The sequence below is a fragment of the Felis catus genome, chromosome C1 (genome assembly GCF_018350175.1).
Source record: "Felis catus isolate Fca126 chromosome C1, F.catus_Fca126_mat1.0, whole genome shotgun sequence".
NCBI lineage: Eukaryota > Metazoa > Chordata > Mammalia > Carnivora > Felidae > Felis > Felis catus.
In genome coordinates this window covers 211,190,861-211,678,447 of record NC_058375.1, presented here as the reverse complement: position 1 = coordinate 211,678,447, position 487,587 = coordinate 211,190,861, and the positions used below count along the sequence as shown (strand labels likewise).

At 41.7% G+C, this 487,587-nt stretch overlaps 1 protein-coding gene, 1 long non-coding RNA gene and 1 pseudogene across 3 annotated transcripts; 2 read left to right on the top strand and 1 right to left on the bottom strand.

The window, feature by feature from the left end:
• The first annotated feature begins 246 nt into the window (after positions 1-246).
• On the top strand, positions 247-230,900 carry PID1 (phosphotyrosine interaction domain containing 1). Of its 2 annotated transcripts, XM_023259770.2 has the most exons (3): positions 247-413; positions 107,027-107,173; positions 228,718-230,900. In XM_023259770.2, the coding sequence occupies exons 1-3, from the start codon at positions 384-386 to the stop codon at positions 229,192-229,194; spliced, it is 654 nt and encodes a 217-aa protein (XP_023115538.1). In that variant the 5' UTR covers positions 247-383; the 3' UTR covers positions 229,195-230,900. The 2 variants fall into 2 exon arrangements, with proteins under 2 accessions (XP_023115538.1, XP_023115539.1); XM_023259771.2 differs by lacking the exon at positions 107,027-107,173 and having other exon boundaries at positions 294-413.
• LOC123379722 lies at positions 120,623-120,762 on the bottom strand (annotated as a pseudogene).
• A 163,131-nt stretch (positions 230,901-394,031) lies between the features above and the next one.
• On the top strand, positions 394,032-410,485 carry LOC123379420. The gene is made up of 3 exons (XR_006583801.1): positions 394,032-394,397; positions 397,770-397,917; positions 409,030-410,485. It is a non-coding gene; the product is annotated as an uncharacterized LOC123379420 (long non-coding RNA).
• The last annotated feature ends 77,102 nt before the right edge of the window (positions 410,486-487,587 follow it).

Sequence of the window (487,587 nt, the reverse complement as noted above, 5' to 3'; positions counted from 1 at the left end):
GCGGCGACGGCGGCGGCGGCGGCGGCGGCGGGGGAGGAGGAGGGAGCGGTCGCCGCCGCCGCCGCCGCCGCCGCCGCCGCCGTGCGCTCGCGGGCCCGGGCGGAGCTGCGCAGTCCTCTCGCAGCTGCGCCAGGACAGCCGGCGCGCCGCCGTGCCCACAAGTTGCCGGCAGCGGAGCGCGGCGCCGCCTCCTCTGCTCGCGGCCCCCCTGCGCCCACCCCGCGGCGGCGGCCGGCTCCGGGACGAACGCCCCCGCGGACGCCGACCCCAGATGTAAAGCGGGGCCGCAGCCCCTCGCCCCTCGCCCCCCGCCCCCCACCCCCTGCCCCCGGCGCGATCGAGAGTCTCGCCGGCGTCTCCTCGGCCAAACCCCGGGCTGGAAGATGTGGCAGCCGGCCACCGAGCGCCTGCAGGTAAGGGGCGCCCGCACGGCCGGCCGGCCGGCCGGGGGCCAGCCTGGAGGAGGAGGTGCCCCGGGCCCGAGGAGCCCGAGGGGGGGCGCCTGCGCCCCCTTGGCGGGGATTTGCCCGGAGCGGTCGGTCGTGGAAGAGCAGGATGCTGTCAGCTTAGCCCGGCGCCGCCGGGCACCCGGCGGGGGCCAGACGGGGGGACGTTGACCAACGCAACGCTTCGGGCGTTACAACTTTTGGCTTCGGGTGTTTGTGTGCGTGTTGATATGTGGAAGCTTGCACTTTCTGACCAGCAATTTTAGATTGCATTCCGCGGGCACGATTTACTGATCTGGGGTTAGGGTTTCGGCATCCAGATTTTTTTTTTCCCCTTCTTTTTTTCTCTCCGGGAAAGACAGAACAAATGATTTGTGGAAACATCCATTTGCCAGTGTAATTTGGAAATATCAAACTTGCTTTGACTTGGCCATGGTATGCTATTTATTTTATTTTATTTTATTTTATTTTATTTTATATTATATTTCACTTTATTTTATATTTTATTTTATTTTCCTGTTTGTTGGTGCCCTCCTTTCATCTCCCCGGAACTTCGGCTCCCCCAGATATTTGAAAATCGAAAGTTAAGTTCAGCTAGGAATAGTTATGCCCTGGGTCATCCCATCAAAAGTTTTTCAGTGCTGTCCACTGACATGGCAGACTGCCTTTAATTTGGATTCCGAAGCCAGGGTGACAGGAAGGGGGTCAAAATGAGAAGGAGGGATGTTTACAGAAAGGCGCTCATCCGGTGACACTTGGGACCCTGGAATTGCCCAGACTGCAAGGTTTGATGACTGCCTTTTGCTTGCAAATATTGCCAAGAGAGAGGGTGGTTACTCTGCTAGATAAAATCCACCGAAACCTGCACTTAAACTTTTGGCAGGCTGAGAGCCACATTGTTTCATAGTAAACTTTGAAGGAGTGTTTAAGTGGTAAAATACGGCGCCCTTGGAGGCTGAGCTAGTCGGAACACTTAGTATAGTTGAGGCCAGGAACCCTGGCTGGCTTGGGAGGTTTCTCAATGAAAATGTAAAGCTCCAAATGCAAAATGCAGACTGTCCCTTAGATGCTGGGAGAGGCTAACCTTTGCCATGAGTTTTCATACTGAGGATTAACCTGCAGAGGGCATTGCATTTAGCAGAAGCAGATGCCCCAGAGCCTGTTTCCAAGCCTCCCCGGGTCTTTGGATTTGTGGGGAGTGGGTTCACGTGAACAGAACCTGAGACACCAGGCCAGTTCCCCAGGGTCTCAAACAGACGAAACAAGAGAAGAGACCTTTAGTCTTGGACACAAGGTCGTAGGTGACTGGCCTCTAACCTCCTTGTCTTATTAAGAGAATATCAACATGGAGTCTGAGTGATTGACCAAAGGTAACGTAAATGTATTTCGGCTGTGACACCAGCTACTAGTTGTGTCATTTGAAGTCCCTGTCAGTTCAGGGCATGGCTTCTCTTCTGAAGGAAGGGGTGACCGAGGAGGATGGCGGGCTCCCCATCCAGGTGATGAGGGGGGCTCTTTAGAAGTCCTTAGAGAGATAAGGCCAGACTTCCTTGAGGCAGCTTTTCTGGCCTGGTGTTCTGTACCTCTGCGAAGTTTGTGGATTTCGGCTCTTGGAGTTCTTTCTGCCGCCCTGTTTCCTTTAAGGTCTCCCTTGTGCTCCGGAGCACGTGACCCTGGGCAGGCGAGAGCTCTGGCTTGCATTCCGCATGGCCATCGTTCTTTACTAGAAACGCCCTCCCCGGCTCTTGTGTGAAATTTACACCTGTGTGTTTGGCACGAGCCTGGATTGTTACAGTTGGCTCTTGGAGTGCATTTATTTCATTTTAAAGTGTGCTGTCGAAAGAGCCGGAGGTTTGGGCTTTTGAAAGCCCAGGTAAACATGGCTTAGGCCTGACTAAGATCAAATCACTGTTGGAAGGTACTTCCTGACGTGAGTGAGGCTCAGCTTCATGCTCCCCAAGTTTAAATTAGTAAACAAGCCTGGTTCGCTTGTGAAGGTGCAGCTCAAGCCTTGTGATTACAGTAGCGAGCCAACTGGAGAAAAATCTTCCTATTTGTGGCTTCTTTCCAAATAGCAGCTCAGCTCTTTTTAAAAACACACAATTTGTATGTTTTTACTTTTTGCTTCTGGGGGAGGGAGTTGGTGAGGGTGAGGTGGTGAGTGAGCTGTGCGTAATAATATTTTATTTACATTCCCGGTGGTTATGTTGGTCACGGTCTCTGTTTGCTGTCTGGGGTTTTTTCTTCCCCTTGCTGCCCTCGAGGCACCACCGTATAGGAAGGTTGGTTGCTGATTCCTCAGCGAACGGGATGCTTTATCTCGCCCTGATTCTATGGCCGTGGAGACGGTGATGGATGTTGTGCTGGATGGGGCTCCCACTCCTGAGTGAAGGCCAAGCGCCACCCTTCTCACACAAACCCTAACCTTCTCGTACAACCTCATTAATTTTTTTTTCCTCATTAATTTTTAATGCAAGAATGCAATCTGGATGAGCTGGGGTGAAGAAAATCCTTAAAGGAAGCATTCCCAGAGCTCCCGAATAGGACTAAGGACCAGGGAGCCAATTTATTGTACAAGCACCTAGAAACAAAAGAGGCGAGGGGAGGGAAGAATGGCATTTGTTTCTAAATTGATTTTATGCATTCCTACTAGGTGATGCCCATTCCAAGAGTCTGTGGCCCTGGCGGTGTGGCAGAACCTTGCTTAGGCCTGACCGTGACCTTCTAGCTAACGTGGGTCTGGCAGCCAGCCTTCTTGGTCAGAGCTGACATCCCTGACCAGGCTTGCTTATCACTATCGGTACTCGCTTCTTTGCCAAACAAAACGATGCCGATATTTTCTGCTTTGGGGTGTAGCTGACTGACCCAAATCCAGTAACGGGGCGCAGGGACCTGTTGCCCCGAGCAGGGCTGAGCTGAGCTGGATAATTTCTCATTCAGTCACACACACCGCGGCAAGTTCATTTGCTCCCCTGAATGTTAAAACTTCTGTTGCATCCCACTGGAGCCCTGGCTGGGAGTTTCTGCCATTAAAAATAGAATAGGATCAAAAGGAATGTGAAGATTTCAATTGCCACCCCAACTTTTAAAGATGAATAAATATTAATTCTTCCCTTTTCACCTTCTCCGCTGCACAGCGGACTCTTTTTCTTGGAGGGACTCGGGAGAGTTCTACGTTTTTAAAGGAGCGGATCTGAGACAGGCTCCTCTCAGAAAAGCAAAGGGGACTTTTAGGGCTAGGGTATTGGTTTTTTAAAAGAGATGAGATTACTTCCGGCCTTGATATTTTACAACTTGCATGGGCTTCTGAGTTGCCTCAACTGTTGGGTGGGCCAGATCCCTTAGAAATGACAGACTCACGCAGGCAGGAGTGCAGACACGTTTAGCCACAGGCAGGTGTGTTTTCCCAGAGCATATGTCTCCAGTGAGCTACCAGATACATTTCTCCGCAGGCCAGGAGAGGAGGAGAGCAGGAGAAAGACGAATGGAGACGGAGCTCGAAACAAAGGAGGCCAACGGATCCTTGCCTGTGGTGGAGTTATTACAAGGACAGAGTGGAATGTGATAGTAGGAATGTTTGAGAAGCAAGTTCCGGCAAATTCTAAGTGTGGAGTCTGTGCGACTGTCTTCTCGTGAGGCGATCCATTAGGGTTCCAGTTTCCTCATTTGCCTGTCTTCCCTGAGACTGAAATTTCTCCATGGCAGACCCAGGAAATACGGAACTCCTATCCATAAAGCTCACTCTTGGCTTCTCAGCCTGGATGGTTTTCTTCCTCTCACTGCTTTCCTTTTTACTCTCATTGTGTCCAACGGCTGAGCATCAGCGCCTTTAAAGCAGGGTGAAATGAGGAAGGATCGGAAGAAACCCAGATCCTGCCCTCTTTCGTTGCCGGTTAAACTTTGGGCTGGCAGAGAGGTTCATGTAAATAGAGCTTAAGTTTTATTGGAGGTAAAACTTGGCAGATTTTAGGAGGTAAGATTATGTTGCCCTTTCTCTGCCTTGCCTTATCTGATAGATCTCACCTTCACTTGGACTGTAGATTGTTCTAGACTTATTTCTCTACTTCTCTCTTTTCATCACTTCTCAGCGATGGAAGAACTGTCTAGAACGTCAGCTGGAGAGCGTTAGGCCAGGCCCGCCAGGCGGAGAGCAAACTTTGGCAAATATGACACTTTTCCGGGCAGACCACATTGACGAAAGATACACAGAGCAAGGAAGGAACTGGCAATGGCTCGTTTTTATGGAGCACGTGTCGTGCGTGTGGCACGGGGCCGGGGGTTTTATTTGAATCATCTACTTCATTTACCTTCCATAGCCACTTTTATCCCCATTTTATAGTTAAAAAACCGAAATCCAAAGAGGTTAAACGACTTGGTCAGGGAAGGGTGGCTAGAAAGGAGCCAAGCTAGAATTCCAACCAGGTGGTTTGGCTTCAGACCTTGCTTCTTAACCACTTTTCTGTAGTACGAATGGATGAGACAAAGTAGGATGCTTTATTTTATTTTTGTGAATGCTTATTTATTTTTGAGAGAGAGAGAAAGAGCGCGAGCTGGGGAGGGCCAGAGAGGGAGACACAGAATCCCGAAGCAGGCTCCAGGCTCTGAGCTGTCAGCGCAGAGCCCAAAGCGGGGCTCGAACCCACGAACCGCGAGATCATGACCCGAGCCGAAGTCGGACGCTTAACCGACTGCGCCACCCAGCAGTTTGCTTTAGATGTGCTGGTGCTGTTGTCTATTAATAAATGGAATTGCAACAGTGGCGGGGTGAGTGGCTCAGAGAGGCTGCTTTCGTATCTCTTGCGGTTGCCTGGGCTGACCAGGGCTTCCCTCATTTGGTGGCCTTCATCTTGGGGGAAGTAAGCTGTTATGTCGTACTTGAGCCGAGATTCCCACGTGCCATTTAGAAGTCTCTTCAACTGGAACGCATGGCATTTATCCACACTAGAGACCTTGAGAGCTGGTCACCCAGCCTGATCTTGTCTGAAGTCCTTCCACGTTTAGACCAAAAATGGGGGGAAGGGAGGAAGGAGGTTGGGGAGTTCGGGGGCATTTTCTTGGAAATAAGGGATAGCTGCTCTTAGCGAGGCACGGGTTTCTCACCAAATTGGTTCTAGATTTTGCAATTCTTTTCACCCCTCTTAGATGAGTTGAGTACAAAGCGTTGGGCTTCATTGTTTTTAAGGAAACATTGGAGTTGTTAATCTGAGGTCTTTCAGGAGCAGAATGTTAGCTTTACGTCATTGGGTCTTTCTCTGGGTTTGTCAACAAACTGTCCCCCAAGTGACTTGCAAAATGTCAGCCTTGGAAAAAACTCTCTGCCCCCTGGTTACCCATTGCCTAATTGGGCTGTTTCTTGTTGACTGTACTGGGTTATCTGGGGCTGTTAGGCAACTTGCGCGTTTTGTTTGATGTTCCAGATTGGCTCTCTCCTCCCCACTCCCTTTACACTGACTCCATCCTACTATGTGAATTAGGCCTGTAGACTGGATCCTGGAAGAGTCCATCCCGGACGGCCCCAAGGCGACTGGGGATCAGGCTGCCTTCCACGGGGCTTTCCAAAATAGCAAATAGCGGCAATTCAGGGAGTCGTTAGTGGTCAGCAAATAAAACTAGTCCAGCATCACTCAGTAACACCACAGTGTGCTTCACTCGGCCCCCTTGGGCACAGATCTGAACGCAGGCTTTGTTGAAGTAGAGCAAGAAGAAATAGATGAGGTCTTTGTCCAAAGACCTCCTTGGAGTCCAGTGGAATTAGTTGCTATCATTTTATGTTAAAAAAGAGTTTTGATCCCAGTTTAGCTGCCAACCAGTGACACAGCATCAGAGTATTCACTAAGTCCGAACCCTCAGGCCAAGAACTGGAAAGGGACGGTCTCAGGAATAAGGCACAGACTTGTTTCGCGACGTTGGGCCTATTTCGGTGCTTCCAGAGTCTCATGAAGCTGGCTCACCTAGTGCTCGTGTCACTTGGGTCCCTCACCTTGTTGAGGTCATCTTCCCCATGTCTGATGGCCCAGACCTCCTTCCTCTCCCCTCAGCTGTTGCCGCTGAAGTCTTACTTTGATAAGGGAGATTCCAATAGCGAGAAAAACACCACCTCCCTCTGCTTGTTGAAGCTTATACACCAGTTGAGTCTTTTTATCAAGGTGAGCCCTATATCCAGTGACTGGTGTCCTTACAAGGAGAGATTTGAAGGCACAGAGGAGGCATAGGAGAGAAAGCTGTGTGAAGACGGGCAGAGAATGGAGTTCTGCTGTCACAAGCCAAGGATTGCTAAGGATTCTGGCAGCCATCAAAAGCTAGAAGAATCAAGACTGTGTTCTTAGAACCTTTGCAGGAACCGTGACCCTGCCGCCATCTTGATTTGGGACTTCCAGCCTCCAGAAGCGTGAGAGAATACATTTCTATTGTCTTAAACCCCCCAATCTATAGTAATTTGTTATAGGAGCCATCATAAACCAATACAGTGATAACACCATGTTGCTCTTGACCATGTTCTCTGTATTTCTAAAAGTCTAGGGATGCCCGACTCTCATAAACTGGGACGAAATGAATGTGTCCATAGCATGCTCTTTTTATACCGAGTGTGTGACTTTATTTGCGGTGGATTCAAAGAAAATGAAAACAGACGTTATAAAACAACGAAATTACTGCTTCTTCCTCCCTCGTCTGCTTCTGGTCAACAACCTAGGAAAGGTGGCAAACGGGGGCTGTGTTGCCAAGGGGAGCACGTCTGGAAAATACAGTAAATGTGCTTCAAGAGGTAGTTAACGTTGGTCATTACAATTATGGGATGTGAAAAGTAGTTGCTTTTAGGCGGATCTCAGTGGTACTTTTCCAGGCAGGCGGAGACCAAGGGAAGGCTAGGGTTTTATGCTCAAAACAATCCAGATCGTCAGAGTGTCTGCAGGGTCTCCAACAGGGACAAGTGTGGGTTGACTTTAGAGTCCCTCCGTCCGTGGCAGCCTCAGATTATTGTCTGGTTGATTGTTTGCATCCGGTTAGACATTGTGGTTTGTTTTCGCTTTTCACTTGGTAATTGTAAACATTATTAAAAACAAAACAAAACAAAACAAACCTATTTCGATTGCGGAGCTCACTTTTAAGACAAAAAGTTGAGCGTCATGAGGAGTCATCATGCTTGCTTTCCTGGGCTGGCTCCTCTTTATTTTATTAAAGAAAAAGTTTTTTTTTTTCTTAAGTTTATTTATATTGAGAGAGGGGGAGAGAGAGAGAGAGAGAGCAAGGGAGGGACAGAGAGAGAGAGAGGCAGGGAGAGAACCCCAAACAGGCTCTATGCCACCGGCACAGAGCCCGATGCAGGGCTCGAACTCACAAACTGTGAGATCATGACCTGAGACGGAACTAAAAATAAGACACTTGACCGACTGAGCCGCCCAGGCGCTCCTGGCTCTTCGTTTCGATGCAGCAGCTATGGCAGCAGAGACACTTGCAAGCCCGCCGAGGGCAAGGAGCCTGGGTTAGAGCCTCTCCAGTTTTAAAATGCTGTTTTCCCTTACATTCTGTTCCTCAGGAAGGAGTGAATACTGCACGTGGGGAAGGGAGGGGATAGGAGAGCTGCCGCTGAGGAAGAGCCTCCTTCGTTGTCATCCTGAGAACAGTCCCACCGGTCTTGATCCCTTGTCCTGGTCCCTTGGAGACCCCGTCCCTGCCTCACAGCTTCTTTGTTAATTGGGGGTCTGAGGATAAACACACAGCTCCCGCGGGCTCAGGTGCCTTTCCATCAGGAACCGGCTGGCACTTCCCAGGTGGGTGTGACACCCCCGTGTACAAGCCACCCATGATGTGGGATAGCGGAGACAGCCGTCCACACTCTGAGTCTCCTGTAGATATTCCCTGGGACCCGAGCTGCGGGCCGGGGGGCCACGGTGCCGACAGGTGGCTCTTCTGCGTTGGGCCTGAAATTCTTGGTAGCCTAGTGCCTTAGTTTCCTAGCGCTGCCACAAGCTGGGCGTCCTAAGCAGCAGGAATTTGTTGTTGTCTCACCCATCTGGACGCTGGGGCTCTAAAATCAAGGGGTCCGCAGGTTTGGCTTCTTCCGAGGCGGAGAATCTGTTCCGTGCCTCCCTCCTAGCTTCTGGTGGTTTTCTGGAAATCTTAGATGTCCCTTGGCTTGCTGGCAGGATCCCCAGGTTGCACCTGGCGTTCTCCCTGTGTGTGTCCCTGTACCTACATTTCTGCTTTGCAGAAGGGCGCCAGCCATGTTAGACCAGGGGCCCGCCCTCCTCTGGTCCAGCTCATCTTAACCAATTACATCTGCAATGCTTGTTTCTAAGGTCACATTCTGAGGCGTGGGGGCTTAGGATCGCAGCATATGAATCTTTGGAGAGGCACGATTCAGCCCATAACACCTACTTGCGAATTTTCTTTTGAGTATCCTCCGTGCACCAATATATTTCTCCCTGCTTGAACCAACCACGGGGGTGGGCGGGGGGTTGGGGAAGCAATGAGAATTTTTTTCCAGATGGTGGTGCAGATGTGAAATGGAGTAGCATACCTGCTATACGTCATGGCTACTGTTTTATATTAGGTTTGACTAAAAAATTACAAAACAATATCTGCTTAGGGTAACAGGGTAACAAATCAGACAGCTTAGAAGTGTGTTAAGTTAATAAGCTTGTCCGTTTCTCTGTTCCCAAGTCTATCCGTGAAGGAAACTCATATAACCTGTCTGGTAATGATTTTTCCACAACTTTGTCCAGGTTTTTGCAAAAATATACAAATGAATAGGTGCATATTTAGGTCTTTCTCACGTATTTCAGTTATATATATATATATATATATATATATTTATTTATGTATATATTTGTGGTTTTATATATGTATATTATTGAAATATATTTGTGGTTTTATATATATATTATTGAAATACATGCATATTTAGGTCTTTTCATGTATTTCAATAATATATATATTTGTTTATATAATAATAATAATGATATATATTTGTGTGTGTATATATATACATATATATAAATATATATTTATATACATTATATAAATATAAATATATACATTTATAATATATATAAATATATACTTATATATAAATATTATATATTTATAATATATATATACACTTATATATATAAATATTTTATATTTATATATATATGTAAATATAAAACCATGATATATATTTGTGTGTGTGTGTGTATATATATACACGTACATATATGTGTATATATATATACATATATATATATATATACATATATATATAAAACCATGAATGTTGTTTGCTTTACGAACCATCCATGGTTCGGCTTTCCATGGTTTCAATTACTTGCAGGCTGGCAACTACAGTCCAGAAACACACGATCCTTCTTCTGACAGATCATTAGAAGGTCAGTAGTTGCCCAAGGTTACATGACAATGCTGACATCATTTGCCTTATTACAAGAAGAAGGATGAGTACAGGATAATAAGGTATTTTTAGAGACAGAGAGAGACCACATTCCCTAACTTCAGTGACAGTATATTGCGATAATTGTTCTATTTTACTATCGGTGATTGTTGTTCATCTCTTACTGTGCCTAACTTACAAGTTAAAATTTGTCCTAGGTATGTATGCGTGGGAAAAAACATAGCATATAGGGGGTTTCGTACTCTCTGCGGTTTCCGACATCCACTGGGGGTCTTGGAACATATTCCCTATGGATGTTGGGGGGGGTTACTGCACATGTAGGTCCAACTCATTCTTTTTAAGTATCTGCCTAGAATTTGTGGTACAGTTGGGACCACAGGTGGTTCCGTCCTCTCTCTGTCAGGGCTTGTCCGGGGGCGTGTCCATCTTCTTTCCTTGTTCTCGTGTAGGCAGTACTGTTTTAACTCTCTGGGCACATCCTTACATACGTGTGCATCTATTTCTTTAGACCGGACCGGCGGCATTGGATGTGTGCAACTTTTATGTTTTAGCGGCTGTTAACGAAGGCCTTTTTTGAGAATTCTGCTTTTGGATCAGAAGTGTGTGCTATCCTGGTAAAGGTGCAAAGTTTGCCGGAGAAAGGATAGTCTTTTTAACAAATGATGCTAGGCCAATTGGATATCTGCGTACAGCCCCCCAACTTTGATCCTGACATCATACATCTGGTGTGTAGAAACTCACAATTCATCACAGGCCTAAATGCAAAGCCTTAAAACTGGGAAGCTTGCAGACAAATGCAGTGGATCTTTATAACTTTTTATGCATCAGCATAAACATTCCTAAAATCAAGGTAATGAATGGTTTATCACAGCCCGAAGTTTCTTTGGACTGGGCAAAGATTTCTTAGAACAATAGCAAAAAAGTGATCCATAAAAGGAAAATTTGATTACATTGGACTTCATCAAAATAAAACCTTTTGCTCTTTAAGCAATAAAGACAAGAGAATGACTAGATGAGACACAGAGTGGGAGAAAATACTTGTGAATCTGTGGGAAAGGACTTGTGTCCGGGATATCAAGATAGTGGATAAGATGATAAACACCCCAATTAAAAAAAAAAAAAAAGCAAACGATGTGAACAAAGAAGTTATATGGACAGGAAATAAACACAGGAAGCTGTTGAACATCATTAATCATCAAGAAAATGCAAATTAAAACCACTGTGAGATATCACTACCTATCTATAGCATAGCTAAAAGTAAAGAGGGGTGCCTGGGTGGCTCAGTAGGTTAAGTGTCCGACTTCAGCTCAGGTCACGATCTCACGGTCCGGGAGTTCGAGCCCCGCGTCGGGCTCTGGGCTGATGGCTCGGAGCCTGGAGCCTGCTTCTGATTCTGTGTCTCCCTCTCTCTCTGCTCCTCCCCCGTTCATGCTCTGTCTCTCTCTGTCTCAATAAATAAACGTTAAAAAGAATTAAAAAAACAAATAAAAGTAAAGAGACTTCAAGCATACCTTGTGTTGGTGAGGATGTGGATGAACTGGAGTGCTTAGTCCTGGTGGGGATGGAAAGTGATGGAAAGCACATTAGCGGATCTGAGAATCGGATGGGGGGACAGATTTTGAAAAGGCTTGAACAAGGGGTTGGGAGTGATGGATGTGTTCAACATCTTGATTATGGTGATGGTTTCATGGGATTCTACATAGGTCAGGACTTTGGAAATTATGCAGTGTATTACATGTTGACTATCCCTATAGGAAGGTGTCTGGGGCACCTGGGTGGCTCAGTTGGTTAAGCTTCCGACTTCGGCTCAGGTCATGATCTCACAGTTTGTGAGTTCGAGCCCCGGGTTGGGCTGTGTGCTGACAGCTTGGAGCCTGGAGCCTGGAGCCTGCTTCAGACTTTCTCTCCCCCTCTCTCTGCCCCTTCCCCACTCACCCTCTGTCTCTCTCTCAGAAATACATAAACATTAAAAAAATTTAAAAAAAAGAAAGGTGTTCAAACAAGGGTATACGAAGTAGTCATTGTATGGCAGGCATGTGCTAGGTGTTGGGGAAACTAACAATACACGGTTTCTGCCCTCACTTCTGTCAGTTCTCTGTAGCCTTCACATCCTTTTAACTGGCATGTAAATAACAAACTATTTTTCTTACAGTTCCATTCGCTCCTTTAAATACGTTCCTTTATTTAGTCCTCGAGATGGCATGTTTCATCCATCTCTGTTTGCCTAACGATCCTAAGTTGTAGCTAATAGTTGAACAAGAGAAGAAATCCCACCCAAAGAGTAGATTTTTCAGGTTGGTGCCTTGATGTTCCATCCATCATTCAAGATGGCTCTTTCTTGTTGTTGCTCTTGGTGGTGTTTCTTGCTTCTTTCCAGCCTGCCCAGAGGGGCTCAGTCCTCAGAGGCCTTTTTTGTCCTATGTGCCAACATCTGGCTCCGACCCTCGTGGCCAGTAGACTCGGGATTGTGTTGTTGAATGGGTACATTTTGTGGGTTGTGGCTCCATGACTGGATGGGCCACCTTCTTGATATTCCTCCTCTTGCGATAGAAAACAGAATACATCACGCAAAACCATGGGTGGGTCTTGTTTCCAGTTTACAGATGTGATGTGCCTAGCAGATGTAGGGTCGATGTATTTCTTATGGAATAATTCTTTTTCTCGTGAGTATGGCAACTCAGAAATTTACACAGCACATAGCAACTTCACCCATGGCCACTGAACTTTAGAATGCTATTGAGAAGCATTCACAAAAATAACCTTAATCTAGTTTACAAACATTTTTTTTTCTTTTCAAGGAGGAAAACTTAAGGCACTTGCCTCGATACCTTTTATTTACTTATTTTTTCATTTTATTTGTTTGAGAGAAAGAGAGATAGTGCTCGTGTGAGAGCGAGGGAGGGGCAGAGAGAGAAGGAGAGAGAGAATCCCGAGCATGCTCCACACTGTCAACGCAGAGCCTGACACGGGGCTCGATCCCACAAACCACGAGATCGTGACCTGGGCTAAAATCAAGAGTCAGACGCTTGACTGACTGAGCCACTCAGGCGCCCCAAGACCGTGGGGTTTTTAATCAGGCACGCGTGGAAATAAATCGTGGCTGCCTCACTTATTAGAGGTTACTTCCAGGGCCTCTGATCTGTATCCTCAACTTCAAAATGGGGGTGATGACATTTAGCTCTTGACTCTTCGTTGAGGTATGGAATACGCAAGCTTAGCATGGTAACTGGCACGTTAATGGGGGTCAGTAAATACGAATTTCTTCCCCTCCTTTAGTTTCCATAGCCGCAGAGCATTTTAGGGCTAGATGGATAATAGAGTTTTGGTGTTTCTCAAAGTGTGTTCCATGGAGCATGAGTTTATTTAGTGAGTCTTGCCACGAAGGGTTCAGTTGGGGGAAGCAGTGGGTGACAGAAAGTGAGTCTGGTTTGCTGCAGGATGACTTTTAACCTTTCAGGTGCCAGTGCCCCGTGAATTTCCACGTGAGGGGGGAAGGGAAGCCAGCCCTTCGTGAAGGAACATCCCGCAGCCCAGAGCACTTCTGTAAAGAACTTGATCTCCTTTAAGTTGACAAACCGGGGGCCTGAGGCTTGGCTGTCGCTTCCCAAAATGTTTCCTTTGGCACCTTCCGTGTATATAAACACTTTACAAATTAGTTTCCAGGATTGAAAAATTAGAGGAATTTATAAGGAAATCTGGACTTTCTGATGCTCTTGGAAAGTGGGAGGTTCAGACCACAGTGGGTTCTGATATGGTGACCAGCGGCCAGCGCTGCTCCACGTGGACGGGAGGTGGCTTCTCGCTTGTCCCAGGCCTTAAAGAGCAGGCATCACTAAGTCACGTAAGCCGATGGGCCTGTGGGCACTTGGGCTGGGGACCCTGCTCCTTCGTTTGGCTGGTGGGAAATCTAAATCCAAAGTTCATAGAGTCCTTGGAACCAGGAAAAGATTCTCGGTCTTCTGACTTTTAAAGGCCAATGTGCTAGAAAATTCTGTGACCGCAGTTATTTGCTTAGCATCCTCCATTGTTCTGCCAGCACAACTCAGGGAGCCCACCTTCAGGTGCCAGTTCTTCTCCCCTCTTTCCCCGGAGCGGTGTGCCGGCGTCTTCGCGATGGGAGGAGGGACGCACCGTTGCCCCTTCTCTCCAGGGTACAGAGAAGCATGGGAGCCGGAAGTGTCCTTGCCCATGGCATCTGCTGATCTTGAACATGGGGGGGAGGGCGTCCAGGCAGAAGTGGGAGGCGTCTCTGCCTCTTCACCAAACCCAGGTCACCGTTTCCTGCGTTTCCCATGTCAGGCAAGTGGAAACTTCTCATTGGTACGGTATTGGCTCATTTTGAGCATTTTTACTGCCAAACATTGGAACAGATTGCTTCCAAAAAGGGGGGAATTTAGAGGAAGGAGAATGGTTTTTAACTTAATGGCTTTTAACATTTTCCTCACAGGTTATTGGCCTCTGAAGAACCGTTCAGATGCTATTTCAGGAAACCCAACATGAAAGACATCTTTAATGGTGATAGCACCTTGATATTTAAGAATTCCTGTTACCACCAAAAGAAGGAAAAAACACACAAAAAAACCCCAAACCCAAAACAAAAAACCCCAACACCCCCAAACCACTCAAAATCTCACGGTAGATGTTTTCTGATTTTCCTTACCTTCCCAGATACTCTGCTGTTCCCCTTAGCTTTGCCCATTCCTGCAGAATTATGAGATTCTGATGATGTTTAGCATCAAAAGTACATGGAATTAACCAGAAAGTGGCTTTACCTATAAACTGATGGATTAGACCTCTCACGCTCAACCAATCTCCTTGGTTCGTGATGGCATAAAAGCTGTGTATGTCCCAGTTTCTCTGTCTAGTTACTCATTCCTCTGTCTGGTTAGGTTTGAGACAGTTCCCTGTTGTTCCTTGATAACTATTCTGAAAATTATCCTACATTATAATCAGACTCAAGAGAAGGGTTATTATTTATCTATCCAGCCTTCTAGCTGATCAAATTTAATATTTTTTGCCACAGCCACTTTTAAAACCAGAAATTCATCTGAAATAGTTTCTGCTGCCTGAAGTTAACTCTGCACTAGCAAGAAAGGAAAGAGATGTTGCTGGCTGCAGAACAGAAAACCCCTGGCCAATCTAAAAGCTCAGCAAATACAATTATGTATTAGATTCTTATGCAGTTCCGAAAGGATTAGTTTTTGGTTCGTAAAGAAAGAAATCTAAATGCTTTTGAAGTAGTTTTCAGTAAAAGCTCGAAATACCGCTTATGCATTCAAACAAGGTTGAACTAAAACCCCACAAATAACAATCAAATAATGAAGGGTTTAGTTGTACCTGAAAACCTAGGATAGCTACTGTAACTGAGCCTGAAACTTTCAGCTCTGAGCTTCCTGGCAGCCTAAGTAAGAAGAGAAACATGATGAATTACTCAGCCCTCATTATCTAATAGAAGAATGTCCATCAGCTCATCTGGAGCCCCAAGTGTTTTCCTAAATTGAAGACCCTAGAGATTACCATGGGGTTCTTTTTAAAAAAAAATTTACTTATTTTAGAGAGAAAGAGACAGAGAAAGAGAGCAAGCTAGAGAGAAGGGCAGAGGGAGAGAGAGAGAGAAAGGCATGGCTCAGTCCTACAACTCTAGGATCATGACCTGAGCCCAAAATCAAGAATTGGGTGCTCAACTGACTGAGCCACCCAGGTGCCCCACTGTGGGGTTCTCTGTATGGAACATTTGCAACAGACTCTTGGGTGATCATATTAATTGTAGGTTTTGACAAAGTTGCCTCTAAAAGTCGAAAAAATAAACAGTTTAGTAGGGATGCTAAGACGGTTTATGTAGCGGTTGAAGTGGACGTCTGTGAGTTTTTTCTGCCCAGCTTCGTTTCCCAGCTTCTGATAACAGCATCCTGATCACGTTTTTGGGAATTCTTCTCCCTGTCCTGTGGGCGGGGGACTGTCAGGGTGTCACCTTCTAGCTGTGGCTTCCACGTGTCCCCCTAGTATCTAAGTTAATAAGACACTTTCTCCCTAAAGTTGGGATCCTGAGCAGGGTGGCAAAAGGCTGAAAGTCACCAGAACTGATTATTTTGAGCACTGAGACCTGCAGTCCTGCTGCATAGACCCCAGGAGCTTCTTCTTCTTCTTTTTTTTAAATTTTTTTTTTAACATTTATTTATTTGTGAGACAGAGAGAGAGAGCATGAACAGGGGAGGGGCAGAGGGAGAGGGAGGCACAGAATCTGAAACAGGCTCCAGGCTCTGAGCTGTCAGCACAGAGCCCGACGCGGGGCTCGAACCCACGGACCGCGAGATCATACCTGAGGCGAAGTCGGACGCTTAACCGACTGAGCCACCCAGGCGCCCCAGCCCCAGGAGCTTCTCGATCCCCATCCTTTCTGAGCTTGGTCCTTCCTTCCTCCTTTCAATTTGATGTCACTCCGGTAGTTTGTTTTTTTCCTCTCACGGGAGCTGGAGTTGTTGTCTCCTTGCAACCACAAACTCTGATTGCTACACAGGAAGAATTTTCCTTGAACCCTCTGATGCTCAGCCTTCAAATTTTGTGTGACAACACGCGTTGTGTGGAACAGAGCTCGTGGGCAGAGAAAAACGAGGCAGCCAGGCTGGAAGGGTCTCCGGGATACAGACCTGAGGGTCATGGCCGCGCACATGTCCTTCCTTATGGGAACACTTCCCTCGTCCACTGTGCGCTTGCTCCACTGGGAGACGAAGAAAGGGTGCGAACATCTTCCCCCCTGGAATTTTTTGTGCATGCAGCCTTACGTTCCTGAACAAAGAGAATCCTCATTATCCCACAGCCCTGGCCTGCAGCTCTCATGCTCTGGCCCCATCGCCGGAGAATGATTTTTGTCCTCGTTGTTTATCACGGCGTAGTCCTGCTGTTGGCATCTGCTATAAATCTTCAGGTTTTGGTAACTTGGATGCCGCTCTCACCTTTCTGCCAAATCTCTGTACTGAAAAAGTGGCCTATCATTTTAAGTAATGATGCTTTTACTACATCCAACACAAATAAAGTAATTTTGGTACACGTTATAAAATGAATCCCCTCTTGTCTCCGGGTCTGGGGTAGAAACGGTATCAGGGATACGTACAGCCGTTTGGGCCAAAATAGCCAAAAAGACACAGTCCCAGGCTGTCTGAGGCTTAGTTCTCGAGAAATATCTGTAGTTGTTGGTTAAAAATGTGAATGGCTCCGTAAGTTCACTCTAGGACAGTGTGGGCTCTCTAGCCCAGAAAGTTAAATACGTCCAGTGTTGGCAGCCTTGACCTTCTGGGTGGAGAATGTAGTTCACTAGTCTTCAAGACCTGCTTTGCCACTTTGATTTAATACGAGGCGGAAATCTTCAAAACAAAGCTCTCTGAATCCAGGAAGGTTCATCTGGCATCAGTCAGCTGGGGCATCCTCCCGCCCCCTTCTCCACCCCACCCCCTTGTCTTTTCTCTAGGAGCTTGATGCTTTGTAGAAAATGGCTTTGCAAAAGTGCAAATTTGGGAGAGTGTTGTGTAACGAAAGAAAATTCAAATCAGTATTCTCCCGTGGGAATCCTCTTGGGGAAATTGAAATTATACTTAAATATTCACATATAGAGTACAGCCAATATCTGTTTTAGGATGTTGACAGACTGAGCGATACAGCTCAGTGGTTTTTCTGGAAGTCAGGTGGTCTAGAGAATGAAGAGTGCAGAGTCTAAGAAACCGGCCAATTGGTGTTTCTTTCTCTCTGTTGTGTTAATGGTAAGTAGTACAAACGCGGTGCTGATCTCTTTACTCCTTGGCCCGGAGAACTGGCGTTTTTCTTCATAACATAATTTAATGCTCTTGTTGAACAGAGGCTGGCCCGTGAGATGTGTGTGTGTGCTCTGAACAGGAGGGGACTGTGCTGGCAGGGTACCTAGGAGCAGGGCGAGCATTCAGTGAAAACTTGGAGGCAGTCTTTTGGAAATAAAACTTAATTTGCAGGGCTCTCTACACGTAAGGTAGACCTGCTTTGCGATTTGGGGCCATATCTGTGTTTTCTCCACCGCCCCCCCCCCCCCCCCCCCGTTCTTTTTCTCCTCCTCCTTTCCTCAATGAATGGGAGTGAAGTTCATTCCACTCCTGAATTTCTCTAACTCTCTTTGCTAACTGCTAATACCTCTCAGACATTTTATTTACAGCTTTCCCAAGGGGCAACGGCCCCCTCTCCTTTCTCCCATTTTCCTTTTCAGCGGCTGGAGGCCGGAAGTCACAGCTACATTGGACCAAACCAAATTTGACAGTTGCTTCAAAGCCATTGGTTTTTGGGGCCTTTTAAAAAATTCTTTCTTTTCTTCTCACTTTTCTTTTTGTTTTGGCTTATGGTTAAGACGGCATAATCTTCGCCTTAGATGCTCACAAAACTCATTTCTTGGGTTGTAGATGAAGAGGACAAATGGATTCATTTTGATCCAGGGACTGGAAGAAATTGACAAACTGTTGATTGCTTGTAAAATGCACTTTAAAAAGTCTCTTGGAACTTAGCAGATGCCTGCTTTCCTTATGTTAAGAAGCTGATGCTGTTTATCTTTTTTATTTCAATCACTGGCCCCTCTAAATAGGAAATTTAACTTTGATTTGAAGCTATTAATGCCTGCTGGTAAATAAGAAAATGCGTGATAGAGCAAATTATTTTTCATCTCTTGCATTTCTATGGGCATCTTAGACTCAGGGGAATTTTTATGTAGCATAACAATTTCATAAGTGTTAACATGTTTTTTTAAACTTCACATTATAAATAGGAGCAGAAGCCTGCTTCAGAAATTTAAAACTGGATTAAAGTTGGCCAAAGCAGAAGGCAAAGTCATGGCTCTGTTACAGCTTACATCCTTGGGGTTCTGGGTAGTCTATTGACTATGCATTCGATTCAAATAAAATGCTCTTACTATGGATTAATAATACTTTTTGACGTATGGATCTTGGAACTCGAAAGGGTCATGGAATTTTTTTTAAAGGTATCTGTGAACCCTATGTGCATTTCCTATGGACCAAAAATGTATACCTTGCAAATACATCAAATAGTTTTCAAACCTTGTGTGCTTTATTGAAAGAAATATTTATTTAAAATAATTATTGATTCATTGTGACTTTTGGACTTTATGCCTATTTTTAAGTACTGAATATCAAAGTACAGTTTGTGGGTCAGCAGCATTTTGGGCTTGAAAGGAATTGTGGCACTTGAAAGAAGTGGGGGCCATAGATTTGATTAATGCTGATTACAAGGGTGAAGGTCAAAGTACACTGACTTTGGTAGATTTGCAGGCTGCTTCCTTCCCCCATGTCCCTTTCTTAAAAACTCTCCTTTCCTTTTTTTTTTTTTTTAATGTTCATTATTTTTGAGAAAGAGAGAGAGAGAGAGAGAGCGCAAGCAGGGGAGGGGCAGACAGGGAGACACAGAATCCAAAGCAGGCTCCAGGTTCACAGCCCGATGCGGGGCTTGAACCCACAGACCACGAGATCACGACCTGAGCCGGAGTCGGACGCCCAACCGACTGAGCCACCCAGGTGCCCCTTAAAAGCTTCACTTTCAACAAATATCATGGAGCTTTTGCTTTTGGGTGAGGAGCCAAACTAAATTATAAGGTGGGTCTAAAGAAGTGGTTCCCGTGCTCAAGAAGGCTTCAGTCAGTTAAATATGAAGTAGATTGTTGTTATCACAGAGGAAACTTCCATCCTAAGACCGTGGAGGGCAAAAGAGGAGAGCCTTTGTAATCTGTGCCCTTTTACTAGGAGCACGAAAGCTTCCCCTCACATCCTACCCGGGGAGATGCTCATGTTTCAGGGATGAGGACTATGCGTGGCCATGTATTGGTTGGGAGAACAGAGTATTTTATTTTATTTTATTTTATTTTATTTTATTTTATTTTATTTTTAAAAAAAAATTTTTTTTTCAACGTTTATTTATTTTTGGGACAGAGAGAGACAGAGCATGAACGGGGGAGGGGCAGAGAGAGAGGGAGACACAGAATCGGAAACAGGCTCCAGGCTCTGAGCCATCAGCCCAGAGCCCGACGCGGGGCTCGAACTCCCGGACCGCGAGATCGTGACCTGGATGAAGTCGGACGCTTAACCAACTGCGCCACCCAGGCGCCCCCAGAGTATTTTAATTGGGCGGGGCTTTGAGCCAAATTGAGTCAGAGTTCTGTTATCAAGGTCAAAGGGAAAAATGGCAGCACCACGCCTGCTCTACCACAGGTGCTGAATTGGCAATAATGGCAGATGCAGGCACTACCGGTCTCCCAGATTTTGTGTTTCTTTATTTGCCACAGAACACTTCGTGCTCCCCCCACTCCCCACTCCCCCCCCCTCTGCCCCCAAGACCCCCCCCCCCCGCCCCCGCCCTGGTCTGGCGCTGTCCTGTTGAAATTGACACAGTCCTCTGACGCGAACAATCCGTTGATGCTGGTCTGACGTGGTCTCAGATGGTTTTCCAGCCCATCTTTCAATACAAGCATGTTGTGCAATGGCATGTGTTGAAAATTGCCAGGATTACTGAGAAACAGAGACTTTGTGATTACAATGAAAATCTCATCTAAGTGTTTAGAAGTTTAGAATGTTTATGTTTGTTTGGACAGATGCTATTTGGCTAATTTCGTATTTGGGAAAACGTTATTTAGTTTACACTTCTTGTTCTTTCTTTCCCCCTTTCTGCAGTCTTTTGCACATTGGATGTGAGAAGCTTGTATGGAACGAGGCTAAATGAACTAAAATGTTGGTGATTAGGCAGATTTCCTTTCCTCCCTTCTGTGGCCAGTGTTTGTAAAGATGTGTCCTTATCAGATGCTAAGGAGTGACTTTGATGCTTGAGTTCAAAGTCATACACCGTCTTCATCTGTCTACATCTTTTAATGCATCCTGGGCCATTTCCCACATTCTGTGTGTTTTTATGTTCGATGCTTTTGCTAATGTTTCCTTGGTTTGACATATCCTTCATCACTCGTATGCTCTGCCGAGGGGATCATATTCCTCCCATAGCAGATGAAACTGCCCTTCTTCTGCCTTTCCTGATCTCCAAGTGCAGTGAATCATACCTCTCTTCTAAGTGTCCACAGTTTGTTCTTATGATGCAGTCCTACTGCTTAGCTCATTCTAGTTTTTCTTTTTAGTAGAATCACTCGTGGACTTCTGTCTTCTAGAAGCCTCTAAGCCCTAACGGCTGGGAACTGGGGCTTTATTCCTCCTTGTATGTCCATTGCACCTGCATAGTACTTGGGATATAAAGATAGGAACACAGGGTGCCTGGGTGACTCAGTCGTTAGCCATCTGACTTCGGCTCAGGTCACGATCAACAGGTTTGTGAGCTAAAGTCCCGCATCGGGTGAGCTCGAGCCCCGATTTGGGTGAGCCCTGCTTCTCTCTCTCTCTCTCTGTCTCTCTCTCTCCTCCCCACCTCCCGGGATTTTCTCACTCTCTCTGACCCTCACTCACTTGAGCCCTCTCTCTCTTTCAAAAAAAAAAAAAAAGATAGGAACACAATGCAAGCCCCGTGAATATCTTTATTTCTGTAGTGCTTCAGTGAACTAATGATATTTTATAATTTATTTGCTATCTCTTAATTTCTTTGGAAGGAAAAGTGAGAGGTAATATGGCGTACGTGGCACTGTAAATGAGTGAGGATGCTAAGAGTGGAGTTTGACTTTTATATTCAGAGGGAGTGAGGGAGAGAGAGAGAGAGTTGTATTTATCTTTAGAGGTAGCTATTAATGGGAAGCACACAATTCTATATGTCTATGTTAAGTTCTTTTGAATGTATCCTGGATCTCCTTGACATTTAAGTCAAAGTATATCGTGTGTTTATCTTGTTATTGCCTGTTTACTGTAGGGATATTACCTGTTATATTTACTTTCAGTAATGCAAGAGATGTCAACAGTCAGAGCTATTCATAAAAAAACAATAATTAAAATATAAAATGTAGAATCTGTTTTGTTTAGAGTCACATATGTTTCTTGGTAATGGTTGAGTTTTCGATGGGAGAAAATTTTAGGTTGCTTTTCCTTATGATAAAATGATCCCTGGTTGAGCATTTTCAAGAAGCCTGGAGGCCTCCAGGATTGCTAAACACATTATTTGTTGTGCTATAAAGCAAGGACATTCTTAAAAAAAAGGGATGATTTCAAAGGAAAACTGAAGCTAGCTTGGTTTCCATTGGTCAAATATGGTACACACTGACCCTCAAATAACAGCTGTTGGGGGTTATATCCCGTTGAGTAAAAAATAAGAGTCTACGAAGCTATCCTGATACAAACATATAGATTGGAGAGGGGGGAAAGCTCTGTGTTACTACACAACGTTAACTAATAAATAAGGCAAGAATGATGGAATTAGAAAATCACCATTTTGCAACCATCATCTTAATTGGGCCAGGCGAGAATCATCAGGGCACACTAAAACCAGTGGACGGATGTTCGATGTGGAACAGGATAGTCACATAATCTCGGAGTATGTCTCCACAAATTATCAGTTGAAAAAGGGAAGAGTGTAACTTTTCGGTGAAGAAATCCAGCGGGCATCACCTTCAACACAGAATCAGAGTTAGCATCACCCAGAATTAGGGTGAACCCTCATCAGGTGCCTCCTGATACGGTGCACCGGGAAGTACCACTTGCATGGCACTCCTGTTTTGGGAGCACGTATCGTACAAAAGAACCGGCTTGTGCTCTTAAAAAAATATCGATGCCAAGGAAGACAAAGAAAGGCCAAGACACTGTTCCTAGGCAGGACAGCCAGGTGCAGTGCATGATCTGGAATTGGATCTTGGACCAGGAAAATAATGGCTATAAAGGGCTTCACTGACATGGTTGGTGACATACTTTTACTACCATTATGCAAGAGAGAGTATTCTTGTTCTTGAGAGATATGTAACAGCATTTTAGGTGTGAAGGGGGAATGACATCTGGAGTCTGTATCTTAGTCTCAAACCTGTGTGAGGGAAGGAGGGAGGAGAAAGGGAAGGGAGAGATGGGGGGAGCGAGAGGGAGAAGAAGGGTGAAGTGAGGGTGAAGGAAGAGAGAGAAGGGGAGTGTGGGAGTGAGAAGAAGGTTGGCGGGAGGGAGGAGGGGGAAAAAGAGAGAGAGAGACAGGAGTGGAGAGGAAGAGGAAAGGAGAAGGGAAGGAGGGGGACAGTAAATGAACGACAGCAAGAATATATTGTAAAGAAAATGTGGTTAAGTTTGATGGTTGGTAGATCTGGTAAAGGGTATAACTATTCTTGCTATGTTTTGGCAAATCTGAAGTTATTTCAAAATAAAGCTCTAAAGAAAAACACATTACATATACATATTTGCAGATGTCATTTCTAAGTTAAAAAAAATTAATGTTTATTTTTGAGAGAGAAAGAGCACGAGCAGGGGAGGGGCAGAGAGAGAGAGGGAGACCCAGAATCCAAAGCAGACTCTAGGCTCTGAGCTGTCAGCACAGAGCCTGACACGGGGCTCAAACTCACAAACTGCGAGATCATGACCTGAGCCGAAGTCGGACACTTAACAGACTGAACCCCCCAGGCGCCCCTGCAGATGTCTTTTCTAACAGATTGGGGATGGTGGTCACTGAACTGTCTGAAGCGTGAGGGCAGGGGCATTGCTCACCACGTACTCAGGGCAAAAGTCGGCAGTTCGTAAATACTCGTTTGACAGACACAGGGATTGCGGGGCCTGAAGTCTCTTGAGCTGTGGAAGATGGATCTTCGCACAATTGCAAATGCCAAGTGTAAGTACGTATGTTATGGTTTTCAGGTTCCCTTGCAGCTACTTATGGCCATGTAACAAGTTAATGGTAGCCAGTGGGATGGAGCAGAAGTCTTAAAGGGAGGGTGCCTCTTCTCTGCCTCTCCTTACTGTGCTCTGGTGGGGATAGGAATGTAAAGGTGGAAGGTGGAGACCGTCTCGGGGGACCCCTGTGCTGAGGATGGGGCACAGAAGCTTGGGCGGCTGGGACCCCGATGTCTGGGAGCCATCTCCCCCCGCTGGCTACTTACCCCAGACATCATTTATGTGAGAGAGAAATAAATGTCTGGCTTCTCTAAATCACTTTGCTGTTGCCTTTTTTTCCCCTTCCATTTGCAACTACAGCTCATCCTACACGATACGCTGTACTTTCTAAAACATCATCACCCTTGCATTTTTGTTCCTCTGTGGAGCTTTGTATTCAGTTTGTCACATAGACACACGGATTGTAGCAATTCTCTGCCCTTTTCTTCCTCTTCCTCCTCTTCTTCTCCTTCTTCCTCCTCTTCTTCTTCTTCTTCTTCTTCTTCTTCTTCTTCTTCTTCTTCTTCTTCTTCTCCTCCTCCTCCACCTCCAACTCCTCCTCCTCCTCCTCCTCCTCCTCCTTCTTCTTCCTCTTCCTCTTCCTCTTCCTCTTCCTCTTCCTCTTCCTCTTCTTCCTCATCGTCTTCTTCTTTCTCTTTCTGTTTCCCCAGCGTGGAAGCTGTCCGATTGTGACGGGGGTTCGGCTTCTGTCCTTGAGTTGGTGGGTTAGTATCCGCGGTGTGGGGGATGTCGCATGCCGAGGGCACCTCCTCTTCCCTCTGTCCTGGCAAACCGTCTGCATCTTGCAAATTGCTAAATTGGCCTGAAAAGGTTGTGCGAAGCGGCTTTCCTGAGATTCCTTGTCCTGACAGACCCAGCTGGAGACCGGATGTGCAGAGGCAAAGCACTTGCCACAATCAGAAAAATAGGAAATTTTAACCATTTCCAGTTGCCAAAAACATTTTGCTTCAGCTGAAGGATTCGGAGCAGGTGTTAAAAGTGCCCCTTCTGCCTGGTGAGTTTTGTGTCGCAGAGCTCAGTGCCTTTTGGAATCCACTCATGTTTTTACTTGTTGAGCGGACGGTTCTTCCTTTGGAACTATTTATTGCCACTAAGGCTTGCGGTGCACTCGGTCCCACGGATAATAAATGGGTGTGTGTGCCCACAGCACAACATAAGTAGAGGAGCTGACTTCCAGCCTGTTTATTGTTAGACTGGTATGTAAGCAATAGAGCTTAACGCCTCAATTATGTGTGCGTGTGTTTCTGTGCATCGAAACTCAGGAACTTGAAAACGGACCCTGTAGGGATACTGTATGATGTTCAGTTATTTCCTTCAGAGTACTTCTGTTTCGAATGTCGCGTGAGTGAAGAGTGTATGGTGATGTCATTTCGTGACCTGGAGGCCCTGTAGTTTGAAGCGTGATTTACTTCTGGTGGGCTGCACTAACCGCTGGTGCTCTGGCTAATGTGAACCTGAGAGATAATTGATCATCACTTGAATGTAAAGGATTGTATTTGGAATTGCCATGGGTGAGGGCTTCCGGCTCTGTAAGCTCCAGCAAGCCTAGACAGGAATCAGTGATGGCCACTGGATGTAAAGTGTAATGGTATTCCTAGGGAAAAGAGAAGGAATGATTTATTTGCCCAGGGTCATCAGGTGAAGTCCCCGCCACAGTTTGGTCTACAAAAACAAACCAAAGGAAACATCAGAGGAAATCAACAACCAAGCAAACTGGAACCAAAATGTAGACGGATGGATGCGTGAGAAGAATAACTTAAATATTCCCTGCTCCCCGGGCACCTGGTGGCCCAGTCGGTTGGGTGTCTGGCTCTTGGTTTCAGCTGGGGTCGTGATCTCACAATTTGTGAGTTTGAGCCCCGGGCTGGCTCTGTGCTGACAGTGTGGAGCCTGCTTGGGATTCTGATTCTCTCTCTCTCTCTCTCTCTCTCTCTCTCTCTCTCTCTCTCCCTTTCTCTCTGCCCCTTCCACTCTTTCACTGTGCTCCTCCCCTCCCTCTCTGCCCCTCCTGCCCTCTTTTCTCTCTCAAAATAAATAAATGAACTTAAAAACAATTCCCTGGGCCCAAGTGAGCCTGGGGGTGAGACCGGGAATAAGGAAGTTTTCATGTGAATTTCCTGTAAGTTTCAGCTCGGGTAGGTTGTCTCACTATGACCTTAGGCAAGTCACACAAACTTCTGAACCTTATTGCCTTATTTATCAGTCAGCTAATTAAAGGAGTGGAATTGCGCCCCCCCTCCCGCCCCCCGACCTCCAATACTGATTTTCTTGGTAGGGAACACTGTAGTTTCTGCTCTAGGTACTTGTTAAGGATTTGTCCGAATATTTTTATGATCTGCAAAAATATACTCTGATTTAAATGAGTGGCATTTCCATACCTTCAGAATTACTACTGCTAGTGAAAAATTTTGAGAGGAAATTAAGGCAAAACAAAACAAGTTGCCTTTCTTCCTTGTCCATGAGCGTATATAGATACCTGTGGCATTTACCAGGAAGCTTGGGGTGTTAAGGAGAAGCATCATTTTCATCGTGGCCTTGCTTGGGTAGAGAGGCGTTTTTTCAAGGGAGGGGTTTTATGAAGTTGCGTGTTTCAGACTGAATCCAGAGGAAAAGCATCGCGAGAGACCTAGTCGGTGCAGAAGACTTTCAAGCCACAGGTAGGCTTTTCAGAGTGTTGTCAAGGAGGAGGCACAAATGCCAGAATTAGTTTGGACAGCTCTTTGAAGTATAAAGAAAAACATGCCTACTGGCAGAGATGGAGTTTGTTACATGGCAGATATGTGTGTGGGCTTTTGATCTTAGACCATTGAAAAACAAGTAACATTCGTTTGTATTACCTGAAGCTTTTGGTCACAAAGCTGTTTTTCTTTTTTTAATTTAAATTTTAGTTAACATATTTAGTTAGTTAACATGATCAATATTGGTTTCAGGAGTAGAATTCAGTGACTCACCACTTAGACACAGCACCCAGTGCTCATCACAAGTGCCCTTTTTAATACCCAACACCCATTTACATCCCCTACCCACTTCCTTCTATCACCCTCAGTTTGCTCTGTCGATAAGAGTCTCTCGTGGTTTGTTTCCCTCTCTTCTTTTCCTCCCCCCCTTCCCATATGTTTACCTGTTTTGGCTCTTAAATTCCACATATGTATGAAATCATACGGTGTTTGTCTTTCTTTGATTGACTTATTTCCCTTAGCATAATCCATTCTAGCTCCATCCATGGTCACAGAGTTTTGAAGTTCTCCAGGATGGTTTCCCTACTTCTGTAAGCACCAAAGTGACCAGACCAACCCTGGAATCAAGTCTGTCTGTAGGGTGTCCCCTCAGAGCTACCAAGCAGATGGGGCAGATGTCATACCTAACATTGCCAGAAACAAAACACAGATTGAGGAGGATTTTGTAGGAAACTTCTGATGGGAATTTAGAGAGCAAAGACTGGGAAATGAGGCTCTTAAGAGAAAGTTGAGAAGGAAAGAGGACGTAGTTTTAGTGTGAAAAGAGCAGAGAATTACTTTTTTCTGATTTCACAGTGTGTTGAGATTACAGGGATGGAAAGAGATATTTTGCATTTGTAGCAAATGCATTATTTGGGCAATTAAGTACAGATAAAATGGAAGAGATGATAATCGGTCTTCTTAGGAGAGGCTACATAATTTTGATTAAGTTAAAATGAGTAAAAATGCAAGGATTTTGAAAGATTGAGTCTTTTTTTTTTTTTTTCTTAAAGAGCTAGTCAGCAGAGTCAGAATTTTGGGAAAGAGCGTTACAAATGTTGGAGAAAACAGTCACGCTTAGCTTTGAGGGGATGCACGATAGACAGACTTGGTTCCAGTGCTGGAAGAATCAGGAAGAGCTGGTTCTGTATTGGGAAAAAAAAATGGTGCTTAAAAGTTTGATTGGAAAGAAAAAAGTGTGATTGGGAAAAGGCTACTGAGTATGAGGTTCTTTTGGATTGTGATGAATGCCTGACAAGGAACCCTGGTTTCTCTGCCTTCCATGAAAACACCAAGATTCACTGATCTGGTGACTACATGAAGTTGCACTAATTTTCTGTTGAGAACTAGAAAGCAACATATTTTGTTTACATGATGCTGGTTTTTGCTTTATTCTTATGTTTGTATTAGAAATGAGTAATTTAGTTCCAGAGAAAATACACGTGGGGCTTTCTGCCAAGACCCAATGCCAAATGTGAGCTTTGTGATTAAAGTATCCAATATTAATCTTTGCGTGACAAAACCAAATTAATATATATATTTTTACTTTATAGGATCTGAAAAGAAAGCATCGTAACTCCAATGCAGGATCTAGGAAAAGTTGAGAGTTAAACTGGGCTTTGACCAGCATAGATGTGACCTTGATCTTATAAAAAGAAAAGGTTTTCATTTTTCTTGGGATTGGAGGGGTGCAGATCAAGGTGACTGTAATTATGATGACTATCAAGTCTCCTTGTTTGGTTGTTGTCCTTGGGAAGGAGGATTTGCAATGAGGCCAGTGTTTTGTTTCATTCCTGTTTTTCATTTCTGGGCTTCAGTATCCAAATCCTGCATATCTGTAGAATGTAAGCCACAGAAATGTAAAGGTGATATTCATTTATCAATTCAATAAATGTTTATTGAGCACCTATTGTGGGCCAGATACTATGCTGGGCATTGTCTTTGTCTTCTGGGAGCTCATAGTCTTAAGAATGTAATAGACATAGAAACATAGTGTAGTGGACTGGTACTGTAATCTAGCGGGGGGGCAGTTGTGAACCCTGTACTGGGTGGGAGCCCTTCACAGAGTCGGGGACGTAGGCTATTTAAGGATGGATAGGCATTGGCATTGAGAACTAGGAAGGCGTAGGTAAGAACATGTGCAGAGTTGGGAACTCAGGCTTGTCCAGACAAGAGTGAGCACACCACATGAGATTGGAGTGTCGGGAATGGACTGGGGTGAAGGAATGTGAAAACTAAAATGTCACTGAGGCACGATCGGGAAGGAGGGGTCTCATATGGGGGCCATTTGTGAGCATGGACTCCATCGTTTAGACGCTGGGAAGCCCCGGACAGCTTATCGGAGGCAAATGACTCAGATGTATTGGTTTTTAGGAATACGAATCTGGCAGTGACATAAAAGAGGAATTAAAGGCAGGGAAAAGAGGAGGCTGTTGGAACGGGTACAGAGAAAAGGGGATGGAGATAGCATTTAAATCAGTGACTTGGGGGTAAGGCGGCCGCAGGGGTGTGAGTGGCAGCTAAGCACTAGTTGTTGTGTGGAGTACGTGAGTCACAGCAAGTGGTACGAGTTTTGATTTTAGCTGGCCTCTAATTAGGCAGAACAGGAAAACTATATTTTCGTTGGTGGATTAAAATTTTTTCCACCTCATGATCTAAAGGCAGGCCTCTCTGCTTTTTAAAATCACTATTTACCGAACAAGAACACTGTACCTGCTGTTGTGCTTAGGAGGTACCTGTTGCTACAGATATTTTACAGGCAAGGAAACAGATGCTGAGAGAGGTTAAGAGTTTGCCAAAAGTGGTAAGGATGGGATCAAATCGGGTCTGTATTGTATGCAAGCGTATTCTCACATTTGGCTCTTGAGAAATGATAACCGTTAGGGAAAAATTCCTGAAAAAATAGGAAAAGATTCTATTTTAACTGCAGCAGATACATTGTAAGGTATTTTGGTTTTTATTTAGACATGTTGGCCAGTTATTAAGACTTTCCTGCCCATATGGGCAGGCCGTGAATTTCGTACTACTTATAAGCTTAGGAACTCTTCAGGATACATACAGTTTGAGTATCTTTCAGAATTATAATGGAAGAACGGCACACCTTAAAAACCTGTGCTCACATAAAGAATGATTTGCCTTCTGTTTTATTTGTGCCAAACTCACATTTTCTGTGGCTAGCTAAACAATATTTTGTAGGCTTTATTTCTGGATGAGATAATTTTTTTCTTTGACTAAGGGGTAGACCCATCCTCCTGAAGAGTAACAACCAAGCGTCCACATGTTCAAGGTGATGAGCCAGTAACTTAAAAGCTTTTTATTTTTTTTATTTTTTTTATTTTTTTTTTTTTAAAATTTTTTTTTCAACGTTTATTTATTTTTGGGACAGAGAGAGACAGAGCATGAACGGGGGTGGGGCAGAGAGAGAGGAAGACACAGAATCAGAAACAGGCTCCAGGCTCCGAGCCATCAGCCCAGAGCCCGACGCGGGGCTCGAACTCACGGACCGCGAGATCGTGACCTGGCTGAAGTCGGACGCTTAACCGACTGCGCCACCCAGGCGCCCCTTAAAAGCTTTTTAAAGCAAAAAACCCCCCACATTCCTGTTACTATAGAATGACAGCAGAATCTAGAGTCCTAAAATGTGTCTAGCATGTCAGTGTAGAAGAGAAGAAGCTGGCAGGAAGATGAAATATGGAGCCAAGAGAAGAAGGAGTCCATAAAAACAGACCTCCTGAAGACACAGAAGTTGGAATAGTAAGAAAAGACCTTAAAGCAGCTACTCTACATGTGTTTAAAGAGTTAACGTTTTTGTTATAAGGAGTGAACAATAGAGAATCTCAGTAGAGAAATGAAAACCATACCCAAGAACCAAATGGAAACTCTTGAACTAAAAGGTGAAATAGCGAAAATGTCAAGTTTTGCTAAATGGACTTAACGACAGATTGAAGAAGGAAGAAGAAAGGGGCAGTGACCTGGAAAACAGATCAGTAAATATCAACCCATTTCAAGAACACAGAAGAAAACAAGGAAAGACTAAAAAAGCTTAGCTGAACCTCAGCAGTTTGTGGGACGCGGCAAGCAGTGCAGGGTGCACGTCCCAAGGAGGCAAGAAAGAGACGGGGGCAGACAAAAATTCAGTAAGTCCTGTTTAAAAATGTGCCCGATTAACTGAAAAATATCAATTTACAGTTCCGAGAAGCTTAGCAAATCCCAGGTAGGAGAAACCCGAAGAAAACTACACTCAAGCAAATGGTAGTCAAAATGCTGAAAATCAAAATAATGAGAATGATCACGAAAACGGCTAGAGAAAAAGAAACCATTTACATACAAAGAACCGTGAGGTGAAAGATCACTGACTTCTTATCAGAAATAATGGAGAGAAGGGGCGCCCAGGTGGCTCAGTCGGTTAAGCGTCTGACTTCGGCTCAGGTCATGATCTCACGGTTTGTGAGTCTGAGCCCCGCATGGGGCTCTCTGCTATCAGCACAGAGCCGGCTTCAGATCCTCTGTCCCCCCCACCTCTCTGCCCCTCCTTTGTTGGTTCTCTCTCTCTCTCTCAAAATGAATAAACTTAAAAACAAAAAAGAAAGAATGGAGAGAAGGAGATAATGGCAATGACTTCTTTCTTTCTTTCTTTCTCTTTTACATTTATTTATTTTTGAGAAACAGTGAGACAAAGTATGAGCGGGGGAGGGGCAGAGAGAGGAGGAGACACAGAATCTGAGGCAGGCTCTGGGCTCTGAGCAAGCGGTCAGCACAGAGCCCGACTTGGGGCTCGAACCCACGAACTGTGAGATCATGACCTGAGCCGAAGTCAGGCACTCAACTGACTGAGCCACCCAGGTGCCCTATTTTTTTTTTTTTAATTTTTTACATTTATTTATTTATTTATTTATTTATTTATTTATTTATTTATATTTACTTATTTATTTATTTATGTTTATTTACTTATTGTGGGGGAGGAACAGAGGGAGAGGGAGAGAGAGAATCCCAAGCAGGCTCTGCACAATCAGCACAGAGCCCCATGCAGGGCTCCATCCGAAGAACCATGAGATCATGACCTGAGCCGAAATCAAAAGTCAGTCAGTTGGCTGAGCCACTCATGCGCCCTTGCAATGACTTCTGTTAAGTGATGAAAGACAAGAGTAATCTGTCACCTGGAACTTTGTTTCTGGGGGCGATGTACCATGAACACAAAAATAGGATTTTCTGCTTACCAATAGTTTGTGAACCTCTGAATCAAACAAAGTGAGACAGGTCTGTACTTTACAACTTCTTAGTAAATTGAGAAGTTCTATGAAAAAGATATCACAGCCACCAAGTTTCCAAGCTTTTTTTTTTTTTTAATACCATAAACCATTTCTTCACAGGAGGTCTCGGGATTAGCTTTATTTGTAAAACACTTCTGGAAATACTAAACTTCAGGAACGGATTTTGATATTACTTACTGCTCATTTTTATGCTCGGGATGTCTCCAGGATGTAGTGTTTTGGGGAAATAATTGGCCCGTGTTATCTGTATCTGTAATAATGAAAACGTGATGTTTCACCTCCCTTGCATTTTCTTCCTTCTAATAACATATTTTTAGGTTGAGTGGCTTTGGGTCGTTGCTGGGTGAAATATCTTCCAGCAGGGCTGAATTGTTCAGTGTTGCCTCTTTTAGATCATTTAAGGCTGGTTGAAAATAGAACTCCAACCTGGAGTTCTCAGTGCGTATTTTAGGAGTATAACAGTGCCAGGAATATAGGTTGAGGTAGATTGCAATGCAGTTATTACCTTTTGTGTCTTTTGTCTTATGAGTGCCTACCTGTGCTCTCGTGTGTAGTTTAAATTAAAAAAAAAATTTAATTTATTTTTGAGAGCGCGAGCAGGGGAGGGGCAAAGAGAGAGATGGAGACACACAATCCGAAGCAGGCTCCAGCCTCTGAGCTGTCAGCACAGAGCCCAATGTGGGGCTCAAACTCACAGACCGTGAGATCATGTCCTGAGCCGAAGTTGGAGCCCAACCGACCGAGCCACCCAGTCACCCCTCTCACATGTGGTTTAAACGTGAGGTATTGTAAATTAATGCTACAAAAACCACAACTCGTTTACAGGTAGTCCAGAACTACGTTATAAATGACTTAAGCCATCTAGTTCAAAAGAAGTTAAAACTCGTTGAAATAATTCTTTGAAGGATGAAGCAACTTAAGTTGCATTGCAACTGAGCAACGTGACCTCCTCGAGTATATTTGCGAATGGAGGTTATGAGATCATCATTCACAAGGCTTGTTTTGAATTTGTTCCTTATCCTCCTCCTCTCCTATTTCTCAGTTGGGTTCTAGGAGTCCCGCACATCCCCTTTCTGTGGCTGACTTTGAACCCTCCATAGGGATTACACGGAAGCTCCCATCGTATTAGCATTGGTTGACAGATGGGGTTGTGCTTGTCTTCTTGCTCGTAGCTGTTAAGGATATGATGCAAATTTGTCTCCCTTTCTCTCTCTTGTTTCTCCAGGAATTTATGAGTCTCAGTCTCTTGTCCCTCTAAATCAAAGCTTCCTAACTAAAGAATAAACTTCTAGAGCAATGGTTCTCTAATTGGTGATCCCCAGCAATCAAGCACTTAGAAACTTGGTAGAAGTATAAGGTATTGGCCTTGCCCTCTGATGTACTGAATCTGGAACCCTGGATGTGGGGACCAGCAATCCATATTTTCACAAGCAATCCATGCTTTATCAAATCCCGTTCCTGAAGTTTAGTATTTCCAGAAGTGATTCTGAGTCTTCTTAAGTTTGAGAACCGCTGCTCCACGTTAAGGGAACACTTTTGAATAGTTTTCCTGCTGGTTATTCAACAGCAAAAACAAAGCAGTACCTAAGAGTTCTTGGTGGTGGTAGTGACGGGGTGTTGGATGAGTTCCTTTCAAACCAAATGAAATGTTTTAAATAATAACAAATAACAATAAATAGTAGTAATAATAAAGACAAAAAGAGAAGCTAATATTTACAGTACATTTTTTTTTTGTGTGTGGGCCAAGCCCTTTGCATCATGCCCTGTCTCCACTAATTATTATAATATGCCTGAAGTCAGTACTGAGGTGATTGATTGCTGTTTTACAGCAAAGAAGCAGGTTTAGGGACGAAGTCGGCCAAGGCCAAGATGTTCAGTAGGACAGCCAGGATTCTGACGCTGGTCGGACTAGCACCAGGTCATGACCCACTTGGTAATGCTATCTGAGACTTTGGGCAATGCCTCTCTCCTCCTGTCCCTGCCCATAAATCCCCTGCGAGGCTAGAGACCTATTCATACGCGCGAGAAGTGGAGCCGGACTTCGTTTCGTTACAGATAAGCTCATGTCTTAACTCATTTGTGATTTGCCCGCTCTCCCGAATTCATATCCCAGAGCTACTTTGATCAAGTGGAGAGAAGGTAGCAAACAGAATTTGATAGCCTGTTTTCTTTCCAAAGTTGATCTCATTCTGGAAGTAACCAATTCACTGACCTTTTATCTTTGGGCTCTAGTTTGTGGTTTTTGAAGCCTTCCAAGGTCAACGGAGCAATGATGTGGTTTGGCATTTTAAACAGTTAATATGGTATCACGCGGGATGATTTTGAAAGCAATTCATGCTTGAATGAAGTCCTTATCCCACTGAGTCATGTTTCCCCCTTTTAAAAAATCTTTATTGGATGATTAGAGGCAGCCTTTCAGATTCCATTCCTGGTAATTGAGGGATTTATTTTACCTCCAAGATAGATTTGTCTTCTTGACCAACAAGGAAATGGAGTCTTTTAAAGAAGTAAGACAAACCATATTAAACGGAGAGAAAGGGGCTCTCCAGATTGAAATTTAATACCGTCATTTTTTAACGTGAAAGCAAAAACTTAAATGAACCTTCCGACTTACTAATTAATTTGACTCTAGCTCCACCCCCCCCCCCCCACCATGTAGCTTCCATTTAGTAGAGGAGTCTAAAAGAAGGGCATTAATTAAAATTGGAATGATTAATTTTATTATGTGTAAGTCAGAATAAATTAATTCCAATGTCAGTATAAATTAACTCCAGTGTGAATAATTCCATAAACCTCCTTTCTATGGTTTGCTTCAGTAATTGAGAGTTTATCAGACATTCCGAAGGATTCAGAAAAGCTTTTGTGTGTGTTTCGGGGATGGGGTGGGGTGAAGGGCATAAAGTGTAGACACTTAAGAAATGTCACGTATACTCCAAATTCTTATTTATGTTAGGGTAGCCTGTAATTTGAAGCAAAATACCTGCTGAAAATGATAAACGTTTCTCCTTCTTTCTCTCCCCCTGCACTTAACGTCCATTTCTCTTTTTCACTTTGCTACCAGGTACAGGTAGAAACAAATGAACAGCTTTGCATTTGTCTGAGATTCAAAGATTGGTATTTTTTTTTTCTTTTGCACAAAGTGGGTCCTTGCAAATCATTTCTGCATCTCCACTCAAAACTGTGCCATCTAGAGAATAGTGTTTGTTAGGGCAGTTTGCTATGGCAGTATTTTTAGGGGACACTCTTAAATGAATGACATCGGCAAGTCCTATAACTCGTGTATGCCTTTTTTCCTTTTCCAGCGAGCAGTTCAGAACTGCCGCGCTCTTATTATCGGTTGACTACTCATTCCGCAGAGCCGACAAATGTTGGTGGCAGCCTATTTTCTCCTAAATCCTTTAATGTATTCACAGAATGAGTAAAACTTGGGAACTGGCTTCTAGTATTGTTCTCTGGATGTAAAGGGATTCCTTAGTTCCCACACCGGATGATTTTCTTATACATGACTTGCCACCAAGTTCTTCTGTTTGTTTTGAGATCTTACTATTGGGGTGAGCTTTTAAAGTATTTCAAAAACAGGTAGATGGTGATCTGTATCGGGGTCAGCAGTTTGTGCGTGTGTGTTTGCCAAGGGCAGGGCCGTATTTTAGGCTTTGTAGAACATACTCCGCTGTAACTCTATTCTGATGTAGTGTGAAAGGAGCCATAGACGATACATAAACAAATGGGCATGGTTGGGTTCCAGTAAAACTTTACGTATAACAACAAACGGGGAACTGATTTGTTTTGGGCTGCTGATTTATCTGTCTTCCGGGACGGTTCTTCCTGCATGTCAGCCTGCTGGCCTGTTCCTTCTACTGGAAGAGGGACGTGTGCTTTCCTTCTTCCCCATCTTTGCTCAAGATGCCCCTCCACCCCAAATCTTTTTAGGGAGAACGTTGCTTCTTGAATTTTCCTAGGATGTGGAAGTGACCTGACTATAGCCTCCAGTTCCTACCAGTAAGCAAGGTTTATACATTTGGTCTGGCCATCTGCATCGAGCTTCTCCCTCTTCCTTTACCTTTTAGGAGGGTCTTTCCTGAAGTTGCACTGCCAGTAGGAAAAGGTGACCTTCTCAGATAAAGGAGGCTCTTCCTTTATAAGGGGAGAAGCAGTGGTTATGCTCCCGGACACAGCAGGGCTTGGGAGAGAACCATCTCCTTGAAGCTCCAACTGACCACTCCATCTGGAAATGGCGTCTCCTTGCCCGTCTGAATCCCCTAGAAGTTTTTGGACCTACCTTCATGAGATGTCTCCTGCTTCTCCCTCTTCTTCCTTTTGTTACTTGCTTTTCTTTGGGGTGAATTTATGTTAGGGAGACCGGTGTTCTTAAAAGAGGGACTCATTCTTAGAAATGTATACCTGAACGGACCCCTTCGGTGACTATCTACATGTACATGGTTTTCTTAAAAGCTGACGTACGTTACGAATTTGTTCATAGACTAAATCATTTGTAGTTCTGTTCAGGTCATCTGTGGGGTGATGGGCTATCACCAGCTTTCATGGAGTCTTGTTCCAACGTGATATTCAGATCTTTTCCTCTAAACACAGGCTTTGGTTTTCTACCCCATTGAAGAACAGGCTTTGCCACAGACCACTTCTTCTTTGAAACCAACCATGAGACCCTTGTTCTCTTGCCCTCCAGATGCCTGGAAGCCATCACAGTGCCTCTCTTTTCACAGAGACCCTCCTGGTCTGGGCTTCCTCACTTCAAAATGCAATGGCTCTTAGCCACTTTCCTTGAATGATTTTAATCTCTCATCCCTTTGGCCCGTCCATTTGAAGGACCTCATGGGATGACCGCGTCACTGTCACGACCTTATCCACTTGCTTGAGAACGATGACAATACTGGTCAGCTGTTGTAACAGTGGAGGAAAATGACAATGCCAGCGTTCCCGTGTCTATTTCATGGATTCATGCCAACATTAAAAAAAAAAAAAAAAGTGTTGAAAAGTCAGGAAAAATCAGTACAAATACATCTTAGATTTCAAATGAAAAAAAAAATTATAAACATCTTAGAAAATATCCATCTGGCTGCTGTTGGCTCCCCCACCACTTTTCCTCCTAAGCTTCCGCCTTCTGAGGGCCCCGTCAGCGGATCCGCGGACTTTAGGGCTGCCTGGAGTTTTGCCGCCCTGAGTGTAACTTTCAGAACCACAACCTCTGGGAAGTTCCTCTGCTCTGCCTGCTGCTTCCAGTAAGGTAGCGGCGGTTTTGATTTATTTCTCCTCCTGAATTCAGTCCTTTTCTCCAGTGGAGACACTCACTGCTTCCAAAGGCTCCTCTGGCCATTGGCGTCAGCCTGTTGATGATGAAGCCTTGGGGGTGGAGGACGGACCTGTAGGAGCAGAGAATGCTTAGGGGGAGGGAGGAGGAAAGTGTGGGGTGGGGGGAGGAGAATCATAACTGGCATTTCAGTACCTAGAAGAAAGCATGGCGTGTGCGGAAAGCTAGACTTGCAATCTCTTCTGTAAAAATAACAGTTAATATTTATTAAAGGTTGTTAGGTGTCAGACACTGTGCTAGGCACTTGAAATACCCAATATGTTGTCATAATAATGGCTTTTCAAAGTAGGTCCTTGTTTGACAATAACGTGGCCATCAGAAATTTCCAGGCTTGCTTACCTGATCCTGGTTTGCGATTCAGTGAGAGGTGAGCACGCACCTAAAGTAGGCTGCATGTCCTGCGAAAGTGCCCACACCGTGATAACCCCAAACTTGAACGTGTTTGTTATATGTTAGTTTCCTCAGTGCTGTAATAAAATAGCTCACATTTAGTGGCTTGAAACAACACAGAGTTATTGTCTTCCTGTTCTGGAGATCAGAAGTCCAAAATGGGTCACACTCGGTTCAAATTAAAGTGTTTCTAGGGACGACCTCCTTCCCAGGCTCAAGGGAGCCTGTTTTCCTTGATTTTTCCAACTTCTAGAGATTTCCCACATTCTTTGGCTCATGGCTCCTTTCTGCCTTCAAAGCTGGCCAGGTCTTTCTTTTTTCTCACACACCGTCACTGATGCTGACTCTTCTTCCTCTTTCCTTCATATTTAAAAGACGCTTGCTGGAGCGCCTGGGTGGCTCAGTCGGTTGATCTTCTGACTTCGGCTTAGGTCATGATCTCAAGGCTTATGGGTTCGAGCCCTGCGTCGGGCTCTGTGCTGACAGCTCAGAGCCTGGAGCCTGCTTCAGTTCCAGTGTCTCCCTCTCTCTCTGCTTCTCCCCCACTTGCACTCTGTCTCTCTCTCAAAAATAAATAAACATTAACAAAATAAATAAAAGAATAAAAGACCCTTGGAATGACATTGAGCCCACCTGGATAATGTAGGATAATTCTCTACTTAGGTCAGCTGGGTAGCAACCTTAACTCCCGCTTACGTTGTGATATACTATAGCCACAGGTTCTGGGGGTGAGGATGCGGACATCTTTGTGGGGGGATATTCTGCCTATTGTACTACATTGCATTGCAAAAGGATTTTGCAGATATAATTAAGATTATGAACCTTAACATAGGAGGATTTTCCTGGACCATCTAGACAGGCCAACTGAACCAAAGGAGGTTCTTAAAAGCAGAGGACTTTCTCTGGCTGGAGTCAGAGAGATGTGGTAGAAGGGAAGGCATTAAAGGACAAATATGGTTTCTGATTCCCCTTGTGTTGTGCTGCAGGGGGAATCTTTCTGTTTTTAACCATCTCTGTTTTGCCCAAGGGCTATCGTGGGTCTCCTTTGTCCACTCTTACAAGTCCAAAGTCCAGCTTCCAAATTTAGCAGTGAGAGTTCATCTGTCCAACCTTGGATCCTGTATCTGATGGCTAGTCAGTCTCCCTGCTGTGTTTCTTTCTGGGTTCCCCCAGGTTTTACATTCTTGCTCTAGTCTCTGCTTTGATTACTTGTCTTTCCTCAATGTCTCAAATTCCTCCTCATCTTATAAAGGTAAATTCAAGTCACATCTTTTTCCGTGCGGCTCTGGAAACTCTGGCCGGTGTGCCTATTTCTCCCTAGAGCATTCATAATCTTTGACATATCGTGTTCAACTTATTTATCAGGCACCGTACATTATTTTCTGGGTGTGAATAAAGACGTTTTTCTGGATCTCCCAACACAAGGTGCCATAGTTAATACTCAATACATGTTTGCTGAATGACTAACTAAAAGTGATTCTATAAAAATAAATGAGGCATATGCTTGAGAAGAGGTTTCCTCATTATACAGTGGTCATCAAAAATCTAGCATATTGGGTACTTTTGATCACCAGGACTTTAAGACCTTCCATTTTTAAAAAGTTTGTTTATTTTGAGAGAGAGAGAGTGCACACTCATGTGCGAGTTGGAGAGGGCCAGAGAGAGAGGGGGAGAGACAGAACCCCAAGCAGGCTTTGAACTGTCTGCATGGATCCTGATGTGGGGCTCGAGCTCACGAACCATGAGATCGTTATCTGAGCCGAAATTAAGAGCTGAATGCTTACCCGACTGAGCCGCCCAGGCGCCCAGACCTTCCATTTCTGTTAATCCTTTTTCTCGTCTTGGTCCCCATCGCTGACACTTCTACACCTGCCTTCCTCATGTACATCTAGAATTAGTAAGTGGTTCAAAAACCCTTGTGACAGCCTGCCAGCCGGCCTGACACCCTCTGAACATTCCCGTTATTGCAGAAGCTGTTCTCACCCTCATGCTCTCCCTGCACTGCTAAAACCTGTCATTCCAGCTTTGAGCAAGCCATCTGATTAGAATAATTTTCATTATGTCATGAAAAACTGATAGGCAGTTTTGACCATTTGGGGTTTTTTTGCTTTGCAACAAAGATCTTAATTCATAGATTTAACTGAAGGACTGTGGTTTCTGAAGAAATCCAGTGTTTTCTCTTTTTGCCCTTCCTGTCCGTACGAGATTCTCGGCCCTTCCCGTCTGAAACACCTGTAGCTCTGCTCTATTGATAAACAGAGCACACCTTTGTTTAGGGGCCGTATGATGATATCGAAAGCCAGGTTTAAGACGCCTACCCTCGGTCTCAATTCAGAGTGCTTCTCTGCTGCTTTAGTTTGCATTTCACACTTCACCTACGTTTCCCAGCACGTTTTTTACGTACACGTGTGATTAGATACATACACACGCCTATGTATGAATTCCATGCGTGCACGTTTATATGTTTTGGTGGCGTGTGGATGGTGAGGTTGGAATGGGTGGGGGGGGATTAGGATTAGGAGACGCAACCCCTGACTTCCATTGCCGTGTCCCCAGCTGAGGATGTTAAAGAGGAGTCGTGGGCGGGGGTTTATGTAGAAAGGCGTCCCACGTCTGGAATGTTGAGACGCCTCCGTGGCGGCATACGTCTTACGACCACGCACGTGTATGAGGGAGACCTGACCAAGTTTGGAAGCCGATACAGCTTGCTTTGGAGCCGTGGACGTTTGGGTTTATTTCTGGCTCTGTTACTTGATCAACTGAGTGACCTTGGGCAAGTACTTGGCTTGAAGGGTTAGAGAGAATACAGGTTGAACACTTGGGACATGGTAGGTGTTAAGAAATCGGTAGGCATTGTTTTGTCCCAAAGGCCGATGTGGTATATTCATGTGATGTTATATCCCCAGGAGGAGGGGAGCATCCAAATGTGCGAATTACAGAGAAGGCCAAGTGTGGGGCTTAGAGGAGAATTTTCCATAGACCAAAAAGGTAGCTTGAGTCTGAATTTACTGGGTTAGGGGCTGTGTGCTTCACTTTGAACTACGTGGTCTGGTTTGGCCTCATTGGCTCTCAGTGGACCGAGAGTCTGCTGCAGTTTCCCTGGTCCTGTGGCCCACCGTCAGCAGGTGATGTGGATGTGGATGTTCTACATTGTTCCTGACACTTGGTAGTTGGCTTGCTTTCTTTCTTTCTTTCTTTCTTTCTTTCTTTCTTTCTTTCTTTCTTTCTTTCTTTCTTTCTCTTTCTTTCTTTCTTTCCTTCCTTCCTTCTTTCTTTCTTTCTTTCAATTTTTATTTACTTTTGAGAGAGAGAGAGAGAGCAGAGGAGGGGCAAAGAGAGAGGGACAGAGAGAATCCCAAGCAGGCTCCAGGCTCTGAGCTGTCAGCACAGAGCCCGACGTGGGGCTCAAACTCACGAACTGCGAGATCATGACCTGAGCTGAAGTCCGAAGCTTAACCGACAGAGCCCCCCGGGTGCCCCAGTCGTTGGGTTTGTGCTGGAACACTGTTTGGGGTGAAAACTCAGTGCCTCACATGGTTGTGGTCCCCTATTGCCCGGGGAGCCCATCTTAACAAGATAAGAGGAGTTTAGTGATTTGCATGATTATTTAATGGGAAGGTATGGAGGACACTTTTTAGAACTTTTTAAAACTGCCAAGTACTCATTGAAACACAGAGAAACAAATCAAGAGAAATGATAGTATATTATACATATGTATATATGCACAGGAAGGTATACATATATATTTATTTATGTTTCTAGAGTTTAGGTGTTTGTGTGTGCAAAATGTATCCCTTTGGAAATTATCATGTGCTAGATTTTGAAAAGTAGACTGCAATTTGACACAGAAAGTGAACAAATGAACTTTTTCATCCCCAGTAACTCACACCAGGCTTCACAAGCAGATATTGCAAAGCCCCAAGGGCAGCAATAAATTCCTCTTATTGATTTAAATCCAATTAGAGTCCAAGCTTGTGAAACACGTGTTGAAGTCCTATGGCTGACAAAGCAGATGACTAAGGGGGCTTTACACCAAAGGGGCTTAGAGAAATTACTCACACAGAAACTTCCAATTGTAAAAGAGACAAACAAGCTCTGCATCTGAGTGATGTTTAATCTGAGTGTGCAGTAAGGGCCGAGAACGGTTCATACTGCAAAATGCAGGGCTTACGAAAGAATTTCAGCACTTGAAAACCCCTGCGGTCTCTGCTTCACTGATCAAGGTTTATTATTTTAGTCTATCTCCCTTCCTTCCCCCCTTCCTTCCTTCCTTCCTTCCTTCCTTCCTTCCTTCCTTCCTTCCTCCCTTCCTTCCTTCCCTCCTTCCCTCTCTCCTTCCTTCCTTCCTTCCTTCCTTCCTTCCTTCCTTCCTTCCTTCCTTCCTTCCCACCCCCTTCTTTTCTCTTTCTGATACTGAAGTGCAATATGGTATCTACTTTTGGTATCAAATTACAATTCCGAACACCTTTCTTTTCTGCAGATAGATGTAAAACTCCTTGACCTGTATTAGGAATGATATTCTCTTTTAGATTGGCACCCCTTTCTAGGCCACGGTTGGACATGGCAATTACTCATAGAGGTGTATAAGCACTGAATTAAAATGTTAAAAACGTATCAAATGCTTCGATGTACTGAGGCGATTGTTTCCCTTCGTAAAGTCCTAGCAGAGCCTTCTCCCAGCATGCCTTGTGTCTTTATAAAAGCCTTAATATGTACCATGTGTATAAATAGAGGAGCTAAATAAAACTTTATAGATCACCTGGGTGAAATTATTGAATAAGACATCTGCCTGGAGCCAAGTTCAGATGCGCTTTTTGTAGGATCAGTGTGTCATATGTAGGCTACGTGAAGCAAAGAGGGTTCGTGTCTGAAATTTTGAAGGTGAACTAAAGCTCCACCCCAAAGAAGAGCGACATATGGAAGAAGTCAGGTAATAAAAAAGAGGTGCCCTCCTGCAAGTCAGTGGATTTGAGTTGACTGGTGGAATGTTTTCATACGAAGAAAAGTATGTAACTATTTATCACCATAAACTGATTGTAACATTGTTTTTAAACATTCCCTTTGAATGGGACGACGCAAGGACATCCAATCACCTTGCAAGTTGGGGTAAAGATAAATGTGATGTACAGCTATGCAGTGTGGAGTCTAGGAGGCCATATAGCCTCAAGGTTAGCTCGCAGGCAGCATTCCAAGGTGAGGTGGAACTGTTGGAGAGTTTGTGTTGGGGGGTGGTGGGGGGCAAAGGGTGGGCTTTATTGCTGACCATTCATTCGTTCATTCATTCACAAATCATTCTTCAGCTTCCCTTGTGAGTCACAACTTGTACTAAACACAGAGTATTAGCGATGGCCTTAGGCTATCCTAGATGACTTTGAGACTAGGCTAAAAAGAGAAGTCAGCCGACCATTTCTCCACTATTCCACTTTGATGCGCCTCCAGGCCATTAGCCTCCAGAGTGCTGGTGTTTCTCTGAGATAAGGTGTATTTCTCACACCAGATAATGTGAAGGACCAATAAGGGATATGTTCTCTCCTCAAGAATTCTATTTTTAACAGGCTTCAAAACTCCTGTTTTGCATAAGCCTAAGATATTTCTCATGGTAAAATTCCAGGCACCGACAGATCGTATTCCTGGGTATAAAGGGGTCTTAACCTTTAATCGTTAAGATCATTTTAGAAAAATGACTACCGACATGGTTTTGATAGATACCTTTTTGTTTAAATGTGAAAGAGTGTGAAAATCTCTATCCATATATGTTTCCTGGATGTTTATAAATTGCATATACACACACACACACACACACACACACACACACACACACAGGGAGTATGTGCTCGTTAAAGCAGAAAGCTTACCCAGATAGTAGCCGCACTCAAAGACATTTGTTGAGACTCCTCAGTGTTTTGCCATTAGATCTGTAATTGTATTTGCCATGTGTATGCACATCTTAAATAGTAAGTGTAAAATTTAATAAAATCTTTTTGTGATCATGTTATTTGCTTAAATATATATGAGCAATGGAATGTAGGTAAGCATAAATATAAATTGTTACTAACAGTTGGACTGTTCTGGACTTAACGATTCCAAGGATTTGGGTGATCTTAGATCTTGGAATACCTGATTCGCAGGGCCCTGCCTTATACATAACGAGGGCAAGAGGACTATGACTGCTTCCAATGGAAATGCTTCTAACAGTGGCTCAACAGGAGGGATACAGCTGTTCACGTGACAAGTGTAGCCACGAGTCGTTGCTGGTATTGGTTTGATTAGTTCCTTAACTACGTCATCAGAAATGCGAGTTCTTTCTTTCCGTCTGTCTGGCCTATTGGATTTGGTCTGCAGACTCTCATCCTCATATGTGTGCCTTTTGGTTGAGAGATGGGGGCTGTACCCCCAAGTCACCAACTTGTGGCCAAATATGGGGAAGGCACAAGGTGAGCTACCTTTGTGAGGAAAATGCAAGGTTTCCCCTGGAGTCCCCAGTGGAGTTCCACCCGCATCTCACTGCCTGGCATTGTGTCACAAGCCCGCTAAGGCCTTCTACCATTTCTGGCCTCTGGGGAGGAAGGCTCAGGTGAGAAGGAACGGAACAGGGTCCGCAGCGCCCGTATATTGTAATTGTGGCTCCTGAGCTGCCATCAGTGGAAACGTAGATGTGCACAGTTCATCGGATGAAGCGCTTTGACCCAATGCTGTCCCGGAGAACTTTCTGCGATGATGAAAGTGTTCACTCATCTGTGTTGTCCGGTACTGTGGTTGCTGGCCACATGTGGCCCTTGAGTCCTTGCAACGTGGCTTGCTGTGACTGAGGCACTGATTTTATCAAACGTGTTTGGTTTTAACGAATTCAAATGTAAATCGTCTTGTGTGTCTGGGCAATGCGTCAACCATGCTGGACAACACAGATTTGAGCGTGAAACCTATTGCAATAATTTTGAGGAGCAGTGTTGACATTTGAAAGATGAGGCCCTTTTGTTGGTTAAGTGTGATTTTATAAAAATGGTTATTTCCTCACGTGTAGGTCTTTATTTTGTAGTTATGTATTGAGTTGTGCTTCATAAAGTCAGCCCAAAGGTCAGTTTCTCCGACCAAGCACAGATTTCTTTGAAAGAAAATTTCTACTCTCGAGATTCTCTTATCGTTAAGAAAACATGATGCCACTGCAAATTAAAAAAAAAATAATAAAGCCGGAGACACTCTGGTTTTGTCTACATCAGCACTACTGCAGTTACTGTGGAACAAAATCATCCTTAAAGAGGGTCATTCCAACAGGGTAGCTCCTGTTATATGCTGTTGTATGAACTGTAAATGTTTCCTTCCCCTCCTAGCCCCAAATGGCCCCAACTTCTGAAATGTATGAATTTATTTTGGATTTAATTTTATTCCGGGCAAGTTTCATGAGAAAGAAATATCAGAGGAGACGAGGGAGTTTTTAGTGTTAGGAGTCCTCCCGGTTCTGATTTCCTCGTACATGTGGGTGTTGGTGAACGTTCTGGCAGTGCTCTCTGGCCGAAGCTGCGATGGGATGAACTTGTCCAAGCTGGAAGAGTACAGAGACCTCAAATGTGCCAATGGGAACCATCCCTGGCTCCCGGGGTCTACAGTCCTGGGTGGGGTCATTTGGAAGGGGGAAGTATCATCAGTGCTGAGTTTTGTCAGCAGATGTGACAGCAGCAAGTTCAGGGTCTCCTCCAAATCAGAATGTTCATGTTACTTTAAGGCTCAGCAACAATGTATCCTTTGCTTTCTGTGGTCTTGAGAACACAAGTGAGGAAATGTTCCCATGTGGAAATTCTTAAAAGCAACTGTTAAACTAATTCTAGAAGGTATGAGCAGTGCTTTCCTTTTGACGGGGCCACAGACCTAGGTGGGATGTGGACCCTGCCACCCAAGTGTCAGACTTCTAGTCCTTGAAGGGCTGTGAAGAGTTTGAAAACTCCGGGCTGAAAACAGATGGCATGCTCAGAGGATTAACTGAGGTGACTTTAAGAACAAAACTGTAGGGGCGCCTGGGTGGCTCGGTCGGTTAAGCGTCCGACTTTGGCTCAGGTCATGATCTTACAGTTTGTGGGTTTGAGCCCCACATCGGGCTTTGTGCTGACAGCTCAGAGCCTGGAGCCTGCTTTGAAATCTGTGTCTCTGCCCCCCTTCCCATCCCTCCCCATCTTGTGCATTCTCTCTCTCTCTCTCTCTCTTAAACGTAAATAAACATTAAAAAAATTTTTAAAGCACAAACTGTCTATTGAAGCGCGAATAGGACAGAGTTAAGGGGATGCATAGGAGATAAAGAAGCACCAGAAACTAGCGTCAGTGGGATGCCTTCAGTCCTGAAAAGGGCAGTGGAGCCCAGAGGCTGCCGGGAGAGCGGTGTCCAGAGGTGGTTGAGAAAATCCGCGGGGAACATCCTGGGCCTGGAAGAAGGTAAGAAAATAGATAATATTCCAGTGGCCTCTTGTTTCCTTCCTGCAATGCATGGAGGGTAGAGAATAGCTCTTGAGGGTCAGTAAGAATAACCAACACGTTATGGAAGTTTTCCAGTGCTGCTGGGTGTATACAGGCTGACAAGCACATGCACACACATGAGCCAACTCCATCCTCGTGACGATCTCCATTTCACTCAGAAGACTGAGCTCGGGCAGGTCATGCAAATTTCCCTGAATCTAACACTTGGTCAGTGACCAAGTCATGAGCATGAACTATTGTCAGACTCTGACCTCCCAGCTCTTAACTTCTGTGCTGTGAGAGGGGCTATGGAGATGTAACCGAAATCGAGAAAATATGGAAACCAAACCTTATGGTAACCATCGTAATCATAATAATGGGAAGAGTGTCCCTGCCTTACATTTCCAGACATTATTATAATTGACCCTGATAATAGTCTTGGGAGTTTAAAAGGTTAGGTATTATTATTCTCATTTTACTAATGAAAAATAGCAAAGGTTCAGGCCAAATGACATGCTACAAAACAGTAACTCAGAGCTGACATTTGAATATAGGGTTTTTAAATTTCTGAATCCATTAGTGAGGCCAATAGACTCTATTGTTAATTAGAAAATGCTGGCTACCTGACAGCTTAATTAAATTGAGTAAAAAAACCAAACCCAAACAAACATGTTATGTAGATATTCTGCTTGAATATCAGTCCCTATTTTGCCTCGTGGGTCACTATTTTATTTTGTCCATATTGAAAAGCCCACAGTGATGGTCTGTCATAAAACAAATGGATAAATAACATGTGACTCCGACACAAGAGGAAGGAAAATAATATTTAAATACATGTCTATCAGTTTCTAAAAGGAAGTTGGTTTAAAATTCATAGGATACATCAAAAACCAAAATTAATTCCAGCTAGGTCCAGGGTTTGATAGGAATGCATAATTTATGGAGAGAGAGCAGGAGATAGTGTGATCCACGCGGCTAATGTGGCTAATGTTACCGGGTGTGAGGCTTTCTGAATGGCAGACTCTGTGGAGGGGCTTTAAAAATGTTACTCCTTGTTTCACAGATGAGAGAATTGAGGCCCAGAAACCTGCCGTGTGTGCGTGGCCCGGCCTGTGGCATGTGTAGCTTAGGCCTCATTGTTCTGACTCCAGATTCAGTGTGGTTAACCATCGGGTGTCTCAGGATTGTCTTCATCCGGACCATTGGAACACCCCCACGTAAGACATTAGCACTGTCTTTTCTGGAAGACCCGCTAGAGTTCCCCAAAATGGACGACAGCGTAGCTAGAAGCAAACAGCAAAGCAAACCAGGACCATGTTTGCATGAAATATGACAGTCAAAGGGTTAAATTTTATGGCAAGTATCGTAACTGATGTCTAAGAAACACCACGTAGACCAACAGGCATGGAATATGCGTAAACATTAGAATATGCTTAGTAAACACATTTGAAAAATTAAGCTTATTAATAATAAAAGAAATGCAAATTAAAATAATAATGAGATGGTATTTTACATGTTCCCAATGCATAATGGTTTTCTTGTTTGTTTTTTAAGACCAAAGCTAGGGAAATTAGCAGTCCTTGGTGTGGCAGCTTTGGAATTTGTGCAGCCTCTTTGGAAAAGCAATTTGGCAACAATTATAACGAATCATAAAATTTCCACACCCTTGACCCAGCAATCCCCCTCCTGGGAATTTATCCTGAGGCAGTTATTCAAAAGACAACGAAAGCCATGTGTAAGAAAAAAAAAAAAGTCATTGCAGTAATGTTTATAATAGTAAAAAGTTGGAAGCGGCCTAAAGGTCCCACAACAGGGAAATGATTCAGTAAATTATGTGTTTGTATAACCATCAGATTGATTATGAAGCTATACAGTAATAATATAAGGATACTAATGATGTTCGTTGAAAAAGCAGTGAAAATTTATGTTTATGCCGTGCCTTTAACTGCAGAAAAGTCCACATACAGATTAGCACTTGCGAGTCAACACTGCAGAAAGATGAAAAGAACGGACATGACATGATGGGGAGACTAGCGGCTCATCTCAGCCTGTGTACCCGTGGGTGTTTGTGGCACTGGCTCATGGAGTTCTGAGTGTGTGAGTAGAACCGATCCAAGATCAGGCTGGGAATGGGTACATTGCAGCCAAGTTGGGAGAAGTTTCAGATACCATCTTAAAAGAGTTTGAACTCGGTCCTTTGAAACACTGGGAAGGCATTGCCGATGTCATGACCATATGTACGTTTGGGGAGCTCTGATAGCACAGAGAGCTTCAGAACAGGGGGGAGGCACTCAGGGCGATACTGGCCTTGGGGTAATGAGAGCCTCCATGGGGTCTGGCAGGGAGGGGATGGCGGTGGCGGAGGGAGCAGCCCCAGAGAAATGTGGGAGGCGGATCACCAGCATGTGCCAAGTGCTTGGGTGTAGGAATGTGGGAGAGAGATGGGAGGAAGGGATGCTGCTCTCTGAGCCTAGACAGGGCGCCATTAGACGGATGGGCAGAGAGGGCTCCGTTTTGAATATGTCGGGAATACGGTTGTTATGAGTCATCCCATAGTGCCTTCCACAGACAGTTGGAATTCTGTCTTATCCTTGGGAGGGAGGGAATGGTTGGTGGTGGAGGTTGGGTGTGTTGGCTTATGGACATAGCTGAAGTTGGAAGGGTGGCGGATGCCCAGGGAACATTGGTCTCAGGAGAAAATGGGTCAGCTGAGAGCAGAACCCTGGGAAAGTCCAAGGGTAGGGACGGTTGTGAAGAGAAATTGTTGGAGCAGTTGGAGGCAAGTGTGGAAAAGGAATGAGGAACGGGTCTTAAGAAGGAGGGAGTAGACAGGAAAGCTGAACAGGGCTGCGAGTTGAGAAGGTGGAAGTCCCGTAGGAGGCCTTTGGTTGGATCGTTGGATCTTGGACAGGTCAGGTTCCAGTGGAGTGAGGAGGGGTAATTCCAGATAACTGTGGGGGCGAGAAACTCAAGGGAGAGGATGACTCTAAATTGCTCAAGACTCTAAGAAGCTCAAAGATAGAACGTCCAACTCTCCCTGTTTACCCGGGACTTGGGGCATTCTCAAGATGCAGAGTGCTCAGTGCCTCGGTTAGGAAATCCTGGGCCAACCAGGACAAGTTGGTCACTCTACTAAAAAATGTGTAAGCGAAAATATCTGTTCTTTAAGCGAGGTTAAATCCGTGTGAAGCTACCAGCTGTATATACATAATGCTGTTGAGTAGCGACGCAAAGGAGCAAGTCTATGCTGAACTGCCAATGTGGTGGGATAGAGAGTTTGGGAATATTTTTGAAAATGTTTTTGGGTTCAAGCAATCTGGTGAAATTTGGGGGAAAATAAGTTGTTTTTCTTTTTAATTTTCAGTTAAAAACAAAAAAAAGAAAAAGTCAAGCCAAAGTGGCACCGTAAAACTGAAGGAAGTAAAGCCCTAGTGTAAACACTGACAGTTTTAGACTAAATGGCTTCCTTATTTGACTTTTCCGATTACTGTTTTATTTATTTAGCTTTAATTTTACACCAAGGCAACTAAAAAAACCTGTAACAACACCTCATTAATTTGCATTAATGGGGAAGTGGTGTCCTGTTGGATATGTGAAAGCTCTGAGTCTAAAGACACAGGGTGCTAACAGATCCTTGGTCTCAGGAAAGACTGAAGTCATCTACTGTACATATGGAACCCTAGTTTGCCAGCCTGGGTCTGACCGCTGCCACCTGCTGGGGGCTGGAGTCCCCCCATCCCCCTCCCCACCGTTGGGTTCCCCAGCCTCACTGCCTGTCAGTTCACTGGAGAGTGTGGGCCGTTGGGTGTCCAAATCCTGCGGGCTTGGGGCCAACTTCCGGCTCTCTCTGACTCGTTTTCCTCATTGGTTGTACAGTCCTTTTGTTAGAATCAAATACAACGTGTGTGATGCAAAGATGCCTCTCTGTCTGGGGCTCTGTCATTTGGCCACTGGCCACTTGTGAGTTCTGTACAGGTCGCCCGATATTTCTGGGCCTCCTTTTTCCTGTTAAAGAGGTTTTAAGACACTGTGGGGTTTAAAGTTGATCACATACATGGAGTGATTTGTGCAGTGTCTGACCCACATTTTTGTTCGGTATTAGCAGTTGTGGCCCACTGCTTATTAGCCACATGACCTTAGGCATGTCTCTCCCCTCCATTTCCTTGTCTACAAGAAAAACCCTGAATGAGATGATCTCTTTGGTCCCATCTGATGATTCTCTTTCTCTCTCTCTCTCTTTTTTTCATCCGATTCTTGAATAACACATTTTCTCTAATGCTCTTTGAAGCTTGGACTGAGATTAATAATTGCGTATGTGATCACATTTATGTGATGAGAGGAGACAACTGACTTTAAGAGATTTCAGTTTGACACATCCTGACATTTGAAATGAGAATTCAGGTGAGGGAGACTTTAGGAAGACTGCAAAGAACAGAGTGTGGACCAAGAGACGTTAATCCGACTCTATTGAAGATCCGTAGAGGGATTCTGTCGAGCAAATCCATCTATCGGGCACAATTTGGGCTTAGTGGTTTGCATCCCCGCGTCTTTCCGTTCCTGCAGCTCCTTCTTCTCCCCTTCTCAGTCTGGCTTGTGTCTTTGCACCACAGCCATCTGTCCACTCCCCGCCTGTCCCCTGAATCCCAGGGCTCCAAACCTGGCCTCTGTTTATGGAACCCGCTTCAATAGCGGGCCCATCTACTCTGTCCCAGACCCTGGACATCCAGGCTGTCTGCCCCTCCATGCTCGAGACTGTTCTGCACCAGCCTACCTTTGGTCAACACTGTAGCCCTCCACGTTGTTGCTAACCCCGATCTGGTCTCTTCCCTGCCTTGTTCGGTTACCGCCTCAGCTGCTTCTTGGTTCCATTATTGACTTCCAAAGCATGTGCAGCAAGAGGTACCCTGTGATTACAGCTTGTACAGCTTGACAGCGTATGGACACGAGATGAATGAGAATAAGAGGAAATGGGACAGGAGGATATTGTCATTGATTTTTCTTTTTTATGTATCTTTTGTTGTCGTGATTTTTTTTTAAACTTTTTTTTTTTTTTTTTTTTGCTCAGGAAGCAAATCTCCGAGGAAGTTCATTTCAGGTATAAGCATTTCATGAGACAATCCACGCCAGTCTATGTCATGGCTTTTGTGTTACTATTTGTTTTTCAAGCACCTGCTGTATTCCAGGGCCCTGTCTCTTGTCCCCTTTTGGCAACCGAAAAGGAATGAGCACTTCAGTGGAAGAGAGAATAATAATTAGGTACCGAAAATAAAAGGCTATTGTAGAGGTGTGTACAAATGCTTTGGGGTGCACAGGGGTGGAGACAGCCGATAATAGTCTTCAGTGGAGTTTGGAGAATATTCGCAGAGGGAGTGACATTTGGGTTCACTCTTAAGGGCCTTCTAGGTAGAGGAAACAGCAAAAAGGCTTGGAGGAGTGAAGGGCTTCTTAGTATTTTGGGGTGACTGGAGGGTCCATTAGTGGAATTGGAGAACGAAGCTGTAAAGACAGAGCCGGGACTGTGTTTAGAAGTACCTGGGGACACTAGGATAAGGAGACGGGTAGTGATAGGGAGTTATTGCAAAATCTGAACGAGTTATGTCTGAATTAATGCAATTTAGCAGCGAGGATCTTGGGAAATACGACTTGGTAGTGGATGCTGGGTGTCTCCGTGTCATTTGAAGCCAGCGATCCCGGCTCCTCTCCGCAGCTGTCAACCATATATGGCCCTTCTGTCCACTGTCTTGGCCCTTGGGCGGAGTTTCATCCTTTCTCAGAATCCTCTCTGTTTTCAGGTGCGGCTACTCATTGCCTCCTTCCCCCGTTCTCTGACTTGGAGTGAGATTAAGGAATCTTGTCCACTTCAGAGCCAGGGCCGAAGGAGAGGCTTTGAATAGTTCACTTCTGACTGTATTTCTTCTCAGTGCTATTTTCTCTCCAGAAAGGCACTATCATTAATTAAAGCAAAACAAACAAAAGCTAATCCCAAACAGCTGAGCTTCATATTTTCAGAGACCCGTAAACCTCATCAGCATAAAAGAAATTAAATTTGGAGCTTACCTCGTGCAGACGTTCATTTTGATGGAGGGTTCCATGCTTTGCTTTACTATCTGACATAGAGTTTTCTGGAGTTATCCCAGAGCTCTGATGGGTTTTCCTGTAGATCCTGGGTAGGAAGGGGCTCTGTCCCCAGGAGGCTGTGCCAGTAGAGAAGCTCACGAAAGCAAGGGACACTTGTGGCCGAGAGACTGGAATCTGGACTTCTGAACTCTGGTTGTCCACTGCTTTTATGTATTTAAAACTTGAATCTATTTGTACTTGAGCTCTGTACATTTCACACTGTGTAAATTGTAGCTCAGTAAAAAATCTACGTAAAAATAAAGTTGTTGATTTTAAAAAAATCTTTTTTTTTTTTTTTAATGACAACTTAGAGGTGCCTTTTCAGGAAAGGACTTTGAAAATCAAAGGGATGATGACAGTAATAACAGCATTTGTGGCTTTGGGTCAGTTACTTCTGTCTGTGTATAGGTTTCCTCATTTTGGAAAGTGGCCTGCTACGCTTTTGATTTTATTTCTGGACCTTGTTTCTGGTTTATTGTCCCTCCATAGTGGAATAGTATTTACTAAATAGTTTGCAAAAACTAAGGAGTCAATAGCAGCGAGTGTCAGTTACGTACTTTTTAAGCATTTGATCGCTTACTTGCATGTTTTTTGAAAGATCAAAACCTAAGGCTTTAATATACTGATTTATTCGACGCTTAGCGTCTTCCTCAGTTTACCCACCTTTTCTTCGGGTCCTGTGATTATTTAGATGCTGGCCATCTTGGTGTTGGAATATTCTTGGCGGGGGGTGGGGGAGGAGTGGGAGATAAGATGTACTGTGGGTTGCTCTTAGGGGAAAATGTTCAATATATCGTAAGAAAAAAAGGAAACTGTAAGATAGTAATTTGGTATGGTCACATTTGTGGAAAAAAAGGAAACAAAAATCTCTTCAGGCTTCTAACCACATTGAAAATTTCTAGAACGAGATGCAAAAGTGAAACCACAAATGCAAACCAAACAACAACAGAAACCCTGCTGATAGTGATTGACTCTGGGATTTGACATTGAAATTCAGAGAATGGGGAGGGTCTTCTATATTTCACCATATGCCCTTCTGTGTTAATTCAATTTCCTTTTTTACCTCAAGCATGTGGATCTTTAGTGATAGGAAAACTATTTAATAAAAAACCTCCATTCTTTCCCATTCTCTGATAATGTCTTCATCCTACTGGTATCTGATTCTAGAATTCTGCTTTTTAAAATCCTAAATGCTTGTAGATTTGTTTTTAATCAACCACAGCTTCAATTGCCTTCAAATATACTTCTTAGGAAGTAATTACATTTTGATCGACTTGCCCAGACAGCTCACTAGACTCTTGACAAGAGGAATGGTCAGCATTTGAGAACAACAAGGTTATTCCTGGTGGGGGAATCCATGCTCCAGGTTCTGAGTCAAGAGCAGTGGTCAAGAAAGCGGATTCCCAAGTCAGGTGGCTTGGATTTATTTATGTCTTGGCTCTGTTACTTGCTAGAGATATGCCTTTGGGCAGATTTTTTTAGCCTCCTTCAACTTCTGCATCTGTAAAGTGGGGTTATTAATAATACCAGCTGCACTGGGTTGTAGGAATGAAAAGTCGTACTACGTATAAAAACACTTAGAAGGGAGTCCGGAACTTAAGCGGAATCACATCAGATATCATTCTTTCATTTTACGTTTATAGGCACACCCACCTCACCTCAATGTTTCAGTTTTCTTTTAATTTAAGACAGTTGGTCAAGGTAAAATGGAACGCCTTTTCCAGTTCAAAATTTAATGATTTACTACCTGTATTTCTGGCATACTCTTTATTAAGTCGTACATGCCTTAAGAATGTGTAGAGTTGATAGTGTTTGATAGCCCATTAATTGTGGCCGGTTTTTTAATCAAGGGTCTTTGGCCAGCTTGATGACCGCAGTGTTTTACATGATTTATGTTTTTGGTTTTTTTCCCATTGACAAAAATCACACACATTCTGTACCTAGTAGTGTGAAGTATCTGAAAATAGGAGGAAGGTATAATGTCTATCCTGGGAATGCACACGGACATATTACTTGTAGAATTTTAGGAGAGGGGTTGCCCACAAAATGGACGATGTCAGTTGACAGGGTGTTGACCAACGAGGATGTTTGGAGGAAAATTGTCAGCAGTTTGGTACTCTTGCAAGTGGGCCCCGGGGCGTAAGGGGTGGAAATCGTTCCTCCCTGAATCCACACTTTCTCTACCTTTCTGGATTCTAAGTTTCGCCTTTGGGTTTGGCTCAGATCCTCTGAGTTTAATTTTTCTAGTTGAGAAAAGCCAGCTTTCAAGACCGCTGATGGTATGGACAGGGTGTCCCTTGAGAGACATGATGCTCAATGACCAGAGAGCCCGAGAGTTGAACCCGGGCTGTGATTGGGTCACAGGTTGGGGATGGGAGGAGGGCCTTCTTCTCTCAGACACCCTGGAAGTTGGGCGTTCCCACTATGAAGAGTGGAGGCTTAGAGCGGTTAATTTACTCGCCCAATTACAAAATTGGTAAGTCACAGAGGCTGGATTGGATGGAGCCCAGGTCTGACCTGCTTCTTAACTCATGTTTCTTTTTCTTTCTCCCTCTATTGCTGGTTAACTTTGTTTTATTTCATGAACCAGAGTATATGCTCATCCCTTCCCCTGCTGTCATTAATTTGCCTTGTTGGTTACAAAGGAGATTAGTTTTGAGAGTGAGTTTGGAAAAGGAGCTCAGGGTCATGGGTGAGGTAAGAGTGTGTACTCGAGGGCGGCTCAGCTGGGAAGAGGAATAGGGAATGACAGTAATCTGGGGCTCAGCCATCCTGCCTTCTGATTCTGTCTCTCCCACTTGCCTTGCTGTGCTTTGGGATAAATAGCTAAACCTCCGTTTTTTCATATGTAACCTGGGAATAATTTGACCTGTCTGGTAGGGTTGATGTGAAAAGTAGGTGGCAAAAGCCGATAAAATGCCGCTTGTAGTTTGTGCCTGAATACATGCACCCCCAACTGTGCTTTATAAACCTTCAAGGGCTCTTGGGTGGCTCAGTCGGTGACTTCGGCTCAGGTCATGATCTCATGGTTCCTGGGTTCGAGCCCTGCATTGGGCTCTGTGCTGACAGCTCTGTGTCTCCCTCTCTCTCTGCCCCTCCCCCGCTCACATTCTGTCTCTCTCTCTCTCCCAAAAAAGAACAAACTTTGAAAAAAAATTAAAAAATTGATAAACCTTCAGACAGCAGCAATGACCATGAGGTCCAGCCCTTGAAAAAGAAACCTTCCAGTCTGTCTTTGTGGCCGATTCCTGTTAACATTTGTACAAGGATCTCTTTGCCTGGAAATAGACTTAAAATAGCACATCAGAAAGACACTTTTCCAAGCTTAGCCCCCTCTCCGGCTCTAGGTAGAGCATCAAGAGCTCCTGAGAGCTGCTGAGGACTTGTCTCCAATTCTTAGTGACTTTCCAGAGGAGTTTCCTCTGCTATAACAGAACCTGGGCTTGTGTTTCTTTTGACAGAGGAGGGAAAAAGAAATCACATGACATGTGACAGCTATAGAACGTCTCCCTGTGCTGACTTTACTGCTTCATGTCTGCGTGAACTTCAAAAAGTTGTTCTTTGAAAGGGAATTCTAAATTTCTCTAGAAGAAACTTTTGGACACCTGATTCAAAGGCACTGAGGACAAATCTACTTGAACATGGCTTAGGAAGCACACTGTTTTAGGAAAAACAAACACACAAACAGGTAGAACTCTTAGCCAGGTATTTCTTCTTCATTTCTATTTGTTTTTCCACAGAAAATGCAAATTCTAAGAAAAAGAGGCCATAATAAGGGTCTGACTTAAAAACATTTTTTTTAATGTTTACTTATTTTTGAGAGAGAGAGAGAGACAGACAGACAGACAGCAAGTGGGGGAGGGGCAGAGAGAGAGGGAGACACAGAATCCGAAGCAGCCTCCAGGCTCTTCACTGTCGGCACACAGCCCAACGTGGGGCTCGAACCCACAAACGGTGAAATCATGACCTGAGCTGATGTCGGTCGCTCAAACGACTGAGTCACCCAGACACTCCAGGGGTCTGACTTTAAAACACAGATGTAGTGTGTGATTTGGGTTGTCTGGGGTTGTTACGCAGTAAGCCAGTCTGACGCTTTCTATATTTGAGAAACTGTAAAATTAAAATTGATTTTTGAAGAGTGGCCTTGAGACCCACTAAGTTTCTTATTCGTTAGAGAAATCTTGAGTTGTTTGCAGGATTGTATGCAACCTCAAATTGATGGAGATCTAATTTTCTTAAAATGCTGATTCATGGAAATTTGGTGATCGTGCCTAACATTTTACTGTGTGTTGCTATTGGATGCCATGAATATTGTTGCATTATGGAGCTTCCTTTCTTGAAAAGTTACTTCTCCGACAACCTCACCCATCCAGAACACAACCAGGGTCTGTCCAGAAGCAGGTAAGAAAAGTTACCACGATGCCTGGGATGCCTGGGCATCATGTTCTGCGGACGGACGGACGCAAAGAGCTTGCAAATGCATATCGGAGATACAGTGTGGCACTATTTGGCTTAGGGAAAGCCACATTTCCTTAGGGAATCCTACATTTCTCAGTGGCCCATGAAAGCGTTTCTGCATTTAAGCCCAGTGATACAATTTATGTTCCTATCGATAGAAAACGTGCTCAATAAAACAGCTACATTTTGCTCACACAACTAAGAAAATCCCAAAAACGCAAATATTTTTCCCTTGTCATCGTCAACTAAAGATTTAGCACCTGGAGGCATCAGCTTGGTATTTAGACCACTGTCCTCATAATAGTTTCTGCCTATAAATGTGTCAAGCAAATAAATGAGTGAAGGACCTGGGGATATGGACGCTAGGTGACTCAGAACACCCTACTCCTCGACACTTGCACAAGTGAAGAGTTACTATAATTTTCAATGTAACAAATGCTCCTTTGCTCAACCCCCTGATTTAGGGAGAATATTTTCTCCCAAGCCAGCTTCTCACATTTTGTTGTATAAAGTCTTTTATATAATCATTTCTCTGCACCCCCTCCCCCATCACTTCCCATTTTTTGAGGAAAGAATATGGTATCACCATAATAAATATTTCTTCATTGTAAGGCAGCTTTATTTGGAAAAGGGTTTTGGAAAATACTCGCTCATGAAATTTTTAGCGGAGGTTGTCTACGGCCACAAAAAAAGCATGATTAAATTTTAATTAAAGTATACTTAATTAAATCCTATTGGCTGAAAGTGAATGGAAAAATGTATTAACCCTTTTTAAACTGTTTTTGCCAAGGTGTTAGGTGCCCTGCCTGGATGACACTGTTGCACGCACAGGAGCCTGTCTGGATGGGCTGGATCTTATTTTCTGATCTGCCACGGTCACTGCTGGCTTCCAGTGCCATACTGGCACGTCGTGTTCAGCCGCTTCTCTGTTTTTCCTTTTCATTCTTTTTAATGTTTATTTATTTTTGAGAGAGAGAGAGAGAGAGAGAGAGAGAGAGAGAGAGAGAGAGAGAGAGTCTGAGAGCTCAAGAACAGGGAAGGGGCAGAGAGAGAGAGACACAGAATCCGAAGCAGGCTTCAGTCTCCGAGCTCTCAACACAGAGCCTGACGCGGGGCTCGAACTCACAAACTGTGAGATTACGACCTGAGCCGAAGTCAGATGCTTAACTGACTAAGCCACCAAGGCGCCCGTCAGCTCCTTTTCTTACTTTCCAACAAACTATCTGAAGATAAAGAACTAAAATTGTCAGACGACAATCTATGTTCTTTGAATTTTATCTTTACTTATGTAGCCAAAGGTGTTGGGAAAAGTGCCTTGAACTCTTCTGAGTTCTCCCACCCTTTGGGTTTTTGTGGCAAAATTCCCTTTTGTGGAAAGAATCGAATCTAGAATGCCAATCTTCTCATGTCTTTCCAGATGTTAACGTTTTTTTTAAGTTCATTGTTTTCCTTTGCTTATATGAAACTTTTTGAGAGCTCATCTTGGGTAGAAGAAAAAGGAATTAAGCAAACATTTAGGGAAAGGGCCTCTGTAAAAACTAATCACCTTATTTTTGGGAGATATTTTGTAGTTGTTTTTTTTTTTAATTGATTATGTGAGAAGAATTTTCAAAATGTTTTTACATTTTCCTTTGTAGTGACATTTCCTTAATAGAAGTGTTGTGATAATCCTGGTTCTGAATCTGATCTGAGGGCTCTGGACAATCTAATTTCTGCCTTTAAACAACTGATTAATAAAAACTAAACTTATCTGAATAGGAATGGAGGACCCAGTATAATCAGAGTGGAAGATAAACATGTCTGGGAGAGAAATATGAAAGCAATCCACTCACATTTGTAGTAAGGACATCTCAATGATGGTGAAGGGCTACTATTTTTCAGAGCCAAAGTTGAGAGATCCTGGAGACCATATTAAATGAACCAGCCTAGGGGTTGCCTGGGTGGCTCAGTTAAACATCTGACTCTGGATTTCAGCTCAGGTCATGATCTCCCAGTTCGGGAGTTCAATCCCTGCATCAGGCTCTGCGCCGATGGTGCAGAGTGTGCTTGGGATCCTTTCTCTCTCTGTCTCTCTCTGCCCCTCACCTGCTTGCGCACACACTTTCTCTCTCAAAATAAACAGAGAAAACACGAGTCCGGCTAGGTTGCAATAACTAATACCCTAAAGTATGAAAAGTGTGAAACACTATACGTGTGTTTTCCCAAGTCACCATCCAACGCTGTGTTTCTGAAGAGCTGGTAGCTTTCTTCCACGTGGTGATTCGGGGACCCAGGCTTCTTGGTGGCTCTGGTTCCACTGCTCCTGTGGGCTTATTGCTGTTCGTATTAAGTGGAGAGATAGCACGAGTAAGAACAGCGGCTTCTTTAAAGTCTTTTCTCCCTGGAAGCACATGTCCTTTTTGTTCACATTCTATTGGCTACAACTCAGTCCTCAGCTCATACCTAATTCCAGGGGAGGGGGAGAAATGCTGCCCAGCTGAGTGCCTGGGAAGGAGGGGAAACAGATTCAGGGGGCCAGCCAACATCCCTGCCACAGAGACTCTCCAGGTCAAGTTTGCAAGTGGTTGGTCAGCAAGACACGTTGGCCTTGCTGCCATATTTCCTTTGGCCAGCACAGTGCTTGTAGAATTTTTGAAATCACAGCACCAGAAGATCAGGAGGTTCCATGTAAATATCTGGCCTTCTGGCTTCCCTTGGAGAATTGGACTTTCTGGCAGTGTTTATTTTATGTTCTTGCTTGCCATTCTTGTGGAGAGTTGTGCTGAGGCTCTCCCTGGACAGAGGCCAGGGGATCTTTTGTTTGCCATGGTTCTGGCCACACTCGAGACGGCCAGGCCTCAGCTCCCACCTACAGTCTTCTACTAGGCCTGCTTCTCTAATTCCTGCATGGCTCTAGGATTGGTAACCAGTGCACTGATTCACTGATCGCTCTCTCTTCTCTCTTTCTCCCCCTTTCGTTATACCAGAGGAGACACGCATCTATAAGGGAGGTAGGTCTAAGAAGTCATATTCTGGTTGGTTAGGAAAGGCTTCAGTGAGCTTATAGAATTGCAAATGCCATTGGGAAGAGGGAAGGAAAAAAGAGAGAGAGAGAGAGAAGGGGAAGGAAGGAGGGGGAGAAACAAAGGAAAGTGTGAAAGGAATGCATTCTTTGCTTGCGAAACCAACCTCTGGATCTCTGCGTAACACCTGGCTGCGTTCTGCAGAAGCATGTTCTAGAAGCCCTTTTCTGTTCTAAGATTTGTAATTGGAAATGGGATCTTTATTCTCTGAAGCCAGAGTGTAGGGATATATGTTTCTTTTTGTGACAGTTGTTGCGAGGATTGATTATATAGACAGATGGGTAGCGGTAAGAGACAAGACAGCGGTGAGCGAAGAGAGACGCTTTCCTTTTGATCGATCAGCCTGTTTGTGGGGATTTGCGAGGCCTGCACTGGAGGTGCGCTGAGGGATTGGGTGGTGATGGGGCGCTTTTTCTTCTCCTCTGCAGAGAAGTGTTAGAGGAAGCCGGAGTCCGGGGGTCACCGGGCAGATCTTACAGGTAGGCTCACTGAAGCCGCCTCCATCACAGGCCCGCTGTGGTGGTGATTAAAAGAGAAAACATGAGGGCCTGAAGCCTACAGTTGCTGTAGATCCAGATGTGGCCAGAGTGATGAAGTGGACACATTAGGGGAAGCGGTGCCCACGGCTGAGGGAGTCACTGTGAGTTAATCCTCTGAGCCTGTATGTGAGGGCAGCAATGACCGGCTTGTATGCGGGGAGTTTGCTGCGTCCTAAGCCCTGTCGCAAAAGCCCCAGTGGCGGGTGGCAGGGCTTTGCTACCATACTCAAGATATCTGAGGCTCTAAAGGTGACGGCAGTGATTTCCGGTCCTCACTGTAGATCAGGGCCACTAGGGAAGTATTTAATTAATACAGATTCTAAGATTCCATCTCAGATCTGTTGTATGGAACTTTCTGCCAAGGCAAGTCCAGCGCCCCGTTTTGGCCCTATGATCTTGTTAGATAGAAGAGTAGAGTAAGACTCAAATCCAAGCCATTGGTAGGGGAACCCCCCCTCCCCCCATACCGATCCTGTGCAATCTCTAGACTTCTGCACTGTAAATCCTACTCGGCATTAAGAGTCATGTAAAACTACGGCTTCAAATTTCCTATCTGTTGATTTAAATTATCATATTAGTAATAGGGAAAGCGAAATGAAACAGAGTTTCCATTTCATGCCTAATGAGATGCAAGTTTTGATCTACCAAGCCATCATCAAAATGTGGTCATCACCCACCTCGCTTCTCAAAGGAGGTGCCAAGGAGTATCAGAGTCACCGGGAGCTTCTTAGAAATGCAGACTATTAGGTTCCACCACCTCCCTGTTGTCCCATCTCCAGGTGGTAACTATGCACACAGAGTTTGAGAAGCACTGCATTACCCGTATGTTGGAAGCCAGGCACCTTCTGGAGAAATAAACAGGCTCTTGGTCTTGTCCCGGCTGGTGCTAACGTGTAAAGTGATGGCTGGCAGAGCACGGGCTTGGGGTTTCGCCCAGCAGAGTGTCCGTAGGTGGAACTAGGGGTACCTAGAAAATACAGTGTTTGATTTGGTCGCTTTTGTAGAATTAGCATGTGTGTTTGCTTACCTTCTGATGTCAGGGTGAAAGGGCTAGAACTGGATCCATTTACCTTGGATCATAAAAACATACAGCAGAGCACTTCTCACGTTTGAGCGTGTGTCCAGTGCTTTCTGGTCACGAAGATGTTTATTGTTGAAGTTCTGCTGAGAGAATTTATAAACTGAATTTAAGAGTCAGGTCATGGAATCAACTAAACTTGAATACGTTTCTTGTGCTCTGAAAATAGTTTCTCTGTTACTCATACCCCTTTCCCGATAACTCTTAGGCAGAATGCAATGAACATAGAAAAAAAGCCACGTTAATCGGTAGTCATCGTGGTTGTTAGGATTTGGGGTGTTTTTTTGTAATTAGACAAGCAATAACTTACTAGCAATAATTGTTTCCTTAAGCAGTAATTTTTAATTTGCTTTTATGAGGCAGAGCCCCGGAGTGTGGCTTGCCGATGAATCGGAGTAACAGAAACCACCTTGGCAAATGGTTTTGTGTATACTGGTGTTGTTTTTTTTTTTTTTTTTTTTTTGGTCTGAGCAAGAAAAATCTAAATTTTGCCCAAAGCACACAGGATCTATTTCGGCATCAGCCTGATAATGAGACAGTAATTGGTGTGTAAGCCGTTCATTCTCCCAAGTTTTCTCACGGGGCATAATTTGTCTCTTATTTGTCGGGGATGGGTTCTGAGAAACAACACTCCCATTCACGATGGGCAGAGCAAATGTACTAAAACATTATCATAGCTGGGATTAATGGTCCACTATGGATTTATGTCAAGAATGTTAATGATTTGTTTATGAATAAGTGGGCTTGTCGCATGGTGAAACAGTAGCCTGCAGAACTGCTGAATGGACAGTTTGCTTGCAGAGGATTCTTGGAGGAAATAAACACTCTTGTCAGGCCTTTTGCACCTCTTAAATCGCTACTGTGAATTGACTTCGGAATTCGAAATGGTGGCGTTCACCTCACAAAATCCACTGCTCCCCGTCGCAGATCTTGTAGCTCTCAATTTTCTCGGTGTAATTTAGAGAAAAGTATCTTTTAGGATTGACTCTGATTTGGTTTTGTGAAGACTGTGCGAAAATAATGATTTAGTTAGGTCTCTCATTGAGAGAGCCCGCCCCCCGCCAGATTATGGTAACACATAATCAAACCTTCTTGAAGTGCATGTTAATCTATGGAGGACGTGGATGTATGGGAGACTTTAACTGATAGAGAAAAGTTAGTTATTGCTGTGTAGGGTCCAGGAAGTGAAAAATAAATCAAGATTATATAATGATTCATATACACACCCATAGATAGTTGAAAATATATGTATGTGTGTATATGTTTGCATATATAGTGTGTGTGTGTGTGTGTGTGTGTGTGCAGCTTTCCATGTAAATGTTTATGATGCAATTTAATGATGTGTATTCTAGCTACTGTTTAAACATTCCGTCTTTTATGGATGATGGTTTCAGCCTTCTCTTAAGAAGAAGTTTAAAGTTAAATGTTATTCTATTCATGTAAAAAAAAGATTCATTTCTTTCTTTCTTTCTTTCTTTCTTTCTTTCTTTCTTTCTTTCTTTCTTTCTTTTTCTTTTTGCTTTGGGGTAGTCAAATTTTTCTTGACTTGCATTCAAAGAGTCTTACTTAAACCTTAAATAGCAAAGTAACTCTGTATAAAGTTTTAATTATTTAAAAAATTTTTAAAATGTTTATTTATTTTGAGAGAGGCGGAGTGTGAGCAGGGGAGGGACAGAGAGAGAGGGAGACACAGAATCCGAAGGAGGCTCCAGGCTCTGAGCCGTCGGCACAGAACCCGACCTGGGGCTTGAACCCATGAGAGAGATCGTGACCTGAGCCAAAGTCAGATGCTCAACCGCCTGAGCCACCCAGGCACCCCTGTAAAGTTTTAATTATAATCTGACTAGTTTCATACCACAAATATGACCTAAAAGCTATTGATATCTAGACTCCTATATAATCAGAAAAAAGGTGTGTAATAGTTTCGTAATAAAAGTGACATCTGTATTCATCAGAGAGCATTCATAAGGATTAATTCCCTTGGTTCTTACAGTAGTCCTGGCAGTTTTGTGGCTATAAAACCATGGAGTCGAGCCTCAAATCAGAACCGTTTGTGTCCAGGTAATATGTTCTTTCCATTGTGCCGTATTATAGGATCAAAGCCCATGTGACCTCGCCTCTCATGTCCCTCTCCCCTTTCTCTGTTCCTGTCATGATGTTCTAGGTAGGTGGTCAAACTTGCCGAATGCTCTTGAAAAAACAAAAGATGGGCACAGATGGCCTTCCAGGAATCAGAGAACTCTTTGACACGATGTAAAAATCTTGTGTAGACCTCTTGCTCCTTGAGTTTTGTCTCCTTCTTCAAGGGGTTCATGATCTTCCAGAGGATCATTTGTCCGTACATCAAATGATTAACTCAGGGCAGGTCTAATCATACTGGCGTGGATGGATGTGTTATGTTTTTTATCACGTCAGGTTGTGTAGTAAAGATGATTCTGAAGTGAGGAAACTGATCTTCCTTGTTCTTCCAAGGTGCTCTCTTTCTCTTGAGTCATACCCTATGGAACCTGAACTCCATGCTGAAGTGGAAGCTTTGGCAATAAGCAACATTGATAGACTTGACTTCTGACCATTCTAAATTTCACCCTCTTAGAAGGGACTGAGGACAGGAAAGTTTGGCTCTTCCATTCTAGTACTGTAATGGACCTCAATAAGGTCTGTTGTCATTGAGCAGATGGTTGGATTTCAAATAGAACTGTTAGAAGACGCAGATTGAAATTGAATCCAAAGTGTACGGATTGAGCATCAACCATGAACCAGGCGCTATTCTCCATGCTCAGGGATGAGATGAATGAGGCCTGGCCAGGATGCTCAAGGAATGCTGTGTCCACCCATGTGTATATTGTGAACATGATTCACCTGTGTGCACAGCTCCTTCATATTCTGTTGCTTGCATTTATGTCCATTGAATGGTAGCACACTAAGCATTTCAAGGTAAGAATGCTGTACCATAAGTGCTAAAGTATAGTAGTATACTATGTATAAAGTACAGTGGGATATTTTATATACGCTATATATTATAGTAGCATATGATCTATGGTATAGAATGTATACATAGTTATATTATTTGTTTTTCTTTTATTCATATATCTTGGCTTCAGGATTTCCTTCTCCCATCTCCTCCATAGATGTGATTGTAATAAGATTGATTCTGCACGGAGCTAAAAACTCATCCCATTACCCTATAGCTCTACCTTTCACATCAGGAGTTTTTCACCTGGCTCCATTGACCTCAAAGACTGTCACCTTCCAGGACACTGGGTTTCAAATCCTAGTGTTCATTAGAATCACCAGGGGCTTTTATTAAAAAGGAAGATATCTTGGAGTGACTGGGTGGCTCCGGTGGTTAAGCGTCCGGTTCAGGTCATGATCTCACGGTTTATGAGTTCAAGCCCCGTGTCAGGCTCTGCATTGAGAGTGTAGAGACTACTTGGGATTCTCTCTCTCCCTCTCTCTTTCTGCCCTTCCTGTATGCATGTGCGCTCTCACTCTCTCTAAATAAATACATAAACTTAAAACAATGGAGATAGCTTTCCCCTACTCAGCAATCTCCTGTTGTAACCAGCCCAGCCCCCCAATGATTCTGATGCAGAATGGGTTCTGTACCTGGACTTTATAGAGGAATGACCACAAACCTCTGGAATTTTTTCTAAATTTGTATTCTGCTTATTTTTCTAGGGACAGGATCCACAGTTTTATTTAAGCTCTTAAAAGGGTCTGAAATCCAAAAAGAGTTTATGAGCCACTGTTCTTGTGCCTGGAGTGGCGGACATTAATTGTAACCATACATCTATCACTTTTTGAGCTCGGGAGGTAAATGGATTGAATCCACAGGCAGTGTGATGAAGTCCTATTGTAACTGGAATAAACCATTTTTACTTTCGGACTAAAAATGTACTACTTTTGGAATACGGTTCTATGTTCGATGTCATTTTTCAGTAGCACTTAAAGGTAATAATAGTTGAGGACCAGGTGACATTTACAGAAGGTTTAAATTTATGTTATAAACGCAGAAGTACGTCACTTATGCCTTACCTGAGCCAGATGTGGGGGGATTGCAGACATTTTATGTTCTTATTGTAGAACAGGCAACCTGAAACCGTTTCGGACAATTGGCTATCCCAACCCAGTATCCCTGGGAGTTTTGCATTTCTGCCAGACTCCTCACCTGCCATTCATTTTCATAGAAGTAGAGTGGTAAGGAGGCTTTAATAACTCAAAGCAGGCACAGTGCTAGTATAGATGAAATAATCACGTCCTCAAAGTAATTGACTCAGATTCCGAGAACAATGCTGCTTTGAGGTTCAAAGAGAGAAGTGAATAAAGCCGAATCGATGCCTGCCCTGGATTCATAGCCTTGTCGATTCTTAAAAACATCCTGGTAATGAGGACTTTTTGCAGAGTAGTGGTAAGAACCTCAAAATCTTCAGATATGTTTTCTGTGCTCCTAGACAGTCAAATTAATAGGTAGTTTTTCTTTGGGGATTAGGTGTGCTTTTCTCTTTAAGAAATATTTGACAGTTGTTCCCCGGAATTGTCAGGGTCCTCTCTGTGAGTGAAGAGACAAATAATTTAAGTGCCAGCCTCACTTCCGTGTCTCCTCACATAATGGCAGGTGGCAGGGAAGAAGCACAGGCCTAAAAATACCGTGGGAGCTGCAGTAATGTGGCTTCGGCTGGTTAAGACAGGAAAGATTTTTCATCTCCCGTGTCGGAAAAAAAAATGCCATTGAAGCAAAAAAATGTGATGTGTCATTAAGAAGATGCAGGTCAGGGGGCGCCTGGGTGGCTCAGTGGGTTGAGCATCCGACTTCGGCTCAGGTCACGATCTCGCGGTCCGTGAGTTCGAGCCCCGCGTCGGGCTCTGGGCTGATGGCTCGGAGCCTGGAGCCTACTTCCGATTCTGCGTCTCCCTCTCTCTCTGCCCCTCCCCTGTTCATGCTCTGTCTCTCTCTGTCTCAAAAATAAATGTTAAAAAAAAAATAAAAAAAGAAGATGCAGGTCAGAACTGCAAGGAGATACCTGGCACCGTGCACCCAGCGTGATGGCTCCTATCAAAAAGAAAACCCAGAAAATAACAAGTGTTGGCGAAGATGTGGAGGAAACGGAACGCTCACCTGTCCTGGTGGGAACGTGAAGTGATACGGTCTCTGCGGAGAACGGTACGGCAGCTCCTCAGAAAGTGAAAAATGGGACCGCTGTATTATCCAGCAATTCCATTTCTGGGTATATACCCAAAATAATTGAAAACAGGGGCTCGGAGCGATTCTTGTGTGCCCGTTTTGCCATAGCATCATTCACAGTAGCTGAAACGTGGAAGCTACTCCGGTCCATGGTTGGATGGGTGGCTAAACAAAATATGGCAGATACATATGGAACGTAAGTCGGCCTTTGGAAGGGAGGAAGTTCCAACACGTGCTGCAGTCAGCATTGACCTTGAGGACACACATTGTGCTAAGTGAAGTCAGTCAGTCAAGTCACAAAAAAGACAAATGCCGCATGATCCCACTCGTCTAAGGGAGCAGAAAAGCCAAAATCGCAGAGACAGAAAGTAGAATGGTGGTTGCCAGAGCCCGGAGGGAGGGAAAAATGGGACGCTATTGTTTAATGCGGACGGTTTCATTTTTGCAGGATACAAAGAGTTCTGGTGTGGGAGGGCAAAGGTACCTCATGCCGCTGACCTGTATCATTAAAAATGGTTGAGATGTTGGAGCGCTTGGGGGGCTCAGTCAGTTAAGCATCCAACTCTTGACTTTTTCTCAGGTCATGATCTCGCGGTTCGTGAGTTCAAGCCCCGTGTGGGGCTCCGGGCTGACAGTGCGGAGCCTGCTTGGGATTCTGTCTCCCTGTCCCTCCCCCACTTGCTCTCTGTCTCTCTCTGAAAACATAAAGAAATAAAAATAAACTTCAAAAAAAAAGACTTAAAAATGGTTAAGATGGTAAACTTTGTGCTGTGTGTATTTTATCACAATAAAAAAAGAAAGAAAAAGAAAATGATTTAAAGGTGTTTTCACACAGTTTTAGAAAAATGTCTTTCTTAACTTCCTTGTCTCTTGTGGGCCAGAGATCTTTTGGAAATGATAACGCAGAGTGCAGAGAGTTAGGTCAGGCCGCGGTCTGCCAACGAGGACGCCTCAGGGAGCTCTCGACATAGGGAAATGGTTACTGCCTTTAGTTACCAAATATTTGTTCAGTGTCCCTCTGTGCAGGGTGTTGGCTAACGTGTGGCATAGAACTCAAAACCAGATCTGTGCGTTCTTCTTGGTGAACCAGATAGTTCTACCCGTTCAAGATGTGTCTTTGTCCAAATAATGGAAATAGTCTGAGTCTTTTGCTTTGTTTTGTTTTGGAAACAGTGGCACTTTCATAGTAAGAGATTTCATGACGTCGAAAGGTAGGAGAAGAAAAGCCAAACTCATTAAGACTCCGCTTCGTGCTCTGGTGTGTATTCTGCCTTCCATTTTTTTCTCTGCCTGCATACATAGGCACACACATACAGGAAACTGGCGATACACTGTTTTGTGACCTGCTCATCTGGGTTGAGATACGTCATTTGACATAATTCCACGACAATATGAATGGTTCTCTGGGTTTCTGATGGCTGGGAAGAAGCTTAAGCGGTTGTTAGATGATTTGGTGAACGTCATGTCATTCTGATGGTAGAGGTAAAATTTAGTTATGAAACAAAAAAGCAACATGGTAGAAATACAAGAATATGGAGACAGACACATAGCAGAGTGGACGCTGGAGCTCAGGCTGCTGTCAGAGGCCACGGCAGTGGCAGCTGATAACCATGGGAGGTTTGGGGGCAAGAGACGTAGGGGGCAAGAAGTCTTGCATCCTTCTTGGATGCTGAGCCTTGTCAGAGGGTCTGTTTCTGAGTTATTTATATTCGCCCAGCAAGCATGCCGTGAGTGCCTACCATGTGCCTAGCACTGTGCTTAGTTACTGGTAAGACTGGGTTAAAACGCCCTTTTACTTTCCCCAGAGGAGCTGCTGGTATAGTGGGGGAGGCAGACACAGTCATTCGCAGAAATGCTCCAGTGTTCCAATGCATAGAGATTTGGGTCAGGTTCTCAGCAGTGAACTCAGAAGGCCTTGGAAGGAGAACGTTCCTTTACAGTGTCTCTGTGGTATGGGGTCCATAGTGCTGCTAATTCAGGCATCACTTACTCTCTCAGTGTCTTTTTGGTAAAAAGGAAACAAAAATAAAACCTTGGGATACACTTCTCCAAAATAGCTCTTGGTACAGATTCATATTTGATTATTTGAGTCTGTAAATGAGGGAGGTGCAGGCAGGTGCACTTACCTAGGAAGGAATTATAATCACTTCACAGGTGGCCGCGGCCTCCCTGCCTGCTGGTCCCAGGATGAGTTGGGGGAGTGAAGCAACAGAGTGGCCACTTAGCTAAATAGCTTCACGAATGAACCGAATCCCCTTCTCCAACTTCTCCCTAGTGGTGGACACTGTGCCTCCTGCCAGAATGAGGAGAAGCAAAACTGAGTTTCAAGTTGACCTCCTACAAGTGTCAGTAACAGTACAGTTACCTTAAAATTACGTGTGTGTGTGTGTGTGTGTGTGTGTGTGTGTGTGTGTGTGTAGGGGGTCATAATCTCACGGTTGGTGGGTTCGAGCCCTGCATCGGGTTCTGCACTGACAGTGTAGTGCCTGCTTGGGATTCTCTCTCTCCCTCTCTCTTTGCCCCTCCTCTGCTGTCTCTCTCTTTCTCTCTCAATAAACATTTAAAAAGATTACGTGTATTGTGTGTGTGTGGCATATTGGGAACATTTTATTTGATCTTGAAATTAAGTTTCTTTTTTTTAAAAAATTTTTTTAACATTTATTTATTTTTGAGACAGAGAGAGACAGAGCATGAACAGGGGAGGGACAGAGAGAGAGGGAGACACAGAATCTGAAACAGGCTCCAGGCTCTGAGCAGTCAGCACGGAGCCCGACGCAGGGCTCGAACTCACAGGCCACGAGATCGTGACCTGAGCCGAAGTCGGATACCCAACCGACTGAGCCACCCAGGCGCCCCTTAAGTTTCTTTTTTAAAAAAATGTTTATTTTTTGGGCACCTGGGTGGCTCAGTGGGTTAAGCATCTGACTTCAGCTCAGGTCGTGATTTCACTGTTTGTGAGTTTTCACCCTGGGTCGGGCTCTGTGCTGACAGCTCAGAGCCTGGAGCGTGCTTCCACTCATCTGTGTCTCCCTCTCTCTCTGCCCCTCCCCTGCTCATGCTCTGTCTATCTATCTGTCTGTCTCAAAAAAATAAACATTAAAAATTTTTTTAAAAAATGCTTATTTATTTTGAGAGGTGGGGAGAGGCAGAGAGAAAGAGAGAGAGAGAGAGAGAAAGAGAGAGGGAGAGAAAGAGAGAGGGAGAGAAAGAGAGAGAGAATCCCAAGCAGTCTCGGTGCTGTCGGTGCAGAGTGTAGTTCTGGTCTTGAACTCACAACCTGAGAGATCATGACCTGAACGGAAATCCAGAGTTGGACGCTCAACCAGCTGAGCCACCTGGGCGCCCAAGTTCCTTTGATATATAATATGTGTTTGATCACATAGGCGAGTTCTGACTTGTAGAATACTGAAATATTATTGTAATACTATTAGAATTGATTAGCTTTGATGGAGAAATATTTTCATATTTTTATATTAATTTTTAATTAGAAATTTCACGTTTATTTTAAAGAGATATATTCTTTGGAACATTAAGCAGCTTTTTAAAAATTCAGTTACAGAATTCATTTGCAGATTTCATAAGTCCCAAACCTGCCTGCTTAAGGAAGCATACTCTAATCAGTCTTAGTTTTTACTTTTTTTTCTGTGTCCTTCTTATCTGAAAAGTCTAATGTTGTTATTTTATTGTAGCCAACCACAAAAATGTATATTTATTAGAAACCTACTATGAGCCAGGTAGTGTTCTAGATACCAGAACAACAGCACCAATACAATCCTGATGGAGAACAAGAGAGTTCTTGCTCTTCAGTGTTGATGTTTCCCGTGTTGGAAGACATATAATAAATAAATGTACCATCAACAATTGAGAATGTTATAAGACATGAGATAATAATATAATGTAAGCTAACATCAGGTAGTGCTAGCACTGTGTAGAAGATACAGTGAGGTAATGTGATACTTACTTAGCTCAGGAGGAGAAGTAAGGCCTCTCTGAGAAGGTGCTCCTTGAACTTGAATAATAAAAAAGGCAGTTGTCTCATGAATATTTAGGGGAGGTACATTGTAGGCAGAAGGGACGGCACCTACCAGGGCTTTAGTTTGGGAACAAGCTTGGTCACAGTGTCTAGAACATTGACAGGGAATAGGGTCGAAGAGGAAGAAGAGGTTGGAAAAGTAGTCAGGGGTTAGACCTTGTCAGCAACGGTAGGGAGTTTGGGATTTTATGCCATGAGTGATGGGGAGCTGATGGAGGGTTTTAGTGGAGGGTTGGCCTATGATCTGTTATTTCAGAAAAAGGATTATCTGACTGGTATTTTAGAGGACGGGTTGTAGCAAACACAAGTAGAGGCAGGAAGGCCAGTTATGAGGCTGTTGCACCAACTCTAGCAGAGAGATGTTGTTCTATAACAGGGGAGGTGGTGAGCAGTGGGTGGATTTGGGACCTATTTTGAATAGAGATTCAGTAGACTTATCAATAGATCGGGAGTGGACTCTCATAGAGAAATCAAGAGTGTTTCCTAGGATTTTAGTTTAAACAAATACATGGATGGCGGTACCATTTGTTGAGATTGGAAGGACTCAAGAGAGAAGATGGCATATTTTTAGACAAAGATCTGTGTGTTCTGTTTGGCCATATTAATTTTGACATACTGGTTCAGATTCAAATTAAAGATACTGAGAAGCCAAGTGTGTGTGTGTGTGTGTGTGTGTGTGTGTGTGTGTGTGTGTGTGTGTATTAATTCAAATCACAGGTGAAAAGTCTTGTCTAGGCATATGTGTTTGAGAGTTACTGAAAAATAGCTGGGATTTAAAACCACAGAGCAGAATGACCTTACCCTGGAGAGAATGTGGGCAGAGAGGTGGTCTGTGAACAGAGCTCCTTTGCTGGCTACTCCTGTACTAGACCTTGAAATGATTTATTACCACATCAACTGCTGCTGAGGACAGCTGTTGAGAACATATTATTGTTTTACACTTTGTGAATGTTTGAAAGCTATTTATGCTGCATACAAAAGTCCCTAATAAATAATGAAAGCTTCATGTAAAAATCCCATGTGTTTTATTTTGTATCTTCCTAGTACAACGGGAAGGATAATAAATTTGTGGATGATTTTTTTTGTATTTTTTTCCAAGAAATACTTGTTTGAAAAGTTAACAACACTTTCTTAACAGGCGAGTTTTTATTCCTTCCTGTTACTTTAAACCTGAAAGCTATCAGGATTTTTGTTTGTAACTCATTGGATTTGCATCACGAATTCAGAAAAATTTCATTTCAGTTGTTGTGGTATCACTCCTTTATAACCTTGGATTTGGAACCAGAATACTGGATTTCGAATGGATTGAGTTTTTCAGGGTTGTCTTTTGGTTTTAGTAAAAGAATGAAATGCATATGAAATGCTTGTAACACATGAAAGGAAAAACAATGATTCAATAAATAGCAACCTTCCATGATCTGAAGAATTGCAAAGAAAACGTACAGTTTAGGTAAGGCATTGGTGCCCTCATCCCCCTAGTCTGTGAATATCAGAAATAAAAGCAAGGTGAATTGTGTTAGTTGTCCTCAGTTATGGTAAGAAATTTTAATCTTGCTATGGTGCTGGGTTGTAATTGTTTATCATCTAACGCAATATGTTTAACACTGTGCATTGTGTCTATAATTTTACTTACTTTGTATTTAACACCTATGGTGGTAATTTTTGTTTTATTGGTGCCATTAAAGAAATACATGATTTATAGTATACAATTACAGAAGGTCGTTAGAGCATAACCCCTAATTACTGTTCTTAAGTGGTTCCACATTCTTGCAATGTATCTCTTATTTTTGAGTTTATTGGAGCCAAATTAGTATAGTAATGCCTAATGACTTTTCACTGGATAGTGGGTGTAATTTCCAGAGTGCTTTATAACAAACACACACAAAAATAGTATCCCAAAAGCCTTTTCTTTTCTTTAGTAATTTTGTTATATATTTTTTATTTTTGCAGCTTTCCATGTACCAATGAGGGTTACCAATTTTCATTTATATCAATTAAATCAACATTATGATTTATATAATTCACATTCTATGCATGCCTTTCTTCAATTTCTAAAAGTGGTTTGTTAGTGTCTCATAGTATTTTCTGTCATTTTTCTTTTGAAATTTGAATATTTTGTGTTACATATTTTGATTTGTGTCTTATTTGGCACATAAAGACACATGATCATTGCAGTTTAAGTGAACAGTGTACTCTTTGTCAATATGCTATAATAAATGTCTGTATCCAAAGGTTGATATTGTCTTACTTTTTTGTCTATTTGCCATCCTTTTGTTTTTAACTCACTTGTATAATAGTATATCAATGTTACTTACTATAATGTTCTAATAGTAAAAATTTAGTGAGAGATCTATATCAGCTCTCAGCAAAGCACATAATGTACATTTTTTTTATAATCCTTACAAAAACATTGGAAGGTAGATATCTCACTGTATCGTTAAAGGAAGTGAAATGCAAAACATACACATAATTTGAATAGGATTAAATAATTAATAATGGGTGAGGCTGGGGTTTTAACCCAGGTCTATCTGACCTTGAAGTCTGTTCTGCATTGTCTCTGAAGACAGTTCTTTTGGTTTTGTTTTTTAAGTTTATTTATATATTTTGAGAGTATGTGCAAAAGGGCAGAGGGAGAGAAAGAATCCTCAGCAGGCTCCGCACTGTCATCACAGGGCCCAACGCAAGGCTGGAACCCATGAACCATGAGATAATGACTTGAGCTGAAGTCAAGAGTTGGATGCTTGACTAACTGAGCCACTCAGGTGCCCCGCTGAAGGCAGTTCTATAAGCAGTTTGATATTGAGTTGTATGTAACCCAGTCTGAGAAACTTTAACAAGATAATTTGACCCATTTATATTTACTGTTACACCTGCTGTGAGTAAACATTTTCATCATCTTCTTTTGAGCTTTGTTTTTTACATGCTTCCTTATACTGCACATTTTAATTATGTTTAATCTTGTTTTCTCCAATGATTTAGAAAGTATAGATAATTTTTTATCTTTGAAAGTATAGATTCTTAATTATCTTTGAAGATTGTTTTTGAAAAGCTTAACCTATATTTATTTTCTTAGTAAAGTTAACCATGAAATTGTTACTTTGATTTTTGCTCCCTTTAAGTATAAAATGGAATTCAGCAAACTTGCATTTTCTTCTTTGCTTTTCAGTCTTTGAAAATACAAACTAAAGGTTTTATACCCTGGTTATTATTGTTTTTTGCATTATACATCTTTACTTTCAAGAAATAGTTTTGAGTTTTATCTTCAGTAGATTTATCATATTTATATATTAATAATTCTTTAGATTCACCTTGATGTTTAAATGTTTTAGTGATCAGTCCTCCTATATTACACCTTTCCTATTATTGGATTCTTAATTTTGATACTTCTCTTCCTTTGCATTTTTCAGTACATTTATAAGGAAAGAAGGAAATATGGGTGAAATATATTCTAAATACTTGCATCCCATATAAATGGCTTCTTGGATGGATTATTTATTGTATTTTTTTAAATCAAAACTTGGTATACTCTGGCTGTAAATGTAAAAAGACATAATCCCAGGGCTATTCGTTGCAACACTGAATTAGCAAAAGCCTGAGAATATCTCAAAATCCATAAGGAAGGGACCAGTTTAATAAAGTATCAAATAGACTTGCTCTGAGGAATATGCAGCTGTGAAAATAAATTAAGAATAATCTCTAGGACATATTGCTAAGATAAAAAACAAGTAAAATGGGGAAGACTGTTTATCGTATCTTAATTTTTAAGGAAGGAATGGAGAAATATGAATATATATGTGTATACATATGTAGTATGTATATGCAGTAGTGTGTAACATGATAAAGTAAAGAACTAAAAATATAGGGTTATTATGGAAGAAGGAGGGACAGGGTAGAGGGGCTGGAGATAGAAGCCAAAATTTTATAAATATAGAAAAATTTTGCAAATATTTTACATAGTTAGAGATAAATGTAAAGCAAAATAAAATGTTTAATCTGTAAAGATTGAAAGAAATATTTGAGCAGTGGAGGAAACTCTGTATCAAGTTGGTGATTTAAACTTACAGAAAATAATTCATCTGACTGACATTTATTAGTGAGATTTAACCTAAAAACAAAGAAAAAAATCTGCAAAGAGATCTTAAAATGGCTTTAGTAGGAATTTGCTTTACTGATCTTTTTATAGTAATGAAATTGACATTTTTATTCTGAGCTGAGTGTGTATGTTTCTCCGTACTCCTGTATAATGTATACATGTATGTATGCAAAGCGTGTATGTATATGTATGTATTCATAATACATGTACACGTAATCATTGTTTTATTCTAATACTATACAGCATTTTTCCCATTACCCCTTTGCTTTATCCTGTATGTTTATAACTCACACTCACATATACCGACAGATATGTAGTAGGATATATATAATATTTTATTATATATATTCCATATACATTATAAAATAAAGCAAATTAGTAATTGTGCTAATGTGACTAAAGAGCCAAAATTTTAGTAAGTGTACATTCCAAGAATTAAATGTAAACCTGAATCCTAAATTTGAATAGGAAATACGCTTGTTTTCCAGATGTTCTTTCAATTCTCACGTTCTCCTTAGCTTTTAAATTCTGTTTCTTAGAGGTGATGTCATCTTACATGCTATCGAACTTGCAAAAATGGCTTTCTAAAAGTTTCTTCAAATTCCTATATAAACAATCTATGAAAACTTGCCTCTTTATTTAAGCTTTTAGAATTGTATTTTCTTTCTCTTGTTCTGGGGTATTTTTCAAAGGCTCTGTGTTGTTACTTCTTTTTATAGGAGAAATACCAAAATTCATAAAGATTGAGGTAGTAATAAATCTTAGGTCTTCTGTTGCTTTAAACCAATTAGTTAGTTTTTGTGTGTATGTGTCATTTTTTTCCTCTTCTGACCTTGAGATTAAATAGCCATTTTGAAATTATTTTTTGAAAACTCAGAAGGCTCAATATTCCCTTGGAATGGCTGTGGGTCTGCTCTAAGCCCAGAACAACAAATTAAATTTAATTCCCTCCTAGAATTTTCATTAGGTTTTCTGGACCATAGCTCAGTGGCAAGGGACTGGAGATTATTCTTGTTATGCATGGAGGTAATAAGTCCTCTTTGACAGTGTCTTTCCATCTTTCCATTCCACAATTTCAATACTCCCTCACAATATTGCTGGGCCCTCTTGGGAAGCCATTTTGAAGGTAGCATATGGCTTCTCTTTCATTTTGTGAAATCAGTGTTTAATTTGGCTGGGGGCAAATTGTACTTGACAGTAATTCTACTTGTTTTTATTTCTGGAACAGCAACTCTGAAAGGTCATTTTCCAATAAGGCTACAATATAATTTTATTAAGTGCATTCTATTTATGGCACGGTAATTAAATTCTTCACACACACACACACACACACACACACACACTCACTCACTCATTCACACACGACATCACAAATAACAAAAACCAGCCCTTTTCTGTAGTTCTCCAGAGACCTGACCCGCAAGAGTAGCGATAGTATCATTTGGGTTTATTTGTGGTCTGTGTGATAGGCTAACACTGGCGGCACATTTGTTGGTAGATGGAGTCTAATTCCACTCCCCTTGAATCTGGCTTGGCTTTATGACTTGACCAACAGGATATGGTGGAAGTAACTTTCTGAGATCCTGAGGCTGGGTCAGGAGAGGTGTTACCAGGAACAACAGCTTTTGCCCAGGCCTTTCTGAACATGCTCCCTGTGAGTGCTGAACCACCAAGTAAGAGAGTCTGACTACCCTGAGCCCATCCTGGGGAAACCATGTGCAAGGGTTCTAGCCAACCTGGACCCAGCTTTTCCACCCATCCCTGCGAGGGCACCTGGCATATGAATGAAGCCACTTGGACCAGCCTGTTCAGTTCACCAGCCGAATAGCACTGAGCCATCTCAGCCAGTATGAGTAGAACAAAAGGATCACCCAGCTCAATTTTGATCAAATTTCCAATCAACACAATTGTGAGGTTTAGTAAAAAAAAAAAAAAAAAAAAAAAAAAAAAGATGTTGTTTTAAGCCACTAAATTTTGGGATAATTTGTTATGCGGTAAGAGATAACCAGAATAGAATATGTACACTGATCTCTTCAATGCAGGTTGAGTATGACGAATCAATAGCATATCGAAGAGGCAGCACGGAATTAGGAGCTGGGAGATATGGGTCTAAGTTCCCGTATTATTTCCCAGTGATCTGTGGGGCTGTGAGCAAATTGCCTGATCCCTCTAAACTTTATTTTTTAAGATATAAAATGGAGAGATATAAAAAAGAGAATTGACCTAAATAATAGTAATAACAACAAGAATAATACATCTCAATATAACCCAATACAATAAAGTCAAACACTTATTGATGCAATTGTGACAGGCACTGAACAAAGTGTTTTAATGCATGATCTAATTTAATTCCTACACCAACCCTGTACATTATAGGTGTTATTATGATTAATACCAGTATACAGATGGAAAAACAGGCTTAGATAAATCAGTATTGCTCTATGCAATACTCCTTTTAGCCTCTAGTCTTACCTATGCTGTTTCTAAGATTCTTCAAATTGTTTCTTGTGAATCAGAGTTTCCTATTGATGATAGTTCAAGAATAATTTCTTTTTTGTTGTACCAAAATAAATTTCATAGTTTTAAAGTCATACAAAATCAGTCGTGTAAAGAGACTACATTGTGTTCAGTGCCCTTGATTCTGATGTTATTACTGTGTTGGGACAAAAGGAAGAGCTAGAAATGTCAAAAGGTCCTCCTTTTGTTCTCTGGGTGTGTTGTAAGGAAGTCATACTAGAAAGTGTCAGACACAACTTACAAACCAGAAACAGACTAAAGCAGCTGACCCACAGTCCATAGAAATGGCTGGCAGAGAGGGTAGAAAAGGTACTCCCTCCAAGACTAGCTAGTGAATGATCTTGTATATGGAAAGAACTATTTCTACATGTTAATTATTAGTAAAAAATAAATTCCCCCTACACTTTTGTATTTTTTAAATATCCCCTGTTGTCTTCTAATATTTTTTTCTTTGTCTTTATACTCTTATTTATATAGTGTGTGTTCATCCTCATGGAAGGAAGGAAGGGAGGGAGGGAGGAAAGGAGGAAACCAGGAAAACCACTAACAAAGGCTGGGTGACTCTAATTTGTCAGGCATTCTACTAGGTGCTAGCACCTATGCTATGAGCATAGCACGTATGTTATTTCTGGTTTAAATTTTAAAGCATTTAATATTAAAATTTTTGAGACTGATTTGGTTTTCCAAAGCTCTGTGGCTAGTAGAAGATAGAACTGGATTTTGAATCCATCTAAATTCCTGTTTCTGACGATACGCCTCACTATCTCTCATAAGCCCGCTTTTTGGTTGGCAAGATTTATTTTACTTACATTTGACTTACCAATTCTTCTAAAAATCCTAATCCAATTTAAGAACGCTGATTCACATATTGCATGCCATTCCCTGGTGCTCTGAACTTATTAATTTTGGGTGAAGTATTAAGAGTGTCTAAATATAAGCTCATGAATGAACTTGCTGAGCGGATTGAAAAATATCCCTAAGCCTGTTAGGTCTTAGTTGCAGGGTACAGATTGGCTGTTGAACGCACATTTACTCATGGCGAAGATCTCTTTGAGGCACTGATGGATGGATGTATCATTTTGTGCGCCTCAGTGGGACTTCCTTTATGTATGGAGCTGGTCACTGCACTGTGCCAAATGGGCCCTGGGAGAGGAATCCGGTTAGATAAGGATTTCCTTCCTTTCTTGTGACCGAGTATGTTTGCATCCTTGGAAGCACTCTCTTTGCAGACCACTGGGCCATGTGGCTAAGTGGCTGGCTACCTTCACTTGTCTAGCCCAGTTGTTGCTAAAGGGATGGTTTTGCCCTCCTCCCAGGAGGTTATTTGACAACGATGCAACTGGGGATAACTGAGATGCAGAGACTGAGATGCAGCTGGGGATAACTGACATGCTGCTCAACATCCAGCCACTCCCCACAACAAAGAAGTACGAGGCCAACTGTTTTTTCATTATTGCTTCACTAACAGCCATTGAAGACATTTTCCCCTAATAACACCTTCCTCAGTGAACTTTTGTATACTGTATGATTATTTATGTACGTAGTTGCCTCTGTCCTTTATACATAAAAAGAGCAAGGCTTTTTTTTTTTTCCAGCCACCAAAACCCATTTTTTGCCCCCATAGGGGCCATACAGCCCCCCCTTGGGTTTGCCCACTCCAGTGAACCACCTTGGGAAGTGAGAGGCTTGGAAAGAACCCAGTCCACAATTAATCCTTGAGTGAGATAGGACAAAAACCAAAACAACAACAGTAAAACAGGAAGAGCCAGAATGCCTAGGAAATTAAGGAGGATGTTGGGAAGCAAAGTGTCTGTTCGATGCAGTGCCATCATCAGTCAGCTCTGAGTTGCAGATGGCTGGAAGAAAGAGGTTCTCGCTCTCTCTTCCTCCAGATCGTCAGTAGGCAAACGAACCCCTGAGTTGTCCCTCACGATCTGCAGATAGGAACTCGAGGATCGTATCGTGTCTGTACCTGCCCATCTTCGCCATGGTTGGTCAATGAGTGAGCATCTCTGTTTCCTTAATTCGTCCTAACAGAACTCAGTGGTATCTGTTCAACGTCTGGCAGTGTGCCCAGTCCTGGGGTGGCCCGCAGGCAGGCAGACGTGGACATGCCCCCCCCCCCCCGCCGCAGGCTGTGGTGTAGCCCAGTGTGGCCAAGCTCTCGTTATCCGTCTAATACAACCAACAGCACTTTGATACCTTGTGCCGCCTACACCATTTTTTTTAATGTTTTTTAAAATTTATTTTGAGAGAGAGAGAGAGGGAGAGCACGCACAAGCGGGGAGGGGCAGAGAGAAGGAGAGAGAGAATCCCAAGAAGGTTCTGTGCCATCAGCGCACAGCCCGATGTGGGGCTTGAACTTAGGAACTGTGAGATCATGACCTGAGCAGAGATGCTCAACCTTTTGGGTCACCCAGGCGCCCCCACCTCCGCCATTTTTTCCTACCTGGATGCTAACTGAAGTATTTGCTTCCTAGTATCATGAAATCAATACATCTTGTTAGGTACATTTATTTAAAAAGGAATGTTTATGTCATTGCCTTACCTGGAAAACCCACATCACTGCCATAAATAGAAGGAAATGATCAAAACGAAGTGGGAAAAAATTATTCACGGGATATTATTATTTTCTGAAGGCTCTGAGCTTGGAGCCAGTACTCTTTGGGCTAAAACAGAAGATTGATAATATTTATTTTTTGGACAGAGAGAGAGAGAGGGAGGGAGAGTGTGCATGAGTCGGGGAGGGGCAGAGAGAGAGGGAGACACAGAATCCGAAGGAGCTGTCAGCACAGAGCCCGACGCGGGGCTGGAACTCACGAACCGTGAGATCATGACCTGAGCCGAAGTCAGACACTCAACCAACAGAGCCACCCAGGCGCCCCTAAAATACATTTTCTTATATGCAAGAAAGATGTATATGCAAGAAAGCTGTTTAGGAAATACTGCCACCAAACTGAGACTGTCTCCTTGATACGGTTTGAAAGTGAATCGAAGTGGGAGTGACTTTCTCATGGGGAGATGGAAACCACAAAGTGCCCTGAAAAATCATCTCATGTGCCCCAAGGGTCTCACTCCCACTTTGGGAAACACTTATTTTATTTTTTTTAATTTTTTTTTCAACATTTATTTATTTTTGGGACAGAGAGAGACAGAGCATGAATGGGGGAGGGGCAGAGAGAGAAGGAGACACAGAATCCGAAGCAGGCTCCAGGCTCTGAGCCATCAGCCCAGAGCCTGACGTGGGGCTCGAACTCACAGACCGCGAGATCGTGACCTGGCTGAAGTCGGACGCTTAACCGACTGCGCCACCCAGGCGCCCCTGGGAAACACTTATTAGCTCAGCCCCCCGGCTAACTTTGTGCCCCTCCCTTGGCCGCCCCCCCATCCCGTGCGGCCGCATCAACAGTCCCATCGTAAGTACTTGAGGCTTCTTGCTTTGTGTGGCTAGTCCCAAGCACCGTGCCTGGTCCTGAGCGGCAGCTCGGTGTTTACCTGCCACTTGCATGATGAATGACGGTGCGTCCTCACTCTGTGTGGCCCCGGCTGGTCCACAGGTGGCATTGCCGTGACTTAGGGCCGAGGGCCCCTCCGTGGGCACGCGCTTGGCGAGCAGAGCTTCGGTGGCCCCACCTGCCATTGGCTGAGGGTGTCCTTGTGCGAGGGCAGCCTACACAGGCACACCAGCCATGTGGTGTAAAGGGAAAGGAGGTGCAGGTTAATAGATAAGGAGGGACTTCCTGCTTTTCAGGTACACCTCGGATGTGTTCTCTTTGTTCTGAGGGGCACTTACCTGTAGTTGTCGTTGAGGGAAATCTCTTCTTGAAGAAGACAAAGGGACTTGACGTAAATATTCAAAAGCATGCTTACCAAAGACCAGGGAGATTTAAGGCACGATTGTTTCATACAATCATCTCTTGTTGCAGGGTGAGGATGTGAAAACCAACATTTCTTTGGCAAAACAGTGTCCTGAGTGGTGCTGCCTCCCTGCCCCTCCTTCCTTTCTTTATTTCCTCCTGTCCTCTCCCCTCTTTCCTTCCTGAATCCTTCCTCTTCTTTTCTCCCTTCCCCCTTCCTTGTCCTTCCCCTCCAATTCTCCAGTCTTGCAAATGTCTTCTTTCTCGGTGGGAGCGCTGGTTGACCTTAGCAAACACCAGGGAATGAATGGAAGCTGTTCACAGAAAGTTAAAGCAGGAAGGGTTCAGAGTCAACTCCTCACGTCTCTGTGTCTTTTTAAAAATTTATTTAATATTTATAGTTTATTTGTTATTTGAGAGAGAGAGAGAGAGAGAGAGAGAGAGAGAGAGAGCGAGCGAGCAGGGGAGGGGCAGAGAGAGAGAGGGGGAGAGAGAGAGAGAATCCCAAGCAGGCTTCGCACTGTCGGTGAAGCACCTGATGTGGGGCTCAAACTCACAAGTCATGAGATCGTGACCTGAGCCAAGATCAAGAGTCAGACACTGAAACCGACCGAACCACTGAGGCGCCCCTTCATGTCTCTGTTTCAAAGATGAAGAAGCCTGTAGGGAATGAATAACTATGCTCAGTCACATGCTCGTGTGGCCGTGATCGTGTGTATTTGGTGACTTGTAATTTGTGACGTGCGTTGGGATTGTGACGTGCGTTCAAACTGATGGTTTGAAAAGCCAGTAGGAACAAGGAGGAATAGGAACAGTACTAGTTTGTCATTCGGCAAATATTTTTAGAGCCACTTCAGTGGAGGGATGGGGCAGACGCTGGATGAGAACAAACGGAGCGGAATTGGGGTCAAGAAATTTAGGAAGCTTGGTTTAGCTGTGGAAGAGACGAGAGAAATGAGAAAATAACGGGGGTGGGCTCAGTCAAGAGAGGGTTTTTCATGTCTTCATGCTTATGGACGTGAGCCTTTGTTGGGGGGGGGGCATAAAAACCATGAGGGTGGAGAATTGCCAAACTGATGTCCCTGCGCAGACAGGAGGCGATGGGATAGGTGTGCAAGTGGATGGATCATCAATGCCTAGGCGCACAGGCTGGCGTCTGTAGAAACACTGATGCAAGACAGGGTCTCCCCGGACGGTCCTGGGGTGTGTGCACTTAGAGGACTTCTCCTTTGTGGGCATCCATTCCCTCAGAGGAACTGGAAGTCTGTCATTTCCTGGCGCTGCTGTAATGAGGTACCACAAACCAAGCGGTAAATATGTATTTATTTGTCATAAGGAATCGTTTCATGCAATTAAGGGAGGCCGAGAAGGCCCAAGAGATGCGGTTGGCAAGCTGGAGACCCAGAAAAGCTGATGGTGCAGTTCCAGTCTGGGTCTGAAGGTCTGAGAACCAGGAAAGCTGATGGTATAAGTTCTAGTCTGAAAGCGGGCAGGCTCAAGACCCAAGAAGAGCTGATATTTTGGTTAGGGTCCAAAGACAAGACAAGATCAGTGGTTTAGCTTGAGAGAGTCAGACAGGAGGAATTCTCTCTCACCTGAGAGGGGGTTTTTTGTTCTGTTAAAGTCTTCCCGGTACCTGAGTGGCTCGGATGGTTAATTAAGACTCTTGATTTTGGCTCAGTTCATGATCTCACAGTTCATGAGTTCGAGCCCCACATTAGGCTCTGCACTGATAGAGCGGAGCCTGCTTACAATTCTGTCCTTCCTCTGCTTGCTCTCCAGCTCTCTCAAAATAAATAAAAATAAACTTAAAAAAGAAAAAGTCTTCAACTGATTGGCCAAGGCTCACGCACATTGGAGAAAACAATCTGTTTTACTTGGTATACTGATTTAAATGTTAACCTCATCTAGAAACACCCTCACAGAAACACAGAGTAATGTTTGACCAAATATCTGGGCACCTCACAGCCCAGTCAAGTTGACACATAAGATTAACAACCACAAGTGGCTTAAAATAATAACTTGTTCCCACACAGTTTTGGAGGCCAGACGCCTGAAATCCAGGTTATCAGCAGGGTTGGATTTTCTTGGTGGTTCTGAGGGAGAATCTATTTCATGCCTCTTCCCATCTCTAGCTTCTGGTGATTGCTGGCAATGTCCATGACATTTCTTGACTTATAGAGGTATCACTCCAAACATCAGCCCTGTTGTCACAGGGCACACTCCCATGTGAGTCTAAATTTCCCTCTTCTTAGAAGGACACCAGTCATTGGGGTAAGGCCCACCCTAATGCAGCGTAACCTCACTTTCACTTAATTACATCTGCAAATGCCCTGTTTACAAATGAGGTTAAATCCACAGGTTCCAGACGTTCTTTTTGGGGGGAGAGCACAGTTCAGCCCATAACAGGAAGCAAGGCCCTCAGCTGAGGACGAGGGTGGAGAAGACAGAGGACGAGGGTGGGGAAAGTCAAGAAAGTCATGTAATAGAGTGTGAGAGTAAATAATTAATGAAGTGCAGAGAGAATGCTGAGCAACCTGAAGTGCCTGCTTGGGGTTTATGGTCATGAACTTCATGGGAAACCAGCCAGCTGGGTCTTGTGGGTTTTTCTAGCCATATGCACGCAGGCTGTGCGTGCAGCCCTGACTTGAGCGGAAAGTTGGTTTTCCGAGACGGTCTGATGAAGTGAGCATTGCAGGTGAATGATAGGAAATTGTTAATGAGGATTGACCTGGGATATTGAGCTGGGTGGGGAAGGCTGAGGTCATGAGAGGGGTGGGTGGGTCACGGGGAACAGGTGGTGGATGAATGGATTGAGGTCCCGGTCCGATTCGAAGATGGTGGGAGTCCCAGGTACTCGTAGGAGTGAGCTGGAAAAATCCGCAATCAGAGCCAGAGGGTTGGATGTTTAAGGTGGAGCTGTGGATAGTTGCCTCTGAGAACTGAAGATTTTCAATACATGTCCGAAGATCACTCCACTATTGTTCGCTATTAAGAGCCTTCTGCATTATTTTTAACTGTGGCATTCAATCCCCTTGCCCCAGGCAAATTCGGATGGTTATTAATTTTCATACCAAAAAAGTAATCTGTCCACACCAGTGATGCTTGCTGTCTTTTCTTGTCTTCATCATTTAAGTGAGCAATCTCTGGTGATGTTTACAGAGAGAAATAAAGCGGAATTTCATTTCTGAGCTGTTTGATTGCAGTGCAGTGGTTCATGACTTATAAATGTAAGTTGCTGAGGATCTTATAATTATGAATTGGAATCCTTTGATTATCAGTGGAGATGCTTTCCTTGTAAGAGTATTTGGGGATAAAGCATCAGTGCGAGTTCCTGCCTTCACTGTCGTCTTTTATTATTTATAATGTGGCAGCAAATCTGATGTCCAAAGACATTTGCTGATGGATAGCTTGATCTTGTCAGACCCTTCCCCCAAATTCTCACTGACTTCTAATGGCCTGCAGAATACAGTATTGTCTTCTCTGACCTGGCCCATATCTATTTTTTCCAGCATCGTCTTCTGTGTTCACCTTTTTGTACCATGTATTTCAGCCAGACTGGATTACCTGCTGGTTCCCAAATATAAGGTTTGCTTCTTTCGGCTGCATTTTACCTCTTCTTGTCCTTGGTCTTGTGTATGAGCATCCTGTTATCTTACCTGACCTTCAAGGCCCTGATCAGAGGACTTCTTGTACCTGAGGCTTCCCTTTGGTCTTGTGACTCTTAAACATTAGCGTGAGTCAGAATCACCTGGAGGGACTGCCAGAAGGCAGATGACCTGGTTGGTTTTATCGCAGAGTTTCCGATTCAACAGATCTGGGGATGGGGTAGTATGACCGCCTACAATTCCATTGAGTTCCCAGGTGACATGGATGCTGCAAGTTTGGAGGCTACACTTTGAAAACAGGTGCTGTTTAAATCTTTTTGCTTATATTGACATTTTGAAGACCATCCTCCCCCCCAGACTTAATTCTATCACACTGCAAACATAGTATTAGTGCTAGTTATTAAGCAATAATTATTTGTCTAATGCCTTTTCTATGCACACAGATTATGTACTTTGGATGGATTACTCATTGCCAATAAGCTACAATATTTACAACACTTGAAATTTTATTGAACGTAGTTTAATCTTGGATGAGTCAAGAGGCACTTCTGTTCTATGCGTTGCCTAAGGTGTGTTATCCTAAATGTCAATCACAATTTCATGGGATGCTAGATAAAATTAGGTCATTTGAACTTTTCACAAAAGGTGATAAAGCAGAGATTTAAAAAAGAAAGGAGACTTCAGATTTGGAACACAACTACAGAGTGCATATGGATGGAATTATTGGCATTTATTAGAACTCCAGATTTATCCAGTCCTTTGGACCTGGCTCTTGTGTTAGGTGCAGATTTGGGTTGTGCTGGGGGTGGGGGGTGGGGGCATGTCTTGTTGGGGCTTTGTCAAGAAAAAAAGAGACAAGGTGAGTCCAGACAGATGGGGCTGTTTCTGAGCAAAGGTCCGCGTGGCCAAGAAGAGTCCAGCCTCTTTTGTGGCTTTGTGCCGCTCTATCCAGGGCTAAGTCCAGGACAAACAAATGACCTACACACAGCTGCCTTTGCTTAAATCAGCTCAGCCGACTGTGTTCTCATGCAGCCAGATAAAATCTGGCATTTACTTTGTATCTAGTGACCTTTGCTTTTAGGAGGGTTAACAAAAAATCTGGGAATCTTGCATGATTGAGTTTTATAATAATGTTGCGTTAAAGGGAAAATACAATTTCTAATAAGCTAATAATGAGAATGGTTCCTTATTTTTAAAAGGGATGCCATCACCTGTGTATAAATGGTACAAAAACTTGAGGGTGTTTCTTTACTTAAAACTTCCTTTTGAGTCGTTTGTCTACCCCACCTTCTCTCTCTTTGGTGTTTCCTATTCATCACCCCATCTTAACAGTTTCACTTTGTAGCTTTGAATTAGAAGTATTTTCTTAGTGGGGCATAAGCTTGAGGAGCACAGACTTCTGCTAATGTCTTAGAAGAGATGGACGTGAATTTATTCCATTTCTGAAGGGCTGGTGGTAGCTGAGAGAAGCCAAGAGGGTCCCCAGTCCTTTCAAGGGTCCTTTTCAAAGGATCAGCCATTCTTTGGCCAGTTCCCATCCCTTTTGCCTCATTTTGTGGGAAACCCAGGATTTGTAAACCTTCCTTGAGTGAGTAGGGTAGGGAACCTGCCTTAGGCTAAGAAGAGGCAGAATAGGGCTCAGGGGTGGCAAGGTTGCTAACGGCCTCGGGACCAAGGAGGGTAGATTTTCATCCTCTCCTTCCAAACACATGAAAACCAGAAGAGTGTATAAATAGCCAGTGGTTGAAGGGATTACACACAATTTCTTTGGACAGAGTTTTCACATCTGACCTTTACATAAAGGGTATAGCTTTGTGTTGGGGCTTTAGTCTCTATAAAGTCAAGTCGAACCCGAGCTGGCTTCACTCTTTACATGGTCGATACACATGTCCTGCCATCCTGTCTGCTTTTGACTTTGGCCCGGTGCACATACATGGCTCCACCTCTCTTTCACATCTTTTTCCGACCATCCAGAGCACAAGATATGGTTCATCCTCTGAATTTTTAGACACCCTAGTCCCAAGCACATAGGTTGGCTCTGTATATTTGAAATGGAAATAGTAAAGATTAATTTTGGCTTGGGTAATTCAAAATGCTTTTGTTAATAATGAAAGATATTTAATTGAATATAATTAATAAATATACACAATAAATGACAGGATATTTTTATCTTGGCCAATTATAGAAAATCAACCGTTAGTTTAGGGCATGATTTCAAGGAGGGCTTGAGTAAATGAGAAAGATGGGTACTCAATAACAATTAAAGATGAGAGTATAGAACAATCAACAATGAAAAAATTATTACCTGTACTTTTTAGAATAATTTTAATGTTTATTTATTATTGAGAGAGACAGAGCACAGCAGGGGAGGGTCAGAGAGAGAGGGAGACACAGAATCCAAAAGCAGGCTCCAGGCTCTGATCTGTCAGCACAGAGCCTGACACAGGGCTCGAACCCACAAACTATGAGATCATGACCTGAGCCAAAGTCGGATGCTTAACCGACTGAGCCACCCCGGCGCCCCAGTATTTTTTTTTTTTATTTAAGAAAACTAATTGAAGAAAATGAGCTAAAGCTTTTTATAGCCACTGTTGAATCAAGATACCTTGAGTCTCTGTGTTCCCTAAGTCTACATTCATGATCCAGTATTTTTCTTTCCCTCTTCTTTTCAGTTTCATTATTTCCCCAAATTTTATCTTCTGTATCACTTATTCATTCCTTTGCTTCTTTCATCCTTGTGGTCATTACATTCATTTGGTTTTGCATCTTGGTTATAATATTTTTTGTGTTTTGGCCTGACTAGTTTTTATGTCTTTTATCTCTATGGTAAGGGACTCCTTGGTATCTTGTATGCATTTCTCAAGCCCAGCTGGTAGCTTTACTAGGATTGTTGTTTTTCAGTTATGGATCAAGCATATTATTTATATCTGTTTTGATTGGTTCCTGGCCATGACCTTTTCTTGTTTTTTCTTTTGGGATCACTCATCATCAAGGAAATATAAATCAAAAATACAATGTGATATCACCTCACACCTGTCAGAATGGTTAAAATTAACAACACCGGAAACAAAAGATGTTGGTGAGGATGTGGAGAAAGGGGAACCCTCTTACACTGTTGGTGGGAATGCAAAATGGTGCAGCCACTCTGGAAAACAATTTGGAGGTTCCTCAAAAAGTTAAAAATAGAACTACCCTACAATCCAGAAATTGCACTACTAGATATTTACACACAGGATACAAAAATACTGATTCGAAGGGACACATACACCTGACATTTATAGTAGCATTAGCAACAATAGCCAAATTATGGAAAGGGCCCAAATGTCCATAGGTTGATGAATGGATAGAGAAGTTGTGGTATCCATGTATGTATATCTTTATATACATAAATACACACACACACACACACACACACACACACACAATGGAATATTACTCAGCCATCAAAAAGAATGAAATTTTGCTATTTGCAATGACGTGGATGGAGCTAGAGTGTATTATGCTAAGCAAAATAAATCAGTCAGAGAAAGACAAATACCATAAGGTTTTGATCATATATGGAATTTAAGAAACAAAACAGATGATCAGGGCGGGGAAAAAGAGTGGCAAACCATAAAATAGACTCTTCACTATAGAGAACAAACTGAGGGTTGCTGGAGGAGAAGTGGATAGGAGGATGGGTTAAATGGGTGATGGATTAAGGAGGACCCTTGTGATGAGACTGGGTGTTATATGTAAGTGAGGAATCACTAAATTCTACCCCTGAAACTAATATTACACTACATGTTAACTAACCGAATTTAAATAAAAACTTGAAACAAACAAACAAGAAATACCTTGAGATAGTCGGCTCATGGGTTTGGGCTACCAAGAACTAATGACTGCCAGAGGAGTGTGACTCAAGAGATGGCCATTGTGCTCAGTCACGGAATGGCTTCCCCTCTTTGATGTTATGGTTCTGCTGTGGTATTATCCTGAGGATAGAAAACCCTGAGCAGGGGAATCACGATCACCTCAAGTAGAGGGAGTTCTATCAAAAAAATGTTTATTTATTTACTTTTGAGAGATAGAGAGAGGGAGAGAACAGGGGAGGGGCAGAGAAAGAGGGAGACAGAGATTCCCAAGCAGCCTCCACCACGGTGTCAGCACAGAGCCCAATTCTGGGCTTGAAGTCACAAGCCATGAGATCATGACCTGAACTGAAATCAAGAGTGACACGTTAACCTGCTGAGCCACCCAGGCACCCTGAGGAAATTCTACTTCTTTCCCTTAGCTTCTGATAATATAAAAGCATAGTAGCGAAAGATTTGATAAAAAGAATTGGCTGCACATTTTGATTCAGTGGATATACAGTTTAAGAAAGAGGGAAAGGTTAAAAAAAAAAAGAAAGGAAAAAGAAAGTGGGAAAAGTAGAAACACAGCCCTGGTCTCTGACTTTGACCTTTGCATTGATGCTGGGGCTGAGATGGGCACCCTCGAGAGAGGAGACCATTCCTGGGGAGAGACCCTAGAGAACACAAGTAGCCCAGTTTGGGGCATTTTGACTTGGCCATTTTGATATCTTTTCATGTGAATCCTTTTCTTATCAGAAGTCAAAAACAGCGTCTTCATAATTCATCCATCAATGAAGAGGTCACTAGTGGAGACAGGTCATTTGGTGTTTCAGAGAAATGAAAATAATAAATATTGACATCAGTGTGGTAAGAAAGGGAAGAAATTGAGAGATGAAGATGATGAAGAATTGAGAGAATGAGAAAAGCAAAAAAAACAAAACCAAAGGAAGAAAAAAAAATAACAATCCTACTAATGTGTGTCATTAATTGTGTAGTCATGTTTCTCATTACAACAGTGGGTAACGTCCACAACTCTTGCCCCTTGTCGGGACCTGTGCTGGCTGCCCTGCCTGTTTTACTCCGGTAATCCTTATGAAGCTCTACGAAGTGTAGGTTCTATAACTGTCTTGTCTGCAGATGAGCAAACTCCAGCTTGGGGAGGTTAAGTAAACTCCCAAATTCATGCATCTTCTCTTTTTCGTGATAGAGTTGAAAAAAACATTAATGGCAAGAGATGACATTGAAGATGAAGATGCCTGTCAAGCATTGTTGAAGTTAGGCGTGGCTCATCTGTATGTTATAGGGAAAGCTCTCATGTTATTAAGTCTCAGCACTATCCGTGTCCACTAGACTTCTTGAAACTTGATGGGATACAGGCTTTTGAATTTAGGGGCCTGGTTACCTAATAGAAACAACATATATTGCAAGCTGTGTTGGGAATGTGTGCTGAATCCAGGAACTAAAAATCATATGCCCCCGGGGCCAACTCTCCTGGCTATGTGACTGTGAGCTGAGGCAAGGCGGGGAAGCCCTGAGCCAAATGGAACCAATTAATGTACGCTTGGATGTAGACCTGAGTTTGTTTACCAAGCCTGTTTGCTGGTGGAAAGTCAAGTCTCTTTATCCTTCTTGTTTGTAATTTAATTTGCTGATTATCTTTGAGGGAAAAAAAAACACAAAGGTTGTAGGACCTTTGGCTGAAACTGCAAAAAATCAGATTTTATGAGCGTGTTGAATGCAACTAAGGAAATATAAAGTTGTTCTAAATTTACATGCTAAATATGCACCTGTTTTGAATTTGTAGATTTGACAGATGTCACTTTTTGGAATAAGCACAGGGATCCTGTGTTGCACTTGAGGTAGATAATAGAGGGTGGTAGGCAGGGGGATAGTGAAATCCATCTTAAGCAATTGCAGAAAGTCCCATTTGGCATCAGTAGAAGCTTTTACGGGAGAATCTGCACCCAGCTTTCCCAAACTTACCTTTGTGACTGCAAATATAGCAAAGTCCGTCTGGATCTGTTTCCTGAGAGAGGAAATGGATGAAATGTGTGTCTTATGTGTCATGCAATTGTAATATCACTATTATTCATGTTAGCACCATAAAAATATCTTTTCAAGTAACTCTGAATCATCATATTGAGTGTTCAGGTCAAATTGGACTGAAGGTTGTAAGTGGAAGCAGTGGTAAGAAATGGCCATATTTGCTTTCAATCAAAAGAAAATTTGTTTGAAACCAGTGGTCCTCAGAGAGGGATGGGTGTGGCTTGGGGGCGGGATTATATTAGAATCACTTACTTCACTCCTCTCCCTTGTTCTTCATTATGTTGTCCTGCAGGACAGGAGTGGGAACAGTGTGCCAGCCATACGCATTTGAAAATACTTTCCACTTGATTCTGTCCTAAATTACTCATTAAGGCTGGCTAGTTTTTTTTCTTTAATATTTGGAAGTGTTTATTGAGTGTCTTCTTGTTTCTTGGAAATACAGTAATGCTGTTCACAGAGAGTTCTGATAGTTTTTATTGACAAGCTAATTGACTGATAAACAAGAACAGCTTAAAGTAATAAAAAATATACTTGACAAGGAAAGTATGGCGTGTGATGCTATTAATGAGTCACTCACTCAAAACCTTTTTGTTCACGCAATGTTTGCTTGAGTTTCTTTGTATGCAACATAGTCAGCAGTGAGTAAAGCCTGGTTAAGACTGTGGTGTGGTTGAACTTGTAATGACTTTGCCATGAGATTTGGGAGCCTTAAATGATGTCTGTAAGCATGATGTTGTGGTTATTTATTGCTGTGTAAGAAATCACCTCAAACGTTAGCTGTAGAAAACAGTAACAGCCATCTATTTTGCTCACGAATCTGCAACTTGGTCAGGACTCTGTGGGGTCAGCTGAGGCAGCTCAACTGAGGCTAAAGAAGCCACTTCTAGATGGCTTATACATATGGCTGGCAAATTGGTGTTGGTTTTCAGCCAGGAGCTGAGGAGGGTGTCCTGTTCTCCACATGCACCTCTCCTTCGGGCTGTTGGAGCTTCCTCACAGCATAGCAGCTGGATTCCAAGGTTAAGTGTCGTCAGAACAACATCTAGAAGCTTCCAGTCTTTTAAAGGCTAATGGGAGGGGTGTCGACCTCTTCTTTTGAGGTGAGGGGTGTCAAAGAGTTTGCAGCCATCTTCAACTTACCACAGACCAAATTAGACCACTTACCTTTGCCTCTATAAGCCATTCACTTTCATAGCTTTTGACATCTCTCAAGGTATTTCTTTACCTGTCTTATCCACTCCCTCCCCCCACCACACACCTTTTCTCATACATTTTCAAAGGAGGCAAAAATTGGTTCTTGGAGGGAGAGGAATCATAGATATTACAATGGGAATACCTATACCACAGAACATCAACAGATACACCGTATATCTGTGGTATTAAAATTTCATGGGGGCGGGGAGGCAATTAGGAAAAAAAAAAGTCTAAGAAGCAGCCTTCTGGGGAGAGAGAATGTAAAAAACTTTGAGAAACGCTGTTTTACTTCCAGCCCAGATGTGTTATCTTCTCTTCCATAAAGTCAAGCCCGATCCAATCCCAGCAGAGTTAATCGTTCCCTTCTTATACACTTAGAGACATTTTATTTGTATGTCTGCAGTGTATTTAACTGCCTGTATGATGCCTCTTTTTCTCATACCTGATTGTGAGCTTCTTAGATACATACTATCCTGTACCTATAGTATGCCTGTAACTGATACTTAGTGAGTTGAATTGAAATGGCCTCAGGGGCATTAGGCTTTATCTTGGTTTGGGTTTTTCCACAGACAGACTCTGAAGTAAGGATTTAAGCTCCAAGTAGCCTTTTGGAAAGTGAAGGAAACGCTGGTGGGGAGCAGGGAAGGAGAGGACGCCAACGAAGGGAATATTATCATGTCAGCTCCCGTGGGTGACCGGTACTCAATATTGTGGGGAAATTCTCAGAAGTGTAAAAAGCCAGAACCAACATTAAACCCAAACAAAAAAGCATCCCAGCACAGAATTAAACCGCCTGGGGGGCTGGGGAGCTGGGGTATTTATACTCTTAACGCTCCATCATTTGTTAATTGGAGACTCCGGGGGGTCTTGAGCCACTGCAAAAAGCTTCTTCCGTGGCTTTGGAAAAAAAAAAAACCAAGCAGAGAGAAGTAGGTGGTAACTTCCACTGATGGAGGAAGTCAAAAGTGGGAGGACCCGAGGGCTAAGGGCAGAGCACCAATAACATAAGCTGTAAGCTTCCTTAGCACTTAATGACTAAGCTAGTCAGAGGAAAGGGGAGGATGGTTTTTGTTTGAAATGGGGAACTCTTACTTTCTCATTGTCAGTTTCCTTGGTTGAAGTTCAGCCCCATGAAGGCAGGAAGCATGCTTGTCTTAATCAATAAGGTGTACTCAGCAGAGTCCCTGACTCAGTAAATAAGAGAATTAATGAATCAATGGCTGAATAAACCAGCACCAGGATTTAAGAGATGTGTTCTTTATTATGTTCCAATTCAAAGGAGGTCAGAGCAGGTTAAGATGCAAGCTGGTAATGAAAGCTGACATGTGTCAGGTGAGATTTGACTTCAGGAACTCTTAGAAGACCAACAGACTGACTACAACGTAGATATGCTCCTGGTGTTGGCCTGCGGCTTATTGACCCATTGGCATTTTTGTGACCAAGCAGCTGTGAGTCAGATTCAGGTCCACTGAACTCAGGCCCAGCCCAGGCCTTGTCCACAAGACTCAGGTCTTGTCCTGAGAAATTTAACATTATCTTGGGTTCAGGTGCTGTGAAAACAAAGATGGACTGTCCTGAGAAGTGGCTGTACTCGGATAAGCTTGTGATCTTGGAGAATCCACATGGTGTGTACCTGTCCGTTTTGTCATGGGCTGAATTATGCACCCACTCCCCCACCCCCAAAAGATATGATGAAGTCCTACCCCTCAGTGCTTCGGGATGTGGCCTTATTTAGAGATAGTCTCTGCAGAGGTAGTCAAGTTAAAATGAGGTCATTAGCATGGGACCTAATCCAATATGGTGTCCTTAGAAATTTGAACTCAGAAACAGACACACACAGGGAGAAGATGATGTGAAGGTACAGAGAGAAGGCAGCCATGTCCCTGGGGTGGTACATCCATCTACAAGCCAAGAAATGCCACAGAGTGCTACAGATTCCCATCAGGACTAATAGGTAGAAAAGGCAAGGAAGGCCTTTACTCTAGAGCCATCAGAGAGGGTGGTCCTGCTGGCCCCTTGATTTTGGACTTCTAGATTCCAGATCCATTAGCCAACAGGTCTCCATTGTTTCAAGTCACCAGGTTTTCATACTTTGTTATGGCAACTCTAGGGAAGCAGTATCCTTTCTTGTCTTTTTCTTTTCTCTCTTTTTGGACAAAGGCTTTCCCAAATGGTTGTCCCCTGCCTCTCTTTCTTCTTTCTACTCTTTGCTTGCTTTTCTATGTATGCTGCACTGATGAATAGTTCACATTTGCCTATGGATTCCCCTGGTTTATGAAGGACATTCTTTCTTTTTTTTTTTTTTTTAATATTTTTTAAATGTTTATTTCTGAGACACAGAGAGACAGAGCATGAGTGGGGGAGGGGTAGAGAGAGAGGAAGACACAGAATCTGAAGCAGGCCCCAGGCTCTGAGCTGTCAGAGCAGAACCTGACCCGGGGCTCGAACTCACAAGCCATGAGATCATGCATGACCTGAGCCGAAGTTGGTCGCTCAACCGACCGAGCCACCCAGGCGCCGCACAAAGGACATTCTATTCTTAAGTCATTTGGGGGATGAGAGAGGCTCTTCTTCAGATGTTTGGCCCTTTTGGCTGTTACTCAAAAGGGGGTCATTAACCTCATTGAAATGGTTTGCCATCTGTGCCAGAATTGGGTCAGAATGAGGCCTTTTCTGCTGTTGTAGTGTGGTGAGATGGGCCTAGGAGATGGCCTACCTCTCTTACATGTTACTCCTTGTGGGGCTGCAGGCATAGATCCCTTCCTTTCCAAGGAAATTTAATGGATTTGCATGACTTTAGGGGACTCAAGCGAGGCCATTAGTCATGGTTCTTGTGGCTGAGACTTGTCAGCTTCCCCCTAGTGAGGTTGGATGTTTGTCTAGTTGTGGACCCGGATTAGAGCTCATTGCCAAGGCGGTTTTCAGAGAGGAGTCATGTGGCTGATGGTAGCAGGAAGAGGTATGGAATCAAGGAACGGAAGGCGACGAGCTGAGATGAGAACAGTGTGACTCAGGCGTGTGTGTAGTTTGAAGGAATGATGTTTTTCCTCACTTAATGATTTGTTTATGCATTAAGCATTTATTTAGTAGCTACTCTGTGTCAAGCACTTAGCTAGGGACAAGGGCTATAAAGAGACAAGTAAACAGTAATTCAAGTGCCCCAGGTGGCATGAAAATCCTGATTATTATACAAAGGTCAGTTCAGGCAGAAAGCGGGCAGGAAGGTTAGTTCTTAGCTGGGAGGTAGGGAGTTTCAGGAAAGCCTTTATAGGTGTGATCATAATTGGGGGGAACAGCAACAGAATATAAGAGTTGTTGTCTCCCTTGATATGGGCAACTTTTTAGTTCTTTTGTAAAACAACTCTTCTAAAGATATCATGTATAGCAAAGGAATTCCCTGCCCTCTGTGGATGACTACAGCGTAGTTGCTCTCCACTGAGCCCTGATCAAAGCAAACTCTGGCTTGCCCAGTCTCTGGCATGGCCCCATCCTGACCACTTGAAGCCTGGGGACAAAATTATTTTTAGTTTCCTTCCAACCTGCCAAGATAATGTTCAATCCTGCATCAGCCGAAATCTAGTCCTGCAGAGGAATTTTGTCTAGTGAAAATAAAAACAAATGAGCAGGCATGTCAATATATGTGTGTTCATAACACGTATCTGCTGGGTCCTGATGAGCAGGGTATTCACCGACACCATAAAGCAAGCATTTCAAACTGGAACCTAAAGGTGTCCCTGGGGCTGTACTCAAGGGACTGAATGAAGTCCCTTGGGGAAATAGGAGAAACAGTCTTTGGAATCTTAAACTCCTAACATTTGGTGTGGTTTCCAAATCTTGCATTGTTTCTTTTCGTTCTCTTAAAAATATGTTGATGCTGTTTTGTTTTCATTCTCTGCTGTATGCTCTCATTTATTGCTTTGGAGGAAGACAAGTACTCAGGGTGTTTCTAGCTGTGCGCTTGCTTTGGTCTGGTTTTTAGAGGCTGCTTTGTGCTGCACCCGTGCACGTGTGTGCCTCAAAGAAGGACGTGGCCGACGTCCACTTGATCTATGCCTCGTCTACGATTTGATTGCAAATAACTTATGTTAAACTTCCCAGAAAATTAATAGCAGTTGGCGTTTTGCGTGGCAGAAAATACAAATTGGCAAAAGGAAGGAGAGGAAAGGGAAGAAGAGAAAAAAAAAATTACATGCAATTCAAGAACCTGGAAGTGACTGCTGTGAATATTTTTGTATGTGTGCTTCCAGATATTTTAAAGTGGCTGTCTAAACATAAATGGCAGAAAATAGGGAAAAGAATAAAGATAATTTGTGTGTGTGTGTGTGTGTGTGCGTGTGTGCATGTACCAGTTACTCTACTCGGTATTTAATGTACATCGTTGGGGGAAATGTTGCAGGATATGTTAGAGAATCAGGGCCTTGACATCAGAGTGCTTTAGAGTGAATCTGCCCTGTTTTTATCAGAATGTTGTTGGAAGGTAAATGAGATAATTCTTGTCAAGTGCCTTTGGCACTTGATGCAAGGTTGGATCGAGCTCTCTCTCTTTCTCGCTCTCTCTTTCTCACACACACACATTTATATCCATTATTGGTCCTATTTTATGATGAGTCATCGATTTAGACTCATGATTGACCCTAAGATTTTCTGATTCTAAAACCTTTCATTTCATTCCATGCCTTATGCTATTGATTCCAAAATGAAGTCTATTATGCAGTTTTAAAAGATGATATAGCAGCGACCTTATTAACTCTAGACAGGTGTCGAAGCGATTAGGGACAGCACGCTGAGCGAGGACTGAACCGGTCGTTATGTGGCTGGGCTTCTGGGCCCGGCTGTCTTTGAAGTCTGTCGCTCAGGGGCACTTTGGGCAAGTTGCTTCACTTTCCTGGGCTTCCGTTTCTTCATCTGTGACATGAGGGCGTTGGTGTGGGTGGTCGTGAAGGTGGCTCCTATTAATATTCTGCATTTCTGGGTAGTAATTTCTCCTACAGAGAGTTCAGGGTTTGTGTTTCCACATTTATTTGTGAGGGAGCATGAGGCAAACATTTAAGAGGAGGGAGAGAAGGGAGTCTGAGAAGGGAGAGAAGCTGATAGCAGTCACAACCAGATAGCGGTCAGCATCCATGGAGACATAAATATCTGAGCTGGAAAGAAACAGGATTTGGGGGAAAGGACCTTTGGAAATTATGGATAAGGCTAACATGTACATCATAACCTTTTATGCGATCGTCCAAATACAGAGCATTCTTCAGTGCACTTAGCTTTGGTTGATTAAGGATATAAATTTGACTCTGGCTTCTGCCTACCATAAAGACAGCTGCAATAGCATCGCTTTCCATCCTATGAACAAGAAAAAGCCAGATTATTTACAAAATCAAACCTTCCCTTGAACCCATCAAAGAGCCCGGGGCATAGTACGCCCAGCTGGCCTGAAATGTATAGGAAACACGCCCTCCAGAAAAAGAGGCCACATGAGTTATGGCTTACTTTGAATGGAGAATGGATGATGGCTTGTAAGGCAAGAGGGTAAGAAAAATTCAGGTAACATCACTAGCAAATGTTTAAAGGTCAGTTGTGGGCTAGCATGAAAGTGAAGAGCCCATGGTTACTCTCTACCCAAGGAGAATTCGCATTAATTCATAGACCTTTCTAAATAGACTACCAGTGAGACTCAGGACAGTGACTGACAGCCAGGCTGGAGGCCAGAGCAAGCCTCTTTGATGGTTCAGGCCTAGGGGAGGGGTGTGGCTATCAGGCACAAGGCCAGGCACCTGGACTCTTCTAAGGAACACAAGACTTCACAGCTGGGGGAGGGTGAAACATCCCGTGCTCCAAGGGCATAGGTGAAGACCCCTTGTAACTTGTGGAGAGGAAAAGAAAAAGAATTTTCTGCATCTGGAGGAGAGGCAGGGAACCGCCCTGGATCCAGACAAGTACGGGTCTCTTAACAGCGGGGGGCAGAGACGAGATCACTGAGCAAGCCTGACTCCCCAGACCGTAGGATCCAGGACCTGCCTAAGACTGAGGTAGAACAAGGAGGAAGAACCCTTCCCTGACCTTCCGTCAATGCATTCCCAGGCTAGAAAGCACCTGGCATCAGGCGATTGCAGTTAGCCTCTGGGGCCAGGGAAAGAATGAGGACAGAGAGGCTCTATGAGTCCCAGGGGTACAGAGAAGCCTGCAGGCTGAGGGTGGAGCTGGAATGTTGACAGGCACCTCCCGGCAAAGCAGACCCCCAGCCTAAAGACAAGGTAATTCTAGAGGATTGAAATCTGTGGCGTAGCAATAAAACCAGAAGCCAGACCAATTCCAAGTGAGACTGACTTGGCACACCACACTAAGTGCCCGAGCAGAAGGGATATGGTCAGGTTCAGGTATAAAAGCTGTGGCCCTCCGACATTACCACGCATGGTGTCCAGAACTCAATAGGAAAGTAGGAGACACACAGAAAGTCAGGAGGAAAACAATCCACTGTGAGGAGACAAAGCCATGAACAGAACCAGGCTAAGGGATGACTCCGATACGGAATTTAAAATAACTGATGAATATTTAAAGGCTCCGGTGGGGGGGGAGTGGAGAACAAGCATGAACATATGGGGAGTTTCAGCAAAGAAAGAATCAAACGAAAGTGCTAAGGAAAACAGGAATAGGAAGGAAAACAACAACAGTAACAGAGCTGAAGACTACCTTTAATGAGCTCATCAGCAGACTCAGCAAAGACAAAGGAAGAATGAGTGAACTTGTGGACAGGCTTTTTCAGTTGTACTGATGATAGGTTTTCTGCATTGTATTTCATTGATTTCTCCTCTGATCTTTATTATTTGGTATCTTCTTTTTTATTTTTTATTTTTTTTAACGTGTATTTATTATTGAGAGACAGAGAGACACAGAGCACGAGCAGGGGAGGGGCCGAGAGAGAGGGAGACACAGAATCTGAAGCAGGCTCCAGGCTCTGAGCCGTCAGCACAGAGCCTGACGTGGGGCTCGAACTCACAGACCGCGCGATCATGACCTGAGCCAAAGTCCATTGCTTAACCAACTGGGCCACCCAGGTGCCCCTATTATTTGGTATCTTCTGCTTGGGGTTTCATTTACTCTATTTATTCTTTCATTTTTTTTTTTTTTAAGGCTGAAGCTGAGTTTATTGAATAGAGAATTTTCTTCTTTTCTAATAGTGGCATTTTGTGCTATAAAATTCCCCTTATGTATGTTTTAGTGGCATCTCAGAATTTTTGGTATGTTACGTTTTCATTTCCATTCAGCTCAAAGTACTTTCTGTATTGCCTTTTGATGTGTTCTTTGATCTATGGGTTATTTGGAACTGTGTTCGTTTCCACGTATTTGAAAATTTTACAGAGAATTTTCTGTTGATTTTTCTTTGTAGAATATGATTCCTAAATTTACTGAGGTGTTTTAAAAAAAAAAATTATGGCCCAGAATTTGGTCTGTTTTGGTAAGTGTTTCATGTATCCTTGAATCCTGTTGTTTTTGGGTGGAGTGGTCTAGAAATGTCAATCATGTCGCGTTGTTGGTGGCGTTATTCAAACTCTATAGATCCTTGCTGCTTTTCTGTGTAGTCTATCAATTTTGGAGAGAGTGGGATTGAAATCTCTGACTGTATTTGTGGTTTTTGTCTATGCCTTGTGGCCTACCAGTTGTATTTGCCTCTTCATATTTTGAGTGAATTTCTTGTAGGCCACATAGAATCAGGCCGTCTTCGTCAACGCTCACTATATATCTGCCTTCTTTTTACTAGTGGTATGAATTTTATAGATGTTAAATCTATCATTTTAGGATTTATTTTCTCCTTGTCTCAGCTGGGTTTTTTGTTATTAACTTTGTCCTCTCTTTCTGCCCCCTTTTTTACGATTCTGTTTGATCTCTCCTGTTAATGCATGTAACTCTTTGGTTTGTTATTTTAGTCATTGCTTTCGTATAGTATACCGTTAGCTTATCGCCTTCCGATGATATTAAACCATATCACATACACTGTTAGATGCTTACGGTAGCATACTTAGGCTTCATCTTTTCTGACCTTCGTTCTTGTGTGTTTGTGCTAAAATCTTCCTCCTCCCCAGTGAGCTCTGCGTAAGCCTTGGGGGCTTTCTGCGTGCTCTGTGGGCATAGAGTTATTTCAGTGCCTCTCCCACATAATCTCTTGAGAGAATCTGTGATGTTCAAAAGAAATGCTTCCATAATTAAAACTGCATGAATAAATATGGGTGTGCGAACATGAGTATTTTCAGTTCGTTTAATAATAGCTATCACTGTTAACAGATACAGACAACCTTTTAAATTTAGGAGTGTCTGGAGGTACGCCTTTGAAATTCAGTTGGAACTTTTTTCAATAAGGCAATTACTGGGGACACTTTGCAGCAAGAAGGGGAATGCCATAGTGCTATAGGTCTTTCTTTGCATTAAACAAAAATTAATCCTTGAATGACAGAAGGCGATTCTGTATATGCTTGCTAGATTTGGGGGAGATTATCCAACCCTGTTTTACTTTTAAAAAAGGACAGAAATGAAAATCAAAATCTTTTGCATTGAAATGTATTTAAATGAAAATTGAATTTAAGTAGAATTTTCTTTTTATTCGTTCACCTGTTTCCTCTTAATCATATAAAAACCATTTGCTGTTTGTTTAAGAGGAAAAGAGTTTTCTTGCTTTGTTTTGTTTTGTTTTGTTTTTTGAATGGCTATTTAAAAGCAGGCATGTAAGAGTTTACGTTGAAAATGATAAGTGAGATCTTACTTAAGGTCAGAATGGAGTATTGCAATGGCTCCTTTTCCAGTATTTGGGGCTTGAATGTACGTTTTTAAAAAGTAAGTGGTATAAAATGTAATACGTGTAAATACAACTAAGTTTAATTAATTCTTACATACCCCCCAGGAATAAAATGAAGTGTGGTTATGTGCAGCATGTAAAAGCGTCACTGATTTTTGCACACTGGCACAAATTAACATTTGTTTGGGGTACTGAAGTTTTCCATTTCTTTGATTGGCCCCCTTGTTCCTTGTGGTTCTCTTAAGGAGAACATTTGCAATATTTCTGAAGCTTGATGAGGGCATTACTGAATCAGTCATTTGCAAGTTAAAACTGACCATTTTTGCCAGCCTTCACAGTGCAAGGATGAACCAGGGATTAAAACCTTCATGCCTTTTCTTTCGTTTGAGCGAGGATAGTGTTCCGTTATCCCAGAAAAAGAGGAAGCAGGATTTGCCTTCAAAAGATGCTTTATATTTTGGATACGGAGCCAATACGAAGGTGAGATACACCCGATTTGAATTGGTAAAATATGTAAATACTTGCCAGCTAAACTGTCGGAGATTAATGTCTGAATAGGAGTAAGTAGCAAGCGCCAACTGTAAAATTATACAGGGCATGGCGATTACCCCCTCCGCATAATGGGGCTTGATTTAGAGGCTCTATTTTAGGATTGCGCATAAAGCACCAAGTGCAGAAAGCCGGGCTTTGTCTAATTTGTCCGGGGCAGTGCCCTAATTTTCTACAACCCTGCTCACTTCCCTTCTGTAAGAATGAATAACACATTTGCTTTATGGAACTCTGTGTATCTTTCATTTGGGAGCAGTGGCTTCTCCAAGCTCCTCTCTTCGATTCCTCTTCTGTTTTTCGAAGGCTCCTGGATCGTGTTAAGTTGCACTGTCTTTACGGCACTTGTCTATCCGTGCAGAGAACAAGCGATGCCGTTTTTGACATGGCATCACGTAGCCCTTTAGACGTGACGGATGAGAACACCGAGGCCCAGGAAGTACAAGGCCTTGCCCTTCTGATGGAGCTGTCTTTACCACCCAGCGAGAGAGCTGGCCACCTCAATCGGTGTCATTGCGGGGACACTCTCGGGCTCTCTCTTGAGACTTGGAATTCATCTCGTTTCGCCGGTAGCCCACAGAGCTTTATTGTAGACATGAATAAGCTGGGGACCATAATACCGCCTTTAAATTATTATCGATGCTTTATCATTAAGGCCCCACCTATTCAAGTAACAAAGTGCAAGATCCTCTATGTTTCCTTAAAAGCTAATGTTGCTGTTCTGTTCTGTAGTTTTAACATTTATGAAGTCCTTTTAACGTTTTTTCAGTGGCTCCGTTTTATTGTCTCAGGTGATTTTTTTTCATCAGAAAGTAATTTGTATCAGTGAGACTCTTTCCGAACAGACGCCTCACGCGAGCTCGCTTAAGCGTAAGAGAGAAGGTACTGGTTCTCATTCTCAGTAAGTCCATGGATGGAGCCGAGTCAGAGGCAGCTGGAGCCAGGGCTAGGCAAGGTCTCGTCTGTGACTCTCCATGGCTCGTCCCTCTTGGTCTCCGGGTGGTCTTATTCTCGGGCTGACCTTGGCGGGTGAGGAGGTCAGCGATAGCTTCCTACTCACATCACCTTGGCCTAGCAACCCTGTGAGTCAGTCAGTCTCCTGGAAGAGTCTGTCCCGCCAATCTTGAGTTTCCTCTGAACCAACGCCTTTGGCCAGGGACACGCGGTACTCAGGTGGTCAGCCTGTGTCGCATATTCTTTCCCAGGGTCGGGGGCAGGGACAGCCCCGCTCCACAAAGCAGCTATAGCAGTGGAGACGTTTCCTCAAAGGGGGGCAGAAGAGTGTTCTTAGCAGAAACAGCTCTACTGTCACACTTGTACCGTTCGTTCCTAGATTTTCAAGAGCAACTCACAGTTACATGAATCTTCTATAAAAAGATGTATTCTTGTAGACCCAATGACTCATCAGATAATTCACATCGTATTTCCCTCTTTAGCCTTATCCTTTCATTGTGGGCAAAAAGGACAAAACCGTTAAAGAAAACAAAATGCATTTTTTCCAGAAAAGGAATAATTGTCTCTATTTCACCTTCACATACTGCCTTAGCCTCTCTCTCTGCAGCTAGTCGATGAACTCACACAGGTTTGCAGTTGTCATTTGATTTAACAGTGTCCAGCTCTCTGTGAGAAACCCGTTCAAGCAGAGACTAACATTTCATTTCTGTTCCAGCTGTGCCTGCCTCAGTGTCTGCTTGAGGGGAGGTATTCAGGGACAGGGTGCACAGCGGATCGGCGAGCTGGAGACCCACCAAGGCTTTGAAGAGATAGGTGGTTCAGGTTACACAGTCCGTGTGGAAGTTGGCATTTGCACTCCGTTATCTTCCTGTCCCTAATTTGGGGTATTAAAAATGGTTTCTTTCTCTTCCTTGGCTCTTTGGCTGCCTGCATCCGGCCCGTAGCTTCCAGTCTCTCGCTGCGCTCAACGGCCAAACCAGTAGCCATGGCATTTGGTCCCACAGTGGGGACGGGCAGACAATCTCAGAGATTCTGGGCAGTGTGGTTGTCCGGACTTCGTGGGAGTGGAGTCACCTCTGGTGCCATCTTTAGGAACTTGTTGTGTGGCAAAAGTCAGGCTGAGGTGAGCTGTGGGTTCACGTACTGCTCATGGAGCCCCCAGCAAGATGGCGGGTGAGGACAGTGTCCTCACTCGCTCATTAGCTCCTCTTCTGAGCTACTCTTCTCTTTACCCTCTTCGTCGTATGGCCCCAGTCGCTGTCTCACAAAGGCGACCAGCTTTTCCTCTCCCTGTCACGTATCCGTGGTGCTCCTCCCAGACCTCTTTGTAACACCAGATGTTGGGCTGGAATCAATTAAGAATAAAGGCAGAAACTTCCAGATTAATTTGAAAACTTGCCCTTGTGTTTTTTTTTCTTTTTAAGTTCATTTATTTATTTATTTATTTATTTTGAGAGAGAGTGTGCATGCCAGCGGATAAGGAAGGAGCAGAGAGAGAGAGACAAGGGGAGAGAGAATCCCAAGCGGGCCCCATGCTGTCAGTGCAGAGGGTCGAACCCCTGAACCGCAAGATCATGACCTGAGCGGAAATCAAGAGTCGGATGCTTAACGGACTGAGCCACCCAGGCGCCCCTGCCCTTACGGTTTTAAAAAATACAAATCAGGGGCACCTGGGAGGCTCAGTCGGTGAAGTGGCCGACTTCAGCTCAGGTCGTGATCTCACAGTTTGTGGGTTCCAGCCCCGAGTCGGGCTCTGTGCTGACAGCTCAGAGCCTGGAGCCTGCTTTGGATTCTGTCTCTCTTTCTCTCTCTCTCTCTCTCAAAAATAAACATTAAAAAAATTAAAAAAATACAAATCACTATTCACTGAGAAATAGGACAGCAGATCTCCCTTCCATTTGAACAAATATCAGGCTGGCGACTTTGTGTCCTGAAAGGTGGCTGTGTTCGTCAGGGTTAAATCAGAGAGAGAACTAGTAAGAGAAATGCCTCAGGACTTATTCGAGGGACCGGCTTATGCAGTTGTGGAGGCTGGCGAGCAGGGCTGAGACCCTTGAGGTAGGCTGTCAGGAAGGGTAGGCTGGAACTCTTGGGCATGGACTGAAGCTGCCGTCCACAAGTAGAAATTGTTCCCCCTCAGGGAAGCCTCACCTCACCTGTTGTTTCAATTGATTGAAGTCCACCCAGATTATCCAGGATATGTCTGCAATTCAAATGATTATGGACTTTAATCATGCCTACAAAATATCTTCACCGTGTTTGGTTAAATAATAGCACAGTAGCCTAGGCAAGCTGACACATAAAAGTGACCATCAGCGTGGCCGTTGGGAGATCTAGTAGATTCGGTGTGGCCCCATGGAACTGCTTTAGGCTCTTGGGATACTTCATTGACTAAAGCAGTTTCTGCTCATATGGCATTTATGTTCTAATGGAAGAGGACAGAAAATAAGATAAACAAAATATGTAATTTTTTCGTGGTGACAAGTAGTGAGGAGAATAATAAAGCGGAGGAAGGGGATGGACGGCGATGAGTATGTACATGTGGAATTGGTTACATAATCTGTGAGGCCCAGGGCAAAATAAAAATGCAGCGTCCTATATTCAAAAAGTAGAGAAAAGTGCCGCTAAAGGCACTGAAACATAAAACTTTTTACTTTTCTTCGTGAATCGGTCTCTGGCACAGTCATGGTGTTTTCTTCTGTTTGGTGGGTTGCTTTTGTTGTTTAATGCTGTTCTAACTAAAAAAAGATTCAACGTTGAGATTATTAACACGAATCTACCATTCATCATTATATTGTGCAATGCCCACTTTATTTTTTTTTTAAATTTTTTTTAACGTTTATTTATTTTTGAGACAGAGAGAGACAGAGCATGAACAGGGGAGGGACAGAGAGAGAGAGGGAGACACAGAATCAGAAGCAGGCTCCAGGCTCTGAGCCATCAGCCCAGAGCCCGACGCGGGGCTCGAACTCACGGACCGTGAGATCGTGACCTGAGCCGAAGGCGGACGCATAACCGACTGAGCCACCTAGGCACCCCATGCAATGCCCACTTTAAATACAAGGATAGGAGCAGAAGCGTTGAAATGACACGAAGTTTGCACTTCCTGGTTCATATGTGCATCTGAATTTTCTTCTCACCGGAACAGTGGAAATATGCTACAAAACTAACTCACCTGTATTTATTTATTTATTTATTTATTTATTTATTTATTTATTGAGAGTGCCTACCCATGAGTGGGGGATGGGAAGAGGGGGAGAGAGAGAGACAGAGAGAGACAGAGAGAGACAGAGAGAGACAGAGAGAGAGAGAATCCCAAGCAGGCTCCATGCACATTGCAGAGCCCAGCATGGGGCTCAATCCCACGACCCTGGGATCGTGACCTGAGCTGAAATCAAGAGTCAGACCCTCAACTGACTGAGCCAACCAATGCCCCTATTTCATTTCTTTTTATTAATTAATTAACTAATTGAGAGAGAGAGAGAGAAAGTGCACACACACGAGCGAGGGAGGGGCAGAGAGAGAAAGAATCTCAAGCAGGTGCCGTGCTGTCAGTGCAGAGCCCGACGTGGAGCTCTCGCCCACAAACCGTGAGAGCACGACCTGAGCTGAAATCGAGAGTCGGTTGCTTACCTGACTGAGCCACCCAGGTGCCCCTGTTCCATTTCTAAAAATGCACATTCTCCTGACACTTTACCTTTAGCTTGCAGATTAGTGAGGAGGGACCAAAGGGAGGAGGAGCTGTGGCTGTCCTCCCTGTCCCTTTCCTTCTCTGTTGTCATTTTCAGTGTCATTTTCAGTTGTCTGTTACAGGAAAATCCTACAAATAGAAAGGATATGCTAGAGTTCCTTGATCATTCATGTTTGTTAAAATACAACTGACTTACTTCTGCATTTGAAGCAAGTTCTCCTTCCAAAGCATGGCCTCCTGGGGCTGCCAGTACACTGCTTACAGAGCCATGGACCTAATATGCTTGCCTGGTACTCACTTGGCATCTTCTTGAATTCCTAGGCATCAGGGGATGCACCTATTATGTGTATCTCCTCTACTCACGCATGTACTCTACTGTTTCATTGGACTCAGCTTACAAAACACAGGCTCAAAGATAAATTTATGAAGGATTTCAAGACCATGACATTCACCCAAGAGCATTAAACCAAGCATGGTGTTCTCCTAAGCATGGGGATCCTGTTGTGATGGTGGAGGTTGCAGGCCCACGAAGCCATCTGTGTGTGTGTGGGGGGCACACGCACCTGCTACTTTAGATAATATTGATAAAGAAGGCCTGTCTCATAAGGTGACATTTGATCAAGGTCCTCAAGAAGATACAGAAGCAAGGGATTCAGATCCTAGAGCAGGGGGAGCATGTTCAGACAACCCAAGGCACGTGTGTCTTCGCCTTATCCTCAGAAGAATAAAGACGCCACTGTGGTTGGATCCAAGTGAGAGGGAGGGTGAGGAGCGGGAGGTGAGGTTAGAGAGGCAGAGGTCCCTGAATTGTGCGTGGGTTTCAAGGCCAAGGCAAGGACTTGGAATATTTTTGTGAGAAGGGAAGGCTTGAGATAGTCCTACCAGAGGGGTGACAAGCTGTGATCTGAGCTGAGAAGGGCCCCCCCTGGCTGTGCTGTGGTAATACCCTGCACTGGGTCAAGGTTGGGAGTGGTAGGACCAGATGCTATGGTAGACCAAACAAAGATGGGGCCTGGACTTGGTGTATACATAGCAGTTATTAAATGTAGCTGGATTCTGGTTATATTTCAAAATGGGTGCCAACAGGAACGGCATACAGAATAGATATTTACTAGACTCAGGAAGATAAATGGTCTATTGAAAAGTGGTGGCTTTCCTGAAGTTCTACAGCCAGCGCATGGCAGAACGGGGGAAGGCAGAGAGCAGGATTCTTGTGTTCTTTTCATTGGTTCTTCTTCTTTTTCATTAGCTCTAGACTGTCCCCCAAAATAGCGCCAATCACCTTCTTTTCTGAACATCTTCACTTCTCTGGCTGAAATCAACATGCCTTAAATCTCTAGGAGTCTCTCTCTACATATCACCTTGGAAGAACTTCCCAGAGCAAGGTGTTGGTGATTCTACCGCTGCCCCGTGTTCCCGTGGTCTCTGTGTGGGGGGGTTGCCTGTCTCCCACGGTGTCAACTTAGGGGCATCCTGACAGTTTTCCCCCTTCATGTGACTGAGTGTTTCTTGACCTTCCCTAGTAAAACAGAGTTAATAAAAAAGATTTTGCTACTGGGTCTGATGTATCGGTGCACCACATACTGCTCCAAAAAATTCCACTAGAGTTGGCTTCTTTATTTATTTGTTTGCTTGTTCCTTTTGCTCGTCAGCACTTTCAGACCATGCTGAAGTCTAAATTGAATGTCCTGACACTGAAGAAGGACCCCCTCCCAGCAGTCATCTTCCACGAGCCTGAGGCCATTGAGCTGTGCACCACTACACCCCTGATGAAGACCAGGACTCACAGTGGCTGCAAGGTATGTGGCATGTGGCCCGCAGCCAGCGGGAGAGACAGAAGGATGTGTAGCCTTAAGACACTTGTTTACCAGTGGTAACTATTCATTTATTTACTTATGTGTATTTCTCATGAGACAGAGAGAGTGAGTGGGGGAAGGGCAGAGAGTGAAGGAGCGAAAGAGAATCCGAACACAGCTCAAACCCACAAACCATGAGCTCGTGACCTGAGCTGAAATCAAGCGTCGGAAGCTTAACCCACTGAGCCACCCAGGCGCCCCTCCCCCACGGTCACTTTTTAAAGGAATGAAAAGGTAGAACAGCTAATAAAAGCTCACTGAGTGATGGTTGTATGAATCTGTCTCTTGCTCTATTTTTAGCGATCTGGCTCTCTTCCTTGTTTTCAAGTACGCATGAAAGACATAAGTTTTAGTATGTATGAGTAGAATAGTATTCTGCCCACATTTGTTGTACCATCTGAACCCATGTACACAGGAAAAGTTCTGTCCTTCGTGATCCTTCCTTCCCTTGTATTTGCACTCTGAATAAACCACATCTTGAAGAATAAAAAACCGATTTCTCAACAGTATCGTTCTCCTTTGGGAGAAAAAATTTTGCATTTTTGCTTGGCTTGGGCACTCTGAATTTATACTAATATTCATGTCTCAGAATCCATTAAAAAACATTTTTCATTTATGTAAACGATACTGCTGACAGTATAAAAAAAAACCCTAGAAATGAAATGTATAATTTTGGTAAGTTTTTGGGTTCTTTCTCACTTGATATTCTTTTGTGCATGAATTGATGAATACAGCAATCAGTTCAGAGGTAACAAAGAAAATATGTTCGTGCACATTTCGTCATCAGCAATTTGTTTGGAGGAGTAAAAGTTAAATAAGGGGTAGAACTTTGTTTTGAGTAGTGAAAAGAAAATAAAACAAGAATGCGCGTTTGCATGTGGGTTTCTTTTGTAACCTTACAGACACACTCCTTTCCTTATTGCGTTTCCAGGTTAGGGAAGTCAAGATCCATCTAGCTTTCTTGCCAGAATATTCCATCCCCTCCCCAGGTCTTGCATAGCTGTGGCCAGATTGGAGGCTACAGAAATCTTGAGTGATGGCTGTGTACACAAAACCCCACACATGGTCATTTATTTCACAAATATCCATTGGGGGCTTACCCTCGGCCCGGCACTGGGGTCAGTGGAGCACTCCCGCCAGCATCTTTGTGGGGTTTAACTGCCAGTTGGGGGGGAGGGAAGAGAAAATACAGGTAGGTGAGCACTGGCGGTTGAGACAGCCAGTCTGAAAGAACTTGCGGAAGAATCTTTCAGGCCGAAGGGACGGGGAGCACGGATTCTCGTAGGTGGCCATGGTGTTGGCGTCCTTTGTAACGGAAAAGAATGAGCAGCGGGACCGGGGAGTTGTGACAGTTGTGTTGTGTGGTGTCATCAAGGCAAGGAGTTTAGACTCTGTTCTAATTATTATGCGGGTCCGTTAGAGAGATTTAGGCCAGCGGGTTATAGGACTCTGTTAAAAAAAAAAAGTGATTTTATTATTTATTTTTTTTATTTAAAAAATTTTTAAACGTGTTTATTTTCGAGAGAGAGAGAGAGAGAGAGAGAGAGAGAGAGAGAGAGAGATCTGAGAAAGAGTGTGTGAGTGAGTCGGGGAGGGGCAGAGAGAGGGAGACAGAGGATGCAAAGCAGGCTCTCGTGCTATGAGTGCAGAGCCCGATGCGGGGTTTGAACGCATGAACCGTGAGACCGTGCCCTGAGCCAAAATCAGGAGTCAGCCGCTTAATCGACTGCGCCACCCAGGTGCCCCCCAAAAGTGGTTGTAAATGGTAACTCTGCTAAGGTGAACTTTCAGCTTCCAAAGAGCAGTTGCCGGAGGCCGTGCTTCGACAGGAGTCCGTGGGTCTGCGGAACTGGTCTTGGGTCCCCGTGTATGCAGCGCTTTGGGTAAATGGAGGATACAAAGGCATTAGGAAAGTACTCGTTAAATTTGAAAGTGATATGAGATCAAATTGTGTTATACATCCTTTGGAGGGTTCCCAGAGTCATTTTGAATTCTGTTCCTGTTGGGGAAAAGGGTCCCTCAGAAGCAAGATGAAGTCAGTAAGGACAAGTAAAAGGAGGGGAGGTGCCTTTGGTAAAGTCTGCAGAGTATGTTTAAATGCGGGGGGAGGGGGGATGCAGTTATAGAGTGAAAGGCCTAGCAATCCAATCAAGATATGAAAGAGGTGTGTGTGTGTGTGTGTGTGTGTGTGTGTGTGTGTGAGAGAGAGAGAGAGAGAGAGAGAGAGAGAGAGAGAGAGAGAGATTTTCTAGACAGATATATATTTGCTAGGAGAATAAAAACTATCATTTTCCTGAAAGGGAGCATAGGGTTCGAGATGCATGGAGTAATTTTTTTTTTTCCGTGTATTGCCTTAGGTCTGTGTTCGCTTATTTTACTTCTAAAAGGATGTTGGAAAAAAATAGAAGGGATTCAGAAGAACACACCCGAGAGAGTGAGGTGGGCTTGGCATCAGTCAGTGGGGCTAGGTAGACAAAGGGAGATCATCCGTGATTTCACCTGGACACTGGGGAGACCTTGGCCTTCAAGGTGAAAAACACAGACCACCGGGCTGTAGAAAGTTTCTGAACTCTCCATCCCTAGAAATCTTGAAGATGAGATTCCAGGTGCAGATAATCATAATCTGGGCCAGCTCTAGCTTTAGGATTCTATTTGAAGGAAGACCCCTTCCCCCCATGTGTCATTGTTCAAATTGTGTTCTACAAGGCACTTTATACATTTACATCTTAACTTGGACACACTGGGGTTGACAGTTCTTTAATCGGCAATAATAATATCCTGTTTGTGTTCCGAGTCATATTCTTTTGTTCAAAGACAATGACAAAGTTACACTTTTGAGCTTTGAAATTTCTGTTTAGAATGCCCCGACCTCCCCCCCCCCCCCCGCCCCTGCCCCCGCCCCCAGGCATCCACAGGAACAAAATGCAGTGTTTCCTCTTGGATTCTGCCGAGTAACTTAGCTCACAAAATGCCAGCTGCAGAAGGAGCTCTCTCTCTCTCTCTCTCTCTCAGGCTCACGCCTGCCACGAATAATGAGCACAATGTCGTTCAGGCCCAGCTGCAGGGCCGGCGGACGGGACCCTCCATATTCACACAGTGCTAGTTCTTTGGGCTTAAACAGCTCTCAAGTTGTGCTTGCATAACGGTGGATTTGGGGAGGGAGAGAGCCAGGAGGAAGCAAAGGCCAAGGGGCTGAAAATGGATGATGCTTTCGCACCATCGAGGCACTGGCCCACTCAGACTCCCCCTTTCCCTCTGATCTGTATTCTCCGTGGGTCCTGATGGGATTGCCCTGCCAGGCTATTCATGTTGTGGGCAGCTGGGTCTTTGTGTGTTTTCCTCTACGGCTGCCTTTTTTTTTTTTTTTTTTTTTTGTTGGAGTGGAGTTATTTAACTGCACACCCCCCCTGCATACCATTAGGACTGGCCTGCCCTTACTCTTGCTGGGGCTTTTCAGAGTATCAGCTGCTGTGTCTGATTCCACAGCAGCAGCAGCAATGGTCTGTCGTACCTGGCTTCTCCGGCCTCGCGCAACAGAATCCTAGCTGGCTCTCTGACTCGTTAGCAAACGTTTATTTGATTAATCGTCCTTGAAAAACCTACTGTACTGTGGACGCGGAATTGTGGAGAAAGGCGTCCAAGTGGGCAAGGGTGGGTAATGTAGTTCGTAGCCAAGTAGAAGGAAGAGACGAGTGCCTGAAATCAGTGAATCCCAGTGCTGCTGAAACTCGTGTATCAGAAACCCCTAGACGGCAGGTGTCTGGACCTTCTTTCCAGAGATTTTGATGCAGGTGCTCAGCTAAGCGGGCAAAAAAGAAACCTGCACTTAAAAGTAGACTGTGACTGTGCAGGGGTGTCCGGGCGGCTCAGTGGGTTAAGCGTCTGAGTCTTGGTTTCAAGTCAGGTCACGATCTCAATGGGTCTGTGGGTTCGAGCCCCGAGTCGGGCTGCGTGCTGACGGCGTGGAGCCTGCTTGGGATTCGCCGTCTCCCTCTCTCTCCACCCTTCCCCCACTTGTGCTGTCTCTCTCAAGATAAATAGTAAACTTAAAAAAATTAAAAACAAAGAGACTGTGCAGGTTACAAGGCTGTGGTGCCCGGGAGAAGCGTGGGGCTTGAGGACCTGATGTGTGAGGGGAGCCACGCGAGTGACAGAAGTGGAGTCACACCCGGGGAGGGGGAGGTGAGGTGGGATATGGAGGACGGAGCTAGCTGGCCATTGTGTGGTCGGATGGGGTTGCCACAGCTGGCCAGGAGGCCGGCGTCCAAGAAAGAACTGGGCTGCAGATGTGTGCGTGAAGGGCAGCGCCTGTGTCTGCGGCCTCGTCCTACAGGGGGCGCTGTTCTGTTTCGGATTGACTCCCTTCTGGGCCTACTTGGCCGAGTTCTCAAAGCCTTCCGGAAATGAGATAATGACGGTGATGATCATAATTAGTAAGAAAATACTAATTATACAGAAATAATGCGAATAAAGAGCTGAAGTTTATTAACACATTAAGCACTCTCCTATGCACTTTTCATGATATAAACTACCCATTTGGTCTTCGTGATGACCCAGTGGTTTAAGTGCCATCTGTGGCCCCATTTCACAGGTGAGCTAGTTGAGGCATAGAGAAGTTCTTTCCTATACCAGAGCATCCAGGGAGTAACTGGCAAAGCCTGCATTTGAACTTCATCCGTCTGGCTCCACAGCCTGTGCACCTCCCCTCTAGATTCCACTCCCTCGAAATGACCGTTGAGTGGCTCCCGTGTCTGTCCTAAGGTAGCTCTTTTGGCCAGTTGTGTCATGTGATTTTAGAAGGTCATTTTGCTTCTGTAAGCCTCACTTACCGCATCTTTGATAGACCAGAACCAAGGTCAGTGTATTTCAGGCATTCTCTTATCTAAAGGTCCAAGACTCAAATTGATCGTGTGTGTAAGTGGAGTAGAATTTTGTCTTTGCTCACAAAACCCAGAAAGCGTGGGGAACGTGTACTGAAAGTACCATATAATTTATCCCTGCTTTCCTTTCAGGCCCTCAAATTTGGTTTTCCAAGAGAGACAGAGGGAGAGAGAGAGAGAGAGAGAGACTATGATGAAAGTCACATCCCTTGTAAAACACATATATGAAATAAAACACTAAATGCCCATCGAGTTCCTGGATGCCCATGTGAACACTGAACTACAAACCCTTTCCACAGAAATAGTCCCCAGCTTTACGGTGTTTATAGTTTGAAAGCAAAATAGTACCCATGCCGAAACAAATATGCTGAGCCATAATTGGGGCTCTCGCACATCTGATAACATTTATCTTTTATTTAAAACCTTCTATAAGGTTTGGGAAGGGTGGTTGATTTGAGTGTTGGGACTCCGGTGAGTTGAAGAAGGAACGTAGCGTGGGAAACATGTACCTGGGGAGGACAAGAGGGGAAAGAGGCAGGAAGGAAAGGCGGGAAAATCCGCAGTGCCAGCTCTCTTGTCTGGATCTGAGCCAGCCTGCCTTTGTTCTGGTTTGCCTCGCTGTCTTTGCTCTGCACCCGCTCGGTACAGCTGGGTGGAGCCAGGGTCCTGAGATAGAGCTCCAGGAGGGATGTTCCTCTGGGCCACCAGACAGGCTTGGGGAGGTGGTGGTGAATTGGGCTAATCGAGCTCAAGATATTTCTTCCCACTCCCCCCTCCCCCACCTCGTTCTTTCATTGCCCATGCCAAGAGTGCCCTTGTCTCCATTCTGCAGCTTGGTAGGCATACAGCTGCCTCTGTGCCCTCACGGTCACCAAAGCCTCCCCCCCCGCACCCCCCCCCCCCCGCGCCTCACCTGGGCCTGCTCTCCCACAGAACGCTCTAGCTCCCAAATCCATCTCCTCCAGAGTGAGGCACCTGGCTAAGCATCCTGTGAAGCCCCATCTAAGACCCTCACTGTCCTGTTCCCATGGGTGAGGGCGGAAGCCATCCAACAATGTCATTCCCCAGAAGGAGCTCGGGATTCACATACCATATTACTTTTTATGCGACCCTTTTTGAGGCTCGTGCATTTAAGAGTAACAGTAATAGTCACCTAGCCCTCAAGAAGGATGTGGTTGCTTTCCAGTTGCATGGGACGGTGAAGAGAAGTTTCTGAGCTGAAGGCTTTGCAGGCACTCCTCAAATCCTACCGCTTTGCATACGCGTGAGGTGGCCGGTCTCAGAAAAGACTGATTTCCAGCAATCCTACTTATGAGAAGAGCTCCTGATTTGAATGTAAATCTATTTAAAAATTAGCCTCACCTGTATCGTATGTATTTTTGTGCTTCTTTGATCAGTTTATGTATTTAATTAAAAAGAAGCATTTAAATAGGACTAGTCACATTTTCTCATTTTTTTTTTTTTCATGTTAGCCAAAGACCCATGATTTTATCCATCCATAGGAGGGAGAAACACTGATTATACCGTGTCATCAGCCTCACCGAATGCATTCTGCAGGCTTTTTTGGTGTAGGCGACTTGGGGCATGGCACGAGTCCCGTTCTGCAAACTGTGCAGATGTTCTTGCAAAATGCATTTCTGATTTCGCTATCAATACGGAATACAGGTAAAAGAAAGAATAGTAACATATGAAGTAAGACTCAGGCAGGTAGTCTTTATTGGTTATTTAAGTCTCTTGGCGTAAGCCAAGATGTGAACCTCTAGATTCAGAGTGAATGGTATCCAATTCCAATCTATTTTCTCTTTCCCAGACTTTCCTGTAGACAAATGAAAGCATATTTACTCTAGCTTGTCTCCCCAAATGTGGAAAGGTAAACGTTGATATGAGCTAACATCTGTTGTTTAAGAGACTAGCTTTTATTTTTCTGCAATTTTGACTGTGTTGACCTCTACATCTTCTGACCTTCTCTTTCTCTCCTTCCCTTGTTCCCTCCCTCCCTTCCTTCCAAATTTTCTTCATTCATTTCTTTCTCCACCTATAAGAATATATTGCGGCACTCTCAGAATGTTTCAGATGTCAATAGGGACACAAAGATAAACAGTGGTTTGGGGTACTTTGGGTTGAAATAACAGAAAACCTAACTGGAATTGACTTACATCATTGAAATTTATTTGCTTTGGAATCTGCAAATTCCAACAGGAGGGAAGAGGGAAGGAGATACTAGAGAGGCAACAGAAGTGTCCGCTGTGGGAAATCAAATAGCTATGTCCTGGTTAAGGAGATTATAGGGAACGCCTTACACGGCTTTCTGGCCAAGCAGAAAACAGCTGACCCAGTATCTGGTTAATGTGCATTTAGGGGTTGGGTCGACTGCAATTGGTGAGAGGCTGATCCCACAGTCCACGGTAAAAAAGGCTCTTTTTTAAAAAAAAAAAGGCTGCATGACCCGAGGGCAGACAAAATACATTCTGTAGGAAGAGCAATGGCTGTGAGAGAAAATGCGGAGTGTCCTCAGGTTACAGGGCAAGGAGTTCCTTTCCTTCCTTATTACAGCATCCCCTTGAATATATATGGGGACGTTCTTGCCCAGACAAGATGAGCCTCAGTTTGAGACTAGGCTACTCCCCAGGGCCCCTGTGCAGGCAGTCATGAATGACCATCAGCTAGCATGTGGTTTGGCCTTCTGCACTGAGGGGCTTTTTTGACTTACTGGTCGGGGTGGGGGGCGGTGTTCTTGTTCAGTGGAGAAATCTTGAGGCTGCCCCCCTCCTTCTGGCTTTCATTCTAGGTTTCTAATTTGGCAACCCATTATTCAAGGTAGAGAAAGAGTTTTCTCAAGTTTCAAGTTTTCAGAAGTCGTGAGTTCAAGCTTGTGAAATTCGAAATATCTGTGAGGCCACCCCTGGGCGACACCCAGAGGGCACCTCGTTACATGGAGTTGGAATTTCATTGATGTCTGGTCCCTCAAGGAAAATGGGGCCATGGGAAGAGAAAGGAGCGAGACAGGCACACCCACTCACACGCTTACACATGTAGCCATGTGTCCGCTCTAATATTTGAGGACCAGAGAGAGCAAGAAGAATCACCGGAAAAGGAACATTATGAAAACCAGAGGAAGTTCCTGCCCACCAGGCATGGAAACTGTCCTCAGTCTTACTCCTCCCATTTAATCCTACACACAAGTGCCTACTCTGTTGACCACCCTGTTCCGGTCTCAGAAGTGTTGAGGGGAGAAAATGGATATAACTCTGGGGACAGCTGAAGCTCCCGCATATTGTTTTAGAATTGGTCTCTGTGTTATATTTGAAATGCGCACTACTTACCCTATACCCGTGGTACCTGGAGGGGAAGGATGTTTTGTTTGTAGTTGTCAACTTTTTGGCTGTGAGTCTCAACTTACGACTTGGAATTCTGTACTTTGGTCTTCCCACTGACAGCTGTGGTGGCTTCAGCAAATTTCTTCACCCTTCATGAGCTCAGTTTTGTTTTCTGGTGATTACAATCTTTTCATATTGGGGATAGCATCACTTCCTCTGATAAAAGCATTTAGGGCGTAGATTATCATCCTGCGGGTTGAGTAGGATTGTAGACTTCTTTATGGGGCTACTCTTTCCTCCGGTGGGTACAGTACTGCTGTTCGCCCCTGGGCATCTTTGACACCTTGAAACTATTTCCTGGTGCCCCACACGGTGAGGACTGTGGCTGAAAAATGACCATTTTACTCCAGGGAACCCAGTTTGGCATTAAAGCTTTACCTTTGGGCCAGTGTCAAAGACTGTATCTTCCTGCATCTCCAAATGTCACTGCCTACTTTACTTCTTGCCTTTAAAAACTCTTGGGAGAGCAGCAAAGATTCATTAGTGAAAAATGGGAAAACAATTGAAGCGTCTGAAAGAGATATTTTAATATTTTTGCTTCACAACGCTATGGAGAACACGCAGTCATTAAAAATTCTGTTGTAGAAATTATACTGATGTGGAAAACGATCATAATGTGTTAAGTAAATTAAATAGCTGGCTGCAAAATGTTAATAGGATTTTATTTTTGTAAAATAAAATAAAAGTAAAATAATTATCTGCAAACATTCCTAATAGAGGGCTTCTACTTAAATATGAACAGAAGTGATCCCTGGATAGTAGGATTATGGGTAAAACTTGCGATTTTCTTTTTCTTTTTTTTTTTTTGCGTTTTGCAATTTTCTAACTTTCCAACAAATATTACGTTTGTGATTAGTTGTTAAAAATAACTTTTAAGGAGAAATGTTTCTTTGGGTGAAAGTTTGCAGGGAGAGCTACATGGAAGAAACTCCATTCTAAATGGAACATTTTGGAAAACAGCTTCTTCTAAGTCACCCCAACTTAGACGTTTGTTTCTTCTTTTTGACCAAATCGGAATTTCTGTAGCTTCTGGGAAGGTGACATTTTCCCACCTAACCTGTGACTTGTCCAGCGTCAGACTTATCTGGTGTGTTCAGCACAATGATTGTCAGCCGGCTCAGATGTCCTCGCATGGATGATATGCTGGTTTCCTGAGGCTGCTTAGCGACGACCTTAGTGCTTAAAACAACGAGAAATTTATTTTCTCGCAGATTTGGGGGCCAGAAGTCCAAAATTGGTATCAATGGGCAGAAATCAAGGTGTCAAGGAGCTTCCTCTGGAAGCTGGAGAAGAAAACTGGTTCCTTCCCTCTTCCAGTTTTGGGTGGCTGCAGGCATTTCTTGGCCTGTGGCCAGACCACGCCATTTTCTGCCTACGTGGCCACACCTGCTGCCTCCTCCTCTGTCTATATCCAACCTCCGTGGCCTTTCTTTTGTAAGGACACTTGTGGTTGGATTTGCTACCCACCTCATAGTCCAGGATAATCTCCTTAGCTCAAGACTTTTAGCTTAATCAAGTCAGCAAAGACCCTTTTCCCTTATAAGGTAACGTGTCAGGTTCCAGGGAATAGGACTAAATATTTTTTGAGTGGTCTTACTCAGCCTGCTCTAGCTTGTTTCTTTGTAAATGAGGAATTCTAGAAATGTAAAAATTTCTAAGCAAAAAGAAATATAATGCCTCTAGTTAATCAGTTGTTTAGGTTATCTTATTTCTTGTGCCCAAGTAAATACTCTCAATGGAATTCAGAAAACTACTTTAAAGAAATAGAAAAATGAGGGGGATCAGTCTGCAGAAGTGTCTTGCCCCTATTTTGAGCCAAATTTCTTTATCTTGTTTACTTTATCAAAATTTTTGAAACGGAAGAGAGAGCTTCAAATTTTGATTGGAATCATGAGTTTCTTATACAAAGTCCTGACCATTTGTAGTTTGAAGGTCCAGGGTACTGGGAATATTAGACTATTTGTAAGAAAGATCCACAGTTCTACCACAGGGAATGTGAATAATGTTTCACACCCGCCCCCCTTTCTCAGTAAAGCTTTAAGGATAATTTTGAAAATGATGCGGAAATATCCTGAGCCTAATGTGTGTGTCGGAGGGAAGTATCTTGTTATGAAGTTATTTTCCCCTCATGAATTCCTGTTTAGATAGCTTGTCTTTGAAACAATTTGTCGGTTTAGTCCTGAACATTTAATCATTATCTGAATTTAGGAGGATTTGTTATTTATGTGGAGGAGATGTTAATTATTTTACATGTTTTCCTGGATTAATTCTGTGGATAAAATACAGTTTCTCTGTGGTCGACTTCATTTGTCAGGCAACCTATAGAAACGCCATGCAGAAAACCAATATACTTTATTAATATATAATATACTTTATTATTAAAGTATATTAATAATTAATAATTATTAATTATTAATTAATAATATACTTTATGGTTTTCCAGCAGAGACTGTACAACTTGTTCAAGAAGGTTACAGGGTCAAGATAGCTTTAAGCTAAAATCTGGTTGATGCAAATATGATGCTTAAACGTAAGAAGTTCATGCTTAAAAGACATTTCCAAGTATGTATACATATATTTTTTTCTACTTAGTTTTTGTTATGTCATTTTTTTTCAGTGTTTTATTTCTTTTTCACACTAGAGGAACTCACATGTTACAGCGCCAGTCCCTCTCCTCCTAAAAGGCTGGTTTCATTCATTGTTTGTGAAATGGAAAACATGCATTAAATAAGGAAGCGTTCGTATAGACTGGATATAATCTCATATAAACCTAGACTTTCTTTGCGAGTGATTTTTTTTCTTGCCTGAAGCTTTAAAATTGTATCAAAGCAATCCCTGTAGAGCTAAAAATAACCCATCAAATAGTAATGAAAAATGAAACCTAAGATGTTCACCTGTCCCCTTTGTCCCTCTCATGCCCCAGTCCTGCTCCAACTTTAATGATTTTAGCAGTTTCTTTTTGTGTTTACCTTCATAGTTCAGACACTATACTTTCACCATTTTCAGTAATATCTTTTGGCTAGTTGAGTAGATACAGATTGAGATCCGTAAGAGCTCTACCCACTTGCCTTCTTCCATTTTCCTAACATAGTTACTTCTGAAATTTTAGTTAATATCTGTGATGAGCGAAGAGTCGGTCAAGGCACCATGATTTTATTGCATTTCTTGCTCCTTATGTTTTGATAATAAAAAAATTTTTAATGTTTATTCACTTTTGAGAGAGAGAGAGAGAGAGAGAGAGAGAGAAAGAGAGAGAATGAGCAAGGGAGGGTCAGAGAGAGAGGGAGACACAGACACAGAATCCGAAGCAGGCTCCAGGCTCTGAGTTGTCAGCACAGAGCCTGACACGGGGCTCGAACTCCTGGACCGCGAGATCATGACCTGAGCTGAAGTTGGGCACTTAACCCGCTGAGACACCCAGGCACCCCTGGAGAAGACATGGATGTTTAAGGTCAACTCGTCACCTTTATCCTCTCAACTGTTCAGCCCCCTCTAAACTGCTAATTTTGGCTGTTTGAACTTTTCTTGTTTTATATCTTTATCTAACATGGAAACAGTGACCCTTAACTAACTTTCAAGTTTAAAGAAATATTTATAAAGTACTTTGAGCTTCTCACAAGAGCAGAGCTATAGAAATAAGTTACAGTCGGGGCGCCTGGGTGGCTCAGTCGGTTAAGCGGCCAACTTCGGCTCAGGTCATGATCTCGCGGTCCGTGAGTTCGAGCCCCGCGTCGGGCTCTGTGCTGACAGCTCAGAACCTGGAGCCTGTTTCGGATTCTGTGTCTCCCTCTCTCTCTGCCCCTCCCCCGTTCATACTCTGTCTCTCTCTCTCTCTCAAAAATAAATAAACGTTAAAAAAAATTAAAAAAAAAGAAATAAGGTACAGTTGTGATTCAAGTATAGCTTCCCCTTCGTTTGAGTGGAAGGGCCAATAAACTATAGACAACATGGTAGCAAAGGACGTATTGATGTGAACGTGGTAATAAATAACCCAGATCATAAAAGGATCATAAACTGCTCTCTTAAATATGTACAGTTATTTCTTCTTATATCTCTGAGTATTTCAACTCCCGACTACCTAGCAAGTTAATGATAAAAAACCACTGTGACAACAGGTGCAGATGTGTTCCTTGGTGTGCTGGCTGTTCATTTCTTTGTTTTTACTGAAAATATTATACATTCATTTCTTGGCAGGAGAAATGATGTCAGGGCTTCTGTGCACACTGAGATCTCTAAATGAGACATTAGTCAGATTGACGTTTATGAGTCACCAGGCATCTTCATAGACCAAATCCAGGAATTAGAAAATAATTTGCTCAGGAAATAATGGGGATAAATGAAGTTTATCATCGTGGGAAACAGCAAAGCTACCCTGTGAGCTAAAGATCCTACTGAAATGAGTTTTTTCCCCACATTGATGGATTGATGAATTCTCTTTAAAACTTGGTTTTTTGACACTTATGAGCAGTGCTGGAATTCTCGCTTGTCACTACCTGGCTGGACCATAAGATTTGTTAGGGCAGGAAAAGCATTGTCCATTATCACAAAGGCATTGCGACTGTTAGTCTCGTCATGGGATGGTATAGAACATGTGTTTACTTTTTTTGCTTGGTCAGCCCACCAGTTAATGAGGAGCCCATCTTGCTTGCGTAAAAAAACCTCTCTCCTCTGTCCCTTCCTTCTCATGCTGATTCCAGAAGTTTCCTAAAGCGCTTTTACTCCTTGTCCCTTCCTTGCAGCCCCATCTCCCAAGGCTCTTGGCCCTTCAGGAGGATTTGGCTTGGGGGCAGGGAGCTGTAGGGGGCTTCAGGACCCTGCATGTAAATCTTCTATAAGACTGTCTTTATGACAAAAATCGACTCTTTTCTGTAGCAAAAATCCAGTTTATTCATATTTCTTATGCCAACAGAATCTTGATTTCATTTCTCCTTAGTGAGAGTCACGTCTCCGAAAAGAGAGAGCAGGGAGGGAGATAACTCATTCTGCCATATGTATGCCCGAGTCACTGAGAAAAAGAGTCAAAGGAAGGGAATTTAGAGACTGAGACCGTAACAACAAAGACAAGATTAGTTTATTCATTCACGGTCACTAAAGTCCGTTGCTAGGTACTTTACGCATTTTTCTTTTAAAAATGAAACAGGTCCATTTAAACGAAATGAACATTCACTAATGATCACTGTAAATTTATGAATATATAGGTTAAATCTATGTACTGGTTACTCCACACATTAGATATATTTTACACTTGATCTTAGCCAAAAGGCCGAGAAGCGATATATTAGATATATTTTAAAAAAGATTTTGAATGGAAATTTTAGAAGAATGGGTTAAATCTGAAATACGTGATATATGTCTATCTTAATTGGGATGATTACCGTTAGTTTAGGCAAGGCTGTTTTTTAGTAATAGTGGGTGTAAAACCAAATTTCAGATGGCTTTGATGATTTCAGGATTTTTGGCTGCTCTTATTAGACCAAGTGAAATCATCCATTTCACCCCAGAATAAGATAGAAAAGATCACTTGCCGAGAGGAAGGAAGGGAGGAGGGGAGGGTACTGGCTATGCCATTTTCTTGTTTGCTTATTTGTGCATTCATTTGATTATCTTAAATCTGCCATTTATTTGTGGGAATCTCAGCTGGGTTTTGTTAAAACCAGATCATATGATCCATCAATCCACCGAGATGGGCAAGTGTGATATATAATGACCTGAGCAATCACATGAGATGCCCACATCAGCTCCTTTTTACCATAGAATTCTCATCCATAGGAGACGTTGAGCTCCACATCCGACATGTGGACCAGCTGGTGCTGGTGTCAGTCTATATATTAATGCTGCATTTATTTCTTCTTTTTGAAGACAAAAATAGCTGTAAATAGAAGTTCTGAGCTATTGTATCCTCAACCTGGGGCATTCTATTGTGTACCTCCTGGCACGGACGTAGCTTACTTTGGAGACGGAGGACCTTGTCTACTGAGCTGCAGACATTGAGGCTGCTTCCTGGCTTTGTGGAAGAAAACGCCAAGATCGTTCACTGACATCTGATATTGTTCTAGGTGGAGAAAGCGATAAGCTGGTGTCAGATATTTAGGTCCAGACCACATTCCTCTCTCGGATTCCATGTGGTAGGCAAGGAAGCCTAGGCCTGTCCGACTGAGTGATGCTCTTAACAAATGGATGGAAAAGCAGAATTACCATTTAGCTTTCTTTATCTGTGGACCAGTCTTCCTTCCTGTATGCTGGGAGAGGTAAGGAAGGAATTCATAATCGCTTGCATGGATGTTAAAGACATCAAAATGGGATGCAGCTCATCTAACTTTGGCCAGACTCTGAGATTTGGTGACAACCAGCAGCCAGTTATTATAGCAGAGATGGTTCCTTAGCTGGGGCAAACTCCACATCTATAGATCAAGATTTCTTCGTGGCAAGTAGAAGAGACTTTCTCAGTGTTGAGGGTTTTTAGAATTAGGAGTTTCTTCTTCTTTGTTTGGTTTCTTGTTCGGTACTTCATGGCACAGCTGCCTGGGAGAGAAAGACCCTCAGATCAACACTATCTGAAATATGGAAAATTCCAGATTCTATGAAAAGAATGAAATTTATTTCATTCTATTTGCGGGATAAATAGTTCTTTACCTAGCTCATTAATCTTTAGTGATTTGTCTCCAGCCTCCAGCGTTTGACTCGTTACCTGATGATTATGCCATCACCGCGAAGAAGGTGGCATTTGGGACACTGTATCCTTTTCTTCCTTCTTTTAAGTGTGACTGAAGATAGGCTGAGTGCCTTGACAATGATGTTGAAGCAAGATTAAGAAGGCGTGTATTCTGGGGCACCTGGATGGCTTCAGTCGGTTATGCATCTGACTCTTGGTTTCGGCTCAGGTCATGATCTGACAGTTTGTGAGATCGAGCCCCGCATTGGGCTCTGCCCTGATGGCATGGAGCCTGCTTGGGCTTTTCTCCCTCCCTCTCTCTCTACCCTTGCACCTTTTCTCTCTCTCGAAATAAACAAACATGGAGCCTGCTTGGGCTTCTCTCCCTCCCTCTCTCTCTACCTCTCGCACTTTTTCTCTCTCTCAAAATAAACAAACATGGAAAAAAAGAATGCATGTATTCCAAGGGAGGGAAACTGTATTTTTCCTTCCCCCTTCTTTTCCTTGCCCTTCTCCTTCTCTTTTCTCTCAGTGTTACTCTTTCCTTCTATCCTTTTCCTCTCTAACCCCTTTCCCATTATCCCTGCTTACCCCTTTTCTCCCCACTTTCTGCTTCTGTTCCTACTGCTAAACGTAGGTTCTCTGCTTAGATAAGATCGAGTCACCTGCACACGCCCCACGGATCGCTTTGGCCCAGGCAGGAGCACAATAGCCTGGGTGTGTTTCCTGTGACAAGCTGCCAAGAACCACCGGGAAAATCAGACATGCTGTGACTGTGGACGGGAGAAATGGACACTGCAGAATATCTATCGCAAATAGTACCCATCTATTTCCAAGAAGGACATCAACTTGTATGGTCATCCACAGTGAGGTGATGATGTAGAACACCGTAGGCCACAGAGTGTCCTGTTTCTGCTCTAGTTTTGGTTCAGTGATCGTCCAACAGTCAAATGGGTATTGTATTGTATTGTATCATATTGTGTTTACTTTGAGAGAGAGATAGAGAGGGCACAAGAGCATGAGCGGGGGAGAGGAGCAGCGGAGGAGGAGAGAGAGAGAGTACCCCAAGCAGGTTCCATGCCATGTGGAGCCCGACCCAGGGCTCATTCCCATGAACTGTGAGATTGTGACCTGAGCCAAAATCAAGAGTTGGCTGATTCACTGACTGAGCCACCCAGGGGCCCCTCAAATGGGTATTGTAAGGAATGCAGAAAGGACACGCAGGGGAACCCTGCAAGAGGCCCTTGGAACCCATTCTAAGATTGGGGATTTCAGTCCAGTTTTGGTGATGGACAGATAGGGGAGAAACACTGTATGAGAAATCCCAAGAAACTCGTGACAGCACGGATGAACCCGGAGGACATTATGCTAAGTGAAGCAAGCCAGTCACAAAAAGACAAATATCGTATGAACTCACCTGTGGAATCTAAATTAGTCAAACTCGTTGAAACAGAGCGTCAAATGGTGGCCACCAGCGGCTGGGGGTGGGCGGTGAAAATGGGGAGATGTGGGTCAAAGAATACAAAGTTTCAGTTGCTCAGAATGAGTAAGTCTTGGGGAGCTAACGTGCAGCATGGTGATTATAGCTAACGATGTTATATACTTGAAATTTGCTCAGAGGGTAGATCTTAAGTGTTCTCACCACACACACAGGAGACAACATATGTGAAGTGAGGCCTATGTTAATTCGCATCACTGTGGTGTGCATTTTATAATGCGTGGGTACATGAAAGCATCAGATTTTACACCTTAAATATATACAAGTTTTATTTGTCAATTATACTTCAATAAAGCTAGAAGTAGTTTAGTAATGTTTTTTTAAGCGTGGTGGTGTTTTAGAAGACAACTTGCGTATCAGTTGTGCTAGGCTTTGCACCTGCTGATGAGAACATCACTGTTCCCTCCCTCCTTCCAAGGCTCCAGAAAAAGAGGGCAGAGACTTGTTTCAGCTCTGATTTGACCATGGAGGCAACAGACCATTTGCTGCCGGTTTTCCTCTAGGGTCCTGAGAACCTGTCTCCCTTGCTCCAGGCACACGGTTTCCCAGTTCTAGCCGAGGTCCAGTGCTTTCTGTGGAGAATCATGTTGGGGAGATCCATGCCCCTTTGTTTGCATTTGGCCCTCTAGACATCTGCACAAAGGAAAAGCTTTGTCTGCTCTGGAATGAGAATAACAGGTGCATTTACCCGTGTTCCAGCAAAGTCTCCCCCTTGCTTTATTCCAGTCTCTCAAAGAGAAAAATGGGGAGCCCATCCAGTCAGCGCCGCTTGTAATGGCCTTGATGTGCCTCTATTTATAAGTTAGCTCAGCAAAGTGCTTCATTTACAGAAGGCATAACTCAGTGCTGGTTTATGGAGCTTCAATTACCTGCATAATTGAAGCAGATGCATTTTGACAGAAGTCCACCTATTCCATTCATTCCTGCCTAGAAATGTCTGCTTGTCCTCTTGGTTGCTTACTTTATTTTTGTCTTTCGACACTCGAAGACTGATGTAACTTACAGTGTATTGAGTTCAAGCCTTGGTTCAGTTCTCTGCCTTCAGCCAGGAATGATTGTATTTAAACCGTTAACATCTACTTGGAAACCTCAGACTGAATTTAGTGTCCTTGATTTAATACAGTCCTCTGGTAAGAGATGAATGTCATCTTTACTGTTGGAAATTAACTTAAATGTATTTTATGGTATAGAATGATAAAAGAATAAATGGTGATGCTTTGTATTTCTGCACTCAAGGCCCCCAGTTCTTTTCATTAAAGCACATATGTTACAGGCTACTTGCCGATATGAATATGCATAGCGTATTTGACTGAAATCTTTCTGTTCTGTCTGCTCTTTTGTTCTGGACTTCTGCAAACGTATAAAATAGAGCAGCTATTTATGAGGAATCAGAAAGGGCATTGCCTTGTGCAGTTTATTTTACTTGAAACTGATGACATATGCAAAAGTTCCTGATTAAAGAAAAAAAGATCATGAACTTAATATATTAAAGCTCTTAAGTGTAAAAAAAATCCATCATCTTCCCTTTGTCTTTTCCCCTCACTGTTATGAGCAAAGTAAAGCTTAGTAGGACGAAATACCTTGCCTTGAGGGAGTTGAATTTTTCTGCGGCATAGACTTTAGTATGGCTCATTGCTACAAGAGAAACATAAACGTATTTGATACATTCTGAAATAGGATATATGAACATGCTCCTTAATGTTTTCTATCACTGCTGTTCTCCACTACTGCAGGGGATAGTTTTTGGTTAAGACAGGGCGGAGAATTTTGAGGGAATATTTGTCTGAACTTTCTCGGGGGTCAAACAGTGCTTATAATTTCTGTAGTCAATTTACATCAATTATGAAGTTCAGGATAGCCGGCCAATAGATTTAAATCAAAGAGAGAAAGTGCCGATCCTTAATTGATTTTTTAATGGAAAGTAAGTAACCCATTATCCTTCATTCACATAAAGAGGCAGAAGAAGCTATTTTTGTATGTAGGAAATTTGTTTGGGAGAATTAATATATGGCTAAGTCCAAGAGCAAGGAATGTTAAATTTCTGAAATGATTCTCTTTATTAACCAGTGAAATATCAGAAAACTCTTTTATACTAGTTATCTGTCGCTGTATAAAAATTACCTCAAAACCAAAGCAACCGGCATTTATTATCTCACAGTTTTTGTGGTGTAGCAATCTAAGTGCAGCTTAGCTGGCCGCCTCTCGGCTTCAGGGTCTCTCCTGTGGGGCTGCAGCCTCATCCGAAGGCTCAGCTGAGAGAAGTTCCATGTGCAAGCTCACTCAGGCGGTGGTGGCGGCAGGATTCAATTCCTTGCAGGTGCTTGGAACGAGTTGCTTTGCTGTCTGCCAATGATCTCCTCAATTCTTTTTTTTTTTTTTAATTTTTAAAAATGTTTATTTTTGAGAGAGAGAGTGAGACAGAACATGAGCAAGGAAGGGCCAGAGAGAGAGAGGGAGACACAGAATCAGAAGCAGGCTCCAGGCTCTGAGCGGTCAGTACAGAGCCTGACGCGGGGCTCGAACCCACGAACTGTGAAATCATGACCTGAGCTGGAGTCGGATGCCCAACCGACTGAGCCACCCAGGCACCCCAAGATCTCCTCAATTCTTTGCCACAAGAGCCTCTTCGTGGCAAGAAGAGCCTCTTCATGGAACAGCTCACTCCTATCAGGACAAGCAAACGAGAGAGCAAGACATGATAAGCAAATGGGAGACAGAGTCTTTTTGTAACTTAAACTTGGAAGTGGTACCTTAGAAGCCATTTGAAAGGTCCCGCACACACTCAAGGGCAGAGGATTATATAAGGGCATGAATATTAGGAGGCGAGCATTGCCAGGGACCATCTGAGAAACCACCTACCACATCTGCTGACCACTTTTTCAGACCTCATTTCATTAATTAATCAACAAGCATAAGTTGAACTTGTTGCTCACAGTCTGATAATCTGAGTTTTGCATTTCACGTGATTGTTCTTCACCATCTTTAAAACATGACCATCTTGGCTTCAGGTCGTGTTTTGCCACTCTGAGTTTCCTTCTTGACTTGGGATGCTTTAGTGTTATTAAGCCTTTCTGTCTCTTTGCCATCTGGCCATGAACATCATGAGAAAATTATTTCTTTATTGTTGGGAAGAGATGTCAGCACTCCCATGTTCACTGAGGCGTTATTCATAATAGCTAAGACATGGAAACAACACATGTGTCCATTAATAGGTGAATGGACGAGGAAAATTTGGTATATATATTCATGGAATATTATTCGGCCATAAAGAGGGAGGAAGTCTTGCCATTTGTGACAACATGGATGCGCCTTGAGGGCATTAGGCAAATAAGTCATGCAGAAAAAGACAAATACTTTATGATCCCATTTATATGTGGAATCTAAAAACAAAAATGGACTCACAGAAACAGAATGTAGATTGATCATTCTGTGGGGCTAGAGGGTGGAAGAAATGAGGAGGCATCACCAAAGGGTAAAAGAATTTAATTATAAGGTAAATAAGTTTCAGGGACCTAACGTACAGCATGGCGACTATAACTAACAATGGTGTATTGCAAGGGCGCCTGGGTGGCTCAGTCGGCTAAGCATCTGACTTCAGCTCAGGTCATGATCTCACGGTCTGTGAGTTCAAGCCCCGTGTCAAGCTCTGTGCTGACAGCTCAGAGCCTAGAGCCTGCTTCGGCTTCTGTGTCTCCGAAAGAGGGAGCTCTTTCTCTGCCCTGACCTCTGTCTCCCTTTCTCTCAAAAATAAACATGAAAAAAATTTAAAAAGGACAATACTGTATTCTTGAAAGTTCTTACGATAGTCGATCTTAAATGTTCTCACCATAACAACAAAAATGGTAATCATGTTAGGTGAAGGATGTGTTGACAAACCTTATTGTGATAGACGTTTACAGTTTATAGATGTACTTAAGTCATCACATGTATACCTTGAATTTACATAATGTTATATGTCAACTATATACCTATAGAGCTGGAAAAAGAGAGAAAAAAGTGATTTCGGAAGCCCGTCGTATATGCATAAAACTTTCTGGTTTTTTCATGATGTTCGCTCCCAACCTTAATGACCTAGCTAGTTAATTTGGTTGATTATGTCTTGTTTGGCAAAAGTGGGAGATTAAGATGTTCCTGTGCTCATGGGCTGGTTGTAGATGGGGGATTTGGAGTCGTGTGCTGTGTTTTTATCCTGTTTCTTTTCCTGCTGAGCAAAAGTGCCTCCTTTGAGACGGAAAATTTCAATCAGGCAGCTGGTGCAGGGACTTTTCTTCTTTCCTAAATGACTATGTGGATGATCTGTGTCTAGTTAACTCATGAGGCAAATGTGCGTGTAAGGCCACGGTCAAGGATTTTATCCATCTAGTTAGCCTAGTTTTCTTTCCTGAGCACAGGCTTTTGGGTTCAGAAGCAAATTCTAATTCTGCCTTTCAGTTGCTGCCTGTCCTTGAGCAACTTACCCTTCTGAGTCTCTTTTACACCATCTACAAAATGGGACTAATGCTACTTTGTCAAGGTGGTCATGATAAGACAGTGATAGGTAGTGGGTGCTCTATAAGATAGCTGTCACTTCTCTAGCTTTATTTTTATTTACTTTTTAAATCCCCTGCACTAAACTCAAATGCTTTTCATTTTAGAAGAAATTCCTTTATAACTGGTTTCATTCATAACTTTTTAAAACCACATCCTAGAATTGACCATTTTAACCATTTCAAAGTGCATCATCCAGTGGCATTTAGCACATTCATAATGTTGTGCAACCATCACCGCTCTCTACTTCTAGAACATTTTCATTACTCCAAAAGGAAATCTCACACCAATTGACAATTCGGTCTCCGTTTCCTATGCCCCCCGCCCCTGCAACCACTAATCTACTTACTGTCTCTGTGAATTTGCTTCTTTTGGCTATTTATACAAATGGAATCATACAGTATGTGACCTTGCGTGTCTGGCTTCGTATACTTACCATAATATTTTCAAGGTTTCTCACGTAGTTCATGTAGCCATTTCACCACCGTATGCTAGTCACAGGAAGAATTGATTGAGGAAAAGTAATTCCAAGTGTGTGCTCTCTGCATGGAGCACAGGAGTAGTATCATTTTTGTAGGAGGGTGAACCACACCAACCACCTGAAGACTGGGTGAGAATGAAAGCGGGAAGGATGCCCGCTGAGTTCATTTCCAAGTCAGCTTCTACTGCAACCGCTTCCCCTCTCTTAGACCTCCCCTCCATCCCTCCGTGGTTCCCCCTCTTGTGCCTACGCCACCCCCTCACCTTATCCCTTCTCATTTGTTACCTTCTCTCTCCCTTCCTTCCATTCTGTATTCCCCTCCCTCTGCCCTTTTTCCTTCTTCGTTTCATCATTCCTTCTTTTGCTCACTCTGAGCACAGGCAGAACTAAAATAGCTAAGTCCTCAAAATTTCGATTTGTAGGGATTCATCCCAAGTGAACATAGTCAACGTAATTGACATTAACCTTTGGGATCACATAAAAAAAGCCCAATAGAAGAGCTTGGTTAAAAAGAATGATGATAGATCTCTTGGAGAGAATACCCTGTAGCCACACAAAAAAACTCATGCTTAATTGAGTATTTAATGACAGAGTATATATTTAGAGATAAAAGACCTCTTTACAAAAATAGAATTGCTATAGGGTCCTCAGGTTTTAATGAATGAAATAAGTATTACCCATGTCTATGTGCATCTTTATGCATAAAAAAATAAGATGATACGCTTAAAATGGTAACGATCATTATGATAGGATGGGACGATTACCGGTGGCTTTTAGTTTTCCTCTTTGTGCTTTTTATAGCTTCGAAATTTTCAACAGTGCACATGCATCAACTTTTGGAATCAGATAAAAAGGGTGATGAGCATTGTTATTGAAAGTATGCTAGTAGAATAGATCAGTCCTTGGCCATGAAGCCAGGAATCTGTCTTCAGTGTAAAGGACTGACTGATGGCTCTCAAATGAGATGATTTTGTCCTCAGAAACACTTGACAATGTCTGGGAGACATTTTTGGCTGTCACAACCGGGAGGTGCTCCTGGCATCTAGAGGGTAGAGGCTAGGGATGCTGCTAAGCAGCCTACAGCGTATAGGATGCCCTCCCCTGCCACATCCCTTCACCAATGAATTTTCCAGCCCCAGAGTCAATAGTGCTGAGGTGAGAAACCTGCTCATTGGCTTATTTAAATATTTTTAATTAGCTCATTGGAGAATACTAATGGAAGAGGTCAAATCACTTGGGTTGTTTTTAATGGGTGTAAAGAATGAATTTACCTTCAAATAACACTACCCTGACCTGATTATCTAAGGACTTGAGAAGAAATCAAGCTGTTTTTCTATTCTTACACCTGTTGTCAACAGATTGTGTGTGTGTGTGTGTGTGTGTGTGTGTGTGTGTGTGTGTGTTTGATCTGGACTATGTATCTCAAAGAGATGAAGCCAGGCGATATGTTTGAGGTTAGTATGGTGATACTGACTTAGGACACAGAATTCCACGGATAAATGAATAGAGGTAGTTGCCATCGAGAGAGTAATCCAGTCATGCATAATGAAGAGAATTCTGGCTGAGTGAAGAGTGCCACCTACTGAATTGTGTTTGGGTTTTCCCCAGGTTCTAATTTATGCAGGTTTATGCCTGAAAGTGTTACTTTCCATTATTGATCTCGCACATTTTCTTAAATAGTTGCTGCCGCAGTGTTAAACAATTTTTAGTTATTATTGGATCAAGGTGTAATTAGAAACAGCTGTGAACAATTGCATGCCGTCCAGCTCCTGAAGTAGCAAACCGAATTGCACTTGTAGACCTCGGATTGATTCACAGAGATTGCATCTGGCGGGTAAAACAAATCAATCTTGAGTTTCAATGCTGCCAGCCAGTTTCATTTTGCCGAGATAACCAGAAAGATTAAAAACGCATTCCGTATACCATTTCCAAATGTCACCAAGTTAAAAAAAAAAACAAAACAAAACTTAAAGTACCTAGTGTTTGCCGTGACAAAATTGTCAACATTTCATCCTTCCCTTAGGATTCCAGCCTTATCTTTTCTCGCTTTTCTATATTTTTAAACGCCCGCGTTGATTGCGCTCAACTTTTGCCCACGTATTTCTTAAAGTGCACATTGCAGTGCATAACATTTTGATATATCTATTTAATAACTACATTTTTCGATAACGCGTAAAACCATTTCGAATTACATATTGAATTGGATGGGTCAGATAATTGCCATGGTGAATCTCGTCATCGGGATTAAATAGTTTGTCTCACAAAATTATATGCCTCTGTGTGATATGTTAATTCTTGCTCCTAATCAAACATTTAATTACATAATGAGCTTGGATTAATTTGCAACCTGAATCTCAAACTCATTCATGCAAAATTAAAAATGGTGCGTATCAGAGACAAACTAACGGTTTCTAGCATTTTGGTTCAAAGTTTTAGCAGTCTATGCCAGTAATAACATAAAGATTTGTGACAGTTGTCGAGTAACAATGGTAACAATCATTATGATAGAAAGCTTACACCAATAATGACAGCAAAAGCTGGATTCCTCGTGTTTATTTACTTCTACTGACTTGTGGGTTCGAAAGGACTTTTATAATGTTGACTGTTAACTTGATTTCTCCGGTATGGTGACTGCCTCTCACATGAGCACAGTGGAGCCAGAACCTTAAGAGGACTTCCTTTTCCTGAACCTTGTTGCCTCTTTTAGAAAACGTTGAGCCTCTTTAAGAACTGAAGTTTGGGGCGCCTGGGTGGCGCAGTCGGTTAAGCATCCGACTTCAGCCAGGTCACGATCTCGCGGTCCGGGAGTTCGAGCCCCGCGTCGGGCTCTGGGCTGATGATAGCTCAGAGCCTGGAGCCTGTTTCCGATTCCGTGTCTCCCTCTCTCTCTGCCCCTCCCCCGTTCATGCTCTCTCTCTGTCCCAAAAATAAATAAACGTTGAAAAAAAAAAAAAAAGAAAAATTAAAAAAAAAAAAAAAGAACTGAAGTTTGCTCTATTGACCTGTGTGACTTACTCAGGACTCTTTTCACCCCTGAGACATTGGCTTTTAATTGCTAAACAGGATTAGTTAGTGAAATTCAAGTCCCACCTGAGTATTTTGTGGTAGCTTTTGGTAGAATGGACAGTTTGCTTGAGCTATTGTCTCATAGGAAACAAATCATTCCTAAAGCCTGGCTGTCGTGGTAATTTTTGTGTGGGAATGGGGATTCTTTACTCTTAATGATTTGTGTGTGTGTGTGTGTGTGTGTGTGTGTAGAATAGTCTAGTGTTTACTTAAAGTTTTCTTATGCTCATGTGGTATGGGTTGAACTGCATCCCACCAAAATTAGTATGTTGAAGTCCTATCCCCCAGTACCTCAGAACGTGACCTTATTTGGATATAGGGTTGTTGTAAGAGTAATTAGTTAAGATGAAGTTGGAGTAGGGAGAGCCTTTAATCAAATATAACTGGTGTCCTTATAAACTGGGGACAATTGGGCATAGACATGTACACAGTGAAAGTGCCTTGTGACTCTGGGGGAGTTTTGCTGCCTCAGAGCCAAGGAAATTCCAGAAGCTAGGAGAGAGACCTGGAACATATCCTTCCCTAGCATGGCCCTATGGACACCTTGACTTTGGACTTCTGGCCTCCCGAACCGTGAGACAATAAACTTCTGTTGTTTAAGCCACTTAGTTTGCTAAGCCACTTACCTCATTATGGTGGCCCCAACAAACCAGAACATCAGGCACGATGATGTTGCTGTTTCCACTTGAGTAACACTCACATTTATGAGTATCTACTTCATGCCAGAAGCAGAGCTAGATGCCAGTGACACAAACTAGATTAAGCCTTCCAGGAACCCAGCGGGAGAGGTGGACAGAAAGGATTGGGAAGTTTGATGTCCCTGGTCGCCAACTTCAGATAGACCCATGAACTCACCTAAGGAAGCTACTAGTTCCCTACTTACCTTGCTCACATTCATTCCACAGCGACTATTAAAATCACCACTATCCTCATTTCCATTCAACCACTGACTTTCTACTACTGCTCATGTGATATTTCTTAGAGATGGTATTTTTATTTTTTTAATTTTTGTTTATTTATTTCTTTTTAAATTTTTTAAAATGTTTTTTTATTTATTTTTGAGACAGAGGGAGACAGAGCATGAGCAGGGAAGGGGCAGAGAGAGAGGGAGACACAGAATCTGAAGCAGGCTCCAGGCTCTGAGCTGTCAGCCCAGAGCCTGACGCGGGGCTCAAACTCATGGACTGTGAGATTATGACCTGAGCTGAAGTTGGATGCTTAACCAACTGAGCCACCCAGGTGCCCCAAAGATGATATTTTTAAAGACTTACATATATATATATTTTTTCTTTAAGGAAAGTAAACAGGAACTTTCCGAAAGGGCAGTTTCCTTTTCTTGCTGTCAACATCGCACGGGCATTGGGGCGTTGCTGGGGTTCGCACCCTCAGTGGGGAAAGTTCTGCCTGCCACAGAAACGTGAGGGCACGTGCATGTGTACAGGATTCCAGATGGGCTGAGGGCTCTAGAGCCATTGAAATGACTCCTACCCGGCCCTTCATGACGTAGTTATTCAGAGCTTCGATTCCCAGTTCCGTTATAATGAAAGTTCAAGGGTATCACGCTTGACAACTTTTAACACCAGTTGGGAAAAGTGAACTGACATTTATTTTGGTGATACAGCTGAGAAGATGCAAAGTTGCCAGTGGCTACTGAAGAGCAAAGTGTCCTTGAGAAATATTTCCTTCTTTGTGCGACCAGTTCAGTTTCTGGGTGGAGCCAGTCGTAGCTTCTGTGCTGTAATTTGTGTGAGCCATGTAGCCGGTAGGTTGCCATGGTTACTTGAGCCCACTGGGCAGAGGACAGACTTTCATTGTAATTAGAGTGAACACCACAGCCCAGCCGTGGGTGCCGCTCTTCAGAGGAGCCACTTCCCTTATTAAGCTTGTGTGGTCACCACACAGGGTGAAATGAGAAAGAGAAGTGTGGCCTTTTCTTCTGTTCCTTCTGCTCAGACTCTTGGGGAAGAGGCCATGACTCACTTGGGGGATGTAGACACATCAGATTGTGGTTAGAAATATGCTTCTTCATAGAACTGTTTGCCTAAGCTACTAGTCCAAGATAGGAATGGATAAATACTTTCTAAATAGCTGGGTTGGATTTAATATACTTACGTAGAACCTGATACATTCTCCAGTTGAGGAGAACTGCCTGGCAATGAAATGAAAATGAGACTGTCTACTACAATAGTGACATTGAGGTTTTGGTATGTACAAGTGCTGGAAGTTGCCAACACAGAATTTTCTTTTTTTTTTTTTTTTAATTTTTTTTTTTTCAACGTTTATTTTTTTGGGGACAGAGAGAGACAGAGCATGAACGGGGGAGGGGCAGAGAGAGAGGGAGACACAGAATCTGAAACAGGCTCCAGGCTCTGAGCCATCAGCCCAGAGCCCGACGCGGGGCTCGAACTCACGGACCGCGAGATCGTGACCTGGCTGAAGTCGGACGCTTAACCGACTGCGCCACCCAGGCGCCCCCCAACACAGAATTTTCAATAAAGTATGTTCCTTTGGAGCCCTCATGGCTTGGCAGAAATAACCCACACATGGTGAGCTTTGGAGTCCTGGGGATTTGGGTTCAAGTCCCATCTCTGCACTTACCAAGTTTGCATTCCTGGGTCAATCATCCACCTTCTCTAGGCCTCATTTAAAAAAAAAAAAGGTAAATATATATTTATAGGGTATTTGTGAGCAGTGGAGATAATGAATATAAATGACCTGGGCAATAGTAGATACTTCAGGCAACATGGTGATGATGATGATGATGATGATGATGATGATGATTTTTAGTTTTTGATTTAAAAGTAAATTGAAAAGAAGAGAAGCCTACAGTTCTTAATGCAGTGTTGATGTACTGTTCATTAAATAGCTTGGTTTTTCCAAGGATTGTCTTCATGAAATAAGTCCACTATATTCCAATAAAAGGATTCTTTGGCTTTGAACAGTTGTTTTTTTTTTTTTTCCCCCTTATCAAAGATTCTCCTTTCAGCCATGGAAGTGATAAATAAATCTCTTTGCACATTTAAACTTGAAATACTTGGAACATTGTACGGTTACACCAACATCAGAGAGCCCCTTCCCTAATTGCTGAAACGCAACAGCTAGTCTACAGGAGAAAATTCAGTGCAGCTATTTGAGCCAAGATTTTAAATGTATTTCTGCTCGAATTTTTAGAGGAAATTTAAAGGGAATGCATTTGCCTAAGCGGGATTATGCTTTGAATAAACGCCCTGTGATGACCTCACAAATGTCAGGGGTCTTTACTGCCTTCTTGGAAACACCTTTAGCGGTTCGATTGAGAGCATGTGCAGTCTGGGGGACTCTGGTGTGAATGTTTCAATCCGTTTACCTTTTGTAGGGAATTTGCTTAGTCATTTACCCCCTAACAAATGTGTGACATAGACGTCCTAGGGAATGGGAGACACAGGTGGAGCCCCCGACAGCTCTCACTGCACAGGCTGGATGTGTAACCTCATCTCACCAGCACCAGCGTATCTGAAGGAAGCCTGTGCCCTTAGAGGTAGATGAGCCCCATGAAGACTACGCACAGAAGGACACAAGAACAGGTACATGGCAGCGGTTTCCCAGACTGTTCCAGAAACAGAGGTAGATAGAGAGAAACAGAAAGACAGATAGACAGATATTGTCCTAAGGGTTTTCCGGTCACAGAGTGGATTGGGTTAGCTCGTTATACTTTTTAGTGATCTAAAACAGTGGTTCTCAAAGATGAGGGGTGTGAGTGAGTCCTCCAGGGGACATTTGGCAATGTCTGGAGGTATTTTTGGCCTTCACAACTGGGGAGGTATTAATGGCGTCTAGTGGGTGGAGGCCAGAGATGTTGTTGCTAAACATCCCCCAATGCATGGGATAGCCCTACAGCAAAGAACTGTGCACGCCATCAGTCATGTCTAGGTTGAGAAACCCTGGTCACCTGATCTAGAAGAAGACACACCTTCAGACTAGCCCATGTCCTTTTTCTCTTACCTCCTGCTCTAAACGTCACCTTCTGATGGCTTGGTTTGCATTTTAGACACTTTGACTTAAGAAAGGGGTTGTCTTAGTTAGCTTCGACCACTGTAACAAAATATCGTAAACTTACCGACAATAGAAATTTATTCTTATAGTTTGGGAGGCTGAGAAATCCAAGATCAAGGTGTGCTGGCCAATTTGATATATTGGCCAATTGAGAGCTCTCTGGTTGCAGATGGCTGTCTTCTCGCTATGTCCTCACTTGGTGGAAGAAGCTAGCTAGCTCCCTGGCCTCTTATGAGAGCATTAATCCCATTTGTTAGGGCTGTAACCTCACGATCTAATTACTCCCCAATAGCCTCACCTCCACATAACGATACATTGGGGATTTCAACATATGAAATTTGGGGGACGCATGAGAGGGTTATCTTAGTTGGTTACTGGTAAGCTCTGGCCTCCGACAGTAATAAACTAGACATCTTGCTCATTCATAAGTCTCTTAAAATTCAAGTCAGTTCTGAGTATGATCAGTTTGGGTTCCCAGGAAAAAGAAAATGGAGCAGGAGTTATAATAAATAGGTACAATTTCTGTGCCCGTTCTATAGAAGAGAAAATAGAGAGGTTGTGTCTCACCAAGCGAGGAAACAAGGAAGTCACCAAATCTTTTCTCTTTCTCTTCTCGACACATGGCTAGAGTATAGTTCCCAGTCTCCCCGGCGGGTAGGTGTCCCACGTAGCTGAGTTCTGACCGCCAAAAGGTGGGCAGATGTGACATATTCTTTGTCTAAGCTTGGCCCATGAAATGTGAAAATGATCTTTGAATCTGTTTCTCCTTCTGCCGTTCACATGGAGAAGGTTCCGAGTTTCGAGAAGAGGGTGGAGCCACAAGCCAAGAGAGCCTTGGTTCTTGACCAGCTGTGTTGACGAAGCTGAGCCTTGGAGGGTTGCATCAGCAAAAATAAACCTTTATTTTGTCAGGTCACTAAAATGTTGGTTATTAAAGAACTTTCTCGCCCACTCTGACTAATAACAAAATGAAATAAAGAAGTGCCAACATGAGGAGAGGGCCCCTTGGCCTGTGGCCATCCATCTGGGACCACATAGAAAAATTCACCTCCACTAAATAGGCAGAGGTACAACATTGATGCTTCTGAATATGCTGGTGTTTATATTTACACATGCTCTCTTCCGAATCATGTTTTAAAATCAAAGTATTCATTAAATTCCCTTTATCGGTATTTTACATGATAGGCAGAGGCTTATTTATATCTCAGGCAGTCATTTTAGTAATTTCAGGTTCTTAAACCTGCATGAAGATTCATAAATTCACATATTATCCCCTCGATGCTAAGGGTTGCATGTGAGTCTGGGATTTAACTGAGAAATGTGGAATACGAGGTTTTTTTTTTTTTTTTTTTTTTTTTTTTTTTTTTTGCCAAACCATTCCCAGTTGCTTGCGCATCTCAGGAGCCAAAGCTTATTACTTTCCAAGTTGTAATTTAAACTTGTTAAATTGCCTCCAGACCCATTTTTTTTTCATGTAGCACAATGGGAAAAACTCAGTGCTTTGGCTCCAAATGTGATTCTCTTTTATTTTTCTCTCTCCAAAATCCTACCTCCTTTGGGGATGCATCATCATTATTTCATAGAAAATTTGGGCAGGAACATCTTTTTATGAAAACTTCTTGTTTTTCTGTGCTTTTTTTTTTTTTTTTCTTTGAGAGACATTTGCCATTGCATCTGGCAGGTGGTGTGGCTCTTTTTGAGAGTCTTTCAAACTCGTGATGTAGTCACATTTTAAGATCTTTGTGGGATGGCTGTAAGGAGAAATTAGGCTTGGTAACTATGTAGAAAATTGACCTGGTAAACACATTAGAGGTGGATTATCCTCTATTGCTCCCTTAATAACACCCAAAGAATGTGCCGTCCGTAGCCATTTCAGAGCCTAGCAGGAGCTTTCTTGCTGAGAAATGGAAGGTTCGGATTTTGTTCAGTATGCTCAATATACTTCGGTGGAGAAAGCCTTTAATGGTACAGCAACTCTTTGCGTGAAGACCAGCCTCCCACAGGCTACAATGGAGAGATATGCATGAAGTATACATATCAAGTATGGTAAACACTCGATGTCCCATATTTAAAATGGGGTGGTTTTCAGCAAAATTCTGCGTTCTCCTCTTTTATTTTCATGGATTAGAGTCTCCAGTGCATGTTTTTAGGGCGTGGGAGGGGCCAGGAAAGGGGAGGGCTGCTTACACACTTCAGTATAGTAGAACCTCTATTCTAAACATGTTTTTCATTCTTTTCTTTTCTTTTTTTTTTTTTTTTCTTCACGTTCCAACAGGCAGGTTCTGCTGCATGGTCAGATCAAGTTCGATTCGGATTGTCAGTTGCCTGAATAATTAATAGAGAATTTTCAGATGTGTTGAGGAAGAATTGGGCGAAAAATGAAAGCAACTATTATTTTTTTTCTCTCCCTTTAGCAGAGTGGAATGTCGCAGTAACAGACATTCCCTAAGTGTCAGTAACCAAAACCAATGCAGGTTTATTTCTTACGGACCCCATATACCCACTGGTGGAGGGCTCTGATTTATGTCATCTTTACTCTGAGACCCAGGCTGACGGAGGCGCCTTCCTATGAAATTTCACAGGTCACAGGAACAGGAACAGGGAACAGAGTGTGGAGAACCATAGACGGACTCTACGATGCTTCAGAAGAAAAGAGACACACAGCACTGTTGCTTAATTTTATTGGCAAGAGCAAGACTTAGAGCCAGAGCTAACTTTAGAGACACAGGGAAGGGTGACTTTTCTGAATACCGGAAATGGAAACTGGGTATCAGTAAATGGTGGAAATATTTACGTCATTGTCCTACCCCGACAGACATACACTCATGACACAGATGGACATAGACGTTTAACCCTAAGCCCAATGATAAAATTAGCCCCCAAGGGAAAATGAAGTCTCATTACAGAAAAATTCAGAAATGTAGCTTAGAACAGAAGATACCCAAAGAGATCTCCTCCTGATGCAGGAATATTTAGCCAACAGGTAGTAGAAAGGCATTTTGTTTCAGGGGACTACTGTTCCACCCTAGACTCAGTCAGAAACGGGCACAACATAATCTCTGAGCTGAGAGTATTTAGTGTTGTCAGCTCATTTAAAAAAATATGTATAGTTCAGACTTAATTTTGATTTTATTCTTAATTTTCCTTTCTTGGTAAACAGCAGGTCAAATATCAGTGAGAATTATGGTCACAGATGTGAGACGTACTGAATCGCATTTTCAACGTCTGTTGCATAGACTCAAGGCAAATATGAAGCCTGAGAACAAGACTTTTTTAATTTTGATTTTTTTAAAGATTTTTAAAAAATTTTAAGTAATTGCTACACCCAATGTGGGGCTCAAACCCACAACCCCAACACCAGGAGTCACATGTTCTACCAACTGAGCTGGCCAGGTGCCCCAAGAAAAATACTTTAAACATTATAGTGATTCTAGAGAATTAATTACAGGTGGTGCTATCAGAATTTCTCTCCAAAGATACAACCTCGGTGCTTTCTTATTTTTCCCTGTTTACAGCATTACGATAATCTCATATCATTTTTAAAAACTTTTCCTTCTTTTATTGCAATGCTTTTTAAAAATTTCCTTTGTTCTAAATAAGTAAAATGCCTGGGAGAAGTCAAAAGGAACAGTACAGGGATAAAATGGAGCCATCCCAGGTTGTGGGAGATCAGGACAGATGGATTGATTATGATGAGGTGAATGTCTAATGTAGCCCCCACCAAAAACAAAACTCCAGACTTTTGAAACTCCTCATTAGTTCAAGAAGAACACAATAAATAAATAAAGAAAGAAAGAACTCAGCATGATTACCGAAGAGCAAACATTTCATTTGACTTTGTCTTTGCCCCAGGTTTTAATTTATCAAACACATACTGAGAAAGCATCTCATGTTTCCATCAATTCTTGCTGTGTTTTATTTAACACGTAGCAGAGCCTGACAGAAACCTGACCTCCCAAGGCAGCTCCCCCTAAGGGAAGTTCATTACCTGGCATTGGTCTACTTTGTCCATTTATCTTGGAGAAAATATTTGCAAACCATACAGCTGATAAAAGATTTGTATCCAGAATGTATAAAGAAATCCAGTAACTCAGTAATAAAACAAATACCCAATTTTAAAAATGGGCAAATGGTTTAAATAGGCATTTCTCCCAAGAAAATGTGCACATGGTCAATATGTACGTGAAAAGATGCTCAGAGTCTTTTAACATTAGGGAAATGCAAATCAAAACTACCATAAGATACCAGTTCACACCCACTAGGATTCTGGAATAAAAGAGACATTAATAACAGGTGTTGGTGAGGACTGGGGAAGGTGAGGGTCTCATATACTGTTGGTGGGAATGTAAAATGGCCCAGCCACCTTGGAAAATGCTCTTGGTAGTTCCTTACAAAGTTAAGCTAGAGTTATCATATAACCCAGCAATTATTCTCCTAGGAATATATGCCCAAGAGAAAGAACCCCCAAATAAGTGAAAACATATGTCCCCACAAAAACTCATAGACAAATATTAAGAGTAGCATTATTCGTGACAGCAAAAAATTCAGACAACCCAAATAACCAGCTGTTGAATGGATAAACACAATGTAATATATCCATAAAGTGGAAAAAATTATTTGGCAAGACAAAGAAATGAAACAGTGATAACATGCTAGCTGCAACACGGATGAACCTTAAAAACGTGATGCTAAGTGAAAGAAGCCAGTTACAAAAGACCATGTATGATATGCTTCTGTTTATATGAAGTGTCCCGAATGGACAAATTTATAGAGACAGATAGGAGATTAGTGTTTGCCTGAGACTGGGAAGGGTGGGTGGGTTGTGGGAGTGATTGCTAATGAGTACAGGGTCTCTTTGTAGAGCAATGGAAACGTTCTAAAATTAGATTGTGGTGATGGTTGCACAATCCTGTGAATAGACTAAAAACTGTTGAATTGTACATTTTAAATGAGTGAACTGTAGGTTATGTGAATTGCATCCTAATAAAGCTGTTCTCTTTCTTCCTCTCTTCCCTTCTTCCTCTCTTCCCCTCTTTCTCTTCCTTCCTTCCTTCCTTCCTTCCTTCCTTCCTTCCTTCCTTCCTTCCTTCCTTCCTTCCCTCCTTCCTTCCTTCCCTCCTTTCTTTCTTTCTTTCTTTCTTTCTTTCTTTCTTTCTTTCTTTCTTTCTTTCTTTCTTTCTTTCTTTCTTTCTTTCTTTCTTTCTCTCCTTGTCTTCTTTTTTTAAAGTGAGGTACATTTCATCCATTCCAGTACTGAAATGTGACCCTGCCTCGCGGGTTTCCTGGCTCGGTAGTTTATGATGCTATACGGTGGGTTCCAACTTCCGGTTCCGAGTCACCTTACCAAGGAACTAGTAATAGCTTTTAACTGTTCCAGTGACCCCCTTCTCAGCACCTCTCCCTGATTCCAGCCCACAGCATCTATACGGAGATGTCTCGTTTCTTGCTTCAGAACAGAAGGCTGGCTAAAAGTTAATACTATTTGCTGATGAACTTGCTCAGAATAGTATGTAGGCTCTCAAATCTGATACCCATTAGTGACGATGGTAGATGTGCTTTCCTTCGGTGTGTTCTACAAAGCTGCTGGCACCAGCTTGATCAATGAACGGTCTGGCTGTGTGATGCTGGAACAATCTAGAACTGTCTGTAATCTCGATTTACTGTAGGGCCGCACACACTCCCATAATGAATCAGAATGCCCAGGCATGGTGGCCTTGGGGAAAGGAGTTGCAAGGCCCTTTTAGAGGGAAGAGTAACTGCCTACTTGGGATCCCAATGGAAAACCCTTCAGTCATTGCTGTGGGCCACTGTTGCTTCTGTGCGGTGCCACCGGACTTTCTGCCAGCACAGCCTCACACGGAAATGTCTGTTGGAGCCATTCAGCCTAATCTCGGATGGACTACATTTACTTCAACGTTGTAGGCACGCAGTAGATTTTTTTGCATTAATTAATAACTGTGTAGAAACAATCTCTCTGCTACTTTATGCAAAAGAGGCCTGGATTGTTGTAAATTATGTACATTTTTCCATTAACTTTTCAGCTACAGAAATTCTTCCTTATCTCGATGAGGATTTACCGTAAACTATAAGGAAAGTAAATACCGATTCTCTGGAGGATGTTGATGAAAATTGCATTTTATTAGAAGTAACAACCTAGGTGTTTGTACAGCTCATTCTCTACCCTCACAGACGTATCTTCTCTGCTGGGGGCTTTTTTAGACTCCTGCCCTGGTCAGCCTGTCCCAAACCACAGGGTCCTTTTTACTCCCCATCCCTTTGCCTTCCATTGTTTTCCTCTACAGCCACAATCACTTCCTGTTTTCTGTCGTAGTTATTTCTTTTTTTTTTTTAATTTTTTTTCAACGTTTTTATTTATTTTTGGGACAGAGAGAGACAGAGCATGAACGGGGGAGGGGCAGAGAGAGAGGAAGACACAGAATCGGAAACAGGCTCCAGGCTCCGAGCCATCAGCCCAGAGCCTGATGCGGGGCTCGAACTCACGGACGGCAAGATCGTGACCTGGCTGAAGTCGGACGCTTAACCGACTGTGCCACCCAGGCGCCCCATTATTTCTTTATTGTTTATCTCCTCCACGGAATGTAATCCTTCTTAGGCAGGACTCTGTTAATCTCGTTTGCCGCTCTGTCCCTAGCGCCTAGATCAGTGTCTGGCTTCTTGGAGGTACTCAGTAAATATTTATTGAACAAATAAATAGATACACTTCCTCCCCTCCTCTCTCCAAAATACAGTTTGAGAGAAGAGAGAAGAGAGCCCCACAGAGCAGACAGCAAAGGAGTAAGCTCGTTTCTCTCCCTTATCCAGCTTCCAGGCACCATGGTATCATGCACACAAAAAGAGACCGAAGGTACAAGGTTGGAAGGCTCTTCTCATTCAATTCTGTCCCGAAGAGGAGACTTGAGTGTCCAAGTGGCAAAGGGACTTTCCCTTGGTCACAACAAAGACGAGTGACAGAATGAAGACTGTGCCTCAGAGGATGTCATTCGCAGTTCCCAGAGTTTAGAAGGTGGAGAAAAACACTAAAACACTGGAATGTTTAGCCCTTCTCAATTTACTAACTTACGTTACACTGCCATGACTTACTAAGGTACATATTAGCAATTACATTACATGTAATTACGTTACTTACTAACTTGCATATACTTACTGACTTATAACCTACATTGTACTGTGTTATAATTACAACCCAACTGTCGCCTGGGGAACCTTGCTCCTTTGAGATTTGAAAATAGGTGGCTGAGACCCCCTCTCCCGTGTGGCGCTGTCTTCAGGCATTTGTGCGTGTAGGCAGAGGTGGCTGGTTCATTATTCCCATTTTGAGTAGTTCGAGGTCATTGCCTTTTCTTTTATATGCTGTCCCTTTGCTACTTCGCCTTCTTCCCAAGTGGCCCCTCGAGATATTTTGCTAAACCAAAGGAGAAGTTCTATCATACTCTTGGGAGGCAAGAACAGCTTCCCTCAGTGATGGCGTTAAATAAGGAATATAGAACACGAAGTAAAGCATTTGAAATATTTCCACCCACTAACCATGATGACTTTAGGGTGCTGTTTTAGGGTATTACTCTTTGTAGGGATGAATGGTACAACAGAAAGTACCTAGACTTTAGTGGGGATCATGGCCAAACATGTACTGACAGTATGATTTTAGGTGAAGTAATTGATCTAAGTTCTAGTTCCTTGATTGTAAAATGGAGAAAATCATACTTGCTTTATAGGATACTGAGAATTAAATGAGGTAACATGTGTAAAAGTGCTTTATTATAGAAGACGTCATGCAAATAATATCACCACTGTCACTGAGTTTGTATTTATGGTAGTTTTATTTTTGTTTTTTTTAGAAAGTGACTACATGAGTTCCCCAAGCTTCTGTTCAGAGTTGTACCTTAGTTGCTGAAATGCCACAAATGACATTCCCTCTGGAACAAAAAGGGTGGGTCAGGTAAAGAAAACCAACTGTGAGTGATAAGTTAGAAAGTAACTTGAGAAATCCCAGTTGGATTTTGTGGAGTTGGATTGAAGTGTAGTTTCATAAAATGGGCCAAATACCTGTGTTCAGAACCCTTTTGCTGCTGAGATATACCACATTTCTTGTCCTGTTTACACTGGTCAAGATCTTTTTTTCTTTTTTCTTTTTTTCTTTTCTTTACTGACTCAAGAAGACAACATTTCATCGACAGAGATCTTGCCTTCTCCACAGGATTAAGATATTTTACTTTCTTGATATATTTGACTTTAAATCTTTTTATGTTTCATGTTTTCCCCCCAAAGAAGTGACATGTTAACATTGTTTGAATAGCCCAACAAACCCGTATGTGCCTTCTGATTGCTTTCTCGTTTATGTGGGGTGGGCAGTGGTTTCTCTTTCCTCTTTCTTTTGCTACTGCAAAGCATTGCCAATATAGCATCTCAAAATATGAGCTCAGTAGGATTGCCTTTCCCTTCATAGAAGAAAGACTGGGAGGTAGAGCTATTGAATGATTTACCCCTAGTCTCAGAGCTGGCTAGTGACAGAACTAGACTTTTTTCTGCCCTCTTATGATACTAGCGACATCCTGTTGACATTCTTCTGACACATAGACATGCCAATAAGTAGAAACAAAGAATCTTTTATGAAGCCTGGGGAAATGGAGAGTCATATTCTAGTGCTCCTCTAAAATAATGTTGTCGACTACCACCAGTCCTGAGTACGGGAGACCTTCCAGATAAGCCACCACTGTCCTTTTTCTTTTATTCCTCTGTGACTATATTGGGAGGACAAGACGAGGTGGATGGTCTGAATGCAGAAGGAAGCAGAAAAAGAAATTGAACAAATCGCATTCCTTTCCAGCGCAGTCATCAATGTATTGATTTTACTCATCAAGCGCTTTTGAGTGCTGGGCTCTGTTTTAGTCGCTGAAGATACGGGGGGAAAGAAACTAAGAAGTGTTGCAGTCTCATGGAACTTCCAATCTATTGAGAGAGACAGGCAGGCGGCACATCATTAACTGCTTAGTAACGATTATTGCAATGAGGGTAAATGCTTCCAAAAAAAAAAAAAGCAGAGGCTACCATGTGCCCCTGAAGTAGGGGATCTGAACTGAGTGAGCACAGGGGTTCAGGAAGTCTGAGGAGGTGTCCATTAGCTAAGGCTAGAAACGTGAATAGCAGCGTGAGAGGTGGTGGCAGGGACAGCGGGAAGAGGCTAGGCAGAGACAAGAGTGCAAGCAAGGATCCTGAGGCAGTGAGTGTCTTGGCATATCTGAGACACAGGTTGACGTGAGAAAGCAAGTGGGAAGAGATGATGGAGAAAAGCAGGTAAGAGCCATTGGTGATCTTTGGTCTTGGCCTTGGTCTCGCAAGAGCCTTGGTGATTTCGACCTCTGTGTAGAGCAGTGGGGAATTATTTAAAAGCTCTGAGCGGACAGGAGCGATAGCACTCTGGCTGCAGAGAAAGGAACGGTGGAGAAAGCCAGGGCTGCATAAGAGATCTGTTAGATGTTCATAGTAATCCAGGTGAGCAGTAATGTTAGTGTTGACTGAGGAGGTGGTTGCAGAGGGAGGCGTGAGGGACCTGAACCGTTTTGAGAAGGCGGGCTTGAATGGAGGTGGAGCCCCAGGGAAGGGAAGATTTTGGTGATAGCTCCTTGGATTGGGGCGTGGGAGACTGGTGGTGTGGCCTGCCTTCATTTACTGAGGAATGGATGACTAGAAAAAGAACGTATTTTTTTTTTATTGACAGTAATACAAGAAGTCATCTTTTGGACCTACTAAGTTAGGCCCATTAACATAGAGATGTCAGTTGTGGCGGTATTGACCCAGGGCTCAGGATAGAGAAATGGGTGGCAGTTGGGAACTGTCCACTCACAGTTGGCGTATACAACCATGTGGGAGGATGAGGTCATCAGAAAGAAGAGGGCCGAGGATATGCCACCAGGAAATAGCTGCTTGGTCTGTTAAGGTATACGTGATAGGAGATGATCTCTGGCAAGAGTTAGATGGAGGGCGGCCCAGTTGGAGGCCATATTTATGTATCAGGAGGAGAAGAAAGTCACAGAGGGAGCTGAGGACAAGTAACCGGAGTGGTGGTTGAAAAGCCAGGAGAACGTGATGTCGTGGAGGAAGGCACAGGGATAAGTGTGTGATAGTTCTGGGGGCACGGGGAGGCTGTGGCACGATTGGGATAATGGATCACCCAGCTGGGTTATCCTCTGGGTTAAACTCTGAAATGTGAAGTCTCCGGATCTGATTTTTCTCTAATAACTCCATGGCTCATTACAAAGATAAATAGAATTCCCCCTGCTGAAAATGTCTGATGATTAAGATGATTTGTTATTATTATTATTTATGATTTTTTTGAATTTCACTTAGAAGCCACTGAGAGGGCAAAATGAAAACAGGAGGCGATGAAAAACTGCTCTCAGGTGACTCATCACTAGACGTGGGGCCAGTAGAAAATCCATGTAGTAGTAACTTTTTATAAATGCCGTTCTGGATTGTTAAGTGGAACACCTTGACCGTAGCCCTTTGAGTATTACTGGAGGATGTGGGGCATATCTCTCGTGCCATTATTGTGAACCGATGCTCTCATGGTTTCCTGATAGTCGTTTGAGTCCTGGCTCTGAACAGGGAAGAGTCTAAAGAACAAGATTTAGGGGAAAGGTTTTTAAAACACAGATTAGGAACCAGTACCACCGGAAGGATTCACGTATTTCCTGTCTTTAAATTTTGCTTTGAAATGTGTAGTTTCCAGTGAATTTTTTGAAGATGCTCAAATTGTTGCTTGAGTTTATAGAACCTCCTTTAATTCTTAAGTAGCACACAGCTGAATAAAGATTGTAGCAGCCTGATTTGGTTGATTGGTTGAGTTCTTCACATCAAAGAGCGGCATAAAATAAGAAACTGGATTCTCAGTTGGAAATAAATTCCAGATACCCTGTTTTTCCTCCAAACAATTCAGATGGCTGCAAATCCAAACTCTTAGCTTTTTATCTCTCGATAATCATATGTGAAAAATAATACAGAAGGACAGAAAAATATTTACCTTTCCAGTTAAATTAACTGTAACATGGCTAAGAGTCAGGATGCTCACTTTTTATACATCCATCAAAAATTTATAGTAAATGCATTGGGCCCGTTCCTAGAGATTCATGAGACACAAGTCCTGATTTGAAGGAGCTTATAGTTTAATAGGGGAAGATGAGTGCATCCAAATAATTATAAATTTCGGTTATAAGATGTTTTAGCAACTCAGAGGAGAAAGATGAAATAGTAGAGGAGAGTATTCAGAGGATATAATTATGTGAACTGAGTCACAGTGACTAGCCAAGGTGAAGAGGATGGACCCAGGGGAAGGTGTTATTCAGCATGGGTAGCATGAAGTTGCCTCTAATAGAATGGAGGGGGGTGGAAAGGTGAGGAGGACCCAGATTATGAAGGACATGCAAGCCAAGGTAAGGGGCTGTTGAAGAATTTCAAGCAGTTGCTTGGTAGGTAACTTATGCATTCTGGGAGATCATCCGTGGCAAGGTTAGAGCAGGTTTGGAGAGGGCGGGACTGTAAAAAGATACTATTGGGGCACCTGGGGAGCTCAGTTGGTTAAACATCTGACTTCGGCTCAGGTCATGATCTTGTAGTTCGTTGGTTCGAGTCCTGAGTTGCGTTCTGTGCTGACAGCTCAGAGCCTGGAGCCTGCTTTGGATTCTGTGTCTTCCTCTCTCTCTCTCTCTCTCTCTCTCTCTCTCTCTCTCTGCCCCTCCCCTGCTCTCTCTCTCTCTCTCTTTCTGGAAAATAAACATTAAATTTCTTTTAAAAAAGAAAAAAGATACTATTGCAGTGGTCCAGATGCAGTACAGAGACACGGTGCAAGAAAACTAGTGGTGAAACAGATGGCTGTGCCTCTCAGAAGCATCCCTAGAGAGGGGAAAAAAGATCTGGGTTCTAATTTCAATTTTGGAACTGTATCAGCATCCTCCAAAGAAGACAGAGACATTTATTTAAATGAATTGGCTGACATGATTCATGGAGGTTGGCAAGTCCAAAATCCTCAGGGTGGGTTGGTAGACTGGAGACTTGGGAAAAAGGTGATGTTGCAGTTTGAGTCCAAAGGCAGTCTGCTGACAAAATTTCTTCCTGCTCAGGAGAGGTCAGCCCTTTCCTATACAGGCCTTCGACTGATGGGACAGGGCCCACCCACATTATGGAAGGTAATTGCTTTCTTCAAAGTCTACTGATTTAAACGTTGATCTCATCTAAAAAAAAACTACCTTCATAGAAACCTCCAGAAAAGTGTTTGACCAAATATCTGGCTACCATAACCCAGCCAAGTTGGAGGGTAAAATTGACCATCACAGTAACTAAAAGTTTTAGGCAAATTCCTTTTCATTTCTGGATCCTCTCCCAGATTCCTCCTGTATAGAATTATGACATTGAACTAGGTACCATCTAAGATCCATTCTCGCTTTGAATAAAATATGTTTATTCTTTCTTTGCCATGGAGTTAAGAATGGGTGTTGCCTAATTTATTTTAAGATTCTGGAATTTTATTTTTTTAATTTTTTTAACCATTTTATTTAATATATTTTTTAAATTTACATCCAAGTTAGTTAGCATATAGTGCAACAATGATTTCAGGAGTAGATTCCATAATGCCCTTACCCATTTAGCCCATTCCTCCTCCCATAACCCCTCCAGTAACCCTCTGTTTGTTCTTCATATTTAAGAGTCTCTTATGTTTTTAAGATTCTAGAATCTTAGATCAACAGGTTACCTTTGGCATCTCCAACACTTCATATATATGGATAGGAAATAGGCAGAACTGCTTAATTCATGCAAATGGTGACTCCACTGCGGTCATTTAAGGATTCCATGCAACGTAGCAGATTTTTTCTGCCAAAGTGCACGAAATCAAATTTCTAGAGCTTAAGTCATGTTTGAGGCTTGTTAGGAAGCTATCCTATGTAAAAGACCCTTTAATTAGGTTCTGTTGGGAATTCAGGTATTGGCATACACTGTTGATTTTTTTGTTACGGAGACGGAATCACTACAGAGAAAGTGAAATATGGCTCATGTTATTAGGCAGAATCAACTGATTTTGGGGAGGGGGTCTCTTGCCAAGCAGTGGCATCTGTGAGCTGATTTTAGGGTTCCATTGCTCCCCTCCAGGTATGAGACTTTCAGAGATAGATAGGATGTCTCATTCTTCTTAAAAGCACGTTAGAAACTCTTTTACCCCTTGTATTTAAGAGAAACATTTCTACGTGGGAAGCGCATTCATGCAGCTGAGTGTATTGATAGGGAGGTTTAGTGGTTTGAGTCGTGAACCCTGACATGAATGGGAGAAAAAAAATCATCAGAAGCATTTTCTTGTCGGAAGAGATACAAAGAACATTTCTAATAGGCTCAAAACTTTCTGTTGTTCTTTCCCACCTTCCTAGGGTGAGATTTTGTTTAGATTTGTTTTTTAAAAAATTATCTGTGGACCAGTGTAGGCTGGGGACTTTGTATGGATGAAATAGACTTAGCATTGGAATCCCAGATGAAGAGCTCTGAGCATTTTCAAATTAGTTATTGTACGCCCTCCAATAGCTGAAATAATGTGCAATTTACTGTCAGAGCTCTAAAGATTTTGGGACCTTTAGACACTAATCTCTTCCCTCAATCATAGAAATTGGAACATGATTCTCATCTTTGAAGGCTTTGGCCAGCTTTTCTCTTTTCTTGCTACGCTCGTTAGAATTTTGTCTCTGACATTTTGAGACAGTTTTTGAAAGATCATTTCCAAGTTATTTCAAATTACTTTCATTCTTATTTTGATGTCCTTTAATTTATCATATAATCAGGAGTTGAGCCTCACTGCTGCCCTTGGACAGGATAGTTTTAAATCTACTTTACCTCCCAGTCAATATATTCTTTATTAAAAGGCTTAAAAGGATTTAAAAAGGCCATTAAAATGTGTAAGCCTCTGTCTCATTTTGGAATATTGTTTCCGTTGTTTTGTCCACATGGAATATTCAATGTGTCCAAGAGAAACGATAAGAAAAATAATTCATTTTGTGTTACTTAAATTGGGACGTGGGAGGTCAAAAGTGACCCTGTTTGGGTTCCTTTGCCTTTAACCCCGTATCTTTTCTTCTACCCTTTTTTGTTTTTTTTAAAAGGCACATTTCAAATAAACATACAACTTTGAAGATTCCTGGGTCAAAAAATACTACTCTGTCACTGTATCTTCTTACGATTTAATTTCTGAGACAATAAAAATTCCAGCCTAGTTCGATGTCGGTTTTGTAATGGAGAGTCACAGAAGATGTCTCAGAACTTTCCTTGGAAACTTTCTTCTCCACCTGAATCCCTTCCGTGTCAGTATCTGGACGGGATGGTCCACTGCTCTCCCATCTTCCCTTGCTGTCTTGGGTCCCTCTTGACTGTCCAGGTGAGTCCCAGGGGGGCCAGGCAGGGAGGAGGTCAGAGGGGAGGGAGGGGGGGAAGGAGGCCATGGCACTGACCACCCGTCCTCACTGTCCTGATCATATTACTTCTCTCCCCCAGACCGTTCCTAAAGTGTGATAGGCTAGAGTTTATTTAAGGATTTTATTTATTAAGGAGCCTGCTTGAGATTCTCTCTCCCCCGTTCTCTGCCCCTCCCCCTGCTCTCTCTCTCTTTCTCTCTCTCAAAATAAGTAAATAAACATTAAAAAAAAAGATTTTGTGACATTTTGATTTCAGGTCTTCATGGCTTTTTCCAGTGAGTAGAACTGGTCCTACCCGGCTCTGCCCTGTGACCGTGTCCTCCCTGCCACGGTGCTCCAGGAACCACTCTTTGGCTTGCCCGCCATTGCGTCAGGGAACCTCTCCTGCCTCCTCCCTCAGTGCAGACCCTTCCTGTCAGATGGAGATCCCATCCTTGTCCTAACCTCTCTGGGGTCTGGTTCCTGGGAGCTCCTCTTTCCCAGCAGTGGGTGGGCTATACTCACTCCCACACCCAGCTCTGGTTCCAGGATCTCCAGCCTGGCTGAGTTCTGATCCCCACCACCACCTTCCCCACCCCCCCCCCCACCCCGGGGCCAGGAAGGCGCTGGGACGAAAGGGACAGATCTGAGGTTGTCTTGCAGAGGAGGAATGTAGGCATGAGGCGGGCATTCCCACAGATCCTTCCACGAAGCACAAGCAGGTGGAGAGACTCCTCCAGTTATAAGGCAACTGATGGGAGCCCTCACTGATATGTCCTGGGCGATGAGGTGCAAAACCTGACACAGCGGGGGTGTCAAAAGGAGAACCAATTGGTTTATGACACCGGACAGCCGCACTGACTTGAGTCTGCTTCCCTGATGCACCCCAGCCCTGGCGGGACAGCGTGTGCACCTGCTGTTTGCTCACCAGACACGGATCCGTTGGGTCTGCTTTTCCCATCCCTGAACCCGCCCAGGACGCCAAGCCTCTCCGTGCTGTAGTAGATTCCAGGTATCCCATCTGTGTCCTTTGGATGCCCGTGCGCTAGCGAAAGATATAAAATATGATTATGTCAGACAATGATAACAAAAATAGATCACACTTTGGTTTTCTGCTCATAAAGATTATACCACTGGCCCACCCTCAGTAACTCACCCCCAGCGGTGATTTTCGGGGTGATACTGACAGAGGACCTAAATCATCCGTCGTCTCTTGCCCGACGCCTTCTGTGGTGGGGAGCCCGCATGCGCACGGCAGCTGCTGGGAGATAATGATGCCGTTTGTGTCTGTTGACTGGCCCACACGGGACTCAGTGCCACAGCCTTCCATATATTAACGTGCCAACTGGTGTGTGGCTGACACACAGGCTTTTCTACTTCCCTAATTGCCTGGAAAATTCCATGTTGTTTTTCTGACTCCTTGCCATGAGCACACAAATGCAGACTGTTTTAGAGCTGTAGGTTTTCTGCAGCCTGAAGAAAACTGAGTTTCCACAGGCTCCAAAGACCTCTATTGCCTTATCTTAAATGAGGTTCAAGGGCGCCTGGGTGGCTCAGTCGGTTAAGCATGTGACTTCCTTGGCTCGAGTCATGATCTTGCAGTTCGCAAGTTCGAGCCCCATATTGGGCTGTCAGCATGGAGCCCACTTCAGATCCTCTGTCCCTCTCTCTCTCTGCCCCTCCCTTGCTTGTGCTTTCTCTCCCTCTCTCAAAAACGAGTAAACATTGAAAAACAAAAAAAGGTTCAAAGAATCTCCTCCAAATGGGTGATTCAGCTGCCAGATTATCATGATGATTTTCAAGATGATTTTTTTTTAAGCTGGAAATGTGTTTAAAGATTAAAATCCGCTGTCAGTTTTTAAAAATTGTTTTTTTAATGTTTATTTGCTTTAGAGAAAGAGAGACAGAGTGTAAGCAGGGGAGGGGGGGAGAGAGAGGAAGACACAGAATCAGAAGCAGGCTCCAGGCTCTGAGCCGTCAGCACAGAGCCCGATGTGGGGATCCAACTCAACTAACCGTGAGATCATGACCTGAGCCTAAGTCAGACGCTTAACTGACTGAGCCACCCAGGCACCCCAAAACCCACTGTTTGTTTTTATCCTTATAAAATCCCTATAAGTCTTGGTATTAGTGAGCTTTCTCTTCTAACATTTTATAACACTGACTTATTATTATTACTATCATTGCACTGAATTAACTATGTGATCTGACCTAAACATTTCCTATGTTTTATCCTTTGTCATCATAAAATCTAATTTATGGAAGTGTCCTTTGTAGAAGTGTCCCAATTTTTGCTAACATTAGGTTAAGATTTCTTACGGTTTCATTACTCTCTTATTGATCCTGTTTGTGAGATGCTCCAGAAAGAGAGATTTTTGGCTTTTGATTTCCATCACTTAGACAACAATGTCTGGGCTCCTTGGCATGGACAGCATGGCTTTCCCCACGGACTGGCCTCTACCTGCTGCCCCAGCTTTATTTCCATCACTCTCTGGCTCTTACTTTGTGCTCCACAGTTGTCAGAATCCCAATTTTGTCATGCCTCCGTACCTTTGCTTATGCTATTCCCAACCCCTAGACTGCCTTTCTCTACCTTCTTTTCCAAGACTCCTCTCACTTACTCTTTTTTTTTTAAATGTTTATTTACTTGAGAGAGAGAGAGAGAGAGAGAGAGAGAGAGACAGACAGACAGAATCCGAAGCAGGCTCCAGGCTCGGAGCTGTCAGCGTAGAGCCCGATGTGGGGCTCGAACTCGTGAACCGTGAGATCATGACTTGAGCCAAAGTTGGATGCTTAACCGACTGAGCCACCCAGGCGCCCCACCTCTGACTTATTCTTTAAGACTCTACACGGACACCATTTCCTCCAGGAGCTGTTCCCTGGCCCCACCTCTGTTACAGCAGGCCTCTCTCTATTAGGGCACTTGCCTCCCGGTGCAGAGATAGACCATGTCCCAGTCTCCTTCCCGTGGGCAGGGTGGGATCAGTGTGTGCTCCACCAATGCATTATTGTCACCTGTCAGTGCAATGTGCCCACAATGGTGCTGCAGACAGTGATCACCAAAGTCAAGCTATGACGGGATCATTAGGCTCTTCTAATAAACTGAATTAATAGCAGATCAAAGCCGCAGCTATGATTTAAACACTTAAAAACATGTCGCTTCTGATCCCTTGGGTTTCTGGGTCTCTTTCCTCTGTAATCCCAGTTAAAAAATACTGCATGCAATAAATATAGTGAAACACATAAAATATTCCTTTTTATTTCATTTCTTTCTTTCTTTCTTTCTTTCTTTCTTTCTTTCTTTCTTTCTTTCTTTCTTTCTTTCTTTCTTTTAATTTCAAGACCGTGTACAGTTCTTGCCAAAATCAAGAGCTGAGAAGGGTAAAGCATTTGTGTGTGTGTATGTGTGTGTGTGTGTGTATGTGTGTGTGTGTGTGTGTATGTGTGTGTGTGTGTGTGTGTGTTTGTGTGTGTGTGTGTTTCATGAGTTTCTGGTCATTCATTCTTGTTTTAAGATGACATAATTTCATAGCCATTGACAAAGTCGTGGAATAAATACTCTGGAGGAGACCGTCTGGGATTTTAATGTGCCAACCAAACACCTGGGGCCCTTGTTAAGAATGCAGATTCTGGCTCAGTACATCTGGTGGGAGGCCTGTGATCGTGCATTTCTAAGAAGCTCCAGGGGATGTCTTCGTTCCCCGTCCACCGACCACATGTAGAGTAGGGAGGCAGTAGCATTCAGATGCTGTCTCTGTATTTTTATCCGGTGAGACTTTTAAAGCAAAGGCGTTTCCTTCTGTTTCAAAATACTCCAGTGAACGAGCACCGCAGATGACTTGGTAATAGGAAACTTGAGCAAAGCTCACACTGTTGTGTGTCTGGGCTTATGTGGGACGTGTTGGGGTCCAGGCACGCTCATGTTGCATAAACAAGATGTGTGGCATCCTGTCCACTTTCGGCTCTTTTTCCTGGTGGGCAGATTTAGAGCGAAAGAGGACACATGTCATTATTCTCTTTGATAAAGTTTCATTGAGAATAGTTGGTCATCTCATGGCATTCCTCACACTGATTCATTATCTATTCATTTTCATTCTCCACACTATTCATTACCAGGAGTAGGATATCCTGGTATCCGGAGATCAGGCAGTCTTTTTCACTGGTTCCAGAAAACCCCTGTGCCTTAGTTCCCCAGGGCTACCAACAACTCCCACAGATTGGGAGGCTTTAAACAATCTGTTTATTCTCTTACCGTTCTGGAAGCCAGAAGTTGAGATTAAGGCGTCAGTACAGCTGTATGGCCATGCTCCCTCCGAAGACTTCAAGAGAGAATCCTTTGCTTTTTTTTTGGCATCTGGTGGCTTCTGGAATTCCTTGGCGTGTGGCTGCGTCACCTCGATCTCTGCCTTCATCCTCACATTGCTTCCCCCGAGTCCCCCCACCCCCCACCCCCTGCCCCAGACTTGCATCTCTGTGTTTCTGATTTCCCTCTCACATCTAAGGACACTGGCCCCAGATCCTTAGTAACATCTGCCAAGACCCGCTTTCCAAGTAAGGTCACATTCACAGGTATTCGGGGTTGGGACTTGCACACGTTTGGGGGTGGGGGCTGTTCAATCCACTGCACCCTGGTTCCTTGAGTCCACTGTGAATTCAAGACATCAGGGTTGTTGCAAACCTCCTATTCTGTGCAGAGTAGACAGAAGCACTTTGTACCCGTGTATTGGAGGAGGGGGGTTAAGAAGGTGTTGATATCATCTTTCCAGCCCTCCAAGTAACCTTAATGATAAATGGAGAAACAAGAGTGGACAGGTACTAGATTTTTATATGTGGCAGAACCTGCGTGTAGACGTGTTAAAGCTTTCGTTTTCTCTTTGCAACTATGAGATACCTGTTATTGATATTACAGATTCTTCATTTACAAGACATTTTCTTATATGTAATCGGTCTTCATTTCTTCCTCTTTTGCTCTTTTTTTCTGTTTCTCTGCCCCTGTACCGATCTCTTCATTCCTCTTTATCCTCCCTTTCTGACCACCAGCTGACCAACCTACCTAGTTGTCCACCCAGCTGACTTATTCAGTTTTTTTTTTTTACTCTCTCTCATTTCAGAAAATACTAAGGCACTTTTCAAGAATATGGATTGTTAGTGTCTGTAAGTCTTGAGCAACAGTTCATTAATTACTCAGATACAAAGAATTTAGAAGCCAATGCTGATTGATGAGAAGGTAAGGTCTTTCCAAGGCAGAGAAGATCAATCGATAGATCAAAAATTCGGTATAGACACCTTTTCAGTTTCCAGCTGGTTGCACAAAGTGTGACGTATTCTCCTCGTATAGTATAAGTTTCGTGTTCCACTAAGCATCCGCTTGGCTAGCTAGTTTTACAGCGGGGCAAGGTGGTGGATGTAAAAGTAATTCTTTTTTCTTTTTAATGTTTATTTATTTTGAGAGAGAGAGAGCAAGCGCACAAGCAGGGGAGGGACAGAGAGAGGGGGGAGAGAGAGATCCCAAGCAGGCTCCACTCTGTCAGCACAGAGCCCGGACACAGGGCTCAAACTTGCAAACCATGAGATCATGACCTGAGCCTAAATCAAGAGCCTGACGTTTCACCAACTGAGCCACCCAGGTGCCTCAAGTAAAGCTAAGTCTTAATTGTATCATTTCTGTAAAATCTCTTGAAGGTGTAAAGAAATGGCTGTTTGCCATTAGATAGGTAGGGAATTTGGTCTCCTCTTTCAAAGAGATGGCGAGGTAACAAATGAGTTAACAGGCAGCTACTGGAAAATTCATGGAGTGCAAAGTGCTTAGAGCCTTCTAGGATGGTTCAGTGTATCCTAACAGATTGGCTGTGGCCATCCCACGCGATTTAGCTGTTTTGTTTTAGGTTTCATCTCAGGATCTGGAATTGGTTGAAACCAAACTTTCCAGAAATCAATATCAGTGCATAGATAGGTTTCCAAGACTGCAATTGTGTCCGCAGAAAGGAATATGCAATTATTTCATGGGTAGAGAATGAGAGCTAAACCAGAATAAAAATGATTTTAAATGTCTGCTTTTAAAGATGAGAAGGTGTATCTTGTGCCAGACCTACTGCTATGGAAATATCCCACCACCAAAGAAAATGTGCTACTGTGGGTTTTCAAATTATTTGGTCTTAACCTAGGGATTTATGTGTAGGTAGTAGATCCTTTAGTAAAATAATGGACAGCCGTTTATTTCTTTAGGTACTTCCCTATGTCTCCATCTACACGAACTCCATTGTGGAAAAAGAGATAATGCAGTAGACAGTATGGTGTTTGAGGGGAGACCAGATTCTGTCTGCCTAGAGAAAATCCAGGCTCTGTGGCTTTGGGCAAAGTACTTCTATCCCCTGTGCTCAGTTATCTGATCCATCAAATGGGACTTTCCGCGTCTCGATGTTATAGGGAGGATGGAATGGTTAAATACGAAAATGCATGTGAAATGGTAAGCAGCGACTTGCCCTGAGGCAGCCCCATTCCGTAGAAATATAAAATGAACCACACTGGCAGTTTTAGACTCTTGAAGAGCCTCATTAAAAAGTGAAAAGAAACAGGTGAAAATAATTTCAGGAATACATTTTATTGAACCCAGTATATTCCAAATATTTTCATTTCAACATGTGATCAGCATTACGAATGTGGTACAGTACTTTCCTGATCTCTGGCTGCCACCCGTGGTGATTCAGATTCACTTGGTCTGGGGTCCAGCCCCGTCTGGGCGTATTTGCAGAGCTCCCAGCTGGTTCTCGTGTACAGACCAGGAGTCAGCCCAGTGTCCGAGGCAAATCTCCTTACTACCCCTTTCCATGAAATAGATGATGCTACTGGCTGGAACCATTTCACAATGTTACTGCTAAGAATGAAACGGGATCCTGATAAGGAAACGTATTGCGAAATATAAAATGCCGCAGGGAGGGAAGAGCTTCTGGGTATTCATATTTTTGCCAAAATATGGTCCTTCCCAGTGGACCCTCCTCCCAGAAGGTCTGCTAAGGACCTGTGTGGTCTTGTCCTTGATTCTAACTACTTCCCATCCTTTTCTTGAAAGGAGGTGCTTTTTTTTTTTTTTTTTTTTTTTTGCCTCTGAAACTGATTTTTCCTGAGCACTGCCTTTGTGCCAGGCTGGATGGATAACGGACAGAGCATGATTTTGGAAGTAACACCCAGTAGAGGCAAGTGCCAGGCCCATCTGCTTATTAGCATTCTCTGGGGCTTCGTTTGCTGGTCCGTGACTGGATGCCATGTACGAGGCTGGGCTTTTGTGAGGACTGATAGAAATAACGGACACACGCACTTAGCTTGGGTCTAGACTCTGCTACAGGCATTCTGCTGGGCCCTGTGCCATGTGTGGTTCCTGATGACTCGGGAACCGGCCGTACCCGTGGTAGTTAGGCTAAGTCACTGGTGGCACTTGAACGATCGCATTAGCTGGTGAGCGCACACGACCCCAGAGCCCGCACTCCTTGGCCCTACTCTCCCACGCATTTACAGAGGAACTCTTTTTTTCCTTTGCACACACGAGATCCCAAGAGATTTGGCCTAATCCATGTTCAAATGGACTATTTCCTCTGTCCTGAGGGGAGAGATTGGGTTTAGCGTGGCTGAATTGGTTATTCAACTTTTAACTGCCTTCCGCTGGAAGCACACCCAGTGTTGCTGATTGAATCTGCCCTCGGGAGGGCGGCCCTGCCTTTCTAGCTGGTGCTTCTTGAGGGAGCTGGGCCCCCATCAGACAGGATTCGGAGCTAAAGGAAGTGCCCCCATCTCCCTGGGTAACGGAAATTCTTTCCTCTTCTTCTCAAATCGAGGTAAATTAAGCAGTAACATGTTGCAACAAACATTGTGGGCTTTCTTGCACAAAGAGGTTTCTCAAAAGTCCACTGGCCGATTAAAAAAAAAAAAGAGCAAAACCACCTGACTTATTCTACGAATGCACCCATGGGTGTACCAAGCGTCTCATGGGGGCATGGTGATCACCTGACAGGCTTACCACAACTTCTGTGGACTGTTCGCGGACTCTGTCAGAGCGGTACATGTGGTTCTGTGATGGCAGGCAGTTGTGTCTGTGCCTCCCTGTTTTTCTAGGTGAAGTAATTCAGACCCAGAGAGGTAGGGATCTGCTTAAAGCCAAGAACCAGTAACATGTGATGCGGGAGCCTAAGGCAGGCTGACAGGCCACAAACACCTCCGCCCCCACCCCAGGTGGGATTTGTGTGGTATTCCTTGGGCACTCTTGACTGCCCAAGAATGAAGGAAAGGGGTAAACAAATGGTTGACTGATAGAGATCCTAGTCCTATGGGACCCAGGTCTCCATCACCCCTCCATAGCGATGTGGGAAACAAAGGCAGAAGGAAATGGCAGATAGAACTAAACTTCCTTGTAACCTGCAGCCCACTGACAAATCTTTGAGGCCTGCAGAGTAAGAGGTTTCTCCAGGAACTCTTTACTGTCTTAATGTTAATGCTTTGCTTGAGGGAAAACAGCCTTAGCTTGACAATAGATAGGCCTCCAGTATCCTGTGAGTCATCTGTAGCATATGAAAATCTCACTGGAAACTTCCCCTGGACTTGACCTCCTCCAGCCCCATAGTTTATTACCAGTCTCTCCTCATGGTCCCTGGGCAGCTCTTCCTGCCCACGGGTCCTGTCCCCGTGGTACAAGAAAATCACCTTTTGGCCCCAAAGACGTCTTCAAGACTTTTTTCTTGGCCGTCGGCTCCGGACCCCATGAGCCCCCTTGTCACCCCAAAAAACCTCATCAATATGTACAGACAGCATTTGTGAATGACCTCCCTAGTCAGGTGGCTAAGAAATGCTTCACGTGGGCGATTTCATTTCGTCCCATCCCTGTGAGTTAAGCTCTAATATTATGCCCATTTGATGGGTCAACTAGGAGAATGGGTCACTTTTCCCAGGTTCCCCATCTAGAAGCAATAAAGACAAGATGAGAGCCCGAGACTCTCAGCAGGGCATTTCGGAGCAAGCACCTCCCTTATCGTGTTTATGTAACTGGGAGGCTCACTATGATAATGAACAATTTACTGTGGGTTCAGAGCAACAGGGGAGATCCCTTAAGATAGTGTATAATTAATTCCTAACGAGTGACACGGTCAATAATTGCTATATGAATCCAGACTAATTTGAGTCCAATATATTTTTAAAAATAAAATAAAACATACGGTTGGCTAATCACAGCTTCACAACCCTCTCCGTTTTCTACCAGGAAGTCAATTCTTAGTCTATTTTTAGTTGTATTGTTGCATATGCCGTGCATATCAAACACTTCTCAAAAACATTGACATTTACAAGGTAGCTTTGTCTGGCTAATTGGTAGCTGTCCCACAGCAATTTGTGCAGGGGCCATTAGGAGGCAATTTGGTTGAAAGGTCATCCATAAGAAGGCTGAACCAGGGGCACCTGGGTGGCTCTGTCCTTTAAGCGTCTGACGTCAGCTCAGGGCCCGATCTCACGGTTTGTGAGTTCGAGTCCCTGTGCTGACAGCTCAGAGCCTGGAGCCTGCTTGGGATTCTGTGTCTCCCTCTCTTTCTGCCCCTCCCCAACTCATGCTGTCTCCCCCCCCCCGCCCCCATCTCAAAGTAAATAAATAAGTTTAAAAATAAAAATAGAAATTTATCATCTCTGGAGCATGTGTGCCTGCCTCATTTTGTGGTTAAAGGGAGGAATCTTAGTCGTAAAGAGTTTATGCTCTGTGGACACTTGACGTCGGATGGACAAGGTTTATTCTACCTGCCTGTCCACCCTGACGTGTGAACACTGGGGTAGCACCCTCCTCATCCGGGTCCTTGGTCCTGAGAGACCGGCAAAAATCTTTTCCGAAACCGAGAGGGACTCTGAGGCTCCAGCCCCTGAGAGATGACGTTTTCTGCGATCCTTCATGAAGGTTGTACGGAAGCTGTCCTGTCTTCCGTGCTGCATGGCAAGTCGAAATCCGTTTTGCTGGCCTGGCTCCTCCCAGGATGCTCTGGGCCTGCTTTTGCCCACTCTGAGCAGCGGTTTTGACTCTAATTGTCAGGGGGAGGCCTCCCAGGACAGATGCTATATATAGCCTTACCGAGGGGGTTCTTTTCCTGTGGATTGTATTGAGACGGCAGAGAGATTTGATGAGCATGACTGAGCCCGCAGCCCATGAAGGGAACACAGACCTCTCCCCGCCTAATTACAGTCGGCACCCGAAGTAATGCAGAAGAGCCCTTCACATCCACCTTTCCTTGCTCTTCCCTGAGGGACACGCACAAGCTTTGAACTAGTTTGGGGCGGAGCCGTCTCTGCCCAGTCTCACCCTCCTCCTCACCTGCAGGCCCGTGTCATTCTTCCATCATCTTTTTGCTTCCAGACCCTAATTACCGAGTCTCCGGCCAGGCTCTGCGCTTGTTTCCTATTGCTGTTGTCACAAATTGCCACGAATTCGATGGCTTAAAAGGACACATTTATCACGGTACGGTCCTGTAGGCCGAGGTCGGGAATGGTCCTCAGTGAGCTGAAATCAAGGTGTCAGCATGGCTCTGTTTCGTTCTGGAAGATCTAGGGGAGAACCCATTTCCTTGCCTCTTCCGTCTTTGTGAGGCCTCCTGCATCCCTTGACACGTGTCCCCTCCCCCTGTCTTCAAAGCCTGCGATGGCCGACCACGTCTGTCGCCGGGTATCGCTCTGACACTCCCTCTCTGTCCTCCTCTTCCACCATCAAGGATCCTGATGATTACATCGGGCCCACCTGAATAATGCAGGGTAATCCTCCTATATATTTTTAACGTTTTTATTTCTTTTTGAGAGCAAGAGACAGAGACACGCAGAGCACAACTGGGGGAGGGGCAGAGAGGGAGACACAGAATCGGAAGCAGGCTCCAGACTCTGAGCTGTCAGCACAGAGCCCGATGCAGGGCTCGAACTCACAAACCGTGAAATCATGACCTGAGCTGAAGTCGACGCTTAACCGGCTGAGCCACCCAGGCGCCCCGGTCATTTTCATATTTTAAGGCTGATGGATTAGCACCCTGCAAATCCAGAATCTGTGAAAACGTTACATTTCATGGTAGAGGGAAGTTAGCCAATGGAAGTTTCCAGAAGGTGAGATGTGGACATCTTTGAGGGGCCGTTATTCTGCCTCCCATAGGCTCCACACAGCCCTCTGCTCATGGTCTAAAAGCACCAGTTGGAGACTAAGAGGAGGCATTTGAAGCTGGTGATGGAGAGCACAGCCTCTTGCATCCGAGGGCCTGGGGTTTCTTGCCTTCATAAGTTGCTGTCTTTGTGACTTTGGGCAAGCTCTAGCTTCTCTGTGCCTCTGGTCCTCGAACTACAAAATGGACGCGATAACAGGACTGCCCTCATGGAGTCAATGTGGTTCTAAATAAGGTAATACCTAGCGTTTGGGCCATAGTTAGAGCTAATAATCCTAGCTGTAGTACTTCCTGAACTGTTGTCATTGATTACCCGGGGAATGGCTGGCTGTGTCCTGTGTGGCTTAGTGTCTGCACTACCTAAGCTGGCTTTTGCATCCCCTGGGCGGAGGCTAAATTGTTTTCCATGTTTGCTTACAGAGGAGTGGAAAAGCCCTTTCAGAAACTTTATTTATATTTGCTGCCCTGTCCTGACATTGGATACTGAGATATATGTCATATATATCAATATGTATCAATATGTATATCATATATACGTATCAATATATACATATATATCATATATACATACCATATATATATATCAGCTATATACATATATTTTTTAATGTTTATTTTTATTTTTGAGACAATGTGAGAGACAGAGTGCAAGCGGGGGCAGACAGAGGGAGACACCAAATCTGAAGCCAGCTGCAGGCTCTGAGCTGTCAGCACAAAGCCCGACGTGGGGCTCGAACTCATGAACCATGAGATCATGACTTGAGCCGATGTCAGATGCCCAACTGACTGAGTCACTCAAGTGCTCCTGATTATATGTATTTACTCCATATCCAGGGTCCTGTGTTCACACCAGGTTGGAGATCCCTTTCCATCCCCTCCATCTGTGTGGGGAGGAAGCCCTTGTTAATCAGTTTCACCAACTGCTTGGGTTGTGCAGAACATGGGCTATCTCTTGGATAACAGCCCACTTGAGGATTTATTCAGTAGAAACAGATTAACTGTATATTCTGAGACGTACTCACAGTGCAGTGGGTCTGTTTGATGGAATAAATATCTGCACAGCTGCCAGACCTTGTTCTGTGATGCTGGACTTCATTGGGCATCGGGCTTGCCAAGAGCCGGTAAGTGCAGGGAAGGGGTTTCGACTTAGAACCTTTTGTTGCCGATCGTCCCTTGCACAAGGGCCCCTAACACTGCACCCGATTTTACTAGCTGTCCGTCCCCACAGCAGGCCCGGAGTGGACTTCATCTGAGTTCCAGGGCTTTTAGAGGACTAAACCATCTTGGACAGTCACAGGATCATAGATCTCCTTCTTTATGAGCGGGCATAGAGAGTGACTTCTCTGAATTCTACAGCCGTTAATGAAAGAAGAGGAAATCCAGCGTGTGCCTGAATGTCTTCACATACTATAAAAATGTTGCCTGTGCCAGAAGTAAGAAGGATGCTTTATTGATTGATTGATTGATTGATTTATTACCCGAGAAGCCTTGTTTTTATCTTCTGGAAAAAAAAAAAAAAACACTGGATCACGAGGGAGTCCTCATTTCCTTTTTGGTTTTCTGGTTCCCTTTACTCAAAATGTTGTTTGATGTGATGAAAAGAACCTCTTTTAAACTGTGAACTAGCATTTCATGAAACTGTTAACATATATGACCTTGTCAACCGTTATAACTCTCTTAAAATGGAGTGTGGAGATGAACGTCCAAGTACGGATGTGGTGTTCTAGTTTTGCAATACAGGAAGAAAAACTTCTGTGAAGACGAGAGGGGATGATTAATACACTTTCAAATGTGAATGAGATCAGTGAAGTGTTTCTCCCCATCATTTTATACTTTCAGTTTGATCCTTTTAGGCAATGACTAAGAGGCAGCTCTGCTAGAAAGGAACCCCGGATTTCAAGCTCTGGTGGAATGGTGTCCCTCTTTGCGTCATCTCTTCTCGGGATGAATTTTAACTCACGGTTGGACAGTCACGTTCAGTCAGGATGCTGTTCTAAGATGGGATTGAAATTTTACGTTAATGCGCTTACTCCAGATTTCTAACCATGTGAACTCTCCCCCTTCTCTGAATTTCTTATGTATCTTTTCTTATACATACTCAGTTCAACGTTCGTGGAATCCTGCAATAAGTTAAGCTATTGGTGCCTGCCTTCTGATATTGAATTTCCTGCCTCAGAACTGTCTTTGTCAGAAGCCAGTGGGTGCAAATCTGCCCACGTAAAGTGGCTAGTAAAAGCCAAATCTGCTGCCTAAGATGTGGCCATGGAGAGTAAAGCAGGAGTCAGTCCTTTGTTTTCCGTCTCCCTCTCCCACCACAGACCATTACGTCTCTTTGAATTAAAATTATTATTTTTTCTTCTATTGTAGACCCATGTTCTAAGAATTTTTCGACTGGTGTCTAACTTACTGATTATGTAGCGCAAGATTTGGGGAGCCTGTTGGGTAGGAGGGAGATTGATCTCTTCAACTGTGTCAGTGGTTGGGGCTCTGTCGGTTGAGCATCTGACTTTGGCTCAGGTCATGATCTCACGGTTCGCAAGTTTGAGCCCCACGTCGGCTCTCTGCTGTCAGCACAGAGCCTGTTGTGGGTCCTCCGTTCCCCTCTCCCTCTGCCTCTCTCTCTCTCTCTCTCTCTCAAAAATAAATAAACATTAACTCAACACAATTAAACTGTGTCCATGGTTGAACGATGCAAACATTATGGAGAGATCGTTCTGGTTCCTGAAAGTTCCTAGGCATCAGCCAGCTTCCCCAGTGTGGCCACGGTGCACTGGGCAGGACCTGGTCCTCTAGCTGTTTGCTCTGGCAGAGCGAAAGAAAGTCCTCCGCATTGCTTTAGCATCAGAGAAGTGCAGTGGAGCAGAAAGCCAAAAAACGATGATGGAGATTCAGCCAGGAAAAGGAATAAAGAAAACTGGAAAAAAGCATGAACACGGTGAGAGCAAATTGCCCCAGGCTGCCAAAGAAAATAGTCTGTTAACTCTTAACTTGCTTTGAATAGGAAACCTGTGGTGCCCAGAGCGGCAGAGCCCTGGTCTCAGACCAAATTGGGAGTAGAGCTTTGGAAAGGCCAAGTGAGCCTGATCGCAGAAAGGGGAGGAATTATGGGATCGAGCAGGTGGGCTGTGGGGACCAGACAATGGGTAAATGGAGACAGGAACTTCATTCTTGCATATTAAATTTTACTTGAGATGTATTATTATCCTAATTTCTTATTTTTTTTTTAACATTTATTTATTTTTGAGAGACAGAGAGACAGAGCATGAGCAGGGGAGGGGCAGAGAGAGAGGGAGACACAGAATCCAAGCAGGCTTCAGGCTCTGAGCTGCTAGCACAGAGCCTGACGGGGGGCTCGAACCCACCAACTGTGAGATCATGACCTGAGCCGAAGTCAGACGCTTCACTGACTGAGCCACCCAGGCACCCCATATTCTCCTAATTTCTTCTCCACCAGCCTCAGGAAGGAGCATTTGCTCTATGTTTTAACCAAAAGGAAGATGTTTCTCCTGAGAGAAGTAGAAAATTGGGGCACATAGTGGGTACTTACCACTTTGGCAAGTGGAAACTACTTAAGAATATTTTAATATGGTTTAGATACGAGTGCATTGGACAACTAAACGCTGTTTAAAGGCTCTGAACGTCCTGTCATAAAAAAAAATGGTTCCCCTTTATACCCTTTTCCAAACTTACTTAGCCATGATATACCTTTCCCCTCCTTTTATCTTTCGCTTTTTACAGAGGCAGTGGTTGGTGAAACAAATTTAGAAGGAATGCTTACCTGTCTCTCATTTTACAAGTGAGGAGATGGGCCAGGTGAAAATGTAATTGTCCGAGATGCCTCACTCTGGAAGGACTAAGCAGAGATTAGAATCCTCACGTTTTGCCCAGAACAGAGCCATTGCTAGCTGTCGGGTTCCGAGACTGGTACGAGCCTTGGCCTCCAACAGGAGTGCTCCTTGGATGTCAGACAACACAGGCTTATGCTTCCACGGGCCCCTGAAGGATGGTTTTGCACTGAGCAAGACTTGTTGGACCCAAAGCTCATGCCTGTGGTAAGAAACCCAAGAAATCCTGGCAGTCTAACAAGAGCTTGACCTCACAGGATTCCTGGCTCTTATTTCAGAAGGATCCAGATAAATCTTATGCTCTACGTAACTTGCAGCAATGTTTTTGCTTTATTGAAAGCGGTTTTCCTGAGGACTTCCCATTGCTTCTCTTTTCTGTAGAATCAGCCCGTTACGGTGTCCGTGCAAGACCCATCCCTTCACTCTTCAGAAAGGATAAAGAGAAAAGCCTCAGGCTTGTAGGTTAGGAAAAGAAAGGAGAATTTATAAATGTTACGAGGAAAATGGTGGTTAGAACACGCTTCTACAGAACGACTTGATATTATCTAAGTTGCTATAACGATTAGTTGGAAGCCATTCCTTATTATGCTTCCCTCTTTAAGATGCTGTGCTATTTTTCTGAAGACTGGTATTTGATATTGTCAACTAAATGAATTCTTTAGGCAGAAGAGCTGTAGGGTTCACATTAAAAAAAAAAAACTGTAGGTTCTGAGTCTCATGCTTTAGTTGGAGGTAACTGGGAAAGAAAGAAACTTTGTGACTTCTTTTTTTTAATGTTTATTCATTTGAGAGAGAATGCGCGCGCACGCGCGCATCAGTGGGGGTGGGCAGAGAGAGAGAGGGAGACACAGAACCCGAAGCAGGCTCCAGGCTCTGAGATGTCAGCACAGAACCCGATGCAGGCCTTGAACCCACAGACCGTGAGATCGTGACCTGAGCCGAAGTTGGCCGCCTAGCCAACTGAGCCGCTCAGGCGCCCCGAAACTTGGTGACTTCTAATTAAAGGCATATATGTTCTCTCGTATCTGCAAAGGCCACCTGAGACAACTGTGTTAGCAATAATCTCCCAAGTTAATATGTTAAGATTTTCAGTCAAAATGTTCTAGAACCAGATTTATATCTAGTCTGACTCTCTTCAATGCATTTAATGCTCAGTGTTCCCATTTGTGACGGAGAACACGGGACAATGTATAAGATGGGGCCTTTGTTCCTTCCGTGGTGTTCTCCCACCAAATCAAACTTCCTGAACTTGAGGTTTTAAGTCAGGCCCTTGTATACCAATGCAAAGTGAGATTTCACACACGAGGTCAACAGAACTCTGTTTTCATAAACACTTCCTGTATTTCTTTCTTGAAAGTTCCTTGGAGGTTCATTTTATCTTGTAGCAATGGTGGACTTCAAATGTGACTGTTTTTGTAGAAATGTTTTATATTTTAATCAAACACAGGGTGATTTTCACAAGCTATTTTCACAGCTGAGTTCCCAGTGCTGGAGATTTATGGTGTGTTTCATGCGTTCTTACTTTGCTCTCCACTCTTGACTTGGTTATTTTTCCTGACACATCTGAATGCCTTCTTGCAAGCAAGACCCTCTTCTTGAGACTCGATTGTGGGGTTATTAGTATCAGGGCACATTACAGGGATCCTTAGTGAGGGGTTAAGAGACAGAGTTGTGAAGTTATTTTCTTTTCTGATGAAACATACGCCTGATGTTTTCCTCCCGTGGAGATATAACCCAGACTTCAGTTTCTGAGAGCTTTGAGCACTTAGGACTTCAGTGTTTTTGATAGTTTCCGTCTGATCCTCTTTAGACGGCCTCACATCATTATCGTCCAGCTGAACCACTAGGTGGGAAAGATAATTCTCAAGCTTAAGTCAAGAACTATAATGCAGTCGTGAGTCAGATGTGTTATCATAGGGCTATCTTTTTTATGTCATGAGGTCAACTTTGAGTGAAATTACCCATGCCCTGGACCTTAAGTGGGTGAAACAGAGATGTTTTTATTGATGATATATAAAGGGGAAATTGCTGAGTCAAGAGCCTTTTGAGTGAAGATGACAAATTATCTTCACTCCATTTAGCAGGGATATTGCTTCCAAAACAAATTATTTAGACTAATGCTGACACTGATCAAAAAGTGCCATGCTCCTTACTCAATAAAATGAGAATATAAAGGAATATGTTAGCAAATGCCGGCATTGTGATTTCTCTTCCTAACTCAAATTAATCATAGGTTTTCTAAAGTAAAAGAAAAGCGTGACATTTCCCTAGATCCAGCCTCTAAATGTATGTCTTAAACTTGTAAGAGTGGGGTGCCTCGGTGGCTCAGTCAGTTAAGTGTCTGACTTTGGCTCAGGTCATGATCTTGCGGTTTGTGGGTTCGAGCCCCTCGTTGGGCTCTGTGCTGACTGTGCTGAGCCTGCTTGGGATTTTCTGTCTCCTTCTCCCTCTCTGCCCCTCTGCCATTTGTGCATGCTCCCTCTCAAAATAAACAAGTAATAAAAAAGAACTTTCTTAAATTATAAGAGTAATTCTAATATAAATATGGTTATTTTGCTTACAGACAGTATTGCTTATGGACCAAATGATAGACTTTGCCCTTTAGACATTTCCGTATTGTTCTATGAGTATTCCCCAACATCATCTGACATGCTGACAGATACCCGTGTATTAAAAGTCACATTGAAGATGAAGCCATTATAATTTACTTTCTCTCACACTGAACTGATACAAACATGCCTTATTCTTCTCAACCTTAAAACTTGGAAATCGAATAAAGTAGAACCTAATAGATCAACAAAAACAATTCCTGTAATAATCGCACATTTAAGGGTGAGTGGTAACTTTATGGCTATAAATCAAAGACTTTTTATAAGTACGCCTAGAAGCATTTTTCATTCTGTAGCCTTCAGTAAAGGTTTGGTGAGTCTGTTTGGAATTGGGCAGATGTTGGGTGAGGCATGGGTACGCAGTATGTGATGTACTGACAGCTTCTAGCGTTTCTAATGAGCTTCTTTGTATGAACAGTTTCTGATATGAAGAGAAATTTGCTTATCAATGCAAAGAAATCCATTGATATGTTAATTTTATCCAAGCATCTCTTCACTTTCTAATTCACTCCCCGCCAATAATGGAATCGTAATTGGATTTCTGAAGGAACATGCGCAGAAAGCAATTTAAAAGTAACTTGTTAATCAGAAATCACTCCAGATTCATAGAATTAAAAAAATGAAGACATATAACCTTTGTCCCCAAATAGAGAAAAGGTCAATTTCCCCTAAATACTATAATTTGAAAGGGGATTACCTACCACAACATGTAAACCTTAGGGACGCTTCAGTTTCTACCATTAGATAATTGAAAACTTTGTGTCAAGCATTTGTCTCTCACCTTGGCTGTGAGATGCACAAACTTAAGATAGAGGTAATATACCAAATCTTAATTCCTTCATCTTTGTGTTTTCTATTTAGGTGTCTCTAAGTGAAGAAACCAAGGTCTCCCTGTATTTGTATGGGTTAGGGATTAGGGAAGGACATAGGAAATGTAGCTTGAGGTGGGAAAGGGGAGGGGATCACAACTTTGTGACTCACTAGCTATGTGGCTTTGGCTTGTTCTTTAATCACTTGATCGTTACTGACTTTAGCCATAGGATGAGCTATCATCAGATTGTCCTGGGTGTTTGGTCAGATGATACATATGACATAATGTGTGTAACCCAGCACCTGATCCATTGAAAATGGTAACCTGACTAAAATCATCTTGAAAAGACACTAGCTCTTGAAAAGGTTAGAGCAAGAAGTAAATTTAGGGGCACCTGGCTGACTATGTTGGTAGAGCATATCACTCTTGATCTCAGGGTTGTGAATTCAAGGCTTAGAGCCTACTATAAAAAACCACACACACACACACACACACACACACACACACACACCACACCACACCACAAAAAAACAAAGAAACAAAGAAAGAAGTAACTGTATAGGTGACTTTTCTTCCCTAGTACCAATAAATAATGACATAAATAAAACCCAATAGCGACTCACATTTATTCAGTGTTTCCTCTATACCGGGCTCTTTGCTCTTTGCTTTTTAGTTTATACTCACAGCAGTCTTATGGAGCAGATAAGAATATCTCTACATGATTAGTGAAACAGGTGGTTCTTGCTTGCAGCAGCGAATGCCCAGAATGTGGTGGGATGTAAAGATAAGACTTGAAGAATAAGAGCTCCTGCTGTTAGCAAGCGTGGTCATTAACTGGACCAAAGATATGCCCAGGGTTTCATACCTGGCGAGGAACTAATATTTACTGAATGTCACATATTTCAGTTAATTTAATGTTTTTGTCAGCCTTGCTAAATAAAAGGTTAAATATTGGGGCACCCGGGTGGCTCAGTCGGTTAAGCATCTGACTCTTGATTTCAGATCGGGTCATGATCTCACGGTTCGTGAGTTCGAGCCCCATGTCAGGCTCCCTGCCGACAGTACCAGCACGGAGCCTGCTGGGGATTCTCTCTCTCCGTCTCTCTCTTCCCCACCCCCGCTCGCTCTCTCTCTCTCAAAATAAATAAGCTTAAAAAAAGGTTAACATTAAAACATGAGTTTGAGGGTTATAAACCCATCCTTTAGGCAAGTAGAAAACAACCTGTTGGTAAACTCATTGGCTCTATCTGCGAATGCAGTGGGCATTGATAATGACAAGAGATCAGTGTAGCCCCAGACAGTTGGCAGTTGCTTCAGGAAGAGGTTGGATACGCATGGAGCTTTCAAGGCTGCATACTGTTTAGCTGCACGTGCAGTGGGGTGTTCTGTGTTTTCAGTATTTGTTTCAAGAGTAACCGGTTCCTGAAGGACAGAACAAGTCAGCAGGATAAGGATAATTTCTGAGCAGCAGACACTTGTTACTCGCAGGTTCCGATGAGAACTCCAAATGGATTCCAGCCAAAGTGTTACCATTGCCACTCACTGTGAATACCAAGACTTATGTTCAAGTCTGATTAATGTTAACAGTCTGATAAATTTTGGAGGGTTTGTTGATATTTCCTGACAATGTAATAACTCATCCAATCTTTTTTTTTTTTTTACCAGAGGGAGTTTTTATGATTCTTTCTTTGAATAGATTCTCTTTTGCTTACTCGTGTCAGCCTGAGTACCTTGCTGTTTAAGAGAATTGCGTGCCCTTTTTGCCTGTAAACATTTATGTGGATTTTGATGTCTGTGTTTTGTTTTTTTTTTTTTAATGCTTTAACTCTCATTTTCTAGAGTAAAAGAATATATCTTATCCCTAATGGGTAATAATATCATGTTAATTGTGTTCAAATGGGAGTATGCTTGTTTTTTGTATTTTAAGATATGTAGTATAAGTAATTATTTATGGAGACTCATTGTAGAGGAGACATATCTCTTTGGAAAGTCCTACTCAGGGCTTTAAGCTAACATGGGAGAAACTATAGCAGTTACCAGAGAGATTGATAAAATATAGAGATGAAGGAATGCCAACCAGTTATCAGGGCCTTCAAATCAAGCATACAACAGAGGAGTCTTAATGGAGGGTTTAACACCCATACTGGGGATTGCTCCCTCTCCGTTCTCTTTTTCTCCTGTCATCACCTTGGTTCCTTAAAGGTCAAGGCTGTTTCATAGTGACACAGTGCCAGCCATGTAGTACATACTCATCAAGTCCCTGCGTGGATGCATCATGGAATGCATGCGTGTGGGAGCGAATGAATGATGATGACCCATCATGAACTCTTCTCTCGTTTCTTGCCTAGCTTCCGTCTCATCCCTAGTTGATTGCAGTATGACCCTTGTGCATCAGTTGGGATTAATTGTAGAAAAAGCACTAAGGATTTTAAGCAGGAGGGGATTTAATACCGGGAATTAGGTATGTGCCAACCACTGAAAGGGCTGGAAGAGTAGGACTCAGCAGGCCACTTGTACTATTGATTCAGGAACTCTCTGAGCTGGGATCAGGAAGCCGAAAGCTACAAGCCACTAACGCTGCAACTGTTGCCCCTTGACAACCACCTGCCTCTCATGGCCTGGCAAGGACACACAGCCAATGCAGCAGGACCAAGGTCTCCACTTCCCTTCCGCATGTCCTGAGAGACTAGCGAGTGGTAGGAACTCATTCTCATCAATGCCTGTCTCAGTGCCTTGTATGCACTCAAATACTCAATAAAAGTTGGTTCAGATATATTACGTTAGTCTGATGTTCTGCAGATTCCAGGTTTGTCTTACTTGAATGTTTAATATAGATCTTGTTATTTCATTTCCAAGTGGATTAACTTATTTGATTAGACATAAAAAAACAACAAGGAATACATTACCAGTAGGGTAACATTCAGGTGTTCTGACTCAGGACCACATGAGAAAATTGTCTGGAGTCATTGTCTTTATTTTAGAGAGGTTTGAACCGAAGGCTCTGGAATGAGTTTGAACTTTGCACGGTAATGACAGTTAAGATCAGATTTAACTAGGATAAATTAAATAATAACCTTTGACCAGGAAATAGCAGTGGGAACTGCTCACGTATGTTACATATTTGGGGCGCAAAACTGTTTTGGCCAAATGGGTCTTTGACTTACTTAGTGAACCACAGGCCACAATCAATCTCAATTTCAGTCTCCCCTTCTCTCATTTATTTCCCTTTATTTCTACCATCTGTTCCCTTTTATCCACCATGGAATGCTTTACTGCAGTCCATACAGAAATATACCTTTTAGTTACTGATAACTGACATTTTCCAGTTGCTAAAATCCAACTCACCACTGCGGTCTCAAATCTCTGCTGCCTCTCTTTAGAAATAAAAGCTCCGTTTCTAGATAAATTACTGCAATTTGGTTCTTTAGCATTTCAAGTATTAAGGGTATCATATTTGGTAATTAATTATTATTCCATATATGTTTAGCTATTAATTAATATGCCTTGTAGCATTTTACAGATTTCATAAAATAAAATCTGCAAGAAACGCTCCCTTGTGAAAAGAAGTGGGAAAGCCTTTATGTTTTGACTTAATTAGTGTGACAATAAGAATTGCTCACGCGAGGGAAAATGCCAGAGTCTAAGGATGAAGGTAATTCCAGTGGCTTGATTATTGCTTTTCTTTCTAAAGGAGTCCAGTCTATTGAAGACTGACACAAGTGAAATCTTAGTAGAGACTAAACCCGTAGGGCTGAAATAATTGAGAACTAAATATAATTCTGAGGAACAGGAGATACCAAAATGTATTTTAACCAGTGCCTTTCAAAGCTGATAAATAAGTCAGTGCTTGCAGACATTATTAAATTTGTAAAGCTGTACTGGTCTCAGTCAAGTAATAGCTGAAGGCAAGCAGCAAGAGAAAACCACTGATGACCAGCGATGGCTCTTGATGGAATAAAAAAGAACGAACAGCCATGATATGTCTTCTCACTCCCCTTTGTTTGTTTTACGTTTGAATATCTGATAGTATGAAAACCGAAGCTCTTTTTACTATTGTCTAGTAAATGCCAGTTTGAAACTAGAGTTGAGATATTAAACAGACTTTCGAGAGTCAAGATTAAGAATCTCTGGAGAAAAGTCTGGAAGTCACCATCGCCAACAATACTTTGATCCCAAAGGCAGAAGGATTTATTTTGGTGCCTCTAATATTATAAACTAGGCATAGCTTATAAATATAAACAGACGAGGACCCAGATGAAGACGAATTCCTACAAAGACAAAAACAGTCTCAGGCAGTGTTCACAGGAAACAGCGAACCGGCTTTTGGCAATGACTCAGGAGGGTGGACGCAGGGGGCTCCAGCATATTTGTCGCCCTTGATTTTTTTTTTTTCTTTTGTAGTTTATGACAGTGGGATTCAACTGGAGTTAAGGGCTTGGTATGATTTTAAAAAACTACAGTAAAATTCCTCTGTATTTAGCCACTGACAACTTTATGTATTTAAAGGGCTCATTTCTGTGGTTCTGTCTCTGATGACGGGAAGTTGAGAACAAGAGACGATTTCTTACTGTTCAGGGGCTCCTGTGTCTGAGAGGAGGATGTATTCTGTGCACACTTTTATTTCATCACAAGTACTCTGCTGTCTTATTTCTTTATATTCCTGTCTCCCCGTTACTGGAATGCCTTATGGTTAGAGTGTTGCCTCCTTCATCATGGCGACCTCAGGGCCTGGCATATGATAGTTGCCCAAGAAATGCTTTCAAAATGAAGACATCTACAGGAGAAAAAAGAAATTGCCAGCCTTCTCCAGATACTTTTCCCATCATGGGCACCCACCTGTCCCATTAAGAATCTTTGTAACCTTAGAGCGCCTGGGTGGCTCAGTCGGTTAAGCATCCCACTTTTGGTTTCAGTTCAGGTCATGATCTCACAGTTTGTGGGTTTGAGCCCGAGTCAGGCTCTGCGCTGACAATGCAGAGCTTAATTGGGGTTCTCTCTCTCTCTCTCTCTCTCTGTCTCTGCTCCTCCCCTGCTTGTGTTCTCTCCCTCTCTCAAAATAAATAAACTTAAAAAAAAAAGAATCTTTGTAACCTGCAGAGTATATGGTGTTTAGAAACTCCCAGATTTGTTTGCAAGAAGCTACTAGTGAGAGGAGTTGAGGGAGAAGGGTTAGTTCCTGTGCTTGGCTACTGCCAGAGGCCTCTTGGATGGAAAGGGTCCCGGCAGCTTCTTCCCCAGGATTTGTGCCCAGGACAGGACATTGGCATAGGCATTGACTGCCACTCTGTACTGCCAGCGGGCTGTCAAGAAAAATGCTGTGAAGCAGACACCTTTGAGGTCAGAAACCTCTGAGATCCCAATCCGCATAGTCTTCTGGGCTGTGAGGCCATGGCAATTTTTCTGGCTTCTCTGAGTTTGTCTTTTGTGGCTGCAGTTACTGTTAATGACATTTAAAAAATTTAAGTAAGGGGTGAAAACTTGGCTTTTCAATGTATCTCCTTGGTAAATATTTAAGGTCGTGACAAATTGAGAATCAGGGTGTAAAGGACAAAACCCTTTTGTATTCACTTTCTTTAGTTTCTGCTCAAAGAGAATATACAGATGGTGCATATGTGCGTTTGTGTGTGTATGTGTTTTAAGGAGAAAGAGAAACTTGAGAGACAGCGGACTTGGTTGCTCAACAGTCAGTGCTTTTGAGCAAATTTTTATTGATGGATAACATTCCTACCGAAAAGCATAGAAAGTACAGTCTGGTAGATTTCCACAAAGTGAACACTCACACATCCAGCACTGGAATCAAGAAGCAGACCCTCACAACCTTTGCAGGACCCACTCTGTGCCCCTTCTAATTATCAGTCACTCTCTCTGGAGTGTGGGCAGTATTTTGTTTTTTAACAGCACAGATCAGTTATGCCAGTTTTGAACTCCATATAAATGGAATCTCACAGCAAATACTCTTTTATGTCTGGTTTCTTTCATTTAGTGTCATGTCCTTAACAGTGACTTAAAATTGTGCAGGGTTCCACTGCACCTGATTTGAAGAATTCATCCATCCTCTAGGTCGTGATAGATTTTTTTTTTTTTTTTAGTAACAGATATCTGGTGTGATAATCATATCATGATCTTTGACTGTTCCCGAAGGGGGAGAACACCTAATGTAATCTGATAGGCCGTCATCTGTTGAATTTGATCAACACTGAGTAAGACGTGTATGTCTCAGATCATGAAACCTTAAATATCTCCGCTGTCTTCTCGACTTCATCTGCTATTACTTCCACTTATTTGAAAGGCTCAGATGTAATATTAATTCTGACAGCAGTTTGTGGCTGGAAATTGCATGGTAGTCATTGGCTGCCTTCTCAGTATGTGTGTGTGTGTGTGTGTGTGTGTGTGTGAGAGAGAGAGAGAGAGAGAGAGAGAACGTGCACTCACTCGTGCATACGTATGTAATGGTGCTGTGATGGAGAGAATATCATGTGCACACAGATGCTCTGCAGATATGAAATATGCAACAATGAAAGATAGTTCTTCTGTTTAAAAGAGTAGTCTTTACAAATATTATGTATGAATCATTATCTTTGTTTCGCTACCCCCACCAGGAGTCTTTAAGTGGCCTCTTTGGCTAGTCGATCATTTCTACTTATTACCTGCACTTCTGTCTCACTCAGTAAGGCCTCTCAGCTAAGTTTTTTGCAGAGGTGAACTCTATGCTTCTGCTGCGTTAGCCATTTTGTCATTTAAATTCTCTCTCTTTGTTTTCCTTTTACAAAACCTTTAAAAACGGCAGAAACAAGCTTATAGAAAATGCAAAGAAGGAATCATCCCAAACAAATTATCTTTTTAAAAATTATTTTAATGTTTATTTGTGTGTGAGAGAGAGAGAGAGAGAGAGAGAGCATGGGGGAGGGGGAGAGAGAGAGGGAGACACAGAATCCGAAGCAGGCTCCAGGCTCTGGGCTGTCTGCACAAAGCCCAACGCAGGACCAGAACTCACAAACAGTGAGATCGTGACCTGAGCCGAAGTCGGACACTTAACTGACTGAGCCACCCAGGTGCCCCACAAATTATCTTTTAAAAATAAAATGTATTGGTTTTTCCAGGTGTACTGTATTTTGAATGGGTTCTGAATTTAAATGTAAGTAAGCAGCTCAAAAAGTATGTGGATTATAAAGTCTGTAAAACATTGGCTCTTATTTTTAATGTTGTTGATCTGAATGTCACCGTTTTGGAAATCAAAGACAATTTTCCCTGAAATTGAATTTTCAGAAGATATTTTTTGAAGGCCTCCTCATGCTCTCAGTAATTTCAGGTTTGCCCAATTTACAGTATCATAAGGATTAATATGGTTGAATATAAAGCAGATCAACTGGAATTGAAATAAATCGTGTGGTCTGATCAGCCATGTATCTAATCAACTAACTGAAGGACAAAGGAGCACGCTTGATTGGTGAAATTTGCTGTTCCTTGTATGTCACAGGTTTCGGGTGTTACTGAGGTATCACAAATACGTGTTTTTAAGCAATGTTTCTTCATGGGTATCTTGTAACCACCATTTGGCTGATGTTTCCACAATAGCCAATCAAATGACCTGAAGCTTCTAAAATGTTTCAGAACCCGAGTGTCGTGTGATTGTTAGTGCTCTGTTCAATTCAATCTCACACACCTTGGTAAACACCTCTTAAAAGTACGAGGCATGGAACGCAAGAATGAATGCGATCGCTTTACTGACTTTAAAGATTCATGCTCTCACGGAGGTCAGAGAAATCTAGAATCAATCCATAAGATCTTTCATGAACTTCCTGAAGGACCGAGGAAGTCACATCAAAATCGTGTGATGGAAACAACCCCGTGTTTCCATGAAGACAGGACTCACTCTTTGTTTTTCACAAGGATATATAGTGCGAGGATGGGAGAGTTGTGTATGCAGTGGGTTTACTATGATCTTTTTTAAAGCTATCTGTACCACTCAAATAATAGCATTAAAGTGGATGCAATTATCATGGTTTATTTACAGAAAAGCATGGTACATTTTTTAATTTGATTTTACTCGTTAGGGAGATTTGTCTGAAGTTGTTTAAAGAGAGAGAGATTCAGAACCCAGAAACAATCAAGAAAGAGGAAAGTGGAAGAAGAAAACATTTTTTTTTAAAAAAAAAGGTGACTTAATTTCCTACTGGCACAAACCATCTCCTTTGAACTACTAAGGAAAATAAAGCAATATTTTTCTTGGGCTGTATCTGAAGAGAGAAATGAGCAGCTCACTAGTTGTGACTTATGCAGCTTTAACGCACTGGAGAATGTGTGTTTGTCTCAGGCGACGCGAGAGTTAATGTTCCCGTTTCATCTAACGTTCAATGTCAGGTCAGAGCTTGCCACCAAGTCCCCATCTTGCTCTTTGTTCTTCAAAGGTTTGCCATCTCTGCTCTGGGTTCGGTGAGTCCTTTTTTTCTAATGGCTATGAGTCAGATGTGCTGGTGGCTGAGAACTTGTTGCCTTAGCCTTGCTTCGGGGTCTGAGTCTCCACATTTGTTCTGCATCAGGAACATAATTATATTTGGAGCAAGGAAAAGCAATCATTTATCATGGCAGACCAGGATGAAACAGTGCCGATGCATTTGTCCGTAAACCTACCAGGTGAATCAGATCCTTATTGCCAGCTCCATCATTTTCGGTTAACCTGGAGGCAAAATGGAGAATTGTCAACACCATTACCAGTTGGAAAGAGAAGAGTTCCTCCCGCCCCCGCCACCCCCACTTATTGGCATATTGGCATGATGAACAAGTGAAGATGTCCCAGGCGGGTATGCTAAGAGAGTCTTTTCACTTCTTTTGCAATGATGGCCGTGTGGGCATGGAATAAATAATAATGGTAGTAAATAACCCAGGAGGTGGTCAGTAGCAGGCAAATATTCGGGTCTTGACCTTGTGCCCTCTTCTCCCCAGACTAGCCAATGGCATGACCAGGGAAGCCAGACCCCTTCACTGGATGTAGATCTACTTTGGAGCTTGTGTGGAGCTACCACAGTAATAAATACTGGGTCCGTGTCAGCCAGAAGAATGTAAATGTTTAAAGGGTCTGATTGGCAGCGAGCTGTTTCAAGAGCCTTCTGTTTATAATCATTCACTGAAGTAAATGTTTCCTATTATATAGGCAGCATGTGGTAGGTTACTGAACTTCACTGCCTGGCTAAAGTAACACGAAGAATGTAAAAATCTGGCAGCCGTGGAATGCCTTGGCTACTTTTTCAAGATTCAGCCAAGCTTTCACATCTTTCTGTCATGACGGTTGCCCCCTGGCAGGTCCCATGTGGTGCTGGCTTTTTTGAGTTAACGCACAGGATGGAGGTTGGTAACAACTTGAATTACCTTAGACTGCTTGCTTGGCTTTATAGGCAGAGATTGTAGTTGAAATAAACACATTAGCTCTGAACAGATAACCTTTCAGTCCCAGGAGCTTCCCTGGGTCAAGTTCACTTCCATTGGACCAGAGATCGTCTCACGGCAAAATCATTTCTGACAGTTACCAAGGGGTAAGAAAATTCCCACATATTTTGACTGCTTAACCAAAGAGGTGGTTCTGAATCAAGTATTGGTATCATGCTTCTCGCTTACATTTTAAATGTCGTCCTTCATTTTAACTTTGCATCAAGTTGTCTGCTTTCATGCCAGTGTTGATGCCGACATTGATTCAGCTTTTGGGAGGCGACTCCAAGACCCCTCTCCCTTAACTAATTTAATGTGCTATTTGCTAGTACATTAGCAAACGTACTCCTTTTTCTTCACCCAGCACGGGCACTGATGGATCGTGGGGTAGCCAAGTGGTCTTCCCTGACCTTGCACTCTCGGTATGGGTGTGGTGGTCACTCCATCACTTGGTATGAAGTAACCATAACCACTCAGATGCATAGTGGGTGAATGAGTGACTGAATGGACGGGAGCCATGTTATCAGAAAACAAGATATTAAATTGGACCACGGAAAGGAATGGGTTTTCTGAATAGCAGGTTAGAGGGTTAGAGATTGTGCCTGTGGGGCCACATTTCCTCCAGCGTGCCTATCCCAAATTTGCCATTCTCACTGCTCTTTCCTTATCTTACTTCATGGTTTTTATTGCCTGTACCATTTACTTGCTTTATGAAATCGCATTAGCATGAAATATTCAGTCTTCAAGACCTTCATGAATATCAATTTATATGTACCAATTTCATAAGAACTTTTGGAGGGTCTGCTTATTTTCTATTGCTGCTTTAATAGATGGCTGCCAACTTTGTAGCTTGAAACAAGACCCATTAATTATCTCACCGTTCCATAGGTCAGAAGTTCTGGCCGGGCCCCCTGCTTAGGGTTTACAGACTTGAAATCAAGATGTTGGCAGACCTATATCCTCATGTGAGAGACTTGGAAAAGGATCCTGCTTCAGGATCATTCAAGGTGCTGGCAAAGTTCAATTCCTTGCAGGTGTAGGACTGAGGTCCTTGTTCCCCCCTGGCCGTGAGCCAGGGGTCACTCACTCTCTGCTCCTAGAGGTCACCTACATGCCCTCTCACAAAGCCGCGTCCGTCTGGAAGCCAGCAGAGTCGCTGGAATCCTTTCCATGCTTCAGGAGTCTCTGACTTGCCCCTTTGCCATGGTGGGAGAACATTCTCTGTCAAAGGGTTCATGTGATTAAACCCGCCTGGATAATTTCTCTTTCTTTCTTTCTTTTTTTTTTTTTTTTAATTTTTTTTTTCAACGTTTATTTATTTTTGGGACAGAGAGAGACAGAGCATGAACAGGGGAGGAGCAGAGAGAGAGGGAGACACAGAATCGGAAACAGGCTCCAGGCTCCGAGCCATCAGCCCAGAGCCTGACGCGGGGCTCGAACTCCCGGACCGTGAGATCGTGACCTGGCTGAAGTCGGACGCTTAACCGACTGCGCCACCCAGGCGCCCCAGATAATTTCTCTTTCTTAAGGTGAACTAGGAAGTAACCTCAATGGCACCCGCAAAATCCCTTCTGCCCCACAAAGTAGCATTATCGCTGGCACAGCAGTGGGGAGTGAAGTCGGGGTCCGTCTTGCAATTGGAATTCTGCTTACCACTGGGGGTAGGGGGATTAACACCAGATTCACTGTGGGGAAGCTTTCCCCGTTTTCAACATCTAATGTTGTGCACTCCTCTGCACGACGTCATTCCTCCCGTTCAGCATCCCGGTCCCCATTTTGGCCAAGAGGCCCTTAGATCACTGTTAGATGAGCACTAGCCGAAAAGTGCGTCTTGGGGAACTGTGGTCTCATGGAACTCTCCTGGCTTTGAGAACCCCACGGTATTTTTCCCGAGCCCGTTGCAGACTCGTCTGCCTTTAGCTGCATTGCCCGGTCCGTTTCGACATGCACCATGTTCCGCGTGCACCACCCACCATCTTTTGGCCGTTCAGCATTTCACTTTACGCAGTAGACGCGCATTGCCTTTGCCTGATGAGGTGAACGACTTTAATGGCAGGAACTGAGGGGGCTTCATCCACTAGAAGTCGTGTTTTGTAATTCAGGGCGAGGAAGCTTAGGGGATCTCCTACTGCACCTTCTCCGTGGTCCAGTGATTTCTTCCTGCTGCTACCAAGTGGTCCTTCCTAAAACACCGTTTGCATCAGGATGCTGGTGCTCTCCCAAGCTCCTCAGTGGCTCTCTGTTGGCTGCTAAATCATCTCGAAACCTCCTGGCCAACTTTATTTCTCACTGTTGCCTAAATTAACACTTCTATGATGGTGGCACCTGGGTGGCTCAGTCGGTTAGGCGTCCGACTTCCGCTCAGGCCGTGATCTCGAAGTTCGTGAGTTCGAGCCCCGCGTCAGGCTCTGTGCTGACAGCTCAGAGCCTGGAACCTGCTTCGGATTCCGTGACTCCCTCTCCCTTGGCCCCTGCCCTGCTTACACCCTGTCTCTCTCTGTCTCTCAAAAAATAAATAAAATAAAAAATAAAATCTCTACAGTAGTCAGGTTATATAGCTCAGTAATTTCTCTCGTGTACCACTTCTGAATCTGTTATATATCTTCGCACTGTGCTCTCTGATGTTGCATTGTAATTATTTGTTCTTCCCTGTGAGAATCAAAGCTTCTGAAGTACAGTAACCGTGTCTTTCCTCCCTTAATAACTTGGGAGTTTGTATCAGTCGGCCATGTGATAAGTACTCAGAAAGCACTGGTGAAACTGATTCGAACAGATTATTTAATAAGTATTTCTTGAGTCCCTACTGTGTTCCCGTGCTCTGCTAAATGGCTGAGAGAGGAGAGGTGAACAGGATGTGATGTCTGGCCTTGAGAAGATCCTGAGTTCCCAGAGAAAGACATGGATTAGTTCTGGATTAGTTCATGGATAAGACCTCTAACTGAGGCATGTGTTAGGTGTGAGCTCAGAGGTCAAAGAGCCTTATTGCGCCTGGTGGGTGAGGGGGATGCTGGGTAGGCAACTTGGAGGAGATGTTTGGCTCATGTCTTAGGATGAGGGGTGTTCACAGAGTGGGTCATCGAGGTTGAATGTGGAATGGAAAAGCCATTCTGGGACAAGAACACAGGTGCGTGCAAGCATAGAGGTGTGTAAGGGTGTGCTGCCATTAAGGTAAGGTGCTGAATTTGTTAGAACCGGAGAGCCAGGTGTACAAATAAGTCTGCAAGAGGAGGCTGAAGCCAGATTACAAGAAACCTCCAGTACCTTGAGCTTTGCCCAGTAGACATCGAGTGGCCATGGCAGGCTTTTCAGGATGTAACCTGATGAAATTCGTATGTTACCATGCCTTATTCTTTCACACGAGCCACAGGAAGATGACAATTTGCTTGACTGTGCTTGCTGGCCAGGCAGCAGGCCGGATGCATCCGTGCACCTCGGTGGCCCAGCAACATGCCCGCGGAAGGTGGTGGACTGGAGGGGGTGGGGGCAAGAGTGGGCGCCGCCGGTGGCTGGTCCTGTCTTGCCTTCCCCTGTTGCTGGCTGCGCCGCTGCGGGTCTCAGCTCCCCCACTCCCTGCGGCCAGCAGAATCCTAGGCAGGCCTCCCTCTGGACCCCGCCTCACGGCATCCACGCTGACCGCTCCTTGTCCATGTGTCTCCTTCCTCTCTGCCTCCTGTGGCTGCAGCCACACCGCCCTGCTCTGGAGTAGCCCATACAGATCCTCTTTTCTTCCCCCACGGTCCACTTGGGGCACGATGAATACTTGATGGATTGCAATCACTTGGTCCAGGGCTCTGTTCTTTCAACTTCCGGTTGTATCGGTTCTTGAGAGAACACAGAAAAATTGCCGTCTCCTCTTGTTTCTTTCCATTGCTGCTCTTTAGCTCCTCAAGTGGAGCAAACTGAGATGCTAGAAATCTCTTGAACTTACGGGGAGGACAGGAGACACCTGTACTCCACTTTCTCTCAGATGCCCTGAGTGTCATAGGCACTGAGTACGTACCTGCACCTGCATGGAGGAACTTGGGAACAAGTTATAAAACCAAGATGGAACCGGAGAAGATAAAACGGCTGATACTATATTAGCAGAAGGAAAGGGCTTCAACGGAAGTACTTTCGTGAGACCTTTTTAGAGTTCTCAAATCTTTTGCTCCTCAGAGGATATATTCTTGGCAGGTTGGAAAAAAACATTCTATGTATATATACATACACACACACACACACACACATATTAAAACTCACCCTCACCTACTTGAAGAATCTTGCTAAATAGGGAAAATAGAGGGATGCCTGGGTGGCTCAGTCAGTTGAGGATCCAACTCCAGCTCACGTCATGATCTCACGGTTCATGAGTTCAAACCCCGTGTTGGGCTCTGTGCTGTCAGCACGGAGCCCGCGTTGGATCCTCTGTCCCCCTCCCTCTCTGCCCCTTCCCCGCTCATGCTCTTTATCAAAAATAAAAAGAAACCTTTAAAAAATAAAATAAAAGTAAATAGGGAAAATAGAGATCATGAGTAACTCTTTTGAGTAAAACAAACTTTACGGCAGTCATGACAAACAAGAAATATCCCAGAGGCTTTTCTGGAACTAAGGTAAGAATTCCAGAGCCAATCCTCCGTTGCCCCTCACTCAGGGCTCATGCTCATCCCGGGCTTTGATTTATAAATTTGCTTTGGTTTCTGATTTACAGTGAGTTGAAGAAAAAAAGCAGAAGTAGGTCCTTTACATAAACTCCTTTTTGTAATTTTCAATTTATTTTCTCTCTTTATATTTTTAACTGTAAACACTCGATACTGTAAACAGTTCTGCCTTGGAAACTTAACATTACTTACTTAGTTTAGCTGGTGCTATGAAAGCTTTTTTATTTATACTACCCTTACTTGCCCCAGCATTTCCCCAATCCTCCTTATTATTTTCTGCCGTATTTTTCTGTTAAAAAAAATCGGGGAATGAGAATAACAACTCATTTTGATGTGATATCAATGTGCATTTAACCTGGCAATTAGCCGATAAGATAGATTTTTCAAATTTTACCTCCTTGGAGAAACTTGGACTCCATCATGGCGCATTTCATATTATTGTTATAATAATAACAATATTATTATTAATTAATAATAATTAATTAACTGGTGTTTGTACTGGCATGAGTATGTACCACTCTCTCTGTTGTCTCCATGTTAGGTCATCTTTCTTTTTCTTTCTTTCTTTCTTTCTTTCTTTCTTTCTTTCTTTCTTTCTTTCCTTCCTTCCTTCCTTCCTTCCTTCCTTCCTTCCTTCCTTCCTTCTTTCTTTCTTTCTTTCTTTCTTTCTTTCTTTCTTTCTTTCTTTCTTTCATGTTTATTTTTGACAGTGAGACACAGTGTGAGTGGAGGAGGGGCAGAGAGAGGGAGACACAGAATCTGAAACAGTCTCCAGGCTCTGAGCTGTCAGCACAGAGCCTGATGTGGGCTCGATCCCATGAACCACGAGATCATGACCTGAACCAAAGCCGGATGCTTAACTGACTGAGCCACCCAGGTGTCCCTCCACATTACATGGTAACCTCCATGTTAAAGGTCTGCTCTAACCCTAGACCTTTGAGGGGGCAAGATCTACAGCTCTTTGGGTAACAGGGGGCACTTGGTTTGGTACCCCGTGTGGAGCAGGCATTCAGGAATAGCTCCTTGAGGAATTCATGAATGTATTTTCCTAGAGTTGCAGATGTACATCTCTTAGTTACACGCGGTTATCTTGATTACAGATGTGATTCAAGCTTTTAGGGTTGCATTGTGTTTATACCTCAGAGTTCATTTTTAAATTATGAGTATCTTTCCCCTTAAAAGCAACCCATCGGGGCGCCTGGGTGGTGCAGTCGGTTGAGCGTCCGACTTCAGCCAGGTCACAATCTCGCGGTCCGGGAGTTCGAGCCCCGCATCGGGCTCTGGGCTGATGGCTCAGAGCCTGGAGCCTGTTTCTGATTCTGTGTCTCCCTCTCTCTCTGCCCCTCCCCCGTTCATGCTCTGTCTCTCTCTGTCCCAAAAAATAAATAAACGTTGAAAAAAAAAAAATAAAAAAAAAAAATAAAAGCAACCCATCAATGTTCATGGACACATGGTAGCCATGACAGACGTTTGTGAAAAACAGGAAAGAAACTACACATCATAGAGCCTGCTTTACTAGAATACTAAGGATAAGATCTCCTAGCATGTGTATATTATGTAATTACAGATTACAAATTCTGCACGTTTTGTACACGGACAGAAAAAATTTTAAGGTAACAAACAGTAGTTCAACAAAGTTTTGTGCCTGTTTTTTCTTAGATGTCCTCAACAGCGAACTCAAATCACCTTAAAATCTCTGTATATGTTACCATCTATTTATAGACTGTTGATCAGTTATAGAAAACACAGTTGTTCGTTGTTTTTTTCCTCATAATTCATTTACATAGTTTATCATCACAATTGCATTTCTTAAAAGCTATTCGATATCCTGTGCATGTATTAGATTGGGCTAATCAAGTCACTTCTACTCTAATTAATTAAAAATAGGTTAAATGCCTTCTGATCCTTGGGACCTGTCTAGGCACCCTTCACTGAAGAATTATGAAGAATCATGACATTGTATTGAAAGCAGAAAATTGTTACCTCCTAAATTCACTAGTTCTTTGTGCAAATGTGTACCCGTTTTATTATTAAACAATACCGTACTTAAAAAATATTGTAGGGGCACCTGGGTGGCTCAGTCGAGTAAGCGTCCTACTCTTGGTTTCGACTCAGGTCATAATCTCATGGTTTGTGGCATTGAGCCCCGAGTGTAGGCTTCATGCTGGCGGTGCAGAACCTGCCTGGGATTCTCTCTCTCCCCTCTCTCTCTGCCCCTCCCCCTCTCCTGAGCATGCGCTCTTTCTCTCTCAAATAAACTTTTAAAAAATACATTGTATAAAGCCTCCGTATCTGTTCATTTTATGTTTCTTCCTTCTCATTCTCTCTTCTTTCCCTCCTTCCTCTCTTTTCTGCATTTCTACTTGTCTCCATTTTAAATTTATTCAATTGCTACTCTTCCAACTTTCTTTTGTCTTTTTCTTCCAAGTCATCTTTTGAATTGCACTTTGCTCTGGATTTTCGGGGATGAGTCCATGTCCCAGAAAGTCTAGAAGAGCGAGAAGCTGTTGATAGAAATCAAGTATCTACAATATCATTAACTGAACAGGCAGTAGCATTTATGAAGCTTCTTGTACTGTTTCCATAAACAGGCTTTACTCTCAAATTTGCCATTTACAAGCCCTGTGAGACCTCAACATAAATCGTAGATTATCTGTCTGTAGCCATTGATTTATGCTTTAATGATTTCTATTTTGGAGACATCTTAACAACGGCACATTTAATTTGGATGCTGCAGGGAGATAACAGAGCCCCATGAAAGAGAATGTGTACTTTCTTAATCTTGTGCAAATGATATAGTTTATATGGACTTCTATGCACTGGTTCCCCTGGGTCATTTTTCCAGTCCCTAAAACAGGAAAATAAGGTTGTTTGATAGAAACTTATTTTCTTTCAGCTTCATTTCTAATAGCCAGACTGTTTAAGAACCCAAGCATGCTGGCTTCCTCCAAAATTGCCTTAAATGATAGAAATTTACTCACCAACTCGGAGCAAGTTATGTTGACATCAATTTTGCGGAAACCCAGTAGAGGTTTGTTTGGACCCGTAACAACAGTGTTTGTTGATTTCTTTAAAAGGTGATTTCAGTTCTCTTGTACTTGGCGATGGCTAGACTTCCTACTGAATATTTATAAGGTAGGGCAAGGCCAGTCCTCTGCCTACCAGAAGGGGGTGGCACTGGCTCCATTAGAGACAGGAGAGCATTGATCTTGTGAGAAGACAAGTTTCCTCCAGTCACCAGCAATACAGAGCAGAGCAATGCATGGAACCACGACCTAATCCTCCCAGTTTGGGATAAAGCTTAGTTTTCGCAGTAAATTGTCTTTTAAGCTGCCTGCAGTTATTTGGTCAAATGCCAACTTAAAGATGGCAGCAATTACCCAATTTGTGAAGATAACCCCTTTTCAGGCTCCGCAATTTAGTTGAAGCGCCTTCCTGAGCGGTGCTATCCGTATTATGGCAGTGGGGTGATAGGAAGATCTTTGAAGCTTGGATTCCAATTTTGCAAGCGCTCTGATACCTTAGAGAAGCTCCTTATTTCCCCCCGAGATCTTTTTGCACCCAGTTATTATCCTGGGAGCTGATTGAAGTCCCGTCTCGGTGTTCGCGGTATATGCAGGACCTACATCAAGTTCGGGGAGTACATAGGCTTGAAAAGAGCAGAAACAAAACTGCCAAATCCACAAAAGTTTTTAATGTGGCAACTTTAAAAGAATGCCGCAGCTAAAATGCTCATGAACTTGAAAGTCTATTACTAGATTTGAGCATTTATAGTTTCATGTAAAGCCAGTAGACATCTAGACACTAAAACTATAATAGCTAAACTTGTAAGACTTTTTTAAAACCCCATTTGCAATTATATATTATTTTCTGATAGCCTATTATTGTGTGAACTTTTAAAAACCATATAAAAATGTCTGGTTCATAAGGAAATAATGAGTTGCCGTATTTGATTTTTGGACATGCTTAGTGCTAGATGGATGCATTCGGTCATATTATGCCTTTGCAAATGTAAATTCAGGTGACAAGAGAACATAATCATTATTTGTGTCGATTTGTATGTGATCCCATGAGTGTACAAAACTGAGGGGTGCCTGGGAGGCTCAGTCAGTTAAGTGTCTCACTCTTGATTTCAGCTCAGGTCATAATCTCACAGTTCATGGCTTTGAGCCCTGAGTCGGGCTCTGCCCTGACAGCATGGAGCCTGCTTGGGATTCTTTCTCTCCTTCTCTCTCTCTCTCTCTCTGCCTCTCCCTCCCCACTTTCAAAAATAAACATTAAAAAAAATTTTTTAATGGTATAAACTGGCTTCACACTGACAGCCGGGAGCCTGCTTAGGATTCTCTCTCCTTTTCTCTCTGCCCCTCCCCCATCCCTCTGTGTGTGTGTGTGTGTGTGTGTGTGTGTGTGTGTGTGTGCGTGCACGTGTGCACTCTCTCTCTCTCGCTCTCTCTCAAAATAAATAAATTAAAAAAACAAAGAATGATTCAAAATTGAAAATATGAACATTTTCAATGTTATGGGTGTTATAGAAATTAAATTACTTTCTGTAGGGACTGGGTGGAAGATGTTTTCATTCATTGAAAAATGATGTTCAGAAATAAAACAGGGACTTCTTAGAGTGGGCCATTATGTATTCTTCACAATAGCATCTTTCGCCCCATAGATGTCAATAGTTTCAAAAAGTTGTCAATAGTTATAAACTAGGTGATGCTGAAGAGTTTTCTCTTCCTGTGGCTCTATGTCAATAGCCTCTTCTTTTCTAGCTATATTATTTCAAAGTCAGAGTTATAATTTTCTCCTGGGGGGGGGTTAATCACATCAAATAGAATTTGGCGTGTCTGTGATTCCACGTATGGCAAAAAGATGTTTGAAAAACAAGACAAAGCATCACTGGTTATATATAGAAGCTGTTAAGGAAGGGCCAGCTGGTCTCCATCTGCTCTCAGTTTTTCCCCATCTGTAAAATGGGATAATAATAGTATCTACCTCATAGGGTTGTTATTAACTAACACAGAGAATGTGGAATCCTTAACAGAGGGTCTGGTGCTTATCGAGAACTCAGAAAATATTCAACAATAACTGCAAAACAAAAGCAAAGGCAACCATCAAACCTCGGTGAGAAATAGCTTCACTCGTAGCCAGTGTGATATATTCACTTACGTGTCTTGTAGCTTCCAGGATCATAAGGTGAAACACTGGACCGCTGCAGGTGGAAATTGTAGCTTTTCTCGGGGTCGGTTCAGAGACAGTCCGCCTGGAAGCCCACCGGATGAAACTCTTCAACTCAGAGGTGCCTCTTGATCCAAGTTTGCTTTTTAGCTTTTAAAGAAAAATACAGTGAAGATGCATTTGAAGAGTGTAATTTTCTATTCTTCCTTACTTTGGGTAATATTTCTTTTTTTTTTTAATGAACCAAAGGAAATGAACACTAATACACACCTTTTCTTCCCTTCGTGGAATATATGTCTAAATGGAGACGTGGATCTGTGAACATTGCAACTTGTGAAATGTGTACCAGTGTGACAAAATCCTCTCCCTGAGCCGTATACAAATTGTTTGGGAAGTTCTGTATGCGCTTGTAATGAAGGGTCTGACTCCAGTTTTTAACGTTTGACTGTTGACAGCATTTAAAAAAATTTTTTTTAATGTTTATTTATTTTTGAGAAAGAGAGAGAGAGAGAAAGAAACAGGGGAGGGGCAGGGAGAGAGGGAGACACAGAATCAGAAGCAGGTTCCAGGCTGTGAGCTGTCAGCACAGAGCCCGACGTGGGCCTGGAACTCATGAACCGTGAGATCGTGACCCGAGTCGAAGTTGGATGCTTAACCGACTGAGCCACCCAGGCGCCCCTGACTGCTGGCAGCATTTAAGTCACGAGCTTGCATCTAGGGAAGCTGATAAAAAAAACCCAGATGCCCCCTCCTTTGGCTGCAGGAGGCACCCACACTTGAGATCCTCACCCCATCCCGGCCCCTGACCGTTATAAAAACCTCAAGCCAGTCACCTTTCCTTGCTCTCTGAAGCCATTGTTGGATCTCTTTTGAAGCCTTTACTCCCCTCCCTAGAAAGCCTTTTGCTACCTTCTTGGCTTCTGTGGTGGAGAGGGGAGGTCACCAGTCTCGGTATTCAAACCAAATTTTAGCTAGAGCCCCTGTGGAGTGGCCACAAACATACTGGATAGGTTTGCTCTCAGGGCTTCTTACCTGCACTTTATATGTTATTTACATGTTCTAAGTATTGTCAGAGGGATGGGACGCCTGGGGGGCTCAGTCGGTTGAGCGTCTGACTCTTAATTTTGGCTCAGGTCATGATCTCACTGTTTGTGGTATATCATGCCTTGTATCGAGCTCCAGGCTGATAGCTCGAGCCTGCTTGGGATCCTCTCTCTCTCTCTCTCTCTGCTCTTCCCCTGCTCACATTCTTTCTCTCTCAAAATAAACTTAAGAAAAATATTGTCAGAAGGAAGTACTAGTATACTAAAGTTCTTACTTTCTGCTAGGTACCATATTAAGCCTTTACATGGATTAATTATTTCATTTAATCCCACAACAGCCATTTGATCCATATTATCCTCTTTTCGGCAACAAAATTGAGGCACAGAAAGATTAAATTACAGTTTCAATGTCACGTAACTAGTGAGTGGCCGAGCTAGGATTTTAATCGAGGCAGTGTGCGTTTAGCACCTCTCTGCTGTGTTGCCTTCTCTCTCATATAAACCTAGCATACAATTTTTATAAAGCATCTTGTTGAGAAAATCATCCTTGCATTTCCTCTTTTCAGCCCTCACATATTAAGGAAAAAAACGATGATAGCACATATCCAAAGCTCTATACATATTATAGTCTTGAGGAGATCCTCATGTACTAGGGGCGGGCTCTGACTTATCTGGCTCCTTCCTCCCAAGCAAACACTGGTCCTGTGCTTAGCAGGCAACCGGCAAATGTTTCTTGAAGTGAAATAATATGCAAATATTTAGATACGAGTGCTATTATTTTCCCCTTGACTTCTCTTGTCAAATTATTGATTTGTGCCTATGGGCGAAATGCTCTCAGAAAAATCAGTGGGAATAATAGAGCAGAAGTCTTAAACAAATTACATACTTAGAGGAATATGTCATTTGCCTGATAAAGCAGTAATGATGTTTTAGCGTTTGGAACTTCCATGGTATTTTGTGTTACAGGCTGTTGGGATGACACCTATTTGTATGCACGTATGATTTGCCATCTGGATGGTGAGCCCTGAGAATACAAAGCCAACATCTTGTTGAGTTCTGCATCACCCACTGCACTAACAGACCTTTACACATGGGCGTTTCTCATCAATGTTGGCTAAGTTGTTAAATAACTATCAAACTATATCTAAAATGCATAGATTGTACCTCAGAGCAATAGCCACCAGGTACCATGCTGTTCCATCTGCTCTGTGCTTATCAACTCTGGTCCTTATAGTAAGGCAGGTCTGCCTTCTCCATTGTCTGGAGTTTCATGAGAGTAAGTTCTAGAGCTGTGACTCATTTGCTGCCATTGACGTCATGTCAACCATGCCTGCTGCCACTCTGCCTTTCTGTCTGAGGTTGAGATCTTGAAACCCTAAGCTTACTGTCCCCGGAGAGAAAGGTCTTTGAAATGTATTCAGCTGCATTGTTTTATAAACCTACCTGAAAATCTTTTGTTTTCAAGAAGATGGAACATGGGAGAAGATTATGCAGTTTCCCTGCTTGACCCTACTTCTCACCTCTTCTCCTCTCAACCATTCTCATCCAAGAAAGGAAAAATAGGGGCATCTGGGTGGTTCAGTCAGTTGAGCATCCAACTCTTGATTTTGGCTCAGGTCATGATCTCCCAGTTTGTGAGTTCAAGCCCCACATCGGGCTCTGTGCTGAGAGAGGGGCCTTATTGGGATACTCTCTCGCTCTCTCTCTCTCTCTCTCGTTCCTCTGTCGGTGCACTCTCACGCTCTCTCTCAAAAAAAATAAATGAACTTAAAAAAAGGTAAAACATTTGATTATGGTTATTTAGGGAATAAAATTTAAAAGACATTTTAAGACTGGACAGTTAGTGTGGGAAAGATGTGCCACACTGAAGAGGAAAAGGACAGAAGGCAGGGACTTCCAGGCAGAGTTTCTAGACATTCTGAGAGGGAGGTGCTGGTGCAGGACTGCCCACGCCATGGAAGATGCACTTTGGAGCCAGGTAGTCAGTCCTTGGTTGAAATCCCAGCCTTTACTTTAGTGAAGGCAGCAGGCCCTCCTGTGTGGGTCTTTCTCTTCATCTACAAAATGGAGACACTAATTCTCACCTGCAGGGTTGTTGTGAGGCAGAAACGGACAGTGCTTCTGAAGCCCCCATGGTCACAGCTGGCCCTCTTCCCACAATCCCTCCATTAGAGCAAATCCCCTGTGTCCATGAAACAGAACTGTTGTCGCCCCTCCAGGGCGCGGTGTCATGGGGACCAGCCCAGGCTCAGACCCAGACACGCTTTTGACCTCAACGGAGTCAGAAAGCTCCGTTACTCAGTTTCTCCGTAAAGGAAAGAAGACCAACAAACTTGATCCAAGTACTTCCAGTTGACAAAAATAACAGAGTGGAAAGAAAACTCGACACCCTGATTTCATTACTTACCAAGTTTTGTAAAGGGTGCTTGCCTTCCAGAGGAAATCGTCTCGAGTCAAAGACGAGTTGCTGACATCATTACAGTTGGACGGTGTAACTTTGTGAGATATTTTGGGTTTTGCTGCATGCCACCGTGATGAATGGAGTGAGGAAGTGGAGACCGACTTCACACGCCAAGCATTAAAGACAAGACAAGCCCTACAGCCATCTGGCTCCTGACACCGTGGACATGATTTACTGACAGGCCGTGCCTTCCTAGGTCACCGTCAGGTCTTCCCTGGCAGCCCCCTCACTCCCCCACCCCCAGTGCCGCTCCCCATCTCAAGGCCAGGAAGCCCTTGGCTTGTCTCTGCAAACACACATGACATGGTGGTCATCGCAGCGAGAGCCTTCACGGTTGTCGGGGCCCAGACCTTGATATCCAAGAGCTCCCGGTGAAATGTGGGAGAAATACATCTAGACAGAGACTGTCCATAGAATGGGCTCCGTGCAGTGGGAGTATTTAGCCAGGGATGTTACATGGGCCCAGGGCACTGAGTCCCATGGGGGGCTTCAGGGAAAGTTTTGGGACTGAGCGTTACTTCACAAAGATGGATAGAGACAGCCTGTTGTGTCGAGTGGGGACTGTATGAGCAAACGCCCAGAAGCTAGGGTTCAGTACCGTGTATGCATGGAGATGGAGGTCATGGGTGAGGGGCATCACAGAACTTCCAGCGTCAAGCCACAGCTTGGAGAGGAAATGAGTGAGGGTTACGGATGGGGTAGGGAAGGTCCTGTTTGCTAGGCCAGGGAGATTGGACTTCATCCTGTAGGCAGGTGGCAGGTCAGATCTCTCTCACTGGTGACTTCATGGAGGAATGATTTGGGATGGGGGGTGGATCAGAAGGAGGCAGGGAGACCTGTGACAGCTAGGAACTATTGCTGTCCTCCACACGAGGGACATTGAGGACCTGGGGCATGGCGGTGGGAGCAGACGGGATTGTGCATGCTCCAACCGCAGAAGTCGGCAGGCTCAGTTTCGCAAATGAAGAACCCCGGAGTCTAAGGTTGATTTTCCTTCCCTCCTCATCCACAACCCACCACGGCTGATTAAAGCTCTTGAAGGTCTTGTATAAGCCCGTCATTCCTCTAAGGACTTTGAACTAGAAAGAAAAAAGTAAAGAAAGAATTATTTAAAGGAAATTGTGGTAGATATTTAAGAATTCAGTTATAACCAGTTGCTATGGAGTTAGAAGAAAACCTGTGGACAGGTGGGGTGTGGGTGTTCCTGGGCTGACTGTGGGTGGGTCAGGCACAGCACAGAGTATGACTGTGCACAGGACAGAGCACTGTCCTCATACAGTGATTTTCCCACTGGCTTGCTATGATGAAACTTGAACCATTGGATGACTTCATGGAGGAGGGATTAGAGTTTAATTCAAAAAGGAGTCTTCAGCTACATGTCATATAGCCCCAAAATAGAAACTTGCTCTTTTTCAAATGTCTGTCTTTAAAGGGCCAGAGGATCAGGGACAGAAAATTCTGAGCAACTTCAAACAGAGCCCAAGTGGCATCACACCTTATCGAAAGGACTCAGCATCATGAAGCAGCCGCGATGCCTCTCGCGTCAGCCAGGATACGAGGTCCGATGTTATTTTGCCAGTGGTTTAGATACGTGTTTTTACGTACAAAAACAAGAATGCTTTCCAAGATATGACTGTTCTAAGTCCCTGGCTAGTGCCTGTGTGTTTTTCAGATTTCGGCTCAGGGGTTACCGTTTTTGAGTGGGTTTCTTCGACCTCTCTGGTCCCACAGAAACACTTCCCCTCTGTCACCTAACACTTAGTAAATTGCATTGAAATTTACCTGTCTTCCTGTTAGACCACGAGGTCTTTGAAGGCAGGGACTGTTTGATTTGTGGGTTTTCAACACCTAGGTAGAGCCTGGCATAGGTTAGTCACTTGATACATGAATGAATGCGTAGAATCTTGGATTCTGCTGTATACCAGTTCCCATTGTGCTCATTTTGACAATCTAGTTCTGGTTTTCTTTTCTTTCTTCTTTCTTGTTTTTCCCCGTGTGTGTGTGTGTGTGTGTGTGTGTGTGTGTGTGTCTTAAAACAGTTCTACGTGCCTGTATCCCTTCAGCTGCAGTGGAGTTAGAGTTAGTAAGGCTGTTTGAGCATCCTTGGATTACATAAAAAAGCGCAAATTACACTGTTTGTGGATTAATAAAATATTTTAGTTGGAGTCTGTGCTCACATTAATAGCTTACTGTCAAGCATACAAATTACTTTCATCAGCCACTGGTGAGTACACGTGACCGTTGGAGCAGAGCCCTTGGAAACGTGTTGGAAGAAACTATGAGGTGGTCAACATGGTAGCTACAGTCTGCTGAATTTATCACCCAGGTTGATACCTTACACAGTTCTCTGATTTTTCTAACTTTTGCTGTTTTTTAAAAAATCACAAAAGGCCCATTTATAACTTTATAAAAAGACGTACAGTGAAAAACATCTTTTCTCAAGAGGAAACTGTGACCTCAGTAAACCTTGGGAAAGACTCCGTATGGTTTCAATTCTTTTATTTTAAAAATTGCTCTGCATGTGTGTGTCTGTGTGTGCATTGCATGTGTGTGTATTCGGGTTTTACTTGGATGGCGGTGTAAAGTGAGGAGGAATTTAAGAAATTGTAACACAAACGGAGTTAATATTCCTTATGACAGCAAATACTTCCAAAACACAACAAAGCCAACCATTTCTACTCTTTACAGAATTTTTTTTGCAAGATCTCATTGATCACAAAAGTGGGAAAAACCATCGTCACCACTCTTTCTCATGTTCTGTCATATCTACCCTGTTTTGGAGGAAGGATTATTTTTCCTAGCTCACCTAAAGACTAGGCTAGAACTTAACTATCTGTCAAAGGAGAAGGCAGCTCTAGAATCCTGGAATCTTGTTGGCAGCGAGAGAAGGGTTCCCTTTAAAGTACTCAGATGAGTGGTTTAAATTGAAAGCAATGTTTCTGAAAGACCAGGTACTTACTACTCAGTCAAGGTCATTCTTCCCAAGCATCTTGAGAATGCGCTGTTCATCTGTGCAGGCTGTTCAGGTAAAAAGAAAACTATCAGTTTAGGGCCAGTGATTGGCATCTGGTTAGGCTCTCTGGAGCCTGGCTCACCTAAAAGTCTACCCTGGGCTCATTACATTTCAGCGTTTAAGGCCACCGTCTGCTCACTGCGTGGAGTTGCCACACCATTCCATGACTCCTGCACATTTTCCATTATGCTGGCTTCATAAGGTCTGCATTATTATAAGGGCTCTCTTTGGAATCAGCATCTGAGCAGAGTAGGTTTTATTTCTCTTTAATTACATTTTTAGTCCAAGAAGTAAAAGGTTGAGTGTAGAAGACTGTAGTATGATCGTGGCCTGTAACTTTTCAAAATGTCCCTTCATAGAATGACCACGGTTTAAATCATTTTAAGCCATTATAGCAGTGGACCGTTAGAGCGTGGCTCTTCAAAAACACCAAAAAGCGTTTTTCCCCCCTTCCTCTGACGTCGCAACTGTTCTTTGTCAAAAATTGGAGAATTTACAGATTAATTCCCGAGACAATTAGGCATGTTTTGAGAAAGTTGAAAGAACATTCAATGCTTACTGCCACTCAAAAAGGTTTCTTGAGGGGCGCCTGGGTGGCCCAGTTGGTGAAGTGTTCGACTGTTGACCTTGACTCAGGTTATGACCTCATAGTTTGTGAGTTCGAGCCCCACATCGGACGCCTGCTTGGGATTCTCTCTCTGTCCTTCTCGGCCTTCTCCCTCATTCAATAAATAAATAAATAAATAAATAAATAAATAAATAAATATTTAAAAAAAAGTTTTCTTGAAAACCATGATAATTTCTATGCAGCCTAGAGCATCCCCCTGTCCTCCATACTACCCGGTGGATACACAAAGTCAGCTTATCCAAACCTTAAATCATTTCCTCTTCCAAATTGTTCTTTCTTCTGTGAGTGGCCCTCACCCCGCCCACCTCAGTAAGTGACCTAGAGGACACCTCACCCGATGTCATCACCCCCATGACCACCAACATCTAGTCAGTCTTGAGTCACCCTGATTCTCCGTCCGCTAACTTGTCCTACTGCGCCTCTGGGGTTCATACAACTCCTCTCTTCTGCTCTAACTACTCTGGTTACGTCTCCCTTTGCCTGCCTGCCTGCTGTGACTCCCCAACCCACACACCCAGTCAGAAGGATCCTTCTCAAATAAAAGCATCTGTGAATACCGTTGCCCTGCTTGAAACTCACGAATGGCTGCACCATGGAGTTCAGGCCAGAGTGCGAACTTCTTCATGTGGCTCACACACTGACTTCTTTCTCAGCCTCAGCACGACCTCTTGTCCCTTTCATTTCCTCAGGTGCCTCCCTGTTTCCCTGACTTTGCATTTGGAGCTCTCCTCTGAGCCCCGTGGCACCAGTGTTTGCCCAACACACTGATTTTGAGTGTGTGTTTGTGTCTCGGTATCATCCTCTCGACTGTATGCTCCATGCAAAGAGCGACTCTGCATCGTGTTACCTCCCTAGTGCCTAGGAAAATGCCACGTGATAGTCGCTCAGTAAAAATCTGTTGGATGAAGGGAATTTCATCTTGGGGCCACGTTACCCGGTGAGATAAAAATGTCACTCGACAGATCTTGCAGTTGGTTTATCAAATTGTAGTTGCTAGAAGCCCCATGTGAAGCGAAGGCATCATGGCACTTACACAGTAAATTTGTTAGCTGGGACCATTTAATTCGATTTGTTGTTCAGTTCTTAAGTCCTTTAGCATAGTTGGAAAGCGCCCTGAAATTGGATTCAGAACACGCTTGGAGTCCGGCCCTGGAAAACTCCCTTAATCCACGGGAGTAGACACATCAACTGATTTTTCTGAGACTCCGTTTCCTCTGCTGTTAAAATAATGGTCCTGAAATTTGCATGTCGGAGCACAGGGGCAGACGCCTGCCCTAGTGCCTGGCACACAGTAAGTATTCAGTCAATGTTAGCTTCATATACTGTCATGGATGAGAGCTAAGAAATACTGGTATTTCATGTTAGTCAAGATGTTCCAGTATTAATTACATGAGTTCAAGTCACTGTGTGCCACGTAATTTACCAATCTGGCCTTAGTGTCTTCATTTTACTTTAAAAACTAGTGATACCGCTTTAATCAACGAAGCCAAACACACACGATTTTCATCAATTCCATTTTGTTCCTGATCTATTTCCTCATTTCTCACCCATTTCTCTCTTTGTATCCTGTCCAGAGAAAAAGCACAATTTAGCTTCAGGGAGAGGAACTCCTGCTTCTAAGTTAGCTTTGTTTTGCTTATTTTGAGCTCACGATTCCTGAAATAATGCCAAATTTGCATTCAAAAAAGTATATTGACACTGAAGGAAGACATTAGTGTTCTCCCCCTTACAGGTAATTTCACACGTGTCTCCTTTTGAAGTATCATCACACTTCTTGTTTTTTTTAGCTCCCACGCTTTTCGTGGATTTTTGAAGCAGTGGTAATGGAGCTTTTTTCTCTGTAGGCACATTTCATGGTTGACAAACATGTCTTAAGGACATGATACGATCAATGGTAGGAAGAACAGATTCAGTCTCTGCCTTCAAGGAGCTCTTGTTTTTTTAAAACTTACTCTCAATTTAATTAATTTAATGAACGTGATTAAAGGCACATCTATTGACTGACATTCTTATCAAGTCTTTGAAAGTTCAGTGACACTACGGTTGAATGAAGGTGGGTAGCTGCCAGAGTTTAATTCTCAAATGTGCACTCAAGAGAACCACCGACAGACTTCCAGGATATATGTCAGGAGGAGTATCGGTCATATGGGCATCTTCACAGTATCATCAGGTCATAAATTTGAACATTCATTTAACCGGAAGAGAACCCTTTTCCTCTACGCTAACACTCTCTGAATTATAATCAGTGATGATACAACTTGATGCCTCCTCTGCTGGAAACACAAACAGCTACCACCAAAAACCAAAACAAAGAAACAAAAGAAGACCATTGGAGAGTTTCTGCCGTGAACTCATCTCTTTTTTCTCCTTTTCCGAATGTGGTATTTTCCACTGAAGAAATACAACACTCTAAAGGTGATGGGTAAGGATGCTGGCTGTGTTCGTATTGGTTTCCTAAGGAGACTTTTAACAATAGGCTGTCGTGCATTCATCCCTTGATGCTATAATGAGGACTAGGATTGGGACATAGTTTTCTAGTGTTCGGGGGTTCATGCAGAGAGCAGCCCCTACAAAGCCCACGGGACTTGTGTTTACTCTGGCTGCTTTTCATCAAGGGGGCACATCACATCACCACTCAAGTAGGCATAATTGACCTTGCTAATTGTATCCTGCCTCGGAGGAAGAAAGGCTTTTGCATATCTAATTGCTTTTTAATTCTTTTGTAAACATTTAGGTCAGCAAAATATCATTGTCCCATTTCTGACGCATATTGAATACTGATTTAAAAATTTTTTTTTTCAGCGTTTTTATTTATTTTTGGGACAGAGAGAGACACAGCATGAACGGGGGAGGGGCAGAGAGAGAGGGAGACACAGAATCAGAAACAGGCTCCAGGCTCCGAGCCATCAGCCCAGAGCCTGACGCGGGGCTCGAACTCACGGACCGCGAGATCGTGACCTGGCTGAAGTCGGACGCTTAACCGACTGCGCCACCCAGGCGCCCCTGAATACTGATTTTAAATACCTTCTGCTCCTTTCCAACTCTTAATGCATGTGGGTAGAAAAGGCTGTGCCCATTCTCTATGCGATGGCCATTTTGAGAAGAGCACTACTCTATGTGTGAATCCTCAAATGTCTTCTCAACCTCTCTCTGGAAAATTGAAACCAAGGCCCAACGATAGTTCTTAAGGTTGACCAGTTCTCTCAACTAACAGAATCTGCAGTATCATCCCAAACCAGACTCATTGGTGGTATTTCTAATATAAAATTCAGGTATTTTACTTATGAATCTCTGATTGTTTTCATAGATAGTCTTAGCTATCTTGGTGTAGAGCATTTTCTTACTCAGGTTTTATTGTTTCCAGTATTCACCTTTATTTATATAAAGGAAAAAAAAAAGCGATGGCTTGTTTTGCAGGAGGAAGGAGCCCTAGACAGAACCAAATATGAAAAATGAGTGGTTTTTTTAATTAACTTTTGTGTTTTTCTGGTTTTTGTTTGCCTGTTTCTGTGTTGCCATAGCGGCGTTCAGCACATCTTGAGGTCAGCAAAAATAATAATCTCTTTCTGTTATGTTACAATTGTATATATTACTTTCCATTTGGAAAAAAATACTTGGAAAAATACCGTGTCAAGTGAAGTCGGCAATCTTTTGACAGAGTAGACAACTTTATATTTTCTTCCTATCAGGGAAGGAAAAGGTCCTCTCCTGCTACAGAGAGCAGGCGAAGGTGATTCTACCCCTCTTTTCTTTACTTCAGGGCATGGGGATTGAGGAAATATGGGTCTAATATTAGAGTATATTCGAGGATGGACCGCTAGGGACACTGATATGAATTTGTTTTAATCATGCTGGCAATGCAATTTATTACCTCGGAAATTGATTCTTAACAAGAAGCGTGCGAACATCTTTTTGACTATCAGATTGCTTGTTGGCTGTATAGGGAAGGGGAAGAAAAAAAGCAAATCAGGTGAAAAGAATTGATTTGATTCTGAGCTGTTGTTGGAGATAGATTATTATTTTTTAAAGGGATTTATTTATATTGTGCTGAGACCTTATTAATGTGCTCCCTTTAGCATTTCAGAGTCCAATTTCCTAGAGAGACCATGTAATCATCCAAATTACTCCTTCCTCCCAGAGAGGTATGATGGGAGCTCAAAGACAGGTGGGTGGGTGCCTAACAAAAGGGAGAGTGTGTATGATTTCTGTGGCCACCATATTGTTGCGTAACAAATTGCCCTGAGACTCAGTGGCAGGTTTTGTGGCAATACCATGGACATACATAGCAGACCAGTTTGGCCATCGGTTGGAGCCATGAATCAGTCAGCGTCCCTCAGGGAGCTTTTCTCTGTGGCGTTTGGAACTTCCATAACATTCTGTAGCTAGTCTGGATCCAGGAGCTTCGAAAAGGATTCTTGACAGCAGCCATGGAGATTTCATTTGAAAATAAGGAATAATATGAGCTTTACCACTCAAAATAACCAGACTGTGTACGATATGTGAATAACCTGCTCTTTCTGGTTAATTAAGAGTTCACTGGAATTTGAGATTTTTTTAGGATTTTAATTTCAGTTGTTAACAACTAGTGTCCACTTGGGCAAGCCATCCGACCTCTCAGCCTCAACTTGTTCGTGTATGAAATAGCCTTGGTTCACGAGGTGAGAGTTGAGTACAATGCTCTGTGTGGAAATGCTTTGCAAACTCAGTGTTACAAATGAATGACCATTGTGGAAAACAGGCTGTGTGTCTGTAAAGGTTCAGATCCAACATCTGTAGCTGTATTCTCAGGCCCTATCCTGGGTTTTAGAACAAAATTGGTTGATATATTGGTAAGTTTGTTTAAATATGAGCGTGAGGTTGTCTTCCATTTTTCACATGAGGTATTTTGTGTCTGGAACCAAAAATGCCTATGTAGGCAGATAACGTAAAAAGACACCAATATTTGGGTTTCTTTTCATTTGATTCTGTGATTAGGGGAAGCCATAGTTATGGTCAATTTCTAATTATCTGCATATAGATTAATTCAGTGGGGATACACCAAAGGCAGCTCTCCCTTTTATCTTTTTCCTGACAAGATTCTCTCCTCTGCTCATTTTTAAATTCCCTCTTTTAAGGTGTGGCTAGTGGAACACAAGGGAAGCCTTTTAAACACGTTAAATTACCCTTGTTTTGCTTACCCTCTTCCTCCTTAGGGAAGGTTGGAACACAGAGAGCTACGTCACAGGTAGAGACAAGTGTTTGACTTCCATCTTAGGAGGTTCTCTGTGGGAGGAGCTGGGAAGAATTGCAAAAGGAACCATTGTCAGGAAGCTAAGTTGCTTGAACTGTTCTGCCTCTCTCCTCGAATCGGGCACCTTGCTGAAAGTTTATTGAAGGTCTGTCAATTTTGTGAATCTGAGCACCCATGATGAATGAGAAGTGTGGAAGTCCATGATGATAAGTTGGGAATTATTCAGGGTACTCTTTCAGTCACCATGTCTTGCCCAACATTTTATTTTATTATTATTATTTCTTCTAATGTGTATTTGTTTTTGAGAGAGAAACAGAACGTGAGCAGGGGAGGGGCAGAGAGAGGGGAGACACAGAATCCGAAGCAGGTTCCAGGCTCTGAGCTGCCAGCACAGAGCCCGACGCGGGGCTCGAACTCACGAACCGTGAGATCATGACCTGAGCTGAAGTGGGATGCTTAACCGACTGAGCCACTGAGGCACCCCAACATTTTCTTTAAGGAGTCTGGTTTCTTCCCTTCTCCCCAGTTGTATTGGCACTGACCTCTCTGTCAAAGTACCCAGGTCTGCGCTATGACTTTATCCTTCAGAAGGTATTTCTGTGTAAGGCAAAATCCTGACTTCCATGCAGACATAAAATGAACATGTGTTTGGATTTTATTTTACTCATCAATCAATGAGGAAAGCAGGCAGATGTTACAGACAGTTCAAAAGAGAATCTGAAGGATAGGCTCATTGATAATATCAGGAATATTGAAATGAATGTACACGTGGAAGCAAAATTGTTATCCCGTTTGAAGGGGTTGGTTTGGGGGATGGGACATCACTCAGAAAGCTTCTGGACAGGACAGAATTTGCACGTGTTTACACAAGAATCATTCTGCATTGCTGTCACATAACTTACAGAGTTGTACAGTACTCCCACAGAGCCAGAATCCGATAATTCAGAGGACTGGCCCCTAGGGTAGACGGTAAATGCATAGTTTTCCATTGAGGTACGACATTTTCCTCTGTGAGTGGCAAGTCACATTGTGGTTGATGTTGGCCGCCTCCACCAGATTAAACTTCCATAAATACTGTTGTATTGGACACCTGGCTGGCTCAGTCAGTAGGGCATATGACTCTTTATCTTGGGGTCGACTCTTGATCTCAGGGTCGACTCTTGATCTCAGAGTCAACTCTTGATCTCAGGATCATGAGCTTGAGCTCCACATTGGGAGTAGAGATTACTCTAAAAAAACACTGCTTTTATCATCTGATTCATCTTTCCTGTCACTGATTGTGTCTAGTCTGAACCCTCGCCAGTCATCAGGTTCTTTGTAATCTCTTACATCTCCGGCATCACATGCCAGCTCTCTCCAAACATGAACCCTACTTTAGTCAGACCACCTTCTTCCCTCCACATATGCACATGATTAATTCCTCAGCCAAGCCTTATGAGGAATCTCTCCTTTTAACCTATTCACTCCCTTGTCCAAGGCAAGTGCATCTCAACTTTGTTGAACCTTGCCTCTTATGACATCCTGTTGGGTATATGGATCATGCCAAACTACCCACCACATAGTTATCTGCTGTTTTCTATTTTGGGGGGAACACTTCATGTTTGTTGATTCCAGCTTGATGGAAAACTCTTCTTTGTTTTGGTTATATCTCACCCTGCCTAGCACCATATAAAACTACCCATTCTATACTTACCGATCTGTAATTATCCTGTCCTTGGTTATTATCCATTTGTATGACTAAAACAAGAATTGAATACATGGGGGGAAATGGAGAAAATTTTCATTTCTTGAAGTTGTTCCAAGATTCAACAGACTTTTTCTGAAATCTTAACCCTAACAAAACAAAACAAAACAAAACAAAACAAAACAAAACAAAACAACCTTCCCCAGGATATTCCAAAGCTTTGGTCATGGGTCTGCTTTGATTGATCGCTTGGATTGCCACTACTAGTAGAACCTTAGAAAGAATAGATTTCTTGGGAGCACACTTGATATTTCATCGTTAAGCCCCTTCAGAGTAATTGCTCAAGGTAACGATAAACCACGAAATTACATTTTATATTACGTCCAAAAGCAGTCATCCAATTTGGAAGGTGAAAAGTTAGCTTCGATTGGTACACAGTGAAGTGAGTTTGAACTCTGTGCATGATGCGAGGGTGTACCTGAGGCTTCATTGTCTAGGTTCACAGTGGGAGACCTGCTTTCCAGGCTGCTGTGGCCCTGGCAGAATGGCAGTTGCTACCAGTTCTAGAATGGGCTACAGCAGATAAGAGGATCCGATTTTCTCCTCGTTCATGAAGGCAGAGATTTTTGTCTGTTTTATTCACTTGTGTCTCCGCATGCCTGCAGCATGTCTGAGCGTCTGGCATATTTTTGACGCTCAAAAAAAAAAAAAATTTGTTTTGAACGAACAAATGCTTGTTTTTCATTCTCTAACCACTGTAACATATTTATAGCTTCAGAGTTTACAGTTTTTGAAAATCTGATTTTGGTGGTGTTCAATGAAACTGTTTCCCCTAAGAGTTTAAAAACTCAGATAAAAATCCCGCCTGGGTGGCTCAGTCGGTAGGGTTACTGACTTCGGCTCAGGTCATGATCTCGTGGTTCACGAGTTTGAGCCCCACGTCGGGCTCTGTGCGGACAGCTCGGAGCCTGGAGCCTTCTTCGGATTCTGTGTCTCCCTCCCTCCCTGCCCCTCCCCCAGTTGTGCCCTGTCTCTTTCTTTCAAAAATAAATAAACATTAAAAAAATTTAAAAAAGGAATCACAGTTTTATAAGTAATGTCATCAAGAAGGGAAGTCAATGCAATTTGAACCAAAATAGGACACATGTGCATTACATGTTTATATACATTTATATGCCCCAGAGATGTTTTAATTGATAGAAATCTGTCTTCTACCTAGAAATGGTTATATTATAACATTTACTAATGTTCTGTTAGATTTTTGTGGCATAGGCTTTTGTTGTTCTTAATCATAGCTAACTAAAACTTCACTTAAAATCATTTACTTATTGAAATGTAGCTTTCGCAAAAATTACATTTGGCACACATTAAAGAATAAGATAGTTTCTTGAGACAAAGATGTGTTTCAATGTTGGAGCCCTTTATTAAGTACACTTCCTACACCCACAGAAAACTTGCAAATACCACAGAGGAAAATCCTGCTGATTTTTTTTTTCTTAGTCTACCATCCATATTCACACGGAACGATACCTGAAATTATTGTCAGATGCCTTGTGTCCCTCATCTCAGTGAGATGCCAGGTAGCCTTCAGGTAGTTTTCAGTTCAGTTTTTTTCTTCTTGTTTGAAAGGAACACTTCCCACAGGCCAAATGAGACAAGGGATAACCAAGGAAATTTATTTCATGTGTGAGGGCTTCTGGGGGAGAGAATGACCCCGCACAGAAATCTGCCTTCAAAACAGCAAGCGCTTTATCGATCCCCATTTGTTGAAAAACAGGGTCTCTGAGCCAGATCCCAGCAGTTATGTAAGAAGACCCTTGGGAGCAAGTAGAAATGGTCAGTCGGCTCTCCAGAGGCGTAGAAACTTATTACGGAAACTTATTACTAACCGCATTAGTGCAAATAGACTGTCTTCAAAATAGAAAATTTACCAGGACAGTTTCTCCCCGTGGCTAGCTTGATAAAGAAGTCTAAAGCTTCTCTGACAGGAGCACTCCTACCTGCGCCCCTCCTCCACGTATATATTTTTCTGGGTGATTTTTTTCCAATAACCTCGAGAAGATGACTTTCTGTGCGGATGTTCTTCTGGGCAGTTGTAATCTTTGGATCTGCGGCTACTAATATATATAAGTTATGTTTGTCCCCAATTCGGAATATTTTGGCATTATAATATTGTCCAACTGCTTAGCAAAACGATTCTTTGCTCCTGGAAGTGGGGGCGGGAATGAACCGGAGTCCTGCAGACGTGACCTGTAGTGGGTCTGAGTCGGGAAGACTTCAGGCCTCTGTGGGACTCAGAGGTCTCTCACATTTCTCTGTCCTTCCGGTGAGCTGGAGACGAGAGGGTGCACCTGACCTGTCCCTAGGCGGATAGAGCTTTTCTGAAGAGAGTATTTAGTCTCCGTCTGTCTGTAGACAAAATGGGAAGGATTTAGTCTGATCTTAAAGGAGGAGAGTGTTACCTACCAGATGCAGGAATAAAGGATTTGGAGGCACTCCTGGGTGGCTGATCAGTCACGGGTGGCACCAGTCATGATCTCACAGTTCTCGTGAGTTCAAGCCCCGTGTCGGGCTGTGTGCTGACACCTTAAAGCCTGGAGCCTGCTTCAGATTCTGTGTCTCCTCTCTCTGCCCCTTCCCTTCTTGTGCTCTGTCTCTCTCAATCTCTCTCTTTCTCTCTCAAAAATAAATAAACATTCGAAAGGATTTGGAAACCGAAGAATCCAAGCTGGACCAGCAAGCTGAGCCCACATCAGTTCGCAACAAATCATAAAGGCAACACTCCTGCCCCACTGCGTTTTATTGGGAGGCTTTACAATGTGCTGGACACTTATTCACATCCCCTTCTTTCTCCCCCCCCCCATAAAAACTGATACTGTAGGTGTCAATACTTGTATTGGATAATGGGCAGTTAGCCGCAGTTGCCTTTTTTTCCCTCCACCACTGTGTTCTCTGACAGAGCGGAGACCCTCAAATATTTGTTGAATGAATCCTCATTTTGTGAATGAGGAAACCAAGATTCAGTCATTTGTCCAAGACCAGGCATCAGCTAATTAGCCCAACTACTCGGTATAAAGTCCATCATTCAGGGGCTCCTGGGGCTCAGTCAGTTGAGTGTCCAACTCTTGGTTTCGGCTCAGGATGTGATCTCATGGCTGTGGAATGAAGCCCCGTGTCTGACTCTGCTGGGCATGGAGCCTGCTTAGGATTCTCTCTCTCTTTCTCCCTCTGCAACCCCCCTCCCCCCGCCCCCATGGTCAGTCTCTCTCTCTCTCTCTCTCTCTCTCTCTCTCTATCTCTCCCTCTCTGTCTCTCTAAAATTAAATCTGAAAAAATCCACCATTCAGTTAGTGATAAGGACTTAGATAATCTCAGGATCCTAAAGCTGTTGTGTTTTTTGTTTTTTGTTTTTTTTGCATACTTATCTGTCTAAATGGATTAAAATTCCCTTCTTGTTTTATTTGTTGTTTCTTTCCTTTTTCTAAGTCTGCGGACACTTTGGGTTTGTTTTCGCCATGCACTAGGACAAAGGAGAGGATTAGAGGTTTGTGCATGAAATAGTCATTAAGTGGAAGCAGAGTTTCTATGAGCCCAGGATTTGTGGCCATAGTTGGGAGTGAGTAGGGAGTCCTACAAGGAAATTAGACACTCGGGGACACTAGAGTCAGAGCACTTTTTTCAGTTGCCCCCCCCCCCCCCCCCGTCAAATTTCTGTTGAAGCTTCTCTCTTATGTTGTGTGCATTGCAGGCCTGAAAGGTGTCTAATCTATGGGTAACAACTCGTTACTTTCTTCATAGAAGATGTTAGGAGATGCTTAAAAGTTTTATCACGTGGAGTACATTAATTGGCATTAAGCATGTGATTTTTTTTTTTTTTTGGCCTTAAATTAGGACGGTGAGAACACCACCAAGCTGGAAATTGTGGTATCATGGCCTGTTCGTTAGAGAGCCTGCAGTAATTTATAACGTTTCCCTGCTTGTTTGAGACGGGACACTGAATGGCTAAATGGCTAATGGCAGACTGATGTTTCTCTAGAAGAGTCTTATACGAGTATTGTGTATACACACATAATGTGGAGTGGCCTCGGCTTCATGGGATTTTTCCAAACCCACATTATTTGGCAGTTACCATGCTATGAACTGAGGGTATACTTACATAAATATTTGGAAAGGTGGACTCTTCAGTACGCGAATATTAAGGACCGACGAGTCTATTCCGCATAGCCTAAAAAACTCTCCAGGTGTAGTCTGGCTCACCTCAGAGTAATGGATTTGCTGCCTGGGCCCTTGATTTCCCAGCTTCGAATGGATGCAATTTTAGAACTCTGCTGGAGAGGCCATACATTTTGACAGCTAGAGCAATCTCCAAGGTTTTCATCAGTCATGGCCCTCATTTTGCATTGTAATATGTGCGGGAGATGTGAAACTGATGGTCGCATGCTCTAATGGGGGATTTCACTGATAGGACTGCCGTGCCTTTTGTATGGCTGTGTGTTCTCATAGTCTCCGGTCTTGCTTCAGGGAATGCCCTTCTTTCGAGATTCACAAAAAAATAACCCAAAGAAACAGGAGCTGTCATTTTGGAAAGTTCTCTAGCCAAGTGATTTATTATTTTGGCATTCTTCCACAGTTCTCCTCTTCCGTGATCAATATTTATAGAATTTTGACTGTGCAAGGTTAATTATACATGAATGTATACGTGGAGATGTGAATATGTATATCTCACTGTGTAACTTTTCCCTAAGATTGTGATAAACTAAGTCGATAGTGACTTAGGTGCTTTGGGGAAAAACCTGTTCCATGTGTCTAGGTAATGCAGCAAATTTTTCTCAGTTATGTGTGTTATTTGTGGATAATTTTGTCTAATTTCCCCCCTCTGATTGAACTTAAAACATCACAAATACAGTCAGCAAGTTTCTAAAAGTAATGTCAGGATTTCTGAGCTGTTAAACTTGGGAAAGAAATTAGAATATGTGTCTTGTATTATCTTATTAGCTCTTGGTTATCAATAATCTGAGCTACTGATAATCACTAAGTAAGAGAAGTTGTTGAAATGCATTTGGCTACTTACGTCTCCTCGTGAGTGTATTTCTGATGTTCTGGAATTGTCCTGCATTCCGAATAAGTTCAGGCTATGGACTAGGATTGCCATTATCACCAGTATTGTCTACTGTTGTTCTGGATATTGACCAAAGGAGTGAGATATAAAACAAAGTGAGATACACATACTGGAAAGAAGATAAACAGTCCTCTGTTGAAACAAAAAGGGGCAAAGAAATTGAACAGGTCATTTACCAAGGAAGAAACAAAGATCATCAATAGATTAGTTTCAAAAAATTTAATCTTTGGCAAAGATGCTAAAGATGATGCTCACCATTGTTGAAAAGTGTCTGCGTGGAAAGAGCCTTATACATAGCTATCGGGAATAAAAATTGGCAACATGTTTCTGAAAGGCAATTTTAAAATAGTCACCAAAAATTTTAAAAACACTCATATTCCTCACTGCCATAATTCTAGGAATTTAATATAGGCAATGTGTCTTTTCTTCTTTTGCATTGCTAATCCCTTTTCTGATTAAAATGGGGACTCCTTTCTTGGAAAAATGCTAATGTACAATCAAGTTTGCATTTAATTTCTTGGGTCATGTGGTGATTGCCAAACTCCAGCAAAATGACAGTACCCTATAATGCAATATAAATTTTGCACAATACCCTAGATACTGTTACTTTAGAAATTGTAAAGAATTTATAAAATAAAATCTGTGAAAGTCCATATTAAATATATTTCATGTATAAATTTCTAAAAATAAAGCATAAAGTAAAATCTTACATTTATGAAAAAAATAGCGTAGCATACATTATCATTTTAATATACATCGCTGGCCACTGCATCTGATCTTCCCTTTGATTTCTGCCCCATCATAGCTGCTGCTTCCTTGTTGCTCTGAGATTTCAGCCCCTTCTTGTCCTGGCTAACTCCCGGCAGTGAAGCCTTCAGGACAAATCTTTAGAAGGCCCCTGCTTCTCTAGCCAGCGCCTTGAAGTTGCAAGTTTTGCTTTGTTCCCTCTTTCCTACCCAGGAAAAGTATTTTGAGAGGATAAACAAAGCCCAGCCCAGAAGTATTAACTCTCCTTTGCAACAGAGAGAACCTTCCCCTTCAGAGGACCCTCCCACTTTGTGTACAGACTTTGTTAAAATATTTTTAGAGTCGGGCCCACATTGAGGATCTACCCAGAGGATGTGGGTAGAACAAAGCTCGGTAGTAAAGAGGGCTGAATTTTGTTGATGGTGCTATTCCCAAAAGAGCTCTTAAGTGAGGCCAGTTAGGAGGGTTCGTGGAATGATGGAAAATTGCTGGATGCTATGGTGTGTGGCTTCAACTCATTTATCCACACTCAGGAAGAGGCTGTCTTAAAATGGTAGCTCCTGGTACCACGGACAGGATGTCTCGAGAAGCCATCTGCCACTTTAGGGCTCACCCCAAAAAGCAAAATGTTTTTAAAAAGTAACAGTATGTATCATAAAGGGAAATGATGATTCTGTTGCCCCTCCAGGCTTAGTGTGCAGAATCTAGTGCTTTGTTTTTCTCTAGTGGTGGTTCCATGGTAGTTGCAATCCTGCACCAAGAAGTAAAGCAGTCTTAAGGCCATTCAAACTCTCTGGTTCAAGCCCTTGAGCAAAGAGAGAGTGTCTGAATACAAATCCCATTTTGATTCAAAGGAGTTATAGAAGAGAGGTGCTTAAGAATTGGGCTTTGAATGGAAACTGCCTGCATAACCTCTGATAAGGGACTTAACCTCTCTGTGCCTCAGTCCTTCCCATCGAAAATGGGAATCATCACCATACTTATCTCCCAAGATTATGTGAGAACTAGTCAATTCGTATATGGGATGCATAAAACAGTGCCTGAGAGTTATCACTCCATCAATGTTAAGCACAATTATTATTTTCGTATGTTTCATGAGACCCATACATAAACTAATTAGAAATATTAAGTATTTTTAAAATGTAATGTCCTGGTGACATAAAACTGAATATTACCATTTTTAAAAAATCGCATTTTGTTTTTATTCCTTTTTTTTTTCCTAATCGGATTATTACTGAGTGTAGTATTGGCTTCAAATGAACAGGATTATGCTTTGTTTTGCTTTTGTCTTATTGTAGAGTCAGTAAGTCATCCATACCTGGCTGAAATGGGGCTCAGAATCGATTAGCACAAAAATCACTTCCCTGCCTGCCCTCCCCCCCGGTGTCTGAAGGCTTCCAATTTGGAAGTGGAGTTTGGTGAAGTTTGCTTTGGGCATGTTGGCCAGGAAGGAAGTGGAGAAGGCTGGTGTGATGTCTCCTTGCAGTCCGGGTCTTTGGCCTGGGTTTCAATTCCTTTTGCCAGGAGAGTGGGATTGACTCAAGACAACCGGACCACTCTGAGCGCAAAATGTGGTTATGTAGCCCCCAAGTGAGCAAGAAGCTCTTTCTCCAGGTAGATTCAAACCCTCCACGTTTCTAGAGGCCGATGGTGATTGTAAGCTTTATGGGGCCACAGAGGAATTTTCTTGGACACCCAAGAATAACTAGCTGGTTTTTATTGGGAGCTCTTTTACAGCAATCAAGATAATAGGAGGTCTTGCCACATTAATTTGGGTAATAGAAGCTGAGTTTGTTTTTTTATTGGGAGATTTGAGTCTCATCTAAGGTCAATAGTGAATAGATCCTGGACTGTGTATAGAAGGCTTGGCTTGGTGGAATTTCCTATACATCTTGAAAGCAAGATGGAATCATCAAATGAAACCTTTTTTGCCCAGACCAAAACCTAACGAGGGATCAAATATTTTGGGGAGGTGACTGTGTTCTGAGTCATTCTTTGAATCTAGGCTTTTATTTAGAAGAATAAAAATCTCACTTGTCTTCTGCTTTTGGAGGATTACTGGGGGGTACTGGTGAGTTTAATTAGGTTAGTGATCGTATAATTTTAAACTATGTTTTTATTTTGTATTTTCACTGAAAGAAAATTAAGAAGAAAAATTAGGATTTGTTTCCCGTAAGATTTTTCCAGGCCTCTACAAAAAGAAGACCTGGGGCACGTCTTCTCGTACCACAAAGTGCATTTTCATAGTGTCCCTCGCTCACCTGGGTGTGCACACACGCATGCACACACACACACATCACACATTTCTGATTTAGAGATGCTGACTCTTCTCTTAGCATTCACACACAACAGGCTTTACCGGGAAGGGATTTTAGGAAGTTGGGGGAGTGTGCGTGTCTGTAGTAGAACTAAGGTCTGACTGTGAAAATGCTGGCCTCCCTCCCTGCTTGTTTATTTTTTTGAACTGTATCTGTTTATTCGGTGGAAGGAATTATTGCCCTGCTGCAGCGTGGCTCCTGGTAGGGTGGGTGGGCTCTTTGGTGGATCAGTGAGAAGCCCCAAGGGCCATTTTCCCCTTCAACCCTGGATTGAATTGCCACCCGGCAGAGCAGAATGAGTGCGGACAGAGGTAGGCGATGTCAAGTTAGATTTGGGCCATCAGCGCTTGAGGCTGGCAGTGGAGATCTTCCTGTCACAGCAGGAGCCTGACCTGCCAGTTCTGTGATTGCACAAATTCAAGGAACGTTCAGAAACAGTGCAAAGATCTGCTGCCCTTGACCTGAGATGCAGAGACTGTGACGGACAGAGAAGGCTATGGGAGATGGCCGAGAGGCGCCAGCCCATGGAAGGAGAGTGGAGAGCAGGCCGGGCAGGTATGAGGGCTTGGGCATGAGACATGCACTGTTTAACGGGAGCCGCCTTCCAGGTTCCGGAAACTCCTCATCATAGCTGGGGCCAGAAAAAGAAGGTTTTCTTATCATCTCACTTCCACCCCAAACTCGGGTCCACACCTGTTTGTTTCCTTGTATGGCCCATCCGGGAATGTTGGTGCCCACTTGTTACCTTCTGAGAGTGTCTGCAAGTTTTGCGAAAAGCACTGACAACATAACATAACAAACATAACATAACATAACATAACATAACATAACATAACATAAAATAGATATCACCGCCAACTGAGGTAACAGAGGCCTGACTGTAGAGAAACCTTGAATAAAGAGGGAGAACCCTCAACAAACTAAAACTACCACCAGTCTCTTCCTGTTCCTCTGAACCAATCAGTGAGGAAAATTAATTATACAACATCTTTAAATATCAGGTGGGCTGTATTTCAGGGTTCCTTGATATCTTTATTTTCTCAGGATACCAGTCATCCCTTTTATTAATTGAGGTATTATTATGATTATTGTTATTATTATATTATCATTAATTCACCAATACAAATAGACCAACATCAGAAAAGAAGTAAACCCCTCACATGAAACTAGCCTGAATTTTTAGAGTTTGAAAACGATAATGCGGAGTATGTTGTTATGCCATTAAAAAGTTGAAAGTTAAGGGGTCGCTTGGGTGGCTCAGTCAGTTAAGTGTCCGACTTTGGCTCAGGTCATGATCTTTTGGTTCATGGGTGCAAGCCCCGCGTCAAGCTCTACGCTGACAGCTCAGGGCCTGGAACCTCCTTTGGATTCTGTGTCTGCCCCCCTTGTGCCCTGTATCTCTCTCTTGAAGATAAATAAACATTTAAAAATTGGTTAAAAAGTTGAAAGTTAAGGAGAGTTAACTGATGTTTTTAATTCATTTACTGTTGGGCTCAAGCAGTGTGCCATATGCTGTGAATATGACATTCATACCTGTATTCTGGGAGCCTACATTCTAACATGGGCTGCTACTGTGAATTCCCAGATATTTTTTTTAAAGTTTGTTTGTTTGTGTGTTTGTTTGTTTATTTAGAGGAGAGAGAGAACAAGTGGGGAAAGTGCAGAGAGAGAGAGAGAGAGAGAGAGAGAGAGGGAGACAGATAATCCCAGGCAGGCTCTGCATCAGCAGTGTGGAGCCCAGTGTGGGGCTTGAACTCACGAACCAGGAGACCATGACCTGAGCCAAAGTTGGACGCTCAACCCATGGAGCCACCCAGGTGCCCCCAAATTCTCAGGTATTTATACACAAGGCAAAATGGAGGGAACTTGCAAGAAGCATAAAGAGAGAGTCCTGGGACTTGGGCAGAGTGAGACCATCCGTGGAGGGAGCAAGGCCTCCTGAGGGCAGCTCCTCTCTGCTCTGAACTCCCCAGAGTTTTCTGTGATGACACAGAAAATTAACTGTTGGACTCCCTTCCTGGTGAACGAGGAGGGATGAGCTGAACCAACACCAGCTGCGTCAGTGACAGGACCCTGTGCTCCTGCAGGTCCCTGTGTTGACTTTCGACCCTTGTAGATCTTACCACACCGAGCATCTCAGCGTCCCTGTGAGGCTGGTGATGCAAAGAAAGTGAGAACGTGGAAATAGACAGCAGCTCCTCCAAAGGACGCTGAGAGAGCTCAAAACAGTCCATTTGCAAAGACCCATATGGGAAGTACAGTGCCTTTACAGGGAACCTCTTCCCATTTATAGAGAGGCATTTCCTAAAGCAATGAAAATACACTTCTTCTAAAAGAAGACATCTGCTTTCCTGGATTAGATCTGGAAGTCACGGTGTCTGTATCTTTGCTTGATGTGTACCAGGTTTCTGGAGCCTTGACATTCAGACCCATCCCCGAGGATATAGACTAGACGCGTTTCTCGTTCCTCCCTCGCTGGCCACACAAACTTCCCTTCTGGTGCCGTTCGCAGGTCTCCTCGAGTTATCTTGTTGAGTTTTCTGCTTACCTGGGCTGATGGTCTCCATGGCTCTTTGCTTCTGCCGAGCCAACCAGAGGGAAGCAATTGAGAGTCTGTCTGCTGGGCAGTGATCGTCCGTTTTGCACTGCTAGTATGACTGCCGTGGCTGAAAAGAAGACTCTTCTGACTGCTAAACAGGTGCCTCTTGAAAAATAACAGAAGAGTTTCTTGCTTTTCCTTAATCCATCAAGATTTGAAACCTTTGCTCCCACGCAAGCACACTCTTACTCAAAATAATTGCACTTGTTAAAGTGGTCATTCATCTAAAAGATTCCTGTGAGCCCGCTTCGTTCTTTATTCTTATTTTCCCAACACCGAAAGAGAAATGTCTTTTTTCTTTTCTTCTCTTAAGAATACCCTCATTAATAATGACGTTAACCAGACACTCTTCGAAGCTACAATGTAAGCCTCTCAAAATCCTTGCTCCTGTATTTCTAAATATTTGGTACCGCCCTTCTTTCTTACGAAGAAATGTAGGAGGAGAATTCTACTATAGAGGTGAATAGTAGGAATATTATCAGGTAGTCACAATATTTCCTGAGCGGAGCTCAGTAGTTAAATAGCAGGAAAGTTATGGTTCCAAGGTGACTTTTAACTAACAATAGAAACAGATAATGGAGCTAGTAATTAAAAATTACTCTCACATCATGCATTGCGTTCTACTTAGAAACAGAAGGTAAATACAATAAAGCTTTTGAGTGCTTACAGATTTTGATCGTCAAAGGTGTTATTTCATATATATATATATATATATATATATATATATGCTTGTCAAAGTGTTACACACACACACACACACACACACACACACACAGGTGCACCAGGACAATTAGAGTAGTATTTGTCACACCAAACTAGGTTGATCCAATCCGCATGAGGGGTGATTTTGATTGAAAAGGTCCTTGGCAGTATGTATCTAAAAACTAAATGTAATCTTCAAGATTGTTTAGGCAGCTCTATATGCTCATAAAAATCTTTTTATTTTCCATTTAAATTAGCACTGAGCCAGGTGCAAATGTATTCATTCATCTTGTGTGTGTGTGTGTGTGTGTGTGTGTGTGTGTGTGTGTGTTTACATATTACCAATTCCCTTCCAAAAAGGTTCTATCAGTTTGCACCCCAGTCGGCAGTGCAAGAGGGTATCCGTCTCTCCATAGCCTTGCCAACATGGTGTGTGCCATACTTTTTATTTTTACCAGTCTGGCAAGTGAGGAGGCCATCTCAGAGTAGTTTTAGTTAGCATTATCGCTAATTATGAGGAGATCTTTTAAGTAAGAATCAGCCAAGTAAGACATCATCTAGGGGTTTCACTCAGTTTTCTACAAACTATATCACTATTTTCCTTGACCATACATCTTTAAGTATGCAGTGAATATGTCCATTGTACATTTAAACAGTTGCAGAGGACACGGTTTCTATCACATTTAAAATACGGTAAATTTAAATAAAATTGCGACATGGCTCCTTTAAGTGTAGTTAGTGTAACCTCTGTACCAAACTAGCATCTCTTTCAAAAATATCATTTTCGACTTAGGCTAGTACGCTCCTATGCCAGCCACTATGTTTTTAAAGTTTTATTGAAGAACTTACACATCGTTGTATAAGTTGAAGGCATGTGTCGTGATGGTTTACATGTATTGTGTTTACTGCAATAAATACAGCAAACACTCATTGTCTCACATAGATACAGTAAAAATCAACAGAAAAAGAAGAAACATCTCCTTGTGATGAGAACTTGTAGGATTTGCTCTTTTCTAAAATGTTTGTTTATTTATTGTTTTTTTTTAATTCTAATGTGTATTTAGTTTTGAGAGACAGAGAGTGAGCAGGGGAGGGGCAGACAGAGAGGGAGACACATAATATTTTTTTTAATATAATTTATTGTCAAATTGGTTTCCGTACGACACCCAGTGCTCATCCCAACAGGTGCCCTCCTCATTGCCCGTCACCCACTTTCCCCTCTCCCCCACCCTCCATCAACCCTCAGTTTGTTCTCAGTGTCCAGGAGTCTCTTACGGTTTGCCTTCCTCCCTGTCTATAACTTTCCCCCCCTTCGCCTCCCACATGGTCTTCTGTTAAGTTTCTCAAGAACCACATACAAGTAAAAACATATGGTATCTGTCCTTCTCTGACTGACTTATTTCACTCAGCATAATACCCTCCAGTCCCATCCTATTATAAAGGGCTAGTATCCAAAATCTATAAAGAACTCACCAAACTCCACACCCAAAAAACGAATAATCCAGTGAAGAAATGGGCAGGAGACATGAATAGACACTTTTCCAAAGGGAGACACAGAATCTGAAGCAGGCTCCAGGCCCTAAGCTGTCAGCACAGAGCCTGACGTGGGGCTTGAACTCACAAACTGAGATCATGACCTGAGCTGAAGTCAAGAGTCAAATGCTTAACTAACGGAGCCACCCAGGCACCCCTAGGAGTTACCCTTAACAACCGTCCTGTAGCAGTGTTAGTTACAGTCATGTTGTACGTTGCATGCTAGGTACTTATTTATCTTATAACTGGAAGTTCATACTTTTTGACCACCATCCTTCAAATGCCCCTCCCTCCCAGCTCTACCTCTCATAACCACAAGTCTGATTTTTGTGTCTGTGGGTTTGGTGTGGGTTTTTTTGTTTGTTTGTTTTTGTTTTTGTTTTTTTTTAGATGCCACATACAAGTGAGATCATGCAGTATTTGTCTTTCTCTGACTTTACTTAGCATAATGCCTTCAAGGCTCATTCATGTTGCAAATGGTGAGATTTCCTCAACTTTTTATGGCTTAATTATCTATCGATTGATCGATCGATTGATAGATAGATAGATAGATAGATAGATCTATCTCACAGTTTCTTTATCCATTCATCCATCAGTGGGCACTTAGGTTGTTTCCATGTCTTGGCTCTTGGGTCTTGGTAATGATGTGTTGGACATGACACCTAAAAGACAAGCAACAAAATACAAAATAAGAAAGTGGGGTGCCTGGGCGGCTCAGTCGGTTAAGTGTCTGACTATTGATTTCAGCTCAGGTCACAGCCTCATGGTTTGCAGGATCGAGCCCTGCATCAGGCTCTGTGCTGAGTATGGAGCCTGCTTGAGAGAGTCTCTCCTCTCTCCCTGCCCCTCCCCGCCCTCAAAATAAATAAACTTAAAAAAACATAAGCAAGTGGGACTGTGTCCAACCAAAAAGCTTCTGCACAGCAGAAGAAACCATCAAAAGGCAATCTACAAAATGGGAAAAAAAAGTGTCAAAGCATATATCATTTGCATAACCATATAAGGGGTTAATATCCAAAATGTAGAACAAGTCCTATAACTCAACAGTAAAATAAAATGAACACTCAATTAAAAAATGGGCAAAGGTCTCAAATAGACATTTCCCCAAAGAAGATATACAAAAGGCCAACAGGTGTATGAAAAGATGCCCACCATCACTAGTCGTTAGGGGAAGGTCAGTGAAAACCACAGTGAGATCTCAGCTTATGCCGACTACAGCAGCCATCATCAAGAAGATAAGAGATAACAAGTGTTGGCTTGGATGTGAAGAAAACCCTTGTGTGCTGTTGGAAGGAGTGTACCTTGGTACAGCCACAGTATGGAAAACAAAATGGGGGATCCTCCAAAAATTAAAAATAGAACTACCACGCAATCTGACAATTGCCCCTCTGGGAAAATACCTAAAGAAATGAAAAGACTACCTGACAAAGATATTCATCCCCCCGTGTTCACAGCACCATTACTTACAATAGCTATTCCATAACAATCATAAATTCTACAGCCTTTCTTTTCCTTTCTGGGCTCCTATAGTCCTTCTAGCCCCTCCTGCAGCCCCACAACCCCACCAAATGTCATCCTAAAATAGTGTCAGTGTCTGCTTGAAAGGCTATTGATCACCCTATGAGATTACACAGAGAATTGGATGTTCAGATCAGAAATCTCATGCAGTACCAAACTTTACTAGTAATTTCAAGGAAACGATCAGCACAAGCAACACGAGGTGAGATCTGGGACTGTCAGTGAGGCTCTTTTAGTCCTTTCTTGCTGCAGCATGAACGGTGTAGCCCAGACAACACAGAAGATAACGTAATACTGCATGTGGTTATGGTATTTATGCAAGGAGATCCTTTTAAACCTTGAAACATTTCCAGTTTTACTTGCATAGCTTAACAGACGTTTTCCCAGAAGTCGTGTGCTGTGTATCTACAGATTTTATGTTTGTTTCCCCAGGAACAATTCTAGGGAAACAGGTAAACCTGCATTAGGCATTCCATAGATAAGGACCTGCCTGCTTTGCACATGGCACAAAGTCTGTCATTAACAAGCTGACAAGGACATTAAACCGGGCCATTTCTTTCTCTTCTGGGGTCACTCTCCCTTTCCTCCATAAAGGGAGAGAATGGATTTTCGAACTGTGGTTTAACCATTTATCTCCCATCCTGTCCTATTTCTTCTATACAGAAAAATACGTAAATAATGGAAACTTTCAAAAATTGTTTTCTTTGACCATATGCCTTTAAATTTAAATACCTTCTGGCTTGAGTTATCCTTAAATTCATATGCATATGCATTGATCAGAATAGCATAAGTGTATTACAGATTTTGATAAATAAAGATAGCTTTGTTAGAAAAACAACTCTTAATAAGATGGATGAGATGACTTTTTTAATTGATATTTTTATTAGGATCGTTGATTCACATGCAGTTGTTAAGAAATAATCCAGAGAGGTCCCCAAAACTTTACCCACTTTTCTCCTATGATAACACTTTCCAAAACTGCAGTGTAATACCGTAGTCATACGACCCACCTATCTTATTCAGCTTTTCCAAGTTTTGCCTTTACTCATGATGCCTGTGTGTGTATTTAGTTGCATACAACTTTTGCATGTGTGTGGGCATGTTTCCAGCCCCACAGTGAAGGTACCAAACATGTTCCTCACCCTGCGTTGCCCTTTTATAACCACACCCTCCTTTCTTCCACCCTCACGCCACCCTAAACCCTGGCGACCACCGGTCTGTTCCCCATCTCTAAAATGATATACAAATGGAATCATACAGTATGTTATTTTGGGGGGTTGTTTATTTTCACCCAGAAGAACTCCCTGGGGATCCATCTGGGTCGTTATAGGTGTCAGTGGTCATTCCGTGGTACAGCTGTGCCACCGTCTACATAACCATTTGCCTGTTGCAAGACATCTGGACTGATTCCATTTTTTGGCCGTTAGCGATAAAGCTGTGAACATTCGTGTAGCGGTTTTTATTTGAACGTAAGTGTCCCTCTGTCTGGAATACCTAGTATTCCAGGTTGAGTTAGCCTCGGTGTACCCCTCTTGTTTCAAACCTTCACTGGCCTTTGATTAAGAGCTCTAGACTCATAGCCAGTAGATCAGTGTGCTTATTTTATTCCTTCCAGCCAAATGTTGTCTCAAGATGATTTTTCTTCTGAATGTTTAATGCCTTCTCTGGTCCATTTCTAATGAATTGTGCAGTATGGAAAATGAATTGATAAAGTGCTACAAGGCCTGAAATCGGTGACATTTTTCACCTGCCACCGTGTTTGTCCCTTGAATCCATTTGTCAGGATAACTCTCAAGCAGTGTGCTTGATATTGATTTGTCATTTAGAGAATTTTCTCATTGTGAACATCGCGGGGCCTGGAGAGCTCTGCTGAATGTCTGTCCCTCTCCAGGATACGCCGCTGATTAGAAAGCAGGAGGGGAGATATCAGACTTGTCATGAAATAAATTGCTCTTGTGCCACTGAGTAGAACAGCACCTGGTTTGACCATCCTTGGGCCAGCTCACCAGAAGGGGCCCGAGGCGGGGATGTATGTTTCAATGTGGTGTCACTTTTATTAAGTGACTTTGTCTTCAGGGGCACACTTCAGTGCCTTCCAGATAAATCGCTTCTGTCTTTGACAGTGACAATGACAATATTTCCAACTTCACACATCCAAGAGCCAATTGACAGGACAAATTGCACATTGGGATTGCTTGATAAGCACAAGACGGGGCACAGCATCTCAAATCATTCCACGCCATTGGAACTAAGTTATAATATGAATAATAAAAACCTATCACTGACACACCTAACTGTGAGACAGAAGCTGTATTTAACAGCTGAAGCAATGTTCATCTCTTGAGTAGAGTGCAAAAATTGTATTTAATTATTTTCTGATATTGGGTCTTAGTAAATTTGTTTTTCCCCCCACGATGTCCATTTACATAATACAAGGAAAACCTATCTCCCATAAAACTTCTCTTAATATTTTTATAGATTCGGTCCACATAACCCATGCAAATACTTGGAAAGAATTGCTAAACAATAAAACAGTATTCTTCATATTTATGACCTTAGGAAAGTTACCAAGACAAATAAATACCACTAAACAAAGGAATATGTACCAGAGGGTATGCACTTTGGAAAGTCTGCTTTCTACTGCCAGCATGGCTGCTACCATTAAGAAAAAAATAAAGAGTAAGTCTGTGAGGCTTTCTGGGTCATCACCATCCCCTTTGGGATGGTGAACAAAAATGTGTTGTTTGAGACAGGCTTACCTTAGGCAGCCTGGCTCACATTTTGCCTCTGGCTCAGCCGACTAAGCCTGACTAAATAGATACAAGGCAAAGACTTCAAAACATAGCCTTAAGGGGAATGGTAAAAATTCTTCCTCCTTCCTGTCTAGCCAAGGGACAGCTGGGTCTACTCCTGAAGAGGTCTACCTATAAATAGGCCCCAGAGTGGCACCCAAGACCCATTTTGGAGAAGAAAATCCTGCTCTTGATCCAGAATCATCTGGGCTTCTTAGGGATGGCCCGTAGAAGTCGGAAGGGCAGAGGAGTAGGACCCTGGAGGGCAACCAGAAGGGATTCCTAGCTCTGTTGGGAGCTGAGCTCAGGCCTCGCAGCCTGGCCTTTTGAGGCTCTCGTGCCTTTGTTGAGGGCTATGTGAAGTCCTGCTCACCCTACGTGTGGCTCATATATTGTCTGGCTTGCTGGTATGCCACCCACCAGAGCAGGGCTGGGGCCAACATTGCACGCTTGACATTTGCTCTTCGCAATTATTCTTTGAGACAGGGATTGTTTGCTTCGTAAAGCACCGTTTCAAAATTCGTTAGGAATATGATATCTGAATATTAAGTATGCATTCTTGTCTCCTTCTTTCAATTATTAATGCTGGCATCATGGCTTAAATCCCTGAGCTGTGTAAACACATCTCAGGTTAAGGACAGTTTCACTGATTCTAAATTCCTTTTAGGATGTTCAAGAAGCCCTGACACGGTGTCTGTCACCTTTCCCTGTCCCTGACCGGGTCTCAGTGTGGACCCTTGAAGAAATGGCCAGAGAGAAGGTAGATGACAATGTGAGTGGAAAATAAAAGGGTTTAGATCCTCTACAGGGAAGACTGGGGTAGTGGGAAGAATCTTGTCCTTAGAGTAGAAGAACTTTTGTCCCACATCTTGCTCGTTCGCACAGGGACCACCTGCGTGATTTCGGGCAAGTATCACGATCGTAGTCTCTGCAACAGAAGGGTGATGTTAGGCAGGGATGAACAGCTCCATTTAGCACCAAAAGCTGAGAATGTTGATGATACACCTTGAATTGATTGCAATATAATTATCAACACTGTGAGTTTAAACACTGGACACACTTGCTATTTGGGTCTCCAAAATAAAGAAAGAAGCAATCAAAAGTAGAATCGATGCTGGGTAGCCTAAAACAACTCATCATTTTACTCCAAGATCTCAATGAAGGCAAATGGGTGTGATGTGCCTGGAGTATCCTGCGAGTGAAGAGACAGGTGTCAAGTGAGGCCAGGAAGCTCTTGTGTCCTGTCACGAGGACAAATGCAAAGTCACCAATGGCATTCTAATGGCCAGGCCATTTTGTTTGGGAGGCAAAGTCTGCCTTGGTCTTCGAACTCCTACACACCTTTCCCTCTGCCTTGATGTTCCTCCACAGCTCCTCTCCTACCACCGCGACATCTCAGGAACCCAAACCACAATGAGCATAAAGACTAATAAACTTTCATGGGCCACAGCTTGATCTGAGGAACTAACTCTAGGATTTTTTTTTTTCATCCCCACTGTGCTCTGTGAGAGGGAAGACCTTTTTGAATGCAAGAGGAGTTTTCCAGATTCGTCAGAAATGCTCACAGAGGCATGCGTGTGTGCTCACGCAGGCCAGCCTTGCCCGTATAATGTTGAGTCCTGTAACCTTCATTTGTGATTGGGAATGTGAGCGTCAAGAGGGCAGGGAGTTTTATTGATTCTGTTCACTAATATACCTGTTCCTCATAGGTGTTCAATAAATACTTACCAAGTAAGTGTGCAATTAAGAAATTCAGTTTTTAAGCCCAAAGTTTATCACTGTATTTTTTCTCACAATGACTCCATAGGTTACACTGTGAACAGCATTTATTCTTTTATACCTTCTTCGTGGCGTACAGAATGTAATACAAGTTCGAGGTCATAATTAGCATTATGTCTGTCTTTGTGTTGGGGATTGTTAGATAATTGGCATGTGGATCCACTCTTCAGAGTGTCTACTGGGTGTTTGCTTTTCTGTGGCCAGCAAGGAAGGAGACGATTCAAGTTAGGCATGTGAATCTCTGTGTTCTGTCCCCTTTCTCTGCAAAGTGAAATAGGAATTAGTGTCAGGAGAGAGAAGTGTGTCTCTGCTGTCGGCTCAGGGTTGCCTCTTCTTTTTCTTATCTTCTGCCTTATAACCCAAAGGCTATTAGGATTCCCAGTCCCGCAACTTCTGTCTTGAGTTCATATCATGTTATTTTATATCAGCTGAGACAGGAAGTCCCCTACAGACAATGAAAGAACAGCAAGGATTTTTATATCCCAGGAAAGGCCTCTGGAGGAGCTTTGATCTGGATTTGCCTTCCCAGAAAGACTTCATAGCAGACTGAACCAAAGCTGGGCTCGTGTAGTCCTGAAGTTGGGTTTGTCCAGCTTGGAAGGTCGAAGATCCCCAGGAAACCAGGTGCTTGTATTCTTCCATGATCATCCATTCCAGCCCACATCTTCATTGATGGTCCCTGTCATCAGCCTATCCATCCCACCGTCCAGTCTAGGATGAGACAGGTCAGGGTTCTAAACAAGGGATTTTCAGACCAGAATGAAATATTGACTGGCCACCAAGAGGAAGGACTAGAACGATGCATGCTTGGCCACAGGGAGGCATGTCAGGCACCCAGGGTTTATTTTGCCACAGATGAGGAAAGAGTGATGATTCATGAATGGAGAGCTGGCTGGGCTGTTGGAAAAGTCATGGGTGGGAAGGAGAGCTTCTGAGGACACTAGTCTCTGCTGACTGACACTGGTAATGCTGCAGACACTCTGGCGGGTCCCTTAGCACTGTGGCCTCTATGTATTTTCACACGCCGTGTGTATTCTCAAATAATTTTTTCATTTGGGATTGAGCAAAGCCCATTCACACATTGCAAACGTCTGTGCCTGGGGCACCAGTTTATGCCATTGAATGACACATGGGGAAAAACTTTCATTTTTTGCTCTGCTTGTTTATTTCTCTCTGAATGATTCATTCTTAATAAGTTTCTTGCCCAATGCCTGTTTCGGCAACCATAGAAAAGATGTTGGTATTTACTGCATATTTCCAACTGGTTGATACTCCCCCTAATGACTCTTCCTGTCATCTTCCAACTCCCTTTGTCACCCTGGGAGGTGACAACTTAAAAAAAAAAATCTGTCTACTATTTTGGACATTTAATGAGCAATTCAGTGACTCGACGTTTCTCGTCTACTCTGTGGCTCTGGAAGATTGCAGCCCTCTAGGATGAGGCTCAAAAGGGACTTATTCATCTAGAAAACATTCACCTCTTTCATAGATGGGCAGGATAACAGGATTCCCGTTAACCAAACCTGACATTGGTGTGCAGCTGTCGGCGGCCGGACCTCCTGAAGCAGCCTCGCACATTAAGTCCTGTGTTTTCACTCCTAGGGAAAGAGTGCCCACAGAGGGGTGTGGAAGAAAGTCCCCCACACAAGGAAGGTTGTAGCAAGAAGCGATTTCTCTATAAAGAGAGTAAATCCCTACAATGGTGTTGACTTAGAACGATACAAGGATAGAACCCTGTATTTTGGAGTTTCTGTTTATTGACACACATATACCCTGTGGCCTCAAGTCCAAAGAGGACGTGGCTGAACGCACAGCTTTGATGTTTTGAGACAATTGATTTCATTCCAGCTTTTGCTTTGTTTTTCCTTGAAAACAGAGCCATAGGTATATTTCTATTAAACTATATATGAAAAATTAAAGACAGAAATTCACTCTTTGGTGTTTTGGTTTTTTTTTTTAAACCCTGAATGGTTTGTGGTTTTTATTTTTTATTTTTTTTCAAGGACTTATAGTCAACAATATGGGTTAATGCCAGACTCTGGAGAACTTAGGAGGGGATTAGCAAATGTGCAGGCAGGTAGTAAATAGTTGACTTCTGAGGGGAAAGTGCACTAAATCAGGGTTCCAGAACACGGGCCATTATGGAAGATACCGGGGCTGACTTAAAGGGGTCATTCTGAGGGGAAGCTATCTTGGTGCATCGTTTCACCGTTTTACATTCCATTTTTAGGGGAACTCCATTCAGATAATTCTTTTTCTATGTCTCTTTAAGAAATGTCAACTTAACATCATTTCTTTGTACGTATGTCAGCTCATGGGATTTCGGACATGATCACCTCCACAAAGGTAGCAAAACAGAGGCTTCATGGACCTCTCAAGGCTCACCCAGTGACACCAGGTGACACTCTCTAGCTCATGTTTTGGGCTGACGAGATCCTGCAGGAACCAGAGAGCAGTTCATTACTGGGGCTGTTTAGGCGGGTTGGGGCGGGGTCAGCTCATTTAACTGAAGAGGAGACTCGGCCCAAAGCCCTCCCAAGGCCTGCGGTGAGCCGACCCTGGTACCGCAGGACTACAGCTGCTTGCCTAGACAGTCGGCCATCTTCTGGCGTCTCAGGTGCAGGTTTGCTGATTCTGTGCTGTCCAAAGGGCCTGTCTGTCCGCTGCAGCCTCTGGACTCTCCACGGCAGATCCCAGTTGAGCGCGGGGGTGAGTTGTGGAAGGGCCAGTGGGCACCTGGTGTGCTTGTAGGCCCTTGTCAGTACTGCAGTGGAGAGGAGTCATCCCATAAGTCACTTTTAGCTCTCCTCTCTCTGCAGGCTCACTAATACTTTGCAAGATGAAGCTAATGGAATATTCAGGATTAGTACTGGTAGAACACGTTTATGCCTCTCTTGCAAAGATGCCAAAAGTCTGCAGTTCTTGAGATTAAACATTTTGTTGTTTTCGATTTCATTTTAAGCAGATTATATCTTCTTGACTTTTAGAAAATAGATACATATTGTGAACAGGTATTGTATATATTAAATATATGATGTATAAGTTATATATATATACATATATATGTATAAAATTTTATTTGTGCCCCATTTTGCCTGGGTATTTTAGAAAACATATATATTCTGAACAGATCTGTTTTCTAAAATTCCCAGGCAAAATGGAGCACCAATTTATAATACATGATATATGATATACATATGATATATAATATATATAGCTTATACAGCTTATATCATATGATATATGATATATATAGCTATATATATGTGATATATATAGCTTATATATATAGCTTATATATATCATATGTCATATGTATATCATACATACAGTTTATATAGAGAGATTATATATACCATATCATATATATGATATATGATATATATATTACATATATTATATATATATATATATAATTTTGTTATTTGTGCTCTATTTTGCCTGGGAGTTTTAAAAAACAGATCTATATTATGAACAGATATTATATATACTTAAATATATGATATGTAAATTATACATATGTACATTATTATGTTATTTGTCCTCCATTTTGCCTAGGAGTTTTAGAGAACAGATATTATCAACAGATATTATATATATTAAATGTATGATATGTAAATTGTATATATATACATATATGTATAAAATTTTGTTATTTGTGCTCCATTTTTCTGGGTAGTTTAGAAGTCTTCTGAGCCTTTCTGCAATTATAAAACAAGAATAAAATTTTGAAGAAATGCCTAGGCCCATAATGGCATGGAAAAGATTGTCATCTATAAAAGCACCACACAAAAGAATACTGTACATTCTTTGGGGGTGCCCCCTGTACCTAGGGTGCTCATATAAATCCAACATTTCAAAAAATATATATAAAGAAATCCAAAATTTCTCTTATAGTCAGAATATGGGGGAAAAGAATAAATGGCTGAAAAGTGAAATTGAGTGGAAATGGCTCTCACCGAATAGCAGAGTGGTTCAGGAATTCAACAGGTATCTTTTCAGGGTGTCTTGTCCATGCTGTCTTCCTCATGAATCATCAGAATGTTCCTGAAAGGCCAACACTTTGCAGCCTAGAGTATGTGTCCCAGTTCGCCTCCACCTGCCCTAAGGTTATTATGTTTGAAAATGGGCAGGTGATAATAATATTCTGTCCTGATCCAAGAGGTTGCCAGTGAAGCTGGCAAACACAAAGTGCCTTTTGTATAAAGTGTGTTACAGATATGAGCTATTACTTATTCAGTGTATGGCTTGATTTGACCATGATATATGTATATATACACGTACACATATATGTACATATATAAAGGGCGATTTGGAACTTTTCACTTGATGTTTAGTGTGCTCCCTTGGTGACACAAGTGGACCACAAAATGAAGATTACTTTCACAGTAAGTTTAATACCAAGAAGTTACATCGATGTCCTATGTTCTACCTTGGGGTTTTAAAATTGTTTCTATGAATGTCTACATATTATTAAGTAGCTTTCATTATTATTAAATTCTTTGAGCTACTAATATCCTCCCCATTCTTCTCTCAAGCACCCTTTCAAAATAAAATTTTATTTCCCTTAAAATCTTTAGTTTTCAAGTAATAAGCATTTGTAAGAGAGGAATGCACTTAGTTACACATATTTACTACTATGAAATTGCTTTCTATTGGAGCGAATTATCTACAGGTTCTAATAACTTTCTTTAAACTCATCCCTTAATTAAATCACAAATGAAGGCACTGACTGGATAATTTTTTTAATATTTATTTTAATTTATTTTTTGGGAGAGGTAGAGAACGAGAGTAAGTGGGGGAGAGGGGTAAAGGGAAAAAGAGAGAGAATCTTAAGCAGGCTCCACGCTCTGTGTGGAGCTGGACGTGGGGCTCCATTCCATGACCCTGGGATCACAACCTGAGCCGAAATCAAGAGTTGGACATCCACCAACTGAGCCACCCAGGTGCCCCCGGACTGGATAACTTAAAAAAAAAATTGTGTGTGTGTGTGTGTGTGTGTGTGTGTGTGTGCGTGTGTGTGTGAGCTTAGAGCACACTGAAGGAGATTTTCTCCCTCTGACTGATATTTCTATCAAATATAAACATAGTTATTTTCTAGTGTCAGTGGATAGTAAGAAAGAATGCACTTTTACTTCAAGCACTGAAACTAGTGTCCCCGTTTTCTTTGAAACTTTGGAAAGTAAAGACGTCATAGAAAGGAAGGGGGTATTGATACAGGGTACAACTTAGATGAACCTTGAAAAAACATTGTGCTAACTGAAAGAAGCCAGACCCAAAAGGTCACATGTTATGTGATTCCAGCTATATGAAAATCCGGAATAGTAAATCCATCCAGACAGAAAGCAGATTGGTGGTTGTCAGGGGCTGGGGAGAGGGGACGACAGAGAGTGACGGCTTAATGGGCACCACGTCACCCTCGGGGATGGTGAAAATATTTTGGAACGAGACAGAGCTGATCTTTGTACGGCTATTTTGACTACCAACCGCCACTGAATCACACACTTTAAAATGGTTAATTTTATGTGATGCGAATTTCACCTCAATAAAAAAGTAATAAAGCTGTTAAAAAAGAATAAAGGTATCATAAAGTACCACATACAGAAAGCACATTTTCTGCAAGGATATAAATCAAGAGCCCTTTATTGTACATTCTCTCCAATCCAGAGTGATGGGAGCTTTTCAACCAGTTGCTGTCCTTGTGGAGTGGAGGCATTTCCTTGTCTGTCTGCCCCCAACTGTTGTCATCCCGTCTCTGCAATGTCATCCCTATGGGGCTCCCCCTGTCCTTTCCCGCTCCCTCTGCTCCCTCCTTTCCAGAAGCTCTTGCCTCTTGGCTCTGCTGCTGCTCAGCCCTTCCCATCTGTTCTTCTTCCTGGCATCAAGCAAGTCTTCCGAGTTCAAACCTCGGTCAAATCCAGGCACTCCTGGGACCGTAGACCTTCGATGGCATGCCACGAGAGCAGGGATGTCCCTGCTCCCTAGAATGCATGCGGGGCCATCTTCCAAAGTTCATCCAGTGCTCAGGGACTTCCTGTCTCCCAGGGCTGTCTTAATGCAAATAGTGGCCTATTTGCCCAAGTTGTGGGGAGGAGGGCTGTCCCCACTCCAGCCCTTTCTTTCTGCCCCCTTCTTCTCTCCCTGCCTTGGTGAGCTGTTCCCACCTGGCTTTTGAGACCCCACATCTTGAAATCCAGTGACTCTTCCCTGAGGCCTCCCATTAGCAGGGTGCCCTCACTCCCTCCTCTAAATCCTCAGGGTACTTGGCCGTATCCCCCGCCTGCCCTTTTCACGGTCTGCCTTACATTATAGTAGAGGGTTAGCGGTCTGTCCAGAACGACCCACCTTGTGAGCTGTGGAACTAGGATATAAATCTTGACTTTGCCTGCTTCAAAGATTGTGCTGTGAGCAAATCTCCAGTGACCTCCTTCCTATGGATTGTGGACCTCTCCAACGTCTCCCTCCCCCTACACCATCCCCCCAGGCACTTTGACAGTATGCATAGTAGGTTGATGATAAGTACACCTAGAATGTGCAGAACTGTTCCTCTCCACAAAGTTACTTTTTAAAGGGACTGTCCAGTTGACTGTATTTAAAGAGGTAAAGCGTAAAAAAGACGCAATAGTACTTAACTTCTGTTTTCTGCCATTTTTGAATGTGGCTTTTATCTCCCCTCTAAACACACACATTGGTTGGAATCACGGTAGCCCAATCTCCTTTCTCATCATTTCCATGGACCTTTTTCTGATCTTTTCTTCCTCAAATTGATAGTATTTATATCTGTGTCACTAATTTTGAGCCCAATTATATATGATTTGTGTGATTTCTTGAAACGATTTCTTCAGTTTGATGCATTTCCATAATGCCAGTGGTCCAATGGTACCAGTTCCATGCATTTTGGTGAATGGAAAAAAAAATAGCATGAAAATCCCTTCTTGGTATGATGATAAACAGGTTTTTTTTTTAAGACACCATTTGAATCACTTGGAATTCTTTGTCTTTCTTTTTGTCCTGCCAGTCTAGCTCTTCGATAAGCCAGCATTCAAGTCGGTTGAAAATAAACTTCAAATACCAAGTTTTAAAGAAATGCCAAATTATGTGAAAGATCATACTATTATTGTAATTTGAATTTTAAAAAGGGGTAGGGAGAGGGAGAGTGGGACTCTAGAAATTAGGTTGTTTTTTTTTTATTTTTTATTTTTAATTTTTTTTTCAACTTTTATTTATTTTTGGGACAGAGAGAGAGAAAGCATGAACGGGGGAGGGGCAGAGAGAGAGGGAGACACAGAATCGGAGGCAGGCTCCAGGCTCTGAGCCATCAGCCCAGAGCCTGACGCGGGGCTCGAACTCATAGACCGTGAGATCGTGACCTGGCTGAAGTCGGACGCTTAACCGACTGCGCCACCCAGGCGCCCCTAGGTTTTTAAAAATCCAACTCTATTTAAGGAGTTTTCAGTACCTTTGCCAGGTGGTCAACTTGTTAGGGAGAAAAGGTAAAAATTACCATGACAGGGTATCTTGTGTTTGGTTTGGTTTGGTTTGGTTTCATTTTTTGGGTTTGTTTTTGGTTTTTTGTTTTAGGGAGCCGGAAGAGTGTCTCTCTACCTGCTTCGAGTGACAGTGTGACTGTCTTGAGAACATCTGGGTGAACAACTAGAAGGAAGAGCCCAATATTGACCTTTCCCTTTCTCTTCCTCTCTTCCCTCTGCAGGTTACCTACCTGGGTAAAGTCCCCACCACAGGCATGCAGTTCCTGTCAGGCTGCACAGAAAAGCCAGTCATCGAGCTCTGGAAGAAACACACGCTAGCCCGAGAAGATGTCTTTCCCGCCAACGCCCTCCTGGAAATCCGACCATTCCAAGTGTGGCTCCATCACCTCGACCACAAAGGTGAAGCCACGGTCCACATGGATACCTTCCAGGTGGCGCGCATTGCCTACTGCACCGCCGACCACAACGTGAGCCCCAACATCTTCGCCTGGGTTTACAGGGAGATCAATGACGACCTGTCCTACCAAATGGACTGCCATGCTGTCGAGTGCGAGAGCAAGCTCGAGGCCAAGAAGCTGGCCCACGCCATGATGGAGGCCTTCAAGAAGACTTTCCACAGTATGAAGAGCGATGGTCGGATCCATAGGAACAGCTCATCGGAAGAAGTTTCCCAGGAATTGGAATCCGACGACGGCTGAATGGACTTAGCATGCTTCGGCAAGGCAGCACTGGTCGAGGAATTCAAGATGATAGATGAATAAGCAACGATTCAAATTTGGGAAGTAAAGACTGCCACGCTATTGGCTGACCAAGCTTTTTTAAATTCAGAAGAGCAATTCTAAATCTAAAGAAATGTATTATTAAAGTAATTACATTACATTGAAATCTGCTGCTGCTGTGACTGTGGGGAGGGTGGGCGTGCAGACGGGGAGGAAAGTTCTAGACTCTCTTCCTCCCCCCACCCCTCATTTCCCAATGCCTCCCTGTAGGAGCTCTCCATGCCGGTTGTCACCACTCTCAGGCAAATACACTGCGGCTGTTATTTGACGAGCCATTCCAGTTTGCCTTACAGACCCCAGCCAGACTGTTCGGTGCCCCTGGAGGATCCCTAGTCGTGGGTGGGGGTGGGGGTGGGGGGTACAGATGCAGGCACAGAGGCCGCAGAGCCAAGGGAACACTCCAGGCTCATCCTGAGAGCCCCTCTCCCTGGCATGGTTCAGATTCTCTCCTCAGTAAGCGAATCAGCACAGCCTTTATTTAGCTTTACAACTAACAACCTGGTAGCTGGTAGTTGATTCAGTTAAAGATAATGCTTTTATTCACATAAATATATCAAGTAGTACCCTCTTATTGTATTCACTTCATCTATTTTCTTGGAATACTCACAACTGCTAATAGCTGCCTTCCTTATCCCTCCTCATCCACCCTCTTTCCCCTTCCAACCCAGCCTACGTCCCTAAGGGGTGGATTCTCAGCATACACTGCAGGACACAAAAAGGGAAGAAAATAACCAAGCATCTGAAATAACCAGTCGAGCAAAGTGGGAGTTTAAAAACAACCACCACGACCACAGAAACTTTGGAAAAAGGGAACGAGTTATCAGCAAGTGAGCAAAAACTCCACGCGGGCTGTCCTTTTTTCAGGTCTGATTTACAGAAACTTGTTTAGTTAATGGTCCTGCCTGAGGAATCCTTCCTGGCAAGCTTCAGATCTGATCGGGCGTCGCCAAGGAAGCCTTGCCGCCTTCGCTCAATGTTGTACTCGAATAGAGAATGTGTTGTGTACAACTGGCTTGTCTAGACAAACTGTGTCCGTCTTCATCTAAAAGGAAATCTGACCTTGTCATCTTCAAATTGGTGAGACCTTAGAGTCAGAGTTTCCAGTCTGTTCACTGTTTCTAATGAGAGATTCTCCCCGAGAGAGCCTGAGGTTTCTCAGTTCCGGGGCTCTTTAAATATCATAAACACAAAGTCAACACTGAATGAAATTGAAAAGCGTTGGTTAAAATGCATACATTTAAAGCCGGGAGCAGATGGCTAGTGTTCCAGGTAATGCTGCTCCTTGATTAAAGTCTGTTTTTCATCCTGGTAATTAATGTTAGGGGACACTGGGGGACCTTACAGAAGCCTTAAATGAGAGCTCATTGAATCCAGAGAGTAATGGGGTCGGTGTTTTGGTCTGTGTATCTGCGTGTCCGTGTACGCGTTTGTGTGTGTGTACGTGTGCCCCGGTGTGTGGGTTCAGTTTTAAGGCATGTAGAATAAGCATGGAGTCGTATTGAGAAGAACTTGCCTCTTGGAGATATTGCTTGCTGCTCTACAGCACATGTAAACTATTCTTTAGCGTAAATGCGTTCATTCTTTAATAAAAAATATGTTTGCATTAATAAAGCTGAGGACTTTCATACTCTGTATGTCTTTCCTTTTTTAAGTAATGAAAACCCCAAGGACGAAATAGGCCACATCGAGTAAATAGGGAATCTGCTCTAAGAAACATACAACCTTGGTCCTAAAGAACCCATTCCTTGATGGTGTTGAACAAATCTTGTTTGGCTGTCTAATGCTCAACTTATATTGAATTACTGCCCCTTCGCTGAGATGGTATCATGGCAAGTAGTTACTCAGCGTGGTGGACTTATTTCAGAGGAGAGGCTTCTAGAACGTTCTGCAAGTGATTGCTATTTATAAAGCCTTGTGTATAGCTTTGGGGACTCCGTGCCGGAATCCTGGAAGGTAAATACGGAGCGATTCCCTCCCACAGCACTGGTTAAAAATGCTTCCTGCAGGCCATGATTTCTCAGAACGACCCCATTAATCTCGCAAGGCAGGTGGCCCGTGGAGCCACTGTGTGTGTTGAACAATGCCCTTCATGGAATCAGGAACCAACATAAAGCCTTCTGAAGTGAAAATATGAGAGCCTGCTGAAGAGGTGCACTCGAGTAAGAATCACCACCCATCTCTGACTCAAATGGCATTTTCCCTCATTGACCTTTTCTGAATTTCAGTTTCGCCACCTTGTCCTTGAAGGTGCTTCTAAGATGGGGGAGGGGGTGGAAAGAAAGGAAGGAAGAAAGAACCCAGCCAGCATATATTTCAGAACAGTGCCATTTCCATCTCACAGAAGTTAAATCCCAAGTGCACATATGGGTATTTATTGCAGAAAGCGTTTGCTGATTTTTTTCCAGGGTACTGAGTGTGACAGGCTAAGTAATTGGCTCTGATAATGTTGCCATGAGCTTTTGCTTGAGATGATTAGTAAGCAATTTCAAGATAAATACACAATGACATCTTTCAAATAGCTAATGAGGTCTTTGGGGAGAGCCAGGATTCATTCGCCCCAGAGGGGTGATTCAGACGTGCATTTTTTTTTTCTTCTTCATGGCTTTGGTTTCTCCCTTTCTATACTATACTTTCTATACTAGTGGTCACAAAGCACTTTCATGTATGCTAACTCCTATGTCCCTCAGAAGGATCCAGTAGGGGGTTCCTTATCTCCTTAACTTTAGAGATGAGGAAACTGAGGTTCAGAGAGGTTGCATAAGTCAGCCAAGGCGACACAGCTAGGGTGGATTTGATGGAGACTTCGAACTCTCTGACTTCTAGGCCAGGGCTATTGCTTTGTTTAGGCAAGGTCCATTGCTTTTGAATTTTTTATTTCCATTCTCCTTAAATCCTCTAGTCTGTTTTAAACTGGTATTCTAAGCCACTATAAATAAACATCCTTTGGTATTCATTTCCAAGTACTTTTGATAGCAATAGAAAAAGTTTTAAAAGCAAACAAAGGCCCAGGAAGTTTTATCTGAGCACAAATAGCATAATGTGAGATTTTACTTAAGTATTTTATTGGCTGTGGTCAATGGACAAAATACCCTCTCCACCTCTACAGAACCAAGATGCCTGGTTTATTTTGTTTTTCTCCGGACACATTAAAACTCTGAGTCAAATCCTTCTGCGGCAGGATTCTAAAACAACACGTATTTGCTGTTCATTCAATGCGTTTTCAATTCTATATTTATTTGTATGATTATATAAAGTATCTGTTCAAGCCTCTGGGGTGTAAGTGTCATTAAGATGGGGATTTTGTCCGTTTTGTTCACATTTTATCTCCAGCCGCAGGTTACAGAATTCTTGTCATGCATTTGTGTCTGTTTACTTCTGTTGCTGAGAACAAAGAGGGCGGGTATTAGGGGAGGGCATTTTTATTTTTCCAACAGTAAGAAGCATATGAGTGTAACTGAGTTTTCCCCAAATTTATACTTCAGGAAACATTTTTTCTTTGCCTTTTTCCACTTTTTTCCGCCCTCTTCCCCTCCATCCTTTTCAACTTTGATATTTAATTATTTACACAACACCACTCCAGACATCCTCTGATTTTAAAGGAAAGAGAATACATGCTCTGGATCTGAGATCATGTTTTAGTTCATGATGCGCTGATGTAGAATTTGACCACATTGTCAAACACTTCAGATCATCCTAGATTGTTCTTATTTACTATTATTTTTCAGTCAGATGGGACATGATGACAATTTAATTCTCCATAGTTTACTATTTCTTAGGCATTCCAAAAAGGTGTGATATAGCTTCTCATCTCCTAGACTGAACTGGGGTGAAGGAGAAGGTTCCCTTAATTGCCCAATTCTTATTTATCTTCGAGAAACTTTCCTTTTAGACGCCAAGATTTGGCTTTTAGAGTAATTTTATGGGATGCAATTGTTCAGCTTGAGAACTCTTGCTTCTTTTGAGGAGGTACCAGCTGATAATAGTTACCAGAAGAGAACCGAGTATGGTGCACAAGTTCAAGCTTAGAAAGAAAAACAACTGAATGGGTAAGAGCAAATTGCTAAGAGGAAGAAAAATCTAAACCATCTTATTTTGGACATTTACAAATAAACTGCGATATATTTTTTTAGTGAATCTAAGACATAGTCTTGTACACTTGAGCGAGGCTGACATTTGCAAAGAGATTTGGGGAGAATGTTTCTTTTGGAATGACTTAGTAGGATTATTTTGGGTTTTGCTTAGGTACCCAGAATTGGTTGTTCAAAAATAACCTGAATAGTTTTTGCTTAGGAAATCCATGGCTTCCATTTAAAAACGTTTTTTAAGTTCCTACTGAGTTTTCAGTAGCTTAGGGGCTACTCTAAGAAGCTACTAAGGTGATCTGAAAATGGAATTACTGAAGTATGACACATTTTTAAGCCCTTCATAACATTACCGATAATCATCAATATTTTCATGTCCATAAAGTCACTTAACAACTATTAATAAACAATGTCTCATCCTTTTATCAAAAAATACATACTGGACCAAGGTTGGCCCATTTTAAAATATTATGAAATTTGTAAAATCATGACGCTACATGAGACCTGCTGATTTCAATCCCGTCATCACGGGGTGGTGGTTGCCATTCCAGAACGTTCTTTGTCCTCTGGGGACAAAGCTTCAGAGAACCATTTAAGGAAACACCCACTTGCAAGAAAGAGCCAAGAACTGATTCCATTCCAGGGTCCCTTTTTAATGTAAATTTGGGATCAACCAAGACCAAAATTCATCACAGATACTGAATCCTATTCTACTCAGGCAACAAAATCTGATGATAAATGTTGTTATGTTCATAATTGGATCGTCTTCATGCTGATGCTATTATGGGCAGAAGAAGATTTTAATTGGAGGGCTGAGGATGGAACTAGACCTTTAATTCAGTCTTTTGCCCAATTATTTTCTTGCCTTTCTCCATTTTAATGGCAACAGCTTTTCCTAGAATCTAGGACTGCACTTTTAGAAATTAGTACAGTGAAACCTCATTAATTTAGATAAAACTAATTAGGAGTTGGTGGTTTGGGTCTTGAAATGCTCAAGTTTTATGCTTATTTTTAATAAGCAAAATAAATAGGATGAAGAACGCCGTTATTGGAAGCATTCGGCCGCCTGGGAAAAACTGCTTCCACACATCACAGCAACAATTTACCAGACATAGTGTAATTTCAGCATAAGTAGAAACTGGTACCACTGAAATTGAGGTTTCGATGCGCCACTTTCAAGCCATCATTCTTTATTTATTAAAGTGGGTTTCTCCACTGAGCAACAACTGGTTAATGCAATTCTAGGATTCAGAGCCCTTGGAAGTAATAAAATCCCTTTTCTGCTCATCATTTATATACATCTTTACTTTCAGTTAGTATAACTCTTTGGTCTTCTTAACCGTAACTCTCTCAAAAAACTAAACTCTTCCTGTTTCTCGCAGAAACGTTGCTATTAAAATAATGGAAATAGAAATTATTTTCTGATGGTCTTGGCGTTCATCATTTTTCTCTTCGCTATTCGTTTGTCTCCCCCCTTGCGTTATTAAGACACTAAATTATTGTGGATCGCCGTCAAAAGCTCGGTAATGCAAGATCCTGGAGTCAGTCAGTTATGATCAATTATGTCTCATGGTCTGGTTTGTATTTAAAGTTTAACGTTTTGCTTTTCAGATCCCTGAGTGTGGTTATGATTTGCAGGGTCCCACTACCAAGCAATCTGATAGCTCCATCCATATGTTGGCTCCATATGAATGGAGTATGAGGTTCGGAGGGTCTCTGCGCACAGACTGGAGACTGTGCCCTGCCCAAGGGGACGTGACAGAGAGACCAAGTGGGCCCTACTGGACCCCGCCCTGCTATTCTTGCAGAGCGTGTACTTTGGCCTGGGGGCGGTGGGGAGTGGGGATCGGTCCAGAGAAAGAGGCATCTTTTTGCAATCCATCATCCTCCCAGAAGGTAGATAATTTTTCTACCAGGGTAGATAGACACTTGTTTCACAAATAAATACCATCTTAACGTGGCAGTTCTGAGGGACACCCGTATCTTTGTTCTCCGTGGATTTTTTGCAGACACACGAAATACCAAACTCTGGACTCTCTTCACTATACCCCGTGTTTCACAAACCAAAAGAGGGTATGCGGGGAGCACCAGTGATGCTCTAGGAACCATCGATAGCTCTTGAGATCGCATTGTACAGAAGGGCCATCTTATTTATGATTGCCTAACTTTTGGGCTCAGAATTGCAACAGTTGTGAGCTTTGAATCTTCACTCAGTGCTATTGTACGTGTATTTTAAAGAATCAAAATCATTGTTCCTTTAGAGTCATTTCTTCTCTATTACTCTTGAAGGAAAGGAGTGAGGCATCCACCCTACACATTAACCTCAGAAAATGGAAGAGAAAATTCATTCTGGGCGACTCTAGGGATGCCAGAAAGCCTCAGAACCCGAAGATAAAACTTGGCACCTCTCTTGTTCCCTGGGACGGACTTCTGAGGCGGAGGTCTTATTAATTTTTCTATTTCCATCCAGCCCCTGACCCAGGCCTTTGCCGTGACCACAGGTGTGTGGCAGGAGTGAGCAGATGTCGGAGAAGAGTGGCTCCTGGAGAGGAGGGAAAGGAGTCCTGCCTCTGCCAGGGTTTGGTTTCAGTGAGACCAGTTCTGTGCCCTCTGGTCACTTTTGGCCATGTGACATTTGTCCTTCGTCTGCAAAGTGCCTCCTGGGGGCACTCAAAAGCCATCAAGGAAAGAGAGTAGCTTTTTTTTCAAAAAAATTTTTTTATGTTCATTTATTTTTGAGAGAGAGACAGAGACAGAGTGTGAATGGGGGAGGGCAGAGAGAGAGGGAGACACAGAATCTGAAGCAGACTCCAGGCTCTGAGCGGTCAGCACAGAGCCCGACGCGGGGCTTGAACCCACGAACCGTGAGATCATGACCTGAGCCGAGGTCGGCCGCTTAACCGACTGAGCCACCCAGGCGCCCCGAGAACAGCTCCTAATTGGAACACAAAACCTCCAGCTCCACTGTTCTTCATGCCCACAACTCCTATTGTTCTAAAGTTCAGATCTGATTGTGCCAGACTTTTACTTACAAACTTTCCATGGCCTCCTCATTGTCTGTAAGAGAAACGGGTCGGTGTCTTCCCTCCCTCCCTGCCCTCCTTCCTTGACTTTGTTTTATATTTTGGCGTGAGAGACCAGCTCCTTCTCAAGCTTTCACCTGCTGTTCCAGGCTCCGGTCTGAACCCTTCTCCACGTTGCCCTGGGCAAAGAACGTAACATCTCAGGCCTCAGTTTCCTCACCTGTAAAGTGAGAGTAACAGGTGTATGACTCCTAGAGCTGCAATGAAAAGTAAGTGAGTGAATATGCACGAGGCACTTAGCCTGGATCCGGCATCTGGCGAGTGTTCAGTCAATGCCAGTATTTGGGAGCGGGGGGAGGGTTGTTTCTGCTTCTCACTCCTCCACAGGGACCTGTTGGAGAGCCTACGGCGTTCTTTGCAATTCCCCTCAAGGGCCAGACTTTGGCATGTCTGCTCCTAGGTCACATTTTCTCCTCTCTGTTGCTGGGGCTCCTTCTTCCAGGCTCCTGCAGACTTGTGAAAACCACAGTGGCCTTGACACCCTTTTCTTCTATGTCTTCCTCACCGCTGACCTAAGGGCTCCCAGAGCAATGCTGTCCCCTAGATCTATACTGCCGGCCACATGTGTCATTTAAGAATTTCTAGCGGCCAAATTAAAAAAATGTGAAAGAAGGAGGAGAAATTAATTTTAATAATACACTTTAAGCCAAATATCTAAACTATTATCATTTCAACACATAGCTACTATGCACTAATGAGACATTTCGCATGCTTGCATCGTCTTCGATGTCTGTTATATATTTTACAGGCTACAGCCCACGGAGTGCTCAATAGCTACGTCTAACTAGTGCTGTTGTAGGTGACTGCCCAGTGCCAGAGCGTGGGCACCGTGGCCCCATCCTCTGTGCACCCACAGAGTCCACCTCGGTGACAGAGACATCGGAGGGGCTCGGACACATTGTTTAATGAATAAAATAGTGAACCTGATTACAACTTCATCAGGTGTGTAGGTGTGTTAGTTTTCTAGGGTTGCTGTCACATACTGGCTGGATTAAACAACTGTAACCTCACAGTTTTGGAAGCTAGAAGGCCAAGTTCAAGGTGTTGGCTGGGCTGGTTCCTTCTGAGGCTATGGACAGAGATCTGGTCCATGCCTTCTGGTGGTTTTCTGAGCCTCCTTGGCTTTCCTTGGCTTCCGTACCACCACTTTCCTGTCTGTCTTTATGTTCACATGATCCTGTGTGTGTGTGTGTGTGTGTGTGTACCCGTCTGTCTGTCTGTCTCTAAGTTTTCCCCTTTTATAAGGATACCAGTTATAATGGATTCGGATTTCATTTTAACTAATCATACCTGCAATGACTCTATTTCCAAATAAGGTCACATTCTCAGATACTAGGGATTGAGGTTTCAACCTATGAATTTGGGTGGAGGACACAATTTAACCCATAACAACAAGGCACGTAGGAATACTGAGTGGCACTTCAGAGCTCATGGCTTGGAGGTGCAGAGCACAGCGTCACTGCTAATGGTTCAAGCCCCAAATTCAGCACTTTTTCTGCTCTTGTCCCTGTGGGGAGCCCTTCTTGTCTGGACTTGAGTTTGGTTTCTCTTGGCCAGCCAGGATTGTGGTTGGATTATCAAGGACAAAGCAGACGGTTCTTGGAAGTATATTTTCATTTCAATGCTTTGAATTTCTTTGTGAAATAAAGTTAACATGGTTCTTAAATACATATGCCTTTCAAGGAGAGGGAAACCTCTGAACTCAGCCCTTTCCCGTCTTCCATTATTATGTCGGTGTCTGGTAATCACTGGCTTGGGTTGTCTGCTGAGGGAAATGAGGTTGTGAGGGAAAACAGCTTGAGAACTAAAAAAAATGAGGAAGTTGGAAGCAGGCAGGATGGCTCTTCCTGTATGTGACAACATTAGGCAAGCCTTAGGCCAAGTTTTCCCGGCTGGGCCAACCTTGGTCTAAGCCAATGCCCGCGATTCCCCCATGGAGCCCCTTATGCTTTTCATTGGGAATTGGTGTTTTCCAGGCATCTCAAGATGATCCAACTGAAGTCCCCACATCAAAAAAGAAAGAAGGCTCTGACGGCCAGAATTTGGGATTTGCCTGGAACACAGGGACTGTGGTGTTTTTCTGCATCTACAGTTCCAGGTCCTGTGGTTGTGTCTCGCTTTGTGTTGTGTGTGCATCATGGCACACAGAAGAAGCAGATCCCTCCACCTCATAGTGGAAGCACATCTTTCCCCCAGAATTTAAAAAGCAGCTTCAGTGTTGCTTTGTTAAGATAAGCCCACACCAGAATTTGGCCAGCAACCAAAGAACTCTCTAGCTGGGATAATTTATTACCCAAACTTGTTGTCCACACTGATTATTCAGTTCTTTCTTTTAAAGGTCAGACTTTGTTACATTATGATTAGAGTTGCCTTTTTAACAAGTTATTTCGTTTATGCTTAACACTGCCTATTGGCTACTCCACGGACTCCACCAAAGACATGAGCTAAGGATGGTAAAGAGAGAAGAAAGCGTCGAAAGGACCAAAATAATAGGAACTAATTCTTTTGAGCATATATGAGGTACAAGACACTTTTAAATACATAATCTCATTTAATCTCCACAGAACCCTGTGTGGTCAGAATTATTATCCCCTCATTACAGATGAAGAGTTGATTTTGGAAAAGCTTAAGGAAGTTGGCTGACGCTTTGCTTAAAAAGCAAAGCTAGGACTTAACCTCAGGACCCTCTAATCCCAAAGCCTGTGATTTACCTACATGCTCCAGGGATGTTCCCAAGTCACTCTGCCCTTGTAACAGCCCAACCACCTGGCTTTTGGGTCTCCCAGGTTGGGCCCCCAGATTGTCCAACAGATCCGAGTACCTCATTCTTAGGTCCAGCTCGGTCTTGAGAACCTAGTGCGTCTGTCTGTGCAGCTGTGGATACGCCAACCTTTAGTGACTTTTCATGGCCTTGCTTTCAACGCTTGAGCTAGCTGCCAGTGAGCTCTGGGGACGGTTTGTCCCCAGAGGGGCTGGTTTTCACAAAACTAAAATGCTTAACTTCCCCTGGATGATTTAGGCGGTTCTTTTGGATCCCTTCTCTGGCATCCAATGGAAAATAAATTTCAGTCCTCCTTTCCTTCCATGCACATCAGGAATCCAAACCTTGAGCTCACATCATGTGAGATTTAAATGAGATAAAAATGGAAATGAACGTTTATTAAGTGCTTACCATGTATCAGGATTTAAGATTTTTAGTGTCATTTTCTAATTGTGTGCTTCATGAAATGCATACACAGAGGGAACTCTTAATCTGCCGAGAATGAGGAGGAGGAAAGTGAAGTTCAGAGAGGTATTTGCTAAATGTCACCACCCTGGGGAGGCAGTCTGACTCCTAAGTCTGCATGTCTTATCCAGCCTTTCAGGTGATTAAAAGGCCTTGGCCCAGGGCATGCTTTCTTCAGATAAGTGACAGAGATGTTCCCTGCAGCCTGGCACTCTCTCAAACCACCCTTATGAGGCCAGAACCTCACTTTTTGATAAAATAAATCATACCTTGGGGCCCTCGTCAAAGCTTTTGTTTTGCAGGGTCAGAAGATTGAGAAAAAAGATTTACCAATGTCTTGGGCATCTTTTACCTATTTTAATACCACATTAAAATTTTTTCAGATGAAAATATTGAGACTTAGACGAAATGATTTCTCCCACTTTACACAAGTGATGCTGAGTCTTGAGATGCTCCTCTTTTTCTTAGCATAAAGAGTACCTTCTAGAACATGGCAGAGATGATGTCTAAATTATTAAGGTTCTAAGTGTCTCCTATACACCATTCTTTTTATTCTTCCTTAAAATGTTTCATTTCTTATCCATGAAGTTCGACAGTGGAAATATAGAATCCATTGTGAACCAAGGACTCAAGCATCTAGGGCGACGACCCAAATAAGTAGAATATACAGAAAGAAAAAAAAATTACTGAAATTGTCCTGAGCATAGTTGGATCGTAACAATTGGGTCTTTGTTTCTCAACTCTTTTATGATTATAAATGTGTTATTTCATGCACTTCATTTAATCAAACATACCATTTATTCCAATGAACCTTGAATGGTCTAACACTAATTTTTATAACTTTACTAAAAACGGAGGCCATTGTATCGTAATTATTGTTCAGTGTTTAAAACCCTATAATTTTCAAGAACTATTATGTCTATCTGCCATCAGCATTTTTGTACAAATAAGCCTGAGCATACATTCCTGTTCTTTAGTGTTATCTCCTCTTCATTATTTTATCTTTGATTTCCTAATTTCAAAAGAGGATGTTGTTATTCACAAGCAGATTGTTATTTCCAGGAGAGATATCACAGCGCTAGCTTTATTTAGTGGCGTTCCTCCTATAACTTCATTTCATAATGTAAGAAAACATGTTTATAATAGAGAAGAAAGGAAGTAGTCATCTCAATATATCATCATGTCAAGAGCAACTTTCTCATGCTGATGTGATTAAAGTGATTGTTCCTTCCAAGATTTTCCTCGTGTTTGCTAATGAACATGTAATGTCTTCCATATATATATTTATATATATATGATTCACTTAAGAATTACTTCTGTTGCTCTTTAGTTCTTTAATTTTTGGAAAGAGAAATATAAACACAATATTGGTTTCCCTGGTGAAAATTCTTCCCAGAAGACACAATATGGTATGAGATACTCATGAACAGCAGGTAATGCACAAAGTCATTTCTACTGGAAAATATGCCATCTGGACCAAAAAAAAAAAAACAATTTGTGGAAATGCATGTCAGTATGATTGTGTTATTCTGGGTTAATGGTGATGGTGACTGCATCCTCAAAGTCGTTTTTTAGAAGGAAATGCAAGAACATTTGGAAAAGAACATTATGGATGGCCTTTAGGTAAATTTTCTGGTAACTCTTTCATTCATTTCAAAGAAAGAGAGACTGAACCAAGACCAGGAAGCTATTTCCATGTGCTGTAAAACATGCAGAAAGAGGGGTAGAAGGAAGCATGAGTGTCAACATAACTGAGAAAATGATTTCTTAAATAAGCCCACGATGAGCTAAACTCAGAGTCCTGTTGTGTTCTATGCCTCAACGTGCTGGACACTTTCTAGCTCCTCATATACACATACCAGTGGCCTTTGCATATTCTGTTCCCTCTGCCTAGGGCAATGCCAACTTCCAGACCTTGGTCCTCTAGTCCTAAACCCATCCCCTGTGATTCAGGCAATACTTCTTTACCTTTAAAGGAATGACTAGAAGTCTGGCACTGCACTCTACTCCATAGCACCATGAGTATTTTCTTCCTAGCACTTCTCCTAGTTGTAATTGTGCTTTCCTTGTTGGGACTCTGTGAATAATGGCTGTCTATTCTCCACTAGATCATAAGTTCCCTAAGTACCCACCACAATGCCTGCCACTTAAATGGGACCCATGGTTTCTGAATGAATTAATGACTTGGCTTTAGAGTAGTGAGGACCGTGGCCTTGGGCCACTTTCCTGAGGTCCACTGTTTATTTCACTACACAGCAGTGGCTTGGCTGGGGGGCAGCATGCTTTGCTGGCCGCTTTCGAGCATGGTCGGTTGACTGTGGATCAGAGGTTGCATCTGTTTGAAGCTATCTGGGTTCTGTGGGGATCAAAGTCTGGCAGATTAGAAGAACTGATTCCGTAATCAACAGAGTCAGAATGACTTCAAAGAGATTTCTTCATGGGAAGAATTGGGCCGGAGTACAGAGAAGGGTCAGAGCCTGGATGTAGGAAACGTTAAATCTTCTGTTCTGACTTTTGAAGCTCTGTTTCCACCACATTGCAAATGTTTCCAGTTTAGTTATAGGCAGGAGCCCAAAGAGAACTGTAATGACTAGAATCACAAGTTGTGAGAACCATAAAAGGCCTTGGAAGATGATTTGACACTTTCTGATTCCCAGATGGGGACCTAGACAAGCCCAGGGACTTGCCCATGACTCCCAGGCAAGTGACAGGGTTAGGTCTGGGATCCAGCTTTCTTTCCATTAGGCTAGACTCCTGTTTCTTATGATGGCAAGTCTGTTACTTATACGCCTGGGGCCCCCTACTCATGTGCCCTGCCACCTAGAATAAAGGTGACCTGGGCAAGTCACTTAAGCCTTGGGGATCTCGGGCTGTGATCACACATGTAAAATAATGGGCCACGCTCGAGAATGTCTAATGTACCTTGAATTGCAGATCGTTTGTTGTTCTACACCAACCCTCTGCTCTTCCCAAACTGTGTGACTCCTTGGGCCTCATTTCTAAATGTAAGCCATGTTACTGCACAGCATGATCTGGAAGTTCAACGTTAATACTGAGTAGCATTTGTATAGCACTTACAATATGCTAGATACAGTCCTGTGTTACATGTTACCTATAGTAACTAATTTAATTTTCACTGTGTTTTTATGGGAAACACTATCATTTATTTACTTCTGTTTACAGATGGAGAACTCATAAAAGTTACATGTCAGATCCAAGGTATCACCGACCCTACGTGGCAGGGCTACAATTTGAACCCAGAGTTCCTGGCTGACTTGAGGTAGAGACAACTGTCTGTACAAAGTGAAATTCATTTTTCAAATTTGTTTATGTATCACTCCTTTTCCAGAAAGTTTTGAAGTGTTTCACAGATATACACCCTCTACCACATACAAAATACGTGAATAACAGAAAAGAAAATTGATGGATGAGTCAATACCAAAAATCTTTTGAACATTTTACTAAATGTGGGCTTAAGATTTGGATCAAGTGTGTTATTGGTAAATTAAAAAAAAAAAAAAAGGATCACTTGGAAACCTCCACCCATCTGAGATAAGATTTAGGGAAACTATTTTTAAGACCTCCATTAAGTGGTGGGAGTTTCTCATGTATTTTGGAGACTAACCCCTTTTTGGATAGGGAGTGTGCAAATTTTTTTCCCATCCTGTAAGTTGCCTTTTCACACTGTCGATTGTTTCCTTTGCCTCATGGAAGTGTGTTGGCTTGATGCACGCCTACTTGTTTATTTTTGTTTTTGTTGCCTGTGCTTTGAGTTTCGTATCCACGAAATCATTGCCAAGACCAATATTATGAAGCTTTTCCTCTGTTTTCTTCTAGGAGTTTTACATTTTCAGTTCTTACATTTAAGTCTTTAATCTGCTCTGAGTTGATTTTTCTGTAGGGTGTAAGAGATGGGTTTAATTTCATCCGTTTGTTTATGGATATAGAGTTTAACCACCACTGTTTATTGAAGAGACTACCCTTTCTTCGTTGTGTATTCTTGGCACATTTGTTAGTGACTACTTCCTCTCCTGATCTGCTCCCCGGCCTTCCCTGTAGTGAAGTATTACAGCCTTCGGGCTCCTTTGCCCTCTAGCACCATCTGGTTTCAGCTAACAGGCAACACTGGCTGGAGATGGGAGGGTGGGAGAAGGGGAGGCCAGTGTATTAATACCCCTGGCTTTTTCCCGGAAGGGTCATCCTGAGCCAAAACAGTAAGAAAAAAATTCCCCATGCTCTTTGTTTTTAGTACTATTGTTTTTCATACATGAAACTTCCTTGTATTCGATTTCATTTTGGGGTAAGACCGAGGTAGGGATCTATTTTAATTTTTTTCTGTATGACTACTAGTTGACCTGCAACTCTAAAAAATCCGGGTCTTTCCTACCGATTTAAAATGCTGTCTGATACACAGATTGACTCGTTTGATTTCTTTGGTTTGGCATATTTTTTGTGGTGAGGTTATTTGCATTGAGATTTTTGTTCTATTGGTTGCCTTATTAATTGCAATATTATCTTGTACATCTAACCCTCTATTCTGTTACACATAATTTATTTATTCCTTAGTTTTAATAATGATGAAATTTGCCGATATTTTGTTTTTTCTCCTCTCCCTCCCCTCTCCTTCACCACTCAATTTTAGTTGAATATATTATTTTTCTGTGTTTGCTTTCATATCTTTAAATATATACTTTTATTTCTATTCCTTGATTTATTGGTTTGAAATACTCTTTTTTGGCCACAGCTGTAAAATAATTGGAAGGCAGTGTATTCATATAACCTTCACCTCCTTCTCTCCAACTTCTTTTTTTGGCTTTCGTCTAATTATTTCAATTCTGTATTGTTGAGGCTTATTATCTGTAAAGATTGTTCTAGACCCATAATTTGTCTTTGGCAAAGTACTCTTGTTCAGTCTATTTAAAGCTCACCTTGAATCCCTTTCCTATCATTTCCTCATTTCCCCCTTCCAATATATTACTTGCCTGTTTTTTTTTTTTAATCAAGAAAAATAATTTAAAGAACTAATGAGAATTTTACTCTTTGAGTTCTTATATGTCCAGAACTTGTGTTAGCTTTACTCCTGAATGGCAGTATGTCTTGGTATAAAACTTGAATGCTTTCTTGCCTTGAGTATTTTGTAGAGGGTACTCAACTGGCTTCATGTACTAATTATCTTCTAGGCATGATGTGGAATGACAAGATGCTACGTGGTCAACCAGTTTTCCTCTCTTACGGTGACTTGACATGTTCTTGGATGCCTGAATGTTTCTTTATTGCAAAGATAAATAATTTGTCCTTACTGCCCTTAGATTCAGTGTCGACTTTGTATTTCAATGTTCACTGGGGCATAGCATATGCCTTCAATCTGTAGAGATGTATTTTCATTTATTTTGGGAAATTTTTCTTTAAATGTATCTTAAAATTGTTTTTCTCTTTCATCACAATGGTTTTCTTCTTTGGAGACATCAGTTAAACTTTTAAAACTTTGTATCCATTTTAATTTTGTTTGCTTGCTTTTTTTCTCAGTTCTGTGTTCTCCATGGTTTTTGTATTCTTCTTAATGTTACTCTAGAAAGGACTTCTTTCTAGGATTAGTCTTGTTATTTTGCATTTTTTCTTGAGTTTGCTTCATCTTTTTTTGGTCTTCCTACATTTCCCCTAAACTTTGAAATCTCAGCTTTGAGATCTTGTTTCATAGAGGCAATAGCTTAAGTTTTTCTTTTTTAAGTTTATGACAACGTGTTTAGTTACAGTTTTGATCTGCTGCTTGGCAACGTGATTCTGGTGAATCTATGTTCATCTGCCATTTTTCTGTTCCTTTTCGTTTTAGTCAACTCAAACTGCCATAACAAGATATGATAGACTGGAGGGCTTATCCAGCAGAAATCTATTTTCTCATTGGTCTAGAGGCTGGAAATCTGAGATCAGTGTACTGTCATGGTGAGGTTCTGGTGAGACCTCCCTTACAGGCTTACAGATAACCATTTTCTCATATTGGAGAGAATGAGAGAGAGAGAGAGAGAGAGAGAGAGAGAGTGCATGCATGCACCCACTGGTGTCTCTTCTTACAAGGTACTAATCCTACCATGAAGGCTCCACCATCATGACCTCATCTACACCTAATTCCCTCCCAAAGGTCCCGTCTTCAAATACCATCACATCGGGGATAAGTGCCTCAAAATGTGGATTTAGGGTGGGGGCACACATTCAGTCCATATCCCTTTTTTTTCTCCTGCACTATCTCCATAAGTATACTGTGCCAGTTCATTTTTAACTTTATAAGGAGTGTAAGGTGTCTTCGTGTTTCTCAAAGTGTTTGCAAAATTGTGGCTGTCTCTGAAAACTTTTCTGGGAAGTTTGCCAGGTCAAACCTTTCTTGATCACAATGCTCAAACCTTATTTGCTTTTTCATTGTTTTGACATTTTTGCCAACTGGGCAAAAGCAAGGGTGGCTGAAACAGCTCGTGCCTTAGCATGAATCAAGGCAGTAACACCAGAATGTACTCTTGGTCATTGTAGTCTTTACAGCCATGAAATAACAGTTTAAAAAAAACTCTTAGTTTTGGTTTTCAGCAAGATTTTTTTTTAAGTTTTCCCTTTTAAAATTAATTAATTTATTTATTTTTGAGAGAGAGAAGAAAGAGAGAGAAAGAAAGAGAGTGGGGGAGGGGCAGAGAGAGAGGGAGACACAGAACCTGAAGCAGGCTCCAGGCTCCAAGCCATCAGCACAGAGCCCAACGTGGGGCTAGAACTCACAAACCGTGAGCTCACCACCCGACCAGAAGTTGGATGCTTAACTGAGCCACCCAGGCACCCCCATGGAATGCTGTCTTTACATGAAAGAAGAAATGACAGGAAACCTAAGCTTATTCAGAATTGAGCGTTTGGCAGATATTTTCTCAAAAATGAATCGAGCGAGCCTGTCACATCAAGGACGATAAGTGGCAATATTTGTTGCCAATGAAAAAAAATCAAACTTTTGAGCAAAAATTAGAATTTTGGAAAAAACTCATTTGCCATTCTGAGCTTGAGATCCTTCCAACCCTTATGACTTTTCTGATGAGTTGAGTAGTGATGTTAACAATATGATTTCTCAATATTGCACAATAAAATGTGTCAACATTTGAAAGATCTGCATTACTCAGTGAGCCAAATGACTAATGCGTGATGTTGCAAAATTATGCAAGGGTAGAAGATTCATTCAAAGTGCAAGTTAGATCAATGGATTTTAATGTAATAAAATGAGAAAAGTTCATTGTTATGGTCTCATATTCCACACAACTGTCCTTTTAGAAACTATAATGTTTCCAAGTGTTTTAGTATTAAAGAAGAATATCCACAATTATTTGAAAAGGCTTATAGTAAAACACAGCTCCTTTTCCAACTGTGTATTGTGTAAGACTAGATTTTCTTTATATATATCAACTAAAACAGCATATCTCAACAGATAAAATGGGAAAGCAGATGTTAGAATCTAGTTTTTTTCTTATTGAGCCAGACATTGGAAGATCTTAAAAATATAAAACAGTGACACTCTTCTCACTAATTAATTATTTTTAATAATTAATATTTTAATATTTTAGTATTTAATTTTAATTATTTTTTGATTTGGAAAATATGATTGTATTTCATTGAAAGTTCAATGGGTTTATTATTAATTTTTATTTCTTATGTTTTATTTTTTTTTCAGAGAGAGAGAGAGAGAGAGAGACAGAGAGAATCTCAAGCAGGCTCTATGCTGAGCATGGGGCTCAATCTCACAATTTTGGGATCATAACCTGAGCCAAAATCAAAAGTCAGACACTCAAACGACTCAACCGTCCAGGCGCCCCCCTCAGAATTGCCAATTTTTTCTAGTTTCACCAACGATGGATTTTGAATTTCACCTTGACATTCGTTCTCTCATTGTTTTCTTGCCACGTTTTGGACATTTTCAAGAGGAAAATTTGAGACAAATAAACTTTTCCTCCACACATGAGACTAGGCATCTGTCTGAAGATTAGCAAGCTCTATGTCAACACAACTCATGGAATAGTTTTGAGTTCTGAATACATGTTTGAGCTGTTGAAAGGACAGAAACCATTGAAGAGTAATATAAAGATTTTCTCTTTTTACTAAATGATGTCTGTGTCACGATACAGTCCTCTCACCAAACTAAGGGTAATGTATGAACTGAGATTATTTCAGCTCACGTCTTTGTGCTGTGGGTCTAGCCGCATGTATGGAAACAACAAAGCAAAGAAAATAGTTCCTTCCAAAAACCTCATTTTTGAAAACTTCCCTTGGCCCTCACTGTAAGGTTACCAAGTGTGAGTTCCACATTGTATGTATCCTTTTCTTTCCCAGAAATCACATCATTCATCTGACCTCAGCCACGTCTCTCTCAGCAAGATATGTAGAAAGGATGGAAGAGAAATTATTTGGAAACATTTAAAAGGTGAAAAAAGAGGATGATTTTAAGAAGGGTGTTTAACTGGAATGGCTTTGCTTGATTAAACACCTCTCCTTTTATGGTATATCAGACTTAGCAAACATGGTTTTAATTTTGAATACTACCTGTTATTAAGTTATTAAATGATTTTCCACCAAATAACAACAAAAAAAAAGAACATGTAATGGATTCCAGATTCAGTGTAGCTTCAAGAAACAGGAGATACCTCAGAGCCCTGGTGGATAATGAAATCCTAGAAAAACTTCAAAGCAAACCCACAAGAAAAAATGCTCAAATTCACATCTTGAGCTCTCCTGGCTATTTTTCTAACCATGAAAGAGGTCAGGCTTACTCAACCACAGAAACAGGTGAAAAATGAATAGTTAACATAGCAGAACACTTTTCACTGCTGTGCTTGGTTTTTTTTTTTTTTTTTTTCCTCCCTGTCAACCTATCTAGAGCTAGAACATGGATAATGTCTATTTTTCAATGCAGAATGGGTGGCAAGCTGAGCTTCAATCATATTGTTTATTATTTTCTTTTTTTTTATGTTTATTTTTTTGGGAGAGCACAAGCAGGAGAGGGGCACAGAGAGGGGGACAGAGGATTTGAAGAGAGCACTGCACTGATGGGCTGACAGCAATGAGCCCAAAGGGGAGCTTGAACTCACTAACCACAAGATCATGACCTGAGCAGAAGTCGGACACTCAACTGATGGAGCCACACAGGTGCCTCAATCACTGTTCTCTACATGTGGTAGTGACACAGAGTGTCTGGGGGGGTGGATATGGGTCCTGCAAGTGTGAGTTGGGTGCCAGGCAAGGCTGGTAGGCATCTATGGATAGCTTTGCTCATGTTTCTCACTCCTAATCATTGGTGGGAACTCAGGAGAGGTTGTCAACTAGGATGAATCCGGATTTGATTTTTTTTAAGTTTGTTTATTTGTTTTTGAGAGATAGAGAACAAAAAGGGAAGGTGCAGAGAGAGGAAGAGATGAAATCCCAGGCGGGTTCTACACTGTCAGCACAGAGCCCGACACAGGGCTTGAACTCACAAACCCTGAGATCATGACCTGAGCTGAGATCAAGAGTTGGAGGCTTAACCAACTGAGCCACCCAGCTGCCCCTGGGTTTGATTTTTCTCAAATTTATTTATTTTGAGAGAGAGAGAGAGAGAGAGAGAATCCCAAGCAGGCTTCCACACTGTCAGCACAGAGCCTGACATGGGGCTCGAACCCATAAACCTTGAGATCATGACCTGAGCCAAAATCAAGAGTCAGATAGATGCTCAACTGACAGAGCCATCCAGGTGCCTTCAATTTGATGTTGTAATTGAAACATATGTCAATTAGGCACAAATATTAGACTGATGGCCAATGCTATTGCTATGGGTCATAAAATAAATGATAGTGTCAACACTTAGGAGAACTGAAAAAGGAGACTTTTCTGCCAGATAAAACCAGTTTGAGAGAGTTAGATGTTGGCATGAACCTTCTGGATCATTTCTCTGTAATGGTTTACCCAGAACTAGAACATTCTCTGTTCCTGCTTTGAAGTACTTGCCACATTTCTTCTCTGAGGGGATACTGGAGATTTCTGAATTTCCAAAGAATGGAATTAGGGAATTCAACCCTCACCTTTGGATCCAATATCTGCTAATCACATTTTTTGAGACTCGGCCACTAATATTTTAGAATCTTATGCTGCCATGAAGGTGACTATGGAAAGCAAAACCGAAGAAACCTCCAAAGGCAGGAGTGAAAGAAGAGAGTGGTAGTAAGTGATATTAGGTGGAGGAGGAAGCTGAGTCATGGGAACCTCAATGGAAAGTAGAGAGTCGACACCATATTCCCTTAATGCCCCTGGCCAGGAAAAACTATGATGGTTCCATAAACTTACATAACTGTGAGCCTTGGGGCCCCATATATTTGGGTTCAAATCCCAATTTCACTACTCATTTATCAGATGTTGGGTATGTTAAATCTCTTTGTACCACCTTCACATTTTTTTTTCAAATATAAAACTATTCTAACATAAAACATTTATTTTAAAATGTGGTACCCCTTGTTCAAAAATCAGGACAAGGTTGGAAGGATGGTTGGAAAAGAAGCTGTCTGAGGGAGGCAGGAACACAAAGAGATAGTAGAAAATGGGCTGAGCCTGAGCCCAAATTCCATTCCCTTGGTGCATTCTCTATTCTCTCAATGGACTCTATTTACAAAAATTCAAAGATAAAGTTATCAGTTATTTACCATGGCGCCTCCAGAGTATAAATCCCAAGCAAAGATCATCTCCCTTTGAGCGTGGGTCCTGTGAGACTGTACCGGTCACATGCCCATGATGCTGGCCCTGCTCCAGGTACGTCCTTGGCCTCCCCAGCCCTTTCATTAGCTCCCCAAAGAAAACATAGGACAAATAATTGTCTGTAACTTAGAGCAGGAATTCTTAATCTTTTTTGTTCCACAGACTCCTTTGGGAGCCTGGTGAATCCTATCGACCTGTTCTCAGAATGATTCTTAGTACATTTAGTTCATTTTGTGCAATATCTTTAAAATATGCCCCTCTGTAACCCATGATCCCGGTTTTTGCTACAGATTCTTGTACAATGTAACCATCCAACTAACAGGTATTCTGTTCTTCTAGCTCTTTTGAACCAAATAGTTCAGCCACATTGTTAACATATTGGTAATGCAAACCTTTACAATGCATTCCAGTATATCCTATGTATAACCACGTGCAGATCAATATTTGGATAGAGTTTAGTCAAAGACCATTCCAGAGTATAATGTTCTTATTTGAGCTAATCAACAAGAGACCTTACACTGCAAGTCCTTTCAAATGAACATGACTCTGAAACTTTGGAATTTGAATTGTCTCGGAGAATGCAAGAGAGAACTGAATTCATAATTGGCTGGGTTCCCTCGGTTTGGCTGAAACTATATGACTTAAAAATGAAGAGAAAAGAGGAGAGACTATAGAAGAGAATAAAAATAAAATGGGGTAGAATACCATACTTCATCTTCTGAAATTTCTATCACAATATTTTAAGGATAAAAATAAATTTGAAGGAACTGCTACATTTCAAAAAGAAGTTAGCAAAATACATATGTATGTATTTTGCCACCCAAATTAATGTAATTCTATCCATGGATAGCTGAGAGTTTAGAACCCTCCATCGGTGAGTGTGCAAGAAATAGTCCAATGATGGTCAGGCATGGACAGTCCCACCCCAGCCCCCTCTTGCTCCGTGTGTGTAATGGAACACTTGACCTATACATCTGGTTATAGTAGAATGGGCTGTTAGGTCATTAACAGCTGGGCCTGTAATTACAGCTGGTGATCAAAGTTATCAAAATTGCCTTCTGAAAAGGTAATAACAAAGAACTGGGGTAAAATTCTGTGAGTGAAGTGAGTGAGCATCAAGGACACTCTTGAGGTATCTGGTAAAGTGTGATTGTTTGACTGCTAAGGCACAAGCCCAGCTCATTTATGTGTGGATTCCTGAGCCCATTTTGCTGGCCTTCAGTGGGGACTGGAAAATGCATCTAGGATAGAAGATAAAAACTCATTTTCAAATCTTTTCATTCCTTGGAGGAACACCATCATTTCTCATCATATCGATTCTTTCATCTGCGGATCATGAAGTGTGGCTTCAAATGTTTTCCAGATGTCTAATGGAATGTGTGTTGGAGGAAAATAACTTTATTTTGTTTGGTGCACAGATTCAGCCCTGTTACTTATATTCCAGAAGAAAACAAACAAATGGGATTACAGCATCTTTTCTACTGTATGACACTTTATATAAAAACGAAAACTAGAAGATATATGGTAATAGGCTGGGTGCAAGTGAAAAGAGTATCAGGACAAAAGAACTTCTTTTATTTATAATTCTCTCTTTGGTTACTGTTAGTCCTAAGCATGAACCACTGACACCCTTTTTGAAGTTCTTTAGCTAATTAGCTCTTTGATTCAATAACAGAATTATCCTTTTGTCCCCATCCCAGTCCCACCCAAACATGTTAGTATTACTTAGTGACTTGTCACTTAGCTATGGTCCCTAATATACCTTGTTTCTTACAATATTAAAGATCTATATCCTACTTACCTCTAAAAAGGCTCAAGGAAAGCTAGTACCTTTATTACTGTCTAGTACCTTTATTCCTGTAACAAGGACATAGTAATTTCTCCCCCTGCCCATGACATAGAATCCTGTCTGTCTCCATAAATACAAATTATCTCACTTCCTGCTTATGCAGCTGATGAGGGGGTGATGAAATCCAGAGGAAAATCATTTCCCAGTTCTTCAAACTGACAGCACTAATTCCCTGCCTCTTTGAGACTTGGCAGTCAAAGTGTAAGGTGATGCCTTAAAGAGAGAAATCCCAACCTTACATAAAGATGACTTTCCATACTGCCATGACATGACATGATGTTCCCTCAACTGTAAAACACTTTGAGTCATCTGGCTCCTTATTTACTCAGTAATTCCATTATTTCATGTGATGGGTTGTCTGAAAGATAATTTACAGAGTTGTTGGAAACACCTTGACTTGAAATCCTGAAGCCACCCTACTTTTTATGCCTCAGGTGATAAAGAAAATGAAAATAATATGTGTGAAAATGGTTCCGGCCATTTTCTCCCTGATTTCCCCTCAAATGTTCTAACCCGAGTGTTGTGAACTCGTTTTGGGCTCATCGGGGCCATAGTTCAGTGGTTATATTACAAGGAATCTTTCAAAGTGGAGTTCCCACTTTAAAGTCCGGGAGCACTAGGGGGGCGAGGCAAGTAGGGAGAACGTGAGGAGAAATGTTCTAGCCCCAAACCTGGCTTTCACTAATCGTGGTGGGGGTGTTACTAGTGGTTATCACCAACTGGGTTATCTGGTGGTACCACAAGAGCTACAGCAGAGATAACTCAAATAATGCTTACATAAATCTCTCTCTCTAGTCCCTACAGCGTCTCTGAGGATGATTTCACAAGACAATAAATTTAAAAATCAGGAATAAATACTACTGCTCTTCCTCCGGAAAATCTTAAGTACTTGAAAGAAGTGGTCGTTAGTTAAACGATTCCTCTTATTATTGGTGACTGTTCAGGAAAAAGAAATTCTAAGAGGTGGATTCCAATGAATATGATGCGAAGATCCACAGCTATTTTCACTGTCGTGACACTAACGACCACGACGATGATATCGAAACAACGGCAATACTGCTGACAGTTGCTACCACTGAGCACCCATTTCACATCAGGTTTTGAGCTGGATGCAATATTATTTCCTTTTTATCTCGTCATGTAAACAATGGAGGAACTGTTCTAACAATTTGAGTGAGTTGCAAGTAAAACACAGCCAGTTAACGGCCACTTTTACCACATGGATCTGGTCCACTAGGCTCTTTCCTCTGTCCTCCTTCCTATATGACACCCTTGTTTGTAGGTTGTCAGGGTGCCAGTAGAGAAAACATTTGAACTAATGTTCAGTCTCCTTCGAGATTCTATTAATAACAGTGATAGTAACAATGGGGTATGCCACAGACATGCATATGTGTATACACACACACCCAATGCCAATCTCAAGAAATTCCCAGGAGTAGTAAGGGCTTAGAGAAAATGGAGAATCATTTCTCTCTCTAGAAAATCTTTGGCGACCTAGCCCCTCAAAATTAATTAAAGCAAATAAAAATAAAGAAAAAACCCCAGCATACTCCATTTAAAGACAAGGGGAAAAAAAAAACAACTATGAGAATCTCAATAAGAGAAGCACATAGAAAGCTTAATAATAGGTTTTCAGATACTTGGGAAAGACCAGCTATTTCCCATTTCCTCTGCAGGCAGAGAAAAAGGAACGTGGCTTAAAATATAGCATGAAGGAAATTTAAAAACTAGTAATTAGCTATGGGCTTAAGACCTAGGGTGGGATATTGATGATACTCATGAAGTTACCAATTCTCTTAGATAAAAAAAACCAAAAAGGGAGACCTCATTATTTTCTGGAAATGATTCCTTAATACTTGAGAAATAGTGCACCCCAGTATTTAAGAGTAAGGATTCTATGTAGTTCACCAGCCAGCCTGGTTTATCTCTTGCATTTACCACATTGGCGAGCTGTGTGAATTTCAGAAAGTTAGCTAACCTTCTTAAACCTCATTGTTTTCACATTTCTATAGAGGGGAATTTCGATCCATAATGAAAATGTAGATCATGCTAATAAAAGTGTGGATCATGTTTTTAGCATAGTGTTGGCGAGCACCTAGTTAATATATCTTAGTTATTGTTACATTTGTGTTTAGACATGGTTGGGCTTGACAGCAGGACTATGGGATCCATAGCATTTCCATTTCCCTTCAGGCAAAAGGACATGTGGCGGACATTTGTCTTATTTTTATTTTTATTTATTTATTTTTGGCTACCCAGGATTTAAATTCCTTTTATATTTGGCAGAATCACAGATTGTTCCAAGCCACAGAGAGGCAGATTATCCTTCTCCCAACTTCTTGGTGTTAGAGTGGACGTGTGTGACATTGGCTGGCTGATGAAACGCCCCAGGCTGGGTTTTGAATATGGAGTAGTGGTGAATGAGAATAGCCGTGACTAGAGATTACTTCTTGTGGCTGCGATAGGAATGAAGCTATAGGGAATTCTCAGTGTGTGTCTGAGGGGTGTGGAATATGATGGGACAGTAGCTAGTCTCCAGTGGTAATGACACCTACAGTAGAATCCTAAATAAACTATTTCTGTGGTAGAGTCTTGGCCATTTCTATCTTCCTTTGGCTCTTGGCTCATTAGTCATTTGAATGAATCTGTGATGTATCTATGGGCTATCTGCACAATAATTTTGCATGACAGCTCTTCACTGGAGGAAAGCTCAGTGGCATTCGAATGTGAATATTTGTTTCTACTTGTTTCAAACACCTAGGAATGCAGTTTGATAGGGGATTGGCCACTCTCTGCTGAATTCAGTGGGGCTTGGCTCCGAGCTATGATTAAATCCAGGTGTGCTCCCTATTTTCCTCATTTTCAATGGACCAGCAACTATGAGCATATCTTTCTGATGGTAAAAGGCAAGAAGGTACAACCGAGCAAGCACACTGCAAATGTCTTCTAACATCTTATCAAGTATCTTCTAACATCTTATTGGCCAAAGCAAGCCCAGGAGCAGTGGAGAGCAAAAATTTCTACTTTCTCTCATGGAAGACACTGCAAAGTCACAGGAAGTGACGTTGTAAAGGCCAAGGCTGTGCATGCAGAGAAGGGTGAAGAGCTCAGGCCATTAAAGAACACGTGGGTTCCTCAACACCCTTCCAACAAAAGGCTTTTCTGCTTAAATCAGTACTTATTTCTTTTTTTTTTTATAACAAGGAACTTTGATACATCATGCAGAGATTATTAAGGGAGTGAACTGTGTTTCTCCATTGAGTTTGAGAGAATGTCAGACTGTTGTCCAGCCTGCATAGAGCTGAAGGCAATGGAAATCTAGTGTCTTCCAGGATATTGAAGGATAGGGGTCTGGCAGCCTGTGACATTTAGCTACAATGTGATTTGTTAGATCGTTGTCTGTTGTGACCTGTAATGAAGTAGCCATTGAAGACCGCTTCATGACCACGACTATAGAATAGAACAGAATAAAGGACATATGTCATTCCAAGAACACAGGGTGGGGTGTTCACAGCTAATAATATCTGAATAATTTAAAACCGAGTAATGAACTCAAATAATTCTGTTCTTGGGGAGCGAACCGAAAACCAAGAACTTTGTATGACGGTTAAAGGAAGCTGTTTGAAACATTTTATACCTTCAGTGCTGAGGTGGTGAGCTGAAAAGCAAATAGGGAAGAATTCTGGGCTTTGTCAAATTACAACGTTGGTTAAACATGCAATGTTTCCAAATATCTTAAGGCACTGACTGAGAAAAAATAGGCTTCTGAGCATTGCAGTGGTTACTCATATGGCAGTGTTTGGATAAGAAGCAAAGCTCCCCGGGCTTCTCAAGTCTGCTGGGCCTGCCTTGATATCAGAAACAAGCTATTTTCTTTTTCTTTTTCATCTAAAGAGACTATTCTAGCTTGGCTTCAAGACTCCATGTCTCCCTTGCCTATTTTGCAAAGGACCTCAATTTTCTCCACGTCCTTTCCTCTCACCTCTCATTTTGTCCAGACCTAAGGATAAGGTCAGATTCCTGCATGCCTCACGGGTCTGAAGAAGTCTCAGACACAGCTCTTTGTTAATTTGTATCAGAAAAAAAAAATCTGAGCAGTATGTGTGGGAATGGATTCCAAGGATGCTAGAACAAATAGGGAAGAATATAAAAATAGATCAGACTAATTTATTTTAAAATCTGGAAGGCACAAGAGATTCTGGATTCAATATGCCAGAGCAGTGGAAGTCATTTTATGTGTAATTTGAGATACCATAAATTCTTCTGTGTAACAAAGAAGGAGATGTGCTGTGGTGGAATTATTTTGTGTAATCCATTCACCTTCTATCTACAGTCCATAGACAAGCGGAGAAGGCCCCTTCCTGAGGCCTTAAAAAGTCATTTGTGAGGGAAGCACTATCATTTCTGAAAATATTCTCGCGGTACTCTGGAAGCTGATAATGCTGGTGGAAGACAATGCCGTTGAAATGGGCTTTCTGATTTCAATGTTATGAGAGCAATTAGACTGTAAGACAGCAACATATAGCATCAGATGAGTAGAAGCCCAGTGGAAAGGCACTCACACCTTAGAAACATGGTGGTGAACTAAATGTCTTGACCCAGAGTGAGTTGGATCATGACCTTCTGATCATGGAGCACCAGACGCTAATATTCAGGATAGCACATAAAACAGCTATTCGATTAGTATAACTTAAACAAAATACAAAAAAAAAAAATCTGAGATCTTGCTCCTTATGAAATTCCCGGAGATGAGTCGTTCACAGATCCAAAGCGTCAGTGAAGTGGATGCCTAGGGACCCGTAAAGAAGAATTTCACAATAGCATCATGTGCCTGTAAAATGAATCTTCACTCAGTATTCCTTAAAGGGACTTGCAGCCATTTAACAGGATAATATTCAGAGGTTTGGGAGTCATTTATTACAGTCTCAGAGAGAACCAGAGAGAAACTTTAGTCATATTTGGCGTTTAGGGGACAAGTAATAAATGGAAATTTGACCTGAAGCTGCCTCACAGTAAGTCTACCTCTGAGCTCATCCTAAAACGATTTCCCTGTTTGCTAAATGTAGACATACAAATATTTAGCAACAATGAGAATTCTCACACTAATTTGCAGACCCACAGAGTAACTACTATATTTGTAACAAAGGCTCTCATTTCTTACCAATATAGAAAATTAAACAAAATCCTGAGTGGTGAAAGCAATGTAGGGCACATGGATCCCTCATTCTTAATTTCTGAAACAAATAAGCAAAACAAAACAAAACACAAAACCCCTACACAGAGCCCATATCCACAGCATAACTAGAAAACAGAGAACATCTAAACTTAAAATTACTTGTCAGTAGAAAAATACACACCAAATCCTAGCAAGATGTCTCCCACTTTTCCTGCCACACAATTTAGACATTTCTGGAAAATGGCATTGAAAGACTATAGAGGAATTTGTGGCAAGCCTAAAAATGTGAAAAACAATGCCAAGAAGAAAATCCACGACGATGCAAAAGAACACAGAGCACTGTCTACAGGGAAAATGTTAAAGTGCCTTCAGAACCTCTGAAGTCAGTCTTGAGAAAGCCATGTTTCAAGGGAAAAAGAGGGTTAGAGGGAATGTAGGGGTGCCTTTTGGAAACTGAGCAGAAAAAGGAAAAATAAGCAAGAGGAAAAACTTCAGTCTCTTTCAAGATTGAAAAATACAAAATAAAAAGAGACACAAAACCTCTCTCATATCTTTTCTCTCACCTATCCCCCTTCTCCAAATCAGTAATCATTGTTACAATAACTAAAGATATGCTTTTGAACCTGGAATCTCATAAACCACCCAAATGTTTAGCCTTATCTGTAGAATTCAGAGAGGCATAAACAGTCTACCTACCTACCCACCTATCTACCTACCTATAAGATATTAAAAAATAAATACAAAATCAACCCCCAAATAACTGAAGTAATGAACATTCTTCCAAAGAAACAAGAGTTTATTGAACTGAAAAAGAAAATTTAATCAAGACAAAATATATCAAGAATGATGATTAAATTAAAATTCGCCTAAGAAAGAATAAATAAAATGGAAAACAAATAAGAGGCATTTAAGAAAAATAGAAAAACAGGGGCACCTGGCTCAGTCGGTTAAGAGTCCAACATCAGCCCAGGTCATATCTCACAGTTTGTGGGTTTGAGCCCTACGTCGGGCTCTGTGCTGATAGCTCAGAGTCTGGATCCTGCTTTGGATTCTGTGTCTCCCTCTCTTTCTACCTCTCCCCCACTCGTGCTCTCTCTCTCTCTCTCTCTCTCTCTCTCTCTCAAAAATAAATAAACATTAAAAAAATAAAAAGAAAAAAATAGAAAAATAGAGAATAATAAAATTTAGATAAGGAAAACAGTAAAAAGGGTCAGAAAGAAAATGGTTGAAATAGACATGCAAAGAATAAATAACATGTGTATAATTGGAGTTCTGAAGAAGTGTTTAAAATGACAACAATGGAATAGAAATCATATTTTAAAGTATAACTTGTTATTTCCACTTTCAGTAATGACTAAGGAACTCCGATAAGACAAACTTGTTTGTAGACAACTCTACATCTTAAAAAATACAAAAGTTAGCTATTGGAGGGAGAATAGAAGCAGACAGATTCTACGGAGTCCATGCTTGGAAGCAAGAGTTACAGAGCATGAGTTCTGTATGTTTGTTTGTTAGCCCAGGGAAGGTGCAGTTTTTAGGAGCACTGGTGGAAAAACTGCAGTCTTTTTGGCCAGAGAAACCAGAGGACTTTGACACAAACAATCACTGGCAAGGCAAAAATATTTCCCAATGAGAAAGAGCCAGAGAAAAAGTGTCTGTCCCATATCTGGATAATTTATGAACCCTGAATGGTTGGAGCAGTCTCAAGACAACTTAGCCAAAAACAAAGCTATTATCTGAGATTGGAGCTAATTCCCAGGAATGCATTTGCAGTTCAAGTCCAACCAAGTTAAATACCTGCTAAAAAGAGACAAGCAAAAACAAAACCTAAAATCCAAGGCTCATCAACACCAACAAAAATAACTGAATCCAGAATCTTCTCAACATAACAATAATGTTTAGAATTCAAGCCAAAATTTTCTGACATATGAAGAAGTAGGGGAAGAGAACCCATTCTCAAGAAAAAAACAAAAATCAATGGAAACCAAACCTGAGATGATGAAAATTTTATAATTAGCAGACAAGAATTTTAAAGAAGCTAATATAAGTGTCTTCAATGATGGGGGGGAAGACACACACACTTGCAATGGATTAAAAGAGACACACAAGCTGAAAATGAAGGGATGGGAAAAGATATTCTATACAAATGGAAACAAACAAATAAAAAAGTGGGGATAACTATAATTATATCAGACAAAATAGACTCCAAGTCAATGACTAAAATAAGAGACCAAGAATGTCATAACATGATAAAGAGGTCAATATAACAAGAGGATAAAACATTTGTAAATATTTATGCACCCAACATAAGAGCACCTAAATATATAAAGCAAATATTAACAGACCTGAAGAGAGAAATAGCAATACAATAATAGTAGAAGACTTCAATATACACTTTCAACAATGGATAGATCATCTAGATGGAAAATAAATAAAGAAACACTGAGCTTAAGCTACACATTAGAAGAGATGGACTAATACACATTTACAGAGCATTCTATCCAACAGCAACAGAATGTGCATTCTCCTCGAGAGCACATGGAACACTATCCAGGATAGATCGTATGTTAGGCTTTAACTAAGACTCAATAAATTTAAGATTTAAATCATAGCAAGCATCTTTCTGACCACAATGGTATGAAACTAGGAATCAATTATAAGAACCAGAAAGTTCTCAAATAAATGGAGATTAACCAACATGTTACCGAATAACCAATGGGTCAAAGAAGAAACCAAAAAAGAAATAAAATATCTTTATTCAAATACAAATGGAAATACAATATACCATTACTAAGTAGCAAAAGAAAAGGAAGTTCATTAGGGATAGATGCCTACATTAAGACAAAAGAAAGAGCACAAATAAAAAACCTAACTTTACACCTCAAAGAACTAGAAAAAGAAGAACAAAAGAAGCCCAAAGTTAGTAGAAAGAAGAAAATAACAAAGATCAGAGCAGAAACAAGTGAACTAGAGAATAGAAAGACAATAGAAAAGATCAATGAAACTAAGAGCTGTTTTCTGAAAACATAAATAAATAAAATAGACAAGCTTTTGGCTAGACTTACCAAGAATAAAAGAGAAGATCCAAATAAATAAAATTAGAAACAGAAGAGGAGACATGACAACTGATACCACACATTAAAAAAGAGAAGTGATTTTTGAAAACTTCAGCAAAATGGTAGATTTTGAGTAACTGATTGTTGAAGTTAGTGCAGAGAACAAAGGAAGAACAATACTATGTTATATACTCGGTGCTGTATGTTCCATGTTGTATGTTCTAACAAAACTGAAATAGGGCAGCTAAAAGATGGGAGGACAAAGGTAAAAGAAAGAGGAAATTTGAATGAAATCATCAATTTTTTTTATAAGCAATAGGTGGGAATTTAGGATACCATTAGAACTGACAAAGTAGCAAAGCTTAAAAAGGAAAGTATTGAGCGAGGACATTAAGATGGTCTGAATATAAAAGTCACTGCTTTCACAAAATACAGAGATTCTTAAATATGCAAAAATTAAATAGACAATTAATAGAGAAGGAAAAGCTCTTCTTACAGTAGAAACCAACCAAACCAGTGGTCACCACTTAAACTGTATGTTAAACAAGACAGACTTAATAGATGTTTGTAAAACATTCCAGCCCAAAACAGCAGAATACACATTTTCCCCAAATGCTCATATAACATTCTCCAGGATAGATCATATATGATGACCACATGGTCAAAATTAACATACCCAGTAACTGGATTAATCAACAGCATGTGCTCCTGATATTATGCACTAAGCAGCCTCATTTCTATTGCATTCTCTCCAACAAGGCATAACTTGAATCTCACCATAAGGAACCACCAAGCAAACAGACATTAAGGGACAGTTGATGAAATAACCAGTCTGTTCTACTGATTTTTGCCGTCGTTGTTTTTACTGTCAAGGGTATTACTGTACAACTGGATATTTAAGAGAATTCTATGTTTTAAGAACATGTACACTATAGTATTTGGAGGTAAAGGAGTATCATGTGAGTCATATGCTATTAAATGATTGAGAAAAACAATGAGAGGTAACAAGAAAAAGGAGAAAGAAGAAGGGACAGGGATAATGGAGAAGGAAAGGAGAGAGAAGAAAGGACCAAGTGACTCCGGGCGAAAGGCATCAGCGGATTTTTATGCTATGCTTGCAGTTTTTATGTAAGTTAAAAATTATAGAAAAATAAAAGAAAAAAATATGTTCAATGAAAAAAAATAGTCTTATGGGACAGATGCTTAGGAAAGCCTCCTGGTGTAAGACTTGAAAGCTTCATGGGTGGTTAATACAGTGATGTGTCCATTTAACTTTCCGGCTTGACCAGTGGGGAAGGAGGACTGGGCTTGCAGAGCTCATTAGTGATTGTTAAGCTTAATCAGGGGAGACACCAATTAAAGCTGCTGCTGCATATGTCTCCTTATTAGAACAAATCGCTAGAGCCCTTGGGACCTGGCAGATAGCTATTGATTTCATTTCTCTTTTTCTGTCCTGATAAAGAGCAGTTTCCAGAGATAACACTATGAATGAGTACCTTTTCTTGGGGTTGTGTAACCATCCAGCTTTGTCCCAAGTAAACATCTTGACCAGCAGAAATGTGCTTTATGGCAAAGGAAATATGGAATGGAATATGGTACCGGAGGATGGAAGTGTTTATAGCCAACTGTGGCCTTATGGTAATTGCAGGTACGAGAACTGAAGCATCAATCTGTATTTCCTTCCTTACTGTGTCAAGTTTATATTTGCACATTTAAGTAATTTCCCTTTTATTTTGACTCCTTCTTTCTTCCATTTAATACTGAATTTACCTTGGACAATGTTACTATTTTGTTCATAGCGCATGATATCATCATGGAGTTGCCTCTCCAGTGGAAGGGGAATGGACACCCCCTTCGAAAAAGAAGGCGCTGCTGTTCTTTAAGCAGGACACAAGGGTTCATGAAGCTTCATTATCATCTCCTTGGGAGGAAAGTGAGTATATTTTTAGCTGCATGAGTGATGGCTTGATTTTAGTGGGAAATCCTCTTCCTTTTTTTTTTAAAGCCTAAGAATGAGGAAAAGGTTGTTTAGGACTCTTCCATGTTCAAGGATAGATTGTAGAGGACATTTGCCATTTGTGTCTGCCCAGCTTCTAAACTTCGAACCCTAGAAGAATGATTTCGAAACTGAGGATAAGAGAGAGAGGGTTTGTGGTTGGCTGTTGCAGACTTAAGCATTCATGGAGGGAAATAACATCAACAGCCTGTGGTTGTTGTCCTTTATTCCTTGGTCACTGACTATTTTCTCAGCCTGGTTTTGAGCATTACTAATCATTTTGTGAGCGACCCAATAGAATTCCAAAAAATCCAGCAGCTGATTCAATTAGTGTATTGCATACAATCCAGGCTAAGCTATTAGAGCAAAGAATCTCACAAATATAGTATTATTTTTTTTTGTCAGGTAAGAGTTGAGATGAATGGAATTCAGCACTGTCAGGCAACTTTTCTCCCCAGAGAATCAGATTCCTTCTATCACGATGCTTACATCTCTAGGGTGTTGTTCTGGTGTTTTTTCCTGAAGCTGGATCACCGGCACCGTGCCTACATTCCACCCTGTGGAAGGGGGAAGAGAGAAGTGGAGGACAAGCAATTTCCTCTCAGAGGAAGGATGTAGAAGTTGCAGAGATCATTTCTTCTTGCATTTGATTTTTGTGAGTTTAGTCACATGACCACTCTTAGCTCCACGGGAGGATACAAGAGAATAGAGTCATTAGCTGGGCTGCTTTGTGCCTTAATATAATATAGGAAAGTGAAAGCATCTATTGTTACAGTAGTATTGTTAAAGTAGAAATGGATCCTGGGGAATCTAATGCTGCACCACATTTGGATGGAATCAATTGCTGTTGTTTATAACTGAAAACTCCTGAGTAGTACAGCCACCTTTTAGCTGTTAACTTTCCGTTCCGTTAACTCTCTATGCAAATATTTGAAACTATGAATCTATTTTTGTAGGGTGTTATGATCAATATTTAAACATTCTCTAGCTCCTCCTCTTTAACCTTGCTGAGTCTGTCCTCAGTGCATTTAAAAGATGGATCTTGAGAAACTTAACAGAAGACCATGGGGGAAGGGAAGGGGGGAAAAGTTACAGAGAGGGTGGGAGGCAAACCATGAGACTCTTGGATACTGAGAACAAACTGAGGGTTGTGGGGGTGGGGGAAAGGGGAAAGTGGGTGATGGGTATGGAGGAGGGCACTTGTTGGGATGAGCACTGGGTGTTGTATGGAAACCAATTTGACAATAAATTATATTTAAAAATAAGTAAAATATGATTCCTTTTACACAAGTTTGATTTTCTTACAGTACAGCAAGGTAAGAGAGAATTTCTAGTTCACGGTGGGTTACTAAATACTAGAATAAATTATGAAAGGAGAGACCAGACCTGCCCACATGAGGGGTTATTTAAAACAAGATATATTCTTGTTCTTTTCTGTTTGCAACAGTTTGCTTAGGCACCCAGGTACATATGAATAACATTCCAATTTCTAAAAGGATTTGAAGTGGCTGAAATCTAAAAGTCACAAATAAAATTACAGGGACCCTGAGTGGGTCCGTTGGTTAAATGCCCAACTTCGGCTCAGGTCATGATCTCTCAGTTCGTGAGTTCAAGCCCCTCATTGGGCTCTGTGCTGACAGTTAAGAACGTAGAACCTGCTTCAGATTCTGTGTCTCCCTCTCTTTTCTGCCACTCCCCTGCTCACTCTCTGTCTCTCTCTCTCTCTTTCAAAAAAAACCTCAAACATTAAAAATAAATTAAAAAAATGAAAAAACACAAGTAAAATTAAAGCAAAAACTAGAAACACAACAAAAAGTTTAAAAGAGATAAAATGAATGAGAGTAGAAACAGGATAGGGCAGGAAATCATTAACTAGAACAAAGAAAATTACTGCAAATGAGCAGAGAGATTCACACTCAGCTTTCTAACAGCTAATCAATGAGATACGCTCCAATGCTTAAATGGTTAAAAGTGTGTGTAGTGTGTGTGTGTGTGTGTGTGTGTGCACTTTCTGGAAGTTTTAGACTAGAAAAGTCACTTACAAATTTGCTCATATTATTAAAAATGAAGGAACTTGAAAGTACTCCAGCAATGATTAAAAGGCACCGATGAAACTTACCTACAGTGTTTATTTGAAAAGCTTTCTATTTTGATTTGATGTTTTTACTTATAACCCTAACCTGGCCTGTGGTCCATCAAATCACCTCCTTTCTCCACTGCTATAGTTGCTCATTCTCGAGCAGAAAAATTAAAGACTTTCTAGGGAGACTGGAGAATTAGAAGTTGCCTGGTGGAGTGTTGGTGAGGGTCTGTTTGTGCACACATACGGCCTTGCTCTGATGCATGGGTTGACAACAGAAGGAATATCAAGGCCATGAGATTTTTAAAGGAATTATGAGGTGGGGAGGAGAAAAATCACTCTATTTTCATCCCTGAGATCCTTTGTGATGGTTAAGCCATTTTTACATTTAGTTCCAAAGATGAGCTGCTTCTGGTCCTGTTCCACCTGTGACGCAGGAGTAGAGTTTGTAAGGTGACGCCTCCAACCACAGCTCTGAACCAAGTCTCTTGTTTCATTGACTCCATTGTAATATGGAGTGAGGTGTAAACCTCAGCTTTCCTTCCTCTCTACTCTGTAATTGGTGTCACTCAAAGGTGGAAAGGTTTGGCAGGAAGGGGAAACCAAGTCTGGGCACACATAATGCCCACGAGGAAATTCTTTCCAAGAAGTTTCCCATTGGAGCAAGATCTCTTCATTTTCTTTTTATTGTGATGGTGCCATTCTGTGAGCAAACTTGTTTCAGAAGAAAGTCTGCCTAATATGGCACAGAATTGGGCTGAATATGTTTAGCTTTCTTTGGATGACTAGTAAAATGCAAATACCCTTGGAGAGTAGCTACATTGCCCATTACTAAAGGTTTTCAGTCAGGCCTTTGAAATTCTGGCAAGAGTAGCCAATAAATTGTTACTTCTAGGAAAATACATTGGCATATATTTTTTAAGTTTATTTATTTAATTTTGAGAGAGAAAGAGTGTGTGAGCAGGGGTGGGGCAAAGAGAGAGAGGGAGAGAGAGAATCCCAAGTAGGCTCTGTGCTGTCAGCAAAGAGCCCAATGTGGGGCTCAAACTCATGAATCCTGAGATCATGACCTGAATCAGACCCAACTGAGCCACCCAAGTGCCCTGCATTGAATTTAAAAGGCAGGGGTATACAGGTTTTCCCTGCTGAAAGCAGAAAATTCCTATGAAACCCTTTGAAAGCCAAAAGGGCATAAAGCAAAAAAGCAATGATGATTTTGTGAAAGTGAAAGTCCTCCCCTGATCTGTAGTAATATGAAGACCGTAGAATTTGATTCTCTAGAACTTTTTATCTGAAAACTCTCAGATGTTCTCATCATTTACCTTAATTGAATCTTTAAATTTGTTTAAGGACAGGGTTTCACAACCACATTCACTGGTGGAAATTTTAGAGAAAGGGGAGTTAAAAGATTTCATGTAATCTCTAATGAACCTTTATTTGACATTTTATCATCTGTTGCTTAATCAGGTTGTCTAAATTATAAAGCTATTTTTTTAAGGCAAGGATTCTCTTCCCACCTCCTCCCTGAAAGTGTTGTACATATGGTGGCCATATATTTCCAAATCAAAATTAAGTAAGTGGTTAGACTCTGGTAGAGTATTTGAAATCTGAAATATTTGAGTCTGAAGTCTGAATCAAGAACATTGCAAGATCATTTTTTAAAATGAATTTATGCCATGTGAGTAAATGATACTATGTTGATTTCTAATGCTGAAATAGATCAATCCTATGAGCAAGGACATTTGTTTTTGGTTTGAATAACTCTGCAAAAAAGTTCATGCTTTAATCATTGCACAATGATTTCTCCCACCCTTCTTGCCTTCCATATTCTAGGCTTCCCTCTTCTTGCCATACTCTACCCTCTTTCCTCTTCACTCTCTTATGTTTACCCCCCTCCCTCTTTCTTCCCGTTCTCTCTTTACCACTTGATCCCTTCTTTCTCTCCCTTCCCCACCTCTCTTTGTGGTTAATGGAAAGAAAATTGGAATGAAACTCACTCAAGCAAGTTGGGGAACAGAGTAGTTCATATCCGGATAGACTCCTGTAACCCTCACTCCCTTTGTGTGAAAACAAGATTTTATTTCAGCTTCACGAATCAGTGTGCTAGAGAGGTAGATTCTTCTTTCAATAGGAAATAACTTGCACATGTAAGGTTGCTTTTGAAAAATAAATTGCATGTGAGATGACTCTTTTGAGTGACTTAGAATATATGGTGTCAAGAGGCCAAATCAATCATGTTTATGAGCATATCTTTCACAACTTTTGCGAATGGAGGAACTCAGATTAGACATCCACACCCTACAACAACATTAACAAGTGACCGGAAGTAAGTTATTAATAGTCAATAGTGGATGCTGGTCTTATAAACTCTTATGAGAATGACCTCTGTATTTCCTTAAAATCATTTGCTATCTGCAGGAAAATGAATAGAAAGATTATCAAAAGCTATCCTTTTCCATGAGATCTGGTCATCGATTATGAAGGCTTTTGAGTTGGGTCTGAAAGAACTCATGTAAATCTTTAAGCATCCCAAAATAGCAGTGATTTATCCTACCATGAGGCTGCCTTCCAGGAACAACAGCATTACCCTTTCTCTTCAACCATGTCTTAGTTAAGCATAAAATGATGTTCTTTTTAAAAAAATTTTTTTTCAACGTTTATTTATTTTTGGGACAGAGAGAGACAGAGCATGAATGGGGGAGGGGCAGAGAGAGAGGGAGACACAGAATCGGAAACAGGCTCCAGGCTCTGAGCCATCAGCCCAGAGCCTGACGCGGGGCTCGAACTCACAGACCGCGAGATCGTGACCTGGCTGAAGTCGGACGCTTAACCGACTGCACCACCCAGGCGCCCCTAAAATGATGTTCTTAAAAATAGTCCTCTAAGTGAAAACAGTAAAGCCTCTACCTGGAAATTCTAGCGATAGTATTCAGCTGTGATTTCTATCTTTTCCCAAGGCTTCTTTTGACTTTTAACAATCTGAATTCTCTACTTGCTCTGTTCTTTCTGGAGAAGCCTATTTGGAAATGCTATAATTCAAATCCAAGCCAAGATTACTCATTCTGTGGGGTTTTTTGTTGTTGCTCAGGCGGTATCCCAGTTTCATGACTTTGTGCACACACCTGTTGAATCATTGGCATAAACTTCCAGCCGTGTTGGGGTTCAGGAATGGAGGGTCCAGCAGTGGGTCCAGCAACAGAGCTGGCTGGATTGGCAGTGCCTGAAAGCCACCGTGGGGTTGGTAAGCACAGTTATGGAATTGTCATCTAGACTCTGCTTTGAAGAACTTTAGAAAACTATGTATATGGAGGATGAAGTGCTTATATACTTATAAAAATGCTTTATCTTATAAAAGTTAATATTACTTGGTGAATAATGGTTTGATATTTGGGAAGAGATTTAGAAGGGAGGTAATGCTACTGACAAATTAAAAGCTCTGTTGACTCTGCAGAAAAAAACTAATAGGATGTCTTTGTTTTGTACATGGTCCAAAATTTACATTCTTTCATCCAAAATACTTAGGCAGATGACATTTTAAAAATAAGCTTTATTTTTTAGGAGAGTGTTGGATTTGTAGAAAAATTGAGAATGTGCCGTATACCCTACACCCAGTTTCCCCTATTATTAACATCTTAAATTAGTATGGTACATTTGTCACAATTAATGAACCAATATTGATGCATTACTATTAACTTTTCCATACTTTATTTAGATTTCCTTAGTTTCTACCTGATGTCCTTTTTTGGTTCTGGGATGGCATCGGGATACCACATTACGTGCATTTAGTCATTATATCCCCTTAGGCTTCTCTTGGCTGTGACAGTTGCTCAGATTTCCTTGCTTTTGATGACTTTTGTCATCTTGAGGAGTACAGGTCAGGTATTTTGTCTCCACTGGGATTTATCTGATGTTTTTCCTTATAATTGCCCTGAGGTTTTGGGTTTGGTAATGGGTTGGGGGAGGGTGTGGTTAGATCGCTCCATTGTAAAATCACTCTTTTATTTTTCCTCTTTTCTCAGTCTTCTTTGGAAGGAAGATACTATGCAGATCCCACACTTGAGTAAGTAGTTATGGTCCCTTCCTTGATGGAAGAATATCTAAATAATTTATTTGAAATTCTTCTGCAGGGGATAGTTATCTCTTCTCCTTCATTTATTTATTTATGCAATTTGTTTATATTTTGTATGGACTTCTGAATATTTATTTTATGCTTTGAGTTACTGCCCAACACGAGACAGGTGGTAGTTTCAAAAAAATTTTTCAACTATATACTGTGACTTTTATTTGCAATAATATAATGGTATTTCAAAGGTACTTTGGGGGCTCAAAACTAGGATTTCTAAGTCAATATGTGCATATTCTATATGTGATATTTCATATAGTAAAGCTGTGAATGGTGCAAAATATTATGTATATGCTATTTTTTTTCATACCTGCATAATATAGTTTACATATTTTGTGGTATTGAGATTTCACAAAATTTATGGTGCCAAACTTGCATTTAATGTTTACTTTAAAAACACATTTGTGGACATTAAAAGTTTTGGACACAGGACATTACATTTTAATTTTTAAAGATTTTTTTTATCTCTACTACGTTATTAAGAAGACTTTGTATAATGTCAAAGCATTATAGCTGAAGACACTAAGATCAATAAATACCCAAACAAATGTTCCGTATTTAACAGAAGAAGAGAAAAAACCCTAAACCACTATCCTCCGGGAAATTGCACCAAACCCAAACTATTGACATTTTTAAACAAAATAACTCGCTTGTTTTTTAAAAATAAGCATAATCTCATTCTATGAGTATCAATCATTCTAATAATTAACTGTAAACCTCAGAAGAAAATGAGCCATGTAAAAGGACTGATTGTAAATCCTCGTCTTACCAAACCATCCATCATTCTAAATGGATCTCCTTGTATTCTGCTGTCCGAATGCATCAGCAATCTCCCAGAATTCCCCCATGGAGTGTGGATAAGAGGAGTTGATATATCACCATTCGTCTTTAGCTATGCACTACAAACATAGGCTGGTCAGGCAGTCTAAATCCTTTTAATATCACAGGTAATTTTGAGACTCCAAAGAAATCTATGGATAGATTGTCTCCCAGGAAGGATACTTAGAGCACTAACTGGATCATGCAGCCTCCTAAGATCCATATGTGGCCCCTGAATTTGTTTCAAAAGTGATTGGTCTAAGCCATTTTGTGACTCCAAGCAGGGAGCCCTGGGGAGGAAAGGGACTGGATTTCCTTCTCTGGATACGTGAGGGATAGACCTTAATTTCTTCTTGACCTCAGTCCAGGTGTTTGTTCTTTTGTCCTCCCCCAAAGGAACCACCAGTGCTGAGACAGAAATTCCATAAAGGCAGAAATGGAGGGTATCCCTAAGCTGAACACATTGTTTAGAATGAGCTACAATAAACTTGTTTGAATAAATGAATGGATTAATGGATGTAAAGATGCATTGGATGCAACACTAGTTTTCTCATTAAATTCACAGTGGCAGCAACAGCAATACACACACACACACACATACACCTGTAACTTCTGTAACTTTTCTTTAGACAATCAACACTAATGTAAGACAGGGAGAAAAAAAAAGAAAATCCTACAATTTCTAGGATTTTTATAGAATGAGGTGAAGAACTGTAGTTTGGTGGTCCTGCTTCTTACAAATCTGTCCCACTCTGTGTTGGTCCCCTCAACTCAAGTGTCAGGATTTGTGGATCAGCAGAAGAAAGTCTTAGCGACATCACAGGAAAACAATGTCAACAATTATCAGAGCTGGTTCCTATAACTTCTAAATCAAAGGAGATGCATATCATGTCACAAGTGCTTTGTAGCAGGAAGCCTGATGCCAGCATAAAATTTTGCTGGGTTCCAAACTCTCCGGGCCAAACGAGGAAAAGAACAACACTTTTGCACCTTGGCTTTTGTAAATAGCTCATATTCAGCTTCTCTGACAACATACTACCCACAGTAATTCTTGGAAAGGAATTTTGAAAAAGGTAAACTTGTTCACCAAATTACTGGATACTTACAGAAAGTGAAATTGTAGCAGGAAGAGACGAGCAGTGATTGTTAAAGTCGGTTTCGTGTTCGTGTTCATGTAATTGTAGAAGCATGTGATAGTTTAAAATGTTGGTAAATGATTATTTTAACCTATTATTATGGAGAGTGTTTTGAATATTCAAAGAAGAGAAAATGGCATAACGGACTCTTATATAGGCGTCACTCATCTTCAATAATTATCAATCCTTGTCCACTTGTATTTCTTCTACGTTCCAACCCCCTTTTCCCAACATCCATTCTCCAACACCAGATTATATAGATGCAAATCCAAGACCATATACTTTTCTTCATTATTTTACCATGCATATCTAAAAAGGTAAGGACTTTTAAGGCAAACATAACTGTAATAGCATAATCACACCCTCCCCCCAAAAAGCGATTTTTTTAACATTATCTAATATGTAAGCAATTATTTATTTTTCATTTTAAAGATGATAGGATCATATAGACCTAAGTCAGAAGCACCAGATGTACTGAAGTTATTTTGTTTGGGAATAGCTACTAAAATTTATTTTGTTATGTAGCATACGTTAGTAGGCATTCACTTTTTAATTTGTTTTACAGAAGGTAAATGTAAACAAAACTTAACTTCGTTACAAGGGTAGAATGAGAAAGAACCATAAGCAAACAAAAAGCTCAGTGTGGCCACTGAAAATAGCTGGCGTTCCTGCCTGATGATTTCTCTTTTCTCTGAGGAAAAAAAGAGATGAATTTCTGTGCTAAGAATGAGTGGGATGTGATGGGAAAAGGAGTTTTAGGAAAGTAGAGGAGGTCAAAAGTAGTCTTATGTAGATATCTAGTTTGAAATGGGACATACACTCTCACTAGCAATCTCCAGAGCAGATTTTCCTAACTTCTCTTAGCATATCCCTGATGATATGGGAGCACCAAAGGAGCGACTCTGAAAAAAATGAGACTGAAAGATAAACTATAGGAACACACAACACTCATTTTAAGGAAGAAAAATGTAGGTTAAGAACAACTTTTAAAACTTTATCTCCTGGCAAAGTCTGGTTCCATGTCATGAAACAAATTTAATATTCTTGATGTAAAACTTCAAATAGATTAATAGATGAAGGAGAGTAAAAGTGTACTAAACTATTCATCTCATATCAAGAGGACCAAAAATAAGCATTTCATTTTGGTCTTTGATATTTAGATAAATGTAGGTTAAACAGTGCTTCTGAAAAACTTAAAGGGAGCTATTCGAATTATTATAGCATGTAGACCTTCAAAAGCACTGATTAATTTCAGCCAAAAAACCAACAACAAAAACAGAAACAAAAAATTCACATGTTAAAAGCTAGGAAAAAAAGATATCAGTGAACAATTAAAGGAAAAGAAGAAAGCTTAGAACCAAATGATTATAACAGAAACGAATTGATTAAATCCCCCCAATTTAAAATCAAAGGCTGTCAGATCAAAGTGTAGTAATTAAATGCTACTTACAAAAAAGAAATTTCTAGAAGACGGAAAGGTTAGATGTGAAAAATGAAGAAAGTTGTTTTGGGAAAATGTAGAACCGAAGAAAGTAGAGTACTACAGTAGTGATATTAGGAACTCAATAAACATAATAAAGATCAATGGGAAAATTTCGCTACTTGTACAAAAGATCCCCTGATAATATTAAATAATTCAATGTACAATAAGTGTATGACTCCTAAACTTTTCCACAAAAGTGCCCGTTGGCACATTTATATAAAAATTTGTTCAAAATCAAGATGGAATGGACTAATGTATCACAAGCATGAGAGATTTTATCATGACACTTTGTTGTTGAAAACGAGGCAAATACAATACAAGTGAGTTTATACAAGATCTGAATAATACGCTCTATCAGATTAAAAACAATAAACATTATGCCATACCACTTTTTCAGCATCCATAGAATACTCACAAAGTTTGCTCATGTATTAAAGCATAAAAAACCTTAATATATCCTAAGTGGGAGAAATTGTATAAGGTCCACTTTCTGATCAAAAGGCCTGAGAAATGAATCACAATGAGAAACATTCCAATGCTGTCAGATCAAAGAAACTCAAATCTAGGGTCAAAGAAGGAATTTTTAAAAACCGTGAGTTTTGATGTATCTACTGGTGTAGAATACAAAACTTGGGAGACTTAAAACAATAAACATTTATTACTTTATGGTTTCTATGGGTCAGAATTCAAAAGCAGCTTAGCACGGTTGTCCTGCTTCAGGGTTTCTCATGAGGCTGCAGGCAAGACAGGAGTCAAGGCTGCTGACTTGTCATCTGAGGCTTGACTGGGACTGGAAGGTCCACTTCTAAGATGGCGTGGTCATGTGGCTGTTGGCAGAGGGCCTCCGTTCCTTGCCTCATGGACCCCTTCACAGGGGGCAGGGCAGCTGGTTTCTCCTAGAGGGAGTGATCCCAGAGAGAAAGGACCTATCTTAACACCTTTCAGACCTGTCTCAGAAGCTCCTCCCTGTCCCTTCCACCTTATTCTATTCATTCTGAGTGGCTCACTGAGAACAGCCTACACCTAAGAGAAGGCAACTTGGGTTCTACCTTTTGAAGGGAGTGCCCCAATGTTTGCGAGCATATTTTAAAGCACCACATTAAACTGTTTTAAAATATCAATAAATAAACTGTGTTACATATCAAAGTTCGTGGAATGTGATTAAAATTTTTATTATTTAACCAAAAAGAATGAAGATGAATGAAGGTAGAGAAAGAAAATTTTCACTTCAAGATGCCAAGGAAAACAGCAGAAACATCCCCATGCACTAAGTTCAATGCCAAAATTAATGAAGTATGTAAATGAGTAAAAGACAAGAAATATTGAAATGTATGAAATATTTTTAGTCCTGGTGTTCTGAAAAATCCAATGAAATGGACTTACATCTGAGAGAGAGAATGAATAACCATAGACACATTGCATTACAAATTTGGAAGGTGACAGAACCACAAATATAGGGCTTTATTTCATTGTAAAAGAAAACTATTTAAAATTTATGTTAATATGTGTTTAAATTGCATCTAAATAGGCAATTCATTGCAAATACAAATTTGTAAAATCACCTAAAGAAGAATTTTTTTTAATGTTTATTTGTGAGAGAGGGAGAGAGCCTGAGCAGGGGAGGGGCAGAGAGAGAGGGAGACACAGAATTCGAAGCAGGCTCCCAGCTGTCAGCCCAGAGCCCGACATGGGGCTCGAACTCATGGACCACGAGATTTTGACCTGAGCCAAAGTCAGACGCTTAAACCGACTGAGCCACCCAGCCCAGGTGCCCCTCAAGAAGAATTTGCAAAATTCTGTTTTCTCCCCTCCAGTTATTCCAGGCCCAGAAGGTTTTACTTTGAGATCTTTAAGATATTCAGGGAGTTGATTCATCTTATGCTATTAAACTATTCCACAACGTAGAAAATCTGAAAAAGTTTCAAATTAATTTTAAGAAGGAAGTAAGAGTCAAGTACCCAAAGTGATGATGAGAAGAAAATTAATCAATTTGTAGATCTATTTTAATTATAATACGTATAGACTATCCTGAATGATATCAGAGGTACAGTGGCGGAGAAAAAATGTGAATTCATTGGACTTTTAAAATCAATTCAACAATTATCTGCTTGAGATACATCAAAAACAAAAAGACACTGGCAGGTTAAAGTAAAAGAATGAAAAATATAAAATAAGAAAAGATAAGCCCCACACACAAAATAACAACCAAAAAAAACCCCCTCAAAACGAATTTAAGCTAATAGCATTAAAACTGAACAAAATAGAGTTAACTATTAGAAAAATATTTAATAGAAAATGTGGGGAGTCGTGTTCTATCGATCAAAGTAGAATGTGGTAAAGATAGGATAGTCTTGAATCTTGGGGCACCTGGGTGACTCAGTCGGTTGGGGCTCCAACTTCAGCTCAGGTCAGGGTCTCAGGGTCCGTGAGTTTGAGCCCTGCATCAGGCTCTGTGCTGACAGCTCAGAGCCCGGAGCCTGCTTCGGATTCTGTGTCTCCCTCTCCCTCTGCCCCTCCCCTGCTCACACTCTGTCTCTGTCTCTGTCTTTGTCTCTGTCTCTCTCTCTCAAAAACAAACAAACAAACAAACAAACAAACAAACAAACAAAGGATAGTCCTGAGTATAAACTAAATACATGGCTTCACGACATGCAGATTTAGGAGCAAATGATCGGCACAGTATTTGTAACAGTTGAGGAACCAATGCAGAAATTATATGTTGGGCATGTTTTTGAAATTTTCATATTTTCTGGTCTACATGTTGTGCTTCTCGGAAAATATATCTCAATAAAAACAATCCTAGGGAAGGGAGACAAAAGTTTATGTCCACATATGGTCGGTACAGAGTAATGATCCAAAACATAGACTCAGGGGCCAGAGTGTCTGGGTTAGAAACCCTGTTTTGTGTCAGGAGCTAAGTGAATTCTTTGTGCCCCACTTTCTCCATCTGTAAAGTGGAGATGAAAAGCCCCATTTCACAAGGTCCCTTCCCGTCAGTTAAATGAGTTGATCTATGTAAAGTGCTTAGAACAGTACATCTCACATACCAATCTGTATATACGTGTTTGCCGTTATTAATTTTATCAGTATTAATATTTCTGGGAAGGCAATAAGGAAAGAAAAGGTGACTGACTATTCCATATGATGGAAGGGGTGGTTAAGGAATGTCTATTAAGGGAATGATTTGCTGGCATTGAAAGCTAATGTCTAGGAAGACGATGCTAAAAAATGCTAATGATATAACAGTAAGTAAAAAAGAAACCTATAGAAGACGATGTATGTTTCCCCTCTACCATCATCTACACTAGATTTTGTTTCACGATTTTTCTCATTTAAAGTTGAAAAAAGGGCAATAACAGAAAAGGGGGCACCTGGGTGGCTCACTCAGTCGAGCATCTGACTCTGGATCTTGACTCAGGTCATGATCTCACAGTTGTGGGATTGAGCCCTGTGTCGGACTCCGGGTTGAGCGTGGGACTCGCTTAAGATTCTCTTCCTCTCTCCCTCTGCCCCTCCCCAACTTGTGCGTGTGGGCTCTTTCTCTCTGTCTTTCTCAAAAATAAAAAATAAATCAAGTTGAAAAGGGCAATTTGTTCGACCTTTCATTTTCTAAGTACTTTTCTCTCGACGAGATGGTAAAAAGGCTTGGAGGAGAATTCAGATCAGGATTCAGAGTTCGTGAAATCACTATTTTGTTTCTTTGCAGGTGATTAGCCGGTGCTGGAACCACAGCTGCAGAATCAGCTTGGCATGACCCTCCCAATTTCTGGCAAATGTGTATTTACTTGCCTCATTTATTTTCTGTTATATTGCCCTAATTGAATTATTCACACTTGCACCTTTTCGCTGACTCATTTTTGAAGTGTAATTTTTCTCCCCACATTTGTTCCCAAATATGTGCTTTCACTGCTAAGGATGGGGTTGAGATTGGCCATTCTGGACGTGGATGGCCTCTTGGTGTTATTTCATATTTCCTGATGTACGTGTTCCCCCTCACCAAATGCTCAGACACTAAAGCACCCAAACTTGATGTGTTTCTGAGATGCAGGTTCTGTTCCGACCTGCACTGGGTGTGACACGTGGAAATGCTCATCTGTTAAGCTTTGGCCACTTCCATGGAGGACAGGCCAATGCAGGGAGGGACAGCTTTCCATGAGCATTTTATATGGGTCCCCTGACGGCTCAGCTGAGCCATACTGTCCAAATAGGGATCCAGGGACAGTTCTAAGTCATTTCTCACTTCAGGTGGATTGTCACCCTCCTTTGTCGGCCAGTGGCGCAAACAGAACTTCTCAGATTCAGGAGGCAGAGCTCCAGCTGACTTCAGCATATCTGCTTGAGAGGAACGCTTGTAGCCAGAAGAAAATAGGTTCAATGAGTAGTGAGGACACTCGACTTGGCATTAAAAGATGCTTTCGTACGTTTCTTGAGGTGTGCTTCAATTTGGGCCCAGCAATTCCAGAGATGTGGCTCAGCTCCCCTTTTATCGATCGCAGGCAATTCGCACTTTCCTATAACTCTTCTTTAAAAGCCGGCTTCAAATTTAAGCAGCTGCTGCACATGTAGGAGGGTGACAGAGGCAATTTTGCTCCCTGGGAAGAGCGTTACCATTGCTTTATGGAGAGGATCAGAGAAGCATGTCTAATCTAATTGTCTCTCAGTAATAGAGTCACTTTAAGACAGTCTCTTCTTGATGGAATTCGTTTCTGGGTTCTTAAATAGGGTCTTCTGCGTAATGTAGAGAGATTGGCTAACTCGGGTGTTGTGTGGCTTGAAAAGTAAGACTCATGGGTGAATCTACTTCCCAATGGCAATCCCTGCCCCTGGCTACTCTTCCAGGTCCTGTGGCGGGAGTGGTAGTTTCCCCCTGCCCCCCAAAGCCCATTGTGAACAATGGGTCAGAATAGTGCATTATGCAAACCAAATCCCACCGCTGTTTGTTACCCGAGGCTAAAATTTCATTGCCTATTATATTTCCGATGCCAAACTATGTTGGGACACCTGCAAATTACCCTATCAATGATTGTCCAAAAGCTTGTATTATAAGTGTATTTCAATATTAAAACGGCAGTATTAGATGCTTCAAACTGTTATATAAATCCTTTTCTGTTGTTAATTTGCTATGGAAACCTTAAATTAACTTGCAGATAAAGAATCATAATCATAATCATAACCACAATCATAACTGAAGTCCAAAATGAGGGCAGAAGGAGAAAACCTTGGTTTTTTAGCTTTTCCACAGTGGTCGTCCATCTACGCCAGTGACCATCCAGGCTTCGTGACCTGCGAACTTGGGCTGACTTGAGAGAACTTTCTTGGCAGGAAGTAAACTGAGGTATTCTCTGCACGTACTGTATCTAGTAGTAAATCTCTTTACACAAACGTATTCCCAGGGCTGCACTGGAAACTGCTACCTTCTTGCAAAGCTCACAAACTTGTAATGGCGGAAGCTTTAGTCTCAAGGTTGAATTGAATTTTTTTTTCTTTATCCAAAATCTCTTGATTTTTATTTCTCAGCTCTCAGACACCGTCTGGAATGTGGCTCGATGCAGTAGCCTAACGGCCACAAATGCTTGTGAGTGATGTGCTATTTGCCAGGGTTGTTATTTACAAAGTACCACAAATGGGGTGTTTGCACAGTAGATCTGTTCCAGGCCTCTCTTCTTGGCTTGTAGATGTCTGTCTTCATGTTCACATGGGTGTTCTCCCTGATGCCTGTCTCCGAATTTCCCCTTTCTATAAGGTCACATTGGATTAGGGCCCATCCTAATGACCTCATTTTACTTTGATTACGTCTGTAACAGCCCTGTCTCCAAGTTCTGTCCCATTCTGAGATACTTTGGGTTAGAATTTCAAATTTGGAGTTTTAGAAGAGATGCAATTCAATGCATATGGTGGGCCTCCTCAGTCCTCTCGCTATGACATAGAATAGGCCTGTGAAACCTCCCTCCCAGATTAGGGTTCCCTCAACTTCACACGTGTTTCACCTGGGAAGCACTGTTTCCTGATTTCTGAACTCAAATTGCTCCTCACTGCTTCTGAAACTCAAAGCCAAGTGGTCACATGCTCCCCCCGTCCTGCTTTGTTCCATCTCTATACCTCTTGTGCGGTAGAGGGATGTGCTTTTGAGATTTGATTTCTTTCTGTTCTTTCCCTACTTCCTTCAGAATAATCCAGATGAAATGGTAATGGTTTAATCTGCTGGTTGGGGGGGGGGGTCTCCAATCTCTAACATAGATGCTCTTTGCTGGAATTGACACCTTATTTTTTTACTTAGATTCTGCCTTTGATATAGAGTGTTTCCCAACTCCCAAACTTGTGAAGAAGGCACACAGATCCAAGATTGGTCTTGCCGTGTTTCCCCCCAGCCCCCTTGGCTCTAACAGCATAATAGACTTTGGGGCAAATGATCCAACACTGGATTCCTAGCTCCAGAGCCAGAAGTTTGAGCTTGATTTTCACTAATGCTTCAGAGATCATGGAAACTTTGGTGGGCTTGCCGTTTGAAAAAGGCATGTATTTTTCTATTCACTGATGCCTGAAAGGCCTGTATATGGAAAGGTACTCTTTCCTCTAAGGATCTTTGCCCCAGCTGTACTGTCTTAAGAAGACTGTAAGAAAAGGCTTGCCTATATTTATAAATCAAGCAGTAGCCTATTCCCTGCAAAAGGCATTTTCCTAGTCAGCGTCTGGCTTGATCCCTGTCACCTGAGCCTCTGCTAAAGTGTTTGAATTTTCTCCAACCAGGTAAGACCTGCAAGGTACTTGTTTTAGGCCTAATGTGCATAGCGCTAACTGCATAGTGACATCCACTTATCTGTGAACAGAGCCAACACCCAGCTGTAGTGACCTGCTAAAGTGAGAATTTCAAGTGACACACAACCAAACTTAAACCCACCCACCAGGTCTGAAGAACAAAAGGTCACTTGCAAACTCAGCCTGCACCCAACCTCATATGGCCACTATGAGTCTCTCAAGCTGCGAAGTCTAAATATCCTGCTCGTATAATACCTACTGAGGTTCAGGGACCAAAGCCATGTGCCTCGAGTTCACTCACATCTCTCTGAGCTCCTTTAATCCAAAGATTCCATTTTTTTTTCATTCTCAACGTTTCTGGCCCTGTGTAAAAATGCCGGAGCTTGAGAGGTGCCCAATGAATAGTACCTCTCCCTCTTATCTGAGTTCTGAACCAGCTGGGAAATCAAGTTGATGGAAGACCAAAGGTACCTTTTTTAAAAAAAAATAATGTTTATTTATTTTTGAGAGAGAGAGAAGGGGGGTGGGGTGGGAGAACAGGCAAGGGGCAGAGAGAGGGAGACACAGAATCAGAAGCAGGCTTCAGGCTCTGAGCTGTCAGCACAGAGCCCAATGAGGGGCTCAAACTCATGGACCCTGAGACCCCGACCTGAGCTGAAGTTGGAGGCCCAATCGACTGAGCCATCCAGGTGCCCCCAACATGCTATCATAATTTCCAATAATGCTGACAATGGAGAATGTAGCGTATGTCTGGAGGCAAATAAGCTTTGTTGAACTGAACCCCAGAATTACACAAATATACCCACCACTTACAGCAGGACTGGACCATCATAGGTATCACCATGCAGGCAGACTGTCACTGTAGCACTTACGGTAGATAGGACAGACCGTAATCCATGCTTCGTGGGCACAGCAGCTCTGGAAAGCAAAGGGAAAGGCAGTGCCAGACCTATGTATGTCCATTTCCTCTCTTGAACTCATCAGTAAGAGTTTTCCTCCCCTGGTGAAGGAGAGAGGTGAAAGGCCACACTAATGGAGCTCGTCCACATGGAAGGACCCATCAGGCATTGGGAGGAGGAGAGTGACACCCACACTCACCCCAAACTCACCCCTCACCACCAGAAAAACAAGTACATGCACACAAAAAACCTTTTTTACCCCACACTTCACACTCATCTCCTATTTCATTTTCATCTTCCATTCTTGTGATGTTTTCATCTTTTTTAGGGATCTCAGCATGGTTGGACTATTGTCTCAAATATACAGAGTCCCTGAGTGTGGAACTCCATCGGGGCCAGTCACCCCCAGGAAATGCTCCCATGTTCCTTGACCCCTATCAAAAATACCCATCAAGTGCACCACATGCTTCTCAACCTGGAGTTGCATCTGGCTGGTGTGAGTAGGAGATCTGAAACCACCAATTAAATGTGGCCACCATATGAATGTGGCCCTCATTTAATAAAATGAGTTCCATTAGATCATCTGGAGGAAAATAACACCAGCAAGAGCAAGACCCCATTCTGTTGATAGTAATCAAATACATCTACATTTTGGAATACAAGGCAAATTTATGTGGATTTTCAAGTAAAATATAAGGCTTTGAAGGGAACTGACCTTGACACTGGCTGCTTCGCACCATTCTCTTGGTGCCTCCAGGGACGTGCAGTCACTCTCTGTTGGTGCAGAAGTGAGGAAAGGGGGGACATGTGTCTCCATTAAACACTGGGGAAAACAGTAAAGTGGCAGGAAAAAACAAGAATTCTGAAGTCAGCTAAATATTGTGGGCAATGTCCACTTTCCAGCTAAGTGACATTTCACAAGTAACTTAAATGAACTGGGCTCTGTTCTTTTATTTGTAAAATGAGACACAATTAAATTTTCTTACTGCATAAGGTTCATGTGAGGAACGATTGAGATAATATCCATATAAGTCATTAACACGGTGACTAACACATAGCGGAGGCTGCTGTTGAGATGACGCCTTCTTCATTGATTTGTTTATCCATTTAGCTGGCCATTAGTTCACCTGTTTACTCATTAACCCACATCCATTAATCTTTTAGTGTCTACTTTATATGTAAATACCTTAAGTCAGCATGATAATCTAACACGATTCGTTACCAATGTCAATGGCATCCAGGTCCATAGGCGGATTACACTAAAAGCGTTTGGATGTACAGAGGAAATTCTTTAAAAAGGTCTTAAATATGTCACTGATATTGCTATTCATTACACAAGTTAATAGAAAGGGGAGGATGTAAGAATTTTAGAACATTTTTAGAAATATCACTAAATATTTCTACTTAGTGACATTACGTTTTGGAAAATTATTTTTTGAAAAAGTACCATCTGTAACATAATAAAATATTTAATAGTAGAATGACTATTTTATATTTTAATTCTTATACGTCACACAATTTGTACTTTTATTACATAAACATAATTATATGAGTTTAATAATATAATATTTCATACAATAAAACTAGTAGGTTTTTGAAGCAAGGGTTCTTTGTTTTTAGTCTGAGGTTGTTTTTTAAATTTTATTTATTTATTTTAAATAAGCTCTAAGGCAAATGTGGGGCTCAAACTCATCCCCCCCACCTCCGCCCCGCCCCAGATCTAGTTGTCTGCTCCACCCACTAAGCCAGCGAGGTGCTCCTAGTTTGAGTTCTTCACAAATTTAACACAAGTTAGTCTTCAAACTCTAGAGGCATTAACATGAATTGGAAAAAGAATAAATAACGTTCGTGATGGGACCATGTGGGCTGAACCCCAGCGCAGAGCATGGTCTTGGGAATTGGAGACTGGTTGACCCCAGCAGAAGCGGGTCACCATCCCGGAAGCCACTGGGGTGCGTGGGGCAGGTGTGCACAGCGCCCCAGCAGAGGTGTTACAGCTGTGGAAGCAGGCAGACCCTCAGTTGTCAGAAGCACTCTTTTAATGTCTTTGCAAAGATGCATTAAACAGGATAATTAAGTGAGCGAAGAATCTCTGAACCATAAATAACCCACGTAGGAAGCAGTGGGAGAGAGATCTATGAGCATAGCAGGGTTGGCTATAGCTCCAGAAGACGAAGGCTGGTGCCTGATGTCCCTTCCTTGTGCACCTGCCAGGCTGTGACGGATCCAGCCAAAGTTGTGTCAGTGTGTTCCGGCCAAATTTTTCTGGTTTCGCTCCTGTTTTCGTGTCCTGCACTTAAAACACAGGCGAGAGCACTTTAGAGCCTTATGTGGCCTTAGAAAAATGGCCCTGTCCAGTTTCCAAGGTCTACGCTTGAAGGGACTGATCAGGTTGGGTCTGACCTACCTTAACAGTGGTTGGGAGCAACTAACTGAGGATTGTGAAACCCTATTAAGATCTAGTTCCCTGAAAGAATCTCGTTTCTGTGACCTCTCCTGGCGTGTTTCTAATCAGATGGTTGGAATTTAAGTGAGACTGTGCTAGGTGATGTATAAAAGGGAAACAGAACCTCAGATAATACACACTGAGAGGAGTTCTCCAGGGGCGAACCCCTTGTTTTAGCAGCTCTGAGGAGTCACGGATGGGCATGAGGGATGTGCAGGCAGGCTTCTGGGGCATTCTTCTAGCAAGTACCATGACTGAAGTTTTTGTGATGTCTGACTGAGATGAGAAAAGATGGCCTCGGAGGCTTCAGGAAGGAGTAAGTTTATGCTGGTACAGAGTAACTACTAACACTATCCAAAACATGAAGGATGGTGTAGACAGCACCAAAGAGATGGGCTCTGCCACCAAAATGGTTGGTCTTAGTCTTGATAGTGGCATTTGCTGAGCACTTGTGAGGTGCCCCCCACTGTGTGCACTATGCTTTATGTATATCAGCTCATTTGGACCTTACAAAAACACTCTGAGGAAGGTGCCAGTCCTATGGCTTAGTCTCACGGCATGTGTTTTGAGAAAAAGAAAATGAGACATGGGTTCCATGATGACTAAAAGACAAAGTCAGAACTTTAACCCAGACAATGAACTCTGGGGAGCACACTCCCCTGTGGGAATGCATTTGTGGAGCACGGGTTTAGAATAGTTGGAAAATTCTTGCCACCGAGCGCTAACTGTTGACCTTCTAGAACGAGGTCAGTGTGTGGATGGCACTCAGGAAGGCACATTTGCACAGTGGTGAAGAGCAAGAAGGAATTGCAGTTCTGAAAAATGCCTAGTTGTGTACAATTGTGCAGTTCAGTGAACCTCTGTATCAGGAAATAGTAGTATCAGATAATACATAGTAAGGATTAATCAATACATTTGAATGCTTCATTCCATGCCTATTCTTTGGTAAGCCCTTTTCGTATCACAACGGAATAGAGAGTGGAAACAAGAGTGGTTTAAAGCAAATGTTATTTCTCCATAATTGCTAGTATTTCATCCATAATCATCAGTTAATATTTACTTTTGATTGCACCTGATAGAAGCTCAAATAAAACCAGCTTAAGTAAGATAAAAAAAAAGGCCATGGGCTTCAGGTAAGGCCAGAATCTGAAGGTCAAATACTGGCACCCTTTCTCTTTCTCTTTCTCCTACTCTCCTTTGGTTTCCTCCGGGTTGACTTTATTCTCAGGCAGACTTCTTGCATACGCTGCTAAATTAAAAGGAGCAATGGATCTAGTTCTAGGAAAGAACTGACTGGGTCCTGGAACTAACCCTGTGTGGAAAGAGACTGCTCATGGGGTCATTTGTTAGACAGCTCTACCACGAGAATGGGGAAAAGAAGCTCCCCAGATGAAAAGATTCCAGGCAGGCAAAGACAAGATAACACATTTGACTCTATATTTGGCATTTCTGAAGGATAAGAGCTTTATACCACCTGGTCTATTTTTTACAACTGAGTATTGGGTATATGATAACTGGCATATATTAAGCGGTTTCAGATATATCACCAACTGGAGGGTCGTTTTGAGGAAGAACCTCTTCTTATATGGGACACGTTATTTACTTTATGATCAGTCAATAGCCAACAAGTCTTTGTGAAGCAATCCCCATAGCCTAAGAATCCTGCTGACACACAGCACAAAACAAATCATAGCGATTCCGTACCATGATAATGGGGGTGTCTCCTGACAAGCAAAGCCCCAGCCCTAGCTGCAAGCCCACATTTTCGAGCGATTTTCAATACCACTGCTTCAGAGAAGTCTAAGAGTACGGATCATCTTTGTGTATGGCAGGTAACCTATGTGGGGCAGATCCGTAAGATGCTTTGTTTTTGTTTTGGTGTTTGTTCTCAGCGTCCTTCCCTTGGGTGATTTCACTGTTTATTAGCACCCTCTGAGAGCCAAAAAGGAATACAAATCTCTGATTTGTCTGGCTTGTCAGAGAGGGGTGTGAAACCACAGGGTTCATAGGATATGAACCCATAGGATGGGTTCATAGGATATGTCACGGCCAGAGGAATCATAGCCAGCTAGATGAACACATCCTCCTTTTCTTACAGAAAACCATGTTGAGTGTATTCCAGGCTACAAGTAACTACAGACCTTGAGCTCTGCTTGGCTTCACATCTGACACCAGGAAGTCAATTCTGGAGAGTTAGGCAGGGTCTGCTATCTTAGTAAAACCCGACTTCACTCCAGCTATGGCACGCATTGAAAAGGCTTTGAGAAAGTGATAAAATGAGATTTGCCGTCAAGAAAGAACACTCTGACAGCGAATGAAGAATAGATCAGAGGGAGGCAAGAACTTTTACCGTATCCAGAGAACAAGCCAGGGGTCTGAATGTAGAAAATATGAAGAAGTGGTAAATGTTCCCATGGTAATTGAAGTTCAGAGCTAAGGAGAATATGGATGGAGATCTAGACCAGAGAAGGGGCTGTCATGATATCAGGTGGGATTTCACCATCAGCTGGCTAAGCTGTCCTGCTGTCACCCTCTCCCTCCTTCTCCTGTGTCGTGGCTTTTGAGTCCTGGCAGATCTGTTACCAGAGGCAACACAAAGACTAGGGCCACCGCCAGAGTCACAGCTTCCCTGGGGCAGCATTGGCGTCTGTTGTCAGTGTCTTTCCTCCGTTTGGGAGGCATGTGCTCATTTGCTTTCACACATTGGTGTGTCTGGTCTGAGAATTTGCAGTAGATGGGACCATGAGGCCACCCCGAGGAGACCTTGCAACAAAGGAAGTAGTAGGCTGTGCAGTTCGTGTTTTCCCTGCAAAGTCACCAGTCGCGACGTCCCAAAAGCTCCCGATTTTAGCACACATATTTTGAGGGACGCATGGGTGGCTCATTTGGGTTAGCATCCAACTCTTGATTTCAGCTCAGGTCATGATCTCGTCGTTCATGAGATCGAACCCTGCATAGGGCTCCATGCTGACAACTTGGAGCCTCCTTGGAATTCTCTCTCTCCCCCTCTACCTGCTCCTCCCCTGCTTGCTCTCCCTCTCTCTCTCTCTGCCAAAATAAATAAACACGAAAAAAAACCACATTCTTTTACTCTCCTGAATTAAAATAATAGCTTGCATAACCAACCTAATTCTAAACAGCTATACAATGCCCTAACTGTACTTTGAAGTAGGTATAATTAAAAATTAACATGTAATATTATATCTTCCGATATATAACTGCTTGGGAATAACTGTACTCCAGGATGAAAAAAAACCCCACTGCTGCAGCTTCATAAAACACTACCTAGGGGCAGTGTACTGCTCCCAGCTGGGAGCCACTGGGTCATCTCAATGTGTCTCTTTAACAATGAAACAACTGTGTCATTGGAGGGGTGTATAACTTCCTCAGGATACACCAGGAGGCAAAGCCAGAGCTCAGTTTCTCAGATCAGCTCCAGGGCCCCTTATAAGCACCACTTCACCTGCAATAGACTCCTGGCATAGAACCGCAGCGGCAAGATTTGCCCACATTGAATAGTCTCCAGGGTGGAGTAAAAAAAAGCATGGGCTTCAAAATTTCTCTTTATGTCTCTTTAGGGTAGGGGGACAGGCACAAAGAAGGATGCCAAGAAGTCAGCAAAGTGGTCATCAAACATATCCAGTGACCTTGATAGCTCATTTTTTTATGTGTTTTCACATTCATTCATTCATTCACCTTGGGCTTTCAGGACTGTCCCTATACACACACACACACACACACACACACACACAAATGTATATATATATATGTGTGTATATATATATATATATATATATATATATATATATATATAACTTATTGTCAAGTTAGCTAACATATGTGTATGCAGTGCACTTTTGGCTTTGGGAATAGATTCCCGAAGTGATTCATTGCTTCCATACAACACCCGGTGCTCATCCCAACAAGTGCCCTCCTCAATGCCTATTACCCATTTTCCCAGCCCTCCCTGACTCCCTACTCCCATCAACCCTCAGTTTGTTCTTTGTATTTAAGAGTCTCTTATGGTTTGCCTCCCTCTCTCTCTCTTTGAAACTATTTTTTCCCCTTCCCTTCTGTTAAGTTTCTCAAATTCCGCATAGGGGTGAAAACGTATGATATCTGTCTTTCTCTGACTTATTTCACTCAGTATAATACCCTCCAGTTCCATCCATGTTGTTGCAACTGGTGAGATTTCATTCTACTTCATCGCCAAGTAGTATTCCATTGTGTATGTATGTATATGTGTAGACACACACACACACACACACACACACACACACCCCACATCTTTATCCATTCATCAGTTGATGGACATTTGGGCTCTTTCTATAATTTGGCTATTGTCGATATCACTACTATGAACATTGTGGTTCATGTGCCCCTTCGAATCAGCCTTTGGAGAGATTCCTAGTAGTGCTATTGCTGGGTCGTAAAGAAATGTTATTCTTAATTTTTTGAGAAACCTCTACTGTTTTCCAGAGAAGCTACATCAGTTTCCATTCCTACGAACAGTGCAAGAGGATTCCCCTTTCTCCACATTTTCACCAGCATCTGTTGTTTCCTGAGTTGTTAATTTTAGTCACTGTTTTTGCGAAGTTTGTAGCCCAGTGTAGGATATAGTAAGTCAGGCGTTAATAAGTGCAGTGAAGCACTTGGGGGTTTTGTCATTGGATAATTGGGGAAGAATTCTCTGTACCGGGGGCATTTAGCTAAATCCTAAATGGTGTGATGGAAGCAGCCAAGCTAAGATATGCATTCCAGGCAGGGAGACCAGCAAGTTATAAAGGCACCAAGGTAGGACAGAACGTGTCACTGATAAAGTGCTAGAATATAGGAGGTGGGTCCCCCCCATCTTGTCATCTTGCCAGCATCCCAGAACTATGTCTCTGTTCTCCCCCTCCCCCAAGGTTGATCATATGACCCAATTTTGGCCATTTACATCTTCCTGAAGGCTTTCTGAAATGAAGATCTTCTAGCTGCCCTGGGTAGGCCTGTCCTTCCAGAAATAATTGCTGTCCTTCCAGAAATAATCGCTGTCCGGCTGCCTTTTTTTTCTTTTTTCTTATTTATTTATTAGAGAGAGAGAGAGAGAGAGAGAGCATGTGAGTGGGGAAGAGGGACAGAGGGAAAGAGACAGAGAGAGAGTCTTAAGCAATCTCCATGCCCAGTGTGGAGCCTGACATGGGGCTTGATCCCATGACCACGGGATTATGACCTGAGCCAAAATCAAGAGTTGGATGCTCAACTGACTGAGCCACCCAGGTGCCCCTGTCCAACTATTTAATAAATGAATGCCCCAAGACCATTCCAATTATTTATTTTTGTGCTTAAGTTAGTCAGAGCTGGCTTCTGGTTTTTTTTTTTTTTTTTTTTTTTTTTTTGCATCGAACAGCCAAAAGTTGAGTGCTATTTTTAGCTCATTTTCATAGAGATGTCTCTAGAACCCGACTTTTACCTTTGTCTGGTAGTAAAGAAAAAAGTAGTTATACATTGTATTATTGGGGCCAATGGGAGGGGTTGGTTCAGCACAATAAATATTAATAAAATCGTCACAATCGCCATCAAATAATAATTTGACAATACCAATAACCGGCTTCCTAGATTTGCTACTACTCTACCAAAATATGAGCACTTTGTGAGTATTGTTTCTGTCAGCTTGCTCTACCAAGTGGCGAGAAGTTTTTTTAGACTGAGTTAGCTGTGCCATAGACTTCTTTTCTGTGAGAATGGCAGGCATTCTGTGAGAATCACAGGCAAATTGAATCAATTATGTGATTAATAGGCCAAATTTATCCTAGGCCTGTCATACTCAAGAGACAATTTGTTTGCATTTTGCTTAGCAAGAAATAACTGTTGACATCATCCAACAAAATGTGAGATGAATCTTCTTTGGAAGGTGCCCAGAGGCCAAGTGCCCAATGAGATGTGTTCAGCAGTGAGGTGGGCAGGTAGTTTTTTTCTGTCTCTGGATATGCTTGGAGGAGTTTCAGAGGGAATCGTTAGATAAGCACCAAGAGCTTTTTAAAAAGCAAATTTCTAAATAATTATTTAAAGTAATATTTTAAACTACCATATACGCTTTGGGAAGCACTAATTTTTACACCCATAATTAACTCTAATTTTGTCTTCTTTTTATGTTTTCCTAACTTAAAGCCTCTCTCTCGTCTACCTCTGTAGTCTTTTCAAAGCTAAGAACTTCCCTTTACATTTATTTTCTTAATTTCCTTCTGAATTATTGGTTCCCCAGATTTAAGGTTGCTCTTGGGTATTCTACCCTAAGTAATAGAACAAGGTACGTTAACTTTATCACACTTGGCTTCCAGTTTTCCTTAATTTACAAATTGTCAGTAGCATAAACACTCCCCTAGCTCATTTTAAAAACTGGTTTAAATCTTTCTCTGAAAATAAATATATTTTTTTCCTGAAATAAGTGTTATTTCTTTATGCCTCAACCAGCCAGTTTCTTCTGTCTTTCTGCGAAGCATATATATATATATATATATATATATATATATATATGAAATGTACTGTCCAATAAGGCAAAAGTAGCTGGCTGTTCTGAAGTTTCTTTGCAACACAAAGCCCTTGTGGTAGCAGAGGCAGATATTCTATCTGAGAAGTATTTTGCTTTTGGCATCACCAAGAGCAATGCTGGTTAGGTCAGTGAGGTCAGTGAATATGTGCAATGCTAAAGGCAATTCAAAGAACTTCCTTATCTTTTAATGTACACAATCTCCAGAAAACCAACAAACTAGGTGTTTTTATATCCACTGTCGAGTGTTTAGACTACAGTTCCTAAAAAGTCACTTGTGGCAGGGACTGGTTAAAAGTCCAACTTGATTTTGGCTCAGGTCAAAATCAAAATCAGTTTTTGGTTTGAGCCGCACATCGAGTGGACAACATGGAGCCTGCTTGGGATTCTCTCTCTGCCTCCCTCTTTGCTTCTCTCTCTCTCTCTCAAAAATAAATAAATTTTAAAAAATTGTTAAAAAGGTCACTTTTGGCCGAGGCTCACTCTCAAGTGAGTAATGAAAGGTTCTGGCCTAGGACTCAGGGCTCTAGATTGTAGCTACTAGATTGCTACAAATCTAGCACTCAGTGCTTCTTTGAATAATAATGGGGGCTTTGGACAACATGAGACAGATTTGTGTTCAAATCATAGCTTGACCGTTCATTTAGTTTTGTGTCTTTGTTTTTTGTTTTGCTTTTTTTTTTTTTTTTAGTTTTGTGCCTTTGGACAAGATTAGCAATTTATTTTCTGTATCTTAAGACTTTCCTGAGGAGCTGTTGAATTAGACACGATGCCAATGCAATACACACAGCATGTGTTTTCAAAGTCATGGTTATTAATATTGTTAAGTATCAATGTCATCATTATGATCATGTTTCCCATCACTTGGAGTTACCCCGTGCTTTTGTTTAGCAAAATAAGCGCCACCTAAGTTGATTGTTTCCTTATTCCTAAGGAAATTTAAGGATCATTAAAGATATTGTGAACTGTGACTTCTGGGCAGCGAGATAACTGCAAAAAGAGAAAATACAATAAGCCTCAAACTTATCGAATGTCAACCTACTCACACTCTCTACTTGACTGTCTAATGAGCCTATGGAACTCAGCATCCCCTAAACTCAATTGTTGGTTTCTGTCCCCCTCACACCTGCTGCACCCACGTCCTTCCTCACATGGTTGCTGGTACTTCCGTCCTGCCAGTCACCAAGACTAAAAGCTTGGATTCATCCTTGGTTCCTCTTTTTCTCTTATGCTTACATAAAATCCATCAGCAAATCCTACTGGTTCTACCTTCGCTCCTGGATTATTCCATAACATCCCAACAGGTTCCTCTGCTTCTATCTTTGGTCTCTCAAGGCTTTTCCTTGGGAAAAGTAATTAAAACATTCTTTCAAGACTATTTTTTGGTACGGGAAAAATGGAGATGGAATTGAGGAGGGCAGCATTCATAAACCAGTTCTGGATAGTAGGACTTGGAATAAAATGCTGCTTGCCAGCCCATACCTATATCCACATGGTGTTACAGACCTATCATCACATGTGCTTAGAAGTGTGGTGGGGATCAGGGAAGTGCTGGGGATGGTCATCAGTCATGACAACATTTAGATCACAAACTATGTAAACTCATAGACACTTTGGTTTACTGTTGTCTCAAGTGTCTTCTTAGTTGATGCTTTTTAGAGCTTCTCATAGAAGCTATGGGTTCTTCCATTTTTCCACTGTCTTTTTCTCTTCCATGGGAACCTACTCCAATGAGCAGTGGTGTTCCTAGGGGAGCACATGCATCCTAAAAATACTGATGAATACCTTGTAGAAGTAATAACTGTCTCCTTAATAAAATTCTTGATGACTATTTGATGCTATCAGGAAAGCATTTCTTTCCCTCATTAGGGACAGAATAGATGATTTACAATCAGTTTATTGGTAAGAATGCTTTTGATCTGCCATACACATTTATGAGGAGAATAGCTTTGGGGACATCTTATGTATTTTTAGCCATCTTCTTTGCCATAGTCATGTTTATGGGCTGCTTGAACTTGTGAGCTCAGCTAAGCTATCTATCTAGCATACTTTGATAGGCTCTTTTGCAAACATTTCAGTTTTGGCATCAGAATAAAACAAAAATCCAATCCTCATCTCAGAGATGTCAGGCTCTATGGAAAAAGAAACAGTATTATGGCAAGCAAGGACTTTGGGATTCTTGTTACAGAAATAAACATGCACAAAGGGCAAAACATTTCCAATTTCAATGGCCAAATTCTCATTCACCTGTTGTTTCCTCTGATCGTCATCAACTTTTCAGTATAGAGAATGGACTGAGAGCTGTATACTTCAAGATAACTAGTTACTGATGGGAAGTTCTGACCAAGTGGGCCTAAGAGTGAATCCCATGAGTTTAAAGTCAGACAACATTAGCCAGTTATTAAGTACAAAAGGTGAAGATTGAAAGACTGGTAAAGCTTTCTTCTTCAGATATAATATGGCTCTAGATTTAGAGAAACCCTTTGACCTCAGTCGTGTAGCACAACTTGTATCCTTTGTGTTCAGTGGAAACGCCAAGTTGGGAAGCTTTGAGGAAACAAGTGAATAATTAAGTAAGCACGACAGTTACAGAAGTAGGCAAGCTTCTCCAATCCTGAGAATTCCATGTCTCTCCACTGCATTCATTTGCTATCTGTTCTTAAAGCTCTTAAAAGCATCAACTAAGGACACTTGAGACAACGTTAAACGAAAGTGTCTGTGTGTTTACACAGTCTGTGATCTGAATGTTGTCATGAGTGATGACCATCCCCAGCACTTCCCTAATCCCCACAACTGTACAGTTTTGTCTTTATTCCACAACATTGTGACCAGACCCAGGTCTGATCAACAGCCAACTCTACCTTCCCTTTTCCCAAGGACTTTATCCCGATCTTCCTTGGTTCTTGAAGTGCCACGCGGCTGTTTGAATGGAGGATAAACCAGCCATTTTTCCACACCAGCAGCAGGAGAGAAAATAAGAGGCTGCTCCACTTCAGCTCAATTGATGTTTCTTTTTCTCTTACAGAAGGGCAACATTTGTCTACTCCTGTGGAAAATAGACTATTGAATGTTATTCTGAGGTGGCCCCAGATGTTGTTTTACCTTGTTCTCTAATGAGGGACAATGGTGACAAGATATAGGACACGTGCCTCTCTGAAAATACTAAACTTCATTTTAGTTTCTGTTGGAGCTTTTCTTCTCTTCATGGGCTTATGGAATTTACTTTTCTCATATTTTCTTCCTTCTCAGTAGCTTAATTCAATAGTCTATGACATATTTCCAAAGAAGGTCTAATGATATCTCCATCTGACCTCTTTGGTCATGTGGCCTTCCTACTTTCACATTAATGGGTGGAATATGATTTCTCTCTCCTTGCAACGGGGCTAGACTCAGAGACTCATTTTGAATCTACTCACCAAAACATATCAGTAAAATATACGAGAGCTGAGATCACAATGACAATAAGATGTTGTGGAAGTGAAGACGGCATGACTTCTAAAGCTAGGTCAGAAAAATCTTAGAGCTTCTATCTAGGTCTCCTGAAATGTCTCCTAATGCTTCTTCTTGAAACCTAGCTTCTAAGTTGTAAGAAGCTCCAGGTACATACAGAAATCACACATAGGTGTTCCAGTAAACAATCCCAGCTGGGCTCAGCCTTTAGGCCACCCCTCCATAAGCATCAGACTTAAAATGAAAGTGGCCTCAAAGTGATTTCTGTGCTTTGCTGTTTGAGTCATCCCAAGCCAATTGACTATTCTCAGCCATGGCCCAAACATCACGAGAAGAGAAGAGCCATCCCCCCTGTGTTCTCCCTATGTTCCAATTAATGAGCATATTAAATGGTTGTTGCTTAATGCCACAGTGTTTTGTGGGTGGTTTTAATAAAGACATAGATCATTGTAATAGAATTGAATACCGGGAGCAGGGTATTCCCAGAACAAAAACTTAAACCACGTGTCATCATGCTTAGGATTAGGTTGCAAGTGGAAAATGGAAGGGTTTTGAAGCTTCTGTTAGGAAAAGTTGGAAGGACTTCAAAGAGGCTATTGATGGAGGCTGGAACATCAGTAAAAATATTATGGGAGATTGCAAAAAAGTTTGATGACACAGTTACATGTGATGATATAGAATATAGAAAATATGCCTAATGAATTGGTGGGTTTCCTAACGAGGTTTCCAAGCAGAATATTCAGAGTTACCTCTTTTAGTGACCCATCCTAAGATACAAAGACAGACAGACAGACAGAGAGAGAGATGAAGTGAAAATAATGTTTAGCTTTCAAGCAAAAGTTAGTAGAAATATAAAGAAACCATGACTTTGTGAATTGGAAAATTTAATTGATTCTCATTCCCAGCCTCTCCAGATGGCAAAAGATTCTCAGAGCAAGAAAGACCTCGGGGCAAATACCAAATCCAAAGCACTGTCAGGAAAATATAGTCTCAGGGTAAAGATGAAGTAAATGGCAAAATCGTGAAACTTTTGTGAGCTGTAAAAAAGACGTAAGATGGTGCCGCAGGGGTTCTTTTAGATGGGTAAAGGCCTTCTAAGGATCTAAAGGGCATACCTCATAGACTTTGTCTGTTAAACAACAGGGCTTTTACGAATCTAAGGGAAATACCCCATAGCAGCCTCATGAGGGGCTCTGGATAGAGAAAGGCTACCTCGAAGAGATTTGCGGGTGTTAATTTTTTTGTACTGAGTGAACAACAAAATAATTCATAGAAATCCCACGAGGTTTTAAAGAAGTTATACTGGCAGGACTATCACCAACTTGGGCTAAAAGAAACAGAGACAGTACAAAATAAAGGAGGTATTTGACACTCGTACTTCCCCAAGCAGGAAATAGAATGAGAAAAACACTCCCTTCAAACACAGGCTATTTTTCAAGGCGAAAGCAGATGACCCAGAGCCTGGAACTAAGATCCCAGAGGCTAGAGCCAACAGACACAGAAATAGACACAGAACAATGTGTGTTTGTGTTGGGAAAGTTTCTACCTGATAGACTAGGCAAGATCCCTCTCAAGTGAAGACCAAGGACTGTGGAAGGAAGATGTTTACTGGCTTAGACGATTCACCATGCTTTAGGGCCCTTCATGAGCCTCAAAGACTGAATTGGGTGGGCTCATAGAGAATGGTTTCATTTTCCAGGGGTAGACTTACATTAGGCAAACGCATTCAATTGACTCATAGAATCAGAGCTCAGAATTTATGAGAAATCACTGTCACTGGAATTTGAATACTCAAAGACGGTAATGATCAGAAAATTCTCTTTCTGTTGGCAAAGTCCTTCTCCCAGTAATTTAGGGCATAACTTAAAGTCTCCTTAGTAAGTTGGCATCAGAAAAAAAATGTGTGTGTTTGGGTGGAATTTATTAGATGAGCTGAATGTACGGGGGTCTCAGGCTTCATCTCATCTCATGGTCTCATAATAGGGATGGTTTTGCACTGTGCATTAGGCCACAGTTCCTTGTCAGCAACCCAGTTTTGGCAATGCCTGCCAAAAGGATTAGAAAGTGGAAAATACAAGGCTAAATCTTGCTTTGCTCTGTGCTGTGCTTGAGTGGAAGCTGACAGTGTTCACCCTGCAACTCCTATTTACCATGCCTCCACGGCTCCTTATATTTCCCTACTGTTCAAAACATTCTTCTTTAGACATGTCAATAAAGTCAATCAGGCTACACTGAAGTGTTTAATATCTGGGGATCATTCTGTATTCTTGAAGTGTATTTGCAGTATTATTTTTCTTTACATTTTGTGTGCTTCCCAAATGCTTCAAAAATCTTCATTCCCTCTCTATCCATGGAGTTATCCTACGCTAGGGGATGATGCATTTATCTATGATTCATTGTGTCTATGAAGTATTCTGTACTTTTCAAATATTAATTCCTATGTGATGTCATGACACACTGGAGCTTTTTCCTAGGCTGGCATCCTGTAATTTTTTTGACAAGCCTATGCTCCAAATTGCTCCTTATTTCCTCCTTAATCAAGTCAACCATTGGTCTAATTATGATAGTGGCATGTCTTACTTTTTGAAATTGTCTGATTTCATTGGGATTTTGCCATATCTGCAGTGAGGGTTTGTTGTTTCAAACTCCTTTGTTTATAAGCATTAGACATTCACTTTCAAGTAGATATTAAAAAGAGAAGTTTATGGTTGCTTTGTAACTGAAGGCTTGATCCTGTCGTTGCAATGCTGGATGTTTTTCTGTTATTTCATTGATCTCATCTGCTGTTACTACAGATGACTTCATTCATGTAGCCTTGGGAGATGATTCTAAAGAATCCCAAGTCACATAAATTTTATGACCTCACATTTAGAAGAAGAACGAAGTTATCTCTCTCAGTATGCATACATGATCAAAGTTTTGTAACTTGGTCTTATCCTTGATCTTATTAATTTATTTCTAGTAGAATCGCAATGTTTTGATTGGCCTGTGTAGGCCACTCATGGATATTGGAAGTCAAACTATGAGAGCTACACCAGAATCCACGTAATGGGAAGGAGTGATTTCCCAAAGGCAGACTGAGGGTTTTTTTACAGGACGGATGACAAATGCTACTCTGAGAATGATATTAACAGCACATATTTACATAAATAGGCTATATCCTGTAATGATTGCAAAGGTACTTGTGATTTCAGCTTTTGCCCTCTGTGGGATATGTAGAAAGTCATTGTGAAATTATCTGAAAACATAACATGTGACCAAAATAATGTTCTATTAAAGGGTTGGCCAACTATAGCCCATGGGCCAAATCTGGCTGTCTGCTTGCTTTTGTAAGTAAAGCTGTATTGGAATGCAGCCATACCCATTCCTTTACTGTCTATGGTTGCTTTCACTCTACAACAACAGGATTGAGTAGTTGTGACAAAGACCAGTTGGCCTACAAAGCTGGAGATATTTACCATCTGGTTCTTTACAGAAAAAGTTGATGACTGTTTTTCTAATAGAAAGATTTTCTTGTTCAATTGAACCATCTCTAACCAGTAATTAGGACGAGGAAGGGACAGAGAATTAACCTGATCAACTGATTCAGTAAAGGTAATTGACATAAGGTATATATTACAGGTAAACTAGATTTGTCTGGATTAACTGAGATTATTTTGCTGAGGTAAATATTCATATTTTCTCTGTGTCTCATCTCAGAGACTAAATACATTCTGAGACATTTCCAGAAGTAGAGATTAATGGTGGAAAGGAGGGAGAAGTGTGTTGGGAGTATAGATTTTCTGAATATTGCCATGTTCAGGGAATATAAAGATACGCCCATGGGTTTCAGATGATGTCTCCAGTAACATCATCTGGGGGTGAATCAAAATTGAAATTGCATCTGGAATTTGTCAGTTCATTAAATCTCACTTTACCAGTAAATTTCATGTCTAAGTTAGCCCGGGCTACCAAAACAAAATACCATAGACAGAGTCACGTAAACAATAAAAATTCATTTATCATGATTCTGGAGGCTGGAAGTCCAAGATCAAGGTGCCAGAAAGAGAGGTTTTATTTTGAGGCCTCTTTCCCTGGCTTGTAGGCAACCATCATCATGCCTATGTGCTCACGTGAACTGTTACTTGTATGCAGAGAGAGAGAGAGAGAGAGAGAGAGCAAGCAAGAGTTCTGGTGTTTTATCTTATGAGGCACTCATTCCATCATGCGAACCCAAGCTTCAAGAAATTATTTAACCCTAATTATCTCCCAAAGGCCCCACCTCCATATACCATCATGTTGGGGCATAAATCTTCAACATATGAATTATGCGAGGGGGACACAAACATTCAATCTGTAACATTTCCAGCGTCAAAATTTTGCATGTGCATATATGTGACCAGGTGATCCAGTGTCAGACAAATAGAGAAGAAATCATTGTAACCACTTAATAAATATTAATTGAACTCGGGGTGCCTGGGTGGCGCAGTCGGTTAAGCGTCCGACTTCAGCCAGGTCACGATCTCGCGGTCCCTGAATTCGAGCCCCACGTCAGGCTCTGGGCTGATGGCTCAGAGCCTGGAGCCTGTTTCCGATTCTGTGTCTCCCTCTGTCTCTGCCCCTCCCCCGTTCATGCTCTGTCTCTCTCTGTCCCCCAAAAAATAAATAAACGTTGAAAAAAAATTTAAAAAATATTAATTGAACTCTTATTAGATTTTCTAGTTTTTGTCCTTCACTTGCATACATTTCTTGACCTCAAAGGTCCACAGTAAAACTCATAATTTTCCAACCAAATTGAGTGTATTCAGAGAATGATATAGTCATTTTGTAATAAAAACTAGGAACTAGAGTCATCCTTCATACCTCCTTCCTTTTCATTTCTGCCAAGTCCCGTCAGTTTTATATCCAAAATACATCTTGAACCCAACCACATTTCACTAAATCCATCTCCAACAGTCTAGTCAAGCAACCCAGGCAACCATCTCCTGCCCATGTGGTTTGCACTATAGCTCCTGACTATTCTCTCTTCTCACTTTCTCACAATTTCCACGTGTTTATCTGTCTTGCAGACAGAGTAAGTTTTCAAAACATGTCAGACATATCTGGTGATGTCGTTCAGCAGCTGAAAACCTTACTTTGCCTGTCAATTGTTCTTTGGTGCCAAGCATGGCCTCCTCTGCCTTGTGTGCCTCACCTTCCCCTTACAATCTCTTCTTATCCTTCCTCTTCAGTCATACTGACCATCATTTTGTTCCTTAAAACTCCCCTACTTTCCTCTTTTACTTACTGTCTTAGTTCACTCAGGCTTCTATAACGAAAGGCCACAAATGTGGCTTACAAATGACAGAAATTTCTCTCACAGTTCTGGAGGCTGGGCAGTCGAGGTCAAGGTTCTGGCAGACTGAGTGTCTGGTGAAGGCCAGCTTCCTCACTGACAGCATCTTCTCAATGTAACCTCAGGTGTGGAGGAAGTGAGGGAACTCTCTGGAACCTTGTTCATAAAGACACAATCTTGTTCATGAGGGCTCCACCCTTATGACCTCCACCTCAAAGTGTCATCACACGGGGGGATTACACTTGCAACAGGTGAATTGTAGGGGGACGCAAATACGAAATCTTTAGCATCTGCCTCCTTCTACCTACACTGGGGATTACTTCCCAAGCTCACTCCCAAATGAAGTTCTTTGCCTATGCAGTTCTGTCCATCTTCCCATGGTGGACTTGTCCTTGACAGTCCAGCCTTGGTTCAAATATCATTTTCTTGAAGAGGTCTTCCCCAACTAGATAATAACTCTCTATTGTATCATCTGGGTTTATTCTCCTGGTAGCCCATCTGTATGTGTGTGTGTGTGTGTGTGTGTGTGTATTCATTGTCTTATTTCTTATATATCTTCCTCACTAGAGACAACAGCATGGTTGTATATTCTCAGCATAATGCAAGACTGAGTAAAGGAATGAAAACATTTAAATAAAAATATGAAATAGCATTGTATCCCCCACCTTCCTTTTAAAACTCATATTTATGGAAGTCAGTGACTTCCATAAGTGACTAATATATATGCTGAAACAAATAGCTTGAGTTCAAACCCCAGCTCTGCCACTTACTAGCTGTGTAATCCTAGATTCACCCCCTGCACCTTGATTTCTTCATATTAAAAATAATGGGTATATGGGGCACCGGGGCAGCTCAGTTGGTTAAGTGTCTGACTCTTGATTTTGGATCAGGTCACAGTCTCACAATTCATGAGTTTGAGCCCCAGCTCAGGCTCTGCACTGACAATGTGGAGCCTTCTTGGGATTCCCCATCCCTCTCTCTGCCCCTCCCCTGCTCATGTGCATGTTCTCTCTCTCTCTCTCTCTCTCTCTCTCAAGATAATACATAAACTTAAAAAATATAATGGGTATAATAACAATATCTTCTTTGTAGGGTTGTTATGAGAGTCACATCAGTTATTACAAGTGATGAACTGGGACTACTCCTGGCACATGGCCAGCTCTGAGTATTTATCACTAGTGAGAACATAGATGAAATTAATATACATTAATTAATAATATTAATATTACTAAGACTATATATTAAAATGAACCTAACAAAATGGCTGAGTACTGATTGTAGTTTTATATTTAAACAAACCGGAAAAAAAAGCCAGAAAGAATCCTCTTTAAATTTTGGCAAAATAAGATACAGAGAAGGACATAAATTCTAACTAAAATGTCAAGACCTCACATTTGGCAAGTCACATCACACTCCCAAATGTCCCAACGAGTAAATATTATCACTGGTGTAGGGATGGAAATGTGAAGGTGCCGGAAAGTTTACTGGCTTGCCTGAAGCCCCTTAGCTCCTGACTGATAGAGCCAAACCTTGAGCACAGGTACCTAGACTCCAAATTCAAATTGGTTTCAATATGCTATCTTACGTCTTCTCTTGTAATGTTCAGTATGCAACCTCTGCACACGTTCGGGGCGTCAGCAAAGCAGGAATCCCCCTACAAATACGAAAAATATTTGGAAATGTGGCTTCACGGAAGTAAATTCTTGGGACTTACATATCAACGATAAGTGTTACCACAAGTTCTCTTGGACTTGAACGTATCTCTGAAAGATAGGACCACACATGGAACAAAAATAATGATTTAGTCTTTATCTCAACCGATTTCCTGGCTTTGGTGCTGCTGACGGCAGTAGGAGGTAGAGGGGTGGGAGTGAGTGATGAAGCGTTGATACTAACAACATTTGACTTACATGGCCCTGCACCACTACACGAAGAACGGTCAATTCTTCTAACCTCTCATTCTGGCAGACAGACGCCATCAGATAATAACTCAGAATTCTTTCTCATTGAGGCCAATTCTGAACTGGTGGTCTGGAGAGGAATTCTGTATTGAGTTACCAACTAGTTCCAACAGAATCATTTCCAACAGTAATTAGGGCTGATGGAATGCCCATTCCTTAAAAACAGTACCAAATCCCAGATTTTTCCAAAAAGAAAAATTAGAGCCCAGCTTCTTGCCTGCATTCCTTTTTTTTTCAGAGTGTAGAGAGATATGTTCGCAAGAAAGTAAAGCATGCCCTCATGTACATGAAGATGCCTCCGTGGTCTCCTCCCTTCTGCTACCAGAAGCCTCCCATAGCATTGAGGGCCATCATGGGGAGAGCTGAGACACTGAGAGGTTGACTACTCTTGATAGAAGTGTCTCTCTAGCTCAATATAGAACAATATGGCACCTTGGCCTTTGTGTCCCAGTGGTGGCTATCTTTATTAAAGTTTTGTGAATCTGAAGTGTCCTCTTTTTTAATAGAGCTGTCTCAGTTGATAGAGTAAATAGACAATGTTATCTACGGGGCTAAGATGGTTGGCAATCTTCTCATCAGAGGAAGAGACGGTGTTCTATTTAGGACAAGGATGAGGTAATGGCCGTTGTTTGTGATGGGAGGTCCCATTCCTAATTATTAGCGTATGGCTGGGAAATGCTGTGAGATGTTGGCTTGGTTTGGTGATCGCTTAATAACCTTTGATGGGAACTTAGAAAGTTATATTCTTTCTCTGAGTTTATCATTTCTTACCTTTTATAACCTCAGGATGCTTAACAGTAGCAACTGGATATACCTTATAGCAATAAGGACCAGATGGGGCTTGGTAAAGAAGCTGAAACCACATGTGTTTGAGAAGCTGATACTAAGATTATAAGCCATTTCTGTTGGCTTGAAAAGAGAGAACCCACAATTATCATGTGTTTGAGCCAATTCTCACATTAAGTGATTTCTTAAAGAAATTGGATCCTCGCTCTTTCTCTCTCTCTCTCTCTCTCTTTTTTTTACCAGATAAGTTCCAAATGAACATCCCGTCCCAGATCCTTAAAAGTCAGAAATGCTATTACACACCTCATTTGAATAAGTCTCTCTAAGGTTCATATTTTCTCATTCCAGAAGTAAAAAAAAACAAAAAAAACCAAACTACTTGAGTTAATAGTTTCTGTCACCCAACATTGGCATTTTCTTCTCTTCTTTGTGCTCTGTTGGCCCTGTTTAAGACAAAAGTGCTGAGGATTAATTGCAATTATCATATTCAAGGCAGAAATGCCACTTTAAGAAGAACCAATAAGCATAATTACTTGCAAATGCATGTACAAGCATTATATCTGAAATCTTGCTAGATTTCCAATCAAAAGTTTGTCCATAATCTTTCTGACCCCGGGGCCATCTGTAGACCACTTGTCACTGAATGCAACTCTGGTATTAAAACGGGGAGGGACTGCCAATGCGTCTAAACTGTTAAAGATTAATAAGGAACAAAGAGGAGTCAAGAGGCAATTTGGTAACATGGGCTTTGGTGTTGTATACTCAGGCCTGAGTTGTTGCATTGCAGGCTGGATCTTTTCACAGCGGTGTGATTTTCATGATTTGCTTACCTTCGCCGATTCTCACCTTCCTTGGGGAAGAAAGCAGGATGACAGAGGGCTCAAGGGAGCTGGTGCTGGAACCTGCTGGCCTGCTTTCAAAGCTCGGCTCTGCTGCTTACTGTGGCCACCTGTGGCACCTGGGGTAAATTGTTTCACTGGGACTTTCTGGCCTTCCAGTCACGCATCTGGGTCATGGAGCTATAAATAATGCGTACCCTTAGGGACTTTGTGAGGAGTATGTTCATTGATCAAATTCTATTTATAAATGCTTAACACAGCACCTGGCACTAGGTAAATGAGCCATGCATGGAAGCCACTGGATGTAGTCACTCAACCTACCAGATTCTGGCTTGTTAACAGAAAGAGAATAAAATGACAATCTGTTTATGTCTTCAAAACCCTTCTTTGGATTGGCCATAATACATGAGGTTTTAGGCATCCTGGAGGTCAGATTTTATAAAAGCCATCATTCCAGTTAGCTGGTCTAGGAGGCTGGGTAATGAGTAACAGCTTTGAGTGGCAACTGGCCTGAGGATTTCACACTGTATTTTCTTAGGTAACCTCTAAGGTTCTGGGAAGGGAAGTGACATCTTCCCTTGAATAGTGATCCCATCTTGCAACAGATTAATTGGGTCCTTCCTTAATAATACACGCTAATTGACATGAATTGAGTAAAGATGTTTTCAATTCTGGGCTGAATTGTTTTCCTTCTGCTTCTTAATCTTTACAACAACCCCTGGAGATTACTTCCCTCCTTTTTCCAGGATGAAGGTCAAATTCCTTAACCCAGTCTACACTGTCTGCCTGCCTGACTTCTGCAGCCTTCAGTGAAGTTACTCCCCCCTCTCCCCCAATGCTTTTTATACCCATTCATCCCTCCATCGACCCTTTATTCATTCATTCCACAAATATTCACCAAGCACTCGGGTGGTGCTCTCAAAATGAACACAGGGAGGCCATGTCCCTTGGGTGCTTACGTTCTGGTGGAGGAATCAGGCAACCACAAGTGTATAAGTCATAGAGAAAAATAATGCAGAATATGGGAAACATGGGGGGGGGTACTGTTTTAGACAGAGTGGGTGAGATTTGAACAGAGATTTTAAAAAAACATGAGGGAAGAAGCATGAGGCTCTCTGGGTGATGGACACTGGATGCTGTGGGGAAAAAACCCCAATAGCCCTGAGTCAAGGGCATGTTCAGGAGTGGGTGAGTGACAGGAATATCACCCCTCCACCACTTCACAGTCTAGGAAACAGAATTCGAGAGACTATCTAACTCAGCTGAGGTCACACATCTGGAAATGGAGAACTGCCCACCTCCAGGGTCCCCCACCTTTGGGCTGCTCTGCCGCTCAGTGTGGTTTCCCTTCATTGACATTCAGGGCTCTCCCTGCAGCAGGAGATGGGAAGGGGCAGTTTGTCCTTCCTTCCTTCCTTCCTTCCTTCCTTCCTTCCTTCCTCTTTTCTCTTTCTTTCTTTCTTTCTTTCTTTCTTTCTTTCTTTCTTTCTTCTCTTCCTTCCTTCTTCTTGCTTCCTTCTTTCCTTCCTCTTTTCTGTCTTCCTTCCTTCCTTCCTTCTCTTCCTTCCTTTCCCTTTCTTTCTTTCTTTCTTTCTTTCTTTCTTTCTTTCTTTCTCCTTCAGTTCTTCACCCCAATTAACAAGCAGATCATATTTACTTCAGTATCTCTGAGCCTCTTCCTTTATATTGCTTTATAGGATCCCTTCTCTATGTTCTTCTGCATTTTTACAATTTTAAACAGGTTTTTCCAAATTAATTTGTTACTGAGGATGCATGTTACATATTGACGCCTTGTTTTGGCTTTTTTTGTCTTTTTTCCCAGAGCAGGGGGGACTTATTTACTCAAGCAAAGGGTTCTCCTTCTCCCCTTCGCTACCTCATTTGGTGGGAACAGTGGTTCATGCAAGGCTGATTCTCATGTCCTTCCCATGGATAAATATAAAATGTACTGAGTTTTTGTGTGATGATATACAGAACAGAAGATTGATAGGTTTTTTTTTTCTTTGCTCCTTCCACAGGTATTTAAGTTAATCTACCCATGACTATTGTTATACTAAAAATGTCACATGAAATCAATCCAGTCCACACACTGTACATACATTTTCCGTAAAATTGCAGCCTTCACTGAAGCTAGATCAGAAAGTCAATTTGGGCTTTTTCTCATTGTACAATAGCACTGATGGAGTGCACACAAGTATCATCAGATTGTTCCTTCATTATGAAAATGTACTTCCAAAAGAAATAGGGAACAGAGAAGGATGTGTTAAAAGGGGAGAGATTGACTAAGATAAGAGCGCAGTCACTTCATTTTAATACTTTCACTTATTTTTATTTTGAGAGAGAGAGAGAGAGAGAGAGAGAGAGAGAGAGAGAGAGAACAGAGGAGGAACAGCGAGGGGGGAGAGAATCCCAAGCAGGTTCCATGCTGCCAGCACAGAGCCAGATGACCTGAGGCTCAGGCTCGACCCCATGAACTCCGAGATCATGATCTAAGTGGAAATCAAGAGTCCAAGGCCTAGCAGACCCAGCCACCCGGGCACCCCTTTAACAATTTAAAAAGCAGACAAAACAGTCACGCAAATGATTGGAAGACAAAAGGGTGTGTTAATACCCACTGAGGTTTTTCTTTCCGTTGTCTTTTAAATGGCTTCCTAATGAGTCAGCTGAGCAGATCAATAAACCTAGTCAGGGACCGTTACTTCTGTAATCCCTGAAAGAGAGGTTGAAGGTATAGAAATAATATTCATTTTGACTGAAACGTGGACATGACAAATCTTGCAAAACAGACTCAACCTACCATGCTGAGGTATAGCAGCTCCACCAGTGCAAGATTCGAGTTAGAATAATCTTTCTCTTGTCAACAGTCTTGTTTTATTTATTCCGCACCACCTGGCACAAGCCATGTGTCCAAATCCTATACTAGCACGAAAAGCTCTGCTATTTTCTTATATCATAAAATATCACCCCCAATCCCACCAGATCTGTGGCTTGTAACATTCTTTGCAAAGGCTGCAAATGGTTCATATTTTAAAACTGTTCTTTGTGTGAGATTCTATTGCAAATCCAAAGATCCTTTCCAGAAAGAAGTGGTCTGAGACGTAGCAGACGCCCACACTTTGAGCAAAGCATTTAACTCTTGTTTTAAGGGTATTTACACATTCCAGAGGTAATTAAACGATAAATGTGTGTGAAGTCTTTAGTAATATATATTGATTTTTTCGGGAACAGATCCTTAAAGTCATAGAGAAGATGTTGCTTTATTATTTTTTCTCCGTAGCATTTAGAGTATTTCTGATGCAGAGAGGCAGAAACGATGTGTTTGCAATGGCTCTGACTTGACTAGATCTAATGAGGTATTGATTCTGAATTGTGTGTCAAGCAGATAGTGTGAGAAGCTGGAGAAATATAATGGCTGAGAGCCTAGGCTTTTTTGGCTTCCCCGCAGAGAGTTCTTGAGTTACCATAAGAAATTAGTGAGTAGGCATTTCTTGAAGAAACTGGGCTGCAGGTATATGGTAAGTGTCAGTTCATACAATCGAAGCTTACAAACTTATAGTTGTTTTAAATTCGTAAGTCGTCGAAGGATAATAGATTTCAACACATTCGCAATTATTTGCTTCTAGATATAACCATTGAATCAAATCCAGATGACTATTATTCTAAAGGAATACATTTTGGACAGATATAGACTTATTAACAATTAGAATATCGATTATTTATATGTTAAATATTTGAAAGCAATGTGCTTTACACATATGGTTTGCATATTAAAGTTACTTAGGTTAGTTATTCTTGATCTCTAGGGAATAAGAAACACCAGGCTAAGCACTGTCTATTTATTAAATTCTCTAATTCTTCGTAGGCCAAGTAAATGAGTTTTACTGTACTGAAAATGATTTTAAGCCATTATTTCACTTTCTCGATGTGATTGCCCCTCTTTATTGCTGAAGACAATATCATCCCCACAGTAAAAATGGAAGAAAACACTTTTAAGAGGAAAGATATGAACCCAACATTCTAGATTCTGCCTGTGTGGCTATCAACGATGTCATTCAAAACCACTTACATAAAGATACAGCGCAGACTGGGATGAAAGAATGTGACAACATTTTTCTAGCCTTGCTCTAAATATGTCTCTTATTTGAACAAGGAATAAAACCCAAAGGAGGCTCAAATTTTGTTCCAAAAATACGCTGCCTCTTTACATATGGGTTTCTGAAGAATGTCTTGTTTCATAAAGAAAACCCAACATCAGAGCCATACTTCCTGTACATCAAGCTATATTTCAAATGGCACCCCGGACTCTTTATCAGGGAATGGGCCTTGGACACCGAACTTCAGATACCCTGGAAATAGTGGGAAAAATAAAGTACTTTCAGTGCCTGCTTACTGAAAAATTCTGAAGGGAATTGAGATGGTCTGTGGATGTGTTTTTAATTTCCTGGAGGCAAAGAATGTTCATCTGAAATCTATTTTATGGACGCTTTTCAAAAGCTAGTGGATCTAACACATTTGACCTGCAGAATTGGCCTCAGGCCTACCCACACTTACCTGGGCCATCCTTCTTTTTTGACTTTCAGCAACACTAGGCCAAACAGACATGAACATCCGCCTAGAAAAAGCTAGCCTAGATTCCAGGGGAACCAAGTAAAAAGGAACCAGAGAACCAATGCCTTTATGTTTTCTGCTAGATTTTCGCCAAGTCCATCCAGCTTCTCTCAAGACAATGGCATCATAGTGTGTTAACGGTATTTGATCATCTAGGATCGTGATACGTTCTACTAGCCATAGAAAAATTGGTACGGGAAATATAAGTTGGGTGAAAACTCTAGTTGCTGCCGCACAGTGACTGAGTTAACAGAAACCTGTCTCCCACCACAGCTACACGGGGATATGGGGCAAATTATAAAAGAAAATACGTGCAAATCTCATCTCAAGGAAAGGAATGGATCGTTGCATGTTCCATAGATGAAGAGAGAAGGCAAAGCCAAGGTGATAAAGAGGAAGTATGTGTGATGATTAGGGTCAGAAACTCTAAGCCAGAAAGCCTGGGTCCAAGTGCTGACTGCCATTTGCCAGTATTAACAACAACAAATTGAACTTCTAAGTGATTTTCTGGTCAAAGCAGAGATCGTAGTGGAAGGTGGGCAATACTTAGAAATGAATGTAAATGTAAACACCACATAGCAGATTGAGTGAGATGCGGCCCAAGTGCCATGCGGGCACAGATGTGCCGTCTTTAATTCGTGCTTCTGAAAAGAAGATTAAAAGTGAATGACCTACAAATCCAAGTCAAAAAAAGAACAGAGCACACTGTGGAAAAAGGGAAAAAAGGTATAAAATAAATAACAAATTAATAAAGAATGAAAGCAAGAATTAATGCAATAGAAAGGAAGAAACAATAGAAAGGGTCAACAAAGCTCAAAGCAAGTGCATTACAAATATGAGTAAAATACACAAATATCTGAGAAGATTGATCTAGGAAAAAGAAAGGAAGAATATTAGGAGTGTAAGAGGCATTAGAAGAGGTAATGGAGAAATGTTTCAATATTATGAGTGTATAACAAAGCATTCTATGCCAACACATCGGGAATTTGGGAGGAATCAGTAATTTTCTCAAAAAAATCAAAACCTATAAGAGCGCCCGGGTGGCTCAGTCAGTTGAGTGCTTGACTTTTGAGTTTGGCTCCATCAGGATTTCATGGTTTGTGAGTGTGGGCCCCACAATGGGCTCTGTGCCTCTGCCTCTCCCCTGTTCATGTGCTCTCTCTCAAAATACATAAACTTAAAAAAAGTCAAAACCTATATTACCGCAAGTGATTTAGGAGAACATAAAAATCTAATAGCCGCATAAACACTTTAAAAATCCAATTAGTAGTCAAAGCAGTACCTGCCCCTCCTTCTGCAGAATACACACACACAAATACACACATAAACCAGCATAACAAACAAAAGGAACACAAGCCCCAGACAATAAACCAAGTCATAGCAGATGTTCCAGGAATAAGCAATTCCAGTTTCATGCAAACTCTTCCAAAAAACAAAGCAAGTGGAAGATTTTTCCATCTCGTTTTACGATGCTCTCATGACTTTGAGCATTGACACCACGAAAAGAAAAATCACAGCACAAGCTCACTATTCAATGTGGATTCAGATGTCAAAATAGAATCTGCCCAACCTGAATCTTGGGTGCTATAAGATAAATAAAACAAGTCAGAGTCAGGTAGGGGGTGTCCTGGGATGCAAGAAAAGTTTAACACTAGAAAACCTACAAAAGTAACCCATCACCATGTTAAGATGCCTTTGGCTTCCGTGAGAAAGGAGCCAACAACAACAACCACAAAAAGAGTATGTATTATTCTGCAAAACAGGAAGCCCAGAGGGTGGCTGGTTTCAGGGTCAATTCCAGAGCACCATCATGTATGTTATCAAGGAACCAGGTTCCACTCATCTTTCCTCTCTGCAATGTTCAGTGTGTGTGGATCATTTCCTGCCTAGTTGCAAGATGCTGGTAAAAATATTTAAAATATTAAAAAAGAGATAGTTTCCTGCCATGTCCTTCTTTCAGTCTGCCAAGCAGAATACACTTTTATGTCACTGGCTAGGGTCATGTCACTCATTCATATTTAAACCAACCACTGAGAAAGATAATAGAATTACTAGAGTTTGTTTAGCCTGATCAAAATTCCCCTTAGGAGCTGCGGAACTAGCCAGCCCATGAACTACATAACCTTCTTACACCAGACAAAATCAATTTTCTCTGAGTAACGTAGACCTGGAATGATGGCTTGGGTAAAGACTGCAGTGTGGACACATAAAAGGGGAAATGTGAAATCAATTCAATAGCTACAGTAAAAACAACGGGTGAAATCAACATTCAGTTCTGTCTGAGTAAAAGCAACAACAATAAAAACCACTTTAAAAAAGGAGAAAGGGGCAGGAAATTAACATAAGAAAGCCAATCCCTCAAAACCCTAAATATCTTAAAAAGTATTCCTTTCCATTTAGGAACTCATCAGGGATATCACCTAGCTCTTCTCATTTGTATTCAATATTTTAATGGGTATCCTCATCAGATACATGAAATGAAATGAAAAAAAAAAACCTTGAAACAAAATGTAAGGATTGTCTAGAAAGAGACACAGATGTGTGTTGTGGGTTTTTTTTTGCCATATTATGATCATCTTCATGGAAAATATTAGAGACTATATTGCCAGATTACTATAATACATAATCTGGATTAAAGGATTTCTGGATACAAGATCGATACACATATGGAGGACACCTATATACCCTGTAGTTACACAGCTAATTTAAAAATGTAACTAGAGCACAAAATGATCTAATTTACAGTAACAACAAAAGCAGTGAGGTATCTATAGCAAGTCCTTAGAAATCTTCATGGAGAAAATTATAGAACTTTAATTGTTGAAATGAAAAGTCCTATTTTTCAATTCTTAGTGAAAAAGGAAATAAATATACAAATTTTATAGGATTGTTCTAAGGATTAAATTATTTAACACTATTCCTTGTATAACAATCACTCAAAAGAGAAGCTTTTTAAATAAATTTTTATAGAAATATTTTGTTATTTTTAAGAACTTATAAAATAGCTCCAAAGAGCCGTGGAGTTCCTTGGAGCAGTTTGAAAACCACAAGATAGCATTTGTATTTTTCAGCTAATCTAAACCAAATCCAACACCCCCTTTCTGACCTAATCCAACATTGGACTTTTCCCCTGGCTACGAATTCTCCTAACACTCATGTGCACACTGTGCCCCATTACCACTTGTCAACTTATGTTTTCCATCTTTTTAGCTGTATATTTATAGGAATGTTTTGTCCCCCTAAAAAGAGAACAAATTCTCAAGTTTATGGATAATCCTTTCTCTTTCTTTTTTAGCCCACGAAACATCTGCTATTCATTCATTTATTGCACGAATATTTTTAAGTGACTACTTTGTGTCAGGCACTGATCCAGGTCGTGGGATAAACCCGTAAGAAAAATCTGCAATGTCCCCCACCCTCATGGAGATTACACTTTATCAAGAGAAGCAAATATTGAACAATAAACCTAAGAAATTAGCTAGCTATCATGGCACAGATTGCTAGCTGTTCGCTGGTATTCTATTTCCTCTTTCCTGGGCACACAGCTAGGTTATATTTCCCAGGTGCCTTGGCAATTAGGTGTGCCCATATGACTGAGTTCTCACCAACGTGACAGGCAGTGGTATTTGCCAATCCCTGGCCACGACTGATACGAACCTTTACATCCTTCTGTTATGTCTTCCATTGATGAGACCATCACAGGTCTCTAGGGAATAATGGAGTCACAAATTGGAAGAAGGCAATCTCTAACTCACAAAATTAAAGAAGAAGAAGAAGAAGAAGAAGAAGAAGAAGAAGAAGAAGAAGAAGAAGAAGAAGAAACTTCTTTAGGAATACTGCTTTGGATTGTTTCAAGTGTGACAAATAAAATTTATTGTGCTTGGCTCTTAGATGCTTTTGGCTTTATTTGTACCATAGTCCAGCACGTCCTGAGTGAATAAATATATAGTATGCTTGAAAGTGTTAGTTGCAGGGAGAAAAAGAAACAAGGAAACAGACTAAAAAAATAGAGCAAAGTGAGTGGGAGTGGGATGCCAAGGTGTAGGGTGGTTGCGATTTTAATTAGAGTGCTTAGTGTAGGCCTCATTGAGAATGTGACATGTCACAAAGCCTTGAAAGAAGGGAAGGTATTATCATGGGAGAACATTCCACTAATTCCAGCATAATGTCTGTAAAGCAGGAGAGGGCACCTGGCGTCTTCACGTCATACCCGGGAGACCACTAGCGGTGGAGTTTTTATTCTAAGTAAAATCAGAGTTAATATTGGGGTTTGAAGCAGAGTAGGCTGTTTACTTTAAAATGATCTTTCCAGCTACTTTGACGAGAAGAACCGTAGGGTAGGCATAGGAGGACTAGTTAGGAGACCATCGCAACCAATTAGATGACAGTTCACAGTGGCTCAGTCTGGGGGAGTGCTGGGTGGTGATAAATGACAAGATTTGGCATCTGTTGCGAGAGCAGGGCCAGAGTATTTGCTTATCAATTGAACTCAGAGTATAGGCAAAGAGAAGAGTCGAGGAAGACTTCAAGGTTTTTGTCCTGAACAACAGAGAGATGTCGAAACACCATCACACTGAGAGGGGGAATCAAAAAGTGGGTGGGGAGGAATTCTGTTACGAAGGTGTTAAATCCAAGGTGCCTATTAGCGTTATTAGTGCTGAACCATATGCAGGGGCTGATAGTCCATCCCGTGTAAATGCAAAAATAGAATTTTGTATCTTTCAATCTGATGCAAGTCCGGAGTTTGGAAGAAAGGTCTGGAAATCCTCAGCATAAAGGCAGTATCTCAAGCTCCGTAACCAGAGCAGGTCAGATCGCTGTGCCAGCTCGGGTGCAATCAGGGACGAGGAATCGCATCGATGGTCTTAACTGGAGGGTGTAATAGAAAGAGATGTTAAGCAAGTGTTGGAGACAGATATGGAAACACAGCGAGCACTTGCCATCCTTTGGCTGGGGATCAAAAGGGAAGAGTTGGGGATTAATAAAGTGTGAAGGTATGGAAGACAAGCCGTGGGACTCAGGTCTCTGAGGAGGTGGCATCACTTGCCTGGTGTTTCAGAGAGGACTGAGGACTGAGTCTGGTAACATGCAGGGGAGGGACCTTACAAACTGGGACAAGCTGCTGCTACTGGAATCAGCTGTCTCTTTCGGGGTGAAGACCGGTTGCCCTTCAAATTCCTTCTCCCTTTCCGGTCTTCCAATTGCCCTCACGTGTCCTCTACTGGCAGAACCTCACTGGCACCATCCACAAAAGTGGGCTGTGCTTTGCAGAATCGCAGAGCGCAGGGTAAAAAAAGTCGCTCGAAGATGAGACTCGGGAACGAAGTAGCCACCAAAGAGTGTATGCAGAGAGCACTCTAAGCCCTGGAAGGCTCCAGGTGAGAGTTCAGGAAGGATCGGGGCAAAGGAAACGTTAGAAGAACCAACCAGTGAGTCGGAAGAAAACTAACAGATGTGCATCCTTAATATCTCAGTAAATAAAGTGCTTTGAAGAGCTGTTCATCAACTGTAAAATGTAGAAGATCACGTGGGCTGTTGATTTAGCAATATAAAGGCATTGGTGACCTTGACCAGAAAGGCTTTGTGGAGTTGCGGGGACAAAAGCCTTTGGGGGTCCATTTAAGAGGGAACTGGTGTAGAGAAATCAGAGACTTAAGTATATACACCATAGAGGAGGCTTTTGTTGCAAAAACGGACGGGTCAATGGGTAATAGTTCAAAAAAGAAGTTAGATTGAAAGATTTCTTTCTTCACAATTTTTTTTTACATTTATTTATTTTTGAGAGACGGAGTGAGAAGAGCATGAGTGGGGGAGGGGCAGAGAGAGAAGGAGACACAGAATCTGAAGCAGAATCCAGGCTCTGACCCAGCATTCAGCAGAGAGCCCGACGCGGGGCTCGAACCCACAAACCGTGAGGTCGTGACGTGAACTGAAGTCAAATGCTCAACGACCGAGCCACCCAGGCGCCCTTGAAAGATTTCTTTCTTACTGGTCAGAAAATGGTACCATGTTTGTGTATCAGTGGAATGTTCCAGTAGAAAAGAAAACATGGATACCACAGAAAAGTGAGGGAATAGTTCCTGGAAAAGGCAAGGAGGGATGAAATCACGTGCATGAGTAGAGGGGTTTGAGTTAGGTAGGCTCGTGGGTAGTTAGTTCATATCTAATAACACAAGGAGGGTGAGTTCATGAGCACAGATGCTGAAAAGCATCCACTGTGGTGGGGGAATCCGTCAACATTCTTTCCCAACTGCTTAAATGATTGTTCTAATTTTTCATGTCATCAACTGAGAGTGACGATGGCAGGGAACATATGTAATAGTGAAGACAACAAGAGTCATTGGATGAAACTAATTCCTAGAGCCTCAGTTTCTTGATCTGAAAAGGGCAGCTAAATCATAATGCCTTGTGCAAAATGAGTGTCATTAAATCCCCTCGAGAAATGAAAAATCTAACAGATGTCCCATTTTGTTAATGATGATGTCTCTATAAAACAAAATGAAAACACTTCTTTAATAAAAAATAGCCACGGATTTGTATAACTTGGAATTTTCCTAAGAGTACAATGACAAGAAAAATCATTTATCACTTTCCAATGGACATATATTTTAAAACGATCTACTTAGACATGCATTCTCCAGGAATATTTGGGTTAAAAATGAAATCATTAAATTGAAAACTTCTTGAAGTCAGAGATGCCATTTTAAGCTCTCAGTATGAAATGACGGCACATCACATATAGTAGGAGTCCTATACATATTTTGGAATAAATTCATATAACAATGGTAATCTGTCAAATATTATTTATGAGAGAGAGAGAAGAAGGAGAGTATCAGATAAAACCACATTCTAGGTAATATTACCACACGTGTTTCTGATGAGATGAAATATGTCCTCATGTCCCTGAAGTTATTTCCAAGTCTAGTAACAAAATGTCCGACAGCTAAATTTATGAATGCTTTTTCTCTTTGAGCTATCATTGGATTTAAATTACAGGCACACGGGCAATCCTGAATAATTACCAGTGGGATGAATTAATCCTTCAGGTTTAATTTTCTCATTTAAAATGTCCTCATGGAGAGGACCAATTCTTTGTACAGCTCGGTCTTAAATGAGATGCTGAACGAAATGGAGCTGGGATTAATGAACAAATAATAAACAGTCTCGGTGCGAGAACTAATCCAGCAAGACAGCATGACCGGTTTTATGTTTGGGCCATGTTAAAGCTGTCTTTTCTGCGAATTGAGAATTAGCTGTCTGTAAATTACATGCTCGATTTTGAGGCAAAAGGACATTTCACATTTAGTTTGTAATTCTTGCTATTTCTCTTGTTAGACGTCCCAGACCATGACTATATCAGATCGTTCTTTGGAAGAAATAAGTTTTTCTTCTGGTAATTTTGAGGACGAGGATGAAGTCACTGAGAAATTATTTGTAAGTCATCTGACTTCTTGCATGCTTTGGAAGAAAAAGAACACCAAGTATCTTTATGTATTAACGACTTCATTGAACTATAATTTATATGCCATAAAATTCATCCATTTGAAGTGACCAATTCAGTGAATTTTAGTAAATGTATAGACTTGTGCAACCATCATTATAATCAACTTCAAACATATATGTCATCCCCGAAACACCCCAATCCCACTTAGAGTCGACCCCGAATTCCACTCCCAGCCCTACGTAACCATTAACGTACTCTGTTTTTGTAGATTTGCCTTTTCCAGACATTTCGTATAAGTGGATCATATACTATACAGTCTTCTGTGTCAGGCTTCTTTTACCTAACATAATGTTTTTTGAGGTCTGTCCATTCTTTAGAGGTCTTTCCACATACACTTTAGATTCTTTGGAGATTTACTCGTATGGACTTTTAGCACTCCTTTTATTGCAATGTCACAGTTTCCCATTGCAAATCAGTCTTCCTCACTGGACTGTGAAGTCTTTGGGGGCAGGGACGCGATTTTATTCCTTGCAAACAATCCCAGTTTAATTTGCTATATAATTGGCACTCAATTAGTGCTTGTTGAGTTAATGAGTGAATGATAGAAAAGTTGACTTTTAACTTCCACCATTTGCTCCTTGTTGTAGATTGTTTGCTTGGGAAGCAGATATCAAGAAGGAATTTAGTGCACAGGATGTATATTAGTTGGAAGGGAGGAGGTGGGGAAGGATTGAGCCCAGCGAGAGCTGAGTTATGACATATACTCTACGATAACCTCAGCCAATTTCACGGAGAGCTCTGAGGCTAACGTGACCTGTCAGGATTGTCCTATGTTGGGTTGAAAAGGCCCAGCCTTTAAGACCTCTTTCCATTAGTCAGCCATTGGACCTGAGCCAGGGTGAAGGGTGTGGCCTGGAGCCCAGTGGCTTCGTGCAGCTGAAGGAATCCCTGAAGGAGCTGACAGAAAGTTCTTCCTTGTAGGAGACCTGGGCTGTCAATCTCTGTGTCCGTTAAGTCTCTACATTTTCTTTTTTTTTTTAATTAATTTTTTTAATGTTTATTTATTTTGAGAGAGAGAGAGAGAGAGAGAGAGAGAGAGAGAGAGAGAGACAGAATGAAAGGAGGAGAGGGGCAGAGAGAGAGAGGAAGACACAGAATCCGAAGCAGGCTCCAGCCTCTGGGCTGTCAGCACAGAGCCCAACACAGGGCTCGAACTCACAAACCGTGAGATCATGACCCGAGCCAAAGTCGGATGCTTAACGACTGGGCCACCCTGGAGCCCCCTCTGCATTTTTTTTTTTACCAAAACCTTGCTTAAGGTAATGTCATCATAACATTCTGCTATGTCTTCTAGATTTTTCTATTTCTGTTACCAAAAAAAAAAAAAATCACTGTAATATATGTTAAATTCTGCTATACTGCTAAAATACTGTTTTTGTGTATAACAAATGCTTTTAAGTTGCATCAAGTCCTTGTCAGAAATGTTCAATAATTTTAGTTTAAGATTAAAAGCAAACAAGGCTTTAGACGACAAACGGGTTCTCTAATAATTTTAGAAGTATCCTAAAATTATTCTGCTTCATCATTTTTGCTAGATAGTTCTTCCCCTGTCAACATATGTGGGAGAAGTTGTTTTAGATTATTGAAACCCTTGGATGAATAATTTATCAAATTGTCAGCAGCTGTTTTTTCTAACAATAGATTTTAATGGAGTAGCCTTCTTTCATTTTTCACTTAAATTTTTTTTTTAATTTGCCAAAAATATGTTCATGAGCCTTTCCTACAACTTCTTCTGTAACATCAAATTTGGCAGTGATTTTTTTTGGTCTCTTTAAGCACAGTATCAGAGAGGAGAGGGTTTTTTGGGTGAATATTTAATATTTCACTTTCAAAAAATAAAATTCCATTTGTTGGCAGCCTTCTAACCTTTTGGTTCCAAAACACATATCCCTTTTCCGCACATACCACTGCTCGCTGTAGTTATTGGTAAGCCAAGAAGGGCTGGGTCATTGGCCTTGTTTGGTTTCACATTGTGCGTCATCTGGGGATTATTGCTGGATCTCCTATTACTTCTAATGTTCTCATTCAAAGAACTAATAGTAACTAATGAGCGCTTTGCACATCCTGGTTCTCTAGTAGGTATTTTCCAGGAGGTATAGGTAATCAACAAAGAGAATTTTTGTTATCTTGGGCACCGTATCAATGGCACTGTTGGCCATTTCCTATTTATTCCACGACCCCCCTAAATTCTACCAACTTGAGGGGCCAGTATGTAAAGAAAGTTTCCTGTGCATTTTCTTATATTAATTCTCAGATCAGCTTTGTAAAGATAAGTACTTCACTTACTCTTTAGATAAGAGAAACTTGAGGTTCACAGTGAATTCAAGTGATTTGTCCAAGGTCCTATAACAAAGAAATAGCAGACCTCATAGGCTAGACTTGAGACCAAATCTCCGGTCATCAGGTTCTCAAAATCTAAGTTAAATCAGCAGGTTTCTATTTAGTAAAGGGAGCAAGTATAGTGCATGCCACAAGCACAGTGTAGGTGGTAGAATTAGCACTCACGCCACCGACTGAATTGTCAGATTTGTCAAAGAGTGTCAGAATTTAAAAATAAATATAAATAACCGTGGCTTAACCCAGCCCCGAAATCTCACAAGATCATCTGTTGTAAAAGGCGATGGTGGGGAGTCGTACTCAAACAGGACAGATTGAACACATACCTTTTCCCCTCTCACGAGTCCACTGAAAAGAAAGGAAAGGCACCGATCAAAAAGCCTGGAACACTCCTATCTGCCATATGTATTGCAAGTACTATTACATCTGCTGGGTCATATGGTCCAAATGACGGTGCAGTTTGCACAATTGTGTGGACCTGTTCCAGAGGCTTATTTTACTCTGGGCCCCACTCAAGCATTCTAAACTGGCAGCCTTACAGACTATTTGGTAAATGATTTCCTTCATACTCAACCTATATAAGTATATGCTGCCTCCAGAATTCAAACAGGCCTTCCAGGCATCGTGCTCCTTTCTTAGCGGAAGAGGACCTTAGAGGCAACAACTTGCCCTTCACTTTGGGGGCTGTTTCAATATGCTTCAGCTCTCTTAAGTGCCAGAAATTCCACGGAGGTAGCAGGCTGCTCAGATTTTCTTGGATTTATTTCCTATACTCTGGTGTGCATGGGTTTGGCCAAGATGTCTTTGCTTCTTTCTCACCCCCATTCAGTCAGCGCGCCACCATCAGTGTGATGGATCGGCATAAAATCTTGTGGAGTGCGAGATGCTAAAGGCGTCTCTGCACTAGCTTATAACATGGGACTATAGATCTGATGTATCCTCGAAGGAGTACAGTGAAAGGGCATTAATGTCTTTGTCAGGTGAAAGCAAACTATTTCTAGTAGTATATATTGACAGATAGAGACCAAAAAAGGCACTCGTAGCTGTATACATAGCTGTATACTGGTGATAGAGACTGGGTTGATTGGCTCCAGCATAGAAACCGCATCCAGAGCACCATCTTCAGTTTAGGTTGCCCCCTAATTAAATTTAGAATAATCCGTTTTATTCCTCAAGGGCCATCTCTTTTGCACAGGGGCTAAATGGAGTGATTGAATGGGGATGTGGTTGGGATCCCTGCAATCCTGCCACAAAGGCAGTGTTGATTTTGATTTACTATTTTGACAGGCAGAGGAGGTTCTACAGGCTTCCACTTGGCTTTTCCAACTACAATAGCCCTCACTTTGTAGGGCAGGAAGACAATGCGGGGATCCTGCCAGTGGCTGAGTATGTCTTTTCCAACTGTGTTTTTCAAGGCTGAAAAAGCAACCATGCAGTGGATTCTGCAACCCAAGAGACGCATTGTGAGCCCTGGATCAAAGACAAAGTCCATTAATCACCTGGATTTCACAGCCCCTACTCTGACGGATGGACCTTAATCTTATTTGAGACTCTAAGAATTACCATCAGTTAAGTCTAGTAATTAGGACTAGTCGATTAAGTCAGTGTCTAGTAATCCCCCCAAATTCTGATTATTTGCCTTTATTCAATTTACTTCTCTGTTAAGTGATTCAAGGTCCCGTTGGAGAAAGCTAAAAAGAAAATATGCAGTATATATTTTTGGCATTAAATCTGCAGATTTCTTTAAGGGAGGCCAAGCTTCCATTCAATGGGCCCTGAGTCAGTGAACTGGGTTGTGTCCAGAAATATGCTAAGGGATCCTGATTCTTTCGTGGTGATTCAAGTCAGATTTCTGTTCACAAGACTTAGAGTTCATCACTTGTAGAAGTCACGTAAGAGTCTAGCACACTGCCCATACATTTCAGTCCTAGAGGCACCACAATAATTTTGCAAGTCAAACCCTTCTGATTACTGCTTTAGTTTTTGCTACCCATCATAGGAACCGTGCCCATCTTGTCTCTATAGTTTAAGTCACACCACTTGGCTTCTGCCATTCTGGAATCCCATCAATCCCATGAGATTCAGAAGTCTCATTTTTATAGCAACATCTGAAACTGTTATTCCTAGCTTAATGATACCATACACCAAAAAGCATTTCATGGATTCTCGTACTGCCCTCAAAAATGTATTTCTCAAAGCCTTGGTAGTGGCGTATCTCCTGGAATCTCCTGGGTCCATGGTTAAAATGTGATCAAGGAGGTAATAGTATTACTCCAATATACTTATTTCCCTAAGCATTTAGACATCTTCCTAAAGCCCTAGGAATACCTTCCTCTAGACTGAGTCTACCAAGAAATTTCTGGCATTCCAACGTCATTTAGTATAGACTACAGTTGTGTTCAAGAAAACTGTTGGAGACACTCTCTGCCTCTCAAACTATCTCACTGAACCTAGACTATCTGGATTATATACCATCTCAATAAACTCAGCCCGCTCCAATACTTTCATTTTTTTCCACCATAGTCTATCATTTGTAGGGTCCATTTCCATATATATTATCCAAGTTATTTCCAACGTAAATTAGCGAAATTTTAAATTATTCTTGGGGCGCCTGGGTGACTCAGTGGGTTAAATGTCTAAGTCTTGATTTGGGGTCAGATCACATTCTTGTGGTTCATGGGATCGGGCCCAGCATTTGGCTCTGTGCTGACAGCACAGATCCTGCTTGGGATTCTCTCTCCCCCTCTCTCTCTCTGCCCTTCCCCTGCTTGTGTTCCCTCCTCTCTCTCAAAAATAAATGCATAAACTTTAAAAAAATAAATTATACTCATGTGTGTGAGACTTCTGGTTGACTCATACATTATTCCTGTCCTGCTGGAGTTTTCTGGGATTTGAGTCTGGTTAAGTCTAGAAACAAATAGCGAGAGCGAGCCTTGAGAAGGATCATTATCCATGTAGCTGCAAAGCAGCTACATGCGGACAGTTTAATACAAATTCTTAAGACGAGGAGGCTAATGTTCTCAGCCAAGGAGGAGGGCTGCAGCTACCATCGAGGGTGGCATGGTGTTCAGGGTCTTCTTTTGCTCGAATCTCAGCCTAATTGTCAGAATCTCATTCCTTTATGATCAAAGCCCTAACCTCAACGCAAAGGTGCCATGAGATTATGAATATAATTTGTCCACCTGTAGTATCATATTTTTGGTTAGGTGTTCAGAAATCTTGACCCTGTGGCTACAGAGGATAAGGCATTTGTTCAAGGAAGTCATGGAAGAGTGGTGGCTTTTTCTGTGTTTTTGTTTTTTGTTGTTTTGTCTGAAGCTCAGCCTGGAAATTTTCAGCCCTGAACTTATCCTTTTCCTCACTCTCCATTCACTGGCTTGCTCAGAAGCAACAGACTGTGCAGCAAAGACTGTAAGCCTCACAGTCTTACGCTCTTTAGTGCTACTGTGGTATTCCACTAGGTTAGCTATTTTATTTTTTAAAAATATATCTTCTAGTAGGTACTTCCTTTTAGGTGACTAGCAGTGATAATTTAGCGATTGTTTGGCCTCTACGCATCACAGGATTTCCCGTAGGATGGGAGATTGCCATAGGATGTCGGTCAATATTACTTTTACTTTTGAATCTAGTCATCTCAGAGAACCCCATCCAGGGTCGCATGCGTAAGGCTCTATTTCCCTGGAACCGATTCCATTACTAAGAACCGTGTCGGTCAGGATTGGACCAGGGAAACTGAAACCACTCTCTGAATTCTGGACATCAACGTTTGTACAGAATCAGGAGGTTCTGCTACTTTGGAGAGAGCTGAATTAGGTGCGAAAGAGAAGCCATCAGCAAAGCTGCTACCAAAATTTAGGGAACAGCTGCAGAAGGGTGGGGGCTGTGAGAGGATCTGTCTGAAGCAGGGGTGTCATCCCTGACACGTTACAAACACATCAGGAAGCCAGTGTGGAGCTCACATCTGTACACACATCTGGTCACTCTGCCTTCCCCAGAATGATGGATTCTGGTACGTTTCTGATTTCCAAATCTCATGTGATGGCAAGCTCTGACCTGAACCACATAGGACAGATGATTCTGGAAATCATAGTTCTTGGCTTTAGATGGGTATGGGAGTGGTACTGATGAGTTAACAACAGAAAACCCTACATATCTGAAACTTAAAAAAAAATTAAAGAAATATTAGGAATAGGAACATGTTATTTAGAAGAAGAGATGGCTCGATGCTGTGTATGATTTCCTGAGTAGAGTGCAAAGTAGGAGTAAAATGGTATATGGTAAGACGCTGCTATTTATCTTATAAGCCTTTCAGTATTATTTGATTTTTGAGAGAATGTGAAAGTGCTACCTGAGAAAGAAATCTAGGGCAATAGGTGCTAAGGGAATATCACTTTTCAGGTAAATTAGAAGTTTTTCCTGTGCAGATTTAGAGCATGGTTATGGAGATTTAAAACAATGCCATGGCCCTTTCAAAAGAAATGGAACATTCTGGTTGGTTGCATTGCTATATTTGTTCAAGCTTGTCATTGTGAGACCCAGAGGCTATAGAAAGTAGCCTGCTAACTTGGGACACATTGTGTATCAAGGACACTATGTTTCTTCTGCTGAAGCCATGGTCAGAACAGGCAGCTCCTACTCCAGGGGTAAAAGGTCAGGTGTCAGTCTTACCCCAAACATGATCTTGGCTGGCTATTCATAGGGCTGATGAAAAGGGTCGCCACGTCTGTTCTCCAGGGCAAGATCTGGACCTGATCGGCCTCCATTATTTGGATGGAGGTGAAGTGTAAATGCAACTCTCAGCTTGAGGTTTTGTGGAAAATCAGAGCAGGAAGAGCTTGGGTTTGCACACAGAAGATAGAGAAAGAGCTATGTGGGAACTTATTTTAGATCCTTAAATGATAACTGTCAAAGCTTGGAAAAGCCTTAATGTTCTTTTGGAAGAGATCGCTTTTGGAATGGAATTTATTGCTTTATAGTTTTATTGTTGTTGAAGGTTTTTGTTTCTACATATTAACTAAAAGTCGTCTAGCACAGAAATTAGAAGTTTTCCAAAGAAGCAGCATTGCATAATGTATTAAGCGTGCATGCTTTGGAAGTAGAGTGTTCTGGGTTCGGGTCTTTGTTCTGCCTTTTGTTAGCTAAATTTCCCCTGAATTGTTCCAGTTAAGGATTGGTGTTTCTTGCTTCAAATAAAGCTGGAACTCCCTGCCTCAGGGCTTTTCTGGGAAATGTTTAAAAAAAAAACCCAAACTGATAATGCATGTAAATTGTTGACAAAGATTCCAGTATATAAAATATTAGTTATTATTAATATGAGTATGTTTCATCTATTTTTTTCCAAAATATATCACAGAAAAGCATGTTTATGCAACGTGAGGGAGTGTGTATGCGTGTACAGTGAGAATTTAGGGAATTTAAAATTATGACACGACAATATTCAGGCTCTTACACCTGGGTGTTCTTTGAAGGGTAGATGATTAAGGCCATCGTAGAGCTGTTGAAAGGAATAAATAAAATCAGGTAAATAAAGTCTCTTTGCAAATGGGCAGAGACTCTAACACAACATCAACAGATCTTGCAGAGCTGCAGCTGATTGAACCTGGGCGACAGCTTTCTACTTTATTCAATATGCATACAGCATCTTGATGAACAGTGCCACCGCCTTTCCCCTGGAGCCTGGGAGAGCTGTGAGAGATGATGGCTTCAGCATCCTTGCGTCCCAGTACACTGGTAGAAAAATGTCATGCTCATAGAACGCTTCAGACAAATGTTACTTCCTTTTTCTCAATTTTTAAAAATTTATTATTTGAGAGAGAGAGAGAGAGAGAGAGAGAGAGAGAGAGCGAGCATGCAGGAGGGGCAGAGAGAAAGAGATAGAAAGAAGCCCAAACAGGCTTTGCACTGAGTGCAGAGCCCAATGCAGGGCTTAACCTGACGACCTTGAGATCATGACCAGAGCCAAAACCAAGAGTCAGACGCTTAGCCGACTGACCACCCAGGCGCCCCCCTCAAGTGTTCCTTCTTATTATCATTATCATTACTATAGGATAGAACAATGTAAGAGCAAGAATAAGTATCAGAGTTCTTTTAGCCTACCTTTTCAAATTTTTACTGACAGGCATATGCAACTTGCTCAAGGTCACAAAAGCGTTTTTCCCCGAGTCTGTACTAGAATGAAGGACTCCACATTCCCAGCTCTTCCCTCTCCTCCATGTTGACGCTAACCTACTGTAGTTAGTCTTCTTGGGCTTCTGTAACAAAATACCCTAGACTGCGAGGCCAAAACAACAGAAATTAATTTTCTCGCAGTTCTGGAGGCTGGAAGTCCAAGGTCAAGGTGCCAGCAGGGTTGGTTTCTCTTGCAGCTTCTCTCCTGGATCTTTGTTCCACTGTGTCCTCATATGAGCTTTTCTCTGTGCATACGCACCCATGGCATCTCTTCCTCTTCCAATAAAGACACTTGTCATATTGGGTTAGGGCACCACCTGTATGATCTCCTTTAACCTTAATGAACTCTTAAAAGGTCAAAATATAGTCACATTGGGGGGGTTAGGGCTTCAAGATATGAATTTTGTATTGGGGGCCCAATTCAATCCATAACCCCTATCCATGAAAACATTGCTTTTCTGACATTGTCCCAGTGTTCTTCTTCTAAGCTGCAACCTTTGCTGGATATTCTGTACCCAGATACATGTCTACAGGCATATGTGTTAAACCTAATGGTCTCATCTTGGTACTTCACATTCAGGAACCCCGTCAATCTGCCAAACGGAATAAGCAAAAATAATATGTTCAGAACAGTTAGACATTTTAGTTCAATTGTAAATTGTCAGCAATCTGGTTATATTCAAGTGAGTAGGAAATATATTTCGGGTTACATAGAAAATGTTGTTAGTTATATTTCTTCTCAAGGCTTTATCTTGGGACCAGTTTGATAGTAGTGAAAAATGCTTCTGTGTGAGTGCTTTTGTAGGCTTACGGATTGATTTTCCAGGTAGGAAAAGGGCACATGAGGATGGGGAGTTGCAAGGAAGTATAGCTAGAGATAGAGATTATAGAGACAGAGACGGACGCAGGGATAGGGAGAGAGATCATGACAGATGTGAATGTAGGTATTTCTCTGTGGGGTTTCTAATGTTGGTTGTACAACAAACATTTTATTCCTATTTAGGAACCTAAATAAAGGCAAGCCCATCTCTTTTTCCAAACTTAGGTCCACAGGGCAAGACAAGCCACCTGCAGAGCCCAGCCAGGGCACAAAAGTTGCAGGCTCGCTTAAAAACAAATACACGTACGTGGTCTGATTTACGGGAACAACTTCTGTGCGTGAAAGAACGTAGTGGGTACTTCCCATAAACGTAATGATCATTTTATATCATAGTGGAAATGTGCGGAGATTTGGTGGCTTGACCAGAGCTGACACTAGGGGCAGATACGCCCAGGAACCAGACGAGGTATCTGTCTCCAAGTGTACGCACAGCTCCTGGTACCGCAGTGCTTGGCCCTTTGTGTCGGAACAGGAAATTGAAGCCCAGAAGAAGCAGTGATTTCTAAAAATTCAACTAGTGAAAAAATGCTAGAGATGGAAGTAGAAGGCTGTGTGCTTGATTCTCAAGAAGGGAGGTAGAATGAATTCTCCACGCAGAGCTGTGTGGCTCTCGGCACTGCCTTTTACAGTTAACTAGTAGGAGAAAACAACAAGATAACTTGTAATAAAATAAACACTGCTTGGTTTCACCGCACTCCCATCTCTTGCAGGCTCATGGCCACCTGTTGGAGAGTAAGAATGTCTAAGGTCACCCTAGAGGTCTGGAACTAGCAGGGAGAGCCTAGTGGACCAAATGTGGTTCTGGTCGAGGTGACACCAAAGGTAAAGTCACTTAGATGAGACAAAAAAACACACCTGACCACCGCTCCTAACGGGGATCTTTATATTGGCTAGGGTTGGGCCTCATCTCATCTGTAAATTACCACTTTTGTGTCAGGTCACCTTACTCCACCCCATTGAAAGTCAGGGCCCGAGAAAGACTTGTGATTTCTGAATCTGGAAATTCTGCCTTTGTTTGGCTATGTTGAAAACTTTGGGCATTTCCTTTTCTCCCAGGGAGCTGCCAGCTGATACAGAGTTCGCCCTCTCCTTCGGTTCATCACAAGCCACTAATCTATAACGCTGAAACCAAGTTCTTAGTGCCCTTCCCTGAAATATGATACAATTTAGTGCCACTGATGTCGATTTCCTTAAGTCATCGAAGACAGATCTTTATTATCTAGGTGGATAATTGGAGGAAAGAAAGAACAATTGAGAATCCGTGATCACCCAAGGATACATTTTAGCCCTCGGGTTTAAACTCACACAGTAGAACATTACTTAGAAATACAGTCCTTTACAAAGAACCATAACTGATTTTTGTATTGTTTTGTTTTTCTTTTCTTCTTTCCCCTTCCTGAGCCACTTGCCCTCTGGCAGAGAGGCTGGCAGGTCATGAGATTGTCACAAGACACATTAGTGGTGAGAAGAAGAGTTCTAGACCAAGTGCAGATGGGGAAAGTGAGCATCCAGTGGCTGGTCAGCTGAACTTGAATGTGATTTCACCCATTCTTCTCTCTGTTTCTCTGCACAAGCTGTGCAGTGTTTAAATGCTAATGCGATGCCAGCATTTTCTTTACTATTTATACAAAAGAAACCCTAATGAGATATTTCTAAGCCTGCACATAAGTTTCCATAGCAATCTTTGCCTTGGAGTAAAAGTAGGATAAAGAGCTCCTCAACATGACTTTAAAATCTCAACCAACCCACAGCAACAGGTTTCTACCGCAAGACAGACATTTCTGTTGGGAATACTGATTTGATTAAGTGTCCACAATAGAGAACTTTATTTAGTGGTACCATCTGCAGCCATAATTAGTTTGAACTTGTGAAAATGAGGAGTTTGACAGGAGATATGACATTAATTTCTGAGAAAGGAGAACCTCCCTATTTTGCATGGATGAAAGCACAGAAATGTGATGAAAAGGCATTCATCGAGATGCGGTGGGAACTCATTAGGAACTTTTAAAGGTCAACACAGAGAGGGAGAAGACTGGAAAATTAACTTGGGACTGGAAGTTGAGTTCGTGAGGGGGCCGACTTAACGTTTCTTCCTACTGGCACAGCTTCTTTTCTGGTCAGAGGATTTTCATGTGAACCCAGAAACTAGAGCTCCCCAAGGATATAAAGGTGACACCCAATAAGTCTAAGCCTCCTTGTGCAACTGGATCCCCAAGATGCAGACACCTGGGAAATGCCCCAGAGATCACTATCCAGCACTTCTCAAGTTTATTTTAATGTTTATCTATTTATTTTTAGAGGCGGGGAGGGACAGAGAGAGATGAATCCCAAGCAGGTTCCCCGCTGTTAGCCCAGAGCCCAAAGTGGGGCTCAATCACATCACCACCATGAGATCATGACCTGAGCCGAAATCAAGAGTTGGCCACTCAACCGATTGTGCCACCCAGGCACCACTGCCCTTCTCAAATTTTGATATGCATACCCATCTGCTGGGAATTTTGTGAAAATGCAGATTCTACATGGTCTGGAATGAGTTGGGTTGAAGTCTGCACTTCTAGCGAATGGATGCTGGCTCCTACTTTGATTAGTCGTCTAGACCATTGGAAACAGGACAACGTGGACGTTCATCCATGACCAGTCTTTCCCAACCCTTAGCCCAATCACAAGAGAGCATTTTTCTGCTTCATCAACTTCTTTCTCTCTTTGTGCCTTTCTTGGCCCCGGCCTCATTTAATGTTAATGCTGTCTGAGGTTTCTTTCCTGGGAAACCTGGGGAAGGAAAGGACAGCAGAACATGAAAGTGTCACAAATGTTGATTGGCCCAAGACCTAAAAGAACCCTCCCTAGGAATACTCACAACCCATTTCTTTGCCCTTAGAATCTAACGGATGATAAAATGTGTGTTTTGCATATATCTGGGGACACTATGTCCTTGGCTTTAATCCACTATGCCAGAATTCACCAGGACAACACTCTTGACCACTCCCATTAGAAAGAAATTCTTATTCTTCTTTTAACATTGCATGCTAAATTTAATATAGTATATGCATTAAATCTTTATGCATATAAATTATCATTATCATGTATCATTATGATCAATCACTACTTTAAGGAAGACATACTTTTTTTTTTAATAGTGGTTTTTAAACCTGGTATTTAAGATCTTTACATGTTAAAGAAACGGGTTATCTAATTGTCTCTGTACTGGAGCGGAATTCAAATCTGGCTTTTGTTCCTTGCTCTGTCTATCATTTATTTTGTGACCTCGGGGCCAAATGTGTAACTTTTCTGGGCCTCTGTTTGCCTATTTTGCAATATAGACATTGGACTAGTTGATAACCTAGTTATAATTCTAGAGTCTTCATAAATATAGTAATTGAGTTAATATGTTACAAGAATAAATTTCATTAAATTTTTTTTTAACATTTGTTTATTTCTGAGAGACAAAGACAGAGCATGAGCAGGGGAGGGGAAGAGAGAGAGGGGGACAGAGAATCTGAAGCAGGCTCCAGGCTCCTAGCTGTCAGCACAGAGACCGATGTGGGGTTTGAACCCACAAACCGTGAGATTGTGACCTGAGCTGAAGTCAGGTGCTCAACCCAGTGAGCCACCCAGGTGACCCAAGAGTAAATTTCGTTTTTTATACCATTGTATATTTTGGAAAATTACTTAATTTTTGCCTGCTTTAGTTTCCACACCCATGTTGAGGGCTTACTTAGCAACATATGAGCTCATTGAGAGATCAGTTAATTCTGATCTTATTCCTTGACCATTTCTTTCTTCGTATGTAGAGTTCAGCCATTTGGGGAGGAAATGTGCAGAGGTAGAAATCATATAGTGTAGTAACCTCGGCTAAGAACGTTTACCTAAAAAAATTTCAGCTTTGGGATGTCTGGGTGGCTCAGTCAGTTAAGTGTCGACTTCAGCTCAGGTCATGGTCTCATAGTTCATGAGTTCAAACCCTGCTTCAGACTCTCTGCTGTCAGTACAGGGCCTACCTTGGATCTTCTGTCTCCTGTCTCTTTGCCCCTCCCTCACGTGTGCTTTCTCTCAAAAATAAATAAACATTACAAAAAATCTCAGCTTTATTGAGATATAATTCACATACCATATATTCACATAACTCACCCTTGCAAAGTATACAGTTCATTGGCTTTAAGTATATTCACAGAGTTGTGTAACCATCACCGTCCCCAATTTTATAATATTTCATCGTCCCACAAAGAAACTTCATACCCATTAGGAGTCATGTCCCATTCCCTTCAAATTCCCCCATCTCATTCCCAGGCAACCAATAATCGCTTCTGGTGCCTATCAATTTGCCTATTCTAGGCATTTTATACAAATGGCATCATACAGTATATGGTCTGTTGAGACTGGTTTCTTTGATGTAGCATGATGTTTTTAAGGTTCATGAGTATTGTAGCATTAATCAATATTTCATTCCTTTTTTTTAACGTTTATTTATTTTTGAGAGACAGAGCATGAGCAGGGGAGGGGCAGAGAGAGAGAGAGGGAGACACAGAATCCCAAGCAGGCTCCAGTCTCTGAGCTGTCAGCACAGAGCCTGACATGAGGCTTGAACTCACAGTGTGAAATCAGTACCTGAGCTGAAGTTGGATGCTTAACCAACTGAGCCACCCAGGTGCCCCTCATTCCTTTTTATTGCCAAATAATATATTCAATTATACGGTTGAACCATATTTTATTTATGAATTCCTCCATTGGTGGAATTCCTCCATTGGGATTGTTTCCATTTTTTGGGTTATTATGAGCAATATGGTTATAAGCATACATTATGTGTTTTTGTGTGGACATTTTTTTTTTTCCTGTTTTATATCTAAGATTGAGATTGCTGGACCATATCGTAAGTATATCTTTTTTGTTTGTTTGTTTTATTTTTTAGTTTTTAAAATGTACTTCCAAATTAGCTAGCATATAGTGAAACAATGATTTCGGGATTAGATTCCTTAATGCCCCTGACCCATTTGGCCCATCCCCCCTCCCACAACCCCTGCAGCAACCCTCAACATAACTCTATTCTTAACCTTTTAGGGAACTACCAGACTATTTCCTCTTTATTTCCAAAAAGAGGTTTCTCCATTTGGCATTCTCACCAGCGGGAATTACTACATTACCATCAAGGTCAGTAATGTTAAGAATATTTTCATGTGGTTCTTGGCCGTCTGTATGTCTTCCTCATAGAAACGTCTGTCCAGATTCTTCAGTCATTTCCCAAGGGGGTTGTTCTTCTTTTGGTCATTGAGTTGTAAGGGTGCTTTACATACTGTAGTCAAGTCCTTTATCAAGTGGCTCCGTTTGCAAATCGTTTCTCCGTCCTTTCACTTTGGACATGACGTCCTTTGACGCAGAAACATTTTAGTTTTGATGAAATCCAATTCATCCATTGTTCCTTTTGTTGCTTGTCCTTTTGATATTGGCTCTAAGAAATCATTGCACGGAGATTTATAGCTATGAAGAACTCCTAGTCTTGATATAAATATTTCCAAAGATACCTAAAATATTCAGAGTTCCCACCACGGGTATACTAAATGCACAAGTTGGTAAACAGTTTGGAGCAGTTTTGACAGAAGGACAGAGGATCACCGGGGGAATTTTCAGACCCATCGGCCATATGACACTGTGTCCATTCTCTCTGTCCCATCATTAGGCCAGATTGCAAAACCACATTAATGATGTAAGTGCTTAATTATTTAGGAAACAACTTATCTCCTAAGGAATACAAGTCAGCTCAAAAACATGCTGAGCTCGAAATTCATAAAGCAGGGATCTTACGTGCTATTTCCTTGTAGCTGGTTTATACTGAGAATCTTTATAATAGTTTCTAACACTTACTGAATATTTTAAAGAACTCAATTTGCTGAAGGACATCTGGATGTTCATTTAAACCTGCCCCCTTTTGTGAAATCTCTTAGACTCTGTAGCACTAAAACCTATTAGTTCAAATTACAAGCACTGTATCTCATGGGGCTATTATCTGGACCAAAAGAAACACTTTGAATAAAAATCAAAGTTACTTTTTATTTTTTAATTATTGGATACTTTTCTTCCTACCTGCAAATGTATGCTTTGATACCCTAAAAGCCAACAATGGATTTTCCTTACTATAAAAATGTGATTAAAAAAACATTAATGAAGAAAATGGAGTATTTCCTTATCTTACCGTCTGAATGAAACGTGTCATTGTGCACATTCCCTTCTACTTTTTGCTCCATACGTTATAACCACCGTGAACATATTATTTTCAAACAGTATTTTAGGATATTGTCTTTCCAATACACTGATGTATAGAGAGGCTGGACTTTCGTGGGCAAGAGGGAAGGTCTGCAAAGTGACTTTGCTCAGGGAGGCAATGTCCTATTTTTAGAGATCGACTCAAAGTGGGAGTCATATCTGGTGACCTCATTTTCCCTCTGAGAGGCATGATCTTCACACATCTTTACACTGTTACATCCCACACCCCTACTCCCCATGCTTCATTTTCTGCCCTCCTACCCTTTCCCAAGCAGAGAAAGTTATGACCATATTCTTCCTTTGGGTTACGCAATTTGGCCCCTGGCTACCTCTCAGATTTCTTCCCACGCCACTCCCCCAGGCTGGCTGGGCTCCTGATACCATGGCCAAGATCTTTCTTTCCTCAGACCTTTTCACTCGCTGTCCTTTCCACCGGGAACACTTTGTGCCTGGACCTTGCACATTTGGCTTCTTCTTAACCTTCACGTCTCAGCTGAACATCATCTGAGGGGGAATTTACTCTGATTGAAAGTTCCTCTCCTTCATCCAGCCACTCACACTACTCTGTCTTATTTTCTTCATAGGGCTTACTATTGTCAGCGATAATCTATAATCTAAAATCTGTTATTTGTTTACTGTCTGTTTCCCGCTGCTGATAAATGGATACTTCATAAAGCAGGAATCCTGTCTGGTTTTTTTTTTTTTTTTTTCTCTCCTCTGTTACAAACCGGTACCTATTACCACACTTAGTATAGAAGATCATCCGTAAGCATTTACTGAACGAAAAAAAAAATGAATAAAATTGTATACTTCTCAAATGAACGTCGTTTCTTCCTCACTTGCCTTCTGAACTGAGTGGGAGTAGAATATTTCTGTTTTTGTGTTCTGTAACAGGTGTGAAAAAACAGCCAGAAAAGAAGGCATTGAAAATTACGTGGACGGAAGGAAGTCAGGTTAACAAGCACATAATGTCTTTGAGGAGGTGCTCTGGTGTTATCCACTGATAAAATGCATTCCCTTGGGAAATAGTTTTCAGTTCCTACAGTCAGGCGAAACTATGGCCTATCAGCAGCTTTCTTGGTAGACGGATGGTCTGCCTCAATAATGCTTGTGGCATGATACACTATGTTTCGATATCATTCGGTGCGTTTTCTCCCTGCTGTTGAGCCTAGAGAAAAATCCCCCAGTGGCAAGAAAAAAGAAGAAAGCACTCTGGTACTCTGATCGCAAACTTGGTGGCAAAAACCAAGACCCGTTGTGATGGGCTTTGAAAGGCCTTGAAATGCCAAGAGTAAAAGCAGAGGGTCATGGTCTCTGAAAACTTCAGGCGAGATGCCGTTTTAGTCTGAGGTTGGGTCCCATGAAAACCTGAACTGTCACTTCTGTGCCAATTTGAACTTCAAACTATGTATGTGTTGTCATCCTAAATCAACAGGATCGCTCAGAAAAAAAAGTAATAGATAAATAAACACTGGAAGAATGTGACCTGGCCAAATCAACTGAAAAAAAGGATCCCAAACTAAAATCTCTTTTTTCTTAGAAGCACTGGGTCTCCTTCCTTTCCCCTGAGGACACGACTGCCCTTTGAACAAAGCAGTCATCTTGGCATTCATCTCAGGAGTTCTTTCTAGCACGGAATATCCCCCCCCCCCCCCCCATCATCCTGGAAGCCTTTTCCGCTGCCCTATTCAGGCCCTTCACCAGGATGAGGGGCCGGTTGTGAGAGAATCCTGCAAGTGTCTATTTTATCTTTCGTTGCAAAGTGGGAAATCCCTGGCAGCAGGAAGAGCCCTGCTGAGATCGAAGAATAAGTAGCAAATTATAGGTCTACATGCTAGGCTCGGACTCTCAGTTTTTGTCAAGATGGCAGTTGGGGATCAGGGAACAATTCCTGTAGGGATGGGAGGGGCGGAGAAATCAGAGGGAGAGTGGAGGGGAGAAGGATGTTTTATCAAGTACGGCATGGAGGAGTCTCCCACTGAGGCATTTTATTATGCTCCTCATCACATGGGATTCCAGTTCTGAACTAGCGTGTGCGGTACGAAGTCAAGAAGAGAGAAAACGAAAGAGTAGGAGAATGACGGAAAGAGTAAGGTATTGGGCGGCCATTGGTAGACAGAAATATTCGCAAAAAGGAAGTCCTGTCTTAATTCAGAGAGTGCACTTCCTGACACACCGGTTCAAAGAGCAGGAGGGAGTGTAGCCAACACGTTGTGTACAGTGTTTCTGTTTGAAGCAAATTTCTTCAGTTCCTAGAGGAATTTTCCAATACCTCCCCAAATTCCTTATGTATGAACTTGGGTCTGTGTAACTAGAACCCTCAAATCCCCTACATTATTGTAAAATGTTTTCATAGAATATTTGACTTTTATTAATTGTCCATTGTGTAACAGGTGCTGTTTTAAATGTCTTACTTGTGTCACTCATTTATTTCTCAAAACCTTCCTATGAAGTAGGTCCAACTATCATCGCCATTTTATAGCTGAGAACACCAAGTCACGGCGTAGATGAGGAACTTACTCCAAGACTGCACAGAAGTTTCTAGGAACAGCCTGTTGTGGCTCTGAGTGTACTGGAAGATGATGGACATTATAATAGCCAAGGAATTTGACATTGCTACGGTAATATTATATAATGTAATGTAATATAATGTAATATAATGTAATATTATATAATGTACAGTTTACTTAGATAAGTAGCTGAATTCAGGAGACTGAGTAAAATTAATCCTTGAAAATGGCAAAGCAACCAAATTTCTTTTTCTGCCTTGGTTGTATGTACGAGAAAGAGTTGTTTCTTGGAATACACTTTGTCATATCTAAGTAGGGAAAAAAAGTGACCATCCAGGTTTTTCTTTTATTTTTTGGAAGGGAGGAGGTAAGCTTGTTGGAAAAAAACAGGTGCTAAGAATACCCAATGTTTGGTCACATCCACTCAAGAGCATAATGAATAGCTTTTTGCTTTGAGGGAGCAGGACATCCACAGAAAGGGCTCAGGGTCCCAGTCCTGGTAGCCCAAGGAACGAGTGATTCAGTCACTCACTTACTCATCAAATACTGTTTGGACAGCTATTATATGTTGGGCACTCTTCTAGGTACTAAGAATGAGAAAAGGAATAACATTAAAATATCTGTAATTGTTATAGTCTGTTCCCTTAAAGGAGTTCAGGTCCCTGAGGAGATGGGCTGGGAAACGAAACAACACTGTAAATCGGTGAATGTTGTCACAGGGACGCAAGGGAGAATGCATGGAGGGTGGACATCTAACTTTACCAAGAGAATAGGGGTGGAAGGCATTTCACAGAGTCAGGACGGTAGGCGGGGTGGGGAGGCCCAGATGAAAAAAACATGGAAAATGGAGCTTAGTTAGAAAAGACTCAGTGTGATTTGGAAGTGACTCATCCATTACTGACATTAAATATGGCATTCTAGGGCCCCTCTGCTTTGTCCTCTCATATAAAAACTCTATTCAAGACTTATCCCTTTCCCCCATACTCCTTATCACTCAAACAAACCTGGAACAGCCCATCCCCCTCCCGCCCTCCCCTTTGGTTGTAATATGCTGTGTTGACTAAGGGTTTACCGTGAGTCTGGTACAGAGCTAAGTACTTTCAGCTGTAATCCCACTGGTCTTTAGAGAGTCTCTGTGAGGTGGTTTTTACTATGATGACCCTTTCACCCATGATGGAAGCGGGGTCTAGAAAGGATAAATTCCAAAGACGGTTCAGTTAATAATAACTGGTGCACCTGAGACTCAAAATCAGGTCTGTTTAATGCTAAAGTCTGTGTTCTCCAACTGACGCTCTTTTGCCCTCCTTACAAAGCAGCCAGGCCTTTTGTGACATTTCCTCTTCCAGTATATCCTTGTAAAAGGGCAAATAGGTAAAAGATCTCACAGAGTTGAATGAACACCTGAGTGTTGATGCTTAGAGAAAGCAACGAATTCTTCTTGCCAGTAGTAAACATGTCTGTGTTTTCCCCCAATTTTCCCGGATTAAAATGTAAGAGGATGATTCATGATGTAAATATTTTGTAGAATACGTCACTTCCAAGAAGGAAGGGCCCTCCTTCCCTCCAGTTCTGTTGTCCAACAAAAAGACACATGGCAATTTTTACTTCATGCCCCATGACCAATGTTCTTTGTTGTCTGATAGATACCTTCTATTATTCTGTTGTAGAAATATATAGATTATGGATGTCGATATAGATATATTTTCTCTTACTCTCTTGTACTTTTTTTTATCTGATAGATATATGCCAGAGACTCTAATAGCAATCGTTCTCTGTTGGGTTATCTTGCATTTAAAAGCCTCAACAACTGTTGAAGGCTTGGGACACCTGGGAAGCTCAGTTGGTTGAGCATCTGACTCTTAATTCTGGCTCAGATCATGATCTCACAGTTCGTGACTTTGAGCCTGGTGCTGGGGTCTGTGCTGACCATAAGGAGCCTGCTTGGGATTCTCTCTCTCTCCCTCTCTCTCTGCCCTTCCCTCACTCTTGCCCTCTCACTCTCTCAAAATAAATAATACACTTTAAAAAAAAGTGTCGGGGGCACCTGGGTGGCTCAGTCTGTGAAGCACCCAACTTTGGCTCAGGTTATGATCTCACAGTTTGTGAGTTCGAGCCCGGCGTCGGGAGCCTGTTTCGGATTCTGAGTCTCATTCTCTCTCTGTCCCTCCCCCACTTGTGCTCTGTCTCTCTCTGTCTCTCAAAAATAAATAAAAGTGAAAAAAATAACCTGCTGAAGATTTGAGGTCCGCAAAGTAGTTTGGGAAACAAAAGGACACCTCAGTTTTGATTCCAGCTCTCATTAATTAGCTCTGTAACATTAGGTTGTCGCTTTGAGTGCTCCTCCCCTAATCTATGTGATGTGGAGATTACACAATTTCTACGGTCTTTTGCATCTTCAGAATGGAATGATTGTGATGCTTAACTGGCTCCCATGCCCGTGCAGGTGAAAAACAACTCCCAGCCCTTTCCGTAGTTGTCGCTGTAGTCCATAAGCTGTTAACTCCTGTAGCCTCGGCCAGAATGGAATGAGTTGCTGGTAACTAGCAAACTCTAGCCAACCTGAGAGAATGAAAAACGAGACAAACTTTAACACATAGGGAACGACCCATATGATCGACAGTCTGAATGGGTCCTGGAATAAGTGTCCGGGTGGTCAGGAAGCAGGACAAGGCAAGGTGAAAGTTATAAATTTCTGCATATTAATTATGAGTCTGTCCCAAGCTGATCCCAAAGCTTCCTCTCGGTTGGCAAAACTACAGTGGTGCTTTGGGTAGCCAGATACGCGAGGAACACCTCAGATGTATTTATGTGCCTGCAGAGATATAAACGCCTCCATGGAACATGACAGGAAAATTCAATTTAGTTGAATGACGAGACTCCCTTTTAATGAAGAGAAAGAAAAGCGGACAGCCGACGGTTCCTCAGTCATTATCCCAAGGGGGTGGGTATTTATTATGAGTCAGGGCAGAATTTCTATCTTTAGGCTTTGGAAAAAAGTGCGTCGTAAATGAAAGATGAGCTTCCTTTCTGTCGTGGAGATATACGCTACAATTAGCAGAAGTTGAAGGAGTAGTTTTGAAGACGGTGTAATTGACTTGAGCCCACAGCACGTACAGCCCAGCTCTATTACCATATAGTTATTTGATACATTGCAGGCTCCGCGAACAATCTCGAGGGCCATAAACAAGTATTGAGCACGGTCTCACTCACAGCAGAGCTCACAAACAAGGTTTCGTCTCCCCCGTGTAAAAAATGTTAGGCGTGCTTTCTCGGTGCCTACGAAAACATAATTCAGTAGACTGGGAATGCGTGAAACTCAGGCTGGCGGCAGATGGTTAAGCAATTCACAAATAGTACCACAAATCTTTCATTACATCTCAGCCTTTGCATTAAGGCAGGATCTTGTTATTTTGCGATGGTTTTAGCAAGCGATTATCATTCCCAAATTAAGCTTTAAGGAGCACGCTGGTGGATGGTTTAGCTTAGTTCACATTCAGGGAAATGAGGAGATTTACTATTTCACAAATACCGGAAACAAACAAAATGCTTTGGTAAATATAGCAAATTACAGACTATTAATAGGTGAACGATTTCGCCAAGCTGAATGGACAGCCTGGATGTTGATTCTCTCGCTCCGTTTGATGGAAGTGCTTTGGTAAACAGGCATTAAGAAATATGTGTTCGTATATGCTAACTACGAGTATTCTATCTTTTACTAAAACATGATTTGAAGTTTGCAACATAGGCAATAACATTTAAATGAATGTTAGAGAGACAGTAAACAGAAGATGAGAACCAAGGGAGAAAGGAAAACCCAAGTCAACCAAAGGGTTAAGGGAGTTGGTGTACCAAACTTCACTGAACTTTCTGGCACCTGGGCAGTGCTTACTCGCTGTCTACTTTAGTCCAGACTCTGTGTTGGCTGTACGCTATGGTGTGTGTGTGGGGGTGGGGTGGGGGTGGGGTTGGAAGGAAGGGAAGGAATGGCCGGGTGGGGGGGGGGGTTGCGATAAAACACTGTGAACAGTCATTTGGCCCAAGCCTTCCCCCATTGCCTGTGTGCAAACACTGGGCCATTTCACTCTTTATAAACACTCTCACTATAAACAGAGGGATTACAACAAACCAGGTACTGCCTGAAAAAAATTGCATCATTTTATGAAGAAGATTCAATTATTTTTTTCAATAGGTAATACACAATGTAATATACAACATGACACAACATTCTAAAGACACAAAACAGTGTGCAGTGGGATGTGTCCCTTGTCCCTGTGTGCCCTAGCTACCCACTTACTCCCAGGCCCCAGTTTTGTTGTCGTTGCTGTTTTTTTTGTGTACTTCCAAGTATACTTTTAAAATATATTTTTTAAATTTATTTATTTATTTTGAAGGAGAGAGAGAGAGAGAGAGAAGAATCCCAAGCAGGCTCCACATATCCATGTGGAGCCTGATGTGGGGCTTGAACTCATGAACCACAAGATCATGACCTAAACCGAAAATCAGGAGTCAGACACTTAACCAGCTGAGCCACCCAGGAGTCTTCCAAGTATACTTTTGAGTGTACTTCCTTCTCCCCATTATCATTCACAGGAATTTTTCCCACTAAGCCTCTTGACTCTCTAATTCTGTAATGTGATCTGCTTCTTTTTTTATTATTCTTTTCATTTTTATTTAAACATTTTTAAATGTTGATTTATTTTTGAGAGAGAGGGAGAGGGGAGGGGCAGAGAGAGGGAGACACAGAATCTGAAGCGGGCTCCAGGCTCTGAGCAGTCAGCACAGAGCCTGACACGGGGCTTGAACTCAAGAACCTCGAGGTCCTGACCTGAGCTGAAGCCAGACGCTCAACTGACGGAGCCCCCCGGGCACCTCCATCTGAGAAGAATCCAGGTCGCACCCGTGTGAAGCTGAATCCATTTGGAGAGGAGAGGACGGGGGCGGGGGCAAAAATAAATTGAAGAAGTAATGCCTGAAATGTTCCAAAATGTGGTGAAAAACAAAGTTACAGGTGTAAGAATCTCATCCCAAATGTGACCGAGTTCACACAATGAAAATCACATCTAGACACTATATTTCAAAGACTGAAATGCAGAGATAAAAAGAAAGCTTCCATGAAAAGCAACCCGTGAAAAACAACACATATCCTTTAAGGGAACAATGGTACAAATGGTAAGAATTATTGTTCATATAGCAATAATGAAAGCTAGAAGTCAGTGGGAAGACATCTCTTAAATGCTCAAAGAAAAACTAAAACTATCAATCTAGAACTATATATGCAGCAAAAATGTCCTTCATGAATTAAGACATAATAGAGACATTTTTCAGGTAGAATTTATTGCCTGCTTTCTAAGAAATGCTAAAGGAAGTTCTTCCAGCTGGAAAGAAATGATACCGTATATCTTCAGGAAGGAGTGCAGAGCACCAGAAATGACAAATATATGGGCACCCTTTGTTTTTTAACCATTTTCTCTTAATTCTTTAAAATATAATGACTTTTTAAAAGAAAATTTTGGATTGTATTTGGAATATTTAACACATATAAATGTAATACATCTAACAATCACATATGGCATAAACGATCAGGATGTATGGAAATGCACGGTCACAGAATACATACATTTTTTCGTGAAATGTTGTGATATCAACTCTAAATAGACTGGAAAAGGTTAGGAAAAGTATTATAAGACCTCAACCACTAAAATTAAGCACAAAATCTAAGCAGCTTTCGAATATGGCAAATACTTCAAATATAACAAAGAGCTTAGCAACTTTCAAATATGCAATATGGCATTAACTACAGTCACCATGTTGTATGTTACATGTCCATCACTCATTTATTTTATAACTGGTAGTTTGTACCTTTGTACCTCCTTCATCCATTTTCCCTACCCTCTACTCCCCACCTCTGGCAGCTACCAGTCTGTTCTCTGGATCTATGAGCTTGGTTTTTTGTTTGTTTGCTTGTGTTTTGGATTTCACATATAAGTGAGACCATACGGTATTTGTCTTTCTCTGTCTGACTTATTGCACTTGCTGTAATGTCCTTTCAACATTAAGGACCATGGTTTATTGCTTTTTTATGTTTTGTTTATTTATTTTGGGCATTGTCTTTGTTTATAATTTTTTGCCGTGTGACATTTTGAGATTAATATATTCCAAAAATCAGCCTTTCCATTTATGGTTCCTGGATTTCCTGTCTGATTGAGAAATGCCTTTCCTACGAGTATACAGACTAGTAATTTTATGGTTTTACTTTTTACACTTAAATTTTTGATCCACCTGAATTTTGTTGTGAAGGGATGGAGTGATCCAATATTGGTTAGATGGCCAACCAATCGCCTCATCACCATTTATTGAATGATCTCTATTGTTTCTACTGACAGAAATAACCTAATATAAAATCCTTTATGTTATTTGGGTCTATTTATATACTCTTTCTTTGATCTATCTATATGTGTACAATAAGACAGTGAAGTAACTAGTTAGGTTTTATGATACGACTAGTTTCAACTCATTAACCTCCTCAGGCAGATATGACATGGATGTTCTTACTTGTTGCTTTTTCTATATCAACTTTAGAATTGGCTTGTCTATTTTTTTTTAAAGGCCCATTTTCTTGGGAAGGTTATAAATTTATAGGTTAAATTAGGAGAGGTTGGTAGTTTAATGACATTGAGTTTTCTTATCCGAGGTTATGGTAAGTAATTTATTCATTTAAGCCTTTTGGGTACCTCAATAATGTTTTAAGGTCTTGTTATTATGGATTTTGCACATTTTTAAAAGTAATCTCTATACCCAACATTGGTCTCGAAATCACAATCCCAAGATCAAGGGTCAGAAGCTCTACCAACTGAGCCAGCCAGGCAGCCTCATTTCGCACATTGCTTATAACATTTGGTCTTTGTAGCTTACTTTCTCTTTTGTAATTGTTTCTTTCATTATGCCTACTGGTTCTTGTTTGTATATGATGTATTTACAGCTACATATACATGGATACAGATATAGAAGGTTCCCAGCCATTTTACTGATTTTTTTTATTACTTGCAATGATTTTTAATTGAGTTTCCTGAGTAAATGCTCTTATCATCTGCAAATAATGATATTTATATCCCATCGTTTCCAACTTTTATACCTCATTTCTTTTTCCATTGATAATGGTTGTCCTAGTTTTTAAGAGGACATTTTCCATTGCTTCTCATTTAGTATATAATTCAGGCCTTTTGTTTGATAAGGTTATATTAAAGTCTTATCCTTCTATTACTATGTTTAAGAAGTTTTTTTCTCATAAAAAATGGATGTTGAAATTTTAAGTTTTGAACTATTAATAGAGTGAATTATGTTAATATATTCTCAGCACTAAGTCATACACTATTTGAATAAAGACCACTAGATTATTGTGTATTATCATACTCTTAATGTGCTGCTGAAGCTCATTTGCTTATGTTCTGTTGAAATTTTTGCAGACTTGATGAGAAAGAGCTAATATTATTGTTATGGTTTGTTGCATTTTGTTATCAATGTTCTATTACTTTTTTTTTTTTTACTTTTTTAAACGTTTATTTATCTTTGAGAGAGAGAGAGAGAGAGAGAGAGAGAGAGAGAGGCAGAGTGCAAGCGGGGGAGGGGCAGAGAGAGAAGGAGACACAGAATCTGAAGCAGGTTCCAGGCTCTGAGCGGTCAGCACAGAGCCCCATGCAGGGCTCCAACTTATGGACCGCGAGATCATGACCTGAACCGAAGTCAGATGCTCAACCAACTGAGTCATGCATGTGCCACAATGTGCTATTAGTTTCATAAAAATTATTTGAGGGGCGCCTGGATGCCTCTGTTGGCTGAGCATCCTACTCTTGATCTTGGCTCAGGTCATGATCTCATGGTTTGTGAGTTCGCGTCCTGTATGGGGCTCTGAGCTGACAGCATGGAGTCTGCTTGGGATTCTCTCTCTCTCTGCCCTTCCCTCCTCTCTAAAAATAATCAGATAAAACTTAAAGAAATTATTTGAAATTTTTTTTGCCTTATGTTCTACAAGAGTGGTTGATACAGTACTGCCAACTGCCTGTTTTTATAAAGTTTTATTGGGACACAACCAACAACACTCATATAGATTGTGTATGGCTATTTTCACTCTGTCAACAGAGTTGGGTAGATGCCACAGTGAATTCATAGTCCACAAAGCCAAAGATACTATTCCCTGGCCCTCCACAGAAAACCTTTGTAGACCACTGCTCTCAAATAATTTAAGTAGCACTGTAATTATTGTTTAATTAAGGTTTGGTAGGATTCCATGTGGAACCATCTCAGCTCATCATTAATTCCCCATGTCTGATTTTCTTTCTGTTTGTGTATGGATTGGTCCACCTGAGTCAAAACTTGAGTTGAAACTTTATTTGTTTACATATACTTTACATCTGAATGCGCCTTTTATCTTTCCTCTGGTTAATTTTGTTTTTTTGTACTTTCTAAATATTCTGAAATTTGGTTTTGAGTTTTTGACCTAAGAATTAAGTATTCTTTTTAAAGGTTAGGCAGTTATGGTTTATCTCCTCGTATGAAGTTATAATTTTATGACTTCATGAGAAAACTTTTAAAAATAATTATGTTTACAATTCAGTATTCATTGAAGTTTTCTTTATGAAATTTCTATATTTTTAATGTTGCAAGGGACTTGGAAAAAATACATGTAGTTTCTATTTGTGAAATATAATAGAGTCTTTAATATGCAGATTAGCTTGAGGTACATAATTAACTTGTTATTTACATCTTCTAGCTCTTTGCTTATCTACACTGATCAGCCTTTCATTAAACAGAAGAGAGAATTAAAACTTCCCATTACTCTTTGTATTTTCTGTCATCCTTGTTTCTGAATTTTGATTACAAAATTGAATAGCACAGGTTTGAGCCTTGTGGGTCCACTGATACATGGGTTTTTTTTGATAAATACAGTATCGTGAATGTATTTTCTCTTCCTCATGATTTTCGTCATAACACTTTCATTTCTTACTTTATTGTAACTCAATTTACAGTAAGGGTACAGTATATGATGTATGTAACATACAAGATATATGTTGATTGACTAGCAATCTTATTGGTAAGACTTCTGGTCAACTGTAGGCTATTAGTAGTTACGTTTTTGAGTCAACAGTTATATGTGGATTTTTTACTGCATGGAGAATCAGTGCCCCAACCCTCATGTTGTTCAAATGTTCAAATGTCAACTGCATATGTTATTTGGTTAATAGACATCAGGATGATTAGATGTATATTACAAAATGTAACCTTTATGATTCTGAAGCATTCTTTAATTCTTTAATCCCCTTTATCAGGAGTTCAACCTTTTTTTTTTTTTTTTAAGTTTGCTTATTTTTGAGAGAGAGAGAGAGAGCGGCAGAGAGAGAGGGAGACAGAGGATCTGAAGCGGGCCCTGAGCTGCCAGCAGAGAGCCCAATTGGGGGGCATGAACTCACAAACCATGAGATAACGACCTGAGTCCATGGCCTGAGCCAAAGTCTGACACTTAACTGACTCGGTCACCCCCAAGTTCAACCTTGTTTGATATGAAGATTACCACTCTTGTTTTTTTGGCCTTGTATTTCCGGGAATTACTTTAAAGATACTTATCTTTAATAAATTTTTTGCAATTTTGTTTTGTTTTATAATTTTGTATACTTCTTGTATACAACATAGTACTGGATATGGCATTCATTCTTTGTTCTTATGTATAAAATAGTTTAACTTCATGATTCAATCAGATGTTTTATTTATTTAAACATGTGATGGGGCGCCTGAGTGGCGCAGTCGGTTAAGCGTCCGACTTCAGCCAGGTCATGATCTCGCGGTCCGTGGGTTCGAGCCCCGCGTCGGGCTCTGGGCGGATGGCTCGGAGCCTGGAGCCTGCTTCCGATTCTGTGTCTCCCTCTCTCTGCCCCTCCCCCGTTCATGCTCTGTCTCTCTCTGTCCCAAAAATAAATAAACGTTGAAAATTTAAAATAAAAATAAAAATAAACATGTGAGATTCACTGTCTTACAGTTAGATTACAGATTTATTTTGTCATAGAAACACATCTTACTCTCTGTGTCCAGTTTCATTGCATTTTTAGTTCTTATATCACCATGTGGTGTATGTGGTCTGTGATATGGTTTACGTACATGTATTTCTTCTGATAATTTGGAGAGTTTGGGTTTTTGCTTTTGTGATAAGTCTCATAAATCTACTCTTAAAAAAAAGTAACCATTTGTTATAGTGAATCATTAGAATAATTGTATTTATTTTTTATTGCTAAACCATTTTTATTATTCTTAATAATCTATCTTTACTACATATATATATACATATATAAGCATTTTGTGTAGTTATAGTCAATATATTACTCTCTTAAAATACCATTTTATATTCCATTTTTCCTCTTTAGTGTTATTTCATACAATGTTATTTTATTTTATATAATCATCGGAATAATTTTATGTCTGATGCTCCCCCATTTTCCCTCAACTGACTGATTCTAGTAGATTATATTATTTATTTTAGTGATTTCTTGTACACATGTCACTACTATCATAATATCAGTTTATTTATCAATTTACAATCATGCCTTTCCCCTATAGTTATAGATGAGGATATCAGCAACTTCTTTCACTGTCTGCCCTGTCTTTTAAATATATTATTTTTATAGTATCTAAGTAGAAAAAGACTGTATTCTATTACCTCACTTAAGCTCTGAATGTCTATATGTATACATATGCATATATATATATATATATATATATATATATATATATATAAATAATGTTACCTAACCTCTGTTTGTATGTATACATATATATGCTGGTTTGTTTGTGTACACACACACACACACACACACACACACATACATATACATATGTATGTGTGTGTGTGCGTGTGTATACACATATACAAACAGAGGTTAAGTAACATAACAGGGAATAATACCAAATAATAAAGTAGGGCCTGAGTGGCTCAGTTGGTTGAGCATCTGACTCTTGATTTTGGCTCGGGTCATGATCCCAGGGTTGTGGGATTGAGTCCCATGTCGGGCGCCATGCTGGGCGTGCAGCCTGCTTAAGATTCTCTACTCCCCCCCTGCCCACCACCCTTCTCCCTGCTTGTACTTTCATTCTCTCTATAATAATAATAATAGTAAATAGTTCCCATGGTATAGAAATTTTATGAAGCTGGAGAATAGTACTTACTAAAGACTTCATAAATATTATTTTTTCATTATCATTTTACTATGAATCATAGTATTTACATTTATTTTACTTTAGTTTTATTCATAGAAGTTTTTTTTTAATCTTTTAGGTGGTTGAAGGTGGTCCTTTATTGTCTTTCTGAAAGACTCATAAAAATATTTCTTCGTTTGTTCTATGCTGAAAACATAGTACTGGCACGCCTTGCTTTATTGTGCTTTTTACACATGGAAGGTCTATGGCAACCCTGCACCGAGCAAATCTATTGGCACCATTTTTCCAACAGCCTTTGCTCCCTTTGTGTCTTTGTTTCACAGTTTGGTAATTCTTGCAATATTTCCAACTTTTCATTACTATTATATCTGGATCGCTGCCATCTCACGATAACACTCTGATGGATTCATTGTCACTGACGTGGTTTCTTGGGATCGAATCTATTCCTGGTAGAGGTGCGGGGCAGTCTGTCGAAATGACAGCAAAGCACTGAGAATATGCCATATGTGCAGTGGATGAAGCAGCAGCAGTATTTGTGAGGACTGACTCCAATTTCGAAAGCAGGTCTGTGGGTGAAATGCTATCACCTGCTGCAGAGAGATCATTCATGAAAGGAAGAGTCAATCGTTGAGGCAAACTTCATTGTCTTATTTGAAGAAACTGCTAGTTTTACCCCAGCCTTCAGCAACCACTGTGCTCATCAGTCATCGGCCATCGACATCCAGGCAAGACCCTCCGCCAGCAAAAAAGATTAGGACTCTTTGAAAGCCGAGATGATGGCTAACGTTTTGTAGCAATGAAGTATTTTTTTACTGATTATTTTCAGAGAGAATAAAAGAGAGAGCACACACATTGCAGGAATGTGTGAGCAGAGGAGGGGAAGAGAGAGAGGCAGAGAGAGAATCTCAAGCAGGCTCTGAGCTGTCAGTGCAGAGCCCGACGCAGGGGTTGATCCCACACATGGTGAGATCGTGATCTGAGCCCAAATCAAGAGTTGGATGCTTAACTGACTGAGCCACCCAGACGTCCCGAGAATTTTTAAAACATTTTTTTTAACATTTATTAATTTTGGGGGGAGAGAGAGAGAGAGAGAGAGAGAGAGTGAGCGAGCACATGAGCAGGGGAGGGACAGAGAGATGGAGACACAGAATCGGAAGCAGGCTCCAGGCTCTGAGCGGTCAGCACAGAGCCCGACATGGGGCTGGAACTCACCAACTGCAAGATCATGACCAGAGCCAAAGTTGGATGCTTAACCAACTGAACCACCCAGGTGCTCCCCAAGTATTTTTTAATTAAGGTAGTTACATTGGTGTTTTAGACCCACTGCTATTGCACTATTTGTAGACTACAACGTAGTGTAAACACAATTATGCATGTGCTGAGAAAAAAAAATCATTTAACTCATTTTACTGTGATCTTCACTTTACTATCATGGTCTGGAATGGAAACTATAATCCCTCTGAGGCAGCCTGTGGTTCGTTGCTTTTATACTTACATGGTGGCTTGAACAGGCATAAAATTCTTTGAAGACTTTGTGAAGGCCAGTCACTGCCTGGTCTGCTTTCCTGTTGCTCTGGAGGAGTTTCAAGTTGCAGTGATGGTTTTCATCTTAGTGGTGGCAACTTGATCGCTTAACCTTGATGCATCCCCAAAATGTGTTTCACGCATTTGAATCATAGATGCAGATTTATTTTGGTAGTTTTTAGCATGCTTTTGAATATGATCATCGGATATCTTTTGAAAGTATTTTATGATCTTTGTTTTTTCATTAAAGATACCAAACAAACCACCATTTGTGGGCATATTTTTATTTAGGGCAGCATTTGGTTCACGACATTTTTTTGATGAGGTTTGGTAGCTCATGGTGTTAGAATCATCATGATTCTAATTTGTTGCATTCCCACGTAAAACAGAATTATTTCCTATTTCTTCTCCTTGGCATAAAGAGCACGAATATCGTTTAGGTGGGTAGTATTGCGAGCCTTGCACATATTCGAATCAGGGAAAGTCCTCCTAGACCTACTGTTTTCAGAAGGCTCGTGGAAAGAAGGGCAAAAGACATGTTTTAGCCTAGCAGAAATTCTTTGTGACATGTGGTTTTATGTGAGCATGAACTTGACCCACCGGGCTTTCTCCGGACCAGGAAGGGGGCAGCAGAAGTGATGCTAAAAACGCGGAGCATTTGCCGGGCTCCATGCCCACTGGCCCCCCGCTTCCTGCAAGGGGCTTGTTTCTGATAGTGTGTCCTATGCCTGCTTTCCAGTCATCTTCTTGGGGTCGGTCTGGGTTCAGGAGAACTTCCCCACAAGCCTGCTCTCCCACCACCATTCTTCCAAGCAGACAGTTGTTGCTTTTGCGCTGCAAAGCTTTCGCAAGATCGGCATTTGATTCCCCCTGGCTTCTTCCATCAGCCCTGTGTGACCTTCCCCTCATCTGGCTGTCCTTTCCTCGTATCTTGCTCTCTGGGATGACAGATGTCTCTTGGTTTCTTCAGACATGAATCTACGCGCTGCTTTTTTGTTCTGGGTGTCTGGCCAACATCATCTTTACCGCCATGGTGAAATCCCAAGAAGAATATTTTTGTCACTAATTAGTAATTCTGGCCACCAATTTCGACACTGGCAGATGACGCCGCGAAAGCAGTATTTCCTTTTCCCTGTCACTGCGAGCAGCCGAGCTTCATCATTTTCCCTTTTCTCAGTCATATAATACATGAAATAAAAGGATTGCCTCATGAATCATTAAATAGTCAGTTCTTGTTCTGTATTCCATTTCCTTCCTGTCGTGGGACCTCTGGCAGGAGAGAAACCACCTCCCCTTGTCCTTTTCCCCCACTCATTCAGCTATTTATATCTTGCATGCAACATTTATAAGGTAGAATGTCAGTGGGTCTTGATCTAACTCGCCCGGTAAAGAACATCAGCAAAGACTGGACACATACCTTCCCGGGCCCCACAAATGCCTTCAAGTGTCAGCGTTGTCTGAGATGCCTTGCCACTCTCCTCCTTTTCCAAGGCTTCCCTACCTTTCAAAGCTCAGCGAACATCCTGTTTTGTTTTGTTTTGTTTTTTTAAAGACTCCTCTGACTGCCAAACACACAGTGAAGTCTCTCTTCTCTGAATTCCTTAGTTCCTTTCTCCACTGTGGTGGGTGGTGGGAGACAAACACATGCATCTGGAGACAGACTGCACGCCCCGAAGCCTGTTCCGCGTGCCGCCAGCTGGCTCGTCTCGAAGACTTCCCTCAGTGTCCTAACCGAGAATAGAGGACATGTGGCTAAGTTTCACCCCCCCCCCCGCCATGGCTGTTAATAATAAAACGTACCTCATAGAGCTTTTCTATCAATGTAATGAAATTCACAAATGATGTTGCTATGGTATCGAAGAGCTGTTATTTACAAATATATATTTTTTATGACAGTGAGGCATTCTGCACCAATATGTTCCAAACACTAGAGTAGGTGCTTCACTCACCTGCTTTTTTGGGGGGAGGGGGGAGTTTCCAACTTTTTTTTTTTGCTAAGTTGTCTGATGTATCTTTATTTTTTTTACAAATTTCTTTTTTAATGTTTAGTTTTTGTTTTATTGGGATAGATAGAGAGAGAGAGACAGGCAGGGAGAGAGAATCCCAAGTAGGCTCAGCCCTGACAGCACAGAGCCCGAGGTGGGGCTCAATCCACAAACCACGAGATCATGACCTGAGCCGAAATCAAGAGTTGCACACAACCGACTGAGACACCCAGGTGCTCCCTTTTTCACATTTTTTTTAACGAGACAGGCCATCTTTTCATGGCCCAATTTCCCTGTGCCTTTATTTCTCTTCCACATCTAACTTATAATATTTGGCAAGTAGATTCTGAAGGAGTTCCAGGTAAAAGGGAAAACATGCCTGTGTGATACATAAGAAAAAGGGGAACTTTCTTGTTTTCCGTCATCAGTCAAGTCAAAATTGAAGTAAACCATGAGTCGCTCCATGAATGCAAGAGATCCAGCCTTGCTCATTCAGTTAGAGCCTGTCTTTCAGGTGGTGTGTGTCTGGTATGTGAAAGGCTCACAGTAACTGGTTTTGGAATAAATGTTTGAACGAATGAATGTTTGAATATTTGGATGAATATTTATTGTGAGGTCAGCGTGTATATTGACGTGTGAAATTATTCCTGAGAAATAAATAGACCTGGAACTTGCTTAAAAAAATGGATTTCAGAATGATACATTTCCACGTCCTGTCTCAAAACATGACAGTGACCCAAGCAATTGGGTGTATTATTTCATTTGTCATCTTTCTGTGTTGCACTGGGTTGTTTGGGCTCCATACGGATGCATCTCAAACTGCGCCAATAAAATATCATTTATTTGAAGGCGGTCATTCCTGATTTTTTGTCCACCATAGCACCGAATACACAGCCATGAGTGTTGTAGGGTGTCATTATGTGTTTGTCAATAGACTGAATGGTGATATCTATGACTGCAGGGCTATTAAAATTCACTCATTCAACAATTACTTATTGAGTAAGCACTCTGTTGGCAGGTGCTGTTTTAGCCCTTACGGGGTTTCAATTTTAGCAGGGGGTGGTAGGCAGTAAGCGAAGCAAATAAATAAAACACCTGATGTAACACATGGCAACCCGTATGATGGAGAAAAGATGGTGATGAGGCTCAAGCCACATAGACATTGGCGGACGAACACTTCAGGCAGAGAGAGAAGCAGGTGCAGAAGCCTTGGGGAGGGAGGGGCTGTGGCAGGGAGTATGTTGGATAACATCAGGGAGGCCAGTGCGACTGAAGTGAGGTGAGGGCTGAGGTAGTGGGGGCTGAGGTCAGCGAATGGGGTCAGGTCTTCTTGGTCAGTGTAAATACACCAGGCTTCACTCTGCGTAAGCTGGGAAGATATTGGGAGACAGTAAGTTACGAAGTCACATGATTGATCTTATTTTTGATCAAGGTCACTTTGACCACCGTGTCAAGAACAGACTATAGGAGGAAAATGGGGCCTCAAGGGGACCGATTGGGAGTCTAGTGCAGTGGGGCAAAGGAGATATTCATAGATTGGACTCGGGAAGGATCAGGAGGTGAGAAGTGTTAGCGATCGTGTGGTATGTAGAGCGTGTTATCAAGAAGCCTCTAGACATTGGCATAGCGATGTGGAGGGGCCAGTAGGATATGTAAGTCTGCAGCTCAGGAGACAAGCACGGGATGGCGATCATCATTTGGGGTCAGGATGTAAAGGTAGCGTATGGGTCTGAGGGAAAGGAGAGTAGTAGTTAGGAAACATGTCCACGGCCTGAACCCTGAAAGATTGCAATAACAAGAGGTCAGGCAGATGAAGAAAAATCAGCCCAGGAGACCAAAGTGGAGCAGTCAGTGGGTTAGGAAGAATGGCGAAGAGTGTAGAGTCTTGGAAAGTACAAGCGCATAAGGAGGGTAGACACGAGGTCAAAGCTGGAGTTTTTAAGGATGACTGAAGGATAATGGTATGGCCATTAGTACAGCCAGACATGAGAAGAAAAGTCTCATAGCTCTTGAGACAGTGATGACTTTTTCTTTTTTTAAGTTTATGTATTTATTTTGAGGAAGAGAGAGAAGGGGCAGAGAGAGTGGGAGAGAGAGAATCCCAAACAGGCTCCCCACTGTCAGCATGGAGCCTGATGCGGGGCTCAAACCCATGAACCATGAAATCATGACCTGAACCAAAATCGAGAGTCAGATGCTTAACCAGCTGAGCCACCCAGGAGCCCCTGGACTGTTTTTGTAGCTGCAGGTAGCTACTGCTAGAGTTGCCTCAGTGAAATCAAGAATGGGTCTTACCAGCTTCTACCGAAATAGTGCTAAGGAAGCTGGTAGTGTTTGCTGGGGCACCCAGACATTTGGATCGTAAAACATACTGTAAATAAAAACCACAGGGGTGCCTCAACTTATAAATACGACGCACAGGTTATGAATGCCCAGACAACCTGCTGAAAGGGAGAAGTACTGTGTTACTCACCAGGTTGAACTCTACCCAAGTGGTCATGGACTTCACGGTGTCTCCTTTGCTCAGTTGATGTAAGCCACAAAACCAAAACCAACAAGGAGGGAAGACTCAGAACTAAGCTTTTTGAGGATTTAAAAAATACTTCCAAAGCTTTTATTGAGTGTTCCTGGGATGTTTGGTAGTTTAAGGATCTTGTGTCTGTTTTACAAGATTATTTTTGGAATCATAATGAGTTTCGCTGTGGTTTTTCTTTCTTTTTTTATCTTGTGCTGTAGAAGATGAATTTGTCTGAAGAATATAAGAAGCCCTTTATTTCTTTGTTTAATATCATTGATTTTATAAAATAGCTTTTGGGGCAGAATTGAAAATATCATCTCATGCCGTATGTTTTAAGGTATACACCTTGAACCACACAGAATCTGAACTTCATTGTGTGAGCTACTCCATTGTTTTGATAAAGCATCTTTGCTCCATTTTAACAAGGTTTTCAAAACGTTTACACACATCAGTTATGATACACTACCTACATGTATAGTAAGATATAGTCCCTGTTTTTAATTCCTTCTTTAAATTTAAGTTTTAGTTGTGAGAATTCCTAATCTGTATTAGCATTCACAGTAAACAGAAGTAATTCTATACTTAAATTATACTGCTTTTAAGTGTAACTTCCAAAATTTATTACTTAAAATGAAAAAAAAAGGAAGGAAAGAATTTAAAGAATTCCCAGAAATTGCAACATGGTCTACAGAAAACTTCTGTGCTGATGAATGGCTCCTTGAGGAAAATCAGTTCTCTTATTAATATAACATCTGGCTTGCATCTTGCATAAATAAAAACACAAGAGCAGGATAGAAATAACGGAAGAGGAGAGAGGGAGGAAGGAATGTGGGTTTTGTAGCATACTAATCTCTAACAGCCAAGAAATCTAATTAGAAGAAATGTCATCTAATGAGACTCTAGTCAAGAAAATTCCACAGGACAAGGCAAAGCCATCTGGACAACAGCAAAAACCGTGAACCGGTTAAGGAGTTTAAAAGCAAACAAAACAAACAAACAAATTAAAAAAAACCCCAAAACTGAAACAGCATGCATTGACATTGACTTCAGACCTCCATTCAGTCAAAATGGCAACTATCAATGACTTCCCTGGGGACCATTTCTGCCTTTGACCACAGAAATTCCATGGCTTGGTTAATATCTTTTAAGAAGCACTCTACTGTTCTCATGTGCACGATCAGATTTCTGTCTTTTCTTTTGTGCATTGTTGGTCTGGAAAAAGGGAACAGGCTTAAAGAAAGATGTAAACAGAAGTTAATTCTCATGCTTTCCGCATGGATGAGTGGAAAGGTTCCTCCTCTATTGGAAACACTATTTCTGATAATTTTGTTAGAGACCAACTTGATATTATAGTTGAATGTCATTGATTTTCCAGTTAAACCTTGTTTGATTTTTCCAGACTTGGAAACTGAAGCAATGAATTGAATTTAAAGACATTTGACTACTATTAAACAGTAACAACCTAAAAAAGGTAAAATAGGAAAAACAATAAAAAGTAGACTGAGGGTTTTCTGTGATTTCTTTTTCGTCGTCGTTGTTTTGAGAATCAGAGACTGTGAGCTTGACACAGTATGCCTGTATTATCTTTTTTCCTACATTATCTAGAAAGAAAGGGTGACCAAAAGCTGGTTCCTGTGCTGCTTGGTGAATTTACAAGATTCTGGAGACCTAAAATGGCCACTTAGTAGAGTCAGAAAAACTAGTCTATGTAACAAAATAGATAAATTTTTAAAAATCAGGAAAGTGGGATTCTTATTAAGAACACACACACACGGGGGCGCCTGGGTGGCGCAGTCGGTTAAGCGTCTGACTTCAGCTAGGTCACGATCTCGCCGTCCGTGAGTTCGAGCCCCGCGTCAGGCTCTGGGCTGATGGCTCGGAGCCTGGAGCCTGTTTCCGATTCTGTGTCTCCCTCTCTCTCTGCCCCTCCCCCGTTCATGCTCTGTCTCTCTCTGTCCCCAAAATAAATAAACGTTAAAAAAAATTCAAGAACACACACAAACCTGAAAAAATACAATCCACAGTACAAAATATGTATTTCTCTAGGTTTCCTAAAAGCAGATGACTCAGTGTTGATACTGATAATTTTTTTCCCTGCCCTTATCCTATTAATCATTTTTATTTATGACTTGATAAGCACTTTCCTGATATAGAAAATCAAGTAGCCTTTTCAATGGTATTTTGGCAATAAATATTAATTCTCCAATCATATGTACCGATTAAGTTAATGTGCCTTTCAAGATGCAAAGCTTCTGGCCCATCATTTCTATTTCTAAGAATTTATCCTAATTGAATAGCTACACAGAAACTTATGTAGGAGTGTTCATTTTAAAGTTTTTATAATGGTGGAGATTAAAAACAAATCAAATATTCTGTTAAGAAGGAATGGGTTATGACCATATACCATGTAGGTATATGGTAGCACAGTCATGCCATTGAGTATGATTTAGCCACCACAAAGAAGATGCTGAGAATCTAATCCATTCTAGTCTTTAATTTGGCTACTTGTTCATGTGAATCAGTCCCTTCACAAAGAGTACCATGCACTCTAATGTGCAGTATAAGACATGCACTAGAAAAAAAAATGTTTACCAGATGTTGACTGCTATAAGTAGAAATTCTAATAATGTATTCCTGTATCTTCTCAAGGGGCTCCTAGGTTAATCATGTCCCACCTGAGAGACAAACGCAGATGATCCACCCAAACCCAGATTCTCATTTCCCTCGACCTCTTTTGCTTCAGAACGTTTCCATCCACCATCCCTTGGCTCTGCGTTAGCACTGTCGTGTCCTAGCTATTGTGTCATCACTCAATCCCAATGTCAGGTAGCTCCTTTCTGCTTCTCGCTATTCAGCTAACTCATTCTACTACTTCTAATTCAGAAAATTTCAGACATCACTGAGAGCAGTCCATCACCACCTCATGTGTCTTCTTTCTCAAGAATGTGGAATAAACAAAACAAAACAGAAACAACTCCACTGTGAAGTATTCTAACCTTCTGGACTTTCTCGCTTTCATCTCGAAAAGGTCACCAGTCCTGGTCATCCAGCTTGAGATCTGGACAGGCACGTCTGTTTCTTTACCTAGTTTAAGATTTTTCTCTTCATATTTTTTCATAGAAATGATGAAATTTCTATTTGATGGCTTTTCTGTGAAATAAGGTTTCTTTTCCTTATCTGGAATCTCTATAAAATGAGATTTTTTTTGAATATGCATATACTTCAGTTATGGTTTGTCACATCTTTAAACATAGTTAAATATGTAATTATGAATATTTCTGAAATAAATTACCCTGAATGCAATCTGAAACAGACACATGCACGCACGCATGCGAGCACACACACACACACACACACACAATAAAGCAAATAAGTAAATATATTAATATCATCAGGAACCAAGATTTTCAGTGTAAGAGAAAAGAAACATACTATAAGATCAAAGAAATGAAATAAAAACCAGTTAATCCTAAATATGAATTAGAAATAACTGTATGAATTTATTATGTTTTTTCATGATTTCTTTTCCTTATCTCTGTCCACTAACAAAAGCATGGAAACAATGGTCAATCTGTAGCAATAAACACCCTGTAGATCATCGGGTATGATCTTTAAATATCATTTGTCTGTCCATAGGAAATCAGAGCACCTTGGAGAATGGCTGATTCCAAGTCTAGGGCATGAAATGGGCAAGATGAACCGGGAATGTCTCTCCATATCAGGTAAAAGGGACAGTGTTAAAGATTCTGTGTTGTGTCAGGAGTAGCCGGGAGCCAAGTTGAAACAGTTTCTCCCGCCAAAATACAGGACTTATCTGGGCGTCATAAACAAGGACAGCATCTTCAAACTTCTCACTATAGGAAAATAAATGTAACCATGTATGGAAGCAGGTGTTAATCAGGCATATTGTGATGAACATTTTGCAGCATATACACATACTGACTCCTTATGCTGAACACCTGAAGCTAATATAATATTATATGTCATTATGCTTCAATAAAAATAAATAAGTAAATCAATGCAACCTCAGGAGTTTAAAATACAATACTTAGGTTAAAATGTACATGAGTTGGGATGCCTGGGTGGCTCAGTCGCTTAAGCATTGATTTGGGCTCAGGTCATGATTTTGAGTCCCCCGGGGGGCTTTGTGCTGTCAGCACAGAGATTCTCTCTCTGTCCCTCCCCCACTTGCAATTCTCTCCCTACCCCTCCCCCACTTGCATGTGCACGCACTCTCTCTCAAAATAAATATTTAAAATAAATAAATAAAATGTATATGAGTTTATAATAACATAAAAAAAGTGCTTCCTATACAACCTTTGGAGAAAGTGAGGAATCACACTCTATTTGAAAACTGGTAAGTAAATGGATAAAATCAAGCATTTATCCTCTTTTCTATGTGAGCACAGAAAACTCAGGGGAATTATTAAGAGAAAGAGTCTTGGTTATAAGAATCGTTCTATCTGATAATTGCAGAAAAATGGAATTAGGATATAGGCATTTTGCTCACCCTAATGCAATAATGGATGTAGGTAATGATCGTGAGTGGCTGCCCGAACCATTAGGTAAGAAGGGGATGGTAATCTTTATAATGGATGAATCATGCTAATAAAGCCTGAACCCATTGATAAATCTTAACATTTAAGACAGGTTTGAGTGTGGAGGGGTCGGGGGAAGACATTGGGGGGAAAAACACAACACCACGTGGATTCTAACAGTAAAATCCAGAAATGCAGAATATGGTAATTCAAGACAAAAAACCTGGTTTCTTCAAATAACACATTGAAAGCAGGAAAAAGGAGGAGAAACTGATTAGACCTGAAGAGACTTCTGAGACACATAAACTAAATGCCATATGTGGAATTGTTTGAATCCCAATTGAAAAATGCAAACTGTATAAACATTTATGAGACAATATTTATGAGATATTTGGGGGAAACTTGAACATTCATATTTGAGGATGTTATGGGTGTATTGGCAGTAATTTCAGGTGCAAAGAAATGATACCGTATTTATGCTAAAAAGTGTTATCTTTTTACAGGTTTTTTTTTTTTTTAAGTGATTACAGATGAAATGCTATGGTATCTGGAAATTGCTTCTAAATATTCTGGCGAGGTAGGGAGGTGTGTGGGAGTGTAAATAAAACAGGATTGACAATGTGTTGAAAGTTATTAAAACTGGATGACTGAAACTGATGTTTGAGATTCCCCCCACCCCTCCCACCCAAAGTCTGTTTATGACATCCTGGCAGACCCTTGAATTGTGACTTTCTATTTGACTCCTGGGCCTCTGTGCTGCAAAGCGTTTTAAGGGATTATTTGGATAGTGATTATGTTGATGGGTGGCTCCATTTCCCCTTCGTAATTTAAGACAGGGTTTAAAGGCCGCTGAAAAGTTATTGGCTATTTTAATTATATTCAGGACTGTAATTAAAAGAAACCATTAGGATTAGCCACAGAAGTAGATGGATTTTTAGAAAGGAGGTGGGTTTAGAGAGCAACCAAAATTGCCACATATTAGATATTTTTTAAACGTATCTATTTTTGTGCATCCAATGCCTCACAGTTTAAATTAGGCTTTTAAAGTGGGTACTTTAGTTTCCATGAATCACTAATCAATAAATATGTGCAAGCTTATTTTGAGCAGGGATCCACATTTTGTGGAGTAACTATACTCATTGTTTTCTTTCCCCTTAATATTTGGTCTTCTGCACAGTAAAGCAGCGGAAAGGGATTTAGTTTCAGTTCTGCAAGCTAACCCCGGGCGGGTCGCTGCGGACCACACCCAGCGTTGGAAACTGTTGCCTTTCACGGACCAGGGGAATGGTTATTGCTGCATTTATCTTCTGCATTCACTGCAACGTAATTGCTTTGCATTTTATCAAAATGATACGTATATACATTAACACGTCCACAAGTAACTAAGACAGTTTTAACAAAACCAGGGCTTTTCCTCCCCATACTTCCTACAAATAAATCCCTTCCATCCAGAGACGACCAGGAGCACCCCTATGGTTGAAGGAGATGGCTTATTATTTCTTGCACCACACGCCGTGGGGTACTGTGAGCAGTCTCTGTAAAAGGGGATTTGTAAAACCTACTGGGTTTGAGCGTGTGTTTGAGGATAAATTTAAGGAAGTTGGGTCTTTGCTCTGGATGGGCTGCTATTGCAGGCAGGGGCAATTCTATAATTGGCTGTCTCAGTAAATTTTATCTAGAAGAGGGGACACCTACTGTGAGGCTAAGGCTGTAATGGATGAAGAAACAGCAGCCGCCCATATCCTCCAGGAGGGAGGACATTTGGCCCATGTGTGTGGCTTGAACAACCCTCATGTTCTATGTTCAGACATGATTGTGGAAGGTTTTTTTGTTTTGTTTTTTGTTTTTGTTTTTCGGCTAGATCTACCACGGGCACCAATGCCTTGTCTGACGTTGATGTTCTGGGAAGTTATGTTTAAGAGACACCACACCTGCCAGCTCCTGGATGTCAGGAGCAATTCTTTTCCTCATTCCTCACTTCAAGTTCCTCTCTTTTATTTCCTGCTCCTGAAATGTACAAATATGCCTATTTTTAGATCATATACACAGATAGGTCTCATATTGATTCCCTCTTATGTTAGATGAGGAGTTAGCTCTCTTTCACTGCCACCCCCCTGATTATCTACTAGAGTTATACCATAATTTTTCGTTAAATGAATATTCAGTGTTTTTTTTTGTGCCTTTGCAAATATTCACAGTTGAACATTGCAGTGAATTATGTTTCTTTCTTTCTCTTCCTTTCTTTCTTTCTTTCTTTCTTTCTTTCTTTCTTTCTTTCATTTGTCTTGAAATTAAAATTGTTACTTTGTTTGCTTTTCATTTGCTAGGCTCTCTATGTACCTAATGATAATTCTTCCAACCTTCTAATTAGTTACACAGGACAATTTCCCCTAAAGTCCACAATATCAGCTAATCTACCCAGACTTTTCCTTCTTGGTGAATCCCAGGATCCCCAGGAGAGCCTGGACACCTCACTGTCCTTGTTGGCTGGTTTTACTCTGGATCTGCTGCACACTTTTGTAGGGTCACTTCTCTGAGCTGTTTTCCTTGGAATTTACTAATCTGCAGTCAGATTGTCTGTTTTCTTTTTCTTTTAATTTTTAGATGCTTATTTATTTTTGAAACGGAAAGAGAGTGCGGGCAGGGAAGGGACAGAAAGAGAGGGAGACACAGAATCCGGAGCAGGCTCCAGGCTCTGAGCTGTCAGCACAGAGCCTCACAACGGGGTGGGAGGTAGGGGTGGGGCGGAGCCCAAACCCACCAACCTCGAGATCATGACCTGAGCCAACCAAAGCCAGGTTTGACGCTTAACCTGCTGAGCCATCCAGGCACCCCCAGATTGTCTCTTTCCTAAATGTCATGCCCTTCTGTGTTTTGGTTCACTAACCTGTAATGGAGCTCATCCTCCAGAGTTTCATCAGGAAAGGCAGCACCTTTGCAGAGGGCAGGGAGCTGAGATACTTGTTTCCTGCATCATCCTGCACCCGTGATGTCTGTGTGGGGGGCATGGTTGTTTCCTTGAGATCCCCCTCCATCATTATCTTGAAGACGCTCATCATTTTGTCCCTGTTACCAATCGCTTGCCATCTCTGTTTCTTGGTCTGCTCCCTCTTAAGGTAGGAACCAGTAGCCACGTTAGCAATGGTGCATTGGAAGTAAATTTTTGAGAACCTGAACTAAGAAAGTATCTTTTATTCTACCCTTGCAGGTGGTAGATAGTTTGAAGATAAAATACTAAGTTGGGATTAATTTTTCTTTGGCATTGTAAAAACATTGCTCCGTTGTCTTACTCCTTTGTTACTAGTGAGGAGTCCCAAGGCTTTTGAATTCCTGATGCTTCGTTTGAATTTGATTTTTTATTTTCCTCCAGGAGATTGTAGAATTGTCTTTGTCTCTGCCCATCTGAAATTTCACAACTGTGTTCTTTTTATGTGGGTAAATTTCATCCTATTGTGGTGTCTCATTTCCATCTGGCATTTCAAGTCCCATTGTGATAAATGTTCTTAAATACTTAGCTGGGATATCTGCTCCTTAATTTTTTTGGATTCTTACTTTCTAGAGCACCTGTTTCTCAGAGATTTGATATCTTGGGTTGCTCCTCTAATTTTTTTTATCTATTCTATGTCCACTTTGTTTTCCCCGTTCCACGCTCTGCTTTCTGGGAGATTTCCTCAATATATTTTGTAGCTCAGTTTTTAATAGATGGTTTAAAAATTTTCTCCTATCATGTTTGTAATTTCTAAGGACTATTCACAGTTCTCTAGATGTCTCATTTTATAGCATCTTATTCTTGTCTCATGAATGTAATACCTTCTCTTACTGCTCTGCATATGTTTGTAAACACTTTTTGCTATGTTTCTTCACTATGCATAATTTCAGCTTCTTTCACATTTTCAAGGATTATTCCATCTCCACTCACTGCTCCTCACTCCTTGGGTCTGCAAAATCAGATACTACATACAAAACTGGTTCCCAGCTTCCGGTCTCAGATTGTCTCAAGTCTGTTCTCCTGCCCTTGTGCTGTAAGATTTTTGGCATTATGTTGTAGTGAGAATTGGGGAAGGAAAAATATTTGCATGGCCATCATTAGTAATGGGACAAGCAGAAACAGAATACAATAAGAAAAAACACCTCACCGTTTCTCTAATACTATGGCTAAAGATGTAGAACCTGAATCCAATATTGATAAAGTATCCGATAAACTCAAGTTGAGCTCTGTTCCATAAAATAACTATACTGTAATCTTGAAAAGTATCCAGAGCATGAAAATCAAGGTAAAACTGGGAACTATTATAAATATGTGGCAACTAAACGTAAAAATATTTTTCTCAACTGGATCCATTTGCTATGAGTGGCTTTGCCAGGATAATGGGTCAAACTTGAAGAGACCATCAGGATTAAGTAGTATTTTACTCACGTTCATTTTCTGATTTGGATGATGCTATTGTTATTATGTGGGAGAGTGTCCTAGCTTGTAGCAAATACACACTTAAGTATTTGAAAGTGATCGACATCAAGTCAGCAACTTATTTCCTAATAATTCAGGGGGAAAAAAAAGATCTTTGCATTATATTTAATTTTTTTCTATAAGTTTGATATTGATTGATAACAGAAATAATAAAAAAAAGTATATGTTTATTTAACTTATTATCTTAAATCTGGAAATCCAAGCTGTTTAGATCTCTTACACAATGATATCTGCAGTTGTTCTAGGTGAATTTATTAACAGGGAGTATAATTGCCAAGCTTTGCTTGTCTTCCACATCTTGGAGCTTAATGTTGCCTTATTACATCTGTCTCTTTCTGGAGGAATCTCATCCTGGTATGTTTCCTGGCTTCAAAGTTTCAGGAGAAGTGTTATCTTCAGAACGGTAACACCATGTCCTATACTATTTTGAGACCAGTTTATGGGTGATGACTTATTAAAACAGTATCATACATCTTTATTTCTCCAAGGATCTGATATTTCACCTTTTTATGGTGGAAATCAATGCTCTCTACATTAAGCAGAGTGAGCAAACAGTGGCCCAAAATGAGAGAGACACTTATGTCAGGAAAATCAAACAAACAAAAAACACAAAAAACATGTTGCTGTTGTTGTTGTTAGCAAATTGTATTCTATACCTGGAGGTGTAGGTCTAAGTTGGCAAGTATATGTTGACTTAGTTTTCAAAGATCTATCAGAGTTGTTTCAATCTAAGAAATTTGAGAATGAATTACGACCATATACAAAGGCCACAGACATGTAATTGGCTGATCTCACATCCAAGGAATTAGGAAGAGAATATGTTTATTGAGTAAAAACTGTGCTGATCACTATGTATAATGTCAAAACTGTCAAAACGACCTTGTAAATATTATCACCTCCATCTTAAAAGTGAAGAAACAAATTCAGAGAAACTAAGTAACTTACTTAAGGTCTTTAAAAAAATTTTTTTTAATTTATTTATTTTTGACAGAGACAGAGTGTGAGCATGAGCTCGCTGCTGAAACTATCAGGCAAAATAGACTTTGAATAAGTAATACTATCATAAAAAGTAACTTTCATAGTGATAAAAGGGAAATACACCAAGAAAATACAAAAATTCTAAACATGTATGAATCTAATAACACATTTATAAAACATAAGTCAATATTTGACTTGAAACACTCATAACTCAATAATAGGCAGACAAAAAATCTTGGTCAAATAGCACCTTTTTTAAAAAAAAATTAATGTTTATTTATTTGAGAGAGAGAGAAAAAGACAAAGCACAATTGGGGGAGGGACAAAGAGAGAGGGAGACACAGAATCTGACCCAGGCTCCAGGCTCCAAGCTGTCAGCACAGAGCCCAAGGCAGGGCTCGAACTCGTGAACCGTGAGATCATGACCTGGGCTGAAGTCAGACGTTTAACCGACTGAGCCGCCCAGGCGCCCCTACTCAAGGTCTTTTTTAGCTGATACAGGATAAAGGGGTAATTGAAATTAAGGCCTATGAGTCTCCAGTTTGTGTTATTTCCAATATACCTTGAAATCGTCCTGGACTGAGAGAAATGAAATGTTACCATGTGGTATAATTTCCACACACTACCTGGTAGTGGGATATGTTCCCCAACAGTGGAAAGAAATCCCTTGATATGTAACTGAACCCAGACCCTTTAAAACTGGAGAGAAAACAGTAGAGTTAACCAATTAAAACAAAAAACATTCATTTAACCAAATACATGAGTGAGTTTTAATTGACTATTCGGTATGGGTGAAATGTGATGTAGTGAAGACTGCTTTTTCTTCTTTGTAGTAAGATAAGTGTTCAAATGCAAGAATACAAACATTAAAGATATTAGTCTAAACTTCATAAACTTGATATTGATATTCTAAAGTTTATATTGTTATTCTGTATTACTTGTATCCTAAAAACACTGGGCACCAAAGGGGATATAAGTCCCAGTAAGGAAAGGAATTTCATCTTTTTTTTTTTTAAGTATATTCATTTATTTTTGAGACAGAAACAGAGACAGTGAGTGGGGGTGGCACAGAGAGAGAGAGGGAGAAGAGAGAATTTGAAGCGGCTTCACACTGTCAGCACAGAGCCTGATGTGGGGCTTGAACTCACAAACTGTGAGATCATGACCTGAGCTGAAACCAAGTCAGCCGCTTAAGTGACTGAGCCACTCAGGGGCCCCGGAATTTCTTGATACGTGAACCAAAGTTGAACCTGAAAGTCCTATTTAGGATAAAAAATTTAAGTCTTTTTAAAAATCCTTGAGCTAAAATCTTCTTAAGCTAAATAATACAATTTTTTGGATGGTGTTTTTTAGCAATGCTGTCATTGAATTGAAGTATCTAAGTACAATTAAAAATCTTCTTAAGCTAAATAATACAATTTTTTGGATGGTGTTTTTTAGCAATGCTGTCATTGAATTGAAGTATCTAAGAATTATCTCCTGACTACTTACAGAAGAATCTAGACAGCCTTCCTCTCCTTCAGCCTTTGAAAGTAGTTTTAAAAATAGGTAAAATCAAACCTTTTAGAACAAGTTATGGTTGTAACAGACATTATAAAATTGGTCTGGTCACACATTGGAAAATGTATCATTTTATTTCAATGAGCGAATTGCAACTGTAGGACATCTCCGACTTATACTGAACAAACACATTTTGTCCTTAGTTTGTGCAAACAATGGTAGAAAGCATGAAGCCACACTCGATCCCACTTGGCCTGTAACTAGTATTTTCTTTTCCAAGAGGACTATGCTCTTACGTTCTTGGCTCTGAAGCCAGAATAAATCATGCTCCCTGTGATTAAAAGATGATTTTGGCTACTTCGCCCAGCCTTGGGGCCACCTTGTCTGGGCTAAAAGCATGAGACAAAGCTTATACTCATTCTCATTAACATTCTACCATTACCAACAGATTTCATCTTTTCAGGAGAAAAATAGGTGTTAGTTTCCCTACCAAGTCAAAGGATAATTATGGAGATCAGTGTTTCTTTATTTAAATACTCTTGAACTTTTTATTAGAGAATTCCTATGGTTTTGGATTGGAATGAGGTAGGATAGTTTTTACTTTTGGTTGGTGTACTATCTAGGTTATTCAGAGCTGCCATTACAAATACCACAGGCTTGAGCACCAGAAATTTCGTTTCTCACAGTTCGGAAGGCTAGAATCCAAGATCAAGGTATCAGGAGGTTCAATTTGTTCTGAGGCTTCTCTCTGGCTTGCAGATATCACTGTCTTGCCGTGTCTTCACTTGGCCTTTCATTTTTGTGCATGTACTCCTGGCGTATTTCTCTCTGTGTGTCCCAATCGTTGCTTTTAAGGACACCAGTCAGACTGGATTAAGGCCCACCCTGAAGAGCTCCTTTTAACTGAACCATCTTTTTAAAGCCTCCCTCCGAATACAGTCACATTCTGAGGTACCAGGGGTCACGACTTCAACATATGTATTTTGGGGAACACAGAGAAGGAGATCTTGCTTCATACACAAGACTGGCGTTTAATCTAGTGGTGGACTGAGACTAACCCACCTCCTCCTAGCTCAAATTCTGATAAGATTAAAGCACTGAGCCTCTCAGAAGACAGTGAGGAGAAGTCAGAAGTCGGGCTATAAGGCAAAGAGAAAAAAAATATATAATCTCATTTAAAACTGGATATAACCTGAAATGAATTAAAGTTTTGGCCTTTGATGGCCTCTAGATGATCAACCTGTACCACTGATGCTTGGCAGAGAAAACTGTGACTTATCTGGGAAAAACAAAACAAGATAAAAATACGTTATCTACTTTACTCTCTACTGTTCCTTCATACAAAATATTTGACATGCATTAAGAAAATTATGAGATTTATAAATCATCAAGAGAAAAGACAATCAATTGAGGCTGGCTTGAGGATTACCTTGACTCTGGAATAAACAGATAAGGAATTATAAACTAATTAGTATAAAGCAGTTAAAACATTTACAGGAAAGATGGATAACACAGATGAATAGAGAGAATTTCAGCGGAGAAATGGAAACTCCAATATTAAACCAAACAGAAAGTCTAGAACTGAAAATTAAAGTATCTGAAAGGAAGAATGCATTGGGTAGAATTTAATATGATTCTGGACAGCAGAAGAAAAAACCCAGAAACTCAGGTCAGTAGAAAGTGAGAGTAAGTATAGAGAGACGACAACTAGCCACATTAAAGCAAAATTATTGAAAACTGCAGACAAAGAGACAAATCATAAAATGACCTACAACAAGAAGTGACATCATATTTAGATAAACAACGAGAAGATCAGCTGGCTTCTGACAGGAACCAATGGAAGCCAGAAGACAATACAAAGGAAAAAACCTTGTTAACCCATAATCCCTCGAAAGGAGGTAAAATAAAAACAGGGGCGCCTGGGTGGCGCAGTCGGTTAAGCGTCCGACTTCAGCCAGGTCACGATCTTGCGGTCCGTGAGTTCGAGCCCCGCGTCGGGCTCTGGGCTGATGGCTCGGAGCCTGGAGCCTGTTTCCGATTCTGTGTCTCCCTCTCTCTCTGCCCCTCCCCCGTTCATGCTCTGTCTCTCTCTGTCCCAAAAATAAATAAACGTTGAAAAAAAAATTTAAAAACATTTTGAGGCTACCAAAGGCTAAGGCAATTTATTGCCAGCAGATGTCCAGTACAAGAAATGCTACAGGAAGCTAACTACAATAAAGGTAAACAGCACCAGAGGAGAATCTGGATCTCCAGGAAGAAATAAAGAACACCAGAAATGGTGAATATGTTGGTAAAGAGTTAAATTTTTAAAATAGGCCATTGAGGGGCACCTGGGTGGCTCAGTCGGTGAAGCATCCAACTTCTGCTCAGGTCGTGATCTCGTGGTTTGTGAGTTCGAGCCCAGCATCGGGGTATCTGCTATCAGCACAGAGCCCGCTTCGGATCCTCTGTCCCTGCCTCTGTCTGCCCCTCCCTGCTCTGTCTGTCTGTCTGTCTCTCTCTCTCTCTCTCTCTCTCAAATAAATATTTACAATTTTTTTTCAAAAAGTAAAATAAAATGGGTCGTTGATTGTTTAAAGGTTTAAAAAGATGTAGAAGTAAAATATAGGACAGTAATACCAGAAAGAATGAAGGAAGTCAAGGAAAAGATATTGTTCTGAACGTCTTAAATAATATGCAGATGTTGTAATTAAGGTAGAATGTGATAACGTAAGGTGTAGACTGCAATCTGTAGAAAAACCATTAAAGTTAGCACAACCTGGTAAAGCTAAAAAGCCAATAACACACAAAAAAATACATGATTAATCTTTAATAAAAGGGGGAAGGAGGAAAAAAGGAACTGGGAATAAGTGTGAAAGATAATGAACAAAGAAATAGTAAGTTGAAGAACACGTTAAATGTAAATGAACAAGCACTCCAATTAGAAGGCGTAGTTTTAAGGGGGTGGATTTTAAAATACCAGGATTTATGTTCTGTATAATAGGCACATTTTAAACATAAAGACACTGACATTGAAGGTAAAATTATGGAAAAAGATGTATCATGGAAACAATAATCATAAGAAAGCTGCTGAAGCTATTTTAATATCAGGCAAAATAGACTTTGAATAAGTAATACTATCATAAAAAGTAACTTTCATAATGATACAAGGGAAATACACCAAGAAAATACAAAAATTCTAAACATGTATGAATCTAATAACTCATTTATAAAACATAAGTCAATATTTGACTTGAAACACTCATAACTCAATAATAGGCAGACAAAAAATCTTGGTCAAATAGCACCTTTTTAAAAAAAATTAATGTTTATTTATTTTAAAAGAGAGAGAGAGAGAGAGAGAGAGAGAGAGAGAGAGAGAGAAAGAAAGACAAAGCACAATTGGGGGAGGGGCAGAGAGAGAGGGAGACACAGAATCCAAATCAGGCTCCAGGCTCTGAGCTGTCAGCACAGAGCCCAAAGCAGGGCTTGAGCTCACGAACCGTGAGATCATGACCTGAGCCGAAATCAAGAGTTGGATGCTTAACAGACTGAGCCACCCAGACGCCCCAGTCAGATAGCATTTTAGCCAAAATGACCTAACCGACATCAGTAGAACACTTGATATCCAGAAGCCAGTCTTTTCACTCATTCATGGAACAGTCACCAAAGTAAACTTATGCTGGGCCATAAAGCAGATCTCAAATATCAAAGAATTGAAAACATGCAGATATTTATTCTGGGACCAATGAAATCCAATAAAAAAAATCAGTAACAAAAAGAGAACTAGAAAGTCCCCAAATATTTGAAATTAAAAACCACACTTCTAAGTAATCCATGGGTCAAAGAAGAAATCTTAAGAGAAATTAGAAAAAAAAAATTTAAACAGATGGCAAGAAAAACACATTTTATAACTTGTTGGATATAGTTAAATCAGTGCTTAGTGAAAAGTTTATAGATTTAAGCACATATATTAGAAAAGAATATAAACCCAAAATCAATGATCTGAGTTTCTACTACATGGGCCTAGGGGGAAAAAAAAAAAAAAAACAAGTTAAATGCAAGTAAGTAGAAAGAAGAAAATGGTAAGAGCAAAAGCATTGGATGTTCTATGTAAATGATGAGTCACTAAATTCTACTCCTGGAACCAGTAATACACTATATGTTAACTAACTTGGATTTAAATAAAAATAACATAAAATAATGCCTTAAAAAAAAGAAAACCTGTGCATAGAACTATAAGGAAAGTGCGATAAAGAAGAGCAAAACATAAATAAAAACAAACGAACAGTAGAGAAAGTTGAAAACAACAAAAACACAAATAAAGCTGATTCTTTGAAAAGATGAATAATATCGATAAACCTCTAGCAGAAGTGATCAAGAAAGAGAGGGGAAGAGAGAGAGAACATAAATGCCATTTTCTGGAATGGGAGGACTACAGATTGCTAAGATTTTTAAAGGATAACAAGGAGCGATTAGGAACAACTTAATGACAATAAACTCAATGACCATATGAAATGAGAGAATTCTCTGGATCCATCTTATAAACCTAACACAAAAAGAAATTGAAAATTTGAATAGTCCTGTATGTTATAAAGATAATTGCACTTGGAAAGAACAAATCCTTCACTGAATCTCTTCTCCAGGTCCAGGTAACTTTGTTAGTGAAGACTCCACCCCACATTTAAAAAAAAATAAACTAAAATATCATCAATAAACATTTTCAGAGATAGACGTAGGAATAATTTCTAGCTGTGGGACCCTGACACTAAAACCTCAGTAGAATATGATAAGAAAAGAACATTACAGGCCAAAACCCTTATGATCATAGATACAAAAATTCCTTCAATTGTAGTTTAAATTGAATCCAAGGAACTTGTAAAAAGGGTACTGTCTTGTGAACAAGTGAAACCTAGTCTATCAATGAAAGTTTTTTTTGTTGTTTTGGGTTTTTTTTGTAAGTCCTTCTTTTTAACGTTCCAAAATCAATTGGTTCAAATCATGACACCCACATACACCCGAATAAATGAGAATAAATGTTCAGTTGAATAAATGAAAAAGATATTTGACAAATTTCAATATCCATTTATGATGAAAAACTCTCAGGACAGTGTAAATACTTGGAAACTTCCTTGCTCTGATAAGGGGTATCTACAAAACCTACAATTAGTGTCACACTTAATGAGGAAATGCTGAACATGTTTTTCCCTAAGATCTTGAGTCAGTCGTGTCTACCTTCACTAGTGGTAAAATTGGGCTGTTGGTACTAGTCAGTTTAATAAAGAGAGTAAAAGAAATAATAGGCATAGAAATTAAAGACGATGATATAAAACTGTATTTATTTGCAGACCACACAGTTGTATATGTATAAAGTAGTCCAAAGTAATCCTCTAACGAAACACTATAATAAGTGAATCTCACAAGGTTCCAGGCTACAAGTTCAATAGAAAACACGTGTTTCTTTTTTTTTAGAAAACACGTGTTTCTATATATTATCAATAATCAACTGGAGAAAGAAAGTTTGACAACATTATCATTTACTATAGCAACAAAAAAATCCGATTCCAGGAAAAATACACTGCCAGATGTTACATTTCTACACTAAAAACTATAAAATATTACTGAGAAAAATTAATGAAGATCTACCTATTGCTCCAGTGTCAATTCGGTTCAACATCATTTCAATAAAATATCCCAGCAGTCCCTGCAGAAATTGGTATATTGTTTTTAAAGCTTATGTATTATTTCAAAGGATATAAACTAGAAAATAGCTAAGAGATAGAATCGACAAGGACATTTTAAAGACAAAGAACAAAGTTGCATTGATTCCACCTGATTTATCATGTGATTCCATTTATAAATGAAAAAAAACCCAAACAAACAAGAAACGAGAAGAATCGTTGCTTAGAGGGGACTTTTCTGAGAAGGCAAAGAAGGAATATTGTTGGATGAACCATATCAATTTTCAGTCTAGTTCAGCCAAAATCAACCTTTTATTCCTGTCTTGGATTAAACCAATAATTTAACATGAAGTAAGGAAAAGAATGGAGAACAACCATGAGGCGTTGGTCGATAGACGGGTTTTGAATGGAATCCTTGTTCTCTTTAAACCATATCCCTCGATTCCTGTTTCCCTGGACCCTTTTTAATCTTCTTTTGCTTCGATAAGAGGGTGTAAAGTTTCTCTAGCTTTCTGAACCTCTTCCTCTTCTGATAGCTTCTAAGGCAAAATAGGCTTCTGTGAATTTCCCTGATGAAAGTTCAACTAAAGATGACTTTCGCCTATAGGCGATTGCTACTAGCGACCAATTGGCACCGAATGTGGTATTTACAATAGTCATTATTCAGCGTCCCTTCAAAGGGCCCTTCAACTTACTAGAGCTTCACAAATACCTGCAGGTGTCTCTTCAGCAAATAGGGGAGCTAAATTGGAGGCTGAGAGAGAAGGCAGTTCTGAGGCTGAGAAGGTCCTGGCAGATCACAGGTGGAACCATTTGACTTAAGACTAAGGGCAGGGAGGTAGACATTTCTTTTGAGCAAAACTTATGTTTGATATTCACGGCTGACCAAAACTTGGGGAGTGCACTGCAGGACCCTTACGAAATGTTTGGCTTTGCTTTTAGAAGAGCGTTTAGTGAAGTTCAAATTTTATATTGGCCTGCAGAGGCAGAAAACTTCCTTGGTAACCTTCCATTCTTTAATACATCTCGTTGGTGGTGGTCAGATGCTATCTATCACCACTGACACTTATGCCTGCCTTGAACCTATTTGTAGCGACATCCCTAAATCATAGCAGTTGGGTTCTTTGTGTTTTCCATCACAAATCTTACATGAGAGGAGCAGAATTTTCCCTTATTTCCACTCATGTCTTCCTTTTGGCCACTCTTATTTCACATTAGACTAGATAACTGTCTCAAGGCATTGTTTGGAAATTAAATATATATATGTTTTGGCCAGAGAATATTTACTTGGGTCATAGGCAATCGGCTGTTTTATCCCTTCCCTGTTGACCTTCTTTTTAAAAGCTCTCCAAGTCTATGTTTTAAATTAAGGATCACGTCTAAATGTCATGATCAGCTCCCGGGTTCATTTTTTTCATGTCGAATCAACGTGGCTGATAGGAATTCTTGTGATCGAGTTAAAGGAAATAACTAAATGAAAAGCCTCAGAAACTCCTTTATCTTCAATTCCGAATAATAACATCATTCGGCAAATTCCATCTAATAAATTCATGTCCAGATTATGTGCTCAGGGCATTCCAAGAAGCATAATCCATTGTAACAGACGCCAAATGGATGTTAGGGATGGTATGTGCTATAGTGTGATTTCAACTTTTCGTTTAAAATGCCTCCCAACTTATGCTCCCTTGTACTTTTTTCTCTCTTTACCCTGTCTGTGATTAAGACTAGGAAAAGCCCCTGTCAGACAAGAGGCAAAGTGGGGAAATCTCACCCCTTTCCTAGGGCATCATTGTAAGAAGAGGGACAGAAGTAGGGGCAGAAAAGTCAAGTAATAAAATAATGTGCCCAGAAGAAGCCCGCATAAGCCCGTGCACAGGAACATTAATTCAAGGTTGGTGGCAGGGGATTGTTGCCTCTCAGCCTGAAATAGGGCTGCTGATTTCCTTGTGGCCCATGCAGAGAAGTCATGGAACTTAAAATTTACTGTCTCCCTGGTGAGAAGGTGCAGAGAGCTATAGATTGCAGACCTATCAGAGCCTAGGTTCAGGTCAAAGAAGGTTCCACTTGTGAGAATGTGGAAGTGGACCATCATTTGGCCAGGACCACAGAATCCATTAGTGGGTGCCAACAAAGATCTCCAAGTCCAGTCGTGACCAGTTATCTCCCAGTGTTCACCATTCCAGGCAGCAAACCAGACCAGCAGCTTCACAGTAGGATCCAGAGAAGGCCAACGGGAGCAAGATCTGCTTCTACCTTTCACTCCAGTCACATGTAACCTTAACCCTACCTCCCACACACAGCCAGACATCCTCTGGAGAGCACGGGGAGGGTCTATCGAAAGAGATAGAGACACAGATTATCCGGAAGGCACTGAGGTGCTGCACACTGGCAAGTCTTCACCTTTTTATCATTCAGTGGGCTGGGGACCGTTGGAAGAGATCAGGACTGTCCTGTGAAGTAAACAAATCTACATTTTCTTTGGCCGGCTGAGTGTAGTGTGTGAGGGAATTTCACGGTCTGCCTGTATACAAAGAAGAAACAAGGAAAAAACGTACCCAAACTGGAAAGCAATCGTTATTAAGACTGTGAGTATTTGCCCTGCAGGTCACTAGGGTTTTTCTTAAATTTTCTTGTAAAGACAGGCCGCGTAGCATTGCACCTAGTGACAGCAGGGGCTCTGGGGTCTCCTAATCTGCGAAGTGGGGGGTGAAAATGGTGTCTGCTTCCTAGGGTTGTTTTGAGAATTAGAGAAGTGAAGGCACGTGGGATACAAAACGAGCAGCACACAGTACGTATTAGCCATTGTCCCCTAGAGACATAAACAAATTAAGTGCTCTGGGAATTGAGGTGAGCGTGGGGCCACTACAGAGTAGAATGCTCCAGAAGAAAGACTTCCTCAGGAGCTGGAGCTGAAGCTTCGCTTTACAGAGGGGGGGTATGTGCGGTTGAGTGAGCCGGGGAGGAGGTCCTACCATTCAGTTGAGAGGTCCTACCACTCAGTCCACGGGCAGCCACAGGACCATCTTTTCTGACAATCCAAGGCATGCATAAAAAGATTAGGAACAGACATGGAATAAATACATTAAAAATAAGGCTAGGAAGAAAGGGATCTCTGTTGCCTCATGTTTTTTTCCACATCATTTTTAGTCCTTCAAATTATATGCTGGCACATCATAATGAATGTTTATTGAAGGAGTGGATGAAGGGGTAGGGAGAAAGGAAACAGAGTTCTTGTGAATCTAGTATATTAAGTAGTCTTTGTATTCTGTGCAGCTCCCCTTCATGAATACGTACTGTAGACAAGGTTGGTAAGGTACACAGAGTTCTGACCTTCAAAGGTCTTTAAGCTTGCTCTGCTTTGACCTTGCCCCTTTAAATGGAGGCCGTGCACACTTGGCAATGAGCTCTCTTTCTCTGGGATTCAGACATCAGCCCTGCTGTCCTGGCACCTTGAATTCATCATTCCATCTGTCCAGGAATCTTTAGGGTGTCCTCTGGGTCCTAAAGCACATCTGCTCCATGATCTTTTTGGACCTATTTATCTCATTTATTGGCCTTACTTCCTCTGTGCTCAGAGGCTGACTTTAAATGACCACCGCCATTGAACTAATGAGGACAGAGTGGAGGTAATCATGGAAGACAATTGTGTGCCAGTGTAGCCGTTTGGAGCCTTGCTGACAACAGGATTTTGAGAAAAATCGGGAAAAGTGTTTGGAGGTAGGAAGAGGTGATGAGTTATCGAGAGAGAGAGAGAGAAAGTAATGGAATGATTTCTCCCCTCCTATCATATTTCAGTATTTTGATACGTGTGAACTCATTTCACAACATTTGTGGGAACTCAGCACTGTCAGAACTATCTTCGAAAGGAAGACACTCAGGTTCAGTAAGCCTTAGTGATTGTCTAAGATCCCAGCACTCCCGGGTGGTAGATACAGGTCTTATCTCACCTCACTGGACTGACTGATTGGGTCTGAGTCAACAACTCCACCAGGCATACAAAGGCAGGGAGCCCCTGATACTCCTGTTCCAGAATTCGGATATACTTTCCACCAATTCAGAGATGCACAGGGATGTGTTGGAAAGACGTAGGGAACCTACTTTACTCTTTAGGCTCTCTGCCTCTGGAATACTTGTTCTTGCCACTTTATTTCTTCCTTTGAATGGGAGAATTCTGCAGTCTGTGACATGGTTGTCCTGGGCTTTCTTATCCCCCAAACCTCTTCCTATTCTAGCAACCCAGCATTCATTAAACATAATGTCTCATACAAGTTATAGGTGTCAGAGCCAATAAGCAAAGCAAGAGAAGGGCTCACCTCCAGGGCCATGAAAGATTTCCTTGGAGTTCTAACGTTGGCAAGATGCTAATGAACTTTAGAAATCCTTAAATAATAAGGAAACCCATGAGAAGTGAGTGGCTTGTCCCAGATGACACTCCGAATCAAAGGAAAGACTTGGTATACAACCCAAATCCGAATTCTCAATCCTGCTGTAACCGCTGGATCTCACTACCGCTGATATATTAGCCATCAAAATAAAAGCAGCTGGAATATATTGATATTTGGACTTTGTTTGGAATTCCTTTGTTTCTAATGTATTCTACAAGTATTTCTTGAAAGCTCTCTTCATAATGCAGGACATAGAAAATGTTTTCTGTGGGCTGTTTGTGCATGTGGGTTATGTGATACACATCTGCAGGCTCCATGATGAAGTATTTCGTATTGTATGCTCCATATTTATCATAATCTTAATCTGATGTTTTGGAAAAAAGGACTGTGTACCGGGGTCTCGTGTGTTTGCCGGTGGTGTTCAGCTTATTTAAATTATCAGATGTTTTTACTAACTCATAATTACCTCTTATTAAGGCCAATGCAAAATTTGGCTTGTAGCAGGCATCATCTGGTGGGTGAATCATGAGGACAGGATTTTGATTCAACAGATTACAGAGAAAGCATCCATTTATAGTCATTATAACTAACTAACACTTTTGGTATTTCGTAATCGCGTTGATTAAGTTAAAATTCGTAACGACTAATGAGGTGTTGATGTAACCAAACTTCATGTAAAAGACTCACCCTAACTCCAAGTTATACTTGTTTGCAAAGATCTAATGGTTTTAGAGATTCTAGGAGGGGAATGAATTCACTCACAGCCTCAACTGAAGAACATTTCTTTAACTGGGAAGAAGTCTTTTTTTTTTTTTTTTCCCAAACGAGGAACTGCTTTCTGGGATACAATGTAGTGAGAAGGAGACAGAAAATCCCCTCAGGTCAGCTCTACCCTCAAATCAGTTCTGATAGTGAAGGAAGCCTTGATCCCCAGCCTTGAAGTCAATTCTTCTACAAACATGGGTGCATGGAATAGGCCTTTAGTCTTGTGATGTCATCTTTTTTTTTAATATTGATTTATTTTTGAGAGAGAAAAAGAGAGAGAGAGCACAAGTGGAGAGGGGCAGAGAGGGAGGGAGACACGGAACCGGAAACAGGCTCCAGACTCCAAGCTGTCAACACAAAGCCCGAAGCGGAGCTCAAACCCACGAGCTGCGAGATCACGACCTGAGCTGAAGTTGGATGCTTAACCCACTGAGCCACTCAGGCGCCCCGTAGTCTTGTTATGTCATCTCGGTCTCAGGTGCTCGGTCTATACATCCTGAGAACAGACTCTAGGGAAGGCATTGCAAAAGATACACAAGGTGAAACAAGGTAGCACCTTGTTTTCAGGACAGGTGACCGTGACAGTAAGGTGACAATGACTCCAGTGGGAAGCAGTAATGGCCAGGGCCAAATGGAATGGACGAGAAGTCACAGGACCACAGCAGTCACAATCAGAAGTGTAGAGTAACACGTTTTTCGTTTTGCTCACGGATCTCAATGTTTTACCAACACTTATTCTAGCCCAGCAATAAAAAAACGTATGGGACCTAATCTCTGGTTCAAATTCAATTTCCAGATCCTCTGTTTCCCACTCTGGAATCAGTCCGCTGTTCCACCGCCAGCTGTCTCAGACCTGTGCTTGTGTTTCCGAGATGCCTGTGTGCACTGTAGTTTCTCTTGCGTGACTCAGACGGCACTTGATTTATACTTTTGCACGGGGCATGTTGATGACCTTCTGGCGCTCCGCCAGGCTCCTCTCAGCTTCCCGGGTGAGTGCGGCCTCAGAAGGTGAATTGCTTCTATTTCTCATCCCCAGCGGAGCCTACGGGAAACCCATCCTTCTCCGTCCCCACAGCAGGGTGGGGGCTCAGCTTCGCTTCCGGGCTTGGGAATTTTCACCAGGGTGTCTCCTCTCTGGGGGGTTGCAAGCTGGGCTTCTCAGGGGTGGGGTGGGGGGCTGAAGTTGGAAAGCACCCATGTCACTATCTTGAAGGCACCACCTTAATCTAGTTTCGGTCCATTTGGGACTCTTGTCCAGGATTTTGCATCAGCAGCCAGGGAAGAAAACACATAACTGTGGGGAAGCAGCAGCTGTAGCAACGTGTGCAGCCCAGGGCCATGGTGGCAGTGGTGCCCACGGGGAAGGCCATGGTCAGTGCCTGCAGCGCCGGGGGCCCAGGGTGGTGGTGATGGCGACCACACAGGCTGCTTGTATACGGCGAATGAGGCGCTGCTTTGCCTGCTCTCCCTTTGCCCTTGCTCATTGTCCAAACCCACTTTAGCTCAGCCAGTGATTCTGAGTTTTCTTACGGTTCTTTTACTGCTTCCGGTGACCAGTTATTTCCTATTACTTGCAAATAATGGCCAGTACATTTCTGCACTCAGTCTTTTAAGATACGTCTAGATATTTAATACCTTTATTTTTCTGGTTTATCTGCTTACTTTTTAATTTAAAAAAAATTTTTTTAACATTTATTTGTTATGGAGACAGAAAGCATGAGCGAGGTGCGGGGCGAGGGGGAGGGGGCAGAGAGAGAGGGAGACACAGATCCGAAGCAGGCTCCAGGCTCCGAGCTGTCAGCACAGAGCCCGACGGGGGGCTCGAACTCACAAACCACGAGATCACGACCTGAGCCGAAGTCAGATGCCCAACCGACGGAGCCACCCAGGGGCCCTTAAATTTTTAAATATTAGAATGATTTGGAGTTTATTTGGAAATGACAAATGAAGTAGGGGACCTAGCTGCTACTGCTGCTGTTTTTCTTCGTCCTCTTCCTCCCCCGCCTCCTCCCCCAACCCCTCCTCCTTCTTCTTCCACCCTTCCTCTTCTCCTTCTTCCTCTCCTCCTCCTCCTCCTCAACTGCTAGACATTGTCCCAGCTCACCTTATCAAATATTCTTTTTGTTCTCCGCTGATTTTATTTTATTTTTTTGTTTGTTTTTAAAAATTTTTTTAACGTTTATTTATTTTTGAGACAGAGAGAGACAGAGCATGAATGGGGGAGGGGCAGAGAGAGGGAGGCACAGAATCGGAAACAGGCTCCAGGCTCTGAGCCATCAGCCCAGAGCCCGACGCGGGGCTCGAACTCACGGACCACGAGATCGTGACCTGGCTGAAGTCGGACGCTTAACCGACTGCGCCACCCAGGTGCCCCAATTCTCTGCTGATTTTAAATGCAGATTTAAACATAAAATCCCAGATGTACTTCCATACTCAATTCTGTTTTGTTGATTGCGATGTCCATCCTTGTAAACGTATCTAAATTTTAATTTCTGTGGCTTTCTAATTCATTTTAATAAGTCCCCCCTCACTCACTTTTTAGAATTCTTCGTTAATATCAGGTTAGTTTTCCAGGTAAACCTCAATTCGTGTTCCTAAACCTTTTATGAATTCACGTGGCTATTTGTATTGAATTGCATTCTTTTCATAAATTAAAATAATGACGATCTGAAGAATTGGCATCTTTACACATGCTGCGACTTCCTATGTGAGAGTAAGATAAGCCTTTTCATATTCTTCTGTAAAGGCAAACATTCTTCTTTTCTTTGTCTACCCTCCCTCTTTCTGATTATAACAATGGACTCATGGATTTTTACAAATTACGTGTGTTGTAATCCATCACTGTCATTCTGTTTGGTCCTCATCTATTTTCCCATTTGGTCAGCGAGGGCCCCTGCAAGCCAGCGCCTGTGTCCTTTTGACATGGTTCCATTAATCTTTGAACATTGACCCCATTAATCCTTCAGGCTGCATTCTTACTAGGGGTGGGAAGTTGAATTATGTATGATTAAATTGTAGAATGGGATAAAATGAAATTGACTCCTCGTGTCACCTTACCTTATACAATACTACAACTAATGCCTATGCATGTCTCTGAAGATGGTTTTATTCCATTCTGTCCTAAGAGCTCCACCATGATGTGGGTTTGGGTTCAGTTCTGTCTTGCCATGATTCACTCTACCTAAAACATGTAACTATAATACTCACTGTCCATTTTAAAGAGCTCTATGATTCCTCCCCAGAACCCTGAAGTGAATATTGGTTTCAATCCATTTTAAACATTAAAGGAATACATGCCATGATTTAAAAGTATATTCATGCAGAAATGCAGAAAGACTTTTAATGAAAAGCAACCATTCCCTGCCCCATTCTTTCCCACCCCCAGTTCTGTCTCCAAAGGAAATTAATACAGTCTGTTTCTAATAATTGGGAAAGTCACTCCCGTCTCTAAAAACGTGTTTAGTGCTGCTTCTTTATCAATTTTAGAAGTTCTCTGTTCTCTTTCTGCTTTGAGAGAAAGGGTCAGGTGAATATAAAGGTTTTGCTCCTTCTTTTTCCTTTTCCCAGTGCAGGTGGTATAACTACCCCTACAATCTCTATTGGATAATTGTGCGACTTTAAGTAGTGTGGTTGCTTTAGTTTGCTACGGCTGCTGTAATAAAGTACTGCAAATTGGATGACTTAAGCAACAGGCATGTATTGTCTGGACTTCTGGAAACTAGAAGTCCAAAACCAACATGTCGGCAGGATTGGTTCCTCCTGAGGGCTGCGAGGGAAGGGTCTGTTCCAGGCATGACTTTCTGGCTTAAAGATGGCCCTCTTTCCCTATGTTTTTTCACATTATCTTTGTGTCAAAATAACCCCCTTTTATAAAGACACTGGTCCTATTGGGTTAGGGCCTACCCTAATGATCTCATTTGAATTTAATTACCTCTGTAAAAACCCTACCTCCAAAGAAGGTCACATTCTAAGGTCCTGAGGGTTAGCACTCCAACATATCATTTGAGGGGGGGGAGACAAAATTCAACTTTATCTTTATTGCCCATTTATTTCCCATTCCGTCAAGATCAGAAATCCTCTCTGGACATTTCACTCCACGATGACACTCTTAACATCCCTGACCATCTCTTAAATTCATCAAAACCTTCCACATCTCGCCATCTGTGCTCTGTCTTCTGCTTTTAAATTGTCAAACGTGATCAAATTTATGCCTTGTTCTATAAACATCCATAAGCCTTCCATATTATGTCTATAACTTCACTCTAACATTTGAAATTCCATAAGCAGTATTTTTATTATGATGATCACATACATGTTATTCACTGCGGAAGTAGATAACATACTGTGATTACATTCCCTTTTTTTTTTTTTGGAGTTTTACAATTGATTTTGTATTATCTGCCTTTACTGCATTTTGATGTGTTCTAGAGATCTTTCAGTATAGCATCGTTAAGAGTACGCCGGGATCAAGCTGCCTGCATGAAAATCTCAGCTTTACCGGACACTCGTCATGGAACTTTGGGCGCTTGATTAGCTTTTTATTTCTCATTTATTTGTGAAATCAATACAACCATGACAGTAGTCCCTGGCTTCATAGGATTGAATGTGTTAATACTTACCTAGCTGTTGAGTGCAGTATCTGGTGCAAACTACACTACTTTAATATGTTTTAATTGGTGAGAGTATCAAATCTTTAAAAGCTCTCTGTTCTGGGCTGAATTGTGTCCCCCCAAATTCATGTGGAAGCCCGAACCTCCCGTGTGACGGTATTTTGAGATAGGGCCTATAAAGTTATAAAGATTAAATTATATCCTCAGCATGGGGCCAAAATTCCTTATAAGAAGAGGAAGAGATACCAGGGATCTCTCTCTTTCTACACACACCCACAGAAAGAAGAGGCCGTGTAGGGTCTACAGTAAGAAAACAGCCGTCTACAAGTTAGCCAGAGTGCCCTCACCAGAAACCCAATTTGCTGGCAGCTTGATCAAATATGTCTAGATTCTGGAATGTGAGAAAATACATTGATGGTAAGTAACAAAGTCTGTGGTGTTTTGTGAGGGCTGTCCCAGCTGACTAATACATTCCCTTTCTCTAGACTTCTGCCTATGGGAAGCTTCTAGCTCCCTCCTCCGTGCCGGACATATTGTCCTTCATGCTGGTGGCACAGGTGACATGGTGATATTTCTTGTCTCTGCTCTTCTGCATTGGAGTTATTATTTCCCAAATCCTATCTTCCTTCTTTGAAATTTCCTTTATAGTTTTGCTGAAATATGACCCCATTGAGCTTCTTGAAAGAGGGTGTTTTCAGGAAAAATGTTCTGAGTCTTGGAATGCTGAATATCTCACTGTTTTTCCTTTACACTTTATTCATAGTTGGGCAGCTAAATAATTTAAGATTGAAAAATATTTTTCCCTCAAAAAATTTCCTCAAAAATTATTGATAAGGTGTCCATTTCCCATTATTTGACGGGAAATCTGGCTTCTTGTTCATTTTTTTTTTCTTACTTTGGAAGCATTTAGACTGTTTTGGTGCTCTTTCTCACAATAATGTACATAGATTTCTGTATTTTTCATTTATTTTTCTGGCCATTTCATATGTTCTATTAACCTAAAGGCACATGATTCACAGGAGCCATCTTGTAAGGGCTCCTAGAGGTCAAATTAATGAGTATCTAAGTAAAGAAAATAATAGTGGATAACAATGTATTGACTAAAAAGTAATAAACATCCGTGAATCCTTAATGATACCTAGAAGGGGGGGGGGGGAGAGAGAGAGAGAGAGAGAGAGAGAGAGAGAGAGAGAGAGAATGCCAGACAATAAACATAAAAGGAATGATAGAATTTGAGGGCAGCATTTTGCTACTCTCACTATGATGATGGACTCAGTCAAGGATTGTCAATGGATGCTAAACCACTCACTGGATGGAAGGTGACTGTGAAACAGGATGCTTATAATACCAAAATACCACCCCATGGATTATTTCTTAATTACATCAGGGAAGACATATCCTCGCGATAGATATATCCAGTGTTCACCACCTTCATCAAATAAACTTAGCATCACCAATATTGGGAACAATATTTTGGATTTCCAAATCTTTTTATTATTGTCTGATTTTTCTTTTTCTTGACATTGCTTTTTGTTTTATTTATTTACTTTTATTTTCATAAATGTAGTCTTCCCTGAAATATCTCTGAGAGCACTAGAGAACATTTCTCTTCTGCATGTGAACAACCTCTCTTTCTTCCAAGGATATGCCTTATCCATGAAAACATTGGTCTTTTTCTTGCTTCTTTTGCAGGTTTTACTAAAATTGGTAGTACCTCTTGGTAGCCCAGAATGGCCAATAGCTAACTTTGCACATTGTGTACTAAAGGAGGCTGCTTAAACAATTGAGCTTCAGCTTAGTGTGAGTGCTGAAAGGGAGGTTAGTAGCTCATAGACCTTGACAACCTTCAACATCTCAGGGTCCAACTTTTCTGCCAGGTTCTGTAAGGCAGGTTGCTTACCAACATGGTTAGAGCATCCGTGCATGTTTCTGTAAGGTATCGTTTCACCGAAACTGTGCAAGGCAACACTCAACAACTTTCTACCTTCCAGAAAGTTTTGAGTCTTTTTTATCTTCAGACGGCCTCTCTCTAGTGCTTTTTTCTGTTGGGGGTTTATAGTTTTCTTTCCTCCTCCACTGTGATTTTTCGGTCAACTTTTGTTGCTGTAACCACCAGCCACATCAACTCAGTGGCTTGCAGCATAGATTTATTTCCCACTTAGGTGTGTGAGTGCTCTCAGTCAGCCAATATTCTACTTGACAATGAAGGTTCATTTAGGTTCCCATGTCTTCTCATGGTGGCACCCAAGGTGAAGGAGGAACTTGTACCTGGGACATGTTCTTATAGCAGAGAATAGAAACACAAGAGAGACATTATCAAACTACATAAGCTCATTTAAAGTCTCTGTTTGGAATGTGGCATTAAAACTTTTACTCATGTTCCATTGGCCAAAGACAATTAAATGGCCAAGCCCAAAGTCAACGGGGCGGTTAAACATACACCATCTAGAGGGAAGCCGGGCCATCACGGGGCAGGGATAAATAATTGTGAACGTATTATATGTGAACATATCTCTCTGTGCCTCAGTTTCTTCATATGTAGATTGAGGATGAAAATAGCCTTTACTTTAAAGGGTGCTTGTGAAGAGCAATCCGATAATGTAGGTAAAGTGCTTAGTTCAGTGCCGAGTGCATAGGAAGCAATTAATAAGTGTCAGTGTTCATGATTTTGACTGTGACCGTGATTGCCATGAACCAGAAAGTCTTCGGGGGTGGGGGGAAGATTTAAATATTTGTTTGTAAGACATATTCTGTCAGAGAACATGAATAAATTTCAGTGGCGGAAAGCTATACCACTTGAAATATATATAAAGCATGTATGCATACCCACACTTACAAAACTACTCCACTTTTCATCACCCCTGGAATGACAGTGAGGAACACTCAAAAGATCTGGGAAATATGGAGATTTATGTCTATTTTCAGAACATCTAGTGATCAGCTAAAAATGATTCAAATTCAGAACCCCCAGCACTAGAAAGAATTTTGCTTCTTTTGTTGATGTTGTACGGAACTTAAATATTAAACAAAGTTGACAGTTTGGCAGGGAAGCAAAGCTCCATTCTGCATCTGGTTTCTCTGAACAAAAGTATGTAAAGGAAAAGGAATGTGATTATTTTTGCCCCATTGTTCTTGGAAAGATAATATCAAATAAATATTTGAGAGTTTAAAATGATTTTTCCCAGCTTGAGGATATATTGACTCTTTTTCATTTCTTGCTTACTTTGGTTAAGTAAATGTATTTATTGTATTCTAACAAGTTTACCATTTCTGGCATTTTTCTTATGCTATGTAGCCAGATTATCTGGGTTTGAGATAAATGTTTGAGAAAAGGTGTGTTCTTTTTTTTTTTTAATGTTTTATCTGTTTTTGAGACAGAGAGAGACAGAGCATGAGCAGGGGAGGGGTAGAGAGAGAGGGAGACACAGAATCCGAAACAGGCTCCAGGCTCTGAGCTGTCAGCACAGAGCCCGACATGGGGCTCGAACTCACAAACCGCAAAATCATGACCTGAGTCGAAGTCGGACGCTTAGCTGACTGAGCCACCCAGGCGCCCCCAGAAAAGGTGTGTTCTTACCAAGGCCTACTGAAAAATTAAAAAATAATCATGAAGGTTATAAACCCAAACTTCACACTTTCTCTTATTGTTGCTACAAAAGGATACGTATATTTTTAAACAGTGAGTTAATATTCTTAATATTTTATTAATTATATATTTAGAACCCAAAAATGCTTTTAGGTAATAACAGTAAGAAATTTAAATGGGGAGTCACCTCAGATTTGCTTATTCCTGGCAAGATGCTGTTTTCTCTTGGGAAAGAATGGTAAATTATTTGTAGACATTCTAAGATAATAATGAGACCACATGTTATTAGTCCTTAGCTTTGGAAGTCATTGTAGACAGGGCTCAAAGGGACATTCTTGGTATTTAAAACCTAGTAGACATCTCCCAAGGTTTGTTGAAAAGGGGATCTGAATAAACATATTCATTTCTGGCATGGGGGAGAGAGAATATGCAATTTGAAAAAAATCATGACCTAATTTAGAAATTCCAAAAGCCCAGAGATTGTTTCATTCACTAAATATCCTGGGGAAACAGCTATGAATATTTAATAATAGCAGAAGCTTCTCACAGTATGCAAGTCATTAGGTCAAATCACAAATTCTGCGAACTTTGAATTTTCTTGGAAATTGTCAAGGGACTGGAAGCTCAGTGGCAAGACGCACCAGAACTTTCTGTCCATAAACACGGAAGTAGGGGAGTCATCAAGGATTACGCTTGGGCAGGGGCAACCCAATCATTTCTGGTCTTTGTTGTGAACTGCCTTGTTAAGTGACTCCCAGGCTGTGTATCTCAGCTGTTATGTCGAATATGACCATTAATGATGTTTTAAATGATTGTAATCGTATTTTCAAATGCCTTACATGCTGTGTAGCTTGATTTCTCATTGCAGATTTTACTTTTGTTTTACAAGAGAATCACAGGGTATTTGGACTCAGGGTTTTACCTAATTCATAGGAATAGCTAGTGAATGCCACTCTGCACGACCCACTGATATCTCCAGCAGGTACTTCTTGTGCATAAAGTGTGCACATGGTTGCAAGCTTCGTCTGTCACAGGTATTTAAGCCAAGCTGCTGCTCCACCAATGTTATCATCAGACTTTCTCAGACACACATCCACTGCACCCCTCAAATGAGAAGACACATAGTCGAAATAACCACAATCGAGGAGACACCAATCTCCCCCTCAGTTTTTACATTTTCCCTCAGCTTATCGGGACGGGGAAACACATCTGAGCTGGTTGTCGACATCTGGTAATTTGTAGAATCTTGAAGCAATTACATTAGCCCCGCAGCAGTATAATTGAATGCAGACAGTGGCCTCTCACTGCATAACCATGCATCTTACTGCAGTTGCCTTTGCAGAAGAGGATTCTGGCAGCTTCTGTCCAGGATGAAGCATTTCAGCTGTACTGTCTCAATGCTTTAGTAATGGTGACCTCGAAGTCAGGAGGGCTGCTTGACTAAGGATGTGGGCAAAGTGTACAGACCGACTACTGTACTTAAAGAATGTAGAACACAAAGTGCTTCTTGGAACGGAGGAACACAAAAGAAGCTGGGGCCTTGGGTGGCTCAGTCATTTAAGCGTCTGACTCTCAGCTTCCGCTCAGCTCATGATCTCACAATTTTGTGAGTCTGAGCCCCCCCCCCCCATGTCGGGCTCTGCGCTGGCAATGCAGAGCCTGCTTGGGACTCTCCCTCTCTCTCTCTGCCTCCCCAGCTTGTGCTGTCTCTGTCTCTCTCAAAATAAATAAATACACTTAAAAAAAAGAGAGGCTTCTGGGCTTGTTTTATACCCCGCTGAGTCTATTTGAGAAATAGCCTACTAGTCCATTGCATGGATCTCGTAGGGCAAAGGAAAAGGCAGCGTGCTATGCCTGTAAAATACGTCCACATCCAAATCCCCAGGCCTCAGGCTAGCGCTGCTTCAGGTAACAAGTGTTTGCTAAGACCCACTACACCCTAACACAGTGCTAGGCTCAGAAGGATGCAATAAAATATAAATAAAACCTGACAATATAAAGTATGAAGCAAATGACACTCCCATGCACTGGTGTTATAAAGATATACCAGTATATACCATTTAGAGTGACTACAACCGGCACAACAAAAAAGTCCCCACGTAGAAAAGGCCAAATATTCCATTTTTGAAGAGTGTAATCTAGATTACTTATTATACGAATAACTGAGGAAACATGAACAACGATACTCGTTTTGGCATATTGGAATGTGTGTCCATTTGGGAACAGTTTATTTATTTATTTTTTAGTTTATTTCTTTATTCTGAGAGAGAGAGAGAGAGACAGAGAGAGAGAATCCCAAGCAGGCTCTGTGCTGCCAGTACAGAGCCCGATGCAGGGTCAGAACTCACAGACCAGGAGATCATGACCTGAGCCAAAATCAAGAGTCGAACGCTGTTAACTGACTGAGCCACCCAGGTGCCCCCATTTGGGGACAATTTAAATATCTACTAGTAGGAAATGAAAATAAAAAGGACAAATGAAAAAAAATGGCATTGTTAGGATTATAAGTAACAAAGTGGATAAATCTCAAAAGCAGAATTCTGAGTTAAGGGGTAAGATGCATAAAACGATATTTATGTAAAGAAAACTCAGACAAATCAATACTGAGTATGTATTTGTGTAAAAGTATAAAAACTTACTATAAAAACGTCTACACTCACTTTTCTGGTTGTCTCCAAGGGTTGTCTCTGAGGGAAGAAGTTGAATGACATAAAATGTAAAAGTTTAGATTATTTTGGAATACCTTATTTATTTAAAAAATAATGGAACTTTAATACTTGATAATCTGGTGTCATAGTTCTGTGGTCGTGTTTATAGCAGGATTTGCACTCTTCCGTATTCTACAAGCATTCGTTGTCTCTGCCCTCCTAGCAGTTAGGTTGGAAACCTCATCTAATATGCATTAAACAATTGGGGAATAATCAAATGTTAAACCCTGCCGTAGAACTTCCTTACACCAAAGCATTGCAGAGAAGAAAGAGAGGGACCCCTAGAATCCCCGTGAACCTGAGGCCTGCACAAATTCAAAACAATTTCCATAATAACACTAAGATGGCACCTTCTGTTTCTACTCTTATATCCTCGCAAGTATAGAGTGGAGATCTTTGGAGATATACGATGTGGGATATTGCAACAAATTGAATGCAGAATCAGATAAGAAAATCCAGCTGTCTTCTATTAAGCCAGACTTGAAAGAGATTTGTGGAAATGTAGAACAATGCCATTCTCAGTAAAAATGTTTCTGATTTGAAAAATACAGGTCTTCTTTAATAAAAAAATTATATTATTTACACTCACATGTAGTGGATTTGTTATTGCTATTTTAAAGAAATACATATTTTAAATTTTTCTCCATTTTTAACTTCTTCAGCCATAAATGTAAATAACTATAACCCATGGAAGTGAAAGCTCCTCGGATTCTCAGTGATTTTTAAGAGTGTAAAGTGGTCCCGAGACCACAAAGTTTGAGAACCACTTGGGCCAGATTATGCCAAGAAGTGATTCTAGAGGAGGTGGTCTTAAATTCATTGGAGGAGAGTAAAGAGTGCATTCAAATGGAGAGAACAGCATCAGCAGAACATTCTAGGTTGAAATCAGATCAATTAGACAGTTAAGGGGCGCCTGGGTGGCTCAGTCGGTTAAGTGTCCGACTTCGGCTCAGGTCATGATCTCACGGTCCATGGGCTCGAGCCCCGCGTCGGGCTCTGTGCTGACAGCTCAGAGCCTGGAGCCTGTTTCAGATTCTGTGTCTCCCTCTTTCTCTGACCCTCCCCTGTTCACGCTCTCTCTCTGTCTCAAAGATAAATAAATGTTAAAAAAAATTAAAAAAAAAAGAAAGTTAAGGTAAAGATAACATTGACGGAAGGAATGTTGCACATGGAGTAGTAGCCTAGGACAATAATTTTAATAGCAATTATTCAGTAAACATTTTTTTAGAAGTTCTCTAATGGGCCCCTGGACACCTATAAAGAAGAAATCTCATTCTCTGTCTTGCAAAAACTCATAGGTTGATGCATATTTAATTACAAAGTGCTTTAATAGAGATAGCTACATTGTGACATGAAAGACGTGAGCACGTTATAAATTGGTCTCGCTTTCTTTACTTGTATTTTGCAACTTGAGAAATTTCACAGAAAAATAAAACCCTGTGCTACAGGTTTGGAGAAAGGAATAGATATAAAATTACAAGTTTGTTGCAGTCTGTTATAATGCTTTGACCAGATCTGTTGTACTTAAACCAGGGGATGTGAGCATTGTATCCGTCAGGATAGACCGGATTGGCTGTGGTAACAAACAACCTCCAAATTTCAGTCACTTAAGACGACAAATGCTTATTTTTCCCATATGCTTTGTGTCTGTGTTCTGTGTCTATCCATCACAGGTAGGTGGGAGGCTCTCCTCTATTTATTTCTTGCGCACCATTTCGTGGCACCATAGTCTCACATACATAATAAAGACTCCTTGTGATAGGAGAGACAGGTTGGGAAGTCAAGTTCTGTCAATTATACAAAGCGTTACCGAAAGAGAGACATGTGGCTTCTACTCATAGTTCATTGTCCAAAGCTAGCTTCGTGACCTTGCCTAACTATTGAAAGCAAGGGGCAGAGATAGTTTAGCAGTAATATTTTATTTAACTAGAAATAGAACTGGACAAGTTACCAAGGAAATCGAGAATTGCCCACTGCAAGCATGGCTTGAGAAAAATAAATTATAGTAAATGTCTAGTTCTCGACCAGGAAATTTCTCCAGCTGAATTAAATTTCTTCAAGCCGAATCAAACTTCCTGTGGTGTCAGTTTCCCCTCCTTCCTAACCCTTCTAACTTCATTTCTTGGCTCCCTCTTAAAGGTAGAGATCTCAAGGTTTGTGGTAAATGTTGCTTGGAATGTACTTTCAGAGTTAAGTTGACAGGCTGAGAAATCTTATTTCCATTGCTGAACCTTAGCCAGTCTTGCATGGCAGTGGACAAATACATCTGGAAAGTGGGGCAGAGTCGGAGAGACTTGGGGTTTGCACTTGCATTTTCTTGTCAAGAGTAAGACAGCCACATAAAACTGACCATCTCTGATGAATTTAGTTAGGTTGGCAGGAGACCAGAGCGGCATCCTTTTGGATCATCCAAATTCAAAGCCTGTTCCTATCAAAAAGGTTGGCTCATGACCATTTTAAGGCACTTGGGCAAAGAGTACAAGTTGCTGTTGTTTTCATGTTTTATTCATTCCGGGGGTGGGGGGTGAGAATGAAATAAAATCTTCATCCAGGGAGCGGGCAGGAGACATGAATAACAGGCCAAAATAATAGAATTTAAAAAGAGATCTTGAAAGTCAGTTGGTCCAAACACCCATCTGACACTTGGCTCTGTTCTGCAACATTCCATCCAAATGATCATAAGCTTAAAATCCTGAAGTGACAGCAATCACCACTGCCCAGTGTCATTCATTCTATCTTGGAAACCACTGACTGCTAGAATTGCATTTTATATTGTGCCAATGTGTATGATTTAGTAATAGAGTTCTACTTGCATAGTTGAAAGAAACTACGTATGCTATTATGATTTCTTGAGAGATATGTTTTATGGCAGGTGCTTCTCACACCAGCTCCAGGAAGTAAGTAGTAGTACTAGACACGCAGAAAACTGAGGCTTGGTGTGGTTAAGTGACTTGATGCAGGTGGTAGTATTGAGCTGGATGCTGGGAATGAATGAACGATCGTGCTTTCAAATATCACTGCGGCAGAAGGGAAAAAAAATCATTCATCTACTCTGCTTGAATACAAACACATATATATGTGATACTGATTCTGTTGGTAATACAATATTTTATCAAGAATGTGTGACGGTGATCTCAAGCAGACCACCTATAGCTGCCATCATTGTTTTGTCTTCCATGCTGGCCTTGAGATTTCCTGTGGATAATTATTGTCTTTTCGATCTTTTAGTAAACCTCAGTGTTGGCCACATGAGTGCTCAAAGCCGAACTGACGGAGTATATGCATAAAACATTCTCCCAATGGACCTTTAACAAATAAGCTATGATTTCTGCAGGAGAAATTTTGACTTTAATTAAAATATGAGCCTGCACTTTGACTGGGGACCATGTGTCCAGAGGAGAAGCCATTTTCAACTATGTGTGAAACCGTCAAAGGAGAAGCTCACTCACCTCTCAGGGGTCACTTTCCCAACACAAAATGTCCAACGAACCAGTCAACCAATAACCAACCAACCAACGAACACCAAACCAAGCGCTGAGTCAGAAGTGATGCGTTAGTAATTCAATCTATTAACATATTAAGTAACTTTCCTCTGTTGCCTGCATATGTTAGTGGCCTTTTGCTTTCCCTGAGCCTCTCTACTAAATCAGTATTCTTCTATCAAAGATATTTTGAAAAAAAAAAAAGGATGATGGAAAATATGAACCTTGGCTTCCTGTTCCTGGGACAGAATAATTTCTCCCCACTAAGGCTTAGAAATTGGAGCACTTTTGGCTAATTCCCCAGGAAAGCAACAACAGGTGTGGAAGGGACCCACAAAAGGAAAGAATGTAACACACGTCTGCTTTATTCTGGCATGCAAGGAAGGCTCCGGGATTCTCACTTCATTTCTTCTTGTTTTCATTACTTCTAACATTCCTCTTTTGCAAATTCAAGTTTCTGCCATGAATGATACACTCCTAGATGCTTATATTCAGAGAGGTTTAGGTTTGCATTCAATTGTGACCCAACGTTTCACTTTGATTTAGCACACTTTGAGCCTGGTGAATACTTACGTTGTTTGGAGCTATCGGAGTCCACGAACTTCGAAGCAGAAACAGTCAAGTTTTTCCGTTGTTCTGGAACAGAAGCACTGTATCCAGTAAGTTTGGGAGGCCACAACGAACCTCTTTAAACATGTCCCTTTGCCCTTTGAATGACTCAAATTCAATATCCTCAAAGTCCGAGGGCTGTGGAGTTTGAATAAATGCCAAGTGAATTAGGAAACTACACAACATTCTAGTTTTTATCAGACTAACATTGCTTTTGAAAGAGGATGTGTAGGGGTACAACAAGCTGTAATCAATAACAATAAATTCCACTTAAACACTCATGGAAACAGAATCAGAAAACCAAAAATTTTCTAGCATTCATTTCATCTATGTGTGAATTAGTGTTTTTCTTTTTTTCCATTATTTTAATGAATATGTGTTACAAGTCATATAACCAATTGTTTTCTTTCTTAAGATGATAACCTTTACATAGCAATTAGGCATTTACTACCTTCACATTCTTCTGTTTCTCTAATTCTTACTGTCAGATCACTTTCCAACGCAATCCAACGTTCCTCCTTTGCATGCATATACAATTTATTGCCTCTATTTTTATTCTTTGGGGATTTGTCTCATTTGCGCCCCCCCTTTCTCTATCGTTATGTGCCAAAAGAATACTATGAAACCTCCAGGATTCATTGATATGTCCATTAGAGAAAAGAACACAGTTCAAATGCAGTGCTTTGTTTTTGCAGAGGCAAATTACTTATCTTCTTTATGCCTTTGATTCCTAGTCTGTAATTAGACTAATAATAGTCTCTATCTCAAGGAGTTGAGAAGCTTGAATGATTCTATCAAGTGTTTTCCACAATGCAGCCTGCATAGTAAATTCAATAAATATCAGGCTTATTACTAGCATTATTTTTGTCTTTGTTACTCAATAAATGCTGTACAAGGTATTGAGCTAAGTGCTGTTAAGGATACAAAAAATTAATAAAACATGGTTCTTGCCTTCCAAGACAATAAAATAATAAAGGTGAGACCTACCTGCATATAGCTAGGATGAATAGTAGAAAATGCTACCGCAATGGTATCAGTTGGGGGAATTTGGCTTGGGAGCTTGGGAGAGGGGTTAGGATTCCTTCCCTTTGGAGGAATCATTGAAGGCTTTAATAAAGTGATGGCATTATTTAGTTGAATGTTGACAGAGCATTAAAAAACCCACAAAACCTATGTAGTAATATTCTATCTCATCTACTATTTTTAAAAGTTAAAAATAGTCCTTGTTTTAATTTGCATAATCTTTATTTGTCGAATGAGATTGTACGTTTACCATTTGGTCATTTGTAATTGTGCATGTGTGTGTCGCTTTATGTCCTTAGCCTGTTTCTCCCGAGATTCTGTGTATTTTTTTTATTATTTTGTAAAATCTCTCTATATTTTATAGGTGACAAATATTATGTCAATAGATTTATAAATATCGACCCATCCTTGCATTTCTAAAATAAACTACCTTGAACGTGGTTGAATTCCTCTTTTGTGATGTGAGATTCTACTTTCTAATGAATGAGATGTTTATATGAGACTGTCTTCCATTTCTGCAGTCTGCCCCCAGGAAAAGGGTGGAAAAATGATGCATCCTCAAATTTCCAGGTGCCAGGCCACTTATACAACATTTTCAAAAAAAGCAGAGACCTGTTTTGCCTCCTTAGCCCAACACCACCTTGTAGGTAGAAGAGGGCTAAATCAGAAGTGAAAGAGAAGAGATTTCTTTAGAGAGTGTTGGTGGGATTTGTGGGAGGTTTGTTTGTTTTGTTTTGTCTTTTCTTGCTCCCTCTACTCCCCACATGGAGGAGAAGGTGGAGGTGCCTTCCTTTACCTCAAGCTGAGTAAGGGCTTAGGTATTGTGGCATCAGTCCCTAGCATTTGGGGGTGGGAGAAAGACTTTTCTTAGAAAGGCCAGAGTGATATGCTCTTCCAGAACATGACTGGTTGCAGGAAAGGGAGTCTCTCTGCCTTCCATTGAATCTGAGTGGGAAGTCACTGCCCTAATAGAGCACAGAATATCGCCATGTGACTTCCAAGGCTAGATCATAAAATGGTAGAACTGCCTCCTGACTCCTTTTCCTTGGGTTTCCCATTCTGGGCAAAGCTGCCCACCCCCCACCGCCCCTGCAGCTGTGAGGAAACCCCACTTAGTCCACATAGATGGGCTACCTGGAAAGGACCTGAGACCCCAGCCAACAGTCCGCATTAGCCACTGACACACAAGTGAGCTACATTTAGATTCTTGCCCCTAGCGTTTGAATCTTGGAGCTGAGTCCCCAGACATCATTATGCTCTGCCTGAACTTTCCACTCATAGAATCCTTGAACATAATCAATGGTCATGTTGCACTTGTAAGTGTTAGGTAATTCGTTATATAGTCTTAGTAAGTGGAAGAGAAACATACTTGATCCCTGCCTCCTGAAGCATGAATATGAAGGCTTGGAAGTAAAGTCACATGCATGTGACTAAATTATAAAGCCAACAGGTGAGCAGACTGCATGCGGCACTGGCCGTAGGTCAAGGATGTGGGATCCCTCCAATGGGAGGAGGCAAGGAAGCCAGCCTAGAAGAGATTCATCTCGAGAGAGATGCCTGGACATGCAAAGTGACCCAGTAAAGGGGTGACTGACGTTACACAGAGGTTGAGGGAGACAGCCAGGGTAAGGAGAGACATTAGATCACCCAAGGCAAGGTATCTAAGAAGCTCCAATAAACACCAGGAGAGACACCTTCCTTTTTCTTTCTCTGTCTTCGAAGTCTTAAGGCATCTGTGCTAGATTCCAAGTGCATTCTTCCAGTTTTACGACACTCTTCACCATCTTGTCCATAGTCATAAGCCGAAATCGTAGCTAGCAAGAAGAGTGTGAGGTATAGAGCTATAAGGAGATGGTTTTGAACAGAGAGGGGAGAGAAAAAATGAAGTGTCATTTACTTTATTGCCGCACGTGACCAAGTCTGTCTCGTATACTGAAACAGTCCGTGATTAGTTTTCTTTGTTGATACTGTCGTGAGGTATTGGTGTGACTATTTTAACTACTTCTCACAACAACTGGGAGGTCTTAAACAGCATTGTGGTGATGTCATTGAAGTTTTGGTGGAATTCACCTGGCAAACGGACTCATCTTGGTATTTTCTTTGGGAGAGGAATCGGAGTTATTTTGCACAACTTTAACCCTAGGAATTAGTGTCTGTAGACTTTTCTGTTTCTCTGAGGTCAATTTTAACACACTATTTTCCTAGAAAATTGTCATTTTTATCTAAACTTTGGTTGAGCCCAACTGATTATCGTCGAAGCCATAGAATTTGTTAAGGAGAGTCTTCATCCCCATTTATTTTTCTTAAAATTTGCTCATGATACTTATTTTTTTAAAATGTTTATTTATTTTTGAGACAGAGAGAGACAGAGCATGAGCGGGGAAGGGGCAGAGAGAGGGAGACACAGAAGCCGAAGCAGGCTCCAGGGTCTGAGCTGTCAGCACAGAGCCCGATGCGGGGCTCGAGCCCATGGACCGTGAGATCGTGACCTGAGCCGAAGTCGGATGCTTAACCAACTGAGCCACCCAGGCGCCCCTCATGATACTTATTTTTAACTGGATTCCTAAAAATCATGGCTACCTGGCCGACTAGAACTCTTTTCTTATTTGCAGCTAACTGTTCCAGAATGTCCATATTTTAGGTTTATGATAGTCATTCTTTGCTAGTTTCCAGCCATAACATAAAACTTCCGCATCTGTGTGTGAATGAATATGTGTGTGGATGTGTGTGTGTGTGTGTGTGTGTGTGTGTATGCATGCATACACTGCATGTGAGATTTACAGGGAATCTGGAAGGTAGTTCGTTAAATACCTTGCCTTGTTCACCATTTTGAACCAGAACTCTAATGGAGTTTACATTCTAATTGGGGAGAAGAGACCATAAATTACTGAGTAGCTGGTATATATAGTGGGGATATCACTATGAATGAAAAAAAATTGAAGGGCAACATGGATAGAGAATGACAGAGTGAAGGAACAATATAAGTAAGGGTGATATTTATATATATATATACATATGTATGTATATGTACTATATCAGTCAGCTTGGGCCAGTATAACAAAATACCATAGACTGGGTGGCTTGGGGTTCTGGAGGTTGTATGTCCAAAATCAGGTGTCAACATGGTTGCGTCCTGTTGCGAGTTCTCTTCTGGGCTTGCAGATGGACGCTGTCTTGCTGTGATCTCCCCTGGTGGACAGACAGAAAGTGAGCTCTGTGATATCCCTTCTTAAATGAACATGAATCCCATCAGACCAAAGCCCCATCTTTATGACTTCATCTAACTTCAAAAGCCCCATGTCCAAATACCATCATAGTGGGGGTTAGGTCCTCAACCTATGAATTCTGGAGTCACACAAACTTTCAGTCTATAACATCTACGCAAACACACACGCATCGAGGGTGACTTTCAGGTACAGTGGCGTTTGATCAGAGGGCAGAAAGAAGAAGTAGTGGACCACATGGCTATATCTAGAGGAAGAGCATTCCAAGGAGAAGAGAGATAGGTTCAAAGGCCTTGAAGCTGGAGGAGTGTACCGAGTGCATTCAAAGAACAATGTGGAATTTACCCAAGGGACACAGGAGTACTGATGCATAGGGGCACTTGTACCCCAATGTACCAGTGTACCAGCACTCTCAACAATAGCCAAATTATGGAAAGAGCCTAAATGTCCATCAACTGATGAATGGATAAAGAAATTGTGGTTTATATACACAATGGAATACTACGTGACAATGAGAAAGAATGAAATATGGTAGCAACGTGGACGGAACTGGAGAGTGTGATGCTAAGTGAAATAAGCCATACAGAGAAAGACAGATACCATATGTTTTCACTCTTATGTGGATCCTGAGAAACTTAACAGAAACCCATGGGGGAGGGGAAGGAAAAAAAAAGTTAGAGAGGGAGGGATCCAAACCATAAGACTCTTAACAACTGAGAATAAACTGAGAGTTGCTGGGGAGGGGTGGGAGGGAGGGGAAAGTGGGTGATGGGCACTGGGGAGGGCACCTGTTGTGATGAGCACTGGGTGTTGTATGGAAACCAATTTGACAATAAACTTCATATATTGAAAAAAAAAACAAAAAAACAAAAACAAAAACAAAACAAAACAAAAAAAACAAAGAACAGTGTGGAGGCCAGTGCAACTGAGTGGTGGGAGAGAGGATGGGAGGGAAGAATACCAGGTGATGAGACTGAACAGAAAATTGGGGCCCAAGTCACTGTAATACACCAAGTGGGAAAGAAAGTGTGGGAGCCTCCAAAGCAGAGGAATGATATAGTACCAAAGGTAATCTTTGTACAAAGCGATGTTATGACTTAGGAGCATATGGTATTATAATATGGTATTTCTGAAGCACTTTAAAACAGAGAAATGTAAGAGTTGTGTATTAATAGAAATGTTTGTGGAGTCACAGCTCATCAATGCTAAGTGTCTTCACTTGTAGGTCATCAATGCTGACATTTGGTCACTGTTCTCCTTGTTAAAAAAAATGCATCCTGCATTAACAATTAGTAACAGTTTCCATTATCGTGAAACTTCGTTATTTAAATGTGATTTGTCAGATGTTCAATGTTTAATTAAAAATAAGTGGATGATTAACATTTTGATGTTAATATTATATATTGATTCAAATGTAAAGACATAACTATTTAACTTAATAATGCATTGCTTACATATTATTGTAAAGAAATACAGGGGAATATTACCTGCAACAACCTGTTGATCTTGACCATGTTCTGGAACAAAACCATGCCTTCCAGTTTTCTGCGTACTTTTGGTATTCATCATCATGATGCCCTTGTAATATTCACCTCTCGACATATTTCTAAAGGGAGAAGTTAAAAAGGCAGACTAACAAAACAAACTTCTGTGATCAGACATAATTCTGCTACTTGAGGCCCACGAGGTAGATGGAATGGTGGGATGGGGCTACCATTGGGCCAGATAGCACTAACTTATCATGAAACATGAAGGTTGTTGCTGTTGCTCACGCATTGTCAATGACGCAAATTTTTGTTATACAAAGCAAGGAGAATCTGAAGAAATCTGTGGGTTGATATAATAGGAAAGAAAAAGAAAAGATGATTTTCTTAATTATGTCAGAAGAAATAAGAGATATATAAGTAAGCATATTGCACTTTCTGATGTGCGTATTATATTTCAACAGTTTATAGCAAGTTACGATGATGTCTGATATCTGGTTGTTGTTGCTTTTTTCTTGAATACAGTTTAGATGGTATCATTCTAAGAAAAGGATTATAAAATGAAAATGCATTCCTCCGCTAAAACAGCTCTGACTAGATTAACCAAATTATTACACTAGCTAAGCAGTTAGGAATCAGACAGGCATTCACTCCATAGTCTATTAATTTTTATGAAAGAAGTCTTTGTCCTCTGTCAAGAGGTGGCATTTATTCATCATCTCTCAAGACACTGGTCTCCAAATGTACTCATATCCTACCTTTGTGCTAATGACACTTTCAGTGTTCTGGGGAGAAATGGGTTAAAGCCAACCTGGTTTGTTTTGTTTTTCAAAGTAGTAAATGTAATCAACTTAAAGAATTGTCCTTTATTTTCATATTACATCTTTCCTACATTTTTGGTGTTAAAATGTTTGCTTCTTTACAAAATAGTTAATAATAGCTGTTTTTTTTTTTTTCTGGAGATTTCTCTCTGCTGACTTTCTCCAAGTTTTCAATATCGCTAAGACTGTTAATGAAGACGGTCTCATTAGTATGGTGCCTTTTGGGCTTCCATTTTTATTTCCAATCTCCTTTGCTCTGCTTCCCAACTAACCCTGTTTCAGATCCCATAGCTTGCAGAAGCTAAGAAAAAGAAACATTCTTATGTCTTGTCACTCCAGATTTCTCTGCAGAAGATTGTATTTCTCTTGGCAAAATATTGCCTTTTTTCTCCTTGCAGTACCCTTTCTGCAGGAGGTTTAAACGTTCCTACCCTGTTGAATTCAGAAAAGGCCATACGATTTGCTTGCCTCAATAAAATGTGCATGGAAGTCACATTTATCATTAAGAGCCATTTTTTGGTTCACTGTCTCTCTTGTCACAGCCTGGTCTATCATATTCTCTTTCTTCCCATTTAGGAAGTCTGTCCTAGTTAAAGTGGCAAAGATATTAGCCTATGCTTTCTTCTAGAAACTTTAGTTGTATGGTCAGGTCTATGAGCTATCTCAAAATTTTGAATTTAAATTAACTTTAATGTTGTATATGCTGTGTTGTAGATACCAAGGCTCATTTTTTCTTTTCATGTGGATATTTACTTATCCCAGCAACACTGATTGGATAGCATTCAGGCTTTGAGTTTTCCTTGCCTTAGCAGGCAAGAATATTCCAAAAATCCTTGCATATTTTGGAGCAATAGCATTTTCCTATGGTTATAGAAATTAATAGTACACAACATTATTGGATCTCTCTTCCATATGATGGGAATCTGCAAAGGGAGAACAAATTTCAGAAATCATATCAAAGTAAACTGGTTACTTAGCTAAATTACTTAGCTAAGGAAGAAAAAGTTTGGGAAGGGAATTGTACGAGGGAGGGAGGTGTTCATTTATAATAATGGGAAGTTGGTAGACAGTATCTAAATTGACTAAATAAAAAATATTCGTATAAATGGATGGTGTGGAAAAAGAGTTAAATGGCAGGAAATATAACTAAAACTTTAAAGATCCTCCTGTTGCTTAAGAAAATTAGAAGCAGGGGCGCCTGGGTGGCGCAGTCGGTTAAGCGTCCGACTTCAGCCAGGTCACCATCTCGCCGTCCGTGAGTTCGAGCCCCGCGTCAGGCTCTGGGCTGATGGCTCGGAGCCTGGAGCCTGTTTCCGATTCTGTGTCTCCCTCTCTCTCTTCCCCTCCCCCGTTCATGCTCTGTCTCTCTCTGTCCCAAAAATAAATAAACGTTGAAAAAAAATTAAAAAAAAAATTAGAAGCAGAGTTTTACTCTTTTGCAATGGAAATCTAACAATCTATTGACATTTGTACAGGTATTTTCATATATTAGTTAAATTATTTTTCAAGTATTTTCAAAAACAAGGAAAAATCATCCCTAGGGATGCACTCCAGTCTGTTACAGGTGATGTTCTGTAGGGAGGGGGGTCGGGAGACCATACTTTGACTCTATTATATGCATGTTGGTAAGGACTGAATTGAAATTCCCCCAAATTCATACTTTGAATTCTTAACCCCCATGTGTGACTGTATTTGAAGACAGGTCCTGTGAGGAGGTGATAATGGTTGTATGAGATCATAAAGATGAAGACCTAACCCAATAGAGTTGATGCCTTATAAGGAGAGGAAGAGACACCAGAGTTTTCTCTCCACCATGTCAGGATACAGTGAAAAGGTGGCTGTCGGTGAGCCAGGGAGAGAGCTCTCACCGGAGAGCTGGACCGGTCTCTGCTGGACCTTGATGAGACATCTATTCCACAGAGCTGTGAAAAAATAAAGCTCCTGTTGTTTAAGTCACCCCATCCGAGGTATTTTATTATGGAGCCTGAGCTGATCGGTGCACATGTTGTGATTGTGTGTTTTTCTCATAATAAGCATATATCATTTCATGATGAAAATATTTAACTACAAGGAAAAGAATTATGTCCTAAAAGTAGCATCTCCATATTTCAGAAAATTTGAAAAATCGTAAAAATGGAGAAGAAATCCTATATTTCTTTTTAGTCTTTTGTCTTGCAAATTTATATCTGTACGCATTTTATATAGCTGTAATTATATTCTGTGTTCAAGTTTGATCTAATAGCTTGTATTTCCTCTGATAAGGTAAGTATTAACGTTATTACTAATGTTTATAACTACAACTAGAATGGCTATTTATTTGAGTTGATGTCTTTTATCAATATTTTATTTAACCTATTTGTTTATAGCTGAACATTTTTGTTGTTTATACTTTCTGGCTATTACGAAAAACAGTGTACTAGATATAGCCAGGCGTATGGCTTTTTAAAGTTGGACTTCTTTCCTTAGGATAGATTCCCAGAACTTCAATTACTGAGTCAAGAAGTACAAACATTTTTGAAAATCTCGATACGTTTTGCCAAATTGCAAATTTGACAGCAGTTACAATTCCAACAGTAAATTGTGGAGAAGTTGGTTGTACTTTGGGTAGTTAGTAGGCAGCATTTATTTACTGTTATTCCCATTTTTATGGGCAGAGTCAGATTTCATTTTTAAAAATGCGCATTTCTTTTATTGCTGCCCCACTACAGTTAACAGCCGGGGGGTCAAGGGAGTTGACGCTTTGACGGGGTCGCTGAGCTCCTCGGTGCCCCTCAGACTGTATCTCACAGGCAGCGACCAGCTCTGAGCAGACACAAAGTCATATCGCCCCACACCTTTGCTGTGAAGGAGTCTCTGCCCTAAAATCTCCTGTGTTCCTTCTGAGTGAACTGAGCTGAAGGTAGTCAATGGGAACTCAAGGGCAAGATCTAACGCTAAAGGTCACCAACAATGGAATGGGACTCAGTCAGTCATTTATGGAGTGCCCATATGCCACCAGAGTGTCGTGACCCTGGAAGCATGTTTTTTAGAGCTCATAAAAGCAGCTCCAGGATTCCTATTCCTCAGTGTCCAATGCATGAGGAACTGAGGCGACCTACTCCTAAGGTATCCAGTGCATCCCGGCTTGCCTGGAACTTTCTTGGCTCCAGCATTAAAAATCCCGTGTCCTGGGAAATCTCACAATCCCTGGGAAAGTGGGAGGATGGTTCCTCCTGGCTGGGCCACAGTCTGTCAGGGCCTCCCCCCTTCATCTGCTGATAGGGCAACTTTGAAAAGCTGGTCTCCAGGTCCACTGCCAGTTCTGAGATCCTGTGCTTCCTTCGAGGCTCCCTCCATCTCTTAGATCTGTCAGATCTGGACTCATCACAGTCCCTCTGTTCTAAGCATCTTATTCTACAGACAAAGAAACTGAGGCTCAGGAAGTTAAATGAATTTCTCAGAGTCATTCGGCCAATGTAGCAACTGAGCCTCGGTTTTCCCACCCTCTGGCGAGTATTGTCTTGATTCCAAGCTGTTCTGTCCTCACATCATATAAAACGTCAAAGAGTTGGGCCGCCTGGGTGGCTCAGTTGGTTGAGCGTCTGAGTCTTGATTTCGGCTCAGGTCATGATCTCATGGTCGTGGGGTCGAGTCCTGAGCTCTGCACTGAGTCTGCTTAGGATTCTCTCTCTCTCTCTCTCTCTCTCTCTCTCTCTCTCTCTCTCTCTCTGAATTAAAAATAAAAAAGTAATTTTCAAAAAAGTTCAAAGAGTTGAATGATTATTCCTATAACAAAAGCCCATGGACCTGAAAGGTTTTTCAGCAGAGCTAAACATCTCTCCATTTATCCTTGATTCCTCAGACACCCCTCCTCTCCAGGCTGTTCTGTGCGCAGTCACTGATCCCATCTACCTTCTATAGGACATTATCTTGACCTATATATGGGCACAAACCAACTGAAGGCAATCTTGAGTCTCTGCAAAGAACTATTTCCCTCTCACTGCAGGATTCCTGTAGCTGTCATTTTGTGATAATAGCAGCCAAAACACCTCCAATAATATTATGTTTTTTACCCTCTCTGAATCCCTACAGGCAGCACGTACTTCTGGAAGCTTTGATATGCTGTTACTCATTATACTTCGTGATTTCCTATCTTCTTTCATAAAGACCACAAAAACAATGAATCGTATTAGTGCCTTTTGCAGGAAAAAAAAAAAGCATTATTAGTCACGATTTACTCCAGAAGTGGAAAAAGAAGTCTCTGTCTTAGCTGCTGCCATTTTTGCTTCAGAGGAAGAAATACTTTTGTGATTTGCTCTTCAACATTTTTACTATGATTCTGGCACTCAGTTAGACCGTGTTTGTCATCCGGATCACATTTCCTCTTGTTTCTCTAAGCCAGTGGGCAGTGCCATGATGGTGGTGTAGGACATTATTCTTTCCGCAAAGTGAGCATCCCAGCCACCCGGTCTCACTGTGTACTTAATCTGACCTCCAACAGGGATTTGGGAGGGCTAAAATGAACCACCTGAAACTTTAATTTCCATGCATTCTATCTTTCATAGTAAAATCTATACAACTTCAGAGTTTTTTTCTCTCTTATTTATCACATGGAGTTTTGGTAATGGCCGGTGAATATTATTCTTTATTTATAATATCAATGAAATACATTTGGCCGCGGGTAGCAGAGTACCTGACAAGTGTGGCTTAATAGCAGGTATTTAGTGTCACATAACAGGTTGTTGGGAGGCCAGCCCTCCCAGGGTTGGGCAGCGGCATCTGTGACCAGGCTCCTGTCATCCTGTTCTGCCACCTTCCAGTGGTTTATCAACTTCAGGGCCTCAGTCCTGTATCTCACAGGCAGCGACCAGCTCTGAGCGGACACAAAGTCATATCGCCCCATATCACCCCCTTCTCTTGGACAGTGTCCCAGGCCAGATAGGAGGGTGGCAATAAGAGGGGCCCTTTTCTCTTCTTATTTTCCTTTGTATCAGGAGGAAAACATTTCCTAGCAATCTCAAGCACACTTTCTCTTACATCTTTGCCAGAACTTGGTCCCTTATCCAAACCCGGACCAAAGGGAAATTGACTCGCCGTAAGTGGGCTTGGCTACGTGCAATTCTCATGAATATTCCTACAGAGAGAGAATTGGGGTCTATAGGCAATGGGAAAAATAGCAAGGGACCACCTTACCCCTTTGGTTTCAAACGTTCAACCTGAAATTGGCTTTTTGATCTCAAGCCTTCTGAAGTAACCTAAGCAGATGAGTGACGGTTCGCTTTTTAAAGATGGATGTAGACTTTTCTTTTCATGACTGAATCGATGCAAGGATTTTATGTGCAAACTGTGTTGTGCTTCAGGAGTGGAGACGGGACGCGAAGAAGTTAAGAGCTCCCCAATCAACACTGTTGGGCACTGGCTGTCTGCTTCAGAAACACATCGCTGGACTCGGATTCTTTACCAGGAAGATAGGATTGTCCATTCTTTTTACCATCACACTGAAACGTGGTAAGGAAGGCCTAATAGCTTAGAAGGGCTACGGAAATGCTAACAGGATGAGGACTAGGAGAGACGTTTAAGCCTCTAAAGACAATGGCAGACGAGTTGAGAAAACACGGGTGATGGGTCGGACGTTTTAGGTTGTCTGCACAGCAAAGCTGGTGGCTTCTCATGAATCGCTTTCTCCCCCACACCATCCCTCTTCAAGTTTGTATCTCATATGGCTCGTTTGCACTCGAGCGCATTGGCCAGATGGATTCCCAATCCTGTGTGCAGAATAATTTGTAGTCTTTTGTTGTAATTCATAAGTGACCAATGACAACAAGGATAAAAAACACCGCGGGAGGCTCTCTTTGGCAGTCCTTTCCTACAATTTCAGGATAAATGCTCGGCTGCTTATGACACAAGGCTGTTGAGTTTGGGGAAAACGCAACACAGGTAAAATATGATCTCAAAAGGGAGGAGTTGACACTTTTGAACGTTTCTTAATGAATAACTTCAGGCTTGGCCTCTTTGGGCTCACAAGTGCCAAATTTTTATCGGTCTTGTCTTAAAAACCAGCCAAAGCAGACATGTTTTCAAATGTATCTAGCAGGAATAATAACTATATTAAGAACATTTCACTCTAAAAGCCCTGCCTCTGGCAGCCTATCACTTCCTGAGATGTTCTAGCAATGACTGAATCTTAATACCATATTTCCTGATGCAAAGTGTTTCTCTTCCTTGGCTATACATATTTATTAATTCGCAAATTCCCAGAACAAAGGTAAATCAGCCCCTCCTTTTATTCCCTTGGAGATGGCATTATGTTTCTGACAGCCTGCTCTAATTTGGAAGACAGAAGAGTCGCAGGAGAACAACACGCCAGCTTTGTACCTCTCAGGCCTCTTTGCTCCCCCACTTCTGGTGTATATCACCGGGAGACCGTGTTTCCTGGGTTCTGTGCCCCCAAATTCTGCTTTAGTAGGACCGGCATGAGGTCAGAGACTCTGAATTCCCAACAGATCCTCACTGAGGCTGATACAAACTGTCCATGAACCGCAGCCAGGGAGGACACCAAACTCTTTCTGTCTTGGACTTGAGGTGGTATGAAACAACTGAACCCTTATCCTGAAGGGGGGGAGGCAGTGAAAACTGTTCCAAGTAGTATGCACGGACGCCTTGACTCGACCCGCCCACTGTTTTCCTTTCTGTAACGTTCTGTACTGCAGGAGGCAGGAGCCAGCAGGGTTACCATTTACCTAGTTTCCCATGACCCTGGTCAGATAAGTCTCAAAGCTCACAGAGACTCATGGGGCCCTCTGAGCCCATACTGGGATTCAAGGTTACATTGGATACAAGGTTACATTTTGCTACACTGGTTGATAAGTCAAGGCAGTAGCCAAGTACAGGAATAGGGTGGGAGACTGCTGGTGCATGCATTGAAACATAAAATTGGTATATATGCAAACCCCTGCAACATAAAAAGTATATATGCACATGCATATAATCATGTATGAACTTGTGCCATCAGAGGTATGTGCCAATATGTGGCACATAAACACGTATATGTATACACATACGATCACATATAAAATGTAAGTACATACAAAATCATTTAATCATATATAATTATATATAACATATACATGATCATACATATCTGCGGATACAATGATATGTGTGTATGCACGTATGCAATCATACATATACAAGTGTGCATGGAAGTGTGCTCATGGGTTGATTGTGTGTGTGTCGCATGCATGTGTGTACATGTGCATATAGCTATGTATACACATCGCACACAAAATGCGCAATTCTGTGCATGTATACACGGACCCAGCTCACACACACAATCAACTCACTAGTACACTTTCACACACGTTAATCTTTGAGTGGGTGGCAATTTTCTCCCTTTCTTCTTGTATTTTCCAGGATGCACGTTTGTTTCTTAACTTCCTCTTCAAGGTTGTCTTGATCATTCACCCTTAAAAATATTTCCCCACTAGAAAGATGCTGAGGAGTTGGGGGCTAATGGTGTCGCAAAGAGATTTTTTTTTTTTTCTGGCTGGACTCTCTTTTTTGGGATCCCTAACACTTTCAGTGGATGACTGCCACGATCCCTATCCAAGCGACAGGAAACCGAAAAGAGGAATCTGTTCTCTGAATTCTAAATGTTGCCACTCTTTCCAGACCTGCAGGAACGAAACATTATCTCCATCAAAGAGAGAGTCCCGATAGGAAAAGAGATGCCCTCTCGAGAATCTCATCTCAGGCAGAGCGAGGCGCCCCTTACTTATCTGTTGCTCAGGAACATGTTACAAAAGGACATTTTACCTGAGGGCCTATGTCAGAGATACAACTTTTCTCAACAGCGGTGTCTTCAACAATTTTCTTAGAGTGTACAAAGGGTCATTTTTATTGGTTCTCAGTGTATGATGTCAGTACTCTAAGGCCAAAGGGCAATTTAGTGAAAGCAGTTCTACAGAGGATAGAATTAAAGAATTTCTGAGATGACTATTCTTTTGTCTGTTTCCCTCTTTGTGAAAGGTTTATTTCAGCAACAAAAGTGAAACCGCGGCGGGGGGGGGGGGGTAGCTTTCAGTCTTTTTCTTGGCATTTATGAAGTAGGGCTGCTTTGTGTGAAGGTCACACGGCCTCCTATTCAGGTATATATTCCTGTCCGGCTTCTCAGCTTCCATAAGAGGCAGTCCATCCATGGCTTAGCCCTGTGATTTTCCAAAAGTTTGCCCTGGTCTAAGACCCCAAAGACCTGACTCTCAAAGCTCAGTTCTAGGAATCTTACTTGAGAAGAACTTTCTGAAGGATATGTTTTCGTCTTTTTTCTCTTGATTCCTGAAAATGAATCTCTGATTCAGTAACATCAACAGAGAGCCTGCTGTTAGATCAGGATGCTGATAAAACCTAAAAAAAAAAAAATTAATGTTTATTTATCATTGAGAGACAGAAAGAGACAGAGCATGAGCAGGGGAGGGGCAGAGAGAGATGGGGACACAGAATCCAAAGCAGGATCCAGGCTCTGAGCTGTCAGCACAGAGCCTGATGCGGGGCTCGATCCCACAAACTGCGAGATCATGACCTGAACTGAAGTTGGTGGCTTAACCGACTGAGCCACCCAGGCGCCCCCAAAACTTTATTCTTGTTGGTGCAGATACAACTCATGGGATACAACTCAGGCCCCTCGTGCTCTTACTGATATGATAACCCAAATTAGATGACAAATAGTACCTGGTAAATGACAAGTGTTGTGTTAAAATAGTTTTATCAGGGGCATTGCCTGCTTGTGCTCTCCCTCTCTCTCTCTCTCAAATAAATAAGCATTAAAAATATTTTTGTAAATAAAAAAAAGAATAAAGTTCTGAATGGCATCCTGGGAATTCGGCAATCCGAAACGTTCTGAGGATCTTCTCCTTTCGAGTGAATCTTTGACTTAATGAGACTAAATTTGTGACTTGCATTTCTAAGTCCATTAAATGAACTTTGATTAAGGCAAATAAATTTATGGCAATGAATTAGGAATTTAACCATTTTTATTACATAACTCACATGAAACCCAGGGCTCTCTGCGTGTCCCTGTGTGGTTATGGAAACTTTTTCATTGAAACTAGAATGTGGCATAATACCTATAGTTGTAGCGATGCAAATCTTTATGATTTCGGGGCAGGGGGGTTGCCAAAAAAGTTGATTCTTTGGGCATAATAAACTTTTCCCCCGTCTCCTTTCTGTCTCAACTTTCCCAGTCTCTTGGATGAAACCATAATAGCAACAACCACTCTCCCCACTGTCATCCTTTCCCTGGGCTTCCCCAGACCTCTACCTCTGGGCCATGAGGTTTCTTCCTTCTCTTTCCCATGCAGACTCTCTCCCATCACACTGCTCCCCATTCTCCTTCTCAATATGGGGCTCATGGCCTTTCCCACTGGGTACCACCACCAGGCAATTGTAGTTCTTCCATGGTTCCAACGACGTTTCAGAAAAGAAATCCCATTTGAAATTCTGGAATAAACTTTTCCCACGTAATGCTTTGTGCATCTGGGCGGCTTCAGGAATGTGCGATGGTGCAAATGCATAAGTGCACAGGGCTGGGCACTCAGAAGGGCCGCGCACCTGGTTTAAGACTCTGTTGTCGTCATCTTGAAATTCCTTTTGCTTTTCTTAATATTTATTTATTTTTGAGAGAGAGAGAGAGAGAGAGAGAGAGAGAGAGAGAGAGAGAGATTGGGTATGTGTGCACGTGCCAGTGGGAGAAAGACAGAAAGAGGGAGACGGGGGACCTGAAGTGGGTTTCACGCTGACAGCACAGAACCTGATGCAGAGCTTGAACTCACGGCACCGCGAGATCAGGACCTGAGCCGGAAGGAAGGGTCGGACACTGCACTGGGCACGGGCACTTAAGCAACTGAGCCGCCCAGGTGCCCCTAGACCATCTTGAGGTTCTTAAAAATTGCACAGGAAGAATTCTGCCTTTTCATTTTTCACTGTGCCCGGCAAATTATATCGCTGGCTCTGCCCGCATGGCATCCCGGGATGCTGATGTGTATGAACAGGGAGTTGGCAATCAGGTGTCTCTGAGAGAAGGATGGCAGCAGGGCTAAAATGTCACCAGATCCAGGTCGGGTCTGAGGGGAGGGAGGGAGGGAGGTGGGAGGGAGGGAGGGAGGAGGGACGGGAAGATCTTCAAAGCCTCTCCTCCACAGGCTGCCTGCGTTTATTTTATGGGGCCGCAGGGCTTCTCTGTCTGCATCTGAGGCTGACCATTTAGACCTTCTAGCAAGAATTATTGGGCCGTGAGGCTGACTTGGGGGACTTTGAAACACTGATGAAAGGCCTGAGGAAAGGCTGGTTTGAATTCATACCGAAAAGGCCACAGAAATGGACCCACCTTCAGCACTTACACCTTCAGCTCACATTTCGAAGCACTTAAACATCATCATAAATTCTCTGGAAGCTTCCTTTGCTAGGAAAAAAACAAAAAACAAACAAACAAACAAACAAAAAAGGATTTTCTTTATCCCTAAATTAAGTTCTATTTACTTGTGAGTTGAAATTTTTGTTCTTGTTTTTTTGGTTTTTTTTTTAAAGAAGCTTTATGCACACACACTCATTTCTATTTCTACATTCTTTGTCTTTAGAGAAATGATTGTGCAGAACTGCTGGGCTTAAGCAAGTGTAATTAGTTAGCATTTCTAGATTATTGCGTTGGATTTATGTTGATGGAGAGTCTACCACCTGAACGGGTTCCCATAAGGCCTGTTCCTTGGGAACAGGCTGTGTTTATTCCTCCTTATGTCTCCACTGTAACACAAGACTTGGCACACAGAAACACTCAATATTTCTTGAAAGCATGGTATTTAATTTTTGCCTAATCCCCCCCCAAAAAAAATACATTTAAGAAATTTTTAAATTCCACTTCTGAGTATTTACCCAAAGAAAATGAAAATACTAATTGGGAAAGATATATGCGCCCCTATGTTTACTGCAGCATTATTTGCAATGGCCAAGACGTGAAAGCAACCTGTGTTTACTGACGGAAGAATAGATGACGCATATGTGGTGTATCTATACAATTGAATATTACTCAGCCGTAAAAAAAAAGGAAATCTTGCCATTTGTGGCAATGTGGATGGACCTAGAGGGTGTCATGCTAAGTGAAGTAAGTCAGGCAAAGACAAATACCGTATGATTTCATGTATATGTGGAATTTACAAAACAAAACAAATGGATAGAAAAACCAACAAACAAACGAATACCAGAAGCAGACTCATTACTACAGAGAACAAATCGGTGGTGGTCAGAGGGAGCGGGGAGGAGGGGAAGGGTGAAACAGGCGAAGGGGATTAAGAGGTACACATTTCCAGTTTTAAAATAAATAAGTCACAGGAAGGAAAAGTACAGCATAGGGTATTAGTAATACTGTAATAACTGTTTGGTGACAGATGGTAACTGCACTATGGTGTGAACATTGTATAACACATAGACTTGTCAAATTACTGTGTTGTACCCCTGAGACAAATATCAGAGTGTATGTCAACTATATTTCAATAAAAAATTGTTTTATAGTAATATGTACTATTTATTGGTAAGAAGCACTTTAAATAAAACACCCATACTGCTATACATAGAACACTGTATGTATAGATATATGTAATATACTATAATAATTTATTATTATTAAGTCTATTTCAAAATGAAGAAACTGAGGCCAAGAGAGTTCAAGAATCTTTTCTCGATCCACTTAGGCAGGAGAAAAAAAAAGTTTCTTAATAGACTTTCTTTAGTAAGTATATAGCCTAACTATGAAAAGTGCATTTTTCAATCTGAATCAGGCTATGGGCTGATAACACATTTTGCATTCAACGGTAGAAAATTAAAAGCTCTGTAAATAGAAAGCAAACTGTAACAAAGACAAGCTCCTCACTGACTCACCGCCCGAGGAAGAGCAAATGGAAAGAGGATTGCATAAAGAGAACACATTCCTCCAAGGTGTTCAATGAGTTCACAGTCAACTCGGACCCATAGGAACATTGCTGTGGCCTCAGTATTCCAGGAATGTAAGGAATTAAACAATTACGGACCAAAAACGATAATAAATGGTAGTTAAAGGCATACAGTGACTCCATTTTAAAGTCATTACCAACTTCCATTTCAAATATTAATTGACAGGGATGCCTGAGTGGCTCAGCTGCTTGAGTGTCTGACTCTAGATTTTGGCTCAAGTCATGGTCTGATGGTTTTGTGAGCTCAAGCCCTGCGTCAGGTTCTGCACTGACAGCACATGGAGCCTGCTTGGGAATCTCTCTCTCCCTCCCAACCTGCCCCTCCTGCTTTCTTTCTCTCTCTCAAAATAAATAAATAAACATTTTAAAATATTAAATATTCTTTGAGAGATCCAGATTAAAACAAAAGTCAGTCTCCCTAGGAGATGAATCGCAAACAAGCTATGTGGACACCCCATCTTCGGGAATATGAGGCCTATCTCCCCACACATGTGTGGGCTGCAAGTAATGACTTTTTTCCAAAGAGGACAGTGTGGAAAGGGCAGGAAAAAAAAGTAACTTTACAGTGGAGAAACCTGACTCACACTACCTCAGCCAGGTGATCAAGGCCAATGTCAACAATGATAAGCCATGTCAACAGTATGTACTCTTGACATGATGCATTAAGGATGGCACTTTCCCTCTGTGGTCTTCCTTCCCCCAAACCTTCAACCTTGCTCTGGCCATGAAATCAACATCACACAAACCCCAGTTGAAGGACATTCCATACGACACGTAGTATACTCCTCAAAACTGTCAAAACAAAGATAACTGTCATCCAATGCAAGGACTGTGAGAAACTGTCACAGTCACGAGGAATCTAAGGATCCGTGACAACTAAATGTAATGTGATATTCTGAATGGGATCCTGAAACAGAACAAGAATGTAAAGTAAAAACTAGGGAAAGCTGAAAAAGCTACTAACGACCTATCAGTATTGGTTCATGAACTGTGACGCGTGTAAGATGTTCAAACACATTTGTATGTGAAATGTAGGAACTTTCTTGTACAAGCTCTGCAAATTTTTCCTGTAGATCTAAAACTATTTGAAAATTAAAAACGCTTATTTAAAAAAAAAAAGGAAGCTTTATGGTATACTTAGATTACAGGAAAGCTCTCTTGACTGAGTCATTTTTGCTGAGAAACAGAAAGACCTGCTTGGTGAACGTTTCATAAGCAATTTAATGATGATTAGCTTCTATAAAATGGGAGAAACCACGCTGTCCTGTAATGAACCTGCTGCCTCCAGCATGCGTTCACTTTAGATTGGAGGCGGGGAGCCAGAGGCAGTTGGAATGAGCAGATGGCATCTGATGACCAGACTGTGACTTCAAGTCCCCGGAGCACCCAGGTTCCTCCTACGTGCCTACCCTTCCTGAAGCAAGGACTGAAAGACCCAGTGGAGTTTGATTCTATGTGTTACGAATGAGTTAATGGGTCACAGATATTAGGGGGTGTATTCTCTCACGTCAATTTTAATGTATTCTACACGTCTGATGTGAAAGACTCCAAGTGATCTCCCAGTGTTCCTTATTAGTGTTCTCGGGACAACTGCTCTAGCATTTCTTAGAAGCAGCTTACGTTTCCAATTTTAGCAAACATTGCAATTTATAATTTTTACATGTATAATTGGGGAATTGAACAAGGAGATATCTGAGTGGAATCGCGATGAGTGAAGTGGTCCAAGGCAATATAGCGTAGGGTTTCGTGTGACTTTCTGGAAGATGCGTGAGCCACAAGTCTGTGACAATTGCATAGGGACCTATCTTACTGGTCAGTGAGTGAGAGATCTATGTAAAATGCTAAACAAGAAAGCTATCTATGTTTTTAACAACAAAATGCAAGATTAACTGTAGGCATAAATCAATAATCTGAATCCTGAAAACAAGTCAAAGTTCACACTTTTATATGATATTTTAAACATTTTTTACAGTTTGCTAGTGACATCTTCAACGTTTATTTATTTTTGGGACAGAGAGAGACAGAGCATGAACGGGGGAGGGGCAGAGAGAGAGGGAGACACAGAATCGGAAACAGGCTCCAGGCTCTGAGCCATCAGCCCAGAGCCCGACACGGGGCTCGAACTCACGGACCGCGAGATCATGACCTGGCTGAAGTCAGACGCTTAACCGACTGTGCCACCCAGGCGCCCCTGCCAGTGACATCTTAATCCTCCTATTGTCATGCCGTGGATTTCTCTCCAAACTGTTGGAAACTGGATTTCACCACATTTCTTGTGGCTGGAAGACTACATGTTCTGAAAATCTGAATTTGGTTGTCAGTATCAGCAAAAATACATGTTTGGTGATAATTCGACTCTTAGGAAGCTGGCCTGATGTTTTCCATTTTTTTCATATTCTTAATAATGATAAAACAAAAATATAGAGAAAATTCTCAAAGGTTATGTATTTCAACATCTTGTTGGAGACTGAATGTAGGTTACATGGTTAAGAATTATTTTAACTTCATTTCTTATAACTCTTTTCTTATGTTACGTTATATTTTTTCACCCTGTGGAGTGCCTGGGTGGCTCACCCGGTTAAGCGTCTGACTTCAGCTCAGGTCATGATCTAGTGGGTCGTGGGTTCAAGGCCTATGTCAGTCTCTGTGCTGACAGCTCAGAGCCTGGAGTCTGCTTCAGATTCTGTGTCTCCCTCTCTGCCTCTCCCCACTTCGTGCTCTGTCTCTCTCTGTCTCAAAAATAAATAAACGTTAAAAAAAATTTAAAAAAACACATTTTTTTTAATATAATGTTTTTTTTTCACCTGGGACACACATTACTTGAATAATTGGAAAAATGATGCTAGTTCCATAAATCATAAAGCAAATCACAACAAAAATTTGTTTTATTAAACATTTACTATTTAGTATATTTGCAATGAGACATAATTTGAAATTTTCAATTTAATCATAATGTTATATTGCTAATACAATAATAATTATGATATAATACAATCTTATTAATTCAGAGTCCAATTATTTTCACATTAGCAAGAAGATTATTTTTGTCTTATTTTTAATAAAAGAAGGATTTTCTGAGCAATATGATAGGATTCCCAAGCTTATCAGAAGACGTTAACATACTCATAAAGATGCTCTTGAGGAGTATATTCAGCTTGTTGAAATCCTGAATAATCCTCATTTGCATACAACTGTTTATCATACATTTATTTTACATACTGAAGACTCTGCCAAAACACTAACCCAACTAATTTTTCTCATAAAGGGCTTGTGACTCAGGAAACATTACAGATTATTTGCTGATTTTGCACATATTGTAATTGAAGAATAAAGGTCATGCTGTTTTTGTATATAGGCCAGAGGGTGATTTTTAGGTTTCCAGACAATTCCTCCTGTGTTCAGCATTATCGTCTACTTCTGCCTGATGTCTAGGATTTTTTTTCCTATATGACAACTCTCTTTCATATAGAACTAGAACAATAGCTCCAAGTATAAATATGTCAGGGGCAGGATCCTATTGAATTAGTAACATTAAAGTAGAACTGACTGATGAAAGACTTTCTGAGAATAGTATTAGTTTGTTTGTTTCTTGGCTTATTTGGGTCAGGACTGTATTGGGGTGTGTAGGGGTGTGGTCCTGGAAATAGATGAATAGGAAGCACAGCTGGAAAAATATGATTTGAAGGAAAAACAAAAGAAAATTGGCAATTAGCATGAAGGCTTCTGCACACATTTACACCCATCTGCACACATTTGGGCCTTGATGATCAACTTGCTCAAGAAATCAAAGCAATATCTAATGAAAGATGGTGGAGTAAATGCAGGCTTATTCACTCCTTTAAGATATCCCAAATAACACATAATAGAAAGTAGAACACCATCCTCAATGAAATAAGGAAATGGCCATAACCCAGTCATACCCTCTTTGAAGCTTACCTTCTAAATAATGAGAAGTCTATACTAAAACAGGTAAAGAAACTTGGGGCTATAGATAATATCCTCAGTCTTGAGCAGGAAACAGATTTAAGTGTAGCAGTCATTATTGCCCTATCTCAGAGACTTGGATTAGGTCTCTGAACTCTAGAACATTGTCACCCTTTGGAGGAGTTGAGAAGTATCCTTCTAGAAAACACAACATTGCAGGAAAGAGCAACACCAGTGTTGCTATTTCTACTTGACAATGACCCAACCACACAGCATAGGGAGAATGACAGGGAAGATGGCAAGAGTAGAGAGAAGGAAGAGCCTGTCACTTCAAAGGTGTTGCTAGCACTTAGATGCCCCAAGCTAAGGGAACGTGTGCTTATAGAGCAAAGAAATAAAACTGAAGGAAGGCATGCTATCCATGTCTGATTGGAGATGTCTCGGACAACCAAGTCCAGGAAGAACACAGACTTCCTGTTTAATCCCCATCTCCATAGTATGGAAGGAATCAGTATATGCACAAATAGTGTGAGTAAAAATAGAAATGAAAGAAACATAAGAAAGTAGAATAAAAGCTGGAATATACATAAAAAAGGAGGCTTACTCATTTAAAAACCCAAAGAAAAATTTTCAAATGGCATTTCATAGTCTCAAACTAATCACAGGCAACATGATTTATTATTCTATTTTCTTTTTAAAGGAAAGCTCAAAGAAGAGATTCAAGGATTCAAAAAAGAGATTACAGGACAACACCAGGAGACAAAAAGGAAGCTGGCTGTGCCCAGAAGAGCCAAGAGGCACAAAGCAAAAAAAAATATTAGGGAGATGAAAAAGCTCACTAGAAGCAACAGAAAATAGAACGAGTATGACTAAACCCTCTCCTCTCAGCCTCTCAATGAAGCTTCAAAATGAGTAAAAGAACAAAGACATACAAATCATTATGGAGAATGTATGGACAGATGACCCAGGGATCCAACATATAAACAGCACAATGAACCCGAAAAAAAGAGGCTGAAAGATATAATAGGAGAAAACTTTCCTAAAATAAATTTGTTAAAATTCAGATTGAAAGGGCACAGTTGTCTGGGAGACAAATAATTGAAACGGAATGATCAACAAGGAGGCATATCCTGAAATTCAAGAATAAAGGAAAGAATAACACAGGCATGCACGTTGAAAAAAACAGTCACCCACAAAAATTTTAAAACAAGAAAAATATTGGCTTGATTTCAGAATTCACCACAGCTACACTCACTGCTGGAAAAGAATGAGTTGATATTTATTAAAAAAAAAAACAACTCTGATGGTTAGAGGGGAGCCAGGAGAATATAACCGAGAACTTTATACCCAGCAAAGCTGTCCTTCTTCAAGTATAAAAGCAAGAGGCCTGTTCTCAAGTACGTAAGACTTCAGGTTCAGGAAATAGAACAACAAAGATCTCTTGAAAAGTTCTGGTGGGTGAATTCCAGTCAGAAGAGTTATATCAAAGTAAGTTATTCAGGAAGAGAAAAGAGAAATTAAACAATGAGGATGGGCATTCACCACTTGGTAAACACGGCATTAGGTTTAAATCACTTTCAGAATTACAATTACAAAACAGAATTTAAATGCTATTAGTAATAATAGTAGTAACAGTAATAATAATGTCAGTCTAAAAATAAGGATGAGAAGTGAAAGAAGCAAAATATGTTTATTGCCCCTTTATTCATAACAGGCAGTTAATTGACACATACTAAAATAACAAATGTATGCCCACCTCTTCATGTTATATGAACTCCTTTTCACTTCAATTTCAGGGACACTTTCAGGAACTGTTTTCTCTTACAGTAAAGAAAGACATCTGTATCTTAACAATTTCTTCACTTTTACTGCAATTCATTTTGCTTCTGTTAAATTCAAGCACAATTAAAGGCAAACTCTGAAGTAAAAAAGCAGGGACAGTTTGATGGACATTTCTCACCAGTCTTTCTATCCTTAGATAAGAGGCTGTGGAATATTGCGGTTAATGGCATAGACTCTGGAGACAGGTTTCAAATCATGAACCAACCTGCCATCTGTACTTTTTACACAAACTGCTTCACTTTGCTGTGTTTCCGTTTCTTCCTTAGAAGAGTGAGGATAAAGATAATACTTCATGGGATTCTTTAAAAGATGAAAATGTCCAAGGGCCATGATAGTGCCTGGCATATTGTATGTGTTAAATATGTCATTTTTTATGTGCTGTTTTATCTTTGTTTCTTTTAGTTTAGTTAAAAGAATATAATATTGTATTCAATATATTACAATTATACAATATTGTTGTTCATACAAAACATTTTTAAGCCAGTGAGAGGCAAAACCAGGGCACAACCAAAGTTCCTGGCCCTCAGTCTCCTCTTCTATTTATTGAACTATGTCATCATGACCCTTCATGAAAATTGTCTCTACTATTTATAGGTATATGGCAGTTCAGCATGGCTGAGAAGTTAAAAATCTATCAGTTCCATAAATATTTTCTTTGATCAATTATGTTTCTTTCCCCATGCATCTGCATGGTTGGAAATTGAATGGAAAGTCAGTGCTGAGTTCAGGGTAGTTTATCCTTGTATTTGGTATTTTGTTGTATATTTTCTTATGTCACCCACTGAACTGATCCACAGCGTATTTCAAATATGAGAGGTAAACTTTTAGACAACAAAGTTAATGGGAGCATTAACTACCTTTAACTACATGGTAGGTGTTTGAAAAGAAAATAATTCAGGGGCTCCTGGGTGGTTCAATTGGTTGAGGCTCCAACTTTTGATTTCGGCTCAGGTCATGATCCCAGGGTTGTGGGATTGAGCCCCATGTCAGGATCCATGCTGAGCATGGAATATGCTTAAGATCCTCTCTCTCTCTCTCTCTCTCTCTCTCTCTCTCTCTCTCTCTCTCTCCCTTTCCCAGCTTCCCCACGCTCTCTCTATCTCTAAAATAAGATTTAAAAAGAAGATAATATTCAAAAGTAACTTAAAAGCCGTGTATAGCTCAAGTAACACATTTTGTTAAATGACACCGTGAGATCAATTCTAACACTGAGAAATTTCCCTCTGTCCTCTAAATTAATACATCTCTGTGACTCCTACGTTTCAAGACCAGCTCCTGAAATTAATGTGGTGCCATTATTCTGTTGCTAATTAGATACGAAACGACCTCAACGTGTTAGGCATCTGCAGCTATCTGCCCATCTCATGGGAAATTCTAGAACTAATAACTAGTTAAGCTTGGAACAGTCTATTCACATGGGCTAATGGTATAAAAACGTGATGCTATGGGGATGTAAGCTTGCTAGCTCAGCAATGAAACTATTAAGTCCTGAAATAAATTGAAATTTGAATGAACATGCCAAGAACTGGAACATGCGATGACCATACCACAGGACTTATTATTCCATCCCCTTCAACTCCGAGTGCCCTGAAGTACAAGGTCTCAGCTGCATTGATATAGTCCAATCATATGAAGAACAAAATTTGAAGACGCAGAATTAATGAGAGGGAAGATTGTAGTAGAAGAAAAGAAGATGAAAAACAGAAACAAAAGAAGGAGTTTGAAGAACTACAGCTGCTTCTTATCTTCTCCACTTTTCCCACCTTGGTAGAAATGTAGGTGGGAAGATCAGAGCTTACGGTATACAAGGACCTCTCTGCTTTACAGGGAAATAAACGAGGGGCAATGGTGGCTTTGAAAGAAACAACAGAAGGCTCAAACAAGCAAACCAAACCTTAGATGTTTGAGCTTTTCACAGAGGTGCTTAGATTCTGAGCTGGCTTTATTATTATTATTATTAATATTTTTACATTTGAAATGGATGAACTTATTTTTATTTTCTGGAACTCTTCAAACATGAGTACCTTATCCATTGGGCATCAAGACCAATAACTGTTGGTGTCATTTTTAAAGTTTGTTTAAGAGAGAGAGAGTGCACGTGCACATGCTCACGAGCCTGGGAGGGGCAGAGAGGGGGAGAGAGAGAATCCTAAGCAGACTCCATGCTATCAGCACATGGAGCCCGATGCGGGGCTTGACCCCATGAACCATGAGATCATGACCTGAGCCGATATCAAGAGTCAGACGCTGAACTGAGTGAGCCACCCAGGTGCCCTGCTTCTGGCATTATTTCCAAGAAGGCTTGTAAGTATTCAGATAATAGCCAATGTTCGTTGAACTTGGTGTAGTTCGTGAAGGAGTTGAATCACTGTCTGCCTAGATGTGGAGGTTTTAATTTCTCTTAGACTGTCTGGAAGTGTCTATTTTTAGTTTTCCATCAGGTAGCTTTCTCTAATATCTTTCATGCCCATATGGTATATTAGCAACAAAATAAACCAGCCACCATTGCCGTGGAAACAAGCACAGATGTTATGAAATATGTCCACAAAAAGCACCCACCAATGAACAACTCTGTATTTCTTTAATTAATTCAAATATTTTACTGTCAGCTCTCTCTCTTTGAAGCCACAGATTGTTTTTCATTATGAGATTCACTTTCTTCCTAATAATAGAAACAGATATGTCTGTTTGGTCCCACTGTCTCAAGATCCAGCAATAGGATTCCTCTTGAAAATCCCAAGCTATGGAGTAATTCATCTGTAATCATCATTTAGTGCTTTTTATCCTCTCAATAAAGGTCACGTCATAGTCATATGAATGCCATAGCTCTTCTTTGGCTATATCAAGCATGTTTTTCTGGAAGTATTTCTCCTGGATGGGCCAAAATATATATTTCCATTTAATAACCGTTCAGAATCCGACACAGTTCTGTTCTATCAATTATGCAAACACCACCTAACATTTTTCTTAATTCATCCAATATGCATGTTTTTCTCCAAATATTACTGTGTACCAAAGACCACAGACTTTTTTTTTCTCTTTCTCTTCATTTTAGTGTTCATGTGGATATGGTGTCCAAACTGTGACATGGGAAATATATTTTACCTACCGGGATTCTAGTTTGGGAATGGACTGCATTTTCTTTCCCAGTCCTTAGCCTGTGCTAAAGGAATATCAATCAAGACCTAAGGCATAAGGCCAAAGTTTAACCCTGAAAGAAACTACCATATAGATTTATTTGATGGCATAAGGAAGTTATTTTAGAGGGAGTATAGTTTTATTGATAACCTATTAGAAATATTAATGCACACTGATTAATTTTGTTAGAAAAAATTACTGATACAATTCACATGAACTTGAATGAACTTGAGTCTCTCAGAAGTCGCCTGGATAGGGAGAAAAGAGGCTCAAAAACAGAGCAAATTAATGCAACAGTTGAGAACAAAACTTAATTTTTTAAATATTTATTTATTTTTGAGAGACAGAGCACGAGTGGGGGAGGGGCAGAGAGCGAGGGAGACACGGGATCCAAAGCAGGGTCCAGGCTCTGAGCTGTCAGCACAGAGCCCGACACGGGGCTCGAACTCATAAACCATGAGATCATGACCTGGGCTGAAGTCAGACACGTAACCAACTGAGTCACCCAGCCACCCCGAAAATAAAACTTTAATAGTGCTATTCTCTTGGCCAAATGGCAGCTATCTGGAGAACTCAGTAGTGAGAAGAAGAACTGGTCACGCACAGATGCTGAAGATACTCATCATTCCCTTGCAACCCCTAGGTGAGTAGAGACCAAAATAAGAGAAGATAAAATTTTCGCCATATCTCTTCCATATGGCTGCTTTCTATGCTGTGGAAAACAAAACAAAATCAAGAAACAGAAGACACAATTCCAGGCTTTAGGGATTTCATCATGTGGCAGGGAATCTGAAATCTAATCACATGAATCAGCCATATCATGTCGTGAAAACTTCGTATCAACAAACACTGATTTTGACCATGAGGGGGGCTAAAGTGAGATTAGAGAAACTTGTTCTAAATGATAACCCACTAATTATATACTAATTCTTAAAATGCTTAGAATCTCACGTTAGAGTAACTAAGTTCTTGTCATTAGATGAAAATTCACAGTTCTTAAGGAAATTTCGTAGCTTAAATTACTATTACGCTAGAAGAAATCTCACTTTCCAAGTATATAAACAATGGTTTCAGTTTAGGTGGGACAGAATGCTGATGTGTATTTGTGGAGTTTTATTAGTGTATCTTGTGTATAACTCAGAAACCAGAGTCAGTGTTATTTAGGAAAGATGAGATGTAATGCGTTCATTATGGAAATTTTACCCCAGAATTTCAATGCTGTCATGATCAAGGAATCCACAAGTTTCTGTCTTCTGGGACATCTGGCGCTACAAATCATGCCTCTGGATTTGATTTCTCAACAAATATCTGAAACTCATAAGGGTCATTGTATGACAACCTCCCAGAATTCTTAAATACCATAGCCCCCAAATTTCTATACTACACCAAATCAATGGCAAATTAAGCAGACCCTGAGAACTCTATGAGATCAGGCAAAGATGACAAAGTTCTGTTAGAATTTTAATCTTTTGGACTCTTCGCATTTATAGAGAAAAGGATACAGATCATGTTTAACGTCAAGAGGACCATTTTGCAGAGCAGAGACAATTCGTAAAGAGTTAACACTATGAGAGTCTATGTGGTCACTTGGTCTATCAAGAAGTTAGCAATCACCATTCACCCCGGGTTTAGGGACTGAGCTGAGAAGAGAAAATGGATCACTACTAACTAATAATGTGTGAGCAGATGGACAGCAGTGCAACCATGGACATGGCAAAGGAAGCAGGATGAGGTTGCATGGGTGAAGGAATAGCAAAACTGAGTTTCTTGGCACAGAGTAAACTCATCTAGTCTGGCCAGTGTGGTCTGTGGCAGGGGGTGTGGATCATAGCAGGCAAAGCTTGTCTGTGACCCTATCAGCCAAGGAGCAGGGGGTCTAGTGTTGTGGGATCCCTCAGAGAATGTTGCGGCTCACAGTCACGGTGATTGGGGCCAGTGTTATCCACCAGAGCAAACAGAAATTTGGGGGCATTCGGGAAAAGAAAGCCCCAGGACAATACCGATTCATAACACCATCCACAAAGAATGATGACTGCAGTGGATGCCGTTGGAAGCTACGGGATCGCTTCGCCAGTGGAGAAACAAAAGCACACTCCGTGACCAACTACCAAGCCCTTGGCTAAATAAGAAACTTGTCTTGAAGAGTTTAAATACCCAGCCTGCTTCTACTCTTGCCCATACTCTTCAGTCTATTTGTGACGGCAAGAGAGAGTCTTACAAAACCAAAGTAAGATCTGGTCAATCCCTTGCTCAAAACCTACAATGACTCCTCTTTTACTCAGAGTGAATGTCAAAGTTCTCACCGTGACTCCAAGGCCTCACATGGCCTGGCCTGGCAGTTGTCTCCTCCTTCCCAGTTCACCCTGCTTCTGCCAATCTTCTTGTTGCCATGGGTTACTCATGCAGATGCAAGGTCTTTTCTCTCTGCCCAGAATGCTCTTCTCCCAGGTCCCTGCTGGCTACACCTGTCACCTTCTGCATCTCTGCCCAATGGCACCTTCTCATCATGTCTAACCTACTTTCGTGTTTTGAACTGCAACCTGTATGACCTTTCCCCTTTGCTTCTATTACCTACTCTGTTTTTTCCTTTTATTCCCCAGCTTCTGCCATCTTCTTACAAGCCATGTAATCCACACATTATCTTTCTTGTTACTCTCTACTCCCCTAAAATGTAAGTTCCATGAAGATAGGTATCTCTGCTTATTTAGTGACGTATCTTGAGTACCTGGTGCTTAATAACAAAGGAACATGGTACAAGTTGGATAAATAAATGGGATAAGGGGATGAATGAACGGGCTGATGATTGCACAGCAGGTGAGTGGCAGAGAGAGGATCTGCATTCAAGTTGCTTTCCACCATCCACTCATTACCTGTGGCGCAAGCTGTGCTTCTGGGCCGTGGGGAGAAAAAAGAGCCAGTGCCTAAGACTCTTCTGCAGCCCCTGACCACATCACTGGCTGTAAAGTAGCCTTGAACCCTGGACTGTTGGATTAAAAGTGCGGCAATGTAAAGAATGAGACCTTTGTTCCTGCCAAAGAGCACAGTTTGATTCCCTGCGGATTGCTTGCAATCCTCCTCTTTACCAGCATGGATCCACTTGCACCTTATCAATCAGAGGAACTTCCCTCCTGCAACTCCAGGAGCTAATTACATTAGTGCAAGATGCAGTCATAAAACTGTCCTCAGCTGGAAGAATCCGAGCTGCCATTCTGTGAATGCCTTCCTTCCAGTGTCTGTCGTTAACTGTGTCAGCCTCCATGTTCTCCAGCGACGACCGCGTGGGTGCGGGGGTGGACGGCGGCCTTAATTAAATCGCTAACCTTCATCACCAGCTCTTTTTAAACCAAGAAAAAAAAAAAGCCCACCCCAAACGTAATTTGGTATTAATATGAAATATGGATCTTTTAAGACGTTCTCATATTCCCTTTTTAGAACACAGACATAATTATCATGCCTCGCTGAGCATGCTCTGGAAGGTGAATGAAATGATGGCACTAGAAGGCATGCATAATTGGGATTAAGCCCTCCAAGGAACGTGATGATGATTTTTATAATTCTGCCCAAATGTGCGTCTCTCCTTATAGAGCCAGCAAGCCCAGCCCCACATAGAGTAAACGACATGACTGGGTCGTGACGGCCCAGGTTGGCTTGCCAATAACATTTAAATCACTTAAGTCATTTCGAGACACATCGGCCAAGGTCATCACTTATGATGGACTTTCCCCTAATAGGGAAGTCTAGAGCCTGAATGAGAGAGTGGAAAACAAAACGAGTGGTCACTTAATCAAAGCAGCCCTGCTGAGTCCAGGCTGTGTAACAGGCAAGGCTCCCAGCCAAGATCCTTCAACCTATTCACAAAGGGCATCTTCAGCACTGGTTTTGTCCCTGTCCTCTCCAAGTAATTATCCCAGGAATCTATGCTGAACGTGGTTCATTTTTCAATAGTGTCCTGTACAACTTCCGGTCCAAATGATACCAAGAAAATCGTTAGATGCTTCAAACCCCATTTACAGCAACAATTATTACCATACTTCACAACTCCATACTGATCAGGGTTTTGAATGAGGAAGTCCTTTCCCAGGTACTTTTTATCCTCAGGGTTGGAGTCAAAAGGAAGAAAGGACACCAACTTGGAAAGAACACGTTATAGCGTTTTGTCCTAACAAGAATCTGGCAAGGCGTCTCTTGTTATTTATATCTAAACATGGCAAAGAGCAAAGAGTTCAGAGTGGAGTTAGGAGGTGGCCCTGAGTCTCACATCTAGCAAGGAAAGAGCTGGAAGCTGACTTATCCCTCACCGTCAAGCCCCACTTCTCTGTCTTCCTAAGTTAGGACCCAAGGAGCCCTATGATCAATTATAGTTTTAATTATTCCTTGAATTGCCCCTTTCACCCTTGGCTTCGTTTTTATAGATGCATATGTCATAAGTCAGGCATAAGTCAGAGACGTGTTGCGGAGATCAATGTTGAGAGACGATCTCTAATTTACAATGAACTAAATAACAAAAAAAAAAAAAAAAAAAAAAAGCAGAAATGGCCAGATTTCTCTGCCAGAGGAACAGCTGTGTGGGAAATTTTTTATTTTTTAAATCTGTGAAATCAAAATAGAGGCAACCGTGGAGAGATGAGAGTCCTTGACAATAAAATGGAAAAGGGGGCTGGCCTGTCTGCCTGCCTTGTCTGCACAGCCTTAGTAACCCCCAAAATCATTGCCCAAACTGTCAGGTTTCTCAACTCAATTCTTCTGTCCTCTGAAGGCTCATGAAACAGGAATTCATTTAGGTTGATAAGCATTGACATTGGAGAATGCAAGTCACTTTAAGGTGTTTTAATAGGCTATCAATCACTGACCCGTCATGAACTAATTTGGGGAGATTGCTTCCAATGCCCTGGGTGAGTTCCCCTGAATTGGGGGAACTGGCGACAGGTTTGGATGGAGAAGGATTTAAAGCATGAAATACATTGAGTTGAAGCAGAACTGCACGGAATAAGTGTTCCCTATCTCAGGAAGGCTGAGTGGTGTACAATGACGGAAGGAGATTTGAGAAACGTGAACAGTATTCTCCAAACAGTGAAATAAAATGCATGTCCTTGGGCCTTTCATGGAGCGGGCCTGTCCATGCAGGGGGGGGAGATGACCCTTAGGTACACAAGACTCCCTCCCCTAGAAGTCCTGATCCCTGATGCTGGCCCAGGCTGTCCTCTCGCGTTCTCCCCCCTCCTCCCACTTCTTCATTCTATAATCTTGGCTTTTCTCTCTGTAACTTCAGTCCAGTGCCTTCAGGCTCAGATCCCTGAAGCCTACCTTCTTTTTTTTTTTTTTTTTTTTCAAAGCCCACCTAAAGTTTCTACTCTGGTTTATGGATTTTGGTCAGCTCTTTTCAGATCTTGAATTTGCATCTGCCCTAAATTTCCATGTGTTCATTGTGCTGGAACACAGTCCCGCAGCAAACGTTCAGATCTTGTCTTTCCCAGCACTTCATGCCATCAGAGCTTCCCTTTTCTAACTAAGCCCCGGCCTTCCCCATGTAGGGGGAGAAAACCCATACACGCCACTGCAAGTTGCCTTCACCGCTGTTTCTCCTTCTTCTTACAGTATCTGTCACCTGTCTCCTCTGTCTCATTCCAGAAGTACATTCCAGGAGGAAATGGACCTTGTGGCTCACCTGGGAATCTCATGACCATGGATAATAATGTTGCTAGGGGAAATTGGTTTTTGACTTAGAAATACTTTCTCTGATACAACTTGATTGTGAATTGAAGGTAAACTGTATTAGTTTCTTAGGGCCGCTGTCACAAAGTACCACAAACTAAAGAGCTTAAACAACAGAGTGTCTCATAATTCTCAAGGCTACAAGCCCTTTTTGTACAAATCAAGGTGTTGGTAGAGTTGGTTCCCTCTGAAATCTATGAGGGAAGGATCTGTTCCAGGTCTCCCTCCTTGACTCGCAAATGGCTGTTGTCCTGTTCATGTAACATTCTCCCTGTGTTTATGTCTCTATGTCCAAATTTCCCTTTTTATAAGAATGCCAGTCATATTGAATTAGAGCTCCATCCCTCTGACCCCACTTTAACTTGGTTACCTCTGTAAAGAGCCTATCTTCAAATAAGTTCACATTCTATGGTTTAGAATGCCAACATATGAATCTGGGGAGGACACAATTCAACTCATGATATGGTCTGTTGATGGTATAGGTACCTTCGCTAAAAATAATATATTTATTAATGAAAAAGAACAACTATGTGCCAATAACAGTTGTAGAAACACCTTAGCAACAAATTGCCACCTTAACAATATATCAGAGTTTCTCTAATATCCATGTATAAGGATGAATTTGATTCTGCTGTTTATAGAAGCAAAGGCTACGTAAGTACCATAAGTAAATATCCACAAATGTGTAGCATATTAATAAGATGGCTACTTCATCTTATTTGATATTTTCTTATATGGAGTTTTTTTTGCCCAAAGTCTGAAAGGGGACAGAAAAATTCCTTTTAGCGTAGTATGTCTCAACTTGGCTGCATGTTAGAATCACCTAAGGGGGAGTTTAATAAAACATGGATCTCTTTGGAAGCATAGAGATTCCGATGTCCCTGGTTGCTGTTGGGGTCCAGGTATCAGTATTTTTTTAAAAAGCGCCACAGGTGATTTTATTGTGTGGCCAGAATTGTGAACCACCACTCTAGTTTAAAACCATGTAATGCTAAGCGTTAGCTGTTGAGTAGAGGATCAAAAATGTTTTTAATCCACTCCCAGCGTGTGAACATAAACAGTGAAACGTATTTCTTTTGCTAAGGGAGGAAATGTCACTGTTTGTGCAGTCACTGTTTGTGGGTAGGGGAAAGGGTGGATGCATTCAGAATGCAAGAGGTAGCACCCAGCGCTAACAAATTATAACAGAGGATGTTGGGGCAGATGTGCTTTAGATTGGACGGAGTTTTCTAATCATTGGGTGGAAATTGTGTTCAACAGACTGTGTCTGACTATATCAGTGGAGGGACTAGTGCGTGGAATGAATGTCTGAGAAGCCTGCCTCTAAGAAATCGAGAAAAACTTGAGAGTTAAACCCAGCATCTGGGATAAATGTGTATTGTACTTAGACTGTAAAATGTAAAATATATAGTAAAACCTTGGATTGTGAGTAGCTGGTCCTGCAAGTGTTCTGCAAGATGAGCAAACATTTCTAACACATTTTAACTTGATAAACGAGTGGTGTCTTGCAATACGAGTAGTACGTGATGCCGAAGATCACATGATCACAACGGAGCCAATGGTTCTTGAAATTCGCTTTGATATACGAGTGCTTTGGATTATACATTTGTTTCCAGAACAAATTATGCTTGCAAACTAAGGTTTTATTGTATATATAATAGATATGTATACTTATTTATATATAGTAACCATATATTTTATATATAGTACATATAACTTTAGTTATAATTTATGCACACACACATACACACACACACACACATCTATAGTTACTAAGGCCATTATATGGACCAAACAATGCTCTGGATCCCGCTGATATAAGAACAATTAAGGCACAGGCCATGCTGTTGGGGAATCCTCCCATTACTGATAGAGAGACAACTATACAACCATAATAGAGGGTGGAAGAGAAGGTATCATCTGAATACATCCAGAGAGAGGTGAAGGAAAGAGTAGAATACTAAACAACAACAACAACGACAAAAAAAATACAGAGAAGGTTCCAGAGCCAGACACACCTATCTCTTCATCCTGCTGGTTTCAGCCGCATGGTATGGATGTGGCCTTAATTATGGCAATTAACTTTCTCTGGAACCTCAGTTTTCACATGGGCATCAGGAAACTAGGCTTAATGTATTGTTGGAAGGGTTAGCAATTATGGATGTGATATGCCTACTACAGTGAGGAGGTGCCTCAGAAATGGGACCTTTGGGGGAACACAGGAAAAGAGGACAATAAAGTTAGCGTGACCATATAATTTGTCACCTAAATTAGGGCACTTCTTATTATAAAAGGGGATTTTATACACACACACATTATATATAATGTATATAATTATGCTGTAATAACTCGCTCAACTTGAATGGTCCTCGTTGCCCAGCACCCTAGAAAACGATCCTTATAAAGACTGCTGCCAGGTGTCATTGATGAGGGATTGAGGACCTAGGGTTTGGGTCAGACCATGTGGGTACAAAGTTCGCGTGCATCACTCAGTAGCTATGTAACCTTAAGTCAGTTCATTAAGCAATCTGAATCTCAGTTCCGTCATTACAAAACAGGGAAATAGTAGTACTTACCTCATAAATAAGTATGCATTTGAAATGCTTAATATTTGTCATGCCCTTAAAATGAGTGTATAGGGCATAGTGAGTACTCAGGAAGTTTGACGCGGTGTTGTTACTACCAGGAAAGTTGAAACGTTTACAGTCAGAAATAGGAGAAGCAGAAGAGAATGGAAGACAATTGTTGCAAAAGAAGTAAAGGTTTCAACGTGCCAGATGTGGAAACTAGGAGAGCAATGGAGGCTTTTGAGAGAACAGCATACTAGCATAACGGGGTCAAAAGACTGATTGTAAACATTTGCAGAATAAGCGAGTAGGAAAGAAGTGAAGTCTTTGCCTGTTGATCAGTCTTCCTAACAGCTTGGCAGTGAAAAATAAAGCCAGATGGTTAGAAACTGGACAGGAAAGCAGAATTGAGGAAAGGGAATAGGGTCTCGGGACTTCTTAGAGGCCAAGAAGCCAAGTGCTAACGGAAGGGGTGGGCTGGAAGTACAGATGGTGGTAAGGGCACCCCCTCTCCACCTTCTTCCATGGGTTCTTCATCCTCTGCTGCTCTCCACGGGGTGGGGGTGGGCGTTCCCCCATAACCACCCAGACTGTCTTCATCCTCTCCCTCTACATAGGCAATTTTGCAACAGCCTGTTAAATTTTCTGTCACCCTAAACAGGTCCTAGATGAATAACAAAAAGAAATAAATTCCTTTTATTCTACATCTATACCTGTCGCCAAGTCACTCTCCTCCTCTTATCTCTACTTTTGGAAAATTAATCTAAATTTGACTTACCATTTGACCACCTCCCATTCGTTTCCAAACCTGTGGCCTCCTGGCTTCTGCCCTATTCACTTCCCCATATCATGCATTTATCTTACTAGATTCTCAGTAGCATGGGCTCTCAACCTCCCTTTTGAATGTCCCTGGAATATTCTCTTTGTTCTGCTTCTACATCTATGAATGTTGCTTCCTTCTTATTAATAGGCTCTCTTATAGCACCCATATCTTCAATGTTGCATTCCTCAGAATATCAGTTTTACAGTGCCCTGGATAATATCATCCACAGTAATATTTTCAATCTCTCCCCTGTGAATACCTCTCAAATCTCTAGGTGTATCCAGAGTTTCAGACTCTTATATCCAACTCCTTGCTTAAGGAAGACTCTGGAATCTCACACAAGGTACCTGAAAGCCAGTAGCCATAAATGGAACTCATCAGCAGATCCCTGCCTACCTCCCCACATCCCCATAAGCCCTGCTTGGTAAAAGTCTGTGTACAGCCTGAAGTCAAAGTGTCCCAGTATGAACTTAGATTCCATTACTCCCCATATGTGTGACCTTATTCAAGCTATTTAACATTTATGTGTTTTATAAATAAAAAGATTTTAACCTCTTTGAGATGTATGAATGTGAGGGGAAAAAATGAAATTCATGGTGAAGAACACCTAGCATGTAAAGTCCTCAATTAATAATAGCTATTATTACTATTTCAGTATTATCCTCTTATATTGTCATGGGACTACTGCCTACCCATTAACTCAAGCTGGAAGCCCCAGGGGGTACTTCTGATTCTGCCTTCTTCACTCTTGGTATCCAATCAATGACTAGCTCCCATTGACTTGCCATCTAAGCATTTCTTAGATTGGTATTTTCTTTTCATTTCTGATTCTTTTTCATTTGCTGAATCCTCATCAGATATTTTCTGGATTAAAGACACAGTCTCTTTCAAATGGTCTCTTGGATTCCAGATGTCTCCTTCAAATCCATCTTTGAACCCAGCCTCCAAGTTGACTTTCACCTTAAAAGTCAAATATGACACTGTCACACTCAAGCTTAAAATCCTAAGATGACTTCCATGTCCAACTACCCAAGTAAGTTAGACCCTCAAAATGGTGTGTGAACTAGAAGCTTGATGCAAAACCCCAGAAGTACATGTTGGTGTGTCATGGAATCCTGGACATAGAACATAAGGAGACTGAGTCAACTGCACCTGCCAAAGACACAGGTTAATGATCGATGCGGACAGTGAGTGTAAAGGAAAACAGTTCCTTCTTTCCTCTCTTTCTTAAGATGTCATGCCCTCTAACTCATGCAGGTATGCACACCATTACACACACACATACCCATGCACACACATACACATACACCACATAAAATAAAAACAGTGGAAGACGACCACTCTCTACCAGTAGTTCGAGAGTAGTGGTGTTGTGGGTGTAAATGAGATAGGTTTCGCCTAAAAAGAAAAGACTAGAATGAAAAATAATCTTGACATAAAACCAGCATTGGAAATATAGGAATGTTCACACTAGAAATAAAAAGAGGGGCGCCTGGGTGCCTCGGTTGGTTAAGCGTCCGACTTTGGCTCATGATCTCATGGTTCATAAGTTCGAGCCCCGCGTTGGGCTCTGTGCTGAGAGCTCAGAGCCTGAAACCTGCTTCAGATTCTGTCTCCCTCTCTCTCTGCCCCTCCTCTACTCATGCTCTGTTGGTCTGTCTGTCTGTCTCTCTCTCTCTCAAAAATAAATGCGCATTAAAAAAGGAAGTAAAAATAGATGTTTGAATAATGTCATGACAAAAATAAATGATGGCAATTTTTTGCCTCAGAAGAACTTAAGATATAAGATATACATATATCGTACATATAATATATTCAATTTATATGTATTATAATATATGTGTATATTGAAAGCCAGTGTTTTCAAATTCTTTAAAAATTATCTACGACTATTTTTCCTTAGATTTCCTTTTATATTGCATATAAACATTTTCAACAGAGTTTGAAAACACTGGTTTTCAATATATACATATATTATAATACATATAATAGCTATTTAACCACTTATTTTAGTTTTTTTAAATTCTTGATTTTAAAATGTTACCGGAACAGAATAAGACTTGAGACACTCTAATGTAGATTAAGAGAACATGTTGGAGACTGAGATAGGAGAGCAGGAAAAATGTCAGCAGACAGTTTTAATTGGATAATTAACGAGAACCTAAAGCAAGACAGTCTCAGTATTCGTACTATAAGAGTACTGTAATGTCTGCTTTTCTGATCTTTTTTTTAAATTTTTTTTTCAACTTTTTTATTTATTTTTGGGACAGAGAGAGACAGAGCATGAACGGGGGAGGGGCAGAGAGAGAGGGAGACACAGAATCGGAAGCAGGCTCCAGGCTCTGAGCCATCAGCCCAGAGCCTGACGCGGGGCTCGAACTCACAGACCGCGAGATCGTGACCTGGCTGAAGTCGCACGCTTAACCGACTGTGCCACCCAGGCGCCCCTCTGCTTTTCTGATCTTCAGACCCTGTTCAGGGTTCTAGGGTGGAAGACAAGGACACAGAAAATACTGCTGATGATTGCCAGAGTTATGAATCAAGCTCATGATTGAGAACATAACACATTGTTGTGTGGATGGCAGTGGGATGAGACACTCCCTCCCCCATGGTAGAGGTGGAGATTGTGTGCGGAACTGGACAAACAGGACATATTAAAGGGAATTCGGAGGTTTCAGCGACGAGTGACCATGCTCAGGGAGATAAACAGAGGCAACAAAGAGACAGAGGTGTTGCTCCTGACTCAGCACGTGAGGAGGCTGATGAAGCAAATAGAGCGAATTAAGTTCTGGTTCTGGGACAACAGCACGTAGCTATCTTTTTCCTACTTATGCTACTTTCTACCTCTATGAAGTCAACCTGTGGGTGTTCATTCCAGCAAGAGGGTAATCTAAGCTCTGCCAATAAACCCTGTCTTGATGGGAACCAAAGTGTGAAATCATCTCATATAAAATTAAATAAGGGTGGCGTAAGGTGTTTTGGGGGCCAAATAACCATGAACCTAGAGGCAGCTTGTTACAGGATTAGTCTGCTCAGTGATCACAACATCATCAAGGACTCAGTTCCTTTCTAAATTTCCACTCTACTGTCTGTACCACCTTGGCCGTCATGGTCCAGTTTGCCCCCCTCCTGGTCACAAATGGCAGCCATGACCTCAGAAATCCTACTTCTAAACAACTGTCCACACACAACTCAACTGGGATAGGAGAACAGTGAAGCCTCTTCTTACATCTTTTTGTAATAATGAATAAAACCTTTCCCAGGAGACTTTGAGCTGATGTTCACCTACATTTGTTGACCAGAATATTTATCATACATCTGTGCCTGTACTGCTTATGGCCAAGAGCATAGAATCACCACAACTGGACTGGACTAATTGCCATTCACTAACTGGGGATATGAAGTAAGTCTCACTCCCGAGCTCACGAGAGGGGAAGGTGGGGAGAGAATGGGAAGAGCAATGACCATCACGTTGGTTGTGTCTATCTTCAGAGTGTTTCACTATCATTTGAAATTACAACATTAGGGAAGAGAATCACATCTGACTTAAACTTCTCAGAATAACTACTCTCCCTCATTATTGTAAGGTTCGACTCCCACACTGGTTGGTATTTCATTCAGGTAGGGATTGGGGGAAAGTTGGCCTGGCCGCCCCTTTTGTCCTCATAGGACTCTACAGAAAAGGATTGGAGGAGAAGTAGATTGTTGGACATGACCTCCATTGCTCAAACACGTCAACAGTCTTTTCCTAAATTGCAAAAGCAGAGATACGAAGTGAATGCACTTCCAGACATATCTCGCAAACCAAGGTCGGAAATGTGCTCCCTTGCAATTATCAGAAAGACTCAGGACGAGAGATACTCTAGGCAGGTTGAGATGCTTCCAAGATGACTGTGAAATTTAGAGCTAAGAATTCATCATTTGTGCGAACAAATTTAAGTAGATTAGCTTGAACAGAGAGTCAAATGTCTAATGATGGCCTAAAGTGAAATTTTAATTTCTTGAACTGCTTGAACTATGGCATTATATTTTTGGTGATCTCAAAATTAATAGGGTGAAAACTGTAACTTAGTTACAAACTTCTAAACTGTCCCTGTCTTGTGAAACATATTGTAGTAGAAATTACTGAACCCAGAGTGATTTCAAATTTGCCCTGCATACATCTCTGATACTGCTTATGCAGATATTAACCTGGCTGTTTTTGGATTCCAGGATCTATCCCAGAAATTTGGTGGTAGGACGAGGGACTAGGGGTGGGGAGGGAGTGCCTTTCTCCTAAACATCAAATACAGCACACACATGCACGCATGCACATGCACGCGTGCACACACACACACATGCGCACACACACCACCTTGATCGATTAATTAATGGTGTTGATTAGTTGAATTCTGTTGTTATAAAGTTGATTTTAAATTGTTCTTTCTATTTTCTGCGCCATCTGTGATTCTACTGTCTTCTATCAGGGTGACCCCACTTTACAGAACCCATGTGGATCTCACAGCACACAGAAATGGCAAAGGCGCTTCTCTGGGTTTCCTAACTGGCATTTGATTAGCTGTGCGTTCATATGCATTCCCTGATCTAATTTTCACAGACGTGTGCATTCAGTGGAGCAGGCCTCAGTATCCTCGTTTTATGGATGAGCAAACCGAGGCTTGGGTTTAAATAAGTTTTGTAAAATCACACAACTGCTAAATGGCAAAATTGAGAGACTTCATATCAGGTACTTTACGTCTAAATAAAGCCTTCTTTTTCCTCCTGGTATAAGTCTGATCTATAACGTCCAACCCTAATTTTACATGTTAGGTTGGAACGACCATAACTACTCTCAAACTTGGAAGAATATGAGCAGAATTCCTTCAGAATGCAGAAGTGCTGTGATAATACACCATGTTCTCTTTCTTAACGTGTGGAATCTCTAAAGGAGAAATCAAGGAGGCACTTAATGGAAGGGTTGTTTCCTGCTACTTGCAAAACAAGGGCTAGAAGTGGGACCAGTTTGTTGTTGGATGTGTGTGGCAATGGAATGACAACAGCAGACTTGCATGGGATTCAGAACTCAGGCTCTGTAGTCACAGAACTTCCCCCAACCCTCCAGCCTGCACCCAGCTTACCCCACCTCTACCCGCCACTGACTCGAGACCCTGGACTCACCTAAAATAGTTTCATCCTCACAAAATTCAGCTAATATAAGCTAACCTTCTGTGCTTTGATTCACCACACGCACCAAATGTAGTTTGAATATTACAACAAAGGAATCCTAACAAAATAAACTAGCCTCCAATTTTGCAGAGAAAGAAGTCATTGGATAGAAATTCCCAACACATCTCCAGGGTTATCTTTACTGGATGGTGTATCCTTTCTTCCTTCTCTCGATGCAATGGAAAAGCTACCATTCCACTTTCCAATGCTCATCCTTTGTATTTCCAATTCTTTCTTCTCCTGACTTCTCAGCATTGCACCCTTCAAGACTCTTTCTTATAAAGCACACTCTCTCCTGCTTCCTGTGACAATACACCCTCTGGTGTCGCCACACCCTTGTGGTTGTTCTTTAGTAATTATTCCTACACCTCCGGGCCATTAAGTTTTGCATTCTTCAGGTATGTTCCAGGTCTTCTCGCTATCTGCCTCTGTGAATGCCATTCATCCCCATGGTTTAAATTGCCTTCTTCTGATCTGATTCACAAAATCACAAACCAAACTCAAACATCAGTAGGTCCTGATATCCTACTGTGTACTGTATGTGCCTTTTCTATCAGCTTTCCCACCGGCACGGGAAAATGAACATGTCACAATGTAAAACCATCTTTCACCCTACAATCGCTCCCTCTCCCATGCGCCCTCTATGCTACTCCCAGTTAATTGGAATTAACTGTTAATTAACAGTTAATGATTGCTCGGGTCACAAGACGGGGCACCGTGCTTCACCACTCACTCCTCCTGCACACCCTTCCATCCAGTCCTTCAGCAAAGCCTGCATTCTGCGATTAAATGTCTGGAACCTTCTGAGTTCCCTCTCTCTCCTGCCACTTCTCCAGTTCAGGCCAGCATCTTTTTCATTTGGATTTCTGTAAAAGCCTCTCACTCCAAGTTTGCCTTACTTTAATCAGATTTCCTTTTTGCAGCCAAACCGTTATTCTCACAGGCAAAACCAATACAACCATTCTTCTGCTGAAAATATGTCAAGAGCTCCCTGTTTCTTTCAGAATGGAGTGCCTGAGCGATCTGGATTTTGTTTGGTTTCCAAGCCTCCAATTTTGCTTTAAGTTCATTTTTTCAGCAATGTTTTTTTTTTCAATGCAATGTTATTACACATAATTAGAGATTGTTGTGATTTTTGTTCAATTTGGTATCCTCATTAGAATAAGAGCAGTGAGTTATGCTTTACAAACACCGTATTATTTCTACATCATTGTGATATGGTTTTATGTTGAATGTATACAGGGAAAAATGACATTGGAATTAAGGCAATAGCAACATGTACAAGCCAAGCACTATACCCTGATGCGGTCCTGAGCTGGCCATTACTAAGTGTTTTAGTTCCTTAAAAGTGTGATAGCTTTTTCATACGTGCTTTACCCTTTGGATCATTCTCCTCTATGCCCTACTGTCTTCTGTCTATCTCTGTTTTAGCCTAACTTACTTATTCTAAAGCCTCCCCTAATTCCAATAAACTCGTTTTAAAGGTTTCTTTTACGGAAACTCAGAAACCCTATTATTTCCCTAACATGATAGTCATCATACTATAAGGCAATTGCCTATTGCCCTTTCTCCCCAACTAGACTGTAAGCACCATGAGAGTTGGGAATATATAATAACAATTACAGATTATATATATCATATATATGTATATATGATATATATAGGATATATAGCATATATGATATATCACATATGATATATATGATATCCGTGGACTCTAATAGAGGGTCTGACACATAATAAGTGTGTAATAGGCACATTTGCTGAATAAATAAATCATTGAATGAATAGTAACATTTCAGTTGATTCCTAAAGTTATTGGTAAACTTCAACACTCCAAGTTAAGAAAGATATTCCAACAGGAAGGATAGCATATAGCAACACACAGAATTAGAAAACTGGGGGACAAGAATAAGAAACTGAAGTGAATATTTTCACAAGAATAGTAAGTAGGCTAAACCGTAGGAGGATAAATCCAGAGGAGAAAGAAACCAGTCAGAAAGCCAGTGCAGTAACAGAGGTGAGAAGGAAGCACATTTCTCGTTGAAGTATTGTTGACACACAACGTTACACTAGATTCGGGTGTACAGAGTGATTCAACAAGTCTGTATGTTTCCCTATGCGTACCACAAATGAAGCTACCACCTGTCACTATACAACACGCTTATGATACAATCGACTACATTCCTTATGCTGTACCTTTTAGCCCTGTGACTTGTTCTTTCCATAGCTAGAAGCCTGTATCTCCCACTTCTCTTCACCCATTTTGCCCATCCCCCACCTCTGTCCCTCTGGCAACCATCAGTTTGTTCTCTGTATACATGGGCCTGTTTGTGCTTTTCGTTTGTTTATTATTTGTTTTGTTCGTTAGATTCCACATACAAGTGAAATCATATAGTATTTGTCTTTCTGCGAGTGACTTATTTCACTTCGCATGATAGTCTCTAGATCCATCCATGTTGTTGCACATGGCAAGATCTCATGCTTTTTGAAGCTAATATTCCATTGCATACATATTCCACATCTTCTTTACCCATTCATCACCCAATAGATAATTGGGTCGCTTCATATCTTGGCTATTGTAAATACAGCTGTAAGAAAGAGGAACATCTTTGACCAAAGTCTGAATACTATATGGGACCTTGAAAAAATATTAGGCCATTAGAGTAGGTAAAACAAGCCATTCAGACTGATTTTCTAAAAACACCAACAGAAATAAGTCAAGAGGCAAAAAGAGGCATACCATTTTATGTGGTTCTATCCTGGCTGATGCCTTGACACACTATTAGAAATTGAGAAAGGCCACACTTCTGTCAGTTTGCAAGTATCCAGCAATTATTGGTCCCTTTTTCTTTCCATTGGCAAAAGGCCAATGAAGTATTTTTGTCTCCCAACTTAAGAATTCATGGTGAGAAATTCATGGTCAGGAAGGTGTAGGTGACGGGTTATGTATTTTGAATACCCACTTGAACACAAATGGCTTTATTGTAGGTTTCTTCATATGTACAGCCATCTTCCTTCCCAGAATACGGAACTAAATCTTGAACACAAATATCAGAATTTAAACAAGTTGATTTCTATTAGTCAAGGACATTTTGAACAAATAGAAACAAATATATATTTTATCGAAGTCGCTGAAAATAATTCCAAGATGTCTACCTTTTTAGAGAGATTGCTTTAATTGGTAAAAGGAAATCATCAAGAAGCAAAAAAGAGAAAATAATCATCCAAGGTTCCTTCTTAAAGGAGAAAAAAGTGCCTGCCACACACGGGACATTTGATACACCTCTACTGAAGCCCGAGACGGAAGTGATGATGAATTTCCGGTGTCAGAGAAGTCACGAGGAAAAGGTTTGGATTTCTCGGTGTTCCTGAAATCACATTGCACATGGAGAAGCTGCGCACGGAAATCATCACCACCCTCAACCCCATCTCCTCTCTTCCAAAAAGGCAAAACTTCACTTCCAATGAAGAACTACGAGGGCAAGACAGACCTACCATAACTCTCAGAAAATTTCCTCTGACATGTTTTTCAAATGAAGGGTCCCACCCCATGTACTTGTCATCATCATACTTTATAAAAATTGAAATAGAGTAGAATGGAAAATGCAGGCCTGAAACGCAGATTGTAAGGCTAAGTATGGCATTAACTTTTCTTTCAGCCACGTGCGTCTATTTGTGTGTGTGTGCGCGCGCGCGTGTGTGTGTGGGGGGGGGGTGTGGTTTTACTGGGTCACAATGAAGAATACGGTGTCAAATACATTTCTTTCAGTCAGTCACGGTCAAAAAGGTCTGAAGGATCCTGCCCATCCCCAGCCAGCTCCCTTGTTCTGCTCCACATGCAGCCGAGCGTGTGACTGCCAGAAATTTCCAGCTCCATGGAAACATTCCTGTCTGGTGTCTCCTGCCTTTAGCACTTGAGCTATGAACACTAGCTCACTTTATAGCTTGTCTGTCTCTAGGCTGACCAACTCACAGGGACCCCGTGTGCTTTCTACTTGTCCCGCCTGTGTTTATGTCTGGTCATCTCGAGCCACCAAATCCGTTCAGGGAAAATGTGTGTGAAAGACCAGTTTTGTTCTCAGTGTAAAATCTAAACTTGCATTAGAGAAGCTGGTTGTCAAAGAATTTTTCTCTTTGAAAAAAATTTAACTTCAAGACATCCTCATGCTGTATCTCTATTCACAGTCTGTCCATCACATTCTTGTTTCTCCGTTGACCTTTGGATAGCTTTGGATCGCCTTTGTCATTTGGTGTCCAAGGACAGTTTGGCCTTGAAGGTTGTACTGGTGCAACCACCCAAGCATTCAAGGACATAAGGAAAAGAAATACCCAAATTACTAATGGAAAAACATTTTTAAACACTTGCGAATTTGAAGTTAAGGTAGAAATTGCTCGATGAGCATGGCACATTGACACAGAGTCCTAGTTCTCCTGATTCTAGAGGATTCAGCAAGCCCCCTAGTTAACAAAGAAGTTTGATTGTGTTTACTTAGTAGCACAGCCCAGAGCTGAGAATCCACCCTTCTCTTTGTTCCCCTGAGTTGATCCTTTAGGAAGAGAGACTTTGGTCAAGTTGTCTTGGGGACTCTGGGAGCACAGCAGTGCTGACCTGCTGGCAGCCAGCTGAGAGGTGATTCTGCTGTGCTCTTCACCGGACCAAGGGCCATCTTTGAGAAGCGGCCCCTGAGCCTGCCTGCGGTGGTGAGCATCACACCCCCCGGGTATTTGCCTCTGTTTTAGTCCGTTCGGCTGCTATGATGAAATACCACAGACTGGGTAGCTTATACATCACAAGAGCTCATGTCTCCCCATTGCGGAGGCTGCAGGTCTGAGCTCAGGTGCCTGCATGCTCCGTCTTGCACATCTCAGACTTTCTGCTGTGTCCTTACAAGGTAGGGAGCTCTCCCCAGTCTGTTTCATGCAGGTACCAATCCCATTCGTGAGGGCTTGACCCTCATGACCTAATCACCCCAAAGGCCCTATCTCCTAATGTCATCACTTTGGGGAATAGGTTTCAACAAAAGAATCTGGGGGATGCATTCGACCATAGCACCTGCCCTCACAGCTTCTCTGCAGAGGGGTTAGCCATAAAAGCATAAGGAAGCCAGATGGCTTACCAGACAGTAACAGGCACAAAGGAGTTACAGAACCTTCCTTTGGTCAGTCCAGTTCAAGAGCTCAGTTTGCATGTGGGGGTGAACAATGCAAACTGTGGAAAGGGTAAAACCAAGACATCTAGAGGCTAGAATGAGGAAAGGTCATGTATGGCGACTCACCTAAGACCTAGGGAATGACCTGATCATGGCAGGACTTGAACCTGGGATCTTGAAGCACAGCAACAGTAGGTTTATCCCTTTGCATTTGAATAATATCAGCAGAATGGTGCTTTCTAGTTCGCAAACAATGCTTACATATATTATTGATTTTACCCTCTTAACACTGTGAAGTCATTAGAAGACTTTCATCCAGGTTTTACAGACAAGAGAACAGAGAATCTGAGAGGCAAAATGATTTATTCCAGGGTCATGAAACCTTCAATCTCGGAGCTGAGATGCAAATGAGAAGCTACACAAATCGAAGTACCTTGCAAAATACTAAGGGCGCCAGAGTGTTCATTGGGATTGCATTCAAACAAAGGTGGGCTTGATTAAAAACTTAAGGATGGCAGAAATGGGCTAAGAAAAGAGGGGGCCTACATTACCAGTGATCTGGGGGCGGGAGAAACAGGTCGAAGAACAAGTTGAGAATGTGTAAGGGTGTAAGGAAAGTGACAAATGGGCCACATGCTAGACAGAAAAAAATGCCAGGCTCGTAATCACTCAGGTAATAAGATGCTTCAATTATTCAACGTCACTTCGGATTCCCTCTACTTCTCATGGCCGCCTGATGACAGCAGCCTACCAAATCAACCCAAATCTCCCACAAAACTGTCACCATTTTGTTACAGGTGGTGGAGACCACCCTTCTATCATCTCTGAGGACTCAATGCTGATGAGCTAAAGCGTCAGCCTTCTCTTGAGTTCAGCCTCACGCAGCAGCTATTTTTTATACTGAAGGAATCTCTGGCTCCCCAAGAGAGGAAGCTGCCCACTGGGTGATCTGCACCCCATGTTTGAGATCTGGAGCTGAGTCCTCAACAAACACCATCGATCTTCCCCAAAAGTGATGTCAAGAAGTAATAGCAAAGGTTTATTATTTATAAATGTATTATAAGAGAAGCTGCCCCTGGGAGTGGATGTGAGGAAGGAATGGGAAGGGGATGGTTTTGTGTGTGTGTGTGTGTGTGTGTGTGTGCATGCGTGCACACTTATGTGCCTGACAGTGCCATCAAACATTTTTAGCTCTGAATATATACGACTTTGGTAAGCGCGTAAAATTAACATTAGAAAGTAAACATGAGAAGAGCAAAGGGCAAATGAAAGGCAAGCTTAGTGGAAGTAGGAGTCACTGAGAAGTGCCAGATAGAAATCCCATTCATGCTGGCCCAAGTGTAAACCAGGAGCTTTCTGCAAGACTGAAGTCTTGAAGGACAGAGAGATGGGGCTGGTGAGACTTTCTTCATTTCCTTGTGGGCAACATGGGGGAAAGGGCACCCTATCAGCATGTAGAAAACCTGTGTTGTCAGTTCCCTGCTCCTTAATTCACTGATTTGTTCATTTACTCAGCCAATACTAATTGAATGCTGACTAGACAGGCACATCTGTATAAGGAAAATAAGAGACAGAGGCCCAGCCCCGCTGAAGTGAACATTATAATAAAAAAAATAATTAAATAAATAAGTAAATAAATTAAAAAAAATATTGTGTGAGACTGTGGTAAGTGCCAAGAAAAATATAAAGCAGAATAAGGAATTTTGTCTGGAGAAGATCTCTGTAATTGGTTCCGAATTGTGTGGGAGGCAGAACTGGCCTCAAGATCCCCTTCTCCTGATATACTCACACACAGGATAATCCCCTGAGGGATTTCATTTCTGAAGTTATATTACGTGGCAAAATGGATCTCGCAGATACAATTAAGATCCCTAATCAGTTGACTTTGAGTAAATCAAAACGGAGATTTTTCTGGGTGAGATTGACCTAATCAGGGAAATTTTAAAAGGGTCCAGGCCAGGGGTGCCTGGATGGCTCAGTTGGTTGAGCATCCAACTCTTGATTTCGGCTTAGGTCATGACCTCACAGTTCATGAGATCGAGTCCTGCATTGGGCTTTCTGCTGACAGGGAGGAGCCTGCTTGGGATTCTCTGTGTCTGCCTCTCTCTTCTCCTCCTCCAGTCATGCACGTGTGCATTCTCTCTCTCTCTCTCTCTCTCTCTCTCTCAATGTCTGTCTCTCAAAATAAATAAATAAACTTAAAAAAAGGGATCCAGACCATTCTAGAAGTCAGAAGTTCTCTCCTGCTGACCTAGAAGAAAACAAACAGCCATGCTCTCAATCATCTATGGTGGGAGTCAATTGACTAAGACCTGACGGTGGCTTTTAGTTGTTGAGAGCTACCCTGGTTGACAGTTTAAAAAGGGGGTCCTCCATTCTACATCCATTAGCACCTGACAGATTTGAGGAGAGGACCCCAAGCTCCCGATGAGACCTCAGTCACCCAGCACCTTGATTTCAGTCCTACGAGGTCCTGAACAGAGAACTCAGTTATGTTGTGTCTAGATTTTGGACAGAAACTAAGGTTATAAATAAGTGATGCTTTAAACCACAAACTTTGTGGTAACTTGCTATGAAGTGATAGAAAATCAATACAGCATGATATTAGCAGGTACCAGTTTTGCTTTCCCAAAAGGCGAGCCACCTACCCAAACAATTTGTGAACATCGCTCACCAAATCCACCTCTCAAGCTTCCAGAATTTTACTTTCAAGGGGGAAAGACAGAGAAGGCACAGTAACCACAAGCTCACGTGGGATAGTTTTTCTATAACTGCATGGGAGAATACTGGGCAGCCGGAACAAGGTCCTTCATTGATGCAGTGCCCTTCCCTTGCTGGCCCACCACTTCTTGGACATGGTGCTTGTTGTCAAAGACATGGAGCACAATAATTCCACATAGACACTAACTCCTGACTTCAGGATGAGGTGAGTTGGCCTCCTTTGTCTCAAAGCTTCTTAGAGTAATGATGTTTTATGGCCCTTTATGACAGCCCATTACCTCCAAAAAAGGGAGGACAGCAGAAAATGAATATTTTATTGGCTCCCATACAGTGGGCATGGCCCGAAGTAAAAATAAATGTTCTATGACATTCATCTTTATAAAATGCATTCTCTATAACCATAAAAGGATTCAACGATTCATCTTTTTACATGTCTCTCAGCAGTAATGATAGTAAATAATCGTGGTCATATTCTTAGATGGTCCTTATGCTGGGAAATGTTTTGCTCAGGTAGTAACAAGTTTCTGTTACACAAAGAAAAATTATGAACACACTGGTTGGGGATTGACTTCATTTCAGTATTGCTGTTAGCTTTTTCTAAGTCAGACAAGGAGTGATTTTGAGGGGGAGGATGATCTAGGATTTCCCCCAGAATTCCCCTAGAATAATGACTTTGAGAACCTCAGGATTTCCAAAAACAAACAAACACCAATCAGTTAAAAGTCCCAAGCATGAAAAATTGACTTTCTACAAATGACTTGCAAATGACATTGAGAGGGTACAAGTGACATTGTGGGGGTTCCACTGACTATCTGGCAATGGCTATGATAGGAGTATCCAGAAAGGTGGTAAAACAGAAAATAGAGCAGTCAAGTCAGGGAGAAAAAAGAATAACTAAAAGGAATTTGTGTTGCAGGGAGAGTTGAAGTTTCAATTGGGACAAATTTGATTGCTAATCCTTTATCAGATCCACTTGCTGAATTCTGCTATACCTTGTACTAATTTTTACTTGTTTATCTTGGCTTTCTCTGGATAGAAAATATTAACTATTTTTATTAATTTCTCAACATCATGTAACATGATCAACTACTCTTTCCCTTTGTTGAAAACTTTTTCTTCTATCACCTTATCTCCCTTGATGTTGTCATCTGCCAACACCCCCCCCTCCCCCAACCAGCATCTTTGGCTACTCGTTCTCATTTTATCCTTCCAGCACCTTCTTCTCTAATCAAATATTCAATTTCGAAGTCGGTTAAGATTTATCTTTGAACATATTCACTTCTTGCTCTACATTATGTCTTCATTTCTCCTACACTTTATCCAGTCCCATGACTTCAATTACCACTTCTATTAAAAATGTAGTTGCTTTCTGAATTGTTCATATTAGTCTTTCTGACAGACGTTGGAGAGGATACGGAGAAAGGGGAACACTTTTGCCCTGCTGGTGGAAATGCAAACTGGTGAGGCCATTCTGGAAAACAATATGGAGCTTCCTCAAAAAATTAAAAATAGAACTACCTCACAACCCAGCAATTGCACCACTAGGTATTTATCCAAAGGACACAAAGATGCTGATTTGAAGGGGCATGTGCACCCCAGTGTTTATAGCAGCACTATCAACAACAGCAAAATTATGGAAAGAGACCAATGTCCATCAACAGATGAATGGATAAAGATGTGATATATATATATATATATATATATATATATATATATATATATATGGAATATTACTCAGTGATCAATAAGAATGAAATCTTGCCATTTAAAACAATGTGGATGGAACAAGAGTGTATCATGCTAAGTGAAATAAGTCAGTCAGAGCAAGACAAATAGCATAATTTCACTCATATGTGGAATTTAAGAAACAGAATAGATGAACATAGGGGAAGGGAAGGAAAAAGTAAGATAAAAAATGAGAAGGAGACAAACCATAAGAGACTCTTGAATACAGAGAACAAACTGAGGATTGCTGGAGGGGAGGGGAGTGGGTGGGAGGATGAGCTAAATGGATGATTGGCACTAAGGAGGGCACTTGTTGGGATGAGCACTAGGTGTTATATGTAAGTGATGAATCACTGGGTTCTACTCCTGAAGCCAAGACTGCACTGTATGTTAACTAAAAAAGAATGTATTTGCAATGTAGCTGCTGTGTCTCTATCTGTATCATGGTTCCTCAGGCAGAAAGAAAGGGGGGAGGTCACATGGGCAAAAGAATGGTACATGTGCTATGAAAGCAAACACCTTCCCTGAAGTCCTTGGAAGAGTTCTTTTAGTGTCTCATTCGACAAATCTGATTCATGTGACCAACTCAATTTGCTAATAAGTCTGGAAAGGTGTGCAGTTTTAGTTGGCTATATCATTTCTTTGAACAAGATCAGTGTGCTGTTAGTAATAGAGAAATGTAGAATGAAAATTGGGTGGACGGTGTCTCCCAAATCTGTGTCTTCAGTCTTAATCTGGTTTTGGAAATCTCAATTAATATATCATATGTTCATTTTAGATGTTCAGTTGGATACCTTTGAACACCTCAAAATGAACTAATCCAGTGATATTTCCCACTCAACTGTTTCTGCCTTCCATTTTCCAATGTCAGGAAATGATTGTGCCAATCATGTAGGTAGTTAAAGGCAAAACTCTGCCTCATCACTTCTCTTTCACCGGTTCCTTCCATCCCCAAATTATCATGTCCGGTCTTACCTTGAATATAACTGCTTCTCACTAACCTTAATCCTCCCACCCTGGTCCAAGGTCCCATCCTCTCTTGCCAAAAATACTGTGGTTGTTTTCTAAATAATCTCTTTTCATCAATTTTTGCTCACTCCAGTAAAATTTTAATACTTTGAGTAACTTTTAAAAGTGTGAATCTGATCTTAACTCATCCCTAGTTAATGTCAAGTAATAGTTTCCAAAATTCTTAACATAGCCCCAAACTCCTGTCTCGTTTGGCTCTTACTTTCTTCTGCAGACTATTACACCCTGGCTTACTTTCTCCACTTGAACCATGTGGGACGTTCCTCAAAGTTTCGAACACGATTTGCACTGCTCTATTAGTCAACTAGATATTGGAAGAATCAGGCGTGTGCATTATTATAGCCAATGGCTGTAAATGTTGCCACTGATCACTTACAATTATGATATTCACATGAACCCATTTGTACCTCTCCTCTGATGGGCAGCCTTTAGTACAAAGTTGAAGCACAACATAACATTTTGTCATCTTAACCAGCCTTTCAACAACCATACAAAATGCACACACGTGCACACAAACACACACACACTTACTAACATTTCTCAAAATGTAAGTGAGCAATATATATTCTGATAATATTTTATGAGAAATATGAGAGGACTTCCACTGACTCCAACACATGAAACAGCTTAAGAAACACCCCAAGGGGCGCCTGGGTGGCGCAGTCGGTTAAGCGTCTGACTTCAGCCAGGTCACGATCTCACGGTCCGTGAGTTCGAGCCCCGCGTCAGGCTCTGGGCTGATGGCTCGGAGCCTGGAGCCTGCTTCCGATTCTGTGTCTCCCTCTCTCTCTGCCCCTCCCCCGTTCATGCTCTGTCTCTCTCTGTCTCAAAAATAAATAAAGGTTAAAAAAAATTAAAAAAAAAAGAAACACCCCAAGATGCACTGGTGGGACTGTGTCACCATACAGGATTCCTCTTCTCCCTGACCATGAGACCACCCAGCACCCATCCAGCTTTCTTTCTGTCTCTTTCCTGATTGTTCATGGTGCCAGCGTTAGCCCACTTAGGCTTACCAGCCTCACAGCAAAGCTTTCTCTATCTTGTTTCTTTATGTTCACAGGATGGCCCTCTTAGTTGACAGACATTGCTTAAGTAACGTCTAAAATATTGTGGATTAGCCTCCAACTGCAAGAGTTAATCTTTCTTGATGCTCCTCTGTTCACATCACATCAGCTGTCATTTTTCTTCAAATGAGGCAGTGAGAGGATCTTCTGCCTTAGGCATTAGCCACAAATAATGTTGACAGACCTTCACAGTTTTGGTATTCTGTCTTACTGAGGCTTATTAAATGTTATTCAAAAGTAGTAGACCAATATTTCAACGATTGTCTCTAATCTCAAATCCCTTATTAAGCACCCAACTGTTACAAATCAAATAATAATTGATAGGTGGAAGTTGAAAGATGAGTTACCACTTTCTGACAATAAAATGGGTCATGGAGTGTGTGGGTGAGATAATATTCTATTCAGTAGGATCCGTTTCTAAAGTAGTTGAAAGAGCTGTTGACTTTATTATTATTTTTATTTTAGATAGGAGGAAGAAGCTTTAAAATAAGGTTATCTGTTATTTAATTTCTATATTCTCAACCAAGTGAATAAATTACCTTTTTGAGATATGTGGGAGCAGGTGACGGACAGTTATGCCCAGAGAAGGGTTAGAGACACTTCGCTGGCAATAAATTTTAATTCTAAGCTAAGAGTTTGAGGGAGTTGATAAAGGGCCATTCAAGAATGTGTATGTAAGCAAGGAATTCAGTTACAGATTCCAGTGTGGTGACAAAGGTATTATAAAATGACTCTTAGAGAAAAGAAGCTACATAAATTAAGATACCAAAAATACTAATGTTGAAATGAACGCGGTTTTGAGATGTTGTTTAAGATGAGCTATTCTGATGAGTTAATTTGAGCTGAAATAGGCATTGATGTTCATGATTATAAATCTCTGGAGTTTGAGCCCAGATACCATTTGCAGCTCAGGCAGAACATGGCCATTACCCAAGTTAGGATCCAGATCATAAGACCCTGAGGACAACGTGTCACCAAACTGGAAATTCAATGATCTTCGTCTGGAACTAAACTCCAACTGGAAACTCACAACAAGGAACATCTTATTTCATTCTTCTCCCTCAGTTATTTGCGGCATCGAGAATGTTTTCCTTTTTCTCCCACTTATGTCTTGTTTTTTCTCAGCCAAAATTCTTCATACGCAACTGCACGATAATATTTTCAGATGCTTTTCTATCCATAGACATGGCATAGCTAAAACTGAGTTCCTGATATTTTGCTCCAAAACATATCCTCTTGAAGGCTTCCCCATAACTTGATTCATCTTGATGCTCAAACTGATGGCCTTATTTTCTGCACTGGCCCTTCTTTTTCTTCTACAGCTCACATCTTTTCTTCCATCACTAAATATTTTCAGTTCTGCTCTCAAAATGCATCCGGAGTATGACCATTTCCCACCACCCCCACTGACGCCACCCTAAAGTAAGCCACCCTTCGTGTTGATTATTGCTACAGCCTCCCGCGGGGTCTCCTGGCCTTGCCTCCCCTGAGCAGGCAGAAGGATCCTGCTAAAAAAGGACTTCTCTACTCAAAACTCTGCTTCATCCGCATTGCACTTAAAATAAGTTTCAGTCCTTACCATGACCTGATCCACTGCTGCCTCCTTGGCTTCGTCTCCATCCCCATCCCACTTTTAGAGACTCCAGCCACATGGGCTCCTGGGTTAGTTTAGTGCCTCTGAGAAGCAGACGAAAAGATGGGATGGGATGGGCAAGAGATTTGTTGGTAGAAATTGACAAAGACAAACACAGCTGGACACTAGTTAAAGCAACGAAACAGAATTTAGGCAGTAACTGCTGACAGGAGGGGAAAGAGCTGAGCTCTGTTCAGATTTGTGCAGAGGCGATCTGAACGTTTCGCGGGGAGACTGAGAGAGGTGGGGGAGAGGACTCAACAGAGGCAGAGATGTGAAAAGTTAGAAAAAGCTTCCCGTGTAAACTCCATCAGGTCTGCTGTGTTTGCTGGCTGGTAGTTGCTGAAGTTAGGATTCTATCCTCCCGAAGATCCTGGGAGAGAGAGGCTCCATCTTCGCTGATGACTACATTTCAAAGGACTGGCGACTGGCTCTCGGGTCCTTGAGCAAGACGAGCAAGACGCTTCCGAGTTGTAGGAGATGCGTATTCGCACTTGTAATCCCTTTGTAATAAACATACTAAGAAAGAGAGGTCTGGGACTATTTTCACATGTTGCCTAGAACGAACAGTAAGTTTTCCTGGCAGCTTTCAGTTTTGCCAGGCAGGCGTTTTAACGGGGGGCGAGGCACCCAGCCTTACGTTGTTGAAGTCATGCTGGAGTTTGGTCAAGCCTCTTCGTGCAGGGGGTTGGACAGAGTTGTTTTATGCCCGCTGAGAGTTCCGTTCTCAAAATGCCTGTGAGGTGGGTGGCAAGGAGCAGGAGTAACTAGGCAGTGTTCACACCATAAGGCACACCCGTGAACTTGGTCGGGGGAGAGCGGGAGTAGGTAGGCAGTGTTCACACCGTTATGCACATCTGCTAGAAGGCCTTGATGCGAGAGACAGGGAAGGAAGGAAGGATTGGGTTAGGATCATGTCAGACTGCAGGGTCAGTCTAAGAAAGTTCTGGCCAAGCTGATGGAGAGTGCCCAAAAGTCCTCAAAGTCATGATTAGAGGAGTCCCCCATTCCACAGGAAGGGGCCTGCACCGATGTCCTCACCTCCCAGTCAGTCATGGGCTGGGAACAGCCCATGGGAAGCATGGCCTCAGTGCAAACATCCTGGTGAATCCCAGGGAACGGCAACCAACTACTGGCCTCACAGCTGGAGATCTAAGCAGTGTGTTTCCACGGCCCCGTGTATCTCCCCGTTGCTCAAGCCCTCCGGGGCCAGGCCAATTTCAGGGCCTCTGCACTTGCTGTTTGCTCTATGTGGAGCACCCTTGCCCTGACACGCCCAGAGCTCCTGCACACTGGTGAGGCCTCAGGCTGTACGCAGCAGTCTTGGTCCCAGGGAAGTCTCAAATGTTGAGACTTCACCTGTCTCCCCACCCCGTCTCAAGTGCTACCCACACATGTTTTCTATACCACTTACCTGATGTTTTTTTCTCTTCCTTAGCACTAACTACCGTTTAACATGTCTTGTATTTTATTGTTTATTTTCTATCTCTCCCCTACTAGAATAACAGGACCTTTTGTTTGGATTATGACTATATCCCTAGCACCTAGAACGGTATCAGAAATGTAGTAGGTACTTGATAAATGTTTGTAAATAATTTTAAGAAAAGTAATGTGGCTGTAGAGATTCTTCATCTCAGAAAACTCTTATCTCTTTTCTTTTCTTTTTTAAAGTAATCTCTACACCCAACATGGGGCTTGAACTCACAGCCCTGAGACCAAGAGTCACATGCTCTACTGACGGAGCCACCCAGGCACCCCTCTGATTTTCCTTCGGTACCTAGGTAAAAGTAAAGTTTTCTCATATATCTCAAACAGTGGTAGCACTGGAGTTATTTACAGGGTAAGTGCCTTTGGCTGTGTCCCTGGTTGTGAGTTTAATTTTTATTTTTTAATCTTCAAAGGTGCCTCACCAAGAAAGCCAATGTTGACCCCCCCCCCCTTCATGGAACTGATAAATATCAGGTAATTTCTGGACTTGAGACCTTCACGGGAAACCACCTGAGAATCCAAAACCTATTCGGACTAGATATCTTATTCTGGGATTATTCTAGGATTGGTCTTCTTGCTCTGATATGGGGGGTGGGGGGGTGGTTCAAGATGGGGTTCAAGTCTCAGGATGCTTCCTCAGTTTCACAATTAGTTTGCACTAGGAGGTTGGCTAGGCTTGGAACAGCATAGTTTGCCAGCTTGTTACAACAAAAGAAAAGAACGTGAAACATACAAGGATCTGAGCAATGTTTCCATAATGTTTCAGGGCCATCAGGATGTACTACTTCAGAACCTGCCAGTATGCATCATCAAGGTACAAATTATTGTTCCATTTGGAATTCAGAGAAAAGCCAGTAGATGACTTTGTTAGGATAATGAATGAGAATCAAAAAAAAAAAATTCCCAGGACAGTTGGAAGAATTATTTTCCTTTGTCCTAATTTCTAGAACGACAGACCAAGAGAGAAAACGATCTTTGCCAGACGAATGAAGATTAACCAGTGACCTCCGGAAGAAAAGATTTCTCTTTCAGATTTCATTTGCAACTGAACCAAGACAATAAAGCAAGTTTGACATGTGTAGCGCCAGTCTGTTTATGGATCCCAGTTTTATCACAACACAAATAGATAAATAATAGAAGCCCGTAATGCTTGTCTCTGAAATAGTAGTTAAACTGAACTCAGTATGCAGGAAACGCAAGACGAATGGTCTTTCATAAACATGTTTTTATAACATAATCTGCTCAGATAAACAACTGGCACTACATCCTTTTGGGATTCTTGTTAGCCAGGATTTTCAAAGCTACAATGAATGGATGGAGTTTCAGAATTATTTCCCAATTTTGTGCTGTTTGGAGGAAACATCTGTTTACTGTATGTAAATGGACGAGACATTCTGTTCTTTTAGGGACCCAACAAAGAGCCCTTAAAGGAAGCCAAATTGGCAAATAAGAAAACACAGCCTCTTGAAAGGACTACAAATGAAGTCTGGCAAGAGATTTTGTAAAGATAGCGGTTATTTTTTTATTTCTGGAAAATTTCTATATTTGGATCAAACAAGAAATGGATATTTCCCCCTTTGATTAAAAAGCTGTCCAGAAGCTTTTTGAGATTCTTTTTTTTTTTTTTGCTTTTCTGGTCAGACGGACTGAAGTTAGAAAACAGATTTGCTGCGTGGAAGAAGTGTGTGGCAGACAGCAAGGCAGCCTGGCAGTAAATCTTAGCTCAGTTAATATTTCCACATGTCTGGTGAATAACCTTGGAAGGCCAAGAGTCCAGACAGTTTGAAGCAGGTGCGTGAACATGTGCTTTCCTTTCCTATTCTATTTGGCTCCTTTGCACCAAATTGATGTGCTCATCTTGTACGTACTAATTTTACATGAGCTGAACTTGGCTTGAGGGCAGGGAATAGCCCTTATGTGCTGTTGGCTGGAGACAGCATGAATAGCTATGGGAGTTGGTCAGATACAACACATGTGCAAAGACCTTACAAAGAGCTCATGAAAGTGGCTTTGTAGCTCTAAGGGAACTGATTGCTTTCTGCAATTCTAACTCTTGGGAGAAAACTAAAAAGTAACGTCAGAGTGACACCTAAGAACTTTGACCTTTATTTGTTATACTTAAAGAGGTCAATTACTCCTTAATATTTAATATATGAATATTTATGTGTCACGAGATTATAGCCACTGTTTCACACGATAAATGATGCACGGTAACGAGAAATTTATAATTCAACAAATATGAGAATCTAATCGATAGTCCTCATTTTTTTCCATTTAGGAAGACATATTACATAGCCACGTCTTAGAATAACGTTTTACTCATGGTTTCATTTCAAGTGGAGATAATACATGTTATTGGTGTCTTGACAAATATCTGAACATTTCTGATAAATTTCTCTTGCTCTTCTCTTCCTGCTTTCCCTGTTTGTCCTCACCGTCAGTAATAATATATTTTAGGGCTGACTCTGTGAAGAGCCCTGTTTTGAGCTTCTGAATCCACCTATGAGTTAGGTGTATGTATCGGGGTAATGGAACCTTTTCCCAACTTCTATTCTCTTCTCCGTGCTGATAAATTTGGAGGAGCTCTCCTTTTTTGCGGCCACGCACAGCACACTTGAACTGAATTTTGGACCTGCTGTTTATAGTTCTTAGTTTCTCATTCTGCATCTCCTCTGGGAAGGCATGTATCAATGATTTTAAAACAATACAAGGGCGCCTGGGCGGCTCAGTTGGTTAAGTGTCTGACTCTTGATTTTGGCTCAGATCATAATTTCGTGGTTCGGGATACTGAGTCCTGAGTTGGGCTCTGCCCTGAATGTGAAGCCTCTTGGGGATTCTCTTTCTCCCTCCCCTACTTCCCCATTCTCTCTCTCTCTCTCAAAATAAATACACTGTAACACACACACACACACACACCCTACAGCTATACATGACAAAGCCAGCCAAGAAGAGCATCCAGAAAAAGGTGTGTACATGTCTCCCCCAAACTCAGAGAAGCAAGTGGAATTTGGATAGAGAGGGAGAAGAGGGAATAGTTGATACACAGCCAGCTGTCCATTAGAGCGTGTGTGTGTTTAGATTTTTTTGGTTCAAACTTGTGCTATGGCCACTGGCCCCCCCAGACGGATTGGGAAAAAGAATGATCTTTCTTTGGCCTCCAGGAAATATCTGTCAATTCTGATTGCACTAGACTAAGAAAACCAGAAATAAAGGTAGCCCCATCTTTGTGTCAATTGTCAAAGTCCCGTTCACAGGTGGCACTCGGTAATCTGAGCCTGGCCTTGGGTCATTACCTTTGTCTCTCTGTCTGAAATATGTGCTCTTGACTATCCCATTTAGCTCCACCTGATGCCCTGAATGCAGATCCCGACATCTTTATAAAGAGCTAACTTCCTTCATGTTTCCACTTTTTGCACAGAATTTTGCAGGTCAACCTTGACATCCTCTTTCAGAATCCTGGTGCCCTGTCTTTGTAGATGATGAGATGTTGATGTCAATCTGCTGATAAAATATTTTCTTTCTACCTCTCCATTTTCTTCTTCACTGCAGTAAGAACTCTTTGACTCAGAAACTATTGATCTTTGGATTTTATGAACATACCCCCTTCCAAGTCAATTGATCCAATAGCTAAATCCTTTGTCCAGCATCTTGTTTATATGGAATTATCATCAGTCTAATAGACCCTTCTGATTTTGTAAGCTTGCACAGAGAGCTCATCATGTTCTGTGACCTAGAAAAAGGTCAAATTTCCTTTAGCAGTATGTTTATGCCAAGGAGTAATGGTGAATATGGTTCAGGCAAACTTCAGCCTAACTGGGGTGTGTCTCAAATGCCAGGTTTAGGAGTCTCAGTTTTATCTTGGAAGAGAAGAAAGGGACAGAATGAAACCAATGTTTTAGGAAAACTGAGTTATCTGTCTGCTACTGGAGAGACATGTAATGGAGAGATCAGAATAAATATTAGGTGCTTTATTCCATAAATGAGATTTGGGGGAAGTCATTTCGGTTGTTTCAGTGCCCTAACCTCGAAAATTAAAAGTGTAAATTAGATTTATTTCGAAGACCCTTCTCTGAAGCCAATGACTGTTATTTTATTTTATCCTCGGCAAGGTCATGATAGAATTCATCCAACTCATGATTTCACCTAGATAGAAGAAAGACTGTGTAAGTAAACAATGCATTTGGAAGGGAGAGTGGAGAGAGCCTCTTAAAAAGTTGAGGAAAACATAAAACTCAGTGTGTTGAAACACTCTTGATGGATTTGCCTGATGTAATAATCTCTGCCTCCAAAATCATCACCTCTATGTTGTTCTAACTTCAGGGAGATTTTATCAGCAAAGACCAGGGCATTCTTGTAGGAATGGGGACTACTCACAATAACATCTTTAGGGACCAGTCACTGGAATTACAGGTCCCATGGACATTCTGGCTGAATTTGAGCAGCATAAAATAAGTTTTCTTAGTGATCGAAGATGCATTTCAGTGATTGCTGAGACCTATATAATTTCTATAATAATAATAATGATTATTATTATACTATTATTATTATTTGTTTATTATCAGCAGAGCAGACATTTTCAAAACAGTTCACTATGTGACCTTAGGTGACATAAGGAATTCAGTTCTTCATTTAACATAAGACATTTTAGACTAAAATAGGTCTTATACATGCAAAATTGAGATACTTATTTTCATGTATCATAAAAATGTAACCTTTTCAGTGAATACTTTTGATCTCTAAGGTTGAATATTCAGCCTTCACTCCTCCAGAAAACAGATTTCTTGAGAAACTGTTCCACATCTTCTGGGGCTTTGTCACTTGAAAAACAAAGACGTACAAAGGCCACTTGCCTCCTTCTAATATCAGGAAGGGAGGGCTTCTCCTAAAACCTTATTTTTAAATGCGTGGATACAGGGGTGCCTGGGTGGCGCAGTCGGTTAAGCGACCGACTTCAGCCAGGTCACGATCTCGCGGTCCGTGGGTTCGAGCCCCGCGTCGGGCTCTGGGCTGATGGCTCAGAGCCTGGAGCCTGTTTCCGATTCTGTGTCTCCCTCTCTCTGTGCCCCTCCCCCGTTCATGCTCTGTCTCTCTCTGTCCCAAAAATAAATAAACGTTAAAAAAAATAAATAAATAAAAAAAATAAAAAGAAAAAAAAATAAATGCGTGGATACAATACCACTCTTGTTAGAGTGCACATTGCATTGTTTATTTGTAGAAATATCTGATTTTCAAGGGGAGCATCTGTGGAGTTTCCTTTGACATAAGATGGGAGTTATCTTCTGATGACGACCTCCGAACATCCCTTAAATTACTTACAAAACACACACTTCATAGATACAACCCAGGGCAGTGTTTCTTATATACTGTGTTTTGAGAACCATTGTGCCGAAGGACGAGGTCGATCTATATCTGGATGTATTAGTTAGTATTCTACAGACAAATAAAATCAGAAAGAAATAGATAGGGGATATATAAGAAGGAATTTAGTGTGGAAAGTGGATCACGTGATGATGGATTCTGAGATACATCCATGATATGCCATCTGCCAGCTGGAACCAGAAGTTCTAGTTCAAGTCTGGGGTGCTGATGTAACTACCAGTCTGAGACCAAGGCCCGAGAACCAGGGCTGGGGAGAGAGGTTGGGCACTCGGCTAGCTTCCACAGACCAAGGGCCTAAGAACAAGGAGCTCCAATGTCTATGAGCAGGAGAAAATAGATGTCCCAGCTCAGGAAGAGAGAGCAAGAATTTACGCTTTCTTCACCTTGCTGTCCTACGTGGGTCCTCAATGGATTGCATGGTGCCCACCCACATGGTGAAGGTGATCTCCTTAACTCACCTACTGATTCAAATGCTAATCTCTCCCAGAAACACTCTGACAGATGCGTCCGAAAATAATTCTACCGGCCATCTTAGCATTCTTCAGGCCAGTCAGTTTGACACATGAAATTAATCATCGTACTGAGCATTGGAACCATTGTGCCCTTAAAACGACTCTAATAACAAATATGAGATGGGAAAGTAAATTTACCACGAAGCCAAGAAGACACAAAATACACTGCCTCTCCCTTGTTCAGTGAGCCCTCCGAGGCTCTGGAAGTTCATATTGTTTGGTACAAGTTATAAATGTTAGGTATTTAATTCTGATGGGTCAAGCCTGCCTCCTCTTTCTACTCTGACTTAATCCTTGTCATACCTCCCCCTACCTCTTGGAAGTATTAGAGTAACCAAGGAGATTTGGGAGACCTACCTAAGGCCAAATTAAGTTCGGGTACATCCTTTTTGAGTTTGACACTACGCAGCTATTACGATTCTCAGTCATTTCTTGGGTGATGACTTGGGTAAGTCGTATTATTATAGTCTAGCTCTTCAAAGGCAGAAATGTCTTCCAGGAATTTTTCTACCACCCCACTGTGCCAGCTTACCAAGCATCAGGTCATGAACATGCCAGACCAGAGGTTATATTGCAATATGAACACAAAGCATGTATCTGGGATCACAAAAAAGTAAATAAAAGAGAGGAAACAAGGCTTGAAGTTCACAGAGACTGGAGCTAATCTGCATAAGATCCTTCTGGTCATCGGACATGCAAAATTTTACACAAGGGCTTTATTTCTCATTGACTCCTGGTCAAAACAGATTCTTTTTTGTCAAGAATTTTCAGCAATGCTGTATGTTTAATTTTATACACATGTACACGCGTGTGTGTATGCACACACACGGAGATCCCATGAAATCATCTGTAATGGCACAATATGGCAAAAACTCAGTAGTGTTTTTCTCAAATTCAACAACACTAAACATTTTCGTCCCATTGCCAATAATGAGTTGCGAAGCTAAAATACATGCTTTCTAAATTCTCTATAATAAAGAACCAATTCTGATCAATCTTACTGGATGGAATAATTTCCTAGGGCTGCCATAGCAAAGTACCACAAACTGGGTGCCTTAAAACAACAGAAACTTATTGTTCTGTTCTGAAGAAGTTCCAGAAGTCCAAAGTCAATGTGTCCAGCAGAGTCATGCTCCCTCTGAATCCTCCAGGGCAAGATCCCTCTTTGCCTCTTCCAGCATCTGGTGGTTCCTGAGCAGCATCACTTCCTCTCTGCCTGCATCCTCAATAGTCTTCTCTCTGTATCCCTGGGTCTTCACGTGGATACACAACATATTGGGTTAGGGATCTACGCTCCCCCAGTATGACCTCATGTCAAACTCGTTACATCTGCAATAATTCTATCTGCAAGTAAGATCACATTCTGAGATACTGGAGGTTAGGACTTCAACATAGCTTTCTGCTGGGGCTACAATTCAAAGCATAAAATTAGAAAAAAAAGACTAAATTGTCTCCTAATTCTCCCTTTTGAGAAAATGGTACTAAATTCTTGTCCTATGAAGACGTGATCAAGAGTATTTGGCCAAAAGCATTGCCACCGCCCTCAAAAAACAAAAGGTAACAGAGGTGTTTCAGGTAGTTAATTTGAAAAAAAAAAAGTAGCATTTTCCAAATTTTCTTGTGGTTTTGTGTCGTTTAAATACTTTCTATGTTTGAAATTTGTTGTGGCTTCTTTTCTTATTCTAACAAAATCACTTTTATACCTAATTCTTGTTCATAAACACATAATCCTTTTTTCTTACAGAAATCCCACACAGCCAGAAGTTGTGGGAGATTCAGAGCAAACAAAACCTGAATCTACCTCTAGGGGTCAGGTAATTTGCTTCTGTTTCATTATGCTTCCATCGTCCTAACATAGAGGAGGAGGGTGCCGGATTCTGCCCTGCTTCTACTCACAGACCTGTCATGGATGCCTTCTCTGGAGGGAAAAGCTGAGGTCCTTAGAAAACTTCCTTATCTACCTTCCACCTCATCCCTATTCCCTCCCCTACCTTTGACTTCTTTTCTCACCCTTTGATCTCTACCTCCACAGACTTACTGTTCAGACAGGTTGGTCATCTGTCTCCAGGCTTGCCTAACTGCCACCATGCTCTTTTCCTGGACGGTCTTACCTGTCACCTGAGAAGCTATTACTTCCTTTCCTCTAGATTTGTGTTCCGGTGTCCATCCAACTAAGGGTGACATTTGAGCAACCCCACCACTGCCCCCACATCATCCGTGCTCCTGGCCTCTACCCAACTCTACTTTAGCCATAACACTATGGACATACCACGTGTTGACTTGTATAGTCAACAACAGTCTGTCACCCCCATTGGATTGCCAGCTCCATGAAGCAGATCTCTGTTTTCCTCACTGCCGTGTTGTCTGACACAGCCCAGAAAAGTGTCTGATGCAGGGTAGGGCCTTGTAAATAGTTGCCGAATGACCAAATCACAGACCTAGTTTTTGTCATGGCTACCGAGATTCGACCAGTCAGAAAAATGAGTTAAACTGAATTGAGATGTGACATGGGTTGTAACCCCGTTCTCACAGTGGCGCTACACTTGATGTTGGCTGTAACTGAGCGCCTCTCTTGCTTGTGACTATTTTTTAGTGGTTTTCAGCATTATTTATTATTATTATTACCATCACCCACCTGTGTGTATGTGTGAGTTTAAGTCCAAAGAGAGTCTGGAGCAGAAGACAGTCCTGGTCTTTCCCGGGAGGCAGGAGTTAATCACCAGAATAAATAATTGTCGCTATTTGACCTGCAGACTCACACAGAGAACGGGATTAGAGCTCCCCCATGCTGCTTCCACTCCCCAGGAGATCGCAAGTCCAGGATGTGTGGCTGAGCTGCTTTAGCAGACACAGTTGTGTGAAACAACAGGGCTCCTCTGGATGTGGCCCCTTGTTATTGTTCCATTGGCTTGAATCAGCATTAATTGCTTGGAAAATGAGGGTTCGATTTGAAGAGACACCTGCAGGGTTTCTAATGCTCTTTTTGGTATCAACTCAAGCTGTTTTCATCCATGGTTTCCAGGGAATGGTTCGGCTTCCATGCCTGGTTGGATTTCACCATCGTTCATAATTCTTGGGAAGATATACAGTGTCTATTTTTGCAAACCCTCTTCATCCCGCTAGAAAGTCATTTATCTTCTAAGCACTGTGACATAAGACTGAAATGAAAATTTTTGTATGATGAACATCCAGGCTCCTACAATTATCTCAGTTTTGCTTTTTCTGTTAACATAGCTTTGTATCAGCAACATGGACCTTTAATGCCTGTGCAATAAAATAGGTTTTGCTTTTATTTATCTGTTTAGTTTTACTGAGGTTTTCTCTTCTTGTGCCGACGAAGTTAGTTTGGATCATGTTTTTGGTAGTCTGTGTTCTTATTTGTGATTGCTTTGACTCCAGCTCCAAATTTTAACTGTCATTGTAGCATATCATTGCTGAGTGAGAGACTGAGATAGGAGCATGGACCGTTGGAAGGGCTCTATAACTGACCATGGGGTTGGCTCATGCTGGGGGCCAGCTGAGCTAGAGGTCAGCCTCACACGGTTATCAGAGAGCATGGGAGACCAGTGGTGCATAAGTCCTAGAATGCAGAGGTGCATTTGGTCCATTTTATCTTTATTTTATTTTTATTATATTCCAAGGTGATCAATCCTAGAGTAGAAAAAAAAAGCTTTCTGAAAGGCATTTAGGAGTTGCTAAAGAGTACGGATTCAGCTTATCACGTTGGGGCCACCAATCATGGGTTGGCTTTCGGCTTTGTCCAGCAAAGCCTAGGGTGGCAGAAAGGATTACTCAGGACTCCACAAGTGGAGAGAGGTGAGAGGGAGGCCAGGGGAAGCCTCCCTGAGCTGGTCTCAAGCTCCTGTATTTATTAGCCATCCATTCTAGGGAAAACATTGTGCAATATGTCAGTGGTGCTCCAGGGGGAAGGTATAGCAAGCCAACGAGGTGTTCCCAAGACTACAAAAGAGCAGATGCCGAAAACAGGGTGGAGGACGAGATAAGATATTCCACAGATAAGGTGGGCTAAGGACTTCATGAGCACAGGCAGGACCCAATCCCGAAATATGCATTAACTAGCTACTGATGGGCTGTTTTCAGCAGGGCCAGAAAGCAGCGTAATGCATTCCCTACGATCTCCTTAACCAGGACATAGCTATTTGATTTCCCACAAAACAGTTTTTTAAAAAATCTTGGTGCACCTGGGTGGCTCAGTCGGTTAAGTGTCTGACTGTTGGTTTTAGCTCAGGTTGTGATGTCACAGTTTGTGAGTTCGAGCCCCACATTGCCCTCTGCGCTGACAGTGCAGACCTTGCTTGGGATTCTCTGTCTCCCTGTCTCTGCCCCTCCCCCACTTGCATGCGCGTAGACACTTTCTCTCTCTCTCGCTCTCTCTCTCTCTTTCTCTCAAAATTAATAAATAAACATTTTTAAAAAAATCTTGACATGTGTAACGTGAAATCACTGTATTCCAGGCTGAGCTGCCCCGTTAGGAAGTCAGTGACATGTCAACATGACAATGGTCCCGATTTGGGGGCAGGAAATCATAACCAGATTTGTTAAGATCTAAATCTCATGAATCATGTGGTTTGTTTGTTTGTTTTCCCCTCCTTTACTATTTTCTGTGAGGAAAGAGAAAAAAAAAGAAAAATGGAAACACAGTGATTATAAGAGACACATGCTTAAAAAACTTCCTAGAAATGAGCAAATCTTGCATTCTCTGTTAGGAAAAAATGTCCGACCACATTAGAAGGAACTGAACAGTATCTGGTAACATCATAAACAACGTTAGTGTAAACAACGAAGGAGAGACAGTAGCTGACAAGTGAAAGCCAGGAGATCGGGGAGGGATGAGACACACGTCTCTATGAGTGAGAAGTGATTAAGCAAGGTTGTGGGCTAAGCACTGTGGTGAAGGGGGTGGTGGGGGGGAAAGGAGAATGTTCAGGATGCATCCCCGACAATGCTTTCCCAGGCTGATCAATTTTAGGAAGGAACTCCTACGGAAGAGTCAAGGTTCAGAATGCTGATTCCATACATCAGCCTGTGCCCACACCAGCATTACAGAGTCTTGATGTAAACTCAGGACACATACCCAGTGTATGAACCCCCACTCGAGAAGCATTGTGTTATCTGTTTGGTAAAAGCCCAGGCAGTTATCTAAATGGTTTTTGATCTAGTTTCTGTTGCTTTCAAGATCTGAGATGTTGAGTGCTATACTTTATCCCTCTGACATCAAAGACAGGGAGAGGAGAGTGATGCCCACCCATAGGGTCGTTGGAGAGTTTAAATGAAATAATCCACATAATTCACTCAATACAGTGCTGGGCAGGGCGGCTCAGTGCTCAGCCAATGATCGCTAGCACAAACAACAAACAAAACTATACGTATAGACAGAAAGACATACACACACACACACACACACACACACACGCACATGCGTATGCGTGTGGTGTGTGCTTATGTATTCTTAGCCTCAATATCCTCAAAAGCACAGGTTATCAGGGGCAGAGCTGATGTGCCCGCACTGTGACTTTCACTCATGTTTTCCAACCAAACATTCCCAGCAGATAGATTGTAGGTTTGCAGAGTTACATGGATATTCTTGTGATCTGTGCGTATTTGTATAGCAAATCCTAGCAGTGACCCGTAACCCTGTGAATGTTTATGCAGAACCAGGATCAGTTCCACCTCCAGGCCATCACGAGGAAACAGCACAAATGCACCCCATCTTTTATACAGACACAAGCACATTCTTTGCAAATTCTTTGCACAACGTGCATTGCCAGCAACATTTTACCGGAAATGGTTCTCATTCCACATCGTTCAGAGAGCCAGAGATGACAATAAAAACACACATTTTAGGGAAAAAAATACATTATATGCTCAGTCCCACTGTGTCAACATTACTGTGTTACCCCCTGCCTCATCTTCAGTGTGATGAAAAGCTCTCCACAGTGTCTAAGGAAGGTAGACTATGGATAGTAGAACACAGTGCCAGGAGACAAAGTCATTCTTGTTTTCTTTGTGTCTGCTGTTTCCAAGTGGTGCGTCTGGCCTGAAGCACCCTGACATTTCCCTGTCAAATCGTCAGGACTCAGGTCACTGCTGGAGTGCCGTTCCCTCCCTTGCCCAAAGGCACCCTGAGAAGAATGCAGTCACTGCCATCATCAAGCTGAGGCCGATCTTGGAGAACCCCTGTTCCCCCAAGTTGCCCGAGCAGTAGATAAAATCATAGCTTGTAGAGGAGGACGGGACCTCCAGAATGCCTGCCTCCAGGCAGGTAAGATGCTGTCAAAGCCTAATTTACTGAGGCTCTAAGGAGACATGATGGCTAAGGGTGATGTGCTCCCCTGGGTGGAATCCTGAATCATAAAAAGGAAAGGAGTAGGGGGAGACTCAGTGGCTCAGTTGGTTGAGCATCTGGCTCTTGATTTCAGCTCAGGTCATGATTCCAGGGTTGTAGGAGCGAGCCCTGCATCGGGCTCAGGGCTGAGCATGGGGTCTGGTTGAGATTCTCTCTCTCTCTCTCTCTCTCTCTCCCTCTCTCTCTCCCTCCCTCCCTCTCTCTCTCTCCCTCTCTCCCTCTCTCTCTCTCTCCCATTCGTGCTCTCTCTCTCAAAAAAATTAATTAAAAAATTAAAAAATAATAAAATAAAAAAGGAAAGGGGTAAAAAGTAGGGAAATCCAAAAAAATACGGACTTCAGTTAATGAGTGTGCCAATATTGTTCATCAGTTGTGACAAATGTACCACATTAACGTGGCAGGTTAATAACAGGGGAACTTGTGTGTGAGGTGTATGAGAACTCCTTGTACCATCCGCACATTTTTTTTTCTGTGAATCTAAAACTCTACCAAGATAAAAAAAAAAGTTTATTAAAAACGAACAAACAAACACAAAAACACAACACAGTGACTGAAACCTATTACTCGGTTCAGTATCAGAAAGAAGAACTACAAAACTGATCTTTTATCCTAATTGGTTAAGATTACGCTTAAAGCATCAGATGTGCCAATTCCTTGTGTCCTAGTCTGTGACCTTGTCCCCGCTGAAATCATGTCCGGCCAGGAGGTAAACGGGATCCGCTCCAGGCTGACCACATCCAGGACCAGCGTCTGCGGGGAGCATCTTCCTGAAGATTCTCACATGCTTACCCACATCAGATCCACTGCTCCCGTGTCACCTTGCCCGGATGCCTCAGTTAGGTATCCCAGAGTTTGGGCTCATCATGAGAGTGGGAAAACGTGACGGGACAGTCATTTGAATAGGCTTCTGCCTCTGGTGCAGGGTTACCTACAAGACGTGGGCCATCCCCCTTCCTTCATACGACTTTGCAGGGCCTTGCAAGTCCCCCGTCACCAGGAATCCACCAAACACTACACGGTCCTAACAGTTTGCTCAATGTGACAGTAGAAACTTAGCGATCTTGGGGCATCTGAGGGACTCAGTCGGTTAAGCCTCAGACTTCGGCTCAGGTCATGATGTCACGGTTCATGAGTTTGAGCCTTGACTTTGGCTCTGTGCTGACAGGTCAGAGCCTGGAGCCCGCTTGGGTTTCTGTGTCTCCCTTTCTCTCTTCCCCTCCTCCACTCGCACTCTGTCTCTGTCTCTCTCAAAAATTAATCAGCATTAAAAAAAAAGATAAAACAAAACTTCTAGTCCAGCCCTCCTACCCAACTGCAGAGGAAACAGTCCAAGAGTGAGAAACGTCTAGAGAACTCCAGTGTTGGAAAAGTGACACCCAGAAGCTCATGTTTTAAATCAGAAATATAACATTGACACTGACAGAAAGGGACAGGATTGTTGGCTATTTTTGCATCTTTTATTGTTCCGGATGAAACCCGGATGAAACAATGAATGGCTTTTTGAGAGGCATGTAAAATCCCCTTGGAGTATCGATTAGAATTTCCTCGAGCTCACGATGATGTCTGAGGAAGTGATATCTCAACTTTCTGTTAATGTTATGTTTTTCAATTTAATTCAGCTGCCGGAAGTTATACACTTCTGAAATGAAGCCAGATACTTCTATGTAATCCACAAGTGATATAGGAAATTATCACTGAAATTAGACAAGGTTCTGAAGTAAGTGATAATGAATATTTGACATATCAAAATAGGTGGATGTGGCTAACGCAGAGCTCAGAGAGAAATTTATAGCCATAAATGCCATTTCAGCAGTGTCGTTTTCCTGAAATATTTTACAGCATTATTGCGAATATTTGATTTATCAATGTCTCTGTGTATCAGTCTGTTTTCCCCTCTCACATTCATTTGTCAAGTTAAATTCCCAAGGAGAATGTGAATAATTTAATGACCAGAAGCTTAAGGGTTGGTTGAACAACGAGATACAGGTTAAAATAATATAAGTACTATTTTTCTTAGAGAGTGCTATTTGATAGTTTTTATAAGCACACATAAATAATTAAGAAATAAGATTACCCTTGTCTAAAAATAAAGAGCACATTCAAGATAACTTGAAATAATAGAACAAGGCAATTTATTATTTCAGAGTCTATGAGAGTCTTATGAGACTTTGGCATGTTTCTTTAAATTTAATACATTTGGATTCTGTAGTTGCCCCAGGGATGCCAATTAAATTCTCCTAGGTAGTGTGTCTGTCATTTGGATATTGCCTTCAACAGCTTATGTTGATAATGTTAGCACTTATAAGTATTTGCTTGGAAAGCAATAGCAATATTCAGGTCACATACAATATTTTCTATAAACATACAAGTCTAAGACATTAAACATTACTTAGGTTGTTAATATTTATTTTAGGAAATTGGAAAATACACACAAATAAAGAAAAAGCCATCTATAATTCTATCACACAAAAGTAATCACCTTCAATAATTTGCTAGGCATCCCCCAGATTTTATACATATTTGTATTAATTCTTACCAAAGGAACAGATGAACTATGTAGTCTAAAATGCTTTAAAATGGCACCTCGGTTAGAATGTGATTTAAAGAAACACGTACAAGTTGTCACTGGGTTGATCAACACTAAACCCAACTGTTACCAACTCAAGTTTCATTCGTGCTTTTCTACTTTTAGCAAAAGTTTACGTATTAGACTTCTTGGCTGCAGTTAAGCATCAAGGTAATATATTAGAAAGCTACTAGGAACCATTGAGATGGAGAACCAGCCTTGAAAAATGATCTGGAACATGAAGAAGTGAGTTAGCTGGAACGACTACAAAGCCATACCTTGAGAGCAAACTGGTGTGGGTGCCACAGCCATCACTATTGGGCTGGGACATCGTCATGGCCACCATTACATCTGTGCCTCTGGCACCACTCACTGCTTCTGCTGTCACTGGACATCAGGTCTCCAGATTGGACCATTAAAAGATTCCAGCAGATTCTAAGGAGATACAGCAGAATTAGTTCAAGATGTGAAGAATCTACTAGAATGGTCTCAATGTGTCTTTAGAGCTGGACAGAAAATCACTCCATATGTAAGAGCCAAAGAAGTGTAACACCATTTAACAAAATTAGCTATAGCCTTAGTAGAGCTTTCAGACTTTCCGTGATAGATGGGAGAATGAGGTAATTCAGTTTGAGTTGTGGGGACATAAATTTCATGGACTAGGGGAGCAGTCCTCTTGGAGATTTGGACATAGTCACCATGAAAAGGGACCCAGAAAGTATTATGGGAAAAAATTTCCTATGCATATAAAGCCCCACACCTCAAACTCAGCTGACACCTTTGGTTAATAAATAAATAAACCTAAGTCAGGATTAGTGCCTTTCTAGCATAGAAGTATCTTTTAACCCCGGGAAGATCTAATCTACTATGAGAATATTTAGGGGAATCAAACTGATAGTATTGAGAAGTGTTAAGAAGGAGTCTGTGGAACTTAGCATGTTCAATATTTGTATCACAGATGAAATACTCAGGTTGAGTAGTTCAATTTATTTAACGTTCATTCATTTTTGAGAAACAGAGAGACAGAGCATGAGCAGGGAAGGGGCAGAGAGAGAGGGAGACACAGAATGTGAGGCAGGATCCAGGCTCTGAGCCATCAGCACAGAGCCCGACGTGGGGCTCGAACTCACGAACTGCGAGATCATGACCTGAGCTGACGCCGGACGCCCAACCGACTGAGTCACCCAGGCGCCCCATCAGGTAGAGTAATTCAAACTAAAACACGTTTCATTGGATAATTTATAGGTTGAGATTTTAAGTAGAAATTTATTATAATATTGGAACATGCATGTTAATTTAAGAGTCACCATCTTGAGAAAGAGAATTGTTCCAATCTTGAGCTGTGGCAGAACTCTGTGGTGTACTGTGATCAGGGGCCCTTTGTGGGAGGTAATTATTAACATACACGATAAAATGCTTGAACGATTTTCTGATAGACATTAATTAGCTTTAGAATCTCTTCTAAGAACACCCTAAGAACTTCCTATCCTGAGAAATGCCTCAGGACCTGTAATCACTGTTTATCCAGCCTACAGTCTTCTTAAGAATTTTAAAAAATCCAATCTAAAATGATTCTCTGACTACTTTCCTACTATTTTTCATTTCCTACTATAAAATGCCTCTACTAAGGTGAACTCTTTGAATTTCTTAGAAGGCTTATTCCCTTGAAGCCGAACTTTGACCCAAGCGGTGAATCAATTTGTCTGAGAAGCTACTTTAATAGTATTTATGTTCAACTCATTAGATTGTAAAATTTACCAGAGTATTTGAGACTTTTTTTCCAGTCAGCAAATAGTACTTAAAAAGAAAATCAGCAATACTAAATTTACAAATTCAGTTAAAATGGTTTCAAGGAACGCGATAAATCAGACTTGTCAATATCAGGTCTCCAGATTATTTGGTAACGTCTCCCACCACGTTACCACAGGCTCCCTTAAACATCTTATTGATTTATACATAAATTAATAAAAATCATCATCTGAAGTGAAAGTTTAAGGGTGCATTAAGGTTTGGAATTTGGATTTTTAATAATTAGATACTAATTCTCTTTAAAGAGGTTGTCTTCTGAATAATCTTTTCTGTACACAAAGGCTGCCTTCAAAAGCACTGAAAATGCTCGCATTGTGCCCACCAAAAATGGCATAATGAGGGATTCTATAAACATAGGGAAGGAGCTTGGATGCTGAGAAGCCAAAATAATGAATGTGATGAGGGTTTCATTCCCCCCCCAACCCCATTAAGGATGCTGCCGTGGTTCTTTTTAAATGCTACTGAAAGCTGGTTTGTTTCTTCACCCTTTTTTTCAACTATTACCCCGAAGGGAATCATGAAGCAAACCCTTTCTTAAAATTGGTACTTAAATCTCTCCCTTTCAAGCTAGGTCCTCTAAGGAAGAATTCACACAATCAGCTTTATACACCAGGCCTGGGGTTTGTTGTCTTTTGGGGAGGGTTTTTCTCTTTTTCGTTTTGTTTTGTTTCATTTGGGGTTTTTTTATTTTTTTGGGGTTTCATTTTTTATGCTTTCTCTTTCCCTCGTGCACAGAGTAGAAATAAAAGTTTTATTTATCTGTGTGTTATATATTTATTTATTGAAATAAAAATTCTAAAAATGAAGGCAGGCAATGCGCAACGTCTTCAGCTTGACTGTCTTGGTGTATCCAACCGTTACCAACCTCAAAGACCTTTTTGGGTGTTTTCCCTCCTCACCATTACGTTCCTAGAACCTACAGCACTGCAGTCACCCAAAAAAAACCCAAAAACACTTGCTGGGTGCCTGAATGATACAAAGAGTGGATTATTTAAAAGATTCCCTCAATAGTCTCCACCTTCCTACTTGCTCAACCTCATTTTCACTCTCCCCTGGCTCAGTACATCACTTCCTTGTCTGAACTTCACCTCGGAGACTGGCCATACCTAAAGTCACTGCTGAGATAGCGACTGGCCTGTAGGATTGAATGATTTCCTTGAATCCCAAAGGCAAAGCTGACCTCAGATAGACAAGACAAAACTGGAGAGGTTTCAAGCAAGGTTGAGCTGCTGAGTCAAAGGGCCAGATCTGGCATTTAGGGGGGAATTCAGATGAGGGGTGGGGAGAGTTGGGGCTGGGAGCAAGTATCTCCAGATTTGAGCTCGCAGATTCAACAGTGCAGCACGCCTGGGTTTTGGCTTACATCGGGTCAGAAGAAATAGGCAGCGGAAGGGGTTAAATCCTGGGGTTAAAGGAGCTCTTAGAATCTGGAACAGATAAATTGCATATCCACCCAAATGCATCACTGGTGCATATTGACCGCTAGGTGTGAGCTATCTTTCTACTCGGGCATTAAATAAGCGTGCTACCTACACAGGGCATTTTCTAGAGACCAGATATGATGGATTCTGGGAAGAAGACAGACTCTGTGGTTCATTTCTCTCCTGGATCCCACATGTCCTTGCCTTGTAATAAGAACAAAGAGAATGAGAGGTAGCGTGTTTTGACCACGATTGTAATGTGCAGGAAACCAAATGGAGGCCCCATAGTAAATACAATCACAGAGGCCAAATTTCAGCCTTTTAAATGAATCGCCATCTTGACTATTTGTTACTTAGCTAACATGGGATTGAAGCTACATGCACAGCTTTTAGATTATTAATTTTTTGGAAAGCAATAAAGTAGAGCCACGTGCGATGATTGTGTTTGACACGCACATTGTCAGTCGGGGCTGGCGACACAACTTGTGGAGTCCGGTGCAAAATAAAAACGCAGGGGCCCCTTGCTCCAAAAGTAGGGCCAAAGTGTCATCGTTTAGGTACTAACATATAAAGCTCTTTCCTTTCTTCTGTGATTTCTCCTTTGATTTGTGATGGTGCTTTCGTTTGCTAATTAATGCCATTCCAAGTAAGACAAATTAAAAATTTAAATTATTAGTATGAATTTTCAGCTCATCTTCACATTGTGCAAGGCCAGCTTTTGATGCATATTTTAGAGCATTTCACTGGTTGTAGAATCGTCCAAGTGCCATAATCTCTATTTGTTAGCGCGTACATGCATATGTATTGGTTTCCTACCAGAATGGTGTGGAACACTGCGGAAAACTCACTCAGCTGTCGTAGCACTTCTTGACACACACACACATTCTACCCACATTCTCTGCCTTCGGTGGACTGGACGTGAGGAAATCAGGAAATTTGGGCTGCGCTGTCTACAGACTGTTAGCTAATCCAGGGAGGAAACACAAGAAAAGATGAATATGTTAATGTCCCTTGGCCATTTGCATTTCTTAGAATGCATTGCCTTCTTTCTGGATTTGAAACAAATTCGGGTTTGACCAGAAAATATGGCCCCTCCCAGCTGTCAGTGTTTCTGGTTACTCAGTCACAGATACTTTGTACTCTCCTTGAGTCACGCTGAACTCTCGCACATTCGGGGGCCACTGGATTTCTGCGCTCATGGCACTTTGCAGATGCTATACTTGAAGGGGACACCAAGGATCATAGATCTGCACATCGAGTGTATATCCCCTGGCCCCATGTGTGCTCCATTGTCTCCTCAGACCTCACTTACAATACGCAAGTTCAGAGATAAAAATGATTAGGGATTTCAAATCTACCACAGCAAGAGCATTAAACCAAGCACGGGGGCTCTTCTGAGCACAGGTCGTATAATCACGAAGACAACGCTGTTATTGGATCTGGCAGATAAATGAAAACTTAACTGGAAGGAAAAGCAAGAGTAAGGCATCAAATCTTGGATGGGTGGGAGTCTCAAGATGTTTGCAAGATATAAGGCTCATATGCATGGAGAAATGTACTGTGGTCTTCAAAAAGTAGAGGTGAGGAGGAAAACAAATTTCTTCAATGGCTACAAGCATCTCTCTTTACTTGGAATCACAGAGGAGAATCAATAATTGCTCTTCATGATGCTATCGCCTGTTTAGATCCGATTCCCAGAAAAGCAAACTTTGGATGTCAGGGTAGCACAGGCGTAGATGCCTCTAAATAACTGGTTGTCGAATGTGCGATGAAAGACAGAGAAAAAGTAGACTCTGGTGTCAAAAGTAGAGTCTGGGCGAGAGATTGTGACTTTAAAACAGTCATTTTTTTCAGGAACTTCTCTGGAAGAATTCACTTCTCCTTAGACATGATGTGATTCGGCAATGACTGGGTTTTCAGGTTAGTCTACAAGAACTGCAGACCTGGGGTGCTTAAAGTCTGTAATGTTGGTAACACGATTTACGGACCAAAACCTCACGTTTAATTTTTTTTGCGAGAGATACATTTCCAAACCGTCAGGAACACATTTCCACTCAACTTACCCAGCAGATAAAAGGGTTTCTCTGAGTCCCACGATGGTGTGGAGCCTAGGGGGTTCCCTGATCCCAAAAATTATGTTGGCAGCTGTGGGAGGCATGCACCCAAAGGGATGGTGAAAACCCAGATTGCCCTCATGCTGACAACTGGCTACATTTCTACATTTCTAGAAGCGAGGGTCTGTGGAAAGAAGGTAACACTTGTCTGTAAATACTCAGAAGAACATGTTTGACATAGTTTGGAGAATAGTGGATAGACATCCCTTTACTGGATATCCTAGGTTGAGTTTCTTATCCATGTATATCTCTAAGCAGTAAAAATTTAAGTTTCTCTTGCTGTTATAGCAATATAATATGAAAATCTTCTGCCTTGTGAGTGTTGGAGAGGCTGAAATGTGCTGGGCCTCCTGCATAACTCCTCTCTGTTCATGACTTAGTGATAGACCTAGAAATATTTAAAAAACAAAACCAAACAATCTCAACCTGAGAACTATATTCTCAACAGAACAAGAGTATAAAAAAGCAGAAAAGGGAAAGTGATCATAAAACATACCAGAGGAGGGACCTATCAGCACTCAAAACACTTACGTTAATAATAATGGCTATCATTTATTTAGAGTTCACTCAATTCACCCAGGCACTGAGATTTCTGGATGTTAATTCATGTGGTCCTCACATTAATTCACCAAAGTACTTGCTCTTTACAATATTTTTACTTTTCTCTTATTGAAGTATAATTTACATGCAATGTTACATTAGTTTCAGGTGTACAATGTAGTGATTTAACAATTCTGTGCATTAGTCAGTGCTCACCATGAGGGCCCTCCTTAACTCCCTTCACCTATCTTCCCATTCCTCCACCAACTCCTCTCTGGCAACCACCAGTTTGTTCTCTGTGTTTGAGAGACTGTTTTCTGTTTGTCTCTTTGTTTCTTTGTTCATTTGTTTTGTTTCTTAAATACCACATAAGAGTGAAATCATAAGGCATTTGTCTTTGACTTATTTCACTTAGCATTATTCCTTCTAGGTCTATGCATGTGGTCGAAAATGGCAAGATTTCATTTTTTATGGCTGAGTAATATTCCAGTGTGTGTGTGTGTGTGTGTGTGTGTGTGTGTGTGCGTATATATTACATCTTCTTTATCCATCCATGTATGGACACGTGGGTTGCTTCCATATCTTGGCTATTGTAAATCATGTTGTAATAAACATAAGGGTGTATATATTTTTTCTAATTAATGTTTTTGTTTCCTTTGGGTAAATACCCAGCAGTGGAATTACTGCATTATATGCTAGTATACAGTGTTTCAAAAATGAATTTATAGAGTCACCAAGATATGAACTAACTAGACAAGAAGCTTCTAAGAAGTGAAGGTAAACTCCACACTCAGTGTGTGTGACTCCAGGGTAGCCGATCTCAACATTAGGCCCCACACGGTCACTATAGATACCAGTGTGGTTCTCGATCCCACACACCGTGAGATCACGACCTGAGCTGAAACCAAGAGCCAGATGCCTAACCAACCGAGCCACCCAGGAGCCCCAACATTATGTTATATTTTTATGTTCTTATTTCTGATATAGTTTCTACACAGCAGATGTTCAGAATTATAGATACTTTGCTGAATACTTAATATGGAAGTTATTATTTTAATTCCCAGTTTAAATAGTGCTAAGGTGTGTTAGGCAAGGATGTATATTCATTTAAAAGTGAAATTTACTGACACGTCATTAATAACTATAAAACACTTCATGTCCACAAGATAGAATTACAGATGTTTGAGCCCCAGTAAACATTTGGCTTGACAGGAAATGAGAGATTATGTCTTAAAATTCTATTTATCTCAAGTTAACACAATTTAAGCCTTCTCTCCCACTTTAAAACCTTTTTATAGACAAAGAAAAAACAAATAACATTATTATTTTTAGTTACTTTGAATCTTATATCATCCAAACGACAAGGGAAGTGAATTTATCAAACACCATTTACAGTTATATTTCCTCTTAGATTTCTAAATATCTTGCAAATGCCATGGCTTAAAAAAATGCATACTCTGCACCAAGCAAAGAAGTTGACGGGTATCATATGTCTAAAGGTTCTTTATGAATTCAATAATTTTATTATTGGTTGCTAATTATAATACATGATAACTGCTAGAAAGAAACGTGATGAAACCTACATTAGACGACTTTATCACAACTTGTGGCAAACTAGAAGGAGAAAAAATTAAAATATCAAGGTTTTTTTCAGCAAGAATTTGAAATGAAGAAAGGAGCAACTCATGCTGCAAAGCACAGGAAAGTCACTACTTCAAAGAATTAAGATTTAAAACCAGAGATACAAGAATTTGCAATGGAATGGGAATGAGTTTCTGTTGGTTGTAATGGACAGTTTGGGCAGACGCATTGATTTTTAGAGCAGCTTGATCCAAAGTAAATATAGCCATGCAGTTGTTTTCCTGTGGAAACATGGACTTCTCAAAATAAAAGACATTCTTTATAATTATGGTATTAAACCCTAATGGAGAATAGGGATACCGAGCTGGTGTTTTTAGAACATCACTGACTATCTCTCTTGTCTATGCCAAGGATATTGATTCTTTCCTCAATTTAATCAAAGAGCCAGCGGCAGGGAAAGGCCTGAGATTCTGAACATCATAGAAGAGATATTGACTGTCTTCTCTGGAAATATTGAGGATGTGTTCTTTCTTGATAGTAACATATACAATATTCTAGAGTAAAGATAAGTTTCAAAGTATAAAAAGACTATTTAAAATATGCTTTGATATTTAAAATAAGTTATGTGTCACGAGGGCTTTTATGTTTAAATTTCCACTAGATGTAAGGGATATACATGCCTATAAATCAACACCATGTTTCAATATACAAAAATTCATTTTCATCAGAGAAAAAATTATTAATGTTTTATGGATCTCGAATGCCTTATATGTATCCCTTTTCTCCTTTGTTGTGTTCTTTTATGGTTCATATTTATGTTCACAACAGTAACATTTAATTTGTTGCTCTTTATGGAATCTCATTTTTGAATACGTTAGAAAAACAACTTTATTTAAAAAAAAAAAACTACCGCAGGTCTTTTCTTTACATTTTGTATCTTACTGTGTTTTTGTTTTGTTTTATTTTGTTTTGCCACCATACTTCCCCATCTCTTCTACCTTTCTCCATTAGAACAAAATGGCCCGAAAGCTTTCAGTGAGAAACCAATCGTCCCCTGACCTCCCTCAGTCGTATGGAAAAAAATATTTCCTCGCCCAAAAGTCTATAATGGTAAAAGCACATCCCTGTACTTTGAAAGAAATCAGCTTCCAGTTCTAGAAATTATATTTCAGTTTAGCAGTTAGTTTGAAGTCCTATAGAATGAGGAAGGTTATCTTAAAATCTTAATCTAAAAGGCGACTGAAATAAAGCAAGCTGGATCTTTAGAAGAAATAACCCATTCAAAATCAAGAATGTGATTTGAGAATAAAAATTTACTACAGCATCCTACGGAGGTACATGGAATTTCAACCAATTCAGAATGCTTTCAAAGCGCATTGAAAAATGTACGTATTCAATCAAAATAAAACCTGGCAGGAGGTAGATAAAGACATGTTTGCAAGTTCTAGTAGTATAAGAAAAAGGTCGTGTTGGGGAGGGGGCGTTCTCAAATGCTATAATCAACACAGCAAGAATTCTACACCTCCAATCCACAATTTTGATATTGTGATAAAATAAGAAATAAACATTTTGGTCTTGGTCCTTGGCTCCTGACCAGACCTTCTCCAGCCTTTGATGTCTCAAATGCACTGGTGTTAGGAGCATCTTTTGTTTTAATATTTGGTCTTTGACCCCAGTTCCTGAAAGAGACCTCCTAAAACACTTGGAATTTCCTGCATGAAAGGAACATCTCCTGGTGGACTCCTGAATAGCTTCAGAATTGGGACTGGTCACCAGAAAGACCAGGGCATGATTGGAAGCATGGGACTTTCAGCCCCATCTGTCATCTTCCAGGAAGGGGAGAGGGGCTGTAGATTGAGTTAATAATTGACTGTGCCTAGGTGATTCCGCCTCCATCCAAATCCCTTCACTACAGGGTTTGGAGAATTTCTGGGTTGGTGAACATCTCCACGTGCCAGGAGGGTGGCGGACTCAGCTCCACAGGAAGAGAGAAGAACCTATGCTTGAGACGCTTCAAGAACTCACCCTGTGTACCACGTCCTCTGTTATATAGTAAACCAATATGTGTTTCCCTGGGTTCTGTGAACTGTTCTAGTAAACATTCTAGCCATTCAATTAATCCAAGACGTCTATGTTCAGACAGTGGAATATTAATCAGCACTGAAATGAGCCATCAAACCATGAAAACATATGTAAGGACCCTAAACACATTTTACTAAGTGAAAGAAGCCAATCTGAAAATGCTACATACTGTACGATTTCAACCGCATGATGCTGTGGAAAAGGCAAAACTATGGAAGCAGTAAAAATATCAGGGGTTGCCAAGGGTTGGTGGAGAGGAGATGGATGAGTGGAACCCAGAGGATTTTTAGGGCAGTGGAAATACTCTGTATGATACTATAATGGTGGATACGTGTCATGTATTTTGTCCAAACCCATAGAATGTACATCACCAAGAGCGAACCCTAGCGTAAACTCTGGACTCTGGGTGATTATCGTGTGTCAATATAGGCTCATCAGTTGTAACAAATGTCCCACTCTGGTGGGGGATATTGAAAATGGTGAAGGCTCCGTAGGTATGGGTGCACGGGGTAAATGGGAAATCTGTATCTTTTACCCAATGTTGCTGTGAACTCAAAACTGTTCTAAAAGACAGTCTTTAAAATAAAGGACCATTTTGTATTGTGCTTACCACAAACTACCATACACAGCTGAACTTACTCGAAACATAACAAAGAGTATTGTGGTAAGTTATCATTAACCTAAGCATTCCCTCCTTGTTAACCTTCAATTGTTATCTACAAGTGTTATTTATATCATGATGCTTTATCAACAATATTTATCACCTGCATTTAATCACGGATTTTATGGCAGACGGTGTTGCTGCCCATGCGGTTCCTGTGGCCCCCCTCTCCTCTGCAAGAGAGCTCTGATCTTATTTGGACTATTAACCGCCCCAGCTCCAATCCTGCTTACTTTGTCAAATGTTTCATTTCCATCCTCTCTTGCAACAAAGGATAATCACATGATCCAGTTCTGGACAATAAGCCTGAAGCAGAAGATTGCTTGGCAGAGGAGGGGGACATGGAATGTTCCAGGAAAGCTTACTTTTCACGGAGACACAGGTTTATCCATCTTCTCATGGAAGACCAAAATACATCCATAAAATGCTCTTTCCAAACAATGTTGAATGTGAATCTGTGAATCAGATCAAGCCTCTAGATCTAATTATCAATTCATAGCAAACACAGAACGATTTAGCTGATACTTTCCTTTGTCCCTTCTTTACCCGAGTTGGAAACGGATGTAGTCCCAGCACTACAGCAGCCTTTCTGCTACCATGAGGCTTAAAAGCACAAAGATGAGACTGGCAAAGCAGAAAGATGGTAAAAAGCCTGGGTCTTTGATGACATTAATGACCTCCAAAATAAATTTGTATTTCTTTAAACAACTGTTGGTAGAGTTCTGTTGTTGTTGAAGTTATACCTAACTGATACAATGTCTATGTCATAAAGTTAGATCAGGGTTCCAGTTCTAATCATGTCCGAGTAGCTTGACTCGGGCTAAGCTTCCCAAGGATATCAATATAGAAAGTGGACATAACCGAAAAACACCTGTTGAAGACACTGGTCAACAATGATAGCAGGTAGTAACTGGAGGGACTGCAATTCTTAAAAGCAGGGAAACACAAGATATAAGTTCCACATGTATCCCTATTTTCCAGCTCAGTGTAGCAGAATGGAATGGAACCCAAGCTGCAAATAACAGTCTGACTAATCAGAGGAGACACAAATTAGAGGTGCAACCATCAGAGTGGCGGGATATTGAGGGACAATGAAAAGGAGGGAAAGGAACGGGTGGGACCCAAATATACCTGTAAAGAAATTCCCTTCAAGCAAAGGGCAGACTCCTGGGAGGTACATCTAGAGGAATTACGATTCCAAGAACCCCCCTGGGAAAACAGTTTGGAAGGCAGAAGAATTGAGCAGAGATTTCAACAGCTGTCTGATGCTAAGGGTGAGAAACTGAGTCCATCTGACTTTGTGCATGTCTTAGTCTGCTCTGGCCGCCAGAGCAAAACACCACCACTGGGGTGGCTTGAACCACATTTTTTCCCCACAGTTCCAGAGGTTGGAAGTCTATGGACAGGGTGTCGGCACGGTCAGTTCATGGTGAGGCCCCTTGTCCCGGCTTGCAGACAGCTACCTTCTCCCTGTGTTCTCATGTGGCAGACAGCGAGGGAGCGAGCCCTACGGTGTCTCTTCTCAGAAGGTCACCAAACTCACCATGAGGGCCCCACCCTCATGCCCTCTCCTAACTGCCTCGCAAAAATTTTGTATCTCCCAGCATTATCACACTGGGGCTTAGGGCTTCACCATATGACTTGGGGAGGGGGGCACAGTTTAGTCCCTAGCAATAGGGATTAGTTTCCTATTGCTGTTGTAACAACTTCCTACAGCTCTAGAGGCTTAAAGCAATACAGATTTATTATCTTACAGTTTTGGAGGTCAGAAGTCTAAAATGGATCTCGCTGGGCTAAAAACAAGCAGTCTGCGGGCAGTGTTTCTTCCCAGAGGTTCTGGGGAAGAATCTATCCTTTGGCCTTTTCCACTTCCAGAGGCTTCTGGCACTCCTGGGCTGATTTACTTCCATCATCAAAGCATCAATGACTATTGAAGACTTTCTCATGCTTCTATCTCTCTCTTCTGTCTCTCTTCTCCCCCACCCAGAGAATTCAAGATATTCACTCCACATCAGGGTCAGCTGATTGGCAAACTTAATTCCATCTGCACACTTAATTCTCCGTCGCAATGGAACCTAATGTGTTCACAGTTCCTGGCGATTAGAACATGGATTTATTTGGAGGTGCATCATTTTGCCTACCACAATGGGTTTGATAAACAACTCAAGTTTTCTCTTGAAACCCCAGAAGGGCCATGGCCTAGGAAAAGGTCAAAACTGAAATAGTCCATGCCTTCTAAAACCTGAAGCCAACCTTCACCAGGATCAAGTCAAACCACTAGACTTCTCTCTACCCTTCAGCAAAAAAACTATGTGTTTTTTGAAGGATCTATCTAATATAGTTTTTACACATTATGCCTGGCACCTAATAAAAAAATATAAAACATGAGGGGCCCCTGGGTGGCTCACTTGGTTAAATGTCCGACTTCGGCTCAGGTCATGATCTCACGGCTTGTGGGTTCAGGCCCCACATCAGACTCTGTGCTGACAGCTCAGAGCCTGGAGCCTGCTTAGGATTCTGTGTCTCCCTCTCTCTCTGCCCCTCCCCAGCTTGCACTCTGTCTCTCCCTCTCTCAAAAATAAATAAACATTAAAAAAAAGAGTTCTATTATAAGAGGATGAATAGAGGCAATATTTGAATTAAGAAAAACACCAACTTGGGGCACCTGGGTGGCACAGTCGGTTAAGTGTCCGACTTCAGCCAGGTCACGATCTCACGGTCCGTGAGTTCGAGCCCCGCATCGGGCTCTGGGCTGATGGCTCAGAGCCTGGAGCCTGTTTCCGATTCTGTGTCTCCCTCTCTCTCTGCCCCTCCCCCGTTCATGCTCTGTCTCTCTCTGTCCCAAAAATAAATAAACGTTGAAAAAAAAAAAAGAAAAACACCAACTTAAACTCATAGAAAGTAGAAGGCCGTGACAACTGTAAGAGAAAAAAAAATCTAAGAAATAGAAAGGAAGCACACAATAGCAAAAAAAATAAAAGTTTTTTGAAAGATTAATAAACTTGTCAAATCTCTAGCAATGCTGACCGAAAAGAAAAAAAAAAGAGAGAGAAAATATAAATTCTCCACTTCACATACATTTGCAAAACTAATTACGGGGTTTTATTTTATTGCTGGACTATTGTAAAATAAACCATCGCAAATTTCAGTGGCATTTAATCATAAACATTTATTGTCTCTCCTATGTCTGTGGAACTGCTGGGCTTTAAGCTGCCCAGGCTGTGCCCAGCAAATGGCCAATATGGAACAAACACAGGAATTCCCTGAGTTTGCACCGATGGGTTAACAAGGCAGAAAGTAAGAGAAAGCCACAGGATGTATGCATCCAAGATTAGGTAAGCAAGATTAGGTAAACAGGGCAAAGGCCCCCAGTATAGGACAAAGGTATAAGAATAGGAAATCTCAGGGTGAAAACATCCAAGATGAGGTCAACAAGATTAGAGATTTAGGGCAGAAGTGCCCCCCAATTTAGTACAATAGCAGAAATCTGCTTTCACAGGAAGGAAGGACCAGAATAGGTAAACTGGTAAACAGGGCTACAGACCTCAGCAGGGCTAAGTTGCCCAGAGCGGAGCTAATTAGCAAAAGCAAGGTGCCTTGTTGACCCTGAGGTGGCAGGCTCTGTCTTCCTTATCCCCAAGGGAAGTTTAGGTAAACAGAGCTGGCACCTCATGCCTGCCCAAAACAACGGTTCACCCAGCACCAGGATTTGGTTGTGTATTGACCGAAACCCCTAACACCGCATATCTTCAACACCCCCTTTCCCTCACACCCATGAGTTAATGTTCACAGTTTCATTGTCTCTTTGTGCACGTCCATCGCCCTTGTAAGCCTTCTGATCTTAATAAAAACGGAACAAGGACCTACTTGGGGCACTTGTCTCCTCCTGGACATTAGCCTCTCTTGCATTTTAATCCTGCGTCCACTGTCTTGCTGAACAGGAGAGAACTCCAGACCCAAAGTCTCCGACAGGCCACAGGTGTATGTAGAGAGAGGTGGAGACACGATTGGGAGCCATAATTCAATCTATTAGAATTATCTAGAACTTTACAGCAATAAATGTTCTGATGGAGAAGAAATGGACAAATCACTTGAAAAATAAACTGAAATTGAGAGAAACAATAAATATGAATATTCCTACACTATTAAAGACATTGAATGTGCAGTTAACAAGTTTTTCACTAAGGCGGTTGCTGGCGTGAATAGCTTCACTGGTGAATTTCTCCAAATGTTTAAGGAAAAAATAACACAAATGCTATATAATCACTTCCAGAAAATAGGGTAAGCTATAAGACTGCCCAGTTCAGTTTTGAGGTTTGCATGACCTTGATACTGAAACTGACGAGGGCATCGTAAGAAAAATGGCAGGCTAGCATTCCTCATAAACACAGGCAAAAATCCTAAACAAAATTACAATAAATCCAATACTATATACAAAGGATAATATATTATGATCAGTTTGGTTCATAATCAGAATCCTTGCAAAGGGTGACGACTTTTTGTTTTGGTTTGGCTTTTAGTTTTCATAAAAGGAATTTTATTAAAGTGGCCCTTTCGTCCTGAGTCCTTTGAAATGCCGCCGCATTTTGCTGTTCAAGTACTGTCAGCCAGAGCTGAGAGGTCTCTGCACCCAGCGTGAATTTTTTTGATTAGTTTGTAACTGAGAAACTTTGAGGATTTTTTTTACCAAAAACATGAAGCTCCGTCATTATTGGAAGTCCTCTGTATATTTTCACATTCCGGCAAATAGCCTGGTGACCTCCCGGAAGAAGGAAATGAATTAAAATCATAAGATATAATAAATATTTCAAACGAGTTCACATCTCTGTGCTCAGCCTGTGGCAGTGTGGGAAGCCTGGCAGATCACGCCACAAGAGGCTCTGTGATTTCAGCAGCCCTCGGCCACCAGGCAGGAGCTCTGTTGGAATGAGAGACTTTGTGGAGTTCGGAACAAGAGCCTTTGCAAATGGATAACTGGAGAGCACGCAAAGAATGTAGTCCTTTAGCGCAATTACCTAAATGGAAATTACTCACCTTGGTCCTCCTCCCTACTGGAAACTCTTGGTCCATGTGTGAAGAAATTAGCAGCTTAAAAAGAATCTCCAGGCCGAGCACTTTTTATTCTGAAAGTTTTATAGTCATGAAAACACCAAAGTTTTATAGTCAGGAGAAGGTGGAGTGGTGCTTTTACAATCAAAATGAATTTGACTTTGCTTCTTTTTTTTCCCTTTTAAAAACATTTTAACTGTCAGTTTTAATAGCTTTTAGAAAATACCAGTTGGATTAGAGAGAGTCTGATTCAGTCCAAGTTGTGTTCCCAGTTAGGTAGAACCATTTGAAAAACAAAACAAAACAAAAAAATAAATAAATAAAGTATTTGTACTCATCTAAAAGAAAAGCAGAAATAATAATAAGCGAAAAAGTAGTGCACATATTTCAAAAGCAATTTCTTCAAAATAAATGAGTCACTATTTGCCACTGGAGTCGGTTTCTCTCATATAAGGAATATGAAACTGTGTGAAGGTTAGCAGAAGGAATAGTGCTATACTCTAACCATTACATAGTTTATATTTTGACACTGGAGAGAAAATGTATCCTGGGAATCTTAGTCAAGATCCTTATGTGCAAGTAACAGAAACCAGCCAGCTAGCTAAATACGAAATGGGAACTCATTAAAAGGATACAGGGTTATCTCTTGGAACTCAGGAATGCCGACTGGCTGCTTGGGAACTAGGGCTAGGAACTCTCTATAAAACTGTCATTGCTACACCTCTGGCTCTTATCTCTGCCTCTTGGACCCAGCCAACAGGCTTTCTGCCCTCCTGATATATGGCAGACAGTGCGTGGCTGTCCAGTAGCTTCTGAGGCGCATTTATTCCCTTTGAAGAATCCATATCAAACCCACTTAACTGAATCTCATGTCTAAGTGCAAATACCCACCAGATTGATGTAGTTTCCATCCGAAGTCCAATTGGCTGTCAGGATATCAATCCTGTGGCAAGAATGCACTTCTTAAAGAAGTAGTCTTAGAGAGTGCAGAAATTCAAAATGAGTTTGTGTTTTTTTTTTAATTTTTTTTTTCAACGTTTATTTATTTTTGGGACAGAGAGAGACAGAGCATGAACGGGGGAGGGGCAGAGAGAGAGGGAGACACAGAATCGGAAACAGGCTCCAGGCTCTGAGCCATCAGCCCAGAGCCCGACGCGGGGCTCGAACCCACGGACCGCGAGATTGTGACCTGGCTGAAGTCGGACGCTCAACCGACTGCGCCACCCAGGCGCCCCTCAAAATGAGTTTTAACTCATGGCATCTCAAGATGATACCAAAATCCAAGAACAGTCCAATGGCACCGTGGGTATCGCTGATGGTAATATTGGGGGACACAGTCAGTATGGCTCAGGATAGGAGTGAGTAGCTGCGTGTCAACCTTGTTAACTCTTCCAATTTACCTTAGAGAAGATGTCTCTCTACACCTCTAGTTTTGCAGATCAGCCTAAGTGTGTTGAAGAATAAAGGGCGGTTGGGGTGGAAGAAATGGGGAGATGTTGGTCAAAGGGTACATATTTCAGTCATGCAGGATGAATAAGTTCTGGGGTTCCAATATACAGCATGGTGATTATTGTTACTAATGCTGTATTTTATACTTTAAATTTGCTAGGGAAGTAGATCTTAAGTGTTTTCGCAAGACACAAAAAAGAAAAAGGCGAATGATGTGAGGCAATGAATGTGTCAGCTTGACTGTGGTAATCATTTCACGGTGTATATCTGTATCAGATTATAACACTGTACATCTTAGATATTTTTACTGGTCAATCATACCTCGATAGAGCTGAAACTAAAAGAAAAGACACTTGCCCCATCGTCATGGGAAAATTAAAATGGCTTCCGATATCACTTCTCTTGCTGTGTAAGACAAGCTCTCGTGTAGCTGGGGTCTGGTAGACCTTTCATAAAAATCTTTTCTAGGTTTGCAAGTGTTATTGAGATATAGGGGTTCGTTGGATCCACACACCCATCTTAGAATAGTAGTGACCTTTCTGCTCGCTTCATAGGATAGGAAACTGAGTCAGAATCAATGTGCTGAGGTAGAAAAAAACCCTGATGGTAGATTCATGAAAGTTTCTGTAACTTCTGGGAAATCTCATGGATTCTGAACTGGCGTTCCTTCGCTTTGGTGTGACGATTGTTTTTTTAAAAGACCAAAGTGGATGAAGAGGACGGTTATCAAAATTTTAAAATAAAGCATCTACGAAAAGGAGTGGGAAAGCCTCTGTGTGTAAGATAGCAGTAAATAGTAAAAACCCAATGGTAAGCAAAGCTGGCCAATAGTGTCCTCCCAAACTCCCCTTCTGTGACCTTCACTCGATGCTCTGTATTTCACGTGCTCAGGCCCTCAGATGTCAAGAATATCTTGACAAGGACAGCTCTTTCCTGAATTACTTCAGGTGAGGGCCCTTTTTCTTAAATCTGCCTGTTATGCACATTTACACCATTCTGACATTTCCCAACATATTTCATATGCCAGTCCGTAACTGAAGCCCTCCACTATCATCCCGTGTGAGGCAATCCCTCCAGACCCTTTGGACCAAAGGATTGTGTATGTTCTTTCCAACTTCGAGTTCATGATTCCTTCTGATTTAATTTCTTTACTCAGTTGCAGAAATCCCTCCTATTTCACATAGAAACTTTTCCTCCACTCACTGTGGGTATTTATTATAAGTAAAGGTCATGTCTTTCAGCAGATACGTGCATTAATTCTTCTTGCACATGTACTTCGCGGTAGAATTGCCCGATCCTTGACTGGGGCACATGTTTGGCTTTATTCAATGCTACAGTTTTCCACCTTACTCTCCCAGGTGTAACATATATGACTTCCAGTTGTTGGTATCTTCACCAAAACTTGGCATGGGCAGTCTTTTTCGTCTTAGGCTTTCCTGTTGGTGTGACTTGTTGTGTTGTGATTTTAATTTATGTCATTAATGGAATGACTAATAATGTTGAGTACCTTCGCTTTTTTGGCCAGTTAGATGTCTTCCTTTGCGAAATGCCAGTTCAAGTGTTTTGCCCATGTTTTTTAAAAATTTTTCAATGTTTATTTATTTTTGAGTGAGAGAAAGAACACGAGCAAGGGAGGGGCACAGAGAGAAACACACACACACACACACACACACACACACACACACACACAGAATCCAAAGCGGGCTCCAGGCTCTGACCTGTCAGCACAGAGCCCGGTGCAGGGCTCAAACCCATGAACTGTGAGATCATGACCTGAGCCAAAGTCGGATGCTTAACCAACTTGAGCCATCCAGGTGCCTCATCTTGTCACTTTCTTAATGGTGTTTTTGATGAAGAGAAGTACTTAAAATTGGTGAGGTCTAATCCACCAATCTTTTCTTTCATAGTTAGTACTGGCTAAAACGTGCTTGCTTGCATTGAGATCAGAATACACCCTTAGCTTTTCTTCTCCAGAAGTTGGACTGTTGTACCTTTCACAGCTAAGTCTACAATCCATCCAGGACTAATACTTACATACGATGTGAGGTAGGAGTCAAGACAGATAATTAATCAAGAATCATCAGGAGGCTTGAGTAGAACAAGCCACAGAGAGCTGTGTAGCTCTGAGAGTCTCAGTCAGGCTGATGGGAGAACCAGAGCAAACATTGCCTACAAACGAATCCTCTTTTAAGCAGAAATGTCTGACCAGTACACCTGCCATGCTCAGTCACTGGCTGAGAGCTTCCTGGAGAGAACGTGGCCTTGGTATAGACACTGTAGAAGACTCTTAGACTGCAGCTGCTGAAGGCTGGCTGCTAACTACATCTCCGACAGCAAGTTCCCCCTGGAAATGTGATATCAGCATCACACTTCCTTGGCTGCCGCAGGGCTGAAAATCCCCAATCTCTTCTTCTCTAATTTTGAGCATATCAATCACAGTGGAGTTTTTCGTTTGTGTGTTTATTTCATTGAAGACTTTCTGCCTGGTTACTCTGATATCTGAATCACTGTGGGTTTGGTTTTGGTGTCTATTGTTTTCACTGTTTCTAATCAAGTGCCTTTGTAATCAAGACTCCTTTTGCTTTTTATTTAATAATAGACATTGTATTTAAAAAAATCATCTTCCAAAGAGGCGGGCAGATACAATGGCAACGGATAACTCTGTTGTGGCTTGTTTTTTTGTTGTGAATATTATTTCAGAATTTCTTTTACTCCTAGGTCATACCTCTTGTTCCTAAATCTTTTTTCTTATTTTTTAGGGAGACGCCTTACTTCTGTAGCAAGAGCCTTCTGGGGGCGGGGGGGGGGGGGTTGGTGGCGGATGATGTAAACAAAAGCCCCTAGAGTTTTCACACACTTCCCCAACTTAACAAATCGCAAAAACTCCAGCCTCAGTTTCCCTAGCACAGGTAACTACTGACATCTCGGGTCACAACGTTCACCCCCCAGCTGCTGCTTCCTTTTATATTTTCTGGACGCTCACCTTATACGTGCATAGCTTAGGAGTCAGCCAACAATTGGAGTGGAATTTGTACATAGATTTTCTAGCCACTTTCTCTGTGATTCTCTTCTCTAAGAACTTTCACCTTGAAGTTTCCACGGCTTTGGCAGCCTTGAACTCCAACTTCTGCCTCACAGCGGGGTAAAACTTGTTGCTTTATGCTGGCGTTTCATTCCCTTGCCCTGCAGCAAACCAAAATCTTAGTTTCAAAAAGAAAGCCCCCTTAGCGGTTTGTGGGCAAAGTGAAGTTTGAGAACTACAGGCCTAGAATCTAGATCTAGATCTAGTATGTTCCTGATCTCATGGGACTCCCATCCTACTAATGTTCTCCTCTCTACCCGTGAGCAAAGCAAGACGGGGTACCTGTGGTCAGGGTCATGGCCTGCATGTAAGGTACGTGGTTTAATTCCACACTCCAGTTCCAGGCTCCGTCCATGTGACTGGGGTTTCATGCTTACCCCCCATTTCCTGCACAAAGTTCTGCTCTGAATTGCAGCCTGTGTGGAAGCCTGGACCCTAAACTTCCTTTAGCCAGTAGTTTTTTCCAACCTTGGTCATATTTCAAGTTGTATTTATTACCAACCAGAAGAATGTGGAACTGAATCCTCCTGTGGCTTTCATTTAAATGTTCCTGATTACTAGGGAGATTGAGAATCTTACCAAATAATTATTAGCCATTTAGGTTTACCCACCCCCCCCCGAATGGCCCAATTATATTTTCCCCATTTTCCAGGTGACTAGTTTTACTTACTGTTTGTAAGATCCCCTTAAGTCTTTTCAAAAAATTTTTAATTTGGAAGTTATATGCATGGTTTTAACTTTAAAATGAATACAGCTTCGAAAGCTTTAAAGTCTTTTAACATGGACAGCCACTCAACACTGTAACACTTCTATCTTACCCAAGCAGACACTGAATAAATACATTACTTTGCCAAGGAGACCTACACATTCAGTGGTAGCCAGATGTCCTGTATCTCCTCCACTTTACCCAGGTATTTACCAATTCTATCCAGCAAACTCCATCAAGAAACTATGCGGGGGTGGGGGAGGGGGGGCGCCTGGGTGGCTCAGGTGGTTAAATGTCAGACTCTTGATCTCAGCTCAGGTCATGATCTCACAGTTCGTGAGTTCAAGGCCTACGTTGGGTTTTGTGCTGACAGTGAGGCCTGCTTGGGATTCTCTCTCTCTCTCTCTCTCTCTCTCTCTCTCTCTCTGTCTCTGCCTTTCCCCGTCTTCCTCCCCTGCCCCACCCCAAATAAACAAACTTAAAAAACAAAAGGCAGGCCAAGCACAATTTTAGGCACAGAGGATGTCGACATGAACACCGTTGCCAGGCCTCTCATGCGACACTTTGTGGCTGTTCTGAACTTCCTAACAAAGCAGACCATCACCAGCTCCTTGGGGTTCTAAATCCACACTGCCCTCTATCTCCTTGGGCTTCTGCACCTGCTCCACCTGGCTGAGGCAAACCCTTACAATTCTGCTGTCACATTTATTCTTACTCCTGTTTCCAGGCTCCACTTAATCATGTCCGCATCTGTAACGTTTCCCCTTAATCGTCCTAGGTACTGTGAGGCATCTCCTGGAGCAGACGACACTCATAATCTTTGTTTTCAGGTCTTTCTCCAAACACCGTGAGACCGGGGGCAGGACCCATGTGCTGTGTATTCCCAAGTGCCAGACAGGTTTATAGCAACTGTTCCTTGAATGAATGAAAGAAAAGCTGGTGGGAGGGAGGTGGTGTGTGGTCGGACCTGATTCACACGAGTGAACATTCCAACATGGTAAGTGTGACGATTGTGCTTTAGGTTTCAATGTACTCCACCCTACACAGGTGGAATAATCCTAATAAAATCATTTATTCTCATTTCAGAGGCTTTTAAACCATTTTCCCTCCCTGGGTCTGTCACCTTTTAATAGATTTGAGGCAGATCTCTAGTGACTGACCCATGATTATTTGACTCATTGCCATAGATACAATTTAGAAAAGGGTTGGGTTTGAAAGACAAGCAATTACTTAAGACTTGCTTTAAATTTTAGGACTTAGCCTAATCTGACCAGAGGTCCTTTTGAAATGCATGCTCAGCAAAAAACAAATGTGAAAGAGATCCTACCCGAGCTGAATCTATTGTCTCCTGAGAATGCACCTGCCTGATGTCGGAAGTAGTGAGGATAGAGTGAAATTCATCACCTCCCTTTTACGGCTGCACCAGGTGACAAAGTGACAAATAGACATCCAAAAAGATTGTGACACTCTTGATACATACAAACCTTTTTAGATTGCTTTCCTGCTTGAGAGTCATCAAGGACACCCTGCTGTAATTTATTGTGAAATCCGGAGTCACTCAAAAACTTCAAGGCCGAATTCACTTTAATTCATTTATTGCTCTTATTATACCTAGTTTAACGCTGCTAAGCATCATATGTAGCTGGCAAATTACAAACATTTCCACCAGAATATGTTAGCTAGGAGCAATTTTCCCTCCTGGTTCTCCTTCTCAGACCGCAGACATCACGCGAACTCCTCACGGAAACGAAAATAATGGATTCAAGTACATTGGGCACCTAAGTGTGAGTCAGAGCATCTCACAAGCAGAATACTTCCTGCTGGCGAATGAAGCCCCTCTGACTGTTCCCAAACCTAAACTCAGTAATCGGTAGCATGTTATATATTGTTCTCTGCTCTATCTTTGGTCCCTGGAACAGAGACTGGAACCTACAAGTATTTTTGAATGAGACAGCAACTATCAATGTACGCGAGGTGGAGAAAACAGAGTTCAGAGAAATTAAGTAATGTTTTCAAAGGTCAAGTCCTAATGGGAACCCAGGAGTCTGATTGGAGACCACCTGTTCTCAGCTACTACATTCTCCTCCAGCAGTGAGATGTGTTGTATTTAACCAAACCCTGCATCGGACCATCCTGCAGTCTTTCCGATTCCTTTTGTTGGCTCCTTCAGGAAGTAGGAGAGGTTCTAGCCTAAAGAGTTCTCTTAGGAGTCTTTTTTCAATAGAACATCCTTTGGGGTGCCTGGGTGGCTCAGTCGGTTCGGCGTCCAACTTCAGCTCAGGTCATGATCTCACAGTTCGTGAGTTCGAGCCCCGCGTCGGGCTCTATGCTGATAGCTCAGAGCCTGGAGCCTGCTTAGGATTCTGTGTCTCCCTCTCTCTCTGCCTTTCCCCTGCTCATGCCCTGTCTCTCTCTCTCTCTTTCTGTCTCTTTCTGTCTCTCTTTCTCTCTCTCTCAAAAATAAATAAACATTACAAAAACAATAGAACATCCTCTTTTACACCTTCCTAAGTTATTTTTCATCACTAGGACAGAAATTGGTGACTGGTATTTACCCCAAACAACATGTCAACAAGTTGGCATGAATGAGCTAATTATTCAGAGTGGCCACCAGAGACCGTGGCTCCCAGAGAAGGGGAGAATCGATGTGCTCGTGCCACATTCCTCTGTGCGCTGCATGGTCATGCGGGGGCTTCCCCGATGCACATCTCACTGGTCCTCTTTGTAAATGCCTGTTTTTTTCTCTCAGAATTCTGCTCACACACATGCATTCTACTCTGTCCTCATTGAGAACCATGCAGTATGAAATACTGGGGGCTTAAGAGTTAAAATTCAAAAAACCAAATCTCAGAATTTTCTATTAGCAAAATAGGACAGATTATTTATAGGTAATATTAATATATATTAATCTAATCTAATCTAATATATATTATAATATAATTATATAATATAATTTAATTTAATTTAATATATATATTAAAGGGCTAGGATATATATATATATATATATATATATACCCACCTAGAAACTGAAGCTTGAGGAGGCAGAAGTGATCTAATCAAGGCTACCTGGAGTATCACACAGGGTATTAAACAGTGTCTTAGAAGTTAATAAGATCCATGGAAAACAAGATGTGAGAGTGGGGGTAGGCGGGAGTGTTTAAGAGAAGAAGAAAGTCATTGAGAAAACAAGATGAGAGCAAAGGCTTGAAAGAGAGGAAGTCATCCTGGAGGTGATGAGGGCCACGCAGGCAGAGTTAACAGGGCAAAGAATCCATGCCTGTGACCTTTTTTGAGAGAGAGGGAGAAGGAGAGAGAAAGGAGGGGGAGTGCAGAGAGAGGGAGAGAGGGCGTCTTAAGCAGGCTTAGCACTAAGTGTGGATCCTGACGCAGGGCCTGATCTCATAACCGTGAGATCATGACCTGAGCTGAAATCAACAGTTGGATGCTTGGGGCGCCTGGGTGGCTCAGTCGGTTGAATGTCTGACTTTCGATTTCGGCTCAGGTGGTGATCTCACAGCTTTGTGGGTCCAAGCCCCACATCAGGCTCTGCACTGGCAGGGTGGAGCCTGCTTGGGATTTTCTCTCTCTTTCTCTCTCTGCCTCTCCCCTACTTGCACTGTCTCTGTCTCTCTCAAAATAAACTTTAATTTACAAACAAGAGTCGAATGCTTAACCAACTGAACTATGTAGGTGCCCCACGCCTGATGCCTTTGAGGAAGAGCCAGAAGGTGGGTGTGGCCAAAGTAGTTTCTGAGACTAAGCATGGAGGCAGATTAGGTCAGATGACTGAGACTAACGTGATGGCAGATTAAGTCAGAGAGGGGGACAAGGGGTGGTGAGGAAGAATCCATAGAGCCAAATAAGCAACTTTGAGTCTGCCGGCTTTTACTCTGAGTAAAAAGGGGAACAACACAGGATAGTGAACTGAGGCCTGGTACGATCTGATACACTTTTATGGACTAGAATGTAGTCTTTTCATACTTCCCGCTTACTGGGCCACAAAGAAAAATTCAACACATTTGTAAAAAGAGGTATCACCCATATTCATGGATCAAAGAAGAAATCATAACAAAATGAGGACTGAATCAAAATGACAACATGTAGCAAACCCTGTGGGCTTCGCAAAAAGTAGTTCATATTTTTTTTTTAGTGTATTATCTTAAATACATCAGAAAAAAACCAAACTGATAGTAAATGAGCTTAGCATCCAACTTAACTAGCTGGAAAAAGAACACTGAATATATTTAAAGAAACCAAAGGAAAGTATATAATAAAACTGTGGAAATCAATAAAATAGAAATTAAAAACCTATTGGATCACTAAAACCAAAAGTCAATTCTTTGTATAGACAAACACTAGCAAAACTTCTGGAAAAACTGATCAAGAAAAAGAAGTTACAAACACCTACTATTATAAATGTCACCTAGGAGAAAATGTGCACGTAAACTCTAATAAAAGAATATTATCGAGGTGCCAGGGTGGCTCAGTCGGTTGAGCGTCAGACTCTTGATTTTGGCTCAGGTCATGATTCCGGGGTCTTGGGATCAAGCTCCACCTTGGATTCTGTGTTGAGCGTGAAGCGGGCTTAAGGCTCTCTCTCCCTCTCTCTCTCTCTCTCTGTCCTTCAGTCTCTGCCCCTCTCCTCTGCTCATGTTCTCTCTCTCTCTCAAAAAAAAAAAGGAATATCATCAGCAATTTAACCAACTGATATCTAAACATGGACAAAGTGGACAAATTCCTAGAAAGTTCATCTTTCCAAACTTGGCCCAACATGAAATAGAAAGTCTAAATAATTTTATAAGTACCACAGTATTTGAATATTTGATAAATACCAGACTCAGGTTTCCAGGAATTTTCTACCAATGGCTTTAGTTTGAGACAATTGCCCTGTGGAAATAAAAAGGAAAGAAGAACTCTCCATCTCATCATATAGCTTCGATTTTAAAGCCAGAAAAGGCAGTTCATGAAAAGGAAATCACCAGTCCGTGTAACTTTTGGATATAGATATAAAATTCTTAAAATATACGCAAATCAAATCAAACAATTTTTTAAAATATAACACAACAGGGGCGCCTGGGTGGCGCAGTCGGTTAAGCGTCCGACTTCAGCCAGGTCGCGATCTCGCGGTCCGTGAGTTCGAGCCCCGCATCAGGCTCTGGGCTGATGGCTCAGAGCCTGGAGCCTGCTTCCGATTCTGTGTCTCCCTCTCTCTCTGCCCCTCCCCCATTCATGCTCTCTCTCTCTCTCTCTCTGTCCCAAAAATAAATAAAAGTTGAAAAAAAATTAAAAAAAAAATAAAATATAACACAACAAAATGAGGTATGATTCAGGAAAGCAAGAGTTGTGGAATTTTAGAAAATCTAAAAATTCCATTCACCATATTAACAAGTCAAAAGATAAAATCTCTATTTACATGTCAGTAGCTGCAGAGAAACGTTTTGTTTTATAAAGGTCAACATAAACACAGGACAAAAAATCTTTATAAATTAAAGATAGAAGCGAATTTCATTTGATGAAGCATATCTACAAATTACCTGCCATAAGCAACATTTTAATTGCATAAACATTAGAAACATTACCTTAAAAATCCATACCATGAATGTGTCTTAAGAGTTTTGTAAACCCTAAGTAGAGAAGAAACAATTCACCAGAGGGGCCTTTCTAGAGCTGGAAACTCAGGGCACCTGAGCTCAAAGCCCTTGAAAGCCAGAGCAGGGACTGCAGTGGGTGCATCTGAGGTCAATATATTACAAAATAAATACCTTCTTCAATCTGGTAAAATCCTCTACACTGACGCTGCTGTTCTTTCTTTCTTTTTTTCAAATTTTTTTTTTTAATGTTTATTTATTTTGGAGAGTTGAGAGAGAGACAGAGCATGAGCAGGGGAGGGGCAGAGAAGAAGGGAGACAGAATCCGAAGCAGGCTCCAGGTCCTGAACTGTCAACACAGAGCCCAACGTAGGGCTCCAATTCACTAACTGTGACATCATGACCTGAGCCAAAGTTGGACACTTAGCGGACTGAACCACCCCGGTGCCCCTGAAGCTGTGTTTCTAAAGTAACAATATCTCTTTCTGTCTTCACTCAGTGCTATACTCTCAAATGGAAGCAATGATTTAGATTGTGGTTTGCTCTCCCAGAGTTCTGCGACCTCCAACTTCAAAGATTAACATACAACTCATGGGCAGAGGAATTTGACTTATATGTTACATTTTCCTAATATTTCCTTGAAATCAGGCCACTGTCGAGAGAAATGGGGTAGAGGACTGGAAGGAAGAGGGGTCATTCGCCACATCACTTTCTAAGGAAAAGAAGTGGGAAGTAGACATCCAATAGTGGTTATCTTTTCTCTTTCAATGGTCCATCCACCCTCTCCTCCTTCTCCTTGACCTTGGAAATACTAAATCCTGTTCCTACAGGGCCTAGGCTTTGGAATCAGAAAGACTTGGGCTCCGGTTCCGGCTCCATTAGAAATGGTGGGACTCCTGGTAAGTTACTCGGTGTATTAGTTTCCTGTGGCTGCTGTAACAAATGACCACAAACTGGGTGACTTAAAACAACAGAAATTTATTCTCTTACTGTTCTGTAGGTCAAAAGCCCCCTATCAGGGCCTCAGCAGGGCCACACTCCCTCTGGAGGCTCTAAGGGAGAATCTGTTCCTTGACGCTTTCAGCTTCTGGTGGCCATTGGCTCTCCTTGGCTATGGCTGTATCACTTCAAGGCCAGAATCTTCAAATCTCTCTCTGGCCCATCTGTCACATTACAGTCTGCTCTGGGGGTGGTCAGATCTCACTCCACCTGGCTCCTATAAGGGCCTCCCTGAATACCCAGGATAACCCATCTTGAGTTAAGATCCTTGACTTAATTATATCTGCAAAGACTTTATCTGGAATATCCACAGGTTCTAAGGATTAGGATCCAATTTCTTCAGGGGCTGCCATTCAGCCCACTATACTAAGTCTCTCCACGTTTCTGTTTCCTTATCTGCAAAACAGAGACAAGAATACCAAACATGTGGGGGGCAGGTTTTGCGGGTTAAATTAGAAACATATAAATATGAGCTCACAGGTATTTACACACAAATTCAGCGCAGCCAATAAATAGAGCTTAAAGAAGACTGCAGTTTAACCCTATAAAGCTTTGTGAGTTATGAACATACCTTAACTCTCTGGAACTCTTAAATCCATATAGATACAACTAATATTATATTCAGTTTGATTTTGTCTAGTACACAGTCTTTCAACTTTCTCCTGGATGTTTTGCTTGTATGTCTCCAAAATTCGAAGTTAACAGTAAAATGTGATTTTACATGTTGTCTTTGTTATAAGGAGTACTTTGCCTGGAAGAGGAGATAAATATATAAGATGACGGACACTGTATTTTTTTAAGTTCATTTATTTATTTTAGAGAGAGAGAGCACAAGCGAGGAAGGGGCAGAGAGAGAGAGAGAGAGGGAATCCAAAGCAGGCTCCAGGCTCTGAGCTGTCAGTGAAGAGACCAACACAAGGCTCGAACCCACAATCCACGAGATCATGACTTGAGCCAAAGTAGGACGCGTAACTGACAGGGCCACCCAGGTGCCCCTGGACACTGTATTTTTTTTTTTTAATGAATCCCATGTGATGGAGGAACAGAGAAGGTGATTATTAATTCTGCCTGGGTCTTCCCAGAGGAGAGGGCTACTGAGCTGGACCTGCATCTGGCCACTAGTGCCCACATTTCCTTTAAGCCATGCCTTGTCCACTACACGGGAGATCTTGATCATGTAGACATCATCTTTTAAAATTTTCATCTGGACACCAAAAGCCAAGTAACTGGCTCCAAAGTCTTTCGAATGGGTTTGATTGTTTCATCATGACATTTCCCTTGTTTTGTTGTCCATAGATCACTTCTCCGGAGATGTTGGTTTCTCTGCTCTGGACGAGAGTGTCGGACAAGGCTTCTCGTATTTTGTGATCAAAGCCGGCACGGTCTGAGCAGACACGGGGTAGGGAAACATCAGTGCGTCTACCAGGGAACCGCATTAATGATGCTTATTTTGGCTTTGTTCACAATGACCTAACGTGTGTCCCTGATTTCTTTAGGGGCTGCTATTCAGAAGGTGGAGACTATGCCGGTCCAGGGATTCCCTGGGGCTGCCCAGAGATGACAGAACTACCAACAGACCCAACCACACCAGCATGTGAGCCCCAAATTCGGCATCTTCTTCCTCGTAGACGCATTTTCCATGCTGTGCTCCACGCCACTAGGATAAGAGTCTAGAAAACTCTGGATTTGTACCTTCCTAACATGCCCCTTCCCTCTTTCATTAATATTACACTTTTACCTTCACTTTACCATCAGAATTCCTGAAACAGTGATCAAAATCCTCTTTCTCAGACACTTGCTTGCACTGTAGTATCGTGCAGTCTGAATTATTCTACTGATATTACCAAACTGAAATCAATCCAGGGAAACCACCAAATTTAAGGGCCTTTCATAAATCTTTAGTATTAATCTGTCATGTTTTCCAGTTCCTAACCCCCACTTTGTTCCCTCACACTCCTCATTCCTCACTCCCGTTTTCCATGCCTCCAGCACTCTTCTAATTCCATCCTTTGGTCTTTCGCTTTTTTTTTTTTTTTTTTTAGTTCTTAATCCCCCCCCCCCCCCTTCTGGAACATTCCTTCTGTTGTGACTTTGGTATTCTCTTTTTATCTCTCATTACACTCTACCCTCCATACCTACTCTGTGGTTTCAACCATATAGCCATTTTGGCTTTAGGCTCACATCTCTCAGCCATGGAGTCCTTTGGTAAAAGGGAAGTTGACAAAGGAGAAAGAGATCTGTAGCCCTGCTCCTTTCTTACACACGCAGGCACCCCTGCACCTCTCTGCTTGTGTGTCCTGTTCAAACCACCAACTCAGCACGCTTAAAACAAAGCCCATTATCTTGACCTTCAAACCAGTTCTTTCCCTTCCTTTATGCCTATTAATGCCACAGGATATCAACCTCTCAGTGAACCTGCTTTAATACCTTTCATTCATCCGTAATTTTTCCTTCCGCTTTTAGTCAATTATAAAAATCTATAGAATCTGTGCCCACATGGCCATTCATCAAATGACCAAATCTACTTTCCCAGGCTTCTTTTCTACTGCTTAGAGAGAAAACCCTTTATTTATGTTGTCTTTTTAAAAAAATGTTATTTACTGAGAGAGAGTGAACGCTCACACATACACACACCAGTCTGAGCAGGGGAGGGGGGAGCGAGAGAGAGAATCCCAAGCAGGTTCCACACTGTCAGCCCAGAGCCCAATGTAGGGCGCGATCTCATGAACTGTGAGTTCACGAGCTGAGCCAAAACCAAGTGTCAGACCCTTAACCGACTGAGCCACCCAGGCACCCCCTATCTCAAGTCTTATACTGTCAAAGAGCATATATTACTTTATTTATTTAAAAAACGAAAGAAGGTGATGTTTCCATATTCCAAATTACCAAATGTGCTTTGGAAAGATTAACTTACTTGCCCAATGCCACACCTCCTGTACATAACGTAGCAAGAGAAGGATCCAGGTCATTTCATGCCAAATATCCTGCTTTTTAACAACACAAAACGATCCTTTCTAGAGGTTTTCCAAGCTGCAGTCTTGCTCCTCAGTATCCCATTACAAACATTCAAGCAAATATACTCCCAAGCCAAAGCCAAGACTGTTGCGAGCCTCTTTTGGAATCATTCCCACATTCTACCATTTCCATGCAAAATGTTCTTCTCACAAAATCCCAGGTGAATTGACAACTGCTTCACGCTGTCTTTTCTCGCCGGAAGAACCACTTCCTGTTGAGTATCTATGGCTCTCAGT

Bases quoted from the DNA above. Each gene is read 5' to 3' on its own strand.
- PID1 (XM_023259770.2), top strand. From the start codon at position 384: ATGTGGCAGCCGGCCACCGAGCGCCTGCAG. The intron at 414-107,026 runs GTAAGGGGCGCC...TTTGCTCGTCAG, and splicing joins CGGCCACCGAGCGCCTGCAG to CACTTTCAGACCATGCTGAA. The intron at 107,174-228,717 runs GTATGTGGCATG...TTCCCTCTGCAG, and splicing joins GGACTCACAGTGGCTGCAAG to GTTACCTACCTGGGTAAAGT.